Raw genomic sequence first — 576,716 nt, forward strand, 5'->3', positions numbered from 1 at the left:
TGTCATCCAAATGATAAATTATTCCTTTTCTCCTCTCCAGGAATTGAGACATCATATTTTGAAATATTTCTGGGATTGATGGTTTTTCAAAAGATTAAAGCAATACCACTTGAAAAGCATGAAGAAATTGATTTAACTTAAATCGTCATCTTATATGTACTGTATTTGCTAGAAGTGCCTGTTAGATTCTAACTTAAGAGTAGATTATTGGTTAGTTTTACCAGCCAGAGACATTAGATGGATTTTTCTCCAGAATGTTTGATTCAATTGTAAGATGTCTACCCAGACCTGATCTCCTCATTCAGCTTGAACACCAGCTGTGTGACAGGGATGTATGTTACAAATGCAGAAAGGGGACACTGCCATCTGATCCAGCTGTGCACAAGCAGTTACACCCATGACATCATGCCATCAGTGGGAGAGAAAAGAGTATTTTCAATAAATACCTGGTAAAACACTGCAGGCAGAATACAAACACCATGTTGTGTATTGCATGTTGTTCTGAAACAGTTTTGGCTCCACTGTGTAACGCAATGTAACGCTTTAATAGCATTCGCAGCAATCGCAATTTGGATACACCTTCTGAAGTGAAGCTAACTAAAGAAAGTTTGTTCCATTCCACTGATTCCAAGACATTTTGCCCTGAAGTTGCATCAGAAACAATGCCTGAAAACATCTGCAATCTACTGGATTGCCTTAAGCTTTCAAATGTAATCAAATAGACTTCTGGTTTACTGGCATCACATCAAACTGCTCTCTAATTTTGTTGGGCACACAGTGTTCCAGCTGGCGGTGGCATTGGCCATAAACATAGCCTGTGATGTCACCCAATGATGTGGTATGCAATTAAACTGTGTTTTAACTTGCTCCAGTATTGGAGCATGCTACTATCCTGGAAGTTTATAGATATAGCATCCTGAAGTGGGGAGAGTGTTGCTCTTTCTTGAGCATTCTGATGCTGTGAGAAAATGGTGGGACTTTTCAACTGAATCCTATCCCATTGTAACCCTATAATGTTGTATCCACTCTTTCTAAGACCCTCAGTGTTTGTATTAATTTCTTACTTGTTTAGTTCTTTAAGATGTAGAGACTTTCAATTTCTTGCCCCTTCTGGTTAAATGTGGTAGCAAACAGACCTAATATTTGGTGACCTGTGTAGCCTGGAATTTGAAGCTTAATGCTTGCTGGATGGACATCTGTTTATTTAAACAATGGTAAATTGTTGGCAAAAAACTGCTGTGTCAGTGTCCCAACTCTGTCCTTGAAGTCTTATACTTTCATTGTAACTGTCAGTAATCCACCATAAACCGCAGCCCACCCACCTCACCACCCTGCCATCAGAAAAGTCTTCCTTCAGTGTCACAGCCTATGCCATAGAAAAGGAATAGGCCATTCAGCCCCTTAAGCCTGTTCCACCATTTAATAATGGCTAATGTGTGAGTCATCGAGTCATAGAGATGTACAGCATGGAAACAGACCCTCTGGTCCAACCTGTCCATGCTGACCAGATATCCCACCCCAATCTAGTCCCACCCGCCAGCACCCGGCCCATATCTCTCCAAACCCTTCTGATTCATATATCCATCCAAATGCCTCTTAAATGTTGCAATTGTACCAGCCTCCACCACTTCCTCTGGCAACTCATTCCATACACGTACTACCTTCTGTGTGAGAAAGTTGCCCTGTAGGTCTCTTTTGTATTTTTCCCCTCTCACACTAAACCTATGCCCTGTAGTATATCTCTTAATATATTTGCTTAAGGGAAATGTATCAATCATAGATTTAAAATTAACAACTGATCTTGCATCAACTATGGTTTGTGGAAATTGGTTAGTTCCATGCCTGTACCACCCTCAGTGTGTGGAAGACCTTCCTAATAACACCCCTGAATGATCTGGCCCTAATTTTCAGTCTATGCCCCCACAGTTCTAGAATCTTCAACTAGTTGAAACAGTTTATCTACCCAGTCTTTTCCTGTTATTATTTCGAGGACTTCAATCAGATCACATCTCTGCATCTTTCCACTTCAGGCTGAAAATCTGGCATTTGCCATGTATTGTCACTGATTGCTTGCTATGGGATGTGGTTGTGAAATGGGAACTTTAAGTTCCGCCTCTAAGTTATTTGTTCCCATGACACTTGTTCTGCTCACATGACAAGGAGGCAATTAGTTTGCACAATGTCATGCTCTTGATTGCTTGAGGCCATAATTTTTAATTTGTATTCTTAGACAACGAATGACCTGATGACAATGTGCAAATCGAAGCCAGATGAGTGGTATTATCAAATCGGTGGAAGCATGATTATTGCAATTGCCCTCAGCAGGGCCTCCATATCAACTTGTTTACTCTGCCCCTGAAGAATATAAAGAAACTAACTCTGCACCAGGGATCACAGCCATTTTGTGAAGTAATTGCACACTTGACTCTTGAACTGAGATGGCAAACTACCAAGCTTCTGTTTGCATGAGTGAATCGCAGGCTCTATCCATTAAGGGTGAAATATAAAGTCACCACTTAAGGCTTATGGGGAAAATTGTACAAGATTTCTTTGATGTCGTAAAACTGATCTTTTCATTCTCGTCTTATTTAGTCAGCCCACCACGATTACTCTTATCTCACCAAGGAGGGGAAAATTCCTCCCTTGGTTTCTTATGAACAACTAACTACACTATTCTGGAGAGTAATTTTCCAACATAAAATCATGATGGAACAAATCACAACCCTGAATTCATGGAGTTATGTTAGTCAAAGAGTGAGACTATTCAACCCATTGCATTTGTGCTGGCTCATAGAAAGAAAGATTCAATTAGATCTATTACCTAAAATTAGCCGATACCTACAAGCAGATTATTCCTTTTCAAGAACATAACCAATTCCTAAAAATGATTGTATATTGCAAAATGTTCATAAACAATGTACATCTTATCCTCAACACTTTTAAAAAATGATTTGAACAATGATCACAAAGTACACCGACTGTCTTACCTGAGCAGTAGCAAACACAATGTAATTTGGCAAGTCACTCCTCATAAGACAAGCAATTGGTGACACCTAGAGGCTGTTTTAAACCTTGTTCTGAGTGTAAAGTTATTGTACAGTGTGGTTTATCCTGAATCAAATCACGCTGAATTTTCTCCTTTGATTTGAAAATGTCATAAATACAGAGCCACGGTAAAGTGTCACTGCATCAAGTACACATCAATCACTGGTGTGACATCATCCTTACTATATCCTAGTCTTTGGAAGTTTAAACAGCAGCACGATTTCTGAAAGCAACATTTGAAAGATGAGCATGTTAGAGAGCATTTTTACATGAGGTTTTAGTGATTCAGTCTTTTTGTGATTCTAAAGTAAAATAATACAAAACCATGTGTGACTGTTGCACATTCCTGAGTTTAATCACTCTAGCATTGTCTGCCTGGCCTGCAGCTGCCAAGACCCTAAGCTCTGGAATTCTCTCTCTAAACCTTTCTACCTTTCTACCCCTCTCTCATTTCAAAGATCCCTTAAAATCAACCTCTTCAATCAAGTTTCTGGCCATCTGGTTGAATATCTTTTTACTTGGCTCAGCATCGTGTTTTGTTTGACAATGTCTTTAAAGTGCCTTGGGAAATTACATTATTGTGAGGATATTTTACAAATGCAAACTGCCCTTGTTGAGATATTGTAAGGACAGATTCTTCCATCTCTGAAACTGGATTTCCTGCCTGAGATGGTTTGAATAAATTTAAAACCTGGATATTAAAAAAAAATTAGACTGTTCCAATTTCACAAGCAACTACTGTCACCAACCTATCAGATAAAATCAAAATGATAATGAGCGACGGCATCCATTTTTATTCTATGAGAAATTTGACCATTTGGGAATCAATTCAAAACAATGCTTTCACACAGTTGTAACAGAAGAGGGATGGGTTAAAAGAAAATCCATAGAACTCGAGTGGAACCTTAGAATTTCTTTTGGTTCAGCCTGAGTTGGGTCAGATTTCTTACAGGGATTCCTACCATGAGGCCAAGCAAACTTTGTCATTGAACTTTACTAACTTCACCTCATTAATAACCTATCCCCACCCCTCTGCTGACCATCACTTCTGATTCCAAGTCCGTTTTATCATGTGCCACTCAGACAATATCCCAGAACTCACTGACATCCCTTGCACCCGTGCCATGCAACCGGTCAAGTCCCGTCAGGCTGGAGTTGCCCTGCATGGTTTCTGATATTTGCATTCAGGGGAAATAATCACCCCTCTGTGCAGATCGGGACCTGGGGGTCTGGATGGACAGGTGGAGCAGAGGCTGGACTTGTTCCTCCGCAGGATCAGAGGAGGAGGCCACATCAGCAAAGAGTAAAGCACTCTCAGTTGCCTGGAGAAATACCCAGTACTGTAGGAAGGTGGTCAGTGATCTTCTCTGTAGTAATTGTAATGAGGATAGCCAGGTGGACATCACAGAATAAGAGCACCTTGACTGGAGCTGTTAACCTGCTCCAATCAGGGACCCCGAGCTGACAGATATAAACAAGAAGGCCAGAGGTTCTGCTGACTCTGAGAGTTGGTTCTGAGGAAGCTAGATTCATGTCATGAACAGTGCACACATAAACAAAGGAATACTTGTTGCTGGGATACTGGGCTCCGTGGAGTTATTTCAATCTCCATTCTGCTAGGGTAAGTGCCACCATATTCCCTCCAATACCTCGCACCGATTTTGTCCCTCCTACTTACCTACCTTCCAATTAGGCTCATGCTTTTCCACTCTCACTATTACTGATCACATCTTCCCTCACTCACTTTCACCTGCCCCAAACCCTCATGACCTCTGCACTGCCTACTCACTTGCTCATTCAGAACACCTCCTCATCTGTACAAATAGTAACAGCATGTAGCAGCATAACTTTTGTCTCCTGTTATGGCTGCCTCTCTCTCAATCCAGGAGGAGAACAGTTCCTATTGGGCGAAGAAGGATGGAGATAGGTCATGGACTGCTGACATTTGACTCCTCACTTGTTAAGTGGACAGCAGCCCATGTGTGACTCGGTGGAATGGCTGACTGACTGTGTCAAAGCATCTGGACAAGTAGCAGAGGCTGCCATTCACTCACTGTCTCCTGAGAGAAGGCGCTCCCTCTTGATTTTACTGAGGCCTGTGACAACCATGACAAAGGCCTGCTGCATTTATGATTGTGCTAAGTGACAAATTAAGTCAAGTAATATGAACCTGGTATCTCTGGCTAAGAGGCCAAAGCATGGAAAGGCAAAACAAGCAGAGATGCTGTGAGTATCCAGTTCCTTCTCCCTTACAGTAATGTGCTGTCCCTATTACCTGACATGCAAATTTACTTCTGCTATCCCGACAGTGGTCTACATCCCACCCCATGCAGAAGTGAAGAGTGCACTTAACGAAGTACACAATGCTACAAACATTCTTGAGATGAAATACCCGAATCCTTGTTCATCACAGCCGGTAGCTTCAACCAAGGCAACTTCAAAAGAGTGCTACCAAAATACCATTGATTTGTCTCCTGTCTCACCAGAGGTCCAGAAATCTCTGACCATTCTTAGACAACCATCAAATATGTCTCCTGCTCCATCCCCAGTCTTCCTCCTCCTGGCCTAAATCCAGAAACTAAAGCACGAGAACCCAGTTCAGAAAGTAGCACAGTGTTGGTCTGAGGAAAGTGAAAGACCTCTACGGGACCGTTCAGAGTTGATGGACTGGTCCATATTCAAGAACCTAGCGGCCAACATAAGTGGGTATGTCACTACCATTACAGACTTCATCAGTAAGCGTGTACAAGACTGCATGCTGAAGAAGTTCATCCGAATGTTCCCCAAGTGGAAACCCTGGATGAACCAGGAGATCCATTCTCTTTTGAAGTCCAAGTCAGAGGTGTTCAAGTCAGGCGATCCTGACCTATGCGAGAAGCCCAGGGATGACCTTCAGAAGGCCATCAGAGACACCAAGAGGCAATACTGAACTAAGCTTGAGACCCAGACCAACCACACAGATACCCATCATTTGTGGCAAGCCTTAAATGACATGATGGCTACAAAGTGAAGTCAAACAGAATTGTAGGCAACATTAAATCCCTACCTGACAAGCTCAATGCATTCTATACTCACTTTAAACAAAAGAGAAGTGAAATGATGTAACCTATCCCAACAGGCTTGGATGTACCTTTACCCATGGTCACCATTGCAGACGTTAGATTGGTCTTGAGTGTGAGAGTCAAGAGTTTGATGTTGGAAAAGCACAGTAGGTCAGACAGCATCCGAGGAGCAGGAGAGTCGACGTTTTGGGCAAAAGCCCTTCATATTCCTGATGAAGGGCATTTGCCCGAAACGTCGACTCTCATACTCCTTGGATGCTTGCCTGACCTGCTGTGCTTTTCCAGCACCAAATTCTCGATTCTCATCTCCAGCATCTGCAGTCCTCACTTTCGCCTTCTTGAGAGTAAACCCACAGAAAGCAACTGGCCTGGATGGAATCCCTGGCCATGCACTCAGATGCAGGGCAAACCAGTTGGCGGGAGTAGTCACATCTTTAGCCTCTCCTTATTAGGATCTGAAGTCTCCACCTCCTTTAAGAAGGCCACCACCATCCTGCTTCCAAAGAAAAACCATGCAGCGTGCCTCTATGACTACCACCTGGTGGCTCTGAAGTACTTTGAGCAATTAGTCATGGCTCACATCAACCCCAGACCACCAAACCTGCTTTATCCTTTGCAATTTGTTTACCAGTGCAACAGGTCCACCACAGATGCCATCTCTCTGGCTCTACACTCATCCCCAGAAACCTAGACAACAAGGAAACTTATGTCAGTCTCCTACTTATCGACAACAATTCCACCTTCAACACCATAATTAGAACCAAGCTCATCTCTAAACTCCAACACCCAGGTCTTACCCTCCCCACCTCCACATGTAACTAGATCCTCAACTTCCTAATAAATAGGCTGTGATCAGTAAGAATAGGTGACAACATCTCCTCCACGATAATCCTCAACACCAATTCCCCGCGAGGCTGAGTATTCAACCCCCTGATGAAGGAGCGGTGCTCCGAAAGCAAGTGCTTCCAATTAAACCAGTTGGACTATAACCTGGTGTTGTGTGATTTTTAACTTTGTACAGCCCTCTAATATACTCCTCATACGCAAGTTAGGTGCAAGGCTACAGGAGGTCACATTTGCAACCCTGGGAAACACCCTGGGTGAAATAACAGTAAGATTCTGGTTTATCTACGACCCAATAACAGTCAGACAGATGTATTGTGGTATCAAAACTGGTGACAGAGAAGTCAACCAGAGCACAAATCAATATTTAAATACAGCTGATTCTATTGTACACAAGAAGTATTTGATCGTTTAGTTTTAAAACTTTAAATCCTTTATTTTCAAGAAATTGTGGAGAGAGTTTGTGTACTTCGATCTTTAGGCCAAATGCTGCTTATAATGGAGAGATTGGTGGAATGGTGGTTAGCACTACTTCCTTATAACTCTAGGGATCTGGGTTCAATTCCAGCCTTGGGTGACTGTCTGTGTGGAGTTTGCACGCTCTCCCTGTGTCTGTATGGGTTTCCTCCCACAATCCAATGATGTGCAGGTTAGGTGAATTGCCCATAGCATTCAGGAATATGTAGGCTAGGTGCGTTAGTCAGGCGTAAATGTAGAGTAGTAGGTATGGGGGAATGGATCTGGGTGGGATACTCTTTGGAGGGTTGGTGTGGGCCAAATGGCCTGTTACCACACTGTAGAGATTCTAATTGCTCTAAACATATTTCACTTTAAAAAGCCATTGAGAGTCTTTTTCTTCAGTTCAATGTTATTTTGATACATGATCAACCACTTTTGATGATGAGCCAGGGGTCAGTTGGGAATTTAAAAAATTAGCACAATAAAAGTAGATTTGAGAATTTTTAAAAATTGACGAGTAAGATATTCAGTAAGACAACTTCCATGTTTCTTTTCAAACGTTTTCACCTCAAATCCAATTGTTCTTATCACAAATTATCCCTGATTTTTCTTTTCAAATAAAATAATTAGAGTTCTTTACAGCAAATAGTTCAGCCCTTTATTTGGAAAGGCTATCTATTGATTATTGAAGGATAGATGTGCATTGAAATAATATCAGTCAGTTTGAACAAAGTGAAGTAAAACCACAGATAGAATGCAATCCCTATCTCTCTCTCTCTCTCTCTCTCTCACACACACACACACACACACAAAGTTTTGTTGCAGTTCATTTTGCAGAATCTGACAGAAAATAACTGATTGGGATTTGCAATTATTTAGGATCCAAATGTCATACCTATCTGTTTAACTCCACTTATCTCAATCCTGGAATGGGCAGTACCATTACCCAAATAGAAAAATCAATGATGCACATGTTTTATAGCCAACCAGGTATATCCCTTTCTCAGTGTTTAGATATGGCCACAGCATCACAAAGGACATTGGAATGTTCACCTGCCAAGTGATATGTGCAGTCACTCGCAGTATTGATCACAGTTAATCATTTTAACAGTTGATGAATCATTTGATCTCACAAACACAGATATTGAACAAGACAGCAGTGCCAGAAATCCACACGGAATCTAAATAAACAACATAATCACAACCCAATGCTGGGATTTACGTTCAAAGTTATTGTGAGTCCACAAAACCAGTTCATTGGGGTGTGTCTGTTACTGTGTTCTTCTGCTTGGCAACCAAATGGAAACAACACTGAAGAAAACAAAATTCTTTGATCTGAAAGCACTCATTTCAATTATGCTACTCCTGAATAATTAAGGGTCTCAGTACATTTAGTTGCCTAGCTAAAAACGAATCAATTTTGTTCACTGTTTGGACTTCTGTTTTTGACACCTGATACTCCCACAGAAAATGGATGAGGAACAACAGCCTTTAAAGTTGAATGTTGGAGGAATGATTTTTGAGACACTTCCTGATACTCTTGCTAAGGTTCCCAGCTCCAAGCTGAGCAGGATTCTCATAGGATCAGAGCCCACCATACAACAGACAGGGGCTAGGGAGTACTTTATAGATAGGGATGGATCTTTGTTTGGATACATTTTAGACTTCCTCAGGACATCTGAATTACTGTTGCCTAGTGACTTTTATGACTATGACTTGCTTCAAAAGGAGTTTGAATTTTATGAACTGGATCCAGTATCATGCACATTGGAGACATTACAGAGGAAAAACAAATCAGAGATTCTGGAAATACGTTACATCCGAAAGGGGTCGGGAGCCTTTTTCAGAGTCTTTGGATCATCTGTGGAAACAATTTATGATCTTTCCAGCCAGATAACAACACACGTCGAGAAAACAAGCTTCAAGCCATGGGTTTCTGTTGAGAAAAAGAATCCTACCTTTGCCCAGAAGCTTTCATTTCATGACCTGGTTTTCCAGTGTGGATCTAACCTTAATGGAAAAGGCCAGCAGGTTAACATGTAAGTAATAAACTCAAAATAATTATTCACGAGTTGTAAGTCAAGAAACATGAATTTAATTTTTAAGAAAGCAGCATATCAATAATGTTTCAGTATTTTTGCACATAGTTTCCAAGATTACGTTTCAATTTGAATTACTGAAACACCTTGTTAATTTGTGGAATTTCTACAAAAGTGATTCATTTGTGTTTTATTGCTATCTGCACATTCAGTTTATTTTTCAATTCATTCATGGGATGAAGACATTGCTTGCCAAGCCAGTATTATTGCACATCCCTATTTGCCCAGAGGGCAATTAAGAGTTAACAAAATTGTTGTGGATCTGAGGCCACCTGTGAGCCAGATCTGGTAAGGATGGCAGTATCTTTTCTAAAAGGACATTAGTGAACAGGATGCTTTCCCACCAGCCGCCCACCCCCCCCACCACCCCGACAATGACCAATAGATCCATCAGACTTCTAATTCCAGTTTTTTATTGAATACAAATTCCACTATTTGCCATGACAGAATTTGAAGACAGGTGCCTGAAATATTACTTGGGTTTCTTGATTCACAGTCCAGTGGGCCATCACTTCTCTATTGGTATAGAATATCTCAAGCTGTGCGTGTCACATAAGCATTGTTCTAGAGGCTGCTTGCTTCTATCTGTAAGCAAGCTGAACTCCTTATGTATTGTAAAACTCCTTTATTTACAACTGTACATGGTGGGCTATTAAAACAGTTGTCGCATGTAGTACCCAAGACCACTCTTTTCGTATACACTTTCTAGACCGGTGTCTCCTCTAGAGTCATGGGATCAGCTACATCATCACAAAACACATGAATATCATTGTACCACAATTTGTGGATTAATCACATAACGAGGTCAGCTTTTTCCAGGAATTTCCTTATCATTAGCTGCATGGCACCACATTCACCCATTTCTGAGGATAGCCTTGAGCAATAGGTTTGCACCCAGTTAGAGAGCTTTATTTTGTTACTGCTGGTGTCAGTAGTCTGTGTGGTTCTGTAGCTAGAACTTCTAGCATGGAGGAATGCCACCAAGTTCAAACCTTACTTTCAAAAATTGTTGGGTGCAGGTGTGCTCATGAGATTACAAAAGGTTGATAATCACTTACACTTGCCCTACTCAGTACTTCAAGAACACACTTATCAGATTCATGTATATTATATCGAATTTTACATTTTATTTACAACACTGAAATAATTAATTTGGCCCAAGAAGCCTGCCCTAATGTTTGTGCTCCAACCATTTTCCTCCCCTTTACTTCCTCAACATTACCATCATTGCTCTCATCTATTAACATAGCTTCCCCTTAAGTGAACCGATGACATTCTCTATAACATGAGTTCCACATCCCACACTCTGAATGTTTCTTCTGAATTCCTTATTAATGTCTTATAAATTATGGCCACCTAATGTTGGACTACCCTACAAGTGAAAATTCCTTCACACATTTCGAGACTTCGTCTGGGTCACCACTGAGGCTTACCTTTTTTTTGAGAGATGTAAATGGTTATCACATCTTCTTCAGTGGCTCAACATTTTATTTGTAATATGGAGTCCAGAGCTGCGTGCAGTTCTCTAGTGTGATGTAGCAAGTTACATATACAGGTCACATACTCATGAAACGTGACCTATTTGCTCTTGAATTCTATTCCTTTAGAAATTAACTGAGTATTAATTTATATTTGTTAAAGCTTTGTTAACCTTCATTGCTAATTTTATTGCTTTATAAATTTGCATCCCTCAAATCCTTTCTGTGTTACGTCACTTGAACTTACTGCCAAAGGAGTACCTGCTCTCCATATTTCCCCATCACCTCATACCTATTTATATTTCAACTAAAATGCTAGTTGCAAGTCTGTTCTGCAAATTGTTGGCATCTTCTTGGATTTTGAAACTCCTTGAATCCTGCAGTCCAGATTTGTTCTATTAAGCTGTGTTCTCTAATTTTTCTTTTCCCTTCCTTACTATTCATATCATCTGTGTTTGTGACAGAGGAACATTTAAGAAGGGATTGAATTTAAGGCATAGTCTGATACTTTGGCAAGTCATGATTTCTTATTGCCATTGGCTAAAGACAATTTGTGTTTGGTACAGAAAGCTGATTTTTTTTTAAAAAAACTGGAGTTCATCAGTCGGGTAAAATTAGGGATTATGGATAGTTTGCCTAAATATTTTCCATAGTGGGCCTAATTTTGAATGCAGTACCCCAGTGAATTTTGAATGTATTAATTAGCTTCATGTTTTTGCCAACTAATTTTTTTTGCACAATAAATGTATCATTTGCTGCTTATTAAAGAAATCTAGTCAATGGATACTTTTGTTCGAAACCGTATATACTGAATTGGTCATATCACTACCTGAGAAACATTTGTTATCATCAGTGAAGTCATGGGACTGAGAGAGATACTGTGTTCTCATCCAACGTTAGTCATAACATTTTTCTCCTACTCATGAAGGCTAACCAGTCCGCATGTTTCTGGTTCTGCTTTATCTTCTATTTTGAATGTAAGAATGATGTTAACTGTCATTAGGCACTGCAGTCTTTTCTGCGATTTAGACAGGGTCCCCATTTTCTATGTTATTCCAGTAAATGTGATGGCAGGAAGAGTAAAGTTGGACTCCTTGTAGGCAACTACATTGTTCTCCAGTACCACTGACTTGAAGTGAGGAGAGAGTCACTCTAGGATCAACATGAGGGGACAACTGCAGTTAACATTGGCAAGGAGAAAGAAATACATAGGCGTTTTGTTTCTCTATAAGATTGGTTGATAATTCTACAAATCAAATATTGCTACAGGCAAGATGGCATTTCAGAATCTTGAGAGTTTCTCGGTAAGCCTTAAGGGGTAAGAATCTAGCAGATTATTGACAGTAAACATTCTCACAAAATCACTTTTTGAAATATGCTCTTTTTTTGTAATTTCTATTCTTCAGATATGTCCAAGTGCTTCCTGAGGGCAGAAAAATTCTTCTGAGCTTCAATGTCTTGGGAATTCTTCTTGATTACCTGCCAAAGGTTGGATTTTGTCTCCAGCATACCAGATCAGTCCATTTACAGGATGGCACAGTGGAATGTTATACGTTCAAACGCAATATGAACTAACACATTTCCTGCATTACCAATCTATGTTAAATAACAAGATGAAGAAGTTGGCAACTGCCTGCATGAATGTATTTACTATTACAAACAACTATTGTGTCAGATTGTCATTGCAAAAGTACAAATCCCCACTAACTTTAACTGAAATCTTATTTGTCTTTTACAGTTACCTTTTATTTTGATGGGCAATGCTTCAAAATAACTAATTATGAATCACAGCAATTACAATGTAAATATAAAAAACTGTCTATGAAAGGGTAATCCAAATCTAGCGCTGTGTTATAACTGCAGTATGAGGGGGCTTTAGAGTAGGGTTTTGAGGAGATGCGAGAGTTCACTTCTGTGGTAAGAAAAACTCAAAAAGATAAATACTGAATTTCCAGCTTGGTAAACATATCAATGGGAAGTGCAAGATTAAACCCATCAAGTAACTCTTCATTTGAAGTTTTATCCTAGTATAGAACACAACAAATATAAAATCATCAACTGAGATTGCAATTCAGCCTTCATCCTTGCTACAAATAACATATATTTGTGCTCTCTGCAAACAATATGAACAGACCTTTTACTCTTGAATTAACCAGTAGTTTGTGGACCTATTCCATGCTACAGTCTCCACGCTAATGCTTATATGCCATAAAAAGCTTTGATCATTTAAAGTTTGGTTTTCTTATGCTTGTGCTGACAAGTCAAAAAACAAAAAGCTCACCAATAGGTCTCTCTTTTTAACAGTAACTGAAATCAACAATGGTGATCTTAAATGTGAACCCCCTGGGGGTTATAGTGGACAGCACTATTGAGACTGTAGGTTGATATGACTGAATTTACTTGATTATTTTCAGTGAAAAGAGTGTGAAGAATATTTCATATAATGCTTGCATTTAGGTATTAAATTAAACAATTCTATTTCAGTAGTGGCTTTTCACAACCTTAAGATAGTAACTATAGAGGTGTAATCATTGCTGTACTGTGGAAAACACAGTTACATTTGGAGGCAGTTCAGAGGAGGTTCACGAGATTGATTCGTGAGGTTTGTGATAGACTGAGCAGTTTAGGCCTGTGCTCTCTGACATTTAGGAGAATGAGAGAAGATTGAATTGACAAAGTAGAGAGAGAGGATGTTTCCTCTCGTGGCACAGTCTAGAGTGGCATGTCAGTTTTAGGATAAGGATAGCAGATTTAAAAAAAAATGAGGAATTAATTTTCTCCAAGGGTCATGAATCTGAGCAATTCATTCCCCAGAGTGTGGTGGATGCCAGGACAAGCAATAAACTCGAGGATGCAAACAGATTTTTAATTAGTCACAGGTTGAAAGGTTGTGAAGGACCAGCAGGAAAGTGGAGTCGAGGCTAAAATAAAGATCAGCCATGATCACACTGAATATCAGTGCAGGTTCACAGGGATGAATTGCCTCCTTCTGCTCCAAGTTCTTCTGTTTGTGTCTGCACAGCAAGCTCCCAAAAATAGAAATGACAATATCTGACTTGTTTTAAACAAGTATTAAGGGATAAATATTACCGACAGTGATGGAGTCTTCTTCCCAGTTATTTAAAATTGTGCTGCTGCAAAATGCCAGAGAAACTCAGCAGGTCTGGCAGCATCTGGGGAGGGAGAAACAATGTTTTGAATCAACAAAAAAACTTCAGAACTTACAGTGACTGGAAATTGTGAGTTTTGTGCTATTGGCAGAAAGGAAAGAGATCATGGAGCAAAAACAAACAGAAATTGCTGGAAAAACTCAGCAAGTCTGGCAGCATCTGTGGAAAACAATTACGTTTTGGGTCCAGTGATGCTGCTTCAGAATTGGGTTACTAGATCCAAAATCTAACTCTGCTTTCTCTCCATAGCTGTTGCCAGACCTGCTGAGCTTTTCCAGCAATTTCTATTTCTGTTCCTGATTGCCAGCAGCTGCAGTTTTTTCAGTTTTCTGTTTCACATCATGGAGCAGATGATGAGGATGCTCAGAGCAAGAAAAAGGGTGTGCTAAGGGAGGTTAAGGAATGATTGAGATGTTAAATAAGTGTCTGAAAAAGGGGAAAACGGTTCTGATCTGTTGAGGACAGAACGAACAAGTCAAGCAAAGCATGGGTGCTTGTATTTGAAATAAAAGGACGTTGGTTTGGCCCTGTGTTGTAGAACTCAATATGGAGTCCTGATGGTAGCAAAGTGCTTAACAATCACATGAGTTGTTATTGCTCCAAGCTTGTATGAGCTTAATTGGAACATTGCAACAAACCCTCATAAAAGTTAGCATGAATAGCAAGGTGATTTGTTAAAATGGCAAGCAACTGGAAGGTTGAGGCCATTCATATAAATAGAGCAGAGATGTTCTGGAAAACGGTCTCCCAGTTTGCATTACCATCAGACTCAAAAGATATCATGAATTTTCATTTTCAACTATTCAGAGCCCCGATTATCACCCATCTAGCTTCTCCTCTTCCTTGGTTTACTGTCAACAAGCCCTTTATTTGCCTACCCCGTTTCTTTTTTCTCTCTCTCTGGGCTCAGTCTCCAATTTTCCACTTACTCTTTTATCCTTCCGGGCCCCATCATCAGAATATTTCCTGCGTGCTTCGAGGTCTGAAGAAAGGTCACTTGTCTTGAAACTTGCCTGTTTTCTCTGCACAGATACAATGGGCCAAAGGACCTTTTTCTGTGCCGTCGATAAGTTTCTGTTTTTGTCAGTTTCACTGCTGAAAGCACCACACTTCCTTAATACTACATGAAAGAGAAAGCCAAATTTTGTACTCTTGTCTCTGGAATAGGGCTTGAACACACAAGCTTCTAAATCAGACAGCAGTGCTTTCAGTGAACTACAGCAAAAGACATAACAAAATCTTTATAACTGTGCACTAACTGTCTGATACATCTGCCTCTGCCACATTATCATGAACTCCACAGGTTTAGAACATTAACTTCCATTTGTGAAGCTACCAGTCTAAAAGGTAGTGTTAGCCTTACAAATAACAGAAAAAAAACTATGATCATAAATAAAAAAAACTTCTCATTTTAATTTTCAACAAAGTGAAAGAATAAATCAATTGGCATCATCAAGTTTTATTATTATTTTGGATAAGAAGCAAATTGAACCTCCACAACTTTGGGAAATACAAGTCTCACCATTATAAACGGGTCACATTGAAAGCAGAGCATAGATGCCTTCCTTTCAGCAACAGTAATATGGCACCTGCATAAAAGCAGGTTTGCTTCCCCGAAACAAAAAAAATGCATTTTGAATTTCCAGCATACACAATACATATTTGACAGTGGCTGTGAAAGATCTTCTATTGAGCAGCAACTGGGATCTATGCAAAGCACTGTTAATTCCTCTGTGCCATGTTTGAACCAGATTTTGCTCACACTTTGATACCACTGCAGGAAATACATTAATAATGCAAATAACGAAGCAGAAGAAAGAGCAAATTGTAAAATAGCAAGTACATTTTTCTTCCAATAGACATGAAGGAACAAGCAGTTATGGATGAAGTGACAACAAATCTCTGTAAAATCGATAAATGCTATGACTGCTGAGCAGAATGCCGTAACATCTCTGATGTGCTTTCTTTTGTGACATTGATTTTTTTTCTAGTACCCCTAACACTCCCGGTTAGTGCACCTGTCATTCCAATTTTAAGCTCTGCTTGAAATCTGTGCAATCTGGCAGTTAATATGTAAATGTACAAAAACACTGTTCTTCACTTTATTATTTAACACACCAAGTCTCACATCGAAACAGATTGTCAGCTCTCCCAATGCTTTAATTTCAAATGTATATCAATGACATATTCTATTGCCCTTTGAGCCTCACCAATTTAAATGTATTCCCTTTTGTTTCACTGGCCCAGTAATGCAAAACTTGCATTGAGGTTGTAATTCATGTTAAGTATGTCATTTTATATATTAATCAGATTCCTTCATTCATCTTTCCTGTAGATTTGAGTTTTAAGCATCTTCTATCAACCTTCTTCCCACCTGCCCTTCTGTTCTTCAAACCTTTTCCAATGTATACCACACAAGTGTGGTGATAAGAATTATACAACATTCCATTCATATACTTTTTTAAAATTAGCAACTGTGATCTTCTCTCATCAGCCGAAATTAGCTGTGTGATTTCACAATAATCAATAGGGCTTCGTACACAATTTCATTCGTTCAAACCTTTCAAGCAATCTGCATCAGCATTGCTACTGCAAGGTCAAGAGGCTCACAGACAGCAATTTAAAAAAGAAAATTATTAAAGAAAGTATCACACATTTAAAGTACAATGGAGTTATGTGTTTTTGCCCAAATGTTTGGAGGCATAATACCTTTTTCTGTTTTTTTTAATAAGTGAAGCAAAATTAAAGTAATAGGCACCGTTTACTGAAAAACTCCTAGATGTGTATGAAGCTCAAAAAATATCAGAATACAGAAAGTGACAGTGTGACAGATGATAATCAGGGTGATTGCAGTAAGTCATTTGAGGGCATTTTAGAATTTAGCTAAGATATCTAATCAATAACAGAGGAAACAAAGTTTAGATAAGTACTTTCAATGAACAGCAATGGGTCTGTGGAGCAGAAAAGAATTATAGAATAGGTTTCCATATAACTGGAAGGTGAATGTTTCAGAAATGCCAAATTGCAAGGATAGGTGAGGTTTTTAATTACATTGGGAGTTTAGAGTCCCAAGCGCCTTGAACTGTTCAAATTTAAGGAAACAATTCCAAGATATTTGATACAAGTCAACTTGAATTGTATTTCACTGCCATAGCTTGTAATCATATAAAACATTGAAAAGATTTGATCAAATTGAAAATTCAGAATCATAAATTCAAAGTTCACATTTCAGCAGCAGAATGCTGAATGGGCAACAGCAAAACACAAATAGCATTTAAATTTGGCTACTCAGTAATGAATCCAGCATCTCAAACTTTTATAAAATTATAGGCTGTGATGGAACAGATCTCTCCATTAGAACAGTGTGAAAACTAATTCGAACTTTAAAGACAGGTCAATTCAAATCCAGTTTACACAGGCCACCACAGCTATTTCAACAGTTTTTACACACTTTGTAATGATATCTTAAATGTGTTTCAGTCTTTAGCATACTGAACAAAGCAACCAAGCCATGTGGACAGTCCATTACTGCACAGCAATATAACTTTCCTAGTTCCTGCATTAACTTCCTTTACACTCAAATCCAAATGCCCAGTTTGCGTCAATTGACCTTGAATCATGGACGGCTTAATATTGTGAACTTGCATCTGATTTAGAAGCAGATCTAGATTCTTGGTTGTTTCATCTGAACAATGGAGAAAGGCAATTTCCATTCACTGAGCTTAGATTGAGGGGCAAACTTCACTCCCTAGTGGTGAAAGCAATATAATATTTTACTGGTGGCATCCATTTGACCATACAGTTAAAACCTGGTCAGCACACAACTGAGGTGGCAAATCTAAACAAGCTCTTAAAAGTTAATGGCGTATTCATTCTCATCTTCTCAGCACTCTGGGCTATTATGTTCAGCATGTAATGTGCCAAAAAACATTTCCCTTTCAACAGAACAAAAGAATCACAACAAGGTGGAGCACAAATAACAATGAACAAAAAGATGCTGATTGTAAAAGTTTACAATTCATCATCTAAAATGTTTCTTGGCAGAAATATCCACGCTTCACTGAAAATAATAATGTAAAACGTAGCTGAGCAGTAGGTCACAGCATGGTCAAGGCCACAGTGAATATTTCTACTATTATAATGGGATTCAAAGAACGTAAGCAGCTTTGGAAATTTCTTGGTGAAAGCCTGAAACATGTAAAAATTACTACCTCTGGTAATTAACTTCTGACATCATTCTGTACAACTGTGCAGAATTTCGCCCCGTACAAGTCTGCAGCAAGCTTCTGCCATTTGAGGTGTTCAAACTGTAATCAGCAATGATACAAGGACTTGTATACTTATAAATCACTCCAGGCAACAAGCCAAGTAAAAGAACTCTCTTCCTCAATTACACAGCAAGGAGGCAGGGTTAATGCAAGTAAGTGCCGATAGCTCTGAATATAAACATTCGTACATCGGTAGTTTGTACAAAGACGAAATGCACTTTGGGCCATTTTTCCAGACACTAGCCTGATGCTGGTTTACACTCAAAAGCATACCCTTGATGTACAACACAACAATGTATCCTGAGGGATTTCTCAACAGACTGTGAAGATTAAGTTGAATTTTTACTAGTTGAAGGCCTTCAATGTAGACCTGACCAAATGCTCTGTTTGGTTGGCAAAGAAATAAAAAATAAATATATTACCAATAAGCAGTCCCTCAGAGTAGCAGACATTGTAGAATATTTACAGAAGACATCTCGTGATCCACATTTCGCACCTTCAAATGCAAAATTATTCTCCATAAAACAGTAATAAAAATTAATTGATGTATATTCCAATATAAAATCTTCCACACAGAAATTATTGGTTCTTGCAATCTTCCACTGTAATGTTGGCATTACTCAGGCATCGCTGTGTACACATAGCAATGTGGTATTTAAGCATCTTGCTGAAAATACAGGGTAATAGAATACTTCAACTTCAAACAAGGATTCACCCTGGACTGTCCTTAAGTAAATGGATAGTGGGTGTGAAATCAAGAGATCAAGAGAAACCAAGCAGAGAAGTGGGAGAGCAAGAAAGATTGACTATGAGAAATTAGACATGAACGAGTGAGAGGAATGAGTAATGAGGTTCACAAATATATTCTCCCGGACAAGAATAACACAACATACACTGTGCAGACCAACTTAGACAACATGAATTCAAGAGTCTGAAAACCAATGTATTGAAAGTTTGGAGTTTTTAAATGAATGGCGATTGAAATCATCCCTACAAAATATTTTTTTTCCCAAATCTCATTGGCCAATATATTGAAACCATCTGATTTTCCATGATTGAATTTGTCCCTGAGGTGAATACCTATACATTTTCCAGTGATCTTGCACTCCCATTGCTTTATCTGTCCACAGAACCGAACCAAAATTATAATACACCTTTATAATAAGAAAAAAACCCAACTAAAAGCACATTCCCATTCCAGTCTCTTAGCTCTTTGTCACATTTGAGAAGATTTCGGTAGAAAAAGGAGGAACTCCTTAAACAGAGTTAAACAATTATACGTTCACAGCTTACAGTTCAATATGTGGAGTTTGACCTGCAAAAGGAAAGAGATACCAGAAGTTAGAGTTCACCAATTCGTAGCACTGTGGCAAAACAAAGTCCACCATAATACCAATACAGTGAACACATTTCAGTTCAAAAAGGAAATCAAACACTCCTAGTTTCCACCATGACCTCTCCCCTTCCTGCTGCTGAATACACCAATGCAGGTTTTCATCACATGGGCTACAATACATACTTTGCATTTCATATGCCATTCAAACTATACAAGGGTCCAGAAACATACACTGCCTCCAGATTAGTTAATTGAACTTGTACACCTTATCTGGTTTTTAGTCACATTTTATTTTGTTCAGTCTTTTTTCTAAGCTTGATGCATTATAAGATTCATTCAAGAAATCAGAACATTTTACACAAAAGTTTATTTTTTTCACGTGATGACTTCAAAAGCCAAATCAAAATCGTCCCCAGATGATTTAGATCAGTTCATGCTCTCAATTTGAAATTTCTGTCAGGAATACCGAAGATCACATGTTGTTTCCTTGCCAAAACATCTAATGCAGGCTTCTAACTCAGCAACCGAGAAAGTATGCAAGTGCACCACAGTCAGCAGTGTACGGAACCAAGCACGTGCAGACAGATTCAATGCTGATTGCAGGTGTGCAACTGTTCCAAGGTGACTGACTGATTGGCATCAAGAGTTACAATAGAAAGAAAATTCAGCTCTTAAAGACAGCTTCAGAGGCAGTTTTTCAAGACTAATAGAAATACTACTAGGTCAGCTGGAGCTAGCAGGTTTTCCTGGAGGAGTGCCTGCAGCACACAAATTAAGCAGGTGCAAACTTGAGAATTTCATGAATGTGCGTTCAAGATTACTTATTAAATACTGCAGTTTGATTTGCTTTTTGGTTTTGCAAGTATGTGCACTAATTTCAAATTTGCTGGATCAGTAAATATGTTCTATTTCATGCAATAAATGCTGGAATGAACAGTGACATCCAACACCCATATCCTGTGAATGAATCAAAAAAACATGAATGGCAACACTTTTCCCAACAGAATATAGTCTGCAGTTTAGAAATTTGAGAAATAGAATTATATTTTTTCTTCTATGTGCATCGGTACTTGTGGATTTTTAAAAATTCATTCAATGGACATGAGCACCAACGGCTGGGCCAGTATTTATTGTTGATAACTGAATGTCAATGAGAACATGGTGGTGAGCTTCCTTCTTCAACCACTGCAGTCCTTGGGATGTAAGCACACCCATGGTGCTGCTGGGAGAGAATTTCTGGATTTTGATACTGTGACAGTGAAGGAATGGCAATATATTTCTAAGTCAAGATGGCAAATGATTTGGAGGGGAACTTATAGGGAGTGATGGTCATTTGTATCTGCTGCCTTGTCCTTCTTGGCGCAAAGGTAATGGAACTGGAAGTGCTGTCTAAGGAGCCTTGTTGAATTGTATGGATATATGTGTCACCATACTCTTACCAGACCATAGGGGCTGCTCTCATTTTTGAGAAACGACTCGTGGTGATTTAACCTGAGGGCCAACAGGCCTTAGGCGAGGGAAAAGGTTGAAAGGAGAGTCCTCCATGGTAACCTCAAACCAGGGATGGAAATTGAACCCACGCTGTTGGCATCACTCTGCTCTGTAAACCAATAATCCAGCCAACTGAGCTGAACCAATTCTGAGTTGTTGCAGTGTATCTTATAGATAGTACACACAGCCAAAACTGTATGGTGCTGGTACAGGGGGTGAATTTTGAAAATGTTATATGGGCTGGCAATCTAGTTGGCTGCCTTGCCTTGGATGGCGTTGAATTTTTTTTAGTGTTGTTCAAGCTGCACTGATCCAGGATACTAATCAATCAGTATATTAGATAAATGGGGAAAAAAAAAACTGGTGGGTGGAAAAAGACACTAATTTGGCATCAGGTTATATGAATCAAGATTAGAGTGGTGCTTGAAATGCGCAACAGGTCAGGTAGCATCCGAAGAGCAGGAAAATCAACGTTTCAGGCAGGAGCCCTTCATCAGCCTCGAGGTGGAGAGATAACTGGGAGGGGGTGGGGCTGGGGAGAAGGTAGCTGATAGTGCAATAAATGGATGGAGGAAGGGGTAAAGGTGATACATCAGAGAGAAAGGTGGAGCAGATAGGTGGGAAGGAAGATTGATAGGCTTCTCACATTCGCCTAAAAGGTTATATGGGCCCAAGAGAGAAGGGTAGAGGGCATTGGATTGTCCGAGTTGGGATGAGAACTCTGTGGTAGTGAAGGTGTGAAAGGCTCAGGTGTTGGTGGGGTGTTCAATACATTTTCCTTTTCGGAGAGGGAAGGTAAAAAGGAAGTGTATAAAGTTGTCAAGAAACTGTCCAAAACAAACATGTGAAGTTTAAAATAATGTGCTAGGAATTTAAGGGAGTGCCTGCTTAATATAAAATCATTATAGGATTTCACAAACTATCGTTGCCACAATGGGTGCTGATTGATGGACAGCTTCTCCAGCTGATTGAATGGAAATATTTATTGCCAAAGCTTTTAATCACTTAATTAAGATGCCGAGAGTAGTAGAATCAGAGCTGTACAGCACAGAAAAAGACCATTCGGTCCAACTCATCCATGTCAATCAGACATCCCAAATCTGACGTAGTCCCAATTGGCAGCATTTGGCCCATATCTTCTAACTCCTTCCTATTTAATTCACCATCCAGATCCTTTAAAACGTTGTAATTGCACACATCTTCCTCAGGCAGCCACTGAGGTTCTTTTTAAAACCTTTCCCCACTCACCTTAAACTGTTGCTCTGTAGTATCCATGCCCCTCATGATGTTATAACCTTCTACAAGGTCACCCCTCAGCCTCCAACTTTCCAGGGAAAAAAAGCCCCAACCTTTAAGCCAATCCCTATATCTCAAATGCTCCTGTCCCAGCAGCATCCTTCGAAATCTTTTCTGCACCCTCACAGATTTAACATCATCTTTGGAAGGGCGACCAGAATTGTATGGAGTATTCAAAAAAGTAGCCTCACAGATGTCCTGTACAGCTACAACATGATGTCCCAACTCCTAATAAATGCCTTCTTCACCACTTTGTCTATGCTTTCAAGGAACTATTGTTATGACATTGAAGGCATGTACTGTACCTTTAAGAGACTGAATGCTGTTTTGTACTGACAGCTTACAAGCATCTGTAATGTGACTACCTAGCAGTTCCAGAGCATACTGGAAAATTGAAAATATCTAATTTTCAATAGATATACTGTGAAATAGATAGCTTAGTTGGCTGCTGTTTTGACAGCAATTTGAATTTAACCAATCAGTTTAAACTATGCCCAGGTTACTAAAACCCAATCAAGTTTGAATTTATTGTTTTGTCTTCATCAAACCAATGAGATAATCCAATGATGCGGGTATAAAAATGGACAGGCAGTTTGAAAGTCAGACAGAGTAATTGCCATTTGAAACACTGTTTTCATAGGAGACATCTTCACCTTAAAAAGAAAGTCGATGACCCAGGGAGATCGTCAGTCAGAAAAAGACACATACCAGAGAGGACAGCTGCTGTATGGTTTTGAAATTAAGTTGATAAAATTTTAATAAGTGTTTTATTGGATCAGTATATTGTTATAAAGTTGGAGGTAGGTAATATGCAGTTAAGAGAGAAGGGGGCTTAGACTTGTGAATAGTTGTTGTTTAATGTTCATTTTTAGAGTTAAAGAATAAATTGGTATTACTTTCTTAAAATTGAGGAATTTGGGAGTTCTCGGTCACTCACAATTTAACAGATTACGAGGCATGATGAGCTTTGTTGGGTATTTAGCTTAACTAACAGAAGGATTCACCACCGTGTTGTAACACTATGTACCTGCATCTCTAGATTTCTTTGTTCAGCAACTCTCCCCAGAGCCCTACATTAACTACGTAAATCCTATCTCTGTTTGCTTTATCAAAATGCAACACCTCACACTTATCTAAATTAAACTCCATCTGTGCTCTTCAGCCCAAGTGAAATGTCTGTTTCATCAAGGGATTTGTTGCTCTAGACTGGATGTTTGTTTTGTATCAATGAGAATGTGATTTCGACTGAAACTTTATTTTCTTGTCATGATGTCTCCTGATTAATGTCTATATTGTCTAATAGGTGAGTTGGGCATAGAGATGGAAGGGTAAAAAATGGTGGTGGGAGACAGGAATTGACACAGAACTTGAAAAGAGTGCCATGGGGAAAACTGAGAGTAGACAAAGTATTTGGGGCATGGGGGATGGAAGAGGATGGCATAAAAAGGTACGAGTAGCTGAGGGTTGAGTAGTTGGAGGTAAGGTGGCAAAGGATGTGTGAGACCTTGGGATGGATGGAACATAGTGTGAAGAAATGAGAACAGGAGGGATATTTTCTCACTTTAGTGCAGCTTGGCCCCCCTGGTTGTTTGGCTGAACTGGTCCTCACCCTTGACAATTTATCTTTCGAATCCTCCCACTTCCTCCAGAAAAGGGTAGCAATGGGCACCCATATGGGCCCCAGTTATGCCTGTCTCTTTGTCGGCTGTGTAGAGCAGTCCATCTTCTGCAGTTACACCGGCACCACTCACCACTTTTTCCTTCGCTACACTGATGACTGCATTGGCGCCACCTCGTGCTCCCACGAGGAGACTGAGCCAATATATTCCACCCCGACTTTAAATTCACATGGACCATCTCTGACACCTCCCTCCCCTTACTAGACCTCTCCATCGTCATCAATGACGACCGACTCAACACCAATATATTTTACAAACCCACCGACTCCCACAGCTGCCTAGATTACACCTCCTCCCACAAAAATGCTATCCCATATTTCCAATTCCTCCGCTGTATCTGCTCCCAGGAGGACCAGTTCCACCACAGAACATAACAGACGGCCTCCTTCTTTAAAGACCGAAATTTCCCTTCCCAAGTGGTTGAAGATGCCATCCAACACATTTCATCTATGTCCCGCCCCTCCGCCCTCAAACCCCACCCTTCCAATCGCAACAAGGACAAACCCCCTCCCCGGTCCTCACCTTCCACCCCACCAACTTCCGCAAAACCCGCATCATCGATCGACATTTCCATCACCTCCAAACTGACCCTACCACTAGGGATATATTTCCCTCCCCACCCCTATCCGCTTTGTGCAAAGTCCGTCCCCTCCGTGACTACCTGGTCAGGTCCACGCGCACACCCCCCCCCCCCCTCCCCTACCACCACCACCACCCCACCCTCCCCTCCTGGCACCTTCCCCTGTCACTGCAGGAATTGCAAAATCCGTGCCCACACCTCCTCCCTCACCTCCATCCAAAGCCCCAAAGGAGCCTTCCACATTTATCAAAGTTTCACCTGCACTTCCACAAATGTCATTTATTGCATCCGTTGCTCCCGATGCGGTCTTCTTTACATTGGGGAGACTGGACACTTTCTCGCAGACCGCTTCAGGGAACATGTCTGGGAACACCTGCACTAATCAACCCCACCAAGCTGTGGCCGAACATTTCAACTCCTCCTCCCACTCTGCCGAGGACATACAGGTCCTGGGCCTCCTCCACTGCTACTCCCTTACCACCCGACGCCTGGAGAAGAACGCCTCATCTTCCGCCTCGGAACACTTCAACCCTGGGGCATCAATGTGGACTTCACAAGTTTCCTTATTTCCCCTTCCCCCACCTTACCCCAGTTCCAATCTTCCAGCTCAGCACCATCCTTATGACCTGTCCCACCTGTCAATCTTCCTTCCCACCTATTCGCTCCACCCTCCTCTCCGATCTATCACCTTTACCCCTTCCTCCATCCACCTATTGCACTCTCAGCTACCTTCTCTCCAGCCCCTCCCATTTACCTCTCCACCCCCAAGGCTTCCAGCCTCATTCCTGATGAAGGGCTCCTGCCAAAACATCAATTTTCCTGCTCCATGGATATTGCCTGACCTGCTCTAATCTTGACTCTAATGTCCAGCATCTGCAGTCCTCATTTTCACCTAGGCTTTCTGTCCAGCCTGCCTCAAGAACTAGGCAGCTTCTTAGTCTACACTCAGACAACAATGCCCAACTCCCAATCCAGCCAATAATAACTGAGCGAAAATACAAAACTTGGACGGCCATTTTTAAGGATTGAGATTACAGAGCCAGGATTTATCCCAACTCTGCACAATCAAACTGGAATCTCAACGAAATGAAGTAGACTATCCAACCTAATAGTCTTAAGTGATTACATAATTATCTATTTCCACCTTGGTAACTTACTTTCTATTTGTTCCGAGGACATGGAATTCACTGGCTGAATCAGTATTTATTGCCCAGTGGAGAGCTGCCTTATTGAACCACGATTTGCATTTAGTGTTGGTACATATGCAATGATGTTAGGGAGGGAGTTCTAGGATCTTGATTGCAGAAACAGCAACATAGTTCCAAATCAGTATGATGTGTGGGTTGGAAAGGAACTTGCAGGTGATTTTTCCATGTACCTGTTGCCTTTGATCTTCTACGTGGTAGTAATTGTGGCCTTGGAGTGTGCTATCTAAGAATATTGGAAAGTCTCTGCACTGAATCTTGTAGATGGTATAGACTGCTGCTACTGACCGTCAGTGATGGAGGGTGTAAATATTTGTCGATATTTTGCCAAGCAAATGGGTTGCTTTGTGTAAAGTTTCGAGTGTTGTTGGAGCTGCAGTCATTCAGGCAAGAGGGGACTATTCCATAACTCTCTTAACTTGTACCTTATAGATGGTGGAAAGGTTTTAATGAGTTGGAAGATGAGCAAGTCACTGCAGGATTCCTAGCCTCTTATTTGCTCTTGTAACTGCAGTGTTTATAAAGCTAGTCTAATTCCATTTTTGAGTAATAACAGCCATGACTGTTAAAAATATCAACAGCGATGGTTAGATTATCTTTTGTTGTAGATGGTCATTACCTAATTACTTAAAATGATCTGTTTCAACTCATCAGCTACTGAAATTCTCAGTTGTGATTCTTGATACCCTTAACTTGTCCATTCCAATGTACTCCTGGCTGGACATCCACACTATACCATCTGTAAACTCAAGGTCATTTTGAAAGCTGTCCCACTCGTCTATCACCCCTCTACTCAGTACATCAACTTCTGATCGAACACAAACTTCACTTGAAAATTCTCCTCCTGGTTTGGCAAATTCTTCCATGACCTAGATTCTTCCTACCTCTAACCTACTTCTGACCTCATGAACACCCCAGATTTAATTGGTGACAATTGCTGAGGTTCAAATTTCTGGAATACCCTGTTTATATCTCTCTGTCTCTCTATTTGCTTCCTCCTTGAAGATACTTCCATAAACCCTAACCTTTGGACCAAGATTTCAGACATCTGACGCAATATCACCTTGTGTGGTTCAGTGTTTTTTTAGTAATGCTCTTGTGAAATGTTCTTCAGATGTTGTAAAATATTAAATGAACTATAAGTTGTTGTTGCATGAGGTCACTTTAAAATAGCACTCATGCATTTCAAAGGCCTTGTAAAATGCAATCAAACATCATCAAACTCACCCTCTGTGCTGGGTATGTCAGCTGTACTTGCATGAGCTAATCCATTCAATTTCCCCTCTTGGACCAATTTCTGAAGCTGTTTTAGCTCTTGATCATAGTCCTGCCATTCAGAAACAATTCGCACTGCTGCCTCCAGTTTGGGCTCTTTAGTCATTGGGTTATTGCACTATAATAAAATTAAAATAAACGTCATTCATAAAAATTTCACAACACAGTTCAATGACAAGGAACAAGACAATCATCTTAGAGGTGAACTGTAACATTCTAATCAATGAATTTAGTTACTAAAATCTGTTTTAACAGACCTGTTCATGCCAGTGATCTGGTCATTGTTGTTGTTTTACAGAGTTCTACAATGAATGCACTCCCACCTAGCCCCTTTCGATACGCAATTTGATAACAAGAATAGAATGGAATTGCCATTTTAGCAAAACATGAGGTGTTGTTCTCTGCAGACTAAGAGTCTCCACTGGTACGGCTGAAGTGGGTCTGAAAACATATGTTGTTAGTTAAAAACTAGCAAATTAACTACCCTCTGAGATTATAATCCTACTACCATTTTGAAACTTCAAATCATATCTCTTTGAAGTTGGCAATTTTCACAAAAAAAAGCACCAGTTCTCTCAGATTTTCCTGGCAACTGGTGCTTTTAAAATATATGCCAGTGTGGCAGCTCTTCTCTTAGGAGTATCCAGGTAAACCATTTTCCCTGTGAGACAGGATATTGCAGGCCTCCAACAAAGACAGGAAAGTGTTTATTTCTTTTATATTTGAAAGCAAAACTTGCCAAAGTGCCAAAAGATTACAAGCTATTCGCTCGTTAGAGAGACAGATGACTGGTGAGAATTTAACTTCAGAATCACTCTGCCTCAGAACATGGCAAGACTGAGAAGGCCCATACTTCATATGAAATTGTTCAGGCAATACATCTTAGTTCAGTTTCCTTATAGCCTCCTACCATAGCACAGTTTATAGCCCTTTAAGGACTCATCCACTCATAACTGCTAGACCACTGTCCTGCTTAAATCCTTCACCCTAGTCAACCCTAGTCAAGTTCATTTCACTGTATTTGTCCATATAAGAGTCTTCTAGCAGACACAGATCCATTTCCCGTTATATCTAATACTGCTTGCAATCTTTTACAAAAATAGCTTTGTTTTGATGTCTCAGTGAATAGCAGACAATATGTCACATACTTACCAAATCAATAGTTTTAGCTCGCTTCTTAGATGCTTCATCACACCAGGTCTCACACCACAGCCAGTGCTGGGGAAGGGATTTAATGGGCACTTGATGGATCATATTATTAGGCAGATCCTATAAAACACATGCACCACACAAGAACAGAGTAAGCAATTTCAAGCATTTTTTGATTATTATGGATTGCTGTGATTTTAAATGAATAAAGTTGCTTTAATTACTACTTGATTTAAACTTGTTTGCTTTATACAGAAAACCTGCTGCTGTCCACACAAGAATTGGACAGCATACCTGTAAACACATCGTTCATGACACCATTCTCAATTGGTAATCAGCCACTGCTTGTTTCAATTACTAACATTGATCAACATTAAAGCCAAAAGATTTTTCATTTAGACACCACTCCTACTAAACATCGCAATTTCAAAGCATTTTACAGCCAAAAATGTACTTTTGAAGTGCAGTCACGGTTGTAATGCAAGCCACACGGAGGTCGGTTTGCACACAGTATTGTCTCACAAACCAAATGACAATCTATTTTAGTGATGCTAACGGAGATTGAATTTTGCTCGGACATTGAACTCTTCCTCGAATTGTGCCAGATGATTTTTTTATGTTCAGATGAAGGGGCATACATGGATTCTTTTCAACATCCCCCATGAAAGCTGATACATAATAATGCAGTATCCATCAGTCTGTAGTACCAGCCTCAATTTTACGTCCAAGCGTCTGGAATGAAACTTATTCCAAAGACCTTCTTCCACAGGGCAGAGTGTGCTACCACAGATTCATGGCCAATACCTTATTTCATTCAAGAAAAAAATGCAGATCACCTGTCAATCGATGCTAATATTCATTTTAGTTAAACAGGTTCAGATACTGGTCATAGCCAAACAAAAGCTACTTCACTCAATGAAAGAAACAGTGCATCAGATGTCCTGTGACTACACCTCAATGTCTATGATTAGGACATCTTTGCTTGTAATTTAACTATGCTGATTTCAGCTTAAGACGACTAATGTAATCTAACATTAAGCTTAAAGGATATTTGGCAGGAGAAAAATCCATGTAATGAAGAAAGATGGAAAGAGAGAGTGTTTGAAATGTCACGGCCACGACATAACTGATTTAGAAAAACGGTTGAACATATGTTATGAATGAGAGAATTCTATATCTTGTATCGGAGATTGAATAGCTGGAGTGGGTAAGGGTTATGAGAAAGCAGAGCATATAAGGTCACTTGGTCTCCATTTTTGCTATCAGCATCTTCCATTAGATGGCAGTTCTTTCTCACTGCAGAGAAAACAGATTTTCTGGAAGGGGAAACACATTTACTTGGCCAATCAGCCTTTTGGGATTGTATTCCAGATTTCCACTGTTCTTTTGGAAATAAAACATTATTTTTCTTAAATTTTACATTTACATAGCACCGCTTTAACTTATTGCGCCTTTTTATTCGAGGTTTTTTCTATCAGACAGCAAATACAAAGGAACTATTTCCTGTTATGAGCAGGATGATTGCTCAGTGGTAACACTGCTGCCTCACAGCACCAGGGACCCGGGTGCAAGTCCCGCCTTAGGCGACTGCGCGGAGTTTGCACATTCTCCTCGTGTCTGCATGGGTTTCCTCCCACAATCCAAAAATGTGCAGGTCAGGTGAATTGGCCATGCTCAATTTCCCACAGTGGTAGTTGCATTAGTCAGGTGTAAATATAGGGTAAGGAAATGGGTCTGGGTGGTTTACTCTTCGGAGGGTTGGGATGGACTTGATGAGTTGAAGGGCCTGTTTCCATACTGTAGGGAATCTAATCTAATTCTGTTAAATTCTTGAGTTATTTTAAACATCTCGCAAATCAGCACTTAATTTTGGTTTGGGAGCACAAACCATGTTTATCAATTAAACGCTTAAATTTACCTTCTGAATTGAGATATTCTGGTGAAATCGGACTGTATGTACCCTCTCAAGGCCAATACTACATTCTAAAAATGTTTTCTGCAAAATTGAATATTGTATCTAGAGTAGAAATCCGTATAGCTCAAGCATAATCATTTGGATTCCAGTTATTAAAGCAAAACGTTTCCTCCTCTACTCCTCACACAGACAGTGAGTTCCAGATACCCACCACCCTCTGGATGAAAAAAAATTCCTTAATCTCCTTCCCCTCACCTTAAATCTATGCCTCTTGGTAATTAATGCCTCTACCAAGTGACACACTTTTTTCTTATCCACTCTCAGCTATCTTCAATATAAAAAAACCCTAAACAGTGCAGTCGCTCTTTCACAACTGAAAAGATTCTGAAAAAACTAGCAGCATCCTCTGCACCATTCTAAATCAATCACATCCTTACTATAGTGTGGCAATCAGAACTGCATATAGTACTCAAACGGAGTCCTGATTAATGTCCCATACAGCTCCAGCATAACCTCCCTACACTTGCATTCCATGGACAAGCATCACATTTACCTTCTTAACCACATGATCCAACCTATTCACGGGGAAGTCGAAGTACCAGATGGCTTCAGCTCACTGTTTGCTCAAAAAAACAATAACTTCAGGCACCAGTACCAAAGTCTCAGGGCATGCTTCATGGGCACCAGCCACTTGCAACCAGAATTCACATACATTAGCATCCAACATGTCGGTATTTCAGAACTCTCAAGCACATCTCTGATCCACTTACAGGATGTTTGTGCACTTCAATGCTGCACGTTGGAACACAACAGAAACTATCATTTTAATGCTGCAGCAAAGGCACTTTAGGCTCACAGACCCATCTGCAGCATATGGACTGAACCAAACTGCATTACCGGCCTGGTCGCTTGCCTTCTTAGTACTCCCTCACTCTGACCTTACCTGGAGCTCACAACACCCCTACATTTGCTTGCCTTTTAATACCTTGTCCATCAGCCAGAGATACCAGGCTCACAGTACTGCTGTATTTGCATGTCATTTAGCACAGACAAAAGTCAGGGAATCATGGCTATCAGCAATCTTCAGACAAGTCAAGGGGGCCCAGTACAATAAGTCATGGTCAACCTTCAATATCAGTCAAGGAGCTTGGCCACAGTCAGTCAGTCAGCTGCTTGAGGTTAGCTTCAAGATGCTCTCCACATAAGGGTAAGGAGCTGAACTGGGAAGCCCACAATCCATCTGGAAAATCTTGATTCTATTGGGAGCCGTCTTCCTTACGGAAAAGACACACACAGGTATTAAAGTGGGTGGCAAAGCTGTTGGCTTAGGCGTAGGTGGGGAGGTGTCACAAGTGAGTGAGTAGGGAGTGCAGAGCCCATGGTGGGTTTACACTGTCAGAGGTTGGGGTGAGTGATAGCTAGTGAAGAATGATGTTGCAGCCAATACTGAGAGTGGTAGAGTGTTGGCCTTGTTGGAAGGTGGGTACAAAAACAGAAATAGATTAAGAATGAGGTATTGGAGAATAGGTGGTAGCACTTATACTGGTGGAGAACAGATGGACTTTGACCTTCTTGCTACATTGCTGGGCATTATTCCAGATAGCTGAGACTGCACCAATCCAGGTGACAACATCAGATGCTGCCCGAGTCAGACCACAGCAGAATATCCCAGCAATGCAGGTGGTATATTCTGACGAGAACTGGTAGGTTTGGGCTAGAATTGAACAGTGGGAGGAGGGGGGTTTAGTTCATTAATGGTAACTTTTGTCAGAAAATCCACTTGGCCTCTGCAATTCTTCATGAAATTCAACAAAAAACTGTCTCTAAGCGAAAAAAGTAAGATTCAGCCCAAAGTATTTTTCCCCCACAAAAGCAAAAGTAATTATCAAAAGCTCATCAATAATTCTGGAACCATGAGGAAATGTCATAGCAGCTACTAAAATTGGCAGTCGCTCCTATAGAAATGCAGTAATGTCTTTCCGAAATGCCTAGACCATGGCTTTGTCATAACAAATGCTTTATTGCATCAGAGAGACAATTATATATTGATGCAAACAATGAGCTTGCCATTGGTCTGCAGTACTCAAGTCAGGAAGGAAGGCCGCCATCCAGGCCAAAGCAGCTCACTTGATTAATGCTCCATCTAGCAGCTTTAATATTCATTCCATGTACCACTGTGCACTGAGGCAGCAGCGGGACCAATTACAAGATTCATTGCAACACCTCACCAGGATTATTGAGACAACACCTCCCAAATCTGCAATCAACTTTTGATCTCCTTTTATACTGAAGCTCACATTGTAGAAATTAACCTTCTGGGTGTTTTGCAGCTCTCCTGCTCAATTCTCAGTGACCCTCAATAACCTCACTATGAACTATCTGCTTAACACAGACAGCCATGGACAGACTTCTCACCAAACTCGTCTCTTGGTCCAACAAAACTTCCCATTGAAGAAAAGCACCTCTGCTAGAGCCAAAATCTTCCAACAAGCTCACCTAGCTAGCTGCACACAACTTTTAACCATTGTGTTTCTGAAGGCATATCACTTCTTTTCTGTACAATTAATCTCAAAAGTTACCATTTAATGCAATGAATGCTTTTTAATGAATATGCATGATATGTCAATTTATCAAAAATATATTCCCACCACTTACTGATTCACTTCCAGTCTGTCGCCAACTTAATCCACAATTCTAATCCTGACTTTGGGAAACTACCATTTACTATTAAAATCCCTGCCTGGTTTCCCATTCCCCAGTGCACCACACCATCTGATCTAACAAAAGAAAAGTTGAAAAAGGACAAGGAAAGTTCAAGTCAGTACTAAGCAAGGAACAAGCATGAAAATGCTCCTTAAAGTACCTTACGTAGACAAATTATGAAGTCAGAAAAAAAAACTAAATTACTGTAGATGCCGAAAATGTGAAAGAAAGCAAAGTGCTAGAGAAATTCAGCAGGTCTGTCAGCACCTATGGAGGTGGAAAGACAGTGAATGATTCAAATCTAACATGACTCTCCTTTTAAATGCTAACGCTTTCTTTCTACGAAGATGCTCCCGATGCTGAGTTTCTCCAGTGTATTCAGTTTTCAATTCCTAGCTGCAGGGTTTTCTAACTTCGATGAGAGGAACCCAACAAGAAGAGTTCTGATGAAGGGACACTGAACTAAAACATTAGTTATATTGTTCTCTTTCTGCTGCCACAACTGCTGAATATTTCAACCAAATTCTGCCTCTATTTCAGATTTCCATCTTCTGCAGAATTTTGGCTTCAAATGAGAAGATGGTTTCCAGGACTACAGGTTCAAGTTGAAAAAAAAGGTGAAGAAACAATAGGGACGAAAGTACATAGGTTAAAAATCCTCAGGATTAAAAAAAAGGCTCAGTGTCCGTGCCAATCTAATGTAAGAAATAAGTGCATTTGTGCAGAAAAGTACACAACAATTTGCCTCATGGTAGTGTAATATACTAAGTCCAACCAAGAACATAGCAGTGTATAGATTTTCATCTTTTCATAATGTCTATTGTTGGAAATGCATGCTCTCCAATATATCCTTTATTTCCAATCTTATATGCATAAATGTATATCTGTAAATGAATAATGACCTGTCATAAATTAAAATGTGGATTAACTTTAATAAATTCCACAACTCATTCCAGTATCATTACTTGTCACATCTCAATTCTAAGAACTCATATACATACCTGGTCAAGATTGGATAAGCTGTTTGGATCCTGACTGAGACCTTGATACTGCCCTCGAAGTCTATCACCAGCAGCAATCTTTCGGAATTTCTTTAAGTCCACTACATATAAGGCACTAAATGGATAGAATTTTTAAAAAAGGATTTTTAAAAAATATTAAAATCATTATATTATTAAAGTGATGATAGCAAATAAATATCAGTGTGCCACGACTACAGTATGATAATAATGCAACAAAGAGACTCAGCTACTCACTCTGATTACAAAAAGGCATGACGATAAGATTCTGCTTCAAAGCTTAGAAATAGCTTTCCACTATCCATTCACCTCACAAACTGTGGTTACCAAAAAGCAAAACTTCTGTAAATGTTCTGCACATGCATTTGGAAGCATGCATGGCCACAGATCTCCCCACAGCAATTACTGACACTTACAAAACAGTCTGCACAGCAGGAATTTGTTCAGGTAAGGAGGGGACTAAGTAATGTGCCTTCCAAATTTTGATATACAGGTGAAGCTCAGAATTAGAATTCACCGATTTACTGTTGAAAATTTCCCTGGATCAATCTCGGAAAGTCATAAAAAAAGCTTCATGGTTGATTCCAAATTTCACTATAAGTAATAGCAATTCTAGACACAGATAAAACTGTCCTGTACACTGAGTCACCCAGCTCAGATTTTATATTGCACATTATTTATTTATTAAAATAATTGGTTAGGCTTATCTACAGAGCAATTCCAATTAAATATCACAAGATATCATTTCAAAAATAGTGAATCAATGAGGCCTGCTATTAATTAGACTTGCAAAGCATTTTTAAGTATCGAAATTTTTAGTCTAGCATGAGACTGAAAACATGAATTGCTAATGTTGCGGTGAGGAAAGTGAGTCGAAAGCCTGAATGAACAAAGCAATCGAACATGTATTTCCTTCACTAGACTGACGGATTGCGAAATTAATAGTGCAACAACCAAGAAAGATATGTAACTCAGGGGAGAATTTTACAGTCCACTGCTGGAAGATTTTCAGGCAGTGAGGTCTATGAAGTTCCTTGCAGAATTAACTAACCAACCCTAAAACGCTTTGTGCAACTTCCCTGTACCCTTTTCTCTGTAACTTTACCTTGGACAGGCAAAGGTGAGTGCAGCCTGTCCAACCTTGCCCCTATTGAGGGCATTAAATTATAAGAGCAATTTTGAGGTGGCAGGAGGAATTCAGGGTCGAGAGGATATTCAGCAGATGACTCTGCTTATTCTTTGGGCAGAAACAAGCAGGTGCCTTCCTTGAATTACCTCCTCTTGGAAAGTGGAACCACATTAACTGTCCTGCAGTCTTCTGGCACTTCCCCTGGTTCAGATCTGCTTTAACTTCTTCCCTTGTTTCTCACACAAGCCTCAGATACAACTCATCTGGATCTGGGGGTTTGTCCACTTTAAGCCCACTAAAAGCTCAAAACCTCCTCACGACCTATGTCAAACTACTCAAGAACCTCTCAGAGCCTCCTAAAACCTACTTCTCCAGAGTGAAAAAAGATGAGATGCACTTGTTTACACCCTGTTGTTGTCCTCTGGCTCCACACACAGACTGCCTCTTGGTCCCTAAAGAGTCCTACTCTTTCCCTAGGTAATCTCTTCCACTTGATGTACTGAGAGAATCTCTCAGGATTGTCACAAATCTTAGTGTTTTTACATGACTTTCTTTGTTCTCCAAATTGCTCTCAATTTCCCTCCTGCACTTTCTATTCTCCACTGGGGTCTCCATAAGACATAGGACATAGGAGTGGAAGTAAGGCCATTCGGCCATCGAGTCCACTCCGCTGTTGACTTGCGCCCTTTGTACCTGTTAAAAAATTCTTCCTTCCTTCTTATCTAGTCCTGAATATTCCCAGACATCGAGAGATTTATGAGTTTGTTGCTCTTACATTTCATCATGAAGTGAACACATTGGGCCTGTATTCATGCCAAATTTGAATGCCTCCCTATTGTTCTGCTGTAGATTTACCCAGAAATAGCTGTTCAAATCTATTTTGGCCAGAATCTTTACTTTGACAAAATCTGCCTTCAACAATCCAAACCCTTTTCTGTAGACCACCTTTTTCCTTTTCCACAACAAGCTTAATACGTACAATGGGGTCACTACAACGCTTTCCCATTGCCACCGTGAACAACTGTCTGGTTTCATTCCCTGGAACTAGGTCCAGTACCACATCACCCCTTGTTTGGATTCTTGCATGTTGATATAAAAAGCTCTCCTAAATAAATTTCAAGAAATCTACTTTTTCTACATATTTTACACTATGACTATCCCAATTATCGCTGGAGAAGTTGAAATCTCCTAATATAATTACCCTATTATTGTTTTTAGGTACTTTAGTGAACTGACTCCATAGCTACTCATCTATTGCCCACTGACTGTTTGTGGGTCTATATGACACTCCTAGTGATTTGACTGCCCCCTTTTTATTCCTAACCTCTACCCACAAAGCCTCAATTGACTATACTTCCAAATTATCATTCCTCCTCAGTATCTTGATTAGTATTGCAACACCACCTCCTCTTTTACATCCTTCTCTAGTCTGTTTGAAGATCCTATACCATGGAACGTTCAGTTGTCATTCCTACCCCTCCCTTAATGACGCTTCCTTAATGGTAACAACATTGTAATTTCGCATGTCAATTCACACCCTTATTCATCTGAACTAGAACCTGGGGGCTGCTTGTTGTTTCAATCTTGATCACTATTGCCACTAGCGTTACTGGGACTATAGAAAAATCAGTTAGATTGGCTAGCATCTTCTGCCTGAGGGGGACAGGTATCTTGTCTCCAATCAATTAACGGTCCCTGGGTATCACTGCACGGGTTCCCCACCAATTCCTCAGGTGGCAGGAAAAAAAATCCAGCTATCCAAAAAACCTTGCTCTTAGAGTGGGAGAATGTCAGATAAGGTACTTAAAGAAGAAAACACAAGTGGACTGCAACAGAAACAGCGAGAGACATTAAAATATCCAACAATTAAGACCTGAAGGAATGAAATACAATGATTTTCAGTATGGCGACATTTACTAAGGGTAATTACTATTCATAAGTTTCTTAGAGAGTAATTAGACTGAATTGAATAAGACTTGACTTTATATATAAAGTAGAGTTTGAATATTGCATACAAGAACAGCAAATTCAGATATTTCATTGCATTTCATCAGTGAGACAGAGTGCTGTTACTTTTGAAAAGCTATTCACTGATCATCATTGAAGTATTTGCAAATAAACAATGGATATGCTATTTTGTTTGACTACAAGTTATCAAAATAATTCTACTGATTTTTAAACTTAGCCTTTATCACAAGAAGATCTGCAAACTGTAGATGTTTATTTTTCAGAACTATATTCATTTGTCATACCAGTAACTAACCATCCATTTGACTGTAAACTGTGGAAAAATGAGAGGTGAAGATTGAGTTAGGGAAAACCATTGCTGCCCTTTGGCACATGGTGGCACTGCAGCCCTTTGTAAAAGGTACTTTGAAAATTAAGTCACATTTTGTGTTATGGGATCAATTTCCACCTAAGGACTTGAAGTAATCAAAGTCAACACTTCAATGCAATAATGAGGAGTGGTGCACAGTCTGAGCTGTTGTCTTTTGAATAAGGTATTAAAATTAAAGCTAAGTGTTGCAATTCAGGTGGATGTAAAGGTCATCCAACATAAGCAAAGTCAATTGACTTGCCAGTTAGCTCATTTAATCTTTCTGGAACTTTGGGTTCTAGCTGACACATCTGCTTACAGAACAAAACAGACTACACTCCAAATGTGGCTGTGAAGTGCTTTGATATGTCCTCAGAATACGAATAGTCTTATGTAAATGTCCTTGATGCATTGATGGAAGGGCGCCCTAGTATCAGGTAATATTTTAAAAACACTGTTCCTCAACTTTAGCCAAGCAGCAAAACATTTTGCAACAATAAGAGATTACGAAAACAATCCATTTCATTTAATATCAAAATGAGGAAAACATCAAAACACATCAAATGATTCCACACAGTCACCATTCCAAGACACAACTTTATGTGCCTTTCTTGCCCAGACTGAACGAAAAACTTCATGCTTGTCCTTTGCAGCATTTTAGCTTCAAATTGCATAAAACAGAAATGCATACTTGTAGTAGAGAGGACAGGTGGATTCTATTTAGGAAGCAGTAGGCACTCGTCAATTTTGACATACCAGAGTATTTAATAGCATCTGCCACTTATTGCTTGTTTACAAATTTGTGCTTGGTAAATTATGAGAAGTGCGAGCTAATAATGCCACGACAAAGGGAAACAAGCAACTTGGGAACTAGGTGAACAGAGCAAGTAACTGTGGACCTCCTCAATAAATCAGGTTGAATGATTGGCATAGGAAAGCATCTTAAAGTGCCTTATCAAACAAAATTTAACATAAGGAGATAAGGAGATTTAGATCCTGACCAGCTCAATGTACATGAGTGAACTCAGGGATATTCAAGAGGCCACATTTGGAATCAACATGGATATTTCAGAGGATTGCAGGACTAGTGAAGAATACAAAGGTAAGGGGTCACAATCATGAAGGGCTTTGAAAACAAAGATACGAAAATTGAGAATTTGCTTAATTGGAACCCAATACCAATCAACGATCAGAGAAGTGATGAACAAATGGCATTCAGTGGGAATAAGGATATTTGCTGTAGAGATTTAGGTGACCTTCAAGTTCACAAGGAGTAGAACATGAGAGACCAGACAAGGGTTCCAAGTAATAACCAAGTTTAGGAGTAGTAAAATGACAGATGAAGACCCCAAAGCAGGTAAGCTTAGAAAGGGTGGAGGTGAACCATTTGAAACTGACAGATCCTCAACTAAGGATCAAATTTGATACCAGAAGAGTTGGGTTTAGCCTTGGGCAGATCACTGGAGAGGGCTGAAGTCAGTGGACAGAGACCAGAGCTTTTGGCAAAGACCAAGAAAAAATAGCGTCAGCATTTCAATATTAAGCTGAAGGAAAGTTTTGCTCATCCAGCATAGTCTGATAATTTAGAGACAGCGAAAGGATTAAGAGGGGTGGTGAAGAAGTAGAGCCTGGTGTCAGCAATATAAATATGGAAACCAATGCTTCGTAAATCATATCGCAAAGGGACAGAAAGGTGGTAGGAAACAGGAGATGGCCAAGGATCTATGTACGGGGAGCATTTGTGGTCATGTTGCACAAGTATTGTCAGCTGTGTTAATGTCTGCAGACAGGTAAAGAGGGAAAAAATCTTTGTCATGATCACACAGAATGTCACTTGTGACACTGGTAAGAGCAATTTTGTGGTGGCGGCAGAACCCTGAGTGGAGTTAAAATTAATCCACTCTGAACAATACAGACAATTTCTGATGAAGTGCTTATGCCTGAAATGTCGATTCTGCTGCACCACCTGTGCTTTTCCAGCACCACACACTCAACTCTGATCTCTAACACCTGCAGTCCTCACTTTCTCCTGAACAATACAAATACAGATTTGGGAAAACCTTGGTGAGGAAAGGGAAGTTGGGGACGAAGCATAGTTACAGAGGTGGAAGGTCATAGATTGGTTTTTGAGGAGCAGTATGATGACGGTAGATTTGAACGAGAGGAGGTTAGTAACTGAAGAAAGGGTACTTTTCTTTTTGCCTCAGCTGCAATCAGAAGCAGCACTCCCAGTGATGTAGGAGCTATTAAGGAGCTAAGTGGCTTTAGCAGCTTCATGTATGCTCTGAAAATTTACATTTATTGAAATGCGAAAAATGATCCTTGGCAGATTTGAGTCAGAATTTCAGTACGATACTTCGAGAATAAGTTAACAACAACTCTGATGATCAATGACAGGCTGCAATACATTGACACGAAAGTTTGCCACTCCACAAGTACCAAGATTCTACACTACTATGGGCGTCACAAGTTGCTGTCAAAGTTTGTGCCTCTCGTGGCTGCCCTACCAAAACACAACTTTGGTTGCATCAAGACCCAATAGACACAGGATTTCCAATTTTCAAATTTTTTCATAAACCGACCCCAAGAAAAGAAAACAATGGGAATGTTGGCATATCAGAAACAGGTAAAGATAAAGAAAAATTAAAACAAACATTGAAAATAATAGTGAATTACTCGGCAGGTAAAGCAGAGTGAGATTTCACAATAATTTGTATTTGTACCAGTGATGTCTTTTTACATCTAAGGGTAGGTCAAAGCACTTCACAACAGTAAAATTGAATCCAGTGGCACACTGTACCAAAGGAGTTTAGTTTAGACTACAAAAAGACTGATAAGATAGACATAGTGATCAACTTGCTGTGTCATAAATAATTATAGTTATACCTTATATGGTACTTCCTGCCCTGTAGGTGATTAGCCCAGTAACCTGATGTCCAGAAGCGATATCCATCCATTTCCTTACGACTTTCACAGAAAGGAGTGTATCCATAGGGAGCTCCCTCAAGGTCCAGGTCACGCAGCTCCTTCAAGTCAGCTCGCACTATCTGTAAGAAAAGGAAAACTGATGAGGCAAACACGTTACACTTTTCCTGATTCTTGGCAGGAGTTGCAATATATTGAACAACTTTGTGATTTACTAAGGAATGAACTTTGCGACTGGAGCTGCATCAACTTCATGATTCTAAAAGCATAGCTAAGGCAAACTGTTGAATATCCCAGTTAAAAAGAGTCACAGAGATGTACAACATGGGAACAGACCCTTCAGTCCACACGTCCATGCCCACCAGATATCCTAAGTTAATCTACCTTATATACTCGAGTAATAATCAATTTCATGTAAAAGTGGATCACCTATTTTTAACCAAAAAAATCTGGAGTTTTCCATATATCTCATGTAAAAGTCAATCCTAGGTCTTCACAGATAACAGATCAACATTTATGAGTCAGTATGTCAAGCATGTTGCTCAGCTTTGGTTTTCCAGTCTGCCAGTCATCCCTCTCCACTCCGGGTCTTCAGAATTTTTTTTTAATTCGCTTAGAGATCAAATGGGTTTCTGCTAATATTATGGTGTGAATTTTGACGGGCATGAACTTCAGCCCCTCAAAAATAGTATCCATGCAACAGTCGACCCCTTAAATTTAACATTAAAAAAGTCAAACAAATTCTCCAATATATACGGTAGGCTCATTTGTCAGCATTTAGCTCATATCACTCTACCTTTCCTATTCATATACCCATCCAGATGCCTTTTAAATGCTATAATCGCACCAGCCTCTACCACTTCCTCTGGCAGGTCATTCCATACACGCACCACCCTTTTATGAAAAATCTGCCCCTTAGGTCCCTTTTAAATCTTGTCCCTCTCACCTTAAACCTATGGTCTCTAGTTCTGGACTCGGCCACCCCAGGATAAGATCTTGTCTATTTACCCTATCCAGGCCACTCATGATGTTACAAACATCTATAAAGGTCAGCCCCTCAGCCTCCAACTCTCCAAGGAAAACAGCCACAGCCTATTTGGCCTCTCCCTGTAGCTCGAACCCTCCAACCCTGGCAACAACCTTGTAAGTCTTTTTTGTACTCTTCCAAGTTTCACAACATCCTTCCAATAGGAGGGAAACCAGAATTGCACATAATATTCCAAAAGTGACCTAACCAATGTCCTGTATAGCTGCAACATGACCTCCCAACTACTATACTCAATGCACTGACCAATAAAGAAAAGCATTCCAAAAGCCTTCTTCACTATCTATCTGCGAATATCTAATAAATTGAAGAAACAGTCATGTAAAACTTCCAAACATGATTTCAAGTTAATTTTTAAGGTTTTAGGAATCATATCAGTTTTCAGAAACACAACTTAAACGTTGATGCAAGAAGACAAATCAAAGTTCTTGCACTGATCAGGATGAAGACACAAGAATCAAACAGGGACTTCAATTTACTGTATACAGCATGAAAAAATGAGGCTGACTGTTTGAGCCAATGCTGGCATGGATATGTATTAGGAACAGTTGACAGCCTGACTGGATAGGGTATTGCCAAGGGAAAACAGCAGAAGCTAGCAATTTCTGTGATCCCTTTTTCTTTTCACTGGAAAAGGTCCATTGTATGTAAGAATTTCTATTGCCTAATCAAAACAAAGTTATGTTAACACTTCTAACAGACAGAGTGCATTACATTGCGAGCCTGGCTGATCATCTTAAAATTAGTTTAATCTGAGCATTTCAACAGCAGAATTATCGTGGGCATATGTTTCTGAGACTTGCAATCAATGGCTGTGAACAACAGGACCTGTTGATCTGACACTGTCTACCAGATGTTGGGATTTTTGATCTTTATAATCAGTATCAAACTGACCCTATTGTGTTACTCATTTGTATGGCAGGCAAAACAACTTTTGGGCTTGACAGCAGAAGCTTGTTGGTGGGAACAACTCATGGGTTTACTGCAAATTTGCATCATGAGACAGAGGGTTTCAAATGTTGTTCAAATGTTTGAGTTATCTTCCCCTTCGAGGGCAATCGGAGGTTGACAATACACCACTCAAGACCATGTTACATAGGTCCTTTTATCAGTTTCTAAGATAAACAGTGAATGATGTAGCCATCATCATGCAGAACATTTTTGACATAATCTATTCTAGCATCATGCTTACATGGTGAGCAGATGGCTTGGACCTTATTCACTAGGTTACCAATTAAGATCAATACTACAGGGTGTCGAATTATAGAAATCTTAATGAATATATTGATCTGTGAACATAAGCTTTCAGTAGATAGTAGCTGAATCCATTGAGATTTCTCAATTAGTACATCAAGGAAAGGAGTTCATTTGGTTGTTCTAATTCAATGGAAATGTTGAGCACAGGATGTAATTGCAGATTCAAATATCGCAAATGAATATCTGCATATCAGGCAAATGTGAGGTGATGCATTTTGGAAGTTCAAATTCAGGTGTGAATTATACAATAAATAGCAGAACCTTAGGATCATTGACATGTACAGGGATCTGGGTGAGCAGGTCCACAGAACCCTTCAAGTGGCAACACAGGTGGATAAGGTGGTCAAGAAGGCATACGGCTCACTTGCCTTCATCGACCAAGGCAGCGAATACAAAAGTTGGCAAATCATGTTACAGCTGTATAAATCTTCAACTGAGCTACATTTGGAATATTGCGTCCAGTTCTGATTGCCACACTACCAGAAGGATGTGGATGCTTTGGAGAAGGTGCAGAGGAGGCTTACCAGAACGTTGCCTGGTCTGGAGGGTTTTGGTTATGAGGGGAGGTTGGATAAACTTAGATTGGTTTCACAGAGGTGGATGGGCCTCTAATGTTGCAGATGTCTACAATATTATGAGAGGCATAAATAGGGTGGATAGCCAGAGGCTTTAACCCAGGGTGAAAGGTCAATTGCAAGAGGACAGAGGTTCAAATTGATAGGGGGAAAGTTTAGGTGAGAAAAGCAGAGAAAATGTTTCACACACAGGGTGATTGGTGCCTGGAACGCACTGCTAGAGGTGGTAGAGGAAGCAGGCACGTGAGCAACATTTAAGATGTAGCTTGATAGACACACAAGCAGAAGGCAAATACGGGGTTAGAAATTGCACACAAGACCATAAGACATCAGAGCAGAAATTAGGTTATTCAGCTCATTGAGTCTGTTGTGCTATTCAATCATAGCTGGTAAGTTTCTCAAACACATTCTCCCATAACCCTGAATCTCCTTGATCCTTAAGAACATATCAATCTCAGTCTTAAATATAATCAATAAGCTGGCCTCCACAGCCTTCCATGCCAATGAATTCACCATTCTCTGGTTGAAGAAGTTTCTCCTTATCTCTGCTCTAAAAGATCTTCCCTTTATTCTAAGGCTATATTCTCGAGCCCCAGTCTGTCCTACCAATGAAAACATCTTCCCAACATCTACTCTGGCCATGGGCAATAGATAGTGGTTCTAAATAAGGATTAAGAATCAGTGTGGCTTGGTGGACTGAAGGGCACGACCAGCTATCCTTAGTGGCCACACACGCAGATGACAAGCAATATGAATTCGACTGGGACAACACTACTATTATAGGACAAGCCAAACAGAGAACAGCCAGGGAATTCCTAGAGGCATGGCACTCATCCACAGATTCAATCAATAAGCACATCAACCTGGACCCAATATACCGACCACTGCAAAGGACAGCTGGAACTGACAACCGGAAGCGGCAGATTCAAACTACTACAAATGCCGGAGGAAAGATCATAGAAGCGCTTCACACGAGGCTCCCAAGCACTGAGGATGTCACCTAGACAGGAGACGAAACGTCTGCAACACAAATTCCCAGCTCGGCAAACAGAACCACAACAACGAGCACCCGAGCTACAAATCTTCTCACAAACTTTGAACTATATAACTTCACATTTATCCATGTAATACTAGATAAATGTTCAATTTGTCTGCACACCAAAAATAGCCCACCAATCAGCAATCTCTTCTCTTGCCTTATAAATTAGTGCCCCACTTCTACTTTTCTTGTCCCAATCTGGATGAGTGAAGGGCAAAAGTATTGACTGCTTGTCTCCTTTTGGCAATATTAAAGGAACAAAACGTCAAAACCGACAGATCTACTTCTCTTCAGGCAGATTGTTTCAGCTACTGTACCTGGAAAAGCACAATTGATCAGGCAGCATCCAAGAAGCAGGAGAGTTGATGTTTCGAGCATAAGCTCTTCAATAGGTGGGCGGCACGGTGGCACAGTGGTTAGCACTGCTGCCTCACAGCGCCTGAAGACCCGGGTTCAATTCCCGACTCAGGCGACTGACTGTGTGGAGTTTGCACGTTCTCCCCGTGTCTGCGTGGGTTTCCTCCGGGTGCTCCGGTTTCCTCCCACAGTCCAAAGATGTGCGGGTCAGGTGAATTGGCCATGCTAAATTGCCCGTAGTGTTAGGTAAGGGGTAATGTAGGGGTATGGGTGGGTTTCGCTTCGGCGGGTCGGTGTGGACTTGTTGGGCCGAAGGGCCTGTTTCCACACTGTAAGTCTAATCTAATCTAATCTTCCTGATGAAGAACTTATGCTCGCAACATCAACTCTCCTGCTCCTTGGATGCTGCTTGACCGGCTGTGTTTTTTCAGCACCACACTTTTTGACTCTAATCTCCAGCATCTGCAGTCCTCACTTTCTCCCAGCTACTGTATCTGCCTACTGTAGCTACCTCTCCAAATGAAAATTTGCACAGGTTTTAACTAACTGCATGCACCAAAGTGCAAGTAATTTTAATGGAAGGTTTAAGCACCAAGCTCTGCATTGTAATGAATTGCATTAAAATGGTTACGAATGCAAAGAAATTTGGACAAAATCTAAGACTAGTTATTCCTAAATAGAATGAAAGATTTTTGATTAAGCTTTACATTTATGTATTTAAAAAAGAACTAGACACAAAAAGGGCAGAAATTGATAGATGACTCAATTTGTCCACAGAATTGGCCTGCATTTTCTTTTGTTAAAGGCAAATTAGCAACAGGCAACTGTTGGCAGCTTTGATTAAGCTACAGATTAGGAAATATTCATATTTTTGTGCCCAGGCTGTCATGAGTTAGCTGACTTTAGTTGGGGCACCTAACTGGACTCAACATCTCTGGGTAAAAGTGGCATATAGCACTCCACATCCTTGCCTCTGATCACAATCCAGTCATCTGTGGTGGAAAAGCAGTTGTGCTCAACACTGCAATCCTTTTTGAAATGAATGGTTAAGAAGGCTGCCTGCATTAAACATCCAGACCCACACATTATAACAGAAAAGTTTATAGTTGATACCAGAGATTGCATGGTTCCTGTGCAATTGTGGAGGAAGGTGAAAAACCTGGCAGAGAGGGGAGAAGGAAAAATAATCTGTTTAATACTACTGCTTTTTCAATGTCTGGGCACATTTGACACATATTGGAGGGAAGCACAAGTGATAGCTCTTTCTTAGGCTCTTTCATAAAGCTATTTAAATGTCTTTAATGCCACTATTTTGATTGGAAGTGCAGAAATCTTCAGTAAAATCTTCACATCATCACATTCAGCAAAAAGAAATGCAAACCTTATCCCTACTGACTTGTCACTTTTTCTTCTTCCAAATGGAAAGCACGTTATGACCCAGATTTTATTGTAGCAGGACATCAAATGCATACACAAACTGCCAATGCAGTAAGTACACTTGTTTTATAGGACCTGAAGGAAATTGTTCATGTTAATACTTCATCACTGCTAGAAAATGCATGGAGAGGAACAGATGGCAGGATCTCAAATGTTTATAAAACTGTGATGAGTCCATTGGCCAGAAGTGAACAGTCCATCGATAATCATAATTCTGACTTAGAAACTTCAGAATCTAGACAGCTGTCATCATGTTACATCGAAAACCTGTAATTTGAGAAAGTATATATTGAAATGTTTACCTGATCAGCATCAACAAATAGGATCTTGTCAACAGCCAGTGGGAAAAGTACATCCAGGAAAAGGATCTTGTAGCCCCAGATAATTCTTTGCTTTTCAGTCTGTTGATGGAGCCACCTGGGCCATTTGTACTGCACTAGTTCATACTGAAAACCATACTTCTTCGCCATGTGTGGAATAAATTCCTACCGGAACACAGAAATGTACATCAGTGGCTCTCAGGAAATGCTACAAATTGTGGTAATAATTAATTAGACACAAACACATCGGTTTCGATACAAGATAATTTAATAAACTCCACAGAAAGTGAAACAATCTTTGCAAATTCTTCACGTTGAGGCGTATGGGCAGTTTGTTTAAAATTCAGCCTGTAGTTTGGATTCAAAATCTGACCAGACTTAGAATTTGTTTTACTGGGATGCATTAAGGGAGGGAAATTGTACAATACTAAACTGTTAAGAAATATTGCAAAATGAAAAGCAATAATATCATGCTTTTTGAATCCCTCTTGGCCAATTGACATTGCTGCTCAAACTAAAGGATATTCAAGATGGAGAAGGAAATCTCCCCATAAAAGGAACTAAGTATCATTGCTAAGCACTTGAGAACAGAATAAAAATCTTAATTTAGCATCAAAAAATGGGCTTCTATGAAGAATACTGGTGGTGAACATTAGTACAACTGGTGAAACAGAGTACCATAATCCACCAGGAGAGGCAAAGGAGTGTTCATACAGATATAATAACAATGGAAAAGCCAGATAGAATAGAAGATACTCTTAACAGAACCAACTTGCTACCTAATATATACAATTTGCACCCAGAAATTAGTTTAATTTTACATTTTAGAACAAAGTATCCAAAATTTGGTGCAAACTCCTAATGTCAAGGAGTGACAAACAGAATTCTACTATTTAAAGTATGCGTGGGAAGAAAAATAAACCTTGACTACTCTGTTCTCACATACATACTCAAATGGATTATAAAATCTTCCCTTTTCTAAGCATACTACAATTTGATAATTTTTTTTCTCTACAAACCTTGAATGTGGGTGAGAGGTAGTTCTTAAGAAACCAGAATTTCACTGGTGTTTCAGTATGTTTCAGCACTGACAGCATCATTATTCTGCAGAAAAAAAAGGGAAGACAAGGGAGTTTATCATACATAGCTAAGAAGGAACTGCCTACCAAATATACAGGTGTCAAATAAAGCACATGCTGCTATCCAATAGTTCAAAATAAAGCCAAAGTAGAAAACATATATCAGACTTTAAATATGGATATGTGAGGTGCATGTGTCAAATCTCTAACTCCAAAATTATACTGATGAAACATATTGACAAAATTGCTTTTCCCTTCCTTCCCGACATTTTGGCATTTTAAATTTATAACATTTAAATCAATATATTCACATACGGACATGTCTGTACACCAGAACGCCTTATTAGAGTATATTGACAAACTCAGGAATTATTCACCCTTTTTCTCAGAATCTTTAAATTGCAATAACTAAATGGTTGACTTAACAGCCAAACTACCACATTGATGTAATCCCTAATCAAATTTCAAAATACACTTTTCCAGCAGCACAGGCTTGTATGTAGTAGAGTTCAGGCATGTGGCTCTCATAACACCTCAGTGGAGTGAAATCAAGTTTGGTAGGTGCTCAACATGTCTCAATTCCCTTACCTAAGATATTGGCAATGAAATGTGAGCCTCAAACATATCTCAAACTCAAGCTGCACTGTTACACTGGAATTAGAATTGAGCCAAGAAAGCAAGGATAACTTCAATTAACCTCTTCTCTTTAACATAGTTACTTATAAAAAGGTCTACTCTTCAGACATGAGGTTGGTGCATAAATGTAAGCATCAGAAGGTTTCTTGACAGTAAGTACAACTATGTCCAATTTTCAAGCATCCACACTTTCAAACAATGGTGTCACATAGTGGTCTGTATCAGGAATCTTATCAGGAGCAAATTATGGTACCTGCACCATATCGAGACTACAATCAGGGAATGTAACTCAGATCAAGTATCAAAACTGTTGAACAAGTTCATTGATGACACCACCTGAGTAGGATGAATATCTAACAATGATGAATCAAAATAAGAAGGGAAATGGAGGGCTTGGTGATGTGGTGCAATGAGAACCTCCCTCTCAACATCGGTAAAACTAAAGAACTGATCATTGACTCCAGAAAGAACGGAAGCCCTGATCTACATCAATAGAGCTGAGATCGAGAGTGGAAAGCGTCAAATTCCTCGGAGTGACGATAACTTGTTCTGGATTCCCCACATAGATGGGGCGGTCAAGGCGGCACAAGAGTGCCTCTTCTTCCTCAGATGGCTCAGGAAATTTGGCCTATCCATAAGGGTCCTCACCAACTTCTACAAATGCACCATTGAAAGCAGACTGTCAAGGTGCATAATAGCCTGGTATGGCAACTGCTCTGCCCAGAACTGTAAGAAACTAAAGAAGGTGGTGTGCACAGCCCAGTCCATCACAGAAGCCAACCTTCAATCCGTAAACTCCATTTACAAGGCTCGCTGCAGTGGAAAGGCTACCAACATCATCAAAGACCTATTGCACCCTGGTGATGCTCTCCTACAGCCCCTTTCATCAGGCAGATGATACAGAAGCCTGAACACACTCATCAGAAGATTCAGGAACAGCTTCTTCCAAGCTGTTATTAAACTGACAAGTGGACTCTCGAGACTCAGATAACGCTGATGTTGCTAATGTTGATCTCGCCTAGCGCACACCCTTTGCAATGTAATCTGTATGCCTGTAAGACTTTTTACAACCTCTGGTCTGTACATCTACACTTACTATGATCTGCCTGCACTGCTCGTAAACAAAGCTTTTCACTGTACTTCGGCGCACGTGACAATAAAATGAATCAAACTTGAAAATTTACTGATCCCTATGGGCTAATATCATGTTGTGCACTGGACATTTCATCAAGGGAGGCCTCAGTGTTTTCCTTTGAATACAAACTAGTCAGTCCTTAATAAAATGAGACACATAATGTAGCCTGAGTTTCTAAAATTTAATTTGTAGGATTGCACCAAACCAAACTCTCAAAGCTGTACCTTAATCACACTTTGTTTTCCTTTCTGCAATCCTGTTTCCACACAAATTAAATTTGTAAACATTTTATTCACATACACTTAAAACATTTCTAGTGACATTGGTCTGAACACTGTTCTGCGATCTGAGAACAGATATAACTCCAGGAAGTCAAAAATGAAAACATTTTAAAAAAAAAGACAATCAGGAAGAGAAAGTCAACTGACCTCAAGAACCTTTCGTAAAGATGGCCAGATGCAACTGAAAAGATATTAATGACATCTTCTTTATCCGGTTTCAGTTCCTCAGGTTTTGGTCCTCCAGTGAATCCTCTGTGAAAAAGAGATAATTGGTAATTACTTTCATTTTTTTAAAAAACTGTTAAGACTGGGAAATGGGTCTGGCATGGACGATTAAAAGTACTGACACTTCAGATCTGGGATTTGGGCTCAAATGCATAGGACAGAACACTCATTCTGTTCATTAGTGCTGAGGGTCTAAGACATGTTAGGGCCTGCAGCATTAAATTGTCCCGAATTCAACAGGTAATGTGCATTAAACTGAAAAAATGTCAGACATGTATAGTAAGGGGGTGCCTTTGGGGTCTAGGTTCATTCACAGGGAAAGGAGTAAGATAAACTTTACCTGCCACCTAGGTATGCTGTAACTGACTTAGAAATGCCTGATGTTGATATTAGGTTAAGAAATGTAAAATTGTCAGAGAGGCAAATGTAGAAAAGCATTGGAGGTGCAAAAGGTATAATGTTTCCGAGATGGGAACCAAATAGAGAGAGCTTACCATTGCACCCAATGGTTTTACCTCCACTTTTATTGCATTTGATATTGATAATAATGCCTGAAATAAACACTAATTGCAATTCCACATTTTAATATTCCATAAACTAATAAATTTTAAAAACTTCACCAAATAAAATTTTGTGGAGAAAAACCTTTCAAACTTATTGTCCTCATTACTGAAATGATTTTTCTTGGACTGAATAATCTTTTTACTATTCTAAACTTGCATTCTTTACATCATGCTAAACCAGAAATGGATCAAACCTATTCCCACTTGCCTGGATGAGTACTGCTCCACAAATACTTAAGAAGCTTGCCGTCATCATCCAGATCAAAGCAGCCTACTTGATTGGCACTACAACTATGAACACTCACTCTCTCTAATGCTCAGTCAGAGCACTCTTTATTGCAGAAATTTGTTTAGGCTCCTTGGATAGTATTTCTTAAACCCAAAATCTACCATCTGAAGGCCAAAAGTAGCAGATACATGGTAGGACTATGACCAGCTGCAAACTGCCCTCCAACCACTCAACATCCTGACTCGGAAGTATAACACTGCCTTGAGAGCAAATGGCCGCTACTACAGTATTACAATGTTGCCATTGCACCCAAGGTGCAGCACTAGAATGCAGCTGCATACTCTAAGTAGACTGGACATGTCCAAGGGTCTTCTTAGAAGCTGGAACATCAGATGCCAACATCTGTGGATGTGAATGCCTATGACGATGCCTGCACGTTGGTGCTTGCTACCCATCACTGAAGTCCTTTGAGTAAGCAGTGAGCTAAAGTTGCTAGTTGCCTGCTGATCTCCACGTTGAGAGATCTCAACATCCCGTTTGCTCATAGCAGTTGGCAGGATAGGAAGGCATATATTAATGAAGTAAATTATGTAGTTAACAAAGGTTGTTAGTGAATAAGAACTCCCTTGAGTAGAAAACTTGCCACCGCCTAGTGAGAATAATCATCTCAATGCTTGCAACTTAATTAAACGGAAAGATTAACAGAAAGTTGCTTCTGCCATCAAAGGAGTCCTCACTGGACTTCTTATGTGATTCTGTCACACTTCTCACTAGAGCCCACATCACTCAGACACCGATCAGATTCAGCCCTTAGTATTGCAGTCTTTTTGCATTCTCATGTAAGTGTACCTTCATTTGTCATGGAAAAAATGGAAACAATCATGCTTCATTTTTGAATTTCCAATTAGTCAATTTATTGTATACAATGTATGTAGAGTTCATTATCATTATTTACAACCTCAAGATTCAAAAGGGCTTTCAGTTACCTCTTAATGGATTCCCAGAAACCTTCGTTTTCAGAATTTTCATCACTGAGGAGCTCTTCACTCATTTTGTCAGGTTTCTTTTGAACCTACAGAATTGTAGACAACACTTAATATTCTCTACTCCATACTTTGATATACTTTGGAGAAGTTAATTTCTATTTATAGAGCAACTAATAATTCTTATAAAAGTAAGATAATTTTCTGCAAAAAATAGTCCTGCACTAAACAACGACTGAACTGAAAAAAAAAACTTAATCAATGGCTGTCGAAAAAGCTACATAAATCCATGTTTGTGTTTACTTCCAAGAAGCAGCAGGCCGGTTAACTGAGCAGTGCTTGAATACCGATTAATCATTGGCCCTGATTTAAGAAATGTATAACACGAGTAGTGTCGCATCTTAATCATGAATTCTGGACTTATGGGACAACAAAATTTCAACTAGTTTTGGAGGCCAAATAACCACAATGATAATTTAAGTTCATGCTCCTTTTGCACCCTTTCCAAGTTCAACCAGAACATTTTTTTTGGAAGGAACATTACATACTGAGTATAAAACAGTTAGTGAATAAATCATGTTGGTAATACACTGTTGGTCAAAGACAAAGAAATTGGTCTTTTAACCCGAAACAGTTATCTTCAAGTTAAAATAATTTAATCAGTTCTTTGTAAATTGTAAGAGGCAGCCTAGAAAACCAACATAAGGCTAATAGGTAGTGAGTCTTCTCTTGTCCTGAGTTCATAATTTATACCTTGAAGATCACTTTCCTTCTAAAAGCGGACTGCTCGGACGACACACAATATTCAGTTAAGTCTCTAATGTCATAGTGACTATAGATTCAAATTCTGGGAACTGTAAGTTTCCTCCCTTGGAGAAATGCCAACTCTAGTCTCTAAATCAATGTTGCCTTTAAATAAACCTTGATACAGTATTCTTCTGTTGAGGAATGTACACATCAATTTTGTTAATGCACGATAGAGGATCCCCTAGTGGCATATCAACGACACGATTCATCGATGGCCTCAGTTTATACAGAGGTCAATTGTCAGGTCACATCATCTCTCTCTTATAAGGTTCAATGTTTCGTTTCTAATAGTTTAACCAACCACATCAGCTCCATAGAAGTAGATTCTCATAGACTAGTCTCAATGAAGGATTAAGCAGTTTTTAAAAAAAGAATAGAAGTTTAGCCATTAAAACATTTACTGAAATTTATGCAAATATGCATTAAAGTACGACCCATGAAGTAACTAAACAGCTCCACGAGTTTAAGCCTGCATTTTTAATCCACCCTTTTCTTTTCCAGCTCTAAACATACCTGCTGCAATAATACCATGGTAGCACTTTTGTTCGCAAGCTACATAACACATGGGATGAATTTGTTGATACACAGTAAGTATCTCTTTCTTTTTAATGAAAATATGAAGAACTGATTTCATGTGGAGTTTAGTCTTGAACAAAGAATCATTCACGCTTTTTAATTAAGTGCTGCATCACATATACCTTCACTTTAATAATTTTGCTCTTGAAGCTGTTAAGAACTACAGTCACTTCATCAGTACCGGCTGGGGAGTCTGTTCCATCATGGCTGAATGATAGAGAGAAAATTGTACATTTTTACAAATTGAACATTGTACAAGAGATAGGAGAACAAGACATTATAAAATAATTGGACCATAGTAAGCCAATCACAAAAATTAACACATCTTACACACCCTTCATCATTTGGCCTCTTCGTTTTAAATGCAATTTCATAGTGGGTAAACTAAACATCATTTACCAGGGAGAATGAAGATACTGATTGAGCAGATCAATACAACAAATTTATCTAGCAATTTACAAAATTTCAGCCACACAAAACAGGTACTATTCACTGGGCAATGCAAACTGATCCAAGATGGGTTACATTACTTGGCTAATGGGTTAGGTATGGGGGAGAAGAAACGGCTTCAGTTCTTTTGCCCACCAGTAATCTTCCACAATTTTCCTGAAATTCACTGTGACGTCGAATAATTTTGTTGCTCCCATAAATAGCCTACTAACATGGTGAGGACTGGTGCATGAATAATGACTACTTGAGTATCAAAAGGTGGGGGAGAGGTCATCACCAAAGAACCATGGTGCAACAAGGTGAAAAAGAGGTGGTGACACAGTGATAACATCACTGGACTGGTAATCCAGAACTCCAGGCTGATGTTCTGGTGGCATGAGTTTGAATCCCACCTTGATGATGAAAATATGAATTCAAACAAAATCTGGATTGAAAAGGCAGTTTAATGTACCAACCATGTCAGTTGCTGCGAAAGTCCAAACCGATTTATCCATCTGCCATCTTTATCTGGACTATCCTACATGTGACTCCAGAGCAACAGCAAAGTAACTGACTTTTAACTATCTTCTGGACAAATAGAGGGTGCAATAAACATTGGCCAAGCCACCAATGCCCTCATCCCAAAGAAGTGAAAAGTCAATATCAATTACACTGAGAAGGTAGGTACTTGGCCCTCTTCCAATCTCTTAAAAAAACTGCACAAGTAATTCCTTCAAGATGACGTGACATCAATAGAAATGGATTTAATACATTAAAATCAGAATCTGGATTCATCATATAAACATTTCAAAACACGAGTGCACTGTGTCTTTGAACACAGGACAGATTAAAGCTTTGAAAGTAAGCACAATGGCTTTAATCTGCAAATGACAACTGCATTACACAGCAGTCGTTTTTTTAAAATAAAAAGATCTTAGAAAGCATGGAGTGTATTCTCAAAATTAGTTTACTGTTGCGAAAATGTATGTTTATTTTGTATAAGATCAAATACATGCTAGAGAGATTAATGCTGAATGCTTTGTTCAGCCAGGCTGTGAAAAGTTATCATAAACAAAGAAAAATAAAAGCTTCTGACTTATTTAATAGTTCATGCTAAGCAGACTTCCATAATGGTTTTCATATTGATACTGCTAACAAACTGTCAATGTTGTTATTGTAGTATACCTGTAAATTTTATAGATATCATCTGATCTTCCTTTCCTTAGTCTGAGAACCCAAGCACCAGGATTGGCTTTTAACTGGAAATAGCCCTGTTCAGAATAGCAACACAGGTATTCAGTTTAATGGTCTAATGGCACATTACCAAATTTACTTGCAAATTTTCAATTGACACAATTTCAATTTCTGCAAATTAATCTTCCAAGAAATGGCAATGCATTTTAACTTCACGGAGAAAAGCTGACTTACAATAAATAAAACAATATGTCCAAGCATATTGAGAAATAAAAAAGGGTAAGACGGAGAAAGTTAAGGATTCAGACGTCTTTGTGAACAGATGGATAGCACCTATAGTTTTACTTGATGTAGGGATTCAAGAAGAGAATAAAACCAACTGCACTGACAATATTTGGCCTGGTTTGAGGGCAGCTGCATCATGTAGTACTGACACAGCAAGGAAATAGATGTATACTGAAAGAAAGTGGGGTTTAAGCAGAGAAAGTATGCAGTAAAAGAGTGAATGTAGGCACTAGGGAAGAAAAGGGAGCAAAGCTGCAGCACAGACAGGTTCAGGAATGAAGCATTGCAAAAATAACAGCGATTTCACAAGGAACAAAACGTGAATGTAGTCACAGACTAGTACATTGCAAACTGATTACCAGGGTCAGACAATAATCCACACAGCTTGAGACCATAATAAGACCTGCAGGGAGCATAAAGGAGTGGGGTCAGCAGTGAGAACACTGCAAAAACAATGGGCAACAGAAAAAAAACACTGCAGCAGCATCATTGAGATCAGACCAAGGTATGCAAGGAGAATAAAGAGCAACAGTAGCGTGGAGAGCCAGAACGGATAACACAAGTAAGAAACAGAAATATCCGCTGCTCTGATTCCACTGACTAGATTTGTGAAAACTCAGTGATGCCAAAGAGAATTAGGTAAGTAATTGTTTTATGAATATTTCTTCTCTCTCTAAACACTAAGCTGAAAAGTTAAATATTCCTTCTGGATAATTCTCACAGGAAGGAATAACAGTCTAAGTCAAAGCAGGTCCAGAGACATTAAATCACTGAGCAGAGATCTGAAGGCATTAAATCACTGAGCAGTAGATTTATCAGATACGAAGAGATAGAAGTAATGGATTAAGTTCACAGTTGAACTATTTGAACTACTTAATTTACTTGCAAATAAAACTCAAGTAATATTTTTAACTTGAAACCTAATTAGTTAAAATACATACAATCAAGATCGCACCACAGGTGATGTGTTGCAGCTGTAGCATGTGGAAGCTGAAGGACACCCACGTGATTCACAGCAATCACATCTGCAGCTCAAGAAACTTTCATTCAGTATTTATCAGCTGAAGATTTAACTTTGGGCACTGTAATGCATCAGGGTTGCAGAAAGTTACTTGGGACAATTTACTGCAGGAGGCAGACACATTCTTCCAGTCAGGTACATCAGATTTAGTCCGCAGTCAGAGATATAAGTGAGGCTGAGCTGGGCACCAGAAAGGTAATAATGGGGAAGCCTCAGCCCTTGAAACTGACCATCAAATTTGATGTTATTGTAGATTTTGGAGATGACAGCAAAGACCAAGAAAGAATAAACAAACTGACTATGACACAATGGTGTAATGGGTCATTCAAAAGGGACAATGTAGTGGTTTAGCAGAAGAGTGAGAAACCCAAAGCCTGTATTGGCAGTCGATGACAGAGCTAAGGACTTCTTGAAGCTGGTGGGAATTTTCAGTTGGAAAGATACTGCTGTCATGGTCCACATGGGTAACAATCACAGAGGCAGGACTAGGAATAAGGATCAGCTAAAAAGAAAATGAACTGAGGAGTAAAATAAAAGACAGAACTACAAAGTTAATAATCCGTAAATTACTGAGCCGTGAGGAAATTGGTATCAGTTAAATGAGATTTTAAAAAAAGTCCACGAATTAAAGAGAAAATGGTTTCCATTTATGCATTACCACTCATACAAAACAGAGAACTGTACCACACTGGCACAAGAGTTCTGGCAAATCACAGTTTGGGCTGTGGTGGGGCTTTAATCCAAATAGTGGTGGTTCTCATGAGGGGACATTTGGAAATGTAAAAAAAGGACCAGGCCAGGATACAGCATAATTTTGTAGATAATGACAACCAGTGTGTGACCGAAAATCACAAAGTGCATCAGTAAATAAGGCCGGAGTAAGAAAAAAATGGTACAAACAGCTAAAAAGGTTGGATGATACACATTTGAGTTTTAGGTGAATGAATGACATCACTGAAATATGCAAGATTCTAAGGAGGCTTGATGTAGATGCTGAGAAGTTATTTCCGACTGGCGGTGAAGTCTAGAACAAGGGGCCCAGTTTAAAAAAAAGTCTCCTCTTGCAAGACAGAAATTAAAAGAAATGTCTCCTATCAGAGTCAATACATTTTAGTATTCTCTTCCACTGCAGTGGAGATGGAGTCATTGAATATGTTCAAAGTTGAATTAGGTCTTACAATCAATAAGGATTTCAACAGTTTTCAGGAGCAGGCAGGAAGGTGGAATAAGGTCAAGAGGCCAGAGTCAGGGTATGAAATTGTTTATTCTTGTTCTTTCGTATGTCATATTCCTTCAATTAAAATAAAAATATGAATAACTTTGGTTAAAAAAAAATCTTTTGGCACCCGCATCTCAGAGAAATTGATTCATTGCACAAGTTTGGTTGAACTTTTTGGGGTGATGTGGAAGGTGAAGAGGATATATAATTCATAGAAAGAAGAAAAATAAATTTAACCAAGGAAAATGTAAATGCTTTCATGGAAGAGCTGGAAAATCCACAGATCTTCACAGCACTCACAAGTAGATAAACAGAGAATTGTATTTCAAAAACTTTGGTCAAGATTTGTGCTTGCAAAGAGCTGTGTGTACCTACCAGGTTTGCCATTACAATTGTGTCTACGATTTCCTGGTTTGCATTGGTGCCCAGGGTAAACTGGAGACCTCTGGGGGGTTGTCCTGTTGAAACATCATAACAATGTCCTTCTAACAAAAGGTACTCCAATTCGTACTCTGCCGCTACACCGCCATCAATCTGAAAATGCAGGATCAAGACAAGAGATTTGTATGCTTTAAATTCTGTTTCAGGAACCATTATCTTAACAGCTATTTAAACTTTGAATTAAAGAACCTCATGTCACAGAATTTGACCATTTGGTTCATTGTGCTTGCATTAGCTCTTTGAAGAAACTCTATGATTAAAATTCAGATCCTCTGCTCTTGCCCCACAGCCCTGAAACATATCTTTTCCAAGTGCATATACAATTCCTTTGGAGAGTTATTATTGAATCTTTCACAATCTATGCTGGAGTGCTTTCCAGATCATAGCAGTTCACTAATTGGAATAAATACTCTCTCTGCTTTTTAGTGACAATTTTCTTAAATTTGTACACCTCTGGTTGCCAAAATACCAGCCAGTAAAATAAAAACAAAATGCAGGTAGAAATTTGAAACAAATACAGAATGCTGGAGAGATTCAATAGATTTGACAGCATTAATGGAGCAACAAACAGAATTACTGCGGAGTCCTGTATGACTCCTCTTTAAAACCTTATTTACTTCACCTGAAGCTTTCCTAGATCCAACAATTATATTCCTGCTAACTTAACACAAGCAAAGTTCCTCATTCTAGTTTTGTTCAGGAAAACCACCTTCTGCAATTTCTCCAAAACACAGACATCCTTTCTATAAGAATGGGGCATAAAGCCTTTGCTGAAGTCTAACCAGTGACTTATAAAAGGTTTAGGACAACTTGATTGCATCGCTGACACTTGGTGAGGAATTCTACTATACCAACACTAAACGCTTTCTCACTTTGTCTAGCCTTCATATCACATCAGCAAAACTAATTTGGACTTTAAAATATTTAACAAGACACACCTCTTTCAGGTAAATATTGTCGAGATCATACGAAGTATGGACAGACTCCACCATCCAGCTTTCCGGAGTGTTGATGATAAGAGTGAAGAGGGGAGACTGAGGCATGTCCAAGAATTTGGCCACTGGTCCAGGAGCAAAGCTGCCATCTGCAGTGAAAGTAATCTCAGGCTCCAGAACAAATCGGTAGATGCTGCAAAATGAAGGGCAGAATTTCATTGAAGTCTTTGAATTCTACACCCATTGCTTTCTTGTGCTAACTAAACTCCATTATTCATAAAAACCACAACTATTTCATCCTCTGTTTACAACCTAAAACTAATGCAAAAACGAATGCCAGGACAAACAAAGATCGATCTTTCATCTTGGCAATACTTCTTTCATCAGCAGAAGTAGCAAACTGAACAGCACTGAGTTTCAGTACTACCAAATCAGATTTACAGAACCAAACAAAAAGGCAATTTAAAAAGTCCCTCCAAGTAAGTCAAAAATTGTTCATTTCAACATTGTAAAATGCCCAAACGTTTACAAGTTAGGCTTATAAATTGAACTGGAGCATGAACCTGTACAAAGCACAGCAGCACCCAATGACGCAGGATCACATCAAGATCGCCTATCTGTCTCTTTTTTTTAAGATTCACAAGCATAACATGGTCATTGTTGACTTGGTCAGCATTTGTGCAAACCTAGTGGTCCTTGAGAAAATAGTGGGAACTTGCCTTTTGAACGTCTGCAATCTGCATGCTGTAAGAAGATTCACAATGCTGTTAGGGAAGGAATTACATGATTATGATGGGTTCTAAGTCAGGGTGGTGAGTGACTTGGAGGGCAACTTGTAGGTAGTGGTGTTTCCATATATTTGCCCTTGTTGTTCTAGGTGACCATGGGTTTGAAAAGTGCTGTCGAAGGATCTCTGGTGAATATTTGCAGTGCAGAAGATATATACATTGTTGCTACTGAGTGACTGAATGTTTGAGGATGTTGAGCCAATCAAGTTGGCTATTTTTTCCAAGATGGTGTCAAGTTTCTTGACTGTTAGCAGAGCTTTATTCTAACACACTCTTGACTTGAGCTTTGTAGATGGTATACAGACTTTGGGAAGTCAGGTGAATTCCTCACTGCAGTACTCCTGGCCTTCAGCCTGCTCTTGTCACTACGGTACTTGTATGGCAAGTCAGTTCAATTTCTGGTCAGTGGTAGTCTCCAGTATGTCATTAGTGGAGGATGCAGTGATGACAATGTCACTGAATATCAAGAGTCAATGGTTAAATTGTCTCTTATTTGAAGATGGTCATTGCGTGACATTTGTGGGCATGAACTTACTTGCCAATTGTCAACCCAAATGTGAATATTGTCCTGATTATGTTCTTTTGGACATGGACTGCTTCACTTTTTGAAGAGTCATGAATGGTGCTGAACATGGTTACTCTTGGGTCGGTGTGGACTTATTGGGCCGAATGGTCTGTTTCCACACTGTAGGGAATCTAACCTAATCTAATTTAACATAAACATTGTGCAACCATTGAGAAACAGCCTGACGTCTGACCTTGTGATGGAGGGAAGGATATTGATGAAGCAGCCAAAGATGGCTGGGTCTAGGACACTATCCTGAGGAACTCCTGAAGAGAGGTCTTGGAGCTGGGATGACTGACTTCCAACAACCACAACCATTTTTCTTTGTGCTGCGTATGACTCCAGCCAGTGAAACATTTTCCCTGAATCCCCAACTCCAGTTTTGCTAGGGGTCCTTAATGTCACACTTGATCAAATGAGACCTTGACATCAAGGGCTATCACTTTCACCTCATCTCTAGAATTTAGCTCTTCGGTCGATGTTGAACCTAGGCTGCAACGAGGTCAGGAATAGATCAACTCTGGCAGAATCCAAATTGGGCAATGAGCCGGGTATTGCTGAGCAAGTGCTGCTTGGTCGTACTGGTGAGAACAGTTTCCATCAATTTACTAATGATCAAGAGTAGACTGACAGGGCAATAATCGGCCAGGTGGATGTGTCGCGTTTTATGCACACAGGACATTCTTGGACAATTTTCCATTTTGTTGTTCAGATACTAGTATTGAACTAGCTTGGCTAGGAGTGTAGCAAGTTCTGGAGCACAAATCTTCAACACTATTGCTGGATTGTTATCAAGGTCTATACCCTTTACTGTACCCAGTGCCTCCTTTTGATATCAGGTGAAGTGAATGGAAGACTAGCATCTGTGTTGCTGAGGACCTCTGAAGGAAGCAAAGACGGATCATCTACTCAGCACTTCTACCTGAAGGTCACTGCAAAAGCTTTAACCTTATCTTTACAGGTAGGTTAACAGTGGCAGAGCTGGTTGAATATTGATCAACTCAGACATGTTCTGATGTCCTTTAAGAGTGTGGGGCCTGTGGGGGGTGGGGGAAGGGGGTGGTGGTGGGCACAATGATGCAAATGTAAAGGAGCCTTGTAGTGGATGGCAACTGTTTACACTTCTAATAAAGAGCCATTTTTGTTTCCACATATAGAGAACCTGAAACCTATGCAAGGATCCTCTGGCAAAATGAGGACATGGTAGTGAAATGATAATTTCACTGAACTAATTATCAAGCTCTCAGGCTAATGATCTAAGGACATGAGTTTGAAATCCACCATGACAGATAGTGAACTTTTGAATTCAAATTTAAAAACTTGGAATAAGAAGTTAGCTTGGTGGCAGCTATGTAACACTATGCCATAGGAAAATATCTAGTTCTCTAATGTCCTTTAGGGAACGAAATCTGTCATCCTGATTCGCACATCCCATGAAAGAACATGAAAGAAATAAATGGAATGTGCCCAACTGTAATAATTTTCTTCAAGTTATTACCAGCCAAACCATTAGTCTTTAAAGGGTCCAGTAATAGCTGTCAATCCAACTATTTACATTTCCTTATTAAGAAGAAAAAATGCTCCACTTATTTATAATTTTGTTTTTGGTTATTATGTCAGCAACAAGGCCAGCATTTATTACTCATTCCTAATTGCCCAGAAGAAAGCAATGGTGATGTGTGACTGATGGAAACAAGAGCTATCTACTGACCACCTGGCTCAGGAGTCTGGGGTATAAGCATCTAATGTGTGGACAGCATGTATAACAGAGATGATAAAGTGTGAAATGTCTTGCAGTAAGTAACAAAATGTTTAAGCAATTATTCTTACATCCAGAGGAGCTCCAGAGAACACTGAAGAGCATGTTGCAATTTGTATTGGATTTTGCATCCCACCTCGGCCTCATAACAGCACAACTGTTGCAACCAGGGATGCAATGAATGGCTAAACAGGAGGTGGTGCACGGGCTGTGTAAAAATGACATCCAATCTAAACAACCTTTGCTATCTTAATATAAAACAAAGTTTTTTTCACAAGGAGCTAGTTTATTCATTGTGAAAGACATGAAACAGTTTTTTTCACAACTCTGTTCAATAGAAATATACAAGGTGTTGCTCATTAGACAAACATTCTATGTTTTAATGATATTCATGCTGTCTTGAAATGGATTAAGGTGCGATTGCTGCTCAATACATTCAAGAACAATTATAGCTATTTAATCCAAGTTTGACAACACTGCTTTGACTTTTCTAACAAATCCATATGTGCACGTCATGGGAAAGTGTTATTTTCTAGATGAAAAGCAGGAGTTTGCTGACAGGTGAGCTTTTGCTTTTCACAATCTTATCAGTCAACAGTGAGAGTAATTCCCAGAAGCCAATGCATGGATTGGTGACAGAAACAGCAACTGAATGCACCAGTTTATTGATTAATATCAAAGTTTCTGAAGTTTACTAATCATAAAGATTTCTGTATACTTTATTTGCACTTATGTTACAATGTACTTTAATATTGCGCAGGCAAATGGGACTTGCTAGTTTGGGAAACTTGGTCAGCAGGGCCGAGTTGTACTGAAGGGTGTGCTTCCATGCTGTATGACCTTATCATGTTACCTTTGTTTGCAAACTCAACTCCAACTATTGTGAAAGCACTATTTCCAGGTTTGATTGGCAGAAAACAGCAAATAACTGTCCTTGACTATAGATAGTATTTGACACAATATGACATCAACAGTCACTGACATCAGTGAAGTCAGTATCCAGAGGGGTCGAGAAATCTCCAGACTGAAAGCGTATCCGGTGCAAAGGAAAATGGTTGCAACTTTTATTAAGAACATAAATGCTTAAGTTCCTCATGATAACATTCTCAGTTCTTTGTCAAAAAGCATTCCTTTATTATATCAACATTACCACTGTTGGTAACGTTTCTATTTTCTCTTCCATTTTCTACATTATGCTGTGTTGTGTATTCTTATTCATCATTAAGCTCACTAATCCCACATGGCCAGAGGCAAAATCCACACTGTTTTTGACTTGCTGCTTCAGCTTTGATACATTAAAAATGCAGAAACATCATGTATACAGTGTTTAACTGTTTCCAGAGTATCCCTCAATTGCAAGAGATTATTTTTAGCAGTTGCCGGAAGAGTCCTTACCTTTTCAGAGGCATTTCTGAAAGTTTTGGTTGACAGTTCATAAGCACACGGAGATTCATGTTGACCAGCTGGTTTAAAACCTAATAAGATGGAATACATCTTGCATAATTTAAAGATACAAGGGATAAAATAACTGAGGCAGAACTGAATCTGGCAAAGACAATGATGGAATGGGAATCACCTGTGCTACAAACCCATTAAGGTTTTATAGAATATATTTGATAGGATAATTAAGTCTATAGATGTGATCTATTTTTGAAGGAGTGGCAAATTAAATTATAAAAACATAACATGTTGTGACAATAATATCAATCACTACTTGTTCAAAATAAACTCTGCATTCGAAAGACAAGGGAAAACGTGGGACGGTCTTCTTGTTCATTGTTTTGGAGATATCTATGGTCTCATCAAAGTACTGAACTGCCTCTTGAATGGTTCCCTGCATTTTGTCTTCAGTGCCCTTGAAAAGCCAACCATCTATTGATGAATCTTGACATTAAATAAGGTTCGATGACACCTGTCAAGATCCTATCTATGACCAGATTATAACAAAGTCCCTTGTAATACAATTGTAGTTTAAGCCAGTGTTCATTATTGACGTTTTCAATACCACGATCTCATTTAACTTACTTCAAGATAGGTGAGCCTAAAGTCTATCCTACACTTATTGCTCACTAGTGATGGGGGTTGAGATTCCTTTCAGTTGCCCCAAATATTTGAATATTATCATTGTCTTGGTGAATAGCAGTGAACATAGTATGCCAGGCATGTACTGTCAGTTAGATGGTTGATTATTGTTGGTTCTATTGTCAGCCACAATAACCTCAGTTTCAAATTGCATGCTGTTAAACAGAGCTAATTCAATGAAAGGTAAATACTTTGTTATGCTTCATGTATACAAGGTCTGGCACGCTCCACAACAATCTTCTAGCTACTTATCTCAAGCAATGCTCATCTTCATCCCGTTGCAGCAATTTCTCAACTATAAATGATTGGCAGGCTTTCTTATATCGCCAAAGCAAAGTATTGCTGCACTGAACATTAGCAATTGGCAATCTTAAGTCAAGCCTTAAGGTTAAAAAAAAAAGAGCACAGCCATTTCTAATTGCAGTTGTTTCTTAAACTGGCACAGTGCTTGTTGCACAGAAGGACACGATAGAAACTACTTCACTCACCAAAAGGAATGAGGAAAGCCTTTGAGCATCTCTGGTCACAGGATCAGTTACTGCCACCACTTCAAAGTAAACTTGTTCTTCTTTGGGGCGTAATTTAATAGCACTAGAAAACATCCAGGATAGAAGGATACAAAAATAATTCAATTACCTAAAGTAGTTCGTCTTTTAAACTGAAATCACTGTTGAATTCAGGTTATTTCAATTGATGAAAACGGAATTAATTTTAATAGTGCTCACCTGAATTCTCCTTCAAAGAACCGTAGGTCAAGTCTCGATTCTCCTTTGGACTTTGATGACAGTAGAGAATCCACTTTCATTACAAGATCACTTGCACTTGGGGATAGAAAAAATTACTGTTAAATAGAAATAGAATTCAAGCCAAAGGCCACTTAATAGTCAAGGACAATCCTCCAGATCAACTATAAAATATTGTTTTATTTTCTCAGAGCCTTTCACAATCACATACTTAATTATAATGTTGAAAAATTACCCCAATGAAAGGCACACTGCAATTGGAGATTATACAAATTGTAATTAATCATTGTAATTAATAATAAAAATTGAATTATCTATTTAAGCCATCAGTAAGTTTTATGAAATGTGTTTAAATGTTTTTCAGTAAAAAGTTCAATTTGTCTTAAAATATGCAATTGGGATTTGCATTACCAATACACTGCACAGTTAAGACAAAGCTTACACTCAGTGTTAAAGGAAAGTATTAATCAAAGCTTGTATGAACGTACTGTGGATGAAAAATTGGAATGCAGTAGATTAATCAATTCTAACGATATGTAATTAATGCAAAGTAGGGCATTTTGAACATGATCAAAATTTGAACCAAGTAGAAAAATTCAGAAGAGATTCTATGAAGCCATGGACATAGCAGAGATGGAAAAGGTCAAGTCATGATTTGATTGCATGGCAAAATAAGAAATTGACCATACTAGCTTTGAAAACCATAAAACCAACCGCAACTTCGCAAAAACACAATCATGATTTCTTATTAGGGCTGCAGTTTGTACTGTTAAAGTGGTGCCCCATTCATTTTGTGGAAGACATCATTTTCAGAATCATCTCTAACTTCTATTGCTTAACTTAGAATAGCTTGAGATGGGCATTTCCTCTCTCTGCCAAACATTTTCTGTAGTGATTTCTATCTTTCCTTTGGAGTTCAGCAGATCAAAATGACTACAGGCTGCTGGAGCAGCTGCTGTCAAATGATTCAATGTTCCTCCAGTCGTGTGGTTAATTGATATTTCACTTTAACAATCTCTGATGTGTAATCTGAATTGTCTCTTCTCACTCCAGATGCAGTTGTGAACTCACAAAAGATGCATGTGTCACATTCACCCACAGATATTTTTGTATGGCTCAATGCTATGCCCTACGTACTGTTCCGTCTTACCTTTAGGATATCTGAAAATGAGCAATATCCCTAAATGGCTGCTTGTCATAGAATTGTATTGATTGGATCATTAAGCAGCAATGTTCAGAATGCAATTATATAGGTAGTTCGTCATCATCATCCAAGCTCAGAGATGATTTTGCTCAATCGCCTTTTTAAACATACCAATTCAACATTACTTGCAGTGAGCTGCAGGATAGATTACAGTGACTGGAGTGTTCAGCTATGCAAAATACCACAATATTCTCTGTTGTCTTTGTTAATCTATAGCTGATTTTGTTTAATTTCCTGCACGGTTGTCATTTTTCCTTATAGTGTCTAAGTGTCCGTATTTTGCTATGCTCTGCCCTTTTGTTTTAAAAAGAAAAGCACTCCTTCCCACCTCATTATGGGTCACATATATGGTCATGCAAGAGAAAAACATCAATAATCTTAGTATCTAACCTAGCGTGTAAGGGAAATTGGGTAGCGATATACGCCCTTGGAAGTTGAGCTGCAGCAAGTCCATAGAAGTGGTGGTGCAGGACAGCCACATTGGAGGAAGGAAGTGGTCAAAGAAGGATGACTGAAGGAAAGATTATAAAGAGCAAAGTAAAAAGATTGCAGTTGAGACAATGCACAGTTAGAGAGGAAGTGAGAGCCTCGTGTTTGGATCGGGACTGAAAGAAAGATACACCTCATTTAACACAGACTGCCAAGCATCAATAGGATTACAAGTTGAAAAGTGGGTAAGGTTTCAGGGATGCGGAGGTTTTGAGATTCACTAAGAGCAACACCCACCTGTCGGAATGGGGCTTTAAAGTACTTGCAGTAACTGTTTGAGGCCTGCAAACATGAGTGTATGGAAAAACAAATATCATCAAGAGCGGAATCTGAAACCTTGGGGCATTTAAAACATGGTGGATCCAGCAGATCTTAAAGGGTGATGCTCGAGTCTGATGAGGTTGATGTGAAACTTGAAGGAATGGGTTTAGGTGTAAGTTGGGGAGGAGGTGGGGGGGGAGGTGGGGAAGTACAGCATCATTGGAGCAGAAGGTGAGGTACGAACTTGTAACAGTTAGGAGCCAAGGACGTCAGCAAGAAGATTTGGTTTGTGGAAGTAGGATCAAAGATCATTGAAAGTAGTGGCTGAGGCTGGAATGGAGAGTATGGAGCTGGAAATAAACCCAGGAACACCAAAGAGGGAAATTAACGGGTCAATTTAAATTTGTGCATTAAGAAATTTTAAGTTTAGATTCCTTTGAACAGACTGACTGAAACTGATACAGAATTGCCATAATATCACTCACAGATCTTCTTCAACCATCAGCATCCGGATCCTGACTTTGATTTTCTCTGCTGCCTCAAGAGCAATACTCTCCAACAGGTGGAAGTCATTCTGATTGAAGATTTCATTTTCTTCCAGTGGACCAATAATCTACCAGTGTTGAAAAGTACAAATTTGTTATTATTTCAGACTCTAGACCAAGAGATTATATGTGGCTGACCCAGACAGCTAGATTGGTGCAAGCAAAAAAGTGAAATTGTATGAAGTAGGGTGAATCTGATACTCAATTTCTGACAAACCATGGAGCAATTTGTTGCCTCCAATTATGAAAGGCTATTCCAGCCTCTGTGTATTCCTTAGTATTAGATCATCTAATAAAGATAAATTTTGGTTTATTCAAGTCTCTGAATTTTGTCTTGACTTCTAGACCAAGGCTCTGAGAGAACATGTTAATGTGGTGTGTATGTTGATCCAATGGCTACAGTTGGGTAAAGTGCAAATTTTCTAATGACTAGCCATAAAAAAGTTAGTGTCAGAAGTCTGAATATTTACTGGAATCAAACAGTTTTGATTTGCTAAAGACACAAATTCCTGAAATATTGAATAAAACCAATTCATTTTGGCAGCATTAGACAAATGGCACATTTGGACATTGGTCCTTTCCAATCAGACATCTTGAGATATACTAAAACAGCAAAAACTATATGCACACAAAAACATCTGCTTGAGAATAATTAGTCATAGGTTACATATTTTTAGTGAATGTATTTTTATTTCATTCATGATGAAACAAATAAATATTCATAGAACATAGAACAATACACGACAGATCAGGCCCTTCGGCCCACGATATTGAACCGAACATTTGTCCTAGCTTAAGCACCTATCCAATTGCCACTTAAAGGCCACCAATGATTCTGACTCTGCCACTCCCACAGGCAACGCATTTCATGCCCCCACCACTCTCTGTGTAAACAACCTACCCCTGACATCCCCCCATACCTTCCACCCTTCACCTTAAATTTATGCCCCCTTGTAACACTCTGTTGTACCCGGGGAAAAAGTCTCTGACTGTCTACTCTATCTATTCCCCTGATCATCTTATAAACCTCTATCAAGTCACCCCTCATCCTTCGCCGTTCCAATGAGAAAAGGCCTAACACTCTCAACCTATCCTCGTACAACTATTCTCCATTCCAGGCAAAATCCTAGTAAATCTCCTCTGCACCCTCTCCAAAACTTCTACATCTTTCCTAAAGTTCTTTGAGAAGGTGACCAAGGAAGTGGATGAGGGTAAAGCAGTAGATGTTGTGTATATGGATTTTAGTAAGGCGTTCGATAAGGTTCCCCATGGTAGGCTAATGCTAAAACTTCGGAGGTATGGCATTGAGGATACATTAGAGGTTTGGATTAGGAATTGGCTGGCTGGAAGGAGACAGAGGGTAGTAGTTGATGGATTATGTTCATCTTGGAGCGCAGTTACTAGCGGTGTACCACAAGGATCTGTTTTGGGACCATTGCTTTTTGTTATCTTTATAAATGATCTAGAGGAAGGACTTGAAAGCTGGGTAAGCAAGTTTGCGGATGACACAAAAGTCGGTGGAGTTGTGGATAGTGAGGAAGGAAGTGGTAGGTTACAGCGGGATATAGAGAAGTTGCAGAGCTGGGCGGAAATGTGGCAAATGGAATTCAATGTAGCTAAGTGCGAAGTCATTCACTTTGGTAGGAATAACAAGATGATGGATTACTGGGCTAATGGTAGGCTACTTGGTAGTGTGGATGAGCAGAGGGATCTTGGTGTCCATGTACACAGATCTCTGAAAGTTGCCACCCAGGTAAATAGTGCTGTGAGGAAGGCATATGGTGTACTGGGCTTTATTGGCAGAGGAATTGAGTTCCGGAGTCCTGAGGTCATGTTGCAGTTGTATAAGACTCTGGTGCGGCCTCATCTGGAGTATTGTGTGCAGTTTTGGTCGCCATACTATAGGAAGGATGTGGAAGCTTTAGAACGAGTGCAGAGGAGGTTTACCAGGATGTTGCCTGGAATGGTAGGAAAATCTTATGAGGAAAGGCTGAGGCACTTGGGGCTGTTCTCATTGGAGAAGAGAAGGTTTAGGGGAGATCTGATAGAAGTGTATAAGATGATTAGGGGTTTAGATAGGGTAGATACTAAGAACCTTTTACCGCTAATGGAGTCAGGTGTTACTAGGGGACATAGCTTTAAATTAAGGGGTGGTAGGTATAGGACAGATGTTAGGGGTAGATTCTTCACACAGCGGGTTGTGAGTTCATGGAATGCCCTGCCCGTATCAGTGGTGAACTCTCCTTCTTTATGGTCATTTAAGCGGGCATTGGATAGGCATTTGGAAGTTATTGGGCTAGTATAGGTTAGGTAGGATTCGGTCGGCGCAACATCGAGGGCCGAAGGGCCTGTACTGCGCTGTATCCTTCTATGTTCTATGAAGCGACCAGAACTGCAGACAGTACTCCAAAAGTGGCCTTACCAAGGTCCTGTACAGCTGCAACATCACCTTACGACTCTTGAATTCAATCCCTCTGCTAATGAATGCTAATACACCATAGGCCTTCTTACAAGCTCTATCCACCTGAGTGGCAACTTTCAAAGATCTATGAACATAGACCCCAAGATCCCTCTGCTTCTCCACCTTATTAAGAACCCTACCGTTGACCCTGTATTCCGCATTCTTATTTGTCCTTCCAAAATGGACAACCTCATACTTGACAGGGTTGAACTCCATCTGCCACTCCTCAGCCCAGCTCTGTATCATATCTAAGTCCCTTTGCAGCCGACAACAGCCCTCCTCACTATCCACAGCTCCACCAATCTTCGTATCGTTTGCAAATTTACTGATCAACCCTTCAACTCCCTCTTCCAAGTCATTAATAAAAATTACAAACAGCAGAGGACCCAGAACTGATCCCTGCAGAACTTCACTTGTAACTGGGCTCCAGGCTGGATATTTACCATCTATCACCGCTCTCTGACTTCGACCGGTTAGCCAGTTCTCTATCCAACTGGCCAAATTTCCCACTGTCCCATGCCTCCTGACTTTCCACATAAGCCTACCATGGGGAACCTTATCAAATGCCTTACTAAAATCCATGTACACTACATCCATTGCTCTACCCTCATCCACATGCTTGGTCACCTCCTCAAAGAATTCAATAAGACTTGTAAGGCAAGACCTACCCCTCACAAATCCATGCTGGCTGTCCCTAATCAAGCAGTGTCTTTCCAGATACTCATAATTCCTATCCCTCAGCACCCTTTCCATTACTTTGCCTACCACCGAAGTAAGACTAACTGGCCTGTAATTCCCGGGTTATCCCTATTCCCTTTCTTGAACAGGGGCACAACATTCGCCACTCTCCAGTCTCCTGGTACCACCCCCGTTGACAGTGAAGACAAAAAGATCATTGCCAACGGCTCTGTAATTTCCTCTCTTGCTTCCCACATAAACCTAGGATATATCCCGTCAGGCCCGGGGGACTTGTCTATCCTCAAGTTTTCAAAATGCCCAGCACATCTTCCTTCCTAACTAATATCTCCTCTAGCTTACCAGTCTGTTTCATACTCTCCTCTTCAACAATACGGTGCCTCTCATTTGTAAATATTGAAGAAAATTACTCATTCAAGATCTCTCCTATCTCTTCCGACTCAGTACACAGTCTCCCACTACCGTCCTTGATCGGATCTACCCTCGTCCTCGTCATTCTCATGGTTCTCACATACACATAAAAGGCCTTGGGGTTATCCTTGATCCTACCCGCCAAAGATTTTTCATGCCCTCTCTTAGCTCTCCTAATCCCTTTCTTCAGCTCCCTCCTGGCTATTCTGTATCCGTCCAACGCTCTGTCTGAACCTTGTTTCCTCAACCTTATTTAAGCCTCCTTCTTCCTCTTTACTAGAGATTCAACCTCCCTCGTCAACCAAGGTTCCCTCACACAACCATCTCTTTCCTGCCTGACAGGTACATACATATCAAGGACACATCATATCCGTTCCTTGAAAAAGTTCCACATTTCAACGACATCCTTCCCTGACAGCCTATGCTCCCAACTTATGCTCCTCAGATCCTGTCTTGCAGCATCGTATTTACCCTTCCCCCAATTGTAAAACCTACCCTGTTGCACACACCAATCTCTCTCCATAACCAAGGTGAAAGTCACAGAATTGTGGTCACCATCACCAAAATGCTCACCCACTAACAAGCCCATCACTTGTCCCTGTTCGTTACCGAGTACCAAATCCAATATGGCCTCCCCTCTGGTCGGACAATCTACATACTGAGTTAGAAAAGCTTCCTGGACACACTGCACAAACACCGCCCCGTCCAATCTACTTGATCTAAAGAACTTCCAAACAATATTTGGGAAGTTGAAATCGCCCATGACTGCTACCCTGTAGCTTCTGTACCTTTCCAAAATCTGTTTCCTAATCTGTTTCTCCACATCTCTGCTGCTATTGGAGGGCCTATAGTAAATACCCAACAAGGCGTCTGCTCCTTTCCTATTTCTGACTTCAGCCCATACTACTTCCAAAGGCAGATTCCCCCCGAACTGCCTTTCTGCAGCCATTATACCATTTCTAATTAGCAACGCCATTCCCCCCTCCTTTTTTACCACCCTCCCTAATCTTACTGAAACATCTGTAACCAGGAATCTCCAACAACCATTCCTGTCCCTCTTCTATCCACGTTTCCGTGATGGCCACAACATCGTAGTCCCAAGTACCAATCCATGCCTTAAGTTCACCCACCTTATTTCTGATACTCCTTGCATTGAAGTATACACACTTGAACCCATCTGTGTCCGCAAGTATTCCCTGTCAGTGCTACCTTCTCCACAGCCTCCCTACATTCTTGGGCATCCTGAAAAACAGCTAACCTACTTGTTGGACTCCGAGTCTGGATCCCATCCCCCTGCCAAATTAGTTTAAACCCCCCCCGAAGAGTGCTAGCAAACCTACCCCCAGGATATTGGTGCCCTTCTGGTTCAGGTGCAACCCGTCCTGTTTGTACAGGTTCCACTTTCCCCAGAATGCAGTCCAATTGTCCAAATATCTGAAGCCCTCCCTCCTACACCATCCTTGCAGCCACATGTTCAACTGCACTCTCTCCCTTTTCCTTGCCTGTCACGTGGCACCGGCAACAATCCAGAGATGACAACTCTGTCCGTTCTAGCTTTTAACTTTCAGCCTAACTCCCTGAGTGACCTCCCCACCCCTCTTCCTACCTATGTTGTTGGTGCCAATGTGCACCACGACTTCTGGCTGCACACCCTCCCCCTTAAGGATTCTGAAGACACGGTCCGATACATCTCGGACCCTGGCACCCAGGAGGCAACAAACCAACCGAGAGTCTCGCCCATGTCCACAGAACCGCCTGTCTGTCCCTCTAACTATAGAGTCTCCTATAACTAGCGCTGTCCTCCTCTCCCCCTTTCCCTTCTGAGCCTCAGAGCCGGACCTCGTTCCAGAGACCCGGTCACTGCAGCTTACCCCTGCTAGGCCATCTCCCCCAACAGTATCCAAAGCAGTATACTTATTGTTGAGGGGAACGACCACAGGGGATCCCTGCACTGTCTGCTTCCTCCCTTTCCCACCTCTAACTGTTACCCAGCTACCTCTGTTCTCTGGCGTAACTATGTCCCTGTAGCTTCTATCTATCACCCTCTCAGCCTTTCGAATAATTCTCAGTTCATCCTACTCCAGCTCCAGTTCCCTAACGCGCTCTGTGAGGAGCTGGAGCTGGCTGCACTTCCTGCAGATGAAGTCGGCAGGAGCATCGGTGGTCTATCATGCTTACTAATCAGCATTGCGTTTTAGAAACCGAGGAAGATGATTTTTCAGCAATGTGACAAGCCCATGGCACCACAAGCAACTCAGCTATACTGGGGAAGAGGAAGAAGAATGAAACAGGACATAAGAGACAGCTACACACTTCTCTCATCTCCCGATTAATACCATGCCCTCTACCACCATTATTTTATAGGTTATACATGAGTGCAACCAATGTGTGCTGCTCCTTGCTGTATCTTAGTATCTAAGCAGATTCCACTCGTGTTCTTCTGATCAGAGATTTTCACATATTCAGGCCAATGGCATTGCATCAGAACCAGCCAGTGACCTGAAAACATAACTGTTTTCTTCTACACAGATACAACCTGATGTGCTGAGTATTCCCATTGTTTTCTTTTTTCTTTTCATATTGCCACAATATATAGTTTTGTGTGTGTGTGTGTGTTTTTAAATATCAAATCAGCTGGGGGCGGCACGGTGGCACAGTGGTTAGCACTGCTGCCTCACAGCGCCAGGGACCTGGGTTCAATTCCCGCCTCAGGCGACTGACTGTGTGGAGTTTGCACATTCTCCCCGTGTCTGCGTGGGTTTCCTCCGGGTGCTCCGGTTTCCTCCCACAGTCACAAAGATGTGCGGGTCAGGAGAATTGGCCATGCTAAATTGCCCGTAGTGTTAGGTAAGGGGTAAATGTAGGGGTATGGGTGGGTTGCGCTTCGGCGGGTCGGTGTGGACTTGTTGGGCCGAAGGGCCTGTTTCCATACTGTAAGTAATCTAATCTAATCTGTCTGAGATAGCCAGGATAAAGAATATGCGAAATGAGATACAGCTTTTACTCATTGGTGTAATTGGTGTCCATTATTTAAAACAGTTTGTTAAACTATAGCAGTCTGCACACCAAGGACAGAAAGCAAATCCTCCAGTGCCAGTGAAGAACCTGAAATTATCTGACTCCACTTTACAGTGACTTTCTTTTCAAGCGAAACCAACAAAGTACTTACGCGTCCATTGCTAATTATGGCTCTCTGTCCTCCCTTTAGTTGTACTACATCCTTGCAAAAAGAACTGTGTGACAAAATGAAATCCAATTTCAAAGTTTCAAACATCTTTTTGAAGGCATCATTGTCCATACCCTACAGAAGGTAACAGAGAAAAAACGGTCAAGCACAGCACTAATGGAAGTAAACTGGAAGTAAAATAAACAAATAAGGTGCGTTATTGAATTTCCACACTCTACAGAATGTTGAAATTATTTAAACAGTTATATCCAAAAAATGGTTCCTGTATGACACTGCTCCCAGATCATGCAGACTGTGGAGCACATGTCCGTGCATAACTGGCCTTTTAAGAATTTATCCTAAAGTGAGATCTGATTATGAAAGGTAATAAGGTGTTTGGGAATGAGTTTTTTTTTAAATTGATTGATGGAACCTGGGAGATCACTACCTGGGCCAGCATTTATTGCCCATCCAGGAGTGCCCTTGAGCTGGTGGTGATTGTGAGCTGCTTTTTTGAGCCACTGTTAACAATTTCATGTCAGGTGCTTCCACAAAGCTGTGTGAGGAAGAGAGTCCCACTGGTTTGACACAGTGACTGAAGACTGGTGAGACATTTCCAAATTACGCTGGTGAGTTGCTTGCAGGGGAACTTGGTGGTGTTCCCATGTATCTGTTGCCCTTGTTTTCTTCCCCAATGGATTTGATAAGTGCTACATGAGGAGCCTCCTGCAATGCACCTTGTACGATGGTACGTGCTGCTACAGCTAAGTGTTGGTGGTGGAGGGAGTGAATATTTGTGGATGCAGTACCAATCAAGCAGGTTGTTTTGTTCTGGTTGCTAAAAGCTTCCTGTGCGTTGTTAGTGCTGCATTGATCCAAACAAAACGGGAGGCATTCCATCACATTCCTGAATTGAGCCTTGTAGATGATGAACAGGCTTTGGGGAGTCAGGAGACGAGTTACTTGCTGCAGAATTCCTAGCTTTCGACCCGCTCTTGTAGTCACAGTATTTATGACGCTATTTCAATGCAGTTCCTGATTAGTGATGTAACGATACAATGGCTTTAAGAGGCCTATTTTCTAATTTTTTTTAGAAGAAGTTTTAAGACAGAGGTGAAACAATGTCTATTGAAATCTCAAAGTAAATAGCTTGTGAGGCATTGTTTTTTTTAAGTTGGAACAAGAGAAGCAGCCTGAATGGGTGTAGTCAAGCTCTCACAAAATCAGGATTTTTAGTGTCTTAGCTTTTCAGTAGCAGAATACATGTTGTTACAGTTCAAGTCTTCCTGCTATACTCTCTCTGAGTTGTCTCTTGATGTTCGTCCTCCTGGGCTGCTCAAGTTGCATATAAGACAATCTATTTTATTGAATTTGCCTTTTGCCAAGTGTGTGTTTATGGGGTGTCATTACATTCGAACAGTTAACTAGTTAAACTCTCTGTATTTATCATTTTGTTGAGCATTAAGAGTTACAACTAAGCCAATTTTTTTTCTGTCATTGTATTTTAACTATAGTATATGAATAATTTGTATTTTGCTTAATGTGGAACAGTTTAACTAATCAAATTGCATCTGGAATGCAGCACCTTACAGTTACCTTTAAAATAAGAAAACGTTCAGGTCTAGACTATCCTCTTCATACATTTTGAAGGGCTGATCCATAACAATGAGTGCCCCTCAGGAAATTAATAGTGGTGCATTCAGCAATGGTATTGCCACTGATTGCCATGGAGGCAATAGTTAGATTCTCTCTTGTAGTGTGGCGCAAATGTTACTTGCCACTTGTCAGCTCATACTTGGATACTATCAATCAAGATGGAGGCACCCTCTTACCAAATATTTAAATATAAAATTGAAAAATGACCTCAGGAATCCCTCCCTCCCCCAGGGCTGCCTGTGGTTATAGCCCAGGCCAGATAGACTTGGATGACCTCTCAGACACATTGAAGTCTACTCCCCTGGTCTGCTACGATGGAGCCACCTCCACATAGCGCCATTGTTATTCAATGCTTTTGAGAATCTTCACTGACTAGAAAATTCCAATTATCCTCCAACAACACGTCTCAATAGACACATTTACTAATTCGCTCAACTCTTCAACATTTGCAGGGAGGCAAAATATCCCAAAGGCGGGACGAAACCAGAAACTTGGCAAACCACTTCACAGCACAAATCTAAATGTCTGTCTGTCTGTCTCTGTACCTGCTATCATATCTTACTTGCTACTGTCGAATTTCAAAGTTTTGAATAGCACAATCTGATTTTGGCAAGGTTGTTGCCAATCAAATGTGCTCACAATACATTGAAAATACAGCATTCTTGTTACGTTCATACCCTTACCAAGTAATTATTGTCATGTAGTCTGCATCTGAATCACCACTCAGCACTACAATTACATTAGAATTACACTGTCAACTTAACAGCTCAAATGAAAAGCTTAAATTGTGGGAGCTAGCCACATCTTCAAATGAAGTGTAGTTTGTGCCTCAGGTAAATGGTGCAGGTCAATTCTGTGCAATTCAGCAACAGAAAGTCTACAGGAATTGTGTGGCAAAAAAAGTAAAGCAGCACTACTGGGTGAACCACACCACCTGTCAACTGTTGGAAGCTGAGCAACAGCAAAATTAGACATACAACTCTTATTGTGCAATTACAGTTCATAGGATGTCCTACTTTTGAACCACTGTACTTTTACAATCAAGCATTTGACTGTACACTGCCAACTTTCCTTACCTGTATTTATCCAATGAAACTAATGCATAGAGATGAGTAACATCACTTACACCAACAGCAAATTCCATGATATCTGCTCCGTCAGCCAATGCTTTTGCAGTGTCTTCTTTTGCCAGTTTAGTAATGAAGTTCTTGGCATTATTTACGCTTTGAGTGTTAAGTGCAGCCCAGATGGCTCTCGCAATAATTGTGTTCTTTTCAGTGGGTTCAGTCGTTGGATTGTTTATGAAACCAATCCTCAGGTTATTGCTAGATTTCTGCAAAGTAACATAAAACAGGTCTGTAGGTAACAAAGACATGTCTACTTTAAAGGTACATTTAAAAATTCAGTGCCAGAAATATTACATACACTTTAATTATTTAATTTTTGAGAAATATAGCTGAAGAGCTAAGGACTAGAGTCCAGAATGCAGGGGTGAAAAGAAGTGATTATATGAATGAAGAAATGTTAGTTAGGTGATGCCAAGACAGCAGGTTGTAAGAGGAAGGGTAGACCAATACTGGCAAAGAGAATATTACTTTTAGCTCTAAATAAACACAACTAGAGCAAGACAATGGGCAAATTCTTATTTCAGTGAGAAATTAAGAATTTCACATTCTATCACTGGAAGAGCCAATTTCCAGTCCCAATATTGTGCTTAAGGTTGTTAATATAATAGGAATACAAAATAAGCTGAACATCCAACCTCTGTTTTCACCCAAAGAGAAGAATTCTAACCCAATTCCTTTTCATATTCTGTTCACTGGCCAAATAGTCAAGTAAAATGTTATCAACTACAATAGCAAGCCAAGGGAATTTAGTAATTATCCCAATTACCTATACAATGAGTTTTCAAACTCAGCTGCATGCAAAGCAGTACAGAACTAGGACAATGCTGTTTCTGGCCATGAGGGAAATTAAACAGCAAATGGCACCTGTATAAAGTGCTCTCATTGCATACAGATGATGATAGCGAGGAGTGAAAAGTAAATACAACAAAGTCAACAATCATGATCATGCATATAATTCTAATGAAAATGAGAGATCACCTGTGAAAAGAAGGGTTAATCTCTTGACCATTTTTAAAAAATGTTATAAAATGTATTTATGAACAATTTCAGGATCCTCCTCCCACCACTCATTTCTCAGGAAATAAGTAGACAATCATGATACTGCAGGGCATTGGATGCACAGGTGACGCAATGTGTACATAATGTAGCACAGACAACATGAGAGGCAAGTAAGATACTGTCTTAATGTTACCATCTTACCAGATGTTTAAGTGATTCATACAATAATTGTCTCCCGGAAGAGTCATCAAAATCTCCAACGATCCAGAATGTAAGTGGACGAATGTATTTATCGTCTATAAAATAGGGTGAAGAGAACCAAGTGAATATCATGCATTTCACCACATTTAAAATAACATTGGATATTCCTCAGTAACAACCCCTTGTCCATCATGTGACATTCATCCAGCTGGAGGAGCACAAGACAAAGACAACTCAGTAAATGCATTGGTACTTTACTTAGTATGGAACAACTAAAAGCCAATTGCATCGTAACTACTGTACATATGTTATTGTTGTGTATATTTATGGCCATGTAACTTGTTGGTAAATTGTGTTATCCAATTGAAACCAAGTGAAATTGGTGATGTCAAATGTGACCCACCCACTGAAATATTCATAAACCTCTTATGGCAGAATCTCTACCTTGGAAAAAATCAGTGAGTGTCAAATGCATTCTACTGCTGTAATGATGTACGATATAAAATAACATGCATGCAGAGATTTATTAGCTTTTAAAGAAGAACAATTTTCTGCATTTCCTCATTGACTTTCTAGATTCAAATCAGAAGTAGCAGAGGCCAAAGCAGCATGCTTACTAGGTTTTTGATTTAGAATGCTTTTATGTTTTTTCAAGGTTAAAATCGGTCTCCCACCACAGTGGATCAATAATCCCTTTAATTCAATTACAAGAGGTCTGGGTGCCTCAGGTCAGTAAGTATGCAAGAATAAAGTAGTTGTTTTTTTTTCAAAGATTACATTGTTATTAAGTACTGGGGTTGAACACTTCACAATGTTGAAAAGACTTTTAAATAACCTGCACTTCACATGCTGTTCACTGCAAATCAGAGCGTATTTAAAGCAATTTTATTTTTGCATCACAACATTATACATCTCAATTTTTTTCCTGTCTGCATTGGACTAATCTTGTAAATGACTTGTTTGGTCTTGACTCTCAACACATTCAACATCCTTGACAAATGCAGTGTTGCATAGAGATTTGCTGAGGTAGATGGTAGGACAGGCAGGTTTCTAATGTAAATGGCTTAGCTGTAGCTAATATGTCTTGGCCAGAGGGCACACAAAGTGTAGATTTGCATCCAGAACATTTCATGCGATAAGAATGATCAACTTCAGCTAAGCAGTAACCAAAGGGACTGTTGTGGCACAGACAAACTATCCCTACCTCTGAAAGAGGCTTGGGTTCAAGTCTCACCTGTTTGAGAGGTGTGCAAAAGCATCTCTGAACAGGTTGATTGAAAAAAGCAGTGACTAAAGACCACATAATCCCCTAGGACAAAAACAGCATGAAATGCTAACACTATTCTAGGTCAGAGAATCTTACAGGGCATACTGAGTTCCTGGAGTCATTTGTGCCTTTGCTCTTTGAAAGCTAGATCTTTTAAAGAGCTATCCAATTTGTTGCACTTGCCTGCTCTTTCACCACAGCACCACAAATATTCATTCTGAAGTATTCATCCAATATCACATGGATAGATTAAAAGGGAAATATTTTGTGAGGTAGTCAACTTCATGGAAGCACCATCACTGGACTCAGCGCAAGTCACAACAGTTAATCTTGCTGGCAAATGGTGCATGGAATAAAGTGAGCACAGCTTTAACTGTTTCAAAGTGTGTTTTGCACACAAAAGGTAATGGATAAGAGAAACTCTGAAAATTTCAACTAATTTGCTCAAAATTTAATTTGATCTAGCAAAGTTCAGGATGAAACAATACACAAAAATCAAAATGATTAATGTTGAAATTCAAAACCTTTAGGACCGTTATGTAAGTCGATGCAGGCAGACTGCAATATCCACAAATATATTTAGGCAAGACGCTGGAGTACTATCCTGTCTTGTAGGATGGAAGTGCTCATCATTTCCTTCAAGTTGTCACCTAGATTAGTTTTTCGATTATGCGGAGTTCCAGAGTGCAGACTAAGCACTGCCTCATTAGGTGGAAAAGCAAAAACACCTATATTGTCAGATCTTCTGATTCTTTCCAAACTTACAGATTATTATTTTAATTGTATAAGTTGAACAATTCATTAAGTTATTATTAGGTATAGATCAGTATTAAGGCTTAAAACTGAAGAATTATACCAAAATACAATTTGAAGATCTGAACTATTTCAAAAGAAATGTGTCAGACACATCTATTTCCACAAACTTATACCTGAAAAGTTGTGACATAACTAGACAACATTTTGAATCATAAAGTGAAATATGATTGTGGGGTTTCAGCACAAAGGTTCACAATAAAGATTTGGCATGTGGGCAATCTGTAGAAGTATCAGCCTTCTATGGGTCCATTTATAATGAATAGGGTTCATTTCTCATTCATCATTCTGATATCAAGGGGAATTACAGCTCAGAGAAAATAAAATGCAAAGAAACAAGATAACAGCTGCTTAAAGTTTGGCAATAAGCATCAACTGTCATGCAGATGAGTTTATTAATGTGAAGGGGAAGGCAGAGGAGAGTACTATTTTAATGATACATTCCAACATAATATGATTGTATGGGTAGAATCAGCAAATTCTGCAATAACCTACTGGAAATTACAGGAATGCCATGCAAAAACTGGTATATTTGCTCTCACTTCCCAATTTGTTTCTAACATCTTAAGGCATAATCATCAAAATAAACACATGCTACAGCAATTTTATGAAAATAATCTATGTTAGATGCGAGATTAATTAGCTCTTTGCAAATTATTCTTCCACTCAATTGCATAGTAGAGAATTCCAGCACAAAAGGAGCATCATATATTTTATGCACATTTATGTGGTAGACAAATAACCAGCATACTTTCTACAAAATTGGCAGCATTCAAATAATCATTTTACAACTGACCTGAGACGGTGATATCACTGTGTTATTTGATTTAGATAGTATTATAATTGGCTGAACCCAATCTAATTCTCACAAAATATCTAGATGAAAAACCCACTTTCTACCAAAATCATGGTCAGTCCTTGCCTCCAAGAACTCAGCCCAATTTGTTATTCCCCCACATTCCGAGGCACTTGTTGAACTCAACCGTCATACAGGCAGTGCAGTGATGATTCACCAGATATGATCCCAGAATGGCAGGACTGGGCAAACAGGACCTGTATTCACTGGAGTTTCACAGACTGTAAGGTGATCTCATTGAAACCTACAGAATACTTAAAGAAATAGAATGGCTAGATGCAGGTAAGTTATTTCCCCAGTTGAGGAGTCTAGAGCCGCGGGCACAGTTTAACAATGAAGGGGTTATAGTTATAGAACTGAGATAAAAAAAACTATTTTACTCAGTGTCTTAAACCTTTAGAATTCTCTACTCTAAAGGTCTGTGGGAGCTCAGTCTTAGAGTTTTTTTTAAGTAGCTGTTGATAAATATTTGATTACCAGTGTCTTAAGGGGTTTTAGGGATGGTGTGCCTAAAAGGGATGGAAATATTTAATCAATCATGAACATATTTAAAGGCGGAACAGGCTCAACAGACTGAATGGCCTCTTCCTATTCCTCTTTGGTTTTGGCTTATCATCACACAGAACAGAGATTGAACCAATTGCCTTCCAGGTCTGCACAGCTTTAATCATGTTATAGCATATTCACCAACTGAGCTGCTAAGGGGCTCCTCATTATAAAGTCACTGAACAGAAAGTTTCACTGAACATGGTAGATTTGAATGGCCAAATTTCAGGAAGCAGCACATATTGCCAAATTAAACTTCAAGGTCCTTACATTAAATTAAGATATGATTGAAAATCGTCATTAGGTTTTATTTGATCAAATTAAATATCTAGAAGGAATATGCTTGAAAGGACAAATATTCTTGAGCTGACGTTCCTTCATTTATCTTTAAATTTGTGCAACAGTAAGTCGGTTAATTTAAATTGGCAAGTTGCAGTTTTGATTCTTAAACAATCTACTGTATTGTAACAGAAGTCATGAATACATGTGGAATCAAGTAGTTCAAGTCGCACTGAATAATAAAGCAATTGAGTGGAAAAAAATGAAATATGCATCAGATTGAGGTAGATATGAATCAGACTAACAAATAGAGCAGAAAGTTACCATAGATCTCTCTTGAAGACATTCCTGCACAAAAGCATAAAGGACAAAAAAAAATGAAAAACATGAATAGCAGAATAAAGTCAAATTTATAGCAAACAGTGTCAAGCTGTAGTCACACTTAACACAAGTGTTTTCTGATAATAAAGCCCATGGCACCCAAATACAGAAAGCATCCATTTGTAAATTAAATCATCTGAAGGGGATACTATGGAGTTCAGAAATGCTGGAGATGGAGAAAAACGCAGTATTAAATCAAATACTACTCTCAGCCAATTATTGAAAACCGTTTTAAACATTCAGACAAAGTAATATAGTAACTTTGAGGTACCTTTCAGATGTGACTTCATTTGGAATCCCTCATAATCTTTAAACTCATGATAAAAATGAAAATTAACTTGTAAAGACAATCTGATTTGATTGCTGCAAAGCCAATTCTTTTCTCCACTTCTCCCAATGACTGATGCCTACCTCTTCCATATAGTATCAGTCCAATGTGGGAAAGCTGATAGTCTAATCTGTAATTAGTCATTGATACAAGATACTGTATTCACATTGACCTGGTGTGGATTAATCTCACTCGTATGCTAAAACTCATCTTCTGTTTAAGTGGATGGTATAGAGATTCAAGATTCTTAGAGATTTTGCATAACCAGGGAACTGTGGATTTGTTCCAATCTTCAAGCCGCTACCATCACATGTCCAAGCATTGGATTTATTTTCAAGTTGCTCCTATGTACATAATTCAATCACAGTCTTAATGTAAAAATATGGATTCCTTTTAGTCAGCTAAGTACTAAATAAAACAATATTGATGTTTTTGGAATCTTAGATTAAGTTTTATTCATTATTTAAAACCTTTAAAACACAAAAGCCCAATTGCTAGTCCAGAAAACAAATAACATAATTTTAAAAAAAACTATTCACATGTCAAGAGAAAACAGGAGGCATTTGTCAAAACAATTCAACTAATGATCCTCCATAACATTTAAATGGCTCTGTCCATCAGATTCACACTTCCATGCACAAAAATTGTAAAAAGAAGGAAGTTAGTTATTACAAATAAATTTGAAGTCAATTCCCCAAACCTGCATAAAGGAAGTCTTATTTCTTGATTGCAACAACATTAAACCACAGGATTAAATATCCATACACCACACACAAACCTCCACAGGTAAGTTCCAAAATTAACATCAAAGTCAGGTTTATCCAGAAGCAATGGAGAAAATTAACAGGAATGACACGGAAATTAGCCTTTTTAACATTCTTTCGTAGGATGTGGGCTTCGTTGGTACTCCTTGGTAGAGCTTCATGGTGGTGTGATAGCTCAAGTCCACATATACGAATGCATCAATTGCTTTTACAGAAGGAAATTTCAGTTCATAGTTGAAAAATATCACATCTAATCCAAGGGCCGGACCTCTTCCTGGTTACATTGTGCATTGGTGAAGTATATGTGGAAGACCCAAAGTTACAGTTCTTACATTCAAGTCAGTTTTCTGTTAATGGTTATCACCAACTAATTAAGATGTGGAACTTCATATTCTTCAAAAGGTATCATTACTGAGAATGCAATTTTATTTGGAAGTAGTATCTGCCATTCACATTGCACCTGCAATGATCCTTTTAACACTTCTCAAGCAACTAATGAACTACTCAATGCATCTCCAAAACATTATTAATGCAGCGGCTGAGTGTTGAAGCTTGGCAGAAAATGGTTTAAGAGTAACACAAAATGTTATTTGTCATAACGGACTGTAAGAAATGTAATGGAGCATGGCAACATGATTTTCAGAGCCAGAAACAGTCACTGATACAAGAGAAAAAGAGACATTCACAAACTGCCAGAAATTGAAAAAACATTTACATTAAGAATTGAAGAGCAAAAGGTAATGTCTAAATATTATAAGCCATATAAAAAGATGTGAGGAACAGAAAAATTAAATATTTGCAGCTGATATATTAGCTATGAGAAAAAAACAGAACATACAAACAAATCATACTAAACATGCTGGGAAAATATGGTAATGTAGGCAACCACTTCCATGGGTCAACATTCACTATCTCAATCATAACATTCTCAACATAGAAAGTCAAAACTATCAACTAATAGATTCAACATAAAACAGAAGATTCAGCTCCTGAGCCATGATGTTCAAAATATGTTGGAAAACTTAAGTAACTCCACACAGGTCAGTATCATGTTACCAAGTCACATTTTATCTACATATGAACAATCCTTGACTATAGTACTGCCTCATTTAAAGAAACGCACCAGTGTCTCAGTGTTTCTGACATTTCAAACTTTTTATGTCAGCCAAAGCTGCTTGATTGGATCAGATCAACAGCCCCAAATCAGAGAACTCACTCTATGAGGCCCAATGAACTGACCTCATTATAATCATACATTCCTCTCCCCACGCCCACAGACATAGGCCGGTCATTTCTCTTGGACAGCCTCCTGTGGTGTTTGAACAGCAGGTCAGATAACTTCGACTCAGCATCTGAAACCAGTGCTGTGTGAAATGGGAGCTCACCTCTTGCGCCAGAAACACCACGTTGGAATTTCAGTCTTCTTACAGCAAAGGCATTGAGAGGGCTACTTCCAGCATGACCAACTCTGAATCAGAGGACTCGATAATGTTTGATGAAGAGAGAGTGAATCCACAGATTCTGGCAGTATTTCCAATAGTTCAGAGGAGCAGGGTACATTTTCCTCCCACATAGTTTGAAAATCTGTGGCTTTCACATGGTCCACACGCTTATTCAGGACCATTGCACCCATTCGAACTTTATACGTCATTGGTCCTGACCTTGCGTCAACTTTGCCTCTTACCCATGCAGGGCCATAACCATGATTCTTACACTAAAAACTTTGTCCCCTGTAGTAAAGTGCCTCTCTGGCCTGGCGGAGTCTTGGTTCCAGAATTAGAATTCCTGATGCCATTTCCCTCTCCTGTCCAGGTCCGGGAAGATGAGACTTAACCTGGTGTGGAATCTTCTAACTATCAGCAACTCTGCCGATGCTATCCTTTAGTTGCATGTAGGGTAGTTTAGAATCAAACAAGATTATGACAGCTTGGTATCTCACAAGGCTACATGCTGATTCTTCAACCCAGCCTTCAAAGTTTGGACTGCACTTTCTGCCTGGGCACTGATGGGTGGTATGGAGCTATCCTTCCATATCGAATCCCATTCGACTTTCAGAAATAACCCCAAATTCCTTTCTGGTAAATAATAGCCCATAATGTGCGACCAACAGTTCCAGGATTCTGTGGAGCAAAAGATTCGCAAAGTTTTTCTACCATCATCCCGTACTTGACGAATGGACCCTATGCACGTCGAAATACTAAGTTGGCGTCTACAGTGAATAAGAACATTGAACCCATGAAAGGAGCTGCAGAGATGACATGCAACTGAGTCCAAGATTTACTCAGCCATTCTCGTGGATGTGGGGTGCTGCTCATGGTAATTTTTGCCCTTGTTGACAGTCTGAGCACATTCAAGCCTGACCACTAGACATAATTTCTCGCCAACACCTTCATTTGGAGACCTCTGATTGATGCCAGGTTTTGTAAGAACTTTCCATAATAATTTACCAGCCCAAGAAATGACCAAAGCTCCTGGACAGATGTTGGAGCTGGAACACTTCTGATCACCCTTACTTTATCTTCCGACGGGTTTAACTCAGTCGTGTTGATTCTGCAGCCCGAGTAGGTCACTTGAGGAGCATGGAACAATTTTTTCTTTATTGGGTATGTGCCCTTGGAAAATTGCCTTAGGATTATATCCAAGTTCTCTAAGTATTTCTTACTAATTTTCTCTGTTATCAGGATGTCATCAAGGTAAATAATGACCTGAGGTAGACCTTGCAAAATTAGAATTTTTTTAGAATTAGAATTCCTACAGTGTGAAAAAAGGGCTTCGGCCCAACAAGTCCATACCGACTCTCTGAAGAGTAATCCACCTAGGCCCATTCCCCTACCCCATATTTACCCCTGACTAATGCATCTGACACATCCCTGAACACTATGAGCAATTTAGCGTGCTCAATTCACCTAACCTGCACATCTTTGGATTGTGAGAGTAAATTAGAGTACCCAGAGGAAACCCACGCAGACACAAGGAGAAGGTACAAACGCTACGCAGACAGTCGCCAGACACTGGAATCAAACCTGGGTCCCTGGCGCTGTGAGGCAGCAGTGCTAACAACTGAGCTAGTGTGTCGTTCTCCAATGTTTTCCATTGTCCACTGAATAGTTACACAGGCTGATGATACCCCAAATGGCAGTCTCAAATATTCATACAGGCCCTTATGTGTATTAACTGTAGCATACTTCTGGGAATCCTGGTCTAAATTGAAAATAAAAGAGTGGCTGATGTCCAGTTTCATGAAGGACAGCACCCTCCGCCGGCTTTTTGTATAAATCCTCTCTTGAGGGATAGGGTATTTATCCAGCCAAAATAACTGATGCACTGTTTGCTTAAGTTCCCTACAAAAGCAAACTGACCCATCAGACTTCAAAATCTGTATGATTGGTGCTGCCTTTTCCATGAATTGCAATTGTTTGAAGATTCCTTCACTTTCCTGCCTTATGATTTCTGCCCCTACTTTTGCCTAGAAGGCAAATGGCACTGGATGGACTTTGCAGAATCAGGGAACTGCTTGTGGTCAACATTCAAGGTGGTCTTGGATCCTCAAAGATTTCAGGTATATAATCAAGACTTCACTCAAGCAACCATTTTCTAATTGAAATATGTTAGCCAATTTAGGAGCATCACTCGCATCCAATTTCACCCCATCAAGCTTGGGCTCAAGCCTTTTAATGCAATCATTGGTAACTGAACCAGTTGCTTTGAGAACCAAAGTCGTACCCTTAATCTGTAAAGTTTCCCTGGTATAGATTCTGAGCTGAGCTGAAATCTTGTGCAAATTAAAGGGCTGGAGTCCAAAGTGCATTTTATTTTAAAACTGGTTCTGCAATCACTGAAACAACCATGCTGGTATCAACCTCCATTAGAACCAGGTGACCATTTAACCAGATGTTTATCTTGATTGGTTGTTATTTTGATGTTGCTAAGCTATTTAACTGTTCCAAATTAGATATAGGTGGACTTTCCAAGGTATAAGCTCTTGTGGATACCGGTCTATCAGTTCTCTCACTCCATTTAGGTTTAGCAGGACCCCTTTGCTGTTTTGAGTCCACATATTGCAACAACTACAATGGCTAGCCAGCCAAGATCCTTAAAGAGATTTTAACCATTTAGCCAAGGCTTGTCTTTGTTTTTGGATTTTGCTGTGGGCTGATCAAATCCCTTTGATCAGGATATGTCCCGGGTGAGACTATGAAATGGCCGACACTCAAGTGGTGTTCCCCAAGCTTAGTCGGACTGGCAATGGTGTGTACTTTCATCAGAATACCTTGTAACTTGTATGCTCTACTTGCCACATTTTTTGCCCATGATAAAGCGCATGATGGAAGTCCAGCTGGGCTTCAGTTGGAGGCATCAGTTTTGTATTGTTAAATAATTAATTCCACAGACTATATGGGTTCTCAGTATCTCACAAAATCTTACACCAAATTCAGAGTCTTCTGCCAGTTGTTCAGTCAAAAATCCCAATACGGATTTGCCTTGTTCGCAAATTACTAGGGTCATAATATTTCTTAACTTATGTCAGTCACTATTGAAAAGTTTTTGAATCTGATGCCGATGGGAGAGTTAGGCTAATGACAGAAAAAGTGGCAGCTCCACAGACTGTCAGGAGAATTACTTGTTTTTTTGTCTGTCACAATGTTCTTTGGTCAGAAAAAATAATGCATCCTTTCCAAATACTGGGCTAAGTCCTCAACAGCAGGGAAGAATTGGTCGAGCTTCCCAAACAAAGGTATGATGTAAGAAATGCTTATCTGAAGTCAAGAATGATTATTGCGAGAAAGGTTCTTCACGATCGTGTTTTACTCTTATCACTACTGAAATAAATCCAGAGGTCAGGAACCCATCACAAAGTCAACCTTTATTTATAGTCCTTGATTTCTCGTACAGCCCTAGTCGGGTACCAGAGCATCAGCATCTCTGACATTCAACCTTTTTATGTCTAGCATGGCTCCCTGATTGGTCCAGATTAACAGTGTCAACTGGGGAACTCATATACTATGAGGATCAGCTGGCTGACCTCACTACAATCACTATAGATACAATTACAGATCTTTTCTGAAGGTGGAAAGTGTACAGTGATATTATCCCAACTTTTACTTGAATGCTTAATTTGAAAAACTTGTTTTCTTAAGCATGCAGAGACTCAAAGAAACCAAAATCTGCATCTTATATCAGTGCTGACAATGTAGCAGCATGCCACTGAAATACTAGCCACCACTTAATTATAAGCCCACTGCAGAATTTATAGCACATTCTCCCTTGGAGCCTACTGCTCTTTGTTTTATCAAAGTTACTTGTACACAGGGCAATTTCAGAAAACAAAAATTCACAGCAAATGACTATAGTAACACCAATTTCTGTTACCTTAAAATTCAGCTGTTGTGCACAGCCAGTCTTTGTAGTGCATGGTCACTTCAATTCATTGCTCAGCTTTGCCTGTCAATTATTTTCCACAGAAGGAGGCCTGCACAGTGCCTTTCAAGCTGCTGTTCAACTGTGTACCCCGCAGTTAAGCAAAAGATGTTCTTACTCATGAAAGATTACAACACTGGAACATTGTCCCTGCTTTAAGTGAAATTGGTGAGTCAGGGACTAATTGCTTGTATTTTGAGTAGTGTTTATTCTAGATTGGAAAGTTGAAATAATGTGATCCAATCGGGACAATATCCCAAGAGCTCACAGAAAGCACGAAGATTTAAATCTAGAGGGCTAGAAGTGGAAAAGAGCAAACTTACAATAATGTTTGTACTTTATTCAAGAGCCACGTTTGCAGCCAAAAGGTGTGAATTACTGAGCTGCACACATCAAAAATTTAAGATCACAGACCAAGTGAACAGGAAATAAAATATGCTCACAATTATGTTGCAACAAAAATTGACCAAGAAAATAACAGGTAACAGGCAAGCAATACACAGGATATTAAACAAAGTGTTAAATTTGTATTGAACCCTTGATAGGAGTAGAGGTATTAGAGGAGTTTGCAAAACCAACGAGATTTGCCAGGATGACACTAGAAGTGCAAGGTCAAACTGGACTGCAAAGAATCAACAAGTGGAGTCCGACTTCCTCTTAAAGGGTGAGGGTTATAGGATGACCTAATAGCTGTTTTTAAAATTATGAAAGATTTTTCACAAACCTGCCATGGGAAAACTAAATGCCGAGAATTCCCAAGCTGAATGTCTCAGCAGTAACTTGGCTTCCACATCCAGACCTCCATCTTGGACCCCAGCACCTGCACTCTCCATCGGCAGCAGCTGTACATACCCCATGTACAGACAATGGTGTAGCCCACTTGCCTGACTCTATGCATTATGACGAATCACCAAACCATGGGCACATGCTGCTACCCAGTCATGGTGCATGTCAGGGTGCACTGACAACTATCCTTGCAATGCTGCTGTATGGACAGTTTGTACACAAAAAGAGCACTCAACTCATGAACTAGAACAGGCAAAATTTCAGGGTTACTTGACTGCCCTCTTAATACTCATGCTTTTGGAGTCTCCCTGGATCCCCACAGCATCCTTGCCTTAACGTTCTAAACTTTGCATCCTCAGCCATAACTATAAGGCTCGCAGTACTGTTGGTCTTATGGCAGACAAAGCCAGGAAAACTTTTCATGGTTTTTAACAGTCGTCAGTCAAGTGGAGCGGAAATGGCCAATAACATTCTTTGTGTACTGTTGGCCATCCTCTAGACACCTACGGTTGCAATGAGTTGAATGACAGCCTCAAACCAAAGAAAGAGAAGAGTTGTCCTCTGTACCATCCTGTCCTCTAGAATTTCTAGGTGCCCATCTGCAAAGCGGAAGCCAGATTTACTTTTGTCTATTATATCTAAGGGAAGTGTCACAAACTTTCAAGGCATTTCCAGAAATACCAAATAATGGTGAGTTATCTGGCTACAATTAGTGGGAGATTCAAACTAGCTTTAGATTAGAAGGACGTAATAGTAGCTGGGTACGTAATTAATGAGATCTAACAAGGAACACAGCGCAAGAAAATGTAGTCAATTGGAAAACAGCAACACCAGAGGCCATCAATGCGAGTCACTAAAATGTTATACACCTACGTTGAGCAAAAATTTATTTAGCCACGAGCGCAGTAAGAACACGGAATGCCAATTTGATTCGATCAAAGCATAACAACATACAAATGCCCTGATGAGGACAGGAGTGAAGATGATTTTTACTTTCAGTCTTTCTTGGACAAATCAAATGTTTACTATGGAGAAGGACATGAAGATGTAGAATGTGGGGAAATAGATGATGACATCTTCAAAAATGTCCATACTACAGAGGAGGAAGTGCTGCATAAAAGCTGCATAAAAGTAGATAAATTCCCAGAACCTGATCAGGTGTATCCTACAACTCTGCGAGAAGCTAGGGAAGTAATTGCCAGGCCTCTGACTGAGATATTTGCATCATCGATAGTCATAGGCAAGGTGCCGGCAGACTGGAGATTGGCTAACGTGGTGCCATTATTTAGGAAAGGTGGTAAAGACAAGCCTGGTAACTATAGACCGGTGAGCCTGACGTTGGTAGTGGGCAAGTTGTTGGAGGGAATCCTGAGAGACAGGATTTTCACATATTTAGAAAACCAAGAACTGATTAGGGATAACTGATTACGCACATGGCTTTGTGCGTGGGAAATCATGTCTCACAAACCTGATTCAGATTTTTGAAAAAGTTACAGAGAGGGTTGATGAGGGGCAGAGCTTTAGACGTGATGTATATGGATTTAAGTAAAGCATTCAACAAGGTTCCCCATGGGACACTGATTAGTAAGGTTAGATCTCATGGAATACAGGGAGAACTAGCCATTTGGATACAGAACTGGCTCAAAGGTAGAAGACAAAGGGTGATGGTGGAGTGTTGTTTTTCAGACTAGAGGCCCGTGACCAGTGGAGTGCCACAAGGATCGGTGCTGGGTCCACTATTTTTCGTCATTTATATAAATGTTTTGGATGTGAGCATAGGAGGTAGAGTTAGTAAGTTTGCTGATGACACCAAAATTGGAGGTGTAGTGGACACAGCGAAGAAGATTACCTCAGATTACAGCAGGATCTTGATCAGATGGGCCAATGAGCTGAGGAATAGCAGATGGAGTTTAATTTAGATAAATGCAAGGTGCTGCATTTTGGGAAAGCAAATCTTAGCAGCACTTATACACTTAATGGTAAGGTCCTAGGGAGTGTTGCTGAACAAAGAGATCTTGGAGTGCAGGTTCACAGGTCCTTGAAAGTGGAGTTGCAGATAGATAGGATAGTGAAGAAGGCGTTTGGTATGCTTTCCTTTATTGGTCAAAGTATTGAGTATAGGGGTTGGCAGGTCAAATTGCGGCTGTACAGGACATTGGTGAGGCCATTTTTGGAATATTGCGTGCAATTCTGGTCTCCTTCCTATCAGAAGGATGTTGTGAAACTTGAAAGGGTTCAGAAAAGATATATGAGGATGTTAGGCAAAAAAGTGAGGACTGCAGATGCTGTAAACCAGATTTTAGATTAGAGTGGTGCTGGAAAAGCACAACAGGTCAGGCAGCATCCGATAAGCAGGAAAATTGACATTTCGGGCAAAAGCCCTTCATCAGGAATAGAGGCAGGGAGCCTCCAGGGTGGAGAGATAAATGGGGGGGTGGGGGTCGGGGGTGGGGCTGGGAAGAAGGTAGCAAAGTGTACAATAGGTGAGTGGGGGTGGGGATGGAGGTGATAGGACAGAGGGGAGGGTGGGGGAAGGTAGCAAAGAGTACAGTAGGTGAATGGGGGTGGGGATAGAGGTGATAGGTCAGAGAGGAGGGTGGAGCAGATAGGTGGGAAGGGAGATTGGCAGGTAGAACAGGGCATGAGGACAGTGCAAAGCTGGAAGATGGGGGGAGGGGAAATGAGAAAACTGGTGAAATCCACATTGATGCCCTGGGGTTAAAGTGTTCCGAGGTTGAAGATGAGGCGTTCTTCCTCCAGGCATCGGGTAGTGAGGGAGCGGCGGTGGACGAGACCCAGGACCTGCATGTCCTTGGTGGAGTGGGAGGATGTTGCCAGGGTTGGGGGATTTGAGCTATAGGGAGAGGCTGAATAGGCTGGGGCTGTGTTTCCCTGGAGTGTTGAAGGCTGAGGGGTGACCTTATAGAGGGTTTATAAAATCATGAGGGGCGTGGATAAGATAAATAGACAGTCTTTTCCCTGGGGTGGGGGAGTCCAGGACCAGAGGGCATAGATTTAGGGTGAGACGGGCAAGACAAAAAACGGGACCAAAGGGGCAACTGTTTCATACAGAGGATATGTGTATGGAATGAGTTGCCAGAGGAAGTAGTGGAGGCTAGTACAATTACAACATTAAAAGGCATCTGGATGGGTACATGAATAGAAAGGGTTTAAAAGGATATGGGCCAAGTGCTGGCAAATGGGACTAGATTGTGTTGGGATATCTGGTCGGCATGGACGAGTTGGACCGAAGGGTCTGTTTCCGTGCTGTACATCTCTACGACTCTACAACTTTAAATGATTCAGCACATCCTTGTTCTTAGGGTGGTTGTTCACAGACAATGCAGAATGGGTAATGCTGAAGGGGGCTTTTCTTGATTTTGCAAGGAACAGATTCAACAGATATTTCTAGTACATCCTTATACCTGTTCCCCACCTTCAAAGAACCATCAGAATTATCTTGCTACTAGTGTCAATGTGGGATGAATGTAATTAAAAATAAGATGATGGATTTTCAACATCTGCACGCTACATTACAAAAATAAATTAACAGCTTTGCACCACTGCACAAGTAGAGAAAATGAGATGACTACCACAGATCTTGGATACTCGAATCAAGAAGGGTGTCCTATAAACTTCAAACAGTTTACAAATGATAGGTGCACACAAGAAGACTTGATATTTATATACTAGTTGACCTCTGTATAGCTAACATTAAGTCAGGCTTTAACGATATTCAGCAACCTGATAATAACTCTTTCCATAAAGATCTGATTTTCAGTACGTTCTGTTGGCAAACCAGGCAGTATTTTGTGTTAAACAACAGAATACAAAATGCAATATTCAGCTAGTTATGGTGAACTTGCATCCCATATGGTCACAAAATCTAAGTATCAAACAAATAAAGCTTTAAATCCATGAGGTTAATCATCCTTGATCGAAAAACAACGCAAATTTTAACTAACGCTTAAGTTTCAAGCTCCACCCCATTTTGATTTGCATCTATTAAAATGGGATGGCTACATATACTGATAATTGGTTTGTCCAGCATACATTACTTGTCAGTCACACTACTATACCTTATTTCAGATGGTGATTTCAAAATTCATTGTTGTGTAAATCTGTCTGGGGAAAACATTACAAATCCTGCAGGGTATTTCAAAGCTGACAGTGCTTGTGAATGCACAAGGGCCTTTTAAAGATGGCACTAGTATCAGGGATGCTGGTTCATTCCAGAATAACCAAGCATTATGGAATTCTTTTGGCTACAACGAGTGGGAGACTGAAATCTGTATCAGATAAGAAGGGTGTCATAGCAACAGCCCATTTCAAGGAATATATTTAACCACTCAAGGATATCCCCAAAAAGCCAGAATGTTTGCAGCAACTTAACTGACCTTTAGCAATTAGACGGTCAGCTACAGCGAAAAACTTTAGAGGAAATTGAGGTTTACAAATTAGTCTTAGGACAACATGACATCAGAATTAACATGAAAATTACCATGGAGATTGTGTACACAGTAAAGTAAATATCATACGAACAAGGTAAAAAAAAAATTTTCAATACCAAACATCGTACCTCTTTTAGACAAATACGGCATATTGTTGGCGACAGCTGCAGACTTTTCCTCGGACTTTAGGAAAGCAAAATGGGAATAGTCATCTATCCCCTCTTTAGCTGTAAGAAAATGTGCATTCATTAAATATTTATTTAGGGTACTGTTTAATTCTAACTGTAACCACAAATTGTTAAAGGACATTTGCCAAAAAAGATCAATTCTGTAAGTTCACTTTGCATGATAAAATACACAGCAGCTTAAATATCAATTTGCTGGTTTAATGCAAAGTGAGAATACATACAGGGAGACAATGTAACCTAATTTGCCCAACCTCATTGAAGGATATCAAATTCTACTCAGTGAGTTCATGTATTAGAGTATTATTTAAATGGAGAAAAACTGCAGAAAGTTGCAACACAATATGATCTGGAGGTATTTGTACATGAAATGCAGAAAGCTAGCACATAGATGCAGCAGATAAACAGAAAGACTAATGGAATGCTGGCCCTTATTTCATGGGGACTGGAGCCTAAGAGTAGGGAAGTCTTACTTCAGCTGTACAAGGTGCTGGTGAGACTACATCTAGAGTATCATGAGCAGTTTTGATGTCTTTATTTAAGGAAAGACATTGTTTCATTGGAAGCAGTTCAGAGAAGGTTCACCAGCAAGATACCCAGCATGGAGGGACTGCCTTGTGAGCAAACGCTAAATAGGTTGGGATTCCATACATGGTTCTTAGGAGAATGAAAGGTGATCTCAGTGAAACATTTAGGATTCGTAAGGGCCTGACATGGAAAATGCTGAGAAGATGTTTTCATGAGGGGAAACATCTAGGACCAGAGGGCATAGTCTCAGAATAAAAGGGCGTCAACTTAAGACTGAGCTGAGAAGGAATTTCTTGCCTCAGAAGGTTGAAAATCTTTGGCACTCATTGACATAGGTGGGACAGAGTCTCAGAGGCTGAGATAGATAGATTCTTGATCAATGGAGGAATCAAAGGTTATGGAAAAAGAGCAGGAAAGTAGATGCAAGGCATGTTGGACCAACTATGATCCTGTTGAATGGCAGAGCTGGGTCGAATGTTCCTGTTTTTATGGAGCTATGGTCTTACAATAGATCAAATGTATTTTGTGAGATTGGCTCAAGACAAGAAAATTATTAACACTTGTCTTTCTTCTTTTGTTTCTTCTTTATCCAGCCCCATCACTAGGTATTTTCAATTTTAAAACTACACCACACCATAATTTTCACTTGTTGTATTTAGGTCCTGTATCCATTAATGAATCCTATATATTTCAATTAGATCATCATCCATGAAAATGATTCAATAATCTTGCTTTGGAAGAATTTGGAACAATCCCACTTTAACCTGGAAATCAGGGCTCGTGGAACTGGAAACCTGCACTGAATCGATACGTTACATGCAGGAATTTAAACATCTCCAGGTGATCCACCTATATTTGTACTTCTAATTTACTTTTTAAATAGTAGATCACTCAATAAGGTCATGCACTATTTTCAAAGGAAATCAAAAATAGTAAGCTTTGGAAGTTTATCAAAACACTTCAACTCCAGCCCAAGCCATTTTATAGCTCTTACTTTCAGCAGAGAAATCGAGGTAATCTCTCTCAGAGCTAAGGATTCTGGAATTGATTCTCGGAACAATACTTGGCTGATTCATTATGAAATCGACAACATCCATTTCATTGTTCAGTTCACCCTAAAAAAAATAATAAAATGACTTTAAATTAGAAAGAATAGAAAAGGAAAATCATAGTTTACATAGAACTAACAGCAGTGAGTTGGCTATTTGGCCCATGCTACTGTTTATGCCTACCATTAGCCTCCACTCACCTTATTATATGTAACGTGATTGACATATCGTCCATTTCTTTTTGCATCATGTGTTTATCTACTTTTCCCCCAAATGCATCTATGCTATTTGCCTAAACTACTACTTAAGCTAATAAGTTTCATATATAAGTAACTCTCTAGATAAAGAAGTTTCTTCTGGTCCCTTGCTGGATTTATGAAGGACTAATTACCTCCTAGTTATGACCCTTACTTTTGGACTCATCCATAGTGGAAACATCTTTCGATCTGTCTTGTCAATCACTAACTAATTTTAGATGACTATCTGGCTATCATTCAGCCGCTTCCTTTCTAGAGCTAAGAAACCCACCAATTCATATTTTCAATTTTGTTTTAGCTGCTGCAATCTGGAAAATAATTTTGGAAACCTTTCTAGCATCTTGCCGGAGACGTCCAAGATGGTCATCTTACAAGATCTCGAAATATCCCGAAGTCCTTCGAAGTCAATAAATAAATCTGTAGCAACATGCAATTTTATTAAAGAGAAACACTGCACCCTATTCACACACATCAAGGTTCCAGAAACAGCAAATAGATAAATGATCATTTAATTTGTTTTAGTGGTGCTTGGTGAAAAGTGAACATGAGAAAGCTAATGAAGCATACCATAAGAAATAAAAATTACAAACATGTGTGTGGCTGAAAGAAAGATAGGAGGGTGTGGGAGGGCTAGAATCTAAAATTTAGCAGTTACAACAATGTTTTCATTATTCATCCACCTCAACAAACAACCCAAAGACTTATTTTATTTCAAGTCCTTCTCACTGGTACTTCCTTGACCATCTGGTTAACAATAACATGGACGAATGATTTACATGCAATCATTTTTGAACACAATTCTGAAGAATAATCCACTTTAATACTATAATTATTTGGTTCTCCCTCACTGTTTTACTTAAATGTTGATTTTTTTTCCCTAATTCTTAAAAACTGATCTTCAATTAAACTGTAAAGCACAATATTAATGTTACGTAACATGCCATAAGAACACATGAATTGGAAGGAATAAGTCACTCAGTGTCTCAGGCCTGCTCTGATTTTCAATAAGATCATGAATGATCTGACTGTTGCCGTAATTCTACTTCCTGGTCTGCTTCCCGAAAAACCTTGACTATCTTGTAGATCAAAAATCAATCTGGAATGTGTGCCATAGAATCAATATCCATAACTTTGTTCAATTATGAAAAAGGAAGTGGATCTCCTTTAGCTGTTAGATCCTAACAAAGGACATCCAACAATACCCTTAAAAATATAGGATCAGGGACTACAACCATGTCAGGAGATTAAAGAAGCTGGAATTATTTATCGACTGACAAAGGAGATTAAGGCAAGATTTATAGAGTCATACAGTACAGAAACAGACACTTTGGTCCAACTGGCCAAAGCCAACCAAGTTCCCCAAACCAACCTAGCTTCACTTGCCTACATTTGGCCTGTATCCCTCTAAACCTTTCCTATTCATGTACTTATCCAAACATCCTTTGAAATGTTGTATCTGCATCTACCACTTCATCTGGCAGTTCATTCCACATATGAACCACTCTCTGTGATAAGAAAAATTGCCTTTATGGTCTTTTTACATCTTTCGCCTCTCACCTTAAAAATATAGCCCCTACGGGTGGTACAATGGCACAATAGTTAGCTGCCTCACAGTGCCAGAGACCTGGGTTCAATTCCCGCCTCGGACAATTGTCTGTGTGGAGTTTGCACATTCTCCCTGTGTCTGCATGGGTTTCCTCTGGGTGCTCCGGTTTCCTCCCACAGTCCAAAGATATGGAGGTTAGGTGAATTGGCCATGCTAAACTGCCCGTAGTATCAGGTGAAGGGGTAAATGTAGAGGTCTGGGTGGGTTGCTCTTCGGACGGTCGGTGTGGACTTGTTGGGCCAAAGGGCCTGTTTCCACGCTGTAAGAAATCTAAATCTAATCTAGTTTTGCACTCACCCACTCTAGGGAAAAGACATTTGCCACTCACCTTATCTATTTTATAAACCTCAATACGGTCACCCCTCAACCTTCTATGCTCCAAAGAAAAATATCCCAATCTATCCAGTCTCTGTTTATAACTCAAATCCTCCATTCCTGGCAATATCCTGGTAAACCTTTCCAATTTAATAATATTCTTCCTATGGCAGAGTGACCAGAACTGTACACAGTACTCCAAAAGTGGCCTCATCAATGTCCTGTCCAACCTCAACATGATGTCACAACTCTTATGTTCAATAGTCTGAGCAATAAGGGCAAACGTGCTAAACACCTTTTTAACCATCCTGTCCACCTGTGATGCAACTTTCAAAGCACTATGTACCTGAACCCCAAGTTCTCTCCGTCCAACAATACCACCCAGGGCCGTACCATCAACTGTCAAAGTCCTGTCCTTGCTCACTTTACCAAAATACCAACTAAAACAAGCAAGACAAAAATTGTGTAATATTACTTACCAAGTAAACAACTTTCTGGAAGAAAGCTGTGTTGTCTAAGATTTTGTGCATTGTTACAGTTTCTAGCTCATCAGGATCCAATTGCTCTCTCTGGTAAGGCATGCCATTGTAAAGGGCAATAGGCAGAGGACCCAGGCCTGACTGCTTATAGTAGTCTTTGCATTCCTAACAAAGAAAAGTAACAGAATCATGACTTACCATAAATCCCGGTTTCCACAGTTCCTTATGTTAAACAGCTATCTGCCAATTAACTTTACTTAATTATAACTTTTAGTAATGTTACCAAGTTTGGGTTCATAGCAATGTCAAATTTATTTGATAAATGTAGAAACAATTTGTGAAAAACTTTAGAAGAACGAAGCCATATTAATCTTGATTTGCTTTTCATAAAATATTTATTAAATTGTAATTTTTGTTGTCATAAAGTGACTATCTTTTAAGGTGTGAATTGATAAACACTGATAACCATGTTTTAAGATCTGGTAAAATGCACAGCAATTTAAACAATATAAAAAAGGAATATTAATCTAAATTAAGTGACAAATCACTCACTTGATACACGGTTTGAATCCAGTACACAAAATTACTTCTGTTCAATCTTTATTATTCTGCTTGAAAGGTTTTCTTTTGGAAAATGAGCAGTCACTTGAATTACAGTTACATTAGTATTGCATAACTTTCAGCGTTGTGAAGATTACAGAATTTAAAAGGATACAGCTAATGATAACTTATTCTGCTTCATTCACTTTACAATAGCTATTAAAATACTCAAAAAATTCTAACATGAAAATTTTCAATTGTTCTCATTTCAAGATGAAATGAAATGTAAAACATAACTATTGGAGTAGGACATTCAGTTCCTTAAGCTTGCTCAGTCATTTTATTTGATCAGAACTGATTTGTAGTTTAACTCCATTTCCTTTTTTCCCCCTCTTACTTGAGGCTCTATCTCAAAAAAAAAGTCAACATTGAAATGCATCTTTATGGAAAAAAAACAAGTTCTAATTTTCACTAATATTCAGAAAATGTCATTTCCTGAGATGACGTATATCTCATTGTGGTGTAATTTCCTGGTCTTTTTCTCGGTGGGTAATAAATCAGGTCCAGGCCAAAGTGTTTGTCGATAGAGTTCCGGTTGGAATGTCATGTTTCTAGGAATTCTCATGTATGTCTCTGTTTGGCTTGTCCTAGGATAGATGTGTTGTCCCAGTTGAAGTGGCAGTTACATACGGATGAGGAAGGATACCACTTCAACTGGGTGAACACATCTATCCTAGGACAAGCCAAACAGAGACATACATGAGAATTCCTAGAAGAATGGCATTCCAACCGGAACTCTATCAACAAACACATTGATTTGGATCCCATTTACCACCCCCTGAGAAAAAGAACAGGAAATGGCATCACCAACCCAAAGAAACCCAAAGATATAAATAGGAAGTAGGAATCATCAGCAGTGTTTCATCTGGAGGCTCACTGAAGATGTTACCAAGTATGGCGGTGAAACGTCTGAAAATGAACCTTCCAGCTCAGCGAGCAAACTTACATCCACTTTATCAGATTCTTTCATAATTTTAAACACATTGATTATCAACCACTTTCCAAATGTAGACCTAGCTGCAAGCAGCTGCTTCCAGTCTTCGTTTGCAAATTCCTATCTAATGTTACTTAAATCAACATTCCCAGTTTAGACACCTCATGTCTGCACTGACCTTATCCCTTTCAATAAGGGCTTTGAAATCTGGTTGAAGATTTGTAGCTCGGGTGTCCGTTGTTGTGGTTCTGTTCGCTGAGCTGGAAGTTTTTGCTGCAAACATTTCGTTCCCTGGCTAGGGAACATCATCAGTGCTATTGGAGCCTCCTGTGAAGCGCTGCTTTGATGTTTCTTCCAGTATTTATAGTGGTTTGTTCTTGCCGCTTCCGGGTGTCAGTTTCAGCTGTAGTAGTTTGTATGTGGGGTCCAGGTCGATGTGTCTGTTGATGGATGTTCTTGCCGCTTCCGGGTGTCAGTTTCAGCTGTAGTGGTTTGTATATGGGGTCCAGGTCCATGTGTCTGTTAATGGAGTTTGTGGATGAATGCCATGCCTCTAGGAATTCCCTGGCTGTTCTCTGTCTGGCTTGTCCTATGATGGTAGCGTTTTCCCAGTCAAATTCATGTTCCTGGTTGTCTGAGTGTATGGCTACTAGGGATAGCTGGTCGTGTCGTTTTGTGGCTAGCTGATGTTCATGGATGCGGATTGTTAGCTGTCTTCCTTTTTGTCCTATATAGTGTTTTGTGCAGTCCTTGCATGGTATTTTGTAAACTACGTTAGTTTGGCTCGTGCTGGCTATTGGGTCCTTTGTTCTAGTGAGTTGTTGTCTGAGTGTGGAAGTTGGCTTGTGTGCTGTTATGATTCCTAAGGGTCGCAGTAGTCTGGCTGTCAGTTCTGAGACGCTCCTGACGTATGGTAGTGTGGCTAGTCCTTTTGGTTGTGGCATGTCCTCGTTCCGTGGTCTATCTCTTAGGCATCTGGTGATAAAGTTGCGTGGGTATCCGTTTTTGGCGAATACCTTGTATAGGTGTTCCTCTTCCTCTTTTCGCAGTTCTGGTGTACTGCAGTGTGTTGTGGCTCTTATGAATAGTGTCCTGATGCAGCTTCGTTTGTGTGTGTTGGGGTGGTTACTTTCATAGTTTAGGACTTGGTCTGTGTGTGTTGGTTTCCTGTGTACCCTTGTGGTGAATTCTCCGTTGGGTGTTCTCTCTACTAACACGTCTAGGAATGGGAGTTGGCTATCCTTTTCCTCTTCTCTCGTGAATCATATTCCTGTGAGTGTGGCGTTGATGATTCGGTGTGTTTTTTCTATTTCTGTGTTTTTGATGATTACAAAGGTGTCATCGACGTATCTGATCCAGAGTTTGGGTTGGATTTGTGGTAGGGCTGTATGTTCTAACCTTTGCATAACTGCCTCTGCTATGAGTCCCGAGATTGGTGATCCCATGGGTGTTCCGTTGATTTGTTCGTATATCTGATTGTTGAATGTAAAGTGGGTGGTGAGGCACAGGACTAGTAGTTTAAGTATGCCGTCCTTGTTGATAGGTTCGGCCTCCTGTGTTCTGTTATGTATGTCCAGTAGGTTGGCTATTGTTTCTCTGGCTAGGGTTTTGTCAATCGATGTGGACAGTGCCGTCACGTCGAATGATACCATGGTTTCTTCTTTGTCTATGTGTGTATTCCTGATGATGTCCAAGAATTCCTGTGTTGATTGTATGGAGTGTTTGGATCCGCTGACTAGGTGTTTCAGTTTTTGTTGTAGTTCTTTGGCCAGTTTGTATGCTGGTGTCCCTGGTAGTGATACTATGGGTCTGAGTGGGATGCCTGGTTTGTGTACTTTGGGTAGTCCGTAGAATCTGGGGGTGTTGTTGCTTTCAGGTTTCATTCTTTGCTGGTCTGCTTTGGTTATCTGTCCGTTTTTTTGTAGATTCCTTAGTGTGTTGATTATTCTATTGGTGAGTTGTGGTGTGGGGTCGGAATCCTTCATTTGGTAGGTGTTGGTGTCTGCGAGTAGTTGTTGTGCTTTATTGATGTAGTCTGATTTATCTAAGATGACCGTCATTCTGCCTTTATCTGCCGGTAGTATGATTATGTTCTTGTCATTTTTCAGTGCTTCCCTCTCCTTGGTGTTGAGGTTATGTGTATGTCGTTTTCTTATCATCATAGGTAATTTGATGTCACTATTCCCAAACTGCTCACCCACTAAAATGTCAACCTCTTGAGGTGATTCACCTTCCTCTGCCAGGTCATTACCCAAGCAGTGGTGGTCAAAATTCCTGTATTTCAATTATGGTATATATAACATTGAAATTCTCCCAGAATGATGTGTTCTGAAGAAGGGTCACTGGACTCGAAAGACTGACTCTGTTTTTTGTCCACAGTTGCTGCCACACCTGCTGAGTTTTTCCAGCAATTTGTTTAATTTAGATGTCCAGCATCTACAACCCTTTGTTTTATTTACTTGAAACGTTCCTAACTGTTAAGATTATTCAGTTGATGACTTGATCTAGTTATTATGAATTAACCACTGCTCTTGAGTTATAATTCTTTTAGGACATCATGGAAGTGCTGTTTCTCCTCAATATCAGCAGTTTGTAAGCGACTGTCGCGGTCACAATTTCTCATATTCACATAGCAGATCTGCAGAATTTGTTAGTTTTAGATCAACAGCACTGAAGACATGGAAGAGTGTTTCCAGCTGCTCTAGATAAACATATTTACAATTTCATAGTAGCAAGTGCATATTTGCATGATTACCAGACGATGGAATTGTCCTCCTTCAGTAACAAATCAAAGAAAATCTAAAGGGTTGAATTTTGCAAAGGGTCGGATTGCAACTGTTCACCTCATCTGCCCTCCCACTCAGAAGGGAAATTGACTGACAGCTAATGCACCTGGAAGAAGTCAAACCCACAGCCATGATGTACTTGGAGTCAGCCAAACTACCTCGCACTGTTTCTTTTGCCCAATGAAAGCTGCTGAAAATCTAGAGGGGTGGTGGTGAGGGGTTTTACTCTTGGGGGAAGGGGTTACTAGATGCCCCAATGTACACAAGAACAGAATTGTGACCCCAGTCCTTCCTTCCCACCTTTAAAGCAGGACACTTAAAACAAATGGGATGTCCATTCACAGCCATTCATCCACACCAACCATATTGTGGCATGGATACCACATTATCTTAGTCATTTGGCTTGGCACCAAGTTCAAATGACCTAGTTAATTATTTAAACATGGAAGACAGGCTGTTAATTTTAATGCCATCCTACCTGCTGTACTACAGGGGATTTAACTCCATGTACTGAAATCAAATTCCCTGAGAAACAGAGTTCATAACTTTCATGAGTTAATAAGTCTCACCTTACGATTTCTGTCATATGCTGAATTAGATCCCAGAATACTGGTCACCTCTATGTTCGAAAAATCCTTCTCCAAGGTGCCAATGATGTGTTCAATTGCCAGCTTTTCACCTTCCTTTACCTTGCTGTATATCTTAAAAAATAGACCATATGTTAAACTTGGGATTACAAGAACAAAACTACTGATCTACTTACATTGTTTCTTTACCATTGCCCATCATCCACATCAACACAGGGCATGTACAATTTATTCCATAAAACATTTCACACAGCACATCTAATCTCCAGTAAGATAAAATTCCAGGATGCAAACTTCATCATACAAACTACAATTTAACTTTATATGAGACATTTCACAATAAACAGAGAAGGAGAGGATAGGGCTTTTGGAGCATAGACAAAATGACAATGAAACTACCTTGAAATCTCCATTAGTATACTACTACATTTATTTCTATATGAAAACTTGAATGTGATTGATAAACAACAAATACTGCTAGTTTATTTTTATTTTTCAATCATTAGTCAATAAACTGAGCTTCCTTTTTTTCCTCTCCTGGTGTTTTAAAACTCATTCACAATTGGAAATTAATTTTAGTCAAGCACTAACTGATTAGACAATGTCACTCAAAAAGGTTAATAAAAATGTCAGCATACAAACTGGAAGGATGATGACAAACTCGACAATGGAATGGGGGGAACGTGAATTCATGTTGATGTCATTCCACAGAACTCATCAACATAAATGATATCAGTTTCCCTCCCTACAGATGCTGCTCAACCTGCTGATTATTTCCAGCATTGCATGTTTTATTTCATATTTCCACAATTTCTATTATTTTGCTTTTTGATCAATGACTTCATCTCATTTGGTCCCTGGTATTTTACTCCTACATGAAGTAGTACCTTTGACAAGGAAGAAAGATAATGAGCAAAAAGAAAACTGGAATTTGAACACTCATTCCTGTGTGCTAGGCTATCATACCGAAATGATTGTCTGGAAGGCTTTCATATTATCCAATTCATCAGCAACAAAGTTAAATGCTCTGAAGAGCGCAACGCCGGGATCTTTTAGACCATCAGCCTCATCCGAATCATCAACCACAAATACCAAGCCAATCCTGTTACGAAAAATAAAATCACACAGTCATTGTTGAAATCATCTTTGAATAAAAATTATATTTGATAGTTCATCCCACTGACATTCCTTTTGGTATGAAAATTAAATAACATTGGGTTGAATTTTTGGGTATAGATGGCATGGGATATTGAAATTCCACACTGCTGGGTGGCATGCCAGTTACCTAATCAAATTAAAATCAAACCAAAAGGATTTATTAAGGTCTAATGTGGAAAGCCAACAGGAGTTCTCCTGGATCAGCTGGCTGGGACTGTCTCCTCCATACAGACTGAGGGTCCAACATTCAGAAAACATAGGCCCTTCTTGCCTCCCTGGGGAGTGCTTTCCCAACGTTTCCCCAACCCATAACGATGGTCCAGCTGCTGAGGACAAAGGCATACTTTTATTTTACATTTAAAAAGTTGGAGAGGAGGCACCTCCATCATGGAACAATACCTTCCTCATTTATTTGCAATGATACTGAGCTTCAAAAGCGCATAGAGGTTGGTGATCCACTAATTGGTCAGTTCAGGAAAGAAATCAGAGATGAGTGACTGTTCCCCACACAGTGAGGGCTTCCGACATTCATTTGAACAGCACAGAGGTATCCTGAAGTCCAGGGGAAATTCCTGTCCATAAACACGAATGTTAAAAAGGGGAGAAGTGAAAATATGTAAACTATAAGCCAGTCCGCCTACCATCAATATTGGGGATACTTTTGGAAACAAACCATAGAAGAAAAGGCAATGGAAAAGTATTGTCTGAGAAATGAAAAACAGCTATGAATCATTTCTTGTGTTCTTTTATGAAATGAAGAACAAGATTTGTGGGGTGTAGTATGGTTGATGTAATATATGGACTTCCAAAAGATGCTTATCAAAGCAACACATACTAGGCAGTTATTCAAAATTAAGACCCATGGGAATAAAGAGACAGAGGCAGCAGGAGCGCAGTACTGATTAATGGGCAGAAAGGTGAAAGTAGTGATGAACCACAGCCTTTACAGACTAGAAGGAGAGACACAGAGTGGTGCTCTCCATACATCAGTATTGAGACTATTGCACCTCTGACTTGAGAAAAAGTAGACAGATTGACAAAAATGAGCAAATAGGGGCAGATGAAAGTTATTGTAACTCAACAAGAAGTGATACATTTTGCCATGAAGCATGAGAAAAGGCAATACGGAATAAATATTGAAGTATTAAAAGAGCTGCAGCAATGGCAAGGCCTGGGTATGTATGTAAACAAATGCCAAAATGGTGGAAGACATGTTGAGAAGGGTGCTAAAAAAGCAAATGGGACTTATGGTTTGGTACTGGAGGAATAAATTACACCAGCAAGGAACCCGCACTAACTAAAAAGTGCTTAGAAACCTGGCAGGTCTGACAGCATCTGTGGAAAGAGAAATAGAGTTGATGTTTTGAGTAAAAAAAAAACTTGTCTTCCATTTAATTTTCTTTTATATCATAACATGTCTGAATAGGTTGATTTATCTCCATGGCATGTGGGACTTCTGGTCCACAGGCAGGGACACTTGTTCTGTGTAAGAAGATAGTGAATATATTAAATATCTATTAGGCCTCAAGTAGGACAGTGATCAAATCTGATAACCACACTTTAGCTGTCAGTGTCTTAGAAATGATCGTAGAAGAGACTGGTTGAAAAAGGACCAAGAATGGGGGGCTTTAGATGTGTGAACAAGCTGGAGAAACTTAATTGGTTCTCCTTGGAGAATAAGAAGGTGAGATTTAATAGAGATAAAATAGTGAATGGCTAAGAGAAACTGTTTGCAATGGTAGAATGATCAGTAACCAAAGAACATAAATTTAATGCAACTGGTAAATGAACCAGAAACAACAGGAGGGAATTTTTAAACATAGCAAGTTCTTTGGATCCAAGGTTCAGCGCTTGAAAGGCAATGGAAACAAATTCACCAATAAAATTCAAGAGAGATTATAATCAATACTTAAAGGGAAAATATTTACAGACCATCCAGCATGATCTGAGTAATGGAATTAATTGGATAGTTTTACCTACGATTTAGCAGAAGCACAATGGTTTAAGTGGCGTCCTTCTTGCTGTACTTCCAAGGAAAGTGCAATTGTACTGATAAATGCACATTGAATTTATTTTAAAGAAAAATGTGTAAAAATCACATTTACTTTTTCATAATTCATTAATTCATTGTGTTTTTCCATACAGTCCAGATCTTCAATCATACAAGCGATAAGGCACATTCCAGTGAAACTAGCATACCTTGGTGCCAGTTAAGAGATTCTACACTAATGTCCATGAATGTTAACATCCTTTTAAACAGAGTTGATGTTTTGAGTCCAAAATGACTTTTCTTTCATTTCATTTTTTTTTAAATCAACTTATTCAGGTGTATTATGAAAATGTGGACTCTGAAACAGTACTATCATCTTCAAAAGCTTTTACAGTCACCTTGCTCCTTCATTAGACTTACAAGTCCTGCTTTGTAGATATGGGGAGGAAATTGATTTATTTCATGAATGACTTTTACTTGGATTTGTCATTATTTTCGTCTTTAGTGATTTGGTCCTGTGAATAAGTTGTTGCCTCGCTTGAAGAGGCTACTGAAAAAGCAAAGAACTTATTTGAGCTTCGTTGTGAAAATGTATCCATTTGTGAAAGTGGACATTACTTTTGTTATTGTTATTGGTTTAGGCCTTGCTGTGGATTTTAATAATAAACAATATTTTCTCAAAAGTAAATACAAAATTATTCACAGGTGGCAGAGAAGATGGTAAATCTTAAGTCGAAAACAAAACAGTTTTATTCAGCATGAACAATATCTTTAAAATATCAGAAATATACATGAATATTAATGAATGAATCAATGGAAAAGATACCTGAGGGGGATATCATTCGTATAAAACATTTCTGCCGTTTTCAGCAACTCAGGTGTGCTTTCGTCAGTTGGATCAACAATAAGCACCTAAAATTAAACAAAATTAGCTTGAGCACATATTGTTGCTCAGAAGTACAAATGTCAGGGACTTGCCTCTTGAAAGTGCCAGTAATACAGAGGAACAAATGGGATCTCAGCATCATAATTGAAAATAATCTAATAATGTTACAAAACCAAAGTTCTTTGAATACTAACACATTATACTGGACACTATTGTATTTGTGTAGTAGGAATCTTGTTAGGTATACCACTGCAGGCATTTGGATCCATTTAAATTTTTTTTTGAAAGAACTTGGATTGGAATCTTTACTTTGTGTTACGTCTGTCAAAACAAGTTGCTTTAAAAATTGGTGCCATGGAAACTGGAGCATGAACATATTAGAAAGGTAGTGTGTGACATTTTTGTTTTACTATTAGCACCTAGCTACAAGCCTCCCCAACAGTCAGGACTGATTAATCTCTCGGTTCTAATGATTGCAGAATGTCACAAAGTAAGAACATACAAGCCCACTGAAATCTGCTATGGACATGAACATGGACCGCAGATACAGTCTAACTTGATATAACTTCTCCCTTGCAGAAAACAAAAGGACGTTTGGAATGAGATGGCAGAAAACAATGAATAAAAATCGAAGGTGTACAGTATTGTTAAGCTTTAACTTTGTGCAAAGTTAAAGCAATCTTTATCCTTCAGCAAATCATGCCCAGCAAGATCAACAATGGAAATAAAATCGCAGCACCAGTTATTTATCAGCAGAAACTTCATTAAACAGTCCAGATTGAAGAGCTCAGCTTTCCTGCTGATTAATTCACATGCTTTCAAAATTGTTTTTAGGAAACAAATTTTCATCTTCCTACTCACATAAATAACATTACTGTAGCATATAAAATTAATACCTGTGTCCGTTTTGTATGTAAATAAAACTAAACCATTTTCATTTTACTCACAAAGTTGTGGAAGTTTTTCCGAATCTGCCGGATAACTCCAAGAAACGTGGGTCTCAGAAGTTCCTGCACATTAGAAGGCCAGCTGTTGTATTTGCTATCTATCTCCAGATTATTGATCCACTGTTTTGAAAGAAATAGTAATTATAATCTACATCTACAATGCCATACACAATTGAGTTAGCAGCATTTAAAGTATATTCATTAAAAACAAAATGTTGACATTGTTTTGGTTTTTAACTGACACGCTGTTCCTTCAATATCATGCTGATACTGTGCCCAGGTGTTCAAATTTAAGTGCAGCAAGCTTTGTTTTAACTGGTACCATTTGAACTGGCATGCTCGATAAACCAGCAAAAATTATGTACCTAAAATACTGCCAAGTTTACACTAATACCACAACCACGGTGATGTCCAAATAGCCAGTTGAGGGTGTGAGTAAGAAGGCTCTCTGCTGGTAAGTTTTATTTGGGCAAGTTGCATTATCATTTTAGTGATTTATGCTGTAAATAAAGTATAACAGCAATGTGTATACTCCCTGCATTAGAACTCTTGATCAAAGGATTGATCTGGTTGATCAACTAGCACACTCCTGGTCCCATAGATGTCGGTTAATAAAACATTTGCTGTAATAAACGCAGGTAAAGCTGATGCATGCTGGAACACAACACTGGCTTTACTTCACTTAAAATGGTTCTTGTGCTGTTGGAACGAGTTAGTACTCAAAGTTCAAGATTTGATGTTAAGAGGGCATTGTTGAAATTGTGAATAAAAGTGTTTCAGCGAGCAAAGTTCCATTTAATACCTTCATAGGAGAAGCCCTAACAGCAACACCCCGTCTTTAAGAATATGTAACTAAACTTGGTGGAGTAGATGACAATCTAGCCGGCATTGTAACTGAAGAATTCAGTAAACACAGAAATAATACATATTAATACTTGGGTGAAGGAAGTAAATGTAATATTGCCAAGTTAACAGATGACACAAAAATAGGAGAGAAGACAAACAGTGAGGATGATTCAGAGAGGCCACAGAGGGATATAGACAGATAAAGTCAGTGGACAAAAACTTGCAGACAGAGTATGATGTAAGAAAATATGAGTTTATGCACTTGGGCAGAAAGAGTAGAAAAGCTGAATACTGTTTAATTGGAGAAAGATTGTAGAAGCCTGCAGCACAGAGAGATTTCGTGGTTCTCATGCACGTCTCACATAAAGCTGACATCCAAGTTCAGAGGGTAAAAGGAAAGGCAAATGGGCTGGTGGCTGTTGTTTCAGTGGAAATGGAACAAAACAAAAAAATCGGGAGGTATTGCTAGTTCAGGGGATTGACTTTGAGCTAGCTTGTACTGTGCGCAAGTAATGAAAGGGTGACTTAGTGATGGGATACTGACCTCTGTGCAGTTGTTTCAGTGGTCATCCCATGGAATACTTTATCACAGAGGACTGTGGGTTAAGTATTTACAAGGTGGAAGCTGACAGATGTTTAATCATAACGGTATCAAAGGTTCCCCATTGTAGACTAATGGAGAAAGTGAAGTCACATGGTTTGCAGGGTGTTCTAGCTAGGTGGATAAAGAACTGGTTGAGCAACAGGAGACAGAGAGTAGTAACTGAAGGGAGTTTCTCGAAATGGAGAAAGGTGACCAGTGATCCACAGGGACCAGTGCTGGGGCCACTGTTGTTCATAATATACATAAATGATCTAGAAGAGGGCACTGTTGGTATGATCAGCAAGTTTGCAGATGACACAAAGATTGGTGGAGTAGCAGAAAACATAAGGGACTGTCAGAGATTACAGGAGGATATAGATAGACTGGAGAGTTGGATGGAAAAGTGGCAGATGGCTTTCAATCCAGACAAATGTGAGGTGAAGCATTTAGGCAAGTCTAATTCCAGAGCGAATAATACAATGAATGGAAGAGCCTTGGGAAAAGTTGATGGGCAGAGAGATCTGGGAGTGCAGGTCCATTGTACCCTGAAGGTTGCTGCACAGGTGGATAGAGTGGTCAAGAAGGCATATAGTATGCTTGCCTTCAATGGACGGGGTATTGAGTATAAGAGCTGGCAAGTCATGTTAAAATTGTACAAGACATTGGTTCGGCTGCATTTCGAATCCTCTGTATAGTTCTGGTCACCACATTACCAAAAGGACGTGGACGCTTTGGAGAGGGTGCAGAGAAGGTTTACGAGGATGTTGCCTGGTATGGAAGGTGCTAGCTATGAAGAGAGGTTGAGTAGGTTAGATTTATTTTCACCTAGAAAAAAGGAGATGGGGGGGGGGGACCTGATTGAGGTTTACAAAATCATGAAGGGTATAGACAAGCTTTTTCCCAGGGTGAAGGATTCAATATTGAGAGATCATGCTTTCAAGGTGAGAGGTAGAAAGTTTAAGGGGGATACATGCAGCAAGTACTTCACACAGAGTGGTGAGCGTTTGGAACACGTTGCTAGCAGAGACAGGCACGGTGGGTTCATTTTAGATGTGTTTGGACAGATGCATGAGTAGGTGGGGAGCAGAGGGATACAAATGCTTAGGAATTGGACCACAAGCTTAGACAGTACATTTGGATCGGAGGGCCAAAGGGCCTGTTCCTGGGCTGTAAATTTTCTTTGTTCTTTATTATGGGAATAAGGCAGGAAAGTGGAGTCGAGGATTGTCAGATCAGCCATGATCACATTGAATAGCAAGCAAGCTTCAGCAAACAGCCTTGTTTGAATAATAAATAACAATGCCAAGGATACAGGATAATCAAACTTACATAGATAGCTGGGTTGCGAATCTCTACACCATAATCAGAATCTGCTGGCTGTACATTTAACTTCAGTAGTTCATGCAGTTCATCCCCCTGAATTCCCAGATCATGCAGACCTTCCATGAGACGGGCCTCATTGCGCAGTAAGTCCAGAACACTGGCAAACACATTAAGACAGAACAATGAACTTTGATAAGAAACTGACGCTGCCTAATTTCTACAATTTGTATGTGTGTTTTAATTTATTTGCATATGTTGTGATAGACTGGCTTCTCATACCTGAAGATATCTTGCACATCTAGATCAATACTAAGGCCATTGATGAAAAGTGCAGAGTCACCTGGATGAAGGCCAAAGTTTTCTTTGAAGGTCTGAAAGTAAAAGTAAAGAATGACTACCAAAAATGTTTCATGCAATTCCTCCTCATTCAGCATCAAATTTCTATTTTAAATATCCAAATTCACTGATTTGTTTTTGCAAGACGCAAGTTGAAGCATACCCAGTGAGCTACCCACTCTGCTGTTGGCTGACCCTGAGCAAAGGAGGATTTTGGATGGTGAGATAAGCATTACCAGCCCTCAGTGAAAGGGAGGAGGAATTTTTTTTGAATTATTCAGGCTCCTGATTATTAATCAACTCATTAACTGTCATGCCTCGACAGTTAAATGTTTAAACACAATCATTAATTATACAAGATGAACGGTTGCCTTTGGAACAAAAGCACAATTAAATAGCCACTTCCTTAAGTGGGGATGGTGACAAATAAATGCAATTTTAAATAAGCATTAAAATGGTAGCCACATCAGCAGCATTTGTAGTTCCTATTCCATAATAACAGAAAAAGCAATTTAATTTTGTTCAGTCCTTTATCACTTGCTCATGTTCTGAATGCATTCAATCCTTTCACTGTTTCTATAATTTGCCAATGTCCAAAGGTAAGGAGAAAAACACACACGCCAGCTTGTTACTCCACATGGGCCGAGGGCGGAGTGTGTTGGTCTGGGAAGCAGGGATATAGAAACAGATGGATGAATGGAGAAACCAGAGCAGCTACACTAGACTAAAGATTCTTACTGACCAGCCGGTAAATCAACCCCACTTTCAGGCACACTGGGAGCACTACAAAAATGTTTTTAAAAAAAAGCACAAAATTTAAACAACAAAAAGCATCAATTCAAGCTACTTCAGAATTCTCACAAAAGAGCACCGTATTCAGAAGAACTCTGTTTTTCTGTCTACAATAGCAATTATTTGGAGCAGAATGACGGAATATTAAATGCACACTTACTTGTTGATGTTCTTCTATTTCCCTCCTCATATCAGAGTTCACAACAGTTCTGGTTATGGACCTGTGTATTAGAAAAGCAGAAAACATTGAACATTAATTCTGTAATTGAGAAATTCAATTAATCATGGATTTTTAGATAACAAACGGGATTTAGTAGATTCTCAATTAACATGTTATGAACTGTATTTTTTTCTATATTCAGTTTAATGCCCTTAGTAACTTTTCATAGCCTCTAATAATCCAGACCAAGGATTAAATATTTATTCCTGTGAACTAAAACAATGAGAATGTCACAAAATGAATCATGGAATATCTATTTCCAGAAGAAACAAACTCTATGCTGCTGTTCCAATGTCTCATGCCATGATGGTTTTTAAGGGCAGAAGAGGAAAACCAGGGAATTTCAGACCAGTTCACCCAACATTTATGGTGGGGAAATTGTCGTAATCTATAGTCAAGTATGCGGTAATTTGAAAATTTTCAGTCAATCAGGGAAAGCCAGCATGGATTCATAACAGATAAGTCATACCTGACAAACCTTAGAGAATCTTTTGAGGAGGTGACTAAGGTCATGGATAGAGGAGTGTCTATGATGCTGGTTTCTGGACTTTCAGAAGGTATTTGATAAACTCCCACATAAGAGACTGAAAAGACAGATATATAGAGTTAGGCTACAGATTAGCCCAGATCTCGTTGAATGGTGGAACAGACTCAAGGGGCTGAATGGCCTATTCCTGTTCTTATGACTTTTGCGCTCATATAACATGAACGCTGAATATGATCAAATTAAATACACCTTGAAAATTATGATCAGTGAAAAAGTCCTTTAGACTTTCCATGCTGTTTTAATTATCAAGTAAATATTTGAGGGACACACAATTAACTTCTATGCAACGATCTAGGACATGAAATAACAGGACAAGAAACAAAATCCCCTCAAGCAAACAGAATTATTAAATGGAGGTGCAGCATTTTAATCAGGAAGTATCAGTTAGAATACATAATTTAATGCAAAGTCTGATACAAAAATTAAGCTTAAGAGAAGAGCTAACATAAATAATTAAATCTCTAATAATAGCTAAAAACTGGAACAAGGAAAATAGAAGCGAACTTTCATTAGCAGCAACATGGTACGGTAATAATTAAAACTTATTGACATCATTAAAAAGCATACTTAGGGTCAGAACCTAAAATTGGGCCAAAAGACAGAATCCAGAAATCTCACCCTTTGAACTTAATCCATGCAATTTTCAGTTTGGAAAAGGAAGTGGCTTGCACTTCACACACCCACAGTTCATACAGCCAACTGCACATGTTCTAGCCCAGATGCCTTTAGCCAGATCCATTTTTGCTGGTGAGTTGTGTAGTGTAGACCGACCAGAAGGTGTAAGCTTGCCAGCAATCACTTGCAAGGTAGGATACCCTTTGGGAGAGATCTGTGGAAACCTTTGGGAAACAGATATTCCCTTTTGCAAGTAGGCATTCATGTGGCAATGGAATCATCAAGGAAGCTATTAAGACATTTAACTCTCCTGTTCTTTAAATATTTGATTGAGCAAAATATCTGAAGTGAGTTTAAAAAAAACAGTACTTTCTGTCTCACTCAGTCTGTTGACACATATCCAAGGGTTGTCATACAGAGATTAGTGCTATACGATGGATTTCACAACCTAATATGATCACAATTGGGTGCTTATCAATTCAGCTTGATTGACAGCTCTAAATTCTTACGAAATCTTTGAAAAGGGATGATGAACAGATATGTTAGGGTTTATAAGTGATTAAAAGGAGTTAAATGTAGGAACTGCACTTGTTATCAATGAACATCTCTTTCTTTAAAAGCAATGTACAGTTACGAACTTTCTTTAATTTCAACATGACTCCTGAGGACTTACCATGTGGAGTACCAAGTGATTTGGTACAGACACTATAACAGCAAAAGGTGGTGGTGATCAGAGGGAACGACTCATTATGATTTGACAAGTTGGCGCAAAGGATACAAAGGGTGATGAGAGTGGGAAGACATATTGGCACTAGGGCAAGGAAGACAGGTATGGTTTGGTATGTGGGCTTTCTTTTCTTAAAGTGCCAGTGAACAAAGGCAGGCCTTTCTCACAGCCCACTGTAACAGCTGGCTGCCTCTGAACTCTTTCCAAAGAGAAGAGCACAAAATTCTTTTTTCACAGGAAATACCTCAAACATCAATTTCCACGTTTCTGAGCTTCATTGTGCATGTGCATTCATTGGAAGTTGCAACTCAATTTGCACATAAATAGTGAGCACCTCTGGTCCCACCATTATTTTAGAGCAAAATAATTAAGGGTAAATATAATTTTATCAATATTAGATAAATGCGGATTACATGAATAAACAATGATCTATCATAATACCTGGCCTTAGTGGGAAAATTCTGGCTCAAATCACGCATAACCATCAAAGCATCATCTGTAGGTGCAGCCAAGATTCGAGCAGCAGCTTGGAAGCTTAGATCTGTCAAAATAAACAGACATCAAAACTCCATTACTATTCAAGGAATTAATAACTAGAAGCTGCATAGCACCTCAAAATCTTCGACCTGGATTGAAGAGCCAGAATGTTATTTTAGATAGTTAAGGAAATGGAAAAGATAAATTCACAACATTATTGCAAATGAAACAGTGAAAGTCAGACAAGGTAGGAAAGGTCAAAACTGGTAAACAATTAATTTAGGACTGATATCAAAAGCATTTTTTCACACATGACTTAGAGTTCAAGGAATTTGTTTCAAATCTACATTTTCTTTTTGAATGAAAACAGTAGATATCAGTTCTGCTATGTTCTCCAGTCACACCTCTTGGGGCTTTTTGTTTCAAATTAATGAGACTAGATTATGCAAACCAATAAATCGGACTTATGGGGAAGGGCATTAGCAAATCTCTTTTCTGTGACAGGAAGTGGCTAGTGAGCAAGTCATCCAGTTATTCTCTCAACCAAAATTGGCCTACATGAGGAATTAACAGACTTTTTTAAACCAGTGGAATTTTTAATCCCACACACTCCTCAATGTGTAGGGTCATGCCTTGCTCTCCATCATTTCAACTGATGCATTTTAAAAAATTTCTTCACAAGATTGAGTATCATCACCTGTGCCAGCCATTACTGCCCAAAGCAAATGGGTCTTAATTTGGTGTTGGCAAGTTGTTTTCTTGGACCGCTGCAGTCCTTGGGTGTAACTGTAAGATTAAGAAGGGACTTTGAGGATTATGACAGTGAGGTATTCCCAAGTCAAGATGGTATGCACCTTAAAAGTAAACTTGCAGGTAATTATGCCCCCATTCAACTGTTGCTTGGTTTTCTAGGTGGCAGAGGGTATGTTGTCAGAGGATTCTGGGTGAATTGCCTTAACCCATTTTGTAGATGTACACATTGCTGCACAATGTAACAGTGAAGGAGGTGAACATTGAAGGTTGTGTATGGACTGCCAATCATGCGAGTTGTTTTTTTTCCCTAGGTGGTACTGAGCTGCTTGATTGTTTGAATTGCAAAATGCAGACAACTGGAGAGTATTCAGCATATCCCCGACTTGTGTCTTGTAGATGATGGACAGGCACTGAGAAGACAGGGGTTAATCTCCACAGAATTCCTAGCCTCTGACCTGCACATCTAACCATAGTATGTATGTGGCTGCTCCTGAGATCATGAAAAAAGGTGTTGTTAAATGCAAGTCATTCTTGAAATAAATTGATTGCTTGGGTAAACCAAAGCCAACCTCAAATTTAAAAGGGATATTCTGCTTGCACAAACGATTGCACTTCCTCCCTTTTGGCAGATAATTCTGAGTCATCCAGTAAACAAATTTGTAAAATATATTGGCTTTAAGCTAAATCTATTTACAATGTTCTTTGAAATGTTCTTCTCAATTATAGTGATTGGGATGAGATGGACCTTGTTGACCGCAAGGTTCTTGATTGGGGTATTAACCTGGGCAAATCAGAAAAGTCTGGGCTGACCAATATAACCAGGAGATAAGAATTTCCTCAAAAAAAAATTATATATAAAACCAGGAGCTTTAAAATCTCCTCTGTTTAGGGGACTGACTGTGAGCTGGCTGGCCATAGCCAGCGTACTTTGCACTAGTAAATAAAGGGTGACTTTATGACGGGATACTGGTCTCTGCAATCATTTCATCAGTTAATCATTTGAAGCTAGTAACAGTGTCCTCATTTCCATTTTCCTTGGCTCAACATCAGTTTAAAATTGTTCCATCATTGTAGAATTCAGCTTCATGCCTGTCCACAAGCAAACGGAAGAAGCTTATGGAGACAGTAAAAGCAGGCCACTTACAAGATATGCTGCAGGAATTCTTCTTTTAAAGAAAACATGAATTTTCTGAGGAGCACATAGCTGAAGGATTTCTTTAGTAACTTGCATGGCCTCCATTTTTCCATTAAAAAAGCAAAGCAGAAATGCTCTACTGTTACGAAAATTCTTGCTGGGCACAATACCCAACACTTTTCAGTCAGAAGTATCCTTAATTTTTGTTCCATACATCAAGTACTTGGGTGAAAATGAACTTTAAAAAGACAGCTGCTTAGTTGAGAAACAGACTTAAGAGATTTAAATCTGAAATGATTTGATCCAGTTGCCTGTGTTCCTGGTCATTCAATAGACTTGGAGTGCACTTTTTTAATCCCAGGAGTATAATAAATTCAACAGTCAGTGAAGTCAGTCAATCTAAGTATACGTATGTATAAACAAACCCTACTGTTGTCATCTGCTCTCATCTCTCACAGTTTAACATTCCATGTTTGTCAAACTGAGGTCATCACCTAGTACTTGTAGAAGGCAAACGGTCAACAACGTCAGTTCCATCAGAGCAACTAAGCAGATGGTGACTCAGTGGTTAGTACTGCTGCTTCACAGTGCCAAGCACCCAGGTTCGATTCCAACCTGTCTGTGTGGAATCTGCACATAATCCCAGTGTCTGCATGGCTTTCCTCTGTGTGTTCCGGTTTCCTCCGACAATCCAAAGATGTGCAGGTTAGGTGAATTGGCCATGCTTAAAATTGGCCATAGTGTTCAGGAATGTGTAGGTTAGGTGCATTAGTCAGGGGTGATTATAGGGTTAGGTAATGGGTTTGCGTGGGTCACTCTTTGGAGTGTCAATGTGGACTTGTTGGGCCAAATGACTTGTTTCCATACTGTAGGGGTTCTATGTAACCCATCTGTCGTTCTCAAAAACTAAAAAAGGGAGCTTTAAAGGAATTCCAAGCCAATGTGAAGTATTATTACAGTGGGGTGGGGAATTAGAACTTGCAGCGAGAATGACAAGCGTGTGACAAAATGAATATCTTCGTAATGACTTGGAGGTGCCAGAGTTGGACTGGGGTGAACAAAGTTAAAAATCACACAAAACCAGATTATAGACCTGATGAAGGAGCCGTGCTTCGAAAGATGGTGCTTCCAAATAAACCTGTTGGACTATAACCTGGTGTTGTGTGACTTCTAACTTTATTCTTCCAATAGTATTAATCATAATAGTGACTGGGGTCATCAAAACATCAATTTTGTATAACTGTGTAAGGTTCTTAAAGAGGAGTGCATTAAGCAGCACTCAGTAAACAGCTCTGGACCTTCAAGTAGTAAGACCGAACATCAAGGTCTCCCTCAGACTTCTTAGTAACGTGTATCATACAAATGTAATTTATACTCAGTTGCCATCATATTTTAATAAGACTCTGTTCTGGTTAAGACCATCAGGTCATTTAACTAGGACAATAACACTGTAGATCCCTACCAGGGAACAGAAAATCTGTTCCTTCATAAAGTCATAGAGATGAACAGCACAGAAACAGACCCTTCAGTCCAACTCTAGTTCATCCATGCCAACCAGATATCCAAAATTAACCTTTTAAATGCTGTAATTGTACCAGCCTCCACCATTTCCTCTGACAGCTCATTCAATGCATGCACTACCCTTTACGGTCAAAACGTTAGCCCTTAGGTCCCTTTTAAATCTTTCCCTGCTCACCATAAATCTACGCTCTCTAGTTCTGGACTCCCCCAACCCAAGGAAAAGACCTTGTCTATTTACCTAATCCATGCCTCTCATGATTTTATAAACTTCTATAAGATCATCCCACAGCCTCCAATGCTCCAGAAAAAAAACAGCCCCAGCCTAATCAGCCTCTTCATATAGCTCAGATCCTCCAATCCTGGCAACATCCTTGTAACTTTAATTTTGAGACACAGCAGTGAATCTGCACAGTTACTGCCATTGCTGTTTGAGTTCATGTATCTCTGCCCATGAGTGTGTGTCTCGGAAAAATTAACAAACAGCGAATTTCACAGCTGACGTTGGAAGAACCCGTGTGGGAGAGCTCAGCACAGGAACAGATAAGTGCATAGTTTTTAAAAGTAGAACCTTGCTGCAAGTCTACAGTAGTGAGTACAGATGGTCCTTTCTTGATTTTATATTTTATTGAGATCTGTTTCTTGATTACATTTTTAAAACATAAACCATAAGTAATAAGTTAGCCTGGAACACTTTTTAGAGCAAAAAAAAGGGTCCTATTTTCTGGGTTTGCAGATTGTGAAGAAGCAAAGATGGCCTTTAGTAGAGTGATATACTCTTCCTGTCAGATGTGGGAGTTTAAGGAGAATTTCCATGTTACTGATGATTATGTCTGCAGGAAGTGTCTTTGGTTGCGAATCTATCATATTGCATGGATTGGTTGGTGCGGCTATTAGAGGCAATGAGAAATTTACAAGAACCAAGGGGTGTGATGGATGGCAGTTATAGGAAGGGTGAAAAGCCGCAGACACATTCAGGTAGATGGGTTAACTCCAGGAAAGGTAGGAGGGAGGTAGGTAGTGTAGGAGTCTCCTGTGGCTATCCTCATCTCAAACAATTATCTTGTTTTAGAAAATGGAGGGAGAGATAGATTCTGAGGAGAACATATCGCAAACAGCCAAGATTCTGGTATCAATACAGGCTCCAATGTAATGAGGGGTACATCAAATTCCAAGTGATCGATTGTGATAGGGGACTCTCCAGTCAGAGGCACAGACAGATGCTTCTGCGGTCAGCAGCGAAAAATCAGAATGGTGTATTGCCTTGCTGATGCCAGGATGAAGAATATCTCAGAGAGGGTGTGGAATATTCTCAAAGGGGAGAGAGACCAGCAGGAGATCATTGTACACATTGGAACTAACGACATTGGAAGGGAAAGGATGAGATTCTGAAGGGAGAATGTAGAAAGTTAGGCAGGAATTTTAAAAGGACATCCTCGATGTTAGTAATATCTGGATTACTTCCAGTGCTACAAGCTAGTGGAGGTAGGAATTGGAGGATAGAGCAGATGAATGCATGGCTGAGGAGCTGGTGCAGGGGAGAAGGATTCACATTTCTGGATCTTGGAAACTCTTCTGGGGTAGAAGTGACTTGCACAAGATGGACGGATTGCACCTGAATTGGAAGGGGACTAATATACTGGCAGGGAGATTTGTTGGAGCTGCTCGGGAGGATTTAATCTAGAAAGGTGGGGGACAGATGGTGGGGGAGGTGGGCGGGGAGAAACCCAGGGAAATAGTGAAGAAAGAGATGAATCTGAGACTGGTACAGTTGGGAAAAGCAGTGTAAGTCAAACAAACACAATCAGGGCAGGGAGGACAAAGTAGAGAACAAGTTAGGACTGATAAATTAGACTGCATTTACTAACTAGAGGCTGAAAAAGGGAGGCAGATGAACTGGGGATATGGTGAGGAACATGGACTGGCAGATCAAAGCAATTATAGAAACGTGGCTCAGGGATGGACAGGACTGGCAGCTTAATGTTCCAGGATACCAATACTATAGGAAGGATAGAAAGGCGGAGCAAGAGAGGAGGGGGAGTGGCATATTTGATAAGAGATAGCATTACTAGTGCATTTAGCGAGGATTTTCCTTGGAATACATCTAGGGAAGCTATTTGGGTGGAACTGAAAAATAAGAAAGGGATGATCACCTTATTGGGATTGTATAATAGACGTCCTACTAGTCAGCAGGAAATTGAGAAACAAATTTGTAAGGAGATTTCAGTTATCTGTAAGAATAGTAGGTTAGTTATGACAGGGGATCTTAAATTTTCAAACATAGACTGTGACTGCCATAGTGTTAAGGGTTTAGATGGTGAGAAATTTGTTAAGTGTGTACAAGGAAATTTTCTGATTCAGTATGTGGATGTACCTACTAGAGAAGGTGCAAAATGTAATCTACACTTGGGACGTAAGGCAGGGCAGGTGACTGAGGTGTCAGTAGGGGAGAACTTTGGGGCCAGTGACCATAATTCTATTAGTTTTAAAATAGTGATGGAAAAGGATGGACCAGATACAAAAGTTGAAGTTCTAAACTGGAGGAAGGCCAATTTTGACAGTATTAGATTAGAACTTTCAAAAGTTGATTAATGGCAGGTGGGTAAAGGGACGACTGGAAAATGGGAAGCCTTCAAAAATGAGATAAAAAGAATCCAGAGATAGTATATTCCTATTAGGGTGAAAGGAAAGGCTGGTAGGCATAGGGAATGCTTGATGACTAGAGAAATTGAGTTTTGGTTAAGAAAAAGAAGGAAGCATACGTCACACATAGACAGTGCAGTAGGAGTACACTTAAGAAGGAAATCAGGAAGGCAAAAAGGGGACATGCAATAGCTTTGGCAAATTGAGTTAAGGAGAATGCAAAGGGATTTTATGATTAAGGACAAAAGGATAACTAGGGAGAGAATAGGGCCCCTCAAAGATCAGCAAGGTAGCCTTTGTGTGGAGCCGCAGGAGCTGGGAAAGATACTAAATGAAGATTTTGCATCAGTGTTTACTATGGAAAAGGACATGGAAGATATAGAATGTGGGGAAATAGATGGTGACATCTTGAAAAATGTCCATATTACAAAGGTGGTGTTGCTGGATGTCTTGAAATGTATAAAAATGGATAAGTTCCCACGACCTGATCTGGTGTACCCTAGAAACTCTGTGCAATGCTAGGGAAGTGATTGGTGGGCCCCTTGCTGAGATATTTGTATCATCGATAGTCACGGGAAAGGTGCCGGAAGACTGGAGATTGGCTAATGTGGTGCCACTAGTTAAGAAAGGTGGTAAGGAAAAGACAGGTAACTATAGACCAGTGAGAATGATATTGGTGGTGGGCAAATTGTTGGAGGAAATGCTGAGGAACAGGATTTATGGGTAATTGGAAAGGCAAGCACTGATTAGGGAGAGTTATCATGGCTTTGTGCATGGGAAATCATGTCTCAGGAACTTGATTAAGTTTATTTGAAGAAGCAACAAAGAGGATTGATGAGGACAGAGTGGTAGATGTGATCTACATGCACTTCAGTAAGGCGTTTGACAAGGTTACTCATGGTAGACTGGTTAGCTAGGTTAGATCTCATGGAATACAGGGAGAACTAGCCATTTGGAGACACAGCTGGCTCAAAGGTAAGAGACAGAGGGTGGTGGTGGAGGGTTGCTTTTCAGACTGGAGGCCTGTGACCAGTGGAGTGCCACAAGGATCGGTGTTGGGTCCACTACTTTTCGTCATTTATATAAATGATATGGATGTGAATAAAGGAGGTAGAGTTGTTAAGTTTGCAGATGACACCAAAATTGGAGGTGTAGAGGACAACAAAGCTGGTTACCTCAGTGTACAACAGAATCTTGATTAGATGTGCCAATAGGCCGGAGAGTGGAAGATGGAGTTTAAATTTAGATAATTGTGAGGTACTACATTTTTGAAAAGCAAATTAGAGTAGAACTTATAAACTTAATGGTAAGGTCTTAGGGAGTGTTGCTGAACAAAGACCGTGGAGCAGGTAGATAGAATAGTGAAGATATTTGGTATTCTTTCCTTTATTGGTCAGAGCATTGAATATTACAGTTGAGAGGTCATGTTTCTGGGTCCCACCCTCCTACATTATTCGTTTAAATCCTCCCAAGCAGCTCTTGCAAATCTCCCTGCCAGTATATTAGTCCCCTTCCAATTCTCGTGCTATCTGTCTTTCTTCTGCAGGTCACTTCTAACCCAGAAGAGATTCCAATGATCCAGAAATGTAAACCCTCCCCGCCCCCACCACCCCACCTCCGCACCAGCCCCCCCAGCCACACATTCATCTGCTCTATCCTCGTGTTCCTACCCTCACTAGCTCATAGCACTGGAAGTAATCCAGATATTACAACCCTCGAGGGTCTCCTTTTTAAATTCCTGCCTAACTTTCTATATTCTCCTTTCAGAATCTCAATCTTTTCCCTTCCTATGTCGTTAGTTCCAATGCGTACAATGACCTCCTGCTGGCCCCACCCTCCTATGAGAATATTCTGCACCCTCTCTGAGATATCTTTAATCCTGGCACCAAGGAGGCAACACACCATTCTGATTTTTCGCTACTGGCCTCAGAAACGTTTTCCATGCCTCTGACTAGAGAGTCCCCTATCACAATCGATTGCTTGGAACCCGACATACCCCTCATTACATTAGAACCAGTGTCAATATCAGAAACTTGTCTCAAGGCCATCTTTGCACCTTAAAAATCTACATAAAATAGCAGTCTCACTGCTCTAAAAGACACTGCTCCAGACTAATTTAGTAGCTATCTTTCATATTTTAGTATTTTAATCAGATGGATCTTACACCATGATGCGCTGTGGTGAGCATCATATAGCAATGAGGACCTGATTTTGTGTTTTCAATTGCCTACATCAACATGTTCTTTGAAAATAAACTGGTGTTTGCATCACACAATCTAAGAATGTGTACAAGCTTCATAATTAAATGAACAAGTTGTTTCCAGGAGACACTGACAATTTTATGACAGCTCAAAATCTGACAACATTGCTCTCAGCTCACCTTGCAGCTGCCAAACTTTGAGAGGTGCCATCTCATTTGTACTTTCAATCAGGTGCTTCCTCAGTTCCTGGAGTTGCTCCTTGATCTCAGGATACAGCTGTCTATCAAGAAAGAAGCAAAACTGCAATTACTACAAAAGAAATTTACCAATAAGACAGTGGCACAAAGTTGCAAAACTTCACTGTACTTCAGATCATAGAGTCATAAATGTACAGCATGGAAACAGACCCTTCAGTCCAACTCTTCCATGCCGACCAGATATCCCAACCCAATCTAGTCCTACCTGCCAGCACCCAGCCCATATCTCTCCAAACCCTTCCTATTCCTATTACCATCCAGATGCCTTTTAAATGTTGCAATTGTACCAGCCTTCACCACTTCCTCTGGCAGCTCATTCCATACACGTACCACCCTCTGTGTGAAAAAGTTGTCGCTTAGGTTTCTTTTATATCTTTCCCCACTCACCGTAAACCTATGCCCTCGAGTTCTGGACTCCCCAACCCCAAGGAAAAGACTTTGTCTATTTATCATATCCATACCCCTCATGATTTGTAAACGTATATGAGGTCACCCCTCAGCCTCTGACACTCGAGGGAAAACAGCCCCAACCTATTCAACCTCTCCCGATAGATCAAATACTCCAGCCCTGGCAACATCCTTGTAAATCTTTTCTGAACCCTTTCAAGTTTCACTACATCTTTCCAATAGGAAGGAGACCAGAACTGCACACAATATTCGTACAGTGGTCTAACCAATGCCCTGTACAGCCGCAACAGGATCTCCCAACTCCTGTACTCAATAGTCTGACCAATAAAAGAAAGCATACCAAATGCCTCCTTCATTACCCTATCTACCTGCGACACCACTTTCAAGGAGCTATGAACCTGCACTCCTGAGGGCCTTACCATTAAATGAATAAGTCCTGCTAAGATTTGCTTTCCCAAAATACAGCACATCACATTTATCGAAATTAAACTCCATCTGCCACTTCTCAGCCCATTGGTCCATCTGATCAAGAACCCGTTGTAATCTGAGGTAACCTTCTTCACTGTCGACTACACCTCCAATTTTGGTGTCATCGGCAAACTTACTAACTGTACCTCTTATGCTTCCATCCAAATTATTTATATAAATGACAAAAAGTAGAGGACCCAGCAGCAATCCTTGTGGCACTCCACTGGTCACAGGCCTCCAGTCTGAAAAACAACCCTCCACCACCACCCTCTGTCTTCTACCTTTGAGCCAGTTTTGTATCCAAATGGCTAGTTCTCCTTGTATTCTGTGAGATCTAACCTTGCTCATCAGTCTTCCATGGGGAACCTTGTTGAACACCTTACTGAAGTTCATATAGATCACATCTACCGCTTTGCCCTCATCAATCCTCTTTGTTACTTCTTCAAAAAACTCAATCAAATTTGTGAGGCATGATTTCCCAAGCACAAAGCCATGTTGACTATCCCTAATCTGTCCTTGCCTTTCCAAATATTTGTACATCTAGTCCCTCAAGATTCCCTCCAACAACTTGCCTACCACCGATGTCAGGCTCACTGGTCTATAGTTCCCTGGCTTGTCCTTACCACCTTTCTTAAACAGTTGCACCATGTTAGCCAACCTCCAGTCTTCTGGCACCTCACCTGTGACTATCTCAGTAAGAGGCCCACCAATCACGTCCCTAGCTTCTCAAAGAGGTCTAGGGTACACCTGATCAGGTCCTGTGAATTTATCCACCTTTACCCATTTCAAGACATCCAACACTTCCTCCTCTGTAATATGAACATTTTTCAAGATGTCACCATCTATTTCCCTACATTCTATATCCTCCATGTCTTTTTCCACAGTAAATACTGATGCAAAATACTCATTTCGTATCTCCCCCATCCCCTGCGGCTCCATGCAAAGGCCGCCTTGCTGATCTTTAAGGGGCCCTATTCTCTCCCTCGTTACCCTTTTGTCCTTAATGTATTTGTAAAAACCCTCTGGATTCTCCTTAACTCTATTTGCCAAAGCTATCTCATGTCCCCTTTTTGCCCTCCTGATTTCTCTTAAGTATACTCCTACTGCCTTTATACTCTTCTAAGGATTCACTTGATCTATCCTGTCTATATTTGACATATGCTTCCTTTTTGTTCTTAACCAAACCCTCAATTTCTTTAGTCATACAGCATTCCCTATACCTACAAGCCTTTCCTTTCACCCTAACAGGAATATACTTTCTCTGGACTCTTGTTATCTCATTTCTGAAGGCCTCCCATTTTCCAGCCGTACCTTTACCTGCAAACATCTGTGCCCAATCAGCTTTTGAAAGGTCTTGCCTAATACTGTCAAAATTGGCCTTCCTCCAGTTTAGAACTTCAACTTTTAGATCTGGTCTATCTTTTTCCATCACTATTTTAAAACTAATTGAATTATGGTCGCTGGCCCCAAAGTGCTCCCGCACTGAGACCTCAGTCACCTGCCCTGCCTTATTTCCCAAGAGTAGGTCAAGTTTTTCACGTCCCTAGTAGGTACATCCACATACTGAAAGGTGGCCCTTGGTACTGAATCCAATAATTATTGAAGTTCTTCTTTATACCACTGTTCATAAACACAATACCTTTGAGTGAAACCTTTAAAAAGGGATCAATACTTCTATACAATTTTAATATATAGTAATAATTATGCGTTAACGCTTGGGAACTTCCACTTCCCAAAATGTATAAATAATTTACATCAACCTCAACTGACAAGAGGTTAAAGGTAAGCAGAAGAAAGTTCAAAAGTTGTCAAAAATATTATTTTCAACTCTTAATACAGAAAATATACTAACCTCATCTTTCCATCTGTATTATTCGACTGGATTCAGAGTGTGCCATAATTGGTATTCCCAAGGTTGAAATGGAATGAAATTGTAGGCTAACATTGATCGCTACTTAGCTATATAATTTTCAGTTTGATCATGACCAGATATCGATTCTGCTCACATTTGGAGAGGAACTAATTATCAGTGTATTTTGTGCATCATTTTCTCTATAGGGAGATACCTATAATTTCTATTTCACTTGAAACAGTTTGATTTTGTAGTTTAATATTTCGACTACCAGCAAGCTTTGTGCAGGCAATCTGTGCAGGTGAACCATTTTAAAGGAAAATAAATCTTAAGGTAACAAGTGCCACTAAAATAAAGTTCCTTAACTGACATTTACACATGAATGTGCCTTATTTCTTTGAAGATCATCAAACTACTTGTTAGAATATGAGCAAGTGGTTTGAGGCACATTTCATAGCAGCCCAATTTCTTTAAGCATATTCTTACTTCAGCTTTCCGAAGAGGAAACCTTGGACTTCATCAACAGGATCATTTTCATTTATCGCAGTGGCATTTAGTTCAGTGCCTGTAAGACAATATTAAAGAAAGGGTAGGGTTGAGGGCTAAAAGCAAAATACTGATGTTGGAAATCTAAAGCAAACAAAATGCTGGAGAAACTCAGCATGTCTGGCAGCATCTCTATGGAAAGAGCAAGAGAGTTCATCTTCAAGTCCGATATGATACAAAACGTTAACTTTGTTTCTGTCTCCACACGTTACCAGCACCTGCAGAATCTCTCCAACATTTTATGTATTTATTTCTGGGGCTAAGGGAATTTGCTGATGGGTACAATGACAGAAGGACCGTAGTGGATGTTCAAAAAAGAATTTAACATGATACAGCAACAGTTTATATGCTGAAGGGTCAAGAGCTCTACTGCCAAAAGGAAATCTTGAATGATTAAAGAGAACATAAAAAGTAAAAAAAAAAGTACAAAAGGGGAAGGGGAAGGATACAAAGTATGGCAGAAGTTGACAAAATAAGTAACAGCTACAAAAGGGAAAATGAAATTTACAAGGGAAAGCAAACTCAACACGAAAAATATTTCCAAAATCGTAGGAAACAGAGGGTGGACAGGAGCAAGAGCATTTAAAAAACACAATACCAGTGACATTGTCAATGAAGAAAATGTTCTTAGCAGACATATCGAATAATTACTAATTACGATAAAGAGGTCAGTGTGCCAAAAATTCCAAGAAAAGTAGCATTGAATTAGGAACAAGCATTCACCAAAATTAATGCAATCAAAATAACATTGCTAAACAAAATAATGGCACTAAAGTGTGATAAACCCAGAGAAAGTAGGTTTTATTTCAGGTCTTCTGAAGAATTGAATGAAAACATGGCTGATACCCCAACTATAATCCTCAGAGTTTTCTCGATTCAGAAACCATAAACTTTAAAAACTGCATTTCACTTCACTATCAAGCGTAAGACTGGGAAAACAAGGAACCATTGGCAAGTTCACCTAAAATCCATTGTCAGGAAATCGCATGCATCTATAATTAAGCATACAATGGATGAACACTGAATATTTTCCGCTGATCTGCGACCAATCACGTATATCTAAAAGGTAGGTCAAGTCTCGTGAATCGGATCCTTTTTTTTTCAAAAAAAGGTGTCTTAAGTAATCGAGACAAGGAATGGCAATCAATGCTGTTTCTAACAAAATTCCAGAACATATTTGATAAAGATACTGTTAGTGAAGCTTAAGCCCATGAAATAAAGAAAATGATTGATGAGGAATTTTACTGAGCAGCAGGAGAAACAATAGGCATAAATAAAAAAGTACTCATTAGCTGGATGTGACTTATGATACCTCATAGGGACCTGTGCTGAAGTGTTAACTAGTCACTGCATTTACTAACAATTAAGATAACAGGATAGAAAAACACACATTTGCCAATTACACAAAGATAGTTGGCATTTTAAACAGTGAAAATGGGGGCATAAAATTGTGAAAATATATATTTATAAATTAATTAAATCAACAAAATTGTGGTAAATAAATTTCAATATAGGCAAATGTCAGGTCACCCATTGTGAACATGCAAAAGGGATAGAAAAGGGTATTTTGTCAACAATGTAAAACTAGAAAGACTGGAGGTCCAGGTAGAATACATAGATAATATAAAATGTCTTCAACAAATACAGAGAAAAAAAACAAAGAGTTTAATGGAATGCTGACTATTATATCTTGAGTACTGGGGTAAAGGTGTCAGATTTCACACTTCAGTTATAAAATGCAATTATTGAATGCTGCTCAGCGATAGATTACATTTGTAGAAAGGGCCATGAATATAAGGTAATCCCCCAGATTGTTCAGTTCCTGACCAGTCATCAGCAATTAGAACTTAACAAGTTCAACATAAAAACAAATTTCAAATCCTAATCTTTTTAAAGGTTTGATATTTTGTTTGTTGACAAAAAGAGAACAAATCCTTCTACTAAAGTCATACTTGCTTTAAATCACTTACATATTTACAACTCTGTAGTTTTGGGTCAATAAATCATTAACTTGATTGAACTTTTTTGAAATAACAAATAGGATTGGTGAAGGCAGAATGGGGATATGATCTATCTGGACTTCAGTAAGGCATTCAACAAGGTTCCTCATGGTACACTGGTTAGCAGAGTCAGGTCTCATGGAATACAGATAGAACTAGCCATGTGGATACAGAACTGGCTCAAAGGTGGAAGACAGAGGGTGGTGATGGAGGGCTGCTTTTCAGACTGGAGGCCTGTGCCTAGTGGTGTGCCACAAGGATTGGTACTGGGTCCACTCCTTTTCATCATTTATATAAATGATTTGGATGTGAACATAGGATGTATAGTTAATAAGTTTGCAGATGACATCAAAATTGGAGGTGTAGTTGACAGCGAAGAAGGTTACCGCAGAGTACAATGGGATCTTGATTGGATGGGTCAATGGGCTGAGGAGTGGCAGATGGAGTTTAAATTTAGAATCAGGGCAAAACCTATATACTTAATGGTAAGTCCTGGGGACTGTTGCTGAACAAAGAGATCTTGGAGCACAGGTTCATAGCGTCTTGAAGTGGAGTCTCAGGTAGATAGGATAGTGAAGAAGGCATTTAGCATGCTTTCCTATATTGGTCAGAGAATTGAGTATATGAGTTGGGAGGTCATGTTGCAGTCGTAGAGGACACTGATTAAGCCACTTTTGTAATATTGTGTGTAATTCTGGACTCCCTCCTATAGGAAGGATATTGTGGAACTTGAAAAGGTTCAGAAAAGATTTACAAGGATGTTGCCAGCGTTGGAGGATTTGAGCTATAGGGAGAGACTGAATAGACTGGGGCTGTTTTCCTTGGCGTGGAGGTTGAGGAATGCCCTTATAGGTGTTTATAAAATCATTAGGGGCATGGGTAGGATAAATAGTCAAGGTATTTTCCCTGGGTTGGGAAGTCCAGAACTAGAGGGCATAAGTTTTGGGTGAGAGAGGAAAGATTTAAAAGTGACCAAAGGGCCAATGTTTTCAAATATGGACTAATGCCTGTACTGAGTGAGCTGCTAGAGGGAGTAGAAGAAAGTGAGGACAGCAGATGCTGGAGATCAAAGTCAAGAGTGTGGTGCTGGAAAAGTACAACAGGTCAGGCAGCATCTAAAAAAGAGTAGGAGAATCGACATTTCAACCATCAGCTCTTCAGAGGAAATGGTGGAGGTTAGTATAATTACAATATTTAAAAGGCATCTGGATGAGTATATGAATAGGAAAGGTTTAGAGGGATATGGGCCAAGTTCTGGCAAATGGGACTAGATTAATTTAGGTTGTTGGTCAGCACTGACATGTTGGACCAAGGGGTCTGTTTCCGTACTATGCAACTCAATGATCCTAAACGTCAGTCTGAAAATATTAAATCCTAAAATCAAATTAATTTCATCTACACTCCTTTTCAAAGGAAGATAACGCTATTTGCAAGACACTTTGAAAGCCTGATATTCGATTAAAAGCAACACCCAGTCCAATATTAAGCTATCTAAATCCTGGTTCAATTTGAGGTCTTCATGAATTGAATTGAATTCATCCCAGCTGGATAACAGTTTGAATGCTACACCTGACCTCATCATCCCCTATTCTCACTGAAGGTGTAAGAACTTACCAACTCTTGTTTGATACCTTTCATAGACTAGCAGCTGTCAGAGTATTCAGAATAACCTACTGTCATTCCATCAGCAGTCAATGCTATAATTTTTGATTATTATGAAGCTGCTTCAGCAGTAATAGACTATAAATATTATTGCATCAAGCTCTAATTTGAAAATTAATCTTTGTATGAAAATAAGAAATTTATACAAGTTTGAGTACACAAGTTAAATAAAATACTTGCTATTATAGTAATGTTGAAATTGTACAGAATGTAAATTATTTCAATGACCTGTCACTTGCGTGTCATCTTTGGCCTTATATTCAGTGCTTTTAATGGCAAGCTCAACTCCATAACCAGAAAGGAAGACCTTATCCTTACTTGGATTCTGTAAATAAAAATTCAAAAAACATGAAATAAAAGCAAATGAAATCATACAAACTTTAAGCATTTGCTTATTTTGTAATTAATTATTTGCCAGCTAGGCAAAAATTGAATAATGTAGGAAATTTCATGTTTTTAAAATGTTTTGTCAACAGAGAACTCATTTCCATTTGGACAAGTTTGTCATGACACACTTCCATGGCCATCATATCCTGAGAGGAGACTTGAACTGAGGTTTTCTGGCCAAGAGGTAGGAACACGATAACTGTGCAACAAGTCCTGAGCATTACTTTAATAAATTATATATTAACAAGTTTAATATTAGTATTACTCTGATTAATAGCAATTAATTGTATCAGATAACTAACTCCTTCTTACTTTACAAAGGAGACACCAGTTATACTATTACTGAATGGAAGGCACAGCCAGATGTGTGTTGTCTTCAATTAGTCATTCCTTCAGTCTCCATCCAACTGATTCAAAAGCCTTTTATCACATCACAAGACTGAATACAACATTGAATACCTAATTACTTATGCTCTATCAATATTTAACCCTTAACTCTTTCTTTGTACATTATAGAATATAGACAATGACTTGCTGCTGCTATCCACCTAACAAAGAGGCTCAAATAAAACGAAACCGTACAACTTGAACCATCGGAAATCTCAGATAGCTCTGCCAATGGATCGAGGATTAGTGTCAGCACCCTGCATCAAAGTCCTCCTATGGAATGGTCATCTTGGCAAGGCATTAGAGTGACCCATGGAATCATCTGCCAGGAAGGGTACAATGGTGCAAGCAGAGGCAGGACAGATAATTGTCACAGTAAAATAAGGTTATTAACAAGTATATCACTTTTTTGGCAAGTGAAACTTCTCCAATCCTAATAAATGACCACTTTCACAGTACTTAAAATGAATTCCCCAAATAGCAAGAAATGAACAAGGAATGAGAATTAATAAACTTGCAAATTAGGAATAATCATGAAGTGGGTTGTTTTACTTACAGCAACATAATGTCTGAGGACATAGTTGATATTTCCAACATCAGATTTAGAACGAAGGAGTTTGTGGAACTTAGAAAATTCCTTGGTACCGATCTCACCATAAAGAATTACAACTGGAAGTTCGGGTCTTAAAGATGCATCAATGTGATCGCCTTTAAACAAATAAGGCTTGGGTCTGATATCAAGAAAAAAAATCAGAATTAAAAATATTGACTAAGCTCCAAGTAGAATTACATTAAATAGTTCTCTTCAAAGGACTTTTATAAATTAGTTAATTTTATTAAATATTTCAAAGGGTTTTTCCATTGTAGAAACCATTAAACTATTTTGTTTTCATGATAATTGTATAATTAAAACCTAAGATATGACTTTCAGACCCAATTTGAAGATTTACAAAATGCAATTCAAAAAATAACAAAAATAAACTCCTATAAATAGTTTATCCTTGAGCTATCATTCCCTGAAGGCTGCATGTCCTCTAGGATGCGATTAGATTGCTGCTCCCCCAAGTTATTGTTCAGGTGCAGATTTGAGACAGTAAATGTGGGTTTCCAGTTCAAAAAAATCAGCTATCAAAATGAACTAATCTTGCTCATCACAACAGCAACTGATCAACAATTCAGTTCTTGAATTCAGGATAATTGTTTTTTCCTCTGTAGTATTAATCCCAAATTCAATTCATCCAACTACAGTAGAAATTAGTTAACTCAAGGGACAGCACCTGGGACAACCCTGCTCCGCATCAGTGTGTGTAATGATATGGTACATTTTCCCATTAAACTTACTGGAACAAATATAAAGCTGTACTGAGGTGCAATCAGATGAAAAGATGAACTGGAAATTTACAAACTCATCTTCATATTGACATTGGAGTAAAATATCTCATTGACAATGATTACTATATTTATCATAAAATCTCATCTTATTGACTCACAGAATCATATACCCTTTAAATGGCCCATTTTATTTAATAATGTCACTCCAACATAGTATAATTGCTATAATTTAATTGGTTTAATTTAAAGACAGTTAAGGACCTACTCATGTGATGTATGCTTCATCATGCTTCCTTAGCTCATCACACTACAAATGTCCAAACGTGCTTGTAAGGCTATTGTAAAACAATGCCATTGAAATATTGACAGCAGATTTGAAATTGAACCTTTCAACATAGTGTTGGAAAATATCCACATATGGATACTTATTTTCATAGTCCAACATTTCTATTTAACACAAATAAGAATTACATTTCATACATGAAACTACCAAATAATCTGAAAACTTCTCACACTACAACTCAGAAAATATAGAAACTGGCCTTTCTGCAGAGAATAAATCAAAGTTTGTTGAATGGTAACTTCAAAGCGGAGTGGTCTGTACCATTGATGTTTGGACCTTGAAAATTAAAAACCAGTTGATCTTTTGAGTCACTGCTCATGAACAGCTACAGTGTTGTCAGATACAAGAAGCAGATTCAGGACTCCAAACCTCCAGAGGCTTTGCTCTGGAAGTGGGAAGATTAGGAATTTGGCTATTTGTTAAATTTGTGAAAGGAAGTGAAGAAGCAATGAAGACCTGAGGCTGGATTAAGAGGGAGTCAAGGCAGGGTTGAGCTGGAAGAGAGGCAATGGCGAGGAGGCTATATCATTGACCAGAACTCAGCAATTGGTCAATATGGCCAAAAGGAAGCAGGAGACCAGAGCCTGCAGATTAAACTTGAAAGAAGCAGGGAGCTTGGAATTTGACAATATGGTCATTATTGGGTCAGGAGTGAGGCATTGGAACGGGTATAGTTGTTTAGCAACCTTTTTAAGTAATAATGCATTAAGAAGCATAGGTTAACACGTAGTGTACAGAGGAACAGCAAAAACAGCCATTGATTTGAAAAAATAGATTTGTCCAGATATGAACTAGATAGATAAGTCAGGTACCACTCACAACATAGACTTTTATATCAACAAGCATCAAATATTGTGACACAAGCACCTGAAATAAACAAACAAACAAACAAACAAACAATCAACAGAACGGAGCTACAACATAGAAAGGAAAGATCAATAAATTTAAAATAGTGATCACTGCTGACTCTCCACCCCTTTTCAAAGTCAGACAGGAGCTTTGGGATAGCTCTTAGCGGATGTCATGAGGTGGGTATTCAGTAAGTTCCAAACCCAGATGAAAATCAAAGACAAGAAGAATATGAAAAAAATGACATTGATTTTCCAATCAATCTGGAAGGGAAAGAGAAACTCATATGTTGGTTGGAACCTGGTGGAATTCCTGCAATTGAATGAGTCATGGTGACTTAGACAAAGTCAACCAATCGTTTGGTGGATGCTGGACATGTGAAACCATGAGCTTATCAGAAACATTACAGGCTGAAAACAATGTTACAGTCTGAGAACAGCATGCGAGCTGATAAATGTTGGGAAGCACAAGTATGTGGATTTCTTCCTGATTAACTATGTTCATGAAACAAACCTCAGTCAGTCCTTAATAAAAAATGTCAAAAGGTTACATGTAATGAAGAAATTGCATTTGACAGTTACAAAAATTTGTCATGCTTCACTTTGCAACATGACACATCAGCATTATGACTTCACGCTAAAGGCCGAGCATACCAAGTTCTGCTTTAGATGCAAACCAGATCACCCAAAACCAAATTGCAGTCTAAATCTTTGGGGCTAATCAACTAGTTGAAGCTTTCAGCAGTTGAAGTTCTCTTAATCAAACACAAATGCACTGGTCACCATTGAGAAGAGTCTCTTGTCACAAATTAGCAGATAAACAGGCAGCAAATGCTTCAAAATATAGAGATTTGAAAAGAGGGTGGAATAGCAAAAGGTATTTCACAGAGGAAGATTACTATCAGTGGGATGTGCAACAATTCCCAATCTTGAACATGATTTGGCAATTGACAGGTAATCAGGATTGCAGAAAATAACAGCAACAGTATAGGAACAAATCCATCTGAAACCCAAGTTCCACGTCCAGACAACAGTATTATTGCAACTAAAAATCAAATGAATTCAAGTCCTATGCAGTAGAAATCAAATTTCAAGCCTACTCATGACTAAGTTACCAATTTTCAAGTTGTTAATATTTTGAATTTTACTACATTTTACAACTTCAGAAATTATTTTCAACATATACATTTTATACTTGCTCTATTTATTGTTTTACCTCTCTACAGCACTCTGAAGAAGCACCTCCAACTTGTCAGGATTGCAACTTTTCTCCCCATGCACATTTATAAAAGCAGAACAGTCTTCTGGAGGGGACTCCTCTGCTGCAATCTATTAAAAGATCAGCATCAGAAACAGTTTTACCAGCTTTCAGTGGGATTAAAATCTGCAAAATACATACACACTCAACTCACCTGCTGAAACGTTTGAACAGTAGCAGAGTAAGCTCTTAGAGACAAGGCAAACTTCAGTAGGTTGGCCTGAACAGGCGTCAGAAATTCACCAGCTTTCTTCAGTACATACTTGTAGTATGAAATATCTGTTTCTGTCATATAGAACAAACCAGTTATAAAGTTGGATCCTTGCATTTGCCCTTGCCTGTAAAATTTCTCCCTTATTTTTTTGAAGGTTTTTATTAATTGTTTGGTTTCATTTTAATAGATACTGATCACCTTTCTTGTTCAAAAGAAAATTGTTGATGTGACAGTCCAGACAATTAAGGAGAAAATGCAATTTGACCACTGATGATAGATAATGTACACTCCCAATAAGAGTTGCTAAACAGCAATTGTGAATGGAAATTTTGTTCATTTTACCCTTCTTTGGACCTCGTGTCATAAAACTCAGCTGTAAAAACCTTATCACTGCCTGTAAATTGAGCATATACTGGCAGTAAAGTCTGTGATTAGCTAGTCAGAGGGTTAACACACTGTGTTATGAAGAGCAACTGGTATATCTTTAAAATGGTACTTATTACTTTTTTTAAATGCTCTTCATCCATTCATTGATAAGATATGGGCATTGCTGGTTAGGACAGCATTTATTGCCCCATCACGAACTGCCCAGAGGACAGCTAAAAGTCAATGACATTGTTAGGGGTTTGGAGTCTCACACAAATCAAACCAAGTAAGAATGGTGGATTTGCTTCCTCAAAGAGAACATTAGTGCACAGGATGAGTTTTTTTATTATAGTGATTACATGGTCATCATTATACCTCCTTTCTATCCCATGTTTTCAATGAATTCAGATTTCACCATCTGTTATATCGGATTCAAACCCATATCTCCAGTACATTAGCCTGAGGGTGAGAATTATTAGTTCAGTAACATTACCAATAGACCAACACCATTTTGTTTTTACATGAACTTGAACTTTCTTACCTTGCATTCCTTTGCTAACAGTATGCTGTGCCTATGAACTTTATTTGCTACAAGAGCTACAGGCAAATTATTTGCAACACAGGAGTTATATGTACACCAGAGGAGTATACATAGACCAAATAAAAGGCTGCTCATTGAACAAGTCAAGTGCTTGAAATTTTACTCAAACCATCATCCACTCCCAACTATTTTCTCTACACCTGCATAAAGTGCTCACACAGTGAAACTGATTATTTGGGGTTATATAGTAATTCTGTATATACATACAGCAGCTCGTCTCACATTATCAAATCAGAGCCATTACTCCTATATGCATCCTAATAGAATTTCATTTTCCATATTCTGAATGTGGACTAGACATTGGCAATGCTCCTCTTGATCCACCACTATCTTTGATACATCCTATTTATTTGTGGAGTATTCTCACACTGAGCTATCAGAGAACACAACAGGCTAGTTCAACATTGCCATTGTAGAGAATCTTGGCACCATGTTGAAGCTACACAAATTTTATCACCACCCCATTTCCACCTGACATTTTGAGCAAAATCACTGCAAGAACTTTGTGGTATCAGTCGTCCACATGTCTGACAAAAAGAAAAGTTATGGGGAAAACAGGCATGAAACAGGAAGCCAATGTACCACCAAAGTTTTAACCAAGACAATGTGTTTCTCTTCCACCATCAAACCCAATGTTATTTTGTGTAATTGCATAAATCAATAGAAAAGTGATCATCAATCCTGTCATCACCATGCAATGAAGTCAACACTACCTTCATCTGGATGAATTTCTTGAGTGGCATCCACAAAATCCCAGAATTTAGCTTTGCTTTCTTCAGCCAAAAATTCACTGCAATATGAAGAAAACAATTTCCAATTTACTCACTTCTACAATAAAGTAGCAAGTACTATTTCACTTCACAGAAAATAAAAGTTATTAGAATTGACCTTGTTGATGTGTTTATCTAATAAGTGTTTTGATCAGTTATTCAGCAAACACACTTCAATGCAAACTACAACACTGTAAAGCTTGAAATACCCACTGGTGTCTCTTCCATTCCACTTTCTTGCACTGACCTTCGCCTGTAATTGAGATGCTGCATTAAACGTCACAACAGTCCATTATTATTGACCTGTTTAGATGGAAGATTTTGCACTTAAATGGCTTTATTCACAAGGGTACCAACAAAATGATCATTAATTTAAAATAGATACTTTTGATTTGGTACACAAATTGCAGCACAGAATCACAAAGTAGAGGGAAGGTTAAAAACATCCAATTCCCTAGTTTGATGAATGAAAACACGAAGTAGGAGAGGAGCAGGAGAGGATTCGATTGTGTAGCCTTAAAGACATATGTCACTTTCTAGAGGCAGACAATGCAACATTAATGAGAATAACACGGGTGAGCAGGTGGTAAGTACTAGGGACTTGGAGTGCTGCTGGACACCCCCCAAGAATCAACTCCTGAAGCAACACAATACAAGTTGGATTTTCCTGCAGCAGTATTGCATTTCGTACCTTATTTATAGGGACTTCTGAGGCTGAAACTTCATTTAAGTATAAAAACATAAGACTTAGACACAGTCTGTTGAGTAAGCTCTAACATGCAATGACATCATGGCTAATTTGACTGCAATCCAACTCCACTTTCCCATTTGCCACCAATTCTCCACCCCTATAACCCTAGATTCCATTATCTCATAGAAGTCTAACTCTACCTTGAATAAGTTCACTGCTTCTGGGGAATAAAATTACATATACAAATGTCTTTCAGAAATGAAAAATCTCAATTCAAGACATGTGACTCGGTCTCAATGATTCAGCTCAGAAAAATATATAAAGTATGGGTGCTGGTTCCATGACAAACGCTATTGTTAGCCTCTCAGAATAATGTCTGACAACAAAGCACAACTTTGCTAAACCCTCTTTTTTCCTTTGAAAACAAATTCCAGAAATTTGTGAACTATTAGAATAAGATTGATACTGAAAGATTATCAAACATCTTGTAATTCTTTGTGAAAAGATTGTTCGCTTGCAACAGTACCAAGTAGTAATTGATTGGGTACCATGTAGTACTCCCATTTCTCCTAATGAAAAATGCTTCATTTTGGTTAAAAGAAATTAATTAAAGTGGAAAAAACATCAGTTAATAATTGATAAACAAAAGAAGAATAGTGTGGGTCTGGCAACATCTGTGAAGAGAGAAGCAGAACTAACTTTGAGTTGGACAGTGTCATACCAAACTCCACATGTTAACTCTGTTTCTCTCTCCACAATGTTGCGAGACCTGCAGTGTTTCTTCAGCATTTTATGTTTTTATTTCAGATTCCCAACATCTGCTTTATTTTCCTTTTCAAAGAATATATTTACCTTGCTTCCAATAAGAATGGTGTAGATGGCCACTTGGTTGTAAGAGTTGTTGTCACTGCTTTGGAGTCTGCATTCACAATCGAGAAGGAGAGATATACCAGGACTAGTGTTGCAAAAATCCCAGCATTGTCATTCTTAGCTAAAGTAAAAACATATTAAAAATTACCAAGAATAATTCTACAACGAACCTTTCAGCCAATTCAATGACACACAGAGTGCGATAAATTGCAGAGAAATGTTGAAGCTGCAACATTTACAACAAAGTGCTCAAAATATGATAGAATTCTGAGTTTATCTGAATTGAATTCAAGCAGGTCAACATTTTGAAAGGTACATTAGCCAGATGGTTTGGCTTTGTGACAGTGCAGATAAGAATCAAATTAAGTAGTGATACATTTAATGGGTATCCTGAGAGCTGAACTTTGTTATAAAAAAATACATATTTGCTCCAGAGGTATTTACAGAAAAATGACCTGCAGACAATTCATTAAGGGCTGATCCCTGTTAAGAGCTCAGACGGTGAACCAAAAACTAAATTGAGCTATTGCAAAAGCCAAACTTCAAGAGAATAATCAGCAATGTTAAGGGAAGTTTTAACTCAAGTGAAAACTGATTAAAACCAAACAGAATGATTAGAATTATGAAACCAAAGACAAAATATTTGGAAGAAAATTCACCAACATGAATCCAATTAAATCTAATTTAAAGAGGGTGGCATGTGGCTCAGTGGCTAGCACAGCTGCTTCACATCACCAGGGACCGGGGTCCAGTTCCTGCCTTGGGCAACTACCTGTGTGGAGTTTGCACGTTCTCCCTGTGTCTGCGTGGGTTTCCTCCGGGTGCTCCGGTTTCCTCCCACAGTTCAAAGATGTGCCGGTTAGGTAATTGGCCATGCTAAATTGCCCGTAGTGTTAGGTGCATTAGTCAGGGGTAAAAAAAAACGTACAGTTGAGGAATGGGTCTGGACGGGTTCCTCTTCGGAGGGTTGGTGTAGACTTGTTGCGCCGAAGGGCCTGTTTCCACACTTTGGGGAATCTAATCTAACCTAATCCAAGTAGGGTTTGCAATATGGCCTGTCCCGAGAAAATTATCACAGTAAAATAATTACCTTACGAAGGGTCCACAAATAATTGATCAATAATACTGTGAAGGTCAAATTAGTCAGAATTTATTATAAAGGTTCATAATATTCTTATTTGAGAATGTGGGTTCCAAAATAGAGGAAAACAGATTTTAGATTTTTCGGTTTTGTGAAAATCTAACCAAAAAGATCAGAAAGTAATTTTGAACGTTCAAAATAGCATTTAAGTCATGCGATTTCTACTAAATCACCAAGCAGGCCACCTAGGAAGATCAGTGCTACGGTGTGGAGGTTTCCAACCACATGACAAGGGGTGAATCAGAAGCAAGCTCGTACAGCAGAAGTGCCACCATTAACAGTCTCCAGTAGTCAGGGCTGGGAAAACTCATGATGTACCCAGAAATCAGTGAGAAGAAAGCTCTAGAGGCAGAAGGTTATATGGATGTTAGGGAAGAAAACATTCAAACAGGTTACTAAAGGCATAATTGTTTAACATGGGTTTGCTACAAAGCAGTTTGTCCAAAAGGTTCCAAGAAGAGAATTGAACTGATGAAAATAGCTGTTAGCGAATGCATGGCAATTTGGCAAAAGCAAGCCAATTACAGGCTACTCCAGCTGGGCAAGAAGCTTTAGTATTGAGATAGGTGATCCTCCTTTTCCCAACAATTCAGTCTTTATGTCTGGCGCCTGCAATTAAATGATTTCAGCAGTTCTTTCTTGTGTAATAATTTTTTTTAACTAAAGGCAGATTAACAGCCTCTTGTGAACACATTAAATGATTGCTTTCCACAATAAAGAGAAGCAACAGAAAAATAAAACTTGTGTTATGTCAAGCCAGGTTTAGTTCTGGAAGTTGACTTGTCTGGCATTACCATGGGCTGGGATCATAATAACACAAAATGGAGAAATTTTGGAAAAGTTCAATATTGAAAGATAACAGCAGTTTCCAAGGTCAAGAGCTTCCCCATCAGTCAGTTATAGAAAACTTGCTCCGTTTTCATTGATATCTAATATAATAATGCGCAATAAGAGATTCTGAAAATGACTTTATTTTGCTACTTGGTATGTTAAACCTATTACATATAATATCTCAACTTAAATACTTGGTAGCATAGAACTTAATTGCTGAAAAAAAAATGGGGAACATAATGAGACCCTTTGAAATTTGGCATTCTTGCATTTATCCAGAGCGGAATAAAAAAAAGACTTCAACAATGTCTTTTTTTAAAAGCAGTGTACAACGTCAACACTTCAAGATCCAAGTATTGTTTGAATTCTGTTATAAACCTAACAGTACTGAATTCCATGCCACTTTGGACCATTCATTATTCTGCTGTATCAGGTTTATTAACAATTCACCCACTGACACCTGGTTTCATACAAGTGCTCTGGTGACTGCAACCAGGTAGGCCTTTTGTTTCCTTAAATGCAGCTTTCAAACTAATACAAACATGTGATGTTTTTTCACAAAACACTGCACTGCAAATGGAATCAGTTTCACTTTCCAAAATTAGGGAATTGCGGATAATATGGACTAAGTTTATTTTACCTGACATTCAAAGATGTAGTTCATTCAGAACTGAAGCCAAGTTTTACTTTTAATGTTTTCTAAGGACAGGATATTGTCCGGTTATTCATCAACTGTTCACTGGCCTAATTTAGTAAGAATTTTATAATCTGTTCATTGAGGCCTATGATGTTACATCCATTGTAATATATAAACATGCAAGTCAGATCAATTACTTGTTGCTACACTCCCATAGTAATCGAGAACGTCCAAACAAGTGAATCAACTTACTGAATCTGCAAGTTTCATTCTTTGAACATGCATTCACCACATAATATGACCCCACAAACTCATACACGTCTCCTTCACAAATATTTCTGTATTATTGAACTAGAGTATGAGAGGCATCACCAACAGCACTAACATGAGTCACACCGGCTTCTGCAGGAACTATAGTAATTACACCTCAACGTTCCTACAAATCCAAAAAACATGAGATGGAATAATTTGCATAATAATTTGCATTTCAATTCTGCTGCCCGTATAACTCTCTTACAGGCACTTGTATTGCCTGGTGTACTATCCCTTTTAAAAGATGAATGCTCACGGGGTAAATGGTTGTTTAAACCAGAAGTAAACCAAGAAATACTTAATTAAAATTACTCAGCAGGTCAGACAGCAGTAGCAAGTCCAAAGGTAATTCAGAATTTCAGAAAGCCCTTTTCCAGCATTTCTATTTTTTCTGAAGATGGAGCACACTTTATGCTCTTTGTGTCTCTGACTGATTCCAGTCCAATGCACACAATGGTGAGGAAACCAATGAAGGGAAAAATCTTGTCTTCACCGATCTATCTGTCACTGTCAATGATAATATTGGCATACTACATATTGCAGTACTCATCTAAACAAAGCACCATCTTCATTTTCAGGATACTCTCCACCATGGTGTGTGGCACCATGCTAAATGGAAGTGATTTTGAACAGAGCTAGCAACTCAAAACATGGCTTCCATGAGGCACCATAGGTCATTTAGAGTCATAGAGTCATAGAGTCATTGAGATGTACAGCATGGAAACAGACCCTTCGGTCTACATTATCCATGCCAACCAGATATCCTAGCCTAATCTAGTCCCATTTGCCAACACTTGGCCCATATCCCTCTAAAATCTTCCTATTCATATACCTGTCCAGATACCTTTTAAATACTGCCATTGTATAGTCTCGAACACTTCATCTAGCAGCTCATTCCATTCATACACCACCCTCATTGTGAAAATGTTGCCCCTTAGGTCACTTTTAAATGTTTCCCCTTTCATGCTAAACCTATGCCCTCTAGTTCTGGACTCCCCCATCTCAGGGAAAAGACATTGAAGTTTATAAAATCATAAATAGACAATGATCAAGTCACCCTTAGCCTCTGATGCTGCAGAGAAAAACAGCCCCAACCTATTCAGTCGCACCTTGTAGCTCAAACCCTCCAACTCTGGAAACATCCTTGTAAATCTCTTCGAAACCCTTCCTGTAGGAGGGAGACCAGAACTGCACACAATATTTGAAAAGTGGCTGAACCAATGTCCTGCACAGCTGCAACATGACCTCCCAACTCCTATCCTCAATGCTCTGATCAGTAAAGGAAAGCATACCGAATACCTTCTTCACTATCCTATCTCCCTGCGTCAGCAAGGAATTATGAACCTGCACTCCAAGGTCTTTGTTCAGCAACACTCACTAGGACGTTATCATTAAGTATATAAGTCCTGCTCTGATTTGCCTTTCCAAAATGCAGCATCTTGCATTTATCTAAATTAAACTCCGTCTCACACTCCTCGGCCCATTGGCCTACCTGATCAAGATCCTGTTGTACCCGAAGGTAACCTTCTTCACTGTCCACTACACCTACCTGCAAAATTTACTAACTATACCTGCTATGCTCATATCCAAATCATTTTTATACAAGATGAAAAGCAGTGGATCCAGCACCAATCCCTGGGGAACACCACAGGTCATAGGCCTCCAGTTTGAAAAGCAACCCTCCAACACCACCTTCTATCCTCTACCATCCAAATGGCTAGTTCTCCTTGTATTCCACGATATCTAATCTTGCTAACCAATCTACCATAAGGAGCCTTATTGAATGTCTTACTGACGTCCAAAGAGGAGGTTGAATAGTTCATCAACTTCACCAACACATTCCAACCTAACCTTAAATTCACCTGGACCATCTCAGATACCTCCCTCCCCTTCCTGAACCTCTCCATCGACGGTGACTAACTCACTGACATCTCCTACAAACTCACTGACTCCACAGCTACCTGGATTATACCTCTTCCCATCCTGCCTCCCATAAAAATGCTGCCCCTTAGGTCACTTTTAAATGTTTCCCCTTTCATGCTAAACCTATGCTCTCTAGTTCTGGACTCCCCCATCTCAAGGAAAAGACATTGTCTATTTACCCTTATTCCCAATTCCTCTGCCTAAGCCGCATCTGCTCCCAGGAGTACAGTTCCACCACAGAACACACCAGATGGCTTCCTTCTTTAAAGACCACAATTTCCCCTCCCACGTGGTTGATGATGCCCTCCTGAACATCTCATCCACTTCCCACACCTCCGCCCTCGATCTCTACCCCTCCAACCGCAATAAAGACAGAACCCCTCTGGTCCTCGCCTTCCGTCCTATCAATCTCTGTGTACATCGCATCATCCTCTGCCATTTCCGCCACCTACAAACAGACCCCACCACCAGAGATGTATTTCCCTCCCACTCCATCCGCTTTCCATAAAGACTGTTCACTCTGCGACTGCTTCGTCAGGTCCACAGACCCCCAACAACCCACCCTTCCCTCCTGGCACCTTCACCTGCACTGCAGAAATTGCAAAGCCTGCGCCCACACCTCCCCCCTCACCTCCGTCCAAGGCCCCAAAAGGAGTCTTTCACATCCATCAACGTTTCACCTGCACTTCCACCATGTCACTTACTGTATTATTGCACCCAATGCAGTCTCCTCTACATTGGGGAGACAGGACACCTACTTGCAGAGTGCTTCAGAGAACATCTCCGGGACACTCACACCAACCAATGCCACCACCCCATGACTGAACACTTCAACGCCCCCTCTCACTCCATCAAGGACATGCAGGTCCTGAGCCTCCTCCATCGCCACTCCCTAACCACCCGATGCCTGGAGGAAGAACGCCTCATCTATTGCCTTGGGATCCTCCAATCCCATGGCATAATGTGGATTTCACCAGTTTCTTCATTTCCCCTCCCCCCACCTTACCCCAGTTCCAACCTTCCAGCTCAGCACCACCTTCATGACCTGTCCATCTTTCTTCCCACTTATCCACTCCGATCTATCACCATTACCTCCACCTATCACACTCTCAGCTACCTTCCCCCCAGCCCCAATCCCTCGGCTCTCAGCCTCATTCCTGATGAAGGGCTTTTGCTCAAAACGTTGATTTTCCTGCTCCTTGGATGCTGCCTGACCTGCTGTACTTTTCGAGCACCACACCCTCAACTCCATATAGATCATGTCCACCTCTCTGCCCTCATCAATTCTCTTTGTTACTTCTTCAAAAAACTCAATCACGTTCATGAGACATGATTTCCCAAGCACAAAGCCAGGTTGACTAGTCCTAATCAGTCTTTGCCTTTCAGAATACATATAAATCCTGTCTCTCAGGATTCCCTCCAACAACTTGCCCACCACCGATGTTGGCCTCACCGGTCTACTGTTCCCTAGCCTTGCCTTACCACCTTTCTTAAACAGTGGCACCACATTAGCCAGCCTCCAATCTTCTGGCACCTCACCTGCGACAATCATTGATACAAATATCTCAGCAAGGGGTCCAGCAATCACTTCCCTATTTTCCCACAGAGTTCGAGGGTACACCTGATTTGAAGCAATACAATTGTATTCAGCCACAATCTTTAAATTCTCGGCTAGTATATCCCACATTCTACTACTACCATCCATCAAAGAATGCAGGAGGATATGTCAGGAGCAGCACTAAGCATATCTAAAAATGAGGTGAAGCTCGTGAAGATACAACATAGCAGGAGCAACATGCAACAACAGACAGATTCCAGCATCCGCAGTAATTTGCTTTTATGCAACAGACAGAGCTAGGCACCCTACACCCAGTGGGTCATGTTTTAGTTCTGCAGTCCCAATGTATCTGTGAATAGTACATGACAACTAAATAACTTACAGGAAGAGGAAGCTTTGCAAAAATACCCATCCCAAGGATGGGAGAGCCCAACACATCAGAACAAAAGAAAAGAAGTGGCAACCATCTTCAGTCATAAGACCTAACAAGGTTACCTATGTAGGTCTCTTCCTGTGGTCCGGAGCATCACAAAACCTAATTTTCAAAAAAATTTGACTCACTTCACACACAATATCAATCCTGCAATTACTATGGACTCTGACAATATTCCAGCAATAGTATTGGTGGAGTCTTGTGCTCCAGAACAAGCCATGCCCCTAGACAAGCTGTTCCAGTACATCAACAATACAGATGTCTAGCCAACAACGTGGAAAATTGTCCAGGCCCACAGATCCAAGCCAAACACACCCTGATCATTTTAATTTGATCATAAGCATACATTGTGAAAGGGATTGGCAACAGTGTTATGAAGCGGCACATTCTCAGCAATTACTGGCTTACTGATGCTCAGTTTGGCTTGCATCAGGATCACTCAGCAACTGACCTTATTACAGCCTCGGAGCAAACAACACAGAAGAGCTGAATATCAAACGCAATCAGACTGGCTACCCTTGACATCAAGACTGCATTTGAGTGAGTGTGAGTGAGAGTGACTGGTTGGAGTCATACCTATCACAAATGAGTAGAATTTTTATTGGAGGTCAATCATCACCGTCCCAAGACATCACTACATGAGTTCCTCAAGGTAGTGTCCGAGTCACTTAACCAACTCAGCTGCTTCAATGACCCTTCTTCCATTTAAAAGGACAGAAGTGAGGACACTGAAACAATCATGTCTTATTCAGTCTTGGGCTACTAAGTAGCAAGTAACGTTCACATCAAACAAATACAGGCAAAGACAATCTCCCTTCACATTCAATGGCATCATCATTGCTGAAACTCCACTGTCAATATCTTGATGGTTTCTACTGACCAGGCAGCATTAAATTAGGACATGTCTGTCTGATCCTGACTTGGATTTAAACTGGTTCCAGGCATAACTTATGGGAGTAACTAACAGCTGTTATGCCACCAAGCTCGAACTTTTTGCACTCTGAACCAGCGTGCAGAATTTAGACAGTAAAAGGTCAACAGGCAACTGCAGCGCATGACATCTCACACTTAATTCCTCTAAAACCAGTGTATTCCATCTGTACAATGTTAGTGCCAAAAATGAACTGCATATCAACATGGTGGTCAGAGACTAATGGATGATTCCAAAACAAAATTCTGGATAGAACTTTATCCTTCCAGGAATATCTGAACAGGAAAATAAAATCATTAAGCAAATCTGCTGGATCCACATGGAGTGCAGCTGCCACAACACTCCAGACTTCAACACTTTCTGGATCAAAGCAGAGTATTGTGCACCTGCTGGCATAGGTCAACACACTCACATTTTGTTGGCACTCAACTGAATGTAATAATGTGAATAATAACTGAAACCTTTCCTTCAACTCCACTCCTCGTACCTCCTACCCTCATAAATAACATCCCCACCAATCAAGTGACCAAAGAAAATTCGCAGCCTGACTGAAACCCATTCACACTGCACTTCAATTACCATTTTACACTTTCAATTCATCTAAGCGCTTTCCTCGTCGGTGATCTATATGAAATACCCATCCTGAGCAAAATCTACTAGGAGGCATTTTTTGACAAAGGAATGGGGAACACAAAGTCAGTGGCATGGTTTGAACTACAACAGCAGGACTGGTCCTTGCTAAACAGGTTCAAGACAAGCCAGGGTTCCTACAGCTTCAACAATGGAACCTTAGTGGAGAGACATTGACAATGCTGCACTTCATTGAGGAGTGTTCTCTCAATAGATTCAATGCAAGACTAATCACGTTAAAGTCAGCAAATGGGCAGTTATCACTTGGCTTGGTAGATTTCCATTCATGAAAATAAAGCTCTTCAGCTTTAGCTTTACCCGCCAATCCAACTGTAACTCTTTTTAAGTGCTATAGGAAAGATGTTGTTAAACTTGAAAGGGTTCAGAAAAGATTTAGAAAGATGTTGTCAGGGTTGGAGGGTTTGAGCTATAAGGAGAGGCTGAATAGGCTGTGACTACTTTCCCTGGAGCATCAGAGGCTAAGTTGTGATCTGAATAGAAGTTTATAAAATCACGAAGGGCATGGATAAAGTGAATAGCAAGAGTTTTTTTCCCTGGGGTGGGCCAAGTCCAAAACTAGAGAGCATAGATTTAAGATGAGAGGGGAACAGTTTAAAAGGGACCTGAGCAGCAACGTTTTCACGCAGACAGTGGTGCATGTATGGAATGAGCTGCCAGATCTGTAGGGGATGTAGCTCAGTGGTAGAGCGCATGCTTTGCATGTATGAGGCCCCGGGTTCAATCCCCGGCATCTCCACAGGTAACTTTTTTCTCAGTTCTCAGTTCGGCACGGTGGCACAGTGGTTAGCACTGCTGCCTCACAGCGCCAGGGACCTGGGTTCAATTCCCGCCTCAGGCGACTGACTGTGTGGAGTTTGCACGTTCTCCCCGTGTCTGCGTGGGTTTCCTCCGGGTGCTCCGGTTTCCTCCCACAGTCCAAAGATGTGCGGGTCAGGTGAATTGGCCATGCTAAATTGCCCGTAGTGTTAGGTAAGGGGTATATGTAGGGGTATGGGTGGGTTGCACTTCGGCGGGTCGGTGTGGACTTGTTGGCCCGAAGGGCCTGTTTCCACACTGTAAGTAATCTAATCTAAAAATGGTAGAGGCTGGTCCAATTACAACATCTAAATGGCATCTGAATAGGTACACAGGTACATGAATAGGATAGGGTTAGAGGGAAATGGGCCAAATACTAGCAAATGGGACTAGATTATTTAAGGATATCTGGTCAGCATGTACAAGTTGGACCACAGGGTTTGTTTCCATGCTGTACAACTCTATGACTCAACTGGCCTTATTCACCCATTTACCATTTTGAAAAAAAAATAATTTGTGGGATATGGACATAGCTGGCTGGTCAAGCATATTTTGCCCACATCCCTAGTTGCCCTTGACATGGGGATGATGCGCTGCCTTCTTGAACCATTGTAGTCCATGTTATCACAAAGCTGTTTCCTTTTTCTAAAAGCTGTTTCTTTTCTCAAGGATACTATGTCCTTGCTTTTTTTCAGAGGGGTCATAAACACTCCAGGTGCTGACTAGTCTGGTTTGGTACAGAGATTAAAAATATTGAGAGGCCTTTTTGTTTATATGTAGGCAGATGAGACTTCAGGGCAAAGTGGACACGTTTTAGAAGGGGCCTGGTCAGCTCTGTACCTGAGCAGTTCAGTCCAGAACTGGTTAGGAGTTCAACAGGGAGCTGTGTGAGAACAACCTCTCTCTCCCTCTTTCTGCCCTTCTAACTTCAACCTGTAAGTATTTGTTCTTTTTTTTTCAAAACTTTTTTTAAGGAGATTTCTTATTGGGACTATTGTGTATATTCGGAACAGCATAATTTAGTCTAGTTTGGATAGACTGAGTTCTGTAGGGGTTCTTTATTCTGTTCTTGAGTTTCATTGTGTAATTTTGCGAATACATTTTGTCTGTTCTAAAACCTGGTAGTCAATCTAGCTAACTTACTCCAGGTAACTCTCACTGTACATTTAACGAAACAAATTGCAAAGTTAAGGTCTGTGGCTGCCTGCTCAAGAGTGCTTCGACTCGTCTGTTACAGTCCATAACAGATTGGGGGCTCCTTGCGGATTTTAAACAGCAAGTGGTAGGTGCTAGTATCTTTATTTCGGGTGTTAGTTTGGTTGAGTAGACAAAGCTTGTAATAGTAATGGCTCTTTCAGTTGCCAAACATTTTCTGGAAGTGGATGCGGTGACTTTGAAAGTTTTGCAAAAGGTGAATAAGACCAAGCTGCAGGAATGAGCAGACCAAGTGGGATTGGACTTGCCTGTTTCTGAGAGGAAAGGAGAGATAATCACAGCAGTGGTTCAGCATTTAATCTTGCTGGTGAAACCATCAGAATCTATCGAGATGGCAAGAATTCAATTGCAAATGAAGCAGATGGAGTTAGAGGCAAGAGGTAAGGAAAGGGCAGCAGAAATGGTACAGTTTGAGTTACAATTAAAAGCAGGAGAGGGAGAAAAAAGACAGCAGCGGAACAGAGAGGAAGAGAGAGCATTGACCTTCAGGAACTGACACTTAAAAAGGAAAATCAGCTTAAAAGGTTGGAGATAAAGGCTGAGGGTAGGCTTAGTGAGGAAGAGAGTGAGGATGAGCAAGCCCCTGGTAGTCAGAAGCCCAGTGCCAAACTGTTTAAGCACGTTCAAGCATTGCCTAAATTTCATGAGAAGGATGTGGAAGCCTGTCATCTCATTTGAAAGGGTGGCTAACAAATGTGGTGGGCAGTGGTAATGTGGGTTTTGTTCATCTAAATGAAACTTGTAGGTTGGGTGAGCAAGGTATCTGCATCACTATCAGAGGGGGATTCTGGGGAGTATGAGAAGATGAAAAAAGCTATTTCAAGTGCATATCAGCTTGTACCAGAAGTTTATAGACAATGTTTCAGCAATGCAAGGGGGGTCCCAGGTCAAACCTATATTAAGTTTGAAAGGATCAAACAAAGTAATTTCAATAGCTGGATAAGCGTTTCAAAAATCAAACAAACCTATAATGCCCCTATGTCGCCCCGCTCCGCCTTCAATTGAAGCAATAGTTTTACCTCCATCTTTATTCTGGATCCTGGAGAGAGAGAGAGAACAATCGCCCATGTGTACAGAGACATGAGTTCATGGTCTTCTCTCAAACAACAGTTTCTCAATGAATTGTATAGCTATTTTATGGGAGGAGCATCCAGATACAGCAACATATATATTAATTGGGTGACCGTAACAATCAATGAGTTATCAATCGCAGAGATCCAAACTCTTTACTGTTATACAATGAATGTTTTTAACCTTGTAAACTGGATTCATACAATGGATACTTTTCCCCTTATTAGCTGACCTTGCATACTGAATGCTTCCAATATTGTTAAATGGCTCTACAAAATGACTGTTTTTTCACCTTGTTAACCCATTACCCCTTGCCTCCAGCACCCCATTGTTAACTCTAAGTTCTTATCTGATCTGAGTCATGCTTAGCTGAACCTCATTTCACAAAGCTCACAACTTAATTCTTTCCCTGCCTGCTTATACCTTATACATTCGCATTTAGAGAGGCAATTATTTTGGAAGAATTCAAAAATTCACTGCCTGAAGTAGTGCAAACTCATGTGGAAGAGCAAAGAATTAAAACGGCAAGGTTAACCGGAAGTGGCTGACATTACGAGCTGGTCCATAAACACAGTTTGGCTTCTAGAATCAATTTCAGTCCATAATGGATAGAAACTGGGGCAAAGAGAAATCCTCACGTGGAAAGGGAAAGATAGGATCTTCACTGAGAGCTAAGGATAACTTACAACAGGGTAAAAAAGAAACCCTTGAGGGGGACAAAGAAGTTAAAAAGCTCTGGTATTTTCATTGCAATAAAGTGGGTGACACGAAATCAGTGTTGGTGGGCTAGGAGAAAGCCAAACGTAGGAAAACCAGAGAAGCCTGGAAGTTTTGTTAGGCTAATAACAAAAAGCACAAGGAAAGTTAGATAACTGCCTCAGAGTGTACAAGATGATCAGAGGTTGATTAAGGAAGAAGTGAAAGATCTGCTTAAAAAAAAATTCATGCAAGGGTAAAGTTTATTCACAAAGGCCAGGTGAACAGATTACAATATTAAGGGACACAGGATTCTCTCTGTCTGTGATGCTGAAGGATGAGAAGATATGTACTCCTGAGCGTCTATTGCCATAAAAGGTACCAGTAACAGAAATTCATGGTGAGACAAAAAGTGCTTATTTATGTAAAGCAAGCTAGAGACCCAGAGAAGAGTGGAGAATTTGTGGTAGGAGTACTAGACAAACTCAGTTCCAAGAATATATTTGTCCTTGTAAATGATATAGTTGATTCACCAGGAGGCATGCTGCCTACTCTAGTTGGAACACCAATGGAGACTCAGGCAACTGAAGAAATGAAGGATCTTCATTCATGAATTTTCCCTGATTGTGTGGTCACAAGATCACAGAAGCACAAGTTGAAGCAAGAGAGATCAAAAGGCACAGATAAGGAAGCTGACATAGCTTTATCCAAGACCTATTTTGATTGGATAAGTGGAATAGAGCAGGAGCAAATAGGTAAACATTCAAGTATCTTTAGCTCTGCTAAGCTGATCGAGTTACAACAGAAAGTTGAGAACTTAAAAAAATTATATCAAAAGGCATTTACAGAGAAGCAGAGTGAATGCATCTGTGTGTTATTACTTGACAAATGATGTCTTAATGAGGAAATGGAGACCATTACAATTTTAAGCAGATGAGAAACAGGAAGAGATTCATCAAATTGTTTTGACAGTAGGGGGTAGAAAAGAGGTGCAGTGAGTGGCGCATGAGCTACCACTTGGAGGTGATTTAGGGGTGAGGAAAATGCAGGCTAATATACAAAGACATTTTTACTGGCCTGGACTACACAAGGATGTAGTTGAATTTTGCCAGTCACCTGATCGAAAAACCACAGGCAGTAATAAAACCTACACCTTTAATACCTATTCCAGCATTTGGAGAAACCTTTCACAATAGTCTTGATTGATTGCATAGGTCCTCTACCTCAGACAAAAAGTGGGAGTAAGTATTTATTAACAATAATGAATTTGTCGATTAGATTTCCAGAGGCAATCCCATTGCACAACATCACAGCTAAAAGGGTTATAGAAGAATTACTTAATTTTTTTTAACTAGATATGGACTACCAATAGAGATCAAGGATCAAAATCCACATCCACACTATTCAAGGGGGTTATGGATAACCTGGGAATAAAGCAAGTACTGTTTTTACCATCCAGAATCATAGGGGGCGCAGAGAAATGCATCAAACACTTTTGACCATATTGACGGCTTAAGAGCAGGATTATTCAGATGATTGGGGTAAGGGAATTCTGTCTGTACTTTTTGCGATCAGAGATGCATCAAATGAATCAACCAAATTCAGCCCATTTTTATTAATTTTTGGGCATGAAGGAAGCGGATCATTAAAATTGATTAAGGAAAATTTAATAAGTCAAAATTCAGAGACCACCCATTTGGACTGTGTGTCAAATTTTAGAGAATGATTCAATACAGCTGGAGAGTTGGCTAGATGGCATTTAAAGGTGTCACAGCATACAATGAAACAGGAAGTGAATAAGATATCACAAATTTGCAATTTTTCAACTGGGGATATTGTATTGGTATTACTTCTAGTAACAGGTGACCTTTAAAAGTAAGGTTGAGTGGACCACATTGAGAGGAAGTTGAGTGAGGTGAATTACTTGATAAGAACTCCAGACAGAAAGAAATCTCTCAGTGAGTCATGTTAATATCCTCAAAATTATTTTGATAGGGAGGAAAGCAAGAGGAGAAGGTGTTAATGATTACAGTACAGAAGGAAGAACCAAGTACAGAGGATACTGAATTGAACATTCCTCAAATCAAATTGGATAATGAGGAAGTTGTAAAAAATTGGGATAAATTATTGAGTTACCTTTCATAAGAAAATCAAAATTACCTGAAAGAGTTATTACTATCACATGGGGAGATATACAGAAATAAATTGGGAAATACTAACCTAATTTTGCATGATGTAGAGATAGGAGATGCTGTTATGATTAAGCAACATATTTTTAGGCATAACCCTCTACAGTTGGCACAGGTTCAGGAGGAGATAGAGCACATGCTCCAAGATAGCATAATCAAAGGGAGTTACAGTGACTGGAGCTCACCCACAGTCATAGTGCCAAAGTCAGATGTTACCCAATGGTTATGTTTGGACTATTGCAAAGTCAACATCATTACAAAGACTGATGCATATCCAATTCCATAGACAGAGCACAGTGTCAAAAAAGTGGGACAAGCAACTTACATTTCGAAGTTGGGCTTGCTCAGAGGCTACTGGCAAGTACCTCTGTCAGAGGGAGCAAAGGCAATTCAACTTTCATAATGCCAAATGGACTACATCATTCAAAGTCATGCCATTTAGTATGAAAAGCATTCCAGACACGTTTCAGAGACTGACTAATAACATCATTGCCGGATTACACAACTGTTTGGTGTATATTGATGACTTGGTGATTTTTAAGTCACTCATAGAAGGAACATTTACAGCATTTATCGGACATGTTTGATCGACTTCGGAAGGTGGGCTTGGTGGTAAAACTAGCTAAGAGTGAATTTGCCAAAGCCCAAATCACCTTCCTGGGCCATATCACTGGACATGGACAAATGGCCCTACAGGATGCAAAAATGAAAATAATTGGGGAATTTCCCCACACTGTTGATGAAAGAAGCAGTACTACGTATCCTGGGATTGAGTGGATTTTACCGAAAGTTTGTGCCAAATTTTAGCAGTGTGGCTGCTTCACTCACGAAATTGTTTAAAAACAGGGCAAGACGTTTCAGTGGACAGTGGACTGTCAACAGGCATTTGACAGCCTAAAAACTGTGTTAACCACTGCCCCAGTATTAGCCACACCGGATTGCAAGAAGCCTTTCAAGGTGGCTATCAATGCCAGTGATGTGGGGGTCAGCATGGTGCTCCTGCAGGAGGATGACGAGGGAATAGAAAGACCCATCAGGTATTTTTCCAGAAAGTTGAACGTTCATCAACAGAAATATTCAACTGTGGAGAGAAAGAGACTTTAAGCTTGGTGTTGGCATTCCAGCATTTCAGTGTTTACATTACCAGCAATGCATCTGAGACAATCATATACACTGATCATAATCCATTGACATTTGTGGAAACTTTTAAGGACAGAAATGTCAGAGTTTGTTGTTGTAGCCATTCAATTTGACAATTGTGCATGTAGCAGGTCGCGAAAACATGATTGCCAATGTGTTATCAAGACTCAAATGAGATACAGCGGCATTCGATGACGAGTGTGCCATGGTCTGAATTTGCAGGTGGTTATGGATGTTTGCATGTTTATAGTTAATACAGCATATATGTGCGTTTAGACTACTAATTGGATTTTTGAAGGGTTTTAAAAATGAAACCAACTTTTGGTATTGATTTTTTTTTGAAAGGGGAAGCAATGTCACAAAGCTGGTTCCTTTCTTCTAAAAGCTGCTCCTTTTCTCAAGGATACTATGTCCTTGTGTTTTTCAGAGGGGTCGTAAGTGCTCCTGGTGCTGATTGGACTGGTTTGATGCCGAGATTAAAAGGCATTGAAAGGCCGTTTTGTTTATATGTAAACAGACGAGACTTCAGGTCAAATGGGTCATGCTTTAGAAGTGACCTGTATAATGAAAAGGGGAGTGATCAGCTCTCTAGCTGAGCAGTTCAGATCACAACTGGTTAGGAGTTCAACAGGGAGCTGTGTGAAAATAAACTCTCTCTTTCTGCCCTTCTAACATCAACCTGTAAGCATCTGTTCCTTTTTTTAAAAAAAACTTTTTTTTAAAAGGAGGGTTGCTTATTGGGACTGTTGTGCATATTTGGAATAGTATAATTAAGCCTAGTTTGGATAGACTGAGTTCTGTAGGAGCTCTTTGTTCTTTGTGCAATTTTGCAAATACAATTTTGTCTGCTTTAAAACCTGGTCGTCAACCTAGCTAGCTTACTCTGGGTAATTATCACTATACACTTATGAAAACAAATTGCTAAGTTATGTTCTGGGTTGCCTACTCAAGAATGTTTTGAGTGGTCTGACCTATTTCTAACAATGCATTGCAGTAAGACCCACAACTGCCGTATGGAGGAAATTCCAGGATTCTGACCCGGTGACACTGAAAGAATGGAGATATATTTCCAAGTCACGACAATAGCTGTCTTGGAGGAGAACTTTCAAGTGGTGCTGCTTCCATGTATCTGTAGTCCTTGCCCTTCTAGATGGAGTGGTCATGAGTTTGGAAGGTGCTTTCTAAGGATCTTTGGTAACTTTCTGCACTCATCCCATAGGTATTTAGATTTAGAATTTTTTGTGATGTATACTCAAGTAGTAAAGTTCAGAAGTACAGTGAAACATGTACTATGTCGTGTACAAGTACCTCGGTGCAGAATCTTAAGAACAAGGTAGAATGAAATAAAGAACAAAATTAAAAAGTAGTTATTCTTAGTACAGTATAAAAAAAAGTTTAAAGTTCAACATTACAGACTTTTCTAGTGTTAAGTAGAAAATTAAAAATAAGCTTAAAGTTTAAACGTTACAGTCTTTCTAAACTGCTTAACCATGCTGGGACCACATTTCCTCCAACAGCTTGATCTCCTATTCTTTGGCATGCTGTCCCTGAACAGTGCATTCCAGTGGTTCACTTTAGGGCCATCACCACCATGTTACCAAACGCACCATACCACACCTACCATGTAGCCAACAAAACAACGACCATTCACATCAATCCACCAGGATAGTACACACTGTGGCTACTGAGCATCAGTGATGGAGGGAGTGGATGCTTGTGGATGTGGTATCAATTAAGGAGGCTGACTTGTCCTGAATGGTGTGAAGCTGGATTGTTGTTGGAGCCGCACTCCTCCTGGCAAGTGGGGAATATGGCATCACACACCTGACACACCTAAATAGTGGATACATTTTGTGAAGTCACAAGATGAGTTATTTTCCACTGTACTCCGAGCAAGTGATCTGCTTTTGCAGCCACTGTATATATATTGAGTCTAGTTGAGCTTCTGTTCAAGAGTAAACTCAAGGATGTTGATATGAGAAATTCAGAGATGGTTACACCATTGAATGTCAAGGGGCAGTTATGAGATTTTCTCTAACTAGAGATGTCATTGCCTGATGTTTGTGTGGCATGTATGTTATTTGCTACTTGTCCATCCAAGGCTGGGCATCTGACTATCTAGTTAGATAGTTGAAACTGCTTGTAGTATAAGGGTATGTCCCTACATCTGGGCCAGGATACTGGCTCCAAATACTACATGCACTGGAGATATCACAATACATCTGAGTCATTGATGGCAATAGCTATGATGGAGTTTGGATTCACTGTAATGTTGAATACCATTTTTGTCATACTCTCTCTTCGTTACTTGCAGTTCCCACTGAACCTTACAGTTGTAGTGTTATCTTAATAGCCATCCTGCCCACTCCTTTTTTCAATTGTATTGTGATAGCATTTCAGTGAAGGAATGTCAAGGGCAATAGATCTGCTGGGCAGTCTGAGGCACAGTAGGGATCCAACATGAAGGCGTTGATTAGCAGGGCGGATGAGGAGAGACCAAAAGTCAGAAAGCCAGGAGTTGCCTCAAGTCTAAGAAGGAAGCGATACGACAAAAATAACTATTTCACTCAGGAAATGTTTATTGTTAGGTCCTGAAAATTAAACTCTGATTTTTGATCACGTTTTTAAATGATCCAAAAATAGTAGCTATTAATATTAAAACAAATCTCATGATTCTCAAGATTTCTAGTACTATTAATTGAGCAACAGTAAAGTGAAGCAATAGTAAAAGGGCAACACTAGACATAGACTCTGTTGCAAGGGTTGGAGGATTTGAGCTATAGGGAGAGGTTGAACAGGCTCGGGCTGTTTTCCCTGGAGCGTCAGAGGCTGAGAGGTGACCTTATAGAGATTTACAAAATTATGACGGGCATGGATAGGGTAAATAGGCAACGTCTTTTCCCTGGGGTCGGGGAGTCCAGAACTAGATGGCATAGGTTTAGGGTGAGAGATGAAAGATAGAAAAGAAACCTACGGGGCAACTTTTTCACACAGAGGGTGGTACGTGAATGGAATGATCTGCCAAAGGATGTGGTGGAGGCTGGTACAATTGCAACATTTAAAAGGCATTTGGATGGGTATATGAATAGGAAGGGTTTGGAGGGATATGGGCCAGATGCTGGCAGATGGGACTAGATTGGGGTGGGGGATATCTGGTCGACATGGACGGGTTGGACCAAAGGGTCTGTTTCCATGCTGTACATCTCTGTGACTCTATAACTCTAAGCGAAATAGGGCATCTGATCAACAGAAATGTGCAACTGAACTAACCTGACTGATGAATTTACCTGTGCAAGTTATGAAATGGAAATGTGAATTTGACTACATAATTTTGATTTAAAATCAGATACAGCAAGATTGCAAAAGGCAAATTTTACAAATTGTATCGAAGTAAAAGTAAAAGCAAGGTTTCCTCGATTGTCACATGTAGCAGAAATAAAAGATTGTGAAGAAGTCTTGATTAGAAGACAGCAACTTCCACACTTGCAAAGTTCATTTTCGGTGCCAGAGACTTATTGGCAGCAGTTAGCATATCAATCTCATTGATAAGGGTACTTGCACTTGCAACAAGCCTCAACATCCTGTGACAAGTTTAGCTCACAGCAACTGCTTGTCATTCAATGTTTTTCAACTGAGATAGAAAGAAAGACCTTGCTTTCATGAAGTTAACTGTGGAATAGCATGACTTGAACACTACATTTTGAATATGGACATAAAGCTACATACAATAATATTCCAGCAATGAAAGATGCCAAGTCTTTTTTTATTTCAAATAAATGTATTTTGACACGACAAAATATCCAGTCCCTCTGCTGCAAACAGATTCCTTTCTAGAATCTGCAAGTCCATCTGTACACAAGTTGGAACACAATGTAGGAAAGTGGATAGCAGTTATTCCTAAATTCAGGAAATATTCATGTGTCAGGTCTTGAAGATTAAACCCTCGTACGCAATCATGTTTGTAAGTACAAGTGCTCTCAAGTTGGATGTCTGTAAATCAGGGACTCCCCTGTAGTGCGATTGTATGAATATTGCATCGTATTCAGTGTTATAATTGCATGGTGCCTTGGTGAGAGTGGGAACTAGTGCTGCAGTTGCAACACAGTTCTGATGCTGCAATCAGAGACTTACAGCAAGGCAAGAGACATTTTGGCCCATCAAGTTCATACCAATCATTGAGCATCTACCTGCTCTAATCCCATTTTCCAGCTCTTAACCTGTAGCCTTGTATGCTTGGATGTTTCAATTGCTCATCTAAAATGTCTTGAGGATTCCCATCTCTACTACCTTTTCAGCAATTCGAGATACCCAGCTTGCTGATCCTTAGATCCTCTCTTAACTTTCTGCTCATTACTTAAACTGTGCTCCTGGTTATTAACACCTCTATCAAAGGGAAACATTTCTCCCTACGACACTATTCAGAACACAGCAAACCTCAATTAGCCTTTTATGCTTTAAGAAAAGTAACCCAGTCAATCTAGTTTCTCTCCATAGCAGAGTATCTTCAGTCCAAGCAACACCCTGGCGAATCTCTTCCCCACCCTCACCTTCCGATAGTATGGCAACCAAAAGTGAGGTCTGCAGATGCTGGAGATCACAGCTGAAAATGTGTTGCTGGTTAAAGCACAGCAGGTTAGGCAGCATCTCAGGAATAGGGAATTCGACGTTTCGAGCATAAGCCCTTCATCAGGAATGAGAGAGAGTAGCCAAGCAGGCTAAGATAAAAGGTAGGGAGGAGGGACTTGGGGGAGGGGCGATGGAGGTGGGATAGGTGGAAGGAGGTCAAGGTGAGGGTGATAGAACGTGGCTGAAGAGTTTCTGTGCAGAGGAGATGACCTGGGGGGTGCAGTGAGAGAGAGAGACTCACTGAAATCCTTGTAGAGGGAGGAAGAGAGCTTCTTCAAGGAAGGCATCCTTCCATTTTCAGCTGTGATCTCCAGCATCTGCAGACCTCATTTTTACTCGAAGATTTTAACCTACTGCGAATCCTCTTGCAAGGATGCCTTCCTTGAAGAAGCTCTCTTCCTCCCTCTACAAGGATTTCAGTGAGTCTCTCTCTCACTGCACCCCCCAGGTCATCTCCTCTGCACAGAAACTCTTCAGCCACGTTCTATCACCCTCACCTTGACCTCCTTCCACCTATCCCACCTCCATCGCCCCTCCCCCAAGTCCCTCCTCCCTACCTTTTATCTTAGCCTGCTTGGCTACTCTCTCTCATTCCTGATGAAGGGCTTATGCTCGAAACGTCGAATTCCCTATTCCTGAGATGCTGCCTAACCTGCTGTGCTTTAACCAGCAACACATTTTCAACCAAAACTGCACATAGTACTCCAGCTTATTGCCTAAGTAATGTTATATAAAGCTCCATCATAACTTCCTTGAGTTCACATTCAATAATAGGCTTTGAATAAAGGCAAGTAAGCCATATACCTTAGCATATTTACGTATTTTAAGAATTAACGGACATACACACCAAGGTCTGTCAGACCTTCAGTACTTCCTGGAGTTGTACCATTCAGCATGTACTCCCTTGCCTTGTTAGTCCTCCCAAAATGATCACTTCACATGTTTCAGGATTAAATTGCATTTGGGTAAAAAAATGAGGTCTGCAGGTGCTGGAGCATTTGGTCTTGTTCAGTCTATCTACATCGCCTGTAGTCCAAAGCTTTCCTCATCACTATTTACACAACCAATTATCTTATCATCTGTGAACTTACTAATTAAACCTCCTATATTTAGTTCTAGATCAGCAATTTACAGAAAAACGCTGCCCCTGCTCATGGAATTTCCTGCACACAGCTAGTCCCAATCCACTTTTGCCTGATCCTATTTTATCTTGATTAAAATCAGCTTCCCTGCAAGAATGTTGTTCCAATTCCAGTTCAAGTATAACCAGTCAGACTTGTACATTCATTACAAACAGACAATGATCCAGAAATTAAAGCCCTCCACCCAAGCCACATATTCATCTGTTCTCTCTGCCTATTATTCCACTCACTAGCCTGTAGCAGTACAGGCAATCCAGAAATTACAATCTTTTGAGGTCCAGCTTTTTAATCTGTTTCTTACTTCCCTAATTCATGTCATTGTTCGCAATGGGAATCACGTTCTTTGCTCATTATTCCCTTTCAGAACAACCTGCAGCCATTCAGTGACATCCTCAACCTTGGCAAGGAACAAGAAAGCAACACACCATCCTGGAGTTGCGTTTCAGCTGCTGAAGTACCCATCTTTACTCAAGTTGCCTACCACGACGTTGTCCAGTCTCTGCGACTAGGTTCTGGGAACATTCTCCAGACCACTGTTAATATCACCATTTTCCAACACAGAAATCTGTCCTTGACTGAATAATGTCCCATGATGTCAGTGCAGTATGCAGTGTGTATTACAGAGAACATTACAGCACAGAACACGCCCTGTGGCTCTCGATGTTGTGCTGATCTGTGAAAAACCAATCTGAAGCTCATCTAACCTTCACTATTCGATTATGATGCATATGCTTATCCAATGACCATTTAAATGCTCTTAAAGTTGGTGAATCTACTACCATTGCAGGCAGGGCATTCCACACCCTTACTACTCTCTGAGTAAAGAAACTACCTCTGACATTTATCCTATATCTATCACTCCTCATTTTAAAGACATGTCCTCTCATGCTAACTATCACTATTCAAGGAAAAAAGCTCTCACTGTCCATCCTATCTAATCCTCTGATCATCTTGTATGCCTCTATTAAGTCATCTCTCAACCTTCTCTCTAATGAAAACAGCCTCTAGTCCCTCAGCCTTTCCTCATTAGAGACTTTCCCTCCAAACCAGGCAACATCCTGGTACAATTTCTCTGCCCTTCTTACAATGCGGTGACCAGAACTGTACATAATATTCCAAGTGCACCGCACCAGAGTTTTATACAGCTGCAACATGACCTCATGGCTCTGAAACTCAATCCCTCTACCAATAAAAGCTAGCAAGCACATCATATGCCTTCCGAACAACCCTATCAACATGGGTGGCAACTTTCAGGGATGTATATACATGGACACCAAGATGTCTCTGCTATCTACACTACCAAGAATCTTACCATTAGTCGTGCTCTTTCCAAAATGAATCACCTCACAGTTTTCCCTTTTAAACTCCATTTGCAACCACTCAGCCCATCTCTACTGCTTATCTATGTCCCTCTGGAACATGCAACATCCTTCGGCACTGTCTACAACTCCACCGACCTTCGTGTCATCCTCAAATTTACTACTAGTAAAAAATGAGGTCTGCAGATGCTGGAGATCACAGCTGCAAATGTGTTGCTGGTCAAAGCACAGCAGGCCAGGCAGCATCTCAGGAATAGAGAATTCGACGTTTCGAGCATAAGCCCTTCAATTTACTACTAGCCTTCATCCAGATCATTTATAAAAATGACAAACAGCAGCGGCCCCAAAACAGATCCTCATGGTACATTACAACTAATTGAACTCCTGGATTAAAATTTCCCATCAACCACTACTTTCATCTAGTCACTTTCCAATCCAAACCACTAAATCACTCTCAATCATATGCTTCCATATTTTCTGCAATAGCCTGCCATGGGGAACCTTATTAAGCGCATTACAGGGCTTGTAGGTGCACAGAGTCCACAGGTATTCCAGGACTGCGGGTGTACAGTATCCCCATGGGTACTGGTGCTGGGTAGAGGAGAGTGGGGCGGAGTCACGGGCTGACATTCGCAACTCGAGTGGCACCGCCACCACCGCCTCCTCCAATCAGAATCCTCAGCGTGTCCCCGCCGCCGCGAGACCGAATGCTGGAATCGCCCTGCGCGCGAGCCCAGCCCTCGCCTCCCGCCGATTGGCTGAGACCCGGCACGGCCGGCGCCGGGCCCTTCCCTGATTGGGCGGTCACACTGTCAATCAACACCAGTTCTTCAACAACCACCACTCTTTTCCCCCCCCGAGCCCAAACCAACGGCGAAGTGTAGGGCGCGGGTCCCCTCCCCCCACCGACTGTTTATCAAGCGGCCTTCCCCCCCCCCCCCCCCCCACTGGGGTAGAGTTGGAAATAGCGCGAGTCCGTGTAACCAGCCGTTCATATTAGACCGGTATTGAGAGTAGGACCCGCTCCCCACCGCCGGCTTGCGTCTCTCTTCCTCCCGCCACTGGCGGACGAGCAGCTTTGTCCCGAGTTCGGTTTCAAACCCTCCCGGTCCCGTTTCCTTCTCCTTCCCACCTGCCGCTCCCTTTCTCCCGTTTCACTTACCGGAGCCGGCCATCCAGAGCGCTGCCATCTTGGATCTCCACAGCAACCCCCAGGAGGACCCCGGAGGTGAGGCGTCCCGAGTCGGGCCGGCAATAAATTAGCGACCGCGATCCGGTCCGTCGATCACGAGCCGCGCCCGGCGGTTTTAATATAATAGAAGCTGCGACTCGGAACAGAAAATGTGACTTTTTAAGAAGGGGAAATAAAGCATCTCAGGCAATTCAACAGAACGACTGTCCTGTCTGAAGGACCCACTGGGTCACCGTGCCTCCTGCTGGTCTGCGGGCAGTACTGCAGCAGGAGAGGAGCTCAACACAACTTTGTCCCCCTCATGGTGTAGCAATTCATAGTGAATGGGTAGAAGGATTCAAGAACAATGGAGTATGAAAAGTAATACGAGATTACAATTTGGGTTTAAAACAGGACACGTTCTTACGGATCGTTTCAGAGAACATCTCTGGGACACCTGCACCCACCAATCCCACCGCCCCATGGCTGAACACTTCAATGCCCCCCCCCCCTCCTCCTCCTCACTCCGTCAAGGACATGCAGGTCCTGGGCCTCTTCCAATGCCTGGAGGAGGAACGCCTCCTATTCTGCCTTGGGACAGTGCAACCACAGGGGATAGGATTTCAACAGCTTCCTTATTCTTCCCCCCCCCCCCCCCATTATCCTAGTCCCAAGCCTCCAATTCAGCACCACCGTCGGATCCGTCCATCACTCTCCCCTCTGACCTATCATCTTCTCCCTCACCTTCATCCACCTATCGCTTTCCCAGCTACCTCCTCCCAACCTCCCCCTCTTCCAATTTATCTCTAAGCCCCAACCCACAAGCCTCATTCCTGATAAGGTCTTATGCCCGGAACGTCGATTTTCTTGTGCATAGGATGCTGCCTGACCACCTGTGCTTTTCCAGCACCACACTCTCAACTCTGATCTCCAGCGTCTGCAGTGTTCGCTTTCTCCTTAAAACAGAACCAGCCACTTGGGTAAAGCAAAGGCAGTGATTGTGAAAACGGTAACAGGACACCAGTGCCTTGAGTTTCATTGTCAAGATAGAACAGTTGAGGATGCAATCTTCAAGTTTCCCTTGATATGGAGGTGCCAGTGTTGGGCTGGTGTGGAAAAGTCAGAAATCACACACCAACAGGTCTCGGTCCAACAGGTTTATTTGAAATCACAAGTTTTCAGAGCACTGCCCCTTCATCAAATGATGTGAGTGGGAGTTCAACAGGCTGAATATTCAGTCTCTGTAGGTGATCAAAAATGTCAGACGGTATGAGTAAAGTGTCAGCAGTTGTAATAGCAGGTGAAGGGATGACGTATAATCCAATTAGTCAAAAGTGTGGCATTGGAAAAGTAGATGAGGTTAATGAGTTTTGAGAAGATTGGTAGCTCAGGTTGAGGTACTGTATGTAGGTTTGCTCTCTGAGCTGGAAGATTTGTTTTCAGACAATTTGTCACCATACTAGGTAACATCTTCAGTGAGCCTCCAAATAAAGCAGTAGTGGTATAGCCTGCTTTCTACTGACATGTCTCATAGAGATGTACAGCATGGAAACAGACCCTTCGGTCCAACTCGACCATGCTGACCAGATATCCCACCCAATAGTCCAACCTGCCAGCACCTGGCCCATATCCCTCCAAACCCTTCTTATTCCTATACTCATCCAGATGCCTTTTAATCCTAGGACAGGCCAAACAGAGACACGCATGAGAATTCCTAGAAGCATGGCTTTCCAACCAGAACTCATTCAACAAACACATTGACTTGCATCTCATTTACCCCCCCTGAGAAAAAAGAACAGGAAATGTCATCACCATAGAAATGATGTCACCATTGGAAATGATGTCACCAACCCAAAAAAACCCAAACATATAAATAGAAAGCGGGCTGCACCACTAGTGCTTCATTCGGAGGCTCACTGAAGTTGTTATTTAGTGTGGTGATCTGAAAACAAACCTTCAAGCTCAGCGAGCAAACCCACAACCAGAGTAGATAAGGTATTTGGATGTTCAGGAAAATCTCTGGACATGAAAATACCCTTTTGGGGCCTTGTGCAGAAAATTTGCACCTCATCTGCTGTGTCCGTTGCTTTCGATTTGGACTCCTCTACATTGCGGTGACTGAACATCAACTTGCAGAACGTTTCTGGGACACACCCACTAACCCAACCCAACCCACCACTCCTCCCACCTCCCCCACCACCGACCACTTCAACTCCCATCCAACTCCACCAAGGACATGCAAGTCCTGGGCTGCCTCCACTGTCAAATCCAAGACACTTGCTGAACGGAGGAAGAATGCCTCATCTTCTGCCTTGGGACTCTTCAAATACACGGCATCAACATTGACCAGTTTTTTTCAAATCTTCCCTCCCCCACCTCATCCCAGATCTAACCTCCCAACGTGGCACTGCCCTGTTGACCTGTCCCTCTTCCTTTACACCTATCAGTTCCACCCGCCCTGCTGAACTATCAAAATCACCACCCCACCCCCTCACCTGCACCTACCTATCACCTTCCCAGTTACCTTGCCAACTACCCCCAGCCCTACTATTTATCCATAGGTCCCCTTCCCTCTACATGTTCCTGATGAAGGACTTATGCCCAAAACACTGACTCTCCTGCTCCTCGGATGCTGTCTGACCTGCTGTGCATTTCCAGCACCACACTTTTTTACCCTGATTCTCCAGCATCACTTTCTCCTATAATCCAATTAATTGAGGCAGAGGGATAATTACAAAACAAAAATAATGTGGTGCTGGACACAAACCAAATGGATGGAATAACATGATAGGTATAAGAGCCACATGGCAACGATCGAACCAAAGTAGCTAGTAATCCAAAACTGTACTAACTAAATATGGTAGAGAGCTCATAACAAGTAATCAAGTTGACGATATCAAAACCAGACAGTAAGGAAGATTTTTTTTCTCTTTTTTTTAATTTTTTTCCCCTGCACCCATTTTGTGTCTGTGCAGGTGTGAGACACAGTGAGTGACACAAGGTGCACAAATTTTTATTCAGTTTCCACCACCAGGAAAAAAAGAAACACCCAAGTGGCCAATGACAAGCAGTGCCATTGACATCAAAAGGCAATGCAGTCAGGAAGATTTTACAAATACAGAGTAATATGGTGTGGTTACATGTAGCCCTCCATGAACTCAAGATCACCATTGAGGCCATCTTCATGGGTATGGAAGTTGGCTATCAGTTTCTACTTAGCGACTCTGCATTGTTGTGCATTTTGAAGACCGCCTTGGAGGACGCTTAACTGAAGATTGGAGGCTGAATGTCCCTGACCGCTGAAGTGTTCCCCAACTGGAAGGGGGCATCCCTGTCTGGTGATTGTTATGTGGTGTCCATTCATCTGTTGTCGTAGTGTCTGCATGGCCTCGGCAATATACCAAGTCTCGAGCCATCTGTGCCTGCAGCATATGAGGGAGATAACATTGGCCGAGTCACATGAGTACCTGCCGTGTATGTGGTGGGTAATGTTCCCACATGTGATGGTAGTGTCCATGTTGATAATCTGGCATGTCTTGCAGAGGTTGTCATGGCAGGGATGTGTGGTGTTTACTACCATCACACATGGGAACACCAAAAGTACAGCTGATTAGTTATTATTTATAATTATTAATATTATTTATTAAAAAGACAAAAATGTGATCCTTACAAAAATAAATATGTTTAATCTAACAGCTATTATAGTAATTAAGTTGCAGAGTGACTGATCTTGGCATTTAAATATTTCAGGACTTTTGTCCTTTCAGAGAGATCAAATTAGGACAGCTGTCAGATAAAAATTAACTTAAAACAGAATAGAAAGGAATTGTGCTCAGAATATCAAGACGTAGAATAGGGTTTACACCATAGGTCTGGCAACATTTATGGAGAGAAAGCAGACCTATGCTTCCAGACCTACTGCATTTCTTCAGCAATTATTGTTTTTGTTTCAGCCTTTGAGCACTCAGTTCTTTGTTTTAAAGGATAATATCAGTTTGGATAAAACTAAAAGAAAGCAGAAGAATAATACTGAGAGTAGTCCCTCGGTTCCTTTGCAGCAGTCAGGTGCGAGGCAGATGATAATTCAAAATTAGAAAAGCATGTAACAATGGGGATGCAGAAATTATTGGAGAAAACAAACAAACAAATGCTGGAAAAGCTCAGCAGGTCTGGAGAGGGATCAGAGTTAACATTTTGGCCCAATGACCCTACCTGAGAATTGATGGTAGCTAGGAAAATGTCGGTTTATATGCAGAAGATAGGATAGGTGGGGGGGGAGGGGGTAAGGAGCAAATGATAGGTTGGCATAGAGCCCAAGAAGAGAGAACAGTCAGACAGAGAAAGCAGTGGATAACGATCTGGCAGGGAGAGTGAATAGCTGTTGATGGATACTGTTTGTGGCTAACAATGGATTGTGTGTAATACTGGGCTATGTGATAACAGGGTTTGGTGTGTGGTGATTGGGGTAAGGACATGGGAGAGCTCAAGCCCTAATGTCATTGAACTCAATATAGAGTCCAAAAGGCTGCGGGGTCCCCAAGTGGAAAATGAGATTATGGAGTTATCGAGGGTTATGGAGCTAAGGCAGGAACAGGATACTGATTAAGGATGATCAGCCATGATCATATTGAATGGTGGTGCAGGCTCGAAGGGCAGAATGGTCTACTCCTGCACCTATTGTCTATTGAGATGATGTTCTTCCAGCATGTGCTGAGCTTCACTGGTGCACTGCAGCAAGCCTGAGACAGAAAGGTTGCCCAATGCGTTAGTGGCAGGCAACTGGAAGCACAGGGTCTTTTTGCAGACAGAATGTAGATGTTCTGTGAAGTGGTTACCCAGTCTACACTTTAGCCCTTGAATACTCAAGGAGGAAGTAAACGGACAAGTATTACACCTTCTCTAGTTGCAAAGGAAGGTGCCATGAAGTTGTGGGAGTAGGGAGTTGGGAGTGAAGGAAGAATGCACCAGGGTGTCTCAGAGAGAATGATGATCCCTCCGGAAGCTGACAGTGGAGACGAAAGATATATGAGCCTGGTCGTGGCATCACAAAGAGCAATACGGCACAGGAATAGGCCCTTCAGCCCTCCGAGCCTGTGCCAACATACTTTGCCTTTCTATATTAAAACTGTCTTCACTTAAAGGATCTGTATCCCTCTATTCCTTTCCTATTCATATGGTCCAGGTGCTTCTTGAAAGCTGCTATTGTGTCTGCTTCTATCAGCTCCTCTGGCAGCGTGTTCCAGGCATTCAATACCCTTTTGTATGAAAAACTTGTCTCGCACATCTCTTTTAAATCACAGCTCCCCACGCACCTTGAGCTTGTGTCCCCTAGCAATTGACCCCTCCACCTGGGGAAGAGCCTCATACTTTCCACTCTATCTATGCCATTCACAATCTTATAAACCTCCTGCATTCCAGTGAAAACAAACTCAGTCTATCCATCTTTACTTCATAGCTAAAATCCCCTATACCAGGCAATATCCTGGCAAACCTTTTCAATAACCTCTCCAAAGCATCCACATGCTTCTAGTGGTGTGGTGACTTCACTGAAGGTGGTGGAAATGGTGGCTAATGATCCTCTGGATGAGGACACAGGTGGAATTGTTGGTGAGGACAAGGGTGATCCCATCGCTATTGTGGGAGGGAAGAGACAAAGGTGAGGATCAAAGTGTGGGAGATGGGTTTGACCTGTCTGAGGACCTTGTCAACAGCAGCGCTGGGGTAGAAATTGTTGGGGCCTGTAATTCTACAGACTGGACAAAATAAGTTTTCAATAATTGTGTGGAGGATGACATTGTGGCAGCATTATAGATACAGCTCCCTCTCCACCTTCTCAACACCCATCCATCGAATGCCCACCCCCATTTACCATGTCTTGTTTAAAAGGGTTTTGAAAGAGTTAATGTGAAGACGAATTAAAATCCACCCAGTCCAATGATATCAGAAAGGACAACCTAATTTCTAATATTCATACGCACCATGGGCACCAATTTTGTAGCTATATCTTTCCTCTCCTACAATTAGCATGCCCTTTGTCTTTTGCTCCGGGCACCTTCACCATCTGATCAATTTGCTTCTTCTCCTCCTTCATCAATATCATTAAAAACATTATCTTCCAGCCTGTGCAGTTCTGATTAAATGTCTATCAGATTCATAAATATTAACACTGTTTCTCTTCTTGACTGACGCTGCCAAACCTGCTCCGTTTCTCTAGGACTGCCTGTTTTTGTGCTGGAAAAGATTTCTGACTGGTTCACAAATCAACAAGAATGAATAAGACTAATTATAATTATAATTGTCTAAAGCCTTAAAGAGACCACACTGAGTACCATATCTGGTTTCACACACTTTGCCCAAGAAAGATATGTCTTTACGAGAGGAAGTGCAACAAAAGTGTATTGGATTTGCATTTAGGATGTAAAGATTGCTCTGAGAGAAGGGATTGAATGAAGATTCATAAACAAAAAACAGAAATTGCTGGAAAAACTCAGCACATCTAGCAGCATCTGTGGAGAAATCAGAATTAACATTTCGGGTCTGGTGACTCCTCAGGACTTGATTAGGTTTTCCAGCAATTTCTGTTTTTGTTTCTGATTTCCAACATTGGCAGTTCTTTTAATTTTTTTTAAATAAAGATTCATTTTCCTTCAAGTTTGAAAGGGTGCAACGGGGACTATAATCTCTATAAGGGATTGGTCATTTTGGACTGAGGGAAGGAGAAATTTCTACACTCAAGGGCATGTGAATCTTTAGGAATTTCTTAGCCCATAGAGCTGCGGATGCTCAGTTAATGGCTACATTCAAGCCAGAGATCCACACTTCATTGGATATTAAAGGTAATCAAGGGGTATGGGGAAAGATTGGGAACCAGGGAAATTGAAATTGAAGATCAACTTTGATTTTCTTGAATGATGAAACAGAGTCAAGCAGCCAAATGGCCTACTCCTGCTATTATTTTCAATGCTTTACACAAGGAACTCAATGTGCCTGCACTGGAATCCCAAACTGATTCCTTCTCGTGCTCCTGTATCTTCCAATTCAACAACTAGTTTCCCTTAATAATATAGTGGATTTTACATTAACTCTTCCCTACATTAACATTGTCCAAGAGCAACTTCTGGCCAGTTATTACAAAAAGACAAGGGTTTTGAAAGAGTTAATGTGAAGTCGAATTAAAGTCCACCCAGTCTAATGATGACACATAGTCTTATGTTGGGAATCAGGAAGTTGAGCACAAAGTCCTGATGGAGACAGATGCATCGTCTCTAACTCGTTTTAATTACAGAGAATCAGGAGCTCATGTCACAACTCAAATTACTATGTTTATTCATGTTTTAAGAATTTAATGGCACTGTCACTAAAATCCCAATCGTGGAAAAATAAAAGAGAGACTGACATTTACATGGCATATTTTGTAACTTCAAGATGCTCTGTGGTGCTTCATAGCCCAGTGCTTACTTCTGTTATAGAGAGACTACTGTTATTACATCAGAAGGTTGAAGAGGCAAGTAAATTGTGGTAGCACACCTTCACCTCTCCACTAAAATGAAGTTCAAGGTAGGAAGGTCCAATGTTGATATTGTTCCCCGACTACCAACTGAGGTAGTGAGTAGTCAGTTAAGGGCATGAGCCTCTGTTGGGATTAACCCAGAGCAAGTGAGTCTATCTCCATGCAGTGTCCCTGACAGATACGCCCCCATGAGTTTGCTTTGTCATTTGTGAGGCTCCTCAAACAAAAGCACCTGATTAAGGAAATTAACATTAGGCAGGGGTTAGCTTACAGACAGTCCCCTTTCAGTGACTCCCATCCAGAAACTCACCACTCCCACCAATCTCTTACATTACATCTGTTCCCCTGTGATTTTGGGAGCTCTTCAGGCAGTAACTGGAGTCTCGTACATGGCATTGCCTGACTCTGATTGACTGGCAGCTCTCATTAGAGCTGAAAATGCATTGCTGGAAAAGCGCAGCGGGTCAGGCAGCATCCAAGGAACGGGAGATTCGATATTTTGGGCATAAGCCCTTCTTCAGGCTTATGCCCGAAACATCGAATCTCCTGTTCCTTGGATGCTGCCTGACTTGCTGCGCTTTTCCAGCAACACATTTTCAGCTCTGATCGCCAGCATCTGCAGACCTCACTTTCTCCTGGCAGCTCTCATTAGGCAGGACTTCCACCCCTGGAGTCCTAATTCCAGGCAAAGGACCTGCGGTGGTCTCGCCAGTGTTTGACTGGCAACAGATCCAGCTGACCTTACGGAAAAGTAAGCACAGGACTTTTACCAGCTTTCTAATGGCTGACAAAGCCCCACTTCGTTAGCAAACTTCAATCCTGGTGACATTGGTTGAAGGATTTAAATTGGTCAGGAATTCTTTCTTTCTCGTCTTTCAAATAGTGCCAAGGGATCATTTACAGCTACTTGAGAGGGATGATATAATGGCCTTTTGCCCTGCATCCCATATTTTTATCACCAGTAAATTAAAGTGTTTGAATAACTTGGAGAATTCATTACTTATTTAATGCTGTTCTATTGGTCTTGCAGTTTGCTCACAACAGTGTCTCGGAAATGAGCTTGAATTCCTGGACACTGAAGGACAATTTTGGAGCACAGGCAACACTATGTACATTTCAGCCTGAAATGATGCGTTCAAAATGTATCCACCTTGTTAGCTGCTTCCTGCTTCAAAGTGGAGTATTGTGCCTTACTGCCTTTTGACAAATGATCTGTGGAATTACACAACCTAACAAGACAATCTGAATACACTCGATCTCTGCCAACAGACTAGAGTAATATTGCTACTTTAAGTCCTTGCTGCCATCAATGCGAAAGATTTGTTTAATGAGATTTCATGACTTGGAAAATACAGTTGGGTTTATGCTGTTCAAAGCCATTTTCACATAAGCAGGTTCAATTAATGTTTTGTCCTTAGTCATCGGCAGAAAGTCATGAATGACAGGACTGGAAGGTTTTTACAAGACTTTTCACCATCCATTATGCAACACACAAAAATATTCTCATTCAGTGAATGATTTCAAGATTGTTGGATAATGAAGTGGTTCAAATGATTTAAACATGAGTGCACTCTGTACGCAGTTTACATCCAACATTTAAATGCCTATGTTTAAAGAATAGTGGTAGGCAAGGCAAAATTGGGTTCATGAGTGCCTGTTACTTGGGCACTGCTTAGACAATGCCTCCCCTGAAAAGGGGAGCCACTTCCATGGAACCTAATGTTTCAAATGTGTCCGTGCTGTCATTATTTGAGGTCCAACTTATCCCTGACCCTAACCAGGGTGAGAGTTACTGCATCTGCAGCATTTCAACATGTCATTGATCTCCATTCGGCTGATCTGCAGTAGAGACATAGGTGTGGTATGGCACTGGTCTAGGAAAGGGATGAAGGTAGTGGCAAAAGTGGACATGAAAGAACTCAAATCAGATTACTCCAACTTCTCTCTTATTGTCTCCCTGACACCTACTTCAGCCAATACTTGATGTGTTGCCTCATCCCTTAACCCTGCCTTCTCCAAATTTAGATGTAGAAATTGTTGGGGTCCTGAGTACAGTCCTGCAGTAAGAATGCATTTGTCTTCAAGTTTCCATAAGACATAGGAGCAGAAATTAGGTCATTCAGCCCATCGACTCCACTCTGCCATTTGATCATAGCTGATAGATTTGTCAACCCCATTTTACCACTCCCCCCCCCCCCCCCCCCAATAACCTTTGATCCTCTTGGCAATCAAGAACTGATCCAATTCTGTTTTAAATATACTCATAATGACCTGGCACAGCCATCAGTGGTAAAAACAATGACTGCAGATGCTAGAAACCAGAGTCTAGATTAGAATGGTGCTGGAAAAGCACAGCAGTTCAGGCAGCATCCGAGGAGCAGTGAAATCGACATTTCGGGCAAAAGCCCTTCATCAGGAATTCAGCATCAGTGGCAATGAATTCCAAAGATTCAACACTTGGGCTGAAGAAGTTTCTTCTTATCTCCATTTTTTTTAAAAATTGCTTTACTCTAAGGCCATGCCCTCAGGTCCTAGTTTCTCCTGCTAGTGGAAACATCTTTCAAACATCCACTCTGTCCAGGCTATTTCCTAATATTGAGAGCTGAAAACGTGTTGCTGGAAAAGCGCAGCAGGTCAGGCAGCATCCAAGGACCACAAGAATCGACGTTTCGGGCATGAGCCCTTCTTCAGGCTCATGCCCGAAACGTCGTTTCTCCTGCTCCTTGGATGCTGCCTGACCTGCTGCGCTTTTCCAGCAACACATTTTCAGCTCTGATCTCCAGCATCTGCAGTCCTCACTTTCTCCTATTTCCTAATATTAAAGGGTCAAGTGGCTGGATTGCAAAGGCATTTGTAAATTAATAATCATCAAAAATTTGCCAAGTTTCATGTCCCAGGAAGTAGCAAGGCTTTCTACTGAACTTTTAAAACTAGCTGAGAGTTGAAATTATACGAACAGTGACATCATTATGAGGGATTAACTTCATTAATACACTAATCAAGGTGTAGCTCGAGCAATCAGACCTGAGAATGGTGTGCGTTTGTTCAAATTTAGGTGCCTTTCCTGACCACTGAACTGTAACCAAGTTATTAATAGGGCTTACAACATAACACGCATGTTTCCACTGTGACTGCATTCGCACATCCCTTGGATATGTTCTTTCAGAAGGTCAAATTCGCACCCACCTGATGATAATGATAACCTCTGAAATTTCCTGGATAAAACATCCTTGCATATTAACAGACTATTCATGGACTCAGACTATCGAAGCAATCAAAGTATGTACTGTGTGGATTTGCAGAGTCACTCAAGATTAACATGTTGTATTGAAAAGGAGGGGTTACATCAATTATTATCATATTTATGATCATTGCACTATAAGATGTGTGCATTCAGTTAATATGAGATTTGAGTGCACAGAAGGCCCAAAGATCATGAAGCAGGGATTTCTTTTATTCTGTTGCCATCAGATAATTACAAACTTGAAGGGAAAGTAAGGTTAAGCAAGAAAGTACCTACTTGGAACGAAGCCTGTGGTTTACACTGCACCAAGGAACCCTTTTTCTGTCTTCTCCTTCTTCCCAAGAGCCTCTTTTCCCGCAAAGACACCTTTTTTTTCTGTCTGGTGAATGTCCTGGTACAACCACTTGAGCATCCCTGCTTGGCACCCTCCCTCACCTGAAACTGGAGGTCTGGTACTTTGGGGGCAGATGGAAAACTTGTAGGATGACTGGGTTATGAGGAAAATTAGATTAGATTAGATTACTACAGTGTGGAAACAGGCCCTTCAGCCCAACAAGTCCACACCGACCCGCCGAAGTGCAACCCACCCATACCCCTACATTTACCCCTTACCTAACACTACGGGCAATTTAGCATGGCCAATTCACCTGACCCGCACATCTTTGGACTGTGGGAGGAAACCGGAGCACCTGGAGGAAACCCACGCAGACACGGGGAGAACGTGCAAACTCCACACAGTCAGTCGCCTGAGGCGGGAATTGAACCCGGGTCTCTGGCGCTGTGAGGCAGCAGTGCTAACCACTGTGCCACCGTGCCGCCCACTGTGCCACCGTGCTGCCCACGGAAAATACAGGAAGGTGGACCAGAGGGATGTCCTGCTGAATGGCAGCACAGACTCAAGAGGCCGAAAAGCATACCCTTGTTCATATTTCTTCTGGCCTTCCTTCAAGCAGACTCAATCATCCATGCAGCTAGGTTTGGTGATGATCATAATGAGTACTGTTTGAAATTAAAGTGAGTTCAAGGGAACAGTGTCAATGCTGCTTGGAATTCAAATTAATAGTGAACCAATATTTTAACCTTTTTCATTGTGGAATAAATAGTTGAAAGAACATGACTATTTCATCCCATACTCAGGTCACACTCAAAAGTCAATGTGTTGGAGGAAAGATGCAGGTTTTAATGGATTCCAAAACATGACCAGAAATTGTTGGACAAAGGTATCTCAGCACTCAGGACAAAGACTGTGCAGCTTGACTCTACCTCAGCCCAAACTACGCAGGGTGCAGCAGGTTGAATCAATTAAAAATCATAAGTTCAAGAAATTCATGACGTCTGCAGGCGGTTGACAAACTATTATTAATTAAAGGGAAACTTAAACGAATAACATCGTAAAAAATTTAATGCTTTTCACCACTTCCACTTCCTGCCCGTTGCTGCATCTCCAGGTGTAATTTGCCCTTTCACTTGTTTCATGATGAATGTGAGAGCATGGCCAAATGAATTGAGCAAATGTGTAATGTGTAGATGACTGGTCAAAGAACTGTTGATGAGCAATAAGGGGTTAGAGATAATGAGCAAAGACTATAGGATTTAATTTGTCATGTATCACACCAGGTGTACGTTCACGATATTTGTGCATCCCTAATGTATGCTGGCAACAATGTAAGTAGATAGCCCAGCAATGAATGGTCCACCTTGATCCTACTCCTCTTCTACATGTACCTAAACAAAAGATGAGTAAAGTTCCGTCATATCACCCGGCTACAATCTTTGCTGCCATGAAATGGCGGGTGAGGCCTCAATATATGACTGTCATTCTGGAACCATAGACTGGTTAATACAGAAGGGCACCGCTAGACCCATGCAAAACTCAAGATACCTCTTTGACATTCTGAAGGTTCTCTTTATGATGGAGCTAGTGGTCGTGTGCCTCATTGTAGTGTGCCTGCATACCATGGATGGGGTTGCTCACATGATGTGAGATACGTTTGAGGTGAAAATGCTTGTCTCCTACAAAGTGGCCCTTAAAATCTGTTTCCTGGAATTGAAAGCATTGAACTCTCCCAACATGAATGTGTTCTGACAGCTCCCAAGGCGTTTGTTTGCACACCCAAAGGAACCTCTGTGCATTGATAAATGGTGAATCCCTGAAGTTAATAAACTCCCTTGTCAGCTGTGGTTCTATTAGGATTGTCATATGTGAGTGCCTGTGGGAATCCAGGCAAAGAGGTGAATCTGAATGTGTGCTCATGCCTGACTATTGTCATCACAGTGAAAATTTACATATCTTCCAGCCCTAAAAAACAATTCATCAGTCACCTGCATTATGCACTTATGTGCAGTGGACAGTAAAAACGTTGAGATGTCTCCAGCAGTGCCTTGGAAGATCCATTAGTAAAAGGTCAAAAGTAATAATCACTTTCATAGTTGCTATTGATATTCATAACAGGTAAAAACAATGACTGCAGATGCTAGAAACCAGATTCTGGATTAGTGGTGCTGGAAGAGCACAGCAGTTCAGGCAGCATCCACAGTGCTGTGCTCTTCCAGCACCACTGATCCAGAATTGATATTCATAAACCAGGTTCAGTAGGCAATGGGTCTTTGCCAAGGAGGCTGCAGAGCTATCACTATCTGACTTGACATCCTTAACGTGCAGATACCTTTATCCTTGGAGAGAACAGGAAGTTAAAATGTTCATCTGTAAATACTCAAATACCTGTTCTCTCCAGCAGGTTTGGACCCTGTGCTATTCATATACTGATCCCACCACAGCACATTGTCACTGTCATGAATGGTGTATTCTGTTGTGTTGCTTAACATGTTTAATGCACTCATTCATACTGATTAGTGCATCATGAAAAGAAGCTCTATCTCTGTCAGGCATCTGCCAGAGACATCTGAAGCACCACTTGTAACAAAGGAGCATTTATTCAGATGGGTCAATGAGAAATTTAAATACTTAATAGTGCTGCTGGTCAATTCTGTTTCCCTGATATTCAACACAAGCTTCAGGAAACCTATGCTGGATACAGTAAAGTCACAGAAAAGTTGGTATCAATTTTCAAAGGCCTAATTAACAATATTTCAAGAACAATAATTCACTAATATCACCTCTATCTGCAATAACCTCCCACTGGTATCCAAATACACCCCTAAATTGGAATCAACATGTTGGAGCCAGATTACACTGTCATTAAAAAAAAAATAAGGTTTACTTCACTTTGTATGTGAAATGTTATGTAGGTGATGTGGAGAAGATTGCAAAAGAGCCCAAAAGAGCATGGTCAAAGATAGCAAACAGTAATGGCACTTCCAACAAACTGTTTCCTTTTCCAGAGACAAGCATCAATGAGGTTTTGTACTACAACTGCAAAGATCAATGAATTCCATTCTCACAGCTTTTTCATCATTGAAGCTACACAGAAACATTACAACTACATATCTTTATCTTATCATTTTTGGATGTGACTATGTTTGGACAATGGTAACAAATTGATGTCACCTATTCTTCCCCCTAATCCACCTTGGCCACTAATAAAACCACTCTTTTGTGCTATTACTGAATTCCTTGGCTTTTTTGCCATTTGTGTATTATTTATTTGCAATATGTTCATTGTTTTTAATTAAAGTCAGCATTAATTTTATATAATTGCTGTGGCTGTATCCATTTCCATCTTTTCACCCAACTCAATTTTGTAATTTCAGAGCTTGCATCTGTGATCACACAGCTCCTCCCACTTTGATATCATCTGTAAATTTAACACTAGGTTTCACATCCTTGGAGTCAAAACTTCATATAAACAGCAATATCCAGTTCTCTGGTTCTCCATTCAATATTCCCACACTCACACACTTCCTGCAACCTTTCAATATATTTGCACTCATGTCAGGTTTAACCCTGAAACTCAACAGCGTAATGGTTTAAGGAGCATCCTTTCAGGTGAAACTTTGTCCAATGTCATTTGGAAATCTAGACACAGCATGTTATGGGACTTCACATAATGCACTTGGTTGAAGGATTTGCCTACCCAGGATTTCATTGATTTTTACTTCATAATACTGATGTCCACTAAATGTTCAGTCCCAGTAATTGATTGCATTATTTAAATTTAAAAGGATAAACCAGGGAACAAAGAAATCAAACTATTTGTTACAAAATTATGGAAGATATGTTTGAATTATACTCTTAATTGAAATTTACTTTGCAGAACTCATTGCTTCCGCTCATGCACAACCGATGATTTGCATTTAATTCAGATTTGCGCAATTAAATTTGTATGAGACTAAGTGATGATGGATGATTGAACAACAGACACAGATATCTCTTGAGTTTAGCATAGATACTTAAACACAGTCAAAAGCCAGATAGGATTTTGATCGTTTATTTCATGGACTGATAAATCTAATTACTTAATTATTGCCTTTATTTTTGCTAAGAAAGAGAATTTCTGTGCTGCTCAAATGCTGTATAATGGAACACGAGATCACAGTCTTGATACTGATACAATCAATTACTCCTGGGCCTGGAGAAACATGTTCTAAACACTAGGCAATAGTTTTTTTCCTGAAAACATATTGACGGGATGTGAGCTTTGCTGGCGAGGCTACCATTTGTTGCCAATCCCGCATTATCCTTGAGAAGGTGCAAGTGCACTGATTTCTTGAACTGCCACAGTCCTTGTGGTGCAGGTACTCCCACAGTGCTCTAGGTCTTTGACTCATTCCCTAGTCAGGATAATGTTTGATCTGTAGGTGCTGGTGTTCAATGTGCCTTTCTCCTTTGCCAGAAGGAAAATGGGTTCTCAGTCAGGGTCAAGATAAGATAAAGCTAAAGACAGGTAGTGAGTGAGACTTGGTGGTCAAATAGTGAAAAAATTGGGTTATATGTGTGACAGAGTGTCAATGTTTGTCCAGCTGCTTAATAGCCTTTCAAAGACAATGTGGGTGCAAGAGATGTCAGTCTTTCAGCCGATAGTCCATTGAGTGGCAAGTTATTCTGGAAATGGTGCAATGTAAGATGGGGCTAGAATTCAATGTGTTGAATGCCATAGGGGCACTATAGATGGTTAATGTGGTACATTTTGCAAAGATACAGCAAGAAATCTCACTCGGCCTTGTGGCTAAAATCCCTCCAAAAGTCTTGATGCAGGTTTTAAAAACTGTAAGACTTAACCCATAGCTTTTGTCATGTTAAAAGAACAATGACATTTTTGTCATTTTGAAAAGTAAAACCTCTCCTGAGCCAAACTTGTAGTTCTGGAGTAGTATCCAACAAGTTCCACCAAATTCAGGATGGTGACTTTTAACTGAAATATTACAGCTCTCATAAAATGAATAATTTCCAAACGTTACTAGTTGCAGGAAATTGCACAATGCACTTGCTCAAAGAACAGAGAGCAACATTCAGATTCCCATTTGAACACTGCACATATTCAAATGTCAGAAGGTACAGTCAACAGTATTCACTCTGGACAGAGTAAGAAGAATGAGGATAATTTATTGGTCATGGTCTGTTGGTGGAAAAAATATTGTCATGGTGCTTTGGTGGAATTTTGTGTACAAATATTTTTGGATATAATAAGGATGAGGAGTGCAGTGTTCAATTTTTATAGGTTTAATAATGTAAATCCAATTACTACTGATGCTCACTGTGCTCGATTGGTGTGGACTCAGAAAAAAATAGGGAACAGAGCAGTAGAAAGAGTTGCAAGCCAGTGCTGTGACCATGGAGTCAATATTTTAAAGTATTTGAATAAACTTGTAACTCCTATCAAAACCTATATCATCTCCACATAGATCTGAGATATAAAATATTCCGCAAGAAGAAAGATTTTATCATGAACACAGTTACAGAGGATATTATTTGTGATAAAGTCAAGGATTGTTAGATGTCATGGAAATCCTGATTTGAAGGATTCCTATACATACTTTACACTGCATAGTACATCTGAATCTGACCTCAAAGAGTAGCCCTGTGATACCAAATAAATTTTCCGTTTCTCACTTGCTTCCTTTTTGAAAGAACTACCTTACCTTTGCCTTAACAACTGACTTTTCAGCAAGCTATTCATTTTAACCAGAGATCCTACATCTATTTTACTGGCTTTTGGCCAGTTCTTGGCTGATTATTGGCAACTTTGTATTCATTTGGTATTGAATGCTTTTAAGTGACCAATTAGAAGTGAACTGATGAGAATAATTTTGGTAGCTGCAAAATTACTTGAGCCTCAAAATACAATGCTACACTGCCAACAAGGTGAAGAGCAATGAGTAGTCACTGCAAAAAGAAGTTAATGTAAGCAGAGACAAAAGAATCGTAATGAATATTGAATAACTAAGAATCACAATTTAGCAATACTGACTATAAATATTAATACAAAATCCAATTCAAATGCTACAAAGTAATAAGTGGCCAGGGTTGCCGCATTTAAATGTGCAGTAGATAAACAAAACCGTTTGCAAACAGGCATGAGCAAGGATATTCTGTAAAAGAGGGGCAATTGACATAAACATATTTAACCCACTGCACCGATGGTAAGCCTTCACAATAATTGGAATTGTTCTGCCTAATACAAATTTTAAAAGCTTACAGGGAAGACGCAGGAAATTAGACATGAGGAACGTTGATCAGCCATGATCCTGTTGAATGGTGGAACTGGCTCAAGGGGTTGAATGGCCTGTTCCTGTTCCTATTTCTTATCTAGTTAAGCTTCTTTCCTCCTGTTCTGTGTGGTTCTCTTTCAGCATTCTGTCTGGTCTTGCCATGAAATGACAGGCTTAATTTGTGGGGTCCTAGAATAGCATCATCATTTCTTTCAACAACAGTTTCCTTTGTCTACATCATTGCCTTGCAGTTTCTTAGAGTCATAGTAATGTAGAGCACGGTCCAACTTATCCAGGCTGACCAGATATTCTAACCTAATCCAGTCCCACCTGCCAGCACTTGGTCCATGTCCCTCTAAACCCTCCCTATTCATATCCCATCCAGATGCCTTTTAAATGCTGCAATTGTACCAGCCTCCACCACTTTCTCTGGCAGCTCATTCCATACACGCACCACCCTGTGTGTGAAAAAGTTGCCCCTCAAGTCCCTTTTATATCTTACCCCTCTCACTCTAAACCTATGCCCTATAGTTCTGGACTCCTCCACCCCATGGAAAGGCCTTGCCTATTTACCCTATTCATGCCCCTCATGATTGTATAAACCTCTATAAAGTAACCCCTTAGCCTCCAACGCTACAAGGAAAACAGCCCCATCCTATTCAGCCTTCCTATAGCTCAAATCCTCCAACTCCTTCTAAATATTATCTGACCCCTTTCAAGTTTCACAAAATCCTTCAGGTAGGAAGGAGACCAGAAAGCATATAATCATTAGAACGATTTTTTTTATATTGCTGGTTCATTGGAAATTCACTTCTCCAAGGAATAATCCAATTCCAGCAGAAACAATCAAAAGATCCCAAATCACAGAAAGTTGCATGAGTCCTGAAGAGATCACAGACTGTCAAATGCTCAGTGAATTCTCAGAAATGTGAACAACTCCATAGGATACAGAGTAGTTCCATGGATGTGCAACAGCTCTGTACCCCAGCGAACCCACATGTATTCTCAGCGTCATCAATACACGGTCACTCCAGAGATGCCATTCACTCGCTGGATAGTTAATTGTTTCATAAATGTTTAGGAGGCCACAGATACACTCTGGATAAACAACAGGCCAAAATACATTGAATACGGCCCTAAGATTTGGAAGTTCAGCAGCTGTACTGACAGACATTGCCACTTGGGTCATTCAACAACTACACTGTTGATGAGCAACTCCATGGTGCTGTGTCTCCACTCAGAGCATTGGCTTCAATCTCAGAAAATCAAAATCTAAACATCATTACTTGTTTTTGGAGAATCACAGGTATATTTGGATTTGTTTTGGTCTGTTCCTGAGTTTAGTGAGACATGCATGCAACATTAAATGCTGAAATAATGTGGAAGAGATTGTACTTGATATGTTGAAGAAGAAATGCTCTGACAGCTGTATGTAGTGACATTGTATCTGCACTCAAAAAGAACACTTATTAAGTAGCTGCACAGAGTGAATAGAACAGCTCTTAATCACTGTTGCTATTGTAAGGGCAGCAAGAACATTTAAACTTTCTTCTTTATATTTTTAGAGGAACGCAATCACTCTTTTAACAAATCTCTAATGAAGTGAACAGATTTTAAGAAAAAATACCTTCCATTATATTGCAAGAATAATAGAGCATGAGAATTTAAAAGAACTCACAATTTTGAGTGTGACATTAGAATGTTCAATAATCATGCAAGTGAAAAATTATATAAATATATTCGAGGTATTTCATATCCTAGGCTTTATGATTGTTTCTGAGTTCATATCCAACAAGAACCTATCAGTGTCACACACCAAAGAATACAGATCTGTAGGCTTTAAATGAGAAATAATACCGATATCTCTCTGAGCTTGCCATAGAGTTTTTTTTTAATCATGGCACTTCTTGTATAATATAAGTTGTTGATTTTATTAATAAATAAATAGATTGCCAGCATGTATTTAAATTACCATGATAAACATCTGCATATCAAAATAGTTGTGTTGGAATAATGCTGTGATACCAGAAAGATATTAAAAACAGGCACAGAGGTGATTGTTCATGAATGGATGGTCCACACAGTTGATCTTGGTATTATTACCAAAACTGTTACTTGTTTGCAGTTGCATCGACAAAAATGTAAAAAGCAATACTTATTTTCTAATATAAAACCATCAGTTCAATGCCTCAGATCAGACTTAGAAGCGCGTGAATCTAGATGGCCTGAATTACGACCCCATGGCAAGGACATCCGACAGGTACGCCAGTCAAACAATGGCAACTTTTATCATTCTTAAAGGACACCTTCAGTTTCTGAAAGAATACAAGACCTTCCCCAGAGGTGTCCTGTGAACCTATCCAAAAGGGTATCAAATCAATCCAAGCAACTCTGCAAAGTCTAGTCTGCACATGCTACATTCCCCACTCAGGTCTAACCAAAACCAGACGTGACTGGAGGCTACTAGCCTTTGGGAATGGGCAGTTGCCTCCATGAAACACCTCTGTGCAAAATACCACCAAATGCATGATGTAAAGTTATGGCCATATTCAAGGTCAAGACTTTCAGATTCTGGCTTCTGACAGCACTTTCACACCGATGTTTTAGGCTGTCTGTCATTCTGAAAATTCAAGTCACATTGTTCATCCACTTATAAGTCATAACTCCAAGTTACCTTCTGAGTATAATTCAACGTTTATGACGAGTTTAGGTCAACTCTCTAGAAATTAGGTATGAACATGGCTATACACTGATTTGAATCTTCATAGAAACCCTGCAGTGCAGAAAGAGGCCATTAGGCCCATCAAGTCCACACCAACCTTTCCAGCACACCACCCGTATCCCTGTAACCCCATATTTACTGGCGAATTCACTGAAACACTAATTCCCTGGACACAATGGGGCATTTTGGCATGGCTGATCCATCTAACATACACACCTTTGGACGGTGGGAGACAACCAGAACACTGAGAGGAAACCCACACAGACACAGGGAGAACAAGCAAACTCCAAACAGACAGTCAGCCAAGGCTGGAATTGAACCTGTGTCCCTCGCACTGTGAGGCAGCAGTGAAAAGAAGACTTTAACCTGCCTTTACTTATGAGGAATATACTGCCCAGGCCTTATCAATAGAGGGGAAAACAGTCAGTAGGAGCATCTTAAACTGTACAACGAGTTATCAGATAAATTGCTCGTACATAAAGTTGACAAGGCACCAGCACTGCATTTGGTCATCCAAGGGTATTGAAGGAAGTTAGAATAGACATTGCAGAGGCATTGGCTATAATCTTTCAGTCTTTCCTAGACTCAGAGTAAGTGTCAGAGGACTGAAGAATTGCAAGCACTGGTCAAAAAAAGGTTGTCAGGATAAGTTTAGCATTGATAGACCAGTCTGTATAATTTTAGTGCTGAGGATAGAATTAATGCCAGCAGTGGTAGTAAAGTCAGATATATTAGGGACATTTAAACAACTCTTGGATAGGCACTTGGATGATAGTAAAATGAAGGTATATAAGTTAGTTTGATTTTAGAGTAGGATAAAAGGTCTGCACAACACCAAAGGGCCTGTACTGTGCTGTATTGTTCTATGTTCTATGTCCGAATGGTCATGTGGAAAAAGTATGGCTAGGTTAGACCATAAGACTAGATCATATAGGAACAGAATTAAGCCATTTGCCCCATTGAATCTTCACTTATTCGATCCTGGCTAATATGTTTCTCAATCCCATTCTTGAAATAACTACACGGAGGCTAGTATCTCATCACCAAGTCACTCTTTATTTACATGTGATAGTACATGACACTGACCCAGCTGGCGAAGAGCTGGCTCCTAGTGTGAACAGAACCTCTGCTGCTCCTGTTTATGTTTGTCAGCCAGGACTCCCTCTTTGGGGCTGTTTACCTGGTCCAATCAAGGAACTCATATTCTATGAAGTCCACCTTGTTGAACTCATTGTAATCACTACAATTCCACTGCCTGCTCCCTATAATCTTTGATTTCCTTACCAATCAAGGACCTATCAATCTTGGACTCAAATAATGACCTGACCTCCACAGCTTTCTGCAACAATGAGTTCCACAGATTCTCCACCCCTGGCTGAAGAAATTCCTCCTCATCTCAGTTCTAAAGGTCATCCTTTCACTCTGAGGCTATCCCCTCGGAAACTATTCTTTCCTACTATTTCTCCATATTCACTCTATCCAGTCCTCTCAAAATTCACTAGGTTTCAAAGAGACAGCCCCTCATCCTTCGAAACTACATCGAATACAAACCCAGAGTCTTCAACTGTGCCTCATATGATAAGCCTTTCATCACCAGAATCATTCTTGTGAATCTCCTCTGGACCACCCAAGACCAGCACATTCTTCCTTAGATATGGGGCCTAAAATGGCTAACAATATTCCAAATGTAGTCTGACCAGAAACTTATTCAGTCTAAGCAGCGCATTCCTGCTCTTATGTTCTATCACTCTTGAAAGAAATGCTAACATTGCATTTGCCTTCATACCTGCCAAATATTAATCTTAAGAGAATCCTGAACGTGGGCTCCTAAACCCTTTGTGCTTTAGATTTTTGAAGCATTTCCCTATTTAGAAAATAGTCTATGCTTCTATTCTTCCTACCTAAGTGGATAATCTCACACCTTCCCACACTGTATTCCATCTGATACTTGTTTGCCACTCTCCTAGTCTGTCCCTCTGCAGCCTCCCCACCTCAAAACTACCAATCCCTACAGCTATCTTTGTGTAACTAGGAATTTCATAAGACAACATTGCATTTGTCCAACTTGCTGAAGCTCCTTGATGAGTTTGGTGAATGTGTTGCTGTTGCTATGGCACACAGGGACTTCTAAAAGGCACTTGATAGATTACCACGTATCTGTGAGCAAAATTATAGCTCAAAGTTTATGAGCGAACAGCAGGAACATACATTTAAAAAATGACTGAGTAATAGGAAAATGAAAGTAAAGGCTTTTTTTCATACTGGATGCATGTTTGGAGTGGAGTTCTCCAAGGATCGATACTTAGACGTGCTTTTCCTGATATCCTTTTCGTTATCCAGGCAAATGGGGAGTAATCCACCACACACTTGACCTATAGCTTGGACTGTATAGGCGTTTGAAAGTCAAGAGGTGAGGTGTTCATTGCAGGATTCCTAGCAATTGCATTGTTTTCAGTATTAGTCTGCCCTAATACACCACAAAGTTGTCAGACAATACAAACTTAGAAGGACTGCAAGCTGTGATGGTGGTGCAAAATCCAAAAACATATTGAGGGAGTGGGTAGATTAGTGGCTAACCAAGTTCACTGTAGAGATGTGTCAAGTGATTCTTGTTTTATTTTTAAAAATGTTCTATTTAAGCAAATGTGCTGGCTGGCCCAACATTTATTGCTCTTTCCCAATTGCCCTTGAGAAGATGGTCATGAGTGTGATGCTGGAAAAGCACAGCAGGTCAGGCAGCATTTGAGGAGCAGGAGAATCGACGTTTTGGGCAAAAGCCCTTCATCAGGGCTTTTGCCCAAAACGTCGATTCTCCTGTCCCTCGGATGCTGCCTGACCTGCTGTGCTTTTCCAACACCACATTCTCGACTCTAATCTCCAGCATCCACAGTCCTCACTTTTGCCTTGAGAAGGTGGTGTTGAGCTGTTTTTGGAACCATTGTGCTCAATTTGGTGCAGGTACAACCAGAATGCTGCGAGGGACAGAGTTCCAGGATTTTACATAGCACCACTGAAGGAACGGCAATATGTTTCCAAGGCAGGATGGTGAGTGGCTTAGAAGGAAACTTGCAAGTGGTGGTCTGCCCGTTGTGTCTTCTGCCCTTGTCTTTCCAGATGATAGGAAGGAGCTGTCCAAGGAGCCAGTTTCAGAAGTGCATCTTGTATTCGGTGCACACTGCTGCTACTGATCATCAGTGTTGAAGATATTGAATGTTTGTGGATGTCGTGGCAATTAAGGACTGCATTATCCAGATTGGTGTCAAGCTTCTTGAGTGTTGTTGGAGCTGCACTCATCCAGGCAAATAGGGAGTAATCCATCACACACCTTACCTATGGCTTGAAGTAGATAGGCAGGATTCCTAACAAATTGCATTGTTTTCAGTGCTTGTCTGCCCCAAGCCCCAAGAGGTTCTAGCAATATTCATACAGTTCCAAGGATGAGACGAGTAAACCTTAATTCTACTCCCTCTTGCAAAAGTACAACCTTTTTGTCCTCAATTCTCCAACTCCAGTCTCAGCAGCACAATCTTTTAAACTGCTGCACTCAAATAAACAGTAAAACTAGGAAGCACAAACTGATTAGTTAGGGCAGTAAAGGAGCTAAAAGCAGAACAACTAGAGTCATAGAGCTATACAGCACGGAAACAGGCCCTTCGGTCCAACTTGTCCACGCCGACCAGATATCCCAACCCAACCTAGTCCCACCTGCCAGCACCTGGCCCATATCCCTCCAAACCCTTCCTATTCATATGCCCATCCAGATGCCTTTTAAATGTTGCAATTGTACCAGCCTCTACCACTTCATTGGCAGTTCATTCCACGCGCATACAATACTCTGGGTGAAAAAGTTGCCCTTAGGTTTCTTTTATATCTTTCCCCTCTCACCATGAAAGTATGCCCTCTAGTTTGGGACTCCCCCACGCCCAGGAAAAGCCTTTGTATATTTATCCTATGCATGGCCCTCATGATTTTATAAATCTCTATAAGTTCACCCCCCAGCCTCCGACACTCCAGGGAAAACAGCCCCAGCCTATTCAACCTCACCCTATAGCTCAAATCCTCCAACACTGGCAACATCCTTATAAATCTTTTCTGAACCCTTTCAAGTTTCACAACATCTTTCCAATAGGAAAGAGACCAGAATTGCATGCAATATTCCAATAGTGGCCTAACCAATGTCCTGTAAAGCCACAACATGACCTCCTAACTCCTTTGGTTCAACCCGTCCATGCCAACCCCATATCCCAACCCAATCTAGTCCCACCTGCCAGCACCCGGCCCATTTCCCTCCAAACCCTTCCTATTCATATACCCACCCAAATGCCTCTTAAATGTTGCAATTGTACCAGCCTTCACCACTTCCTCTGGCAGTTCATTCCATACCCATACCACCCTCTGTGTGAAAAAGTTGCCCCTTAGGTCACTTTTATATCTTTCCCCTCTCACCCTAAATCTATGCCCTCTAGTTCTGGATTCCCCGACCCCAGGGAAAAGACTTTGTCTATTTACCCTATCCATGCACCTCATAATTTTGTATACCTCTATAAGGTCACCCCTCAGCCTCCGATGCTCCAGGGGAAACAGCCGCAGCCTGTTTAACCTCTCTCCATTGCTCAAATCCTCCAACCCTGGCAACATTCTTGTAAACTTTTTCTGAACCCTTTCAAGTTTCACAACATCTTTCCGATAGGAAGGAGATGAGAATTGCACGCAATATTCCAACAGTGGCCTAATCAATGTCCTGTAAAGCCACAACATGACCTCCCAACTCCTGTACTCAATACACTGATGAATAAAGGAAAGCATACCAAACGCCTTCTTCACTATCCTATCTACCTGCGACTCCACTTTCAAGGAATTATGAACCTGCACTCCAAAGTCTCTTTGTTCAGCAACACACCTTAGGACCTTACCATTAATTGTATAAGTCCTGTTGAGATTTGCTGTCCCAAGATGCAGCACCTCACATTTATCTACATTAAATTCTATCTGCTACTCCTTAGCCCATTGGCCATCTGGTCAAGATCCAGTTGTAATCTGAGGTAACTTTGTTCACTGTAAATTATACCTCCAATTTTGGTGTCATCTGCAAACTTACTAACTATACCTCTTACGCTCACATCCAAATCATTTATAGAAAAGTAGTGGACCCTACACCGATCCTTGTGGCACTCCACTGGTCACAGGCCTCCAGTCTGAAAGGCAATCCTACACCACCACCTTCTGTCTTCTACCTTTGAGCCTGCTCTGTATCCAAATGGCGAGTTCTCCCTGTATTCCGTGGGATCTAACCTTGCTCATCAGTCTCCCATGGGAAACCTTGTTGAACGCCTTACTGAAGTCCATATAGATCACATCTACCGCTCTGCCCTCATCAATCCTCTTTTTTACTTCTTCATAATACCCAATCAAGTTTGTGATACATGATTTCTCATGCACAACGCTATGTTGACTATCCCTAATCAGTCCTTGCCTTTCCAAATACATGTACATCCTGTCCCTCAGGATTCCCTCCAACAACTTGCCCACCACCGACGTCAGGCTGACTAGTCTACTGTTCCCTGGCTTGTCCTTACCACCTTTCTTAAGCAGTGGCAACACATTAGCCAACTTCCAGTCCTCTGGCACCTCACTTGTGACTATCGATGATACAAATATCTCAGTAAGAGGCCCAGAAATCACTTCCCTAGCTTCCTACAGAGCACTAGGGTACACCTCATCAGGTCCTGAGGAGTTATCCACTTTTATGCATTTCAAGACATCCAGCACTTACTTCTCTGTAATATGGACATTTTTCAAGGTGTCACCATCTATTTTCCTACATTCTATATCTTCCATATCCTTTTTCACAGTAAATACTGATGCAAAATACTCGTTTAATATCTGCCTCATCTCCTGCGGCTCCACACAAAGGCCACCTTGCTGATCCTTGAAGGGTTCTATTCTCTCCCTAGTTACCCTTTTTGTCCTTCATGTACTTGTAAAAACTCTTTGGATTCTCCTTGACTCTATTTGCCAAAGCTATCTCATGTCCCCTTTTTGCCCTCCTAATTTCTCTCTTAAGTATACTCCTACTGCCTTTATACACTTCTTAGGATTCACGCAATCTATCCTGTCTATCTCTTACATATGTTTCCTTCTTTTTCTTAACCAAACCCTCAATTTCTTTAGTCATCCAGCATTCCCTATACCTACCAGCCTTTCCTTTCACCCTAACTGGAATATACTTTCTCTGGACTCTTGTTTTCTCTTTTCTGAAGGCTTCCCATTTTCCAGCCGTCCCTTTACCTGCAAACATCTGCGCCCAATCAGCTTTTGAACATTTTTGCCTAATACTGTCAAAATTGGCCTCCCTCCAATTTAGGACTTCAACTTTTAGATCTGGTCTATCTTTTTCCATTACTATTTTCAAACTAATAGAATTATAGTCACTGGCCCCATAGTGCTCCTCCACTGACACCTCATCACCTGCCCTGCCTTATTTCCCAAGAGTAGGTAAAGTTTTGCACCTTCTCTTGTAGGTACATCCACATACCGAATCAGAAAGGTTTCTTGTAAACACTTAACAAATTCCTCTCCATCTAAGCCCTTCTCCACAATCAACATCCTGGGAGTTACCATTGGCCAAAAACTCAACTGGACTCACCACGTCAACACAATGGCTACAAAAGCAGATGAGGGACTCGGAATACATCGACAAGTCACTTTTCACTGGTCTTCCCAAATCCTAGTCACTATTTACAAAGCACAAGTCATAGGTGGAATGCTCCCCACTTTCCTGGATGGCTGCAACGCCAACAGCACTCAAGAAGCTTGACACCATCCAGAACAAAGCAACCCCACTTGATTGGCACCACATCCACAAGCATTCACTCCCTTCAGCAACAATACTCAGTAGCAGTGTGTACTATCGGCAAGATGCATTGCAGAAATTCACCAAGGTTCGTTAGACTGCACCTTTCAAACTGAGAAACATTTTCATCTAGAAAAGCAAGGACAACAGACACTTGGGAACACTGCCACCTGCAAGTCACTCACAATCTTTCCTTGGAAATATATCACTGTTCCTTCACTGTCTCTGAGTCAAAACCCTTGGATTCCTTCCCTAAGGACATTTAGGATCAACCTACAGCATGTGGACTGTAGTGGTTCAAGAAGGCAGCTCATCACTGTTTTCTCAAGTGCAACTGGGCAAGAGCAATTAATTCTGGCCAGATAGTGATGACCATGTTCTAAGAGTTAATAAAAAAAAATACAAGGTATTTATTTTCTATTTTTTAAAATAAAATTAATGTCTCGTTAATAGGACTATTCAGGTTATTTTTTGTAAGGCTCCATCATAAATGCAGGAAACCCCACTGTGTTATTGCACCTTGCCATTATCAATTAAGTTATCATTGATCCTATCACCACACCCTCATGTTACCTCTCATGAATGCAAATAAAAGCAAAGATGCACCTGACATGTAAAACATAAAACAGCCAGAAGACTTATTGACCTTTGGCACTGCCTGAAACCTGTACAGAGCCGTAACTTGTCTCTTTTACACCAATCCAGCAGCACCAAAGTACTTCAGTTGCAGGTATTATTAGACATATCAAGGATCTTTGAGAGATTTCCCAAAGCACTGTTTTACCCAAGTGTTTATATAAAAATCAGTTCTTTTTCCTGTTCTTGCCCAGCCTGATTAAGGTGCCCCTTCTCTTGCTGTGATACCCAACCAGCATCAATATCAAAATCTAAAGGATTCAAACAAAAGAGATGTTAGCAGAGGCTTTAATGAGGGGGCAAAGGTAAAGAGTATTAGGAAAGGAATTGAAGGACTGAAGGAGGATTTGGAGGTGGGGTGGGGGGGGGGGGGGGGGTGGGGGGGGGAGGCCACGGAGAGTTTCCAACATGATGAAGAAGTTGATACATTTGAGACATCAAAGAAGCCAGGGACCCATGTTGGTAAGCATACATCACTGAGGTTTGTAGGTGAACGGGATTTTATGTAAGGTGGAATAAGGACAACACGTAGAAACTGAAATGGTGTGGGACTGGTTGAAGAAGAAAATCATGTGCAAGTTGAATTTGAAGTGATATAAAAAAATCCCATACCACTATTCAAGGAAGAGTCAAATTTTGGGACACTGGCAATTATTTATATTTCAACCAACATCACTAAAACAGATTAGTTATTATCACATTCTTGTTTGTGGGATCTTGCTGTGTGCAAATTTGCCACATTTCTACTTTACTACAGTGAATGTACATCAACACAGAAGTAGAAATAATCAACAGAGTAGATACTGCCTGCAATCCAAATCAAAACCAAAACCAAAAAGTTTCAGAATACAAATGAGGTCAGCATGTGCTAGAAACTCTGGGTAATTGTCAGTTTTTGGTCTGAAACAAATGAGAAAATGGGCATTTTGCTTAACATCAGGAAAACTAAGATAATCATATAAGCAGCTCCAACAACAAAACATGTCTCCCTGTCGGTTAGGTTCAACCACGAGGTGCTTAAAATGTTGATCAGTTTCTATATCTGCCTCCCTCTCAATGAAGGCAATGTAGACTACAACATTTGTCATTGCTTCTAATGTAGCAGCCCAACATTCAGCTGACTGAAGAAATGTATATTCGCAGACCAGAATCTCAGACCCATGGCTATGGGCATGGTTTACCATGCAGCCATGCTTTCTGTGTTCCTATATACTTCACAAAGCTCCAAACAATCTATCTCCCAAGCCTTGCAAGCACCACCTCCTCTGCATGTGGTAGAGACTGCAGATCACAGACTGGGCTGATCAGCTGTCTTAGAACTTATTGAATCAGTGCGGAAGTAAGTCATCCTTGATCCTGAGGAACTGTCTAAGAAGAAAAGAAAATTGGCAGATCTAAAGTGCTGTAGATGAGGATCTCACCTGCTCTTAGAAATACAGAAGTCTCCTCTGGAACTTGGTTTGCAACTCTTCACCAAACTAGATGGAATTAGCTCTAGAACATGGTCAATCAGTGGTTAGCACTGCTACCTCACAGCACCAGGCACCCGGGTTTGATTCCAGCCTTGGGCGTCTGTGTGGAGTTTGCACATTCTCCCCGTGTCTGTGTGGGTTTCCTTGGGTACTCTGGTTTCCTCCCATAATCCAAAGATGTGCAGGTCAGAAGAATTGGTCATGCTAAATTGCCCATAGTGTTAGGTGCATTAGTCAGGGGTAAATATAAGGTAGGGGAATGGGTCTGGATGGGTTACTCTTTGGAGGGTCGGTGTGGACCTGTTGGGCCGAGGGGCCTGTTTCCACACTGTATGCAATCTAATCCAATCTAATAAAATGATAGGGAATAAACGAGAATACAGACTAAAACCAGAAATTGAGGAAGGGTCACTCGACCCGAAACATTAACTTTGAATCCTCCCCACAGATGCTGCAAGTCCTTTGAGCTTTTCCAGCAATTTCTGTATTTGGTTCAGATTTCCAGCATCTGCAGTTCTTTTGGTTTTTATTAACACAGGCTAGTTGGGCAGTGTTTTTGTGTCGCGAATTTGTATATGATTAGCTTTTCCATTCACAGAATTTTGCTGGAATTTAGTTTTGAAATAGTAAAAAAAAGCATACATTTGCCAAGCCCTTTATATACCACAGCTCACTTGCAAAAGGGAACTGCCACTTGATATGCCCAGTTAAAAAATATAAAACAAGGATGCTTTGGCAATTTGGATAAAAGCCGCCTCAATAGGTTTCTCTTGAATATGAATATATGACATTGTAAAAATATTATACTCATCAGAGTAAGAATGTAAATGCAATTCTGCCAGAAATCACATCAAATTAGCAGCAATAATTAGTTCCACTCTACAGATTGTGAATTATTTGAAACAAAAATAATCCTTGTTATAAGACACTTACAGGAAGAAACCAGAATCCTTCAGACCTTAAAAAGGTAATTGCTTTTGATATTTCGATCCAAGTAACTAAGAAACAAAAAAACATTTAGAATAAAAGCAAAATACAGTGGACGTTGGAAATCTGAAACAAACACTGAAAATACTGGAGAAAAATTCAGCAGGTCTGGCAGCATTTGTGGAGAGAGAAACAATTATCATTTCAAGGCCTGTCTGAACTTACATGGAGGTTATAGATAGACTGGAGAGTTGGGCGGAAAAGTGGCAGATGGATGTCAATCCAGACAAATGTGAGATTGTGACAAAAAAGGAGATTGAGGGGGGACCTGATTGAGGTTTACAAAATCATGAAGGGTATAGATAGGGTGAATAGAGATAAGCTTTTTCCCAGGATGAAGGATTCAATAACGAGAGGTCACACTTTCAAGGTGAGAGGTGGAAAGTTTAAGGGGGATACGCATGGCAAGTACTTCACACAGAAGGTGGTAGACGTCTGGAATGTATTGCCAGCAGAGGTGGTAGAGGCAAGCACGGTAGATTCATCTAAAATGCATTTGGACAGATGCATGAGTAGGTGGGGAGCAGAGGGATACAGATGTTTAGGAATTGACCGACAGGTTTAGACAGTACATTTGGATTGGCTCAGGCTTGAAGGGCCTGTTCTTGGGCCGTAAATTTTCTTTGTTCTTCAGCTATTGTTCCAGGTTACATGGAACGCACTTTACACCACAGAAACAGATAATTCAGTCCAACCAGTCTAAGCCAGTATATATGTTCCACACACATCTCCTCAGCTATCACAACTGACTCTCTATTTCCTTCTCACTCATATCTTCTTGACATATAAGCTTCACTCTTGATACAGGAGAAAGTGAGGACTGCAGATGCTGGAGATCAGAGCTGAAAATGTGTTGCTGGAAATGCGCAGCAGGCCAGGCAGCAACCAAGGAGCAGGAGAGTCGACGTTTCGGGCATGAGCCCTTTTGCAGGAATGAAGCTCCTGAAGATGGGCTCATGCCTGAAACGTCGATTCTCCTGCTCCTTGGATGCTGCCTGACCTGCTGCGCTTTTCCAGCAACACATTTTCAGCTCTTTCACTCTTGATACAGCTTATCTAGTTTCCCTTTAAATGCATTCATACCATTTGCTTAAACGAAAACCCATACTAACAAGTTCTAAATTCTCATTGCTCTTGGTGTAAAGAACTTCCTTTTGAACTCAGAGCAGCTATTGCTTTGGTTTATGTCTGTTACAAACAGCCGCCTTCCAGAAGAAAGAACACTTATGCTGTTTAGAAGTGTTACATTCTGCAGAATTGTACAAATATTTTGAGGCATGCTGAAAATGAAAGAATGGAAGCAAAAACAGATTCTGATATTTATTTTAATATCTGACGTTCCTTTTGATTTGCAACAAGAATTAGGATGCAGCAGCAACTTTCACCTAGTTGTCCTCATCTTCCTTCTTTGTTTCAGCTTGTCTGATGGCTTAAGAGTATTTTGCCTCCAGTGATGATCAAGCACCTAAACTGAAATACCATGTGTCTTTTAACAAGCTGATAAATCTGATAAACATAAAATAGTGGAAATGTTCAAGATCAAAAGATCACTTATTTGATCATTTTCAATCTTTGATGCTTGAATACATATGTCAACTACACCAAATCTAGTAAGCTTTTCCTATCATCAGAGATGACAGGGTAAGAACACTTGAAACTGATATTTCTTGTTATAATGTGAGCAGTGAAGTAATTTTTAAGCCAGTGGGTGAAATGTATGCTGTGTTGAGCGATTTCAGTAGCAGACTTACATTTATTTTCTGGCGCAGAGAGCCCCACAAACTGCAGATCAAAACCTGTGCCTGAGTCTTCAGTGATGATGCATATACAGGTGGCACCTGAACATGGTGGGTACGCTTAAGGAACTGATGCAGTATGCTCAAGCAAAATCCCCCACTGACTTTGCTAAGTGACTTACTTTGGTGAAAATGATGGCATAATGATAGTGTCACTGGACTAGTAAATCCAGAAGACTGCATATTGCTCTGGGAACTTTGGTGTAAATTGCACCATGGCAGCCAACGGATAAGTCTCAGGAACAATGACTGTGAAACTACCATTGATTTTGACTGGTTCACTAATGTTATTCAGGAAAGAAAATCTGTCATCCTTACCTGAGCTGGCCTGCAAGCAACTCCTGATTCACAGAAATGTAGTTAAGTATTGGCAGGACATTCTTGTAGGGGAAGGTGAACAGCCAGAGGTCATGGTCTGTATTGGAACCAGCAACAAAGACAAGAAGGGGAAATATGGTCCTGCAATCAGAATACAGGGAGGTAGATAGACAAGTAGCCAGCGAGATAATAGAAGCAGTAATGTGCAGATTACATCCAATACCACATACAAGTGAGTACAGAAATCGGAGGATAAGACAGATGAATGCATATCTGGAAAGTTGGCACACAGGGATGACTTTAGATTGCTAAGCACCAGGACTGGCTCTAGGAGAGGTAGCACCGGCACTGAGCTGGGACTGAGTACATTGTGGAGCGCTTTGCTTGTGCAGTTGGGGGAGGTTTTACTCTGGAAGTATGCAAGAACCAAGAGAAAATATTACAGAGAAATATCACAGTGCAAAAGGTCCTGGAGAGGGAGATTGGATTAAAATAGAGAGTAGTAAGTGACAAGGTGAGCTCAGGTTTTATCAGGGAAAACAACAACCGATCATTGGGCTACATTCAAAAAGGAGATGGGTTGGCTACAGTCAAGGTACAGGAAGGTAGGGCGAATAAATCCAGAGCTCCTTGGATGGTGAAGGAGATAGAAATTAAGTTAAAGAAGGGAATATGTGCTGATGACAGGTGTCAGGAAATACAATTGAGATTTAAGCTGAGTACAGAAGGTGTTGATGGGAAATGAAAGTGAAGTGAAAAAGTCAATTCCAGAAGGCACATCCAGAGTGAGATACAGCCTGACTGAGTATGTATTACTCAAAATTTAGTGCACTCTGGAAATTTGGTGCATCGGGGAAGAGGTGCTTTAAGTTGTTCGTTGTTCAAAGCTTGTAAGGTCCTTTTATAGGAGTTATAGCTTGTAAGGCTACATTCTTTTCATTCTTATCAGGCTTCAACTGAGCAGAGAGAAGGGAATCCCAGTGTAAAAGCTGCAGCTTCAGCAGACTGCTGATCGGGAAAACAATTCAAAACTGACATCACATCAAAGTAGTTGATTGGTTCGAGATTTTAAAACGTGCATTTTTTTGGAAGGCGGGATTAACTGAGAAATGATAAGAATAAGTGAAAGTCATGGCCAATGTAATAAAGGAATAGTACGTAAGCAAGGAACTACAGTTAATGCTAGGGAAGTAAGTTACGTAAGCATTTTTGTTTATGGACCAATGGGCCAAGGAGTGGCAGGCGGCGATGAATTTAGATAAATTTTGTTAAGACCGGGGCAGGGCTGATACAGTTAATGGTAGGGGCCTGGAGAGTGTTGCTGAACAAGGAGACCTCAGAGTGCAGGTCCATGGTTCCTTGAAAGTAGAGTCACAGGTAGACAGGATAGTGAAGGCAGCTTTTGGTATGCTTGCCTTTATTAGTCAGTGCATTGATGTAGAGGTCGGGATGCCATGGTGTAGCTATAAAGGACATTGGAATACTTTTGGAATACTGCATACAGTTCTGGTCACCCTTCTGTAGGAAGAATATTGACAAGCTTGTGAGAGATGCAAAATAGATTTACAATGAGGTTGCTGTGACTGGAATTATAGGGAGAGGCTGATTAGGCTGGGGCTATTTTGCCTAGAAGGTCGGAGGCTGAGGGGTGACCTTATAGAAGTTTATAAAATCATGAGGGGCATGGATAGGGTGAATAGCCAACGTGTTTTTTTTCCCCTACAGTGCAGGAATTTAAAACTAGAGAGACTAGGTTTGAGGTGAGATGGGAAAGATTTAAAAAGGACCTGAGGGGTAACTTTTTCATGCAGAGTGTGGTGCATGAATGGAACAAGTTGGTGGAGACGGGTACAATTACAACATTTAAAGAGCACCTGGATGGATACACATTATCCAGCATTTGATTTTCCGAATATCGGATTATCCTGCAAGCTTGCAAGGTTCTGATGCTTGGCTAAACTATGTTATCCAGCGTTCAATTATCCAGAATTTGATTAACCGAATAAAATACTGCCCACCCGTGTCTTTCAGATGATCGAGGTTCCTCTGTACATGAATAAAAAGGGTCTAGAGAGATATGGACGCAAAGCTGGCAAATGAGACTGGATTAGATTGGAAGGTCTGGCTGGCATGGCTAAGTTGAACCGAAGGGTCTGTTTCCATGCTATATGACACTATGTTTTTCAAACTCTACGTTGTTAAGTGGCCAATCATGGAAGCTTCAGTTGTCCCTGATGAGCATGTGTGCAGGAAGAGCGTGCTGCTGAAGTTACTGATAAACTGCACTTTGGAGCTGGAGGTGGGCTTCAAAGAGAATGTTCAGCAGAGGAAAATGAATGGCCAAAATTAGAAGTGACAGCAAGTGAGTCAGGAAGGCAAAGACATGAAAGGTTGTAGATGTAGGTTTGCTAGCTGAGCTGGAAGGTTCATTACCCTACTAGGTAGCATCTTCAGTGGGTCTCTGGGCAAAGCATTGTTGATAATTCCTGCTTTCTATTTATGTGCTTGGGTTTCTTTGGGTTGGTGATGCAATTTCCTGTGGTGACATCGTTTCCTGTTATTTTTCTCAGGGAGTGGTAGATGGGGTCTAACGCAATGTGTTTGTTGATAGAGTTCCAGTTGGAGTGCCATGCTTCTAGGAATTCTCGTGCATGTCTTTGTTTCACTTGTCCTAGGATGGATGTGTTGTCCCAGTCGAAGTCGTGTCCTTCCTCATCTGTATGTAAGGATACTAGTGAGAGAGAGTCATGTCTTTTTATGGCTAGTTGGTGTTCATGTATCCTGGTGGCTAGTTTTCTGCCTGTTTGTTCAATGTAGTGTTTGTTACAGACCTTGCTCGGTTTTTTTGTAAATAACATTAGATTTGCTTGTTGTCTGTATAGGGCCTTTCAAGTAGGGGATTTCAACTTGCTGAACAGTAACTGGGTTAGTCATTATGTGAAAAGTTTGGAGGGAGTGCAATTCGTAAAATACATTCAGGAGAGCTTTTTAAGCCAGTATGCAGAATGTCCTACATTGGAGGCGATGGTACTAGACTTCATACTAGGTGAAAAGCTGGGCAAGTGGTTGAAGTATCAGTGTTGGAGCATTTTGCAGTGATCATAACTCCATTAGATTCAAGATTGCTATGGAAAAGGACATGAATGCGGCTGAAATCCAAGCTCTAAACAGGGAGAATGCTAATTTTAATAAGATCAAATATAATTTGGCCAGTTTGGACTGGGAGCAGGCACTTTCAAGTAAATCTGTCTCGGAACAGTGGGATGCACTCCAAGAGGAAATATGGAGAGTACAGAACCAACACATTTCCATAAAGAAAAAGGTGAGACCCTCAAATCCTGTGAGGCCGAGATATCGAACTACGTGCAGCATTAAGAGAAAAAAAAGGATGGTATGAAGTTACCAAGGGGTCAAAACATCAAGGTCCCAGAGGAGTACAAAATGTGCAAGAAACGTAAAAGAGGATATGACAGTATATTAAGAAAAATCCTCTATTGTTAATTAAGGAGCAAAGGATAATGAAGGAAAAGGTAGGGCCCATTCAGGACATAGTGATAATTGTTTGTGGAGCTAGAGAATGTAGGCAGAGTTCCAAATGAATACTTTGGGTCAGTGTTCTCCTGTGAAAGCGACAATACAGATATAGAAATCAGGGACATGATATGCAGTAACAGTAAAGAAATTAGCACAGATAGGAAGGCAGTCCTGAATGGTCTGGGAGTGGTCTTAGAAGTAGATAAATCTCCAGGGTTGGATGAAATGTATTCCAGATTGTTGAGTGATGCAAGGGAGGTACAGTGGTGTTTGCAAACATTTACAATTCCTTGCTGGGCATGGGAGTGGTGCTGGAGAACTGGTACTGTTATTCAAAAAAGGAACAAGAGATAAACCAGGAAATTAAAAAGCCTGTCAATCTAAGCTCAGTGTGGGAACCTATTGGAAGGAATCCTGAAGGGCAGAATTAATCTGCATTTGGAGAGGCAGGCATTTATCAAGAACTGTCAGCATGGATTTGTTAAGGGAACCAAATTGATTGAGCTCATGTCTGATCAACTTTATTGAATTTTTGAGGATATGACCAGGTGTGTAGATGATGGCAATGATTTAATGTATTCTACTTGGACTCCAGAAAAGGCTTTTGTTAAGCATGGGAATGGCTGATTTATAGCAAAGACAACAGCCCCTGGGATTCTGGGAAATGTGACAAATTGGATCCACAATCAGCTGGGTGGCAGGAAGCAGAGGTTGGTGGTTCAGGGGTGATCTTCTGACTCAAAGCCAGTGTTCAGTAGTGTCTGACAAGGGTCTGTGATGCGGCCTTTGTTGTTGGTGGTTCATATAAGTGATTTAGATTTGAATATAGGAGAGTTGATCAGTAAATTTGCAGACAATACAAAAATCACTATGATAATAATAATGAGGAGAATAGCTTTAGAAGACAAGAAGCTATAGATGGGCTGGTCAGATGGCTTGATCAGTGGCAAATGGAATTCAATCCAGCTAAATGTGAGGTGATATGCTTGGGCAGGACAAAGGAAGAGAATACATGATGAATGTTAAGAACCTAGGAACCACTGAGAATCAGAGGAAACTTAGTGTTCATGTAGACCATGAGATCATAAGCCGTAAGAGCAGAAATTAGGCCATTCAGCGCATCGAGTCTGCTCCACCATTCAATCATGGCTGATAGGTTTCTCAACCCCATTCTTCCACTTTCTCCCCATAACCCTTGATACTCAAGAACCTATCTAGCTCAGTCTTAAATATACTCAATGATCTGGCTTCCACAGCCTTCTGTGGCAATGAATTCCATAGATTCCCCACTCTCTGGCTGAAGAAGTTTCTCCTGATCTCCATTTTAACAGGCATTCCCTTTACTCTAAGGCTGTGCCCTCAGGTCTTAGTCTCTCCTACCAATGGAAAGATCTTCCTAACATCTGCTCTGTCCAGGCCATTCAGCATTCTGTATGTTTCAATTAGATTCCCCCCTCATACTCTGAACCCTGAGTATAGACTGCGAGTCCTCAAATGTTCCTCATATGTTAGGTTTTCATTCCTGGGACCATTCTCATGAACCTGCTCTGAACACGCTCCACGGTCAATACATTCTTCCTAAGATTCCGGGGCCAAAGCTGCACACAACACTCCAAATGTGCTCTGACCAAAGCCTTATAGAGCCTCCAAAGTACATCCTTGTGCAGCTTCCCTCCTTCTCAATGCTACCTGTCCCTCCACCTATCTTTGTAATCATCTGCTAACCTAACCAGAATGTCCTCAGTTCTTTCATCTAGATTGTTCATTTATAAAGTGAAAAGTTGTGGTCTCAACACTGTGCGTTGCAGAACCACACTTGTCACCAGCTGCCATCCTGAGAAGGGCCCTTTTATCCCCACACAGCCACGCTTCTATCCATGCCAGCACCTTGCCTTTGACACCGTGGGCCGTGAACTTACTCAGTAGCCTTCTTTGCAGCACCTTGTCAAAGACCTTCTTGAAGTCCAGGTAGATAACATCCATTGGCGCTCCTTGGTCAAACCTGGTCGTTACATCCTCCAAGAATTCTAGCAGGTATGTCAGACATGACTTCCTCTTGATAAAACTGCGCTGACACTGCCCTGTTTTACCCATACACTTTCAAGTATTCAGAAATCTCATCCTTCACAATGGATTCCAGTATCTTACCCACAACCGAGGTTAGGCTAATTGGTCTGTAATTTTCTGTCATTTGCCTTATTCCCTTTTAAAGCAGATGTGTCACGTTAGCAACTTTCCAGTCCCCTGAGAGCTCCCTGATTCTAGTGAATCCTTAAGGTAGCAGGCCAGGTGGATAAAGTGGTTCAGAAAGCATATGGTATACTTGCCTTTATAGTCAAGGCATAGAGTTTAAGAGCAGGTAGAACATAGAACATTACAGTGCAGTACAGGCCATTTGGCCCTCGATGTTGTGCTGACCTGTGGAACCTATCTGAAGCCCATCTAACCTACACTATTCCATTCTCATCCATATGCCTATCCAATGACCATTTAAATGCCCTTAAAGTTTGGCAAGTCTATTACTGGTGCAGGCAGTGCATTCCATGCCCCTACTATTCTCTGAGTAAAGAAACTATCTCTGATATCTGTCCTATATCTATCACTCCTCAATTTAAAGCTATGTCCCTCCATGCTAGCCATCGCCATCCAAGGAAAAAGATTCTCACTGTCCAACCCATCTAACCCTCTGATTATCTTATATGTCTCAATTAAGTCACCTCTCAACCTTCTTCTCTCAAGTCCCTCAGCCTTTCCTTGTAAGTCCTTCCCTCCATACCAGGCAACATCCCAGTAAATCTCTTCTGAACCCTTTCCATACCTTCTACATCCTTCCTATAATTAGTCAGAGGAAAATGAGTCTGGATGGATTCCTCTTTGGAGGGTCAGTGTAGACTGGTTGGGACGAAGGGCCTGTTTCCACACTGTAGAGAATCTAATCTAATCTAATTGACCAGAACTATGCAATACTCCAAATGTGGCCGCATCACAGGTTTGTACAGCTACAGCATGATCTCACAGTTACAAAACTCATTCCCTCCACCAATAAAAACTGACACACCACATGCCTTCTTAACAAACCTATCAACCTGGGTGGCAACTTTCAAGGATCTATGTATTTGGTCACTGAGGTCTCTCTGCTCATCTGCATTACCAAGAATCTATCAAACCCAATATTCTGCATTCCTGTTACTCCTTCCAAAGTGAACTGTATAAAACATTGATGAGGCCACAGATAAAGTATTGCATGCATTTTTGGATACATGTTTTGGGAGGGATGTCATAGCATTGGGGAGTGTGCAGGGGAGATTTACCAGGACATTGCCTGGGCTGGTGAGTTTCATTTATGAAGAGAGTAGGACAGGCTGGTCGCATTTTGCTAGAGCAGAGGAGATCAAGAGGGAACACAATTGAGATGTTAATATTATGAGGGGCATGGATAGGGTAGACAGGAAGAAATGTTTCCCCTTGATGGAGGGACCAATGGCTAGGGGGCATAGATTAAGGGTAAGGGATAGAAAAGTTTAGAGGAGATGTGAACAAAATTGTTTTCACACAAAGGTGGGAATCTGGAACTCACTGCCTGTTAGGGTGGTGGAGACAGAAACCCTCATTACATTGGAGCAGTACTTATATATGCACAAGGCATGCAGGGCTATGAAGAAGTGCTCGACAATGGGATTAGAATAGTAAGTTGGTTGTTTTTGATCAATATGCACATGATGGGCTTGAAGGGTCTTTACCTGCTGTAGATCTCTAAGACTCTACAAAACTGCAGCTGGACCGGGTGTGGGTTAGAATACAGCAGCAGACCTTTAGATAAAGTGAAGAGTACAGAGGTTGGAGGTTTGGAAGATGGATGTCCTTAGATAAGTCAAAGCACAGGACTTGTCGAATCTGGAGGAAACAAAGGCATGAATGAGCATGTCAGCAGCAGTTAGGCCAAGGGAAACACAGAGGGAGATGATGCCATGGAGTAAGCACAAAATAATTTAACGCCCTTGGATTTCAATAAACTTAACACCCAAGAAGATTTCGAACTTCTCAGTTTCCCTCAAAAATGTATTCTCCATGTTGAATTCTGAATGAAATTAAACAAAAGCTCTTCCTTCAGTTGCCTATTGTCTCATTTGAATTGAATAAACTGGCTTGTCCATTTAACATAAGTAAATCTAATGCCCAAAAGTTTCTTTTTTCCATTTCCTGGTTAAAAGTGATTCAGAAGGTGATGAAAAACCACAAGATAGGCTAAGCTCGCCAATATCTTTTCAATTTTATATCCCAACATAGAGAACATTTTAAAATAACCTCTAACTGCCAGATTCTAAAAGCACTGCAAAAATCAAAACAGAGGAATAATGCATTTGCAGAGTAACTACAAAGCAATGACCACACTAGCAAGTTTAGTGCTGGCTGCAATAGGAGATTGCCAGGGGACTTTCAAGAGTAGAAAACATTCACGCTGCTGTGGTTCAGCCTACAATGCATATCCTAATTATCAGTTTCACTGCAGTAGACTCAAGCATTTTGACTAGACGAGGAATATGACTTTAAATGGGCAACCTACTGTGAAATGTGAAATATAAACAAGAATACTGGAAGTACTCAATATGTCAAGCAGTACCTGTGGAGAGAGAGAGAGAGGTTGCTGTCTTTGGACAAAGGAAGAGCAATTACAACTCACCTTCATGACAATTTGTCCTCAGTGTTCCACAGGGCTCTCATCCATATATTTCCAAATCCAGTGCCTTCCAGTACAATGTTCTCTACTTATTTCTGGTTTGGGGATTAAGTGATCTATGTGCTGGTGAACAGCACAAGGAACAGTGAGGCTCTTTAATCAATCAGACTGAAGAATTCTCACTGAGGCAAGGACAGCCTAAACCAGGAAGAATAAAGCAAGAAGTGTAAACTCGATTTAATTAAGATACAGAAAGCATAAACATGTGAGAAAGAGAGAGAAAAGAAAACAGGAAAAAAACTAAAAAGTGTTGTAATTTTCATTTTACACCTCCATCACCAACTTTCTTCTGAGGCAATGAGAACCCGTACCTCTAAAAGTAATTTTTCAAGACCAGAGATACCACTTAATTTCTGGGTCATTAATTAAGTCCAAAGCTGAGATAGACATATGTTTAACCAGAAAGGATATTAGAGTAATGGGGAAAAGACAGAAAAATGGAGTTGAGGATTATCAGATTGGCTGTGATCTTCTGGGAAATACAGCAAGTTTACATCATTACAGTCGTAAGAACGTAAGAGCTTGGAGCAGGAGTAGGCCATTCAGCCCCTCAAGCCTGTTCTACCACCTAATTTGTTCAGGGGGTGATCTCATCTCGGCCTCCACTCCACTTTCCCACCTGCTCTCTATAACCCTTCAACCTGATTGAAAATCTGTCTATCACCCCCTCAAATTTACTCAATGTCCCTGTATCCAGTACATTCTGGGGTAGTGAATTCCATAGATTCACAACACTTTGAGAGATGTAATATCCCCTCATCTTCAGTTTAAATGGAGATGTCCATAAAAAGATCAGCCATGACCTTATTGAATGGCGGAGCAGGCTTGAAGGGCCAGATGGCCTACTCCTGCACCTAGTTCTTTTGTAAACCTTCTCCCCCATATCCTAAAACAAAATTCTCATTATAGATTTCTCTAGATGAGGAAACATCCTCTCTATGCCCAATTTGTCAAATCACTTATCAGCTTATATACTAGAATCAGCTCTCTGCTCATTCATCTAAACTCTAGAGAATATAGGCCCAGATTGCCTCAATCTCTGTTCTTAAGATATACCCCTCATCTCTGAGGAACTGATCTAATGAACCTCCTCTGAACTGCCTCCAATGCAACTTATGTCCCTCCTCAATTAAGGGGACCAAAACTGTCCACAACACTCCAAGTGTGATCTCATGAATACCTTGCACTGTAGCAGCAACACTTCCCTACTTGTATACTCTATTCCTTTAACGTTAATTGCTAAAATTCTATTTGCCTTCCTTATTATCTGCTGTAACTGTATAGTAGTTTTTTGTGATTCACAGCCAAATAAATCATTGAAATGACTATAAGTGTGCACCCTATGGACAAGAGAGTACTTCTGACTGCAACTCACAACTTTCTATGTTTAATTACAATTTGGTGGCCACTGCAATTTGCTGAAAGATTTAATCCTTAATTACGGTAAGGGTAAAAAATTCCACTGTAATTTAATCCTTAATTACGGTAAGGGTCAAAAATCCCATCGTCTTAAGTCATGCACCAAAGTTTACCAGAACTGGTAAGTGTTACATATACATAAAGGTTTTAAACAAGTACTGAAATGGGGGAAGACTGGGAGGAGAGGGAAGAACAAAAGGAAATGAGCAAAAGGCAGGAGAGCTTAAGCAACTGCGAAAAGTATAGAACAAAATAAGAAAAGTGAAGTAAAGAAACAAAGGGGTCGGTCTGGAGAAGGTGCAAATGGAAACACCAGCACCACAGCTATCCCCTTACATGTGAGAATATGAGAGCAATAGTTAAGAACTGTAATTCTTGAACTCAGCATTGAGACCAATAAGTCACAAAGTTTTTCATTGAAAGGTAAAGTGCTGCTTCTTAAGTTTTTGTTGGGCTCCATTAGAACAATATCGGAAGCGGAGGACAGAATGGAGAACTATAATGGCATCAACTTGAAATGAATAGAGATATTCTATAAAGCAATCACTCAATGTGTATTTAGTCTCTCTGATTTGGACAGAACGATTTTGTTCAGATGCAGATTTCACCCGTTTTACAAGATTTAGAAATCTCAGGGCTTCAATATTTAAATAAATAATTTCTAGTACAACAAGCACACAAAGAAGAAATTAATTTTTCCACAACTTTCTACACGAGTGCACATTTTCTAATGAAACAGAGATTCAATGTCATTTGAAAACTGAAGCTGATAACACTCAAGAACAAAAACCCAATGTCACAGATTGAGAAACTATTACGCATGTTCAAGGGCAAAGTCAAACCAGGGATACAAATGATTAGCTCTGCTCCATTTCCTGCACTCTGGAGCTATACTAATGTCCTTGCAGTCACCTGACCAGCAAAGTGACTGATCAGCTATTTGACAAACCAAAATGTGGATCATTGAAATCACTCTTCATTTGACCAGTTTACTGCAGTGGGAAGAGACAATCTTACAGCAGGAAACCATCTCGTTGAAAACAGAAATAATTTGATTTCGTCTCACTGCCTTTAACTTAAACAGAAACTAGAAAGATTTACACCCTCTCCATTGAGGCCCCGCAAGACTTTGATTTTGAATTATTTCATGGGGATGAGAGTGTTGGCAATAACCACTATTTGTTGTCCTTGCCTAATGATCCTTGGGAAGGTGGTGATAACTTATTTTCTTCAACTGCTACAATTCATCCGGTGTAGGGACATCCACAGTGCTGCTCACAAAGAATTTTAACTCAACAATAACGAAAGGATGGCGATACCATTCAAAATCAGACTGCTGTGTGGTTTGGAAGGAACTTGCAGGAGGGGGTGCTCCCATGCGGCTGCTGCTTATCCTTCTAGCTGGTGGAGGTCACAGGGTTGGAGGGTGCTATTGAGCGAGCTTTGGTGAGTTACTCCAATGCACTTTGTAAATGCTATACAATGCTGTCACTGTGCACTGCAGGCAGAGAGAGTGAATGCTTCAGAGAGTACACAAAGTGCAGATGGAATAGGTTGCTTTGTTTTGTAATTGTATTAAGCTTCTGGTGTTGTTGGGTGTTACACAGAGCTAAGACAGTAGAGTTTGGAGAATACTATATTTTTCAATAAGGTGACCTCTCACTCTTTTTAACTTCAAAGAGTAGAGGCCCAAACTGCTCAACATTTGCTCATAAGATGACCTCCTCTTCCCAGGAATCAGCTTAGTACATTTTCTCTGAATTGCTTACAATGTCAATATATCCCTTCTTTAACAAAGAGACCAAAACTGTTTATTCGGCATTATATGATATATTGATAATGATGTTGTTGACACATCATAATGATCAATCTCCATGAATTAGTCTGCCAAAGGCTCAAAAAGCAAAGAAAAAAATTGTCAAAGATGTACTATAAGATACAGGAGCAGAATTATCTCCTCCTGTATAATTTTATACAGAATTATATATAATTTTATATATATATATCAATTTATATATATTGATCAATAATATATTGATTATTATTATTCAATTTTAAATAAATTGAATAATAATTTATTATTATTATTAAATAATATTATTATTATTATTTTACTCTACCAATTTTACTCTACCATTTGATCAAGGCTGATGTGTTTCTCAACCCCACTTTCCTGCCTTCTCTCCTGAACCCTTGAATCCTTTTCTAATGAAGAATCCATCTATCTCTGTCTTAAAAACACTCAATGACTTGGCCTCCACAGCCTTCTGCAACAATACATTTTTACCACCCTCTGGCTGAAGTAATACCTCCTCATCTCAGTTCTAAAGGGTCTTCCCTTCATTCTCAGGCTGTGCCCTCAGATCCTAGTCTCTTCTACTCGTGGAAACATTTTCTCCACACCCACCCTATCTCAGTTTTCAGGTTTCAATGAGAGCTCCCTAATTCTTCTCAATCCCATCAACTTCAGATCAGAGTCCTCACTTGCTCCTCATATGGCAAGCTCTTCATTCTTGGTGGAAGTCACTAGTAGCCTACCAGAACTTCAGGAGATTGAGAGGCTGGGGTAAGCGTAGTGACCATCACTAAGAAGAAGGTGCTAAGGAAGCTGGAGATCTGAAGTTGGATATATCACCTGGACTGGATAGACTACACCCCAAGGTTCTGAAGGAGATAGCTGAGGAGATTGTAGAGGCATTGCTGGTGATCTTTGAGGAATTACTAGAGTCACAAACAGTCCCAGAGATCAGAAGTTATAGGGTGGTTGGTCTGACCTTGGTCATTGGTAAGATTTTACAGTCCATTATTAAAGATGAGATTGCAGAGCACTTGGGCATGCATGGTAAAATACGGCTGAATCAGCCCAGCTTTGTCAAGAGAGATCAAACCTGACAATCTGCTTGAATTCTTTGAGGAGATACAAGCAAGTTATACAAAGGAGAACAAGTGGACATCATCTGTTTGGATTTTCAGAAGACTTTTGATAAGGTGCTGCATGGGAGGCTGCCTAATAAGAGCATATTGTGTTAGGGTGAAGATACTGGCATGACTAGAGGATTGGCTGAAGAAAGAGCGTGGGGATAAAAGGGTTTTTTCGATAGCAAAGGCTGACTCGTGGCGTTCCCCCCAGGTCTGCATTAGGACCACATTTATTTACATTATACAGTAACGATTGGAACAAAGGAACTGAGGGCTTTGTTGCTAAGTTTGTAGATGACACAAAGGTAGGTGGAGGGTCAAGTAGCTTTGAGGAAGCAGGGAGGTTGCAGAAGGACTTCGAAAGGGTGGGAGAGTGGGCAAAGAATTGGCAGATGGAATACTTGTGGGAAAGTGTAAGATTACGCACTTTAGAAGAATAGAGATGTAGAATATTTTCTAAGTGGGAAAGGTTTCAGAAACAAATGGACTTTGAAGTCAGAGTTCAGGATTCACCTATAGTTAACATGCAGGTTCAGATGGCAGTTAGGAAGGCAAATGTAATGTTAACATTCATTTGAGGGGGCTAGAATACAAGAGCTTTGACAGAAAGGCACCATTTTCTTCCAAGAATGTGATATTTATTACACGTCCTGAAAAGATATCTGAAATTACATTGGTTCGCGTGAACTGCATAAGGTGGGGTTTCATCAGAATGAGGTGCGACTGTCTAATAAACTAACTAATTTAATGTAAATATATGAAATATAAATAGAAAATCTGCAGTGTGAAAACAGGCCATTTGGCCCAACAAGTCCACACTGACTCTCTGAAGAGTATCCATCCCCAGATCCATCCCCTTAACCTATAACCCTACATTTCCCATAGCTAATGCACCTAACCTACACATCTCTCAACACTATTAGCCTGGCCAATTCACCTAACCTAGAGAGCTGTGGGAGGAAATCGGTGTACCCGGAGGAAACCCACACAAACACAGTGAGAATGTGCAAACTCCACAGACAGTCACCTGGGGCTGGAATCAAACCTGGGAGCCTGGCGCTGTGAGGCAGCAGTGCTGAACACTGAGCAATCATGCTGCCTGTGTGCAAAATGTCGAATAGTTTGCTGATTATCGGTGTAGAAATTTCAGGAAATACATGAAGAAAATATTTCAATATTTTTATCAAACAAGTAGTCAACAACTTGAAGTTATATTATACCCTTCCCTTAAAATATTTCAAGACACCACTCAGATACATAAAAATATAAAATGGATTGGACGCATACAGGGAGACAGTCAATCAAATGAGTGAATAGTTTATCAGATACACGTTTTAAGAAGTTATTTTTAAAAAGGGGAAACCATTGCAATGGATACTTTGGCTATGATTCAATAGCTAAGCCTCAAACCAATTGAAAACAGGAGGATGACAATGAAGAGGTATTCGAGGAGAATTGTCAATTATGACAAAGGGAGCAGAGGAGGCAGAAATTTTGTCACAGTGATGTAAGGTGCAGTTTGTGACTTTGACATTTTGATGTTGTGGCAGAGGTAGAAACATGAGCGAAGGGATTCAAGATATTACAGTCAAGAGTAGGTTGCTAAGAGTGAGGGCAACAACATAATTAAAGAGAGAGAACCATTAACAATATGGGCTAACATCAAACCAGGTAAAAACAATGACTGCAGATGCTGGAAACCAGATTCTGGATCAAGTGGTGCTGGAAGAGCACAGCAGTTCAGGCAGCATCCAACGATGAAGGGCTTTTGCTTGAAACGTCGATTTCGCTGCTTGTTGGATGCTGCCTGAACTGCTGTGCTCTTCCAGCACCACTGATCCAGAATAACATCAGACCAGGATCAGCCCCTCAGGAATGGTGGGTTCAAATTTTAGGGTCACAAGAGCCAAGCTAGTAATGGCTCCCAAGCAGTTCAGACCAAGTTACAATAGCCACGCTCCCACTTTCCAGACCCCATGCTCTCAGTTCTCACTGAAGGGCTGTGACAAATTTCAGACTCGAAATTGAGGTCACAGTGAAAGCACTTGGTAAGCACTGCAGCAGAAAGTGGATTTCATGGACAAGATAAGCTTGGAAAGGACACTAGAAAGAATGAAGAGAGTTCAGGCTGAGGCACAGAGAAACTTTACTTGATGTTTTACCCATGGGCTAGCAGAAGAAAGAGACATGCAAGAGGCAGCTGATTAGATGGCCTCAATTTTAGCCACAACAGTCCTTGCATTTATTGTTGGAGGTTAGAGTGAAGGGGACAAGGGTAAAGAAAACTATTTCCGGGAGAAACGAAGCAGGAGTTTTCTTTACATTCCAGGATGTTTCTGGGGTAGTTAGCAGCATTAACAGATGACAGCAGGACCCAATATTATTTCATGCAGTTCAGGTGTGCTGTATCTTAGCAAGCCTGTGTCCCTTGTACGTAAGAGAGGGGTTACTGGCTTTCCCAGATTCTGGCTTGTGACCAAGAATAGAGAGGAATGGTTTTATTGGACAGTAGTGCATAAGCAATTCAGTACCTGCTGAAAAAAGGTGAACTAAGGTCAAAAAGTTTTTAAAAAACTGGCATTTTGAAAGGGTGGTTATAAGTGATATGGGGAATAGTTTGTTTTCTAGCATCAGATAGATACAAATTTGGAACTTGTGATGGAGGGTGTGAGATTTACACATATTTTAATATCATTTATTTTTGAGTTGGATTTGACATAGTGGCATCTGGGTTTTGGTCTGTCTGTCTGAAGGGGTTTATTGAAAAATTTGAGTATTTCTGTAGCTATGGTGTTCAATGATTTCTCTTAAAACACAGTATTAGAGAAATAATTTGTAGTCTGTCATGATTATTTGTTTCTATTGAGAGAATTTAGGAGCAAATAAAGTACATGGTTTCAGTCTAGAAGGTCAAAAACTGATTTTTTTTCTTTTGATTCAGGAGAACACCTTTAGTTTTGAGAAATACTTTTGGGTTTCAGTTTGAAAGTTTGCAAATGTCTTGGTCGTATTTGGATAAGTAAAACAGTTGCTCTTAAATAATAGGTTGTTTAACTTTGTTAAGAAATTGATTACCTCAAGATACAACATTCCAGACCAGAAGTGTTTGGTTAACATGCTGAAGACATTATATGAACCTATCAGAACCTGTGCCTAGCTTTCGAGAGGCTTAAGAAAGAGGCTATCAGATTCTCTAGACCAGGAATTAATGCATCTGTGGAGTAAAATCCTATGTTTGATAGAGAAGGAGATTTTATCTCTGGTATGCATCCTACAAAGGACGCTGTTAGGATTAATGGGATTTTACCATAAGTTTCAAATCTTAATCTTGTGTTATATGCAAATATTCTTTCCTTTTGTTTAATTACCTTCTGCAGCACTTGTATTTCAGTGGAAGAGTACAAAAAACAAAATATGACATATCAAGACAAGATTTCAGTCTAGTCTATAGTGACTTGTCCTATAATAACATCAGCTGGGATCATAACAGTGTGGAAAGGGGATGTGGGTCTAGAGTGATACAAGGAAGTGATCAGAGATAATATTATTTATACTTGTCACAATGGGACTAGAAACCTGATATGAGATTATAACTCAAGTGGATGGCAGTAATTATGGGTCAGGGAGTTTACACGGAGGGAGAGATCTATGAAGGATAAGTAGAAAGTGAACTCAGAGGAGAAAGAACATGATGAGTTGAGATGAAGGCTAAAATAACAGGAGGATGATAAGCTGTTCAGAACAGAGGCTGAGGAGGAAAGCAGTGAAGTTGTATGATAACTCTTTAAAAAAAAAGACTTGGGAGAGTGTACAGGACAAACATTTTGAATGAAAGTTAAGAAGGGTGGAAAATGTGAGACGTTCAAAGGAGAAGGTACTAGAGAAGTGATGGCGGGTGGGGAAGGCAGGGGGGTAGTATTGGTTCACGTTAGGGTGGTATCTGGTGATACTGCTACCGCAGTGGTTGTGTTGGGCAAGTGGTTGAATTCTATTGTCAGGCAGGGAAGTTTTATTCAGGCGAAAGTTTCATGACCTCTTAACAAAGGTTTGTGACACGTCTTCTGAGATGAATGGAGACATAAAGAGTACTTTGGAACTTAAGCCATAGCTTTGATCAAGAGGACACTGTCATAAAAAAAAGACTTTATTGATTTTATGTGGCTTGGTGAATAATGGAATGCTGATATGAAAGATGGAGAAGAGGAAGGCCTAAGACCAGATGGAATGATGTGATGGGAAGAGCAAAGGAATGGGTGACTGACAGGAGTTAGAGAAGGTGATCAATCAGCATTGTGGTGACCCTCAAGCAAAGTAGGAAAAGCTGAAAGAAAAAGAAGTGTCATTATAAAATATTTACATACAAACGACTGCACTGACAGAACTAGCGACGAGAACTGTCAGCACTGGGGAAAATGTTAGGAGTGCAATTTATGTTTGATAGCAGTAACATAGACGGCAAAGCCATTTAAACATATTCATTTATTTTATCCATTTATTTCTCCATGACATATATCAAAACATGTTAAAATTTTTACCCGAAACGAAAGCCCGTCACTCCCGATGAGCGACAGCTGGCAGGTCTGTTGGGAGTACAATTACACAGCTGCATTACCAATCGCATCTGCCACTAAAAGTTATTTGTCTTTGATTTAATCTAACAGTAACATATGAAACCTGAAACTGTTCCAGAAACAAAGCCTGCCCAAGGATTCGCTACCAAGTAGATACCATCCCTTTAAAAAGCTCAAATTTGGTGTCTGGGGGGAGTGGCGGGGGTGGGGGGAATAAAATTGCACTGAATTGCCACTGGCTCCTTCATTTGCAGTAACCAGGGAGACACCACATATGGCTTTGCAGCAATTTGAACATAAACTAGCCTGGCTTGGCTCCTAAAACGTTACTGCATTTATTGAAACCAGGCACACCCAGGCAATGAAATTAGCTGAGGCGGTTGAAAAAGCACGATGGAGAAAACAAAATCCTGAGCAGCTCCTAAATACTGTATGTCCAACATTGCTGGACTAAGGGTGGGGTGGGGTGGGTGTGGGGTACAGGAGAATGAGTGTAGCCTTTTCACATAAACGACAATAGAGCAAAGGTAAATTATGAAATCAAAGGCAGCAGTCTCTTTTTATCCAGATTACACAGATTTTGCATTTATAAATGGAGACCGTATGACAAGTTGATTGCATCTGAGGTTTCCAGAGAGAAATAGGCTGTCACTTGTTATCGCTTAGAATTAACCTATTCAATTAATTCACTAGTTCTTGAAAATAACAAATAACTTATCATCCAAGTTTGGAATATTTTACATCTCTAATGACAGTCATATTTGGACCAAAGGAAGCCATAACAGTTCGGGGACAGATGGTAATCACATTTCTTTTTGACTCATTTAAATATTCTCTGAAGAAAGGAAGGGTGTATACTGTGTGAGAGGCTCTGTGATTACATGTTTTGGAGGCTGTAGTGGCAGACAACAAAATAAGCTTATTCATCTCTTTCAATTTGGGTGGTCTTTATTGAAATTGATTCTTAGAAATTATCCAAGATCTTGTGTTACCCAAGAGACGAGGGGGAGAAGAAAATATGATGACTACTCCTTCAGATGGTACAACTATAAAATGTGTTATGGCTTTTTCATAAGTAAAATAGTTAGCTTAACAAAGATTACATTCCTCAATTTTCTGCAATCAGTCAGGTCTTGGATTCTGAAGAAAGTATGATTGGTATTTTCATTTTGTGACGCAGAATGCCCGATTTTAAGGCGTCAATTTTGAGAATGGTCAAGTGAAGGTCCTGACTGAGAAAGAGATATTGATGTTCTAGTCAGATAGTGTACCAGCGCACCTTCCCAGGATCTACAACAAAATGGCTGGTATGAAATTCCATTAGATTGGGGTTAGAGAGTAAGATAGTCAGCACTGCAAGACTTCAAATTAATCTAAAATTGTCTGGTGCTCACAAAGATGTACCATGAGGTTGTCGACTGTGTTTTAGGAAATGTTACACAATTCAAAATGCTTTCAGCCTGGCATAAACAACATGAAATGGATGGCTACAACATGATACTGAATAACATAATGAAAAGATTCATGACCCTACAATAACCTTTTTTGCCTTGCTGATAGGGCCTATCTGAACTATCACATAATGGCTGAGAAAGTTACAGGTGTGCAGGTATAATATTCAATGTTTTAAAAATTCAGAACAATCAAAATTAATATCAAGGGGATTCCCAATCCTGTATAGAATTGAGGTGACTGAGAAAACAAACAATCTTTTGTTAAACTTTCCATACAAATTGGCTCAACACACTAAGTATTAGGAACAACAGGCTCAGATGAGATGAGTATGTGTACAATTGCAACATGTTTTTAATTATAAACACAGAGCTTTTATCTTGACCACTGAGAATTGAACTTGGCTCAGGGATGTTGTCAGCACCTCTAAGCCATGCACATCAAGAGGGTCCAAAGGTTCCATCCCTAGACAGTGCTGAGTTTGGTGAGCTCACCTAAGGCAGCAGATTGGGCCCTATAATTGGCCCCGACACCTCAGGTTTAAGAAAGGGGAAAAGAAATGGGCAGGTTTCCCATTCTTGCTTAATATACAGAGATGGCAATGCAGGTGTCGACTGAGGACTGGATCAGGGTTGGCTAATATGTCCCCTCCGCAGTTAGATAATCCGCCTGCATTCACATCAAGGATCATCCTTGAGTAACGATCATTCGGACAAGATACTGGAGGAGATACTGTATGGAACCCTACACTAGGAAAGGAGGTCAAGTCCTTCAAGAAAGCAAAAGGAAGAGAATAAAAGGATTGGATTAGCCTCGAGTGGGAATGACTGGAATTGGACTAGATTGGGAATGCTTTTACTCAGTGGTTCAATTGGCCAGTGGCTGTACAAAATTTCAAACCTGAATTTTAAAATTTTCAAAATCCATGAAACCATCCAAAAACGAACACACTGCATATTCATGTTGAGAATTAAATGGCACCAGTCACTGAGCTAATTCAAACACATCCATTTCTCATTGCAGGATGCGTATCCAGGTGCCATAAATGGAGTTGAAAATTTCATTATCCATTGCTAATAGCTCCACAGACATCAACTGTGCCGGGTCACAAAATCATGACTTTACATCACATGGTTGGCCAGCTGTAGTATCCTGGCTTAGTTCTGCGTCCAGATCCCTTGTGCACCTGGGTGGTCTAGAAAGACCCATACTGCCCTGAAGCAAACATCTCTGTTTTACAGATTCTTTTTTTAAAATTACAGACATTAAAAAAAAACTCTTTCAACCTCCGAGATCCATTACGATCTAGAAGACCAAAAGTTCATTCATCATTATTTTCAGAACATGAGATACGTGGTAGTCCACCACGGCTACCATTTCTCAATATGGCTCATGTAATCCTCTGTGGGTATGCGTCCCTGTTCTTCCATTTCCTCTTTGGGCAGTTCCTCGGGGATCTTCTGTTGTTGTTGCTGCTCCTTCTGATTCCGTATCCGTCGCTCCATTCTTTCTAGTTGCCTCTTGTACTGGAACCGCTGTTGGAAAAGGTCTTTTGCATAGTCATACAGCTGCACGTCTAGGTCGTTAAGTTCCTCAATCCTGTGGATCGTCTCATTATCGGTCTCCACACCCGATGCGCGGGTACTGTTGAACTGTATGAAGGGCTTAATGAACTGTAAGTTAAAAGTCCGCTCAAACAAGTATTGTGTTTTCCTTTGGAATTCAGTCAAACCAAAGAAAGCCATATCTTTGAGGTTCTTCTTGGCGCTTTCCAAAAGCATCTGGGCTCTCTTTTTCTCAGGAATGAAGGACATGTTGTAGCAGCCCACCAGGCTGAGATCTGCAAGCATTCTCACCTGCCGGTTGTTAGCCAGGTTAAATGGGCAGTCCATGAACTGTTGAAGTGTGCAGCCTGACCAATCGTTGCCCTCGTAGCAAGGTGGCAGCTCCTCAGGCGTTGGTGTCCTCCCATCACACATGTGCAGTGAGGTCTTCCACGTAGCCCCTCGTTGGACATGCCTCCATTCACTAAGGTAGCGTGAGACAGGGTCTCGTAACATTGTGATGTAATAGAATTTCCTGCAAAAGAGAAAATAAATCCATTTCAGTCTCCTCATCAACTGGATAATACCGCAGACAACGTTATCTACCTTAAACATTTAAAATTTAGAAGTTAAAATTTGCATTGCAGCCCTATCAATTATATAATAATCAAGTATTGCTGAATAAAAGCCACATTTTGTCAAAGCTTTTTATCTTGCACTCAACTAGATACTTTTAAGAATACCAATACAGAAGGGAACTACATTTTTAAAATCCATTTGGGATGTGGGCATCACTAGTTTGCCAGCATTTATTGCCCATCCCTAGTTGCCCTTCAGAAGGTGGTGGTGAGCTTTCTGATCTGCTGAAATCCACATTGCCATTAGGAAGGGAATTCCAGGATTTTGACCCAGCAACAGTGAAGGAATGGTGATATAATTCTAAGTCAGGATGGTGGTGAGTGGCTTGGAGGGGAGCTTGCAGGTGGTGGTCACAGAGTCATAGAAATGCACAGCATGGAAACAGACCCCTCAGTCCAACTCGTCCATGCTGACTAGATACCCTAACCTAATCTCGTCCCATTCGCCAGCACTTGGCCCATATCCCTCCAAACCCTTCATATTCATATATGTGGTGGTGTTCCAAGTATCTGCTGCCCTTGTCTATCTCAACTGCGTTTGGTAAATTTTGACAGTGCATCTTGTAGATAGTACACACTGCTGCTACTGAGCATCAGTGCTGGAGGGAGTGGATGCATGTGGATGTAGTGCCAATCAAGCGGGCAGCTTTGTCATGGATGGTGTCAAGCTTCTTGAGTGTTGTTGGAGCTGCACCCATCTATGCAAGACTGTTTGACAGGAGAATGCCAATTGGTTGGTAAGTGAGTTCTCATGGAGAATGCAATGACAGTTAATTGTCTACAGTAATATCCCTTCCAATGAGAGTCAATTTACAGTGCTTTCTTCTCATACAGTGTAGAATGTTGTTCCTCTTTACATTGGTATTTTGTGAACATAATGATGAATACAAAATTGAAAGTTTTGACAAAACGCCTTTTCTCACTGATTCTCAAGGTCTGTACTATTGTAAGCTAATGCATTATTCATCTTTGTCATGTATTAATCACTTTGAATCATGTAACTGTTCTTTTATTCCTTTCCTATTAATAAGGTAGATTGGTTGTGGTGAAATCCTATGTGCAGAGTTTGTCCCATTGTGTTGGAAAGAATCAAGGAAAGAGAAATGGCACCCTGACTGAATAACCACATTGCCGAGGCAGCAGGTTGGGAAATTCTGTCAAGACTTGGTAGAATTCAAACTTTCAGACAGCACAAAAAAACCTCATTTGGTGAATTCAGTTGCTTCAATTAAACATTTTAACTTTGTATGTATAATGGGATTATTTTTCGATTACAAAAAAACTTTACACATAACAGCAACTCATCGTCATACTGGTTTAAAGTAAATGGGGGTTTTTAAATGAGTGATCTCAGACTGGCCTTTCATTATATGCCCTGTCCAATTTCCCTTCCTATTGTCAACGGTCAGGAAAATTGGGCGCAATTTATAATAACAGGTAGCAAAATGGGGTAATACAGCAATGACAAAAATTTCAATAAATCCATAAGACCAAAATGTCAGAATGCCCACAGAACAAAAATGTTCCCTTCCACAGTATTGGACGTCATTGAACTAATTCATAAAGGGAGATAACAGATGGATAGCACTGCCTCTGCCCTGAGTAACAAGTTGCTGTGTTGATGTCTCACATCAGGGCTCAAAACTCAAATCAGTTTCATCAAAGAATCCAGAAAATGTGCAAATTCCAGCAGCGATTGCCTCCTGTTCCTCTGCGGCTCTTAATCTAGGCAAACATTCGGTAATGAGGGCCTGATTTCAGAAGGAATTGCCAGCAATTTGAGCCGCCGCTTTTATCCGTGAAAACACACACGCTGCAAAGTCAAAGCCTACAGGCAGGATTTTAAAAGAAAAATAGAGCTGAAAATTAAGCTGATTGTGGCCTATCCCAGAATAAATTGAAATGAAAGCCAAAGTGATTACATAAATAATGCACGATTCATTATCTGTCAAGAGTACTGCATGAATGTAGTTTACCTCATTACTGTCTTACAAAAGGCCAGTGTGTTAGGCCTGCTAGTGGGACCGATATAATCTGCCCACTTCGCAGCACATGAATTAACTAGTATGAACATTCAACATTTTTTTGCAACATGCAGAAGTAACTTAATTCCACCGGACTCACTGTGGTTCTTTCCTGCTTATAAATTGAAAATTAAGTAAATGTTTAGTCAGTATCATGGCTCTGTGACAACTCATTTTATCAGATAGCAAGAATGCAAAAGACTCAGAGTTGGCCCAAGGTATGACAATCGCAAGAGATGCCACCATGATACAATAGCATTGGAAAACGTCAGAGTCAGTTTGGGTCTGTTGCGCAACAGGCATCTTCTGTCACTGAAGGGAAATATTTCTCCAGGGCAAGATTTAGCCATTGATATTTCAGCATACACTGGCACTTGGTTCAAACAATGTAAGATGAAGATTTGGATTGCTATTGGATGTGTGGTTAAAGGCATTTCATTAAGGCTGCCTGATTCTTCAGTCAGTTAAAGTAACTGGAACAGAGATATAGATTAGATTACTTACAGTGTGGAAACAGGCCCTTCGGCCCAACAAGTCCACACCGACCCGCCGAAGCGCAGCCCACCCATACCCCTATATTTACCCCTTACCTAACACTACGGGCAATTTAGCATGGCCAATTCACCTGACCCGCACATCTTTGTGACTGTGGGAGGAAACGGGAGCACCCGGAGGAAACCCACGCAGACACGGGGAGAACGTGCAAACTCCACACAGTCAGTCGCCTGAGTCGGGAATTGAACCCAGGTCTCAGGCGCTGTGAGGCAGCAGTGCTAACCACTGTGCCACCGTGCCGTCCACTAAGACGTGCTACCAATGGAGGCATGAATCTTCGACAGTTGCACTGGAACCAGTTGTGGGCATTGGTGAGACCACATTTTGAATACAGTGTGCAGTTTTGCTCTCTTTATTTAGGGAAAAATTGCACTGGAGGCTGTTTAGATGAGATTTACTTGAAAGATACAAGAATGAGTGGGTTGGTTTAGGAGGAATGATTGGATAGGCTGGGCTTGTATTCACCTAAGTTTAGAACAGTGAGGAGTGATTTAACTGAAGCTCATTTGGTACTGAAACAAACACAGAATGCTGGAGAAACTCAGCAGGCCTGGATGCATCTGTGGAGAGAGAAATAGAGTTAATGTTTCAGATCTGCTTTGACTTTTCTGAAGAAGAGACCCACAGCATTTTGCGTTTATAAGATAATGAATAGTGTTCACAGGATGGTGTGGAAAGGATGTTTACTGTTGCTGACAGTCCAGAACTGTTTTGAAATTAGGGTCACCCTTATATGATGGAGTTGAGAAAGAATATTTTCTCTCAGAGGTTGTGAGACTTTGGAACTTTCTGACTCAGATGGCAGTGCAGGTGAGGACCATTGAATATTTTTAAAGAGGAAGTAGATTAATCATCGAGATTCTCGGGTTGTCAGAGATCAAGGGGATTCGAAACACAAATAGATGAGCTCTGGTCCTACTGAATGACAGAGCAGGCTCAAAGAGTTGAATGGCCTATTCCTGCCCTGAATTCTTCCCCTTGTGATATGAGAAAACAAAGGGGGCACTGAACTGAAGGAAAAAGCTCCTTCAGTACTCCTGAGCAGTGTGGTTGGTGTTGCTCACTCCATCAACACTCTAACAGTAAGTGCAGCAAGAGGGTATCTTGTAACACCGAAGTACCAAGTGAGAGATGGCAAAGGAATGAAGCAGGAAGATTGAGAAATGATGTTTATTTTCAATCAAAAAGCAAGTATCAAGAGCTGTTGACAGCCGGTGTGCATTTTACATAAATCTGAACGGCTATCCCCCTAACATGCCAGTGTTGCAAAGAATTTACAGCACAGAACAGGCCATTCAACTTCACCTGTTGAAGCTGGTAGTTCTGTCGCAGACAAACTTTCTCATATCTTAATTGATCTTAGCAAAATCGGCACATCTTTCTATTCTGAGTAACACTCTTGAGATTTGAAAAGAGATGTATCATGCACAGTCCTTCCCCTTCCACCCATACCATGCACGCCGCAACCCCACAAACCTACCCGAATCTCCAGATTCAGGAACCAATGTCCAGCCATGGTCATGACACAAACAGAGCAAGATGGCAAAGGGAAAGCTTGGGAAGACTAAATGCACGTGTTTAAAAAGGTCAAAATTGAAATTTGTGCAATCCAAATATGAAGTAAATTCATTCCCCAACTGGTAAGGTATTGGTAAACATGCTGACCAAGAGATTAAATCATGATGGAGTCACGGAGGAGGGACACCAGGAGCAGGGCCATCTGCACCCAGCCTTTAACCTGATGGACTGATAAATTATAAAATCTGAAGCCCACCACTTCATTCTCCTCAATGGCAATTTGACAATAGACGCCAAGCAATCATTAAGAAAAGTGCCAGATGCTAACTCCAGTGTGCTCCTAAGAGTGAATTTCCGTGAGCATGAAGTATGAAAGACGGCAAACTAATTGAATTTGTAGCACCAGGCAACCTTCCAATGGTTTCACAAACAAATAACACATCCTGTCAGACCTGTTGTCAGTTTAAAGCCAATTATGATCGACTGTTATAAACAGTTACAAACATGAGCATGCGCAAAGGGGATGGCATGATGTTTGGCATTTGGAGGTGTTGGATGGACCAGAACTTACACTGCAGGGATTTCAGCAATGGTTGAGATGTTGGAATTATGATTTTCTGAGCATAACTGAAGTGATTTGTTCTGATTGATAATCTAAGTTCACTCCAGAGGGCCATGAAATAAGGTACATATATTGATCCAGTAGAATTACACAATCATAAAAATTGCACAAATTGGCTCTTCAACTGGAGACATTTTTCTATCCTTTTCCTTTGGAGCCTAGACATTTTTCTTTTCAAAATACTAATCTAGTTCTGTGTCGCATCCATATTTGTTTGTGTTAAATCTATGTTTGAAATAATTTACAGTGCCTTTGTCTTTTTCTCACTCACAGCATGGTGAAACATACTTGTTTTCTCTGATACTGTCAATGCAACAGCTTTATAGGTCTTTATACAATAGGAGTACTTCCTGAGCCAAACATGGAATAAAAGAATTTTTGTGGATGAAGCGAGTCAGTGAACGTGCCTCGGGAGGTTCAGAATATCACTTCCTAAAATGTTTTAATACCATGGGCAAAGCAATGCCAGCAAGCTAAGTAGGCAATTGGAGGAGTCAATTCTACTACAGGAGGTGGACAAGACACTGGTGATATTGGTGGTAGTGGTGGGGGTGATAGAGGTAGCAATGACAGTATAGGTAGGAGTTTCAATGGAGTCAATGATGGAAAAAATGGTGTTTGTAAATGAGGGTTTGATAGGGGAGAGAGTGGAATTAAGGGGAGGAGGTAGTTAGGATGTGGAAAGAATGAGGGAAAGCAAGTGAATGCGAGGATGTATTTTGTTTGATCTTCAGGCAAGTTTAAATTCTCATCAGACACCAAAGGATCTATTTCCATGCTGTATGACTCTATGACAATCTGTCCTTTCAAAATGTTACTTTCACAAAGCTTCCCCCCCTCCTATTAAAAGCATGCTTGTAAAATCACTTGCACAGCATCAGAATTACTCTGCCGAGGTGCAATGTCGAGGTGGTTACTTCAGATTACTAACAGCCTCAACACAGTGCAGAGTCAGTATATGACTGGGGTGAATATAACTGGCTGCTGAATCGATATTGAATGATGTTGTAATAAAAACAAGTGCTGGAAAATTTCAGCAGGTCTAGCAGCAGCTGTCCAGAGAGAATCAGTATTAAAACATATTGAATCAAATATGAATCCTTCTGAACATTTCCTCTTGAAAATATAATAGTTTCCTGTGGCACCATCAGATGACATGTCGGTACACTTCTGCTTGTGGAGAAAAGTTCAATATCTTTCTCAAGAAGGATATTATCTTCTCCATTCCTGAGCGTATTGACTCCAATATTGCACTGCAATAATTATTCTGCAAAGGTCAGTGATACTTCATTCCAGAAACCATTTTCAAGAGGCACATAGACACAGTTTCTTCACTTGACACCAGTGTGCATATCAACTCATCATAAATGCATAGACACAAGCACGTAGGGACACTTGTCTTTATCCAGTGGAGTTTCCACTTAAAAACATATTTGTTATGACGTGTCATTGCTTATAAGAGCAGGGAGATTATGTTGGAGCTGTCCAGGAGTTTTGTTAGGCCACAGCTGGAGTACTATGAGCTGTTCTGGGAAGAGTGCACTATGGGAAAAGTGCGACTGCACTGGTGGGAGTGCAGGGGAGATTCACCAGAATGTTGCCAGGGATGAAACATCTCTGCTATGAAGGGAGGCAGGACGGGCTCAGGTTGTTTTCTTTGGAGCAGAGAAGGCTGAGGGGGAACCAGATTGCAGATTGTAAGATTATGAGGGGCATGACACGGTGGATAGAAAGCAGCTGTTCTCCTTAGTTGAAGGGTCAATATAAGGGGGAACATAATGTTCAGGGGTAAGGGCAGGAGATTTAGAGTGGATCTGAGGAAAAATGTTTTCACCCAGAGGGTACAAGAAAACTGAAATGCCCAGTCTGAGAGGGTAGTAGAGGCAGGAAACCTCAAAATGTTTAAAAGTATATAGAAGAGCACTCAAAAAGACATAACATTCAAGGCTACAGTGCCAAATGCTGGAAAGTGGGATTAGTGCAGAGTTAATGTGATGAAGAGCCTCTACTGTACTGTATTACTCAATGTTGATAAAATGTGATGCTGGAAACAACACAGTAGGTCAAGCAAAATCAGAAATCAAGACTGTGTGCGTGAACACCCACACACACCCACACACACACACACACACACGATTAGTAAAGTTGATACTGTTTCTCCAACAGTTGGTTTAATGCAATGCCAGGTAGCAGGACTAAACTCTGTGCTCACTGCGGTCTAGATCCCTCTCTGCCGCACTCGCTGATGTTGCTCATACTGACAGTGAATGGCTGTTCGGATTTTTTTTTTTGAAAATCGCAGTTTCAGGTCCTGAGGCTTGGCACCTCAGGAGAAAACATGACAAGCTGCTCCAGAAAATAAAAATCTGAAATCAATTTCTTTTGTTTTCCAAAACTTAGGGACAACAAAACTTGGCAAACCTGATGCCACTGGGCAAGACACACAGTGGGGTTTCCATTTAAAAACATATAATAATTATGACAGCTTCCAGAGGTTTAAAATAATTTTTAAAAAATTCTTTTAATAAAATATGCCCCCTCTCTTTCTTTTAATTAAGCAATTAGGCACAAATTAAGTTAAGCTTTTAGGATTCTGCCATTGAGTCCATTGAGAAGATTTGCAGACTTACAATAGGAATAAAACTCTTTTTTTCCTCCAGCGTAAACAACTTGTGATTGTTTTGAAGCCATAGACTGCCAACACAGCTCTGAGATGGTGTTTTGTATATGATGTACAATCCTGTGAATGGGGGGTTCATTTTTACAACTTGCCTGCCCATTCCATTTGGCAGTGACACTGCTTGGGTTCGTTTCTCACTGGGGTTTCCCTGCGTCTTATTAGAGAGAGTTCAGATCTTCAGTTGGAAGGACAAACATCCAAGAAACATATGGGCCAGCTTGAACCAAAATATTCCACACCACTCTGCTGAACTATTCAGAGAAAGTTAGACAAAATGAAGGGAAAGTTGCTGCCTCAAGCAGAATGTTGTGTATTCCATTATAAATCACAGGAAAATACACAGAAAAAACATAATATTCTTAAAATAAGGGGTTCTTTTGATGCCCCAGCCATTTCCTTCCTCAACCAACGTTCTGAAAGAAAAACATCAACTGATAATTGCCTCACTGAAGGAAGGAACATCTCGGAACATCTCCCCTTGGTGGAGGCAGCAATGATCAGAGGCACATATATCAGGGTAAGGAACAGTCATGAGGTCACTTTTTTACCCAGAGGCTGATGGGAATCTGCTTATAAGAGTTGGAGAGTCAGAAAGCCTCATAATATTTAACATGTATTTAGATGTTCACTTGCGATGCCAAGGCATATAAGGTTAAGTGCTGGAAAATGGGATTAGAATAGGTCAATGCTTGTTTTGACCGGCACAGACTGAATGGACTGAACGACCTGTTCGTAATGTTGTCAACCTCTAAGACTCTATGAGTTTGCAAAAATTTATGAGACACAAAATGGCTGCTGTTTTAGCCCACATAAAAGCAGTCCTCCACTGCAAATTGTTTTACACTGTTTCCTACCACCCTACCAATTGTACTATTATAAATGCAAATATATTCTTTTTGATCTTTCCTCCCCTAGTTTTGCCATGACACTTCCCAACCTGACAACTCAACAATTAAAATCATGTTACTATGTTGTACCTCTGATTGAGTTGTCCTTTCCCCGTCATATCCCTTTTCAATACCTCTATACTATTCTCCTCAACTTCTGCTGTGGCATTAAACTCCACATTCTAATCACTCATAATAAAGATGTTCCCCTTGAAGTTCCTACTGAATTTATTGGTGACTATCTACATTTATGCCTCCCCATTGTGGAAATCTTTGGGGTAAACAAGTAGACATTACCACAAAAGTGGCCTTTGTGCCACAAGACTACGAGAAGAAAATATCCAAATGTGGTCATTTACACGGGGGAAAAATCACCTACATTTGGAAAGTCCAAGAACAAGTACATGGAGAGACTAATTTATTGGTTAGGACACCAAACTGGATGGACTAGTGGGAAAAACCCATCTGATTCACTAATGTCCTTTAGGGAAGAAACGACTATCCTTAGCTGGTCTGGCCGACATGTGACTTCAGCTCAAATCCAATTATTGTTTGGACGTACCACACTTTGCTGGTGAAACTGCAGCAGCCATTTTGGATACATCAAGAACCCACACAATATCACCAGTGTTATCTGTTTTAGGTGACATTGTTTGAGACTGGTAGAAAATGTTACAAAGAAAGCATGACTTGGTTGGATATCATGTTCAAGCAAGGTGCCCTCTGCCTGCTTAGGAACGGCAAAGATAATATGGGATTAATCTAATGAGGAAGAAGAATCCAGAACAACATTCCCTTCTCAACCAGTGCCATGAAAACAAATGTGCAAGTAGTTTGTGGGATCTTGCTGTGCTACGATGACTGTTGTAGCTGCAAACATGACAGTAACATCACTTCAGAGACAACCCACGTGCAACACTTTGAATGATCCTTCAAACTGAGTTAGCACATCTTTAAAGTAGAAATTACAATCATGTGAAACTAATTTAAAATTATTGAATCTTAAGTATAGGTTGTCCAACCCATTGTACCTGTATTACATCTTTCATTCAGCCAATCAATTAGCATTACGCCCCTTTGTCCTGTCACTCTCCACTGCCCCCACCATTTATCCAATTTACATTGAAAGGCATCATTAAATTGGCTTCCACAACAACTTCTAGCAGCCCACTGCAGATCAGAACAACTGGCTGCATAGAAACAGTCTTATTTCCTTTCTGCTTCTTCTGTCAACTACCTTCAATCTATCACCCCTGTTCATCGAACCTCTGGTAAGTGGTAACGGTTCAGGCAAAACCTTTCACAGTTTGGAACACTGCTACTCAATTTCTCATCACCTTTTCTTTGAGTAGAACTAACTTCAGTCTGTATCACTCCAGCTAGTGTCCTCTACATCATCTCCAAGAACTGCAGTGTGGTACCCAGGATTGAACGCAGTACTCCAGCTGAGGCTCTAAGTGATTTGTAAAGGCCAAATAAAATCTCCTTGCACTGAGATTCTATGCCTCTACTTTTTATAACTAAGGATGTTTTTTTGTTTTCTGGCAGTATGCTCAATATTAAAACAAATTCATATAATTCACCTAGGAGATGTGTGGGATTGCCCCGTGAACTGTTAAATAATTTCACACTGGTGTGGCAAATTGAACAGCTTGACCATATACTTTAAACCAAAAAAAAGGAAGCTACTCATGACCAAATCCATAGATTTAATACACGAGAGGTACAAAAACAACCATTTTCTCTCAGCAAAATTATCCCACTGCATTTTCAATAGTTTTTATTGGGCACTAATAAACCACATACCGGCCAATGGTGCAAATTTATGTCAAAAAGTGTGGTGCTGGAAAAGCACAGCAGGTCAGGGAGCATCTGAGGAGCAGGAAAGTCAACGTTTTGGGCACAAGCTTTCATCTGCAGCACCTGCAGTCATCACTTTCTCCTAGGTGCAAAATTATGTACCTGTCCATCTCTGTTTCTGGCCAAACATTGGGGATTTTGGGGTGTAAATCTTGCCTTTAGTTTCAATGAGCTAGCCTCTGTCATGGGGCCTATTGGGGGCTAAGATCCCTAGTATTTGGACGGACTCTTCAGCAAACCTGGAGACTCAACAGCCTTGAGGTCACTACAGCACTGAAATGAAAGAGGAAATGAAGTAGTACATTGTCGCTGCACTCTGCTCAGTTTCCATTGGTGATTAAACGTCCCCCTCAGGAGTTTGCAGCCTACTTAACAAAAAGTGAGAGTCACACAAGAACCTAGTCCCATTCACAGTAGGCTCTTGCACACAGTCAACAGGAAGGATTACTGGACAGGGATCAGGAGCTGCACACCCAGTTGCCTTCATAAAAATTCACGGCGAGCTGGTACAACTGCTGCTCGGACTGAGATTTGTCAATTTAAATGTGGAGGTAGATTCTGGGACATTTTCATCTCATCACTCGACAGTGTTGTTGAAAATAGCTACTAGGTGAACTTAGTGGCATAATAATGGGGACAATTTCTGTTCACTTTATAAGCACATACACACTGTTAGGAAAGAGGTACTTTCACACTGAGCAATATATTGAACCTTACTTTAATGCTTAGAACGAGACAAGCTGGAAGTGCTTGTTGTACCAGAGGCCACCACTAGAGGATGCTATATCCACATGGGTGATTATACCTCAGTTTGGTCATCTCAATAACCAATGGAGCAAAAGGGAATGCAGCATAGGTGATGGAAAATCCGCAGAGCTCCTCTCAGTGAGCTACTGAGAGCCAGAAGACTCTTGCTTCAATCCAAAGTAGACAGACCCCAGAGGTGAGGATGACACAGAATCAGTCTCAATGCCGCCGATGCAAGGGGAGATAATCTGTTCTCAATCTGGTGACTTTAACTGAGGGAGACAGGGGATTTCCTTGCTCAAGATGTAGCTCCCATGACACTTCACCTCAACCCCCTCCCAATATATTGAAGAAAATTCCCTTCATGTTCATCATCAAGGATTACAGACAAAGACCCTAACAAGACATAAACATACGTTCAAAAAGAGCACGGGGATTAAAGCTGCTGAGAAGCAAATAGTTTTCAGAGAGCAGTTGAAAATTATGATGTGCAGATCTGTGTGAAAGAGCACTGTCATAATTATTTCCTCTTTTGATGAAATGAGCGATTTGGCAATTTAAAAGTCATCCTTCCTTCCAGCACCTAGACAGACGTTTGAACACCCTGATATTTCTGTCCCCCTGTCCAATAGATGGCTCCAAACATTTACCACTCTTTAAATAACAGAACTCTCTGCGTGGTGTTAATTTTAAATGTTCTTTTCACTGACTTGCATTTGTGACCTTGTGTTCTACTTTAGTGACTTTGAAATAGCAGTGAGCACTTAACCCTTTAGGTAACCTCATAAGGTTCTCCCTGTCCCTTTTCAAATCCTTCTTCAAGGCCAGGCTTCTGAAACCTATTTTCTGAAACCTTTGTACTTGGCACCAGTGTTGATGTTGTCTGAACTTTCTCCAATTTGTGCATATGTTCTTTTGTGGGGCAGTGACCAAAGCTGAACACAGCAAGCTGAATACATTATAAGGCCTAAAATGGGCTTGTACCAGAACATATGGGGGATGATTCAGTGCTACCCATCTGGTGTCAAGGCCCATTAAACCCCAGATTATACTCCATCCCTTTTTCTACCAAAACAGGTATCTGATAAATTCAACACTATCAGAAGAAGTATTTAGTTATTATCACATCGCTGATTATTGGAGTTTGCTCTAAATTGACTGTTGTGTTTCATTCATTGCACTTCAAAAGAAAGTGCTTTATTGACTGTGACATGCTTTGAAATGTCCAGTGGTTGTCATATAATACAAGTCTTTCTTCCAGTTACGGAAGCCACCAATTTTCTCTCTCCAAAGTGGGGAAGCTTCAAGTTGGATTGGTTATCTCTGGGCCTTTTCACCTTCAGGGGCTTTAAGAACTTGATTACTGCCCTAGATTGATTAAGACATAAAATTAAAACTTCACAGTAATTATTGCCCAGAAATGGGCCATTGTCTCAAATGCATCCTGCTGGTGTTCATGTTTTGCATGAGTCTGTTTCCACCCTGAACATCTATTCCAATCAGGACATCCTTCCACTGCTTCCTCTCTCATGAGTTTATCCTATTAATGAACTTGTACTCTCAGTAGTAGTGAGCTTCAAACGTACACATAAAGGATGTCCTCCTTAATTCCCTAGAGGATTTATAGTGATTGTTTCATTATAATAGCCTTTACATGATTATTTCCCATGTTCTCAGATTGTAAACCGCAGTAACTAAAATAACATTCAACATGTGTAAACACCTTGAAGGCTTTCTCACATTACCATTGTGATCTTGATGAACTTTTCAGATAGGTAATCATAGTGCGGCCACTTAGAGCCTTTGCAGTACCTCAAGGACTGATCTCTTTGACTATTTTTGATTTAGACAGGCCAAAGAACAATTTCTTAGATAGTTTCCTCCCAAATTGGTCTGAGCCCATATTTTTGTTTTGTTTTGTTTTTTTTCTACAATTTCATGTGGATTTTAGATGGCGAGTTTATATCCTGTGACGCACAAAATGTCACAATTATGGGGGACAGATGATTCGTCCAAAAGGGATCTTGATCAGATGGGCCAATGGGCTGAGGAATACAGATGGAGTTTAATTTAGATAAATATGAGGTGCTGCATTTTGGGAAAGGCAAGTCAGGGCAGGACTTATACACTTAATGGTAAGGTCCTGCGGAGTGTTGCTGAACAAAGAGATCTGAGAGTGTAGGTTCATAGCTCCTTGAAAGTGGATTCGCAGATAGATAGGATAACGAAGAAGGTGTTTGCTATGTCTTTATTGGTAAGAGCACTGAAACTATGAGTTGGGAGGCCATGTTGCGGCTGTACAGGACATTGGTTAGGTCACATTTGGAATATTGTGTACAATTCTGGTCTCCCTGCTATCGGAAGGATGTTGTGAAACTTGAAAGGGTTCAGAAAAGGTTTACCAGGATATTGCCAGGGTTGGAGGATTTGAGTTATAGAGAGAGGCTAATTAGGCTGCGGCGATTTTCCCTGAAGCATCGGAGGCTGAGGGGTGACCTTATAGAAATTTATAAAATCATGAGGGGCATGAATAGGATAAACAGACACTCCCCAGTTGGGAGAGTCCAAAACTAGAGGGCATAAGTTTAAGGTAAGAGGGGATAAATTTAAAAAGGGGCTAAGGGGCAACTCTTTCACGTGTGGTGCATGTATGGAATGAGCTGCCAGAGGAAGTGGTTGGGTGTATGAATAGAAAAGGTTTAGAGGGATATGGGCCAGGTGCTGGTAACTGGGACGAGATTTATCTAGGATATCTGGGCAACATGGATGAGTTGGACCGAAAGGTCTGTTTCTGTGATGTACATCTCTGACTCCGTTATTGTTCCCAGGTTTTAAGCTGTCAAGATTGCCTGATGTTTTAGAATTATAGAATCTCTACAGTGTGGAAGCAGGCCATTTGACCTATTGAGTCTACACCGACCCTTTGAACAACATCCCTCTCAGATCCACCGCCAAACCTTGTCCCTGTCACCTTACATTTCCTATAGCTAACCCACCTAGCCTGCAGATCCCTCAACACTGTGGGCAATTTAACATGGCCAATCCAACTAAACGGCACATCTTTTATACAACTCAAACAATAAAGTCTCAGCATTGTTAACACAACTGTCCTGTGACTCAGTAAGAACTACACTGTATAGCCATGAAGTCTAAAGGCAGCATAGAATAAATGACGTGCAGGCTACCCAATGGAATATATTCTTATTGTGTTGAAAATCTCATCAAAAAGAAACAAGTCCTTTTTTGTTCACAGACTTTTAGGAATGGGAATCCCACTGCATTAGTAATGTGGAGAGACTGGAATTGTTCTCCTTTGAGCAGAGAAGGTTATTGGGAGACTTAATAGAGGCGTTTAGAATTACCACTGAGAAATCATTTCCATCAGCACAAAGCCTATTGACCATAGGATATAGATTAAAAACCTCTTTAATTTAATGGAGTGAATCATTACCATTTGGAATGCACAAGCTGAAAGAGTTGTGGAAATAGTTTAAATAATAACTTTCAAATAGGAATTGGAGATATAATTGAAAAAGAACAATCTACAGGATTGTGGCTAAAACAGAGAGCAACAGGACCAACTGACCAGCACCACAGACCAAATGACCTCTGTCTGGGCTTTATGATACTATGAACTAAGTGAAGAAATTGAGAGCTGACTATGAAAAACCCTTCTCACCTATGTACATTTTCTGAACCATCCAAAAACCATTGTTAATATGAAGAAGAAATGATATGATACACACAAAAAACCTATTTAGTCTTGCAGGGCTATGGAGATCCAAGGATTACAGACTGAAAAAGTAGGGGTTTGTCCATTCCAGAATAAAATCTGGGAGCACCTTTCTAACACTAATCTCTGTTAAAATATGGACCTCTGGCCCATTTCCTTCCAGTCTAGCCTGTCTGGTTTGAATGCTGGTACAATTGGAGCTTTCAAGACAGACGTAGAAAGACTTTTGTTTTTAGATAAAAGTATTGAGGGATAAGATGCAAAACAAATGTGTTTAAGTGTGGATCAGCTACAATTTAGCTGAATAGCTATTAAAGTATAAACTGGATAGCCCCCCTTTAATGATGGAACCCAGGCAATAATGCAAATCAGCATGTTGCTCTTTGGGTTGTGTTGCCCCTCTGGAAGTTTCATTCCACCAGTGTCTCCTCAAGAAACTCTGCACTGGAAAGCAGAAACGTCGTGAAATGGGATATTTGTTCCCAGATGACAATTCCTGATATTTCATGATATTTTCCACCTCTCCCAGTATTTGGTTGTGGTTAAGGGTTGTTGGATATTTGCTGCTACTAATCCCCCTTTGCCTTTGGCATATTTATTGGTAGAGCATACACCATCTTAGTGTATCCACAGAAAATGCATTGTACTTCAAAAATAAGAAGGGTTTTTGCTTAATAGCAATGATATTTGGTCAGGTGTGGTTTCTAGGACCTCAGCAAACTGGTAGGTACACATCCCTCACTTCAAAAGATAAAGCAGAATGCTTTGTCTCCATCCACAAGACCATGGGGCACATTGGGACAATTGGTGGAGCCAATGTAACTGAAGCATGAGCCCTTCGTAACCATTACCATTTACAACATAATGTTGCTGTACATCTGCAATGAACACCGACTAACAATGCCAGAAAATAGGAGGACTTTTCCATTCCAATACAAATAAGGTTTTGCATAATAAGACTAAGTACACAAACAAATTCTCTGGCACTGAAAATTAACTTCTACAATTGTACTGTCCCATTTCTTTGGACTTAAATTATTGTTGGAGATTTAAACAATTTTGTTTGTCTTTTTTTTAAATCACATTCTTGAAATCAGACTGTTCTATTCCTCTTTATGTGAAGTTCTGTACTTGATTTAGCATTACAATAAATATTCTAACCCAGGCTTCCTGATTCAGACTCTGTTTGCTCCAAGTAAGGATTTTTCAATCTCACTCGATAATGAGATATACAAGTGCTTGCTCTGTTTGCTGAGGTGTCAGTAGGCACTGTGCCAAAGGCTTTCTGATTAAATTAGGTTCCAGTGCAAAGGTCCCTAAAAGATCTCTGGCCAAGTGCCAGCGTAATGAACAGATAGCACTGCTTATTCACGGTTGACCGACTCTACTTGTCCACAACAATAACCAGCAAAGGATATGGACAGTTCAAAAGTTACACAATGTTATTGCAGTGTTGCACACTAGTGTCATTCTGTGTAAATGCACATCTAAGATGCTTTGGCCATTTCTAATAAGTACAGTTAATCCATTATTGAGTAGTCACTGGGCAGATATGGACATTAACGTTGCTGCATTAGCATTAAGTGAATCTATTCTGGAATTATATAGTGACGGAGGCAGACATTTGGCTTATTGTGGCTCTGACAGCTCTTAAAATCAACTATTTAATTAGGAGAAAATGAAGGTACAGATCAGCAATTATTCTCAATGATGAAGTTAGAGTTGAATTGTCTTGACTGTTTCTATACAATCTCTGACTTCCAAGTCATGAGAAATCACATGTACAAAAAATATCCTGAGCGTGTGGGGTTAATACAACTGAGAACACAAAGAACTGCCTCAAGTTCATTAAGAAATACAACAGTAGTGACATTTTGTTATATAAAAAAAACTGGCAAATCCAATAGAGACAGGTTAATGGCAAATGGTGCAAAGATTGATTTATAGTAGTGAAAGGTTACCAATGTCAATCTAAATCTGCAAGGATCCACATTCACATTATTCCCTATCCCAGTGTGCCCCTGCCCGAATATTGAATAATGTTGAAGTCTCAACTGGGAGATTAATTGATGAACACATTGCTTCTCCTTTCCACACTATAAGCTACAAGACAGTCTACATACACCAGCTGTCTGCCAATAAATTGGCCAAGTCATCATTCTCTGCACAAGAACATGATTGGTATGGGGAGAGGGGGCAAACTTGAACCTCTTCTGCCAAATGTTCAAGAATGAATGTTTCCCAGCTGGAAATTGTTATATAGCCATCACAGTCATAGAGACTTGCAGCACAGAAACAGACCCTTCAGTCCAACCGTCCATGCCAACCAGATATCCAAAATTAATCTAGCCCCATTTGCCAGCACTTGGCCCATATTCCTTCTAATCCCTTCTTATTCATGTATCAATCCAGATGTCTTTTAAATGTTGTAAGTGTACAAGCCTTCACCACTTCCTCTGGCAGCATCATACACGCATCACCCTCTGTGTGAAAGAGTTGCCCCTTAGATCCCTTTTATATCTTTTCCCTCTTACCTTAAACCAATGCCCTCTAGTTTTGGACTCCCCTACCCTGGGAAAAAGACCTTGTCTATTTATCCTATCCATGTCCCTCATGATTTTATAAACCTCTAGAAGGTTACTCCTCAGCTTCTGACCCTTCAGGAAAACAAGCCCCAGCCTATTCAGCCTCTCCCTATAGCTCAAACTCTCCATCCCTGGCAACATCCTTCTACATCTTTTCTGCACCCTCTCTCCCATACCAGGGAGACCAGAATTGAATGCAGTGTTCCAAACATGGCCTCACCAACATGACATCCCAACTCCTACACTCAATATACTGGCCATTTAAGGGCAAATGTACCAAATTCTTTCTTCACCAACCTGTCTACCTACAACTCCACTTTCAAGGAACTATGAACCTGCACCCCAAGCTCTTTTTGTTCAGCAACACTCCCCAGAATCCTAGCATTAACTGTATGGGTCCTGCCCTGACTTGCCTTACCAAAATGCAACACTTTGCATTGAGCTTTGGCTTGATCATTGATCTGAAATAATCTTCTTCAGTGTCAACGACACTGCCAATTTTGGTATCATCTGCAAAACATTCCTCTTATGTTCACATCCAAATTATTAACATAAATGACAAAAAACAGACAGCAATAGAAAGGAAAAATGTGCTGTAAAACTGAACTATAAACAAATTGCAGCCCACACTCAGCAAGTCAAAGTGCAAACTGTGGAGAGTGAAAGAGAAATAGGGTTAATATTCAGACTTTTCATCTGATCAAAGTACATTGACTTGAAATGTTAAATCTGTTTCCCTTTCCAAAGTTACTCCCGGACTCGAGAACATTTCAAGCATTTTCTATTCATACATCAGGAGGAGAAACTCTGGCTGACTCCATTTGGTCAGGCTGGAACGTGCAACTTGCAACATAATGCCCGGTTGTGGTCGGTTAACCCGGACTGAGGAAGAAATTTGCCACTTCTCTTTGTATGACACGAACCTCTTAGTTATTAAGCAGCAGCAAGTTCACAGCTCATCCATGTGCTTTTAAAGTAAAAATTTATCAGGAGTTTTCTTTTCACGCAATGCTAATGTGGAATATGCTGGTATTCATCTCCCTGGCTATTCATTCACAGGATGTGAGTGTCACTGGCTATTCCCACATTTATTGCCTATCTCTAAGTGAGCTTTCTTTGTGAACTGCTGCAGTCCTTGGTGTGTAAGTATATCCACTGTGCTGTCAGGGAATTCCGGGATATTGACCCATCTAAAGACAACTAGTCGAAAACATGACTGATGCACATTAAAAAAAAGATGCTTCATCCATGGCCTTGATGCCCTCTTACATTCTTGAACTCAAATGGCTGGGAAACATTCATTCTTGAACATTTGGCAGAAGGGGTTCAAGTTTGCAAGCCACTTAGTTCAAGGGCATATAAGGATGGATCACTAGCATGAACTTCACTTGAACTAATAAAAACAAAGACTATAATATCTTAAAATCAGATTTTTTTTTCAGGTATTCCTCATTCGAGAAACAATTTGCAGCCAGTGAACTGGGGCTTCTGTTTTGTACTCCACACCATACCACACCACTCAATCCTGCTATATGACTGCCCACAGGAGGCACTAAAGTGCTCAGTTGTACATGATAAAAGTGCACAATTCAAAAAGTACCAAGGTGTTGACTCGTACTAAGCTAGCAATAGCAGGAAGTGAGAGGGGTTGGTTCAGTTGACTAGCCATTGCATGGAAGGACAGGGAAAGAAAGTATCAAGAGTCCTTGCTCCATTCAGTGACCCCTGAATGGAAATAACAGTTGTAAAGGGGTCAGACTTGACTTGGATGGTCCTCATGGATTTTAAATCTGCTAACACTGACTGTACACCCCCCCGCCCCCAAAAGCCAGAATGTAGACAAAGTGCTGAAGAGCTGGCTGATGGCACTTGCTGCAACCAAAGCTGATCCTGCGTAAAAACAGAGGAACGAGGAGCACAAATTTAGCATCAAGAATAAGGTGGGTGGGGTTAATTGGTATCTCAGTGCTCCATCTTCCCTCAGCTGTGGCAGGGCGGATACGGGATTGACTGGTAGTGGTGGCACGGTGGCTCAGTGGTTAGCACTGCTGCCTCACAGGACCAGGCACCCGTGTTCGATTCCAGCCTCGGGCAATTGTCTGTGTGGAGTTTGCACATTTGCCCTGTGCCCATGTGGGTTTCTTCCATGTGCTCCGGTTTCCTCCCACAATCCAAAGATGTACAGGTCAGGTGAATTGGCCATGCTAAATTGCCGATAATGTTAAGTGCATTTGTCAGGAGTAAACATCGGGTAGGGGAATGGGTCTGGGTGGGTTACTCTTCGGACGGTCAGTGTGGACTTGTTGGGCCTATTTCCACATTCTATGATTCTTTCCATGAACCGTTCAAAAACCACCATTTACAAAGCATTGAGGTTCAGTTCAATATTTAATGGACAGAATAGTTCATTTCTTTCTCAGTCCCACAGATTGTTTTGAACACGAAGGGTCTTGGCACGAGAATGTGGTTGCCTCCTAGTGGGTTCAGCACGCAACTTGGAAGAATTTCAACTTATGTACAGTGTGCCGAGATCCGACAGCTGCATGTGTCAAATATAAAGAGATTACTACCACAGTTAGCCACTGCCAGTGGTTGGTGCCAATGAAAACTGCAGACAATTGATAAGAGGAGGGTGGAACACAAGCTCTTCAACACAAATGATGGTGTTTAGTATAATTAGTGTGGTGTGGAGTACAAAACAGCACTAAGTAGGAGCGCCAGTTCACTGGCTGCAAATTGCTCCTCCAGGATGAGGAATACTTAAAAAAAATCTGATTTTAGAAGATTATAGTTTTTTTTAATTATTGGTTGAAGTTAAGTTCATGATAGTGGCCCACCCCTACATGCTCTTGAATTAAGTGGCTTGCTGGGCAATGAACCATTTGAGCTGAAAATATGTTGCTGGAAAAGCGCAGCAGGTCAGGCAGCATCCAAGGAGCAGGAGAATTGACATTTCGGGCATGAGCCCTTCTTCAGGCTCATGCCCGAAATGTCGATTCTGCTGCTCCTTGGATGCTGCCTGACCTGCTGCGCTTTTCCAGCAACATATTTCCAGCTCTGATCTCCAGTATCTGCAGTCCTCACTTTCTCCTCCAATGAACCATTTGAGTTCAAGAACATAAATGTCAATCCATTACTGAAAATCAGGAGTCACATGTCGACCAGCCTAGGCAAGGACAACAGAGATTTCTCCTCGAAGGACCTTCGCAAGCTAATGGATTTTTACAAACGTCAGTGATACTTGTCAGGGTCACCATTACTAAGATGAGCTTTACAGCCCAGATTTGTTAATTGAATTTCATTTCAATTTGAACTTAAATTGTTCCCAGTTGCCAGCTTTGCTTTTTACTTTAGAATCAAAAGTTCAAAGCTCCTTTTATTTCATGGGGTTCAATTGTAAAGCCTCAAGGTTTTTGTCCCCTGACAACATGTTGGCCCAACTGACAAAAACACAGCAATTGCAAAGCAATGACAACTGGTCGTAGAGACTCAAAGACACAGAGTAGAAAATTCAGTAACTGCAAAGTGTCATATGAGTGTGTGATAAGAGTTCAGTGCCAACAACGACCAACATGTGGTTGGGTAGATAGTCAAGACAGTCTACTTGGCTTACAGTAGAGCAGAAAAATCACCAAGTAGTCCAACGAGAAGAGGATCTTGTCTTCAACTACTTTGATTAGATTAGATTACTTACAGTGTGGAAACAGGCCCTTTGGCCCAACAAGTCCACACCGACCCGCCAAAGCACAACCCACCCATACCCTACATTTACCCCTTACCTAACACTACGGGCAATTTAGCACGGCCAATTCACCTGACCCGCACATCTTTGAACTGTGGGAGGAAACCGGAGCACCCGGAGGAAACCCACGCAGACACGGGGAGAACGTGCAAACTCCACACAGTCAGTCGTCTGAGTCGGGAGTTTATTAGGTGAGAGCCCAGGTTACGAAAAATATTCGGTACATTATACAACAGTGGGCAACTCTAGAGGGAAAATGTTCACATGCAGATTTAGGTGAACATGAAATTGGGTTCAGTTGAAATACTCTCCGTAGTGATAACACATCGGCTCATACAACAACATTTTTCTAAAGGACAGGGGGAGCTACAATCCACAAAACGTTAAGGCACAAGTTATAAGCGTAATGCTCCCACAGTCATTGTGTGTCATTCAAAGCCGATGGCCTCTTCTGAACATCAACCAGTAACAAAAAGTCTGACAGCCCAGCAACATAGAAGTTACACTAGCTGTCTGCAAAAATGAACGAAATGCGCAGTTCCTACCTCAGTATGGAACTGATAGGCTGGTAAACAGTCGTGGTCCATCAAGCCGACCCTACATATCACGCTGGCTGAACCAGCATGTCAGAAAACCTCGAATCACCCTGCAACATGTAGCCTCTTCAGAGAGGCCAGAGAACTCAAAGAAATTTTCCAGGACAAACAAAGGAAAAAAGTAACTGGAAAACTCCCCTTGAATGTTAGAAACCAGCAGAGGAATCTAAATGCAGGTACTTTGAAGGAGGTTGCTGCTGACACTGTAAGTTGCCCGGCTCACGCACAAGGCATGGCCAATTGGATGCCAGCAGCTACTTACCCCAAAGGTAACTCTATGAGGAGCACCGAGGAGAGGAATGAGAAAGCAGAGAGTGAGGAAAACTCCTCTCTTTCAACTTCCACACCCAAGGTGGAGATGGTCCCAAAAACAATGGCTTTTATTAAAATTACAAAACATGGGTGCAGGATAAGAAACAATGTGTAACATTCAACTTTATTGAAAACATGGCTAAGAAACCAAACGTTAAATAAAATCACCTAATATGAAATATTAATGTGGCATATTTAAATGAATCCCCATCCACTGAACCTCATTGTGAGCATTTCAAAAGGACATATTCAATATTTCATGGCTGACAGGTGACAGTATAATTGAAGGAGATGCATATGCGTCATTACACAGACAAGCTGACTTTGCAGATAGATGCATGCATCTATCGGCTGGAAGAGAGCTGAATAAAATGGAAGAGAAAGTCCTCCTTTCACACCAGGTGGCAGTCACCTGTCCGCTATGTCAGTTGATACCTTCAGCTCTTAACTTCTTGTTCTGCTCTAATACCAGAGGCAGAGCCTTTATATTTGCCCTTTCTGAAGCCCTCACCTGGTAACATCTGTTCCCACTATTTCCCAGTGTGTGGTTTTGCTTTGGCAAGTGCCACTGGGTGTTGTTCCTAGATGTAATAAAAGTAGAAGTTATTATTGTGTTTGTTACCTCAACAGCACTATACTTCACACTTGTTGGTCCTCTCTATTTCACCTACTGCTTAGCAACTCATGATGGCATTTCTGATCAGACTCTGTTCCTTTCTCGAGATACTTCATATGTTGTACAATATTCGAAGGGCAGGCTCTTTTCCCACAAAAGGTGAAGACTGAGCAGTGACCCTTTACGCAGGCCTTGAAAAATATGGAGAAAGTGAGGCCTGCAGATGCTGGAGATCAGAGTTGAAAAATGTGTTGCTGGAAAAGCACAGCAGGTCAGGCAGCATCCAAGGAACAGGAGAATCGACGTTTTAGGCATAAGCCCTTCATCAGAAAAATATGATGGAACTTAACAGGATAAAATATAGTGGTTTTTACACTTGTGGGAGAGTTCAATACTTAAAGCTACAAATAAGACACGATCAATAAATCCAATAGGTAACTCATGAGTTTTTGTCACCCAGACAGCAGATGGAATTTGTTTCCACATGGAATCATAGAATCTCTACAGTGTGAAAGCAGGTCATTCGGCCCAACGGGTCCACAGCAACACTCCAAAAAACGCCCCAACTAGGCACATCCTCCTACCTTATCCCTGTAATCCTTCATTTCTCATGACTAACACACCTAGCCTGCACATCTCTGGACACTATGGACAATTCAGCATGGCCAAAACACCTAACCTGCACATCTTTGGTCTGTGGGAGGATACCGGAGCACCCGGAGGAAACCCACATAGACACGGGAAGAATGTGCAAACTCTGGGTGCCCAAAGAATTCCGCTGTGAGGCAGCAGTGCTCACCACTGAGCCACTGTGTCACCCTAATCATTGTAGTGAATCGCATAGATACAAATCAGGGGAAGCCAGATAAACACGAGATTAATGTGCTCAACTAAAATAAGGGAGGAGAAGGCTCACGTGAAGCATAAACACTGGGAAGTACCTTAACAATACAAAGACAAAGGACCGTGATGCTGGATATCAGCAAAAAGGACAGAAACCGCTGGGGAAGCTCAGCAGGACTGGCAGCATCTGTGGAAAGAAAACAGTTAACGTTTTGGGTTGAGAGACCCCCTCTTCAGTTCTGGACCTGCAATGTTAACTCTGCTTTCCCTCCACCAATGTTGCCAGATCTGATGAGTTTTTCTAGCAATTTCTGTTTTTTTTGGTACTGGGAAGGATCCACTGGCCACCAGCTGGCTTGAGATTTCTAAGAAACCCTACAGAGTAATCAGACTAAATGATGATCTTTGTACGGAATATACAGTCATTTTATCACAGTCTCTAGCTATTTCCTCCCAGCGTACAGAATGGGAGAATAGCAGCTTCATACAATCTGGAAATAAAACAGTTGTGATTGACTAATTTGGAAGGGGCCACCCAATATTTATCACTATTTTCTCAACTGGTTACATTGGCAATTGCAGGATCTAGTCTGAAACACAGTGACCTACAGATGTGAGAAATGAACCCCGTCCTGTGGCTGAGCAGTGTCATATACTGGTTGGCTGAACCACACATACCAGAAGATCCAGGCGAAGTTTCTGGGGCTGGTGTCAAGTGAAGATATAGTGGAGGAGAAAAGAAAAATCAACTAGTGCTCCTGTGCTTATTCATAGTCAACAAGCTATCCACTGACATAAACTAGCATAAAGGTTAAGTTCTAATTGAGTTCACCTTTCCAATACTTTCCAGAGCCAAATAGGGCGTAGACACTCAATCTCAAAGCTCACATGAGAATAAATGTCATTTGGACAAGGGCAGTCAGCTTCCATGGAACATTACCCAGAGAGAAGCCAAACCCTTTGGGAGAAGAAAACATTGACAAAGGAAAGAAGAAATTATATGTTCAAAAATTCGTTTCCAGTATCCTAGTGCAGTATAGACATTAGCACAGTCCCTGTCTAAAGCTTTGCAAATCAGCAAATGTCAATTTTACCTGATCACTTTTAGCAATGGAACTTGAACATCATTATCAACAATACAAATTTGTCAGCAAATGGCTATGGGTCAGTACTTTGTTCAGTGGCGCACTGAGAAATTTGAGAAACATCAACATTTGCATAAGCTGCAATCGGTGAACTTTTACAGTGCTTAATCGGCAACTTGCAATGGCATTGAGAAGGCCGACAAAGTTCTGTGAATGAGACGAGAAGACAGCACTGCTGTTATCTGCCCTGTGATTACAGAGGTGATAGGAATCGGGAGAAAGAACCTCAAATTAACTCTCTATCCCTGTGGCGTTTTCCCAGGTGACTACTGCTGGCATCTTATAATATTTGTCAGTTTACCAGCATGTGGCACTGGGTAAGGTTTGTTCGAGGCAGTGCCCTTCACCAATCCTCCATGGACTTTGCTTTCCATTGGGCATATTTAGTGATCACTGGCAAATGGATACACAAGTATCTCGAGCAATGGCACTATTCTTAGATAGCAAGAAGGTTTACTGCAGGACAGTAGTGAATACAACTACATTTTGTCAGGCATTCGGACCTTCAGTAGCTGGTGCAGATATATCTGACCCTCCAAAACTCCACGTTACCCAGTTATGCTGTTTTCCTGGCTGATAGCAGGCAATCCAACACAGCTTGTGATGTGAAGCTGAGCTTTACAGAGGCAAGTCGAATGAGATTGTTACCCATTATACCATTAGAAAAATGTTTCTTTTCTCATTGATGTTTACAGCACACAAGGAGGCCATTTGGCCCATGCTGGTTAATAAAGACCTGACTATACTAATCTCATTTACCAGCTTTTGCTCCATGGCCTAGGAGGCTGCAGTAAAGCAAGTGAGTATCCTGTTTACATGTTTGAGAGTTTTGGAACTCCCTTTCAGGAAGTGAATTTCAGATTCTCATCACCCTCTGAGTGATAAGAATTGTGCTCAACTATTCTCTTTGCCTCCTACCTTTTAACTTAAATCTATGCCCTTTGAAATTGACCCATCTAACAATGGCAAAACTGCTATCCTATCCATTCTAATGCAGCCCATCAGAATCTTACATATCTCGATCAGGTCCCCTCTCAACCTTCACTGCTTCAAAGAAAGCTGTAGTGATTGTAACAGGGTCAGCCACCTTGCAGAATATGAGGGGCTGTTTACCTGGTCAAATCAGGGAGCCCTGGCTGACAGATATAAACTGGAGTGTCAGAGGTACAGTTCACTCTGAGAGCTGGCTCCGAATGAGGCAGTACTAAGGTCATGGACTCTCCATGCGTAAATAAAGCGTAACTTAGTGATAGCCTCTATGAAGTTATTTCAAAAGTAACCCTAGCTGATTGAAGTTTTCCTCATAGCTCAGTCCCTCTGCCCAGGCAGCCTCTTGTTAAATCTCCTCTGTACCTTCTCTGCTGCAATTACATTCTTCCTGTAACCCAGTAACCAGAACTGAATGCAATGTTCCAGTTGTGGCCTAATCAGCATAACCTCCTTGCTCTTATATTTTTGCATTTGGCATGGTGGCTCAGTGGTTAGCACTGCTGTCTCACTGTGCCAGGGACCTGAATTCGATTCCACCCTTGGATGACTATCTGCACAGAGTTTGCACATTTTCCCTGTGTCTGCGTGGGTTTTCTCTGGGTGCTCCAGTATCCTCCCACAGTCCAAAGATGTGCAGGTTTGGTGATTGGCCATGCTAACTTGCCCATAGTGTCCAGGGATGTGCAGTCGCGGTAGATCAGCCATGGGAAATGCAGGGTGATAGGGTGGGGGGTGGGAAGGGGGGGGGGGGGGGGGGGGGAGGGGAGGGGGGATGGGTCTGGGTAGGATGCACTTCAGAGGGTCAGTGTGGATTTATTGGGCTGAATATCCCAATTCCATTCTGTAGGGATTCTATGATATATATCATAATACAGGCAAGTATCCATATGCCTTCTTAACCACCTTATCTATCTGCCCTATTACCTTTGGGGATCTGTGGATATATACACTGAGTTGCCCCAATCAATACTTTCCAGCGTCTTACTGTTCATAGTGTAATCTCTCACATTATTAGCCTTCTCTAATTGGACTATCTCTATTTTTTAGGTTTAATTCCATTTGCCACAGGTCTGGCCACTTAAGCAGTTTTCCACATCACTTGCGGCTAGACAAGATTTCAAAATTACTGCCCAGGCTCTTGATATTTCCTCCTTTACCTCCCTTAACAGCCTGGGACACATCTCATCCAGGCCTGCGGATTCATCCACTTTTAAAGCTGTTGTCTCTTCCTATGTAAATGTCTTCCAATATTTCACAATCCTTCACCTAGATATCCTCATGTCTTTTCCTTTCCGTCATATCTGTTACTTACTCAATTCTGAAGTATGTTCACTGGTGTCTGCATAAGTAACACAATTTTTTTTTCACGAAGAACAGCGAATTCACAATTTCCTGCATGTGAGGAAGGAAACAATTGGACTGAATGGAAATTACTGCAGTTAATGGAACGTGAAAGACGAAGTGATTGGAAACCATTCCCACTCCTCCTCCCCTGCAGCCCTGTCAACCTGTAATTTTGAAGCAATGCAAACAAAAAAGATTAAAATCTTTTAAAGTAATTATTTCCTATTTTATAATGGAACAAAAATAACTGAAGGAAAATGCCAAAACTTTACGACAGTTGTTACACTTGAACAGTTCGCTCCTTTATCATTAGCCTTGATGAAGTTTCCTTTTCATCTCAGGTAATGAATATCCTTTGTGCCTAGTGACACGTTTACCAGAATGATGTTCCCTTCTGCAACAGAAGGTAATTAATCATCAGGATGTGGTAAATATAGCAAAATTTTGATTGGAGCTCTCCAGAACAAAATGCGCAGCAGCGTGGACCGTTAAGTTGCACAGGCTTGTTTCCAGATTCAATCTCTGCCCTGGTGATGTAAAATCACTTGTCACACAGCTAAAACTGACATGTTGCCAGGGTTGGAGCATTTGAGCTAGAGGGAGAGGTTGAATAGGCTAGGGCTGTTTTCTCTGGAGTATTGGAGGTTAAGGGGTGACCTTATGGAGGTTTATAAAATCATGAGGGTCATGGTAAATACAAAAGGTCTTTTCCCTGGGTTGGGCGAGTCCAGAACTAGAAGTTTAGGATGAGAGGGAAAGATAAAAGAGACCTAAAGGGCAACTTTTTCAAGCAGAGGATGGTCAGTGTGTGGAATGGGCTGCCAGAAGAAGTGGTGGAGGCTGGTACAATTGCAACATGTAAAAGGCATCTGGATGGGTATATGTATAGGAGGGATATGGGCTGTGTGCTGGCAGATGGGACTAGATTTGGTCAGGATATCTGGTAGGCATGGACGAATTGGGCTGAAGGACCTGTTTCAATGCTGTCCATCTCTATGACTCTAAGTGTCAACCTGGATCCATCGCATCTTTAATGGGTTTTCTGTGAAACCCACAGAAAGGTCACTTCGATCGAAACAGGATTGGGCTCAACCAGCATTTCCTCCAAGGCAGTGTGTTATCCATGCACGTTACTTCTCACATGGTCCTTTAGAAGAGGCAGTGCAGGGCTTGTGGAACTCAGAAGGAGTAGGGAGAAGAGCAAGGAGTGAAAAGTGATAAGAAAAGCATTTATTCTTGTTCTTTTTGGAGCTTGGTATTTCTATTCAGACGAGATGTGGGGAAAGAAGAGGCTGAGAACAGGGAGGTCACATCCTGAGATTTTTCTGTCTTCATGACCTGAAATTTTTTGTGCATTTAAACCGAAGGAATGACTGGGGTACAGACTGCATCAGCGGCACCTTTCAATATCAAGAACAAACTACTCTCTCTATCAACACAATTGATAACTTCACATCTGACATGCAGGAGTCTTTTAAAGGCCAGTTGATCAGAGTTAAGGACCAACATGTTCCTGTGAGGATGAAAAGTAAGAATGGCAAGATTCAGGAACCCTGGATGACAAGAGATATTGAAATATTCGTCAAAAATACAAAGGAAGCACATGTAAGGTTTAAGAAACTGAAATCAGACAAGGTTTTCCAGGAGTATAAAGGAAGCAGGAAAGAATTTATAAAAGAAATTAAGAGGGCTAAATGGGAATATGAATCTTTGGCAAGTAAGTTTAAGGAGAATGCCAAGGCACTTTATACGTAATGGAAAGGTAGGTCCAGATAAGGACAAAGAAGGGTATTTGTACATGGAGGTGGATGAGGCCCTTAATGAATACATCATGTGGTATTCACCAAGGAGAAGGAACTGGTTGATGGTAAGATTAGGGAGGGGTATATTGATCTTCTACTGCATGTCAATACTAAGAAGGAGGTGGTGTTGGCTGTCTTGAAAAACATTAAGATAGATAATATCTGTCCCCAGGGCCTGATGGGTTCCCTCCCAGGATTCTGAGGGAGGCAAGGGAGGAGATTGCTGGGGCTTTGACAGAGATCTCTGTATTTTCCCTAGTCCCAGAAAACAGGAGAATAACCAATATTCTTCCTTTGTGAAAGAAAGACAACAAGGATAATTCAAGAAAGTATAAGCCAGTGAGCCTTCCAGCAGTGGTAGGGAAATTATTGGAGAAGATTCTTAGGGACAGGATTTACTTACATGTAGAAAATAATGGACATATTAGGGATAATTGGCATGACTTTGTGTGGGGCAGATCTTGTCTCACAAATTTCATTGAGTTTTTCGAGTGTCAAAGATGACTGAGGCTAGAGCAGTGGATATTGTCTACCTAGACCTTTCTAAAGCATTTGACATTGTTGGCTGGTCAACAAGATTAAGTCACATGGGATCCACAGTGAGTTGATAGGTTAGGTACAAAACTGGCTTGCCGTGGAAGATAGAGGATACTTGTGGAAGTCTTTCTGACCTCAGGTCTGCAACTAGTGGTGTCCTACAAGGATCAGTGCTGTGACCTCTGTTGTTTGTAATATATATAAATGATTTGAATGAAAATGTGGGTGGTGTAATTATTAAGTTTACAGATGACTCAAAAAATTGGTGGAGTTGTGGACAGTGAGGAAGGCTGTCAAAAGACACAACAGGATACAGAGCAATTGGGAATCTGGGTGAAGAAATTGCAGATGGTGTTTAATCGGGACACGTGTGAGGTGACATGTTTTGGGAGGCCAAATGCAAGAGGAATACAGTAAATGGCAGGACACTTAGGAGCAGTGATATACAGAGGGATCTTACACTGCAAGTCCACTGCCATGTGAAAGTGGCAACACAAGTGGATAAGGTGGTAAAGAGATCATACACCATGTTTGCCTTCATCGTTTAGGGTATTGAGTATTAAAGTTGGCAAGCCACGGTTCAGCTGTGTAAAACTTTAGTCAGGCTAATTTAGAATATTGTGTGCACACTATAGGAAGGATATGAAGACTTTGGGGGATGTGCAAAAGAGGTTTACCAGGATGTTTCCTGGACTGGATATATTAGCCTTGAGAAGAGGTTGGACAAACCTAGATGGTTTTTTGCTAGAACAGAGGCTAAGGGGCAACCTGACAGAAGTATTTAAAATTGAGAGGTGTGGATAGATTGGATAGTCAGAGTCTTTTTCCCAGGATGGAACTGTCAAGTACTAGTTCCATAGGTTTAAGGTCAGAGGGGGAAAGTTTAAAGGAGATGTACGCGGCAAGTTTTCTTATAGAAGGTAGTATGTGCATGGAACGTGTTGCCAGGGAAGGTGGTTGAAGCTAATAATATAGCAATGTTTAAGAGGCATTGAGGTAGACACATGAAGAGGGTTACGGACCATGTGCAGACAGATGAGATTACTTCAGAATGGCATCACGATCGGCAAAGACATAGTGGGGCCAAAAAGCCTGTTCCTGTGCAGTAATGTTCTATGTTCTTACTAGCTGAAACAGCACAGCACTCGCAGAATCAGCCACATTCCAAGAATAAACTAACTGGTCCTTTTGTCATTGATGGCACCTTCCAATATAAATAATGTGACCTCCAGAGGCCTGGTGAAACTTGGTCTGGTGAACTTCCAATTGATCTCCAATTAAATGCAAAATTAAACACGAGCCAGGTTCATTCACAAACAACACTCGGAGTCACTTTAAGCTTTATTTTGGAGGAAGAGCAGCAAGATAAATGTACGGTGGCAAGCAAAACACCGAGATCACAGATGACCATAAGCATGATGCTCTTCGAGGAGAGCCTGCTATAACAGCACCACAAGTGTTCCTTTGGTACTTTTTAAACACTGGGGCAAGGTGATTTGTTGGCTGCTGTCTCTCTTCTTCATCCACACCCACCCCTCTGAAGCAGCTTTTTAGAATCTGCTTGTCAAAGGTGAGTTGGGAAAAAAAAAATTACAAATGGGTCACAACATAATAAATGGGCAAAGAATTAACAGAAAAAAAAAGTGTACAATTTTCTAAAACTGAGCCAACTCCATGAACTCAAGACCTGGCTTCCATGAAGGTACACAAATAACTTACTTCTTTCCTTTGCAGCTGACGAATTAAGGGGCAAGTGATGAGAGATTTGTTAGATAGATTTGCTGGGATTAATACGGGAGTTGGAGACTTAACAGATGTGGAGATAGGATGCTGTGTTGCCAGCTGGTCTTACTTCTTGGAAATTAGATGATCTAGACTCTGAAACCAAAATGAAATATAGCATTTCTCGCAACCATATGACATCCCAACTACTTTCTAACCAATGAAATACTTTTGAAATGTACTGATGTAGGCAACACAGCAGCCATGGAACACAAACAGCACATTTAATGACAAGATAATCTGTATGCGTGATGTTGATTGGGAGTTGAGTATTGAACAAAGTCCTGGGGATAAACCCTCTGTCCTGCTTTGAAATAATGCCACGTTAGCTTTATGGCCACCCAAGAAAGAAGAGATGGTCTCAGTTTGTCATCTCATCTGAAATGTGGCATCTTCACACTGAAATGTCAGTTTTGCTTTTGGAAAGGATAATGCTATAATTGACTGGTGATGAATTACCGTAAGGTTTACTGGAATTCATGGTGGAGAATCAAAGGTGTAGCAGGAGGTGGCAGAAGCAGTTCAATGTAAAAAATTTTAAGGGATACACCTTTGATCTAGGAAAATGCATACACATTTTAAACGCTCAGATTTTTAATAGATTACAGGAACAGAGGAAGTTTGAAATGAGGAGAGACATGTCACAAGTTGAGAAGGCCATGGGAATAGTTTCTATATAATTGCACAGAATTCAGACAACAAAGAAATTGTTGACAAGACTACACAATAGTTAGGGTGAGTGCAAATTATTGTATGCAGTTGTGGAAATGGGGTCACAGGAAAGCAACGGGAAAGGTACAACTCAGTTTTAGCATTATGATTGTTAATTATGAGGAGAGATTTGAGAAGTTGCAGCTTTATTCACTTCTAAGGACCGCATTTTTTAAATTTTCCTTTATTTTGGATTGTGGACCAAGGTGGGAAAAGAATACTGCTTTAAACCAAGGAAACTGTGGAAGGAAATGTTGCTGTTTTAAAACAAGTTACTGGAACTCATTATGAGTTTCATTCACACTGTTGCTTTTTTCAAACAGAGGGAGAGGATTGCTGAATTGCTGGATTCATTGGCACTGTTGTGTTCAGGGCAGTTTTGCTAAGAAACAGCCTGTCAATGCGTTTTTCAGTCAGGATCAGTTCAGAGAATCAGGAATGCTCAGCACAATATCAACTCTCTGATAAGACTGCCAACATGCCAGGTGCCAGTGTATGAACACTGCAGAGGCAGAAAGCCTCAAGATTCTTATAAATAAACATAGCATCTCTCTCCTTGCAGAGAAGTGACAAAGAATGGGAAGACAGATTCTCACTCATGCTTTGCCTATAAACTGCTCCCTTTAATCAGTGGCTGGGAGACTGAACAATTGGTGTGTCAATTGACTTGTCTGTGCAGTAAAGAACTGTTGGACTTGGGAGAAAGAACATCAGAAAATCAGTGATCAGAAGGACTCAGGAGAAGCAAAAGGAGAGCTCACTGAATTCTGTTGATTGGTGCTATTGAACTGTGTTCCCTTATTATGTTTTTAATAACACCTATGCATTTTCATTTGTTTGTCTGTATTCAGATAAGTAAATTGAGTAATTTGATTAAATCTTTAACTTTTGGGAGCAGTGGGGCTTAGGTACCAGCACATTTTTCTCAATAGGCCAAGATATCCTAGAGTTGAACATAGAACATTACAGCGCAGTACAGGCCCTTCGGCCCTCGATGTTGCGCTGACCTGTCATACCAATGTGAAGCCCATCTAACTGACACTATTCCATGTACGTCCATGGAAGGTGACCCAACTTCGCCTTCAAGGCGATAAAGGTTTGAGAAATTGCATAAATTTCTAAAAGCCAAGAAAATTAGAAAATGTTTGAGGTGAAGGGGTTTGAACGACAAAATCTTCTGCCCAGTAAGTAGTCACAATTGGAAATTTTCAGCTGATAGCAAAGAGTCAGATTCAAAAAGCAAACAATTTAAATTGTTGATTGCTCATGAAAGAAGAGAATATTAAAGGAGATGGGGAGTGTGCACAAGTTTAGGGGATTAAGGTAGATGACTTTTCGGAAGGAAAACACATGGATGTAGAGTTGATGGACTGAGTAGTTTATTTTTCTACAGTAACAAGTAATCCATGTAAGAAAGGTTGGCATAGGGAATTATGACTCTGCATTCACCTCTAGTGTTTGAAGTGCACATGGATATAAAAAAAATCCCGTCTCTGTCTGATCTTACATGAAATGAATTTTACACAGTTTCAATTGGTTGTGACTGGGCACAAGTCCAAAACACAAAACAACTGCTCTTCAACACTAATGGCCTTTAGATTGGCAATCAGACTCACTTAAGAGAGGCCCCAAGGATGGCGAGTGTTGGAAATGTCACAGTGGTGTTTTACAGCGAGCTCTTCTTAGACTTGGATTCTGGCCTGCTGTTAGGATAGAGCTGAAGAAACCTCATCCCATCTGGTCTGCCTAATGTCTGACTGGAAGCATTTCATACTGAGACTACAAAAGGTGGCAGGCATTCCAATCTGAGTACTGATAAAAATTGTATTTTTATATCTCTAACACACAATGTTGATTATAATAATGGCTCTGCACAGTACTCAAGGGAATGTTAAAAATAGTTCCCATTAGGGGCACATTATAGAGGGCGTGTTGGATTGTATCCTCATTAGAGAACCACAAACAATACATCTTCTGTCAGAAGCCACTGACATTCTTTTGCTGGATGATATTGAGTAGAGCTTTCCTTTATGAACATTTTTAACTGTAATGCATACTACAAATCTGACAGAAAGGCAGCTGCTTCAAGGAACAGGGATTACAGGGAGGAGTCATAAAGTGGAAAAGCAAAATGTACAAACTGTTGACTACTTTGGCGACACCAGTGAATTGTACAGGGTCTTTCAGGTACAACCCGTGATACTTGCTTGTACAACCAACTGCATTGTCACAGAATTATTACAGGACAGAAGGAAGCCATTTGACCATCATGACTGCACCAGCTCATTAAATGAACATCATTATCTACAAGGAATGCAACCACTCATCACTCACTGCAATGCCTTCTCTTTTGTAATTGCTTTATGAGAAGTACTGAGAGCACCTTCACAGGTGGCTTCTCACAAACCTTCTGCCCCAAGTGGAATGACTGCTGGATTCTTTGTTTGAACAGCAGGCTTATAGTCAGCATGCAATGCTGTAGAATGACAAATTCATTCTCAGTAATATCAAAGAAAGAGGGGGAAGGATTCAAATCCATCATCATTTTCCACTGACAGAGATCAATGTTTCTTCTTCAAAGAAACGCTAGTAGGTTACTTCACAGTTTTAGTTATGTTTGCAGTCTGCTTTGTAATAATTTAAACGCCAATTTAGGCATCAAGTTTATGCAAATAAATGAACGTACTTCCATACAATTAGATCAGCAACAAAATCCTAACGTGCCTAACTACAAAGATAAACCACTTCCCCATTAGCCTTATTAATGGTGGGTCACACTAAAATTGTAACCAGCAGAGGTGACTGACATTGATTTGCAACCTTAGAATAACAGTCCCCTTTCACATCCATTACACATAATTCAACAAGAAGAGAAACGATGCTGTTCACCATCGCAGCCCTCTTTCTCTCTTTATATGCAACATTCATTCTTTCCTCAAGTTTAATTTCCACACAACTGCGTTTTATTCTCCTCAATTCTACGCAACCGTTTGAACTCTCACTTGAAGCTTGGTGTTCTGCTAGACCATGATCAAAAGCTTTAAGCCCCGACATCAATTTCATCCTCAAGACTGTCAAGTTTTACTTACAGAATTTTATTTCTGCCTCCTTTTCTATGACATCGCTGAACTCAAGGTTTTCCAATATCCTTGTCACTGCTCTTCCAAGCTCCAGTTCATCCGGTACTCCACCACCTACAGTCTGTCCAACATGAAATTCCATTGGTCTGTCTTACTGTTTCTGGGCAATATTCATCAATAATGTTCAATGTTTGGATACTGAGGCAGTTCACATCAATGTGCATCAAATTTCAGGCTTGGACTGGTAAGTGGCAAAAAAAATGCCACATAAATATCAGACAAAGCCATTTCTAACTGGGGAGAATCTAAACATTTCCTCTTGATTCAATGGCATTAACATCAACAACGCCTGGTGGTTAGTATTTGCCAGGAACTGAACTAGATCAGCCACATAAATATTGTGGCTTCAATTACTGTTCAGAGCCTGGAATTCTGTGGTTAGTAACTCATCTCATGACTCCCACAGCCTATCAACCACTTACAAGACACTAGTCAGGAGTATGGGTAGAACACACCAGTGCTCCTCAGAGAGCACCTCTCAAAGCTGTAACTGCTATTACCCAGAAGGACAAGGCAGATGCACTGAAACATCACTACCTGCAAGTTCTCCACTGAGCCAAATAGGATCTTGACTTGGACTATGGGTTAATTTTAGCTTTTTCTGGCTAAGACGATGTTGCATTGAGTTTTATTTTTAAGTGGATTGTCGTTTTGAGTTTACTTGCCCTGTCTTACCAAACTTACCTTAGTGATTACTTGCCAAGCCCTATACTATCTCTCATTTTACCTAGGGCTGTTCTTGGAACTAATCACCACTCAGCAGCTATCAGCTGAAAGATCAGTATCTCATGCACCCGAGCTATCTTTGAAAACCCGTGATGCAGTTGGAGAAGCTCGGTTAGTGCAGAAATGCCCTGCCAAACCAGACCTACCCTGTGTGGCTGCTAACCTTTGTCCTGGACATGGCAGCCAGGGGGCAATCATGCCCGACTTTGCAGCCAGGGATGTGGACACCCTGGTGGATGGTGTAGTGCAGATGCAGTACATCCTCTACCCTGAGGCCCAGCATTAGAAGCCATGACAGCAGAACATGGGCTGAAGGTAAAGCAGGCTCAGTTATCTGGAAGAATGCCCAACAATGAAGGAAGAAGATCAATGTCCTTCGTTACTCCACCAGGGTAAATGCAGCTACTTTCTCTCTGATAACACATACCACATACAATCGCTGCTCCTGTATCCACATCTCAAAGAAAATTACAGCACACGAACAGGTCCTTCAGCCCTCCAAGCCTGAGCCAATCCAGATCCTCTATCAAAACCTGTTGCCTATTTTCTAAGGATCTGTATCCCTCTGCTCCCTGCCCATTCATGATCTGACTAGATGCATCTTAAATAACACTATCATGCCTGCCCCAACCACCTCCGCTGGCAATGCATTCCTGGTACCCACCATAAGACACAGGAGTGGAAGGAAGGCCATTTTGTCCATCGAGTTCATCTGCCATTCAATCATGGCTGATGGGCATTTCAACACCACTTACCTGCACTCTCCCTATATCCCTTAATTCCTTGTAGGATTAAGAATTTATCAATCCCTGCCTTGAAGACATTTAGCGTCCAGACCTCCACTGCACTCTGTGGCAATGAATTCCACAGGCCCACCACTCTCTGGCTGAAGAAATGTCTCATTTCTGATTTAAATTGACCCCTTCTAATTTTAACTCTGTGCCCATAGGTTGTAGTATCCCTGCCTGATGGAAACAAATTCCCAGTGTCCACCCTTTCTAAGCCATGCATTATCCTGTAAGCTTCTATTAGATCTCCCCTCAACTTTCTAAGCTCTAAATGAATACAATGTCAGGATTCTCAGCCAGTCATCATATGTTCGGCCTACCATTCCAGGGATCATCCAAGTGAATCTCCGCTGGAAGCGCTCCAGAATCAGTTTGTCCTTCCTGAGGTATGGGGCTCAAACTGGACACAGTATTCTAAATGGGGCTAACCAGAGCTTTATAAATTCTCAGTAGCACATCACTGCTTTTACATTGCAACCATCTCGAGATAAATTACAACATTACATTTGCTTTCTTAACCACGTACTGAACCTGCAACTCAACCTTTAGAGAATCCTGGACTAGCACTCCCAGATCCCTTTGTACTTTGGCTTTATGAGTTTTCTCACCGTTTAGAAAATAGTCCATCCCTGTATTCTTTTTTCCAAAATGCAAGACCTCGCATTTGCTCATATTGAATTTCATCAGCCATTTCTTGGACCACTCTCCTCATCTAAATCTTTCTGCAGTCTCCCCACCTCCTCAGAGCTACCTGCCTGTCCGCCTAACTGTGTATCATCGGCGAACTTCGCCAGAATGCCCAAGCCTCTTCATCCAGATCATTAATATATAAAGTGAACAGCTGCGGTCCCAACATCGAATCCTGTGGCCACACCACCCTCTGCGTAAAGAACTTTCCATACATATCTCCTTTAAACTTTTTCCCTCTCACCTTGAACTCGTCACCCCGAGTAATAGAGTTCCCCCCAACTCTGGGGAAAAAGTTTCTTGCTATCCACCGTGTCTAAACCTCTCATGATTTTATAGACCCCACCAGGGTTTCGCTAACCCTGCACTGCCCTTTGTGTTGCCTAATCGATCACTCAGGTCACTTCTCCACTGGCATCAACAGTTTTAGCCGTGGTCATTGCCTTTCATCTCCAATAATACTTGCTTTCCTCTCACGCTGTGCAAATACCAGCCCTCGAAAGAGCAGACAGCAACACAACAGTGAGAGTGCTGCCTGACATTCAGCACCTCGACCCTTACAGAGGGCATCCTGTCTCTGGCCACCCGTTGTAAGCCCCTGGCTGGTATCAGAGACTACCCTGGGCATACTGTGTTGCAATCCCCTCTGGACTTAACCGAGGCTTGACAAACTTGCTGGCTTTGTGTCTCCACTAAGTGGCCAAACAGCAGTAATACTGATCCTGGTATCTCTGGCTGAGAGGACAAAGCACAAAAACGCGAGGCAATGCAAGGCAGGGATGCCATGAGAATCCTGGTAGGCTCAGAGTACAATGAATGTGAAGATAAAGGCTGTTTAGGCCATGGGCTGGGTGTGTGCTCCTGAGCACACAGTGACTTGCTGCAGTGATTGGTGCTGGTGTGGCTCGAGTTTTTTTTAGATTAGATTACTTACAGTGTGGAAACAGGCCCTTCGGCCCAACAAGTCCACACCGACCCGCCGAAGCGAAACCCACCCATACCCCTACGGTTACCCCTTACCTAACACTATGGGCAATTTTAGCATGGCCAATTCACCTGACCCGCACATCTTTGGACTGTGGGAGGAAACCGGAGCACCCGGAGGAAACCCACGCAGACACGGGGAGAATGTGCAAACTCCACACAGTCAGTCGCCTGAGTCGGGAATTGAACCCGGGTCTCGGGCGCTGTGAGACAGCAGTGCTAACCACCGTGCTGCCCACAATGTGCAGCGATGAAGTGCAGAAGTGACCTGTAGGTGGGTCAGAGATGTGCCATGAACATTCGTAGAGGTGCACATAAGACCTCAATGTCTATGGATGTGGGGTAAGCATGAAATGTTGGTGCCCAATATCCAGGGCATGGATTAGGCCTCTTCTGGAGTACTGTGTCCAGTTCTGGTTATACCCTTAATATCCTAATGAAGGATACCATTAAGCTGCAGAGAGTTCAGAAATGATTTATCAGGATGTCACTGGGATTGAAGGGTTTGAGTTATAAGGAGAGGCTGGATAGGCTGAAGAATAACTCCTCCAACAAAGCAGCACACCATCAGTATTGCACGTTCATGCTGTTTCTCATTTACGATGTAAATTGAAATTGCAATGCAGGCACAATTAAAGACAACTCCCAAAACACACATGAAACACTTCCCCTGATTATCCTTTTCCTTCTGCTCAATGCACCAACCAACTCACTGCAAATTGCAGTTTTATGTTTCCCAGTAATTTTTTTTCTTTTGGAAGTCATCTCGCTTCTATGTGAAATACTGATTTTTTTTTGTCTGAACAATGCTTTCTGCTTCTGCTGAGATTGAGTTGTGAAGTGAATGATTAAATGGGATTCGGATGAAAGATTTGCGAAAAAAAGTCTGGGTCACTTTATCTGCACTTTGCAGAAAACACGAGGCAAGCATAAAATTTTTCAGTAAACACATTACACAGTTATCAGTATTTATCTATGGCAGCAAAGGATTGCCATCATCCCTACCAGCTGCTGACTCAGTTAACATTGGCAATGCACCTATTCTAATAACGAGCGACCTTCTATCTCCTGCTTTGACCTACAGGCCGATTATGCAGTGAGAACGGCAGTTGGGTCTGGTATTGTTACAAGGCATCCTATGTGCTTCACATTGTCTTGTAAGCAGTGGCTGAGTTTTCCTATGTGCATTAGAGCTGTATGTGTGTCCCCAGCCCCACCTCCTTGTGTTTGGTATGCTCCCGCCCCCAATCGGTCGCTGCTGATTTCATTCCCCTCCTGGCAATAGCTGGCCAGCAACCACACCGGAAGAGGGGAGGGTTCCAGGTATGTGTGAAGGGGGAGGGAGGGGAAGAAAAGCTCTCCGCCTGCAGGTTAATTCACTACAACATTGACATTTGACCTGGATCTAAGATTTCCGAAATGAGTCAAATTCCTGTGCTCCAAAATTGACCTTCCCAGTTGCTTAGAGTGAAATGCAAACATATACAAACGTTCATCTTAATTCACCATTGTCATGTGACGTCCACCATGAGGCCCACTCACTGTGTGGGCAGACATCTTAAGATCACCTCAACAAGAGCCTTGCGATGAACACAGTGTGGCACTGTTCTTGCTACCTGACCCCTCAAGCAAAATAATTACTACATAGTGTCCAGCTTTGATAATTCATGCTGAGTGATTCTGGGTTCATTTTAAACATGACATTTGGAAACTGATTTCCTTGATCACCCTCGGGCCTACTGATACCCATGAGTGGCCAATTAATGACCATCTATTATTACTGCAGTAGAGGCACAGGCGCACATTATACAGAAATCCAGCAGTAGGATGCTGATGGGTTAAATGGGGCTGGAGGTGGGAACATTCTTTGCATGATCCCAGCTCCCAGCAAAAGGCCCATTCCTTTTAACCTTCCTCCTAGCCTTTTGCTTCCAGCTGACTGATTCCAGTCCCATCTTACCACACCACATTCCCTGAAAAACTTGGGTCTCGGTACGTATCCCAGAATTCACCTTGCACCCATGCCAACTTTGAGAGCCTGTGGAACACTCAGAGAAACTGTCAGTTCGGAGCTGCCCTGTGTGGTCGCTAACATTTGCCCCAGACATGACAGAAAGGGGTAAACTGGTATCTTTCTGTACAGTCCTGAACCTGGAATGCTGCTGGTTGTGACGGTGCAGACACAGAGCTTCCTCCTTCCTGAGGATATGCCAGTCTGAGGTGGCAGTGAGCTAACATAGTCATAGCCATTTGGAAGAATATGCAGCACTGGAGGAGGCAGTCTCCACTCCACCAGAATAAGTGTCACCATCTCGTCTCCAATAGTTCACACTCTCTCTATCAATGCTGCTGTACCCACCTGCTACTATCTCACTATCACGTGCAATGCCTTCCTTCACTCACCCTCTCCCATCGCCAGGTACATCACCATTAACCCTACATGATCTCTGTACTGCCTATTCACTCGCTGGGATACTTCCCTGAATGCACCGTAGGTAACACAAATCTACACATTTCTATCTTCTTGGAATATCTGCCTTTCATTCCAGGAGGAAAGCAGCCGACAACGGGGCAGAAAGAATCAAGATGGTAATGGCCTGCCTGTCGTTCAGCTCCTCACCCCTGATGTGGAGAGCTGCCTGACTCGGGCCTCCCTGAGTGGCTGACTGACCACGTCCAAGCCCCTGGACTGGGATGAGAGACTGCACTAGACCTACTGTGCTGGATGCTCTGAGCAAAGGCTATCCCCTTTCACTTGACTGAGGCCTGATGACAAACAGGCCGAGCTTCCTGGATTGTGTCTGCACTAAAAGGCAAGGCAAGACTGAAGTAACAATAGCCTTGTATCTCTGGCTGAGGGGGCAAAGTGCAAAAAAGGGAATGCAAGGCAGGGATGCTGTGTGCACAGTGAAGGTCAGAATGAGTGAGCGAATGAAGAGTTTGAAGGTGTGCTCCACAAGCTGGGCTCCCCCCCACCCCCTCCCCTCCCCTCTCCCCACAATGGGTGCACAGTGTGCTTGCAATAGCATTGCAATAGTTGCCTGTGCAGCCCAAGGTGCAGCTCTGAAGTGCAGAAACGAGCTGCAAATGGGTCAGAGAGATGCCATCAGGGTTCTTAGAGGTGGATACGTATCGGTTGGAGCAATGTCTGCGGACATGCGGTGCATGTCCCTGTGAAAATCATAAAAAGTGCAGTGATAAGGGTCTTGTTGTAGTGTCCCTACCTCTGGGCCTCAAATCCGAGGGTTCGCAATTCCACCCACCCTCCCCCACCACCGCTCCAGATGTGGTCCTAGTGTGTCTGAACAAGTTGACTAAAATTATACTAAAGATGGAGTGAGGTGATGCTGGAGTTTAGACAGGCTTCACCAAATTTCTTACCTGATTCTGCAACAAATCGGAACCAATGCCCCATTGTTAGACCCGGTAGGAAGATTCCACCCTTTTTTTTTTCAAATTTCACAATCTTGTATTGCTCCCACCATTGATTTTGGCTCCTTTGGGTTTTGGCTCTACATTGTGTGACTGCATTTCTAAATGGCAGTCCTCTGACCCAGACCTGTCTACTAGCCCACTCTGAGCTCGCGCAAGTTGCTGCATTTCAGCAGTGACTTTCTACAGGTGACAGGCTTATTTTGAAATGGAAATTTCACCCATCAGATCCAGATCTCACTGAATGTAAATCAGTGGAGCCTCTCCTCCTCAATTCCATCCACCGACAGATCGTTAACTCCAATCTGTCTTTTACAATTCCTTAATGCAGGAATCAGAACATTCCAACTCCCATATGGTTCTGGTGTCCTCCAACCAATGCTTTAAAGCTCTTTCTGCTTTAAGTTGACTCATTCTGACTGTGGCATTGTGTTAACAATATTAAAACTGGCCTCAGTGCGCTTCGACAAGTGTGGGCAAGGCAAATTAGCCAGACCTTACATTGATGTCCAATGTCTAGTAGTAGCTACAGCTGGAAAATCTACAAGATGTGGATAATTAAATCACTTCTGACACTACTGTGTAGGCTACTACGAGAAGGACCAGCAGGACAAAGAATATTGCAGTCCCTCTGTGAATGCACTCAAATTGGATCGTTTGGCCACATTTGAAATCAATAAACGAAACGAAACGCAGACTGGTGAAACTAAAACATATCGAACATCTGCTTACATTCACTGTAAACAAAATTATTTATGTGACCTTAATATTAAACCTGTTTTGTTTTTGAAACTGTTCTTACCTATTTGATCCAGCCATAGGGTTGCAAAGCCAGATAATTGAACATCAAGCAACAGCACGCATCAGAGAGCAGGCGGCGTTAAGAGACAGAGAAAAAAAAATTCATTAGATTTTGCCACTTTTAACAGAACACAGAGAAAATAAAACAGATTAAAAAAGGTATGATGTGCCCAACTTATTGCTAGGTTTTTAATGAAAAAAATAATAAACTGAAAAACTATCCGCCTCCATTAGAGCAGCCAGCTCAGGAGTAAACAATGCAATCTCTGTACAAACATCAGTCGTTATCAGTGCTGAAATTTAATCTCAGTTCCAAATGAGATCTACTTCTATTAGTCACTGGATATAAAACAGCAAAGAAAGGGGGAGACACATATGCTGCCAAACTTAGAAATGATTTGCTGGTTGCTTTACGGCAATGAAACCAGGATTCGATCAATGCTTCATGTGAATGTCACAATACCGAATGTTACATAGAATTCACAGCACATAATTAGTCCATTCAGCCCAACTGCTCTATCTTAATGGTTATGCTCCACAAGAGCTAACGCCCACTCTGCCTCATTTAGCTGCGTCAACATATCCTTCTATTCCTTTCAACCTCATGTACTTAACTAATTTACTTCCCTCAAAAAATTTGCAGTATAAAGAACATTTTGTACTGGAATCATTGTTACAATATTGGTAACAGTGTGAAACACAAGTTACATACACAAAAATAAAATCTTCCTTTAACGTTGTTCAATGTCCCATGGCACTTCTAAGCAGCACTGAACAAAATCTGACACTGAACCACACTCAGCACTATGAGGACAGGGGTCAGTAACAGCTTGATCAGAGGGGCAGGTATAAAGGAGAAGAGACAGTTCGGGATGCAGAGAGGTTCAGGATAGCTCAGCCCCAAGATAGCTAAGGAATGACTGCCAACAGTGTAGTAATTAAAATCAGGAATGTGCAAGAGACTGGATTCAGAGGATAACAGAGGTAGCTGACCGCATCTTAGAATTCTAATGGAAATGCGGGTGAAGGAAAAAGGCCTGACATAGCTGTATTAGTAACCTTGGTTGATTAACCTATAAAAAATAGCCACCTCAGAAAATGATTTTGGATTACCCATGGAACAGCAACTAGCAACGTGTTTAGCAAATGATTTTTTTCAAACAAAATTAGCTCAGGGGACATGGATACGACTGGCGGGCCCACCATTTTGTTGTCCATCAGTAGCTGCCCTTCAGAACATGGGGCCTTCTTGAACAGTTGCAGTCCATTTGCGTTGGGAAACCCACAATGCCAATGGGGAGGGAGTTGCAGTTGTTTGACTCAGCGGCAGTGAAGGAATGGTGATATATTTCCATGTTATGATGCTGAGTGGCTTGTGGGGAGCTAGCAGTTGGTAGTGTTCCCATTTTGTCTGCTGCCCTTGTCCTTCTAAATGCTCTCGGCCATGTGTTTGGAAGGTGCAGTCCAAGGAGCCTTGGTGAATGGGAAACAAAGAGGAAGATTTGAGACTTGAGCAGAATGAAGGGCACTCGTTGATACCTTCCAAATCCATGACAATAACATCCAGAAGGACAAGTGAAGCAGATGAAATGGGAACACCACTTCCTGTCAGCTCCACACATGGACATTCCTTGACCACATTCCTTTCAGTTCTAGGTTAACTGAGCTGAAGTAAGAATCTCACTGAGATCATGAAAACCAGCACTATTACTATTTGTGTTCCATAAAAACTGTGGAAAACACCCTCTAACAACTTCAAAAACCATAAATCAATTACCACATGTACACAGCACCAGGATGGAAAAAAGATCTCACAAGATTATGAAGTCTTCCCTTCTTAAAGAGCCATCCACTGGAGTTGTTCAATTGACAGTACCAAAGACAAATGAAGATGTCTCATTTTGGTCAAGATGGTTTTGCTCAGTGAGCCTTTAATTATCAAGATGTTTATTTTTCCAAATTTGTAACTGTCAGGCTTGAAGATTCCTAAACGTTTCAGTGGTTGCAAACAAAGCAGGGTGAATTTGTTAAATGGTGGGTCAGAGTAACCATTTCAGGCGGATGACTTTTTACTAGAAGCTGACATGTTTATAAAAGCAAAATAGTGTGGATGCTAGAAATCTGAAGTAAAACAAAACATGCTGGAGAAACTGAGCAGGTCTGCCAGGAGCAGCAGAGATAGAAAAACAGAGTTTGGAGTCTAATAATCTTCTTTAGAACAGTCCTGGATAATTGGACTTAAAACATTAACCCTGAAATGTGAACTCCCGTTTCTCTCTGGAATAATGCTGCCAGAATAGTTCCAGCATTTTCTGATTTTACTTCACATCTTTAACGCCTGCATTATTTTGCTCGAGTTCATTTCCTGCTCTCCTTTGGAGAGTTAAGACATTGCCAGATAAGTCAATGACACAAGGACAATGATTAAGTGAAGGTGAACAGTAAAACACTTGACAAAATGACAAGGAGATGCTGATGGCTTTATTACCAACCATCAATCACCTGAAAACAGAGGCCACAATGGAAATGAATGTCAACAACAGCAGCTCCAGTAGCTTTAGCCTGTCCTGCCCTTTTCATATACAGTTTTTTTTTGCTTTCAATTGCATGCCATATTACTTTTATCATCTTTAAATGGTTTAGTGTACAGAATTCATGATGCAACATCAAATCTACATTAATGATGGGGTGTTCAATTGCTCATAGCTGCTCTACTCACATATAAGCTGTCGTCTGTAGGGCCTCCATATTTCCAAACGGCAGCCCATGTTTAATTTTTTTCTTCTTGCTTTCCTCTACCTTTCCTTCCAATGGTGATGCTGAATTTACCAGAGCCATGGGGAGATTGTAGCCTCATTCTCAAACTGCTTCACGAAAGCATCAACCTTGCCCTCCTGCTGCCTTGGCCTTGAATTCTGGAATTCCCTTCCTAAAACACGCTCCCACTCCCTCTCTCTTTAGCCTTGTTTAAGGTGGTTTAAGGCTTCACCATCATTTTAATTTGTCACATCAGCCCCATTCTGACTTTTCTGGCCTTGGTATCCTACACTGTTCCAATAAAGCTCAGCTTAAGGTGGAGGGACTGTGTAAAATGCCTAGGTCATAACCTCTGTCTCTATTTTGTTTTGTGTTCTTTTTTGATTGAGTGTTTGGAAGGTAAATTTGGTATGACTCTGTTTTTGTACTGATACCTTCTGTTGAACATCTTATGTATCTTGATTTGTTCCATTCTCACATCTTTTGGCCTTATAACTTAATCACCCCAATTTCTGCCCTACCTCTTATCCACTCTTGCGTTCTTTCCTCCAATGCTCCATCCCTCTGCTTGCTTTGTCTTCATACCCGAGCATCTCAGCTTTGTCCATCTTCCGAAATAGAGTTATCGACCCCAAATGTTATCTGTTTCACTCTGTACTGATGTTATCATACATCAGGAGTGGTACAGTGATTAGCACTGCTGCCTCACAGCAGCAGGAACCAAGTTCAATTCCTGCCTCGAGCCATATGGAGTTTGCACATTCTCCCCGTGTCTGCGTGGGTCTCCTCTGGGTACTCTGGTTTCATCCCACAGTCCAAAGATGTGCAGGTCAGGTGAATTGGCCATGCTAAATTGCTTGTAGTGTTAGGTGCATTAGTTGGGGTAAACATAGGGGAATGGAGGGTCGATGTGGACTGTTTCCACACTGTAGGGATTCTAATCTCATTTTTTTTAAAAATACACACTGAGCCTTTCTGTATTTCTTTCAGATTTCCAGCATCAAAATTTACATTTTGACCTGTAGCAGGGATCTCTTCTTTGGCCAGTTGCACATTTTTATCTGATTGCGCTTCTTCAAGGCAACTTGGAACATCAAGGCACTACATAAATGCACCTAGCTCTTGTTTATATTGTTGTCTCCATATCTGTTACAGGGAAAATTACAACTATTAAAACTGTCATTGATGGAACAAAGTGGTTTGAGTTACCCAGCCTTTGGGATTCCAACCATTCCCCAGTCTCAGTCCTTTATTTTAGCCTTCCATATGAAATACATGCAGATATATGAACATCTAAATTAAGAGCCGAACTAGGCCATTTAGCTGCTTTTGGCTGCTCCTCCATTCACTGAGATCATAGTTTTTCTGATTGTGTCTCAAATCCATCATTCCTGCCTATTCCCTGATACCCACTGACACTCTCAGCAGTGATCATGACAAGGTCAGACAGATGGGCCTCACAGAATATGAATTCCCTGACTGGGGCTGTTAATCTGGTCCAAACAGGGAGCCCTGACTGATAGACATAAGCAGGAGTGTTTGACATCCTAGTCACTCTGTGAGCTGACTCCGAGGGAGCCAGACCAGTGTTAAGGACTCTCCAAGTGTAAATAAATTGTGACTTGGTGACGGGATACTGGCATCTGTGAAGTTATTACTTCCTCGTTAGTCAGGAATCTATCTACTGCTGCCTTAAAAGTGCTACCAGAGCCCTTGTGCCACAGTGGCAGTGTCTCTACCTTTGACACAGACAGGCCAGGTTCTAATCCCACCTGCTCCAGAAGTGCCATAACATCTCTGAACAGAATCAATTAAAATTATCTGAAAGTACTCCTGCATCCACTTCTGTCCAGGAAACAGGCGCTCATGACTTCAAAGGGGAAATAAAAATCATCCATCTTATGTGGAAAGCTGCCTTTTTAAATCCATGTCCACTGGTTCCAATAAGATAAACCTTTCATGCACCGATTTCACATTCATCCAAGTCAAGACTTAATTCTTATTATGCACTGTTCGCAAACTTATACTGGTGGCTGGGGGAATCAAGTTTCACCATTTATAATTATGTCTACTGGTTTATGGTGATTGATTGTCAAACTCGATTTTGATATATGGGAATTTCAAGCAAACAGTTCGCTGCACCATTAATTCTTTCAGACGCCCACCCCCCATCCCCCTCAATCTTAAAATGGAAGCTTCTCAATCACCTGACAAATCAGTTGCTTGAATCACAATCATCTGCAGGGACCTGGTCAGAATGTGTGTGCAACTATAAGCATAGTACTATTCTATAAGCTAATTAATTATTTGGGTCTTCATTTAATGTTTGGTTTTGTGAAGATTATGTTTTAATGATCCAATATTTCAGCTAACCTCTGAGAGATTGTATTCTGTGGTTCTCTATAATTCTGAGCAGATTGCAAATTGATAGCCTTGACCATGACCTTCCTCTGCTCGTTGGTCACTAGAAAATTCTCCTATGATACATGGCACAATACTTGTGGGTTCTTTTCGAATTGGTTAATAAATAAAACCAAATACAGACCTGTGAAATAGGCTCCACACTGCATTAGTCCAAACATACCAGGATGTAAATTAATTCCTCCCAGTTCCTGGCCGATGTAAGGCACCTCTCCACAATACACAAAGGTAACTTATTGATAGTCCATTTTGTGTGGGGGTGTATATTATATATGGGCTTATTAGCTTAAAGAAAATCCAACCATGTCTTATATGTAGTAGTAATTGCATTTTCTAACTCATCTTTCAAGATTGTACTGAGCTTCCCAATGGCTCAATTTATAGATTCACTGAGCCAAACGATGCAGAGTCAACCAGATCAACAAGATCTCCATCTTAGCCTTATTCTGTACTTTTTTTAAATTGCTCTCTATCAAGGTACAGAAAGAGTTGTTAAGGTTGGTTTCAACAAATTCGGCTCAAGAGCAAATAAATCAGTTTGGTTTTATCATTTTGCAGCAAACTTTAAACTAAAATGTGCACACAATGTTCTGTGAAAATAAACAAAGCATTCATATCATGCTTTGTAGAGCTTTTCACAATCTCAGGGCACCCAAAATGCCTTTACACAGCTGATGTTGCAATGTAGGAAACATGGCAGCCAAGTGCACATAGCATGGTCCCATGAGGTGAAATGCGATAACGAGTGCACATTCATAGCTCCTTGAAAGTGGAGTCGCAGGTAGATGTGAAGGTGGTAAATGGTATGCTTTTCTTTATTGGTCAGAGCATTGCTTTTGGAGTTGGGAGGTCATGTTGCAGCTGTACGCGATATTGATTAGGCCACTCTTGGTATATTGCAAGCAATTCTGGTCCCTCTCCTTTAGGAAGAATGTTGCGAAAACTGAAAGGGTTCAGAAAAGAGTTACAAGGATGTTGTCAGTGTTGGAGGGTTTGAGCTACGGGGAGGGGCTGTTTTTTATGGAGCATTAGAGGTTGTGGGGTGACGTTATAGAGGTTTATAAAATCATGAGGGGAATGGCTAGGTAAATAGACAAGGTCTTTTCCCTAGGCTTGGTGAGTACAGAACAAGAAGGCATAGGTTTAGAGTGAGAGGGGAAAGATATAGAAGGGACCTAAGGGGCAACCTTTTCATGCAGAGGGTGGTGTGTGTATGGAATGAACTGCCAGAGGAAGTGGTGGAGGCTGGCACAATTACAGCATTTAAAAGGCATCTGGATGGGTAAATGAATAGGAAGGGTTTAGAGGGATATGGGCCATGTGCTGGCAAATGGGACTAGATTAGGTTTGGATATCTGGTTGGCATGGACGAGTTGGACCGAAGGGTCTGCTTCCGTGCTGTACTTCTCTTTGACTCTATGGCAAGCTAAACTATTTCTGAAATGTTAGTTGATGGGAAACTACTTGTCAGGACACTGGAAAGGACTCTCTGCCTTTCTTTGCAGAGATATTATGGGATCCTTTATGTCCACCTAAGGGGGAAGCAGAGTCCTGTTGTAACCTTTCATCTGGCAGGTGACACCTCCAACACTGGAGAATTCCCTCAGTACTGCACTGGAATGTCAGCATTGACTTTATGGCCAATAATCTTCTGGAGGAAGTCCTCTAACAGGTAAGTCATGACTGTACATGGTAAGCTGGCTCAGACTCAGTTGTGATGGCCCTAGCAGTTGACAAACTATTTAACGTGATTAAGGAGAGAGAAGCCAATCATGAAATGACATCTTCAAGGAATAAGTGTGAGAATGTAAGGGAAGAGAAAGAAAGTAAAATCAGCATGTCAAGAAAACAAAACTTCGTAATGCAGGAAGTAAACCTTCACTAACTTCAGAACAAGAATACCAGAGACAGTTTTATATTTAATACGGTGATGGGAAGGGAGTTAACAGATACCGGTGAGCTTGTGCACAGAGAGCAAATAAATTGAGATGAGTCGCTATCACATCCATGCATTTAACAACTGTGTAAGGAATTTGTCTACTGCATTTAAGCTAAATATCTATTTATAGCAAACAATATCTATATTTACCCACAATCTGAGAAGCTGTATGCATTTCTGTTAATTGCACTGAAAATTATTGTGTCACACTTTAAAATGAATGTCAGGTCTTTGGAAATGCACAGACCCTCATTAACTGAAAATACTTCAGTTGGTAAATGTCATTAGCCAGAATATCTTCAGCCTAAAACCGACCTCACCAATTACTCTTAAAACAGAAATGTGCAGCTCAAATTAATTGCAGTACATCCTCACTCTGCTTTTATCCAAAGCTGTAAGACTATGTAGACTTTTTAGAAAAAAGTAGTTTCATTTTGATCACAGCATTACATTGGGTTCCTCAAAAACAATGAACCTTTGAGTTGCCATGAGCAACATCATGGAGATCTGTCAATAGTTATGAAAAAATCTTGCTTCGGGTGCATGCCAATGAAAGTAAAGATATCACAATTCGATAGAGAGATGGAGCAAACTTAAAATAAAATGCAAAAGCTGAGCCTTTGATTCTGGACTTGGTGAGCTGTAGCCTGAAATTTACAGTCAAGTTGCTGATCTTTAATTGAACCTCCTTATATTACGAGCAACTATAATTACCGAGGTTTGTACAGGGAGTAGCCTTTAATTGACAAGCCAGATGAGTAAGTGGATATCACCTTGTCCCAGACCCTTGGCTACCACTGACCAATGTCACAAAGGCACCTGAATAAGATTCCAAACACTAAAAGAGAAACCTTTGAACGAGCTGAGACAAGTGAGCTCTGGAAAGACACTTGGGCAGAATCAGACAAGATGACTGGTGATGCCCGACTTGATGATGGGAGCAACTCATGCTATCGTTTCTGCTTCTCATGTTCGGTGTAGCAATTGTATTGCTAGGCAGCGGGGACTTGCGAATTGACAATGACAATTATTTGTTAAATGGCTTGTTGATGGCGTGACTGGTCTCATTTATATATAGCCTTCTATCTTACAAAGCTCTCCAAACAAGCTTCAGGTTGTGAAAACTTGGCATGGAAGTCAGAGCAGGTACCAGGTGAGTTCTGCTCATAGCATGTTCCAAAGGATGTCCATGATGACCCAATCATCTCATGGCAAGCTCCATGGGCAAACCTCATCAATGGGCCAGCCTTGCCCTTCACCCTAACAGGAACATACTGTCTCTGAACTCTTGTTGCCTCATCTTTGAAGGGCTCCCATTTTCCACCTGTCCCTTTACCTGTGACTAGCCTCTCCCAAAGTTCCTGCCTAATACCAAAGTTGGTGATTAGTCCAATTTAGAACTTTAATTTTTAAAATCAGGCCTATCCTTTACTAGAACAATTTTAAAACTAACAGAATTATGATCACTGGCCCCAAAGTGCTCCCCTATTGACACCTCAGTCACTTGCTCTGCATTTTTCTCCCAAGGGAAGGTCAGGTTTTGCTCCTTCTCTAGTTGGTACATCCACAAATTGAATAAGAAAATTTTCTTGTATACACTTAACAAATTCCTCTCCATCCAAACACTTAATATGATGGCAAACTAAGTTTATGCTTGGGAAGTTATAACTCACAACTATTACAACCCTATTCCCTATTATTCTTACAGATATCTGAGAGCTCCTTTCAAATTTACTTCTGAATTTCCCACTAACTACGGGATTGGGGTTGGGGGGAGGGGTGGGGGACGAGATCTTTGGTACAATCCTAATAAGATGATCATCCCTTTCTTATTTCTTAGTTTCACCCAAATAACTTCCCTGGACATATTCCCAGGAATAACCTAAGTACAGCCCTAATGTTATCCATAATCAAACATGCCATACCCCTCCTCTCCTGCCCCTCTTTCTATCCTTCCGATAGCATCTATATACTGGTACATTAAGCAGCCAGTCTTGTCCATCCCTGAGCCACATTTCTGTAATAACTATGATATCCCAGTCCCAACCATATCCTGAGTTCATCTGTTTTATCTGTAAGGCCTCTTGCGTAGAAATAAATGCAATTCAAATTATCAATCCAACTTATCTCCGCCTGCTTGCTCTTGCCTGCTTTGAGCCCCTCCCACCTCCTCCTCCTGCCCTCATCCTACCCTTCTAGTTTAAAGTCTTCCAAATAGCATGAGATAATCTCCCCGCCAGAACACTGGTCCCCTTCCAATTCAGGTGCAAATTGTCCTTCTTATATAGGTCACTTCTACTCCATGTGAGATCCCAATGGTCCAAATACATGAATCCTTGCACCAGCTTCTCAGCCATGCATTCACCTGCCCTTTCTCCTATTCCTGCTCTCACTAGCTCATGGAGTAATCCAGATGTTACTACTCTTGAGGCCCTCCTGCCTAACTTCCAAATTCTCTCTGCAGAACCTCATCCCATTGTCTTCCTATGTCACTGGTACCAGTGTGCAAAATGACCACCTACTGGTCCCTCTCCCCTTTGAGAATATTCTGCACCCTCTTCAAGATATCCTTGATTCTGGCACCAGGGAGGCAAGACACCATTCTGATGTCTTGCTGTCTTCTATAGAAACATCTGTCTGTGCCCCTGACTGCAGAGTCCCCTATCACAATCAATCACTTGGAACCTGACATACCCCTCACTACAGGAGAGCCAGACTCAGTACCAGAAACCTGGCTGTTAGCCCTATATTCCCCTGAGAAGCCATCACCCACTACAGTATCCAAAGATGAAGATAGCCATCGGAGACTCGTGCACAACCTGCCTCGCTCTCCTACCTTTCCTGGAGCTAACACATCTACCTGACTGTATCTTCAGTTTTTCTTCTTTCCTATAACTGACATTCATCACGCCCCCTAGCTCCTGTCAATTCTCTTTGCCTCTAACTGCTGCTCCAACCGATCCACATAATCCAATAGAATTCGCATCCAAACACACGAGTCATCTTGACCCTTTCTATGCTGTTGTGGGATTTTTTTCTTTCATCCTCGAATGAGAAAGGCAGAGATGGTAGTGCATGGCATAGGTATGACTGTGAGTGCAGATGGGGAAGTGTCAGTGATTAAGCAATGCAGAGAGCATGCAGAGTTAATGGTGTCCAAGTTGGGATGGGTCAGAGTGGGTAGGAAGATGTGCAGACATTCATGAGAGTGGTAGAACGTGACCCATGGTGAGAGGTGGATACAGTAGCAGAGAGAGAACATGTACAACCAATTGGACTGAAGATATTCAAACTTACTCTAGTGGAGTGGTGCAGGACACCTGAAATTCTTCCTACATTGCTGGACATTTCTCCAGATGACTGAGACTGCTTTAAACCAGTTGGCAATCTGTTACATGGTGGCATGGTCTGCTACATTGGCCTCCACTGCTGGTTGGTGGGGAGGAGGAAGTCCCACCCATTCTCCCCACCATCCAGCAGGAACTTCAGGTCTCTACCTATACAATGAGTTGACATTGACAATTTTTCCCTGTCAGCCACCATCAGGATAAATGTCATGAACTGTGCAGGGCAGCTCCTGATCTATAGGGCTTCCCTGGGCACAGGCCCAAAAGGTGCTGGTGAATTCTGGGATATCAGCTGAGTGGCAAATGATGAGAATGGTGCAAGGTACAACGGGGTTGAAATCAGATTCCAGGGATGCCATAGGGATGTGGTAGGTAATTACTGAGGCTAGTTTGGTAAGACAGGGCAAGAGAACTTGCTAGTCCCCCCCAAAAATTCAGCGCAGATTTGACTTAGAGAGAAAAAAAATTAAGACTCAGCCCACCAATTTCCAAGTAAAAGTGTCATATTGCTTGGATCCACACATGAGAGCACTAGGTAACCTCGAACTGATTCTGAACTCTGGTGGCCATGATGTACTTTATATAAAATATAACCCATATTCACTGACACCCCCATGCTCCCATTGATGTTCGCCACCTCTCCTCACCTCGCAAACACTTCTAAATTATAACTCCAATACTCATTTTTAAATCTCTTCAGGGTTTCACTCTTTCTCACCTTTTAGTACATGACAACCCTGCAAGAACTGTAAGGTTTTATTCCATCTCTGGCCTTTTATAAAATCTCTTTACCACACCACCGTAGCTGTGTCTTCAACTATCCAGGCTCCAAGCTCTGGAATCACTCAGTAAATGCCTTTCTTATGCCTCCCTGCATTTGGTCACCAATCCTACTAGCTCTCTAACCTTTTTCCAATTACTCTTAAATGAAGCACCTTTGTGAGTTCGCTATGTTAAAGGCACCATTTAATTTCTGTTGTTGGTTGTGTTTTGAAACAACCTCTTGAAACTGAAATTATGGTAACTTGGTTCTTTACAGACTGGCTCATGGTAAGGAAACATCTAGTCCGACCTTTGGGCTTTGCATCAAGGTAACACAGTTATACATTAATACTGAATACTGTGATACATGGTAGTCATAAATATATGAGGCTCTGTCTTGTAGTTATATTAGACTAAGTTATGTTCTTTGTGTGTCCAGGTCCAGGCACTCTGTGTCTCCCAGAATCCTCCTCTGGTCTACAATCTTCCAATGTGTTCCCACTCCAACCACATTGTAATATTTACATTGAGTGATATGTAGTTCTGTGAAATCATTGCAAGGTTGCTCCAGAGTGGTGAAGCCCTTAAATAACACTGAGGATGTTCCTTTAAGTGCAGCATTCAATAGAAGTGGCATGACTGCATTTTTGCTCTCGGAAAAGTTCTGTTAGCAAGTAAAATCACCTTTCCTATGAGCGCAGTTCCAGACTTTCCATGTGAGTTTTTACCGTTGTGTTTCCATGTGAAAGCACATTAATGTTATCCCACATGCCCGACAGAATTAAAAAGAAACCTTTTTGTCATGGATTCTGTCAGCTATGAAATAAACAGAATGTTTAGATTTAGCCAAAATAACACCTCATTCTGAAAAGATAGCATTTTCCAAACCCTAATACGAGTGACTGAGTCTCTTTCACCTCATCACAGAGGGCAGGAAGAACATTCTGTATAATGCATGAACTCTGATGAATGTCACACTTTATTTGCTGCCTGCTTTTATTGATCACTCTGGCTTTTCAAATTGACTCCTGAAGCATTTATCAAACTTCATTTGTTTTAGACGCTCTTTTTGATAACACTCACAGATGGCTACAGATGTTGATTGCGCAAACTGTGAAACAGCATGATTAAACACGACCTTTTAAAGGGCCTGTCCACAGCACCTATAGCATTGACCAATTATTAAATTCATTGAGAGATTCCTTGCATTTTGGACAGCAGTATTTTCACCAAGAACCACTTTGTTCTTTTTCTTTGTGGCTATTTCTAATCTTGATGGAGAAAATCTAAATTCAATGAAACTTTCAAAGCAAAATGTCATTTGCGTCATTTTCTGTGTTCAGATGGATATCTGACATCCAACATGATCTGACAGAGGTTCATTCACTCCCAGGAGCACAGTCACACTCTCATTCCAAAACTACACAAACGAAAGGGAAGGGTACTGGATCATTTTCATGTCTATACGCTCCTCTTTGCCATTAGGAAACAGAAATGTCGTTTAGTTTTCACTTCTGATATTTGTCTATTCACCCTGAATTGCAGGAGGCCTGTCATTACCAACTCAAACTTCCTGGCACTGCCAAGCTGGGGGGCAAAGAATCCACTTGGGTCTGCCAAGACTCCAATGTAGCTGTCACATTAAAGTGGGGCTGTACTGCTGCTTACTCGTAACAATCCAACAAACGCAATCTGAATGTGAACCACAAACCCTGCATCCCTTCACAGTCCCATGACATTCTAATGGTGTACAGGGGCCAATGTTTTCAAGCCATCAGTAAGAGAATTGACATCTGTGATTTAAAGGCTGCTGGAGGGGAGAGTCGGCATTTACAACAGCGCAGCCCAGATCATGTCAAATGTGCTGTTGTCAGTTCAATACTAATTAAGGAGAAGGCCAAGCCACCAAAACTGCATGGGTTTTCATCAGGTCATTTAGCCCATTTCCTGTTTCCAGCCACCAATTAAGTTATGGGGTTGAAACAAGTGAGCTCAGAAAATGTCATTACAGGACGACTGGTTACATTTGTTCATATAGAAAAATATCACGTCAGACACACTCACTTTGTCTCTTTCCACATTTTCTGCTGTTCTGAATCTGATCTGACGATGGCATTTCAATAAACATGATAAAGCACAAGGGAAGCTACCAAGACTGCCTCCCTGATTCGGTTTAGGCCGGTACAGCTCAGCCTTGCACTCGAAGCCACACAAATCAGGAAGACTCACTACCCTGTCCAAGCTAGGTTGATCTTGCCTGGGAAATTGGTGGGGGCACTATGATGGGTTCACTATTGCATGAATACAATTTGGGATGGAAAAATGTATGAAAGGGGTTAGAGTGCTTTGCAGATTGAAGCTGATGGTCACATGCAGACTAGGATCCAGTAAAAGCTCCCCACCCCCACCTTAATGAACATCAGGCTTTCAGTCACTAAATACTGACAGACATCAAAAGGGCATTGGATGTTGTCTCTGAATGAATGCAGAAGAGCGGGGGAATGGGGGGGAATCATCAAAAAAGATATATTAAGAATATTGATTTTAGAGTCCTAATTATTGCTTCAATTATATTCATTCCCAACACTACATCCCAAAAAGATATGAGCCTTGTAACAGAAGCAAACACAGAATGCATGAGAAACAGAGTTAACATTATGAATCTGATATGACTCTTTGTCAAATGCCTTGTTCACTTGCAAGAGTAAGATAATTACTTTGAATTTTGAGAGCATGGGAAGTGTATATGTTGTGATATGTAAGGTATTGCAATTATGTGAATCAGGCTAGATGCAGCACAGAGCCTTTTCATTCTCATCATTGTTTGCATCTCAAATCCTTTAATGACTTAGTAGTTTAATAGACAAGTGAAGCAGGGATTTAGTAAAAGAAAAAAAAGTAAGGAACAGCAAAAAAATTGAAAACAGGGCTGGCCAATTCTGGCAAAAGCTCACCTATTCCTTTGTCGTTTCCTCCCACAAGGGAGCTCTATATGCCTTCACCTCATGACCCGCAACATGGACAGCTGCAGTAAAACTCAAATCAAAAAGACTGACTTCTACAGAGAGAGAGGGGGTTTTCAGAAACAAATGGTAAATTAGCCCAGACAGAGAATAAGTCTCACAACAACAGAGTCAAGCAGAGGTTACATACCTCTCAAAAAGCAAGGCTTTCCTCTGAGGGAAATAATGAATGCCTGGAGCTTGCTACGCACTTGGGGTATGCTACTCCTCATCACGTGTCAGGATGACATCCTTTTTATGTGTTTAAAATGAGCAGGAGAACTCCCTCACTCTGCAGCTGGGTTGGGGATGGGTGGGGGGGGGGGGGAAGAGATGCCTTCGAAAATTCCAGATAGCTCTCAGGAATGACTGTGTGAAGTGATGATGAAGCAGAAAGCAGATTTCCTGCAGAAAACATCCTGACATTTTTCACTGAGCTCGAGGTCAGTTTGGGGGTGGACGTAGGAACAAGTTGCTTCTATCCATCTACAGGCATGCAAGAACACGTCCCTACCTGCAGCCCAATAGTGTGGTTGGGAATTGACAATAACCTCCGCTGCCAGATTAATAAAATGGACACCCAGCAGGAAAATGATGACTACACAGGGGACCTGTGGGTTTGCAACGCACTGTATAGATTCTGGTATACCTCATGTCATTTTTAAAGAGGCAAGCCTAATCACCATCATGCATGCCGCATTGGACACTTTGGAATTTTTATTTTCTCTATTGTAATTTAAAATACCTTGATCTGATACAACTTTAGTATAAGGGAGAAGTCCCTGGAGGTCTCATCACATGACCTCTTCTTCTCCAGCCATCCTGTCCGTTCATCATGCGCTCACATCCATTCCCACAATGCACTACTTTTCCGTGCCAATTTGACACTGAACTGACTCCGAGGGAAGGGGCATCATAATTCCCAACCATCAGTAGGCTTTGCTCGGGTGAAATACCAGCACTTTAAAATTTGAAACCTGACCACAATCCTCCCACTGCTTAGATCATAGGAAGCGAGGGAGAACAGGGAAGTGATCCATTCCTCATCGGCCTTTTGCCACAGAAGTGCCTGAACAGTAAATGAAAGGATGGGTTCATTTCTCTTCCGCGGCAACAGTAGTTACACAACCTCAAAGTGATTTAATAGATAGGATGTTCTTTGGAATATATTGACCAGAATTTGGTGATGAGCTTGGAGGCAGGATGGTCTTTGCCAAGGCAAGGTGGAGAGGTGTGCCATTGGGATTCAGTCATGGGTGAGAAAACATTCCAAAGCCTTTCCCTGCAACTCTCAATCCAGAAACCATCACCAACTTGCACCATCATCACTAACCCCATAAATCCTTACTCCCAGGTCTTTTGCACCCTGGGGTGGTTGTCCAACTGTAGTCATCACCACCACCTCAATGGCACATCTGACTGGAAGAGTTTCCATTCTGAGTGGGATTTCCACATCCCGGATCTTAATTCCATGCCAATGCTCCTCTACTGGTCTCACCAATGTCCAATTGGTGTTAGATTTGGGGGTGTTTCCTCAAAGAGACAGTGCAGGCCTCTTGCCATCTTTCCCGCCAGCTGACGAAACCTTTGCAATATGAACAAGGTTCTGTCCAATACGGTGCTAGATAGATGCATTTTAAAGAGAAAACAAATGTAAACATGACTGAGGAACCAAGAAGTAAATTCACATGTTCAAGGATCTGAAAATTGGGTGATTTCTTGGGAGGACAGCAAAGTAGGTAAATTGCAATATCAGTGAAGGCGGCTGATTTCAGTACAAATGTGGTTATGGCTCACAAAAATAATGTCATGGCACGTGTGTTCATTAAACATTTTGTTCAATATAGCACTGTATAGATCGATACCTTAATAATACTTCCACCCACTTCAGTTCACAAAATTCAATGGACTGTTTAACAGCTGCTCCACCAGTGAGAGTCTGCCAACTCTGAAGAGCCTTTCAAATAAATCTAACACCTGTAAATGCATTTTTCTGTTAACATATTAGCAAGCACAGAAAAAAATAAAACCCTGGGGGCTTGCACAGCTTTCATGCAATTGAATAGAAGTATCCTGTAACCAAACTTGTTCCCACGCAGACACGTGAAACGGCTGGAAAATCACTTTGGAGCAATTCACATCCAGAGTAAGTTTAAAGGGTTCCATAAAAAGACTGGCTACTTGATCATAGAGAGCATCACAGATAATACTCCCACCTGACATGCATGCTTTTAAACCCTTGCAAACAAGGATCACTATCTAACCACTGGGAGCACGATTCCCAGTCTCCTGCATCGTAAGGTCACTGAAATCAATTTTACCATCTCAACCTGACTTTGGGGGACAGACATTTAAGCCAGGAATCCTCCTGGCTTTGTGCCGCACCTTATGGTACTTTGACCTACTTTGACCTTCAGGGAAGGCACTTGTTTAAGGTCAACTGCTGGTGCGACTTGATCTTCGTGCCCCTCGAGATGAAGCTAAGCAATTTGACATGTAACTGGCTACCATGTTTCAGGAAGCAGCAGCAGAAATGTTCCAACTGTGCAATGTTAAGGCATTAGAGCCTGATTTGGAGCTGGACTAAAACAGCTCGACAAAGCCCAATTCAGGTTGCTTCTCATCCAAATTTCATTACACAGCCCGCACTGATTCAAAGCCAAAGCACTTGGCAAGGACACAAACCTTATAATAAAACTGTCATGAAGGAAAGAAAATTAGATAGATGAGGAGACAAACCATAAAATATACATGGTTTGCAACAGCATATTTGAATTCCTTGGAGAATCCTCAATGCCCGGTCCTCATTCAACATTTTGAGAACAAATAGATTTCTTTAAAACTTTCCGAAGCATCATTGTGGGTTTTAGCGATCATTTTTATTATAGGATCAGGACTTAGAGGCAGGAGGGGAGCATTTGGTCTTTCAAACCTGCTCAACCATTCAATGATCCTCTTCTCAACTGTTCTCTCCTGTCTTTCCAGTACGCTCCCCAGAACTCTTGACTCCATCACTGATTTAAAAGCCTATATAACTTTACTTTTAGTTAATTCAATGGCCTAGCTTTCACTTTGGGCTAGAGAATTCCACAAGCCAAAAACCCTCAGAGAAAAACTTCTGTCTGAAAAGGGACACATTTTTAAACCATGTTCCTTAGTTCTCATCACCCTAACAAGAGGAAACATCTTACTGATATCCATCCAATCCAATCCCCTCAATTTCAAAAAAGATTACGTCTCAGTTTTCTAAACTCCACAGAGTAAAGGCAAGGCCTGTTAAACATTTCTCCCCAAGATAAACCCTTCATCTCAGGAATGAGTCTCACAAACCTTCTTCGACCTGCCTCTGATGCAATGGTATCCTCTATCAAATAGGGAGGCAAAGGTTGTACAAAATATTCCAGATGTGCTCTCACACCTGTACAGAGGCAACATTTCCATACTCAAAGATGAGAAATTTCAAGTCAGTGTTTGCAGGAGTGAGAGTCAGTGCAAGTTAGCAAACATATCAACGAGTGAGTGAACAGTACCTGTAGTTAGTCAGGGTAAGGACAGATGAGTTTCTGACTGACACACTGGGTTAATGATGAATGGAAGGTGGCATCCTGGCTACAACAACATTGGAACTGTCAAATTTTGAAATAACAGACAGCAAATGAGGCAGCGCATGAGTTGAGACAAAGGCAGGGACACATGATTTGAGAGTATTATTGCCAGTCTTATGTATTGCAGAGGTTATGGAAGGGTTAGAAGATTAGGTCATGATCCAGTATGACACCAATACTATCAGCAATCCAATTCAGCCTGACAAAGATCTGGACATGAACATTTCCAGAAGAAGCCCATTTGACTAGAGGTTGCAAGAATTGAGGAATTATAAAGTGAAATTAAAGAGAGTGTATAGCTTTGAGAACTAATACATGCAAGGCACCAGTTTCATTAACTTCTGCCAGTGGGCAACTGAACATAGGCCACTATCTATCAACACTACAAATTACAGGCTATCAGCTGAACAAAACTGTTCTGAAAGATCTCTCAAAAAACACCGCAGTGGGACACACCGCCACCTGCTGAGCACAAGCTGCTGCACTTTGAAAATTACCACCATTCAGCTTCAGACTCAATCTCCACCTGAGCCTCAGCCAGCCTCCTAGCCTCAGGCTCGGTGACACTTGCAAGCTCCCCCCAGTCAGTATTCACCAGCCACTGCAAAATAAAAACAAGTATGATCCACTGACAGCAGTGAAGACGTTTGCGGCAGTTATGGAGAAGGCCTGCCCCCACCATTTTCAGAGGTGACCTTGACCAGGTAATGGGCATCATCCGTGGATACTATATATCAGCCTGCCCTCCAGGTCAATTCTGAAAGCTTGAAATCAATAAGCTACCATAATACCCTTCCACTGCAGTCAGTGCTGGTGGAATGCAGGGCTAGAAGGCTTCTGCTGAAACATGACTAGTTCAGTGCACATTGTGAACTTTTGGCAACATCAAAGCTTGAAGCACCAGTCTAGATATCTGGAAATACATCTGGAGAATTCTGCCTGGTGTTATAACATCACTAAAGCATAGATTACCTGGTCACTAGTTCACTGCATTTGGTTGGGGCAATGTGGATTTTTGCTTGGATACAGTGTCATGGACACCAACATCCTTCAAGGAATTCATCAGGGGATCAATCCTATAGAAGCCCACAGAGTAGCTGGCAATTTGACCTAGGGAGGCTTCACAGCAGCCCTTATGCTGCCCTCACCTAGATGTTCATACACAGCGGAAGTCCCTGGGTAACATTCAAAAGTAGTAGCTTCATTTGATCTTTTGCCACTCACGAACCCCAGCAGTGTTACGTCAACCACCCTGAGATCAGCCAGTTTGGTTGAGACTGATGATGGAACTCCAGACCTATCTTCTTGTTATGGTCTAGTGTTGCACCTTTGATGGTCAAAACCATCCGTCAAGTTGCAAATGCTGGCTTGTTAATTATTCAACGTTTCCAGTTATGGTGCTGTAGCCTTTGGGCCAACTCTACATTTTGCCTTCACCTTGTGAAGGAAGTGGTGTCGACATCCTTGCAAAGTCAGTAAAACCCCGAAACGTGAGAAGTGACTGCACCGTCTGCTGCATAGCTGCCTCTCCTCAACTCACATTTCATAAAGATTTGTGGAAGTTAAAGGTGTAGGCCACATTCTGAGGAACAATTACAGGACTGGAGACTGCCGTCGTGACCTTGCAGATCTCCTGTAGAACATACTGGAGATGGACAGGAAATTATTCCCCCAGCTGTGACAGGAAAGACAAGTATGAAATCAGGAAGTGGTCATGGATAGAGAATACTCCTGGTGCTCACTGTTTTCACAGTCATCGAAATGTTTGTATGGCAGATATACAGCCACCAGACTTTTCCTTTAGTAACCCGAGAGGCAAATATTGAAAACATGAGTGCTTCAATATTTCACAGGGAGATGTCAGAATCTTGCCTTCCAAGCCTGAAAGACAACCCGTCACCAAACTCAAACCAGTATGAGAATCTAAATTCTAAAACCTCTCTGATAACCTCTTTGCTACATTTTGTTTCACTCAGTGCTGTTATCACTGATTCCCTCAAACAGAAGATGGCCATTTAGTCCATTGTGCTTTGGATGGCTCTGCGAGTCAAACTTGTCCCACTCCCTTGTTATTTTCCCACAGCCTTTACATTTGTTTTTTCTTTTCAGATATCTGGGCAAAAGCGAGGACTACAGATGTTGGAGAGTCAGAGTCAAAACATGTGGCGCTGGAAAAGCACAGCAGGTCAGGCAGCAACCCAGGAGCAGGAGAGTTTACCTTTCAGGCATAAGCCCTTCACCCCAATGAAGGGCTTATGCCTGAAACGTTGACTCTCCTGCTCCTCAGATGCTTCCTGACCTGCTGTGCTTTTCCAGCACCACACTTTTCAACTCTTTCACGTATCTATTCAATTCCACTCTTTTCTACTAATTCATCATTCATCATCCTTCCCAGCGCATTCCAGTTGATAACAACTAGCGGTGTGAAATAATTTTAGTTCGTTTGTCAATTATCTATGTTTTCTGGTTACCAACTCTCTCACCAGTGGAAGCAGATTCTCTTAATTTGCTCTTTCAGAATATTGTATAATGTTGAATGTTTCAATTGAACTTAGTCTTCTCTGCTCGAAAGAGAACAGTCTCAGCTTCTCTAACCTCTTCAAATAAAATGAAGCCCCATGTCCATGGCAGCATATTGGTAAATCTCCTTTACATACCCTCCAAACCTCTCGTGGAAAAGGATTAGACCTGTACGAATTATAACAATGCTCACTTGAAATGGAGGAACTGAAGTACAGGTTTGAATTATTATCAGCCCCAATGTACACTTGTATCTTGATTTACAGATTACATAGAACATAGAACAGTACAGCACAGAACAGGCCCTTCAGCCCACAATGTTGTGCCAACCACTGATCCTCATATATGCACCCTTAAATGTCTGTGACCATTTGCATGTCCAGTAGACTCTTAAATGTCCCCAGTGACCTTGCTTCCACAACTGCTGCTGGCAACTCATTCCATACTCTCTCAACTCTGTGTAAAAACCTGCCTCTGACATCCCCTCTATACTTTCCTCCAACCAGCTTAAAACTATGACCCCTCATGTTAGTCATTTCTGCCTTGGGAAATAGTCTCTGGCTATCGACTCTATCTATGCCTCTCATTACCTTGTATACCTCCATTAGGTCCCCTCTCCTCCTCCTTTTCTCCAACGAAAAATGTCTGAGCTCAGTCAACCTCTCTTCATAAGATAAGTCTCCAGTCCAGGCAGCATCCTGGTAAACCTCCTCTGAACCTTCTCCAAAGTATCCACATCTTTCCTATAATAGGGCGACCAGAACTGGACGCAGTATTCCAAGTGCGGTCTAACCAAAGTTTTCTGGAGTTGCATCAAGATCTCACGACTCTTAAACTCAATCCCCCTGTAAATGAAAGCCAAAACACCACATGCTTTCTTAACAACCCTTTCCCTGTCCAATTGGGTGGCCATTTTAAGGGATCTATGTACCTGTACACCAAAATCCCTCTGTTCCTCCACACCGCCAAGAATCCTATCCTTAATCCTGTACTCAGCTTTCAAATTCGACCTTCCAAAATGCATCACCTCGTATTTATCCAGGTTGAACTCCATCTGCCACCTCTCAGCCCATCTCTGCATCCTGTCAATGTCCCACTGCAGCCTACAACAGCCCTCTATACTGTCAACGACACCTCCAACCTTTGTGTCATCTACAAACTTGTTGACCCATCCTTCAATCCCCTCATCCAAGTCATTAATAAAAATTACAAACAGTCGAGGCCCAAGGACAGAGCCCTGTGGAATGCCACTCACCACAGACTTCCAAGCAGAATATTTTCCTTCTACTACCACTCGCTGTCTTCTGTTGGCCAGTCAATGCTGTATCCAGACAGCTAAGTTCCCCTGTGTCCCATTCCTCCTGACCTTCTGAATGAGCCTACCATGGGGAACCTTAAATATTCACAAAACAGATCATTTGGCTCTTTTGTGCAATGCTGTGATAGAGAGAGGCTTGTTTTAGTTGTCTGGTTACCTCTGCCAGTGCTAAACAACTTCTCATTTGTTCTATTAAATTCCCTCAGAATGTGTGACCTCTGCTAGTTATCCCCTTAACATGTTCTGCTCCAAACAGTACCACACTAATTTCAGTACTCCCTCTATGCAAATGATGGTTTTTGCTCCAAAGAATTTTCATTCCCCAAATCCCAAGTGAAAAGTGGGGCACAGTAGAATGTGAACATAACATGTTCAGTTGGTTAAAAAGTTTAAAACCAATTATTTGTCCTTCAGCACGGTGGCACAGTGGTTAGCACTGCTGCCTCACAGCACCAGGGACCTGGGTTCAATTCCCGCCTCAGGCGACTGACTGTGTGGAGTTTGCACATTCTCCCTGTGTCTGCGTGGGTTTACTCCGGGTGCTCCGGTTTCCTCCCACAGTCCAAAGATGTGCAGGTCAGGTGAATTGGCCATGCTAAATTGCCCGTAGTGTAAGGTAAGGGGTATGTGTAGGGGTATGGGTGGGTTGCGCTTCGGCGGGTCGGTGTGGACTTGTTGGGCCGAAGGGCCTGTTTCCACACTGTAAGTAATCTAATCTAAAAAAAATTCTGTAGCATTTTGACCACCTGGATTTCCTTTTTCCCTGCTTTTCCTCCCAGAATTTTTCTAATCATGGTTTTAGAATCACTCACCTATGCCAGCCTTTCCTTCCTCTTCATTCTACAGACTCTCAATGCTCAGAGACTTGGCAACACTTCACCACTGGTTTTCACCTTGGCAGAGCCCTACACTAGAAGCATAGCCACATTACCATGGTTCAAACTGAATAAAGTTTCCTTTCACAGTCGGCTTTTGGAATTTTCATTGCATGTTTGGAATAGGTCAAAGCAATATACTTCAGAAGATCAAGAGCTACAGCAATCACACATGGAAGTGCTATGGGACCTCTAAAGTTCCTTGTAATGTTCAAGCACTATTTACACCAAAATTATGTGTCTTTTTGCACAAGAAAAAGAGAGAGGAAGACTTGTATAACATTTTTCGCAACCAATGGATGCCTCCAAGTGCTTTGCAGCCAGCGAAATGCTTTTGAAGTTACTCACTCTTGTAATTGTGGGATATGCCACAGTTAATTTGTACTCAGTAAACTCCTACAAATAATAACATAATAGGACAACAGTTTTTTTTTAGTTGTGGTCTGGATTGAGGCATAAATTTGTCTCAGAAACTGGGTTAAACTCTTCAAAATGGAGATCTTGTGTACCCCCCTGATCAAATGGCTTGGGCCTCAGTTTAATGAGGTGACACTTTGGACATTACAGCACTCCCACTGTCCTGCAATGCCTTGAATTTTGTGTTTAATCTACAAGAACAACTGGATATAGCCATGTCATAGCATGGATTTTATGTGCTAAGGGAACAAGAAATTATTCATTTTTACTTTCCTTCGTTCTCCATCACGGCTCCATTGGTAATGCACTCTTCTGAGGTTGTGCGTTCCAACAGCTCTTCAAGGAGACAGAAACAGAAATGGCACCTTACTGTTTGTGGGAGGTTACTGTGTGCAGATTGCCTGCTGTATTGTCTACATCACAATAGTGACTACTACCTAAAAACAAAAGAAAATTATCAATTGGCTGTAAAGCAATTTTTGAGTATCTGAGGCCCTGAAAGGGTCGAAATAAATGTTAGATTTTTCTTTCCCCTGAAACACACGCACGCAGGGTAGTATTCTGCTCTCAAACAGGAGTTCTCCACAGGCAGAGCGGAGGACTGTGGGCCAGCACTTTGCCATTGGAATTCTATGCTGCGGTTTCTTAGATCATTGTAGAATCTGGAGATGCAGAATCAGCCTGGCTTGGCCTAAGCAAAAAGCTTAGGAATGGATCTCAGTGCAGAAAGTTTGTTTCAGTACACATCGCTGGTTAGAGTCAAGTCAGAAAAGACAGGTTTTCTGTGGCATTAAAAGATTTGTTTTAAAAAGTGAAGCAGAGTCCCAATTCAATCCTAATATGAATATTGACATCAAAATCTGCCTTTTCATATAAAGCTAAACACTAGAGAGCTCTTCCTGCACAAAGTAAGCCTGTTCTATTCTCCCTGGATATAGAAATAAATGCAATCTCAGTCAATCTGAAGTGCCATTAGCTCTATACACTGACATAACAGGGTTACCTGAGTAAATAATCATGCACTGTTTGTGCTACAAAGAAAAACTGCTATTACTGTTGCTTCCCTCTTCACTTATACATGTAAAAATGGAATAATTACTTCAACAAATCGAAATCTTGATCCCTCTAAAAAAAAATTTTAGATTTGCAAAACCCACTGATAGACAAACATGCTGATGATTCCATCACCTGAATTAGCAGAGCTGTAAGTCAGTATGTTAAAAGAGGCAATAGAAATTGCTGGAGAAACTCAGCAGGTCTTTGGGAACAAAGGAGAGTTAACATTCTTGAGTCTGGTAACGCAGTCATTCTACAGCTTTTTCTTTTAGTTACCTAAGTATAGGCAACTGATACAACAACAAATTGCAGTTATGTACCATCTTTAACATAGGAAAATGCCCTGAGGCACTTCACAAAAAGGGTTGTCAGATAACTTTTGACACGAGGCCAATTAAGGAGATATTAGGATGGGCAATCAAAAGCGTGGTCAGAGTCTCTTAAAGAGGGAGAGAGATTGGAAGGGATTAATGAGGGATTCCAAGATATGGGTAACCAAAGGCAGGGTTGGGGAAGGAATTGAGGGATGCACAAAGGGTGAGAGTTCTTGGATCACTGCATGTCATGAAATAAGGAAGAACCACAATAGTATAAACAGATTCTGTCCATTTCCAATATAATTTCCTCTTGACAATAATGTTGGGGTGCCAAGTTGAATGTGATTGCATTGTGATTCTACGCATTAAAATGGGAGACTGCCTCACTCTTTTCAATTGGCAGCACCACATTGCACCTGATGTTACTGCACATTGGTCAGAACTAAAGCACATTTGATTTCAATTCCACCAATTTTGACAGGACTCTAAACATAACGAAGTGCACTGATCTGTGTGAAGTCTCGATACTGCTGTAATCAGAAGCAAAATAATGGCTGAACTATTAGTCTGTGACCCTGCCATGCCGGTTCGCTTACATGTTTGGTTTCCTTAATTCCGCAGAGACACTACAGAATAATTCCTGTTGTGAGTTGCAATCAGACAGAAGATAAAACGTATACCAACTAATACATCATTCTGAGGATCTGCAAAAATCATTCCCCAATCACTGCATCATAATCCTTTCTCTGACAGGCTTGGCTGCATTATCTTACTTCCGACAGTAACTCCATCGGCGACATAAAAACCTAATCCATTTTCCCTTTTAGAGGATTGACTCCTGTGCCCTGAAGCACACTTCATCATTGTTTAATATTCCTTTGTATCTCCATTATGGCAGTTCAGTCTCTTGACTGCTGTTTTTTAGACCAACGCACTGATAACCATCTGATACAAACGCCAGCAGCTCTGACTTGGAAACAACTGATCCTAAATCAGCATTAGAAGCTGTCCTTGTGGCTAAATGAAGCATTGAGTTTTCATTAGTTCCCCTGACCCTTTATGAAGTCTTTAAGCAGTGCTGTTGACAAGTGAAATGCCAGGTATTGTGCTCCATTATAGAGAAGATAGAAAGACTTGCATTTATATGCTTTCTCACATCTTTCAGAAGCATCTGAAAAGACCTTCAATTAATTACTTTTAAGCTGCGCTCGCTGTCATGTCAGCAAACATGGCAGCCATTTTACATACAGCAATGTCCGACCCACAGTAATGGGAAGAACCAGGGAGGGCAATTGCCCGGGGCAACAGGAGAATGCAAGTGTTTGTCTTTAAGTAGTACCATGGGAACTTCAACATCACCCTGAAAAGACACACGGACCCTTGGACTGTCTGCAAGATGGTACCCACCCCCAAGGCTGTCAGTACTTGAAACTGCAATACTTTTGAGGCACAGAAGCACTATGGCTACGTATCTGAGTCAAGCTTGCACTTTTAAAACAATGGATAAACCTGACCCCAAACTCAAGGAGCTCTCTTGGCAATTCTGAGTGACAGCTGAGCACTAAATTGGCACTAAATCCACTCAGAGTGGTTGCAGTTTTGATTCCTGGGCACTGCTGAGCTAGCTGAAACTCACTATAACAACATACAGTGAATTGATCTACTGGGCTATCAAAGAGCCAAATTTTATATCTTAAAAATATATTCAGGCATGGGGATGTTTTATCAGGAGTCAATTATTCTCGACATAGAAGAAAGCAGTTATCGGATCTTTATTGCAGAACAGAGCTGTCCTATTTTATTGCAGTAGAAAATACTGCAGCATTGAATCTCCTCTCATTTCCTTGCAGATGCTATATGTTTCCAACACAACTGGTTTAATTTTAATTTTTTTACAGAATTTCAAGTTTTCCTTGTGCATTGTTTTGTCATAATAACAGATTTAAGATGACCGTATTCATCACACCATGGACCGAACTGTCAGGACAAGTAAGTGCTGAATGTTTACTGTCGATTTTGCCTACTTTAAATTAAAGTGGTGTTTCGTATAAATAATACATTGTCTTGTCTGACCACTTTAAGCTAATTTGCTGCTGCTGCTTCCCGATGTTTCTTAAACAGGTTTTTGTTGCATTTGCTGGCATCAATTAAAACTGTGTTTGAGATTGGCAATAAATGTTATCTCCTAGCTAGAAGGTCAGGCTGTTGCTGTAGTGGCTGAGGTTTTAGAAACCAAAGGTGTTTAAAATTCCCTTTCAAGGAATTTAAATGTTTCCATTATCAATTTGTACTCTCACATCATTTAAGCAGTGTCATAACTCTGAATGTTAATGTGATCCATCACAATTTCAGAGGAATGGGCAAACATATTTTTCGCCAGGAATTTAATACATTAATGTCAGATTTGTATAAACATGTGTAGACATGTTTGCTAACCTTTGACCCTCTCGTCCCAACAAGGCTTTGGAAATGCAGAAGCCTTTGCAGCAGCCTGGTTTTAATTTGACCACCCTGGAAGTAAAGGGTGATGAGATCAAGATCCAGTGCAGGACTTGAGTAACTGGCGTTTCAATGCAGCACTGGGAGAATGTCACATTGTTGCTGGGATTGAATAAGTTGTTACACTGGAGCCTACTTATTGTGCTCAAATGGTCATAAACTCCCCACTGTGACAGGAAAGTTGGTAACCAGAGGACACTGATTCAAGTCAATGTGAGGTCATCCATTTTGGTAGGAATAACAGCAAAATGGACTATTATTTAAATGGTGAAAAATTGCTGTTTGCTGCTGTACAGAGGGACCTGAGTGTCCTGTGCATGAATCATAAAAGGTTGGTTTGCAGGTACTGCAGGTTATTAAGAAGTCAAATGGAGTTTTATGCTTCATTGTTAAACGGATGGAGATTAAAAACAGGGAGGTTATACTGCAGCTGGATAGGATGCTGGTGAGGCCACACCTGGAGTATTGTGTGCAGCGTTGCTCTCCTTACTTGAGAAAAGATGTACTGGCACTAGAGGGGGTGCAAAGGAAGTTCAACAGGTTGATTCTGGAATTGAGAACGTTGCCTATTGAGGAGAGATTGAGTGGACTGGAACTATACTCATTAGAATTTAGAAGAATAAGGGGGAGATTTTACAAAAACATGTAAAATTATGAAGGGAATTGATAAGGTAGAAGCAGGGAGGTTGTTTCCACTGATGGGTGAAACTAGAACCGGGGCACTGCCTCAAAAGAAGGAGGAGCAGATTTAGGATGGAGTCTTCACCTAAAGGGTTGTGAAACTGTGGAATGTGCTGCCCAGTGAAGCAGTTGAGGCTACCTCATTGAATGTTTTTAAGGCAAGGATAGATAGATTTCAAACATTAAAGGAATTAAGGTGAGTGGTGAACAATGGGTAGGTGAAGCTATGTCCACGAGAAGATCAACCATGATCTTACTGAATGGCGGAGTGGGCTCAATGGGCCAGATGGCCTACTTCCGCTCATATTTCTTAAGTTCGTTCATATGTAAGACAATTGGTAAAAAACATTGCAGGTGTCAAGAGAAGAAAGAGTTTACCATTGCGAACTGGAATGTACAACCTCAAAGGATGGTGAAGCAGATTCAAGAAACAATTGCATTAATACAACAGGGAAATCAAAGTACAGGGATATATGGAGAAAGAGGAAGAAAGTTGGATTAATTGTGTCGCTGGTCCCAAGAGTAGCATAGACATAATGGGCTAATTAATCTCCTTCTGTACTTTATCATTCTGTGATCTAAACTATCTCAAGACTACACTTCAGGGAACAAAGTGTTCATCCATTACCTTGCCCAACATATTTCCCTCCTGAACATCACTGGCAAAAATTGGTGAGCCTTTCAATTATAGTTACTGCAACCTTACTGCGAACAAACAGATCTATATTTACTCACATCATAGAAGGTTGTAAAAAAAGCATTTATTCTTTGTGCTGTCTTGGTTGATGTCTGTAACTCATGTATTACAGCAGCACTCCCACCTTTCCGTGGAAGGTTACAGGTTCAAGGTGCATACCAGAGACTTGGTCATCCAGGCTGGTACGTCAGTGCAGGGCTGACAGAGGGCTGCACTGTTAAAGATGCTGTCTTTCAATAGGACTTTAAACAGGAATTCTATCTCCCTCCTCAGATAAATGTAAACTACCCTAAAATATGGTTCAATAAACAAGGAGTTCTTGTCATGTCTTGGCCAATGCTGATCCTTTCAACACGACATTAAATCATCTTGTAATTTTTTTCACAGTGGTTTGTAGGAACTTGCTGCGTGTAACAGGTGGTTATGGCGTGCCGTCTATTACAGCAATGACGAACCTCAAAAGAGTTTAGATTGGTGTAAAGCAATTGGGATGTTCTGCAGTCACACAAGGTGTTATATAAATACTTGTTCTTCCTACCATCTTGTAGATGAGCTCTTTTTACTTTTAAAGGGAAATGAACTGCTACCAAGGAGTTGTCTTCAAACATTGCGGCACGGTGGCTCAGTGCTTAGCACGGCTGCCTCACAGCACCAAGGCATTCGATTCCACCCTTGGGTGACTGTCTGTGCGGAAATTCCGTCTTCATCCTGTGTCTATATGGGTTCCTTCCAGATTCGCCAGTTTCCTCTCACAGTCCAAAGATGTGCAGGTTTAGGTAGATTTGCCATATTAAATTGCCCTGTATTGTCCTGAGATGCGCAGGCTAGGTGGATTAGCCATGGGAAATGCATGGTAGGGTGTGGGTGGGATGCTCTTCAGAGGGTCATTATGGACTCGATGGGGGGCCTGCTTCCACACTGTAGGGATTCTATGAAATAGGGTTACATCTGTCACAAGGGAAGTTGTACAGTTACTTTAATCATTGTGATAGGATTCACATCCGGAGGTGGCAGCGTTTGAATCCAGACATTCTAGTGCAGGAGGAAGGATACCATCACTGTGCCACAGGACCTATAGAAAAGTTGAATAAGCTTGCTCAGTGGCTGCCTGTTTGAATTCAGCCTCATGGCCTGGCAACAAGTTTAGGATTTCCTAAAATGCAATTTAGTCAAGACAGCTTTCCCTTCTTAGCCCTTCAGGGATCCCAAAAGCATGACAACAGTCCAACAAAAACGATGCCTCAGCATAGAACACGTGAAATCAGATGTAAAATTTAAAAGGCAGACAGCTCAAAAATCCCAGAGCTGGAACCCAAGACTACTGAGACGAGAATCTCGGTTATCATACGATCCATCCTGATGGATCTTCTGCACAGCATTGTCCCAGTTTCCTCCAAATGAACACAGGGTAGAGTATGGAAGCCCAAATTTCAACTTGTCAGGTGCTGTCAACTGAATGGCCTCAAGAAGAAAATAGGAAGAAGAAAAGGATTTCAGAATAAAGATTTGGCAAAGAAAAACCTAAAGTGCAGGGACAGGAAAAGAGTCAACATAATCGTTAAAGAAAGGTGGATGCGTTGTGGGGACTCACAAGTCAGGTCATAGGTCCAAATGACCTTTTAAATCTCATTGTTTAGAAAGAATCCAGGAAGTGCATGGACATCCAAAATCATGACAGTAATGCTTCTGCACTGTCCAAGAGCTGAGAGCTATCAAATTGCGCTCTTTCTGACCCTACCATCTGACTCCATGACTGGTACCATTTCAGGGTAGTTCCAACAGTGAGATGTTTGATGGCTTTGCCAATAAGAACCAGTAATAGTGGTGAACTAGAAAGGATTTGCTGATCGTCTTTTTAACTGCAGCATTCAGTACAAGGGTATGTATCCCACCTGCGATCTGGCACTCGTTCTGCACTGAGTTTGGGGTGGGGAAATGCGATATTCGACATAGCCAGTGGTGCAAAGCAGATGCAGGCTGTGTTAAAAATGACACAATTGTCAGTAAAAACACTGTATGATCACAGAACAGGCTCCTGGTTACTTTCACCCAACTTCCCCCACTAGCCCAGACCACTTTCACCCCATTGCTATCCACGTTAAATACCCTCCACAATCCCAGGTGAGGCACAGGCTTGGCTGGTTCAAAGGAAGAAGTGACTTCATGAGCATACCCTCTCAAAGAATTTTATTGCCTGGACACAATATAAAATGGTGGCAAACTCCTACTTGGAAGCTCGCATTTGGAATGTCAGTCGGACAGGGGAAAACCCCCTCCACTGTCCAGGCAATGCTAAAACCAACCAAAAATGGCCATGTTCCAGTCATGAGATGTATCAATTTCTCAAGACTATGCAAACTCAGATCCTGCAGAGGAAATAATGGAATAGTGTTACACTGCTCCACTCTATGCTGCAAGGTCCCAGTTCAAACTTATTCAGGGAAGTATTTACTGAAAGGCTTTTGTGAGAACCTCACATCTTACCCTGCATATTTGCACAAACCGTATTCCAGTCACCAAACAAAAGAAAGCCCTATTTGTTTTCCATTTTAATTATATTTGTTGAATCTACTTAGTTGGTGATTTGAGGTCAGACAAATAGATGTTTGCTAAACTAATTAAGCAGCCAATTAAATTCTGGTTCAACAGACAAGAAGCTCGGGTTTGTGTGACTGAGTTGCAATGTTTAACAAACTAATAACAGAACTGAGCAGCTGCCTTGTTGCTGTGCTGTCTGAACTGATCTCACACTCCAGGCAATCCATGTGTTTATTCTGCAGTGAGACAGATTTCTTGATTTACTCCATTTGTAAAATACCAAAGGATACGTCATACTCTGAGATTTGTGGTGTCTCAGTAATAAGAGTCTCAGAGACTTTGAGACAGAAGACAGCTGCTTGCCCACAGTCTGCGCGCACACCCTCCATGAATATTGTGCCAGATCTTCCATGAAGACCTGTTACCAGCAACGGTGGCACCATAACGTGTCAACGCATCGCCAAACCAAAGGTATAATAAACCTCTTATTATGTTTATGATGAATAAATCATGCGGTGAAAGAAGCATCTCAGGACAGATCCAACATTTGTCTCATATTGCTCCCTAAACCAAGTCAAAGATTGAAGAGTTAATCATGGCTCCAAGTTAGTATTGATACAATTGAGTCATGGGTTCAAATCGAATTCCAAAGACATGCTTACATAATCTTGGCTGACATATTCATGCAGTCGGAAGGACTGTCCCACAGTCGGAAGGCCTGTCTTCTGGATGAGTTATTGAACTAAGGCCCTGTCTGTCCTCTGATAAAATGGCAGCATTTTGGAAAGGGACACTGGAATTCCCCTGGAGTCTTCACTGACCTCAAACAACATCTCAAACAGATTTGTGGCCATTGGTTTTATTGCAGTTTATGGGGTGCTTGCCACATTTTTACGTTACCAGTGATTACATTTCACATGCTGTGAAGTCTTGGGACTGCGAAAAGTGCAAGTCTGTCTGTCTTACTCACCAAGCGGAAATGCTTTGGTGCAAGCCTTGATTGAATTGGTGGGCAAACCTGTGCACCTCCCCTCTCTGTAAACTGTGTCAATTCACAAACTGCTCAGTGGGATAACTGCAGCCCCATCCATATCATCTCGTCCTAGCATCTGTCCTTTCAAGAGACCAATGAAACCATGAGGTAATGTAAAACTAATCTCTCTGCGATTTATTTGAGTGTTTCCTGTAAAAGAAGAGATGCCAACAAAATTCAGGGAAGGTCATACCAACTCTAAATAATATTGAGTATGAAAGTATCGGGTTACTGCTGAAGAGACCTTATAGATAGAGATAAAATGAGGAATGTTTCTGGAAATACTGATCTCACCTTCAAGAATCCCCTAAAATTGGCATTGAATCCAGAAGCTTCCTGGGCTGGGGGTTCCCAGTCAAATATTAAAACACACCATGGGAGCCTTAGCTTATCTGTGGAAGGGCAGAAATAACAAACTACACAGCTAAACAGTGCAGAATTCTTTTTCTCAAAGTATATTTTGAGAATTAAACAAAAAGAAGCACAAGAGTAGGAAACAGGGTCTGTTAGGTTTGCTGTATGGTCCAGTTAGATCAAGGCTGATCCGTACCGCAATGGCAATTTCTCTTCTTTGTTCAAAATCCCTTTAATCAAATAAAAATCTATCAACGGCAGTGCTAAAACTTTCAATTGACCTAACCTCAGGATCCTCATTGAGGGAGTGCTTCAAGTTGTTGACTCACTTTGGTGCTCAGAAAGTGCTTCACAGCATCACCCTGAAGAGTCCAACAGTATTCTTAACATTGTTCTTGAAAACATTTACCCTCATCCACCATCCCAGATTTCTCTGTGTACCCCAGCAAATCCTTTTGTCACTTCAAACTATCTTAATTAGATTCCCCTTTCATCTTCCATACTCAAGGGAATAAAAATGGAATCCATGCAATCCGTCTTTTGTGATTTTAAGCCCCAGTGGCACAGCAAAGTTTGAAGTCTATGGGTTCACAGAGAAAGGAAAAGACTTGCATTTAAGTAGCACCTTTCATGACCAACTGCCATTCCAAAGCACTTTACAACCAGTGAAAAATTACACACCAGGTTATAGTCCAACAGGTTTAGTGCTAGTGCTTCCAATTAAACCTGTTGGACTATAACCTGGTGTTATGTGATTTTTAACTTTGTACACCCCAGTCCAACACTGGCATCTCCAAATCATACAACCAGTGAGGCCACTTTATAAAAGGTGGAGACTAATTTGCACCCAGATAGGTCCAACAAACACCAATGTGAAGATTACCAGATAATCTGCTTTAGTCATGGCAATTGAGGGATTAAATATAGACCGGGACACGAGGAATAACTCGTCTGTACTTCAGAGCGTGCAGTCGAGCTGTCTGAACGTGAAAGCCCAATAATGGCGTGTGGATGTCAATGTGTGAGAAAATAAAACGCTGGGATCTTGAAGACAACAAAAGAGTGAGAATCCTTTTTGAAAATGGAAGTCATGATTTAGGATAAGACATCATTGTCTCTGAGAGCTGGGAGAAAGCGAACATCCCTTGTATAATTAAAACACTCACCTCTCTTGTGAACCACAATATGCAAGCATTAGCATTTGAAAATCATGCATCCTTTTGACTTTGCATTTCTCAAACTTGGGGTCGGAACAAAAAAAAGAGGGAGGCTTGAAAATGTCTCTCTTTATTTCCCCCTCCAACTGCAGTATATATCATGCCTTTGTCTACCCAAAGCCAGGCAGATTTTTCTTTGCACCAATACAATTGGATAAAGAAACTGCTCAGATGCTAGGATGAACCTTTTATAAATCTTTCCCATCATTTTGGGCTTGGTGTGTTGCTCGTAATTTATTGAGACATAAAAGCAAACCCATACATACTTTAACAGCAGATTAAGGAGACTTCAAGTCCATGGTGAATAGAAAGGCGACGACATTAAGAGGGTGGTTTATGACTCATGGTTAATGAACTGGCAGCACCGCTGGATGACCCGACCAGACATAGCAAAGCTGCAAAAGTTCATTGTCTGTGCATTGTGAAGGGGATCAAATAAATCATTTGAAACTCATATTCCTGGGAGGCTAACATTCCTCTGGGGTTCTGCTGTTCTCCAAGGAAGAGCTATGAACCCCTCCCCCCACCCCACAAACAAACTTCTCCGGATGCCTCTGGCAAAAACTGTGTCCATTTCCCCGTGTGCCCAATTGGCTGGTGTATGTGGCATAGTCAGTCGTTTCTCAGTGAGAAGTTTTTGCACGACTCAAGGAAGCCTGGCACAAAATCTGGGCTGACATTCTGATGCAGCTTTTCCCAATATGCCGGTGCATCAAGTCTGCCTTCTCATCTGTAATCAATCCCATGATACGATTTTGACAAACAGCAAGAGAGTTCATCCTAAAGTTATGGCAAATATTTATCCCTAAATTGTTTTTTTTAAAAAAAACAAATTATTTCCTATTGTTGCTTGTGGAAATTTGCTACACCCAAACTGGCTGCAAAAGCACCTGAAACAACTCAGAATACATTTCAGAAATATTTATTTGATATTTTGGGACATCCCACAGTCATGTGTTCAGTAAATTAAAATTCCTTCATTATTCTTTTACAAAGCAATGGACAGCAGAGAGGGTGTCAGTGGTGGTAATGATAATACCACTGGACAATTAATACAGCAGCCCAGCCTAATGCTTTGGGGCTGGAAGTTCACATCACACTAAGGCAGCTGGTAGAATCAAAATTCAATAAATACATCTGGAATTGAAAGCTAGTCTCAGTAATGCTGACCTTAAAACCCATCATTGATTGTTATGAAGACCCATTTGATTCACTCTCGTCCTCTGGAAATAGAAACCTGCTGTCCTTACCTTGTCACTTGACCCCAGAACTACAGCAATGTGATTAAGTCTTACCTGCCCTAAGCTATGGCCTGGAAAGCCACTCGACTTCAAAGGATTGAAGATTGGGCAATAGATGTTGTCCTTAACAGACAGTCAAGTCCATATTCCATGAAACAAAATACATTTTAAAAATACCAGAACTGGGATTCTATTTGCTGACAACAGTTGCGCCTTAGAGACTGCCATGACCCAAAGTATAAATAGAGGATGGTATACCAGGTGAACAGGGAATCTCTAGGCCTCACTCGTGGACTCAAGGCAAGTGAAATAATGTGGATCCCTGAACAAATACCTCAAACTCTTCTTTTTTGCTCTTTCACACAATACAAGGGGTGAAAGTGTCCAATGGGTCAGACAGGGGGAGGAACAAGAAAAAAATACGCTGGGCTCAAAACCCTTACAGACTCTCAAGAAGGAAGTGTGAGGTTAGGTCAGAATAGATTCGAGGACCTGAAGCCCATACATAAACATTTTCCAGGAAGAGACAGCAATCAGAAACAGATTTCAGAAAAAGGAGCCTTAAATCTAGAGATGAGGAGGAGAATGTTCACGGTCCTTCCAGAACCTATAAATTGAGGTCCCCTGAAAACATTTAACCTGACAAGGACCATGTAAGACTCAAATCAAAGGCTTTCTGTTTGCCTGGCTCATTGATCATCGGCGCACTGGCTTTAGTTTTGAGCTGATTCACAATCAGAAACAGCAAGTTCTCTCATTGTCTGCACAAAAGGTCAGTTCAGAAGATGTTTTCCCACAAATTTGAACTTCAGCCTGGATAAACCAAAGGATAGGGGAGGGGGGAGGGGGGAGGGAGGAGAAACACCATTCTCATTATGAGCACTGAATGCATAGGATTTCACAGACCTGAATAGCACCCATCGCACACTGTCCGGCCCTGTTACATTCCCAACGTTTATTTCATCTGCCCCGCTCTCAAGCCTTACCCATTAACATGCAACTAATGGGATGGAAGCAGCTTTGAAAATGTCAGACTTGTTAGCACTGACATTTAGCATTGCTGCAGGTTCAGATTTTAGCAGCTCAGTTAAATTAGTTAAAAGAATACTGTGACTTTTCGAAGGGGTAACTATCTGCTTTAATCATCAGCGTCAATTTGGGTTTTTAAAGATGGACTTTGGGAGGATTTATTTGCACTGCTGTGCTCCCTCCCGCAACACTCAGTTTGTGAATTATGGTTTGACTTCGGGGGAAGGTATATGTGTGGACAGCAGCTTTCCTATACCTTGCTGTGTTGTTGGCACTTTGTAGATCATTGAGGAGAAAGTGAGGACTGCAGATGCTGGAGATCAGAGCTGAAAAATGTGTTGCTGGAAAAGCGCAGCAGGTCAGACAGCATCCAAGGAGCAGGAGAATCGACGTTTCGGGCATGAGCCCTTCTTCAGGAATGAGGAAAGTGTGTCCAGCAGGCTAAGATAAAAGGTAAGGAGGAGGGACTTGGGGGAGGGGCGTTGGAAATGTGATAGGGTGGAGGGAGGTCAAGGTGAGGGTGATAGGCCGGAGTGGGGGTGGGGGTGGAGAGGTCAGGAAGAAGATTGCAGGTTAGGAAGGTGGTGCTGAGTTCGAGGGATTTCACTGAGACAAGGTGGGGGGAGGCAAAATGAGGAAACTGGAGAAATCTGAGTACATCCCTTGTGGTTGGAGGGTTCCTAGGCGGAAGATGAGGCGCTCTTCCTCCAGCCGTCGTGTTGCTATGGTCTGGCGATGGAGGAGTCCAAGGACCTTCATGTCCTTGGTGGAGTGGGAGGGGGAGTTGAAGTGTTGAGCCACGGGGTGGTTGGGTTGGTTGGTCGGGTATCCCAGAGGTGTTCTCTGAAACATTCCGCAAGTAGGCAACCTGTCTCCACAATGTAGAGGAGGCCACATCGAGTGCAGCAAATGCAGTAAATGATGTGTGTGGAGGTGCAGATGAATTTGTGGTGGATATGGAAGAATCCCTTGGGGCCTTGGAGGGAAGTAAGGGTGGAGGTGTGGCGCAAGTTTTGCATTTCTTGCGGTTGCAGGGTAAGGTGCCGGGAGTGGAGGTTGGGTAGGTGGGGGGTGTGGACCTGACGAGGGAGTCACGGAGGGAGTGTTCTTTTCGGAACGCTGATAGGGGTGGGGAGGGAAATATTTCCCTGGTGGTGCGGTCTGTTTGGAGGTGGCGGAAATGACGATGGATGACACGATGTATGTGGAGGTTGGTGGGGTGGTAGGTGAGGACCAGTGGAGTTCTGTCCTGGTGGCGATTGGAGGGGCGGAGCTCAAGGGCAGAGGAGCGGGAAGTGGAGGAGATGCGGTGGAGGGCATCGTCGATCATGTCTGGGGGGAAATTGCGGTCTTTGAAGAAGGAGGCCATCTGGGTTGTAGGGTATTGGAACTGGTCCTCCTGGGAGCAGATGCGGCGGAGACGAAGGAATTGGGAATATGGAATGGTGTTTTTACAGGGGGCAGGTGGGAGGAGGTGTAGTCTAGGTAGCTGTGGGAGTCGGTCGGTGACTAGTGAGTACAAAACAAAGCACCATTAATCAGGCACTGAGCCTGGGCACTTCCTGATTGGTGGTCAATGGCAACACCTTCATGTCTGAATTGGAAGGGTTTAAATCCAGGCAGCTGAACACACAATCCAAACTAATCTGGATCTCCCATTAAACCAAGGTCACACTTGCCCTGTCACTTGGGCAAGAGAGATGACATGGCAATAATCTGGAGCTAAACAGGGCAGTTCCTGTGTTAATTGTAACGGCACAAACCCCATTCTTACTTTGACAAGTTGTCTTAGCTATTTGGGAAAAACTTGTGAATGAGTGGAAGTATGTGAAAGCACAAAGTGTGATCGGGTACTCACACGAAACAGGTCTCTCTATGCCTGAATTTTATACTTGTACGAGAGCAAATAAACAGAAATGACAAATAGTGCCACAGAATCTCAACTGGAAAGTGAGGAAGAGAGAGATCAATTCGCCTTGGCACACAAAAGCAAGTAAAAAGACTATCTTGTATCGCCGCAATGTTAGAAAGAGACGTCAGCAACACACTTGAATATTGCACTGTGAACTCCTTTCAATTCATGTCCCCCTTCTCAGCAACAATATTCTTTCTTTTGTTGCAGGATGGAATGATTCATGCTGAGACGCAGCTCTGCAGAGAAGAAAGGGTGGGGGCGATGACAGTCATCCTGTTTTCTCAGCCAAGAGATCAGCCTTCATGGGAACCCAGGCTAGGAGTACTCGAAGGCTATTCAAAATTGGTAAACATTACAACAGAATTCAATCCTTCCTCACCCAACCTTCACAAATGAACACTTGGTGTCTTTAGTCATGAGACAGGAAACAGGAATAGGAAGAAAGACTGATTTTGATTTTGCCTGGCTCAGAGCAGTGTGATGCAGCATTGCAATTTAACCAGGGAAAATCATATCATCACAGGGTAGGAACTGAGACTTCAAACATGACTCAGTGCCATGTCAAGCATTATTTGTATTTATTGAAGGCAGTGTAAGAGCTTAATATCATTGTCCTTGACTTGCAAGCAAAGCAAATCAACAATGTAAGTCTTAAAGATTTCTGCTGTGGTTTGCCTAATTCTTTAACCATTTGGATCCCTGGAATTAACAGATGTTCCTTTCATGGAACTCTGTAAACAGACCAATGGCAATAAATCTCCACACAGAACAATGCACTTCGTCCTTACTTGTCATTTGGACAGAGTCCAAGTAACCATGTTTGAAATTCATGGGATTTAACAGATCCACAAGCTCTTTCTAAAGCAGACTTTTAAAAATAAAACCAAAAGCATTCACTCAAAGAATATATTATCAAGTTTGCTCCTCATGGACATGGAACATCTGTCCGATGAAGGGGAAAAGAACTGTACATCCAGCCTCAACAAGACAAGACGTTCACTGTGTTGTTATAAAGTTCAGAAGTGTTTGTGTTCTTTTTTATACAGTTACAGAATTTCAAATATAAGCTTACATTAATTGTTGCTCTGATAAACACAGCTAAGAAACACCGGTATTGACATCCTTTACCTCTATATCAGCAGTCAGGCCAGAATAAACAGAATAAAGTGCTCAAATCTCTGATTATTCTATGTTTTGTTGCGATACCACTAGTCGTTGATTCGCTACGTTTACCTACACACGCAAGTATGCAGCCCTGTACGTTTACTTCCTTTTCTCTCTGACTGATCTCAATTTTTAATTTGTTCTGCTATCTGTCGCAACAGATGAGATGGTTTCCATCTGGGGTTAATACCCATCACAAGGTGTTTCAGTTGTCTGGGAAAGGACCAACAGGTCTTTTGTTTCCCATTATTCTTTGTACCAATTTCTGATCAAACTGTTCAAAGATGTTATGGCACACCTCTGGAGCAGGTGGGACTTGAACCCAGGTCTCCTGGCTCAGAGGCAGGGGTACTGCTATTGCACCATAAGACCCTTACACTGTGCAAATAATCTAGATTATCCAAATTCTTCATTTCAATTCTTTTCCAACACTCAGAATAACAAAACGTAACTGCTCCAGTTTTCTGCTTCTCCATTCGTCTACAAACACAAATTTGGATGTTACATAATTACCCCTTTCAGCTTTATTCCACTGACGTTCCCTTGCCATGTTTCTCCTCTTCAGTCCACCATCCCCCACTGGCTGATGCTCAACACTATTAAGAACCACCCCTCCTCAATTTACAAGGCAGATGTGGGAACTGACTGACCAAGTCATGTCAGGAGCCTTGGTCACATGTTTAGCAAGTTGGCCTCTTTCCAACGCCATGTGAGAAACTCTCTTCCATTTCCCAGACATTGTAATTCAGGTATCACTGTGATACCACATATCTGTGTTGGTCTGGATACACATGTTTTACTTTAACCATATCGACAGATTACAACTTGGGGCAGGTCAAGAATCCAACGCCCATTGAAAAGTGGCCCCCTGAAAATAACCCACTGAATTCTTCAACGCATAGATGCAATCAGAAATAGAAAGGTGACGTGCACAATATATTGTGATTGCCAGGCATTATCCAACATAGAACATAGAACATAGAACAGTACAGCACAGAACAGGCCCTTCAGCCCACGATGTTGTGCCGACCACTGATCCTCATGTATGCACCCTCAAATTTCTGTGACCATATGCATGTCCAGCAGTCTCTTAAATGTCCCCAATGACCTTGCTTCCACAACTGCTGCTGGCAACGCATTCCATGCTCTCACAACTCTCTGTGTAAAGAACCCTCCTCTGACATCCCCTCTATACTTTCCTTCAACCAGCTTAAAACAATGACCCCTCATGTTAGCCATTTCTGCCCTGGGAAATAGTCTCCAACTATTGACTCTATCTATGCCTCTCATTATCTTGTATACCTCAACTGGGTCCCCTCTCCTCCTCCTTTTCTCCAATGAAAAAAGTCCGAGCTCAGTCAGCCTCTCTTTATAAGATAAGCCCTCCAGTCCAGGCAGCATCCTGGTAAACCTCCTCTGAACCGTCTCCAAAGCATCCACACCATTCCTATAATAGGGCGACCAGAACTGGATACAGTATTCCAAGTGCAGTCTAACCAAAGTTTTATAGAGCTGCAACAAGATCTCACGGCTCTTAAACACAAACCCCCCATTAATGAAAGCCAAAACACCATATGCTTTCTTAACAACCCTGTCCAGTTAGGTGGCCATTTTAAGGGATCTATGTACCTGCACACCAAGATCCCTCTGTTCTCCACACTGACAAGAATCCTATCCTTAATCCTGTACTCAGCTTTCAAATTCGACCTTCCAAAATGCATCACCTCACATTTATCCAGGTTGAACTCCATCTGCCACCTCTCAGCCCATTTCTGCATCCTGTCAAAGTCCCGCTGCAACCTACAACAGCCCTCTATAGTGTCAACGACACCTCCAACCTTTGTGTCATCTGCAAACTTGCTGACCCATCCTTCAATCCCCTCATCCAAGTCATTAATAAAAATTACAAACAGTAGAGGCCCAAGGACAGAGCCATGTGGAACACCACTCACCACCGACTTCCAGGCAGAGTATTTTCCTTCTACTACCACTCTCTGTCTTCTGTTGGCCAGCCAATTCTGTATCCAGACGGCTAAGTTCCCCTTTATCCCATTTCTCCTATGACCTTCTGAATGAGCCTACCATGGGGAACCTTATCAAATGCCTTGCTGAAGTCCATATACACCACATCCACAGCTCGACCCTCATAAACTTTTCTAGTCACATCCTCAAAGAACTCGATAAGGTTTGTGAGGCATGACCTGCCCCTCACAAAGCCATGTTGACTGCATTTAATCAAGCCTTGCTCTTCCAGATGGCCATATATCCTATCCCTCAGAATCCTTTTTAACACCTTGCAGACAACAGACGTGAGACTGACTGGTCTGTAATTGCCGGGGATTTCCCTATTTCCTTTCTTGAAGAGAGGAATTACATTTGCCTCTCTCCAGTCATCAGGTACGACTCCAGTGGAGAGCGAGGATGCAAAGATCTTTGCAAGTAGCGAAGCAATCGCATTTCTCGTTTCCCAAAGCAGTCGAGAACAAATCTGGTCCGGGCCTGGCGACTTGTCAATCTTAATGTTTGACAAACTTCTCAGCACATCAGCTTCTTCTATCTCTATCCATTCCAGCATGCACACCTGCTCTTCAAAGGTTTCATTCACTACAAGGTTCATTTCTTTCGTAAAGACAGAAGCAAAAAAATTTAGGGCTTCCCCTACCTCCCCAGACTCCACACGCAAGTTCCCTATGCTATCCCTGATCGACCCTACTCTTTCTTTGACCATTCTCTTATCCCTCGCATAAGTGTAAAATGCCTTTGTGTTCTCCCTAATCCGTTCTGCCAAGCCTTTCTCACGCCCCCTCCTGGCTCTCCTCAGCCAAGCTTTGAGCTCCTTCTTCACCTGCCTGTAATCTTCTAGAGCTGAGCTTGCCCCTAGCTTCCTCCACCTTATGTAAGCTATCTAGTAGTCCTATCCAGATTCATCACAGTTTGGTATGGCAACTGCTGTGCACAAGATGGGCAAGAAACTACAGAAAGTTCTGAACACAGCCCAGTCCATCACACAAATCAGCCATCCATCCATTGACTCTGTCTATACTTCCCACTGTCTCAGTGAAGTAGTCAATATAATCAGAGACCTCTCCAAATAGGTTGTACTCTTTTCCATCCTCCTCTGTCAGCAGAAGATACAAAAGTTTGAAAACACATTCCAACAGATTCAAGAAAAGTTTATTTCCTGCTGTTATCAGATTTTTGAATGGACCACTTATGCCTTAGAGTTGATCTTTCTCTGCATCTTCTTTATAGCTATAACACTATATTCTGCATTCTGCTCTAATACCTTGCTTTACTTATATAAGAAAGGATTTGCCTGGATAACACACAAAATAGTACTTTTCACTGTATCTCAGTCCATGTGACAATAATGAATTAAATCAAATAAAATCAATGGGCAACTTCATGTAAGTAGCAAAAGATAGCAAGATGTCCTCAAAACAGAAACTATTTTGAAAGTGATCATGAGCACTAATATAACAACTTTTCATGTTTTCAACATATGTCAAACCATTTCAATGTCTGTTTGAAATATTAACATTTTTAGTATATAAGTCAATGTAGCAATTCAATTGTTTTGCAACACATTCATTTAGATAATAAAGCCCATTAAAAGCAGCTCTGATTTATATAGTTTTTTTAAAAAAATTATCCTTTCAGGGATGTTATTGTATGCTGCTGAAGCAGGTCAGACTTAAACCAAGCCCTCCTAGCTCAGAGGTAGGGCCATCACCACTGCATCACAAGAGTCAGCCTATGTTTGTAACAGAAAGATTAGAAACCAATTCCAGGTTTATATTGTTGTCCACAAAAAAAGACATTTTGGATACCCGGCCCGGACATCTATTTTTAGTGATGTTGACTTGTCAATTTGTATCAAGCAGATAATATGGTAAAAAGCATGCACATCCAGAAGTCAGGAATCAATTAATCTTGTCATCATGCTGATTTTCGGGGAGATCAGAGTTCTTGGATATAGAAAATCTAGTCAACTGTATTATCACCTGATTAACCTGAAACATAGTCAGGCATCTAAGGATTTGAATAGTCATTTGTGGGACTTGTTTATCTTCCACTCAACATCACAAGGTGTTTACACTTATATTTAGAAGTGGAAAAAGTCACTTATTTCCATAGAATACAACCCAATGCCATTCAATCCCCAAGAGTGAACTTGATTTATCGCATGCCTGAGGCTGTAACTGGGGTGGAAGGTTAGCTCACAAGAATGCAATGGAATGTCAGTTGTAGATTTGGAGATCGACTGTCCTCTGTTGCTAACTGACAGCTCAATTAACAACAGCGAAGACAACATAAAGTAAAAAAAGTTTTAGGAATATTCTGAGTTTGCATTCAGGTTGCGAAAAGGGAATCATTGCCTATGAATGTCAATGCCCTCAGTTGGCTTCTCCATCTGGGGAGAGCAATCATCATTTCACCTTTTTAGTTTACAACCAGGTGACCAGAACGTGATCAGGAAAACTTTTCTGTTATGCTTTCATGATCACCCAGGTTTGGGATGTAGAGGACAACAATTATCCTGCCACCTTGGCAAGGGTGATTCAGCACAAACCAACAATGATGGGGCCATAATTAACACTAAAAGAGTCCAAAATCCAAACTCCCATTGTTGAACTGTGTCTTCACAGAAGAATCATAGAATCCCTACAGTGTGGAACCAGGCCATTTGGCCCAACAAGTCCATGCCGACCCTCCGAAGAGCATCCCACCCAGACCCATTCCCCTACCTTATTACTCTATAATACCCCTAACTAATGCACTTAGCTTGCATATCCCTGAACACTATGGGCAATTTAGCATGGCCAATTCACCTAACCTGCACATCTTTGGATTGTGGGAGGAAACCAGAGCACCCGGAGGAAACCTACGCAGACACAGGGAGAAGGACCAAACTCCACACAGACAGTCATCCAAAGCTGGAATCGAACCTGGGCCCCTGGCACTGTGAAGCAGCAGTGCTAACCAGGTCGTGTGAAGCCAAGCGAGATGGGATGGAGGAGTTGTATTCATCCCATAGACTGGCTACTTTTGCTCCTGAAGATGGCAATCATGGAGGCAGGAACTGCACTTCATTAAGTGACATGGTTGCACACCCAAAGCCCGCCTTAGGTTCTGGGCAGAAAGGTTCTTGGCCGACCACCATTTGAGACCTTGAAATGGCCAATGAAAGATCCCTTGAGGACTTAAGCCTACCTCCATTGGCATTAACAATGCTGCACTGTGGGCTGGTCACTGTGAAGCATGTATACTTGGTACCACTTGCACAGTTTGTCACCTCAGTGGGTAGGTGTGGGCTCTTGTTCCAAAGCAATTAATGCCTGATTGAGGGACTGGACACTGGCTAAGATGGGAGATAGTCCTCTGTCCTGTGTCCAAACTCCTGTCCACTCTTCCCACGACCACCAATCCAAGAACACCAATCCCAACTTAGCAATGTTCTATAGCCTTCTGCAATGCTGGGGCTCTGGCAGGGGAGGGGACAGTTCTCCAATGTGCTGTTGAGTATAAGACCTGCCACAGTCTCATTGGCTACTCTCTCATGCATTGCGGAAGTAGTGCCAGACCTTCACAAACACCTCCAGCCGCCCTGCAGCTGGATTGGCCTTTGAAGAGGCAGTGCATGGCTTTTGCCAACTCGCCATTTAGCAGCCCAGTTGCCCAAAGCTTCATGAAGATGCTGGCCAGGGTGTCTGAAAGACACACAAATAGAAAGTGAGAGTTCAAGCGTCCTCTTAGTGAGCATTATCGTATTCCTGACTGATATTTCTGAAACCTCCAGTGGCCAGTTTAGAAATGAAAAACACTGGAACAGAAATAGACACACATATTTTACTGCCTCATCACTGGCATGCTGAAGGACTGACATCAATATGTTCATAATGACTTCACATAAGATCTGTAGGACACTGCAGAATCCTTTTAAGTTCCAACACATAGAGCACAAAGCTGAAGAGTGATAAACTGGAGACATTGGAAGACTGACACCTGCTTAATGGGTTCAAGTCCCACCTGCTCCACAAAGGTATGTTGAAGCATCTCTGAACAGGTTGATTGAAAATATATAAAACCTGATTAACAGTAACATTCTTCCAACTATATTCTGTTGTTAACATTGTCACATGATTCCAGGATGATGTGTCCTCAAAGGAAGCAAGTTTCAACCACGGATGAATGTAACTGTTGGGGGGGGTGCAAGTTTCAACGCACAGATCTTTGAGCATGTGGGGCAAGGGGGTCTCACGTGGCATTGGCATCCAAAGTGCAAGATTCGCTTCAATTTCCTTCTTTCTGTGCTGTTCATCTGCATCATGAAGACCATGTTAGAACTTGGAGTGGATTGGCTTGAGGGCCAGGCTGTTGCCATTTTGAAAGACGGGCAGTAAGTGCTTCCCAGTCAGTAAGGTCAATGAGGTCACACTGAAGCATTTACTTGGTTCTCTCTGAAATATTGCCATTTGAGGGTTAAGAGAGGAAGACCCAATGTGGGACATAGTTTTGGCCGTGCAGACACAGGGCCAGTACATCCAAGCTGACTGTGCAAGAGCTTCACCTGAATACTGATGAGACTTGATTGTGCTTCAACACTTCAGACATGCAAGAAACTGCATCAGAACCTGACAACTGCTTGATGATGACCTGAGCGCAAGTCTTGAGTGGGAGATCTGTAACAATCACACTCACAGCTCAGATGAAACTGTGTGATAGACCCACACCACATACCATCTACCTCACAGTGGCTCTTCATCTCAACAAAGTCTTCATTCCCAGTGACAGTGAAAGTTGGCAATTTTCTGGAATGTAGGATCTAAGCCAACAGAAGCTTTTGTATGTTCTTTTTGTTCTAGTGCAGAAGATATTAAAATTCAAAAATGTGACGTGTCAGCATAACTCAATCAGTTACAATTTCACCTGAATTGGAATCTGTGGCTTCAAGTTCACAGAAACACAGAAAAGAGGAGGCCATTTGACGCCTCGAGTCTGCTCCACCATTCAATATGATCATGGATCATCATAGAACGTAATACACTAATCCTCCCCTCCCCTCACATTACTCCTTATCCTTATGATCCCTTGATCTGGACTCCATCACCACTGGGGACATCCTGCATCTCACCTCTCTCATCTTGTTAGTTTGATAGATTGGTACAATCTCTCCTCATACACCAGTCCTACCATCCTAGGAAACAATTGGATAAACCTTCACTGCATTTCTTCTGTAGCAAGAACATCCGTCCTCAGAAAAGGAAACCAAAATTGTCCACAATATTCTAGGTGTGGCCTCTCCAATGCCCTGTCTAATTGCAGCAAGACATTGTTGTTCCTGTTCTCAAATTCTCTCGCTATGAAGGCCAACATAAATGCAGGATAACTTCACATTTAACCACATTATATAGTGTCTGCCATGCATTAACCCACTCACTCAGACTGTCCAAACCACATTGCAGCATCTCTGCATCCTCTTCAGAGCTCACCCTTCCACCCAGCTTTGTGTCGTCTACAAATTTTGAGATATTCCATTTAGTTTCCTTGTAGAAATTATTGACATTAGTTGTGGATAGCTGGAGTCTCAACACCAGTCTCTGGGTTTCCCCATTAGTCACTGTCTGACATTCAGAAAAAGACCCATTTATTCCTTGTCTTTGTTTCCTATATATTAAACAATTTTCTATGCATCGCAATATATTACCCCCAAATCCCAAGCGTTTTAACTTTACACCAGAATCATTTATGTGGGGTTTTGTCTGAAGCACTTTGAAAGTCCAAATAAACCATGTTCACTGACTTCAACAGTGCTGGACGCATAAAACCATCTCAAACATCATCTACCCAATTCATTTATATGAGACTAACACAAATAATGGTGAAAACACTTTAGAATGACAGGAGCATAAGAATAAAGGGAACATAAGTGAAATGCAAATCATTAAAGCTGAAGAAAAATGGAAATTTTCATCCATCCACGTATATCTATCTATTTTGCTCCATTTATTTTCCATGTGGCAGGGGAATCAGATGGATATTGCACCTTGTTTTCCTTGAGGAGGTCCCACACTAATTGTATAATGCTGCTTCTGTTTAATGGCTCGCAGTGCACAGGAACTTTGATTAGATCCAGAATGTGTAATGGATTGCCGCCAGTTGTGCATTACCTGAAGGTGGTTACTGAGGAATGAAAATAGCATTGCCACCCACTCAATGGAGTATTGAAGTAAATTAACAAAGAGCTGGGTTGTAACCCAATCGCCCAGTTCAGGAAGCTTGTCAAAACAGATTGGAGCTCACTCGAAAGGCAAACGTTGTGAGAAACTCACGGTTATGTTACACAGGCTAACAGACAGTTGGGTGCGTAAAGTTGAATTATTTGGCTAGGGCCAAACAAAGTTATCAGAGAGGAAAAAATAAGCAGTTTAGAAATCAAAGCCTGAGAAAGGTTGAGCACCTACAGTCTTAGCCCAATCCTCCTTTCATAAGTCTTATGTTAGGGTTTAACATTTGATTCTTGTTTGTATCCCTATCCTTGAACGCTGAAGTCCCAATGGACAAGTCAAAGCTGCAATACAAGAAATTAGAATCACCTTGCAATCAATAAGTAGAAAGCTATGGTTTCAAATGTGACTGAAATTGCTACATTTCAGGCTATACAGTTTTATTTGTATAGAGGAGATGATGGCCTAGTGGTGTGATCATTAGACTAATGAGACCCATCTAATGACCCAGGGACCCAAGTTCAAATCCTGCAATGACAAATGGTACAAATTGAATACAGTTTCAAATCTGAGTCTGTTGATGACCAAGAAACTGTGGCTGAATGTCAGAAAAACCCAACTGGTTCACTAATGTCCTTGAGGGAAGAAAAACTGCCTGCCTTACTTGGTATGACCAAAATGAGACTGCAGACCCTTAGCAGTGTGGTTGATTCTCTGAGCAATTAGGGATCAGCAATAAATACTGGCCTAGCCTGCAACATCCACATCCCATCCATGAATAAAAAAGAACTCCACATATATTGTAAAGGGCAACTTGGACAGCCCAATGTGTTACTGCAGCAGGCAGTATTGCCCATCATATATGCACACCAATTGGTACAGCACTGAGTATTACACATTCGCATTCTGATCTTCCACCTTTCCTCAACTGGGGATATCTCATAGAGTCATAGAGATGTACAGCATGGAAACAGACCCTTGGGTTCAACTCGCCCATGCCAACCAGATATCCCAACCCAATGTAGTACCACCTGCCAGCACCCGGCCCATATCCCTCCAAACCCTTCCTATTCATATACCCATCCAGATGCCTTTTAAATGTTGCAATTGCACTGGCCTCCACCACTTCCTCTGGCAGATCATTCTATAAACCGCAGTTTGATGGTTATATTTTTCACCCTCAGAGAAAAAGTTGCCTCTTAAGTCTCTTTTATATCTTTGCCCTCCCACCCTAAACCTATGCCCTCTAGTTCTGGACTTCCCCACCCCAGGGAAAAGACTTTGCCTATTTACCCTAGCCATGCCCCTCATGATTTTATAAGCCTCTATAAGGTCAGCCCTCAACCTCCGATGCTCCAGGGAAAACAGCCCCAGCCTATTCAACCTCTCCCTATTGCTCAAATCCTCCAACCCTGGCAACATCCTTGTAAAATATCTGATTAAAAGGGAGAGAATTTGGACAGAGAAGGAACATGAATAGGAAAAGTCAATACTTAGGAACTACCTGAAGTTCCATCCTCAGGATTATATTTTGTTTGTCCTGGAAGATGTCTCAATCACAATAGCTCCTCTTGCTCTAACATTACCTACTATCTGTGATTGCACATTAAGCTGCACCATAATTTAGCCTCTCTGCATAGCACAGTAGAGTTGAAATATGTTTTCCTCCAACATCCTAAAGCACTTGCACCAGGGATCAGTGAATGACGATTAGCAATCCAAATCCCCTCCCATCCACACACAAAATTACAACAGTACTTTGGGACAAGGTTCAAACACTCTTCTACAGCTGCCAGTGGATGCTAGGATCAATAGATTTTTGTTAACCAATTGTATTAATGGATTATGTGGAAATGGAGGCACAAATGGGTTTAGGTGTCAGGCCAATCATGATCTGACTGAATGCTGGAACAGATTTGAGGGGCTGAATGGCCTGCATCTTTTCCAATATTTCTGAAACCAAGGTACTGAGGGACCAGCAAAACAAGAACTTTTGCCTGATTAACATTTAGGAATACAGCGGGATGATTTCTCTCTCTTAATGGGTCTCATTTTGTTATTTTTCCCCGTAAATATTTTTAAGTGAAACACTCTACAGTGACTTACTCAAACATCACTGATACAAATGTGCCAGTTATCTGAACTTGTCTGTCACTACCTGAGATAGTTATCAGATTCACAGTAGAAATATTCAGATAAACAGAATTAATAGTGTACAAAAGTTACAAACCTCTGTCTCCTCTTTGTGCAATCCTATAGTTTATAATTATTTCCTCTGATGTGGTCACCTTAGGAGGAGTAAGTATCACAGTAATGAGTTATGTACAAAAGGGAATTAAGAAAAAAAAAGTGCTTGACATGAGAAATAAAGCCAGGCATACCACAGTTTGATGGTTATGTTTTCCAGAGAATTGCTATGGTAATAATGATAACTGCAACTGTATAAAAGAAAGATGCAGTCCATTAAAGCAGCAGACACATTATATTTGAAAATTACACAGCTTCCCATTAGCTCAGTGGAAAAAAAGCATCAAGCAGAATGGCTGTGACTCCACCAATCAGTTAATAGCTCAGGAGGATCTCAGACTCAATCCCTGATTTGTAGTGAGTTAGCTCACTAAAGCAATGCATTGGCTGTAGTATTTTGAAAGGGGGTTGGGGTGGGGTTGGTTTGGGGAACAAGTAACCAGCCTGTGGCCAAATATCTTAATTGCTACATGAAGATGTACACCCTTCATGAAGATATAAAATAATGAGGGGTCTAGCTAGATTTGATGGTAGTTGCCTTTTCCCTAGGATAGGGGATTTTAAGATGAGGGGCACATTTTTAAGATGAGATGAGAAGGATATTAAAAAGACATGGGGGCAGTTTTGTTTTTACACAGAGGGTGGTTTGTGTATGGGATGAACTTCCTGACAACGTGATGGATGTGAGTACAATTACAATGCTTACAAGAAGTTTGGATATGTACGTGATAGGTAAGGATTGGAGGGATATGGACCCTGCAAGACCAGGCAGGTGGGATTAGTCGGCATGGACTGGTTTGCCTGAAGGATCTGCTTCCATGCTGTATGACTCTATGTGGTTTGAGAACAGGACTGAATTTCACTGCGATGCTTCCAAACTCAGAAGGAAAACACACACTCCCCAACAGGGATCATGCGCAAGGCAAAGCCAGTTGAGAGAAGCACTAGTAACCAGCCTGAGGTAAGATGTGGACCTCAGATCATCAGCACAGCATTACCAAGTGGCTTTATGGCCCAATCCACGAGCAAGCTGTGCAAACAATATGCAAAATAAAATAATGCCAGTTTGCTGCTTCCTATGTGCGTGAACAGCAAGTAGAAACTAAAGTGAAAACCTGACATTTGAGCATTGTGTTAAACTAAACGGTGCAATCATGTAACCCAAGGTAGCACTTAACCATTATCATCACATTAGCTATCTGAAAGACTGCAGTGAAGTTCAATGAACATAAAGAATTACAGGATAGATATGGATCGGTTCTCCTGGCTTAAGTTACCTCCATTCCAATATTTCTTTTTGAAAGGCAATATTGCTGAAAACTTCACTTTCCACTCAGATTTTAGAGCTGAATGTAATCACAAATTGAAATCATTGATTTGCTTCTCAATATTTGGAAATGACTTTAATTTCAGCTCATTGCCTGCACAAGCTGCCTCTGAATAGAGAGCTATATCACTGTCCTAATTTGACCGTAAATTGATATCATCCATTTGTTTATAGCACTGAGCTTCATTTCAAACATTCTCAAATCAAATTCCACTCAAATGGGAAACTTCTAAACAGGGTAGATTTGTAGACCAAGAGGTCAAAACTTTTTTGGAGATTACAGGGGGTTCTAGAAATTTCTGATGGCAAGCCCTGCTGTGTAAAGGCATAGCCCCTGCCCAGTTAGACAGCATGTTTCATCAGCCAGAGGGCTGCTACAGCACACACACAGATCCCATCAGCATGTGACCTTCAAGCATGCACACCCTAATCAGATTGACCAGTGTGTGAAACCTAACCATTGTTCTCGGTTCTGAAGCAGGGTCACCGGACCCGAAACATTAACTCTGATTTCTCTCCATAGATGCTGCCAGACCTGCTGAGTTTTTTGATCAGTTTGTTTCTAGCGTCCACAGTTCTATCCGTTTCCAATTGTTCTCGTCACCAACTCGTCCTGAGGCCCAACCATAGCACCAGGAGAAAGTGAGGACTGCAGATGCTGGAGTCGCGAGTGGAAAAGCACAGCAGGTCAGGCAGCATCCAAGGTGCAGGTGAATCGACGTTTTAGGTATAAGCCCTTCATCAGAAAGGACGCTCTCGACCCAATCGTAGCACTGGCATTTACAGAGTTGAGATCAGCTAACATAACACAGAATGAGAACGAAACCTGGGGGCATATGGGCCATATATCCCAGTTCAATTTTACCCATCCACTCATAAACAAGCAAACAGATTGAACTCACTACCCCATTGCGGCCCATGGGAGCTTGAACTCAGTGCATCCTTTGCCTACATCACAACACTGCCTACTGTGTACCTCATTGGCTGAAAAGCATTTTGGGCCTTTTAGAAGTCATGAAAGAGTCGACATAAATGAATTTTTGTGTCTTCAATTACTTGGCTAGAGAGGAAGCGAGAATATTGCAGCTAGAATAGGACTACACATTTTTGCGTGAAATGGGGGTTTATGAAGAAACACAAAACATTTATAGTGATGGTGACAGGAATTTTGTGATGGAATTTGGTAGTTGTGAAAAATGAATAAAACCTGTCAGGACAAGTGTAACATTCAATTATCTGATCAAAATGCTCTCTCACTGAGCACACACAAAGGTACTGAATACATTGATGTGGCACCAAAAAATAAATAGAAGGGCTCGCATATTTTGTTTTCATTAACTGATCTGTGATTGACACACATTACTTAGCTCATTCAGAGTAAATGCATTGACAATATTTAAGTAAAGTTAGGGATCGAATCCAAAGTTAGCACTACGGCTGGCTGTGATAAATGGTAATAAATGCACAGCTGGAGTTTAAGCCTTCTCAGGGGTGGGGAAGGGGCGGTAAGAGGAGGATGTTGATGGGAATGTGGAGGGGATGGGTCTGCATGTTCCAGAAACAAGCAATTCTGTTGTGAATTTATTCAAGGTTGGTGGTTTTCCCAATCAATGGTTTGATCTTAACATCATTTTCAAGTCAGTTGAGTTGATGGATACAGTAAATGGACCCCTCTTTCATTACAAGAATGGTCTGTATCATGAATATTTACAATATGATTTGCAAAGTTTGTACATAAATACACATTGTAACTGGTTATAATTAAAGTCTATTTTACACAGTTAACTTTGCTGCAAGTGGAGACTGATGCAATTAAACCAACTTCATTGTATTGATAGGAAAAGGCTGTGAAGATCCTGGGGAGAGCACAAAGATTTCCCAGAATTGTACCAGGGACATGAGTCCCCACTTATGTGGCGTGATTAGAGAGGCTGAGAGTGTTCTCCTTTGAACAGAGAAGGCAAGATTCAATATCTGTTGAAAACTACACAGGGTTCTGACAGAGTAAATACAAAGGAACTGTTTCTAATGGCAGTGGGTCAATAACCAGAGGGCACAAATTTACGGTAATTGGCAAAAGAACCGAAGGGAAGATGACAACATTTTTAAACAATGTGAAAGGGTACTGGAAATGAATTTTTTTGAAAAAAAAACAACAGGAAAAATGTTAGGGCTTTGGTGAAAGTGCAGGGGAGTGGGCCGACTCGAGTATGTTGGATTGAAAGACCCCCTTTTTGTTCCCCTGTAAAGTCCATTGATGAGATGTACAGGCTTTGTTTTTCTCAGTGTAAATGCCTTTCATGGGTTCTGTTGTACGATTTGCTGTTTGTGAATGAGACTGACATGGTACCTCCATGCTGCTTGTTGATTGGGTATGTCGGACCACTGAAGACCAATTTTATTTTTAAAGGTTATAAACAGAGCCTTCCCAGGGGCTGGCCCTGATGACTCGACAAAATTTGTTCCATTGTATCAGAAGTGCAAGTCCCAAGCAAAACATGCCAGCCACCCTGACACTGTTATTAAAAACAAAAAAATACGAAGTCATTAACTGTGGAGAAAGTGCTGAGAATGATAATATCAACAAGGTACAGTTGATGGAAATTTCTGCTTTTGAAAGCTTGAGCAGACGACCTGAATGAAACAGGTTAGAACGAACCTGGTACATGTCTATATTAGTGTAGAACTGGATGAGAAGTGAAGAGGTTTCTTGATTCGCAGGGAGCCATTGTACTTTGCAACAACTTTATGACTTGTGCAGTAAATATGCAACCATTAGGAGAGAAGCTGGTTATGTTCTTAATGTTGGATGATATCACAGTCTACCGGCTGAAAGGTCAAGGATGTAGAAGTCTCTTGAAGTCACTGGAAGTTCCTGATTTGTCTTGATTTAAGGAGCTCGAGAGGAATTTACCAAATCTTTTCCCCATTTATTGGAGTTAGTTTATTTCTATATCTGTGGGTGTATGTTTGCCTCTCCCAGAGGTGGTTTGTGGGTGTGTAGCATCTTAGTCCTGGAGGAACACTGTTTTGTTTTTACTGTATCAGTCTATGATAGAAATGACAAATAAGGCTACTCTTGACTCGACTTGACTTGACTCCTAAAGTCTACGAGGAGAAAGTGAGGACTGCAGATGCTGGAGATCAGAGCTGAAAATGTGTTGCTGGAAAAGCGCAGCAGGTCAGGCAGCATCCAAAGAGCAGGAGAATTGATGTTTCGGGCATAAGCCCTTCTTCAGGAATGAGCCATTCCTGAAGAAGGGCTTATGCCCGAAACGTCGATTCTCCTGAAGTCTACCGCCCTCTGCAGTAAAGAATTCCACAGACTTGTTCCCCTCAGAGAAAAATTCTCTCCTTTTTTCTGATTGAAATAGGTGACACGTTACTCTGACATTATGCCCTCTGGTCCCAGGGAAAGTTGGACTGCTGACCTTTATTTCAGAAGGAATGGTATATAAAAGTAGTCAGGCCTTTCACACATGTCACCTGAAATACTGTGAACAGTTTTGGCCCCCTTATCCAAGGAGCAATATACTGGCATTGGCAGCAGTCCAGAGAAGGTTCACTGAATTGATCACAGGTATTGAGGGATATTATTCTGAGGTGAGGTTGAATAAGTTGAGCCCATATTTATTGAGTTTAGGAGTATGAGAGGCATCCTTATTGAAGCATAGGGGACTTGATACAGTCAATGTAGAGAGGTTGGTTGCTCTTTGGCTGAATAGAGAACCAGAGGTCATCATTTCAAATTAAAAGATTGCTCACTTAAGACAGAGATAAGGATGAATTTCATCTCTCAGTGGAAACGAATCTTTAGATTTCTTTGCTATAAAGCACTGTCAAGATGTAATGTTAATCTGCTGATGGCCAAGATAGACAAATTCTTCATCGGTCAGGGAATCAAGGATTATGGGGAAAAGGTCGGGAAGTGAACTTAAGGATTATCATCAGATCAGCAATGATCTCATTAAACAGCAGAGCCAACTTGATGGGCTGAATGGCCTACTTCTGCACCTATGTGTTCTGAAAGGAGGGGAAACCATGTGGGTCATGATGCTCATTTGCTCCACAAGTAGAACAGGGTTGGTGCAGCGATGGATTTTTCCATGCCCCTTTTTTTGAATACCGCATTCTTGACTGAAACTATTTCAGTAGCAACAATTTACATCTATTTTGTGCCTTTTTACAAATCATGTGAACAATGTAAAGGTTAGTCACAGGGGTCTTATGAGAAAAAAAAACACCTTGGCAGCAAGCCACAGTAGGAGTGAGCAGGCAAACTCTTTTATTGAAGGGGGGGGGCTTTTCCTAATGGCTGGAGTGTTGATGGGAGTGCTGTGCTGGCCCTTCCACCCAATCACATGACAATCAGCGGTAAGGCCACCAGCAGGAATCAAACCATAGAGTTGGTGGGAGGTATCCAATGGGAAATGCTAGAAGGAGTGTCCCCAGAGCCCCAGGAATAATCCAGGGCATGGCTAATTGACACGATTTGTGTATGTGCATAATGTGTCATTGGGTTAGGGATTGCTGGGAGATGGTGGCACAGGGATGTCCACCCAAGACTTAATGCATTGCTTGATGTCCAACGCCCCCCCAAGAAACAGATGCTGACTGGTTTTGATCAAAGGGACTCCACCTCCCAACTCAACACCAACCCACCTCCTGACCACCAAGGTGAAAAGCAGCCTAAGCGATCTCAAACACCATACGGCAACGGTCATTTGTAGCTGGCTTTAATCAAGGAGTGAAGGCAGAATAAGGCCCCTCAAGCTGTTATTGACCATGTCCAGAACTGAACTCTGGAAGGCAGGGGGAGACGATAGTGGTCGAGGATCTAATTAACTGCCCTTCCTGTCTCCGAATGCATCACTATTGGGAGCAGAAAACTCCAACTCTTGAAGCAGTATACCAAAATCTTAGTCAAAGATGCTATTTCATAAAGATCTTATGAAATTTTATTGAGCATTCTAAATGAGGCAGGAGAGTATTCAGCCCTTGGAACCAGGGGTAGGGGGGGGGCAGTAAACAACAGCGCAATGATTAAAATCAGGGATGTACAAAAGGTCAGAACTGTGAGATGTGCAGACAGCTTAAAGGAAGTTTCAGTGCTGGGGGTTTTGGAGTGGGCTGGGAGGGTTACAAGATAGGAAGGCAGCCAATAAAGAAAGAACCACTGTTGTTCTAGTCATCCTGTTACAAGAAGGATATTATTAAACTGGAGAGGGTTCAGGAAAGTGTTACCAGGATGTTGCAGGGAATGAAGGGTTTGAGTTATAAAAGGCAGGGACTTTTTTTCATTGGAGTGTAGGAGGTTGAGGGGTGACCTTAGTGAGGTTTATAATATCACAAGCGGCAGATGCAGGTGTTTCTTCCCTCGGCTGCGGGACTTTCAAAACTAGGGGGCATATTTTTAAAGTGAGAACCAACAGATTCAAACAGTTTTTATTTTTACACAGAGTGGTTCACGTGTGGAATGAACTGCCAAAGGAAGTGGTGGATACAGGCACAGTTCCAACATTTACAAAACATTTGGATAAGTTAATGAATATGAAAGGTTTGGAGATAGGAGCCAAGTGCAGGCAGACAGACTGATTTAGTTTGGGGACACGGTTCATGTGGACTGGTTGGACCATTTTGAAAAGTGTGGTGCTGGAAAAGCATCCGAGGAGCAGGAGAGTCGGTGTTTTAGGCATGAGTTGATGAAGAGCTCATTTTTGAAACGTCGACCATCCTGCTCCCACGATGCTGCCTGACCTGCTGTGCTTTTCCAGCACCACACTTTTCAACTCTGATCACCTGCATCTGCAGTACTCACTTTCTCCTGGTTGGACCAAGTGATCTGTTCCCATGCTGTATGACTCAGTGACTATGAGTGATAGTGAACAGAATGTAGTGCAGGTTGGGATAGAAACCTCAGAGTTTTGAACGACCAAGTTTGTCGGTGGTGGAGAATGAGAGGCAGGTCAAATGTGCACACATCTGGAAAGGGAATGAAAATGGATGTAGTTTGAAATATTAGGTAAGCTGAGGCAGATGGGGGCAGAGTCATTTGAGGTTAAGAAGGTGAAGACAGGCCATCTTTTGTGTTGGCGTGGAAACGTGGACTTCGGGTTCACACACGACACCGGGTCGTAAACCGAAGTTGAGCCAAAGCAGGCAATGCTTGGACAAGTGGCCAAGCAAACAGCCACATTTCAAGCAATATTTCAAAGATAGAGGGAGAGAGATGGTGAAATGGAGGGCTTCAGAGAGGGAATCCCTCACGTTTAGGACCAAGGCACCAGAAAGAAGAGCTGCTAATGTTGAAATGAAGGAAGTGGGAGTTGCGCAAGAGGCAATAATTGGAGGAATAGCGTGTTCTCAGGATTATGGAACAGAAAAAGGGAGGGGTGAGGCCACCCAGAGATTTGAATGCAAGCATTCCAATGAACCATCAAGCTGGTTTAGATTTATCTCAGTGTTCCAAAATGTTATAGCCTCACAGAAAGCAGCTGCATAATCTTGGGAGTCTTTGTTTTGTAACTTGAGCAACAAACTGTCTATTGTGTCCAAGGAGAGAAAGGCCCAGTACAAGCCTGATAAACTCGGCAGGGAGGGAGGCATGTTCTTTCTTGTACAGAGAGCAGGATTTATTTTGTTTTTTTTTCCCAGGCCAATTATCCACCAAACTTTCTAGGTCTCATGCAAGGTTCTATTTAAGAAACGCACCCACAGTAACACTTAAGAAACAGAGGACATAATGTCTCTGCCAACCACACCCACCAGATCAATGTCATTGTGCTGCGAGAGGACGTTATTATTCAGCAATGTAGGGCACACAATGGCTGAAGGGTCTTTTCATCAGCCGCCGTATCAAACAAAGCTTAATCGACTTGGCCCATTCTTTAGTCGGGTTTATCTTTTGTTTGTCGAGGGGCAAAAGAAAAATGACAGAAGGAAAAGAGAGACTCCATGGAAATGTCAACTCCTCTTCTCCTACCCTCAGAAAGGAATGCAATTGCTTCCTTCCATGTTCATTTTTAAAAGTGGCAGAGCTGTGGAAGGAATGCGCTTAGAGTCTATCTGGTCTCAAACACTGTAGCAGATTTCAACACTAGAAACATCTTCTTCCCACCCCTCAGGAAGCTGCCTTTAATGTTTAGGAATAATAAGAATTGCCAGCTACAACAAACTTGAGGGAAACATGGACACTGAATGCATACTTCGAACAGCATAGTGAGTAACTGCACTTGCTAGTGGTCTAAACACCAGAACCTGGCAATAGGTAATTGCAGAGGCAGCAATTTTGTATTAATTACTTTGATTTGAAATGAATGGCCTTTAATTTTATAGTGAAACAGATCTTCAACACTGTCAACTTTTATATTTTCTTTATTTAATCCCTTTTTTCTAACTGACCTGTTGAGAGATGTTATTATACACCTCTGGAATAGGTGGGATATGAACCCCAGTCTCCTGGTCCAGAGGCATGGACATTATCATTGAGCCACAAGAGTCAACTTTTATAGACATCGATATATTACATGCAGTCTTGCCTCAAGCGTGACTTTATTGCAACTTATTATTAAAAAGCGAGTTGTGTAGGTTTACACTTGGATACTTCCGTCTGCTGTTTAAGTAACTTGGGAGAGTTCACAATGGCTCAGGAGGGAAAGAAATCATTTGTTCTGCTCTTGCAATGCACTTCATTTACAAGAATGCTGAGTCAGATTAGTTGCGCCCAGGACTCCACCAGTGCAAGTCTTATTCAGAGGCAAACCTCTCCAACACCTCCTTATCAGGACAACCAGCCTTGTCAGTTCCCCAATATCCTGAGCAAAAACTGGCTGCAAGGAGGACTTATTGTCTGGACTTTCCAAGGCAAGATAGTCCTGAGTTCAACTAACCATTATTATTGAGTCTTAGTGTTGTACTGCACAGAAACAGATCCTTTGATCCAATTTGTCCATGCTGACCAGATATCCTAAGTTAATCTAGTGCCATTTGCCAGCATTTGGCCCATGTCCCTCTAAACCCTTCCTATTCATATACCCATCCAGATGCCTCTTCAATGTTACAATTGCACCAGCTTCCACCATTCCTCTGGTAGCTCGCCTCCATAGATCCCTTTTCAATCGTTCTCCTTTCACCATCAACTTGTGCCCTCTAGGTTTGGATTCCTCCTTACCCTGGGAATAAGACCTTGGCTGTTCACCCTATTCCATCCCCCTCATGATTTTATAAGCCTCTAAAAGGTCACCCCGCAGCATCCAACATTCCAGGGAAAACCGCCCCAGTCTGTTTAGCCTTCCCCTATAGCTCAAACCCTCCAAACCTTGGCATTGCCCCTGCTGAGAATGGGTATTTTGTTGCATAGATCTGTGACCATAGATCCGCATCTTAGCTCCACATGGCACAGTTAGCCTGGTCTCCTACACAACGAATCATTTTGTAGCATGCACTTCCTAAAAAAAAATTCACCACATCAGAGAGCAGAAAATTGCTCTTTCAGTGGCAAGGTACCTATTTATAGAAACCAGTCTCAAGGCACCATCTGAAATGAATTCTAGTCTCATGCAATGGACTATTGAGAAGCTCTGGGCACTAATAACAGCTCAAGTACACTTATCCACAGATGTCCAACCACTTAAAGATATGGTAACGCTTTTTTTTAAATCAGCAATTTGTGGAAGTTGGGAAAGGAAAAGAAACATTAGTAATTCCAAAGCCTGTTCTCCATATGGTTCGCATTGTTTCACTCAGTAAGTACAACAATCAAAAAGGGCCAGTTTGGATCTCTAATTTGTGCAGAGTTAGCCAAACTCATCCAGTACTATACTGTCAGTGCTTTCCTATTCCTTGTTAAAAAAAAGTGAAGAAATCCAATCTCTCGTTATTTCGTTATCTAGTAATTATCATGCAAAGTGTACAATGTGTAAAGACAGGTCAGGATTCATGCTTCTCATCTATAATAAACCAGCAGACATTTATTGTAGAAGTACACAGATGGCCGTTTGATTAAATAAGACTGTACCTTTGCTCAAACCTAACAAATTTATTCAAAAGGAGATCTCTATGATTTGAAAATAGTTTGCGTTGCAAGAAGACCCAATATATATGAAGCTTCCTTAATATGACACTTGTTTCAGTGTATTATTTTGACATGTTGGCCTGGATTTTGTGACAGAAATAACAGTGAGATTAATATTGCAGACAAGGGGGCTGGAGCAGGTCAGGGTAGAGATGATATATGGGTGGAAGATGGTAAGCTGCATTCAGCAGTGAAACAGAAAGACACTTCATTACTGGACCTGGCAGTCCTTCCCTCCTTTTAGTTTTATGATGTGCAAGTACTGGTGTTGGTCTAGGGTGGACAAGGTCAGAAGTCACACACACCAGGTTACAGCCCAACAGGCTTATTTGAAATCACAAGTTTTTGGAACACTGCCCTTTCGTCAGGTAAAGATATTGGTAGTTTCACTATTTATTACATTTACTGTTATTTCTTGTACTGTACTTACCTTTTTGTTGTTAAATAAACACAGAGATTCTTTTGTCTTGAAACACCTATCTACTGCCTTCTTCATTTCACACTCCCTAAATAAGTCCAGTGTCTAGAACCAGAAATCTGGGGGTGATCTGAACCTTCTAAAATCAGCAAATTACTGAGTGCAAACCAGAACCCTACAAAACCCACAGCATGGAGCAATTGCCACTCTTTTCAGCAAGAAATAGGGAAATCAGGGCAGAGAATTCAAAGGGAGGCATCCGTCATACCTTCTGAGTTACAGTGAATACCACAGTGCTGAATGCAAAATCCAGGGCAGTACTACTTCAGGCAGTTCAGCCCAAGTCAAAGTGATTACATCGTACATCATGAAGAATATTCCGGATCAGACTGGGTCAACGTTACTGAAGGAAATGAAAGTCGCAGATAGAAGTGGATCTTAAGATCAATTTTCTGTTTAGATCAATTTTCACCCTTTAAATAAGTTAACCTCAAAGCAGCAAAAAAACTCCAACTGAAATCTGTTTGCAATCTTTCTTTTCAGTACTAATTGTTAATGTTCTTGGCCCCACCCCTGCCTCATTTACCTCCAAATTTCCACTCATGCTTTTGAATTGCCCCCTGAGAGTGAGTACTTGTAAATTATAGATGACCACAGTAAAAATAGTATTGTTAATATTATCTGCCGTGAGGTGACAATCTGCAGCTTTAGGAGCACAGCCTCCAAGGAGCAACCTGTTTCACCTCAGAATTAAAGTGAGCTCATTTAATTCAACCAACATAGAGTAATCTGCTGCTTTCCTAGCCCTTTTTGAAGCCATTTATGTTTGTTCCCTTCAGTCCCAACTGCTGCTAGATGTCTACTTTTATCTACATGACTTGTTAACATTGATGTACAACGAACAAAGAAAATGAAACAAGTGGCCTCAGTGCTCAAGTTCGAGGAAGAAAATTCAGCCTCAAAGGGCACTTATTACTGCCAAATCTCAGGATGAGCTCCCAACATGATGTGATGGCTTTTCCTGTGTTTCGGAATTGTCCTGAAGGGGTCACGCATCAGAAAAGGAAATCACAGCAAACCTTGTCCTTGCCAGACACCTAGACTTGCTCACAAATCAAGCACAGCTTGTTCTGTAGTAAGCTGGGGTAGTAACCTCATCTAAATGTTTAAGGGCTTATGCTCAAAATGTCGATTCTCCTGTTCCTTTGATGCTGCCTGAGCTGCTGTGCTTTTCCAGCAACACATTTTTAAGCTCTGATCTCCAGCGTCTGCAATCCTCACTTTCTCCACCGCCTATAATAATGCTGACTACGGTCAGTTAACTCGGTACAGACCAACGGGTTGAACCCGCAAAGCTTCCAAATGCAGACAGGTCAAGTATGTCCTGGATAAACTTGCTAAGCCATCAAGAAAACCAATCAAGGAGCTTTAATGTTTCATTTTGTAAGTGAGCTTTTTGCATAGCCAGGTAATCTCTCTGACACAGACAACAGAAAGGAAACTGGAGAAAGAGGGACAGAGAGATTTAAACGATTTGATGAGAAGGCAAGAACGTGAATTGGATTTAGTTAATAGGTTACCGGTTCATGTGATGTAAAGGTTTTTTTGCTGTTGCTAAAAATACTCCTGATCTAACTGGAACAATTTGGCAGCATTAAAAGATTTGATGACAATATCCATGGCAGCATATTTGCCTCAGTCACAACACAAACAACTTAACTGGTCATTTGCTTCATGCTTATTTGTAGGATTTAGCAGTTGTTACGTTTGTCTATGAAATAAGTGACTGCACTGCAAAAGTAATTCATTTAGCTCTTAAGTGCTCTGGGACATGTACGGGATGTGAGAGAATTATACAAGGTCCGTGTTGTTTCTTCAAGAGATGTTCGCAGCTACTGCTTGATGGGTTGCAGTTTCTATGTCCCAGTTCCCACTTGAAAGCAGGATGGGGAAAGCACATAGGGAAATCAGAGCAGAGTATTCAAAGGGAAGCATCCATCATTCCTTCTGAGTTACATAAGTTTATCTTTCCATATTATTCTATTTAGCATAAATCCACCGGGTGGTTAAAATGATGAAAGACTTGTTGAGGTAAATGGAAACGATTAGCGATGTTGGGAAAGTTCACAGCAAGGACGCACCACCTTATAATTAGAGCTTGAATCACAGAACCCCCAGAATATAGAAGCAGGCCATTTGGCCCATTGAATCCACACTGACATTCTGAAGAGCATCCCACCCAGAACCAGGCCTCTACTCTATCCCTGTAATCCTGCTTTTGTCGTGGTAATCCATCTAGTCTGTGCATACCTGAACACTGTGGGCAATTTAGCATGGCCAATCCATCTAATGTGCACATCTTTGAACCGTGGGAGGAAATCAAGGCACCCACAGGAACCCAAGCAGACACGGGGAGAATGTGCAAACTCCACACAGACAGTTGCCCAAGGGTAGATGTAGAGTTAGAATGTCTTCACACAACAAGCGTGGAACTCTGGAATGCTATCCAAAAGGAAGTTAGATCATGAGAATTTTTTTAAACGAGACATGAGGTTAGGACAGCAGGGGATATGTCACTGAGCTGGGTAATTACAGCTATGATTAAAAATCGACTGTTATTTACTCCAGTAGGTAAAGTTGGTGTGAGGGCATGTCTGCGTTACTGGCAAAATGGGCCAGTGTTGACAATTTGGGAGCAGATTTCTGTCTCAAAATCCAAGGTGTGAAACCAGTGGACACAAGAACAGGACAACCTTGCTAGTCTGAAAAAGAGTTGTCAAGACAAGACAAGTAATATAAAAAAAAATGTTTAGATGATGAAATCCAAACCTTTCTCTTCAGCTTTCTGATAGCTAACACACTGTGAAATTATGCAGTCAAAGTGTACATCTGCAGTGGAACAAAGGAACAGAAGTAGGCCATTTAGCCCTTTGAGCTGTTTCTGCCATTCATTTGCATAATTGTTCATCTGTATTTTATGTGCAAAAATCTTCACAATGTAATGGACTCTTCATACTAAGTGATAGCACAAAGACTCTTGGTACGGAGCACTGGAGTACTCTGGTGCAGCTGAAATTCAATGTAAAATGCTGCTATCTAAAAGGTCAAAGAAAGAATCCTATTAATAGTAATGAAGTTAATAAGGAAGCATGTTAAAAATATTTCAATCTGTAAAAGATTGATCAAGTCATCCTGCCTTTATGACCCAGACTGCATCAAGTTAACTTGACATGAAAAATTTTGTGTTTACATTTGCTCCCACCAGTGCAGAGTGCTTCTCAGCATATCTTGAGCCTGGATGCAAGTCAAGCTCAGGATTACATCAAACATAGCAACGCAGACCTAAAAGTCCCCAGTGGCCAAGCCAGTCTGGAGGAAGTGTCTATACAGGGAGGACAGGAAGAGAGCAGTGCCAAGACAATCAGTGGGACAATTTGTGTTCTGAACAACACAAGTGTCGACAACTCAAAGAAACAAATCATGTGAATTGGAAGTTGAAATATTAACAGTGAAATGCATGTTACATCAAAGGCCATCTTGCCTCAAAAAGCCATCTTATCCAGTGCACTCCTATGAGGAGTACTGAGTACAATGCTATGGTGAATTCTCAGCTCTACTGTCTAGCTGAAATGGGGAAGATGAGGTTCTCTAAATCATACGATTGTAATTCTCAAGAGGAACACCCAGTTGAGAATCTAATGATCTGCTTGACCTTGTCTAAGTTTACGGCTTCCTAGCTCACAGTCACCTTGTTCAATGATACCTTTGTTGAAAGCTCACAGTTTCCATGTTAACAAAAAAAAATCATTTTAAACCCTTCTAAAACAGGGGTACTAAAATACCATCATGGTAGACAATGTGAACAATCACAGACAACTTCTAAGGGTTTGTTATGCAAAGCAATAAAAACACATCAAATTACAAACTCCAGTTCTTCTGGGATAGGGCAGCAATGGTGGAGACAATGCTTTTTTAGATAAATGCACAGTTTAAAGGCTAAATATTGTATAATACATAAGCATCAACGAACAAATTAAGACACAAAAGGATATGATTGCAGTTACAACAGCCGCAATATTCAGTTCTAGTCATGTCCTCAAACACCGAACTGTACTGAATCAGCTTTCATTAAACTTGGTCTGAACTATTCCTCCCTTAATCATTGAGAACTGTAACAACTTGTGTGGGGATACCTTGTTCATCACTGGGTTGAAAGCATTTTAGTACCTTGCCTCAGCTTCTCAAAAACACCATCAGTTACCAGCAGCAGACAACTGTGTATCTTGTTACACAAATGTTGATCTGTCAGCTTACAGTTCAGATGGAATTGCAGATGGCACAAAAGCCAGGATTTAGATGGAGAGGCCACCGATTCTGCTGCCTTTGGCTACCAAGCCACCTGGGGAAGGTTTCTTCACTTACCCATCTGCCCAACCCTCATGCTGCAGCTCCCAGTGCTCTGCCAGACTGGGCTGACACCACAGCCCAACTGAAAACTAGAGTAATCTTGTCATAAATATAAGGCAAAGGAGGCAAAAGGAAGAACAAAACAAGACAGAACATTAAGAGAAGTTAGAACTGAGAGGGGAAACAAGGAAATGGAGGGGGAGGAGTGAGCTACAGCAAAAGAATTGAGAGACAGAAGTGAAGCAGAAACAGAAACAGAAGGAAGGAAGAAGCAGCAAGATGAATGTGAGCATGGATGGACATTTTGGTCAGCATGGACCAGTTTGGGCCAAAGGGCCTGTCTCTGTGCTGTAGGTCTCTGATAAACAAAAAGAGCAAGAAACAGATGGAAGTTGAGAGTGCAATATTGGGGCTGGCACAGTGGCTCAGTGGTGAGCACTACTGCCTCACAGCACCAGGGACCCCAGTTCAATTACAGCCTCAGGTAACTGTCTGTGTGGGGTTTCTCCGGGTGTTCCGGTTTCCTCCCACAATCCAAAGAAGTGCAGGTCAGGTGAATTGTCCATGTTCAATTGCCCATTATGTTCAGGGATGCCTAGGTTAGGTGCATTAGTTACATTTAAATGTTGAGTAATAGGATAAAGGGAATGGGTCTGGGTAGGTTACTCTTAGGAAGGTGGCATTGACTTCCATACTGTAGGGATTCTATATAAAAAAAGATTTCAAAGATTCAAGAGTACAAAACAGAACGGACATTGGATTTGCCGATATTATATTTTGTCTGACTCAAAGTGGTTACATTTGTTGGTGACCCTGTTCTGGATTGTGTACCATTGCAGCAGAGGTCAGTGCTGAGTGAACAGGAGCAGGTTCTCAACAGGCTACCCAGTTCCCTAATCCAAGGTCATTAAATTCCATTGGAGCACTGTGACATGACAAAAACTGATGTCAACCAACTCGAGCACTCCAATAACTGAACTGGCCAGGCCTTTTCAGTCGGTCTACCTGCTATGCATTGGATGCTGCACGTGCCAGCTGAAGCTTCATTTTCAGGGGGAGGGGGAAGAGAGGGGCATTAGAGCGTGGACCAAGTGGATGACCAGCACTTTTTGTGTGATAAGCAACAGTACCACACTAACAGAAGCAGAAATCTCTTTTGCAAACATAACAAAAAGGATTATGTATCAGCTAATGCAAATCCAGTTCCCTTTTAAGGAGATTAATCATCCACATTAACCTTTACAAATGCCAATCACAGACCATGTAAACATATTCATTTAAATCTCTTCAGCCCCCACAATTTGTTCAGTTGCTCAGAACCTTGCTGCAACGGTAGTGAATTCACTGAAGGGGAGGGAATGTCTTCCTTGCTTTTCATTACCATCCAATAATGTCAGATTTTCTTTCATGCTCAGCGTAGGTCAAACATTTGGGCACAATGAGGGTGACAATGTGTAGCAATGAAGCCTCCGGCTTTCTTGGGTGACTGGCAGCTATGGAGGTAAATCAGTTTTAAAGAGCTCCACACTGTTGGAGCTCAGTAATTAAAAATCAGATGAGATTCGCCCCTGGATGGGAAAGTGCTCTCCAATTATGTTGAAGAAAATTGGAGAATATGTCAGTTCGATCCCTGCGCGCAGTAGCAGTATCAGTATCGCTCATCTAAACAAATCTGATGCCTGCTTTTTATTTTGTGTTTCTCGCTGTCCCACACAATTGTGCTTTCAGCAATTTTCTCTGCTCATCTACTTGGAGGCACAGATTTTTGTTCAAGCATCATTTAGTGGGTGCTGGCAACATTCCAGCATCAACCTCATGTGAGCCTTGATAGCCAAAGTTTCTGGGCTATTCCACCAAGGGGGTCATCATAGTGGAAGCTAATTCTGTCCTCAGTGATCACAAGCACACGCTTCTCTTCATGGGATTCCAGGTCACAATCATCCTTCTCCCTTCTTTTATCAAGAACACTGCATCATGCTGACCTACAGTTTGATTGAAAACAGTTAACTCAGCACAGACTTGGAATTAACCCTGGAACTATTCTCTCTGCACAGCTCAATACTATATTAAGAATGCATTTGCTAAACTAGGCCATTGGGGAAATTACAACTGCTGAAAGGCAATTTTAGTGGAGACTAGGCATAGTTAAAAGCTCTCCTCTGGATCAGTTTTAAGGTACAGTTACCTTGAAGTGTTTTCAAGGACAGGTATGCGATACTCTCACTGTCAATACCAGACTTGTGCATCCCAGCTTCCAGAGAGCAGATCGCATCAAGGTTTTAATTCTCAAAGGACTGGCTTAAAACAAAACCTCAAAGTTAAACTGCCCTCTTCCCCCATTTTACTCATGCAACCATGAGCCTTGAGTATCCAACAGGACTCTATTACCTAGCGACAGCATTGGCGCATATACCTCCACTGAATTTGTCCTAAAGCACAACAGATATTCAAAACAGGCACAGGGCTCACCTGTCAATTGATGATTCCATATCTCATTGCTGTATAGCAAGGAAACATTTCACTCCCTGCTACCATAACATACAGCCCTATAAATAGATATCACTAAAGAAATATTCAATAATACGTAGGGAACTACATATGGGTAAATGTGCATCATCGCGCATTCTTAGAAGGATAATAATAACTCTCCTTCAACAGAGCAGTAATTAAATGAATCTTTGTACTTGAGCACGTTACTTAATTTTTCACTCAGTCTGAAAGTTGAATTGTTCCACATGCTGGTGTGATAGAATGACAATCAAAGCAAAGCAGGAAACCTAGCTAATATCCCCTCCCTAAGCTTAAAGCACTGGCCAAGAATCAAATTGGAGACCACCTTTGCCCTATGTGATTCGGCTACACACAGGGTAAGCACTAACCTGGTTTGACATATTCCCAATACAATACTGACACACAAATTATTTGCTATCTCTGTGACTGAACAGCACATACAGACATATACATGTTAAAAGGAAATAATTGAAGCTGGCTTTTATTTTCACATCCTTGGAATTGACTTCAACCTTGATCTGACTTCTGCTTTCGCAGGAATTTATTCTGGTGATTGCTATTGATTTTCTCAAAGGCGGGGAACGCAGCTTTAGAGGAAAGACTGTGCACTAATGATGTTTTGCAATTGCCTTTCACTTCCCAAAAATGGAAGGAACAAGATTTGATCCTGTAACCTGGATTTGGGGTGACACTGCACTTACACTGTTGCTTGCTAGAACCAACGTCAGAGGTGTTTAGCCACCATTTTGTGGCAGCTTCAAAGCAGACAACAAGACAATTCTTTCCCCATAGGGGGGATATTATGCCCCCTTCCAACATCTTTTTTGCCCTTAGTAGATCAGTAAAAAAAAACACATTTTGGATATTAGTCATTGCCCTTGGGAACCATTTCATCACCATTTCAAGTCAGTGACCTTCAGTTCAAGGCCACGTTTCAACAGCTTTCCAAAAGGCACAATATCCAGCAATACCAGATACAAACCACTAATGTTGCAAACAGAAGTACACAGAGTGCCATTGCCTTCAGGATGCAGAAAAGCTAAGGCTATCTTTCTTACAGACATGTTGATAAGAATTCTAATTCCAAGGACCTCACCATAGCCTGCTGTAAAGACAGCATTCAGTTCTTGTGAAGAGTCAACTAGACTCAAAACTTGCACTATCTCCATTGATGCTGTCTGACCTGCTGTTTTCAGTACAGATTTCAGCATCTGCCGTAATTTGCTGCTGCAGTACTCAATTGTTCTTCTTTTGATTGTGAGAGGCAGTTTACTGATGATCCTCACTATGCTCGATTGGCTATGCCTGGATGTGTATTCAGTGAAAAGTAAATAAAAGTTACAAAGAACTGGAAGTCAATATTTTGAAATGGAGTTGACACTTTAAAACAATGAAAATAAATCTTGTTACCAACCCAGAAACTAGTGTCATCTCGGAGGAATCGGAGACATTAGATAAGTAACAAGCACCGAGCCACACCAACAAGGAGACTGTCCAGCATTCACCAGTCACAATCAGAGCTGAAGGACATTTTGCATTGCCACAATCATGGATCTCACATCACTATACAGAAAATAAACTTTTGTGACTGAAACCTCATTCAAACAAGTTTTATATTCTGAGAACATTGTACTTATCGACAGAAGTTCCTTGCAGTTGGGGAGGTATAAATAAAATTCTCCAACATTTAGCTGCTTGCAGTGATAAAATACAGACTATCAATTTTCAACTTCCAGCTTCTAATTTTAATATCTGGAACATTCATTGATTGAAAAGGTTTCAAAATGACTTATAAACAATCACAGTGATCACCCAACAATAGTTTCAGCCAAGCCGCCAGAAACTATCAATAACCAAGGAGCAATCTGAACTGAAATTAACATGTAACCAAAAAGCTTGAAACCAGTCAACCAGATCTGTATCGTCCATTTGATTACACCTTTAAGGGAAGTACACATGTTGGAGATAAAAGGAAGAGCCTATAAATTAACCAGACTGAAAAGAACAAACTCTGACTTGAGAAAATATAGATCAGCTTAGTGTCGCACAAAACAATGCATAATATCTCTAGTCTTCATAATTCCTGTGCAATCACTATTAGTCTCCCACAATCCACCCTCTGTAAAGTGAACGTCATTCAAAACTCTGCTCTGTGTTAATTCACACCACTTTGCACTCCTTTATAGTCCGTCTGCTCACTGAGCTATACTGGTTTACAATCAAACAACATCTTGATTTTTACAGCCCTCCTTCTTCCTATCCAGTCCTCCCAAGGACTCTCTCCTCTTTATTTCTAAACTTGCTTCCAGCCTCACAACCTCCAAGATATTCATGCTCCTTTAATCCTGGCTTTTGTGCATCCCCAATTTTAATTGCGCCACCCTCAGAAGCCCTGCCTTCAGTTGTCTAGGCCAGAAACTCTGGAATTTCCTTCTTACATCTCTCTGCCTTGCTTTCCTTCTCTAAGACATTCCTGAAGATCTACCTCTTTTGACCAAGCTTTTTGACATCTGACCTAATAGCTCCCTTGTTCCGTGGTCCCCAGCAGTTTTAAATAATCACAGTTTTAGATAAAAATACATGAGCTGACACTGGACGTACTTCTCAGACATCATCATTTGCTGTGGACTAATACATTATTTCTGAGTGCACTGACTGAATTCAGTGGTGATGTGGCACTCCAGATATACACATGTAAAAATGCATACCAATAAATTCCCCAACTCAGTTTGAATAACATTGCAGTCTCTTTATGTGGCTTGCTGTCCCATTTTGTTTTATAATACCCCTGTGTAGCTTCTTGGAATGTTTTATTACATTCAAAGAATGTATATAAATAGGTGGAGACCAGTTTTTTATTGCAAACAAACAAGTAGCAAAATTCACAAGCCAGGGAATTCAGATCAACGTGGAGAAACAACAGCCAGCTTTAGTGAGTCCCAGCATCTTTGTATTTGGGCCTGTGACCTATTTGCACAGTTAAGGTGAGAGAACATGACGTTCAGGGACACCAGTGCAGGCCGTGGGAAACATAAAAGCAATGTCAGAGTAAAGCTCAGGTCAGCCCCCAGGAAAGAGAGTCTGGGGAATAGATAATGGGAAACAGGAAATCACAGGTATTGCATGTCTGCCTGGATGTAGAGTTTATATTTGCACAGTGACACCAACAACATGGGTACCACTCCCGTTTGGGTGAGATCACCATGGATGCTTTACCTTCTCAACCTTGCCCTTGCCCGAAGTGCGGTGACCTTCAAGTTAAACTCACCACCAGTCCTCCCTCTCTCTCCCTAATGAGAGTGCAGCCTTTGATTCTCTTTGCTGTGAGTATTGCTGGGAAGAGTGAGAAAGAATCTCAAAAATAAAGAGGTTTCTTTTGACTTCAAATAATGTGAAAAGATGCTGGAAAATTATTAGATCAATAGCCGACAATTCCCCAGGACCCGATTGCTTCACTATACGATCTTAAAAGAACTGATTGTGGAAATAGCGGATGTTGTAATTTTCCAAAATTCCTTAGATTCTTGAAGAGTCTCAGTGGAATGGAAAATAGCTAATATAACACCTTTATTCAAGAAAATAGAGAAACCGAAAAAAAGGAAATTTTACACCAGTTAGTCGAGCATAACCCTCCTCAAACGTCTCTGCATTCTGAGTCTCTGTAGCTGCTTGAAATTTGCTATTAACCTGGATCTGAGAGTGAGTGTTACTGTGTGATACTGAAGGGTGGTAGGGGTAAGTGTCACAATGTGAGTAGGAAGAGAGGGTGAGAGACTTTGAGAACAAGGAGTGAAGAATTGTTTAATCCATGCTGATTTTAAGAGAACCTATGTTTCTTCTGGATCTTGCTACACAGCAACCATGCCTTGAGGATTAGGCTGTTAGACCAAACCCACTATTAAAAACACTGCAATGACTTATGTGGGTCACCCAGCTGTTGGAACTCAGGCAAAGCTCCCTCAGAGCCCGTAACCCCAAAGTTACAGCTGGTGGCCCCACTAGGGATCTTGAGCCCTAGTTTGGGAAGACTGACACAGGCAATTTGTCAGAATCCGTCACTAGGTAGGATGCTTAGAAAACCACACTGTGATCAGGCAGCATCGATGTAATTTTGTGAAAGGGAGATTGCACTTAACTAATCTATGACATCTTTTTGAGAAAGTAACAAGCAAAGTGGATGAAACAGAACCTCTTACAGTGGTGCACATGGACTTGCAAACCCCTCCTCCTGTGGGGAATGCAGCACTAAGGGACACTGTTCAGTAAGATGTCTCCTTTTCATAAGACCATAAGACACAGGAGTGGAAGTAGGCTATTCATCCCATCCAGTCTGTTGCATCATTCATTGAGATCATGTGTGTACAGATCATCCTTATCACACTGCTGTCTTTTTTTTCCCATAACTCTCGATTTTCTTACTGATTTAAAATCTTTCTCTATCTTTGTCACTCACACACACACCCACACACGGCCCTGAAAGCCCTCCGCAGGAAAGAATTCCAGATTCACTACCCTCTGTGAAGAAATTCCTCCACATCTCTGTTTTCAATTCGCAGCCCCTTATTCTGAGATTATGCTTTCTGGTCCTAGACTCTTTTTTAAAATGGAGATTAGAATAATTTTTATGTGAGGGTCATGATTCTATTGAATCCTCCTTCCCAGAATTGAATTTATTCATGGTGGAGTTAGATGGATTCTCATAGACATGGAAGACAAGAGGTGTAGGGGACAGACAGGAAAGTGTAATGAAAACAATCATGTTCTTATGTATGATGACTGGATTAAGTGTAATTGCAATTAGAATAATTGACAAACACGAATAAGCACCTTTTAAGATTAGTATAGTAATGAGTGATGCAATCCCGATGGCTTATAACTTCCCTGTTCCCTTGATAAACCCAATGCTCTGCCTATTTCCCCTCCATGCCAACATGTTCGAGAAACTTTTGCTCCTGGATTGCTCACACTGACGCCTGGGAGATTAATCTTTCATTCTTGGAATCTCAAAATACTGCACGGGGCGGGGGGAGGGTGAGCATAGTCAGCTGGAGAGCTACGTCAGGCCTACTGCTTTCTCGACAGGCAAGGCAGAAAGTTAATGTTGCGTATGAGCCAGCTTCAAGTCTGCTACAAAATGAATGTGTTCAACGTGACCTTAATAGAATTCCAGCTTTCCATCCCTTGTTTTCAATATGCAGGGTACCATAAACGTCAGCAGGTCTGATTGGAATTAAGCTCGTAAAGTAAAGACAGCTATTCAGCTGAGACAACTCTTCCTTGCAGGAAGTAAAAACACAAACTTAATGTTCTCTCTTCCCTGCCATTGCCAATAACATCAATACTTCTGAATCCATATCCTGTTCTTGTATTCTGTGACAAGAGTTGCACTGTGATTGGCACTGCTGCCTCACAGCACCAGGGATCTGTATCCGATTCCAGCCTTGGGCAACTGTCCGTGTAGACATTGCACATTCATCCCGTGGCTGCGTGGATTTCCTCCAGGTGCTCTAGGTTCCTCCCACAGTCCAAAGATGTGCAGGTTAGGTGAATTGGCTTTGGTAAAAACCCGGTGTGAGATTATGGGGATGAAATAGGGTGGTGGATCTGGGTCGGATGCTCTTTGAAAGGTCAGTACAGACTCAATGGGCAGAATGGCCTCTTTCTACACTGTAGGTATTCTAAAATTCTATGAGGTAATGGTTCTGGAAGGGTTGAGTTTGGACACTGCATTAGCTTCACCCAATCTATGAATGTCTTGATGGCTTGGACGGGGATAAAGCAGAACATTTTAGATCTCATACAGTGAAGATCTAGAGTTATTTTTACCCATCTGTTCCAACATGTGACAACAAACAGCTGGAGGAAGTGGGGACTGAAACTTAAACTTGTGGCTTAGAGATTGTGGCTTTAGTATTGGGACACAAAACTGGATAAGTGTCAGCCTTGTTCCCCTGACAAGACAGCACACTGTGATTGGCGTGGAGCACTATTGCCTAAGACCACAAAGCACTACACTGAAATTGAACAGCTTACCCAGGAGTGGAAACTTCCAGAAGCCCAAGTGAGTTTACAGCTTTAAAGATGTCACCCTTTGAAGAATGACACACGAAGGCAGTCAGCAGCTGCAGGAGTGTATAACAAACAAGATCGCAGGGAAAGAGCAACAAGAGATAAACAGAACCACAAGTCCCACAGTAAGGACAATGTACAGCACTTCTTCTTTGATAACAAAGCAGCAAAAGACCGTTAAACTGAACGGCTGCAATTTTCCCTTAAAAGCTCACTGTTGGTGGTTGTTAGAGCATCTTTGTCCCATCGTGGGGTGTTTGTACACAGTAAACAGCTTTATTTTGTCCTGTTCAGCTGGAAACCTTCAGTAAATGGCTCAGAAGCAGCACAACCACAGTAATTCCCCACATCAACAATCATCCGGCAATCACACATTTCCGACACTAAGTCGCAGATCACTGCTAATGCACTGGAAATCACTGCCCGTCAATCTTTCAGACAAGAGAAACCATTCTGAAGGAAGGCAATCTCTCGACTATTCCCAGCAGAGCCACTCAGTCTGGCTTCCCTGCTTTTGCACAAGTTGTGAGGGGCTTCAGAGTCAGAACTGTTAAAGAAAGCGAGTTCAGACCATGCACACTGTAGCACAAAGCACAAGAGGCAGGTCATTGCCAAGTCACAGGGCATGTGCAACATCATGGGCATCATGACTTGTGGGAGAGTGTTTTATTTAGTGGGGAGAAGGAGTGTGTGGGTTTTAGTTTGTGATGTTCTAATAATGTTTGAATGAACAGACAAGTTCCAACAGCTTTTTAGAGGACAGTAACATGACTCCACCACTCTCTCTGTGCCACATTTTAAACATTCAGATTATTGGTTTCTCATGAATGGGATTAACTTCCCTACTTCACTCTGGGCCCTTGAACCAGACTACAAGTTTGAGGCTTTATCCACACCATTGCAGCCGATATCCTGTTGAATCTCTCTGGCTGCAGCTTCATCAAAATAAACTTGAACTCTGTTCCCACTGCAAGAAAAAGTCATTCTTCTGTTTTGCTTGCAACTGTTCTACATTTGCATCTTGTTTATGAGTCATGTCAACGTGAAGTCCCAGCCAATAATTCTTGACTGGATGGCCTACTGCCAGGAAACACACTAACAACATATTCAGGATCTCCCAACCTTTCACCTTTCTGAGCTTGCACTCACACTGCATGCTGGGTGATAAATGTGGTCCGACATCATAAAACAAATGTCCAATGGCAAGAGTTCGCCATCTGACAGAAATTGATGAGGTCGTTGAACAAACAGATGGAACATATTGTTAACTGGGTCTTGCTGTACAATGTAACAATCCCAAAACTCCTTTAACCCCCTCAACAGACCCAACAAAATAAGTCCACAATGACAATATCAGAATGCAGACATTTGTCATTGAAGGTACTCGTGAAAGATAGGGAGACAACTGCAATTCTTAGTGGAAGACACGTATTAATACTTTGTCGAAAATAGCCCGATGCAGTTATGACGATAGAGTTGTTGGGTGGCAAATTGAACTGGACTGACTGTTAGCTAATAGTTAAAATCAAGGTTAGCCGCCATCCCTAGAGTTTCATTTCTTTCTGACAAAACTCAATAGCCTCCACTTGAGACAGTTCAGACCTGGCTGCTTGCAGAAAACAAGGGAATTTGCTGTCTCCAAGCATGACAGATACTGTCTGAGAAAGGCACTTGAGACACATTGAAGTCTTTCCTATTAATCACAGTTTCTGCTAACATTTGAACTCTTAGGTTTTCTGTTACACACAGAGATCTAATTTAGAGCCATGATGCCTCATCGTTTCCAATCTGCTGTCCTAGTAGTTGTGCACTGGCCAATGCTTAATCTTCCCAAATGCATTAAATTGACAGCCCTGCAACTCAAAAAAGAAATCCTTGGGAACATCCCAAAAAGAGATTCATAAAAGAACTGCCTTAAAATTGAGAAATGTGGAAGGATTTTGCACACAGCAAAATTCTAATAAGCAATAGGTAAATACCCAGTTTATGCATTTTCGGTGTTGTTGGTGAGGAAAGATTTGTGCTATTTGTCTTCAAAGATGCTCATGAGATTCATGTGTCCACCAGAATTATTTTCAATAGCCAGATGTTACATTTAATTTTTTGTGATAATGCAGCATTTATGACCAATCTGTCAGTGTTCAGAGGTGGTGGGAGTGGGTCTTCCTTTTGAACTGCTCCAGTCCGTGTGCCAATGAGCTCTCCTGAGGAGTTGTGCTCAATTAAATGTTAGCAGGGCATATCAACAATCACGTATTTTCTCGGGACCGCACTTGAACGACAGTCTAATGCCAGGAACTCTTGACCTTCTGACTCAGTCAGCCAAGTTGACACACTTGGAATGACACAACAAAACCCAGGTTTCGAAATGATATTCTGCCAACTTGCAACAAATCACCCTTACTGCTCAGGGAATGATGATAATGCAGAGCAAATTTTATATCAGAACAGCAAGGGCTCATTGACCTCATTTACTGCAATTACAGTTATTAGGTAGAAGTCACAGCAAGATGTGTAAATAAGTGAAGAGATTATATGCAGCATGGAACAAGCAAGGCAGCTGATGCTGTTCATGCAAAGTCATCTGAACCAAGGTGAAAAAGGAAATCGCATCGCAAAATACACCACCTGCACAATTGCATTGTCAGAAGACCTTGGTTCCCCTTTTCCAATGTAACCAGAAATTTAACAGGCAAATCATTATTAAATACAGCAGTTTGATAATGAAGATATGTAATCATGTGTAATTACCATTCAAGATGGTTCACTAGTTAAATTATTGTTACTTTGGAAATGGAGACTAGCACATGGCAATCATTTTTGCTCATGAAATTCTCAACTTGGGCTGTTCAATTTCTGTTGCACAAAATGTACCAAGGTTCATTCCAAACTGTGAGCAGCACAAGTGGTCACAAAATAAAAACAACTAGAACAAACTGAGTTGGCTAGAAAGGTGGGCTGAGAGCCCAGTGATGGTCTGCTCATTTGGGACTTAGATGGCCTTTTAGGTTTGCAGTTCCATGACCACATGGTGCTTGAGCAATAATGAATGACCTCTTGTCAAACCTGGGGTTCAGCACAGAAATAACTCGAAAATCTTTAATGGGTCACCTCTGCTGAATTTGGGAGTTGGATCACAAGCACAAAATGCATACAAAACAGGATCATCTGGGGACTTTCAGCAGTAGTGAAAGTACACACAATACGTAATTGCTGTCTAATGGCGGATTAACTACAACAGGCAAAGAAGGGCATGTTATAAATCTGGGACATGCCTGATAGGTTGTTGAAGGGAAGGGTGTTTATTTCAAAGACTTTGAAGGTGCAGAATTATTTGGCTCATATGCCTATCGCAGGTTTTTCAAAAAGTTATCCGATTAATCTCTAGCCCCTGGAGCCTTTCAGACTTCCTCTTTTCAAGTGTAACTTCAACCTCCCTCACCGTTCTTCCAGAGTATAACGAAGTACAATGTTTCTGAACCTCTTAAATCTCACGCCACGTTTCTGGGGAAGGGTCAGTTGACTCTAAATGTTAAGTCTGATTTCTCTCCTCAGATGATGCCAGACCTGCTGAGCATCTCCAGCAATTTCTTTTTTTTTGTTTGCAAGTTACTGACCATGATGATTGAGTTTAGGGTAAAATCAAGACATATGCAAGAGCTAATGGGGCAAAACCTCTGATTCCACGGTGGGAAAAACTGAATAATGTCCACAAAATTCTTCCTTTACATTACCGAATGAAATAATTGAATCTCTGCAGCAATGGCTTCAAATTCAAATTCAATCCTATAGTTCTGCTGCCTTCACAAGGTCAACATTCATCAGTTTGTCAGTGGACTGCTCGATGTTAATTTTATAAAGAGAAAGTATTCGCACGAATGGTCAACTTACAAACCCCAAGAACTGGTCAGATGTTGAACAGAACAAACTAGAAATGAGACAAGATATTGTCCCGTCAAAATACACAATTTGAATGCTTTGCAGAACCGACACCACCCATTATCATTTATAATGGTCCTTTGAGAAAACGGAAATTTGCACCTTAATCAACAATGAGGTTGCATAGTAGCTTAGATAGGAGACAAAAATCAACTGCAACACACAGAACCCCACTAAACATGGTGTAACTTCATTCTCCAAAAAATAAATTGAGATACAAATAATGAGTGAGTATCTTACATAAGTTTTGGGTCTATGAGGGCTTTGGTAAAATCTTTTGGGATGATGGATAGCAGGGGTATGATGGGACAATCTCAGCATGGAGTCTAATTCTGATTAGTATCACCTACCTTATTTACCAAACATGGTTGATTATTTATTATGTTTTTTTCCTCTTGTTAACTGTTCCAAAAGCACTTTTAACTAATTTCAATTAATGTCCTTTTGTCTTGCTCTCTTGGATGTACTTTGAAATGATTATTGTGGACTTAGCTCATCAGAATATGGAGCCTTACTACTTTTTATTGCTCATTGCATTTGTTGACATGCTCGGAAGCATATGGGGTTAATACTGTTGTTATCCCTGGACAGACTTTTAAAAAAAAAGATTTTCCAGTGACTAGGAGGATCACACAACAATACTTTAAATTTAAAGACACTTCCTGTAACAAACAACAAAAAGATGTAAAACCTACATCCACTCCTCCCTCCTCACCTCCAACCAAGGTCCCAAATGATCCTTCCACATCTGGCAGAGATTTTCCTGCACCTCCAAACACCTCATTTACCATGTCCGTTGATCTCGATGCGGTCTCCTCTACATTGGGGAGACAGGATGCCAACTTGCAGAATGTTTCAGAGAACATCTCCAGGACACATGCACCAATCAATCCCACTACCCAGTGGCGGAAAACTTCAACTCCCCCTCCCCATCCACCAAGGACATGCAAGTCCTGGGCCTCCTCCACCGCCAGATTCTAGCCACCCAACACCTGGAGGATGAACACCCTATCTTTTGCCTCCAACCACACAGGATTAGTGTTGATTTTACCAGTTTCCTGAACTCCCCTCTCCCCACCTTATCCAAGATCCAATCCTCCAACTTGGCACCGCCCTCTTGAACTGCCCGACCTGTCCATCTCCCTTCCCACCTATCGGCTCCACCCTCCTCTCCGACCTATCACTATACCCCCCATCTTCACCTATCTATGACATTCCCAGTAATCGCGAACCCCCACCAGCCCCACCCCCACTCACATTTATCTCTCAGCCCCCTTGGACACCCCTCCCCCACCTGATGAAGAAGGTAAAACGTCAACTTTCCTGCCCCACGGCTGCTGCCTGACCAGCTGTGCTTTTCCAGGATCACATTTTCTGACTATCAACGCCAGCATCTGGAGTCTTCACTTTCTCCAACCTAATAGTATTAACTAAAAAGTATTTTTGTTGACAATTTAAAGTCTAGACTACAGCAAGATTCCCCTAGTTAACTCCTAAAATGATTGAAAATTCTTCTCCATAGCTATACTTTCCTTTGTTCCTTTAAGGGTACTTCATTCTTCAAGATCCAGCATAAAGATATTCTCAGCTTCCAAACTGAAAACAATTTGTTCAAGCCAAATTATGTTGAAATGACTTTCCGAGTGTGAGCTGCCCTGGAGATTACAGATTATATCCAAAGCTACGCAAATCTTCCAGCCCCATTAAATTTCTTGTAACTTTTAGATTTCCTAAATCCATTTTCTCATGAAATTAAACAGAAAGTTCAAAATATTGCTGTTTTAAAAATCTGACATCCTTAACATCTCCCTGTGAGGTTTGTAGACACAAGTCTATCCACCATCTCTATGGACACCTTGGTCACTATTTACATGCATGTATCTTACTGCTCATTCCCAGTAAGACAACCTTATCATCCTTCTACCTTTTACAACTGAGGTATCCAAATCATCAGTCAGAATTCAGAACAAATTGCATGACCCCTTTCATTCTTCTCATTCATCCTAAGCTAAATAGACATTCCCAAAACGTAAGCATCTGATGAACTTTGCATTTGCAACAACAGCATTTGTGTACAATACAAGATCAGTATGTTTCCTGGGACAAAAAGACATTAATTGTTTCAGCAAAGTAAGTGCCCAAGACCTATTCCACTATGAGGCTATCTCCATTTATGATGGCCCTCACATAATTCATGCACATACCCAACACACACTATCTGAGAACCATCACTGGGTTGTCATCTTAGATGCAGTTAAACTATCACCAGTAATTGCTCTTTTTGGTGACCATATGCAAAAGGGTACATAGTGGAGAGAAAAATGAGTTTAAGAAGATATTTTAAACTCAAGTGAAGCAACTCAAAGCCATCATTAAATGTAGCAACCCATGTGTGCTGTGTACTGTACGGCATATTTTGCAGTTGACTGGGAATTGTCCCACGAGATCTGTTCAGAACCGAGAAGTGCCTCAGCAGACAAGGAGGATTAATGTATCCTTCAACAGAGAATAAAACTTTCAGCAGCACCAATACACAAACCATCTGCCTCTTTATTGTCTTTGTTAACTTGCTGTTAATTAAAACACACTCCACTTCTAATTCCTTTGCAAAGTATTAAAACACACGGCAACATGCTGGCTCATTTCCTCTCATACAGCACAGATTCAGTCATCAAGGCAACTGATTCATTCCATATTGCCTCTATGATTCACTTGATGGGTGCCTGTGGGCGGTGCACTCCCCTGTGAACTGGGCTACAAGAAGGTACATGTTCGAATTTTTAAAAACTGGACTGACTCTTCTCGCCTCCCACACGGGGACTCTGATTTTTCTGGGTTCTTCTTGAGCTGACTAAAACAAGTCGTCAAAACAGATCTTTGGAAATATTACTCCCTTCAGTGCACCAGAAATTTTGAGAAACTGCTACTAAGCTTGGAGGCAACCATCCACAATACCGCTGGCAGCTGGGACCATTGCCTCAACCTTCTGCGTGCACTGAGGGATGGAGATAAAATATTTGGTCAAAGTACAAACAGGATAAAAACATGGCGCCCAGGCATCTTAAGTTATCCCTTGGCAAATTTTCTCCCTGTCTGTCAAGCCCCGTAGTAGCGTGTTTGTCAAGGCTACCAGCTGATATGTAGCTGTTCCTGGAGTATACATTGTCAAGAGTACTAATGCCATCCCAAGTGGCCACTTTCGAGCGTCAAAGGTGAGTGTTGGGGATGTACTGAGAGGGTGGAGGATATTGCAATGAAGTTCAGTCCAGTTCTAATGCGAGTTACTGACCTGAAACATTCTCTCTCCACAGACTTTGCCCTGACTTACTAAGGATTTCCGGCATTTACTATTTTTATTTTGATTTCAATCCTCCCCAGCTGACCTGCATACCAGCAGTCCACGAATGGCTACTGGACAATGACATTGGCTGATTTCTCCCTCCCAAGCTGCATATGAGTTCACTACCAGAGATCAGCTGCCTCAGCACAGTGCAGCAATTTAACATGGGCCCTATCTGGTAAGCCAACAATGGACACTCCAGTGTGTTTATCAGAGGAGTAATAATGAACTGCTCCTTACTGGTACATTAGCTCAATTCCCTCTCACCATCAGGTTCGATACATCCCACAAAGTGGTCTTATGAGCACTCATACTGCTAAGTGCGGTTCAAGTATGTCTTTCTCTCCCACTGAGATGGAATTGTCTTTCAGCAACATTTCCCCCTATTTTAATCTTAGAGTCAGATTCCAGTCACAGTAGTCTCCCCTGCTGTGTTAGAAGGACATCAAGACACTACCTCGCTGTAACTTCACCAAGTCCAGCTATTGTAATTCAATATCATATTGGAAAGTTCACGATTATGAATCTGCTGGCTCCCAGAGCACAAGGCACTTATACTATAGAAAGCATCAGACATCAATTCCTCTTGTAGGATGCAGTGATAAACAAAATGATTGTTCTGTTGACTGAACCATCGCTTCATACTGGCATCGAGAAGCTTAATATCTCATTCATTGTTCTGGCAAAAATAATCTTGTCAACATAGGCCTTGGATTTCCTTGTTTCAATTTGTTGATTTATTTTATTCGCACAATTGACAACAAGATTGGGTTCAATTCTCACACTGGCTGAGGCTACCATGGAGAACTCTCCTTCTCAGCCTCTCCCCCCACCTGAAGCATGGTGATCCTCAGGTTAGACCATCACCAGTCATCTCTCTCTACTGAGAGAGCAGCCCAATGGTCTGCTAAGACTATAACACATGACTTTTACTACAAACTGTGGTCTTGAAGTCATTATGACGGAGGTGACAATATATAAGCTAAAAGAAAAACTGTCCCTTCAAATAGCATCCAGGCAGCTGACCACAGAGGACAGACTCCACATCACTGACATCGTCCTGGCCATACTCACATAACTATCACCTTGCAAAGTGGTTTTGAAAACTCAATATTTTCTCGTGTTGCATGCATGACCTCACTCTCTGTCCTAAGAACAATAATGTTGGTTTTACTTTGTGTGTGCAGTTTATTAATCTACTCACCCATTGTATAACCTGACCAGTTACAGTCATGTGACTCCACTGATGAAGGGCTTATGCCCGAAACGTCGAGTTTCCTGTTCCTTGGATGCTGCCTGACCTGCTGCGCTTTTCCAGCAACACATTTTCAGCTCTGATCTCCAGCATCTGCAGACCTCACTTTCTCCATGTGACTCCACTGACTGACTAAGATGATCCCATGTCCAAACTCACAGCAAATTAAACCTACTTTCTTTTATTAGGAGCAATTTTGCTTTATACAGGCTTACTAACTGCTATCAGTCAATATATATACTCTGCTCAGTTCACATTCATGTAGGTCTACACTTACTTCTGTAATGATGTAATACCACAATGCCATTGCGTGACACACAGTCACTGGCTGAAATACAGCAACCAGACTACAGAATGGTGGGTAGGCCACAGTTCAATCAATTGACTGACTGCAATCTAAATGAGGCATTGGAATGCAATAAGGTGTCCATGAAACCTGGATCTAGCAAGCAACCAACGCTTTCTGGAGGAAAATGGCAAAGACTGGCGAGAAAAGATACAATAATTGCTTTAACAATCATACTCAAAGCTCCTTCAGCAGTTTCAACATGTCCTTTAGTTCAGACATAAAAGCAGCAAATCTTTGGTATGACTGGGTGTAACAGAGTTTGTTAAGACTGCATCCTCTGTGCATAATAACTGCACACCATACTATCACAGTACTGTTCTGTGATCAGACTATAAATGACCCTAATTTTAACAGTTGTGCATTCACAGCTTCTTTGCTTGAAAACTGCCAACATTTTTGTTCAACTGGAAGTAATCTGCACAAAAATTGTACTGTAGGAATTCTAGTACTGAGAAATTGAATCCATTTCCAGCATTCCAGTGACGCATGCTCGGCATACATCAGTCCCTCTGCTAATGATCACTCCTCGCACACACACGCACACATTTCAAGCTTCAATTCACTGGAATTTGCCTGTGTTCAGACATGCAAAGCCTGATGCTCCTTGTCCAAATGGTTTGGTTTAGATCCAAAAATTGGAGCATTTTTTGGATGAATGTTAGTGCAAAACAAAGTAATTTTTACAGTGTTCAAGTGGTTGAAGTTTGAAAGCACTGACTTTTCAATTTAATCCCACGAGATTAATCCCAGTTTTAGCAATAAACTGGAGAAAAGATTTCAGTGTGTCTATCAGATTCTGAGTCGCATTAAACTTTCTTTATCTTGGTCTTAAAATCAACTATTTTTGGTGAACCATTGAATTGTGAATTCTTTCTGGCACCTTTCTGTTTTATTACTTAATAATAATTTGCTGCACTATTTCTCTGATATTGTAAGGAAGCCAGACCAACATGTAATGAGGGTTGTGCTTTCTGGCTGGAGAGTTCCAACAGTGGCAGAGTGCATGCCAGTAGGCAATTTGACCACAGATAGCATCACAGCTAATTTCTAACACCCCGCTACGCAACAGGAATCAACAGAAAGTGGCAGATCTCCACCCGCCACAAGCACATGGCAGCGTGAAGAGTTGCATCACTGGTCGAGATCAGCTGAGTGATAGGCCAAATGGTTTCCTTCCGTGCTGTAAGCTTGTATGATCCGATCTGAAGGCATTTCATTTCCATGTTCAAACTAGGCTACCTGAAAAGAAATCATCAGCCAATGGGAAATCAGTTCATGTCTTTACTCTGACATTCATTACGAATCATACGTTCATTGGGACCCATCAATGACCCACTGAAGAAACTGGCAGAAAATTGGGACACATGAATATTTTGGGAAGCTTACACAATTTGGTTTATTTTCTGATATAAATATAACTATTCCTTGATCCAAGAGAATCAGCTGAGCTGACCTTAGTGCCTGATCAAATCGGTTCTCATTTCATGCAAATTTCTTTTGGGAGGACCTCATCTCAGAAGCAGATGAGAAACATGTAGCTCTAAAGTGAATGGTCACGACAGAGGTAAGGGCAAACCTCATGGTGAATTTCAAAGCATCAACACAATCGCAAAATTCAGGATCACTTCACATGCCAATTTCCAACTAACATGGGGCCAAATGGAAAGGTATCGGCTCATTAAAACGTTACCCCTATTTGTCGCATATCCTAAACATGCAGTTACGATAATACACAGCATGGTCATGCTTCATACTCCTTAACCATATCCAATCTAGATTTTGGGATCACTTTGGTGGTTCAAGTTTAGGCTCTCATTCTCCAAACCCAAAAAACTACTAATTTTATCAGCCCTAACTATTCCATTCTGACGGTAAGTATTGAAACACCTGAATTACTTTGTCATGGATGCCATTAATGCAATTTCCGGCTCCTGAAGTGCAGTGGTAGTGTCCCTACTTCTGAGGCAGGAGACCTGGGTTCAAACCCCACCTGCTCCAGACGTGAGTAATAATATCCCTGAACAGGTTGGCTAGATATTAATATCAATTTAATTTCCTCAGCTGCATTTTATCGTGTTCCTAGGTTTCCTCAGGCTCCAGCCTGTGGGGAAACATCAGCCTTCCTGCAGACCTCCTGTGCCTCAATGTTTTCCATGTCCTTTCCAAAACCATCCATATATATCCCTGATACATTGATTGCTTAACCTACTGAACCCCTGACCACCCAAACTCTCCTTCCCAACCCCAAAAAGAAATGGCATTTTCAATGGCTCCCTCAAACATCTCCACAATTACCATCACAGCCTACCCTCAAACAAACTTTGGACTTTCAAAAGGGCAGAGGGAAGTTGAAGTGGGAAGGATAGTTTAAGGAGGTGCAGACCAAAGAGTATACACAAGAACATTACAGGTATCCTGTTCAAAATCAAAGATTACTTTCACAATGCAGTAATCAACTTGAAATAGGTCAGAGTCAGCATGGATTTATGAAGGGGAAGTCATGCTTGACTAATCTTCTGGAATTTTTTGAGGATGTAACTCTGAAGACGGACAAGGGAGATCCAGTAGATGTGTTGTATCTGGACTTTCAGAAAGCTTTTGATAAAAGTCCCACATAGGAGGTTAGTGAGCAAAATTAGGGTGCATGGTATTGGGGTCAAAGTACTAACTTGGATTGAAAGTTGCTTGGCTGATAGGAAACAAAGAGTCGCGATAAACGGCTCCATTTCGGAATGGCAGGCAGTGACCAGTGGGATACCGCAGGGATCAGTACTAGGACCGCAGCTTTTTACAATATATGTTAATGATATAGAAGATGGTATTAGCAATAACATTAGCAAATTTGCTGATGATACTAAGCTGGGTGGCAGGGAGAAATGTGAGGAGGATGTTAGGGGATTACAGGGTGACCTGGACAAGTTAGGTGAGTGGGCAGATGCATGACAGATGCAGTTTAATGCGGATAAATGTATGGTTATTTACTTTGGTGGCCAGAACAGGAAGGCAGATTACTACCTAAATGGAATCAATTTAGGTAAAGGGGCAGTACAGAGAGATCTGGGTGTTCTTGTACACCAGTCAATGAAGGTAAGCATGCAGGTACAGCAGATAGTGAAGAAGGCTAATAGCATGCTGTCCTTCATAACAAGAGGGATTGAGTGTAGAAGCAAAGAGGTTCTTCTGCAGCTGTACAGGGCCCTGGTAAGACCACATCTGGAGTACTGTGTGCAGTTCTGGTCTCCAAATCTGAGGAAAGACATTCTGGCTATTGAGGGAGTACAGCGTAGGTTCACGAGGTCTATTCCTGGAATGGCGGGATTACCTTACACTGAAAGACTGGAGCAACTGGGCTTGTATACCCTTGAGTTTAGAAGACTGAGAGGGGATCTGATTGAGACATATAAGATTATTAAAGGTTTGGACACTCTGGCGGCAGGAAACATGTGTCCGCTGATGGGTAAATGCCAAACCAGAGGACACAGCTTAAAAATATGGGGTAGACCATTTAGGACAGAGATGAGGAAAAAGGTCTTCACCCAGAGAGTGGTGGCTGTGTGGAATTCTCTTCCCCAGAGGGCAGTGGAAGCCCAGTCTCTGGATTCATTTAAGAAAGAGTTGGATAGAGCTCTCAAGGATAGTGGAATCAAGGGTTATGGAGATAAGGCAGGAACAGGATACTGATTAAGGATGATCAGCCATGATCATATTGAATGGTGGTGCAGGCTCGAAGGGCAGAATGGCCTACTCCTGCACCTATTGTCTATTGAAATCATGTTTAAAATGGACTATTGTTTTCAAAGGGCAGCACACAAAGAAAATGACCTCAGCCATTACAGTTCATGTGAAATACTGGATTATGCAGTTTTGTTTCATGTGGCTTCAATCAGTAAAGACACATGGCCCTTTCTGCAAAGGAACGAGGAGCTTTGATGAACAGTTTATGAAACAGCGCAACGTGAGCTAAGTCAGCAGTTGTTAAATTTTGCAATGAAGACTGAAAGTAGCATGGAGAGTCCCTACAGCTACCTGACTGGCAGTCTGCATATCTGCGATCAAAAATGACTTTTCTTCTGCAACGTTTCTGGGCCACTGGGGCCTTTACTAGTTTGTCAATTTTCTATGCTTCCCCCAACCTGTGTGGCCATTTGCAGCTTGTCTTAACCTATCTTTTGCTTGTACATTTGATCCACGATCATTTCTGTGGCTGTTGCAGCATCATCACTTTTGTTATTTACTCACTCCTGCCCTTTTGTTCCTGCTGCTGCGTTTGGTTTAAGGCTGTCCATCTGCAGCACCTTCCAGTTCTGTTGAAAGCTCATCAACCTAAAATATGAACTCCATTTCTCTCTCCACGGAGAGCTACTGAACTTTTCCAGAAATGTCTGTTGTTATTGTCAATTTGGAATTGTGAATTTGAACTGACACTTGATTGAACTGTCTGAGAGAGCTGAATGGCTTTCCCCCTTCCCTCTGTTCTTCTGATTATTCAACATACTAGAATTCATGACATGATATTCTGGATGTTTTGCTTACCTGAAACACAAAACCATGCATTTAAAATCCTGACTCTACACTCACACAGGCATGGCATGGTAAAGGGATGAAGGTTAATGGAATTACATCAAGGTCATTTCAGAAATGTTGGCTGGCTACCCACTGACCACATAGATTCAGGGGTATTATTCATAAATATCATTTATTTTTGTTATTCACCAACAGGATGTGGGAGTCACTAGCTGGGTTAGCATCTATTGTCCAAATCTAGTTGCCGTTCAGAAGGTGGCGATATGTTACCTTGTTGAACTGCTGTAGTCCATGGGCAAACCCACAATGGTGCTCGGGAGGGAGTTCGAGGAAGTAGCCACTGAATAAAAGGCGATTGGAATGTGCAGGTAGTAGTGTTTCAATGTACCTGATGCCCTTGTCCTTCTAGCTGGTAGCAGTCATGGGTTTGAAAAGTGCTCACAAAGGTGCCTTTACAAATTTCTGCACTTTATCTTGTAGATAGTAGTCATTGCTGGTATAGTGCATTGGTGTTAGAGATTAATGTTTCTAGATCTGATGCTAATTCAGTGGCTGCTTTGTCCTGGATGATGTCAAGCTTCTGAAGTATTGTTGGAGCTGCAAGTGGGGAGTATTCCATCACACTCTGACTTGTGGTTTGTAAATGGCAAATAGGCTTCTGGGGAATCGGTAGGTAAGCTAAGCGCTACAAGAATACAAGCTTCGATCTGCTCTTGTACTTAAATGACTAGTTCAGTTTCTGTTCAATAGTCAGCACCAGTGACACACGGGGGAACATTCTCATCTTGGTTGAGTATTAAACTCCTGAACCAAGAGGTAGAGGGACAGATCATTGCAATAACTAATCTTGCAACTGGGATTTTACGAATGTTGATGTCACTAGGATCAAGTGTCAGGAGCTAGACAAACCTGGAAAAGTTTGACATTAGGATCGTACTTAAAAGCAGGACCTCCTGCAAGTGAGCGTCTGTGATAGCTAGAAAGTCCAAGGAAATCATGAAAGCAGTTCAAGATCCAACGGACGGGCACTGCCATCAGAGGTGAGATCCTTCTAAAGGAAAGCTACATTGCTTTTAAACTACACAGGGCCACTAGCAAACAGGTGAATGTTGCAAATTGCTACAAAATCTTGTTTTGTGCAATGGTCTTCTTCACAATGAATACCTGGCCATCCAACTGAACTGTCCAGGTGCTCCCTCCAGAAATTGATGCCATTTGACTGAAATAGGGGGAAATGGCTTGGAGTTTAATGAAGAATGGTATTGACAGTAGTGAACTAAAGGAGAAAGCTACTGATGTGAGTGGGGTGAATGCAATCCTCATTGCTCCTGCAGCCTCTGGCTACTGGCACAGATGACTGACTGCTCTTAAAGAGATGTAACCTTGCTGCAGTTTGACAGATGAGAGAACCACAGGCTTTAGTCACACAGGTATACACAAACAGAAAGACTTCAAAAATCTTTCTTCTGACGGGCAGGCAGAAGATCATTCTTCTGATGGCCTAAGGTAATAGATTTTCTCTAGGGAAAGCTAATGAAACCAATTATTTAATTGTGTTCCTTAAAAGTGCATGTCATAATTTGGATTTTTTTTCTCTTATTATTATTGCCAGACTCAGTTCCTTTAGGGCTCAGAAACTCAAGTGTGTTGGAATAATTGGTGCAGCAAAAGTCTTGGGGGAAAGAAAATTTGTTGCTGCTGCTGTTGGACTGTAAACGTCTATTAAATTTGGATCTGAGCATATTCATATAGTTGGCGCAAATTTATTGTTGGCCATCGACACTGGCTGCAGCAGAGACCGCTGAAGTTAGTGGCTGTAACTTTTGTCATCAGAACCAGTGTCACTGCAGTGAAGACCATGGAAGTTGCACCTAAGCCAAAGGCACCATATCAATGTAATTTGGCCTGGCCCTTGAGAATGTCCTTCAGTTGTGAGCAGAGAAAACAAACACCGCCTACCAATGGCTGAAAGGCTTGCATCTCCTTTTACAGGGTCTGTTTCGCTAGTCCAGTCCTTTCAAAGCCATCAAGCACATTTCTGCATTTATTAAAATGGATGGCATGCAAACACCTAAGTAATTGCCTATGCACCAGCTTACTGCAGAGTTAAAACACTGCTGGAACCCATTCTGCAATATCGATGGGACAGCAGGCAGGGAATTATTTTTCCCAAACAGATAAGTGTTTGCCTCTAAAAGCAGACTTGCCCGAGTTGACAAAAATGCAAATCATGAACTTAAATCTCTTTATTTCTGCTCAAGCCAGTTCTAGTCAGGCATTCAACAATACTCACAACACCCTTTCACACTCGCTGCTCAATGTGATTGTGTTGTGAAATATCAAATTATTCTCGCTGCTACTACTAAACGTTGAGCATGTTTTCTTTCGATTCAAATGGGTTCCATGAAGTCTCTGCCTCCTCTCCCTGCAATTTGTCTGCTGCACCTCACCATGACTTTCATGTTGTGTTTCACGCTATTTTTTGTGATGCATTCAGATTCCTTTCAATGTTATGTGCCCAGCAGTTGGGCAGGTTTTCCATAACTTTATTGCTTTGGCATTTCCATGCAAGTTATCATGGGACTATGAGTCTGGAATTATGTAGTTTCCACTAGCGAAATGGCACATAAAGCCAGGAAATAATTTTCCAGCACCTCCAATATGAGCCCTTCAACAACACCACAGACCCTGTCCTCCCTGTAATTTATCTGTATTCGTCTCAACATGTCTTCTGCAGGGGCACAGCCTTGCAGAAGAGCATCCCACATCTCTAAACAGAATACTGGGCATTCGTTATACGAACCATGGAAACATAGCAACAAGAAGTGGGCTTAACCTAAACAAGATCAGGGATACCGGATTAATTGTAGCCCTGCCTGTTGCTGGATTACAAACTGCCTTCCAAAGGGAAGGGTTGTTCTACAATAAGAATCCTCTTGTTTTCTTCACTGGATGATATGACGACACCATTTAAAATTGCTTTTCACTTACTCCCCAAATCTATTGCACTCATGCAAAATATCCTTACAGATTCAGCAGACCAGTGAGAAGCATGGATCCTGGTGCATGTGAGATTAATACCATGTAGACTTCCCTATAGTAAATTATACCAGGCCTGCTGGTATCTCACATCATTTGGCCTTGCATTGTTTACTCATTGTAATCTCTTCAACTGTACCATGCTTGAAATCCATGATGAATGAACCTGATAAATTTACTTTCTGTGCTCACATCAGCTTTGTAGCTGGGGGGAGTACGTGGAGAAGAAGTTTGGACTGTACAACTAAATACCAATCTGCATTTTGACTTTATGGAATTAAACTAAATTGTGTTTTCAAAAGGGGAGGTCTATGTTAGGGCAAGATCTTTGCGAAAGAGCAGCACTTCACTTAAAAAGCCTCTGTTTCTTTAAAAAAAAACCTTGAAAATGTCTCAACTTTTCCCTAGATCAACAGAAAAATGTACTATTACTCCTGTCAATTATGGCTTCCTCAATGTTGCTGAGAGCCAATTCAGGGTGTGGCTGTGTCACAATGAGTGGCAACGTCCCAAGGTTGTCCTCTGTATTTGCAAATCTGTCACCCAGACAGAAAGGCAAGTCAAAAAGGAGAGAGCACAGAGAGAAAACAACTTCAGAGTTAAGTAACTGTGCTGAATCCTTTTATCCAACGATATTGAATACTTCTCATTTTCACCATGTATCCTCTCTATTCTTGCAACAACAAGTATGATTAAAGAGGGAAATTAATGCATCTTTTTACTCCTTTGGACTGCAATTTTGCAATCACTTCCTCTGAGGGTTTTATGAAATGTCTGCAGATAAGCTCATGCTTTCAGTTCAGCATTTCAAACTAGTTCACAGGAGCAGCTGAGCTCGGGTTGCCACCGTCACTTATTTAAAATCATTGGATTTTTAAAAAATATATGACAAGCAAAGGCATTCAGCCTCCTAACTATCCAGTGTGGTTTCAAAAGGCTTTGTTCAAACCTGCAGTCTATGCTCAAATCCCTTCTGAAGGAATCGCAACAGCCCAGTACAGCTGTCAGATTCGCTCTTGTTTTCGACGGCACAGTGTTCAGATAAAGAATAAAAATTTTGGCTGATCCTGAATTTAACTGATCGCACCATTAGTGCCAACGTCACAGCGGGGAACTTGGTCCAGATAGCACTCCTGCTGGCTGAGAAAGAGGCCCATGGCTTAACACTGCTTTCACGCCACATTAATACCCTACTCAGAATAACCGAGTGGGGAAAAAAAAATTCCCTGTTGATGGATTCCCAGTGCACATCTGACTCTAAAGTAGCCTGCACAATGACAACTTCTATGAAAACGTGGGGAGGGGAGGAGGCAGTGGGACAAAGTAACTTACACTTAGCCTTGTGAGCTGCAGCAGACAATAGCTTGATCCTGGGACATCAATGCTTTCAGGCATTTACTGCTTAAGGAATCAACCTTTCCACTCAGCTAGAGTCTGAACCATGAATTCAATTGCATTTGCTCAAAAAAAACTTTTAAATGGCTTATTGTATTTTTTTCTACATTAAAAAAATACCACAGGGCAAAACGTTTCTTAGTTCAATTGTCTTCGGGCCCAAATTCTGCAGCAAAATGTCTTGCACTGTCAAATATGTTCATATGCTGAGTATTTGATCTGTTTAAGCCAGTCAAACATTTATCCATTTGGATAGCTCTCTTACACTTCTGGTTCCATTTTACTCTATTTTCTGAATCAAAGCACACATGCCAATTCTGAGCCCCCCCTCGGCCTTTCTGTCCGCTCAGCATGTTTTGAGTTATCAGCTTAAGAAACTAAAATACAAGGTAAGTAAAGGGAAAAGGAGGTAAAGTGAGTTCAGCATTAATTTTTTATTTATTGAAACATTTTGTACCTGACAGTTGATTGCAGCACTACCAAGGTTCAAGCCCAACAACAACATTCATTTAAATATCTCTAATGTAGTGAAATGGCCAAAGATGTTTCATGCCTGCACAATTTGACACTAATCTGCCAAAGGAGATACTATGGGAGATGACTAATACCTTGGTCAATCTTTTAAAACAGAGATAGAGAGAGAGAGATAGAGAGAAAGAGAGACAGATTGATTGGAAGGGTTTAGAGAGAGAGAGAGAGAGAGAGAGAGAGAGGGAGAGAGAGAGAGAGAGAGAGAGGGAGGTAGGTCTAAGGAAGGATTACCAGGACTTATGTCCTGGGCAACTGACACAATTAAAACAGCGGACTGCACTGAGGCCAGAACTGGAGGAGCATCAGAGTTTCATAATGTTTTAAAGTTGGACAGGAAAGGATGAGGACAGGCGGAGAATCAGAAATAAGGATTAGAAAAATAAAACTGCAGTGTTACTTAAGTGGGACCCAACATGGAGCAGCCAACAAAGGAATGATGGCTAAATGAGATTTAGTGCAAGTTGACGACGGCAGTGTTTGGAATGAGCTCCAGTGTATAGGTCATAGCTGGAAGGCAGGTTAGAAAAACAGTAGAGTTGTCAAGCTTGAAAGCAATGCAGACATGGAGGAGAGCTTCAGCTGCATGTGATCTCAGGAAAAGGCATGTAACCAAGGTTGAAAGAAGCATAGTTGATGATTGTGTAGGTATGTGCTTGGAAATTCACCTTGGGATTGAATTCACAACCAAGATTTTGACTTGTCTCATTCAGCTTCAGATGGTTGCCAGAGAGCTACACGGAGTTAGTGGGAAGCAAAGATACTGTGTGTAAGTGACTGAACACAATTGCTTTGGTCTTCCCAATCATTACTTCAAATAAATAACTGCCAGTAGTCATTGCTGGATGAGCATTCCAACAAGGAAGGGATAGTATAGGACATTACAAGAGATGGTTTGGAGGTCAAGCTGATTGTAATCGTGATGATTCTCTGTCTAGAAGTGAATATCAGAATGGAACAAAGTGAATGTAGTTCCACTCATCTCGATATAAAGACTATATCTTTTTATTTTTATGCATTTTTAATTGTGGACTGAAGTGGGAAAAGGACTGTTTTAAAACAAAGGCTTGTGGAAAGGGTTTCTGCATTTTTTAAAAGCACGTTATCTGACACCCGTTCCAAGTGCTGGTTTATACTGCTGTTTGTTCAAGCAGTGGGGTAAAGTTACTGGAGACGAGACAGAGCCAGGAGTGTATACAAAGGGAAATTCAGCTGGCAACAAGCAGCTGATTGGTTTGGGAAATGTCAATGACTAAGGCCATCTGCCTACCAACAACTGTGTGATTGGCTACCTGGCAGCCAAACAGCTTTCAGGTGTGAAAGTTTGAGCCATTTGGATCTCCAGAAAGGTAGAAGCTGTCTTTGTCTCCTGGGGTAAAACTTGATGAAAGTCAGGGTTATTTTTCCTCATCAGATGCTGTAAGCAGTGGCCCTTAACCAACAAGTCTGAGGTATTGTAAGGGTGAGACAGCCACTTTACAACTTCTGCAAGCAAGTGAACATACTCAGTGAAGGAAAATCAAGCAGCAAGTCCTCACAAATGTAAAGAGACATCTCAGCACAAACAGTTGGCAGGGACCACTGAACTGCTTTCCAGTCTTTTCATCTGTCCAGAACACCGTGATTATTTTACCTGTCAAACGTGTGTAGAGATTATCTGTGGGTTAGCACTTTAACTAGAAGAGTTATAGATTGACTGTTCATTATTATTTACTTCTAGTTAGAATCTATTTATTTGTAAATAATAGTAAATCTTGTGAAGCACAGAAACTCAGTCCATGCTGTCTCTTGATCTGGTCCGAAAGACAAATAGCAATTGGATAACTTTGCATGTTGTTTTAAAATATTTAATGTTTGTAACAACTCTGAGAATAGTGGGGCTTCATTTCCAGTGCACTGCCCCAGTGTGATGTAACATGGAAGACAGCGAAGAGGCATTGGAAGATTAAATATGGGATGGGATGGACCAGCATTTATTGTCTGCCCCTAGTTGAACATGAGAAGGTGGTGATGAGCTGCCTTCTTAGACCAGTATAGGTAGCCCCACAATGTTGTAAGGAGGGAACACCTGCTTTTTGACCCAGCGTTACAGGGTCTCTTTTTAGACTTTAATAACAGTCAGTTAACCTGTGTAGAGTCACTTATTTTTGCAGGTTTTACCTAGCACTCCATTTTAGTCAGGCTATGCCACTGAGATTTTGTTCTAATAACACATAATCTACACCGTGGCACTTACCGCAAGCTCAACATTTCGGAATTTTGCAGCCAGGTCTTGAGAGAGCAAATGCTACACATCGAGATTTAGCTCTGAGTAGCACAGCCAGTAGTGCACCGACGTTACAGCCATGCAACTCTGCCTACACCGGAACAAGTGGGTATGCAAGATTTAGTTCCAGGCCAAAGCTGTCATTACAGAGAGAACAGAGACATGAGAGCTATCCTCCCATGAGCTCCATCCTGCAGCCCTTGAGCATTAAAGATGCATTTCACTTCCAACTATTAATATAAATATTTGAAAGTGAAAATAAAACTGATTGATTAGGTGGATTAAAACTTTCAGGAAAATGCCCAGCAATTACCGCATTCACTACTAAAGCAGGCTGCTGTCATCTCTGAGGTGCACTCACTGGCCATAGGCCAACAAGTAGCAATTGGGAATAGCTACTTTTCAACTCAGTGGCCAGCGCTTAACTTCTTTGCAGAAGGAGATGGTAGATCTTGTTGAATGCTTCCTCGAATAGACTGTGCAAAGTTATTTCACAAGCTAGGACTTTCTTTTCTTTAGAGCATAGGAGACTGAGGGGGGACCTTGAGAGAGGTGTATAAGATCATGAGAGGCATGGATGGGATGAATGCACTCACTCTTTTTCCCAGGGTTGGTGAATCGAGGACTAGAGTGCATCAGTTTAAGTTGAGAGGGGAAAGAATAAAAGAGAACCTGAGGGACATCATTTTTACACAGAGGGTGGTATACTTATGGAAAGAGCTGCCAGCAGAAATGGTTAAGATGAGTACATTAATATTCAAAAGGCATTTGGACAAATACATTGATAGGAAAAGATTAGAAGGATATGAGCCAAGTACAGGAATATGGGGTTAACATGGACAGACATTTTTGGTTGGCTTGGACCAGTTTGGGCAAAGGGCCTGTCTCCATGCTGTAGGACTCCATGACTCTGTGAGAATGCTTCCCTCTCTGAACTGACAAAAGAAACATTAGGATGTAGTTTAGCTGGTGGTGAGAAAAGCTATTCCCATTGGATCCTCAAAGTGATGAGGAAGACACTCTTTTCTTCTGGAATGTGCCTATGCAAAGGAGGTTTGGAAAAAGATGTGGTGTTTTTCGACAAAGGTTGATCCCAAACTCTTCCATGATGCAGAACTCTCCAGTCTGTTCCCCGGGACATATTCTGTCAACTGCATCTGGAAGACCATCAACTTGGTGAAAGACCCCTCTTTGACCACCCAAACCTTGCTGGTCTTCCAGAAAAAGGAGGTCTCTCCTGTGGGACCTTTGCAGATGACAACATTCCGAGGCCCAGGACTACGTGCTGAGAGACACACTAAACCTTGGGGCAGCTGCTGCAGAGGCCTAGTGGAAGGTCGCACCCAAGGACCTTTTAAATACACAGGGAGACTGTTAACTTACAGAAGTCCTCAGGCAGTGCAGTTGGCAGTGACTGCATCTGTGTGAAACATCACAGGTATTACAATTGGACTGGGACAATTAGGAGTGCAACAAGCTCAATGGACTAAAGTTGTATTTTGTTGCATTGCCAACAATGTCCAATCTGAAACTTTTTAGAATGCATATTTCAATATATTATGAATAAAATTTATCAATATGTGAGGCACGGTGGCTCAGTGGTTAGCACTGCTACCACACAGCACCAGAGACCTGGGTTCGATTCCAGCTTTGGCCAACTGTGTGGAATTTGCACATTCGCCCTGTGTCTGCAATGGTTCCCTACAGTTGCTCCAGCTTCCTCCCACAGCTTAAAGGTGTGTCGGTGAGGTGGATTGGCTGTGCTAAATTGCTCAGTGACCAGGGATGTGCAAATTAGGTGGACGAGCCATTGGGAATGCAGGGCCGCAGGGATAGGGTAGGGGGAGTGGATCTGGATGGAGGTGCACTTCAGAGGATCAGTGTGAACACGATGGGCTGAATGAACTTTTTCCACACAGTAGGGATTCTTTATCCTTTACAAACAATAATAGTGGCTTTCAAAAACCTAAACATTTCATCTTAACTGCTTGCATTCCAACAGCAGAAATGGTGATTCAGAAAAAAAGTAGGGTTTGAGTACACAAGTTGTACGGACATCACACCAGGGTGTGGGGAATGGGTGGCTAAAGCAGAGGGACACGACATCCCACTAGAAGTGCATTCACTGACTGAAAGAGGGAAATGTCAGCATGAAGGAGGAGGAGTCATGTTATGTAGAGAGAAAAACATTAAATGCACGACTTCAAAGAGGGCTCAGGGGAGACTGAATCACTCTGGATGTAATTAAATCAAGGAAACACAGGGAAAAAAAAACGCTGATGGGAATTTGCTGCTGTACGTTACAGTTATTTTTATTCCACTAGGGATTGAGGAAGACATTCAGCACAGACCGTACATTAATAAGGAGGGACGTCTTGGTGGTGGTGGGGAATGGATTTTAAACATCCAAATGTCTAATGGAGTATGGGCAAGGCTAGTGCTGAAAAGAGTCTTTAATTTCTAGATCTACCGAGGGACTGTTGCATGAATCAACATCTCAGACTAGAAATGAAGACTTGGTCAAACATGGAACAGGAAAATATTTAGTAGGAAATTCTGTGGGCGAGCAACTGGGGAGCCAGGGAACAGAATGTCAGGACAGGGAAAGGGAAATTAAACAAAACAAATCAACATAAGTATTAAGCTGCGTGCAAGTGAAATGGAGTAGACTCCAGAATTCAATGGAAAACCTGGTGGATGATAGGGAAGGTAACTGAAGCCATTAGAATAAAGGAAAAATAAGTGATGTTTTAATAGATGCCCACAACAAAGGATAGGAAAAACTAAGTACAAGGAAAAGCTCGGAGTACCTAAGAATATTTAAAACATAGAAGCGATGTTACAGATTTACAGTGGTTCCCAAGGTGACAAACAAACTTGTATCCTGCCAACATTTCAGAGCTGTACTAGGGACATCTGCCTAGGGCGGTGACTTTCCCTGAGTAAAGGTGTCGGATTTCCACAGTGCCTCAAAAGGACTTATACCAAGTCGGGTATCAACAACTCCACTGAGGACCATTTCAGACACACTTCCAGAGGTAATTGGGGAACTTTGACAGACATATCCCCTTGATATGAGGAAGTCGATGCCCCAGAGCTGTTCCTGTACCTTAAATGCACTGGAATTTAAATCTATACAGAATCAATGTATAACCCAAAATTCCTTCCCCCGAAAGCTCAGAACTTATGTCCCTCCCTTGCACTTGGCTAGGAGAGACTGGCATTGCACAAGTCTGCATTTAATGCCATTATGAAAGTAATAAAGAACACTACATATGGCCAGTACAGCACAAGGTATTTATATAAGACATCATGTTCTGTCTGAGAATTTGAAGATATACAGTGAAAGATACAATTGACTTTTGAACAAAGAAATCACAATATCAACCTTCCAAATCAAAGTTACAGAAATAATACAAAAGAATTTCAATTTCAAAATTCAATATAACTACAACCACAGAAGCAGACTAAGGAAGGACAATATTGGCTACAAATTTTCAATGTTATTTGACCTGTGCTTTTCCCAAGACTGTAGTTCAACACAGCAGCTGAATGTCATTGAAGTCTTTTGAGAGTTCAGGTATTGAGTCCTGAAAATAGCAGCATAAAAATCGTACACATTTCTTCTCTGCAAATACACACAGCTTTATCAATAGCCTGTCCAAAGAAAAAAGTAACTGGGAGCACAACTCTTACAGGAGTCACCGTGATAAATGGAATCACCTTGAACATTTCATTTCAGATTTTAGGTCAGTACAAAGTGGCTTTAGCTAAAACATTGATGTTCAACATGTGCAAGATAAATCAGATGTTTCGGGTGGAACTATCCCCAAAGCCAAACAGGGCGACACTTTTGCAAAACCCACAAAGTGCTTGAAATACTCAGCAGACATGGTAGTATCTGTGGAGTGAAAAACTGAGTGGACACATTATCTCTTCTCCAGAACTGGATTTTCTCCACTTTTGTTCTCATTCGGTCAGGGCCAAACTCCAGATTTTGCCAGAGTTCGCACACCTCTGCTGATGAAACATCTTGTGCAAGCTCCCATCAAGCTGTGCACCATTCAAGTTGGAAGGATATTGCTATGTTGCTGGGTCAAAATCCTGGAACCTCCTTCCTATCATCACTATGGCTGTCCTGTGGTTCAAGACAGCAGCCTATCAGAAGCTTTGTAAAGACAACTAAGGATGGGCCCTCCACCTATATTAGCAACTCATGAATAAACATGGTAATATAAAAATCCTGTTCACCCATCACTCTTGCACTCAGTGAACTATATTAGCTCCTCTTCAAGCAGATTTAAAAATTCTTATCTACTCTTGCCAACTCCCTCTTTGATCACCCCCTTTCTTATCTCTGTCATTTCCTCCAGGCCCACATCGCTCCCAGACATCTGGGTTCCTTCAAACCTGGCCTTTTGAGCATTCCCCATTTTAACTGCCCCACCGATGATGGCCATGCCTTCAGCTGCCTTGATCCCAAGCCTGGGAAAAACCCAACCCATAAAGGTCAAATCCTTAAGTCACTTGTTAAAGGCTAGCCATTTGAACAAACATTTGCTCAACTGCTCTAATATTTACCTTGACGGCCGAGTGTCACATTTTATTTGCTAACACTCTCGTGAAAACCTTTGGACATTCAGGTCACTACTTAAAACAGAAATTATTTGTGGTGTTGTATCACTACACTATTGGTGAAAAGGAAGACTTGCATTTATATAGTACTTTTTGTGACCTCACATCATCCCACAGCACTTTACATCCTATAAACTACCTCTGAGGTCCAGTCACAGTTGAACGTAGGAAATGAAACTGCAATTACAGAAACAATAAAATGCCAAAAAAACCAAATGAAATTAATGACAGGATCAGCTAGTTCTCATGGTTCTAATTAAGGGATAAATATTGGCCAGAATATTGGGAACTCTTTCTTCTTCAAATAGCACTCTGGGATCGCCTAAGACGGCAGATGGAGTGTCATGTGGAATATGGCATTTCTGACAAAGCAGCACTCTCTTAGTGTTGTAGTGAAGAGTTGGTTAGATGGTATTCTCAAATCACTGGAGAGTAGCCTATATTTACATATCAATTAACTTATCAAATTGATGCCATGCTATCAAAACAGTTACCACTCACTGTATAATTCAATCTTAAAGCATAACAAAACCCATCTGCAATGATCACTTTTGAGCTTCCTCATTTTATCTCCTGGATGGCTGCTGTCCCAACACACTACTGAACCTGAATTGTTCATTTATCAAGTCATGAAGTGGTTGCAGCAGGGACAAGGCAGGCTTTAGGTCATCATCTTCCTTGCATCAACACAATCTCCAAGCCAATGTTTATGCCAATTAGTTACTGTTATGTAGATTAAATTAAACAAATTGAATCAAATTAAATTAAATTGCAACAGAACTGTCGGTAATGACTACCACAGAGTCCTTCACTAGATCTGAATGGCAACGAAAAAGCTATCTCAGATCAGTAGCCACTGCTGCCTGTAGAAGCACCACTATTTTGAACAAAACTAGTTTCTAGCTTCAAGGAACATAAGATAATAATATTTGGAAGTTGTGGGCTTTTATTGTATTATTTACATTTTAAAATAATAACACAGGTATCAAGGATTCTTTTAATTCCTTTGATTTTTTTGTTACAGGGCCCATCTGATAATTTTCAATTCTACAATGTGGTACAAATGGAATTAACTCAATTTCGCTCCCCGCAGATGTTGTTCTGACCTGCTGAGTATTTGTAGTAGTTTTTGTTTGGATTGAACATAGTTCAGACTTTTTGCCAGCTGCCTCCAATTGATTTTCAATCTGCTGTACAAAACAAGCACAAATGGCCAGCCAACACACAAATGCATGGTTTTTTTTATACTACAGCACAGACCAAATATCACAAAGAATATTTCATTAATTAAATACAGAAAATCAACTTGAAAATGAATTCTGTTCCTCTTCCCATAAATGCTGCCTAACCCGCTGAGCATTTCCAGCATCTTCTGTTATTCTTTTGGAACTTCTGGCATCCAAAGTATTTTGCTTTTACAATGTTATTACCTTGCTCTACAGGAAACAGGACATTTGGTACTTATGATTTTGTACTTACCTCCGAATATCTTCCACTGTGTAACTGGAATTAATTTCAAACCTGAGGCAAGGCCTTGGTGACAATGCCTAACAATGTGAAACTTTTTACAGAAGTTAAGGCAGTCAAGAGTATTCTTGAACACTTCTAAATTCACCACAGCCAACAGCGGTGATTCCCTTTGTTCAGTACGTTTTAGGGAATCCAATCATTGGGCGATCTTCACGACTATGACCCAAATGATGCAACCTTTGCTCATGGACTTAAATAGAAATTTCTTGTCCTTCACAAAAACCTTATTTCTCTTCCAATTTTAAGAAGGTGATTATTTTCTTTTTAAGTAATATTACATCTACGACAAGTGATTATATCCGGATTCAGATTGGTTTCCCTTTCATGCCTTTTATCTAATATAGCTATTAAAGCTTTGAATTTTTTCAATCATGTGAAAGGAAATCAAGAAGGGAAAAACAAGGTCTTCATAAGTTTTCAGGAAATGGCTTCCTTCACACATAGGAAATAAGCTACAACAGCCTAAAATTTTACAATAAAAGCAGACGATAGTGGAAACAACATTGCTGATCTGTGGAGAGAACGCAGAGTTAACATTTCAGGTCCAGTGACCCATTTTCAGAACTGAATAAGAATCACTGGAGTTGCAGTGTTTTTCCAGCAATTCCTGTTTTGTTTCTGATTTCCAGCATCTGTAGTTCTTTGTTTTATTTTGTTGGTTTATATAAACTGCAGTACCTAGAGTCATAGAACCACACAATTCCTACAAATCCATACCGACCCTCCGAAGAGTAGCCTATCCAGACCCATTCCTCTACCTTATTAGTCTACATTTACCTTGACTAATGCACCTAACCTACACACCCCTGAACACTATAGGCAATTTAGCATGGCCAATTCACCCTTTGGACTGCGGGAGGAAACCGGAGCACCCAGAGGAACCACATGCAGACATGGGGAGAGTGTACAAACTCCAGACAGACAATCGCCCGAGGCTGGAATTGAACCTGAGTCCCTGGTGCTGAGAGGCAACATGATGAACATTTTAAAGATGGAGAATATTCAATAACTCTCTCCTTTCTCGGGTGGATCCAAAAGGGGAAAGATCAAATTTTTGAACCGAGCAAGAGGTTGGTGCAATATTCAAAAGGAAACGAGAAGTGACGAGAATGAGAGTGAACAGGGTGAAAAAGGCCACGAGAAAGGCCATGAGCCCCGCCCCTCCAATCGCCACCAGGACAGAACCCCACTGGTCCTCACTTACCACCCCACCAACCCCCATATACATCGTATCATCCGTCGTCATTTCCGCCACCTCCAAACGGACCCCACCACCAGGGATATATTTCCCTCCCCTTCCCTATCAGCATTCCGAAAAGACTACTCCCTCTGTGACTCCCTCGTCAGGTCCACACCCCCCACCAACCCAACCTCCACTCCCGGCACCTTCCCCTGCAACCGCAAGAAATGCAAAACTTGCGCCCACACCTCCCCCCTTACTTCCCTCCAAGGCCCCAAGGGATCCTTCCATATCTGCCACAATTTCACCTGCACCTCCACACACTTCATTTACTACATCCGTTGCACCCGGTGTGGCATCCTCTATATTGGGGAGACAGGCCGCCTACTTGTGGAACGTTTCAGAGAACACTTCTGGGATACCCGGAACAACCAACCCAACCACCCCGTGGCTCAACACTTCAACACTGTCCCCCCCCGCGCCCCCCATACTACACCAAGGACATGCAGGTCCTTGGACTCCTCCACCACCAGACCATAGCAACATGACGGCTGGAGGAAGAGTGCCTCATCTTCAGCCTAGGAACCCTCCAACCACAAGTGATGAACTCAGATTTCTCCAGTTTCCTCATTTCCCCTCACCCCCACCTTGTCTCAGTCCCAACCCTTGAACTCAGCACCACCTTCCTAACCTTCAATCTTCTTCCTGACCTCTCCGCCTCACCCCCACTCTGACCTATCACCCTCACCTTTACCTCCTTCTACCTATGACATTTCCAACGTCCATCCCCCAAGTCTCTCCTCCCTACCTTTCATCTTAGCCTGCTGGACACACTTTCCTCATTCCTGAAGAAGGGCTCATGCCCGAAACATCGATTCTCCTGCTCCTTGGATGCTGCATGACCTGCTGCGCTTTTCCAGCAATACATTTTCAGCACGAGAAAACTTAACAAAGGAAGGGACTCTTTTTAAAGTTGCACTCCCTGAAGTGAATTAAGCAACATCCTAATGTCCTGCTGTCAAAATAATATTTAAAAGCCATTTTACGACATCTTGGATTTATGTTATGGTATTCATATGAAATTTGTTCTCCCCAAAGTATATCTTCATATTCTGAATGAAGCCAAGTAAATGACCCACTGATTTGCAAAACATTTACCTTGGAGCAGAAAATCTTGACTGGGAGCAGACACTTGAGGCTAGCCAAGTTTTTTCTTATACTGATTGTTTTGCTTATAATGATTTAGGTCTGAACTGGACTTTGCATTTCTCCAAAGTCATTGCAACTCAAGGGAAAAAAAAAGAATTTTTACATAAATTAAACAAAAATTGAATTTTTGCAGTAGTTTAAAAACATTGAGCTGTTAGGAATCACACCGATAACTGGTAACAGTGACCACATCCCCACATCAATGAACTGTAATTAGGTGTTACCTCTGACTGTGCTAGTTTTCTAGTTCCTTTGTGTGTACCTAAACATAAAGCTGATTGTTTTAGGTTACAAAGAACATGATGGGAAGCCAATAAGTATTTTACTTTGTCATTTATAATAAAGCTGATTACTGTATTTCAACATAACTAGGAAATAGTTCTGTGTATGTTTACAATTAGGGTTAATGTTAGGATTAGGATTAAGATTCAGATTAATGCAGGATTTTTTGTATCATTTAAAATCACGTTAGATTGGTAGATTGATTGATTTGATGCGATTTGAAATGTTTGTTTACGGCAAATCCATTTTCAGATATATTGATCGAACTGCACCATATTCCCTCTTTCTAAATTTCAATTATTTTCCAAAAGCATGAAAAAAAATTCCATTTGAAAATGCTGCCAAATTCCTCGCTCTTGGCAGATTTTGTGTTCAACATTATCTAAATGGGTTCAGAGTAGAAACTGGAGAGAAATTTTGGTCTAAATAGGCTCATTTACCCCAGAAAGATCAAATGCATTCAAAGTATGCCACATTATCAAAAACACATCTTTGATGGATATTATCTTACAAAAAGACTGTCGACATGTCAGCACGGATAGGTTTGTTAGAACTGAACACCTTGCTCATCTGTTCCTTAGATTTGCTGACCCAGAAAATAAACACCAATTGAAATACAAATTATGAACTTGCTAAAACCGAAATAAGATCCAAAACAACCAGGGGCAATACCTTTCAACTTTCAAATCTGCACATGCCTCCAGAAATATTGCAACAAATATCATCCCACACTCTATAATCAAAACGTAGAAACCTCATTAAATACACGTATGAACATAAATTCTTGAAAATGCAGTAATAACGCATACTAAATAAGACATGTATTTAAAACACCATGCAGAATGTTTCTTAAGGCTGTTTTTCTCAAATGGAAACAAAGGCACTTTTTCAAACTAAAATTAACTTATAAACAACTGACGCCTTGGGCATTCCCCTCTCACTCTAAAGGAAAGCCCTCAGCATTGGTCGCTATGCACCAAGACTGTGCCAGGTTTGATCCTTGTTCCATGCTGAATAAATTGAAACATCACGGATTGCATTTGAAGGTCACAGTATCCATTTTGTTGGGAAGGGACAAGTGTTGACATTTCCAATCACCACCAAGTGACACTTGTTAGAAAGTGCTGGTGCACTGTAAATATCTCCAGACTTACAGGGTTAACCAGCAATTACCAACACAATTCACTTATAGTCAATGGCTTCTTGGATGAGACATTGGAAGGAAACTGAGGAAGTCCAACAAAGGGTCACCAGACTGATTCCCAGGATGGTAGGACTGACACAAGAAGGAGAAAGGCTGGATAGACTGGGCTTGCACTCGCTGCAATTTAGAAGAATGCTGGGGGGGGAGGGTGTCTCATATAAACAAATAAAATCCTGATGGGTGATGGGATTGGACAGGTTAGATGCAGGAAGAATGTTCCTAATGCTGGGCAAGTCCAGAACTAGGGATCACAGTCTACAAATAAGGGAAAGACCATTTAGGACTGAGCTGAGGAAGAATATCTTCCCTTAGAAAGTTGAGAGCCCGTGGAATTCTCTCCCACAGAAAGTTGTTGGGACCAGTTCATTAGACATATTTAAAAGGGAGCTGGACATGGCCTTTGTGGCTAAAGGGATCAAGAGATATAGACAGAAAGTGGGAATGGATTACTGCGACTGCATGATCAACCACGATCATACTGAATGCTGGTGCAGGCTTGAAAGGCTAAATGGCCTACTCCTGCTCTAATTTTTTCGATGAATGCATCCCACATGAAGCCATGACCTATGCATTAAGAGCTGAGGATGTAAAGAGGAGGAAGTGTCAACATTTTGCTGACATACCTTGTACCAATTAATAAAAATCATATTAAAATATTATTTGTGATTTTAAAACATTTTTAAATAGGTTTTTTGCGCACATTTAGCACTGATCTCAAGAAATGGAATGGAATTTAAATTAAACATACCTGAAATGAGAAAGTGAGGATACATGCAACGGTGTGGAAGATCAGCAACAACAACCATCGATAGGAACCGAGAAGAGAGAAAAATGCAAACAATCAGAAAATGCAAAGTGGACATGATTCAATGCATTCCTTCAGGACATGTCATCAGAAACATAGAATGGTCATTCAGTATTGAATGGTGCAGTTTGACTCCACCAGCTAAGAGGCAAGAGTAGGCCATTCAGCCCTTTGAATCTGCTTCAACATTCAATGCGTTCATGGGTTGGTCTGGTGGTTGTTTGTCTGACTTTCACTTACATACATACACACACACACACACACACACACGCAAAATAAAAACTGCAAGGGAAAAGAAAGCTACTGAGCACTACACATTGGAGAGAGTTCAAGTTAATAGTAAAATAATTCACCATGACCATGGGGTTTATTAAAACTTCAGGCTCAATAGTGCCCCTCGTGAAAATCCAGCATCATTTCCACCAGAACCATTTAAGGACCCGCTGTTCAAACATTGCTCATGATTCTGTGACTCAGCTCAGACCGCCATACAGTTGTCACTCAATCTGGGAGTGTCAGCATTAGCAGGTCATAGGATGAAAGACAGGAAACTGTTCATGTTACCTGACACTACTGTGCAAATACTCCTTGGTTCTGCTGCAAAGTTTACATTATCTAACCTCTGCAATTGGATTATCATTTATAACATTCACAATTCAGGCTACATTGTTAGAACAATAGACAGTAGATGGTCCATTCCTCTGTATAGTATCATGTCAGAAGGGACCGCCAGCCTCAAAGGATCTTTCTTTCAAAAAAAAATTGTCAGTGACAGAGGACCTTCATATATTAGAAGCCACCTTCAGATAAAGCAGATACGGATTTTGACCCTGCAGCATTACTATTGTTGAAGAATCTCTAAATATTCCAAACCTTCAGTTTACAGACACCACTCAACCATTTTACTGCTTTCATCGAGACCTGCAGTGGTGGTTTAAGGGATGCTGTGACTTTGGGGAAGTTTGTAAATGCCGTTTTTTAGTGTCTCATTGAGGCACTTAAGCAGCATCTAGCATCTGTCAGCCATTATCTTGACTTCCTTGGAAGTTCACTACAACAGCTGATTAAAGCTGTCTCTGAATGTCTAATGCACCCACCCTGAGAACCATCAAATGACTCTCAAATCAACTCAACAAGACTGTGGGGAGGGAAGATGCACATTCCCTCCATTTGTTAAGTGTTGAATGCTTAATACAGAATAATTTGGGCGGCAGTGGTTAGCACTGCTGCCACACAGCGCCATACAGCCGGGTTCAATTCCCGCCTCAGGCGACTCTCTGTGTGGAGTTTGCACAGTCTCCCCGTGTCTGCGTGGGTTTCCTCTGGGTGCTCTGGTTTCCTCCCACAGGTTAGGTGAATTGGCCAAGTCAAATTGCCTGTAGTGTTAGATGAAGGGGTAAATATAGGGGAATGGGTCTGGGTGAGTTGCGCTTCGGCAGGTCGGTGTGGACTTGTTGGGCTGAAGGGCCCGTTTCCACACTGTAAGTAATCTTAAAAAAAACATGGAATTGCACCGATTACACAGTGCAGAAACAGATCATTGTGCCCAACTAATCCATGTCAGAGGTTATATTCAACACACATTTCCCTTCGGCATCCCTAACTCTATCAGCATGACCTTCTATTCCTTTCTTCTGCACATGCTTCACTTAAAATGCATCAATACTCATAAAAAGGGAAGAGTTTTGCATACCGCAGTTTCTCTCTTTTATAAGTAGCGACCTCTGCTCCTCTCTTTAGTTGGCTGTTTGATATCTTAGGAGAAAGGGAAGACTGCAGATGCTGGAGATCAAAGTCAAAGAGTGTGGTGCTGGAAAAGCACAGCCAATCAGGCAGAATCCAAGCATCAGGAGAATCGATGTTTCAAGCATCAGCTCTGATGAAGGACTTATGCTCGAAACATCAATTCTCCTGCTCCTTGGATGCTGCCTGACCAGCTCTGCTTTGCCCGCACCACACTCTTTGACTCTTGATACCTTACCCAAGTAGCCATTCTTTTAACCGAGGATCTTATTCAAATGTTGGCAACAAAAATGATGTTGACCAGACAGACTCCACTTGGAAAGTGTTACCAACCAGCGATGAGATACAAGCACTATGGGCAGTTTCTTCCCTCCTGACCTTGGTGCAAAGGCTATTATAATGATCTTACCAACACCCGACTGAGATCAGTTGACTATACAGACAAGTGTCCTTGTTGCTCAGTGTGACTCTGTGCAAGAGGTTTTAATGCATTTTAAGTTTACATCAGTGTCAGTGGTGGGGAATATAAAGACTGGATCACATCATAGGAGGATTCAGATTTCACTGCAATACTGAGTTGAGGATTTTGTCTATAACCAGTTTTTATAGAACTAAAATGAAAATATATTCAGAATTTCTTGAAGTATCACCAGCAGAGGGCAAATAAATCTGCAATAACATTACACTGACAAGGCTTGCACACACATCTGTTGATGGCTTTTTGTACCAGTTTCCGCTGCATCGCCATTCCCTGCACATGACCCCTTCAGCTGAGTTGAGATTTATCAACACTATTTAAAATGACCTTCACCTAAAAGTACATACGCACAAAATGGTGTAATATATGATGACAGCTTGGTTGGGAAGGTTTGAGTTTACATTTCACTGCCAAATGCGGTATAAACCTCATGAACTAGTGGTGCATTTCAGTTGTGCTTTTATGAGTGATAAAGCTGTAATAGCCTACTTATACATATGGTATTCAGCAGCAAACTGAACATTAAGGAGAAGGGCCACTGCACTCTCCCTGTAGGATTCACTTTAGTGCTCTCCTTAGAGCTTCTCAGGTCAACTGAAAACACTTCCTCAGCACATTGCAGGTTGCTTTGAATTAGACACATTGAGAAGGAATTTCTTTTTTGTCATCCAACCACAAAGTTTTAAAGTCTGATTACTTCGATACAACAATGAATCTCTCACCAGATGTAATGTGAAGCTCAGAGTCTTTTTCTCTGCTGGTTGATGATATTTTTGATACAATGCAGAATCCATTAAATTCTTCAAAACCAGAAGTTACATTTTCTGGCTAAGACAATGGATTGCTACATTGCAGCAGATGATTGGATTTGGGGCCCACCCATCAACACATATCTATGTGCGTGCTCAAGGGAACTGGACAAGAAATAAGGAAGGGTGTGAAGTGCAGTGCAGGTCTTTCTCTGCAGCCATCATACAGACTCCCTCGCACTCTTCAAATCCAGGCTCAATGAGGAAACCCAAATTCAGGGTTCCTGAATTACTAGAGAGATCGACAGGGACTTCAATACACTTATGTTGTGTCTCATTGTCAGCGTAGCTTGGCAAAACATGCTCATGACATCTTCACTGTATCACAGCAACTGACGTGAGGGTATAAAGATCTCAGACTCCACCTTCACTCAGGCTGTCAGAAGCATGACATGTTATTGAAAGTATGTTGTTGTCTGTAACCTCACAGCTTACCCTTAATGTGGATACTAATGTGCCTGTCAATGTAATGTTTGTATATAGCAGCCAACAATAATGAACATTTGTTGAGATTCTTCAGTATCATGTTATTCACACCTAGCTTTTTTTTATTCGCTCATGGGATGTGGGCACTACTGGCTGGCCAGCATTTGTTGCCTGACCCTAGCTGCCCGTGATGGTGAGCTGCCTTCTTGGACCAGTGCAGTTCATGTGCTGGAGGTTGCTTCAAATGCCCTTAATGAAGAAACTCCAGGATTCTCACCCAGTGACACTGGAGTAACAGCCACATATTTCCAAATCAGGATGGTGAGTACATGGAGAAGAATTTGCAGGTGAGGATGTTCCCATGTATCTGTCCTTTGAGATGGAAGCTATAATGGGTTTGGAAAATGTTGTCTAGGATTTTTGGTGAATTTCTGCAGTGCATCTTGTAGATGGTACACACTGCTGTGATGGTGGAGGGAGTACACGATTATGGATCTGGTGCTAATCAAACTGGCTGCCTTGTCTTGAATGACGTGAAGGTTCTTAGTCTTGTTTAGTCTACATCCATCCAGGCAGGTGGGGAGTATTCCATCACACACCTGACTTCTACCTTGTAGATGGCGGATAGGCTTTGGGGAGTCAGGATGTGAATTACTTGGCACAGTATAACTAGCGCCTGACCTGCTCTTGTAGTCACTGTATTTATATGGCAGATCCAGTTGAATTTCTGGTCAATGTTGACGCCCCCCCCCTTAGGATGCTGATTGCAGGGAGATTCAGGAATGGTATCAGCACTGAATATCAAAGTGTGATGGTTACAATGTCCTTTGTGGAGATGATTATTGCATGGCAATTGTGTGACGTGAATGTTGCTTGCCACTTGTCAGTCCAAACCTGGATGTTGCCCAGATTTCGTTGCTTTTGAACATGGACTGCTTCAGCATCTGAAGAGTCAGAAGTTGTGCTGAACATTGTGCAATCATTAACAAACATCCTCACTTGACCTTATGATGGAGGGAAAATCGTTGATGAAGCAGCTGAAGATGACTGGGCCTAGGACGCTACGCTGAGGAAGTCCTGGAGAGATGTCCTGGAGTTGAGGTGACTGACCTCTAACAACTACAACCATCTTTAATGTGCCAGGTATGCTTCCAACCTGCGGAGACTTTGTCCCCTGAAATTCATTGTTTCCAGTTTTCCTAGGGCTCCTGAATGCCACACTTGGTTGAATACAGCCTTGATGTTCAATCTGGTATTCAGCATTTTTGTCCATGTTAGAACCAAGGCTATAATGAGGTCAGAAGCTGAGTGGCCCTGAGAGAACCCAAACTGGGCGTCACTGAGCGGGTTATTGCCAAGCAAGTGCTGTTTGATAACACTTTTGGCCATACCTTCCATGACTTCACTGATGACTTATGTTAGGAGGATAAACAGAAGCATTGCTACATCCTGCAAAATACCCTGAAGACTAAATGCACATCACAGTATCTCTTAAAGGTATATCTGTATACGGACTATGAAACTTAATATAACAGCAGTAATATCAGATTACTTTCAGTTAAGGTTCTGGTGGGAATTGAATAATGATTTTCAAATGAATATTCACCCTGAAAAAAATCTAAATGTGTGTGGGTAATGATGTACCATTAATGGTACATCAATATTACAAGAACAAATGTTGGTATTTGTTACATTACTGGCTCACCAAATCATATTCTTAGGACCCACTTATGTGCTAATGTATCCAAAACACACCAGGTCACTGCCAAACTGTCACAGTCTCATACCATACAGTATACCACAAACAAACGTGACATGGAAATATTTTGCCTCCACTAAGGTAATTTATAATTTCCCTCAAACAACAATCTTTCAAACCAATCAGCCTCTTGTCCCATGTTCAAAATAAAACATAAGCTAGCACCTGAAGTTTATATATCAATAGAATGCACCAATTAGCAGTAGAGAGGGTGTGTATTCCAAATTCTACACACCCCCAAACAGGGCTAACCGCAATTTGATACAATAGCCACAATATCATATTATTCAGGAGTCATGTGGCAACTTATGGCATAATCTGAAAGCAATTCTAATGCACTCAATACACTCTGCATTGGGGGAATGATGTCCAAATCATCTGGCCAGAGCCATTGTTTTGCAAAGACTTCATTACTTGGGACTTGGGAATTTTGCTGTTTTGTTGTCTTAAAAAGGCATTTATTTGATTCATTAGTTTTTCTGTTCAAACTTTAAATCAGCAGTATGCCTTGAGCTAGCTTCGCCTTCGAGGCATCTAACTTTTTTTTTGGTCATCGAAGCCAGTGAGGTTAGTGCTGAGGAGTAGAATGTTTTATTATTTTGAGTGCTCAACACCAGTACCAAGCATTCCCAGGTCAGGAACAGTATATTCAGTTACGACCTCCTCACTCTGCCAACTCTGCTCAATAATGAGCCTCAGCCAAATCTCAGAACAGCATACACTAATGTATCAGTGTGACATTTTCAATTTTCCACATCAGCCATTCTGTGGCTTCTTGGATTGAAGTAGCCAGTTTTGAGCAAACTGAGTGCTGAATTAAGGGCAGTTTAATGCTATGGGCATGTACTCACCAGAAGTTGGACTGTAACTGTCTAAATGTATCTCATGTATAAAGATCAAGCAAAACCTGACAGCTCCAGAAAGGATTCCTGAAAATGTGCACCCATGAAGTATAACTGGCATCACAGTGGGGCACAGGCCTGTCGTAAATGAAGCTGCAGGTGCAGAGTCGGTCATTGTGACAAAATCTGCACAGAATCGCCCCCGTGAGTTGTGGGGAAATCACGGGCAACCTAGACAAGCACATTACACAGTTACATATTGTTTCAGAATTTAACTAGGTCACAAAGTGACATGGGAGAACATTTCTCTCTTTCTCCCTATGGTTCACAGAGGCACCATTCTCACATATCTATCCAGTTTGCCTTTGTACACTCTCCATCAGTTCCAATGGGATGCCTCACCTTCTCATCAGTTCCTCCAGACACCCTTTATCTCCACAATCAGTTCTGTTAGTGTTCTTCCTTGCTGACATTTTTGATCCAATCTGTTTCTCAACATCACCCCCTGTCCCACCCACACATCCCTCACCCTGCCACCCACCACAATGGAACTGATTCTCCTCGTATCAGATCATACTAGCGTTCCCCTCCTTCTCATCTCTGTCTCTTCCAGTTCACATCAGTCTGATGGTCCTGAGCCAACAGTTCACACTGGTACAAGCCTTCTCCCTCACAGCTTACTTACAAAATCCTTCCTTCTTCCCATTGTGTTTCGTGGACCAGTCTCTCGCACTCATTCTCTCTCTCACACACACACATCCTTTTATTCTATTCACTATTATTACTATTGGCTCTGTCCTTCGATGAAAGGCAAGGTGACGAATTCACACCCATTCAGTGTATATGAGAATTTTAATCCTCTGCAGCAACAGATTTGGGTGGGAGTAAAGGGAGTTGGGGAGCAGGAGAACTACTGATTTCTATCAATAAATGCAAGCAATCAATTTGGAAAGCAGACTGACTGCATGATAGTTGGCTATCATATTCAAAACCCCTCAATCCTGTCAAAACTTAAGACAGGTCTTCTTGATCAAAGACCAATGCCAAACACGCATAGCGCTTTGTCACCTTGTCTGTTAAGTATGAGTGCAATGTCATCTGAAGGTAAACGGCCACAATATTCTATTCTAAAGATTAATTCCAGATTCGCTCTTTCATCTAGTTCAAAAACTGGCCAGAATGTAGGCCTATCAATTGCAAGGGGGTTAATCAAATTTATTTCCTGTACAGCAATAGGTAAAGTTCAATCATATTACTTAATATCCTATTTGCAGATCACATTTCATCAAACATAAAAACAGAGTCAATACTTATTAGATAGTCAGGTTAGGAAATGTGGGAAGTTTACAGTACGTCAAATCACATCAAAGCTCACTCTAATGCAGGGTATGTTTAAAAGCTAGTATAAGGTTTCAGCTTAGAGAAAATGTCAGTATCCCCAGCACAGCATAGAACAAGATTCATTCATATAATGGTAATGGGATATTACTGTCAGACACTTCTGTACTTGGCAATAACAACTCTAAGCCACCAATCTGAATGAAAATGAAAGAAAAGTTAAATAATGCAAAAAAAGCAGTTTAACTAAAAATCCTTTGATCCATATTATCCGCATCTTTGCGATCTATCCACTGCATATTCAGTGCATTTAGACACAACTTATCTCCACCATCTGATCTCATTGAAACCAGCCTCCTTTATGAGTCTGTCAAGCAATACCATAAAGGTCTTTTGTCCACATCTACATTAAAGCCTGCAGTCCATCAGGAACACAAGGCACTTTGCAAAAAAAAAGCTGCAAAGAATAATGGGTGGTGGAAAAAAATAGACCATCATTTTTCAGTTTGTGCAGCATTTCAAATTCCATAAACTTTGATCTCAAAACGACAAAAAAAAATAAAGTTGGGGTGAGTTAGAGATGACGTCTTTTGGCTAATCTTTGTGTGCAGGGCCAGGTGCACTGCATAGTCTCCAGGTGTCACAAAGGACCTTTCTCAATCTCCTATAGATCAACAGTACAATGAAAATTATCTACAACCACTTCCCCATGACAACCAGAAAGCCAGACTCATTTCTCCATTCCACATCATATCTCTTGTTTCTAACTCCATTCAATAATGCCAACAGAGAGTCTTTTCAGTAAGTAATTGGTCAAAATGTTTAGAAATTTTAAAAAAAACAAATGCTAGAAACAGGCACTCAATATGTTGTAGCAAATTCAAGTTAATACATGATCTATCACTAACATAGGCATTTCACTGACTAATTGTATTGTCAGGTAGTCTGCACAGAAAATTCAATTACTTAAACCTTAGAAAGCTTCTACTGCTTCTAAGGTCTAGAATTACAGACTGCAGCACTTCATATGCTTGCATTTGCTGTTATAATTTCCTGCCAGCTCTTGGAAAATATTGGATCCCAATTGTGGTTATAGGTCAATGATCTAATGGAGGGATTCAATGTCAAAGGAAACCAGAAAATACATGGCTCAAGAGGTGATGCAGCAACTGTATGTGACTGAGCCAAACAACTCTGGAGGCTTGATTCCTGGCATGGCATTGAATGACAGATTCAGCAGAAACACTGGCATTCTGAAACATCAATGTGCAGGAATGTCAGGTGCACGCGTGCTTACGTAAGGATGTAAGTATCTATGACCTCTCCACACTGAACCCACCGTTGAATAGGATGGGAGCACTTAAGACACACTGCCTTGAACAGGGTTGCGAGAGCCTATAGAAAGTGTAATTTAAGAAGAGAGAAAGGTGAAAAGGGAACATATTAGTCTTTCTAACTATGATATGCTCTCCTCTCTGATTTGCAACTTGGTGGTATCACTCTTGTTTGTGAGTTAGCATGATGTGGGTTCAAGTCTCGCTCTAAATGATTGAGCACACAAACCTGGTTGGCTGTCTCTCACAGTACTGTCAGAGATATAAAAAATTGGATCAAACCTTAAACTGCAGTTTTATCTCTCACAGAAAGATTTCATAGCACTATACCCAAGAAGGGCGAGAGAGCTCTTTCCAGTGTCCTTCCCAATATTTATTTCTCAATTAGTTCAATTAGAACACTTAATTTTCACAAACTGGTGACTGGATGTTCTATGGTAAATCTGTAACTACACATCACGTGTCTTTGGCTGCAAAGTGATGAATGGCATCGTGAGGCTGAGGGAGCTGCTTGGGGACATGTAAAAGCAAGTCTCTAATTCTGCAATGCGTTTTCTGAGTTTGTGTTTGGAAAGGTGGGGATGTGGTGCTGAGGCGTGGGAAATTTTAAGAATGAGTCAGTTCCTGTACTCACAGTGCCAATTAATGCACAAAGAGTGCCAAAGTATTCCTCACACCTCTGATTCAGGAGGCTATCAATGCAACATAGATTGCCAGGCTTCTGGGGAAAAAAAACCGCAAGACCAGCAATCAATTGGTTGGTTACAGATACTGAGTCTGAATGGCAGTTGTAGAAAAAAGTGGTTTCAAAAACTAAAATAGGTTTGAGCTTGTTTGCAGTCTCTCAGCAGGTAAAATGTTTACATTTTATCAAGACTGTGTCAAGCAGCTTCAGTCAGTGGTGCAGGACAGTGATATGCTTATGGTCATTAAATAGCTTTGCGCCAGGAGATGTTTCCTCACTATCTGATTTATTCTCAGCCATCCTTACCATTGACTGTAATGACAATTCATGGTGCACAGAAAATGAATCGACCGCACATTCTGAGGATTCCAGACCTGAACTCTCTCATTGACTGAGGCACGCAACTCAAAGCAGAGTTTTTTAAAAGGGAAATCTTTATTTCAGTAGACACCAGGTCCTTCTCCCCCAAATGATATTACATATAACAGACTGTTAATTTCTAGCACAATTTCCATTGCATCAGATGCTGCTGGACGGATGCAAACAAAATGAAGACTTTCTGATAAGATTAATATGAAGGTCTGTTTCTCCTTTGAATAGCATTCTACCCTACAGCAGTAATACATCCCTTATATTTGCCTATTATTTCTGTGCTCTTTCAGCCATGTCAGTGGCTGCTCTGGATTTGACAGAGCAGCCACTGGACAGTTAAGTGCAGAGTGAATGGACAACCTGATAAATGTGCACCACCTGTATAGACTGGCACGGACGACAATCCTTTGCTTGCTGGCCACAAAGTCATGTGGTTTAATAGCAGGATTTGAGACCAGAAAGAGTGAGATGAGTCAAGCCAAGATGACAGCAAAGGTCCCAGCCTCTGATAAGTTCTTTCACAACACTGTTTTTGAACTGGTTCAAGTGGAGATCCTCAAAGGCAGCACTGCTGTCTAAAATTGAAATGGTTGTCAAATCAGTCAATATTGCCACAGCAGGGAGTGGAATGCCAATGAACATTTGACAACATGAGGTACGTATATCTGGAAGCACAAATCTTTGTAGAATGCAGCAGCATCACAGTGATGTGCCATCGTCATAATGAGGGCAGAGATTCATTAAGGGAGATCACTCATAAATTCCGGAACAAAAAAAAACTAAAATGAAGATAGACTGCACAGAATGTAGCAATTAAGGCAATTCTTTTGATTTAAAAATAAACCTGGCTGCCATTTTTCGACACAGGAGGTAGTGTATACACAACAATTAGCACATATTTATCATCTGACCATTTGCTTCACAGATGGGAGACACACACTGTAAATCGGAGTGTGGGTATGGGCAGACACGAATGTGGGTAACATGCTGCCAATGCTTTGTGTGATCTAAATTTGAGTGCATGTCCACGTCACATTAAAACAGCAGTTGTAAATTAGGTCACCAGTTTTTCTGTATTCTTTCCTGCCCCTCCTTCTGATGCCATGTCAAACAATCACCATTAGACAACTAAGTTTTAAATAATCTCTGTAAGATGGGTTTCAAAACCACTAATGCTTTGCTCTTTGAAGGCCCTAACCAATGAATCTTGCATGGCATTGCTCATGCCTGGCCAAATACAACATTCCTTCTTTCTCCTCCCTGGGGTGTCTAAACGTCAGAGGGAATGGGACACATCCTTCCCATGTGTTCCTTTCTCCTGTATCCAACTTCACTCCTTGGACTGTCCATGTTGCTCCCTTCTCCTCAGCTTCCTTGATATTCTTGTTTATCTCATCTGTTTCCTCTCTCTTTCCTGTCACTCACCTATTGTTCATTCTTTCACAGCTTTAGGTAGGAGAGGCCTGTCCTGAGAGAAGGCAAGGGATTGCCGTCATGGCCATCACGGTGAGAGAAAGAGATCCAATGAGGATCTTGGGTATTGGGTAGTGGATGTAAAACGAGGTGGAAGGGACCCTGCCAGGATGGCAGGCTGGCATTGGGAGGAGCATTCGGGCAGACTGAATTCTCTCCAGTCAAATCGGTGTCACTGTGCCACACAGCACCCTGACCTTACTTTTTGTGGAAATTCAGGATAGCTCTGCTGTACAGTAGAAGACTCAATGAAGCACCAACACACTTCAGAGATCAGGTGGGACACAAATGTATGATGTGACAGAAAAGTACTGCACATAGTGTATTCTTCAAGCGGTTTCTTGCCATTATAGTTGTGGCTTGCCTGTATAAAGTTGAACCTATGCTTCTTCGCAGCACATGTGCCCTCTACTTACTTTAGCGGAGATACCAAAACTGCTCTTTTTCAGCTTGAGGCACAATTACTAAAATGGTGGCATCACATACAGTTCCCATTTCGACTCCTCCCTATGTTGGTGACCATTGGATGGATCACAGGGGGATAAGGGGCTTTGTGTGGCTTATCAGTTCTTCAAGACCAAGGTCATCAAGTGAGATAATGGGAGACCCTGCAGTTCACATGGTTAAGCAGAAGGGAACCAGGAAAAATGCTGTCCAGTTTGCACAGTCAGACGGTACAATAACCATATCCACCACAGGAAATCCACTGTCTACTCAAACCCAAAGCCAATGACCGAAATTGAAAGATGAGGCAATTAATTATTTAACTCGATGAAGGTTGGATGGACAGAAAGAGATGTAAACTGATCCACCCAGAAGTTTATTTTGGCCCATTATTTGGTCTCATTTCAATACAAGATTTGTGGCCAACACCGGGTAGTGTGTGAGCCCTCTCCAAGTATATTTCGTTGACACTACAGAAGGATGTTCCCAACAGCTGACTGACTTAATTTCCACTGCAAGGTCATGTTTGGTATGAAGGGCAGACTATTTATGGAAGGGACAAACTGATTGAGAATATGACACACTCAGCAAGTAATTGTGGTCCAACTTCTATACTGCTGGCCCACACCTCAGGACCAATGTCGATTAGCTGTTAAATAAGCAACAGTCAGTGACCAAAGGCAATCAAATGTCCTGGCCAAAGGCTGCGAGCTTCTGTATCAGCATCCGCAAGATTGATAGCCTCCAGAACCCAACTCAACAAGAGATCGAGTTCAGGGACTATCATCTTCTGGTGTAGGGTCGAGGAAACAGTTGATAAAGTGTGGAACTGGAAAAAGCCCTTCAATAGGGTCCTGCCCGAAATGTCGATTCTCCTGCTCCTCACATGCTGCCTGATCTGCTGTGCTTTTTCAGCGCCACACTTTATCGACTCTGCCTCTCCAGCATCTGCAGTCATCACTACCTCTAGGGTCAAGGAAAGTCCAGTTACATAGCTAGACGACTCATTGCTGATATTGCCTACAATGCACAGCAACTGTGGAAACTTTGCAGCACCAGAAGATGATAGTCCCTGGACTTGATAAATTGTCAAGTAGGGTTCTGGAGGCTACCAATCTTGCGGATGTTGATGCAGAAGCTCCCAGCCTTTGGCCAGGACACTTGATTGCTTTGGTTACTTACTTAACGGCATGTAAACACTGGTCCTGAGGTGTGGGCCAGCAGTTAAACTTGGGCCACAATCGCTTGCTGAGTGTGTCATATTCTCAATCAGTTTGTCCCTTCCAAACATAGCCTGCCCTTCATGCCAAACATGACCTTGCGGTGAAAATTAAGTCAGTCAGCTGTTGGGAACATCCTTTTGTAGTGTCAATGAAATGCTGGCTACTACTAAAGTACTCCATTCAATTGACAGCTAACAGAAAATAAACACTGAAAACCCTTCCCAAATCACCTTGGGATTGACAAACCTCACCACCCGCATGTCAGGCCAGAAAATCTTGGCATGGAATGGTGTCAAATTTTGTTTTATCATACAGTTGTTTATGTAACACAAGTAACATTGAAATTGGAAGTCTCATTTGAACTGTGGGAGAAAGTGAGGACTGCAGAAGGCGGCCTCATCCCCCCCACCCCAACATTCCTGATGAAGAATTCATGTCCAAAATGTCGACTCTCCTGCTCCTCGCATGCTGCCTGACCGACTGTCCTTTTCCATTCGAATTGTGGGCCTGGGGTCAGTCAAGTCATTGGTTTGGTTTCAGACTATAGCCCCGAGCAAATCCTGGTTATTCCGTACACCCCTCACATTCTATCCTATGCTGGAGAAAGAAGGAAAACTGAAGTGAAACCCCTGGAGCGGCTGTTCCTATGACAAGTCTGTGCACATTGCTGCAAGAACAGCCGTGCAGGAAGGAATGCCATTTGGCTAATTGTCTCAGCAATCTCAATACTCAATTAATTGTTTTATTAATTGGTTTGCAGAGCGCTCTCGCTCCGCAGTCAACCAGCTGACACTGTGTTACCTTCCGTGACATGTTGGTTCTCTCAACTTGAAACTGGGAGATTCTGAATAATTTGATTACAAAAAGCCTGTGGAAGAACTGGTGTGCAACAAATTACAGTTAATCACATTATCGCTTGTGCTCTGATCGGACAAGCCCTGCCCAGCCTCTGTGCTCCTCTACGGGTTATATTCGCAATGGGGAGCATATTATAACAAGGAATCACTGCAACGTCAACTGCCCCACCTCCTCCCCCACAGGATATGGGAGCATATCAAACGCTATCAAAAGCAAACAGTTTTGGCAGAGTAGGAACGGTGCAATGGGTGTGCAATACTTTCAGCTGTTCATTGGCCACATCTGAAATAGAGCCACTTACTTCAAAATGAGTCCATTTCACAAATCATGTTTATATGTCTCTATCTGTTCAAATTGGAAAAAAGGCTACAAAACTAAATTTACTGTATTCACTGACACTGCCATCTTCCACTACGTATGCCAAGTAGAGGAATTAAGTCATGGAAAATTGGTCAGATAGAGAAAACAAGTCATCAAATCAGACACTACAGGAGGCCATTTGGCCCATCGTGTCCATCCCAGCTTTAGGAAAGAGCCATCCAAGTGGTCCTGCTCATCTGCTCTTACTCCATAACGATATTTGTTTTCGAATATATGTTCCCTTTTGAAAGTTACTAATCCATCTAGCTACACCATTCTTGCAGGCAGTATATTCAGGTCATAGCAACTTGGTGGACAAACATTTTCTCTTCATCTGCCTCTTCCTTTTCTCAATTATGTTGAATCTAAGTTTTTCAGTTATTGATCCCCCTGCCAATGAAAATATCCAATTTTTCCTTTCCATGTCCTGGTTTAAAACACCTCAAATCCATTCTCCTGTTAACCTTCTGTGTTCAAACAACAATAATCCCAGTTTCTTCAGTCCGTCCACAGCACTGAAGTCTCTGGTACCCAATGTAGTGAAGGTCATCTACACCCTATTCTTAAAGTGCCCAGAATTTGGACACCATGCTCCAGCTGAAGTCTAGCCAGTGATTTGGAAAGGTTTGATCACAAAACGACCAGAATCTTCATCTCTACCAGTGCTGGAAAAATACAGCTGCCTATTAAGTTTTTTACCGCTTGCCTGGCTAGATTGAACCTTGGTGTATTTGGAGAATTGACCATGGTGGGTAGGCTAAGGTGCTGCTTCTGCTCCCATGGCAATTAACTCTCTGTCGACCAACAGTTATCAGTCAAGCACCAGTGGATGCAGAGTCATTGAGTTTCTTCAAGTGAGAGTTGGATTTCTTTCTGGCTGAGGTACAAAACATCTTGTGCTAAAGAGACATCTGCTTACATTCATCAGGGCATTCTCCAAGACTGGCTGGATGTCCAAGTGGATTTCTTTATAGTACTTTTCACTTTTCTTAAAATGATTGAATGTAACATTATTGAAAGTGGATTGCCTAGTTATCGATTCCAGTGTTGCTTCTGGTACATAGCTGTGGGCAGATTTACTTGTATTACAACAAATTGTGCCTCAAAACCGTATCACAGCTGCAATGTATTTTTCTTGAAATACATGTTAAATGCAACTGTGAACTAATCTCACGAGTAGGAAAGACCTTGGGTCAGATGCATAAATAAGCATAAAATGTTTCTTCTTGAGCCAGACTCAGAATATCCAATTAGTCGATTCATTCAGGAGGATTGGATTGAAGTGCAGAAAATGAATGTTAAACTTCTGCTGACTTATTTTCATTCATCAAAGTCATCAGACATTCACTGCTTGAAAGCAGAGCACCCAGTTTCGAACCACCTCCATCACTCAGTGAATTAGACCTCTGAAATGCAATGAAATGCACATACTTTCAAAACTCTGCTTCCCAAAGATATCAATTTTAAAATTTAATTGGTGGAAATGAAGTCTGGAAAGGAACAGAACAGACTTCCACTGAATACAAGCAGCTAGTCAATTACAGAGGGGGGGGAAACTGGGATCAGGCCGCTAAGTGTCAGGTACATGAATGGTGAAAAAACAGGGAGCTCAGAGCAGTGGAGCGGAAGAAAAATCCCATCTACCAGCTGTCGGGTTGCTTTGTTTATGAAGCGCTTAAGGTGCTTTCACATTACAGATGACAAATGCCCTGCTCTCCTGCTGTCAGCCAAAATCCTAAATGCAAATGACCCAGCACTGAGTGCGACAACAGCACTGCAGATTCACCTAACAGGTGAGTGAAGAGCCTGCTGTCACATCCAGCTCCTCTTGGCAGACTGGTTACACATAGAGAGCCCTCTCCCTTTGATCCAGGAGCAAGATTTCAGCCACTGAGCCAGTTCAGACTCAGATGGAAAGACTGAGAGTTTAATACTTGTCCTCGAGACTACCATAACCCAGCAACAGAGTGCAGTTGTAGCATGCTGCATTGCTGTAAGTGACAGTGTTTGGGGAAGACATTATAATGAGGCTCAGTGTGCTGCTATGACTGGATTTAAACAACTGGTCAGAGCTTCTAAAGTGAAGGTATCAGGTTCTGCCTAAATGTCAAAGGTGAAATCAACCCAAAGAATTGAAATTAAACCGCTCCCCTGTTCTAGTTAGTTTTGATCTCCGTATGCACAGGTGGGCAGCTAAGTTAGAAAACATTGTTATGGACCTCACCAAACTAGGAAGTTAAGGGACAACATGGTGGCTCAGTGGTTAGCACTGTTGCTTCACAGAGCCAGGAACCCAGGTTCGATTCCAGCCTCGGGTGACTGTCTGTGTGGAGTTTGCACGTTCTCCCCGTGTCAGCGTGGGTTCCACCGGGTGCTCCAGTTTCCTCCCACAGTCCAAAGATGTGCAGATTAGATGGATTGGCCTTGCTAAATTTACCATAGTGTCCAGGGAAGTGCAGGCTAAGTGGTTTAGCCATGGGAAAGCCAGGATTACAGGGACAGGGTAGGGGGTGGGTCAGGATGGAATGCTCTTTGGAGGGTCAGTGTGGACTTGAATGGTCAGCTTCCACATTATAGGGATTCTATGATTCTAATGTGGAGGACTCCTAAGTCATATATGGTCTTCCTGGCTGCTTGCACCTCTTCCATAGCATTATCACTGTCCAGATGGTTCTGGCTAGGTGCACATGGCCTTCTTAACACCTTCTGCAACCTGATAAAGGGGGTTCAATTGATTAGCTCAACATTGTCATGACTTAATTATTATTTGTTCTGTGCACAAATAATTATTACTTATGTTTGTCGTGGCCGAGAGCACTTGTTGCATTACTTCATATTTAATGCCTGCTGACACTGAAGCAACACAGTGTCACCCCTGTAGTTTAACCAATAAAAGCCTATGATAACTAAATGTACAGCAGCAAAGAGAGAGAAAATCGAACATGAAAACCCAATGCTTGAAGGCAAGTCCCTGGCCTTGGGTCAGATTCCGAAAATGTGGATGAGGTTCTGAGGGAAGGGAATCAAATAAAGTCCAAAATCTCTCTAAATGCTACTGGATAAGATTCTTCTAGTTCTGTTGATCAGCAATCAAAACCTACAGTATTGTGTCCAACAACAACCCAAAGCATTCAACCAGAAAAGAAAAAAAAAATCAATTAATCATTATCGGCAAGTGCTGCACAGAAAGTCTTACATTTAGACAATGTGGATGGCAGCCAAACCAATACTGCTCCTGGTAAATACAGTGCACAGTAACAGTCAACAAGGGGATAGGATAGGATTAGAGATGAAATGTAAAAAGCACTAAGTAAGGACTATGAAATCTCAAGCTAATCGGCTCACTGTGTTAACCTTTACGGTCCAGACAGAAAAAAGAGAAGGATCGACGCTCACTAGACTAGTACAAAAGTGTGGAGACATTATTAACTTAAAGCAGAGTGAGTCTTGGGAATAGAAGTGACAGAACACAGAATGAACCTGCTGCTGTACATTTTGCCTTGATGAGTTCCTGATCTCGATTCTTCCGCTCAAGATGAAGTATAAAGCTGTGTTGAACAGAAACAAAAGTTTTTCTTAAAAAGGTCAGAATAATGCTGACTGTCTATCACCTTGGTGTGAATGAGTTATCCGGACCCTCGGTTTGAGGGGAGCAAGATGCTGGAAAACATGAAATCAAGCAACCATGGCAAGGGCAAGAATGCGATCCAATCTTTTTTTTCTCTCATAGCCAAATCCGTTTTATGGTTATGTCTGAAAATATCTCCTTTAATCTAAGGTGAAATAGAATGCTGTGGATATGAATGATGATCAGACTAGATATCTCCCTGCAAACAGGTCTACTTCACCTGGTGAAAAAGATCAAAACCAAAACCTACTAAAAAGCAATGCAAAGTTTTCACACCTTGAAAAAGGGATGATATGCTTTTGGGAGATGGGCACATTTGGGCTAAGAAAGAGAGGAAGAAAGCAACTATTATACTACTGTGAAGAGCAGGGGGAACTGCGTTGCATTGAAAAATCGAACAGAACATTGTAACAATTGGTTGTCTGGTTAAAAGGAAGGGGACAAAGCTGATATGACAACTGGAGAATCAAGGAACCGAGATGTTGCCAGTTGGGCCCAGCTTATTGAAAGTCAATTCTCCAAAACAGGTCGAGTGGAATGATTTTCAAAGTACACTAGGAGTTTCAAACTGGCAATGGCAGGCAGAAATCAGCCTGCTAGGAAGCTGGGAGTAACCTAGGACACCTGCCAAAGGTGCAGTCCGCAGAAAGATAAGTTGCTATATACAGCTCTTTAATTAGTCATTGTGAGTATATTTTCCTTAGTTTGGTCCATTAATTGTTAAATGAGATCTGATCCTAATTGCTTTTAGTTTGGTACAATTGAACTGTTAAACTGCAAATCCTTGTCCTTTCTGTCAAATACTGGAAATTTCATCTGTGAGAAAGTTATTGCTCTCCATGAGGATTATAACAATTTGAATGGAATCAGTCCTTTGAGAGGAGAAGATAGACAAGAGTGGGAACTCTCAGCATGTTCTGAATCCTCACACAGACCTGAAGACCACATTTCCTCTTCTCTGGCCCACAAAGGAGATCCAATAAACTCTGCAAAATCTATAATTCTGAGGTACTTTGATATTATAAGAACACATGCCATCTCAAACATACGGTTCTCCTACCTACAGTTCCACTGAAAATATAAAAAGAATCAAACTAATGGTCAAGGTGAAGTCATTCTTATTGTTTGGTATGTTGAACACACCTGTATCCACCTGAATTATGTATTGGAGGGCAACAGGACTATGGAGGCCGCCATTCAGTAAAGGGAGGCATTTGAATTCATACTTCCCAAAATTAGAAATGGGGATGTAAAAGGTTAATCAGACTTTGATGGAAAGGTTTCACTGAATTTCAATCCATGCAATAATGAGAATCAAAAAAAATTAAGCCTGCCCCCACACTAACAAGCAGGATGGCAATACACCCTCCATGAGCCCTCATGGTCCAGGAAATCCCTCACAACAGATTTCAGATCAGTTTTGTGCTGTGTTGTTAGGTCTCATCCATTTTGGACTTCAACCCCGTTAGGCTAGGATAAAGTAACCAACCATAGTACCTGTTCACGAGAGCCATCCATTAATCCCTGTCATCTGTGTAGCCACTTTGCTGGCTCATTTAAAAATGGTCAGAGGTCATTTTGAGTGTCTATTACTATCTATGACAGTTGTTTAACCACATTTCAATAAAGCAAAAATCAAGGCAAATACAACCTTGAAATGTCTTGAAGGAGGCATGAGTATCATTCACTAATAACCTGACAACAATAATGCACAAACGTTTGAAGAAAAAACAAGAGTGTTCCAGTAGGTATTAGTGTCATAATATACATGTATTCATCTTGAGAAATCATTCAGAATGATTATAGACCATCTCTTGACTCATTGCCATTGTTTCACTGTGACATGAGATTAAAAAACTATGAATGTAAAAGTGCTAAAGAGACCAGTAAGCACGGGAAGAAACACATGGTGTTTGGTTGCTCAGGGGTCCAAAATTAAAGGACATAAATGAAATTAGACCTGCAACTTTGACCAGAGGAGAGATCATTTCATGAGTTGTGAAGTTGAAGAATGTACTATGAAAGTGGCTGATTGTAAATTATGTCAACGTTTAAGAATGGGTTACATTGTTAAGGGCATGTGTGGAAAGGAACATGAGAATAGCGCAAGTTTGTGTAAATAGGATTAGTGCGAAAATGAAGGATAACTGAATTAAATTGGTTGTTTCCTTCCTGCAGTTCTATAAATGCTGCTGTGTCTCTGATATTAGTCACATGATCAGTATTAGGCTAATCTCTATACAGATAATCCAACAACTGGCCATATAGTTCTTTACCTTCTTCCCACTTCAACTGAAAAACTTCCTCACCATCATAAATGGCAGGTCTAAGGCATCTGATACTGTGCCCATGATTCCTCAACCTAAACACCAAACTGGCAGTATTCCTATTTCTCGATCTCTCTGCACTCACTTTTCACTCAGCCTTTGGACTGGATCCTTGCCTATTCCAGGTGTCCCTGCAGCACCATTGCAAGTCGTGGCAGGCTGAGTTGAAGAGCGTGGGATCAGAAAAGTAGAGACTGAACTGGAGGTCTGTGTTTAGGTGAGAAACAAACAACGGTTTAGTGTTGAATTCTTGCCTCCCGCTGCTAACAAAATTAACCTTACCTGACATTGAAAAAAAATCTCATGCTGACAGAATGATTGGTTTTCCTTAAAAACAAAATAGACCCTTAAATGGCACAGAAAAGAATTGCATCAGTGCAATCTCCCAACACTTATTAAACACATTGATCCTTTACATTAAAAGCATTGGGCAAGATGCCTTTTAAATGTTGGAGGAGTAACAGCGAGCAGAGACTGACACACAATAGCTTAGAAACTAACGTAATCACTTGGACAGTTGTGGTGACAATGGAAGGCACTTGACATACTGACACAGAAGTCAGATGACAGAAGGGACGAGAGAGGAAGAGGACAGGAAGGGGTAAAATGAGACGCAGAGAGTATAGTTCTCAATTCCTCTATTGTAAACATTCCCCACAGCTAGGCGAAGCAGAATCCAACTGTCCTGCAGATGACTCCCGTTGTAATTTTCCCACTGCAATGCAACTGTTAATTCACGCCAACCAATACTCATAAAATTTTAAAGAGAAAACCGCTCGATGCTTCATGTTCCCAGAAGCCGGTCCATTGTGAGAGAGAAATAACACAGTTCATGGCCACCATGCTAGATTTAAGATGCTGGACTAACAAACCCAAGTAAATAATTCTCTGTCTCAAATAATCTGTCTATTTAAAGAGACACAATTCCCTTTGCTAACATGAAAGAAAAATAATTCTATTCAAATCTAAACAGACTTCAATGCATTTCTTTTCCCTGCTGTTTTCTCCCACCCCTGCACTGAAGCTTTAGGATTCCTTTGCTGTAACAGGGTTCCAAGGGTTCCTATCTTTAGCAGTCCCCAACTTATCCAAGAGGCTGTCGTTTACAAGTGAAGCATAATTTGTGACCGAATCGATTTATGGGATAGCAGAGCTAATAATTCATCCTCCTTTTTTCCCTCTTGCATCTGAGAACAGGTCCTCGGAAACAAGAGGAGGTATAGACTGAGCCAATTTCCATAGTTATTATGACTGAGATCACCGAAAAGGTGCTTTCTCACAACTGGGTAAATCTTGGGAGATTCACACCATGTCATGCCAACTATCCCCCTAACAAAGTCCTGTGGCAGAATGCCTCATTGCCAGATCTTATAAACAAGCATCTATATATCTATATATATATCTATATATCTCTCTCTCTCTCTCTCTCTCTCTATACATATATATATATATGCTATATACAGATGATGATGAGAAAGATCAGTCCTGTGAGATCCTCACTACATGCCCAAAGTGTCTCACATCCTCTGAACATTGCCCTCGAGGTTGGAAAGAAACTGTTGGCCACCTCCATGTTCAATGTACCATTGTAAACAAGATTTGGAGAGAGATGCAGTGGCTTTGGGCAAGGTTCAACCCAAGCAGCTCTTTGTGACATGCTATATCAGTTGTTACCAGGGAGGAACACCAAGTCAAACATCAACTGCAGCGCCAGAACCATCAACTCTTTAGAAGACGCTCTTTGGTCTATCTGAAACTTGATGGTCTTCAACCAAGTGTGGCAGACTGTTTTATTCCAATATCCAGGGCTATAAATGGGGGGGATGCTTTGAAGCTTGGAACAGCCACTGAATATGCACATTGGGGAAAGTAGATGTCTCAGGTTCTCAGTCATAGCGAGAGGTTGGAAACTATAGAACCCCGTGCACTCTATCTCATCAAAAATACAGACTCTTGGAAATGTCTTGAGGCACCTCAGAGTGTAATAGAATGCACAGAAGAAGCTTTTACATCTTTTGCATAATTTGTAATTTGAATTGTTTTCACGCTTGGGATGTACACCTGACTTGGAATGCATTTTGTAAATATTAAGTCCCTCAAAATCAAATTCAGTGGAACATGCTGTATGAGAACAAGGTGAATATTACTGTAAATTCTATAAAAGTGAAGTTAAAATGTTCTTGTAATTTTTTTATTGAGAAATGTTGTGAATAAAGTACATTTTTGGAAAGAGAATCTCATGGCAACATAGGGAAGTGCAGGTAAAGATTGGCCATCACACTGAGCACTGACTACACTATTTCCCAGATAAACAATGGTGAGTTCACTGTGAATTCCACTATTACTGAGTACTGGGTGACAATGGAAAGATGTGATGTGAGTTGTGAATCACTATAAATTGCTGGGTGATCTTACATCACCCTGATATCGGCCTTGTTAAAAACAGCAGTTTGCCTTTATCCTCTGCATGTTTCAAGAAATTTCAAAATTTGCACTACAGTAAGAATTAAACTCACCTCAGAAAGTTATACTTGGTACATATGCCAATTTTTCTTTCATTTTGTTTTACACACTCAGTTTACATTCTTTCCTCTTTTCATTAGACTTCCATTGTCTAGTTTGATTCTAATGACTTTTATTCTTTCTTGTTCACTTGACCATCTTCTCTCTCAAATTTTGCTGGTAAAAAGGAGACAATTGGTGCTGTCATTCTCTTATACTCATTTAAAGCCATTTGTAATATAGAACAGCTGAAGGATGAGAAAAACCAGCCAAGTCATGTGGAACTTCATAAGGTATTTCATTCCAGCAATCTCTGAGCCTTTATACTCCCTGAAATGCATTGCTCCCTATAGCTGCTGGTTATATTCATCCTGCCAGGATAACTGTTATTATGACATATTGCACTCGCCTGTCCTGCATCATCCTTGCTCATCCACCTTAGCTTGTCCACCACCACTTTGCGATGTTCAGTCACCCAACTATGCCTAGGTCAACCCTGTTGTCTGGTGCCCTCTGCTTTTCCCAGCAGAAGAAACCTCTGTGAATTTGAGCTCTGATCAAAAGGCCAAAATACTGAAACTGTTACATTAAACAAATACAGCAAACATGACTCATGTTTACAAACCCAGGAGGTCTGTGACATTAATCAGGTGGGGACACTGACACTAAGAGGACCAACAACCAAATGGATAACATGGAAACATCTCACGCCATCAAGTGACTGAGACTCCAAATTGGCCACGGCAGTTATCCATGTGTCCTTTAAGATCTGCCCAACAACTGTGAGTTGCTGTCACAAACAAGGCAAAACCACAAAGATCTTGTTCCAACACCCAGCTGTTGCGTGTGGAGTTTGGCTTTCCAATGATGCTTCCAATTTGATGGTCCCTGCTGCACAGCCTTATCACAACTAAATGTGAGCTCAATGTGAAACCTGTCTCTCTACACTAACAGCAATGCCTCATTCTCGCAGAATCAAAAATTCAAATTAATCAACTTTCTTTTATAAATTGACATGGGAAGGAGTAAAAAAAAATTAAAAGTGAACTGATACAAATGTGACAAGCAGAATATTCCAGTTTCTTTACTCTGCAAGAAAAATTGAATTCTTAAATATTCGTTACGATCTGTGACATTCTCTGATGGCTCTATAGATTAAGCATAGTACATGTAATGATTTCCGGAAACCCCCTGACTAAACCACAAATAAAGTTTCAAACGTCCTCCACATGGTTCAACTATACACCTCCCATTGTGAAACCAAGCTGGAGAGAGCAGGATGGCCCCAGAATCTAACTTCTGTCTGTGTCGTATCTGTTGTCCACGAGACTTGAGGCAACTCTAAGACATTGTGACTGGCTAGAGATTAATGAAAAAGAAAATGAAAAGAGATTGTCTACTTAGATCTGTTCACCATCTCTAGTGCAGGTAATGCCTGCACTGATGCCACTTTTAATCAGGAAACCATTTCTGGTTTGCCTTTTTGATAACTCCTTCACCTGTCCAGGCACTGTGAAACAAGGCGCTAACAAGTTATATATTACATGAAAAGATTGAAACAAAAAGGTGGGATTTTGCCTCTGTAGACCAACTCTGACCAAAGATGTAGGAGGAGATTGGGAAGCAGTTTGTTCTGTCAGCAGACTTTGCAATGCTCCTTTTCTCTCAGATCTAACATCTACATCCTTCTCCAGGTTTCCCAATCCGAGAAAATGTGGGCAAAGTCATACCTTCTGTCCAAGGAAGAATACCGAGTTAAAGGAGCGCTATCTGGGATCAGAATGGCTGAATTAGAGATTGATTCCTAAGGCTGCAGTAATCACAGGATTGGAAAGGTGACCTTGCAAAGCTGCCTTCACCCATCACTACGAGCCCCCCACTTGAACTCCTACTTAGATGTTTCTATGGGACCTGCGAGCCTGAAATGAGATGATCGCCCCCCAAGGCCAGCCTTCTTAAAACAAGCAGATGTGGATGAAAAATGGCCAATGAAGTGGTAGTAATGTGATTGCTCAAACCTGGATATGGTACCTCGGCAGGTTTGTGGACCTCAGGAAGACATCAGGGATAAAACTTTCAGGTACCGAGACAGCATTTCAACATTCTCTTGCACATCCCTCAGAAAAGCACATTTTGTAGCTCGACCCATTCCACTGTCTGCAGACATCAACTCGTATTCCCATCTGAACACACAACATGGATGCTCAACCTCACAATCACCTCAGATATTGACGTTGTACCTGTCAATAAGCAGCAATTTGCCTTGAGCTAATGAAAGGAAAGTAATGTGGTAGCACGGTGGCTCAGTGGTTAGCACTGCTGCCTCACAGCGCCAGGTCCCACCTCGGACAACTGTCTGTGTGGAGTTTACACATTCTCCCTGTGTCTGCATGGGTTTCCTCCAGAATCCGAAGTTGTGCAGGTTAGGTGAATTGGCCATGCTAAATTGTCCGTAGTGTTAATTTTGTTAGTCAGGGATAAATAAAGGGTCTGCATGGGTTACTCTTCGGAGGATCGGTGTGGACTTGTTGGGCCGAATAGGTAAAAACAATGACTGCAGATGCTGGAAATCAGATTCTGGATCAGTGGTGCTGGAAGAGCACAGCAGTTCAGGCAGCATCCAACGAGCAGCAAAATCGACGTTTCGGGCAAAAGCCCTTCACCAGGAATAAAGGCAGTGAGCTGGAAGCATGGAGAGATAAGCTAGAGGAGGGTGGGGTGGGGAGAGAGTAGCATAGAGTACAATGGGTGAGTGGGGGAGGAGATGAAGGTGATAGGTCAGGGGGAGGGTGGAGTGGACAGGTGGAAAAGAAGATAGGCAGGTAGGACAAGTCACGGGGACAGTGCTGAACTGGAAGTTTGAAACTAGGATGAGGTGGGGGAAGGGGAAATGAGGAAGCTGTTGAAGTCCACATTGATGCCCTGGGGTTGAAGTGTTCCGAGGCGGAAGATGAGGTGTTCTTCCTCCAGGCGTCTGGTGGTGAGGGAGCGGTGGTGAAGGAGGCCCAGGACCTCCATGTCCTCGGCAGAGTGGGAGGGGGAGTTGAAATGTTGGGCCATGGGGCGGTGTGGTTGATTGGTACGGGTATCTCGGAGATTCCCTAAAGCGCTCTGCTAGGAGGCGCCCAGTCTCCCGGGCCGAATGGCCTGTTCTGTACTGTTGGAAATCTAATCTAATATTTGTGCAACTCAAGCGCCAGCAATGACAATCTCAAACAGGAAAGAGTCTAACTGTCTCCCTTGCTGTCCAATAGCATAATGAATGTCAATTACCAGTCTCCCAAATAAAAGAATATCACCACAAAAGTTGTCCTTTCTTCCTCTCCATGTAACATATTTCTAACATTCACGGTTGTCTGCTCTCACCTTGCATAACAGAACACAGGACTCCAATGGAGACAGAGAACCAGGGGTCTGTCCACTGACAACTACCTTGATATCTGGCAATGCATGGCTAGTTTCTGCACTGGGATCCTGTTGTTCCCCAACCAGAAGCCACTTCTCAGGGCTTTAACCTGTCCATACATGTACCCACCCTCCCAATGGCAGCTAATATTCTATCCAACCATTGCACGGATGAAACCCTTTAAAAATAGAATTTACAACATGTAAGGTTGGGATGGAATGTGATTCAAATGCTGTCCATTTGTCAGATATCCAATTTTCCAGCAGTTCTAGTTCACAGCTCAGTCGATTCAGTGGGAGACTGCTGGCCTCCTTGGAGATAGGTTGGCTGCTGGCTGATGATTTGTAATTGGGAAATTGTGCATGCAGTTGCATTCCAACCTCCCCTTCCTCACGTGAGGTACAAATTAGGCACCAGTGGAAATGCACAAATTGCTGCTGAAAAGATGATGGGAAGAATCCTGGGATTAAGTAGCATACTTCAGGTGCATCACACATCTCCAAGTCTGATGCGTAAACACATCTCTGCCCTCATTAAAAAAAAGCTTCCTGCTGCACAGCCATTTATATTATGCAGCTCGGAGACCTCCGTTCCTGATGTTTCAGCTTCCATCCCCTGCCAGGATAAGGGTTACTCGCTGCAGCTAACACTCTGAACACACACCATCTCCAACTGCCAGAGGGCACTTTCCGATCACAAGGTAATTGTAGGAGGGGAAGATAATTTAACCTACCTCAGTGCAGCTATCTGGAGAATTCCTAATACCATATCCTTCCTTCACAACACTTCAGCAGCCAATTACTTCCAAAGAGATTAAAGAGGTTTTGCATCCACTACTCTGGTTGCATGTTGCCCTACATGAATGATCGCTCTTTGATGATAAAGAATTTATTTGACACTAGTCCCAAATTAACTTCACTAGTTGTAGTCATATGCTGTGATTCTACTTCTTCAGTATAATTTAATATTATATCCTGAGTCAGCTTTGAGCAAAGTCTGACTTTAAAGTGATCTTCTCAATTTGTTTCACAGACACCTCTTCTGCTGGAGTTAGTGTTTCACGCTTACTTCGCTACATATATCTAACAATTCTCTAGCCTGTTCCACAAGTGCCCAATCCTCATTTGTAAATGACAGAGCATGCCTGCCTTGAGGGAGTTGTATATTCAGAGGTACATGTATTTAAATGAATCACATGCATAACTGATAGCAACTTGAAGCTTTCAACTATCTGAAAATAGCTGAAAGCTTCTTAAAAATTAATTGTTACTGATTTACTTTTCCTCCCCTCTTGTTCTATCCCATCTTCCCTTGAGAAGCTGTCTCTTGCACCATTGTGGTTCCTTGCCACCAATCTGTCTCCTGTATCTTCCCCAAAAGGGCCATCTTTCCTTCTTTGATGAGGATGAATTGGTTACAGAAGGTGTCTCTACTAAGCTCTGCCATCTTCTTACCCTGACACAGGAGGAGAAGGAGGAAATCCACAAAGGGTTTACTGGACTACGAGGCACTGCCTGATGCTCATAGAAACCTACCAAATTCTAACAGGCTAGACCAGAGAGATTAGATGCAGGGAGTCTAGAACTGTAGGGCTACAGTTTAAGGATAAAGGGTAAACCTTTTAGGACTGACAGATAGTCTAAGGAATTCACTACCAGCAAAGCTGGTTGATGCCAAGATATAGTGTGGTTTCAAGAAGGAAATAGATATAGCTCTTGTGACAAATGCGCTTTTTCCTATTCCTGATGTTCTTAGATCAACAGCATTGGATCTCTCCAGTTGTGCATTGAGGCAACTGAATCCGCTAGGAAATCGGTTTTTTTTGGATCAATGGAATACTTTGATACATGCACTCTTAGTTGAATGAAAATCCTACTCTGTCCTTCCCAAACAGCAGAGTAGGCTACAGAATGACATTGCAATAGTGTACAGCCTCGACAACACAGCATTGACCAAATGGCAACACTGGAGGGGGTCAGTCAGAACATGCAAGACTCTTTTGGAAGACATATCTGCTAATGATGGCATCCACATCAAAATCAACAGGTAAACATGCTCTCTCCTCTTAAAAAGCACAAACATGTGAAAACACAGTGGCATCCAGGAAGAAACTAAAGGCAGTAAGAGGCAGATTATTTGTATCATATTGTACAGATATTTAATCAGGGTCTTTTACATAAGACTGATTTCACAGTTTAAAAATATTCAAAAACAGACAAACAGGTTTTTAAAAAGTCACAAAGGAAGAACCTAAACTCTCAGGTGCACTGACTGAAATGGGTTGTAGTGCTCTCTGCAATAACTAATTTTCTCTCAGACAGTTAACAGCTGCTTCCAGGCTACAACATTCAACCCACAGAGACTGTGCTCCTTTGGCCCATTGGAATTTCTCAGATGTGTTTATGTCTGTATTTAAAAATAAATGAACAAAATACACAAACGATCTTTCCATCCCATACTTGACACCGACGTTTGGTTCTGAAACTCCTGCATGTAACAAATACATAAGAGAGATACCCAGAGTGCTGCCGAGAGCCATTGGTTGTCAAATCAAAGATTGCTTTTCCGAACCCAAGTCCTTTCTCTCTGTGAATTTGTTATATTGTTTTGAACTACTTTATGTTCATTGTCTTGATGTAATGTAGGCCCTTGGAAACAGAGTTTGTCATACTGAACAGTTTCTGAGCAATCTATTTATGTTGTGGGATGGTTACGTTGTTAGTAACAGCAGATTGTCAGCCGCTGGGAATAGACATCAATGGATGGCAAGGAGATGCCTGGAGATAAGAAAAGACCATCATCACCCACCGCTTCAATCATAGAATCCCTATAGTGTGGGAACAGGCCATCCAGCCCAACAAGTCCATGTCGACCCTCTGAAGAGCATCCCATCCCCGCACCCCATAACTCGACATTTCCCATGACTAACACGCCTAGCCTACACATCGCTGAACACTATGGACAATTTAGCTTAGTCAATTCACCTAACCTGCACATCTTTGGACTGCGGGAGGAAACCAGAGCACCCAGAGGAAAGACCCACTCCCCATCACCTACACACCACACCATCCCTATATCTGTGCATTCCCCATGGCTGATCCATCTATACATCCTTGGACTATGGGGCAATTTAGTATAGCCCAATCCACCTAACCTGCACATATTCAGACTGTGGAAGGAAACTGGAGTACCTGGAGGAAACCCACGGAGTCACAGGGAGAATATGCAAACTCCACACAGATAGTCAACCAAGGGTGGAATCAAACACTGGTCCCTGGTCCTGTGAGGCAGCAGTACTAACCACTGATCAGATCAGAGATTTGGTACTCTGTAGCATGTGACCTCCTGACTCCCCAAAACTTATCTGCCATCCACAAGATGCATCAATAGTGCAAGGCCATGCTCCATTTACCTGAACAAGTGCAGCTTTGACAAGAGTCAAGGTCTGACACCATCTAGGACAAAGTAGCCATTTCATCAGCACCCTATCCACCATCCTAATCCACACGGACAGTTGCCTGAGGCTGGAATTGAACCCGGGTCCCTAGCTCTGTGAGGCAGCAGTACTAACCACTGACCCACCATGCTGCCCATAGCCACTGTGCTGCCCATTCAACATTCAGATTTTCCCATCATAGCATCCAGTTCTGTACCTGAACAGTCCTACTCCTTTCACCCACACAGTGCTCTGGATTTCACATTATTGTAGGAAAGGTATCCCTGTTAGACTAAACCATTCTTCCTCACTTTCAACTTTTAAAAATTGCAAACACTTCAAACAGCCGAGTGGTACTATTGCTGGACTGTTGAAACAGCCATCCAATCAATATTCTGGGGACACAGGTTTGATTCCCACCATGGCAGATGGTGGAATTTGAATTCAATTTTTTTAAAATCTGGAATTATGAGTCTAATGATGACCATCAATTGTCAGAAAAACCTATGTGGTTCACTAATGTCTTTCAGGGAAGGAAACTGCCATCCTTAGCTGGTCTGGCCTACATGTGACTCCAGATCCACAGCAATGTGGCTGACTCTTAACTAACCTCTGGGCAATTGAAAAGGTCAATAAACGCTGGCCCAGCCAGCGATGCCCTTGTATCGTGATGAATAAAAAACAAATATTCTACAATCATCTGAGAACCCAAAGTGCCAAGCCATTGGCAAGGGGAGGTCATTCTTCTTGTTTAGACTTCAGCAATTAAAGATTCGAATCTGAAAAACACATTCATGAGCAGAAATCAATTATCTGCCATCCATTCCCTGAAATGTCTAGTGCAGTCTCCAACAGCTTTCACTGTGAAAGTATTTCTCCATAGATTACCAGTACTTACATAAAATCAACACTGCTGCCAATACAAAACCCAGAATATACGGAGGAGAAAATGTTAGGTATCGTTCCCCGAGTCACCAGTTACATGTACATAGGAAACTATAGTAGTTCTTTTGTGCTTTAGGAGAGTAAACATGTTCCATTTTTGTCACCACAGTGTTATGTACTAGTGATGTCCACTTCAAAAGAGAATTATGCCGGTGCACTGCTCATAAATAAAGCAAAAAGGTTTTGCCAAACAGCTTTATTTGTTACAGATGATACCCCTTTAAAAATACTGCAAGATACAAATGAACATAATGCAGCAACGGGGAACTAAAGTTTTCATAACTACCTCATCTCAAAAGGCTACCAATTAAGGTTCAAGTCTTAAACTTGGCTCACCTATTGACAGCCTCGCCCCTGAGTCAGCAGGATATGGGTTCCATTCCCACCACCCTCCAGAGACTTCAGTGAATCATCAGATTTGACAGTGCCACTGTAGAACTGTAATGGAGGGATGTTACGCTGTCAAAGATGGCATCTTTTTGCAGCCTACCTGCCCTCACAGGTGAATATATATTTTAAAAAACTGCAATGCAATTTAAAGAAGAGCAAGTAGTTCATTCAATGGCTTGACATTTTTTTTTGTCTTAGCCAACACCAAAGTCAGATTAATTCTGATCATTAGTTACATTGCTGCTTGTGCGATCACACTGGGGGTTAAAACTCTGCTTATTTTCTTCAGGACATAAAAAGGGAAATATTTAAGTGTGAGAATTTGTTTTACTCTTTTTGAATGTCATCTCTCTTTATTTTTCAGAAGAGCCAGCAATGCTAGCTCCAACTTTAACAGCAGTGAAACACAATAACTGCCCCATTGGTGGGGAAAAAAAATTCCAGCAGGCATTTCTTGAAGGGGACAATGCAACAAGGGGTGATGGTTAACAATGGGCAGAGATGGCGAATGCCCATTTCCTTGTAACCCAGGCAGTCTATTTGTCTGCTTCTCTACCTTGGCAGCCATTGTGAAATGGATGCTGTGATGAACATAGGGTGGATTTCGGAGGCCTGCAGTTAGCACATATCACAAAACCTATGGAATCAACAGACCTGCAACGTAATTCTGAAAGAACAATGGATGCAGGAAATCAGAAATGAAAACAGAAATTGCAGGAAAAGCTCTGCAGGTCTGGCAGCATGTGGAGAGAAGTCCGAGTTAACGCTTCAAGTTGAATGACCTTTCCTCAGAACTGATGGTAGTGAGGAAACTGTTGGTTTATATGCAGAAAATAGGGTGGGGTGAAGGGATAAAGAGTAAATGATAGGTGGGCAGAGAGCCCAAAGAGACTGAAGCACAGTTGGACAGACAAAAGAGTGGATAAAAATCTGGCTAGGAGGGTGAACAGGCATTAATGGGCGTGAATTAAGTGGCAAATAATGGGTTGTGCGTAATAACAGACTGTGTGATAACAAGTAAAAAGTGAGGTCTGCAGATGCTGGAGATCAGAGCTGAAAATGTGTTGCTGGTTAAAGCACAGCAGGTTAGGCAGCATCTAAGGAACAGGAAATTCGATGTTTCGGGCCAGAGCCCTTCATCAGGATAACAAGGATGTGTGATAACAAGGCCTGGTATGTGGAGGTTGGGGTAAGGACATGGGAGAGCTCAGGCCGTAAATTTATTGAACTTGATATGTAGTCCAGAAGGCTGTACGGTCACCAGATGGAAAATGCTGACCGGCAATGTAAACTTGTTGTTAAATATCACCATCAGCTGAAATATTTTCAACAGGTGAGGCAGAAGCCAATTGATGTTGGACTCTGAATGGTATATGAAGATTCAGCTGTCATGTGCACAATGTAGGAAGGAGTGGTAAAGTCAGTGAATTAGCCATCTTCACGATCAAACTCACGATCTAGGGATGTGAGTTCAAATCCCAATTGGGCAGCTGGTGTATTTTAAATTGAACTAATAAATCTGGAACAAAAAGATCATCTCAGAAATGGTGATAATGAATTATCATCAATACCTCATAAAAACCCAGTTGGTTCACTGATAGTCCTTGAGGGAAGGAAACCATCCATCCTTACCCTGGCTGGCATTTGACTGCAGACCCACAGAAATATGGGTGACTTTGAACTGCCCTCTGATAGCGCACAGAACGTTTGCAAGGGAAATTTAGGGATAGTAGGTATGGGCAATAAATGTTGGCCTTGCCAATGATATGCAAATCCCAGCAAAGGATAAATTCTAAAAAAAAGCTTTGGCAGTGATTTTGCAAGGTGTATAGTTCCCAGTCTACTGTCATGATGTTTTCAGGCCATTTTCTTCCTACAAGCTTAATTTGAAGATCTTTCTCATTACTATTTTTGTTCTGTTGCCAAGCATGGAAGGGAACTGTGCAACTGAAATGTTGGAACAATGGCACTTCTTCTCACACCAGCTTCCAGAACTGTAACACCTTCAGTTGGCTTTTAGAGAAGAAAGTAAAAGTCAGCTTATGGGGAGAACGGAGACTGTCTTTTCAGTGGGAATAGGTGTGATAGTTTTGGAGAGCTGTTAAGGAAATGTTTCTGTCCAACCCTGGACATGACTGCTGTCTGGACACAGATTCACAGGCACATGCCTCACATACACTGCCCACATCATTGTTTTGACGTGGACCTGAACCACATTAAGCATTGGTGAGTCACTGAACTATGGGACCACTCAAGCTGGACAAACCATAGGTTTTCCATTGCCATTGGAAACGGACAGAGTTCAAATCAATTCCAGGAGCACTGAGCAAATCTCTCTTAGCCCAGATTGGGGCACCAAGTACAACCTTAGTGACTCAACTGCTGAACAGACTTGAAATCAAAATTAAAATGGATGCTGAAAACTGAGAAACGAGACAGAAAATGTGTGAAGCCCTCAGCGGGCCAAGCAGCAACATTTCATCTCAATGACTTTGCATCAGAGCTAGAAGATTTGAAGAGATTAACTCCATTGACCAAACGGAGTGAAACCAAAATAGAAGAGGGAAGAAAAACTGAAGGGAGAGAGCTGTGAGAGAATGCAAGACAAAAAGCAATTGAATAACAAAGGTGCAGAAATAAAGGAGGGGATAGTCAGTCACAGATAGAACCTAAAGTTGGGTGTGGAAAAATGGTAAATAGTTATAGCAGGTGGTGGAGGGGGAAGGGAAGCATTGAAGAGTTGGTAAGAGGATCAAACCCAATTCCTGCCCATTTGAGGCAGCACTGTATTACACGTGGAGCAACAGGAGAATTGCAGCTAAATTCTGTTGGGGATTTTACTCAAATCAACATGTGAATTTATTAGCTGACCCATACTTTTAGTTTGCACAACTGCATAGCAGAGTGTAAAGCACAATGTAATGAATCGCAAACAATTGGATGTAGTGAAATACAATTTACTTGAAACAACATTGTATACCCTGTTCGTTCACACATTTGCACCAATTGCAAATCATACAATATATACCATAATGCAATCTGCAGCAAAATGCAGGGCATTCTCAATGCAGCATTGGCAGGTGCTTAGAAGAGCCAATTGTCACATGGAGCTCTCTCGATGAGTGGAAAACCTGGCAAATTGCTGCTTTCAAAATTAATGCCTCTCTCCTGCGTGAATAAATCTTCCATGGCTAATGCACCCATCTGACTGATTAACAATGTTTTTAACACAAAATATACACGACATGTAGACAAGGGCAACATTATGCTGTTACCCAGTTTGGGCCAAGAATGCATGAAGTTGTAACAGGTCGCTTACTCACCAGGCTGAATTGAGAGTGGAATAAGCCAGCTTGGGCCAATATAATGTCACACAGATTCAATTACATTCAGTTGTGTTGGCCATGGGCACACAAACCACAATGGTCAGCAATGTATTTTTAAGCTGCACGTAACTGATAATCAATTTAGTTGACACATATGCTGCTAATAATGGCAAATGGATTTTCTTAAAACACATAATGCTGCAGTTTAATTCACATGGAAAGTCATCGTGTCTCCATTGCAGGTACAACCACACAGCACATAGAAAGAAGGCCTTTCAGCATATTGTGCTTGCTCTGGTTCATTGAAACAACCACCCAAATAGGTCCCACACCCTGTTCTTTCCTCATTACCCTGGCATTGTCTTTTCAAGCATGTATCATACAACACAGTGCAGCACAGAGCTTCTGGTTTCTCGCCAATAAATGTTAAATTGAAATTTCAAGTAGAGCTATTTTTATATCGAGTTATGGGGTTAGCTTGAACTGCTGACATGCAATCCTAAAGGCCTCATACAGCACTGGCAACCTCAACCCAACTTGTTTCCTTCAGCAAGTTTATATGAGTGGTGTGATCAGCAAAACAAAACCAAGCAATGGGAGCCTCTTGTCCACATACGAGTCTTATGTGAAATAAACCAGTTTAAATTAAGTGCAGAGACCTGTTCGAGTGTTAACTATTAATGGTCTACAAATGTGAAATATTCACTTGCAACAAACTCATTCACACGCAAGTGTAATCATGATTGCTTGTAACATAAGTACTTCCTAATATAGCATGAAGTGGTAACTTAAGTGGTATGCTACAGGCACTTTGCATCTTTGAGCCACTGTTTACTGAAGATGCTAGATCTGGTTTAAAGCATGTTACTGTGTAGTATCAGTGACATTCTGGCTCTAAATGAAAGTGATAGGGATAACAAGGTATAATTTGCATCTTCATTGTTTGGACATTAAGCACTGAGTTCTAGAATCACACGTCAGTAACCGGGCCTATCGGAATTTTCTACTTTCAGTCAAGGTAGAGGAAATCAAACAAATTCTAACAGATAGCGAGATCATCCCTAGCCTCTGCTCAGAGGATGCATAATCCCAAGGGTAAATATGTGGGGAGCATGGAAAAAAATAGGGAGCGTGACAGACAGTGACAGGAAAACAAAATGACCGGAAATATTTAGACCGTGATTAAATTTCGATTCAGAACATCTCTGAAAAGCTTGAAATATAAGACAGTCATTGATAAAGTCAAAGGGAATTCAGAAGAAACTTCCTCCCTGCACAACTTTTACCAGAAGGAGACGTTGAAGGAAGTGCCATAGATTCATTGAGAGCTAGATAAGGAAATGAAGGACAAAGAGGCAGAAGGATATATGGATGGGGTTCAATGAGGGAGGGTGGGAAAAATCCCATGTGGAGCATAAACATTAGCACAGACCTGTTGGGCTGAATGGCCTGATTCTGTGTTGCAATCTGTTACCAAGATGACCTCAAGAACTGACACTGGACAGAATGGATTTGAATGGAGGTGACAACACGAGGGTGGGGAGGTGTGCACTGAGGTGTGCACAGAACTGGATAACAATGACCCATCTCAGAATCTTACCAAGAGTGAACCTTCAGTTCTGAAAAGGAGAAACTCAGCCTGTCTTTCAACGTTACTCCCATTCCCATTGGTTTATCTGTACATTCTGATCAGCATTCCAAAGTCACTCCCACCATTGACTCCACAGAAGAAAAATATGGCAGACCTTACAACGTTGCCAATACAAAACTCATACCTGGCCAGCCAAATATTCCAACAACGCACCATGAACAATGAATATTCAAGGAAAGAGACTGGAATATGTTGAGTACTTCTGTCCATTGACGAGATCATTGCCAGATCAGGTTTGCACACACTCCTGTAGCAAGTTCTGACAACAGGAGCTCCAAAACAAGTCAACAAAAATCTCAGACACTGAACAATCACTATCACCACACTCCAGTATGACCTGAACTGCATGATCAATACATAAGAGAACTAAAGAAATTCTATCAGCAATCTGTTGATCACATCATCTAGATTCAGTGAATGAACCAACAAATGTCCAAATCCTTCCACAAACAACCATGAAAAGCACCTAAAAGATGACATGGATTGCTGAGCCCAGATACCAGAAAAGCATCTCCCCCACCCAAATCCTCTTTTCTCAGCTCACAAATGACTAACATTTTTGAGGAGGGCAAAGAAAATGACTTAAAGACACTGTGAAGCTCTCCCTTAAAGTGCGATAACATTGACCTTCATAATCAGTAGGATTTTGTTATCAATCATTTAGAATGGCAATAATTTTTCCAAGGTGTTGCATCATGCTTCGAGTCACAGCATCTTAATGATGAGGCAGCACAGTGACAGAGATGGACAGAAAAAACAAATCCTGCATTCTGGATCCATTACATCAAGGGGCTTCCTGCCCCGTGAGCCCAGAGATCTGTCGGACAAGAATCAGTCTGCTCAGTTCCAGAATGATCCATGGCAGGCATTCCCAACTGAACAGATGTTCTCCTTGAGTCAGGGGATAGCCACTGCCACTGATGACAATGAGATTCTTCACACAGCACGGTGGCTCATTGGTTAGCACTGCTGCCTCACAGCGCCAGGGACCCAGGTTCGATTCCAGCCTTGGGCAACTGGTCTGTGCACATTCTCCCTGGTTTCTTCCAGGTGCTCCAGTTTCCTCCCACAGTCCAAAAGATAGTGTGGAGATGCTGGTGCTGGACTGGGTTGGACAAAGTTAAAAGTCACACAATACCAGGTTAGTCTGTGCCTTATGATTCCTGCTCCACAACTAACTGAGGAAGGAGCAGTGCTCCAAAAGCTAGTGCTTCCAAATAAATCTGTTTGACTATAACCTGTTGTAGTCCAAAAGATGTGCAGATTAGGTGAGTTGGCCATGCTAAATTTCCCGTTGTGTTTAGGGATGTGTAGGCTAGGTGGATTAGTCAGAGGAAATGTAGTTGGGATACTCTTCAGAGGTTTGGTGTAGACTTGCTGTACCAAATGGCCAGTTTCCACACTGTAGGGATTCTATGATTCTATGATAAAGCCTCCAGTATAAGTGGGGAGGTTGCTACCAGTTAAGTCAGCTTAGCAAGTAAGCAGGATCAATTCCACAGTGATTCAGGAACGTCACTGTTCCACATCTTCACAGTCAGTAACAAGGGAAAAAATATAACTTTAGAGCAGATCTGAGGAAAAGTCATTTCACTCGGGGGAGATAAAAATATGGAACATGCTGCATTAGGCAGGTACTCTCACAACATTTAAGAAGCATCTGAATGAGCATTCAAAATGTCAGTACACAGTAGGTTCTGGAAAAAGTGCTGGTAAATGGGATTAGTGTGGCTTCGTATTTGTTGGTCAGCATAGGCAGGGTGGGCCAAGTGGCCTATTTCGATGCTGCATGACTTGATGACTCCACACACATCCAACATCAAACTAAAGATAACTCTCTCTCTCTGAAGTGAACATTTCCGTTGTGTCATTCAATGACCTTAACCTGCTAGATGGTAGTCATAAGTATTTGACTTTGATTTGCTACTTCAAGGGGAAAATGCAATTTAGAGTGATTACAAGTTTACTGAAAGTCTTCAGGAAAGATAAGGGATTTGACAATTGCAGGCACATCCGAGTGAAGGTCAGCTCAAGGGTACAGATACCTCAAACTCACACAACTCTATTTGTCCTCACTTCTGCCTTGGCTTCTTATGACAACATGTTGACCCAATGCTAAAGGTGGGGAATCCGCTCAGGTGCTTGTTCTGCCGAAATTTAACCTCCTCATGTGGCCTGCAGCAAATCATATCACAATTGATAATGAGGTGACTGTATTGCAGTATAATCGCTCGACGGCTAATCTGAAGACCCAGGTAATATGCTGGGGACCCAGGTTCAAACCCCACCATGGAATGTGGTGGAATTTGTATTCAATGGAAATGTGGAGTTAAGGGTCAAATGATAACCATAAATCTATAGTCAATTGTCAGGAAAATCTCACCTGGTTCATAATGTCCTTTGGGGAAGGAAACTGCCATCCTTCAGTGGTCTGGCTGAATATTTCTCTAACCTGTACCCCTGTGAATTGCCGATAAAGGTGGAAAACAGCAAAGAGTAAAGTCAATAGATATTAAAATCTTTGGAAGAAAAAGATTTCTGGCAATGATATCACTCCAAGAGATGCCAAATTGAAGCTTTCATAAGTAAGTTTTAAAAGCCATGAACCCAGTAAGCGGGTGATCATTTTAAACCAATGCAAATTCAGTCAATCCAGCTTTCAATATTGATCAGAAAGTTTATTCTCCAAGTCAGAATCAAGGAATACTTAAAGGACGGAAAGTTCTCATCTGCAACAGTGACTCAAAGCTTCTTGTTTTCACTGCAAGTCAGACAAACACTTTCTCTTTCGGTACCCCCTCGTTAATATTTTGAAAGCTTACAAATGCCGTGAAAATAAAATGAAATATCTCCAAAATGCCATTGTTAGGGTGTCAAGTACTTTTACACTTTGAGAGTAATATTATACACTTTGAGAGTAATACATGAAGTATTAGGATTTCCATCAGGATAAATAAGAAGACCAACTTACTCTGAAGAAGAGAGAAATCGTGTTGAGAAGTCAGTGTTTGAACTACATGGCTACAGGGGCCAAAAATTCAAATTTCAGCTACTTCCTCTTGGCAACACTTGTTACCAACCATGCTCTCAGTCAGATTATACACACATGTAAATATTAGAAGATACAGGCTGCAAACTCCAAAAACACAAGTAAGTCCCCAAGCTTTACTCCTTTGGCCAACTTCTTCAAAGGTAATTGTCTCTTCTCTCCAAATATCTCAGACTTTCATGGTTACTTCAGCCAGTGCAACAATTAAACCCATGCTGTTGGCATCACATTGCACCACATACGAGCCATTCAGCCAACTGAGCTAACTGACCTCCAAGCATGCAATACTGACTTGATTGAAAGATCTGAAAAACACACCAACAGTCAATACAAAGGAACCTCGATTATCCGGTACTTGATAATCTGAAATTCAGATTATGTAGCAAGATGCAATGTCTCAATGCTTGGCTAACCTATGTTATCCAGCATTTGGTAATCCAGCATTCTATTAACTAAACAAAATATACCCCGCCCGTGGTCCTTTGGATAATCAAGGTTTCTATGTAAATGCTTCAGCCTTTATTAGTGAGTGTTGAGGTAGTGGCTGATGATTATTGAAGGAGCAATTAGAGTTCAAATCACCAATATTTACTCCTCTTTCTCTTTGCATCAGCTGTAATTTGCTTTAATTCGAGACAAAGGTAATGAGAGCCTCCAAAGAAGATTGATAGACTGTTGAAAGTCTGATTTTTCAGAGGGCTGGGAAGGGAATGAAGTATCTTTTCTATGAATCATTTCCGGTCACTGTCCCGGAACTGTGGCGGCCATTGGCTTCCATCCCTTGCAACTGATTCTGTTCTATTTTGTGAAGGCCCTCGTTTTTCTGAATCTACATACCCAGTCAAGGACAAGTGACAAACAACCAGACTTTCATGTCACCCAAAAGTAAAATTAACACAGGAAATCCACAGAACATCTGTATGAATGATGTGGATTTTGACAGGAGGTAAAGCCTGACTATTTCATTCAGCAGAATGCTTCAGATTACCCATTTGGTTCAATTGCACTACACCCTCACAAATGCCATTCAATTCTGCTTGTAGAGATTGGCATGGATCTCAAACGACAAAGTATACAACCACTTTAGTCAAAGATATTTTTTCTCAAAAACAGTGTTAAGATATTCAGAGGCATTTGAACAATAGATCTGAAGGATGCAAAAAGCAAAGATGCTAACCATTCATTCAACTGAAATCTCATGGTAAATTTCTCACTCACAGTGGCCTTCACCTTTGACAGTAAACTGGCAACACAAGTGAGGTGTGTTGCTGGCACCAACAATACAAATTGAATGTAGGCTAGTCTTTGTTACGTCTTTTGTGCGTAAGCACTTCAAACTTACACAAAGACCAGTGAATTTTAGTTTATTTTCCCTTTCTCTTCCCATTGCCTCTCCTAGTAATATATTGCAGGACTCTGTATGGATCTTGATGATAATGTCTTTCAATAAGATTGTTGTGGGAGACTATTTTGGGCAGAAAGAATGACATGGTTATTGTAATTATATTCAATCAAATCATAGCAAGTTTAGACTTGATATGGTACATCTCTGAGACAGAATGGACACAAATTCAGCTTTGGGGGAGTTGATGGCATAGTGGTATTACTGCTGGATTGTTAATCCAGAGACCCAGTTAATGTTCTGGGGACCTGGGTTCAAATCTCACCACAGCAGATGGTGGAATTTGAATTCAATAAAAATCTGGAATTAAGAGTTGAATGATGATCACGCATTTGCTGTTGATTGTTGGAAAAACCAACTGGTTCACTAATGTCCTTTTATCTGTGGAACTACTGCCATGGGGCGCAGTGGAGACCGGGACATTAAATGTCTTCAACGCAGAGATTGATACATACTTAATCTCGCAAGGAATTAAGAGATACAGGGAGAGTGCGGATAAGTGGTGTTGAAATGCCCTTCAGCCATGATTGAATGGCAGAGTGGACTCGATGGGCCAAATGGCCTTACTTCCACTCCTATTTCTTATGGTCTTATGGTCTTCATAGCCCAGAGGTATGGATACTCCCAATGTACCATTCATCTATTAAGAAGAAATTATGCAGGTGCAGAATTCATCCCATTTATCTCTGTCACTGTCATCTCTACACCGCCCCCACCACCCCTCCCCCATCCCCTCAAACTGGGGTGGTTGTGAAGTCACTGTTCATCTTCATTTTGAAAAGAAATGATTTGCTGAGCCAATCAGTAAAGAAATTGCAAATGAACAGTTAGGTCTAGTTAAAGGGTACAGTTCTTAAAAATCATGTATTTGCATCAAACTCTCCACCCTATATGCAGGATGTGATACATAACTGTGTTGCTGTGTCCACTGTTTTCCACAAATGGGCCTCCGAGTGGTTTACAGTGAAAGTGAGTGCTACAAGTTCAAAAGAGAGAAAGTGTGAGGCCTAAACAGCAGTAAAGCCTGAAGGGACAGCTGCTCCTCAGAGAAGCCGATCACAATGTAAGTTGCATCTAGGCATCAATGTAACTGAGCTTCTAGGAGTTGGGCATTAATAAAAGTATACAGAACAACCTCGATTATCCGACTGAGACGGGGGTGGCATTTTGTTTGGATAACTGATCTGATTGTAAACAAAGGAAGCCAAACAGGACCTTGAGATTTTATTTGGATAATCCGAAATTCGAATAATTTGTTCTGATAACCGAGGTTGTTCTGTACATGGCGCCTTCTGAGGGTCCCTTGTGGAGCAGTGGTGGTATTCCTACCTCTAAGTCAGGTTCAAGTCCCACCTGCTCCAGAGGTGTGTCATAATATCTTTGAACAAGTTTATAAGATCCTAAGACATAGGAGCAGAATTAGGTCATTTGGCCCATCGAGTTTGTTCCACCATTTCATCGTGACTGGTCCATTTCTCAACCCCATTCTACTGACTTCTCCCAGCCATCCTTGATCTCTTTACTGATCAAAAGTCTTTCAATAGCTTAGAAAACATCGACATAATTCCTTCTTAATGGATCTGTGGTACACTGGGAGTATCTATACCTCTGGGCTATGAAGCTGATTTTGTTCTATTTTGTGAAGGCCCTCTTTTTTCATATCCCTCCTATCCCAGAGATGGACCATATCAAGTCCAAACTTGCTATGATTGATTAAAGTATAATTAAAATAACTATGTAATTGCTGCTGCCCAAAATAGTCTCCCATAACAATCATATTGAAAGACATTATCATCAGGATCCATACAGAGGCCTGCGATATATTACTAGGAGAGGCAAACGGAAAATAAACTACTAACCCTCCAATGCATTCTCCTGGTAATCCAAAATCCTGCACTGTTTGTGATGCAAATTTGCTGTGAAAAACCATGAATATGGAATTTTCCCCATGGAGATCTCAATGAGTTTCAGCATAGATTATGGAGTATATTACTCATGATAATGTGATCCCTTAATTTGTGAATGAAAGGCAATCCCAAGGACGTCCACATCGCAGCAGTTGAAAGAATCAATGGATCTACCTGATGGACAGCTACGCTGCAAGTGTAACCTTGAAAGCCCCCGCCTCCTCTCACTACTCCCTGGTGTGATTAATGACAGAAGGTCACACAAACCAGCTGAGGTCACAAGCAGCTCCTGAACTTGGGCTGTTCATGAACCAATTCATTATTCAACAATCTGTTTGAATGAAACCTCAGCCTCAATACCATCCCGAGTCTCTGCTCTTTGTCTCACAGGGGTCCCTCTGGTCCTGTGCCAATTTCATTGCCGGTTTGAGGCAGTCTCTGATCGTCTGATGTACAGGCACCACAGTGCCGTATTCTGTTTAACGGCACTGGGTCAGCATGCGAAAGTGAGGCTAACTGACACATTTTTGTATCTCATTCTGCCCCTTTGCCTTTAAATTCAGGTACCTGTAGCAGTGGGTTATAACAATAACAGATAACATTTGCTACAATAAAGACGCCACATCTGTGCAATTTGTTGCTGTAATTTTTCATGTACAAATGAGCTAATTACTTCATAGTAAGGGCATTATTCATTTAATTTCCCAACACTGGCTCCTCCAATTTGTCGACAGCTCTGTGACACCACAGGTTCCACTGCTGGTTAATGGAATGAGTGCAGCAAAAAGGAGGAGGCTAGGTGCAATTCTGACAGATTAGAACACATTAGGTCTCAGAGAGAAAAATAAAATTTGATTCACATTTTGCATGCAAAAGCCTGCATTTATCTAGCACCCTTCATGACGTCAGGCCCACCCAAAGTGTTATTCAGTCAATTAAGTATTTTGGAATGATCATCAGTATTGTAATGTAGGAAAATGAGGTGTCCTGCAATATCAGATACTGGACCCCTGCTGTCTATCATGAATGAGACAGGCTGGGATTGAAGAGTCAGGCAATGCAGAAGGGTGTTAGAACTTCAATCATCAATAATCAACAAAATATGGTTTTCTGTGATGCAGACCCAATCACTATCAGCTAATTGTCAGAATAGACAGTTACCACCAATCCTTCTTTCTTAGGTATTGCTTAGTCAATGTGTTTTGATACTCTTGGGACAAGTGGGACTTAAACACAGAAATTCTGGTCCAGAGAAAGCAGGAGACAATGGCCTTGTGGCAATGTCACTGAATTAGTAATCCAGAGACCTATGTCCTGGGAACTCAGGTTGGAATCCCCTCAGAGCAGATGGTGGAATTTGAATTCAGCAAAAATCAAACAATGATGATCATGAGGCTGTTATAAAAGCTCATCTGGTTCACTAATGTCCTTGAGGAAAGGACAGTGCCATTTTTACTTGGTCTGGTCACAACAACGTGTTGACTCTTAACTGCCCTCTGAAATGGCAGAGCAAGCACTTCAGGTCACCAACTGCTTGAAAGAGAAAGAAATACACCTGATTGGAGCAGTGGCACTAAGGGGATGACAATTGTCTGAGAGACAATTGTCACCAGCAGATCTGTTTGGTTAACAGTGGTTGAGGATATACCACTTGTGAGTCTGTCAGGAAAGAGATACTAGTCTTAACAAGATGTTGTTTACTGCATGATTGGTACAAGTGACACTGACCAGTTAAGCATAGTGACCATCAGGAGACACTGATCACACATCTGTTTCATCGGGATCATGGGATTTGCTCCACTTTTCCCCGCCCAAGACCACGCAATATCATCAGTCTGGATGACAATTTTTGAAGTCTCCAACACCAACCTTCAGAATGATTACCTTATACAACAGTGTTTCAAGTCATGGAGCTCCCAAAAAAATGTAGCCTTAATCTTATCTGGAGGATTTCATCTGGCCTCCAACAGATCTCCATGTGAACCACCATAACTACTCCCACATATCTTTTGAAGACCACAAGGGCCCATCCAGGCACACATCATAGTGGTGGCAGATATTCCAACACAATGTGGACCTCACTCATTCGCTCACCCACCTTCTCTTAATTCCATTCTCCACTCCTCCAAGGCTGCCAGCCTCCCACACCTTATTTGCATATTAACAAGGTAGAAACCAGACTGCATTAAAATCAACAGTTCCACACTGCCTTAGTCTGTCAATCGTGGGTCATTTCCTCCAGAATTGTGGCCAGAGTAGGGTGGTTGTTTACCTTACGTGGCTATAAACTAATTCAGCATCTGTGATATAATTAAAATCTGTAATTTTACATGGATTAGAAATTTTAAAACTAGTCGTGCTGCACACAGTGAGATTCAATATCGTATTAATTGCATTGCTGTGGGCTTTCCATGTTAGGGTCTTTCTATCTCAAAGATGTTATTGTGCTTGGAAATCTTGTTTCCTTGGTGAAAGTGTTAATTCCTCTGGTCTGTCTGACCCTTTCTGTCAATACATTTAATTTCTTTGCACTCCTCTGAGAGATTTGATTGTCACATCAATGCCTGTAGATTTCACTGCACTCTTATCTTGATACATCCCTCTTTATACCTCTCAGATATTTGCCTGTGTTCTTGACTGTTTGATTTTTGTCTCCTAATTGCTCAGACCTCCTTCATATATCTTCTGCAGCAACATTATCCACATCCTGATCTTTTTCTTTGTCACTCTGTTTATCTTTCACCGTCATCTCTTTGGCGGAATACTTAGTTTCCTCTGTATTGTCTCTCATTTTTCGATTTGCCCCTCTTTCTCTCTGGGTGGCGTTTTCTCCCTGTTCCCTGACATTGTTCTTTTTCTGCCCCAGTAATGTGTTTTTGTCCCTTTCATGCACCTGCTGTTCCTTTAATTTCTCTCTGTATATGACAATCTCTGCATGCATTTGATCTCTTGTCCCCACTGACCAAATCTTTTTCTGCCCAAAATTCATCTCGTTTACTTCCAGTTCCTCTTTCTCAACCTTCCTCTTTTGCCCCACTCAGTTTTCCTCATGACTGTCCCCAATCTTGAACCCTCTGTCCCATAATGCAGTTTTCTCATCTGTCTCAATGTCTTACACCTCCATCTCCCCATCTCTTTCGCTGACTTCAGTCTTGAATTTCTCTCTGCTGTCTCCACTGTCAGATCTTTACAGCGCCATTAATTTGGGCTCCATGAGCATTTGCTACACACATTTAGCCACTGCCAAATAACGTTTAATATTCAGTGAACAGCATCAGCATCTTAAGAAATGTTTAATGACACTTTTTTTTAATGGGATGCACACAAACAAGATAACTAATATGCAGTCTTGTGATTATGCAACATGCAAATGAGGACACAGATGGGATGGAATGAATGAACATTTGCAAAACACTTTGGACCAGCTTCAAGGCAACCCCAAAGTGCTTAACGCTATTATAACAGAGATTACAATCCAAAGCAATCACCACACTGGCTGGAATGCAATGCGGGTCACCTTGAGGTCATGAAAGGTGCTACCTAAATACAAATCCTTCTCCCTTCTGTCCCAGCCAACAGATTAATTCGGAAATGCTGTAACACAGATAAACACAGCTCCCTGAGTTGTTGAAACAAGATTCTCCACAAAGAAACAGACTTCTGTTTGGTACTAATCATTGATGGAGTTATTTTTGCAAGGCAGCAGGAGGTACTGCAATAAAACCAGAGAATACTGAAGAAGCTTAGCAGGCCTGGCAGCGTCCGTGAACAGAGAAATAGAGGCTAATGTTTTGAACTTGATATGACTTTCTGAAGAAGACATATCAGACTCAAATTGTGAACTGTTTCTCTCTCCACAGGCGCTCCTAGACCTGCTGAGCTTCTCTAGCACTTGGTCTTTATATCAGATTTCCAGCGTCTGCAGTAATTGTTTTGTTTTCACAGGAAGCACTGCCTAATTCTTCAAAAACACCGCCGCAGGATCTTTTGGCCTCAACCTGAAAAGGCAGATAGAGCCTAGGTTTAACATTTCATCCCAGAGCTGGTACTTCTGATAATGTAGCCCTCTCTCAGTATACACTCAAGTGGCATCCTAGATTACACACTCAAAACAAAATCGGAGGATAAAGAGCCATTTCCTATTGCTGCTCAGTATCTGGGTTACTTCACTGTTACATTCAGAATGAGCAGTCATTTTTGATAGACCTGTGACTGCATTAACATGACTGAAATGGCTTGGCAATCTTGACAGAATCACAGGCCGACATTTTAATAAGTCTATTATACATACCATTGGCTCCATGAGCTGTTTGCAAGTGTCAGAGAAGGGGAATCCGGGAAGTTGGCTGTCAGTTACAGGCCAATTGTGTAAAAATGCTTCTAATGCGAGATAACATGTCAATGTCTTTAATGCCTTTGAAAGTACAAGTCGGCCAATGTTAACAAGTCTTTCAGTTGCATGGGCCTGTCTAGGCTGGAGTATTATTCCAGAAACAACACATTAAATACATCCATCACCTCTGCTATTTGACCCTCTCCAGCTTCTGTTTGTCTGAAAGGAAATGAGTTCCCCTGAAAAATCTGTGTTTAGATCAAGATATCCTCCCACAAAAATAAGTCCTGACCCTGACCCAACCACCCCCCACACCAGAGTTTTGGGAGGGAAACAGCTGTTGAGGAATCCTGTATGGACACAACACTCAATTATACTCAGCGTTTTCCAGTTGTTTTTCCATGACAGCACAAGCGTACAGCTGGTTAAGAAATTACTCTTCATACCCCCATGCATGTTCAGAAATAAGTGCAGAATCAGCACAAATGCTGTGGCACAAATTCCCTCACTCAAACTCTAATTTATGACGTGACTTCCTGAAAATTAAGCAGTCTAATCCATACATACCTGCTTTTATTCTATTTCTGATCGAGGTTCAATATTTCAGAGCACAAACTCCACCTGACACATCAGAGATGCACACTGATGACTGTATTAATTTTCAAAACAAATCAATCTTACCAAGAATACAGCAACATCTTACTGTGCACACAATTAACACTGCTACCCCGCCATGTCACTATCTGTACTTAATAAAGAATCATTATTCACTTCAATATTATTGAGGAACTGTATACCTGGATGGCTTTTCAAATGATATTCAATCACATGAGACTCTAGGACAATAATATATTGGATGAGAATAAGAATAATCTATTGAATAATAATATCTTGGATAAGGAGGATATCAGTGGAACTGAATAGGGCTTAGTTAGTCTTTTGCTCCATGTGTTATTGTTTACAAGTATCACTGGCAGCTGAAAATGTGTTGCTGGTTAAAGCACAGCAGGTCAGGCAGCATCCAAGGAATAGGAAATTCGACGTTTCAGGCATAAGCCCTTCATCAGGGCAAGTATTTATTGTCCATCATTAATTTCCCATGAACTCGTCAGAATAGTTAAAAGTCAACTACATGGATCAGCCCTGGAGTTATACGTAAGCAAGACCTTATAAGGTTTCCTCTGAAGGGGATATGCTCCAATAGCTTATGATTTCAAATAAACCTGTTAGACTGTAACCTGGTGATGTGTGACTTCTGACATTGTCCACCCCAGTCCAACACTGGCACCTCCACATCATCTTCAGAAGGATGGAACTGAACCAGACAGATTCCTTCGCTGACAACAATCTGATAGTTTTCACTATGATGATGATAATGGCAATATATGGATACCCCTGAAGGGTACTTAATCAAGACACCTGGGATAATGTATCCTTCACTAAAGATTCATGAATTGTTCAAAGAAAAAACAGGAATGAAGCAGAAAAGGATTTAGGTTCAAAGACTAAACTGAGATTATCTCTCTCTCTTTCCATGCCAGTAAAGGGAGCACCATGCCTAGTTTTGGCCTGTCCCATGCTGAAAGATATTAAAACTCTGGAAAAAGTGCTGTCAAGGGTAAATCTGTATACCATCCAACCACAGGGCCTTAATTTTTGACAAAAGGCTATGAAATTTAGAGTTGATATACACCTTGGAAAAATGCAAAAAGAGAAAATATGATTAAAGTTTCTGCATAGAACATAGAAGAGAACAGCACAGAACAGGCCCTTCGGCCCACGATGTTGTGCCGAGGATTATTCCAAATCTAAAATAAAATAACTTAACCTACGCACCTCTCAATTCACTACTGTCCAAGTGCATGTTCAGCAGTTGCTTAAATGTCCCTAATGACTCTGCTTTCGAAAAAACGATGAGATGGCTTCCAGTCAGGTAAATCACTTGAGATGAACAGACCCAACAAAACCAAAAAAAATACAGTGATAGTAATTATAGAACAAGTTAAGTTAGAAACTGGGCAATAGTCCCTTTTATGGGGAACCATCATACTCATGAACAGTCAATAGATACATTTGGCAAGCAAATGAACAGAAAAGATTGCCAGACAGGAGAAGACCAAATGCCGCATCTAGTTTGTCCCAGCTTTTTAAAAGGGCAATTGGCAATCTTCCAACAGAAAAGATTATCACCAGTTTATACGGGCTACTTAGCCATGATCACAGGAAGTTCTGAGATGCCACGCTACTCGATAGCCTTACTTGCTTACCTCAGAAAGTTAAAACCTTCAAGAGTTTCACCTCCACTAGTTACAAAGTATTTGAATAAACCTTTTTCATCTTTGCAAGAGAATGAACAGGCAGCCAGTTGATAGTCAGTGCACTGCAGCATTTTCTGGCTACTCGATAGCCTTACTTGCTTACCTCAGAAAGTTAAAACCTTCAAGAGTTTCACCTCCACTAATTACAAAGTATTTGAATAAACCTTTTTCATCTTTGTAAGAGAATGCACAGGCAGCCAGTTGATAGTCAGTGCACTGCAGCATTTTCTGGAAAGATTCAGCTGAGGGTTTTCTCTGACCTTTTGAAAATTCATGTCTCCAGCACTGACATTCCTTCCCAACCAATTCAACTAACGATCAACTTTAAAATATAGCCCGAATAACTGACTGGTTAAAGAAGACACACAATGGCACACTCAACCACCTCCACTTTGTCTGCATGGCTGAGCTGAGTTATCTGATCTCTTTCAGAATCCCATTTTGCTGTTAAACCTGATCATGGATTGAAAGAAGGAGATGTAAGTCAGTGTGAGTCCCTACAATTTACCACTTTCTTAGTCTGTGGCACTGCTGATGCATTGCCAATATTTATCCCTCAGTCAACACCATTAAAAAACAGATTGTCTGTTCTATAGCACATTAGCATATGTTGGATCTTGCTGTGTGCAAATAAGCTGCCTCCATTCCCACATCACAATAACAACTGCACTTCAGATAGACTTTACTGGCAGCAAAACGCTTTGTGATCCCCAGAGATCGAGAAAGCTGTTACATGAAGTCAAGTCTTTTATACCTCTACCGAGCTGAATTCGAGAACCTGCGAGCAGATAGCAACTCGGAAGGTTATCAGAAATTACAGCAGGACCTGGATCAGTTGGGTAAGTGGGCCGGGAAATGGCAAATGGAGTTTAATTTAGATAAGTGGGAGGTCTTGCATTTTGGAAAGTCAAATCAAGGTAGGAGTTTCAAGGTGAATGGTAGGGCCTTAAGGTGTGTAGTGGAACAGAGGGACCGTGAAGCTCAGGTGCACGATTCTCTGAAAGTGGGGTCACAGTGAAGACAGAGCCGTGAAGAAGGCTTTTGGCACATTGGCCTTCATCAGTCAGAGCACTGAGCATTGAAATTGGGAAATTTTGATGGAGTTTTATGGGACTTTTGTGAGGTTGCTCTTGGAGTATTGTGTTCAATTTTGGTCATCTTGCTACAGGAAGGATGTTACTAAACTGGAAAGAGTGCTGAGGAAATTTACAAGGATGTTGCCAGGACTCAGCGGTCTGAGTTACAGGGAAAGGTCAGACAAGCTAGGACCTTTTTTCTTTAGAGCATAGGAGACTGAGGGTGGATTTTATACAAGTGTATAAGATAATGGGAAGCATGGATAGAGTGAATGCATTTCAGTCTTTTTCCCAAGGTTGGGGAATCACAGATGAGAGGGCATCACTTTAAGGTTAGAGCGGAAAGAGTAAAAGGAAACCTGAGGGGCAATTTGTTTTACACAGAGGGTGGTATGCATATGGAATGAGATGCCAGTCGTTGAGGTGGGTACATTAACAACATCTAAAAGGCATTTGGACAAAAATGGATGAAGTGCTGGACGTCTTGAAATGCATAAAAGTGGATAAATCACCAGGACCTAATCAATTGTACTCTTCAACTCTGTGGGAAGCTAGGGAAGTGATTGCTGGGCCCTTTCTGGATATTTGTATCATCGATAGTCACAGGTGAGATGCCAGAAGACTGGAGGTTGGCTAACGTGCTGTCACTATTTAAGAAAGGTGGTAAGGGCAAACCAGGGGACTATAGACCAGTGAGCCTGGCATCAGTGATGGGTAAGTTGTTGGTAGGAATCCTGAGGGACAGGATGTACACGTATTTGGAAAGATAAGGACTGATTAGGGCTAGTCAAAATGGCTTTGTGCATGGGAAATCATGTCTCACAAACTTGATTGAGTTTATTGATGAAGTAACAAAGAGGATTGATTAGGGCAAAGGTGAGGTGGGCGTGATCTATCTGGACTTCAGTAAGGTGGTCGACAAGGTTCCCCATGGGAGACTGATTAGCAAGGTTAGATCTCATGGAATACAGGGAGAACTAACCATTTGGATACAGAAATAGCTCAAAGGTTGAAGACAGAGGGTGGTGGTGGAGGATTGTTTTTCAGAATGGAGGCCTGCGACCAATGGAGTGCCACAAGGATCGGTGGTGGATCTACTACTTTTTTCATTTATATAAATGATTTGGATGTGAGCATAAGAGGTATAGCTAGTAAGCTTGCAGATGACACCAAAATTGAAGGTGTAGAGCGAAGAAGGTTACCTCAGATTACAACGGGATCTTGATCAGATGGGCCAATGGGCTGAGGAGTTTGGTTTGGATAAATGCAAGGCACTGCATTTTGGGAAAGCAAATCTTAGCAGGACTTATACAATTAATGGGAAGGTCCTAGGCAGTGTTGCCGAACAAAGACACCTTGGAATGCAGGTTCACAACTCGCTGAAAGTAGAGTCGCAGGTGGATAGGATAGTGAAGAATGCTTTCCTTTATTGGTCAGAGCATTGACTACAGGAGTTGGGAAGTCATGTTGTAACTGTACAGGACATTGTTCAGGCCACTTTTGGAAAATTGCATGCAATTTTGGTCTCCTTCCTATCGGAAGGATATGAAACCTGAAAGTGTTCAGAAAAGATTTACAAGGATGTTGCCAGGGTTGAAGGATTGAGCTACAGGGAGAGGTTAAATAGGCTGGGACTGTTTTCCCTGGAACGTCAGAGGCTGAAGGCTGAGCTTACAGAGGTCATGAAGGGCATGGATAGGATAAATTGACAAAGTCTCTTACCTGGGGTTGGGGAGATCAAAACTGGAGGGCATAGGTTTCGGGCGAGAGGGGAAAGATATAAAAGAGACCTGAGGGGCAACATTTTTATACAGAGAGTGTGTGTGTATGGAATGAGTTGCCAGGGAAGTGGTGGAGGCTAGTACAATTGCAACATTTAAAAGGCATCTGGATGGGTATATGAATAAGAAGGGTTTACAGAGATATAGGCCAAGCACTGGCACTGGAACTAGATTAGGTTAGGATATATGGTCAGTATGGATGAGCTGGACCGAAGGGTCTGTTTCCATGCTGTATATCGCTATGACTCTATGACCAGTTTGGGCCAAAAAGCCCGGCTCCGTGCTGTAGGACTCTATGACTCTAGGCGGACTGCCTTCGTGCAAAGTTCTGCGGATGCTGCAGATCTGACATAAAGACAAAGTGATGGAGAAACTTATTCAGGTCTTTGAGCATCTGTAGAGTGAAATAGAGTTAATATTTCAAGAGCATTATGAATCTTCTTTGTTTCAATGATTTATTGATGCCTTTGTGCACTATTTGATGAGACATCTTAAACCAGATTTATAAAGGGAAAGAATGACTTGTCAGGGCAGCAAGATTTCTCTCCATAAAACTGTACGCCAAGGATCAGGGGTGAAAGGTGACAGAGACCCCAAAAAGACATCAAGGTCTGTATAGCCAGTAGCCTCAGCAGAGAAGGTAATAGGGAGAAAGTATGATGCAGGGAAAAAAAATTCTGTACCCGAGGAGAAGAGGAAAAGAAAAAGAAATATGGCTTCAATCAGAATAAAAAAGGCTGCAAGGTGAGCATCTCAGTGACTCTCAGGAGGAATGACTAAAGTTTGTTTGTATATTCCAAGGTAATTCTCACTTATGACCTGCTTCAAGGCATAAAATGTAACCAAGTGCTGTTGCAACAACACTGCAGGCCTGCCACAGATGTGAAGTTAGTACTCTTTTCATCAATAAAATGAAGTGAAAACTGGGTTTGTCTGCCAACTGTCTACAGCGCCCGCCCCGCCCCCACGAACAGAATCGTTTAACAGTTAATTCATCAGTAACCCCCAACGTCAGATTTCTACTTAGGTTCAAATGATGCGTCTTTAACTGAGTCACAGGAAGTCATCACGCTGGTACTGCTACTACAAACACAACATTTGTGTTTTATCAAACTACTGGAACCTCCTCAAACAACAACCATCCTGCTGCGAGTGCGTATACACAGCACCACAGGATGCCAAACAGTGCCTGACTTCAAACAGGACGCAATTTTATTTTTGCAAAAGTTCTACAACGGGATCCTCACATTTGCAGACACAGATTCCAATCTGGCTTTGAAGTCATTTGACAATTGTAATTTGAAGACAGCAGGAGCACAAGACTCAAGACATCCAAGGAGATGGATTTCTCTCCAATTCTGACAATTGGTGGGCATTAGCCAAGAGGTTTGCAGAGTGAGGGGTGGGGGTGAAGAGACACTACCAACAGTACAGATAAACGCAAGGTACTGCATTTTGGTAAAACAAGCATGGACAGGACTTTTACTATTAAAAGTAAGGCCCTGGGTGTAGAACAAAGACCTCGGGGCTCAGGTACATAATTCTTTGAAGTTTGCATTACAGTAGACAGGGTGGTTAAGGAGGCCATTAGCATGCTTGCCTTCAATGCTCAGACCTTTGAGTATAGAAGTTGGGGTGTCAATGTGCTTCACCAGGACAAAAGTGAGGACTGCAGATGCTGGAAACCAGAGTAGAGACCAGAGTGGTACTGGAAAAGCACAGCAAGTCAGGCAGCATCCGAGGAACAGGAGAATCAATGTTTCAGGCAAAAACCCTGCATCAGGAAAGACTTTTGCCCGAAACATCGATTTTCCTGCCCCTTGGATGCTACCTGACCTGCTGTGCTTTTCCAGCACCACTCGGGTCTCTCCTAATGTGCTTCACCAGCCCAACCTGAATCACATGGATATTCTATTTTGCAACAGGGGTGTACCATGTTGGAGACAATTTCAATATTAATTTCTGCTCAACTATAACCCAACAACAGGTGGCATCTGTCAGAAGAGACTGTTTTTTTAAAAAAAAAACTAGGCAGGATAAAACCTTCAAGTTGATTTGCTTATATTTTACAAAGTATATTGCTTAAAGCTGAGCTATCACTTTCCAACAAGGTTGCCAATGAAACAGCTTTTGATCTGCCTCTGCGGTACTTTACCTAGTGATAAAGTCGAACACAGATACTTGAGGAAGGGGAAGCAAGCAGTGCTCTCATTCCTTGTTAACCTTAACCAGTTATGTTTCATGGGTTCTGTTTATTGGAAAAAAGGTGAGTCCTCCACCAGCCCAGTCCTTGTGATGTGGAGATGCTGGTGTTGGACTGGGGTTTCAAGGTCAAAAGTAACGCAGCACCAGGTTATAGTCCAACAGGTTTATTTGAAATAACAAGCTTTTGAACAGCTGCCCCTTTATTAGTGGGGAGTTCTTGTGGCCCTGCCCACTGTCTCCTTCCAAATACAGATGCAGTGACCAGTTATCCTCCTACTCATAGTACCACAGATCTGCCACCAACAGCAAAGATGAGTGCCACTGAACTTCAAGGTACTGAGGTCCTTACGATGCACTCTGCAAAGTTTCTGAGCGTTTCATGCACTATTCCTTCACCAGTCCACAAAGCTTCATCTATTCCTGCTCTGTAATCAGCAGAGGCGCAAATGTAATCAAATTCTAGACATTTAGCTTTATTATTTAAAAAGAAATATTGCATCTCCCAAACGGTACAGAAATTTTTTTTTCAGAAGCTCATTTACTTAATGAATGTGCCCGAGAGAAATATTGGATAATAGCTATCTGGCACTGAGATTTAAGGCAGAAATTCAATCGAGCAGTTCTAATGATGTCAAACCACAAGAGTGAAGCTTGAGTGGTTTATTAACGTCAGCAGAACCCCAAAGACTGAATTACTGCCTTAACTTGCTGCCAGCTAGTTATTATTTATTATACGCAAAGATCTTTGTTTTCGGTTTGTTCCAATTTTCACTCTTAAGCTCTTGGCCTCTTCACATTATTCAGGGATCAGTTCTCATCGATGGCCACCTGAGAGAGTTGTCTATAACATGCAGTGCTTCCACAGATTGCTGCATTTTACTGGCCAACTTGCATTCACTTCAAAACGAGCTGATGCCTTTTGTGAATTGCGTTGTCTCTCATTCCCATTGACCATCAAATGGAACAGCAATCCCTTCCAAAAGCTGGATTTTGCTCCCTCGACCACACATCAACCAGGATGATCTGCTGTCACGCTTGGCGTCAACTGCTATCCTGACCGAAACTCGAAGCCAGCTTCAGCTTCCCCTGTCAACCTTCTCAGTCTGTGGGCAAGCTCCGCCTCACCAATGGGACTGATCACCTTTTCCTTTGATTCCTTGACCGCAGCAGCACAGCAAACACTGCAAGTTCAAACATGACTCTTCCCGACACTAATCAGTACTCTCCAAAGTACCATGCAATTTTTGTGCAAAACATGGACATGTCCTCAGTCAATTGCCAAGATGTGGATTTAAAACAAAGTTGCTGTTTAAAGAAAAGCTGTTGCAACAGCTTTAATCTACACGCCAAACCCAAATTACCAAGAGAAAGAATTACTGTTACTATTTCAGACATTGTGCAACTGTACATTAAAAGCATTCTGTTAGGCACAAATGGGTAATCAAAAGTCATGCTAACAGGTACACAATATCTGCATACAAAATGTTAATTCCTTGTTTAAGAACCAAAAAAGCTCAGCCTTTCCTGTGTTTGGAGAATAGCAATTTTGCTAATTCGGACACAGTGATTGTTTTGCAAAATTAAGGGTGGACCTAACTTACAAATGATTCCAATTAGAAAGGTTCCCAGATGGCTCAGAAACTTAAATATTACATTGAAAACCTTGCAGGGAATACTTGCACACCATGAGCAAATGAGGAAATAGCACTGTAAGTTTACACAGACAGATTATGTTAATTCGCGCACACATATTATGCCAGAACTTTTCTGAACTGAATTGGAGAAGAGGAATAAACGTGGCTTTGCATCCATCACAAAAACCTCTGCAAAACAGGGGTGGAATAAACTGAACAGAGTGATTCAATATGATTATATGGGATGTATCAATAATGGGACAATTAATAAGTGAACTGTGCTAACAACATCAGAAGCTTGAAGGCTAATTTTAAGTAGTGTATGTTCCATGCCATTGTCAGAGATTGCAAAGAATAATTGAGCACATAAATAAATATAATCTGTGACCCTCAGCACTCCTACTCATGCAAATAAATGAATCCTTCATTCCCTACCCACTTCTTTATGTAAACAAGCCTCTGCCAACCACATACATCAATTTCTATTTGCATCACTCATCCAACCTGATTCAGCTCTTTGATTCCATAACTAAAGTACCTTCTCAAATTCTCCTTCCCTGATCACACTGGTCTTCTATGGCATTCCATGGTCAGCTAAGTCAATTCTCTTTCCCTCTGGCTCCACTGCCCACTCAAACTAGCCTCATTCGCCTGTGTCTGTACATCATGGCCTGGGATGGATATCAGGGGATCCAGTGCTGCTCCAGAACCAGACACCAGACCTTGACCCACCCTCCGACTCAAGCACAGTAGAGCCCAGCTATTGTACCATAGGACTATAAGACATAGGAGCAGAAATTAGGCCAGTCAACCCATCAAGTCTGCTCTGCCATTCAGTCATGGCTGATAAGTTTCTCAACCCCATTCTCCTGCTTTCTCCCCGCAACCCTTGGTCCCCTTGAACACCCTGATGTACTCCAATGTCCTGTGCCCTGCTATTCAATGTCCCCCTTTTCTATGTCTTGCCTGGTCCAAGCTCATCTTATCAATTAGACTCGTCTCCTTTTCCTTTGATTCTTTGTCCATCTATTTACTTTTTCATGCCTAATCTCCCTTGTCTGGCAGAACATGAGTCCTATTCAAGTCCATCATTGGCTGCATCATTAACATCCTAAGCATCTTTGGTAATGTCACAACTAGCATTGGATGTGGTTTGAATATCTTCAGTTCAACAGAAATGCCACTGTTTTCAAATCCTGCCAGAAACTCCAAATCCTTGCCACCAAAACCAATCCTAATTAAAAGCCACTATCTCTATTTTCAGCTATTCTTAGTTGTGAACTTCTGAAGCTTTGTTTCCTCCAACACCTCACTTTTAGATCTTTTACAGTTTCACCCATTCTACCTTCACAACATTAACTGGTTGTAAATCCCTATGAGCTACCCATTTCTCTGGCCCTGGCTTCTGGAACTTAGCCAGTTTTGAGTTCCCTTTCAATAATGCCTAAAGACTAAACTCCCGAATTCTTTCCACACACTGCAGTCTCTACATCCCTCTCGGCTCCTTTAGAAACCTTGCAAGATCTAAATTATGAATCAAGTATTTAGGCCTAAACTCTCAGATGCTTAGAAACCTTGAAGCATCCAGGACTTTGAATGGACCTGACTGGATAGGCTACGAAAGTTATTTTACTGGGTGGGGAATCTAGAACCCAAGGGTTACAGTCTTTCAACAATGGGTCGATCATTTCAGATCATGCTTATGGGGTAGTTTCTCTGCTCAGCAAGTTGTAAATCTCTGGAACTGTCCATCCTTGAGAATAGTGGATGATAATTGTTGAGTACATTTAAGGCTGAGATAGAAAGATTTTCTGAGAAAAGCATGGATATGGAAGCTGGCGGGAAAGCAGCACTTATTCAGAGGATCAGCCGAAGTACTCTGCTCTCACTACTCAAGTTCTCATCACGCCTCATCATCTATCCAATGTCGTTTTCAAGTAAATCTCCCATAAAACACCCCCTCCCCTTATGCTGGAGAATCTGGAAACCAGAACACCTGGAAGAAACCCATGCAAATATGGGAAAGAACGTGCGCAATCTATACAGACGGTCGCCCAAGGTGGGAATCAAACCCAGGTCCCTGGCACTGTAAAGCAGCAATGAGCCACCCCTCCCATGTTATAATTTTAGCTCTTGCTGTTTTGAAGGCCCTTTTGTCACAAACTCTAATGCCTCACCCAATGGTTATTATTGACCTGAACCTGGGCAGGTTTCAGTAGTCTATTGGTTCAGTAGTCTATTGGCAAGTTTCAGTAGTCTATCGGTTCAGAAAGTGGCATTAATTGGTAATCCTATTTTTAAAAAGTCCCATGATTGGAGATGGAAAACAAGCACAAGAGAACGCCCTGACCAATTACCACTCAGGCATTTTATTGAAGGCAGATTACAGAAAGCCTAATGCTGTTGTGTCTAACTGTGAACACTTGATGCTCAATCTGAAAGTGCAAAATCAAAAAAAAAAGAAGGGTTTCCCCAACACTCATGGAATGAAGTCATGTTCATCAGTAGGGTAGGAGAAAGCAAGAAAGCAAGGAATTAAGTAGTAGGATTCTGGTCAGAGCTGAGACAAAGTTAGATCCAAGCCATCATCTGGGCCTTGGCCACTGCTTGGCTATGCCAGTCAGACTACGATCTGAATGTAATTGTTAATTTTCAATGCATTTCCAGATACCAGATTCTCAAGTTACAGCTCACACTCCTTCAGCATCATCAGTCCCTACCCCTGCAACCACCCCAAGTATCCCCTTCTCACAACCCATTCAAGTGATGAGTGGTCAAACAAATGAAACTTCCTCTGTAAATCTTAGAAATGTTATGCGCTTCACATACAGCGCATTGCAAGTTATAGATATGTGTATGTATTTATCCTAGGCACACTCAATACCTGACCTCCCACCATTAACCACACTATTGGGTCTAACAGTTCCTTCAGTAGTGTTTTTTTAAAATTCAATCACTGGATGTGGCTATCACTGGCTGGACCAGCATTTATTGCCCACTCCTTGTTGCCTTTGGAAATGGGGTGCAGTCCATGTGCTGTAGATGGACCCACAATGCTCTTTGGGAGGGAATTCCAGGATTTTAACCCAGCGACTGTGACACAACAATGCTTACACAAAAGGTCGGGCAGTTCAAAATCAGAGGGCCTAGTTTTAAGGTTAGAGAAGAAAGATTCAAAAGAGACCTGAAGGGGTCCATACGTGGAATCAACTGCTAGAGAAAGTGGTACAATTACATCATTTAAAAGATGTTTGGGCAGGTACATAAATGGGAAAGGTTTAGAGGGATATGGGCTAAACACGTGCAAGTGGGAGAAACTTAGTTAAGGAAACTCGGTCGGCATGGATGAGTTGGACAGTAGGCCCTGTTTCCATGCTGTATGACTCCACATATTTCCAAGTCAGGATGGTGAGTCGCTTTGTGGGAAACTGGTGGTCTCATCACTTAAAACAGTCAATAGAAAATGAAGAATAAAATGCTATAAATTATTTCTCCACTACTGATCCAGAGATAAATGCTTACCTCCTGGAAACACAGGACAATCCTGGAGGATCAGGAGCCTCTGTCCAAATGGGATACATTGAGTGGAGCTTTGGGATATCTGACAAGGGAACAAACAAGAAGTGCAGTGATTGTGCACTGATAAACCATAACCCTTCTGTATCCTTGTTTCATGAGGCTCTTCCTCAGTCACCGTGGTTACATGACTGCTCCAAACAATAGCATTCGGCAGCTTCAAAATCCAGGTTTCCAGCCAGGCAGAGGAATAAGCAGAAACAGACCTAGCATAAAGCAGAACTGACGATTTTGCCATCCAATAGGAGAGTCTCTGGGGGGGATCAGGGAAAGAGCGTCGATTTACTTGTCAGTGATAAAAGAAAAGAAGATAATTAATTGTAACCGACAGATGAGCACTCTCCCTTCCAATAAGTCAATCGTCAGGGATTGATCATTTGAAACATGCTGATGACTAGCCTCAGTGGGCTCATAGCCATTTGTAGTGAGTTCAACACAACAGAGAACAATGTCGTGTGGCAGAGCAGCAGCAGGATGTAGTGGAATAACAACACACCCAGGACTGCTGGACTGTGAGTTTGCAATTTATTACCGAGCACTGCACACTGCAGACCCAATTCACACAGCAGGAAAGGAAAAAAAAATACTTGGGTCAGCTCAACATTGAACAACAGGCCTTTTATCCATTCCAGTGGCTTCACATCACCATTGTCAGACATTGAGGTCTCAGCCTCTGGACTTCTCTCTCTGCAGTACAATTCTTCTGCTTTTTATTTGTTATGGGTTGTGATTAAGCACCTTCTGTGAGTTAATAGGTTCTCCGGCATCCTGGGCAATGTTCCTTCTCATTTTTGCTTGGAGCACATTGGTGATTATGTGTGCAACCCCTTCACTTTCAGTGCAGGACTGCTCATGTGCAACAACTTAGTGGGGTTGACTTGTGCACAGCTTGCACAGGGACCTTTAACTTGCTTCGCAGCTGCATAGCTTATTGAGATTATTAGACCTGGGCCATTACTTATCCATCCACCATCACATAAAAGCAACTTGCTTGCACATTATCTCACATTAAAGGTATCAAGGGGCAAGGGGCTAGTGTGGGAGAATGGCATTGAGATAGATGGTCAGTCACAATAGAGTTGAATGGTACAGAACTGAATGGTCCAAATGGACTTTTCCTGCTCCTATTAGCTGTGTGGAATGTTATTATACTCAAACTGGCTATATTTCTATTACAATGGTGACTACACTTTATAAACACGAGGTGTTTTGGATATTCCGAAACTGAGAGAGGTGCTATAAGAATGCATCTTCTTCGAGTGCTTTCCTTGCATTCGAATGCAACAGAAATCCATACTCCCATGTTCCCTGCAAAAGTTCGATGGTGCTGGATTACAGTTTTAGATGTATTCTTAGTCTCTTAGTCTTTGACTCAAGTTGTGAGCAAGGTCTCATGAAAGGAAGGTGCTGTAACCAAACCACTGGATGTGCAAATACAATGAGTCTTTGGTCTTCTGAAATCTTCTTCTAATCAAAGCTCATTTATCCACCTGACAATCACCATCATCCTGATTAGATGTGCAAATTCATGCAGAATAAAGTATTGCATGGGACAGTGCCTGGCTTTCATTTGTTACTTAAATTCCATAATCAATTCTTTTGCTGATTAAAGCTACGTCAGGTTTCAGTCGTTGTATTGTTTCCATTTTCATTTGTATGCTTGGCTATTCTTTCACTGCACATCAACTGCTGAAAGTGGGAAACTTCCAAGAGTTGCTAGTTAATTTCACTATGACAGTCAGACTTGTGGTAGGACTCAAAATGAACTTTGTGGCTAAGACTGTTTTGGAGTCACAGCAAACAGAACTCATGTTAAACCTACAGTACAGGCTGTCAATGAAAGGGGCGCTGTTTCTCTAGTAAAATTCAGATGAGTTGAAGATCATTATAAAATAGAAATTACATCTATAAAATCATTCCCAGCAGTGTGGACTCCAACCATGATTGACCAGGGAACTATCTAATCATTTCAGTTCAGGCCACAAGTTGTACATTATCACATTCAGTACTCTTGAGAACTTGGAGTATGCAGATGATAATGCATCAGTAAATAGGTTAAAATCAGGGGGAAAACAAGTGTACTTATCAGAATGCAGAATACAAGACTGATGTTTTAACAGCGCAAAGAGTGACAACTGGGGTTGATACAGAGATGTGGTTAAACAGAATCCAAATTGAGAACTAAATGATTCTAGCTACTTGATGTTTTCAAAAAAAGTCAAAGGAATGGAAAAGGAGAGCAGTAACCATGATAAAAAGGATGACTTAAGGTCTTTAGCGGGAAAAGACAATAGCTCAGAAGAAAAAGGGATACAAATCAGTACGGTTGGAGATAAAGAGATTTTTTTTAAAAACAGCAAAAGAATTGGGGGAATTCATGATAGATCTATCTATTATTAGCTATTCACTTGGTCAGAGTATAAATCTCAAAGAGGAGCTTCTACCAAGGGTAATACAACAATTGTGATGCACTTTAATCATCCGATAGAGAAAATAAATTAAACTTGCAAAAGTAGCTTGGAGGAAAACCTAATGGAACGTATTCAAGATGATTTGAAACCAACCATGGAAACGGCTATTTTAAGTCTTCTATTATGCAGTGAGATAGGGTTAAATGGTGAGCTTATTGTAAGAGGTCTTATGGAAAGCTTAATTATAATATGTAGAATTTTATGTTGTACAGAAGGGACACACATAAGCCTGAAATTAGCCTTAAATGAAGCATGTACAGGTGGCATGGAGAAGGTGTTGGAATGCTAGATTCAAGTACATAATAACAGGTAAGCAACGAAAAACATTCAGAATCACATTTCATAATTCTTAACCAACTGACATTGAGAAATTAAAAGCAAGAAAAGTGATTCATCAGTGGTCAAGGACAGCATTTTTTCTATTTGTTTTAAAATAGTGATGAAAAAGGATAGATCAGATCTATTAACTGAAGTTCTAAATTAGAGAAAGGCCAATTTTGACAGTATTAGGAAAGAGCTTTCGAAAGCCAATAGGAGGCAGATGTTCGCAGGTAAAGGGACGGCTAGAAAATGGGAAGCCTTCAGAAATGAGATAACAGGAATCCAGAGAAAGTATATTCCTGTCAGGGTGAAAGGAAAGGCTGGTAGGTATATGGAATGCTGGATGACTAAAGAAATTGAGGATTTGGTTAAGAAAAAGAAGGAAGCATATGTCAGGTATAGACAGGATAGATCGAGTGAATCCTTCGAAGAGTATAAAGAAAGTAGGAGTATACTTAAGAGGGAAATCAGGAGGGCAAAACGGGGACATGAGATAGCTTTGGCAAATAGAGTTAAGGAGAATACAAAGGGTTATTACAAATATATTAAGGACAAAAGGGTAACTAGGGAGAGAATAGGGCTCCTCAAAGATCAGCAAGACGGCCTTTGTGTGGAGCCACAGAAAATGGGGGAGATACTAAATGAATATTTTGCATCAGTATTTACTGTGGAAAAGGATATGGAATATATAGACTGCAGGGACATAGATGGTGACATCTTGCAAAATGTCCAGATTAGAGAAGAGGAAATGCTGGATGTCTTGAACGGTTAAAGGTGGATAAATCCCCAGGACCTGATCAGGTGTACCAGAGAACTCTGTGGGAAGCTGGAGAAGTGATTGCTGGGACTCTTGCTGAGATATTTGTATCATCGATAGTCACAGGTGAGGTACCGGAAGACTGGAGGTTGGCAAACGTGGTGCCACTGTTTAAGAAGGGCGGTAAAGACAAGCCAGGGAACTAAAGACCAGCGAGCCTGACCTCGGTGGCGGGCAAGTTGTTAGAGGGAATCCTGAGGGACAGGATGTACATGTATTTGGAAAGGCAAGGACTGATTCGGGATAGTCAACATGGCTTTGTCTGTAGGAAATCATGTCTCACAAACTTGATTGAGTTTTTTGAAGAAGTAACAAAGAAAATTGGTGAGGGCAGAGCAGTAGATGTGATCTATATGGACTTCAGTAAGGCATTCGACAAGGTTCCCCATGGGAGACTGATTAGTAAGGTTAGATCTCATGGAATACTGGGAGAACTAGCCATTTGGATACAGAACTGGCTCAAAGGTAGAAGTCAGAGGGTGGTGGAGGAGGGTTGTTTTTCAGACTGGAGGCCTGTGACCAGTGGAGTATCACAAAGATCGGTGCTGGATGCTCTACTTTTTGTCATTTACATAAATGAATTGGATGCGAGCATAAGAGGTACAGTTAGTAATTTTGCAGATGACACCAAAATTGGAAGTGTAGTGGACAGCGAAGAAGGTTAACTCAGATTACAACAGGATCTGGACCAGATGAGTCAATGGGCTCAAAAGTGGCAGATGGAGTTTAATTCAGATAAATGCGAGGTGCTGAATTTTGGGAAAGCAAATCTTAGCAGGACTTATACACTTAATGGTAAGGTCCTAGGGAGTGTTGCTGAACAAAGAGACCTCGGAGTGTAGGTTCATACCTCCTTGAAAGTGGAGTCACAGGTATTTAGGATAGTGAAGGAGACGTTTGGTATGCTTTCCTTTATTGGTCAGAGTATTGAGTACAGGAGTTGGGAGGTCATGTTGCAGCTATACAGGACATTGGTTAGGCCACTGTTGGAATATTATGTGAATTCTGGTTTCCTTCCTATTGGAAAGATGTTGTGAAACTTGAAAAAGTTCAGAAAAGATTTACAAGGATGTTGCCAGGGTTGGAGGATCTGAGCTGTAGGGAGAGGCTGAATAGGCTGGGGCAGTTTTCCCTGGAGCATTGGAGGCTGAAGGGTGACCTTATAGAGGTTTACAAAAATATAATGGGCACGGATAGGGTAAATAGGCAAAATCTTTTCCCTGGGGTCGGGGAGTCCAGAACTAGAGGGCATAGGTTTAGGGTGAGAGGGGAAAGATATAAAAGAGACCTAAGAGGCAACTTTTTCACACAGAGGGTGGTACATGTATGGAATGAGCTGCCAGAGGATTTGGTGGAGGCTGGTACACTTGCAACATTTAAGAGGCATTTGGATGGGTATATGAATAGGAAGGGTTTAGAGGGATATGGGCTGGGTGCTGGCAGGTAGGACTAGTTTGGGTTGGGAGATCTGGTCAGCTTGGTCGGGTTGGACCAAAGGGTCTGCTCCCATGCTGTACATCTCTATGACTCTAGATTAAATGATGGGGAGACATTGATGTGGAGACACTCTCAGTGGACTCATTATCCAGAGCACCAGACTAAATGTTCTGGGGACATGGCTTTGAATCCCAGCATATTGGATGAAGAAATTTGAATTCCATGAAAATCTATAACTAGAAATTAGTTGAATGGCCACTGTATAAATATTGATATTGTTGCAAAAACCGTCTGGTTCACTTTAAAGGAAAAAATCTGCCAACCTGCCTTTATGTGACTGAGGAGGCTGTTCAGTTCAAAGGCAATTAGGGATGACCAACAAATGTTGGCTGAGCCAGCAATGTTCACATTCAAGAAACAAATAATAAAAAGAAGCTTACATTATGAATAACTATGTCCATAATACAGACGAGGAAGCGCTGAATATCTTGAAACTCATAAAGGTGGGCAGATAAATCTCCAGGACCTGATCAGGTGTATCTTAGAATTCTGAAGGAAGCTAGGGAAGTGATTGCTGGGCCTCTTGCTGAGATATTTGTATCATCGATAGTCGCAGGTGAGGTGCCGGAAGGCTGGAGGTTGGCTAATGTGGTGCCACTGATTAAAAAGGGTGGTAAGGACAAGCCAGGGTACTATAGATCAGTGAGCCTGACATCGGTGGTGGGCAAGTTGTAGGAATCCTGAGGGACAGGGTGTACACATATTTGGAAAGGCAAGGATGGATTAGGGCTAGTCAGCACTGCTTTGTGCTTGGGAAATCATGTCTCACGAACTTGATTGAGTTCATTGATGAAGTAACAAAGAGGATTGATGAGGGCAAAGAAGAGGTGGGCATGATCTATATGGACATCAGTAAGGTGTTTGACAAGGTTCCCCATGGGAGACTGGTTAGCAAGGTCAGATCTCATGGAATACAGGAAGAACCGTGTCTGCGTGGGTTTACTCCAGGTGCTCTGGTTTCCTCCCACAGTCCAAAAACGTGTAGGTTAGATGAACTAGCCATGCTAAATTGCCCGTGGTGTTAGGTGAAGGGGTAGATGTAGGGGAATGGGTCTGGGTGGGTTGTTCTTCGGAGGGTCAGTGTGGACTTGTTGGGCCGAAGGACCTGTTTCCACACTGTAAGTAATCTAATAATGTGCGGCACGGTGGCTCAGTGGTTAGTACTGCTGCCTCACAGCACCAGGGACCCAAGTTCAACTCCAGCCTCAGGCAGACTATCTGCGTGGAGTTTGCACAATTCTCCCTGAGTCTGCATGGGTTTCCTTCGAGTCCTCCGGTTTCCTCCCACAGTCCAAGGATGTGCAGGTTAGATGAATTGTTCATGCTAAATTGCCCATCCCCCATAGTGTTAGATGCATTAGTCAGAGGGAATGGGTCTGGGTGGGTTGGTCTTCGGAGGGTCGGTATGGACTGGTTGGGCTGAAGGGCCTGTTTCCACACTATGGGGAATCTAATCTAATCAAACTAACCATTTGGATACAGAACTGGGTCGAAGGTAGAAGACAGAGGGTGGTGGTGGTGGGTAGTTTTTCATACTGGAGGCCTATGACCAATGGAGTGCCACAACGATCGGTGCTGGGTCCATTACTTTTCGTCGTTTACATAAGTGATTTGGATGCAAGCATAAGAGGCATAGTTAATACATTTGCAGATGACACCAAAATTGGAGGTGTAGTGGACAGCGAAAATGGTTACCTCAGATTACAACGGGATCTCAATCAGATGGGCCAATGAGTTGAGGAGTGGCAGATAGAGTTTAATTCAGATAAATGTGAGGTGCAGCATTTTGGGAAAGCAAATCTTAGCAGGACTTATACACTTAATGGAAAGGTCCTAGGGAGTGTTGCTAAACAAAGAGACCTTGGAGTGCAGGTTCATAGTTCCTTGAAAATAGAGTTGCAGGTATTTAGGATAGTGAAGAAGGCATTTAGTATGCTTTCCTTTATTGTCAGAGTATTGAGTACAGGAATTGGGAGTTCATGTTGCGGTTGTACAGGACATTGATTAGGCCACTTTTGGAATATTGCATGCAATTCTGGTCTCCTTCCTATTGGAAGCATGTTGTGAAACCTGAAAAGATTCACATGGATGTTGCCATGGTTGGAGGGTTTGAGCTATAGGGAGAGGCTGAATGAGCTGGGGCTGTTTTCTCTGGAGTGTCGGAGGCTGAGGGGTGACCTTATAGAGGTTTATAAAATCATGAGGAGCATGGATAGGGTAAATAGACATAGTCTCTTCCCTGGAGTGGGGCAGTCCAGAACTAGAGGGCATAGGTTTAGGGTGAGTGGGGAAAGATATAAAAGGCACTTAAGAGGCAACTTTTTCATGCAGAGGGTAGTGCACGTATAAAATGAGGTGCCAGAGGATGTGGTGGAGTCTGGTACAATTGCAACATTTAAAATGCATCAGGATGAGTACATGAATAGGAAGGGTTTAGAGGGATATGAGCCAAGTGCTGGCAAATGGGACTAGATTGGGTTGGGATATCTTGTCGGAATAGACGAGTTGGGCCGAAGGGTCTGATTCCATGCTGTACTCTATGACTCTAAGAGAAATAAGGCTAAAGGTTTTGTTGAATAACAGCCCATTAAGTGCCTGAGAGCATGTTATGGTTTTAGTTGAGCTATATCAATGCAAGTTATTATTGTTTTAAAACCTGTATTTATATAATGTTTTTTATGATATCAGAATACTCAAATTGTATTACAGCCAACGAGTGTGCAATCTCTGAGGTGTTATATAAGTTTCTGAACCAATTAGGACATAGCAATCTCACACAAACAACGATGTGATCAGGACCACATAAGCTGTTTAGGTGAAGTTGATTGAAGGACAAATATTGGTCATGACACCAAGGACCAAAGACGACCACGCCCCGCCCCACCCCACCCCACCTCCACCCTCACCTGGGGCAATTACACCCTCAGGCGACTGTCCGAGTGGAGTTTGCACATTCTCCCCATGTCTGTGTGGGTTTCTTCCAGGTGTTCCGGTTTCTTTCCACAATCCAAAGATGTGCAGATTAGGTGGATTGGCCATGCTAAATTGTCCATAGGGTCCAGGGATGTGCCTGGTTAGGTGGATTAGCTGTAGGAAATGTAGGGTTATATGGATACATTAGAGTGGTGGGAGTGGGTTGGGATGCCCTTCAGAATGTTGATGTGAATTTGATGGGCTGAATGGCCTGTTTCCGCACTGAAGGAATTCCATTCTATTAAAAAAAAGTCCAGTCTCGTGTTTTCTATTGAAATTAATAGCAATTAGCAGGCAATGTCAGGATAGACTTTGTTGGCCTTTTGAGCAAATGCTTTTTGTATCATCAGACAGAAGAAGCATTTCTATTTACGCAGAGTTCACGGACCCTACATCCAAAAACCAATGCGAAATCTATGATGCACAACTATCACCCCACCCCAATCACCTCTGCCCTCCATCACTCTCATGTCTTCAGAAAAACTTACAAGAAATGATGAATTGTTTTAAAAATTATAGCCAGTGTCAAGCCACTGAGAAGACCAACAGTGAGAACAAGGCTTCCTGGAGAGCCAACCTGAATAAAACAAGCAAAAGGCAGGCAAAGGTCGACCAAATTCATCTTTAAGTTCAGCAGAAAGAGCGAAGACATGGATCCCAGGGTGTTTAACACACAGCTGGACCAGACTTAAATGACTTTTGCAATATTTTCTGTAAAGCACTGAAATGACCGTGGGGCATTGCCATTTTAATGAAGTACTTGGTTCATTACATTTTTGTCAGCTCTGCACCATATAGTAAACTGTTTCTATAAGAGGACCAGAACTCAAGAAAATTAAAAGGAAAATAGCCCTTATGTCAGAATGGAATCAGTATCTGACAATTATTTCATGTTCCACAGATTAGACTGCAGATTAGGACTTTTACTGCATTGTAGACATTTTCTAACCAACCTGCTTAGCCAAGTTATGACCAACCTCTGAAGCAAGTGGGACATGAATCTGGACCTCCTAGTTCAGAGGTAAGGAAATTACCACTGCAATTACTTTATTCCAACATCTGAGAATTTAGTGCATTTGAGGGTAAAAATGCAGCACAAGTATCTTGGGATTAACATGGAGACTGTGTGTGAGAGAGAAACAGGGAAGTTGTCATTCATGCTATCACCAGCTTGCAATGGCTCAGGAACACTAACAAACTTTTAACTCACCAGCAGAACTTATGGTCATCCCCAACAACCCTCATTTTATCAAGAGCGCTATGCTCAGAAAATGCATTATTGAGGAAATACATCCATTAGTGTGTGATATTACCTTTTGAAAAAGTAAGATTCTGTGACTCTGAGTCACATTTGAATTGCACCTTTAACAATCTCAAGACTTTCCAAAGTGGTTTTTAGGTAACCAAGTACTTTTGAAGTATCCTCATAATCCTGTCAGACTGCAACCAATCTGAGAATAGCAATATGATAATAGCAAAATCTTATTTGTCTGGAAGGGATATCGACCAGAATGTCCAGGTAGGTCCCTTAAACAATGCTGTGGGATCTTTTATGTCAACGCAAGGGTGAAGTTTAATATTTCTGCTAGTACAGCACTCTCTCAGTACAGTACTGCACTGAAATGAAAGCTGCCCGATAATGTACCAGTCTCCAGAGATGGGCTTAAACCCACAGACATCTGACTCAAACGTATCTGTATTACCAGTGAACCAAGGTGGCATTTAAAGATGAGAAATAGTGCTCCGTCATTCAAACATGACATGCAGAGCTAAACAGAACAAATCCAAATATCTTATAGATACTTCTTGAAAAAAAATCTGATTAAGCACCAGGCCTTGATCCTGAACAAATTGCCATCCCATTATTGTTCGTTTGGCTAACCAATCAAGTACTAATTGTAAAACAATGGAATGTGCACAAACCAGTCCATCCCCCATGGTATTCAATGCAATCAAAACTACTGGCCACAGGATATTCCCAGCACTGCAGTCAGGAGCCTGAACATGAGGCATCTGATTTCCCAGGGCATGCTCTTCAAGCCTTAAGTCAATACCGTCTCTGCTAAAGGGTCACCGGATCACTCGGGGGCTATCGATCCCCTTGCAATCTTCAATCAGTCAGCGTCCTATCCAGTCAGAGCAGACTCCATCAAAGGAAATTTATGGCCTTGGCGTCTTTAAATCTCTAAAGATGACAAAACGCACACATAAAACAAAATTAAATGTACAATAGGAAAAAGCTCACAATTGATCCTAGCCAGAGCTCTGTGACTGCACTCCTTAATAAAAGGCTGGACTGCAAATGGGCAGGCCACAGAACAAAAATCATAAGACAATAGGATCTTCGCAAAGCTCAATCTTATTTTTCAAACCAATTGAATATACTGTAACCCTTTCGATCTGCCCAGGTTTAACATTTTCAGGCCAAATTCCCTTGAAGCTTTGAGATTGAGAAATGTTACAGGGGAAAAAAAATAAAAGCATGCTTTTGCATACAAGTGTTTAATAAATGGAAAAGCAGCACTGATAGCTACAATATGCTATCAATCAAATAAAAAGGGTCCAGTGATCCCTTCAGAATGTCACAATTACTTGTGGATAAATTAAACTGTCTGCTAGACCCCCGATTCTAACATTTCTGATACAGTTAAATCAAACTGCCATCAGTACTAAATGGCTTAGATTTACTGAAAGAATTCTCCATGCAATTTTCTCATTCTACTTCAGACTCAGGGTGCTTGTAACATGGCTCAAAATATTTTCGAAATAAATGCAGGATGTCGCTCCAATTTATAATCTGGTCGCGAAAAATACCCAACAGAGAAGACCTGAAGGAAATTCATCTTGTTTGTATCAAGTATTGGTTTGGAAATTAAGTGAAGTTACTTGCTGCCAAATGAGCATGTGTAATGATGCCCAAATAAGTAATGATTGCCTCTACACTGAAATAGCCTGCCACCATTTCTTTCTTCAGGATACAAAGATGTCAATTTCCCAATAAGGAAAAGCACCAGAGGGTCCCAAGTGCAGTGTATTAATTGGTATATGGGTAAGAAATGCAGAACAAGAATCTCAATAACAGACTTATACACGTAATGGTAAGGTCCTAGGGAACATTGCTGAACAAAGAGACTTGGGAGTGCAGGTTCATAGCTCCTTGAAAGGAGAGTCGCAGGTAAATAGGATAGTGAAGGAGGTGTTTGGTATGCTTTCCTTTATTGGTCAGAGCATTGAGTATAGGGTTTGGGAGGTCATGTTGCGGCTGTACAGGACATTGGTTAGGCCACTGTTGGAATACTGCGTGCAATTCTGGTCTCCTTCCTATCGGAAAGATGTTGTGAAACTTGAAAGGGTTCAGATAAGATTTACAAAGATGTTGCCATGGTTCGAGGATTTGAGCTATAGGGAGAGGCTGAATGGGCTGGGGCAGTTTTCCCTGGAATGTCAGAGGTTGAGGGGTGACCTTATAGAGGTTTATAAAATCATGAGGGGCATGGATAGGATAAATAGACAAAGTCTTTTCCCTGGGGTGGGAGAGTCCATAACTAGAGGGCATAGGTTAAGGGTGAGAGGGGAAAGATATAAAAGGGATCTAAGGAGCAACATTTTCACATACAGGGTGGCGCATGTATGGAATGAGCTGCCAGAGGAAGTGGTGGAGGCTGGTACAATTGCAGCATTTAAAAGGCATCTGGATGGGTATATGAATAGGAAGGGTTTGGAGGGATATGGACCACGTGCTGGCAAATGGGACCAGATTAGGTTAGGATAACTGGTCAGCATTGACAAGTTGAACCAAAGGGTCTCTTTCTATGCTGTACATTTCTATGAGTCTATGACTTTAATTAGCAGGAACTGATCACTTTGCCACAAATGACGATGTAAATAGTGGTCCTACATGAAGAGGGCATGAATAACTTGTCAGCATGGCTAAGGGGCTGCAGTTCAGAAACTGTGAGCGATATTATAAGTTCCACATCAGTACAGCAAAGAAAACATGAACTATGACACCATAGATATCTTGCCAGTAATAGTACTTTAAGCAGACTAAAGTCTGGATGAGAAACCAAACTAAATACTCAGTACTGTTTGTGACAATTAACCTCGATAACATGACTGCTTTAACCATGTACCTTACTGTAATTGTACCTTGCACACAATGATTTGTTGACCACATTTCATGAGCCTCATGAACAGCAGGAAACATGCTCTATCAGCGTGACAGAATTTGTTCAGGTCTTATAATTTTCACTGCCTTCGCTACCTTGTCTTCACAACCCACAACAAAACCAATGTCAGTGGTAAAGAACACATCGAAAACTGCACACCCTTGGAGTTAAGGAAGCCTGAAAGCTGAGCACAGGTTCTGCCAAAACTATTTTCCTTGCCTTTAACGGCACTTTGCTGGCACTAAATCAAGTTAGGAAGAAAATTCGAAGAAGAAGAAACTTGAGGTGCAACTTAAAAGCTAGAATTACGTTCAGAACTGTGCTCTCTCGTTGCTTAGGGAACTATCAAGTTGCTTAGTGCAAGAACTAATGTAACTGCAAGTACAGGAAGGCAGGTAGCCAAGAAATTGGCAATGTACACGTCTGGCTAGGAAGACAGTGTGTGGAATTTGTGGATTAGGGAAGGAAAGGTTGGAGCCCTCAATAAAGAGTTTGAGTAGCAGGTGAGGAACTGAGCAACAATCTGCTTTTGGCCTGACAAATTGTCCAGTCTCTGCTGAAGGCGAGATCTGGCATTGGAAGGTTAAGCTAAAACCAATGGAAGGTCCCTGTGGTTACAGTGTACATATACACTTTTTATATGTATGAACATTAACTTGCATTTGTGTTCCTGTTACAAAAAGTATTTGTATAAATTTCAATTTGCAGAGAATTTGGCAGATCAGACCGGCAATCAATACAGTATTGAGAGGATGCTGCAATGTCAAAACTGAGTATCTTAAAATGAAGATTTTAGACCAACGACCCTGCAAACTCTCTTGGGTAGACATAAAATAATTTTTGGTACTTCAGAAAAACTGGAACAGTTAATGATTAACATGCAAATTAGCCGATGCATTCCTCATGCCACAATCTCTTCAAAGGTATGTCACTCACTGTAAATCACTTTGGGACATCCAGAGGTCTTGGAAGATGCTAAATACAAGTTATTTATGTTCTAGTTTTCAGGAGTCCAGTTTTAATCTCATTTATACATGCATTTGAAAAGATTTATTTAATATGTATTCAAAATACCAGTTATTGTACAAATAAGACTATTGTTCAATGGAATTATCACAATAAAGTTGTTTCTTTGGTGTTCTCTTAAAATTCACCAGTTTATTTTCTGAATTCTGAGCGACTTCTTTCAAAGATAGTCTGAAGGTTTTCTTTGTTAAGTTTCATTTTCAAATCTCCGGTTAACCAATGGCCTACATCGGTAACAAGCTTCTGCCAATACATCACAGAGTTTGAAGTGAATACCTGTGAACTAAAGTGACTTCACCTTCATTGCATGTTGCACAACACCACACCTGATTTACAACAGAGTCCTGAGTGCAATTAGAAAACAATAATCTCATTGAGTTCAAACTTTATTGCACAACATGAGAACCATCCTCAAATTGTTAACGACATCAGCACTGAGACTGCAACTTATAATTAACTTGTGGCTTGAAGTTCTGATATTTGATTTACACACAATGACGTTAACAGAACAATCAGAGACAAACAGAAGGGCACTTGCAATACAGTGGAAGTGTCTCTTCGCCTTAACCAGGAAGGGTGATGGCATGCCTGAACAGGTTGACTGTTTCTAGAAATTGATGAAGTCTTCACAAGGGAGCCCATGGCGCTATTTGGCATGGGGAGGGAGAGGGAAGAAAGCAGAGTTTCTCTTTGCCCAATATGTTATAACCCCAAATCCAAACATCTCCACTTTTATTTTATCAGTTTAGTTATTGCACTGGGAGACAGAACTGAAGACAACCTCAAGGGTACTGGGGTCAATGGTACCGCACAATTATACATTGTTTGCTACCTGAGTCTCACAGCATGCAGTTTCTCACGAAAACTGGTTCACAGTAAGTGATGAATAGGATGGTTACCAGGAACTGAGGATTAGAAACTGAAAAACATTCGTTAATCCAAGGCTCTTAGGCAGTGAGACAAAGAGCAAAATGGGAGGGGGTGGTGGAATGGTGGGGAACTTACTACATAGGAAGTTAAATGTTTAATATCAAATAATTCATTTTTTAAAAATCTGACTAGGCTCAGACCTCTAAACTATGACAAAAATTTGGAATGGTTTTAGTCTGTAGCCCGGTAGTGGAAGATTCTACTGAAAATGAAAATTGTGGAAATCACAGTGGGTCAGGCAGCATCCATGGAGAGAGAGCAAGCTAATGTTTTGAGTCAAGATGACTCTTCATCAGAGCTGACGTGAATTGAGTGGGGGAGTCTTTATATAATAATGGGGGTGGGGGTAGAGTGCAGGCAGAGTAAAGGTGCCAAAATGCGGATTAAGTGATCAGAATGTGAGAATTTGCTCCTATTGGAAAATTCTACATCTATTCTCTTCATAAAGGACAAAAACGTGGCAAAAACACATAATGCATACAGGCTTACAGGTCAGGTTGGTGTCCACAATGTAAAGTATATGATTTATCTACATTTCAATATCGTTCATTTTAAAGTTTGAATTTGAGCTAGTCCTATGTCAATTTGAGTCTCTATCTGAAAGGGTTTAACAATTAGCTTATAAATATTTCTGTAACCATGCTAATTTATTTTAAAACCACAGTATTAGAGAGAGACTTCACGGAGAGTAATAGGTAATTTCTTTAATTGGGAGTTCACCAGTAAATAGAGGAAACAGAGTAGTGCATCAGGTGTTCAGATAGAAGGTTTTCTTTTAGGGATAAGAGAATATATTCATGTAGTTTGGATAAAAGTTTTTGGGCTTCAGTTGGGCATTTTGTCAAAGTCTTAGATGAAGGTGGAAATGTAAAACAGTTGCTGCTTAGAAAGAGAGGGTGGTTTAGAATTGTTAAGAGATTACCTCAATGTAAAGAGTTTAGTTTAAAACCTTCAATGGGTTATTTGAAACTGAGAAAGTCTAAGCTCAATTGTATGAAAGGTTAAGAAGAGGTTATCAGATTATCAAGAAAGAGAATTGATGCCACAGTTAAATTAAACTTTGAGGTATGAGAGAGAAGTGAATTTTCTCAGGTGTGATCACTGTAATGAGTGTTACAGGAATGAAAGGGATTGTATTTTACAATGTGTTTCAAAATCTTTAAATTTGTAATATACATAAATAGTTTGGCTTATTCTATTTCTGTGTCATAAACTTCTGGTTTATTATTAAAACCTGAAGGTGATAGTACTGTGTGTTGTATTTCACTGAAAGACCCCACCTCATTTAAAAAGATCAATTAAGCCAAATCTTACTCTGGATCTGGCTTGCCCTTTAACAGCATTAGCTGGGATCATGGCATGTAGAGGAACCTCGAAACAAATTAGGGTCAAGTCAATCCATGCAGATTAAATATCAGCCCATTCTGACAGGACTTGGAAAAATTCTAAGTATTCCTTTATGCAAAATACAAAGTACTTCTTCAAAGCTTCTTTCAAAGTACTTGCTCAGCTGAGATAAAAATAGCCCCCTCCCTTGCATGAGCAAACCACTGAAATTAGGAAATTTACAATTCGAGTTAACTAATGTCAGTTTATTCAAACAGGTATTCCTGACATTCCCATCAATATTTATCCCTTTGCTAAAAACAGATTATATAATATTGCAGCTGTGGCACATTGTTGTTTGCAAATTGGATGCTATATTTTCTTCACCATGACCGCATTTACATTTCAGAAGTACTTCCTTAGCTGTAAAATGCTTTGGAACATACTGAAGTCATGAAAGGTTTGTATAAAAGCAAGTCTACTTTAATTTCTTCACCATGACAATATAGGTCAGAGCCTTTGATGTCCTCAATGCATTTGAAATTCACGGTTAATAGACATTAAATGAACTGTCAACCACATTCCTCTGCTAAGAACCAACTGAGCATCAAGCATGAGGCTGTTCAAATATCTTACGTTTTTTAAATTTCAGGAATACAGACAGCTTGCAGTAACAAGGGCAGCTGCATAATATCACCCTGCAGAGTCTGGTATGATGCTTTAATTAAAAATAAGGAAAGAAATCACTCAAACTGCTAGGCTTAATACATTTAAAGCTCTACTGCACTGAAAACTGTTCCAGGTCAGTAAAATGAAGAAGTTGTTTAATCTAACAATTTTTCATCAGAAAAGCCACTAACAGCACAAAATCCCTTTCGGGTTACTATAGGCTTAATTTCACTTTCTGCTGGTGTGCATGCTTAATCCCCAAATCTCGCCACCGTACCCAATTCCAACCTGCACTCCCACCTCCTGCTTGGGGCTCACACTATGGGGAAAGCTCTATGGCATATTCAAATTCCAGTTACTTGGCCAAGGATCTGTTCCTCATTTGGGAATGAAGATATTGAGTCAACAGGTCACCCAACTTTGAGATTAGCACAACTGAACCTGAACTGATCTTATCCTGCCCTGGCAGCACCAAGTGAAGGGCTCTTGTGGTAATGTCCCTACCTCTGGACCCAGGATTGCCTGGATTCAAGTCCAACCTGTTTCAGAGGTATTTGATAGTACTTCTGAATAGGTTAATTAGAAATGAAAGAAAAAAAACGCAGACAAAGTTGATAGATTGGGATCAATCATAGGGTGCTGGTTGATTTTTTTTGGAAACATGAAAATCCAATCAGAGTGGATCAGAATCACCTCAACTGAGATTAGATCCTTCACCAGGCATTAGGCCTTTTAGCTCTGTAGGGTTTATTGTTCCAGAATATGGTAACATAGGAGAATCCTCTAGTTCTTGATGTACTCAGCACAGTGGCTCAGTGGTGAGCACTGCTGTCTCACAGTACCAGGGACCCAGTTTGATTCCAGCTTCGGGTGACAGTGTGGCGTTCACCCGCCCTCCCGGTGTCTGTGTGGGTTTCCTCCAGGTGCCTCAGTTTCCTCCCACGGTCCAAAGATGTGCAGGTTAGGTGAATTGGCCATGCTAAATTGCCTCATAGTGTTCAGAGATGTGTAGGTTAGGAGCCAGGGTAGATGTAGAGTAATAGTGTAGGGGAGTGGGTCTGGGTGGGATACTCTTCGGAGGGTTTGTGTGGACTTGCTTGGCCAATTGGCCTGTTACCACATTGTAGGGATTTTATGTCTATCTAATTAATACACGTTCTACCCTTTGGCTGTGGCAGACCCCATTCAAATAACATTAGGACTGTGTATCGGTCAGAGTTCTTCAATGGACAAAGATGTTCACTTCTATATTAAGTAAAGTGGACCACTTACCTTTACTCCAGCCATGTGATGATGCATTCTAACTGAAATCAAATCCCCAACATTTGGTAAGTGGCAGAACTGACATTGCCACCAGCTTTCAAACAATTGCACTAACAGAAAGAATTAGACGGAGCAGATTCTGTACCAATGAAATACCAGCATTCAGCTACAAGAGATGCATGAGGCTGCACAGCGACCAAGTGTTTCCAAGCCAAGATTGATCCTGCTCGCTAACTTCATCACTTGGGAGTATGTCATTTGAATTTCAGTCAAATTTCATAGAAATGATCATGTTTCTGTGTGATTTTAACCCCAGCTGAATCACCCGTCCTTGTGAGCTGTTCTCAAACCAGCTAAATCATCCTTATTCCACTATTCCAAGTCCAGCAACTCCTACAATTGGCCAAACAACAGTTGTTGAGGCAGAGAAGGCAGATTGTTTGTTCTGGTTGGGAAAAGGAGGCATGGAAGATTCATTACAACTGGTAGGATCTTACAGCAGTCACAGTTACACGCTTCATCCTGACCCAACCAACATTCCTCTTCAGCAGTATCACCTCAAATCCATCTGCTAAGAGTTCTGACCAACTGAGGAATAAAGAGAAAACAGGGCCATCCCACCTGGAAATATTCATCCGTGCTAGCTTTAGCAGTGCTGCAGCATGGAATTATTTAAGTGGCTAAAGCACTTCTATTCATGTCAGATTTTGCTCATTTTGCCAGCACAATTAGCTCCAGCACACTTATCTTGAAAAACAGTTCTTATTTTCATTTAAATTGTTGCCAGGAAACTATGAATCTTCTCAAGGCACAACAAAGAATCGCCCGCATTTCATTTCCAAATCAGAGGCATATGAAATATTCATGGCTGTGTTCAAGTTTATTTCACACATCTCCAAAGTGCTGATCTTTGTGGATCACGTACAGGGGATGAGTGCACTCAAGTCTCAAGCAGTCAGTTCAAGTGAGGCATTCATCACCTTGGGTTGGGGAGGATAGCTAACTGGTCTGAATGGCACTGAAGGGTATGGCCTCGAGAAATCAAAGCCCTACTTGGTGTTCTTTGTCTTTCTCTGACTTTTGTGCTCCCTTCTCTTCTTCAGCCAGGAATGGCCCAATTTCACAGTACACTGCTTGTGCATTTAAAATAACTAAGGAAATATTGTAGATAATTTTAAAAATTAGTAGCAATTTGTAATTTGCCAATTTTCTCCACTCATTCCATGAAGGTGTATTGTTCTAGGAAGCCATGATATGGAGGTGCCAGTGTTGGACTGGGATGCACAAAGATAAAAATCACACAACACCAGGTTATAGTCCATCAGGTTTATTTGGAGCACTAGCTTTCGGAGCTACCTGATGAAGGAGCACCACCCCGAAAGCTAGTGCTTCCAAATAAACTTGTTGGACTATAACCTGGTGTCATGTAATTTTTAACTTTGTTGTGGGAAATGAGATCGAAGAGGCCAAAAGTTTGAAAAATGGCTTGCTTGTGAGGGTTAGCTAAGAATCTTACCGGACTACTATATCATAAGCTCCCATCCAACATCCTTTCAGCATTTAAGCAAGAGCCATACAATATCTATTAGGAACGGGAACAGTGATCAGTTGCAGTTGAAGACCAACTACAAAAGTGCAGTCATTGACCTAGCTGGGTGCATAGTGATTGGTGGTCTAATCAGATACCTTCTGCAAGGCGCTGTATAAAATATTTATCCACTGCTACCATGGATCCAGGGAACATTGGTCAGATGCTTCTCTAAGTTATGTATACCAGTGCAGCTAAAATTGCAGCTGGTGAAAATGGCACTTATCACAGATGTTTACGGCAAAGATGGAGTCCACTTGGCCCATCACGCCCACCCAATCAATGATTTGATTACACTATTCTCACTTTCCAGCTTTTGGCCCATAGTCCTGGAGGCTACTCCAATACAAATTAATATCTAAATACTGTTCAAATGTTATGGAAGTTTCTTGCTCACTCATCTTTCAGGCACTGAGTTCCAGGCTCTTACAACCCTCTGAGTGACAAAGATTTGACTAATTTTTTAGGCCTCCACTTCTGACTGTAAATCCATAACTCTTGGTTATTGACTCCTCCGCTAAAGGAGATGATACCTTCCTATCCAGCCTTTCCATGGGTTAGTGAGAATCTGGAACTTCCTATCTATGGAAGGGTGGTAGAAGCAGAAACCTTCATCACATTTCAAATTTAATTAGATGCACATTTCTGATGTCTAGTACAATTGCTGGAAAATGGAGTTAAAATAGTTAGGTGGTTATTTTTGATCAGTGTGCATGTGATAGGCCGATAGGCCTTTGTGTTGTAGATCTCTAAGGTCTGATGACTTGGTCTGTAACTCGATCAGGTCCCATATCAACCTCTGCTGCTCGAAGGAAAGAAATCAACAGCCTATCCAATCTTACCTCAAGGTTCAGACACTCCAAACCAGCTAGCGACCGCGTACGTCTTCACTGCAGCCTTTTAATTGCAATCACATCTTTTCTATGATGTGATGAACAGCACTGCATGCATTGCTCCAATTGTAACCCAAATCCTGTTGTATTCAGTCTCGGCATAATCTCTTGCCCTCGTATTCTATACTCCAACTAATAAAAGAAAATATCCCAAATGCTAACTTCACTATCTTATCTAACTGACTTGCTACATTAAGACTATAAGACCATAAGAAATAAGAACAGGAGCAGGCCTTCAAGCCTGCTCTATCACTTAATAGGATCATAGTTGACCTAACAGCCCTTACAACCACTTTCTTGCCCTCTCCATGTAACCCTTGATTCCCCTATTGATCAAGAAAGCATCTCAGCCTTAAAGACTCTGCCCCCACAGCACTCTTCGAGGAGAAAGTGAGGACTGCAGATGCTGGAGATCAGAGCTGAAAATGCATTGCTGGAAAAGCGCAGCAGGTCAGGCAGCATCCAAGAAGCAGGAGAATCGACGTTTCGGGCATGAGCCCTTCTTCAGGAATGAGGAAAGTGTGTCCAGCAGGCTAAGATAAAAGGTAGGGAGGAGGGACTTGGGGGAGGGGCGTTGGAAATGCGATAGGTGGAAGGAGGTCAAGGTGAGGATGATAGGCCGGGGTGGGAGTGGGGGCGGAGCGGTCAGGAAGAAGATTGCAGGTTAGGAAGGTGGTGCTCAGTTCGAGGGATTTCACTGAGACAAGGTGGGGGGTGGGGAAATGAGGAAACTGGAGAAATTTGAGTTCATCCCTTGTGGTTGGAGGGTTCCTAGGCGGAAGATGAGTGCCTCAATCCAGGAGAAGGGCTCAAGCCCGAAACGTCGATTCTCCTGGTCCTTGGAAGCTGCCTGACCTGCTGCGCTTTTCCAGCAACACATTTTCAGTCCCCACAGCACTCTGGCAAGGGGTTTCAGGAAACAAAATTCCTCCTCATCTTACTCTTAAATTGGTGCCCCTTTATTCTAAGTGTATGCCCTCTGGTCCTAGAGTCTCCCACAAGGGGGAAACATCCTCTCAGCATTTACCCTGTCAAGCCACTTAAGAATCCTATGTGTTTCAATTAGATCACTCATTCTTCTAAATTCCAGTGAGTCCCAACCTGTGTACCCTTTGCTCATAAAACAATCCCTCCACGACAGGGATCATCCGAGTGAACCTTTTCTGAATTGCCTGCAATGAAATGATGTGTTTCCTTAAATAAGGGGAAACCAAAACTGCTCACACTACTCCAGATGTGTCTCACCAGCACCTTGTACAGTTGCAGTAAGATGTCTCTACTTTTATACTCCAACCCTTTAAAATAAGTGCCTTCCTGATTATCTGCTGCACCTGTATGTGCGCTTTCTGTATTTTGTACACAAGTACTCCTAGGTCCCCGAGTGTGGCAGCTTTCAGCAGTTTTTTCTACATTCAAATAGTTCTTTTGTTCTCCCTTCCAAAACGGAAAACTTCACATATCCCCACAGTATATTCTATTTGCCAAGTTTCTGTCTACTGACTGAACCTATCAATTTATCTCGATAAACTGTTTGTAACCCTGTCGCAACTTGTCTTTCTATTTATTTTTGTGCGGTCTGGAAATTTGGCTATGGTTTTTCACTTCCCTCCTCCATGTCATTAATATACATTGTAAACAGTTGCAGTCCCAGCACCAATCCCTGTGGAACTCCACTGGTCACAGGTTGCCACCTGGAAAAGAACCCCTTATCTCCACTCTGTTTCCTGTCCATGAGCCAATTCTCTATCCATGAACAGCTCTTTTATAAGGTACATTGTCTAGCACCATGGTGAAATCAATACAACACATCCATTTGTTCCCTTCTATCCACTCTGGTTCAAACTTCCTTGAAAAACATGAACAGAAGCCTAATAAAACTCTAACATGGGTGGCACAGTGGCTCAGTAGTTAGCACTGCTGCCTCACAGTGCCAGGGATCTGGTTTCGATTCCAGACTCCAGTCAGGCGACCGTCTGATTGAATTTTGCACATTCTCCCCATGTCTATGTGGGTTTCCTCTGGGTGCTCCGGTTTCCTCCCACAATTCAAAGATGTGCATTTAGGTGGTTTAGCCATGTTAAATTGCCCACAGTGTTCAGGGATGTGGAGGTTAGGTTCATTAGTCAGGTAGAGTAATAGGGTAGGGAAATGGGTCTGGCTGGGTTACTCTTCGGAGGGTCGGTGTGGACTTGTTGGACCAAATAGCCTGCTTCCCCACTGTAGGGATTCTATGAAATTAGTCAGACCCAATTTCCCCTTCACGAAGCCATGCTAAGTCTGCTTGATTTGATTTTCCAAAAAGTATAGCTCTTACTTCCCTAATAACTGATTCCAATACTTTTGCAACAAGAGATGTTAGGCAAGTTGACCCACTTTTTGACTCCCTCCCTTTTTAAGAGGGGCTCCACATCAGCAATTTCCCAATTATCTAGTACTTCTCCAGAATCCACGGATTTTTGTAAAATTACAACCAATGCATTCACTATCATAGTTACCTCTTTAAGGCATCCCGGTGTACAAACCATCTGGGCTGGGAGACTTATCTGCCTTTGGGCTCATTTGTTTGTCTAATACAGTCAGTTCTTCTATGACAGAATGACTGTTTTCTCGCACTTTAGAAGCAGCACTTAAGGCGTTGGTGATTTAATCACATTACAACCAACACATGTTTTAAACATTTGTGTTTTAGAAATAGTGTCCCCAATTCGTCAATTGCACTACAGTGAATTCACGTTGATGAAACACGCGTTATAACAGAACGACGTGTACTACATCTCTAGTGATGGTGACAGTATTCAATTCCTCCCTGTATTGTTTTGTATTAATGGGATGTTTGAAGTATTTTCAGTAGAGACTGATGTAAAATATCTGTCTATCTCCTTTTCCGTTTCCTTGTTCCCCAAAACCATCTCCCCAGATTCATTTTCTCACGGACCAATGTTTAGTTTGACCCCCTCTTTCTTTTTAAAGTAGCTCTGATTGTCAGTTTTTGCAGTCATTCCTCAGTATATGTGAAGGTTCCATTTCTGAGAATCCCTGCGAATGATAAAATTCACAAACGTGGAACTTGTTTAAAAATAGATTAAAAATTGCATATACCTAAGTTTGCCTGCTGATTGTGAATTTGTTGCTACTTACTTTTTGGCATGGAGAGGCAAATTCATGAGTCCTGATCTCATGAATACAGAGGACTTACTGTATGTTCCTTGCTAGCTTGCTCCCAAAATTTATTTTCTCTCTCCCTTTCTTTTTTTTTTAATTCCTCTTCGCTGGATTCTGAATTTATCCCAGTCTTAGGGCCTATCATTGACTTTGGCCTTCTTATATGCTTTTTCTTTCAACTTATTACTTTCCTTAACTTGCTTGGTTAGCAATGGATGGTTTATCCCCCTCTAAGAATCTTTCCGTTATATTGGGTCCAGGTCCAATTCACTACAGGAGAAGCAATTTTCATGCATTGCAACATGACAAGAATCGAAGATTTGTTATTTGTTTAAACACAGGAATAACCTCTTCACTGCATAACCTAGACTTTAAAATATCCCGTGGGATATGTAAGAATGAATGCCCTCTGTGTTCAGCACAACAGGAAGGTTGTAACACACCCAGCAATGACATGGTTGAACAGCTGTAGGGGTGAGGTGAAGTGCACTGTCTGGACAACTCATAGTCACAGGGGAGATATGGACTACAGCAAGAAATGAATGATAGCACACTGCTGGACATACTGCACATTGCCCACAAACTGGACAACATTTTTCTTCTTACAACAACACATCACAATTATCTGGTGACCATTCCAACTCATTCAACAGAATTGCTCCTTCCCATCATTTCTTTTCAAAGGCATATGCTTCCAGATGAGTGACTTATTAATAGTTAAAATGGAATGTCACATTACAGCTTCCAAATGTGAATCGTATTTTTGACTTTGAAAAATGCAAACCATCTCCTCATTAATAGATATGAAAAGAAAATGCAAATAATAATACTTTTTCAAAAGAAAAGAGGCAAAGAAAGGACTATTCTAGCATGTTCCAGGAGCAGCTATCCGTATTATACTTTTTTAAATCTAAGAGTTCATATCATTTCACTGATGGCAATTTACTTATATTTTAACACTGGACATCAAGGACACTGATGCAAACTAATGGGCTGCAGGTTTTCTTCTGCAATTCCATTCAACCAATTCTCAACATTAGCTGGAGGGGTTAGGGCAGCCAAATCACAAGACCTGGACATGGAACATCTTTCAATATCTCAGAGGTTCTAACAATCAGAAGAAACCTATGGTCCAACAGGCAGGAGGAGGTGTGTCCAGATAAAACAGTGCTTTCAAAGAGGTCTGGACGCAAGTTTGCCAAAACCCAAGCTGCCTGAAAGGGTAGCACAGACAGGAACATCACAGCATTTAAAACGTACTTAGAACACTTGAAATGCTGGGAGATGAGGTCTCAACAGTTGATAAGTACTTAACAACTAACACAATTATGATGGGCTGATGGGCCTCTCTGTGTGCTGTAAAAATCTAATTCTGTCAGTTAGAGTGTTCACCTTCAAGTTTATTCATGCTTCAAGTTGTAGGTTGTAATGAATATTCAAGTCCAGGCATATCTAAAATGCACTAAGCACAATGGCACAAACGTTACATAAGGTTGCTGGAAGAGTTTCCATCCCATCCACTTTAAAAAAGACTTGCTGACAGGTTCAATGATGTTGATTCTGTTCAAATTAACCTTTTTTTATTATTCAGCTGACTAGCTAGTTTTAAGCACACCACACCCTTCATATTAATGCATCTGCAAGGAAGCAACAAATTTGAAAAAGATATTCCCTTTGACAGACATTTGTTAAAACTCTCGCTAAGGTTACATCTTTATTAAAGGGACAGGCTGAAGTGCAATTCATCTTTCTCCCTCGCTTAGGAAGGAAACTAAAAAACATTAAAGAAATCTTAAAAAAGGACAAAACTTTGACTAAAATGAACAATGCTGTTAACCAACTAAAGCTGCCATTTTGTTGGCAGGATCTCAATCCTCAGATCTTTCTGTATTTTCTAATCCAAAAGAACATTCAATGCCACTAGACGATAAGTCTGAGTGTAGCTAACACTTCAGACATTTGCTCCCAGGTGAATTTGCTCTTTGAAAGGCCAGCATTGCAATGCACCACCTGACCTCCTTCTCTTCATTACTTTACTTTATATGGCTCTTATTGCAAATTCTAACCTAAGGGGAACTTTAAAACCAAGTTAGACTCAAGAGATATTAAAGTGGGACATTTGGATTTTAAGTCACTATCTACAGAGATCCAATAAATCATTGCTCATGTTCACAAAGATCATCACAAGAACAGTAAGAACCCATTAAACATTAATCTTTTCCATCCAATTTGTATAATTTCAGAGGGCAATACTGACAGAGCTGACACACTTACATTAGGGAACATTGACACTGGAGTCAAAATAACAAACTTTGTTGATAAGCAGTGCAAAATGGGCTTGTTTAAACTTGATATGATTCTTCATCAAGGCTCTTGGTTATACACAATTAAAGCCTCATGTCAACAGAATATTGTGTGTGCGTGTGTGCGTGTGTGTGTGTGTATAAATATATATACATATTAAAAAAAACTCGGTCTGTACAGTCACGATGGCTGTTTCACCTCATTTGATTCCCCGATCTTACCAATGTTCTCAATGAACTCAATAGACGCCAACTCGTCCCTTGTTACGGATTTCCTGAGACAGAGATGGGAATAGAATGGTGGGTAAACTAAATAATTTCTCCATTTTACGCAGCACATTCCTTATTCTCACAGCAGCAGGGAGCTGTTTGTGGAATCTGTCTCTCCACTTGTCTGTTCGTGCTATAGTTTTACTCTACCGAGATATATTTTAAGATAGTCTCCTCACAGAATGAAGGGTACTGGTACAGTCCACATGCATCAAGACCTGCTCCATTTAGACTTTGGCTCACTAAGTGGCAAGTGACATGTATGCCTCACAAGTGCCAGGTAATGACCCTCTCAACGTGAAAGAATCTCACTGTATCCCTATGACATTCAATGACACTACCATCCCACCATCAACGTCCTAGGGGTTACTGTTGACCATGTGGTTAATCAATGTGCTAAATGAGCTGGGAATCCTGTGGTGAGTAACTCACCTCCTGACCCTCCAAAGCCTCTCCACCATCTGCAACGCACAAGTCGGCATGTGATGTAACAGGTCCCATTTGCCTGGATGAGTGGGAACTGAGTGGATGGGAATGTAGGCTACTTCCCATCCTGCAAATTTCCACTTTCACTGTCCAACAACTCCAAGCCCATTCCCACAGTTCCCACTGCTGCTCTGCAGGGATTAGTTCATTTGTTACAAACCAAGAATGAAGCCGGAGCCATCCTCGCCTATCAGACTCTGCCCCAAATCAGACAATACATCTCCCCAGTACCACAGGAGATGTAATTAACATGTATCAACGTTAGAGTTCCCCACCCTGGTAAGCGTGTGTCAGGTTAAATAACAGTTAACAGATGGTGCAATGTCAATGACAGCATTTGACAGCACTGACATTCAGATTTATTTCATTCTCGATGACAGAGATAACAAAACAGTTGGATCAGTTATATATGCAGGTTCCTGAAATGCAGAGTTTGCTTGTCCTTGATTATACAGTTGCAGGACCCATATATTTTCACTGTATTTTCAGAAATAAGAATTCAGAATGTTCACAATTCCTCTGATGCAGATATACTGTTGCGCCATGCTAACTACAACCAAGATACATAATGTGAATTGCTCCAGATTGTTCGAAGACACTGATACAATTGAAAAAGCAAGGCACTTGCAGTACATTCCAAATGTTTATTGCAACATCTGACTAATACCCAAATAGCAGCAAATTTCTTTTCTCTTTCTAAACTCAAGAGGGAATAAGTGAATGGGATTGTGCTAGAAGTAGCCCAGAATTCACACTTGAAGCAAAAGCCTTGTGTACAAACTACTGAGTTTATCGTTTGGCAAATGTTTATTCCTCCTCCTCAAACTGATTACAAACCAAGTTTCCTTCTCAAAATTCATCACTGAAGCAAGTTCAAATCATATTCTAGAATAAAACAAATTAAATGCACAATTTTGTGATTTAATTTCTCCAACTGCCCCACGGCACATCATCAGCTCTATCATCACTCCCCCATATGTGTAGTTATACACTACACACACACACTCACACTCACACTCACACTCTCCGGCCACAACCAAATGGATTCCGAGACTGTGATTGGCAGCTGTGTCACTGCTGTTGATAGGATTCCTGCCTTGGGTAAAATGGAACCAATCAAGCTCAGATCAGTCTGATTCAGAATGATATTCAATAAAAATGTTTACACCTACAGCTGAAAAATGGAAACACAAGTGGGAAAATAAGAACAAATGTGCAGGATTAACAGACTGCACCACAGGACACCAGAATGTTATGGAAAACAATCTACAACATTGTCCATAAATTTCTCACTACCTGGTGTGACTCACATTACCAACAGCCCACTCCTGCATAATGTTGATTGATTACAAAGACTTTTCACTTACTTAGTATCAAAAGCAAATGAGATCTACAAGCACTTCGCATCACTGAAGAAAAGCACAATTTAAGCATGGCTTGCAAAATAGAGAGAGGTACGAACTCATGGAATTTATTGCTCACTACACTACAACCCCATTGACAGCAGTAATCTTCTATTAGCCTAAGCATCCTGAAGGGCTCCTTATGACTTGAGTCATCCTGTTCAGGCACCCAGTATTCACCTTGGACTACACACCTGTAATCAGGAATCACCCCATGGTAATCACAAGTGGAGCAATTGCCCCCTGTCTAACCCAGAGAGATGAAGGCAAATCTCTCTATCCCAATTCCGACTGAAATCACAACACAACACTGACTGAAGAATCCAATGCCAGAAGTTATTGGTCCGTCTGGTTTAACCCACAGTTTGTCAATGAGCTATTCAGCAGCATTTCAAAGGTCAGTATCTCTGGACAGAGAAACGGAATTAATGTTTTGAGTCAGATATGACTGGGAAATGAAACATTAACTCTGTATTTCTGTCCAGAGATGTAGCCAGACCTGCTGAGTTTCTCCAGCACTTTGTTCCTTTCTATTTCCAATTTCCAGCATTTGCTGTATTTTTCTACTATTTCAATTGTCAGTTCCTGGTTCAGGTCAGCAGCTGACTAGAGATGATCCGCTCATAATCCACTGTTGACAGCATGCTAATTACAAAATGATGACAATGATCTCTACATTATGATAGGGATTCTACTTCAAAAGTCCTTCATACACTGTAAGGAATTTGATTTATCTTGCAGACATGTAGAGTCATTAAGTCAAACAGCACTGAAACAGACCCTTCGGTCCAACCAATCCATGTTGACCATAAACCCAAATTAAAAACTAGTCCCATCTGCCTGCGCTTGACCCGCATCCCCCAAACCTTTCTTATTCATGTACTTACCCAAATGTCTTTTAAATGTTGTAACTGGAACAACATCCACCACTTTCTCTGGAACTTCATCCCACACACAAACCACTCTCTGTGGTAAAAATGTTGAGTCTTTATTTCTGGTATTTGTTGTGCCACCTCACAAACAAGCACATACAACAGCTCTTAGCAGGTGGAGAGATGGTGAAAAACTGGGAATGTCTGTCATCACAGAATATCACCATCATAGAATCCCTACAGTATGGGAACAAGCCCACAATCATCTTTCAATATGCTGACATAGCATGCCAATGCTTGTAAAGTAATAATTCTTTGTCGTTAAAGACGTACAACAGCATAGCCTTATGATACTGTGTTCTTCAAGGTAGAGTGAAGATCAGTTTGTGTAGAGACCATCCAAGACTAGAAGTTGAACATTCCAGGGGAATGGAGGGAGTGCGGGCTGGTGTGGCCTATGCGTGGTCCTATGCGTGGATCTTTTATTTGGAGGAAGGACTCCCTAAATGAATCGACCCAATAGCACATTCTGTGTCAAAGTAGGTGGGCAATCCAGCCTTTGCTGCGATGGTCTCTTGTCTCTGATTCAGAAGGTAATGTGGGAGAGTTTGATACGAACTTCAGCCCATCCATTAAACTCATTTGCAGCACTGAGGGAAAGGGAAGACTTTCAGTCAAAACATCAAGCCACAGCCCCATAAAATGGGAGTGCTTCCCAACAAGTTAGGTCTGCAGTTTGACCCGGTGAAAATACATTAGTTGGGCTTTGCAATTTAACAGTCGTTGTGATACTGAAGAAATCATAGCTAGTTTCCCGATAAACCAGCAGCACATAACTGGCACTTTAATTCTATTTTGCTCCAACAAAACTTTTTTTCTCTATTTTGTTTGCTTTTTTGTTTTAATTGATGAATGGAAGTAATAATATCTCTGCTTGACGTACACCGCAAAATCCTTACTCGAGGAACAACCTTCTTAAAGTGATCGAACTAGCTCACACCAAAACACAACGGTATTAAAATAAAACGCCCTGCCACTCCCACATTCCAATGGGATATCCCCCAAAACAATTACCAAGGGTTTCAAGAGAACAAAGGAAAAAATTAAATACAGTGGTGCATTTTTTTTCATGCCAAGACTCTGTAGCATAAGTTTTTTTCCAGCAATTTCGGCCAACATCTGCTGCATTAAATAACAGCGAAACAAAGCTACACTAAAAGCCGCAAAGCAATTAACTGCAACTTCCTACTGGGAGCAAAGTTCTTTAAAAAAAATGTAAAATAATGCAGAGCGCAGTTACAGATTAAATTTTCAGTTTCCACTTCAATTGTTAACATCTCAATTGCAGTACTTTCAATGGCAATTCACAGAGTTGATTCTTTTAGCTGGAAAACCTATTCATCACATACCATTGATGAGGAGGATCATCAGATGATCAGATTTGAACACAACAGGATAGTCAAATCTTGAAATCTTTCCACGCCCTCGGCATTTCCACAGTAACCATTGACATTTCCAAATGACTATTCTTCACTTCTTTCCAGGATCCTTCGCCTCCCCTTTTGCCTTGCACAATCATCCCTGTTGTCTTTCATTAGACCCTTAACCTTCAACCTATCAGAGCTGTTCCCCTTTAATCATTCTCTGCTCTACATTCTCACTTAGCGAGTGCCCATTGCAAGCATTGATGACAAAACATCATCGGCCTCAAATGTTAACTCCATTCCTCGCTCGACAAATATGGTCTAAATTCCTGTCTATATCCTGAACTATTTTGTTGTTGATTTCAGATTTCCAGCATCTGCAGTACTTTTCTCTTGAGGATGTGATTGCCACCAACTCTTACAGTCAAAGTCGTCTAATGAGCACGTAGAGCAACAATAATTGCAAAGTGAATTAATGGGCCGATTCTACTGAGAAAATAATGATGTGTGAACAACAGATGCAATAACTGACATGTAAATCAGTGAGCAATTTGTGGAGATGCAGTGACAGTGTACCTCAGCACCAAGTTGCTAGCTAATGAACATCTCTGCACCCTTAGCTTTGTGAAAGTAACATTTGTCTTTAACCTCCCTTTCGATTGCATATATGACATGCCTATTTAACGTAGTGCGGAAAGACAAGTCTAACAAGTAATAGCCTAAGCATCCTTTTAAAAATGTGATCATTGTTAATGGCTGTCAATCAACTACTTGCTCAGAAAGTGGAACATTTTTTTCAAAATGTGTAGCTTTGTTTTCAGTTAGTAAATTGTTGCTGGAGATTTTAAAAAATATATTAAATTCAAACATTTAACATTCCTTTTCTCACTTCTATTTTGTGTTATTCAATCTTTCTTTCCTTCCCTCATTGCCTGTTTTGAAATCTAAGTCATCCACCATTTAGAGTCACAGAGTCATCGAGATGTACAGCATGGAAACAGACCCTTCAATCCAACCCGTCCATGCCGACCAGATAGCCCAACCCAATTTAGTCCCACCTGCCAGTACCCGGCCCATATCCCTCCAAACCCTTCCTATTCATATACCCATCCAAATGCCTCTTAAATGTTGCAATTGTATCAGCCTCTACCACTTCCTCTGGCAGCTCAGTCCATACACGTACCACTCTCTACATGAAAAAGTTGCCCCTTAGGTCTCTTTTATATCTTTCCCCTCTCACCCTAAACCTATGCCCTCTAGTTCTGGACTCCCTGACCCTAGGAAAAAGACTTTGTCTATTTACCCTATCATGCCCCTCATAATTTTGTAAACCTCTATAAGGTCACCCTCAGCCTCCGACGCTCCAAGGAAAACAGCCCCAGCCTGTTCAGCCTCTCCCTATAGCTCAAATCCTCCAACTCTGCCAACATCCTTGTAAATCTTTCCTGAACCCTTTCAAGTTTCACATCTTTCCGATAGGAAGGAGACCAGAATTGCATGCAATATTCCAACAGTGGCCTAACCAATGTCCTGTACAGCCGCAACATGACCTCCCAACTCCTGTACTCAATACTCTGACCAATAAAGGAAAGCATATCAAACGCCTTCTTCACTATCCTATCTACCTGCGACTCCACTTTCAAGGAGCTATGAACCTGTACTCCAAGATCTCTTTGTTCAGCAACACTCCCTAGGACCTTACCATTAAGTGTATAAGCCCTGCTAAGATTTGCTTTCCCAAAATTCAGCACCTCACATTTATCTGAATTAAACTTCATCTGCCACTTCTCAGCCCATTGGCTCATCTGGTCAAGAACCTGTTGTAATCTGAGGTAACCCTCTTCGCTGTCCACTACACCTCCAATTTTGGTGTCATCTGCAAACTTACTAACTGTACCTCTTATGCTCGCATCCAAATCATTTATGTAAATGACAAAAAGTAGAGGACCCAGCACCGATCCTTGTGGCACTCCACTGGTCACAGGCCTCCAGTCTGAAAAACAACCCTCCACCACCACCCTCTGTATTCGACCTTTGAGCCAATTCTGTATTCAAATGGCTAGTTTTCCCTGTATTCCATGAGATCTAACCTTGCTAATCAGTCGCTCATGGGGAACCTTGTCGAACGCCTTACTGAAGTCCAAATAGATCACATCTACTACTCTGCCCTCATCAATCCTCTTCGTTACTTCTTCAAAAAACTCAATCAAATTTGTGAGGCATGATTTCCCATGCACAAAGCCATGTTGACTATCCCGAATCAGTCCTTGCCTTTCCAAATACATTTACATCCTGTCCCTCAGGATTCCCTCCAACAACATGCCTCCCACCGAGGTCAGGCTCACCGGTTTATAGTTCCCTGGCTTGTCCTTACTGCCCTTCTTAAACAGTGGCATCACGTTTGCCAACCTCCAGTCTTCCAGCACCTCATCTGTGATACAAATATCACAGCAAGAGGCCCAGCAATCACTTCTCTGGCTTCCCACAGAGTGCTCAGGTACACCTGCTTAGGTCTTGGGGATTTATCCACCTTTAACCATTTCAAGACATCCAGCACTTCGTCCTCTATAATCTGGACATTTTGCAAGATGTTACCATCTATTTTTTTGCAGTCTATATCTTCCATATCCTTTTCCACAGTAAATACTGATGCAAAATATTTATTTAGTATCTCCCCCATTTTATGTGGCTCCACACAAACTTGCTGATCTTTGAGGGGCCCTATTCTCTCCCTAGTTACCCCTTTTGTCTTAATATATATGCAAAAACTCTTTGGATTCTCCTTAATTCTATTTGCCAAAGCTATCTCATGTCCCATTTTTGCCCTCCTGATTTCCCGCTTAAGTATCCTCCTACTTCCTTTACACTCTTCTAAGGATTCACTTGAGCTATCCTGTCTATCTCTTACATATGCTTCCTTCTTTTTCTTAACCAAACCTTCAATTTCTTTCGTCATCCAGCATTCCCTATACCTACCAGCCTTTCCTTTCACCCTGACAGGAATATACTTTCTCTGGATTCTGGTAATCTCATTTCTTGAAAATTGGTTAAGATGATACCCATTTGGACTCGATGTTCGCCAAGGTGGCAGATGCCCCATTATCAGCTCACATCCCCAGCAGCTTTCGGGCAAAGCTCCTTAGACCTGAATGTACACCAGTAAAGTAAGGAAACCGAGACAGAAATTCCTGGAGAAATGTAGCAGGTCTGGCAGTGGAAAGGGCAGAGTAAATGTTTCAGATCCAGTGACCTCTCTTCTGAACGCTGGATCTAAATTGCTCACGTTGCTTTCTCTTCACAAACGCTGCCAGACCTGCTGAGCTTCTCCATCAATTTCTGTTTTGGTTTCAGATTTCCAACACCCACATTTCTTTGTATTAGTATAGCACAATAGGAAAGTCTTTCTATGTGTCACCTAAACCAAAATGATGACAGAAAGCAACACAGACTCAAGAGATGAGGGCAAAGGAAAGCAACAGCCCCAAGTCAGCCATGAGGAATAACCTATCTTAGAAAGGGTATAAGGAATACGTTCAAGAAAGAAAGAGCTTTCTTACATTGCATTGCTCTCGGCTTTAGGAGAACCCAAAGCACTTTTTGTTGTGTGGATAGCGGTTGTTTTTAGGAAATGCAGCAATTTATTTGCAAGAGTGATGGTTTGGTTAAGAAGGAGCTATTGGCAAGCGTACTAGGAGAACACCCCTGCTCTTCTTCAAGAAGTGCTGTGGGGTGTTTTACATCTACATAAGAGGACAGACTGCAGCCACAATTACAAAGTCATCAGCAGGTACTGCTCATCTATGCTGTGCAGTCAAGCTTCAGTAGTGATAGATAAGGGAATAGTCATTGCCAAAAACTTGCAAACAGCCTAATTAGGAAATAAAAAAATGTGTAATATAGAAAAAAGTAACTAAATTCAGCAATATTTAAATAGTAGCCAGAACCACAACTTTTATAGCACTTTGACAAGAACAAAACCTCTCGAAGCATTTCAAGATCGAGGCTAGGGAAACAAAGTACACAGGAATTCAGTGAACTGAGTAAAAAGAATTGTGAAAGGGACAATTTCCAAGGCAGCTTTTGAAGGTAGGGAGGTAAAAGGGTTCCAATGAAAGGGGTGGGTGAAACTACTGAATATAGGAGTGACAAATGAAGGTTCAGTGAACGATGGTAAAATGAGAGGGGTGAGTTCCTAATTAATTTGCAAGGCAAGATGTGCAATGAGGCCATGGGGTAAGTAATGCACCCTTAAAATTGGTCACAGATTATCCACCAGAAAAATAAATGTATTATTATGCATGAGGATATGTTTGACATTGAAAACAGACAGGAATTAAAACAACCTTTGTGATGTTTCTCATTTCTCAGGAAGACATTCTAACTGACAAGTACACTAAGCTCTTTGCACCACAGTCTCTGCATTATTTTTGCAGTCAGAGCCTAACTCATGAACTTGTCGAACCAAGCTTCAAATGTATTCCCCAAGCAGGAGAAGCCTTGTCTTCCAAAGGTCTAACCCTCACCCTATCATGTAAATCACTCCTGCTCATTATTAACAAACAAGAAACAGCTTAAACCCTTCAAATGCAAACCCTACAAAGAATCCAACTCATCAGCAAAGCCGTGTAAGCAGCCCAGATTTAACCTCTGCTGATGTGTGTGGCCTAGCCATCTGGTCTATGTGGAAATGAGCAATCTGGACTCAGAGAGGAGACAGTCTTTCAGATTCAACAAGGATGCTCAGGGATGAATATAAATGTTACTGACTCGAGAATAACCAGGCATGTAACTGTTGGTGATTTAACCAGCTTTTTCAGAGATAACATCTTCCATAAGAGCAATTCTGTCATTTGAATTCTAACTTGGTAGACAACAGACATGACAAAGACAGCAATATTATGTGTGCGCAAAGTTGGAAAGGGCAAGCCAACAAGTCCCAGAAAGGCAGCAGACATGAAGTGACAAGAATATGTCCTCGTATCCCAAGGAACATCCAAATTAGAATCTAAGTGTATGGGTGTTGTCAAATTATAGCTGCAGTAGGAGTAGCAGTAGATCAATCAGTCCGATTGTTCCTGAGTTAAATAAAGCAAATATTTCCAATTCCTAAGTCATTTCCTTCTCCAAGGAGATTAACTTCATTCGCCTTTCACATCTATTGTTCTGTTTCAGTTATTGACCATGATTTCCATACAGGGTGAAGTTTCATTACAATACTACTTGATGAAACAGCCTCCTGAAACTTAACTGTAAAGCTGTTGGACAGATTCTACTGGAATGCGATTAGATTATGTACAATGCTATAAACTTACTGGGCCCTAACTGGGGTGGGGGAGAGATAAATAAGGAAATACTAACCACTGTTCTCAATAAGGTTATTTAAGTGAGTGGAGTACATCTAAACAATAGACTACCCAGGTTTTGAGAATGACTATATCTGGACACCAAGTGGCAGAGGATAATGCACACTAGCAGTTTGAGAAGGGAGAAGTGTGGGTTGGCAGAGTTGGGGATGGAGAGTTCAAATGAAACTTATAAAAGATAGTACTAACTATATAATCATAAGAGCTGTTTACAGAAAAAGGGCAGGCAAGATATTTTATTGGGTAAAGTGAAGGCAAAAGCTAGAATTCTTTACCATTCATATATGGGGTGTGGATGCCATTGACTGAGCCAGCATTTATTAACAGATGCTGAGTTGTCTTCTTGAACTGCTGCAGTCCTTATGCAAGTTTCAGGATTTTGAGCCAGTGACAGTGAAGGAACAAAAGACAATGGCAGCCAATATTTCCAAGTCAGGATGGCAACTGGTTTGAAGGTGGACTTGAAGGTGGTTGCATTCCTATGCATCTGGTGCCCATTATTTTCTAGAGGGTAGAGGTCAAGAGTTTCAAAGGTACATTTGAAGCAGCCTTCATGAGATGCTGCCGTGCATCTTGTTTATGGTTCAGACAGTTATTGTTGTGCATGGCTGTGAATGAAATGTAAACTGAAGAGAGTGGACAAGATGCCAATCAAGTAGGCTGCTTTCCTCTGGATGTTGTCATGAGTTCTGTTAGAACTGCACCAATCCACGCAAATGGTGGCTGTGCCATCATGTTCCTGACTTGTGCCTTGCAGATAGCAGACAGGCAATGGGGAGTTAGGAAATTATTTAGAACAAAGTTCCCAGCCTCTGATCTGCTCTTGCAGCCACAGTACTTATATGACTAGTACACTTCAGTTTCTGTTCAGGTTCAATGGTAATGCAGAGGATGTTGATAGTGGGGAAGTCAGTGATGTCAATGCCACTGAATATCAAGGGGCAATGGTTGGATGCTATCTTGTTGGAAACAATCATTGTGTGGCACTTGTATGGCGCTGTTAATTGCCACTTATTAATTGCCAGGGAGCTGTGAATGGAGTTGGACATTGTGCAATCATCAGCAATAACCCCACTTCTGACCTTCAAATAGAGGGAGGGTCATCAATGAAGCAGTCGAATATAGTTGGGACTAGGACACTACCCTGAGGAACTCCTGCAGTATTTTCAAATTCATCACTGGAATATGGATTTCGCTAGCTAGGCCAGCACTTATTGCCAATCCCTCAATGTCATTGAGAGGGTATGGTAAGATACTTTTTTGAACTGCAATCCGTTAGGTGTAAGAAATGCATGAAGAAGTTCTGGAGAGAGTTCCAACATTTTCCTAGAGTGATGTCCTGCAAGTGAGATGACAGGTCTACAACAGCCACAACCATCTTTCTTTGAGGCAGGTGTGACTCCAAGCATCAGAGAGCTTCCCCTTGATTCCGACTGACTGTAGTTTTGCTGGGGCTCCTTGATGTGACACTTAGTCGAATGTGGCCCTGATGTCAAGGACTGTCACCCTCACCTCTGGAATTCAGCTCTTTCGTCCATATTTGAACAAAGGCCGTAATTGGCTTAACAGCTGAGTGGCCCTGGCAGAACCCAAACTGGGCATCACTGAGCTGGTTATTGCTGAGCAGGTGCTGCTTGCTGCCACTATGGACTGCTTGATGGACACATTCCATCACATTACTTATTGGGTAGTAATTAACTGGGCTGGATTTGCCCTGCTTTTTGTGCACAGGACAGCCCTGGGCAATCCTCCAAATCATCAAGTAGATGCCTGTATTGTAGCTGTACAGGAACAGCTTGGCAAAGGCTGTGACATATCCTGGAGGACAAGTCTTCAGTATTATTGCCAGAACGTTATCAGGGTCCATTGTCTGCACAGTATCCAGTGCCTTTGGCTTTTTCTTGATCAGGCAGTGAAATGAATCAACCACAGATTGGTTGGTTTCTTTGACACCGCAAACCTCCAGAGGAGGCCAACATGAATCATTCTCTCGACCCTTTAGGCTGAAGGATGTTGTGAATTCCTCAGCCTTGCCCTTTGTGCTGATATGCTGGGCTCCCCCAACAATGAGGATGGGGGTATTTGTACAGCCTCCTCCCCCAGCGAGTTGTTTGCTGGTCCACCACCATGCATGGCTGGCTGTGGCAACACTCCATTGCTTAGATATTAATGGTTGGGATTACCTAGCTCTGACTATGACTTGTCACTTGTACCATTTTGCATGGAAGTAGTTCTGTGTCCTGGCATCACTAGGGTGGCACTTCATTTCTAGGTATGCCTGGTTCTGCTCCTGGCTCCCCATTCTAAGCTGTGCAACCATGCAACCACTCTGAACATATCGACTGGCATGGTGATACCATTCTCAGCATTACCTTAAGTTTGCAGAAGTAAAATAATTAAAGAGATCATAACATCAGAGTCATATTTCCTCCACAGTTTAACCCTCTCAAGATTGCATTGCTATCTCGACAACAAATGCAAATGTTTGGGGTTTGTGTGGCACGATACTGTTTGAGTTTGGTTCAATATGTTTGCAATACCAAATGATGAATCCAACACAAACCTCTAATATCACTGAGCTCCTATCGTCTCATGATATGGAACAAGCATATCCATCAGAACAGTCTAAAACGGTTACTTTGCAGCTTGGCTCAGCTGTACCATGGAAGGCCATTTCAACAGATTTTATTCTCAATTACACTGCAACAAGTATAACATTTTTCGAAGATGATTGCCACAGATGCAAAGAACTAACTTACCTCTGAATTTCCACCACAAGTTCTTAAAAACAAAATTAGGAGAAGTGAAATCAAGATGCATTAGTCTGAACTGATCCTATTTCCGTGAAAATAAACCTTGAACTGTAGATGCTCACCTAATTTAGGAGACTAAGAATTTATGTATCCTGCCAAAACTAACAAAAAGTGCAACAAGTTTAGTCGCTTCCAAAGGATTCTGACCATGGAGCTGTTAGTGGCTCACACAGGGCCTGCATTATACTGATCAATTCCGTCCGCATGCCAGAACCGAGAGCAAATTCTTCATTGAATCTGTTTAAAGCTGTCATGAGCAGTTTGGAGGTGGCCCAGTTAAAAACGAAGCACAGAGAAACAATTTGGTTTTTTCACATAAATCTCAATGCCAAAATAAACGTCTTGTTGCCCCTGATATTATTTCAGTCGCTCCCCCACCCTTCAAATGCACGGGACAGCCACAGGGAACACCCTCCTTCCTGCCAAACCCCTGAGGGTAAAGGGGAGGACTTCCATGTCGGGATCCTCCTATCAGGAGCCTCCACTCCTTCTGGATGGTAGGATGGAATGCCACAGCGGGTCTGAATGGTTGGCATAGATGTGAAAGAGGAGGGCTTACAGTGGGAAACCACAGTGAGCAGGGAGGTCACTCATTACCTGTACACTTTTGAACTTGGAAGCTTCAGATTGCTACACCAAACAGCGGTATCACAATTGATCCGTACACCACATACGGCACAACTGGCATTAGCTCCAATGTTCTTTCGAAGCTTCATGGCTACACAGCCAAAGGGAAGCTCTGCTTATGTGGATCAACTTCTCAACATATGAATTCTGCTTCCTCTCAGGTGTACAGGTAGGGGGAAAGAAAAAGGATACCATTCAGTGATACATGAAAGTAGGGATTGGAGGTCAGTCAACTTTCAACCTGGGATTCCTCCTCTGACAGCCCACTTTCCCTTTTTCCCTCTCCCACACTCTGATCCCTTGATTTTCTGTCTCACTCCTTCCCCGTCCTCTCACACGATTTTACTTTGCTCCCTATAATGTCACCAGAACAATCTATGGGGCTTTCTGTGAGAAAAACTTCCACCAGCACCATTACCCTCACCAGCAACTATTTCACACTGAAATGAAAGTGGTCAAGATTTTTCTCTCCAAGTGATACTTGGATGCAATTCGGTAAAAGGAATTTAAGGAAGCAATGAAACAAAATTTGGCGGAAGAGACCTGACAGCCCCACTATCATTCCTTTCTCACTGTAATGTGGAGGAGCCGGTGTTGGACTGGGGTGGACAAAGTTAAAAATCACACAACATCAGGTTATAGTCCAACAGATTTATTTGGAAGCACAAGCTTTCAGAGTGCTACTCCTTCATCAGGTAGCTGTGGAGTAGGATTATAGGACACAGAATTTATAGCAAAAGATCATAGTGTCAGATATGGAACAAACCTAGATTGCTGTTAAGCCTTTCATCTTTTAGAATGGGTTGCAGCTTTTGATTCATTAATATGTAAATCTGCCACTGTCCTTGCGTAACCCTGTTACATTTATGAGGAAACCCTGTAAATTTGTCCACCATGATAGTGGGCTGTGTGTTAACTCAAACACACAACAAAAGTCATGCGACTTTTTCCATGTACAATGTCATCAGGAGGATCTGGGTCTCGACAGAAAAGCATTTGGTCTTACAATGTGCCATGCCTTCTGTGTGCATGGCTGCCCCTTCAAATATTAATCTTCTTTACACCTGGGTTTACTCAGGCCCCCAGTAGTGAAAGGGCACAATTTTCATCTTGTATCCCATAATGCCTCAGGGTTGATGACTGACCTCTACTGGTGTTACTTCTGCACCCCCCTGAACCGTAAAATAGGATAGGAAAACATAAAGACAGCCTTGTAATTCAAGTGTGGGCGAGCAGAGAACGGGTTGTTTTGAAAGAGAGAGAATGCAAGAAAATATTTCACAATTTGTCCAATTTGCTGAGATTAGCCGACCATGGAGCGACAGTGAGAAAATATAAATTTAAGTCATCTCCCAAGTCCCCCTCCAAAACAGCAGCTTCCTGGGCCACAGGGGGATAGGAATCACGCCAGAAAACTAGGCTGCACAGTCATCTATTATTCCATCTCTCCATTTATGTAAGGGAAGTCTCCCGTGAACATACATTTCCTGCGGTGCTCCTGTCAGCCCACAGAATGCTCACTATTGTATTTCCATAAATTTGCAACAACAAAAAAATTACCTCTGCTGGTGCCTTCGCCTCTGAACAGTGGAGGCTTTTAAGACAAGCAGCAAATGTGTAAACACCCTTTAAGGACTGGAACAATTGACTCTTTTCGCAAGTTAGTGGACTGTGCAGAAATAAGATTTGATGGGGCTGGGTAGGGTGGAAAAGGGCAGAGTGGAGGAAGCGGTGTTCTTCCTATGCGTCACATGCCCAGTGACAGAGGAGAAGAGGTTTTTCCTTTGTTTCTGTAGCCAAGGTCCTTCTAAAAATGTGCCAGGATGCATCTGCACTAGCTTACTTGGAAAGATCTATAAGCAGTTTAATCTCCGCACAGGAAATTGGTCTATAAAACACAACTGCAGAAGCTGTGGCATGAACTTTGATTGGAAGCGATGAAATTGCAGCCTTGTCATCACTGGTGAAACAGTTTCACCAAATTATCACCTTCAAGGTAAATCACAAAATTTTGAACATTCTGGAAGATGGATGGTTCAAAGTGCTTTCTTGTTGCAGTGGTTCAACTGTAATCAATCAATTAAAAAAAAAGACCAAAACATATTGCGCTCAGGAAGGGAGAGAGAATGTCCAATGCAGCGCTATGCATTTTAGTTCTTTTCCAATGTTGTCAGTTAATTTATCTGGTTCCTTCCTCTTCACTTTGGGTCAGTTCTTTTGGCAACCAACATCAATATGAAGCACCATCCAGGAAACAGAAGCAAAGATCAGATAAATCCCACTCCAACTCCAACCCAACCAACTTCAACAGCAGGAAGGTGCAAGGGTGTTGTCTCTATGTCTTAAACTGCTAGTCATTACTTCTATGCTAATCTGACCATAACCAATGGTGTCAGACAAACACAACTATCTTATCTTGTACCAGGTATGGTGTCAGCCAGTGGAGTTTTGTCTCTATTTCCAGCTGATTCCATGTTATTAGGGCTCCAAATGATATACTCAATCAAATGCTGATATCATATCAACTCCAGTTTGCCACGATTTCTGCAAACAATTTGCTATCATGACAGACCAAAAAAATTTTTATCTCTGCCTTCAACAGCCATAATGATCAATCCACAACCTCTAGGGATCAGCCTTCTAATGATTCACAGTCCACAATGTGAAGAAATTTCTCCTGAACTCAGTTCATATATATTGACACCTTATTTTGAGACTGTTTCTCCATGGTCTAGTTTCACTGGTCTGAAGAAATAATCCCTCAGTGCCTATCATGTCAAGCCCCTTTATGGCTTTGAATGTTTCAGTGAGATGGCTGACATTTATTCTGGTGATTCTCCATTCCATTTACATTTGTAAAAGCTCTTAGTGGGTTATTACATTACATTTACAAACCTTACTCTCTGATTCAACTTTTTCCCTTTGGCGTACTTTGTTTCCGGAAGTTTCTATGTCATACTTTCAGCCTTCTCAATACACTGAAGCTACTACACTGTAACTTCCCAGGCCGGAAGGTTTGGATCCAAGTCATCCTGGATTGTGGAATTTTCCACACTATATAATGATGTCAAAAATGCTTAATCACGGGTGTATGAACCTGAAAACATAACAGATGAAAATATTAATCTGAAACAATAAACCCTGATCAAAGATTATTTGCAGTAACAAAATGGTTTTACATATCTAAATATTGTACCTTCCATGTTTTTATACCCAGAGTGCTGCTGTAAATTATGCTCATATAAAGGAAATGCTTGAGTCTGCTCAAAGAGATTTCTGGACAACTGGCATTTCCAAACAATTGATTCCAGACTGGAGTGATTACAACGGATGTAAGTATTTGATGTTGCAGTAATTAATTTTTCGGTCCCCTTTGCTGATTTCTAAATTTCATAATCCTCAGACTTCTATTCTTCACAACATTACAAATCTTTCATTATCCTTAAATACCCTAATAAGACACGAGTAATTTTTAATGGAAAGCATTTTTTTGCTGAATGCTTTGAATCTTTATGTTCCAAACATTTTCCACTGTTTACTTACCCGCTATTTTTTAATCTCGCGATCCAAACAATCTTAAGCAACTCAGCCCATTACACACACAAACACACGGCTTTGTTTACAATACTTGTTTGGGAATAGATTAGAGGAAGTTTCTCTTAAACTTCATATGGAATTTAATTGTACAATTCCTACAGGATCATTCACTTTGAGATTACTCATTAAAGTACTGTATTTCATTGAGACAGGTTTAATAATCTAGGCCTTCAAGGCATAATTTGAAACTTGCAGCTGATGTGAAACTTGGGATCATGGTAAACTCTTCAGGAGGAAAGTGCAGACTTCAAAGTGCCAACTACAGCGATGGGCAAACAAGTGGCAGATAAAGTTTAATGAGGGGGAAATGTGATGTGATTCATTTTGATAGGAAGTACATAGAGTAACAACATAAAATAAAAGGCTCACTTCTAAATAGGATCCAGGAGCAAAGGAACTTTGGTGCATATGTGTACAAGATATTAAAGATGCACCATCTTGAGCAAAAGGTGCATAAAAATATATAGCATCCTAGGTTTATTATTAGGTGCATAGAGCACAAGTGAAAGAAAATTAAAACTTATTGAACTTGTACAGGAGATGAGTTTGGCCTGACCTGAAGTACTGAGTCCAGTTCTGGACACTACAATTTTGGAAAGGGGAGGGAGTTCAGAAACAGATTACTAAGAAAGATTCCAAGGATCTGGAACTCCTCTTACAAAGGCAGATTGCAAATGTTGGGCTGTTTCCCGTATAGACGAGAAAGCTGAAGAGATTTGATAGAAGCATTCAAATTTATGAAGGATGTGGACAGAGTGGATAAGGATAAACTGTTTCTATTTGTGAAAGGGCCAAGAACAGGAGAGCACAGATTTAAAATAATATTCACAAAAAAAAATGACAATAAGAGGAAAACCTTTTTTCACACAGTGAGTGGTTAAGGTTTAAAAGTCACTGCCTTAAAAGTGTTGTGGAGCTCGTTCAATCAAGGTATTTGAAAGGGAACTAAATTATTCTCTGAAAAGGAAGAATTTGTAGGGTTACTGGGAAAAAAAACAGAAGTATGGCACTGCGTGAATTAGAGAGCCAGAACAACACGGTGAGCATGAGCATCTACTTCTGTGCTACAACAATTCTGTGATTGTACAAGACGATATTCTAATACAAGGTTAAATGTCTTTATCCCTACTTGGTTAATGACATTTTGATTCAGAGCGGTGTTTCTGGGTTTATAGCACTGTCAAGTAATATCTGCCGTACCTTTACAGTTGATTGATAACAGGCCAGATTGGATTGGCCATTGCTGTTAATGCCAGTGTTGTAGCTATACTGGAACAGCTTAGATAGAGGTACAACTAGTTCTGAAACCTAAATCTTTCAGCACGACAGCCAGTGCCCAAAACCTTTGCTGTGTCTATTTCACTCAACTATTTCTTAATATTACATGGATAAAACTAATTGACTTAAAAGATGCCTTTTGTGAAGTTAAGAAGGCAGCAGAGCTAGATCATCCACTTGGCATTTCTGAGTCAGGTTTGTCACAACAGCTTCAGTGTTGATTTTTTTGAACTCATCTGCTGCCTTTCCCATCTCTGAGGATGAGGATAATCATGGAATCTCTTCTGACTGTTAGATGTTTAATTGTCTGTAACCACAAATGACTTTGAGATTCTCTATGACCTGCTCTCAATCAAGCGTGTCCACTCTTTAGCATGCATTGTACTCTGTTGGAACTACACTGGGATGGGACCTCATTTTTAAGTATGTCCAAAGCTGCAAGAGATATGCTGTCCTCCACCCTTCGCTGAAGCAGAGCTGATCCCCTGGCTTAATGGCCATGGTGCAGTGAAGGATGTGCCAGACCATGAGGTTACAGGGACATTTAAAATAATTCTGTTGCATCCAATGGCCCAGATTCCCATGCAGATGCTTAGTTTTAAGCTCTTAGGTCTGTTCTGAATTTATCGTATTGAGCACAGTAGTTAAGAAACCTTGATGGAGGGTGTCCTCAGTTTGAAGATCGCACTTTTGCTTTTATAACGACTGTACCACAGTCACTAGCATCGTTACGATCATGTACCAATACAGGTATGTTGGTGAGGACAAGGTTTTGGCCATTTATCGGATCCCTCACCATCTGCCTTGGGTCAAATGTAACTACTGGGTCCTTTTACTTGACCAGATCAGTGGGTCGTAGTGATATCAATGCAGTAGTCAGTGATGGACACTGAAGTCACCATACAGTGTTCACTCTGTGCCCTTGTTATGCTCAGTGTTTCTTCTGACTGGATTTCAACATGATGATTGGTGAAGTGGCAATTCACAGGGGATTTTCATGTTCCATGATGACATGACACCTCATGCTAATCATAGTCAATATTGAGGGTTCTTGAGCCACCCATTCCATTCCCACTGTTCCTCTAGCAACGGCCTGTGACCCTACCCCTCTGTTACTCAAGTAACACACACAGCTCCCACATGCAATCTGTTTACTCAGCAATGGCCACCCCACACTGTTGCCTGTCAATGACCAGTGATCCCACTCCCTCACTTTTCCCCTCGTAACGGCCAGTAGTCCAACACGATTCAGTTTGCCAAACAATGGCCTGAAAACTCACTCCCATTCTGGTCCCCTAGTAGCAGTCTCTGTCTCAACGCCCACGTTGCTCCCCCAGCAATGATGTGCTGCACCACGTCCAGGTTGTTCCTTTAATGTTAGGCTTTGGCCACCACCTTTTTTCGGCTGTCTGTTTAAACGACAGGACAGATGGTGATGGAGAAGTCCTGGATGTTAGCAGAAAGATATGCTTCAGAATCTATGATTACATCAGACTGTTGTCTAAACAGTCTGTAGGACAACTCAGATACTTTTGATACAATGTTCCCAAAAGTTTATGAAGCACCTAGCAAGGTTGACTGGACTTAGCATTACACTGTCAAATCCAATACTGAGGTCAATTCCAACAGGGTTCATCTAGTTTCATCTTTAGTAGACTTTATTGAAGAAATTTAATATAATATAACTGAGTGGCTTGTTAGAATATTCCTGAGACAACCACTTGGCTGTAAATCTGAATGACACACAGCCCAGACCAGGAAAAGATAGCAGATTTGCTTCCTATTAATAAGGAATATTAATAAGCCGGTTTTGTTTTGAAAGACAGTCTGGCACAATTCTCCTGCACACAATTACTGATACCAACTCTTTATTTCATCTTTACTTAAAATGATTGCAAATTTCCCAGTCTGAACTCACATTTTATAATCATTAATCCACACCCCTGGATTACAAATCCAGTACCTGGGCGACAATGCTGCTTCACCCATAGACGGCCAAATTTATTTCTGACAGCAAACCCAATGTCATGAAAGGCATGGGACTTGCCTCTCTTGACCTGAGCTCCTTTCAGCACATCCGAAAGTGGCCTTTGGATTTCTCTCTTCCTACTTCCCCTTCAGATAATTGCTGACTGCTACATTGTTGAGCTTCTTTTCACCACAACTTAAAACACCCCCATACAACATATTCTGGGAAAAAGAAAATTCTATGTCTCGGTTCTGAGGCCACACAAAACAGCTCAAGCAAGAACTCAATCTCTTATTCAAACTCACCATTTCTCAGCAGACAACCACGCATCACCTCCCTCTGCAATCCCCTCATCCTCCAATCAACACAAGCTTGACACCACCTAAGCGTCGCTTTGTTCAGGCTCCTGTCTTTTTTTTTTGACTGTGGTTACATCCTGCAATCTACAGGCGTTGACCTTGGTTTCTCAAACTGAAATAAAACTCATCTTTTCAAGCCTGTGACCTTGGTGCCTTGCTCACGCAACACTTCACACACAAAGAACAACTTGTTGATGCTTTGCCCATTCAGTAGCTTCGCATTAGAATGCCAATCTCCTCCCCCAGTCCTTCAGATACATTAAACTGAGAGTGTGCAGGATCTTCACAACAGCAATTTCTGGCATAGGTTTTCGAGATGCATGAATGTTGTTTGGGAATTTAGGAAATCCATCAGATATGACTAAAATGTACAGCGTTCTGACTTTCAGCATGACCTCACCTCACTATTAAATCACCCTCTGCACAGCTTGTACATATTTTTATGATATCGCCAGGCAATGGGGGCAGCTGTGGCCCAAGTCAGCAGGGCACTATATTTTATATTAGGTTAAGACAGATTTTGCAGGGCTGTTTAACTTCAACTCCTTTCTGCAAGCTCAGTACCGTCATTATTTTTGGCCCGAGTTCTGAATTATAGCAATTGTAATCTAATATTGCCAGGTCTTCACAGTAATTAAAGGGCAAAGTCCCTCTCTCTCTCTCTCTCTGCACTTCCTCTCAGTCCCCAATGACTCGCCCAGCCTAAAATTAAGTTTGCAAACTGCAAATGCATAGCAAATGTTTAACGTGCACATTCAGTTGGCAATTAGGAAAGCAAATGCAATGTGAGCATTCATTTCAAGAGGGCTAGAATACAAAAGCAGGAATGTACTGCTGAGGCTGCATAAGGCTCTGATCAGACCACATTTGGCCTATTGAGAGCAGTTTTGGGGCCCTGCATCTCAGAAAGGATGTGGCTAATGTTGGAGGGGCCCAGAGGAGGTTTACCAGAATGATCCCATGGATCAAGGATTGTTATATGACAAGCAGTTGAAGACTGTGAATCTGTACTTGAGTTTGTAAAGCCGAGGGGGAGAATCTGTTTAAAACTTACAGACTACAGACCGGCCTGGATAGAACGGATGGGAAGAATGTGTGTCCACGAGTGTGACAGACTAGGACTCGAGGGCACAGCTTCAGAGTAAAGGAACGACCCTAGAGAACGGATATGAGGAGGAATTTCTTCAGGCAGAGGGTGATTAATCTTTGGAACTCATTGCCGCAGAAGGCTATGGAGGTCTAGCCATTGAGTGCATTTAGGACAGAGTTCGATGGGTTCTTAACTAGTATGAGGATGAAGGGTTATGGGGAGAAGGCAGGAGAATAGAGTTGAGAAACATATCACCCTTGGCCCAAGTAATGGAGCTGACCCAATGGGCCAAATGGCCTAATTCTGCTCCCTTATCTCATGGTCTTGTACTCAAACCACAATTACAAATATGAGTGGGCATGTAAGCCTTTGGGTGAACCAACATTAAGATGGGAAAAAAAGGTTTCCACCATAAACCAGTACCCACATCGAATACTTTTAGCTTCAATGATGGTCAGATATGCAAAATAGAAGACCTGCATTCATACAGCACCTTTCATGGCCTCAAGATATTCCCAAAATGCTTTACAACTGGTCAAGTATTTTTAAAGTGCAGACACTGTTGTAATGTAGGAAGCACAGCAACCAAGTTGAGCATAGCAAGTTCCCTCAACCAGCAAAGCAATATTGCTCAGAAATCGAGCCCTGACATGTTGATTAAGGGGTAAATGTTGTTGAGGACACAAGGAATAACTTCCCGGTTCTTCTTCACAATTGTGCCTCAAGATCTTATGTTCTCCTGAAGGGGAAGTTGGGATATTGGTTTAACAGATCACCTGAGGGTCACCACATCTGACACTGCAGCACTCCCTCAGTGCTGCAGTAGAGTATGTCAGCTCTGATCTTGTGTTCATGTTCTGGAGTGGGACCTGACCCTGATCATCTGGAGCACTACCAACTGTGCTGACATATAGAGTGACTTGGCCGGTAACCATTGGCAATAGTGGCTAGTGTACTTCTGTGTACGAGCACCAAGACTACAATCATGCTGCTGTTTCAAGGATTACACACTGGATTTGAAAAAGGCACCATTTTCCCAGAAAAAAGTATTGGAGCTAGAGAAAAGCCTCCTTTAATGAAGGGCATCATGTGGGGATGTGGTGACAGTTACCTGCAATGCTTCTTTGCACATTTACCAGCAAATGGAAATAAAAATCCTCACTTTTTTCATGAAGGCACAGCTATGGATTTCACTATTCTGAATTTATCAAGCTACTGTATAAAGGGTTTCATAAAACAATCTGACTCTCCTTTCATGAAAGTTGAAGTGCAGAACATTGAGTGGGAAGAAGTGTTCCTTCTACTGTAAATACAAAATAAGTTTGAGGAAAACAAGTGTGATTTCAGATGGTCCCTTACATAACATCTAGCTGCTTCACAAGACTTTACAGAGTAATGAAGTCCATTTGAAGTGTTGTCACTTTCGCTACATAGAGAATCGTATTATGGAGTATGGCCAGTATCAATAGAATACTTCAAAGCTCATTAGAGCCTTGGTGCTCCCCAAACACTATTTTTAAGGGAAATAAAGTTTATTTATTATTGCTCCAAGCCTCTGTGCTGCTTTGTACAGTAGACACGGAGCGATTATTACAGAAAGTATATCTGCATATAAATAACCGTCTTCAGGCAGATTACAAGACAACAATGAACTGGCCCTCAGCTTGACACAGCAGTATGAGGTAATGTCCATCTCACTGCAAAAGGCAGCCTATTTGTTGTTGTTGTTGTTACAAATTGCCATTTATTCCCAGCCTCTTTAAATATTACAGAATACACCACATCAGCACATTGAGTGGCAACTTGACAGAAGTGTCGACAAAATATGGGAAAATGGCTACACTTTAACACAAGTCCACTGTACAATCCCCATAAAATAAAGTCCATCAGCACTAAAGTGACTGTTAGTGACTGCCATTTAGCACATGTTTTGACCACATTACCCACTTAGCAAAGAGGTAAACATACAGATAAAATCTTACAAATAAACTGCAAGCTTTATAGGAAGATGTTTCCATGTAAAAGACAAATTGACTGCAACTGATGATGAATAGTATGACGGAAACCTTTAGAAAAGAACCATCAGAAAATATAACCAACAGGAAGAAATAGAATCAGCAGAATGTGTAATTTTACAGAAGTTCATGTTTGTAGAATCTACGCAGCTGGTTATTTTTTGTGAGGTGAGGGTGAGCATGCAGGGCACATGGATGCCCAAAGGGTACAGGAAGTACATGGATAAAAGCCTGGTAACAGCTAATAAACCACATATTTTATCTCCTGTTAAGAACAGTCACAATTCATTCAGCTTGGAGGGAGCTTGCAAATGATCATGGCTGTCCTCCAGTCCTGGAAGCAGACATGTTGAGAGCTTCACCCACAAGCAATCTGCCCCTTAAGCATGCAGCACAGGATCCTGCAACCTTCGGCTGCACCACATCATCCTGCACTCACAGCACAGACACGGGGAGCTGAAAAGGAGCATGTCCATCAGCTGCAGGGATGTTCCAGAGTCCGTAAATGCTTGTTTGCTGCTGTTGTCTGTTAACAGCCCATCTGAAAGCAGTGCACACGTAAACGTGCAGTGGCAATCTCGAGAGTGAGATCCAGGCAATTCTATTCAAATTGCACCCAAACAATTCACACGCTGAACTAAAGGGCTGCCTTCACTTCACTGAAGTTTCAATTTGAGAAGCTTCACCAATAGGTTGGAGAATTTGAACCACATGCTAAGACTTGACACAACCTGGGTTAAGAGTAGGTATAGTACTGAGGGAAATACTGCCTGTCTGTAGCTGATATCCATCCAACCAGATGTTGAACTTACGTTTTATGGAATCTTGCTGTTTGCTCCACATGTGAACAACACAGTAATCCACAAAGACCATGAAATCTGGGTGGACCTGTGCTACTCTTATCTTAACATCATTAGAGACATCACGGCAGTGGTGATTCTGAATGGCAGTGGCTCTCAAACTTAAATGGTCACATGCTTCGAGTTCCACATTCTGCCAAGTTGCTTTACAGGAAGCAACCTTCTCCTTAAAATCCTTTACCGTTAGCAGATTCAACATCCTGCAAATGAATTCTAAGTGGATGTTCACGTGGTGTCAAGCCAGAGACAACCTGTTCTGGCAGACAAATTGGTCAGCAGGGCTGGATGGTCCCAAAGCTCCTCATCATATTATGAGAAAGTGAAGTGTGCCCAGTCCAATACATTTCTCCATCCTAAAAAGGGCAATTTATTAGTGAAGTGATTTGAAAGGACTTGGCACACAACACCACAGCATAGATGCCAGTATCGCTCCACTTAATGTGAGAGACATTCTGAAGATGTACTTAGACTGACGTGAGATCCAACCTTGTTCCAGTGGTTTCTAAAAACACAATTCACGCAAGCAAAAACTTAAAAAGTATTATCAGACTGGCAGCCTGAGCGAGCCACAAGATACAGCTCTTCCCAGCAATCCCTCTTGGTGAGTTCAGGCAGCTTTGTATTTGGCTCTCCGCCAGCACTCAAGACACAGGAATTACAACAGGAGAAAAAGACCACGGTCTATTTACTTCACCTTCTCCCATCCTGGTAGTCACATGATACAACGATAATGGAATGGTTGACTAATCGCAGCAATCAATCTTCAGCAATTAGTCTACAACAGATCCAGACATGAGGCAAGGAGAAACCCCAGTGATGGAGGAGCTCTGGGATCCATAAGCCCCAAAGTCCAGTGTTCCTTCCAGGCACTTAGCATACATTCATGTCTCAAAATCTGCATTTCTGGGAACTAGTGGCATCAATGCAACCTTCTGCAACGTACAAGCAGCTTTAATTCATCCCCTCAAATTGCTCTCTTCAATACCACCAGTGACAGACCCACAGCCACAACTGCTTCACTCTTCTGTTTCGACAGCTCAAATTGCCCTGCGCAGGCACAGCCTGTGATTAAAACTGCAAAGTCAATCACACTGCTGAATGTTTTTTACCCTCACAGTTCAAGTCAACAGATGATGAAAAGAAATCAACAATATTGCATTTCTTTGAAATGTTACCTGCAGCAGTGAAATTGTATCAGAATAAAACCAAACGAGAAAAGAAACTGGAAGTGCACAGAATATAACAAAACATTTATTGAAAATGACAAAAGGAAAGGCTGTTCAAAGGAAGCTACATTGTTGGGGCTCCAGTTACTTGTCAATCTTGTGTGCAAGGCTTGGGCAGCTGATGAACGGGTGTGCGTCACCATGGAAGCCAGCTAACACACAGTTTTTTTTTAACTAACAGGTTAAAATTCCAGGATCTGCTGATGTTAACTGTTCAATGCAGCGAGGAAGCAATGCAGTTAGTGGTCTGTTGAGCTGTGTCATGAAAATATACAGTAAAGCTGCAAGTGGGAATCAATGTCACATGACTGAGAAATGAAATCATTATTCCCAAGTGAACTGAAAACTACATTTGCACAACTGTGGGAATAAACTTGTGTACAGCATCACTCTCCTGGCTTATGATGTCAGCAAAACAAAGGTAATCTCTTTTGCAGGTGCTCCCACTCCAATCCCCACAGGAAAATATCACCATCCAAACAAGATGCATGTGTAATGATTCCAGAGCTCTATCAAAAAGAGCTCACTCAGCATAAAAATCCAGTTGCTGAATCCTAATCATTATTGTGTGTAAGATATATAAAAACCCATGGAACCACAGTAAGATTCCACCCAATGTTGTCATCAGCTTTTCTTCTTGAAATCATAAATGCTTTCCTGGATTATCCATTTGCTGCACTATCAAAAGGTGACATCATCTGTAAGATGACAAATCGAGGCTCCAATAGGTGGACATAAAAGATCCTTGAATGTATTCAAAGATAATCAGGGAGTTTACCACAGTACTCTGGCCAATATTTATTTCTCAGCTTGCACTGTTCATTAAACAAATTTGATCTGCTGTTTTGGGCGGAGCTTCCTACGCTTGGATTGGCTGCTGTGTTTCCCAAATTGAAACAGAAGCTATTTTTCAGAAGTATCTCACTGGCTGTAAAGCATTTTGAATGCTTTTGGATCCACGGTCATGAAAGACACTGAATAAATGCAAGTCTTTTCAAATCCTCTACTATTGTATGAAATTTCCATTACATTAGATCCATCAATAAAACTTAAAGCAATGACAGTTATAGGCTTCAATAAAATTGCCTTGGGTCTTAGAAGGACAGGGGCACAAAGACATGTGACAAAGGACACTATTTGAGTCCACTATGCATCAGGTAAAAACAAGGACTTCAATGGCCACTGATACTGCAATAAACAGTTGCCACACATGTCATCACTAAGCAATGCATAACACAACACAATTGATTTTAGCAACCCAAGAGGGGCTGTATTATTGTATCATTTGTGGGACAAGTCTTATTAAGCTATAAATGTGTTGCTGGTCAAAGCACAGCAGGCCAGGCAGCATCTCAGGAATAGAGAATTCGACGTTTCGAGCATAAGCCCTTCATCAGGAAACGTCGAATTCTCTATTCCTGAGATGCTGCCTGGCCTGCTGTGCTTTGACCAGCAACACATTTGCAGCTGTGATCTCCAGCATCTGCAGACCTCATTTTTTACTCTTATTAAGCTATGTCTTGTTAACAAAACTCTTCACTACTATTTCATCCCATTGTGCCAATGTTCAAACTGAAATGAACTTGGAGAGAAGTTAAAGATCAGCTCGCAGCTAAGTTCAGACATTTCAGCTTGAAGCTTTAGGAAGCGCCTGGGTAATAGTGACCATATATGTTAAAATCCGCAGCATTCTGAACACTGGTTTCAATCTGCAGAATTGACTAGAATTCTGAAATCATACAATCCAGTAGCTTTTGTTTTGTTTTCTTTAAATGGATCAATTAGTGGCCTCTCCCTCAACATATGAAGGGGCTGTTATGCACGACAATCAGGGGTCACCAGGCTGGAGGATTAACATTCCCAATTCTGTTCCATGGATTTCTAGAATTTTGTTTTAATCAATACCATGTGAACAGCATTCCACAAGTCCACCGATTTGTTGATGGAAGGTAAAATCGGTGGTCTTGCTCACAAAGTTTTTTTTACACACCGTTATTTTGTTTCAAGGCTGTACTTCAGATAATTATTAAAAATAAAACACTAAATATTCAAACTGAGAGGGGGAAGAAGAGAAACATTTTCTTTGACATTGTATCTTTAAATTGCCTCAGGATATGCCAGTTCATTTTTAATAACAGTCAATGAAGTGAAGTTTTTTTGCAAAGTAGCTATGCTTGCAATGTAGGAAATGCAGTCAATAATTTGACGAAGGCAAAGTCCCAGAAACAACACTGAAATAATAATGACCTGGAAAACCTGATTATTTAGTGATGCTAATAAAGGGTAAATGTTCACCAGGACGCTGGGAAGAATTCTTCCAATACTCTGGAAACAATATGCAGTGGGAGGAACTTAACTTTCACTTAATATTTAAGTTGAAACTGAACTCCTGAAATGTAACTGGCAAAGCAACACTTGACTCCAAATATTTAGTATTAACTCACCCCTTCCAAGTTTTACTATCCTGCAATCCACATCTTGTTTGAACCTCATTGATGATCCTATTCAGAGCACCAAGATTATAGTTATTTGTTCGGTTACGCCTTCTGCCTTTCTGTTATCCCAAAGATGTCCAGACAAGGTTACAATTTAACTAATTCATTGTGAACGGAGAGGAGTGGGGGAGGGGGCAAGAGGAGGGAGCTGGAAGAAAGTGGGTTATAGTATTTTTTCCAATAATCTGTGGCCAATTGCAGGCAGATTTCTTTTCAATACAAACAAGCTGGTGACCTCAATGCACTTGGACAGATTTCAGAGTGGGTCTGCCTATAAGCTGATTACTGGACTGCATTTAAATTATGTTATCACAAACTTACTGCATGTAATCTATTTTCCAACTGGCAGACTCAAAAGATAAATCTGTTTACTCAGGGACTCTGTTGCTTTTAAATAAAACAAGCATTTTAACCGGCTAAATCCGAAATTTAATGGACCAATATTTGCCAGCCATTAGCAAACTTGTACACAGCCGTGGATCTGTGCAATATTCAAGGTTACTGGCTTTCAATCTTTGAACTGTCATCTCCCAGTCAATAGCCATATTTAAAAATGTACTCTTAATTGTTTCTTTACATGTTCCAATATTCACTCCAGTCATATCCTTGAATATTCCAGTCATTCTACTGCAAAGCCCATGAGAGAAACTCCTGTTTCGTGATATGTTGAGGGCCAAACAACTTTAAAAAGCCAAAAGACTGTATCAAAATCAGAAACAAAAACAGAAATTGGAGAAGCATCACTGAACCCAAAACTTTAACGCTGGTTTTGTTCCACAGATGCTACCAGACCTGCTGAGTCTTCCCAGCAATTTCTGCTTTTGCTTGCAATTTTAACTAATCCTGCCAGCAGTGGGCATCTCATAAAATCAGGTAAAATGGTGGGGTTTGCACTTGGTTGACGTTTGATTATACTCTTCACTGAAATGGATGGTCAGCAAAATGATTTTTGGGTAAATCACATGGATGCCTGCTTGGCAAATAAGGATAGAATTCCCACTTTGAGCCCAACCAAAGATGCAATGAAACACAAATATTATTTAAAACTTCATAAACCTTTAGATTTTGTGGGCCTCATGAGATTTCCTTTCATTTAAGACACTCTTTACTGGGCTTGAAAATGCTGTTCACTGTAGTCTTCTCTCACATCTCATCTCCCCAGCGTAACATAAAAAAATGAAAGTCACACAAGCAATCATCATATTTTTGTTTTGACTCCCTGTTGCTTTGGATAAAGGCCAGCCACCAGCTTTCCTCACTCCTAACAGAACTTCTGTCAATCTGTTTGTACGTCTCTTCCATCGCCCTTCACAACTCCTCTGCTGAACTCCTATTTCTGCCATGTTCGGCTGACGCTCTCTGCTTTAGGATGAGCCTGGGCTGGAGGGAGCTCTATTTCTTATTAAGATGGAATTCTGACCATTCACTATTAAATATATCAATTGGGATTAATTATATAAATGAATTATAGTGAATGGATGGTTACTTGAGTATACATGAACAAGTACTTTTTGACACAGAAGTCGAATCAGATAATATATACCTGAGTGTTTCACTCTGGAATTAATTCTGTTCGACATAAATACTGACTCTGATGTCTTATTTTATCAACTGGCTAATGGGGTTCTTAGGGTCACTGTCAAACTCTCATTTAAATAAGAGTGGTTTGCAATTTTATTCACTCCAACAAGGACAACTTGCACTGAATGCCTTTAGCCTGGGAAAATTGCCCCAGTGTACTCCACAGTTGCATTATCACAAAATGCCGACATCAAGTCATTTACGGAGGCATTCAAGCAGCTGCTCAAAGGTGGGTCTTCCTCAAGGAGGAGAGTGAGGCAGAGGTGTATTTTGAAGGGAAGTCCAGCACTTAGGGCCCAGGCCTGAATAGCGGAGCGATGAGAACCCAGGACATACCCGAAGCCAGAATGAGATGAGCACAAAGGCCCTGGAGTGTTATAGGGTTGGAGAAGGTCAGGAGGCAAGCAGCCATGGAGGAAATTGAAAACATAGGATGAGAATTTTAAAAGTGAGGCATTGGAATGAAGATTTTTCGCATTATTTCCATCTGGCTCCGACCCACCACATTCTCTTTCATATGAAGTGAGAAAAAAAAGGTTACAATTATAAAACATTTGTCAATTAAATTTGGGAAATAATTCGATCAGGAAAGAGATAGCTCCCCTAATGGCTTCACTGGCACGCGCACTGCCCTGTGTATGGAGTGAAGCTACAGGGGATTAGAAAAATCCCTGTTGCAGTCCTAAATTAGCGGATCTCAACTGAGGTGGCAGCAAGGAGACGACAGCACCTTCAGAAGAAACTGCTGCAAAAGATGTGAAACTGCTAGGGTTGCAGCTGGCTCAGGAAAGGAGGAGGGTGGCTGTAGCTTCTTCCACCTGGAAAGCGGCTGTTTCTAACCGTTCCTATGTGAGAGAATATCACAGATTTTTTTTATATAGACTAACAGGAAATACACAAACTGCAACAAACATTATCACCGATTTCTAATGAGGCAGAAGGAATGACAGACATTCCCCACTGGCAGAATTTAATGAAATCAAATCTATCGCACTACAGAAATTGTGAAGCACGTTTTCACCAAGTACATGAAGAAAGTAAATTACAACAATCTGCTGAATTGCAGGAATACATAAAGCTCATTGTCACAAAGGTGGTGTAACATAGACACAGGCAAAGTAAAGCCATCATACGCCTTTCCTCTGCTTTGACTACCTTAGACCAAGACAAAAAGGGAGGAGTTGGCTGTGGAGAGGTGGAGAGAATAGATAATTCAGGGACAGGCCAGTGGGGGTTATTATGCCTGCCTGATGTTGTAGAAACAGAGCTCCTCTGTTAACTTGGGGGCTCCTGGTGCTCAGGAACCCACTCATCTACATTGCACAACAGACTTGTGCATTTGAGCAGACTTGCTGGCTACTGACCTTCTTCCAAATCCCTGGAATTCTCTTTAAAATGCTTACAATGCTCAAAGCCCCCGTGTCAGCCTCGAAAGGAGTTTGGTGGGGGCAAGGGCGGCTTCAGCACTTACAGGTAAAATAATGTGAATACACTTTGCCCCCCAGCGATTAACACTTGCAGGTAAATGTGCTGCATTGTTATTCAACTGGGATGGGGAGGGACCAGCCTCCAGAGGTGGGTCTCCAGGACGACAGAGGCAGTAGCTCTATTATTGGCAGTGTTGCTGCTGTGGAGACAGCTGCAGTCAGCTCAGGAACAAAAACAAGAAGGGTGCACTGAAGAGGTTTCCCCAATGTAAGGTCTGAGCACCAACCAGTCCGTTGGTTACCTGCTTTGTTTGGTATCTCTAATCCTGTGCATCAGGATTAAGCAGCAACAGCGTCCTGAATGAGGCATCCCATGTTATTGCTGTGAGTGTTGAGTGACCTGGTGATAGGCACAGCTACTGGTGCAACATCATGTACCCTCAGTCAGTAGACTGCCCCGGCAAGACAGCAGACACAGAGACAACGCTGCAATCCCGTTACATTTCAATATCGAGTAGGCACACAGCAAAGGAAAGGAAAAATCCACATTATTGTATTACAGAATGGTATTTGTTTTTAAAATAGTCTGTTAAAATGGAAACGCCAGTCCCCTTTGGCAGTGTCAGCAGCACAGGGACATGTTTTGTACAAATCCTTCCATTGGATTTGGGGGTGTATGAAGGAGCTCTGGTTCAGGCTCCCAGATGTGACCAATATCTAACAGACTCTGAACTGGCTGTCTGGGTATGTCACAGCCAATAGATCAACCAATTCCATCAGATTTCACCAGCTGAGGGAGGCCAGTTCCACACCAATGTATTTAAAAACCAAAGAAAAGTTTGCCTCAAATTTAAAGGCCTTGGATTGCAATCATAACTTTTCACTCACACTTGGGGGGGGGGGTTCAGTGTTGGGGACCCACTCAGAGCTAAAGGTCAGACATTCTGGAGCAAGCAAATCAGAGAGGAATTAATAAACAAACAAAACTCCAGGTGCAGCTTATGTTAGTGTGTGTGAGAGAGTATGTATCTGTCTGTGTTAGAGAGAGAGAGAGTGTGTGTGTGTGAGAGGAAGTATGTGTCTGAGTGCGTCTGTGAGTGTTTGTGTGAATGTGTGTGTCTGGGTGTGAATCTGTGTGTGTGTGTCTGTGTGAGAGCATGTCTGTGTGAGAGGGTATATGTGAGAGTGTGTGTCTGTGAGAGTGTGTGTGTCTGTGAGTCTGTGTGAGAGTGTGTGTCTGTGTGAGAGAGTGTGTGTGTCTGAGAGTGAGAGTGTCTGTGAGTGTGTGTCTGTGAGTGTGTGTGTCTGTGAGAGTGTGTCTGTTTGAGAGTGTGTCTGTGAGTGTGTGTGTCTGTGTGAGAGTGTGTGTGTCTGTTTGAGAGTGTGTGTGTCTGTTTGAGAGTGTCTGTGAGTGTGTGTGTCTGTGTGAGAGTGTGTGTGTCTGTGTGAGTGTGTGTCTGTGTGAGTGTGTGTGTGTGTGAGAGAGTGTGTGTGTATATAAAGTCAGAGGCTTGCCTACCTGGGAGTTCTGCTCTTGCTTTCCCTCTTGTTCAGCACTCCGGGCACACAGTTGGTGAGCTCGGTCCAGTCGGCGTGTAAGCCGCAGCTCCAGCCGGTGGAGAACCTCGAGAAGAGCCAGGTCTCCCTGCGGTTCGGTCGGTAACAAGTGCACTTCTTCTGGCCGGCGCGGCACTCGCAGGGCACCTCCAGCTTGACGTTCTGCACCAGGTGCCGGCCGAAGGTGGTGCCGCCGGTTTTCTGGATGTGCAGGAAGACGATCACGTCGTCGCCCTTGATGTCAAAATCCACCGTGCGGTCCAGGTCCAGCGCCGGGAAGTAGTACTTCCTCAGGTAATGGGGGTCGGGCGTCGGGAAGATATCCACCGCCTCCTGGTCGTGTTGGAAACCCCGGGGCGCCGAGATCCTGCAGTTAGTTCCCGGGCACACGTACTGGAAGATGATGATCATGAAAATTGCGGAGCCAGCAATAATCAGAATGAATTTGTTGGTCCTTTCAACCATGTTCCTGACAGTGGGCTTCATGGGTTACCATCTCACTGAGGAGATGCAGGGGGGAGGCTGGCTTCTCTCTCTCTCTTCCCCCTCCACCCCCCCACCCACCCCCCCCAAAAATAAAAATACACACACACACACAACTTGCTAGCAAATGCTTACACCGCACCTCCAGAGTCCGGCTTTTATTTTCTTTCTCTTCCTCTTGGGCGGAGGGGAATACAGGAGAAAGATTATCAAACTGCACTCTCCCGGCGTGGCCAGGGCTGTGATGCGTTGGTTACAACGTCGTTGAAAGTAACCAGAGTGAAACTGACCTGAGAGGAGGAGGAGGAGGGGAGGGAGCAGAGAGAGAGAGAGAGAGTGTGTGTGTGTGGGGCGGCTCAGTCAGAGCCAGCCCTCAAGATCACGCAGCATCTCTGCCTCCCTCCATGGAGCTCTCTCTCTCTCTCCCCCTCTCTGTGTGTCTATCTGTCTCTGTGTATGTCTGCAATGGGAGCCCAGCATGCACAGCGACCACACATTCACATCTCCAGCTTCAACCTGATAGGAGAGAGAAAGAGAGAAAGGAACAGGAGAGAGCCAAGAGGGGGAGGAAGCGGTAGCAGGGACCAACACTTAGGTTGCCGACAACGGCCGCTCCGAGCTTGCGGGAAATCTGCAACACACATTCACCTCCACACAGACAGTTCATTCAGACAAAACTCCTGCTAGACCTCCCTCTCTCTGGAACAGTGTGTCTTTCTCTCACACACACAGGGAGACAGTGAATTAAGTGGAAACCGAGAGAACTGCGGATGCTGTAACTCAGAAATCGCCGGAAAAGCTCAGCAGGTCTGGCAGCATCTGTGGAGAGGGGTCAGAGTGAACGCTTCGGCTAGAGTGACCCTTCCTCACAGAAAATTGCTTTGCTCCTGGTTCTGTAAGTTGCTCCCATCTTGCACCCAGACTTCACACACACACACACACAAACGTGGTTGTACGTATGTGTTACACAGACAGTGCAGGGCAGACATCATTCCCCCAGACAAAAGCCTCGCAAATAGATGAGAACCGAAATATATATTCCTGTATACTGAGACTCAGCTAGTAGGGCAAGATTTTGACGCACCCTTTGGAAAGTTAAACGATTCAAGTCGAGACGATTTTTCATGCATTTTGTACACCAAACGCCGTGTGCCAACCACCATAAACTGCAAGGACGGAAATTTTGCAACTTTGGAAATCGCTGGGTTAAACATAAAATATTCTATGTGTGAGGCAGCACAGTAGTCATCTATCTTACTGTCATGTATATGTGGCACACTTTGCATTTTAGTGTTATCAGTGCGGTTTGTCGCCAGAGATCTAAGGGGACATGAAGTTTCAAGGAGGCCACGCAGAAGAAGGGTCACCCAGACTTGAAACGTTGGCTTACTCTCTCTCTCCATGGATGCTGCCTGATCTGCTGTGATTTACAGCGTTTTTTTTCTTTGTTTTCAGTCACAGATTCCAGCATTTGCTCCTAAGTTTCAGGGAGGGGTTGAAGGAGGAGACCAATGGGACTTTAGGACAGGAAACTCTGACCTGGAGGCCAAGGCTGCCAATGCAATGAGACCACCAGTTGAGGATCTGCAGAAGGCCAATTATATGGGGATGGAAGGAAAATCGTGCAGATCGAGTTATAGAGTCTGTACAGCCCAGAAACAGACCCTTCGGCGCAACTCATCCATACCGACCAGATATCCTAAAACTAATCTAGTCCCATTTGCCAGCACTTAGCCCATACCCCTCTAAACCTGCTGGAAATCTGAAATAAACACAGAGAACACTGGAAAAACTCAGCAGGCCTTGCAGCATCTGTGGAAAACAGAATTAATGTTGCAAGTTTGGAATGACATCTTATCAACTTCAATGACATGTGGGAACGGAATGAATCCACCAGAATGTATTTTCCAGATATTTTCTATTAAACTGGCCTGGGTTCCTAACTGGTCTTACTTCTCTTCCAGGACTAAAACAAAATGCTGCGTTATCAGTGTTCTTTGTTTGTGACAGGTGGCATGTAAATGCACACATTTTTAAAATCAATGTGAAAAGTAACATACAAGAAAAGGTCAAATACTGTATCTCCAGTCTGTTCCATATAGTACTGCCGGAGAAATTTTCCCAATAGTTTAGAGATCACAAAACACAGCTCGAAGTGAAATTGACAAACAGTTTATTTCAAGTGATATGGCTGGAAGAGAAACTGACTAGGCTGACACAGAACTGACAGTCTGCACAGGTAGATCAGAATTTCTCTTCCCAGAGCTGAGGATAAAGCCAGTTTTATAATAACGCTGCACAGTGACACTGATTAAGAAATAGGAAAGTACAATGTATCTGGAAATTGAGTAATCTAGTTGCAAGGATGCTAATTGGAAAACAAATATCAGACGAATGTCCTGTTCCTTCACACAATGCAACACCCTGACAGTAATAACGGTTCCATTCCTCTTCACAGATAGGTGTTAATGTCCCCTCTGAAGTGGTGAGATGCTCCCATTGTCCTGTTCCTGGAGCATGTCCTTGCTGATGCCTCTCTGTCTGACCTGCTCTTTGTGTGGCTTTGGTATTGCTGGGTTGTGAAACTGCCCTTTGGGCTTTGAGATATTTGTGGTGCTCTGTCATTGTTAGTGGGAGCTTGAAGTGTATTGCTTTGTCTGCGTGGGCTGTCTGATTTGCCTTGTGAATTGCTTGGGAATTGTGGGTGTTTTTGGTACAGTTTGGCCAATTATGTGAGCCTATCATGGGTTAGCAATTTTTTCCCCACAAATACCCACACAGAGGGCTCTTCTGACAGTGCTTCATACTCTAGGCGAGAAGGTCTAGGTTCAAACCTCACATTTTCTACAGCTGTCTGAACAGGCCAATTTTAAAAATATCGATTTAACACTTACTTCTGACCCGACGTGAAAGCTGTAAGCTCCATGGTTATTGTGATATAAACATGGGGTGCAGATAAGTTCACAATCTTTCAGAGTGAAATCATCATTACCTCTTGTGCAGTAATCGACATCACACAGGTACTTTCCCATTGTGCTCAAAAATCACCTTCCTAAGGCCAACTCATGATGGGTAATAATGCTGGTCAAGTTGCAATGCTCACATTTCATGAAAATAAAATCTCCAGCATGTTATAATTTCTCTCAGGCACCTAATGGAGATTCAAAAGCAGAGGTTGCTGAGTTCTGAGGAAGGGTCACTGGACCCAAAACATTAACTCTGATTTCTCTCCACAGATGCCCCCAAGACCTGCTGAGCTTTTGCAGCAATTTCTGTTTTTGATTCTGATTTTCAACACTTAACCATTCTTCTGGTTTTTACCTCATGGATATCCATATTTGTAAATGAAACCAAAGCAGAAACACAGAATATATCTGATGTAATCACTATTTCTTTTTATAGATTGCCCCTATTAAATTGGATTTTCTGACCATGACCATGACCTCTTGAACACACAGTTTTCCGACTGCATTGTGGATGGCCTGGAGTCTTATTGCCCATCATCTGCCAATCTCACTCTCCTGTCAGGCACTGCTAGATTCATTAGGATGTTTCTGTGGCATTGCCCCTTGCTGCTATACTTTAATGTTTGTTTGGTAGAATCTACCAATGGTATTGACTTAATGTGTGGAGATTTGGAGGACCAATTTACTATTCTGTCATAGGATGTTTGGCAGGAGAATCTCTACATTTATTCCACAATATGCAATGCATTAAGAAATCTCCAGTTCATGGCACCTTGGCCTTTCATTTTAATTTTCTTTGCTTTTCATTTTATCATGTTTAAGATCAATCATTTTGCTTCCTTTGACAGTCATCTTGAAAACACCAAGTAAGGAGATTTTGCAAACGATTTCACTTGTATGTAAATGTTGGTTTTGCACTTCAGCGTTAGTCCTTATGTGTGTGTTTCAATGAAAAATTAAATATGTAGTGTAGATTTGCTTTAGTGTTTTTTTTTGTTTCATTTTCATTTTCTCCCTACATCTTGTCCTGAATGCATTGAGTCCTTGCTAAGGTACAGCTCTGTGAGTGTCACTAGTGCTTCAGCACTCTGTCCAAGTGATCAATTCTCAAGTGTAAATCGAGACAATGTCATCTGTTCTACCACAGACAGCATTGCAATGTTTCTCACTAGGGATCAGAAGCATGGAGCTGTCTGACTGAAATGAATTAAGTTAGTATAAACCAGGGATCAAACCTAGGACCTCCTTGGCCTGTATAGCCTCGCAATGTCCTGAATTACAACAGTGACTTGCACTTCAACAGGCAATTAATTGGTCCTAAAGCACTTTGGAACATCCTGAGGTCATGAAAGGCATCAAATAAATGCAAGCCTTTCCTTTTTTTTCAAACCAGCAGAGCTCTTTAGGGAATATCTTTATTTTATTTTACTGTGTGTGAGAGAGAAAAATTTGGAGGCAGTGTGATTTGAAACTCCAACCAGTTTCTGGATAATTAGATGTTACGTTAGTGGCACTACATTTATCCTTTCACACACGAGAATGACATACATGAATCAACAGTGGAAGCTGTGAGCCCAGTGTTAATCACCAAACAGCCCAGATACAGAGAATATCCATAACTGGCACTGATTACATGAGCACACAAACAAAGGCAGTGTAACATACGGCCAGCTATTTGGTCACCTGGATGTTTACCTTACCTTTCCACCTCTATCTCCCTCACACACAAACTGTACAATGTTCATGTCGTCAGGACAGTTCACCTTCTCCCAAGCCATTGCTGCAATTACCCACTAGGGGGTGCATGTAAACAGTGCTGGCTTGCTTTGCTCCTGGTTTTTAAGTTGTTCCCTCTTTCACCCAGACAGCCACCACCCACCCACCCAAAGTTTGGCAACGTATCAGAGTTAACCTTAGAGACAATGGACGAGAAGGAATGTAGGTCCCAATTCGTCACGGTACACCACAGGACAATTTAAGGCTGCTTCTTTACTCTGTCTTCATAAGTGGTTGTATTCTCTCATAACTCAGAATTCGTTTTGTTTAATGGAAGAAAGCAGAGTATTTGGACGAGACAACACTTCTGCTGATTCTGAGAAGGGCCCAAAATCTTGTTTGACCATTAAAATGAGGGTTTACAATCTCTCTTCTTGTTTCTATGAAGGAGCAACAATGCTGTTAACATATAGCAAGCCTCTTAAATAGTAACTAAGGGCCCTGATCATTGCAGATTGAATAATCAAGAAGAGAGGGAACTGAGCATAAACGTAATTAGCCTGGTGTGGGTGCAAGCCAGGTATTTTAATGGTGGGCCAGTGATTTCCTGGGCCAAAGTTTCTCAGTGTATTCCGTGGTCAACGGTCATTACTTGTGTTTTTATTTTATTTGATCGTGGGATATGGGAGTTGCTGGGCCAACATTTATTGCTCATCCCTAATTACCCAGAGGGCAGAGAAGAGTCAACCACATTGCTGTGGGTCTGGAGTCACATGTAGACCAGGTAAGGATGGCAGATTTCCTTCTTGAATGGACATTAGTGCCGTTATTAAACCTGACGTGTTTCTACATCGACAGTGGTTACGTGGTTGCCATGAGAATCACTGAATTGCTGTTGCGCAGAAGGGGGGGCCACTTGCAGTCAAGTGTAAAGAAGTATCTGTTATCGACAGCTCCAATTCTTCAACTTTCCGTTTATCTTGCAAGCATCATTCGATGAAGAAGTCTATTGATCCCTTTAGGAGACAGGTTTATTGCCTGGTGTGGGTCTGGGTCATAATAACTAGCTACATCCCAGATCCAGGGTTTCCATCTTCTGTGAGCTTACAGGAGTCTCCATGAATTGAAGGATAATCGCCTGGATGTTGTTGTGAGCAAGCCAGGAGAAATATCATGGAGCAAAAAAAATGTCGCGTTTCATTTCGAAGCACTGGTTTGAAAAAAGAAGTCGTAGAGTTAGGGAGAAAAGGGCTGATTGAATGGCCAAGGTGATTTAACGTCACATGATGAAACATCCCAGAATATTTCCTTCCCTTTTCCACGTCAGTGGCCAGTCCCAGGTCACGATGCCATTTGCCATTATGTCACTGTGATCAAAGAAGGTCATCACTGTCGAAAGGAAAAAGGGATAACTTTTATATTGCATATTTTATGACTTTCGGACATCCCAAAACATTTTTACAGTCAATTAAGTACTTTGCTGAAGGGTAACCTGTTGCAATGTTAACAAACAGCGGCCTGCAGGCTCCAACAACAACCATGTGATAAAAGGATATTTGATTTTAGGGGCTGAAGGTAAACTATTGGCCAGCAAGCAGAATGTCCCTGCTCTAATCTTGAAATATAATATCTTTCACTTACTCCCAACAGGGTAGACTGGGTCTTTATCATCTTATCCAAAGACAGCCCCTGAAGCAGTGTCGTACTTCCTTGGTATTTCACTAGATTGCCAACTAAGGCTCTGGGGTAAAAAATAGAATCTAGAATCTTCAGAGTCAGGAATGACACTGTCACCAATGAGAAACATGCAAAAACTCTCCATTTCCCCCAACCCATCCCTGGGCAATAATAAAAAAAGACTGATTGCAGTAAAAAGGGGTAATATAAGTTTAAACTTGTATGAAAAAAGAACTGTGGACAAAGGTTAGGGCTAAAGCTTACAGGCAATGATTATGGAAATCTGAAAGAGAAGCAGCATTCACAACTTCCATTTTTAACCACTGCATCTCATCACTGTCTGTAGCTGTAGGGAAAATTGCCTCCTGTCACTATGCATGATGGCATCCTAAATAAAGACAAGGTTTTTCTCTGGTTGATTTTTCCAGCAAAATTATAAGCATGTTCCTCTCGAATGCATTTACAATTTCACTGCAAATACTGCCCTTAGGAAGTCTTGTTCCATTTATTTAAAATATTGCCAAAAAAAATCATTGCCACTGACGTTCACTTGCATCTCGATATTGCAAAGATTACCACAGAAGTGGGAAACCTGGCCAGTTAACCCTCTCTATAGCCAAGAGGCACTGAACTTACTTGTGGTATCCCAATAGATTTCAGAACAATTTACTCCTGAAGAGATCCTATAATCCAAACAGAGCAATAAAATTTATTGTTAGGCGGTGGCAAATAGATACACATTTTAGATATTCCAAATGAGTGGAATCATCCCCAATATCCCCACATGTTAATAAATACTGGCTGTCACAAAGAAAGGAGTGCTACATGTCATATTTGTAGCCATGATTAAGAAATAGTTTGTGTGTACATGTTTATAATGGTGTGAGGCATCAATTGTCTCTCTCTAATATGTTATTTCCTTGAAAATAGCAGCCTGTATATCTTGTTTACTGAAGAGGAAGAGGATCAGTGGGTAGAAAGGAACTTAAAATAAATTAAAAGATGGAATTAAAAGTGGATTAACTGTAAGCAATGGTATACTATTGTAGAAAACATGAGAGACAAATCTCCAGAACCTGATGGGGGTACCTCAGAATATTGATAAGTAGCGGAGTTCTATATACTTTCAAAGCTCTCAGGACTCAGGCATGTTGTCTTTTCATTGGAAAACTGGGAATATCATCACATGATTGAAGAAAGTAGGTAACTAATCAATAAGTGCAGATCACTCAGTCTGACAGAAAAGGTGTAAAAATCTGGAGCTGTCACCCCTAAACCCCTGGAGACGCTGCATCAGTTGGGATTTACCAGACTGAGATCAATAGTTCTTCATTAAGTTTGGTTCTGAAGTGATTTGAAGCAACATTGGAAAAATGGAGGTAAATTAGGAATTAGTTATAATCTGAACAAATGGTGCAAAAAGCTCACAGCACTGAGTTCTTGCACCTATCATCCATTTCCCAAGCCAAATTTCCCTGAAACCAATTATCTTTCCAGAATTCCCTCTAAAGTTCTCTTGTACCCCACAAACCAACATGAACAATGTCAATATTTCAAATATGTAAGACTTCATTGATATGAGAACTACCGACTAGTCACAGCAGATTAATCAACCCTGAATGGAAACTTTTCTTTGTTTTATATATCACCTACTTAACAGTGTTTTAGTCAACAAATGTCAGTGACACAAATGATTTATGCTAAGGAACCGGGGAAGCTGATTGGCTGTGCAGTATTGACGTGTAGTACCCAGCGGTCCTAGTGAGGGCAGCACTGATAGTAAGTACTGTAGTTAGCTTGAGGGCCAATAGAAGTGGATTTGAAAGTACAAGTACCATTCCGTAATGGACATTTAAAATGTTAAACTTCCCTTGCACAAATATTACAGCATTGCTTTTTATCTGTTTGTTATGCAGTTTCATTTACAGAATTACTATTTAATCTGTTTGTTGGTGCATAAAGAACTTTTTCTCTCAACTTCCACTTTTAATTTACTTTCCAATAATTTGAATTTGTGTCTCTTATTCAATTCCCTGGTTCACAATGAGGGAACAATCTCCAATTGCTTTATCTGCAAATTCAATATTCTTCATCCTTGATACATTTGTTCCTTAACAATCATCTTTCAAGATCATAAGTTTGAGCTCAAATTTGAGCTCCATTTGCACTAAAGATCAGTTTCCTAGCCGTCCCGTACGTGCCTATGGCCTTTAAACACATTGGGAATAACTTTGTAAATCGGCAGAGTTTTGCCGTCTGGAAGATCCCATGGTATTTTTCGAAGCGGAGCGTGGGAGTTGTCCCAGAGTTAATCCTTGAACCAACATAACTAAAAGATAAATTATCCAGTCAATACTGCAGTGGCCGTTTCTGAAATCTTGCTGTGCTCAAACTGACAGCAACATTTCTTACATTACAACAATGACAACTTATCCAAATTGCTGAATGGTTGTCAAGAGCACTGTGATATCCTGAGGTTTTGAAAGGTGCTATATGAATGTGAGTGTTCCCTTGCTCAATATATGCTGGAAATAAATGCATCAATCAACACAATGAAAAGTTGCCATTTCAGGGAAAATTTCTCAAATAAACAGCACCACTTGTTCTTTCAAGTGACTCGAAAACCTGCTAAGTATTTACAGTGGTTTGTATTACCGGGCAGGACTTCTCAGAGGGTGGCATTGGGAGACAGAAGAATCAGCAGGGTATGCATGCCCGGTGACATCAGTTATTTGGAATGTTAATTGCCTTGAGCTGGACTTCTGCACCTCACCCAGGAAGAAAGACCTTTTTGACTCATCCCATCAGCGCCAACAGCCATAGTCAATAGGAGAAGAAATACAATTCGGCTCCAGATTCCAAATCACATCATGTTGCATCAGCTGAGTTTTGGTGATCTCACAGCATGGAGGGAATATGATGTCTGAGAGAGCTGGCGGACTCAAAGGAGAAGCTGGTGTGGTGGCCGCAGCAGAGGAAGCACTTTCAGGTGCCTTATCTTGTACTGGGGTAGGACGGGGCGTTAGCCAAGTTCAGAAGAGGCCCTTTTCCACTCAAGGCTTGAGCAGGTTGACTTTCTCGGTTTTTCCCTTCCCCTCTACAGCCTGCAAATTTTGGCTGGGCCAAAATGGCCCTAATGCAGTTCATGAATAGTACACTTATGGATGTCATTTGGGGTGAAAATAGGTGGGACAGCAATCTCACCTGGTGCCACTGTAAAATTGGAGACAGGTTAGGGTAGCCAGGAAATTAAAACGGGGAATTCTATACACACTGCACAGCCACCCCCGCAGCAAATGCATCAGGCAGAACACAAAAATTCAGCCCTATAGCTCAGAAAAGAGTAATGCTGCTTGGCTGACTCATATATTAAATCGCACTGCATTCAGTCGCTGTCAATGTGGAGTTAATTATTATAACAATATGATCATGCAGACATTCAAAATAACTTGAATGAGGCACAGGGCTTTGAAAATTGATGCAAATTAATGCAGTAAGATTAACAATTACCCACAATTTTTGTGTTGTTACGACGTACAGTATTCCATTTACTATGGGCCATATTTGGAGCATTCTGTGGCCAGCAGGAAAGGAATTCAGGCAAGCATTCCAAATTCCCTCTCAACCTGCTCAGAGTGGGACTGGAAGTGCTGCTGAGGTAATCATGACTCCACCAACATAGAGTTATAGAGATGTACAGCATGGAAACAGACTCTTTGGTCAAACTCGTCCATACTGACCAGATATCCCAACCCAATCTAGTCCCACCTGCCAGCACCCAGCCCATATCCCTCCAAACCCTTCCTATTCACATACCCATCCAAATGCCTTTTAAACATTGCAATTGTGCCAGTCTCCACCACTTCCTCTGGCAGCTTATTCCATACATGTACCACCCTCTGCATGAAAAAGTTGCCCCATAGGTCTTTTTTATGTCTTTCCCCTCTCACTCTAAACCTATGCCCTCTAGTTCTGGACTCCACCCCCCCCCCCCCCCCCACCCCGGGAAAAGACATTGTCTATTTATCCTATCCATGCCCCTCATGATTTTATTAACCTCTATAAGGTCACCCCGAACCGAAACAGCCTATTCAACCTTTCCCTATAGCTCAAATCCTCCAACCCTGACAACATACTTATAAATCATTTCTGAACCCTTTCAAGTTTCACATCTTTCCGATAGAAAGGAGACCAGAATTGCACACAACATTCCAACAGTGGCCTAACCAATGTCCTGTACAGCCGCAACATGACCTCCCAACTCCTGTACTTAATACTCTCAACAATGAAAGAAAGCATACCAAATGCCTAATTCACTATCCTATCTACCTGCGATTTCAGTTTCAAGGAGCTATGAACCTGCACTCCAAGGCCTCTTTGTTCAGCAACACTCCTGAGGACCTTGCCATTAAGTATATAAGTCCTGCTAAGATTTGCTTTCCCAAAATGCAGCATCTCACATTTATCAAAATGAAACTCCATCTCCTACTTCTCAGCTCATTGGCCCATCTGATCAAGATCCTGTTGTAAGCTGAGGTAACTTTCTTCACTGTCGACTACACCTCCAATTTTGGTGTCATCTGCAAACTTACTAAGTATACCTCTTATGCTCATATCCAAATCATTTATATTAATGATGAAAAGTAGTGGACCCAGCACTGATCCTTGTGGCACTCCACTGGTCACAGGCCTCCAGTCTGAAAACCTTCCACCACTGTCTTCTACCTTTGAGCCAGTTCTGTATTGAAATGGCTAGTTCTTCCTGTGTTCATGAGACCTAACTTTACTAACCAGTCTCCCATGGGGAACCTTGTCGAACGCCTTACTGAAGTCCATACATATCACATCTACCGCTCTGCCCTCATCAATCCTCTTTGTTACTTCAAAAAACTCAATCAAGTTTGTAAGACATGATTTCCCAAGCACAAAGCCATGTTGATTATCCCTAATCAGTCCTTGCCTTTCCAAATACATGTACACCCTGTCCCTCAGAATTCCCTCCAATAATTTCCCATCACCGACATCAGGCTCACTGATCTATAGTTCCCTGGCCTGTCCTTACCACCTTTCTTAAACAGTGACCCCACGTTAGCCAACCTCCAGTCTTACAGCATCTCACCTGTGACTATTGATGATGCAAATATCCCAGTAAGGGGCCCATACTTACAGAGGATGGAAAAGAAATGGAATGGGGTACAAAATCACAAAAATCTGCTTCAAGTGTAATGATGTTGAAGGCATGTACTGTACCTTTAAGAGAGAGTGAATGCTACTCTGAACTGAGAGATTACAATCATTTGTATATGTGATTAGATGGCAGTCCCAGAGTGTACTTGAAAATTGAAAATATGTAACATTGAGCTGTGAAATGGCTACCTGAGCTTTGGTTGCTGTTTTGACAATTCACATTTAACCAATCAGTTTAAATTATGTACGAGGATACTAAAACTCAATCGAGTTTGGATTTAAAGTTTTGCCAACATCGAACCAATGAGATTATCTGACGTTGGGGCATGTAAAATATAGACATTTTGAAGAATGGTCAGAGAGCAACTCATGGAAAGTTAACATCTTGCTCTCAAAGAAATTAGAAAACACTCTCTATCAAAGGGATGTTTTCATGTGAAACATACTCGCAGTAAAAAGAAAGAAGGTGACCAATGGAGATCCTCATCTGGAAGAGTGAAAACACAGAAGAATACACTGGCTGTGTGTTTTAAAATTAAGTGGATGTAACTTTATAGGTATCTTTTTGGAACAGCATATTATTATAGAGTTGGAGGCAGATGATAAGCAGTTAAGAGAAAGGGGGGGCTAAGAGTTGTCGATAGTTGTTATTTAATGTTCACTTTTAGAGTTAAGGAATGAATTGACAAAGTTTGGGAGAAGATAAATTGACAATATTTTATTTAAATAGTGGAATTTGAAAGTTCTCTGTCATTTATTTTAAGAGATTATAAGGCGAGGCAAGTTTTTCTGGGCGTTTGGTTTAATTAATAGAGGGATTTACTTCAGTGTTGTAACAAAAGTAATAAATGTTACTAACATATGTTGTATGTAACACAATGGCAACCACCACCAGCTTGTGGTTGAGCTAGTTTGCTACCTCTGTTCTCTATTACTTAATTGGGTCCAAATAGCCAAATTGGTTCACAGTTGTAGAGGAAAAGCACGAATGAGTCCTAATTAGGTAAGGCTATTGCCTTAAACAAAATGCAGTTTATTACGCTATACCAACCAGGTACTAATTACATTAGTGAATTAGACATTGTTGCAAAAGAACATTGGAGACCTGCAACAGCAGGTCTGCCCTGTTCAAGATCCTAAGATGTTCTGTCTTTCCTCAACCAAGTCCCTTATAACATAATTAGATTAGATATAGTTTAAAACAGTCTCTGACATTAATCTGATCAGAGGCCAAAGCAAACATAGGCCTCTTAGAGAATGAGGCTAGGGAAATAATAATGAGAAACTAGGAAATGGCACTGAAAAGTTGAATAAATACATTGCATCAGTCTTCACTGTAAAAGACTGTGAAGATAGTATTACAAAATAATTAAGGGTGAAAAGGAGAGGAAATAACTATAATGATAACTGGAGAAAATGTGCTTGTGAACTTAATGGTGCTAAAGGTCAATAGGTTGCCTGGACTGATAGGATGCATGTTAACATATTGCCTGGACTGATGGGATATTAAAATATTGGTTACAGAGATAGTAGGTGTACTGGTAGTAATATTTCAAGAAACCTGAGATGGTGGAAAAGTCCTAGAGGATTGGAAAACTACCAGTGCAACACCTTTACTTGAAGGAAGTAGACAAAAGAAACAAGTAACTTTCAGCCAGTTAGCTCAACATCTGTTTTTGGGGGCAATGTGAGAGTCCAGTAGTAGCAGAGCATTTTGAATTTTCTTGCTTCATTCACAGGACAAGAACATCGCTGGCTAAGCCAGCATTTATTGCCTGTCCCTAATTACCCAGAGAGCAGTTAAGAGTCAACTACATTGCTGTGGGTCTGGAGTCACATGTAGGCCAGACCAGGTAAGGATGGCAGATTCCTTCCCGAAAGGATGTGAGTGAACCAGATGGATTTTTCTGACAATTGGCTCATGGCCATTGTTACATTCTTAATTTCAGATTCTAAAAAAAAATTAAATTTATATTCCATCATCTGCCATGGCAGGATTCAAACCTGAGTCCCCAGAACATTACCTGAATCTTTGGATTAACAGTCTAGCAATATAGCTGACTACGCCATTGCCTGGTAATACATAATATGATCAAGCAGACCCAGCATGGCTTCATGAAAAGGAAACCTGACACATTTACTAGATGTTTTTGAGGAGGTAATATGCAGAATGGATAAAAGTTAATGTAATATATTTAGATTTTCAGATGATAGTTGAGAAGGTATCAAACGTTAGGCTGCTTAATAAAATAAGTGCCCTTGGTGCTGGAGCTAGTATGAGTATGGATACAGGATTGATTGACTAATAGAAGATGCGCTGAAAATGCTCTGTTTTGCCCAGTTCTGCATCAAACTGTAACTAGTGATGTGCTACAGGGATCTGTATTAGGGCTACAATTATTTAGAATATATGTTAATTACTTGGTTTAGGAAAGGGAATGTATTTTAGCCAAGTTTACAAAAATAGGTGGGAATGCAAATAGTGAAAATGACACAAAGTCTACAGAGGGACGGATCGGGTTAGGTGAATGGGCAAAAACTTGGCAAATTTGAAATCATGTGGGGAAATGTAACTTTATATATGTTGGCAGGAAGAATACAGAAGCTGAATATTATGTAAAATGACAAAGACTCTGGAAGGCTACAGCACAGAAGGATTTGAGAATCCTCATCCATGAATCACAACAAGATAGCATACACATTCAGCAGGTAGTAGGGAAAACAAATGCAGTGTTGACTTTCAGCAAAAGTTGGGAGGTTTTGCTAAAATTATACAAGGCATTAGTCAGACCACAGCTGGAATACTGTGAACAGTTTTCAGCCCCTTATCTAAGGAGAGAGATACTGGCAATGGAGACAGTGCAGAAAAGGTTCACTCAGCTGATCCTGGGTACGGAGGGACTGCCTTATGAAGAGAGATTCAGTAGGTTGTGCATCTAGTCAATAGAATTTAAACAAATGAGAGATAATCTTATTGAAACATGATCTTATCGAAGATTATTTAAGGAGTAGATGTGCAAGGGTTGTTTCCACTTGTGAGAGAATCTAGAATCACAGGACATAATCTCAGAAGAAATGGTCACCCATATCTGACAAAGATTAGAAGGAATATTTCCTTGATTCAATGTATTGTGAATCTATGGAACTTTTTAACCACAGAGGTCAGTTGAGGCTGGGTTGCTAAAGAATTTAAGGCTGAGATTGATCTTTAAACAGTTCAGGAATCAAGGGTATGGGCAGGGGAGTGGAGGAGAAGCAAGAAAGAGGACTTGAAGATTATTAGATCAGCCATGATCTCACTGAATGATGGAATTCAATGCACAGAATGGTCTACTTCTGCCCCAATATCTGATGGTCTTAGAACCCTTCTACTACAATTTAGTAAAGGGCACAGAGCTGATGGAGGAGTAAAGCTGGCTTCTTATTATTAGCATTCAGATGATGTGAGGAAAGGAGCAAGCTAAGGTGGTCTTTTAACTCCAATGAAGCCAGAAAAATGTGGACAGGAGCTCTGTAGGTTAAACATTCAAGCTAAGAAATTGTTTTCCACAGATTTTCTAATTAAAAATTTCAAACAGTCCAGAAGCAACTGTTGATGGTGTTAATGAAGCACCTATTTACTTTGTGGACATTTGGAATGAAGACTAACTTAAGCGATCCCTTAAAGGCTCAGAGGATTGCTCAACAAAAGGCTTCTGGAAAGATCTTAATTTGTGGTCTGTCGGTTGATCCTATTTGGATTATCTAAATGAGACATAAATGATCTTCAGCATGTCGATTAATGAAAGGGACAGAATTCTGAGCCCCAAATGCAATAGATTTTTGTCCAACCATTACCCCCCACTCCCAGTGAGGGAAGAATTAGCTTTGGTCATGTTGCTTTCTGTGTTGAAAGACCTATTATCCCTTCCAATAATAAAGCCCACAGGCAAAAAGGTCATTAGGGAAAGGCACCAAAAGAAATCTCATGTCCTTTGGTTGCTAACTGAAGCAATGATCACTACTGTTGGGAAGGATAAGACAAATGTAGGAAGAAAAAAACACATACATTTTGAACCATTTAAAATTCTACAGCAGCCCAATATTTCTTTATAATCACATTCAGTGCGTGAAATTTACAGAAAGTCTTTTTGTCTTAGAATAATTTAAAAGATACAAACATACTATTAATTATTCAAAATGTAACATGAGATTTGACTACGTAGAAAGCCCAAAGATCATGAAGCAAGGACATTTTGTTCCAATGGCATCAGGTCATTACAAACAAGGGAACTTGGGGACAAACACTACACTATGTACATGGAATGATCACAGTTTACATTGGGTTGAGGAATTCCTTTGTCTATCTGCTCTTGTTTCCCATCAGCACTCATTCCATCAAAGAAACTCTTCCATATCCAGTCAGTGTGTTTGACTGTTTCATCTCCCCTCCTTCACTGTTGCCAGCTGCTGCTGGAGGTCCAATTAAACATTTCCTTGCTTGAAACCAACCTTTTTGGCAACGTAGACATGGCACACTGGGACCACATGTTAAGCAGCAGCACGATTAGCGGGATCAATTATACACTGATGTCTAGAATATTCAAGTCCACATTAAGGGCAGAATTTTGTTTTGCATTACCAGTCTGGGCAATTGGTCAGGGTTAGGATAATATCCAGCATTTGCTCAAGAGAGTTCTCTCAGCCTTTTAACTGTACTGATAGCTTCCACATAATTCAGGCTCTGTGGTCGAGTATACACATCGATCAGTCAAAGATCCTATAGTCATATCATGGGCAGCACTAGTTGATGCAGTTTCTGTCTCCCACTAGGTTCTCCCTGCACCATTTTCCAGGGCGGGAGTCTGCGGGTGTATCTCTGCATTGACCAAGCCCAGGCCAGTCCAAGAATCTGCATCCCCCTCTGAGTCACCATCACTCGAGCCATCACACCCCCACACATTCAGGTTCCATTGTGCCACAGAATGAATTGCTTGCCTTCAGTTCTTCAAATTTAAAAATGATACAGGTTATAATCCAACAGGTTTATTTGGAAGTACAAGCTTTTGGAGCGCTGCTCCTTCATCAGTTAGCTAGTGAGGCAGGGTAAATAGGACACAGAATTTATAAGTAAAAGATCAAAGTGTCATCCAACTGATGTGATGGTATTAGACAAACCCAAGTGATTGCGAAGTCTTTAATCACTTAGAATGGGGATGCAGGTTTCGAGTCACAGTCTCGAGATAACTTAAGATTTTATTTAAAAAAGCAGGTGATATCTCAGCTCAGACAATGCATTAAAGATGTGAGCTTTGAGTCTGTCTGTATCCTAACCTGAAGTCTGACTGGTTTTATTTCTAAAGTAGGAATTTATAAAATGTCACATGGACTGACTGCCTGCAGATTGTGTGCTTTTTGAACAAAATAGAATGTATCTACAAATGCAGGTTCATCCCATAGACTTATAATGTATGTGTAGGTTTGTATGTGTGTGAGAGAGAGGTCTTTAGCTCTTCCAGCAGACTCCTGGTTTCATACATCTCTCCAGGAATGTTTTGCTGAGACCAACTCTCCTGATGATTCACCAACACATGTGTTTTGATGACTCTGTGATGTTCAGGATCTTACACATCCTCTATTTTCTTCCAAACCCTGATTTTCCCATTTCAGAGGAATGCTTTGAGCCATTTGGAAGGTCAGTCCTGTTAACCTTGTGATCAGTTAATGTTTACCTTCTCAGTGATTCTCCTCAGTCGCCTGGGACACCAGCTCAAATACCTGGTTTAGCCACATGTGATGCTCAATTATCCATTCACTGGCCTGGCTGTTTCCATCTGAAGGTGTGCTGAACCCAAGGGAATGTTCCCAAGGAAGGACCAAATCTCCTCCATGAAGAGTTAGCGTTACAAGCATAAACCTGCTCCAGACAGTAGTCAGGCCATTTATGTATCCTTTCAGGAATCATGGTACACAGACGGTCATGCGGATTACAGGTGATTTGTTTGCACTGTCCATGGCCTTCTGGATGGTAAGGGCTGGTGCAGCTTTTAGTACTGCCATGGACCTTGTATGTTGTCCAAGATCCACACCTGATCAATGTGAATCCAACATGGACCATTGCACTGTCGGGCTACCTATATGTGAGGCATTTTGGTCATGGATGGGAATGGCCTGTGGGAACTTGGTGAAGACATCTGAGAGTATGAGAATGTGCTCAGTCCCGTCATTACTGGGGTCAAGGACCTATGGATACATTGCAAGGCCTTTGCATTGACAACTGATCTCACCAAGACCAATCAGCTCTGGGGGTCTCTTGGCGGCCAGGAATCCTGTGCTGGGGGTTAAACCTCTTCTTTGCTTTGGCCAAAGTATGTCTCTCACAATTTTGACAGGCAACACAAAATCATCAGCTACCCCAGGCCAATACCACTGCTCCCAGGTCAGGACAATTATCTTTTCTTTCATTCTGTGTCCTGCTCCCAGCAATTGACACTTGAAGCAGGAGGGCGAGCTGGTGTGAGTTACTTCTCTCTCTCCTTGTCATGAACCAGTCCATAGAGGACTCCGTCATCCTCCCTGATCTTTTTCCGGTACCTCAACAGGTTTCCTGCCTGTTTGGATTCCCTCAGTAGCTGGCACTGAGTTCATGGATGTTGAATTTTCCAGCAATTTGGTGAGTCTATTGATGTCCAAAATCATTTGAAGATATGCAAGGTTCTTTTTTGAGTTAGATGGAAAAGTTGAAACCATGCATGACTCTATATATTCAGATCTCACTTAGAAGGGAACTGGTGACATTCTGTTAAAACTTTGTCTGAATGCCACAGGTAATCAGGGTGTGAATGCTGCTTTTGATTTGGGGCATGGGTGTGGCGTTATCCACTGCTCCCTCCAGCTGTTAGGTGCAGGTTTCCTCCCATGGTCAGTTGTCCAACTAAGGGCTTCAGCATTCGCAGTACTTTTGCTTGAGCTGGAATCAAAAGTGCATGAGTTCATGAGGTCTCTTTTGCTCCCAGATTGGGCAGATATTTGGAAGTAACTGAGTGGATTGTTGTTGGTAATACTTCAAGCTCTGTGCCAATCAGAACTTACAATGCTTCCTCAGTACCAATAAGAGCATAAGTATCCTTAAGTCTTTACATTGAGTGTCCAGTAATCAACAAAGATCCTTAGTTTTCCATCTTTCTTCCTCATGAAGACGATGGGGAAGGCATATGGACTATGCGAGGACCATTGCAAAGTCTGCAGTCAGCTATGAAATGTGGGAAAGGTGAGTGACAGTTTTTCATTTCTGATTCTAAAATCTAGGACATTACATTTAACTTTACTACTTGACCTGCTGGATTATTCAAGATATCTGAGGGGTGTAATTTGAACAACGCATCTCACTTTAAAATGTAGTTCTCATTAATTTGTAATGCACGGCTTCTGGCGCTATGCTTTAGCTTGAAGTTACTTTGTGGCTTTACTTCATCTGTACCATTTAATATTTTAAATTTCTTGATGTGTTTTTTTTTGTTATATTTTAAAACCTCAGCCTAATGAGAACTTTTCTTCAGGACAGTTTACCTCTGAGAAATTATATCTTGTCCCTGCACTCACTGCCCTAAAGCTAGTGCCTTTGAACAGATGAGTCTTCATTTGGGGTATAGGCAAGCTTTTGACCACATCCACTCCAAATCGTCATTTCAAGTAACATCTACCATGTGTACATGTTCCAACAGAAATCACTGGGTCATAATCCACAAATGGAATAAAGGGCTATTTATTTTCCACAGAGTGTTGAAGCAACTTTCACTGTCTCCACTCATTCCCTGTTTAAGATCAGCTAACTCAGCCCAGAGCAGCAAATAAGCCTTGAATCGATATAGCCTCGATGGATTATTAATAACGTAAAAAGACTTAACACAAAGCCATTAGAGAAGTTACAGGATTTTATAATTGAATTTATTAGTGTATAGAGAAGCTGATGATGGGACTCACCTAGACCATGCACTGCTCAAAATACTAAGCACAGCAAGTGTGCATACTTTAAGTGTAAAGGGTTCAATTTAAAATTAGCATATTTTGTGATATATTTGCAGAGATTGACCCAGTTGGAAAGAAAGCTGAAAGCAGGGTGTACTTTTTTGTGGCTATTTCATAATCTCAACATATTGCTTTCCTGCCATTGATGTATACTTTGCATTCTGACTTGTTATATTGCATGTCATTGGATGTGTTCCCATGCAATTTGTGTCTGTGCAAATGAAGTATTTCAACACACTTTAGATTCTAGTCACATGAAAAATGTGGTTTAATTTTTACCAGTCTCTTCACTGCTCTCAGTTACACTCTGCTGAAAAGTGTCAATGACACACAGGATGAAAAAGCTACCAGTTTCAAAATGGCTGATAATTTTACTAGTCAAGTAAAAATATGCAAAGAAATAATTCTTAGGGTTTATGCTAGTTTTCTGAGATATGTTTTGGGACATCAGTGGCTACACTTGTAGTGAGTTCACTTGACTCTAGATCCTTTGCAAAGTGGACTGAACTTTAGCCATTTCAGCTTTGAGACATGCAATTATTTTTACAAGTACCATTTAACTGTGAGCTATATGTTCTTTAAAAGGTGGGAAACTTTGCCCAGGCCACTGATTACAACACCACTTTGCTGCCTTGTAGGGGACAAACAGACGCTGTGATGATGTTGCTCCTTTACCAAGGTTATGCTGTCCTTGGCTTTCTTCCAGAGAGGTCGTAAAAACAGCGATTCTGAAAAGCCTGGTTTAACTACTTGAGAATGTAGTTTAAAAAAATGTGTGTACAATGAAAGAGGAGTGGCCAGTTTTCCCAGCTCAGTTTGGACTTTAAGTCATCTGGCTATTCGGGGCTGCTCATCAGGTTTGAGGCTACTGGTCCAAGAACCAGCTGTATGGAAGAAGGTGTTCCTTGCTGAATCTCCCTGCCATTTCTCTCTCTCTCTCTCTCTCTCTCTCTTGTGTAAGACCCTGTGTTTTATTTTACCTTTTTTTGCCCAGGGGTGTTTATGAGGATTGTTGCAGGAATTTGGAACAGCATAATTAAGTTGGGATAGTCTGTTGGGTTTTTGGATAGATTAAGACCATAAGACATAGGAGTGAAAGTAAGGCCATTCGGCCCATCGAGTCCACTCCGCCATTTAATCATGGCTGATGGGCATTTCAACTCCACTTACCAGCATTCTCCCCGTAGCCCTTAATTCCTTGTAACATCAAGAATTTATCAATCTCGGCCTTGAAGCCATTTAGCGTCCCGGCCTCCACTGCACTCCGCGACAATGAATTCCATAGGCCCACCACTCTCTGGCTGAAGAAATGTCTCCGCATTTCTGTTCTGAATTTATCCCCTCTAATTCTAAGGCTGTGCCCACGGGTCCTAGTCTCTTCACCTAACGGAAACAATTTCTTAGCATCCACCCTTTCCAAGCCATGTATTGTCTTGTAAGTTTCTATTAGATCTCACCTTAACCTTCTAAACTTCAATGAATACAATCCCAGGATCCTCAGCCATTCCTTGTATGTTAGACCTGCCATTCCAGGGATCATCCCTGTGAATCTCCACTGGACATGCTCCAGTGCTAGTATGTCCCTACTGAGGTGTGGGGCCCAAAACTGGACACAGTACTCCAAAGGCTCCACAGTACTTATAAAGGCTCAGTAACACATCGCTGCTTTTATATTCCAACCCTCTTGAGCTAAATTAAATTATTCTATATTCTGTTCTCTTTTGTTTGTGTTACATTCGGTAATCTTGCAGATACATTCTGTTTTGTTTAAAACTAAGTGGTTAGGCCAACTTCATCACTCCTGGAATATCCACTTTACACCTGCTTAAAACAGGTAGCAAAGTTAGGGTCTGGGCTACTTTCATGGAATGTTTTGAGGGGGTCTGGCCCAGTCCGTAAGAACATACATCACTGATGCTGTTCATTTCTTATGCTGGCCCTGTTCATATTTATAACAACATACATTTGTATAATCCCTTTAAGTATGGTAAGATGTTCCAAAACACTTTGCAGAAATATAATCAGTCAAAAGTTAATACTGAGTCAATGATTACAATATTTGTGCAGAGATCAAGCTATGGAGTGTCGTAATGGAGAAGAGAGAGGTGGAAAGATAGAAAGGTACAGGAATAGAACTCCATAATTTTAGACCTTTGATAGCTCAAGGCACATTCCACCATGTGTCATAGGTGAAAGGAATTGGAGGATGCACAAGGAGCTAGAAGGTAGGGTTCTGGGAGAATGGGAGGAAGTTATGGAGGTAAGGAGAGGTGAGGACCTGGAGATACCTCAGTAGAAGAAAATTGAGGCGTTATTGTTGGTCAGAGTCAGAAAGTTCTGGTCCAACTACAGATACTTGAAACTAGGCTGACAGTTTAGACACACTTTCTTTCAATGAGATGTGACATTGAGGCACTGTCGGGATGCCAGATGAATAAAATGATTCTGTGGCACTCTCTGAAGAAGGCAGGGGTACACTGGCCCATATTTATTTCTCTGTCAGATATGAATAAAAAGATTATCTGATCAAAGGATTATTACCATTTGTGGGAAAATGCTGTGTGTATTACCTGTGTTTACAGCTGGGTGGGAAGATTGAGTATAGCTCAATCCCAACCATGTGGGACTATAAACATTTCTGCGCAGGAATAATGAACCCTCCTGTGCCCAAACATTAAATTTACTCTTGTTTATCCAGGCAGCAATTCTCCACACATTAACACTAGCAGTTATCCCTGAGTAATGTAAGTGATGTTTCCTCATGTCATGATTGATATGTTACCTGGCATTTATTATGGGAAAAAATGATGTTGAGTAAAGGATTCCATTCTTGTTTTTTATTTGTGCTTTGTCATTTCCATTATTGCATCTTTTTCATTGGTGGTACTTCTCTGTCATCATCTCCTCAAATACTAATTTCAATGTGCAGGTTGTATCACTAACAATATCACCTGCCCCCTCAACAGCTCCAGAAAAATGAGATCATGTACATTTTGTACTCATCATACTGATTCATTATAATAGATCATGTCATATTTGTGCCCATTGACCTTTGTGGAAAAGTAATTATAGGTAATAGGGAAATAAACCTTCCTCCCACTGACATTACATAGTTCCTGCACATCTCTTGGATGTCATCTCTCCAATTATGCTGTAAAAATTTCCAGTGGCTTAGTGTTTCATGTGTAACTCGATGCAGAGACTGTATAGGTCTCACATGTTCAATCCCTGGCATGTACTCCCATCTAATCATTGGTATTCACTTTCCAACAACTGCATGTGAATGACTGGCGACAACGTCTGCAGGATTAGCTGTGAGGCCTTCCACTGTTCAATAGGCTGCTAAGGCTCTCAGAAACTGGGTTGCTAGGTTATGTGGAATTGAACACTCAATAACTTTTTTGCAGTCTGTGATACTAATATTTTGATCTGCTTATTTGTGAAGCAAAATAACATGTTTTAACATGGAAAATATGACTATTATAACAAAAATTTTCATGGTGTCAAATCTCTCTTGATACCTTAGTTTGCAGATTTGGCATCGGACTTTGAGCCAAGTCTTCAGATCTTGGCATCTGTTACTTGGCGAAAAGAGATTGGCGTTAGTTAAAAAGAGCAGAGATGTTGAAAGGTGTAGATTCATGTTCACCTGGCTCCCATCCACCAATCAATTCTTTTCCCCAAGCCCACCATCCAATCCAGAATTGGCAAGAACAAGAGTTGTCGGACTTACCAGTACGATGGACATCAACATCCACAATGATATTGTTGTATATCATGTTCCGCTTGCATATTAATAAATGAAAGGCTTTCTTGTTGAAGCTGATGTGCGCATTCTTGGCAGGCAACAGGGTGCGAGAACAGCTATTGGAATCTAAGGCATTGACAAAAGACAGCCTTATCTAAGATGTTTCTTTGGCTTCAATTGGAGGTGGCAACGATGTGTCTGAAACGATGTCTTTTGATATTGCAAATAAACAGAAGACCTCTGTTGTTTTAGTGGGTGGTAGATGAGTAGGACTCCAAATTTGTGTCCTTTGATTATTGGTTTTCTGAGGGAAACAAAAGGAAATTAATAACAAAACATTCCTTTCCAAATCAGGGAAGTAGGGGTTTAGTGTCATATTCCCAATATAAAAGGAGTACTTTGGCTCTGTCACAATGATATCTCCTCTCCAAAGAGATTGTCATAGCAATTGACCAAACTCCTCCACCCCCTCAAATACACGCTGGAGTTGTAAGAAGTGACTCATAGTTCTTCTCTTTCCATCTCCATTGCTCTTTCCTGTTCTGTCAATCTGTCTCTCACAGGAGCCAGCAGTAGTCGATCAATTTACTGGAGAGACAGGAAATCAAAAGGCAAGCTTTGCCTTTATGCAGTACCTATCATGACCTTAGGACTTCCAGAGTACTTTGCTGCCAATTAACTAATTTTAGAGTGCGGTTACTCTTGGAATGCGGGCAATACAGCAGCCAGTTTGCAAGTTCGCAATATTATCCACAAGGTTTTTAAGTAATGCTGGTTAAGTAATAGATGCTGCCCAGGACTTTGGGGAGAACATCCTGCCTTTCTTCAAAATAGTTCCACAGAATTGCATGGTAACATAAGACAGTAGGAGAAAATGAGGACTGCAGATGTTGGAGATCAGAGCTGAAAATGTGTTGCTGGAAAAGCGCAGCAGGTCAGGCAGCATCCAAGGAGCAGGAGAATGGATGTTTCGGGCATGAGCCTTTATTCATTCCTGAAGAAGGGCTTATGCTCGAAACGTCGATTCTCATGCTCCTTGGATGCTGCCTGACCTGCTGCGCTTTTCCAGCAACACATTTTCAGCTAACATAAGACAGTATCAGTTTAAAGTTTTGTCTTAAATAAAACATGGACAACTTCTGAAGTGAAGTACTTCTGCAGTGTTACACTGAGGTGTAAGTGTTGACTGTTTGTACTCAAGTCAAACTTGCTGCTTTGTGACTCAGAGGAAAATGTGCTACCCACTCAAGAATTGCTGACTCAGCCAAGCTACCAGCTAGATGAATCCCCAAGGAATGCATATTGCAGTGTAACAGAAAATATACATAAGACTGCTCACAGTTGTTTTTGTTCCCATCATCTACTTTCTTGCATGGATGTGCCAAGGAAGAAAAGTCAGATTCATGTTTAACAGCATGGAAATTGATGCAGGGCATGGAAGCACATATTCTTTTGTGTTTAGAAATGTCTTAGAAGTCCTGGAGAAGGATTAATTCATTATATAGCAATAAATGAATTGGCAACATTTGTTGTTTTTGACCCAAGGTTTTCTTTAGACAATGGGAAAGTGAGGTCTGCAGATGCTGGAGATCAGAGCTGAAAATGTGTTGCTGGAAAAGCGCAGCAGGTCAGGCAGCATCCAAGGAGCAGGAGATTCAACGTTTCGGGCATAAGCCCTTTTTCAGGAAGGGCTTTCTTTCTTTAGACAATGATTGATCACAGACCTGCCTGTATGTTTTGCTGACCGCAGAATAGATACTTCATTTTAGAAAAGTTGGCAACTTCTGTTTGTGCAACAAGATAATAATTCATTACTCCCTTCGAAGGTGTGGAACACCTGCTGCCAGGAGATGGAAGATGCAATTGTGTCTGGAAGACATTAGATGAGTGCTTGTTATTCTTTATCTCCTCAAGTGTCTCACCTCTGAACTCCATCAACTTTTCAATTGTCACCTTCATTTGTTGCATCACCTCATCCCAACTAATGTGGGTTTTTACCTCCAGAAACATATTTGACCTGATGCAGAAATGTTTAAGTTTCACTTGTAACCAAAGAAATTTGCCATGCATATAGTGATATTGAAGAATCCAATAATCAATACGTACAAACATTACATTCACAGGTACATCAGTGTCTGGGTTGCCATTAAGCTAAATAAATTGTAACTGATGAGCATGCTTCAAGTATCATGTCAAGTGATCCAAGTAAAAATAGAGTATGAGACCACTATGCTTTCACATCATATATTATGATGCAATGATGATATCTCTTAAAGACATGCTCACACATTGACTGAGGCATAACACAATATCCTCCTTTATCCAGAAGTGAAAAGAATACCCACCATAATCTGATGTAATTGGCATTATTCTATCATCTTGAATATAGACTTTGTTCCTCAGTGGCTTAGAATCATAGAATCCCTACAGTGTGGAAACAGCCAGACGGCCCAATAAGTCCACACTGATCCTCTGAACAGTAACCCAACCAGAACCATTTCCCCTACCCTATATTTAACCCTGACTAATGCATCTAACCTACATGTCTCTGAGCACTATGGGCAATTCAACATAGCCAATTCACCTAACATCTTTGGACTGTGGGAGAAAACCCATGCAGATACAGGGAGAATGTGTAAACCCCACCCAGACAGTCACCCGAGGCCGGAATCAAACCCTGGCTCCTGGTGCTATGAGACAGCAGTGCTAACCACAGAGTCACTGTAGCTTGTTTGGGAAATGAGGGAAGCATTATAGTTAAAAACAAAACAGACTGATAACAAACCATATTGGGAGAGGTGACAGAATGCTTGGTCAAAAATGATAGGTTTTGAAAAAGATTTTCAGATGGAGAAAGAGAAAATGAGAGACATCAAGTGAAATTTCAACAAGTAGATCAAGGTGATTGAAAGCCAGGCTGATTAGGGTATGGCAAATTGAAAAAAATTGGAAGAAGGTTGTAGAGAGAGCTTTATGATGAAATTAAGAATGTTATGAAACCAATGCAAATCAAAGAGTTGGGTCCGATGCTGTACTTGAGAATTTGCATACTAATAGACTGTCATGGGATTTTCTCTCATTATTATCTACATTCTGTGCTTTATTTACTTTTTACTCAATGGATGTTTGATTGAACACAAAGCATGGCTTCAGCAGTGCATTAGGGATCTATGGTGCAGTGCCCATGGTTAGCAGCACGATCTAAAACATGATTCTGTGAAAATTTAAATAAAAGACATTAAATTGTGATACCTCACAAAGTGAAACAGTCAAGTTATATGGCACTGTAAAATTAACATGGCATCCTGCATGTTATTACAATTCTAACAGTAATAGTTTTAACCATATATATTCACTCCTTAAACAGTAAAACTGATAAGTTATTTAATAAAAGAATGCTTAAATATACAAAACATTTGTTCACAATACACACTCTTGTTCAGATTGCAATTGCAGTGACCTTACAAAGGTTTGAAATATTTTGGTTAGTGAAATGGTTACTTGACTAAGAACTTCCACAATTTAAAGATCCAAAAGCATCACTTCAGACAATGTCCTATAATTCTACAACTCCAATACTTGCTTCTGAGGATAAAGTTAAAAATCACACGACACTAGGTTACAGTCCAGCAGGTTTCTTTGGAAGTACTAGCTTTTGGAGCGCTGCTCCTTCATCTAGTAGCTCTGGAGCAGGGTCGTAAGACACAGAATTTATAGCAAATGGTCACAGTGTCATGCATGCAACTGATATGTTATATTGAAAAAACCTAGATTGCTGTTAAGTCTTTTATCTTTGAGAATGGTTTGCAGGTTTCAGTTCATTAATATGTGAACCCCGGAACTTTTTTCAAATCACGTTCTTGAGATAACTTATGGTTTTATATAAAAAAAAGTGACATCTCAGCTCAGACAATAATTAAAGGTGTGAAGTTAGAGTCTGTCTGTATCCCAATCTTGAGTAAAATTTGTTCTATTTCCAAATTTATAAAATGTTACACAAATTGACCACCTGCTGTGACTGACTGCAGACTTTTGAACAAAATAGAATGTAACTGCTATTACAATTCTACAGGAGCAACACTCTGAAAGCTTATACTTTTACTTGCAAATACACCTGTTGGACTATAACCTTGTGTCATGTGATTTTTAATTTTGTCCAACCCAATCCAACACCTGCACCTTCACATCATGTCTCAGAGAAAATATGCTCAGAATACCATCATTTAGTGTGCTCTTACAATTATTCGATATAAAGATTATGCAAACAAAAAAAATTGATTACACTCTCCTTCATGATGTGTCAATTTTCCCCCACCCTGTCACACCAAGAAAAAAAGTGTCTTTGATAAAATGAATCTGAAATGGTATTATGTCTGACACAGTTCTACCTCCTGCTGTGTGAAGAAACTTGTTCCAATCTGTCTTTAAATGTTAAATGGCTTCTTATAGATCAGTGAATCAGACAATTACATTGTCTACTGTGCTACTGCACCATGCAGAGCAGGAAAATACCAAATTCAATCCCCAGCCTCTGCTGTGTTTACTGATATCAAAGTACCTAGGTACTTTCAACCTAAGATGGCACCATGTTGTGAAACACTGCAAACATTTCACTGGACTCCTGTACTTGAGTACACATGACAATAAACCTAATTCTAATTCATTTGGGTCAATTAAGAGGAATTTCAAATTCACCACAATGTCTTTTGAAATATTGCATGCAATTCTGGAAAGATGTTATGAAACTTGAAAGGATTCAGAAAAGATTTACAAGGATGTTGTAAAAACAATGACTGCAGATGCTGGACACCAGATTCTGGATCAGTGGTGCTGGAAGAGCACAGCAGTTCAGGCAGCATCCAAAGTGCAGCAAAATTGATGTTTCGGGCAAAAGCCCTTCATCAGGAATAAAGGCAGTGAGCCTGAAGCATTTACAAGGATGTTGTCAGGGTTGGAGGATTTGAGCTATAGGGAGAGGCTGAATAGGATGGGGCTATTTTCCATGGAGATTTGGAGGCTGAGGTTTATAAAATCATAAGGGGGCATGGATAAGGTAAATAGACAGTGTCTTTTCCCCAGGGTTGGAGAGTCCAAAGCTAGGGCATAGGTTTAAGGTGAGAGGGAAAAGATTTAAAATGGACCTAAGGGACAATCTTTTCATGCAGAGGGTGCTGTGCGTATGGAATGAGCTGGCAGAGGAAGTGATGGAGGCTGGTACAATTATAACATTTAAAAGGCACCTGGATGGGTATATGACTAGGAAGGGTTTAGAATGATATGGGCCAAGTGCTGGCAAATGGGACTACATTAATTTAGGACATCTGGTCAGCATGGACGAGTTGAACCGAATGGTCTGTTTCCATGCTGTACATTTGTATGATTCTCTGACTCTGACTTCAAGTAAGGACAACAGTCAGTCCTCCTGGCATCTGATAACTCCTTCCCAAAAATATGGGAATGAATACTGGTTGAGGATAGGCTTGGATTTTAATACATCCACACCCTCCTAATAGCCTACTGACACTCACTGGATTTGCAAGCTCATTTGGGTCATAATATTACATCGGAAGCCATTGGAGTTATAACTCTACAGGGGAAAAGCACAGAAATAATTGAAAAAGCCAGAGAGAAAGAATCTTTTCGGACAGATACAGCAGAGGACCACTGACATTTGTGGAGTTTTTTTTTCCAGCTTGCCCAGCCAGCCTCAGAAGGATTGGAAGAAGTGAGAGGACTCTGTATAAATGGCTTGGAGTGAAATTGGTCTCCATCAACCACACAATACTGGCTGAGAACAAATCTGCAATCTGTTCTCCACTGCCCCAGTTTTTATCTTCCGTAGCGGTGGAAAATATTGCCAAGAGAATTTCAAAACAAGAAAAAGAGACATGAAGATTAGAAATCCAGACTCCAAAATCAGTTTCAGCTATTGTACTGTGACGATCGGGTGTGTTTAAATCAATTGCCAATTTGCTAAGAGCAAAATAGCGTTCAGAGTAATTCTATCCACCCGCACTTTCGTTCAAACAGAAATGAGGAAGCTGCATTGATTCAGTGCTTTCTGCTTCTGCCAACAGCCTTATAACTGCTCCTTCTTCAGCTACAAGTTGCCTTTGATAGTGTTTTGTAAGGCTGCACATTCTGAGAATAGGCAGAAGGAAACAGAGAGTGAAAACACTGTAGTCTGGTGTTGTGCATTGAATACAAGATAATGGTAACATATATGTAGATATGGGAACTTTGTAGTGTCTTAATACAGTTGCCAGCAGCCACAGCTCCTGACAAGTAGGCAAGGTGCCACAGTTATGCAACAGTTAAAATCAACCTCAAAAATAAAACCAAACAAATTTAACCTGCCTCCAAGGCCACCTACGTTGAAAGGCCACTTAAAGTCAACCTGCAAATGCACTCAGACTGTAGAGACAGTGAGCTATTGCTTACAGCCATTTCTAAAGTTGATTTTTGAAGATAGCATTTCTTGTTTTTTGTCGTATCCCACTGTTTTCTGCTGCAAGTGGGTTCCAGAAATTGTGATTTAAACATTTGTGTATTTCTTGTATTTTACAGTCACAAAGCAACAAGAGCCTGGAAGGAGAATAATTTACGAAGAAGAAAAATATTGCAAATAATTCAAATCCATGTGGCCCCAACTTCATTGCTGTTAAAGCTTGGGTTGCCTATTTGTACCCGAAGCTTTTTTGAGATTACCCAGAAGACCCAGTTTCACATATGGTTGTACTGCTGAACTCAGCTTAAATCATCTTCAATGATTCTTTGCCTGTTCACATAGCTTCACCTGTAATTCTTCTCATATTTTTAACTACTTTGATAGCTCTTGATCAGCACCATCACCACTTCACCATTAGGGGTTAGTCCCCCTCCACCTCTATTCTTTACCAGAAGTATCTTCAGATCTTTGTTCTTGATTGAAGGGCTCCAGAAGCAGCCTCCAGCTCCTTCCACTTGGTTGGGCTAAGTTGAATCTTGTTCCAACCGACAACAGCATTATCAATTGCAAATACTTTCTCTAGTTTTGCAGGTCAAGGAAAGAGCCAAAGACTTCCTGGGATGATCAAAGGGATGGGCAAACCATCCACCACCTTTAAAATTCACTCCATTTACCACTGACACATTGTGGTAGCAACATGCACCAACTACATGCTGCTCTTTAGTAATGCACCAAGGCTCTTTTGACAGCATTTTCTCAACCTGCAACATCCATCATCTGGAATTAAAAGCTATTTTTCCTCTAAATCACACACTATCCTGACTTGGAACTTTCTCACCATCCCTTCACTGTCACTGGGTCACATTCCTGGATGTCCCATCCTAACAGCTCCTTGCTGTCCATTGGTGACAGCAGACCCAGATTTCCTTTGGTCTTATGATTTGTGATAATGACCAGAAAACCTATTTTTGCTGGAAATATAATAATTGGCTGGGCACCAGCGATAACTCCCTTGATCTTAGGGACACAGAAGCAGGCAAAAGGGACTTCCTTTGGTGTCTCGTTTAAATGATGGCACCTCCAACATTATAGCACTCTCTCTGTACTGCACTGGAGCATCAGCTGTGAGTTTTATGTCCAATCTCTGCGGTAGGACTTAAACCTGTAACTTTATTTCTCAGAGTCAAAACTGTTACCCACTGAGCCACAGTTACCCACAGTAGAATAATACCTCAGTCCAATTTGCAAACAGCATGCAAAATGTACTTGTTCATGGCTGGCTGCCCGTTGTATAAATCAGAAAAGTGCTGGTTAATAATGCCATAAGATGTAGGAGCAGAAATAAGCCATTCAGATCATCAAGTCTGCACTGACATTCAATATGATCATGGCTGAACTGATAATCCTCAATTCCATTTTCCTGTCTTTTCTCCATAACACGTGCTTCTCTTACTGATTAAATATCTGCTTATCTCAGCCTTGAATATACTTAATGAACCAACCTCTACATCTTTCTGCAGTAAAATATTCCATAGATTCACAACCCACTAAAAGAAGAAATTTCTCCTCATCTCAATCTTAAATGAACAACCCCTTATTCTGAGATTAGGCCTCTCTGGTCCAAGACTCCCCTAGAAAGGGAAACAAGCTTTCCACATCTGCCCTGTCAGATCCCTAAAGAATCTTGAATGTCTGAATAAGGTCGCCTCTCATTCTTCAAAATTCCAATGGCTTCCGGCCCAACCCACACAACCTCTGCTCATAAAACAATCCTTCCATACCTGGATCAGCCCAGTGAATCTTCACTGAACTGCGTCCAATGCCAGTCTATCTTTCTCTAGATAAGGGGACCAAAATGGTCCACAGTATTCCAGTGGTGGGTCAGATTTGTAGAGTTTTATCAAGGCTTCCCTATTTTCATACTCCATTCTCTTTTGAAATAAAAAGCTAACATTCCATTTGCCTTCCCCATGAACTGCTGATTTGAGATGCTAGCTTTTTGTAATTAGTTCATCAGGACACCCAAATCCATCTGCACTGCAGCTTTCTGTATCTCTCTCCATTTGAATAATATTCTGCTCATCTATTCTTCCTGCAAACCTCAAACTTTTCCACATTATATTCCATCTATCAAACTTTTGCTCGTTAACTTAATCTGTCTATATCCATCTGTATTCTCTTTGTATCATTCTTATCACGTGTCTTCCACCTGTGCCAGTGACATCAAACACATTTATTGTACATTCTCTTTCTTGATCCAAAACATTTACATATTGTAAATAATTGTCGCCCCAGTACTGATGTCTGTTTCATCAGCTGACCCAGAATCTAACAAGGAACACAACCTCTGTTGTCATTGAAGTTAATGTAAGACAGCACAATGAGCAGTATGACTTGGATCCACTGCCTGGACATCATATGACAATAATATTAGTCAGTGGAAAGCCAGGAGGTGAATTTTCAAACGTTGTAATGAAATGTGAAATGTAGTTAACCGACTGGTTGGCACTTTAGCTCGCAGCTAAGAATGCCTTCTCGATGTCTCGGTTGTACTTTAATCTAGAATGTAGTTTGGCTATCATCACAAAACCTGAAGTTTTTAATCAGTGTGAATTGCCTCCCTGGCAGTAAATGGGTGAGCAGGGATCAAGAAATCAGGAGCTTCAGTTATTGATTGCTGTTACACAGAAAGTACAACAACTTGTTAAATGTCTGATATTTAAATGAGTGAATAACTGCTGCACACTCTAAATCCACATGATAACATCCCAACATGGTTCACAGGTAGCCCATTTATAATGGCATTATAGGTCAATTACATTTTGCCCTTTGACAAATAGTTTTTTTTTAAAACAGCTTGGCTGTTCCATTAATGGCTGTTGTAATTGAATTAAAAATGATGATAATACTCAATGTTGCCCCCTCCTTGAGTTTTCATTACAGGACTGTTCACTATAGGCAACTATGACGACTGGCCCAGAATGACTATCCAACAATGTCAGAGATCAAACTAGGATCACCCGGGGCAGTTGTGGAGCTATGTTTTCACCTGCAAATAGACCCACAGTCCGGACTGTATGCCAGCAATCCCTAACTTTTATGCGTCAGTTTATTTCGAGGCTCTCACAGGGAACATCTGCAATCTGAATCAATATGCACTACCCTGATGTATCAACCAGGTGACTGATGTATTCCGCAGTGTGATGTTTTTTCCCACTGAACAGCTACAGCAGCAATGACAGTACTTCTTACACTCACGGATTTACAAGTGCAGAGAGACCACAGGTGATTTCTGTGTGGCTATAACACCACAGCCTGGAAAAACTGAGAGGGCTTTTATTTTGTCATTACATAGCTGCCAGTGATCAGGAACACAAGGTCATTTGGGTCAGTGTCTGCATACTAGGAAGCAGACATTGAAAAACAGTCAGTTGCTCATCTCAAGTGAAGCAAAGGACAATGAGTTTGTGGAAAGCTCACGTCCTGTTTTCAGAGTTAACCCTTTCAGTCAGCCAGGGTCATATGCAGCAGTCAGATTCAGTGAGGCACATGTAGCTCTCAGTAAAATGAGAAAGCCTGCAGTTGACATCCTTAGTTGGATTTTAAGGAGGAGGAAGGGGTGCTGCACTTAAAGTTGAGGGGAGGGGACAACTCCACACTGGTTGCTGGCGAGATAAAGGGCTTCACTTTACTGATAGCAATTGATCAAATTGTTAAGTGGTCTTAAGGATGGAGAGCCCATTTCAAAGGGTCAGCAGCTCAGCAGTACCACTATTGATTCAGTAACGCCACCACTAACTGTGGCCATTGCTGGGGCTGTATCTGATGGATGAGATGTGCCCGCAAAGTCAGGGAAGGGCAGTCAGAGATAGCGGAGTCAGTTAGGCTGGTACTGGTAGTGGGATGGAGGGAGGGCATGGGTCAATGAGAGGATTGTTGTGAAGAGCTGTGAGTTCCATTATTGTGGGCCTGTGGGACAGAGAGAGTTCATGCCCTGTGTGGACCATGGGTTACACACAGGAGTCACCAACATGGAACTTGCTTGGAGGCTGCTCATGTTTACCTGGCAGTCTTCCCATCCGCAATATGCCAATGGACGAAGGAAGATGTCCTTATTTGACCAGTTAATTAGTTAATTAGGGTCTGGCTGCTGATGGGCAGCTCAGTTGCCACCTTCCCCAAAATGCTGTGATGAGAGGAAGACACTGGGGATGCCACATCTCATCCAAATCTTTCCAATGCCATCTTGTCTTCCTGACTGTTTCCAATGACCACAGAAAATTCTGGCCCTCCAATTACTCTAATAAAATCTTGCCATAAACAGCTGCTGGTGTGTCTAGCTTAACGTCATCTGCTGCATGTGCAAAGAGATCTAACCAAAGTGGAAAAAGAGGCAAACTACAATTATATTGCAAGAAATATACATCCAGTAACTGAGAGGATATGGTTGTGGAAACTCTTGTGCAGCCAGGAACATTATTACCAGGGCTACAACCAGGAAACAATTAACCAAGCCTCTGAACTAGCTTTTTGGTTGGTTCAAGATGTCACAATCAGCATTGTCCTCCTGGTGCTCGATGATAATGTCTGGCATTTCTGAAACGGATTTTTCTGTCCACTGGTTTTGCCTTTGAGTATCCAGAAACCAATTTAGCCCAGAACATAGTAAAACAGTTTTAGTTTCGCTGAATAAGAACACATTTGGTCGCCATTTTTCATCATGCACACATCAGAACAATTCAAACAATCTTATACAGTATAAATGTTTCTTTTCCCCTTAAGTTAGTATTCTTACAAACTGTCCTGATGAAGTAGAGGTGCTGGTGTTGGACTGGGTTGGACAAGGTCAAAAGTCACATGACACTAGGTTATAATCCAACTGGTTTATTTGAAAACACTAGCTTCTAGAATATTACTCCTTCATCAAGTGTTGGTGGACTATCCAACTAAACCTGTTGTACGACAACCTTGTGTTGTGTGATTTTTTTTGACGTTACCCTGATGAGTGCATGATGAAAAGCAATGACAAAATGTCTCACTTTTTACCAATGCTCAAGCTCTGTATGACTTGATGACTATTTGAAAAACATTTTCATTGTGCAATAACTCCATAACTATTCAGGACTGACCTTGTTGGCTCTGAGTCTGCAGTTATACATTTGTAATCACACTGTAGTTCATTGACTTGAATTGTAAAAGCTCATGAATAACTTTAGTTGCCTTGGGATTCAGGGGAAAACATTCCTATCTTTTGGACTATTGGACTACTTGGCATTTCTATGTATCTTTGTTGTTGCACTAATGTCTCATCTGAACATGCATTTAGAAATGACAGAAAGCATTTTTGTGAAGCTCCTTCCAAAAGCAGGATTTTGAACAGTCAACTAAGTGGAGAGCTATCATTTTGAAATGATATTTTCAGACAATCAATGAGTACTGCACTGAGAAACCTCCATGATTAAAACAATACTGAATATGTGGCATTTATCTTATTGAGCAGTACAAATATTTTCTGTGCACAACAGTGAATAGCTGGGGTTGATTACAAATCACCAATTTAATCAAAGAGTTGAGATTGGTTATGTGTAGAATAATAAACAACTAGCACCAATTAGTAGGTTACAAATTAATTGAGGAATTCAGGCAATCTATGCAGAGGATATTATAAAAGCAAGAGGGAATACAAGGCTGTAAATCCAACAAGGACATTCAATGGTTTCATACACCGTGAAGGTGAATTTCAAAGTGATTTATATTTACTTTGTAAATATCAAGATGAAACTGCAGAGTGAATATGGCCAGAACATTTTTTTCCATACACCCTGGAGACAGAGTGTAGGTGTGAGAGAAAAATTACTCAGAGTGGCTGTCATAGCAGTCTTCAATGGTCAGAAAGTTTCATGGAACCAATGTGTTCATTGAAAGTTCATAGTTTGCAATTGATTTGAGGCTTTATTGGGTCATAGAATCATAGAGATGTACAGCATGGAAACAGACCATTCGGTCCAACCTGTCAATGCCGACCAGATATCCCAACCCAATCTAGTCCCACCTGCCAGCACCCGGCCCGTATCCCTCCAAACCCTTCCTATTCATATACCCATCCAAATGCCTCTTAAATGTTGCAATTGTACCAGCCTCCACCACGACCTCTGGCAGCTCATTGCATACCCGTACCATCCTCTGTGTGAAAAAGTTGTCCCTTAGGTCTCTTTTATATCTTTCCCCTCTCACCCTAAACCTATGCTCTCTATTTCTGAACTCCCCAAACCCAAGGAAAAGACTTTGCCTATTACCCTATCCATGCCCCTCATAATTTCGTAAACCTCTATAAGGTCACCCCTCAGCCTCCGACACTCCAGGGAAAACAGCCTCAGCCTGTTCACCTTCTCCCTATAGCTCAAATCTTCCAGCCCTGGCAACATCCTTGTAAATCTTTTCTGAACCCTTTCAAGCTTCACAACATCTTTCCGATAGGAAGGAGACCGGAATTGCATGCAATATTCTAACAGTGGCCTAACCAATGTTCTGTACAGCCACAACATGACCTCCCAACTCATTTCTGATTAAGAGCTTTTGCCCGAAATATCGATTTTGCTGCTCTTTGGATGCTGCCTGAACTACTGTGCTCTTCCAGCACCACTAATCCGGAATCCAGTACTCTGACCAATAAAGGAAAGCATAGTAAACACCTTCTTCACTATCTTATCTACCTGCGACTCCATTTTCAAGGAGATATAAACCTGCACTCCAAGGTCTCTTTGTTCAGCAACATTCCCTAGGACCTTACCATTAAGTGTATAGGTCCTGCTAAGATTTGCTTTCCCAAAATGCAGCACCTCACATTTATCTGAATTAAACTCCATCTGCCACTTCTCAGCCCATTGGCACATCTGGTCAAGATCCTGTTGTAATCTGACGTAACCCTCTTCGCTGTCCACTACACCTCCAATTTTGGTGTCATCTGCAAACTTACTAACTGTACCTCTTATGCTCCCATCCAAATCATTTATGTAAATGACAAAAAGTAGAGGACCCAGCACCGATTCTTATGGCACTCCACTGGTCACAGGCCTCCAGTCTGAAAAACAACCCTCCACCACCACCCTCTGTTTTCCACCTTTGAGCCAGTTCTGTAGCCAAATGGCTAGTTCTCCCTGTATTCTGTGAGATCTAACCTTGCTAATCAGTCTCCCTTGGGGGATCTTGTCGAACGCGATACTAAAAGTCCATATAGATCACATCTACTGCTCAGCCCTCATCAATCCTCTTTGTTACTTCTTCAAAAAACTCAATCAAGTTTGTGAGACATGATTTCCCACGCACAAAGCCATGTTGACTATCCCGAATCAGTCTTTGCCTTTCCAAATACATGTACATCCTGTCCCTCAGGATTCCTTCCAACAACTTGCCCACCACTGAGATCAGGCTCACCAGTCTATAGTTCCCTGGCTTGTCCTTACCGCCCTTCTTAAACAGTGGCATCTCGTTTGCCAACCTCCAGTCTTCCGGCACCTCACCTGTGACTACCGATGATACAAATACCTTAGCAACAGGCCCAGCAATCACTTCTCCAGCTTCCCACAGAGTTCTCGAGTACACCTGATCAGGTCCTGGGGATTTACGTTTCAAGACATCCAGCACTTCCTCCTCTGTAATCTGGATATTTTGCCAGATGTCACCATCTATTTCCCTACAGTCTATATCTTCCATATCCTTTTCCACAGTAAATACTGATGCAAAATACTCATTTAGTATCTCCCCCATTTTCTGCAGTTCCACACAAAGGCCGCCTTGCTGATCTTTGAGGGGCCCTATTCTCTCCCTAGTTACCCTTTTTTCCTTAATATATTTGTAAAAACCCTTTGGATTCTCCTTAATTCTATGTGCCAAAGCTATCTCATGCCCCCTTTTTTCCCTCCTTATTTCCCTCTTAAGTATACACCTACTGCCTTTATACTCTTCTAAGGATTCACTCGATCTATCCTGTCTATATTTGACATATGCTTCCTTCTTTTTCTTAACCAAACCCTCAATTTCTTTAGTCATCCAGCATTTCCTATACCTTTCAGCCTTTCCTTTCACTCTGACAGGAATTACTTTCTCTGGATTCTCGTTATCACATTTCTGAAGACTTCCCATTTTCCAGCCGTCCCTTTACCTGCGAACATCTGCCTCCAATCAGCTTTCGAAAGTTCTTGCCCAGTACTGTCAAAATTGGCCTTTCTCCAATTTAGAACTTCAACTTTTAGATCTGGTCTATCCTTTCCATCACTATTTTAAAACTGACGGAATTATGGTCGCTGGCCCCAAAGTTCTCTCTCACTGATACCTCAGTCACCTGTCCTGCCTTATTTCCCAAGAGTAGGTTAAGTTTTGCACCTTCTATAGTACATCCACATACTGAATCAGAAAATTGTCTTGTACGCACTTAACAAATTCCTCTCCATCTAAACCTTTAACACTATGGCAATCCCAGTCTATGTTTGGAAAGTTAAAATCCCCTACCATAACCATCCTATTATTCTTACAGATAGCTGAGATCTCCTTACAAGTTTGTTTCTCAATTTCCCTCTGACTATTAGGGGATCTATAATACAATCCCAATAAGTTGATCATCCCTTTTTTTTCTCAGTTCCACCCAAATAACTTCCCTGGATGTATTTCCAGGAATATCCTCCATCAGTACAGCTGTAATGCTATCCCTTATCAAAAATGCCACTCCCCCTCCTCTCTTGCCTCCCTTTCTATCCTTCCTGGAGCATTTGTATCCTGGAACATTAAGCTGCCAGTCCTGCCCATCCATAAGCCATGTTTCTGTAATTGCTATGATATCCCAGTCCCATATTCCTAAGCATGCCCTGAGTTCATTTGTCTTCCCTGTTAGGCTCCTTGCATTGAAATAAATGCAGTCTAATTAATTAGTCCTACCTTGTCCCTGCCTGCTCTGACTGTTTGACTCACTTCTGTTCTCAACTGTACCAGTCTCAGATTGATCTCTTTCCTCACTATCTCCCTGGCTCCCACCGCCGCGCCCCCACCTTACTAGTTTAAATTCTCCCGAGCAGTTCTAGCAAATTTCCCTGCCAGTATTGATTTGGAATGTTTGGGAGATCCATGGATTGGAGAGGGGATTTCAGTGGTATCATTGTCAATACTTTTGAATTAAAATTTTATTATTCTCATTTCTTTGCAATTAAAAATATTTGTTGTAACCAGCCAAGAATATCTCATCTCTCCTAACGTGATTGTGACAATATACATTAGGCAATTTAGTATTTTAAAATAAATGTGCTACATGAGGAGCAGGAATACACTTTTTAAGTCCTTGAGTCTATTCCAAGATTCAGTTTAATCATGGATGATCTCTATTCTAAATCTATCTTTCTTCTTGCTTCAATTTGAAGACCATGATTCCTCATTGTGAATTCTTCTGCCCATCAGAGGAATGGTTTCACACTACCTTTCCTATCAAATTTTTAAATCACTTCCAAAAGATCACCCCTCAAGCACCTTTTCTCAAAAAAAAAATCAAGTCTAGTCTATGGAACCTTTACAATTGGATAGTGCTTTAAGAGTTAAATGTGGTCAAAAAGAAATGTGAAGGTGAAGCTGTTCATTTTGTATTCATCAGGACTGAGATGGAAGAAAACAAGTTTAGAAAGGGAACAACAGTTTATGCAATATGAGAAGAGGTTGATGATTGGCTGGACCATGGTTGGCAAGGAGATACATCAGGTACTGTGAACTCTCAATCTCCATTATCTGATTAAAATCAGACAAGGTAGACAGACTCTGATTGGTTACGGTGAATGCAGTAGGTTTTTTTAAACTGTGATTCATTTGTATGGGTTAGGAATTGGTTGTACTCACACACAGGACCTTTTGTTCATCAGCAAAAGGAATTGGTCCACACATTGCACCTTGTTCATTGAGGAAAGGAAGACTGTCATCCCTGCTGCATTTCCCACGTCAATGGTCTGTCTAGCAGAGTCGACCTATCAGGTCCGAGTTTAATTAACTAATGAACATTATCAGTAAAAAGTGATGGAAGGTATCATCATCAATGCTATCAAGCAGCACTTGCTCAACAATAACCTGCTCAGTGATACTCAGGATTTTGCCTGAGCCACTTAGCTCCTGACGTCAGTGCAGTCTTGTCTCAAACATGGACCAAAGAGTTGAGGGTGGGGGTGAGGGGGAATGGGGATGGAGGTGAGAGTGACTGCCCTTGTCATCAAGGCTGCATTTGACCAAATGTGGGATTATTCTGCCCCAGCAGAACCAGAGTCATTGGGAATCAGGAGACAAAATCTCCACTGGTTGGAGCCATACCTGGCACAGAGGAGGATGGTTCTGCTTGTTGGAGTCAGTCATCTCTGTTTTAATGCATCTCTGCAGAGGTTTCTCAGGGTGTGTCCTCAGTCTAACCATCTTCAGTTACATCATCAACAATCTTCTTTCCATCATAAGGTCAGAAATAGGGACATTTGCTGATAACTGCGCAATGTTTGGCACCATTCCCAAATCCTGAGTTATTGAAGCAGTCCATGTTCAAATGCAGCCAAACTTGGACAATTTCCAAGTTTTGGCTGACAAAAGGCAAGTAACATTCGCGCCACACAAAGGCCAGACAATGACCATCTCTAACAAAGAAAAATGTAACCATCAACCCTTGTCGTTTAATTACCATCCCTGCATCCCCATTGTCAATTTTCTGGGGTTACTATTGACCAGAAACTGAACTGGACAAGCGATGTAAACACAGTGACTATAATAGAAGGTCAGAGGCTAGGAATACGGCAGTGAGTGACTAACCCTCTGACTTCACGAAGCTTGTCCAAAATCGACAAGGCACAAGTCAGGTGTGTGATGGAATATGAGTTCAGCTCCAGCAACATTCAAGAAGCTTCACACCATGAAGGACAAAGCAGCCTGCTTGACTGGTATCACATCCACAAATACCCATTCCCTCCACCAGCATAGCAGCAGAGTGTCAGACATTCACCAAGGCACCTTTGACTACACCTTCCAAACCCAAGATCATTACCATCTAGAAGGACAAGGACAGCAGATATATATGCACAGCATCACCTGGAAATCACCCCCTCCTCTCCCCCCACCAAGCCGCTCACCCCTCCTGACTTGGAAATATATCATCATTCTTTCAAGGTCGCTGAGTGAAGATTTTGGAAATTCTCTGTGGCTTTGTTGGTCTACTTGCGTGAAATGGACTGCAGCAATTCAAGGAGGCAGCTCACCACCACTTTCTCAAGTGCGAGCCCAGCCAGCAACACCAACATCCCATAATCCCACAATTCTAGCTGCATCTTTTTACCAACCATCATCCAGCCAATCAACACCATCTTTTCATGTTATATTGACTGTTGTTCCCTTTCTAATTGGACTTGTGCTTCCCAATCCTGATCAGCGCAAGACAAAAAAGCTTTGTGCCTCTTTTTAGCAGTTCATGCATAACCTGCTTTCATAACTTATAGGAACATAGGGCAGGATTAGGCCATTCAGCACATTGATCCTATTCCAAGATTCAATGAAATCCTAGCTGATTAGTGGTGTAACTGCATATGTCTGCCTTTAGCCAATATCCTCAATACTGCCTTAACAAAAAAAAATCTCACATTTAAAGATCTATCCCTTTTATATTGAGTATTAGTCTTATGAATCTGAACTGCACCCTGACAATGACAATATATCCTCGACTATCATTTTAGATGCAGACCCAGCAAAAAAACTAAAAACCTGTTTCAATTCTAATGCAAGATTTATATCTGCTTTATATAGGCATTGTCTGATCTGGTCTGCAAGGTTCTAACATGATCTGATTTTGCTTCCAAATGAATGATTTTGGGTCAGTGCAATTATTTGTTTGTTACCAGTCGTGTTTTGAGTCCTATCCTGTAATATAGTAGGGGCTCCAGTTAAGGCACTAACAGCCAAGTCATCTCCTTGCTGCATGTATACAATATCAAAGTGTTCTTTGCTTTTCTTCCTGACATATCTTTAAGGTAATTTTAACTGGACAGTTATAGACAAAATAAAATAATAGAATTATACTTCAGGATAATGCGATAAAGGTTACAGTAGATGTTTGTAGATCTTGATACTAGTATTAAACAGTGGATTGAAGGTGACAGAATAAGGTCATAGTGCACAATCAAGGAGAAGTTGGTAATTGATGGGTGCACAAAATCTGCTGTCAGCCTCTGTTATCACTGTAACTGTTCCCACTCTGTTTAAGCTAACAGTAATCAAGGAAAAGAAATGAGCTTTTTGACCATGGTTTGGAAATGAAAACCAACATTAATCACTCTACAATAGTCACAGTTCTATTTTGTAATGGCTCTTTGAAATGCTGATTGAGATGGGATGATACATCAATGGTTTTAGATCTATGAGTTCTCTTGTCTAATGCAAACATAAGACATGTCCAGGCCACTTTTGAATTGGAACGGTTCTCCTTGAGAACACTTCCACTTCGATTAGGTTCAGCCATGTGTTGTTTGGACTTGCATAGATGGATAGGGATTTTACAGAAGCATGCAAGATTTTAAACTGCATCGACAAGGTAAATTTGAAGCATTAGTAGATGACATTTGGACAAGGGCAATGGGAAAAAAGGAACAAAAAAAATTGATGAAAGATACTTTTTTGGCAGAGATCAATCAGAAGGTTAAACAATGGTCAGTGCTTGGGGTGGTCTTTGCACATAGGACGATGCTAGATTCCTTCAGGATATGGTGAGATCATACAAATAGGTAGTAGTGGAGGGGGAGGGGAATTCAAAAATAAATTGTGGATATGAGGACGATAGTCCCTCATTTATATTTATCATGTGATGCAAAGAAGTCCAGAATGACAGATGGTTATTGTGCAATGTCAGCTACCTGCTGGTTCTCCTGTTCGTGTCATAATAAACTATTCTGGTTGCATTGACTGTGCCCTGCAGTCCACTAAGTCCTGGGAAAGGATTATGGTGAATAAGGGATATTAAACGTATAATGTATTCTGCTGCAGACTTCAATTACAAGCTGACAAATACTCCCAGGAGCATACGTGGTACCGAATACCAAACTGTGACCTGTAAGGACCTGGATGCCTTGAATTAAGCATTCATTAACAATTTAACATTGGAAGAATACCAAACAGGAGTTACATATTTCTTTAATTAAAAACTATTTTAATTCTCTGCAGAGCGTGGAGGTTGTGCCATAGTCACTCTGCTCAATTTGTGATAACACTAGGTGGGAAAGGAAACAGTGAGAAGCATTGAAAGAGGTTGCTGATGATATAGACCAATTATGTGAGTGGGACAGAATGAGGCAGACAGAACACAAGGTGACCAAGTATGAATATTCATAAAAACATGAAAATCAAGCAGAATATGTTTTCAATGGTGAGAGACTGAGAACTATTTGCATTCAGACACACTTGAGTATCCACTCATCCTGAATCTCAGAGAGTTAACATGAAGGTACAGAAAGCAGTTAGAAAAGCACATGTTTTTGTCAGATAAGGATTAGATTATAATAGTAAAAAAGCCTTCCTGAGAGGAAAAGAGTTTGTTCTTTGCGGTGAGCTTGGATAGACAAAGTCTATATTTCCTCGAGTTCAGAAAAATGTGAGCTGGTCTACTTGAAATGTATAAGATTCTGAAGAAGGTTAGTTGACAGACTGATGCTGTGGAAATGTTTCCTCTGGCTGTTTTATCCAGTACATAGGGGTCACAGTATCAGAATAAGGGGTCAGCAATATAGGACTGAGATCGGGTTAGGGTCAGAGAAAGAACATTTCCACCTAAAGAATTGTGAAACTTGGCAGATGTCTACCCCAGAGAGCAGTAGATACTCAGTCATTGAGTATAATCAAGAGAGAGATCATTAAGTATTTGGGTCCTCAAGACTTTGGGGTCAGTATGAGAAGAGGTCAAAATGTGGAAGATTAGCCATGCCTCTGCTGAATGGTGAAAGAGGTTTGAAGGTCAAATTGGTCTACCACTACTCTTCTTTATTATGAAACTTCTTGCTTCAGACCTGTATGGCTTAATGCGTGTCACACTAGGATTTTAAAAACCATAAGACTCCACCAAATCCTGGTGTATTTATTGAGTGTGATGCTAAGCCATGCAGTGGTGGGAGGTTCGGTTCTTGTTCTATGCAGAGATAATTGATCTCATTTGTGGCAGCATTGGTATCACTATTAAGGTATCAACTTCAGCTTGCTTACATCATTCTAACCACTGTCATAAAGTTGTGGGCTCAGTCCTCACATGTAAACACATTTGGGCTGACACTTCAGTGCAGCATTGAAGACTTGCTTTATTGTCACAGGTGCAGTCTTTGAAGATGCCGTCATAAGCTTCATTCAAAGAAATGAAATCAGTTTCACTCTGGCCTGGCCAATTTTCATCACAGCTGAAAATGTGTTGCTGGAAAAGCGCAGCAGGTCAGGCAGCATCCAAGGAACAGGAAATTCGACGTTTCGGGCATAAGCCCTTCATCAGGAATGAGGAAAGTGTGTCCAGCAGGCTAAGATAAAAGGTAGGGAGGAGGGACTTGGGGGAGGGGCGATGGAGATGTGATAGGTGGAAGGAGGTCAAGGTGAGGGAGATAGGCTGGAGTGGGGTGGGGGCGGAGAGGTCAGGAAGAAGATTGCAGGTTAGGAGGGCGGTGCTGAGTTCGAGGGAATCGATTGAGACAAGGTGGGGGGAGGGGAAATGAGGAAACTGGAGAAATCTGAGTTCATCCCTTGTGGTTGGAGGGTTCCCAGGCGGAAGATGAGGCGCTCTTCCTCCAACCCGTCGTGTTGTTATGTTCTGGCAATGGAGGAGTTCAAGGACCTGCATGTCCTTGGTGGAGTGGGAGGGGGAGTTAAAGTGTTGAGCCACGGGGTGGTTGGGTTGGTTGGTCTGGGTGTCCCAGAGGTGTTCTCTGAAGCGTTCCGCGAGTAGGCGGCCTGTCTCCCTAATATAGAGGAGGCCACATCGGGTGCAGTGGATGCAATAGATGATGCGTGTGGAGGTGCAGGTGAATTTGTGGCGGATATGGAAGGATCACTGGGGCCTTGGAGAGAAGTAAGGGAGGAGTTGTGGGTGCAAGAAATGCAAAACTTGCCGCCTACTTGCGGAATGCTTCAGAGAACACCTCTGGGACACCGGACCAACCAACCCAACCACCCCGTGGTTCAACACTTTAACTCCCCCTCCCACTCCACCAAGGACATGCAGGTCCTTGGACTCCTCCATTGCCAGAACATAACAACACGATGGTTGAAGGAAGAGCACCTCATCTTCCGCCTGGGAACCCTCCAACCGCAAGGGATGAACTCAGATTTCTCCAGTTTCCTCATTTCCCCTCCCCCCACCTTGTCTCAGTCGATTCCCTCGAACTCCGCACCGCCCTCCTAACCTGCAATCTTCTTCCTGACCTCTCCGCCCCCACCCCACTCTGGCCTATCACCCTCACCTTGACCTCCTTCCACCTATCACATCTCTATCGCCCTTCCCCCAAATCCCTCCTCCCTACCTTTTATCTTAGCTTGCTGGACACACTTTCCTCATTCCTGATGAAGTGCTTATGCCCGAAACGTCGAATTTCCTGTTCCTTGGATGCTGCCTGACCTGCTGCGCTTTTCCAGCAACACATTTTCAGCTCTGATCTCCAGCATCTGCAGACCTCACTTTCTCCTCCTATTTTCATCACAGGCCTGCTGCAGTGTTCCAGTGAGCCTTAGCACAAAATTGAAGAATAATGTCCCATTAGCCATTTGGGGACCCTGCAATCTCTAGGACTCAATGTAGATTGTTAAAGTGTATTATTTTGTAATTCATTGTTTATGATCTTGGCGTACATAAATTGGCCGCTACATTTTACCTGCACCACAGTGCTTCAAAAGTACTCAATTGTCTATCAAGCAGTTTTTCTTATTTTCCACAGGATGTAATGCTGCTGGCTACAGCAACATTTGCAGATCAATCCAAATAAACTGAGGAGCAGAAACAAAGAGTTCTGGATTTCGGAGTCCAAAACGAAACAGAAATTGCTGGAGAAACTCAGCAGGTCCGGCAGCAGCTGCTTGAAGCAATCAGAGTTAACGTTTCGAGCGGGTGACTCTTCAGCAGAACTTTTAGCAGCTCGGAAAAAGTGATATTTACCCCAAAGTCAAATTTGGTGGAGGGGTGGGGGAAGGGGACAGTGAGTGGATAGGGAGGACTGAACCCAGAGAGAGAGAGAGAGAGAGAGAGATGAAAGGGGTACGCAAAAAATATTATGGATAGCCAGGTAGGACAGAAAAGAAAGAAGCTGAATATATTTAAAATAAGAGCCAAACGTGGGAGAAAATGGGTGAGGTGTACTGAATGCAGCCTGTATAATATGATAACAGGTCTATACAGATGTGAGTATTGGGGAACTGTGCTAAAAGCAACCCATGTCATAACAGGTGTGGGATGGGTTAAAAACATAGAAGTTGTTGAATTCAATATTGAGTCCGAGAGATTGCAGGGTCCCCAAATGGCTGATGGGACATTATTCTTCAATTTTGTGCTAAGGTTCACTGGAACACTGCAGCAGGCCTGTGATGGAAATGTTGGCATGGCAACAGCACCTATCTGTTCACCTACCCCATCCCTCCCCTCCCCACCCCTCCAATGTCAGCATAAATACTACTGTTTCTGAGCTGCTAACAGTTCTAATGAAGAGTAACTAGACTTGAAATGTTCGATCTTCTTTCTGCCCACAGATGCTGCAGAATGAGGGGGGATCTGATTAAAACTTTCATAATATTGAATGACCTGGACAGAGGGGACATTGGGAAGATGTTTCCACTGGCAGGAGAAACAAGGACCTGAGGCCATGGCCTTAGAGTAAAGGGAAAGCCTTTTAGAATGGAGACAAGGAGAAACCTCTTCAGCCAGAGAGCGATTGATCTGTGGAATTCACTGTCACAGAATGCTGTGGAGACCAGAACATTGAGTATATTTAAAACAGAGATAAATAAGTTCTTGATTGACAATGGGATCAGACGTTACGGGGAGAAAGTGGGAAAATGGGTTTGAAAAACCTATCAGCCATGATTGAATAGCAGAGCAGACTAGATGGGCCAAACTGCCTAATTTCTGCTCCTTTACCTTATGGTCCTACAGTGCCATATCTGCTGAATAATAACTGGAGTGTCGGTAATTAGAGTTCCAGTGTAATTATATTCTAATAACCAGCCAACGTGTTCAGGCAATCAGCTATGAAGGTATGTGAGAGAGAAACAAACAGTGAAAACCTTGACCGTATTAAGCAATACGCTACTTGTTGTATGATGACAATTCATGGGCTTCTTTGTGCTTTGCCAACACGAAAAGAGCTGTGGATGCTGGAAATCAGAACTAAAAAAAGAAATTGTTGGGAAAACTCGGCAGGTCTGGCAGCATCTATGAAGAGTGATCAGAGTTAATGTTTCGGATCCAGTTAACCTTCGTCCCAACTTTGACGATGACCTCGGCTAACATGTCAACATCTGCTGTGTGGATGGACTTCCCGGCTCCCCATCCTCTCCCACTGTTGTGACTCACCATTTATTTTATCTGAAGATGGGCTTATGCCCGAAACATCGATTCTCCTGCTCCTTGGATGCTGCCTGACCTGCTGCGCTTTTCCAGCAACACATTTTCCAGCTTTTACTTTACCTGTTTTTTGATGTAAACTTCTTCAGAAATGTCATGAGGGTACTTTCTTGTTCAAGGACCCTCTCAGTTATACAGCAGCCATATTCTCCTCCAACACCCAGAGTGTGCTGGCCACCTTTAAACAGACAGGAAAACCAGCTCCATGCCAATTAAGGACTCACCATGTGAAAATACTGACTGTAATCAGTTTTCCAACAAGTTGAGTTTGAGACTAAAACATAGCTCAGATTCTTGTTCTGTGGAAAATTCAGCCCTTAGTTGCAGTCACCTTCTGAATCATTGATCCTTACTGTCATGTCCAGAGAACAATTTACTTGGAATCAAAGTATTAGTATAGTCTGTTTGTTGTCTGACTCACTCAACTAGTTCTGACCTATCCATTTATTAAGTTGTAGTCATCAGTCTGGCCTGGATTCTTAAAGCAGCAAGAATGATATTCTAAATAAAACTCTCTACAACTTCATAGTCTCTTTTAAAATGGGGTCCTGTTCCCAAATTCCTTTCATCTCTCTTGCCTGCAACACCCAATTTAAATTCTTAACATGGTTTCTGTCCCACTTACCCACCCTGATTCCATATCTTTCCTCAATTTGTCACATTTAATCTGTTGTCTAATCCTCTCATTGAGTCAACTCAATCGCTGGAAGCTGTCATTTTCAACTGTAATCTATCCCATTCATAAGTGCTATAATCTCTTTTAAATAATCCTGAAAGCTTCCTCAGGAAATAGCCCCAGTTTTCCAAGTTCATTCTTCCACAGAAGCTATGACATTCTCAGTGTATCATTTCAGAGTTTTTGCTTCCAATTGGCTATCTGGACATGTGTAGAACATAGACCATTACAGAGCAGTACAGGCCCTTCAGTCCTCATGTTGCGCTGACATGCCGAACCAATCTGAAGCCCATCTATCCTATACTATTCCATTTTCATCCATATGTCTATCCAATGACCATTTAAATGCCCTTAAGATTGGTGAGTCTACTACTGTTGCAGGCAGTGTGTTCCACACCACTACGACTCTCAGAGTAAAGAAACTACCTCTGACATCTGTTCTATATCTGTTACCACTCAATTTAAAGCTATGTCCCCATGTGATAGCCATCACCATTTGAAGAAATGTGTAAAAATATTTTTTGTGAGCAAGTGCTCTCTGGCGTCAGTCATAAATTTGCCTTTTACAAGTTCATATACATCATCCTGCACTCATGGCTAACATTAAAACAATATGTCACTGGTAGCAAATTCACATGCAAAGCTTCAAATTATTTTTAAATCATTTATTATCCTTAAATGACCTTGAACTCAAAGGCTGCCTTGATACTTGTGTGGATCTTGAGTCATATGTAGACCAGACTGGACAAGGATTCAAATTTCCTTCTCTAAAGCACATGAGTGAGACAGATAGGTTTTTTTCAATGATTGACTAATTTCTTTTTATTCCAGAATTTGTTAAATTCAAATTTTGCCATCTACTGGGGTAGGATTTGAACTTATGCCCCCTCAGGCTAATCTGGAACTCTGGATTACCATTCCAGTGACATTACCACTATACCACTGCCTTGCCAAGATAGGTCATGATCTGATCCAGAAGTATTGCACTGAGGTCATCCTTCATTTGGATGATCTGGACTTCTTGAGAGAATAGGCCTGTGAAAGGGAAATTAAAAATTAAAGGGGTGGCACGGTGACACAGTGGTTAACACTGCTGCCTCACAGCGCTAGAGACCTGGGTTCAATTCCAGACTCAGGCAACTGACTGTGTGGAGTTCGCACATTCTCCCCGTGTCTGCGTGGGTTTCCTCTGGGTGCTCCGGTTTCCTCCCACACTCCAAAGATGTGCAGGTTAGGTGAATTGGCCATACTAAGTTGCCCGTAGTGTTAGGTAAAGGGGTAAATGTAGGGGAATGGGTGGGTTGCGCTTCGGCGGGTCGGTGTGGACTTGTTGAGCCGAAGGACCTATTTCCACACTGTAAGCAATCTAATCTTAAAACAGCAAACGTTGCAAACAATCAGCTGGTGTTCCTTTTCCCCTGGAGAAAAATCTTTTGGAGGATTTCATGGAAGAAGCCAGCATTTGTTAAAGAGGAGGAAGGTCAGTGACTACCCCAATTGTAGAAACCAGCCAAATGACATAGTGGACGTAAGAACTGGGCAGTTTCAAGAATGGGTTACTGGTCACCGACACCTGATTTATACCCAGATGGCAAGTCGAGAATCCACTGTACAGTTTCCAGAGAACTGCCTGATTGCTTTCAGGGTAAGAGAATAACTCGTTGAGGTTGATTTCTTTCACAAATGGGATAGCATGCTGGAGAGACAGGTAAAGGAGAAGCAATGCCTATATGTCACACCATGTCAGCCTGGAACAGACTTGATGGACCAACTGGCCAGCTACACCTTTCTCTACACATTCATAGCAAAGAGTTTTCACCAGACCAACTAGGTGCACCCATCTGCACAGGATCATCAGACCATTCCACCAATCATGGGTCTGGCAAGCTCTTTTTGAGACCTATACAAATAGTCTCGCGATCTTTTCTGTGAAATAATTAACTGTAATAAGAAGTCTTGTGTTTATTTGTAAGAAAACACCAAACAGGAGTTCTGACAGGTTTATGTTAACAAATGTATTCTTAGGAAATGTTCAGCTTTTACATTATTCATTGTGTCAATGTGGCAAATAAACCTAGACCAGATAAAGGCAAAACAAAAGAGATAACAGTTGTTTTACTAAAAACTAAGAAGCACTCTTGTACTTTGCATCAGTTTATTTGATATGTGTGCCTTGGCATCAGCAAAAAAGAGCTTTTGAATCGACCTGCCACCCATGTTTTCACAAAGATTTAATTATACCCAACGTTATGTCCTACCTCATAAAAGGACAATGACTATAAAGATATTCATTAGTTGAAAATGAAAGCAGGAAATTGCAGGTTTTCTCAAACTGTTCAAGATAAATTTCCAATGCAAGCTAAGTGGCTGATAAACATTGATTACCCATTCCAAATACAAACAAGAATAAAAACAGAACACTCAGCCCTTTGATTCTGATCTTCCATTAATAAGATCATGTCTGCCCTGATTTTAACCTCAATGCTACAGCCTGCATACCTTCAACAATATTTCATTCCCTTGGGTGATCGAGAATCTACCTCTGCCTTCAAAAAAATTTAAGATACTGCATCTACTGCCTTTTGACAAAGCAAATGCAAAAGACTCTCAATTTTCTGAGAGAACAAATGTTTCTTGTCTTTATTTAAAATGGATAATCTCTTATTTTTAAACTGTGACCCCTAATTCTGGATTCTCCCATGAGATGAAGTATCCTTTTGTCATCCACTCAGTCAAATCCCCTCAGAACCTTATATATTTCAATTAAGTCACCCCTCTCTCTTCTATACTCCAGAGGATGCAGACCTAGCCTGTCTAGACTTTCCTCAGAAGGAAATGTGCCCACTTCAGATATTAGTGTCGTAAACCTTTTCTGAACTGCTTCAATGCATTAACATCCTTCTGTAAGTAGTGGCCAATACTGGACAAATTACTCCAGATGCAGTCTCACCAGTGCACTGTATCTGAAGTGAAACCTCCTCTTCTTCATCAAATGGTCCTCACACAGTCAACCACAACAATGTATTTGCTTTCCTACTTGCTGTAGCTGCATATTAACCTTCTATAAATCATGCACAATGATACCCAGATCTCTCTGCAACTCTGACCTCTACAATGTTTCACCATTTAGGTAAAGTGTTTTTTAAAGTCTTTCTGCCAAAGTAGTAAGTTTCACATTTTTGTACTTTGACTCCAATTGCCAGAACTTTGCCAATCGCTTAACCTATCTATGTCCTTTCATCGTCTCCTAATATCCTCTTCTCCTATTTGTCTTTCCGTTCTATCTTTACATCATCAGCAAATTTAGCGACCATATCTTCAGTCTCTTCATCCAAATCAGCTATATAAATTGTAAAGAGTTGAAGACCCAACACCGATCTCTGTGACACACCATTTAGGATTTCCTACCAGCCTGAAAAAAAAAGCAGTGCTTGTTGTTAATAAGCCAGTCTGATGCTAATATGTTACCCTCAATACCATGAGCTTTCATTTTCCACAATAATGTTTGATACGGCTCTTTATCAAATGCGATCTGAAAATCTAGTACAAAATATTGACTGGTTCCCCTTTATCAATAACACAAGTTATATCTTTAAAGAACTCCAGTAAATTAGTTAAATGTAGTTTCCATTTGGTAAAATCACACTAATTTTGCCAGATTACCTTGAACTTATCTAAGCTTCTAATGTTTTCCCTATGGCAGCTGTGAAACCAACTGACCTGTAGCTTCCTGCATTCTTCCTCCCCCTTTGAATAAAATGACTACATTAGCATTTACCAATCAAAAGAAACCTCCCTGAATCTTATGAGGCTTGGAAAATTAATATCAACGCATCAACTATCACACTAGCTACTCCAGGATGAAAGCTATGTTCACTTGAAACTCTGGTGTTCTGCACAGGACAATTAGCGTTGGCACACCGATCCTGGCATTGACTTGTAGAAGGCCTCTGAGGCATATGTAATTGTTAAAAAAAATTAAAGGGCATATGATAGTAACCAGGAACTTGTCAACTCATGGTTTCAATTATTTACTGATTGCTACTTCGTTGGTAATTGTAATTTTCTTGCGTTTAGTTGGGAGATCATGTTGCGGCAGTACAGGACATTAGTTAGGCCCCTGTTGGAATACTGCATGCAGTTCTGGTCTCCTTCCTATCGGAAAGATGTGGTGAAACTTGAAAGGTTCAGAAAAGATTTACAAGGACGTTGCAAGATTGGACTGTTTTCCTGGAGCATCAGAAGCTGAGGGGTGACCTTATCGAGGTTCATAAAATCATGAGGGGCATGGATAGGGTAAATAGGCAAAGTCTTTTTCCTGGGATGGGGGAGTCCAGAACTAAAAAGCATAAATTTCGGGTGAGAGGGAAAGATATAAAAGAGACCTAAGAGGCAACCTTTTCACGCAGTGGTGGTGCATACATGGAATGAACTGCCAGAGAAAGTGGTAGAGGCTAGTACAATTGCAACATTTAAAAGGCATCTGGATGGGTATATGAATAGGAAGGGTTTGGAGGGATATGGGCCAGGTGCTGGCAAGTGGGACTAGATTATGTTGGGATATCAGGTTGGCATGGACAAGTTGGACTAACATGTCTGTTTCTATGCTGTACACCTTTATGCTGCTATGACAATAACTACCTGAAGAAGGAGTGGCACACTATAAACCTGTTGGACTATAACCTGGTGTTGTGTGATTTTTAACTTTATACTAGGACTGGTGTTATTGCAAAATGCATAACTAGGGTGTGTTTTAAACTAAATAGTGGGAGACAGGGCACAAAGTTTGGACATTGTGCTGAATCAAAGAGTTGGGAAAATGCAACACAGGAAGGAATTCATGTGGGAAACTTTTCTTCAGTTCTTTCAAATTGAAAGGAGTTAACAAAGTAAGTCCTGAGACTGAATAAAATGAGTATGGGGAATTAGTATTGAAGGGTAAGGAGATGGCAGACAAATTTTATATCTTTCCCCTCTCACTCTCAACATGACCTCCCAACTCCTATAATCAATACTCTGACCAATAAAGGAAAATATGCCAAACACCTTCTTCACTATCCTATCTACCTGCAGTGTTCAGTAACACTCCCTGGGACCTTACCATGAAGTGTGTAAGTCCTGCTAAGACTTGCTTTCCCAAAATTCCATCTGCCACGCCTCAGCCGGTTGGCCCATCTGATCAAGAGCCCACTGTAATCTGATGTAACCTCCTTCACTGTCCACTACATCTCCAATTTTGACGTCATCTGCAAATTTACTAACTATACATCCTATGTTCACATCCAAATCATTTATTTGTGGAGAAGAAGATAATGATCACAGAATGTATAGCCATAGGAGTCCAATGTCATGGAGATGTGATACATTAAACAATTTTAGATTAAATCTTTCATCTTTTAGTATAGGATATGCTGGTTTCTGTTCTTTGATATACAAATCCCAGAACTGCTTTTAAATTAAATTCTCAAGAAAGCTCAGCTTTTCTAACAATAGGTGTAGATTCATGCAGTTTTTGAGCAAAATAAAATGTAAACCTGCAAAAACAAATTCACCCCATCAACTTATATGTGTGTGCCCATAGGAGCGGTAAAGTGAGTGTGCATGTGAGTGTGTGCGTATGGGTGTGAATGCATGTGACAGAGTGTCTATGTATATACGTGTGTGCAAGTTTGGTTAATTGTGTGAGTGTTATGGGGTATGTGTCTATGAGTGTGTGTGTGTGTGTGTGTGTGTGTGTGTGTGTGTGTGTGTGTGTGTGTGTGTGTTATAGAGCTTGTATCATGCAGTAAGTCATCTGTCATGTGAAATGAACCCAAGGTTCCTGTTGAGGCCATTCCCATGGCGACCGAACTTTGCTATCAGCTTCTGCTCTGCCATATTGCATTGTTTCTTATCCCAAAGTCTGCCTTGTGGGATGGTCATCCAAAGGTCCAAGGCTGAATGTCCTGGACTGCTGAAGTGTTCCTGAACTGGGAGGGAACTGTCCTGCCTGCTGATCGCTGTGCGGTGTCCATTCATCTTTTGTCACAGCGTCTGCTTGGTCTCGCCAATGTACCATGCCCTCAGAGTATCAACAAACACATCGAATTAGACCCTATCTACCACCCCCTGAGAAAAAGAACAGGAAGTTACATCACCACATGAAATGACATCCCCACAGGAAATGATATCACCAACCCAAAGAAACCCAAACATATAAATAGAAAGCAGGAATCAGCAGCAGTGTTTCGCCTGGAGGCCCGTTGAAGATGTTACTTAGTAGGGTGACGAAAAGTCTGGAAGTGAACCTTCCAGCTCAGCAAACAAACCGACATCCAGAACCTCAACCTGAGCTACAAATCTTCTCAAAACTGATTAACATCAGCCAAGATTACAGCAGGAACCCCAATGCTCTTTGAAATAATGCCCTGCGCTCCTTTGAGTCCAGGTGAGACGAGAGATTAGGACTTGTTTGAACATTTACATGGAGAAAACTGTAACTATGTAGCTTTCTCTCCATACGCACTGGAATGGCCACTAGCCTAATTGCTCACATATTTGCAGTGGGACCTGAACCCAAAGCCACGTGACTCAGTGAAGTGAGTGAGTCAACATTGAGAATACCAGCCAATGCCTCAAGTGGAAATACATTGTGACCTCCCACAGTGCATTTACATTCTGTCAAGTCCTGCAAGTGATGCTGTCTGCAAGCGAAAAGCAGAAAGTTGCAAATACTTTGTTCTGATTCTTTTATCATTGTTTCACAAGATGTTTTCTTCAATTGTTGTGAAAGAAAACTGTATGTTTTCAATTCAAAATAAGACATTTTTTAATCTCACAAAGGGGTTTCATGTAGGATCTCTTTCATGTGAGATGTTGTCGTACTGTACAGCTGCATGTTATTTGTACGGGTTGTCTATGTTCTTTCTGTTTTACTATTCCTATGTCATATCTCATAGAAGAAATAGGAGTGAAGGATTTATCTCAGGGTCTGTGTGCCTTTCTGTTGTTTCTGTTACATGTTGCAGACAGACAGTTCTGAGAAAACGTTGTCTCCTTCCATTCCTTCTTTTATTTGCTTAAGGATGGTTCTATAAATAAAATGTTGGCACCTGCCTGCTGAGTGCTAGTGTGTGTCTGTGCCAATGCCAGGTAATCAGGTCCTCGGGGCACAGATGCATACAGACAGCATTGGATCATTGCACCAAATGATGACCTTCCCATCTTTCTCTAGCAAATCCTACTGCCACCACATTTAGGGCTGCATGTTAATTACAATTGCTTAAAGTACAAAACACGGAAATGTGTCACTGTCTAGCTAGTCTATGCTCCACATGAGTTTCCCCCACTCTATTTCCACTGAAGTATCCCTTTTTGTTCTTTCTCCCTCCAGCTTAAATCTCCCTTAAAAATAGCTCTGTTCTTCACTTCAATGACTCCTTGTAATGAGTTACAATTTGCAATGACTACTGTAGTAAAGGTGTTTCTCCTGAATTCTACGTTGGATTCATTAATGTCTCATCTTGAACTGCCCTGGTATTGGTCTCCCTCGACATGGGCAAAATCTTTCCCAATGCCCACCCTATTAAAACCGTTGATAGATGCGATCGCTTGCTTCCAAAGGGGATGAACTTGGAAATGAGAGTGCAGTTAATTAGTCAAGGGATGGCATACCCCAACTGTGACACATTGCGTCTGCACTGTGTCTGACAGGCCAACCTACACAGGCAGCTTGTAAGCTTGGATCTAGAGGAAATCCTATGTTCAAAGACACTTTGTCCCTTACTGAGGAACTGAACATAGAGTAGGGAATATCCAATTTATGCCATGTCCTGCTCTCTGCTCCCTGATCTCCTGCTTCCCAGTGACTCACGCACCAAAACAAGCCTCAACCCACTAAATCCAGAGCTGACACATTGGTCCTCCATAACCCTGAGTGCTTTGCTTCAAACGACTCCAGCCTTGCTTGGGTTGCTTCTTAATGGAACAGCAGCTGACAGGCTTGTAATTCCCATTGGGTGAGACTTCCATCCCCAGGGTCAGATCTGAGTTCCAGTTCAAGGCTGATCACTGACCTCTCCAGTACCTGAATAGCATTAGGTCCAGCAAGCTCAACCATAAAGAGTCCGGATGGACCTGTCGCTAGTTCTCCAGCCAGTTGACAAGACTCCAGACTCCTCAATAAGAATCTGTCAATGCACATTCTTGAAGCCTTAATGGGATCACCTCTAGGCCTGCCTTTTCCTGGATAAAATATTGCAAACCACCTTTTGCCTGTCCTTTTTTGCTACTTTTTCCATGCATAACTGTACTTTTCGTAAGGTAGAGACCAGAGTTATTCAAAATGTTCCAAATGTGACCTAATTGGGTTTGATACAAGTTTAAATACTACTTCATTGTTTTTCATTTCTCTCTTCTGAGAAAGAAAGCCCATAGCTTGATGAAATTTTTCTTATAGCCTTATGAACCTACAATCGTCCTTTTGGTAATGTATATCCCCACCTCCACCCCCCATCAATCCCTTCGCCCCCCCTCTCTCATTTATTTTCAAACAATACAAGGGCTCCTTAACATTGTGCAAAAATACACCACCTCACATTCACATCTATTGGAATTCACTTTCTAATTGTGCATCCACTTTAATAATATCTTCTTTCTGAGGGTAATCCCCAAATTTCAAAATGGTACTTCTGATCCCCATATCCAAATCATTTGTGCAATTCTTCTTGGAGCAGTGTCATTCTGAGCATCCTTAAGATGTACTCTTTTCATCACTGATCACCTGCCTGTCTGAGTTTGTCCCAATGATACTAATGCTGTTTCCTGCTGACAGATTGACAGAAAACACACTCTTGCTGAACAGCATTGATCAAAGAATGGCATGATCTACAAACCCTTTCTAGACTGGCTATAAAAATATCAGACAGTGTGACATGTGATTTGTTCATTACCTCCTGCTTGTGAAGGACCCTAAGTTCTACCTGTGGCTCTTTGGAGTTTGACTCAGCAGCATTTATCTTGCCCTTCATCACCTGTGCTATCTTTTATTCCGTGAACAGTGGCTCATCCTGTAATCCCATCTTGAAAGCACTAATAACCTTCAAGGTGTCTGTGAACGTGCTGTGGTAGAGGCAGCATGCCAAGCCAAGCAGGATGACCTCTCTCCCTGTATTGTGGCCTCATTGTAAAAGATGGTGGCACTGAATGAACTGACAATGACAGGACAGGTTACAGTTCAACAACAGAGCCTGACAATGCTGTGAACGTCATGCAATGGAAATTTCTTTGCTGCATGTAGATAGGATAATCAATGTACAGGTGTGGTCATCTTTTTACAAACATTTGTGTCCCTTGGCCATATATAGTTCACAGACTATAATCTCCATTGTGGCACTTGAGTGGCTGAGACATTTTTATTTGCTCAGAGACTCCAGCATTCCCTTGCTACACAGAATGCAGCTCCTAATAGATGTCATTTCCATAGAAAAGGACATGTACTGTTTCAGATTTTTTTTAGTTCTACGAGTGCAAGAACAGACGGCAAATAATATTTTACAGCCCTCTGCAATCATGTCTCCCTTTCCTAACCTGTGGTAGTGCTTTCAAATACTTTGTCACTTTGTTCTGCACTTGCAGAATGTGTCCAAGTTCAGTTAGTAATGCACTTGTATGAAGCTACTGAACTGTATTGCTCCAGCTCCTTGACCAGCCATTCCAAGCAATGTAACAGAAGCGGCACACAGCCAGAACTGTGTGGTAGTGTGAAATAATTGGAAATCAGACACTCGGAGAGCAGTATTGAAATAATTGGCTGTCACTTTGTCAGCGTGTCCCAGCCAGCAACACTCCTGCTGCTGAGTCAGAAGGTCATAGTTCACATTTCACTGTAAGAGCACCGAGTGTATTGATGCCAGACACTTCACCTCTACACTGTGGGGTTGCTGCACCATTGCAGAAACAGGAGGAAGTCATTCAGTCCCTTAACTTGGAGATACTGAGGACTGCAGATGCAAGAAAGTCAGAGTCGATAAAGTGTGGAACTGGAAAGAGCACAGCAGGTCATGCAGCATCAGAGGAACAGGGGAGTCAACGTTCCAGGTTGGGACCTTTCATCAGGTCTATACTTTATCGTTCCACCCCCCTAAGCCTCTCAACTGTACAGTTAAGTCACAACTAATCTCAATCTTAACTCCATCTACTTATCTTGCCCCTGCTGCATTTTAGGAAAGCAAATCTTAGCAGGACTTATACACTAATGGTAAGGTCCTAGGGAGTGTTGCTGAACAAAGAGACCTTGGAATGCAGGTTCATGGCTCCTTGAAAGTGGAGTCACAGGTAGATAGGATAGCGAAGAAGACATTTACTATGCTTTCCTTTATTGGTCAGAGTATTGAGTGCAGGAGTTGGGAGGTCATGTTGTGGCTGTACAGGACATTGGTTAGGCCACTGTTGGAATATTGCGTACAATTCTAGTCTCCTTCCTATTGGAAAGATGTTGTGAAACTTGAAAGGGTTCAGAAAAGATTTATAAGGATGTTGCCAGGATTAGAGGATTTGAGCTACAGGGAGAGGCTGAACAGGCTGGGGCTTGGAGCATCGGAGGCTGAGGGGTGACCTTATAGAGGTTTACAAAATTATGAGGGGCATAGATAGTTTAGGCAAAGTCCTTTCCCTGGGGTGGGGGAGTCCAGAACTAGAGGGCATAGGTTTAGGGTGAGAGGGGAAAGATATAAAAGAGACCAATGGGGCAACTTTTTTGCACAGAGGGTGGTACGTGTATGGAATGAGCTGCCAGAGGATGTGGTGGAGGCTAGTACAATTGCAACATTTAAGATGCATTTGGATGGGTATATAAATAGGAAGGATTTGGAGGGATATGGGCCAGGTGCTGGCTGGTGGGACTAGATTGGGTCAGGATGAACGGGTTGGACCGAAGGGTCTGTTTCCATGCTGTACATCTCTATGACTCTATGAGTCTAATCTTGCCTGACACAAACCTCTCACTTTTGCTTTTGCAATTTTAAATTGATCTAACCTTGATTTATTTTCAGGAGAATTCCAATTTTAATGACACTTTGTGTGAATAAGATACTTGGCTGAATATTCTCTTTGCTAATAAATGTGAGGTTGAGGATGTTCGGTGGTAATTATCTCTGCTGAGAAAACTCATCCAGTCGCCCACCCCCAAGTCAGCTCATTAAGAGCTGGCAGGCAAAGATGGGCAAGTTTCTCAGTGAATCACAATGGCAGACACAGCTGGCAATCACAGACCGGTAACTTCTGGGTTCTAAAGTCTGCCGCTCCAGGCCTACACCTCAAGGGATCCAACACAGCAGGCATGTCGCCAAGGTCCCTAGTTAGGAATCAAATCACCTTTCTCACCCATTCAGAGGTCAAGTGATTGGGGGTGTATTGAGTTGGGCCCTTTAAGAGCCTGATGGTGTGTTATTCATGAACTTTCCCACCCAGGACTTAATCGGGGAGGTGACAAGATGGGGGTGAGTTTCCCTCCAGGCCAAACTGACACTACTATTATGCTTTTTACCACTTCCATGACATGTTCAATTAGGGCCTTAAGGTTGTCCATGTGAATGTAAAAGATCCCACAGCACCGTTTGATGATGAACAATGAGGTTTTCCAAGTGTCTTAGACGATGTTTATCTCTGGAAAACAGGAAGTGTACTTCCATGTCTAGGTCTTTACTGTGCTCAAGTTGTCTGCCACATTTTTCTTTCTGTCTGTTTGTACTTGGGACGTGGGCATTGCGAGGAAGACTGCCACTTGCTGATATTCCTGAGTTGACATAAGAAGGTAGTGCTTAAACTTTTCCTGCAATGTAGGTTGTTTTCAGTGATACTAAAGCCAGTTAAGATTAAATCTCATTGGTGTAGGACTTATGCAAACAGCTGGAATAGATGTAAATGCCAGTTTCCTTCACTGGAGGATATTAATCTACAACCCAAGTTGTCATGACAACTAATAGCTCCGTGGTCATTTCTAATGGTGCCAGGTTTATTTCTCCAGATTTTTAAAAAAACTGAATACAAATTCTTAAAATGTAGTGCTAGTGAATAGTGATCATGATCGAGAGTTAGGTGTAGTTCTTTGCAATAAGGATGGATATTTCTAAATGTTATTTCTTTTGCCTGACTGAAGGACATCTTTTTGGGACAATGGAGAATTTGTGAAGAGGATTAAATTATCATGGTCTGTAATAGGAACACAATAGAACAAAGAAAGGTGCTCTGCCGGAGAATTTTGTGGTGGTTTAGTTCAAGTTGGACAGTGCAATCTTAAAGGTAATCAACTCTGGATTCTTACCTAAGTCATACACTAATAGGCATGGGGTTAAGCCAATTAGAGAATTAAATGATTGGCTCAAAAAATGGGAGAGGGAAGAAGGAGTGTTGATTCATGGAGCAGTGACATTAATGCAGAGAATGAGACAGTTGCTTGTTGGGATGACTCCCACCTAAACTAGTTGGCATTGTAGCTGGTGACTTGTATATCTCTTGCTGTGGGTAACGTCATAAACTGTAAAGAGGTGGTGTCAGGTGAAGTAGGTTTTAGAAAGCTGAAGAGAAAAGTTAAATTTTTACTTGCAGTGTCGTGATTCACATGATGGCAAGCAGGAAGCAACAAGAATTTAATGGTAGTTAGTCAGTAAGGTTCATTTAAAGAATAGTAGGGAAAAAAATTAAAGCTGTTTTTAAAATCTGATGATTGAAAAATTTGGAATAAGATATAATTCAAAATATGCAATGAGAAAGATTGGGTCTGTTTTCCCTGGAGCATTGGAGGCTGAGGGGTGACATTATAGAGGTTTATAAAATCATGAGAGGTATGGATAGTGTAAATACACAAGATCTTTTCCCTGGTTTAGGGTGAGAGGAGAAAGATATAAAGAGACTTAAGGGGCAACCTCTTCACAGAGAGAGTATGTGTGTATGGAGTGAGCTGCCAGACGAAGTGGTGGAGGCTATTACAATTACAACATTTAAAATGCATCTGGATGGGTATATGAATAGAAAGGGTTTAGAGGGATATGGGCCAAGTGCTGGCAAATGGGACTAGATTAGGTTAGGTTAGCTGGTCGGCATGGACGAGTTGGACCAAAGGGTTTGTTTCTGTGCTGTATATCTCTATGACTCTATGACTATTCAGATGCAGCAAGTGATCATGAAGTCTCATGGAATGCTATTCTTAAAATAAAAATAAAGATGTTAAACTTCAGGTATAAAGGTAAAGTTGTCGTAGTGTTAGCAGACCATAGGATGGCTCTCTTATTTGAGAGAGATGACTGGTGGCTGTTTAACCTGAAGATCACGAAGCTTCAAGCGAGAGGAGAGGTTGAGAAGGAGAGTCCTTCATATTAACCTCTGCCAGGGTGGGGATTAAATCCATGCTGTTGGAGTCACTCCACATCACAAACCAGCTAAGCAACCAACTAACCCAACAGAACTCCTATTTAGGTTATACAGTGAGACCACATGTCAAATACTGCGTGCAGTGTTGGTTTTCTTAATTAGGGAAGGATGCAAATACACTGGAGGTGGTTCAGAGGAAGTTTACTGAACACTATTGGTGATATAAACTCAATGGGCTGAAAGACCTCTTCTGTACTATATGATTCTATGATACCTAGAATGAACAGATTGTCTTATGATGAAATTTTGGACTGTGGGGCTTGTTTTCACTGGAGTTGAGAAGAGAGAAGGATGATTTTGCTGAATTTGATAAGAGCCTGAATGGTCTTGAGAAGATGAACGTGGAAAACATGCCTCTCCTTGTGGGTGAAATTAGACTTAGTGACCTTTCAAAAGATAGGATTGGTCTTTTAATACAGAGATGAGGAGAGATGTTTTTCTTGCCTCAGAAAATGGTGGAGGCAGGATCATTGCACGTTTTGAATGTGGAGATAATGGATTCTTTTTAGGTAATGGAATCAAAGGTTACCGGGAAGAAACGGGAATCTGGAATTCATATGCAAATAAATCAGCCATGAACTTATTGAATAGCACAACAGGGATGAAGGGCAAATTATATATTTGTATGTATGTTCAGATGATAAAATACACTCCAATAAAAGAAAATACCAACAAGAAAGATCCACTCACAATATAATGCAGAGGTTAATTATAATGTAGGGAGTACTTGTTCTAAGTTACCCTTTTAAAATATGTTTTGCTGTAAAGTTGCTTCCTTTTGATGTCTTCTCTCCTCTACTTGAACGTCCCTTACTTCCTGGTTGTATTCCATGCCATTTGCCTCTCATGTAATCATATGAGTTGCTCCATTGATTCATGTGCAAGGTGGCCAGTTGTGCTGATGGAGTTGGCATTATTGAGTCTGCAGACTGCTTTGAAGATGTTATGTCTATGGATCATTAGACAAGATCACTTGTGGGCATATGCAGTTTGAATTACATGTTTATTTAAAAAAAGGCCATGGAGTCAAAAGTTGATTGCAAATACAAATTCAATTGCTGCCTGGAGAGAGGGATTCTGGAATGAAGAAGTGTCAAAGAAATTTTGAAGAGAGAAGATGTTTTCCAAACTCAGGTTGTAATCTCCTGGGAATATCTTGAGCTTTGAATGTGCTGAAGAAAAAAGACAGCAGGCTGGGTAAGAAACATACTTGTGTTTTCCTCCCTTCAAGAGTACACAAGGGCAGGAAGTAGAAGCGAGGTACAAACATGGTCTGTCTGTGTTAGTAACCTGCTCTCCTAGTGTGTGGACAAATGTGCTGTGAAAGTCACAGCTCTAATAGAAGCCAATTGTATACCCCTTCAAAGTCTGGGAGAAGATTACCTGCTATGCAGGTAAAGAAAATATGAAAGAAATTCTGTTTCACTCCAAGTGCTGTAAGTCAGCCATTCTCAAAAGGAACCAGTGTGGAAGAGTTTCAATCGCACTCCAAAAGCAAGAATCTTGAAATCGACTGTTTAACGATTCATGCTACTGGTAATATCTACTGCAATCACTGCGATGTTTAACTATCCGCTCTTTATGAACAATGCAGAGACTGATCTATAAATCTTCTTTTTAAAACTTAAATCTGTTTGGATACATGTATTATTCCAATCCCGAGAGTCTGGGTGTCGCATTTCTATTCTATTTCATCATTAGTGATGAATAAAATTACCCGTTTTAATAATTAAAGAAGCCTGGTTAAATTGGCTCCATTTAAAACAGAAGCACGTTTGGATTTGGGAGAAAGAGATTCATAAGAAAAGGGATTCTTTTAAAATAAACCAACCAATGACTTGGGTGAATAAACTTAAGTTCAATCCTCTTCACCTGAGAGCTGAAAAGATAGCGACATCACATCTGGATGTGGAAGAAGTTGAGAAAACCCATCCAGTGACTGGCCATGACAAAGATTTTTTCTTTAAAAGAGTACTGTGCTGAGGTACTGAACTAAACTGTTTTTAGTCTTTGTATTTGAAAGTTCTCTACTGTTTGTACTTGTACCAGTAAAGGAACTGTTGTAGATTTAGTTTTTTTTTAATAAAAGAATTCTGTGCTGTACTGTACAAGATGAAAAGACAAGGCTTATAATGTTGCAAAGAATTATAGTAAGGCTGAGGATTGGGAATATTTTAGTAATCAGAAAACAGCTAACAAAATGTCAAGGGAAAAGCAAAATAGCATGAAAGTAAACTGACCAAGAATAATAAAAAATAGATTGGAAGAGCTGGTACAGTTATTAAAAAAAGTAAATATTGATCCCTTAGATACAAAAACAGGAGAAAATACAATTGGGAAATGAAGAAAAGGCAGTCTGAGACATGGAACAAGTACTGTACATTATGTTTGTATTCATAATAAAGACACAAACAATATAGAAGAAATAAACTAATGAGCTTTGAGAAGATTTGTAGCCCAGTTTGAGGTTTTGGATGTAGGTTTGCTCGCTGAGCTGAAAGGTTCATTTCCAGACATTTCGTTATCCTACTAGGTAACATCTTCAGTGGGCCTCATGCGAAGCAATACTGAAAGTTCCTGCTTTCTATTTATATATTTGGGTTTCTTTGGGTTGGTGATGTCATTTCCTATGATGATGTCATTTCCTGTGGTGAAGTCACTTCCTATTCCTTTTCTCTAACTAACTAATAAACTAATCTAGGAGCTAGTTGAGAGTGAGAATCTTAAGATAATCAACATCAGGTGAGGTAAAATATTTAAGGCACTTTAGGAATGAAAGGTGACAAATCCCTGATATCTGATTATCTGTGTCTAAGGATTTAAAAGAAATGTTTTGCCAGGGTTGAGAATGTACCGGTTATGATTTCTAAAATCCTTAGATTCGAGAATGGTCCCCGTTGTTGGAAGTTGGAGAAAGCAACAGTGCTGCTAAAGCAAGGATAGAAACAGAATACATGGAGCTAGTCATGGGTCAGAGGTGGGGGTAAAAAAGGGGGAGGTGTGGCATTGCTTGTCAAGGATAGTATTACAACGGTGGAAAGGACGATGGATGAAGACTCACCATCTGAAGTAGTGTGGGCTGAGGTTAGAAATAGGAAAGGTGAGGTCACCCTGTTAGGAGTTTTCTACAGGCCTCCTAATATTCCTAGAGATGTAGAAGAAAGGATTGCGAGGATGATTCAGGAGAAGAGTGAAAGTAATAGGATGGTTGTTATGTGGGACTTTAACTTTCCAGACATTGACTGGAAAGCTATAGCTCGAGTACGTTAGATGGATTGGTTTTTGACCAATGTGTGCAGGAGGGTTTCCTGACACAATATGTAGACAGGCCAACAAGAGGTGAGGCCATACTGGATTTGGTTCTGGGTAACGAACCAGGCCAGGTGTTAGAATTGGAGGTAGGTGAGCACTTTGGGGACAGTGACCGCAATTCAGTGACTTTTACTCTAGTGATGGAGAGGGATAAGTGTGCACTGCAGTGGCAAGAGTTATAGCTGGGGGCAGGGAAATTATGATGCAGTGCGGCATGACTTAGGATGTGTGGCTTGGAAAAGTATGCTTCAAGGGAATGGCACAATCGATATGTGGTGCTTGTTCAAGGAGCAGCTATTGAGTGTCCTTGATAAGTATGTACCTGTCAGGCAGGGAGGAAAGGGTCGTGTGACAGTTTAATAAGGAATTGGAATCCCTTGTTAAAGGGAAGAGGGCGGCCTATGTAAAGATGAGGCATGAAGGTTCAATTGGGGTGATTGAGAGTTATAAGGTAGCCAGGAAGGATCTAAAGAGAGAGCTAAGAGCAGCGAGAAGGGGACATGTAAAGTCCTTGGTTGGTAGGATTAGGGAAAGCCCAAAGGCTTTCTATAGGTATGTCAGGAATAAAAGGATGACTAGGGTAGGAATAGGTCCAGTCAAGGATAGTGGTGGGAAGTTGTGTGTGGAGGCTGAAGAGATTGGAGAGACACTGAATGAATACTTTTCGTCAGTATTCACTCAGGAACAGGACATTGTTGCCGATGTGAATATTGAGTCACAATTAATTAGAATGGATGGCTTTGAGGTATGTAGGGAAGAGGTGTTGGAAATTCTGGAAAGGGTGAAAATAGATAAGTCCCTTGGGCTGATGGCATTTATCCTAGGATTCTCTGGGAAGCAAGGGAGGAGATTTCAGAGCCATTGACGTTGATTTTTATGTCCTCGTTCTCTACAGGAATAGTGCCTGAAGACTGGAGGATAGTAAATGTGGTTTCCTTGTTCAAGAAGTGGTGTAGGGATAACCCTAGTAACTATAGGCCAGTGAGTCTCACTTCTGTTGTGGGCAAAGTCTTAGAGAGAATTGTAAGGGATAGGATTTATGAACATCTGGATAGGAATAATGTGATCAAGGATAGTCAGCATGGTTTTGTGAAGGGCAGGTCGTGCCTCACAAACCTTATTGAATTCTTTGAGAAGTTGACTAAGGAGGTGGACGAGGGTAAAGCGGTAGATGTGGTGTATATGGACTTTAGTAAGGCGTTTGATAAGGTTCCCCATAGTAGGGTATTGCAAAAAATACGGAGGTATGGCATTGAGGGTACGTTAGAGGTTTGAATTAGGAATTGGCTGGCTGGAAGAAGACAGAGGGTAATAGTTGATGGTAAAGGTTCATCTTGGAGTGAAGTTACTGGCGGTGTTCCGCAAGGATCTGTTTTGGGACCATTGCTGTTTGTCATTTTTATAAATGACCTGGAGGAGGGGCTAGAAGGTTGGGTGAGCAAGTTTGCGGATGATACGAAAGTCGATGGAGTTGTTGACAGTGAGGAAGGATGTGGCAGGTTACAGTGGGATATAGATAGACTGCAGAGCTGGGCGGAAAGGTGGCAAATGGAGTTCAATGTAGGTAAGTGTGAAGTGATTCACTTTGGTAAGAGTAACAAAAAGATGGAGTACTGGGCTAATGGTTGGATACTTGGTAGTGTGGATGAGCAGAGGGATCTTGGTGTCCGTGTACATAGATCTCTGAAAGTTGCCACCCAGGTAAATAGTGCTGTGAAGAAGGCATATGGAGTACTGGCTTTTATTGGTAGAGAAATTGAGTTCCGGAGTCCTGAGGTCATGGTGCAATTGTATCAGACTCTGGTGCGGCTGCATCTGGAGTATTGTGTGCAGTTTTGGTCGCCATACTATAGGAAGAATGTGGAGGCACTGGAACGGGTGTAGAGGAGGTTTACGAGGTTGTGGTAGGAAGATCATATGAGAAAAGGCTGAGGCACTTGGGGCTGTTTTCATTGGAGAAAAGAAGGTTTGGGGTGACTTGATAGAGGTGTACAAGACGATTAGGGGTTTAGATAGGGTTGACAATGAGAACCTTTTTCCATGTGTGGAGTCAGCTATTACGAGGGGGCATAGCTTTAAATTAAGGGGAGGTAGGTATAGGACAGATGTTCAGGGTAGATTCTTTACTCAGCCAGTCGTGAGTTCTGGAATACCCTGCCAGTAACAGTGGTGGACTCTCCCTTTTTATGGGCATTTAAACGGGAATTGGATAGGCATATGGAGGATAGTGGGCTAGAGTAGGTTAGGTGGGCTTGGGCTGGCGCAACATCGAGGGCCAAAGGGCCTGTACTGCGCTGTATTTTTCTATGTTCTATGTTCTATGTTCTAGTAGCCAGTTAAGCCTGACATCATAAAAATGTTAGAATTAATTATCAAGGAAGTCTTAACAACGCATTTGGAAAATCACAGTATGACCAGAGAAAGTCAACCTAACTTTAAAAAAAGGGAACTCATAAAGCTTTCTGAGAATATAACTAATTGGGTTGACTAGTTCTCAATGGAAGCCATTATAGGTAGATAGTAAACTTAGGCTTCCAAAAACCCTTTGATTAAATGGCACTCAAAAGATTAATATGCAAAGGTAAAACCTCATGGATTGGATGGTAATGTGTTTGTGAGTAGTTTTCAGAATGAAAATGACGCTTGCTAATGCCAAGGACCCGTGGTAGAGTCTTTTAATGTAGGCAAGCTGTTGCCTACAGCCATTGCAGAGTCTGGCTGACCATAAAACTCTTCCACTCTTAGGAGCCTTAAAGATCAATGATCAACCTGTTTGGTCGGGCTATGATACACCTTCCATGGTTATGAAACGCTAGGGTGGGATTTGAACCCGCAAGTTCTGGCCCAGAGGTAGGAACACTACCATTGCACTACAAGACCTCCAGGTATAATATTAACATGAGTGAACGATTGGTTACTGAACAGGAAATAGTGAGTAGGTATAAGTGGGAGCATTTTCAAGTTGACAATCTTAGAACAAGAATAGCAAAGCAAAATAATTTTATAACCAGGAAGGAAAAACCAGATTGATACATACTAGCTGAACCCTTCTTGTATATCCCAAAACGTGCCTTCAATATTGCAGGGATATACATTTCCAAGTATTACTGTTTTATCCTGGTATTTCAGTGTGGGAATGCATGACACTTCTGAATGTTAACATTCAGAGACACTTTGTTGTATTTCAATCAGGAACACAGTAATTTCACAAGCAGGGACAGCTGCAATCATTAAGGCAAATGGTTTGTTCACCTTTATTGCATGGTGATTGGAGTTCAAGAATAAGGAAGACTTGCTCCAATTTTGTAAGACTTTGGTGGGACCACACTTGCAGCAGTTTTGTGCAGTTTTTGCCTTTTCTTTTGTTTAAGGAAGAATATCCTTGTATTGTATAGTGTTATCATCCAAGCTGATGTTATTACCAGACATATCAGATCCCAGACCAGGCTTGAGACATCATGGTTTGTTTTGATTTAATAAAGTGATAAGTACACAAAGCTGCAGATCTTGTTTTGATAATAAAGCAAGAAATGAAAATGAAATCAAATAAACCAAACTATCTACTTATAACATAAATTAAAAGATTCTTAAGACATTTAAAACTATACTCTCATAAGTTGCAGAAAATCATTTTATAAGGACAGAAGAACAACTTTTGTACACAAAAGGAACTCTTGGTACAGTACAAAACTCTTGTACAAAAACACCACTTATACATGCTCCCAGAGAGTTCCTGTTTCTAACATTCAGTGGAGTTAATTCACTTATGACTCTACCTTATAGACTGGAACTGCAGACAGCTTCTTCCTTGAGCTAGTATACACCTGAACCTAAATGTTCTCAGCTTCAAGGAACATCTCCAGGGTTTTATCCCAACATTTCTGGTCTGGAATTAATGCTAACTGTTTACTCCAAAGTAATCTAGTTTCACTATGCCTTCTTTTTCTCAGGATCATTGGTTTGTACAGTCATTATCATCATTAAAGGACTTCAAAGGATTATCCAAAAGTCAGAATAAAACAAAAATCTATGTGGCTGTATCACAAAGCAATGTAAGGTAAATAAAATTCCACTAGTGGTACAAACAAACTCTATTAATTCTAAAGACAGGCCCTAAGAACTGAATTGAATTAAATCACTATAGCTACAGAAATACTTCCAAGTTAATTATTGACTTGAGACACAAAAATCCCACATTATTAGCTCAAGAACTAAAAAAACACAAACCTACAAAAAAGTATATTAAAATATATATAAACTACAAAAGTTGAGATCACAAGTTCAAATGAATATTCTTCAGATTTGTTCCTGCAATAATATGGTTTTCCACACGGATGACAGACTGAGTAAATTTGGCCTATACTGTTTGGAATTTTGAAGAATTCAGAGATAATCGCAATGAAACATGAAAGATTCTAAAAAGGTGTGAGAGGATAGACAGTGAGAAGTTGTATCCCTTGATGGGAAATTTAGTTGCTAGGATGCAATGCCCAGGTTAAGATAGTGATCATTTAGGGCTATGATGAGGAGACAATTCTTTCCAGTGAATCTTCTAAAAGGTCTATCCAGAGAGCTATGGATATTCTACTGCTGAGTATATTTAAGTCTGAGATTGATGGATTTTTGATCTTTCAGTAAAACAAAGGGATGTGGGGACCCTAGCTCAAATAAATAATCTTGATGGAATTGAATGGTGGACAATGCATGAGGGACCTTAAGGTTCTTTTCTGTAGCTTTTTTTGTTATGTACTTAATAGACCAGCAAATACAAATATGTGGCAATTCGTAAGTTCCCTTTGATTAACATCACCATGATACAGATTCCTAAAATCTGTTGTGAATGATGTCTTTTGCAGTAAAGTAGATTCTATAATTCCAGTACAGGTCCCCCTGCAGACTCTCAGATTCTGTTGCTGTGAACAACATCCTTTTTTGTCCATCGACAGGAAACACATTCTTGGAGTGATTGAGCTGAATTCTGCCCTCACGACCCAATTACATCGACAAATATTCTTGCACACTTTGGCTAATTAAATATGAAATGATCATTTTCAGAACTGTTCAGAAAGCACAAATATTCTTTGTGCATGTTGAAAATTTATTGTTATTTAAAATGGATTGTGTATAGTTCTTGCTGGCAACATTAATACTTATATAAAAAGGATCATAACTTCAGCTTTTAGGTTGGTCCTATTCCTACCCAAACATTGACCTTACAATATAGTGGTTCAAAGTTATTAGGAGTATAAGTTTGACTAAACAGGATATAGTGATGTGCGCTTGGTGTTCATGCTGGCTTAGCTAACAACTGGCAATAGAAGTTGATGTGCATCTTTGGGTGCAATGGAAACTTTCACATTTCAGTACAGGGAGGAATCATCACATTCACCACGTGGTCAAACTCAGCAATGTGGGACACCTTTGCGTAGTTGAAAGCCTGCAGTTCAAAGAAAGTGACTGCCTTTACTAACCTTCATCACCAGTGTATCAATCAAGTCAGGTAGTCTGGTGGACATAGATGATAGGACAATGTCACAATAATTGCTTTAAGGTGCCTAGAAATGGATTGCACCTGTCACTTTGAGAGTCACTGATAGAGCAGTGACCGTCACTGAAATGAACTTGAAGACTTGCATGAATGTTTAATAGTTTTCTGCTATTGTGGGCCTTGTCTGTAGTTCGTCATGCACTACTCCTTAGAGAATGTCAATTTTCTTCTCTGAATTTGGGTTGTACCTCCTGTATTTTTACTTTTGACATAAATCCAGGTTGAACATGTGTCTATCACTTTCTTTTGTCCCGATACATTGTGTGTATAATGTATATCAAATAGGGAGTGGTACATTAACACAAAAGGCAACCCAGTTTCAAAAATGGACATTTCTTACTGAGTGATTTAAACTTGATAATTCTTGTAGATGTCACCCAATATGACATTTTAAAAGGCTTATTTGAAGCAGTCCTCTAAATGTTTGTAATGGTGCCTCATCTTTTTGAACTTGGTGTTTTATTCTTCCATGGGGCATTATACACTTGCCCAGGGTACCAAAATAGGTGACTGAAATCACTGAGGTCTCTAGGCACTATTTTGCAATGCATAGTTACCTAGTTTTATCATATCCCTGGACTAATTTCCTTCCTGGCAAAATGATGACAAAAAGTGAAAACTTCCACAACAGCAGTTGAGGCAATCTACAATATTCCAAAATGACAAAAAATTCTAAATAACACCATTTAAATAATTCCAACTATCTGCAAAAAAAAATTGTTTCATTCCATCTCCCATTCCTTTAAAAGAAAATTCAAGATCCAGGTCTGGTCTGCATCTTTGCAAAAAAAAAATTCCTTCTTTCATTGACCATACCCTATTTGTAAAGCAAGTTCTTCTGAATTCCATGTTTTAGTTTATAAGATTTATTGATAGCAATCAAACAGACAAACTACAGCAAATTGTTATCTCTGCCCAAATGCACTCAGTTTTATGAAATGGACAGCATGTTTCAACCATAGTCATTGAAATGAATTAGAATCCCTACAGTATGGATACAGGCTCTTCAGCCCAACAAGTCCACACTGACCCTCTGAAGGTAACCCACCCAGACCCATTCCCCTACCCTATATTTGCTCCTGACTAACACACTTAACCTACACACCCCTGAACACTAGGGCAATTTAGTATGGCCAATTCACCATGGATTGTGGGGAGGAAACCAGAGCATCGAGAGGAAACCCATGCAGAGAACATGCAAACTCCACACAGACAGTCGCCAAAGGTGGAATCAAATCTGGGTCCCTGGTGCTGTGAGGCAGCAGTGCTAACCATTTGGCCACCATGCCACCCACAAGCATCCCATGCAAGTGGTAGTGGTGGGATTCAAACCCACACCTCCTTAGAGACTGGGTCCTTAATCCAGTGCCTTAGACCACTCAGCCATGCTACCAGCCACATGCTTTAGTTTCCTACAGCCAACTGAATCCCAAAATTGGACTGCTTTTTCCATTTGTGCTTCTACCAGACAGCAAATTTCTGAAGTCTTATATACCATCTGGCAGAAGGTTAAACAAAGTTGGTTAGAGCACAATGCTTATATAAATCAATGACCTGCACAATCACAGTGCTCGAGAGCAGAAGTAAGAACAAAGATAGAAGATAAGAGTTAACTCTGCCTCAAGTTTGCAGTCAATATGCTCCTTCAACGATGTGTTCGACAGTCATTTTATAAATAAAAAGTATTTATGGTCAATTAATGAACAAAGAAAAATTGAAAATCCACAATTAAGGAATGACTTAAGGCCAATAGCTTGAGATTGAGTCTTTCAAATATACGAATTACTGATGAAATATAGAAATAGGCATTGTGAAGGCCATTGGATGGATGTGCACAGAAGTTTAAGGAGTTTAAAATTGAGGTGGGTTTAACCAGTAATCAGTGTGGGTCAGCAAGCACAGAGATGATGGATCAATGGGTCTTGGTGGGGCTTAGGATATGAACTGCAGAGTTTTGGATGAGTGAGAGATGGGGTGGACTTTGGAATAGTTGAAGTCAGAGGTCATAAAAGAGTTGACAATACTTTCAACAAGAGTGCTGTTAACCTAATTATAAATATTGCAAAATAATTTCAACTTTTTCAGACCAAGTACAGTGAACTAAAATATCACATCAGCAATTAAACCCAAGCGACAGATGAATATGGCTTCACTGGGACCTTGCCCCTCCATGACAATTCTTCACCAAAAGCAAGAAGGCCAAACACATCACACAATTTATATTGCTGAGGGTGTTTTGCATAGTATGAAATCCCCTTTTTGATTCTGTTGTACTTGTGTTTTGTTCGGAAAGGTTGCTTTTGCAACAGGTATGTCACTACCAATTGTGTAAATATGCAACACGTGATAGACAACAGTAAAGTCACCTTAGTTCCATCAGAGAGAGAGAGACGATTGGTGATAGCTTAACATGAGGATCACCATGCCTCAGGGTGGAGGAAGGTTGAGAAGGGGAGTCCTTTGTGGCTATGGGATTTGAACTCATAATGTTGGCATCTTTCTGCGTCATAAACCAGCTCACCAGCCAACTGACCCTGCAGATGAAAAAATGATAAGCAAAGTGAGGAAAAGGCACTACATCTATCCAATCATGGACAGTTGTGCACCTGCAATATTTTGGGATGTAATTTGAATCAGTGAAAATTTGCATATGATTGCACATTTGAAAAATTGTCCACTATGATGTATTGTTCCAAACAGGTAAAATTAACTTCTACCTAAACTTCCTTCAGTTCAACTGGACATCAGTGCAACATTTAAATCCATTTGAGGACAATCATCATTTTATAAGTACTTGTTTTGCATTTGTTTGATAAAATAAATATACAAAATAATGTGTCAGAAATATCAGCTGGTCTATCAAGCATGTTTCATACAGTCTTGTTCAAACAAGCATCATAATCTCAATGCTTCCACTAACAGCCACATAATCTCCACAGGGAGACAAATAAACAGATTTTCAGGAAATTCTCAGTTGATTTCAGGGAAACGGTAATTACAGGATAATTTCTCTTCAACTATCCAAAGGCGAATAAATTGGATTTCAGCTGACCACAGGGACAATGAGTCTACTTTTTGAATTCACATACGGCCAGAACCTCACCTAGTTCCCTTTTGATTGTTGGCAGTGAATTCCTACTCACTGAACAAGCCAACACATTGACATTTGGGACAGTGTCCCTCGGTGAAATTAAGAACCTCTTGATGTCCAACGTAATTAGTACCATGCTGATGTAACTTCACTGTGCATTCCATGGATCTCCCACATTCAAAATCTAGCTACAGAAACAGTCTAGTTCTGGTCATTATTTTGAAAACCTCAATGAAATCTCTCCAAGATCTATATTTTGCGACAGTAAGAAGCCAATGATGGTAAGTAAAGCTTTTAAAATTAGCTGTCATACTAGAGGAACTCCTTTAAACACCTGGAAGGGCCTTTAGATCACACAAAAAGAGAATATAGGGGGCTAAAACAGAACATGGTAATCTGGATTAATCTTAATTGAGGTACTGTACATCAACCATTAAAAGTAATTTTGAAAAAAGTCTGGGAGCATTTTTTCACTTCTTTTCAAATGGCCCATATTTTCTGGTGTCTGCACTGTTGGAGGCTGGACATAAGACCTACTTTTTTTTTAATTGGTTCATTAGTTGTGGACATCACTGATTAGACCAGCATTTCCTATTCATCCATAATTGCCCATTGGGTATTTAAGAGTCAACAACATTGCTGTGGGTCTGGAGTCGCATATAGGCCAGAACAGCTACAGATGGAAGATTTCCTTCCCTGAAGGATATTAGTGAGCCAGATGGGTTTTCACAACAATTGGAGAGAGAGAGAGAGAGAGAGAGATGTAGCAGCTTCCATGACCAGATTCAAAGCCCCAACAACAATTAAAAGTTGAATTAAAATCCTGGTTCTCTGGGAGCCTGATTCCACCTGTTTGTGCTGCTTCTATTGTTCCAACTTTAAAAACAAGGCCTCACAAGCTGTTTATCTTATAGGTTAGGAAGAGACTGCTCTGCACCTAAGGCTAAAAGCCTCTCTTCAAAGAAAAAAACCAGGACAAAATACACCTCTTAAAGCTATAATGTCACAATAAGAAGCATCCACTCCCTCCAACGACAATGCTCAATACCAGCAGTGTGTACCACCCACAAAACACACAGTAAAAATTCATCAAGGCTCCTTAATCTGGGCCTTCTCAGAACACAACCACTTCCATTTAAAATGACAAGAAGAATGGATACATGGGTACACTAAACAAATTCAAGTAACCCCGTAAGTCACTGACCATTTTGACTTAGAAATACGTTGCTGTTCCTTCAGTGTTTCTGGGTCAAATTCCTGGACCACCCTTCCTGCTGACATTTGTGAATCTACCTAAACCAAATGGATTGGAGCAGTTCAAAAAAGGTGTTCAGCAACATCTTCTCAAGGGTATTTAGGATTGAGCGATTAGCGATGGGTCAAACATGATGTCTAAATCCCATGAATGAATTAAAAAAGCACAAGCAATGTGGGTTTTCAGGATAAGTGAAATATGGAGTGGGATGGCACATCACAGGAATTGATGCTGGTGCCACGCGCAAGTATTTAAAATATAGATTGATATCTTGATTGAGGGAAGTCAATGTACTATCAGCAAATTCACATGAGAAACAAAAATAGGTGGGAAGGCAGGTGATGAGGATGACATGAAGAGTCTGCAGTGAAATGAATGGGCAAAAACCTGGCAGATGGAATATTATGTGTGAGAATGTGAGGCTATTTTGGAAGAAAAGAAGCCCCAAATATTTATAAAATAGAGAAAAACTGCAGAAAGCTATAGCACAAAAAGATTTGGGGTGTTTGTGCATGAATCACATAAGTTAGCATCTGAATTCAGCAGGCAGTAGGGAAGGAAAATAACATGAGAACAGCAGTATTGGATGAATAGGTAGAAACATTTCCTCTTAGAGGGATCAAGCACCAGCGAATTGTGATTTGATTTATTATTGTCACATGTACTGAAGTACAATGAAAAGTATTACTTTGTGTGCTATCCAGACAAATCATAAGTATATCAGGATTAGTAGAACAGAGTGCAGCAATAGTGTTACAGCAATTAAGAAGGTGCAGAGGAAGATCAACTCTAATATATGAGAGGTCATAGAGTCATAAAGATATACAGCATGGAAACAGACCCTTCGCTCCAACCCATCCATCCCGACCAGATATCCCAACCCAATCTAGTCCCACCTGCCAGCACGTGGCTCATATCCCTCCAAACCCATCCTATTCATTTACCCATCCAAATGCCTCTTAAATGTTGCAATTGTACCAGTCTCCACCACTTCCTCTGGCAGCTCATTCCATACACGTACCACCCTCTATGCGAAAAAGTTGCCCCATTGGTCTCTTTTATATCTTTCCCCTCTCACCCTAAACCTATGTCCTCTAGTTCTGGACTCCCTGACCCCAGGGAAAAGACTTTGCCTATTTACCCTATCCATGCCCCTCATAATTTTGTAAACCTCGATAAGGTCAACCCTCAACCTCCGATGCTCCAGGGAAAACAGCCTCAGCCTGTCCAGCCTCTATAGCTCAAATCCTCCAACCCTGGCAACATCCTTGTAAATCTTTTCTGAACCCTTTCAAGTTTCACAACATCTTTCCAATAGGAAGGACACCAGAATTGCATGCTATATTCCAACAGTGGCCTGACCAATGTCCTGTACGTAAGTCTGATAAAAGTGGGGAAGAAGCTGTTCTTCATTCTGTTTGGGACATGTTTTCAAACTTTTGTATCCTCAACCTGATGAACAGGATGAAAGAGTGTATAACCAGGGTGGGTGGGGTCTTTTATTATGTTGGCTGCTTTCCTGAGGCAGTGGGAAGTATAGATAGAGTCAATGGATGGAAGGCTAGTTTTTGCGATGGACAGAGCTGCAATCACATCTCTCTCTAACTTTCTTGTGGTCTTAGGCAGAGCAGTTGCCATACCAAGCTGTGATGCATCTGAATAGGATGGTTTCTATCATGCATCTATAAAAATCAGTTGGTGTCACTAGAATTTCTTTAGCCTTCTAAGGAAGTAGAGAAATCAACATAGATGGACCAGGATACATTGTTGGTGATATTTACTCCTAGAAAGTTAAAACTATCAACCATCTTCACCTCAGCACATTGATACAGACAGGGAAAGTCCTCAATTCCACTTCCTGAAGTAGATGACCAGCTGCTTTGCTTTGCTAATATAGAAGGAGAGGTTCTTGTCTTTACAACATGCTGCTAGGCTCCCAATTTATTTCCTGTACTCTGTCTTGTTATTGTTTGAGGTCAGACACTAGACTTCATTGATCAGTGTGTTGAGTGTAGGAGTTCAGATGTTATATGTGGCCTTTGTGTGGAGCCACAGAAAATGGGGGAGATACTAAATGAATATTTTGCATCAGTTTTTACTGTGAAAAAGGATATGGAAGATATAGACTGTAGGGAAATAGATGGTGACATCTTGCAAAATGTCCAGATTACAGAGGAGGAAGTGCTGGATGTCTTGAAACGGTTAAAAGTGGATAAATCCCCAAGACCTGATCAGGTGTACTTGAGAACTGTGGGAAGCTAGAAACATGATTGCTGGGCCTCTTGTTGAGTTATTTGTATCATCGATAGTCACAGGTGAGGTGCCGGAAGACTGGAGGTTGGCAAACATGGTGCCACTGTTTAATAAGGGCGGTAAAGACAAGCCAGGGAACCTGGCCTCAGTGATGGGCAAGTTATTGGAGGGTGAGCCTGACCTCAATGGTGGGCAAGTTGTTGGAGGGAATCCTGAGGGACAGGATGTACATGTATTTGGAAAGGCAAGGACTGATTCGGGATAGTCAACATGGCTTTGTGCGTGGGGAATCATGTCTCACAAACTTGATTGAGGTTTTTGAAGAAGTAACAAAGAGGATTGATGAGGGCAGAGCAGTTGATGTGATCTATATGGACTTGAATAAGGCATTCGACAAGGTTCCCCATGGGAGACTGATTAGCAAGGTTAGATCTCATGGAATACAGGGAGAACTAGCCATTTGGATACAGAACTGACTCAAAGGTAGAAGACAGAGGGTGGTGGTGGAGGGTTGTTTTTCAGACTGGAGGCCTGTGACCAGTGGAGTGCCACAAGGATCGGTGCTGGGCCCTCTACTTTTTGTCATTTACATAAATTATTTGGATGCAAGCATCAGAGGTACAGTTAGTAAGTTTGCAGATAACACCAAAATTGAAGGTGTAGTGGACAGCGAAGAGGGTTACCTCAGATTTCAACAGGATCTGGACCAGATGGGCCAATGGGCTGAGAAGTGGCAGATGGAGTTTAATTCAGATAAATGTGAGGTGCTGTATTTTGGGAAAGCAAATCTTAGCAGGACTTATACACTTAATGGTAAGGTCCTAGGGAGTGCTGCTGAACAAAGAGACCTTGGAGTGCAGGTTCATAGCTCCTTGAAAGTGGAATTGCAGGTAGATAGGGTAGTGAAGGCGGCGTTTGGTATGCTTTCATTTATTGGTCAGAGTATGGAGTACAGGAGTTGGGAGGTCATGTTGCAGGTGTACAGGACATTGGTTAGGCCACTGTTGGAATATTGCATGCAATTCTGGTCTCTTTCCTATTGGAAAGATGTTGTGAAACTTGAAAGAGTTCAGAAAGGATTTACAAGGATGTTGCCAGGGTTGTAGGATTTGTGCTATAGGGAGAGGCTGAACAGGCTGGGGCTGTTTTCCCTGGAGAGTCGGAGGCTGAGGGGTGACCTTATAGAGGTTTACAAAATTATGAGGGGCATGGATAGGGTAAATAGGCAAAGTCGTTTCCCTCGGGTTGGGGAGTCCAGAACTAGAGGGCATAGGTTTAGGGTGAGAGGGAAAAGATATAAAAGAGACCTAAGGGGAAGCTTTTTCACACAAAGAGTGGTACACGCATGAAATGAGCTTCCAAAGGAAGTGGTGGAGGCTGGTAAAATTGCAACATTTAAGAGGCATTTGGATGGGTATATGAATAGGAAGGGTTTGGAGGGATATGGGCCAGGTGCTGGCAGGTGGGACTAGCAATTGGATTGGGATATCTGGTCGTCATGAACAGGTTGGAGCGAAGGGTCTGTTTCCATGCTGTACATCTCTATGAATCTATGACTCTATATGGCACCTGTACAGGACATCGATGATGCCATTTTTCGAACACAATATTGAATTCTGGCCTCCCATGATAGGAAAAGTTAAACTTGGAATGCTCAGAAAATATTTGTTAGGATGTTGCTGGGATTGGAGGGCTTGAGCTATGGAGAGAGGCTTAATAGGCTGGGGCTGTTTTCCCTGGATCACCGGAGGCAAAGGGGTGACTTTGTAGAGGTTTATAAAATCATGAAGGACATGTATTGGATGAATAGTCAAACTCTTTTTCCCAGGGCATCCAAGATTAGAAGACATGGGTTTAATGTGAGAGGGAAAGATTTAAAAGGGACATGAGAGGTGCTGCTTCATCAGGTGGTTGTGGAGCAGAGTCGTAAGACACAGGATTTATAGCAACAATTATAGGATTGCAGTGTCATGGAATGCAACAGCAAATAAATTTAGCTTAAGGCTTTCATCATTTAGAATGATCATGTTGGTTTTGGTTCCTTCATATGTATATTCCAGAACTTTTTAAAAGTTACATTCTCAAGATAGCTTTAACAACAGGTGCCATCTCAACTCAGAGAATGCATTGAAGGTGTAAGGTTCAAGTCTGTTTATGTCTGAATGTTAGGTCAGATTGATTTTATTCCTAAAGTTGCATTTACATAATCTTATATGGAATTATGCAGTTTTTGAGCAAAATATAACGTAATTCTGCAAGTGCAAATTCACCCCACAAACATATGTGTGTGCCTGCAGGGGTGACCGAGTGAGTGTGTGCATGTGGGGGTGTGTCTGTGAGAGAGTATGTGTATGCGTGTGTGTGTAGTGGGATATAAACTTGTGAGAGGGTGCATGTGTGATATGTGTGTGAGTATGAGGGTGTATGTATGTGTCAGAGAGAGCATGTGTATGAGAAACGGTCTGTGTGAGTGTGAGGGGAGGTTGAGTAGGTGGGCCTGTACCCATTAGAGTTTCGAAGAACGAAATGCAACCTTATGAAACATGTAAGATTCTAAAGGGGCTTGAAATGGTAGATCCTGTGAGGTTGCATCACCTTGTGGGTGAGTCTCGGAGCAGAGGGTAAAATTTCAGAATCATGGGTCACCAATTTAAGAAAGAGACGATTGAAATTTATTCTCTCAGAAGGTAGGGTCTCTGAGGAAGTCTTTCCCACTGTGGACCAATGTAGCTGTGTTTTAATTATATTCAAGCTGGGATGGACAGAATTTTAATCAATGATGGAATTAAGGATTAATGCACAGGAATTAAAAGTAAAAGTAAAAGTCAAGTAAAAAAGAGAAATGGGGTTGAGAATGATCAAATCAGCCATGATTTCAGTGAATGTTCAAGTAGTCATGATGGATTAAAATGATTTACTTCAGCTTGTCCATCTTATGGACTTATGGCATGAAATTAATAGTCACTTTGATGGTGTGAGTTAATTAAGGAAAACAAGCACAGATGTATGAAGGGCAAACTACATTTCATTAACTTCATGAGGAAAGGGAGGGGTTTTTTAAGCAGAGAGGCTAGATGTGGTGTATATAGACTTACAAAAAATGCCACATAATATATTCAGTAGTTATGCTGAAGCCTGTAAAATCAAAGGGGTTTTTTGACAACTTGGATATCAAATTGCCTGACAGAAATACAGAGGAGTGATGAATTGCTGTTCATCGGGCTAGAAGAAGATAGCATGAGGATGACTATTCCTTAAAATATCTATGATTAACCTAGATGTAGGTACATAAGGTAAAATTTCAACATTTGCAAGTAACTCAAAACTTGGTAGTGAAATGTGAGTAAGATAGTTGATAGATTTCAGAAAGATACAGGGTGCTGGAATAAGTGGACAGAAAGCAGATGTGATTTAATGAGGGGTATGAAGTGATCCATTTTGATAGGATGAATGAGAATATGCAATATAAAGGAAAAAGGCTACAATCCGAATCAGGAAACAGGAATACAGACACCTGGAGATATATTTGGCACAAATCATTAAAGGTGATAAGGCAGGTTGAGAAAGTGGTTAAGAGAGGACAGAGGACTGTACTTTATAAACAGAGACAAGATGGAATCTTATTTGTCCCAACAATACTGGAGTAGGTTTGACTTGTGGCTGTTGGGTTGGTAGCCCATTGGATTTGTATCTCAGGTCAATATTGCCAGATGGAGTGGACTAACGGCAATGACTACAAACCTGGTAGCAGTGAGCAAGCAATTTGTATATGTGAATGCCCTCTGCCTTTGACATGGGTATTTAAACACATTTTCAGAGCATACCTCACGTTACGTTCTGCGACGGGGTGGGGGGGGGGTGGTGGATGTGGGATAGTGGAGTGGGGAGTGATGGGGGAAGTTCTCTTTACTTCACCTCTGCTGATGAGTTGGCACTTTCCAATGCTACGAACTCTCCAACTGAGAGACTGCCTCCTTGAAGGACATGAGGTGGGTGCAATGCCAACAAGTGTGGCATCAGGATCCACAAAAGGTCCCTTTTTCTTGTGTGCTCCATCTGAAGATGGATCCAACCTACAGCCCTGCGATTTCCAACTGAGGCAGGTTGCAAACCCCAGTTAGCCAACTGTGTAAACTGAGACGTACAGACAGAGACATACGCACATCAACGCAAGGGTTCCAAGTTGTTGTGGCAACATTTACTTTGACAAGTATGTTGTGACCCAGAGGTATGAATAGTCATGGTAGAGGTCCATCATTTGGCTGATTAGGAATCTCTCCCACTCCCCTTCCCTGCCTTTGATGTGTTAGAATGATTTCTAGTTTGCTGCTCAACCTTTGAGCATGATATGAAAACATTTTCCTTGGTTATCAATTCTTGTGGTGAGACTTGAATCTGGGAATCCTGGCTCAGAGACAAGGATGCTACCACTACACCACAAGACCCTTGAATGGTCCCTATCCACAATTAATTTTGCAGTTATTTGGACTTTGTCTACAGAGTCCAAAAGTAAGGAAGAGAGGAGGAATCTTTACAAAACTTTGGCATGACCTCAACTGGTACATTACGTTCAATTCTGGACTCACATCATTGGAAGGATCTGAGGACAATCAGAGATGGTGATAAAAAGATCCATTAAATGGTTGCAGGGATGAGCAACTAAAGATGCCAAGCTAGATTGAAGAAAATAGAATTGTTCTCCTTGGAGGAGAGATGAGGGATTCAATAGATGCATTCAAAATTATGAGGGGACTCAAAGATTGGATGGCAAGAAACTGTTCCCAGGGATCATGGTTTAAGCAGATTGATTAAAGAACCATCAGGACACATGGAATTTGCAGTGACTGGCTTTGACCTGAAAAGCACAATTTGTTTTCGAGAAAAATTCGGTCGTGGCCCTCAAAAGGGAATTGAATAATAATCTGAAGAAAAGAATATTTTTAGGGCTACTGGATTGCTGTGGCGAGCCAACGTCGGCCTCTTTTTGAGCTGAAAATAAGACTTGAAACTTCAATATCCAATATTGATTTTCGACAGTTGCAGGTCTTAGCTTTTGGAATTATATTTCAGAGAAAACATGTGGACACATTCACATCCAAAATAACATCCTTATTCAAGTTTTCCATCCATACATCATGTGTCTTTCCCATAAAAGGCCCAACATGAATACATCGCACCATTAAACGCCTGCCATCAGCCGAACTCTTGCAGTGACATGACATTTTCCAGAGTGATACAGGACAGCTGAGTGAAAATAAATCAGTGTTTGGATGTTCTCATTATCCATATGGGGACAATTAAGAAGAGGTTAGATCATTTCTTCATTAGCCAAGTGACCCTTTGCTTTTTAGATATTCACTGGGGACTAAGTTGTCTTTTGACCTATGACAAGGTGAATGAATGATGTAGTACTGCTGAGGGTGTTGATTCTCAGCTAGGGGATGGGGATGGGCGGGGGGATGAAGAAATGCAAAAACAAAAAGATGAAGAACACATTTTGCATTTTTTAAATTAATAGATATTTTTATTGAAGATTTAACGTGTTTTTACAAACTTACAAAATAAAAAACACAAATGCAAACATTAATATACAATTAAATATTAAATAAATAATAACCAAAACCTATCAAACAAAAAGAAGAGATAAAAAAAGAAAACAAAACTCAACTAACTACTAAGCTAACCTATACCTAACCAGAGTGTATAATAAAATATCTTACATTACTCAAGAGAAAAAAAAGATAACATAGTAATAAAATAGTGAAGTACATGCTCAGAATGAATTAACATTGAGTCATAATAAAACCCATATTCATGCGGGATTCTTCCCCCAAGGGCCCCCCGGACCAGCCAGAACCACTACCACAACTAGATGAAAGCCCTTGACAAAATGGCTGAAATATCTGTATCTATATAATTCAGGAAGGGCTGCCATATTTTATAGCATAATTCAGTTTTTGTGGTGCACCATATTTGTAAAGAAGTCAAGGGGAACACATCCCATGATTAACCTGTGCCAATTCAGAAGTCCTGGACGGCCCTCAGCCACCCAGTTTACTAAGATATTTTTCTTTGCACAAAAGGAGAGAATGGAAAATAATTTCCTCCCGTGCACATCCAGGGGAGGCAAGCTCAAAAAGCCCAGGAGAAGAGATATTGGATCTACTCTAATTTCTGTTCCTAAGTTTTCTGTCAAAGCATTTGATACTCTGACCCAGTATTTGCAGATCTTATGACATGTCCATAAACAGTGTGTGAGAATATCCACCTCTATTTTACATTTGGGACACATTGGAGATGCTCCTGCCCTAAATTTTGCCAATCGTTCCGGTGCTATGGAGTATCTTTAACTGAATGGCCTGGATTCTATTACAGATTTTTCTGGCATTTTCCAAGATGTCATCCCACATTTCTGTGGATATTTCCAACCCCAATTCCTGATCCCATGTTCTAAGCAAACATTCCATGTCTTTCGACACTTCATTATGTACTAAATGATAGAGTGTGCTGACCGAGGGTAAACCCATTGGCCTCAACACTCTACGTTCTCTATCTGATTTATAAAGGCGATCTAATAATGTAGTCTTCTTCTGTATGTAATCTCAAATTTGGAAGTATCGAAAGAGGTCTCCATTAGGTAGTCCAAATTTCTGGTGCAGCTGTTCAAAAGACATCAAGACCCCCTCATCAAACAGATCCCCTAAACAGGAGATACCCCTGGACCTCCAGGATTTGAATGTGGCATCTGTGAGCCCCAGTTGAAAACCCCCTGCCCCCAGTTTCGGAGTATAAGGGGAGGTTTTATGTGAATTCCCTAATTTTGCCACATTATCTTCCAGGCTTTAATTGTGTTTAATATTATTGAGTTTTTACAGTGGTCCATAATGATTTTCATCTTATCTAAAAACAAGAGGTTAATAAGTGGGCACTTTACTTGAGAAGCCTCGATGTCCAGCCAGATTGAATGGGTCTCGTCTGACCCGCAATCGGCTATGTAGCTTAATAGGGAACTCAACTGATACTTCCTAAAGTCTGTAAAATCCCGCCCTCCTCTTGCTTGTGGAAGCTATAGCTTCTTAAACTTAATGAGGGGTGTCTATGATTCCAGATGAAAGAACCAAGCCAACTATATAATTTGCACAGTGCCCACCTCGGTAGCCTCACTGGGAGCATTCTCATAGGCTATAAGAGACAGGGCAGGACATTCATTTTAATTAGAGCTATTCTACCTTGCCAAGAAATTGGAAGATCCCCCCAACATTGAAGGTCTTGCCTTAACCTTTCCAGTAGATGCACAAAATTGACCTTGTACGGCTGACCAAATACTGGGGTGATAAAAATACCTAAATACAAGAAACCCTCCAGAGACCAGCAAAAGGGAAAGTGAGATCCGTCCAATAAGTGGGACATACTAGCGAGACCACCCATCCACATGGCCTCCGATTTTGAGAAATTAATTTTGTAACCTGAGAATGCATTAAATAAATTAATAACTTGGATCAGGCGGGGCACAAACATCAAAGGATTACTTAGAAAAAGAAGAACATCATCTGCATAAAGGGTAATTTTATGTTTACACATGCCAACCCTCAGGGCCGTTATATTAGAGTCAGCCTGTATAGCTTCTGCTAGTGGCTCAGTTATTAGTGTGAATAGTAACTGTGAGAGAGGACATCCCTGACGGCAGCCCCTATCCACACTGAGGCTATCCGAGCCTAAATCATTGGTGATCACAACAGTGTTGGGGTCATTATACAATGTTGAGACCCATTTAGCAAATACCTTTCCAATGTCAAACCTCTCCAGTGTATAGAACAGGTATGACCATTCAACCCGGTCAAATGCCTTCTCCGCATCCAATGAGACTACTATTCCAGGTATTCTTTCCTGATGACAGACTTGAATCACATTCAAAACTCTTCTAATATTATGAGATGACCTACAGCCCTTGATAAACCCAGTCTGATCCTCTTTGATGATATATGGCAATACCCTCTCCAACCTCAATGCTAATGTTTTAGAAAGAATTTTAAAATCTACATTTAGCAAGGATATTGGTCTGTATGATGCTCAATCCTCTGGGTCCTTTCTTTTTTGAGAATGAGAGAGATATTCGCTTCTCTCAACAAAGGCAGAAGGCAGCCCTGACTATATGAGTGGTTATTCATGTTCATAAGTGGACCAGCTAACACTCCTGTAAACTCTGTGTAGAATTCAACCTGAAATCCATCTGGGACAGGTGCTTTACCGCTCTGAAGCTGCCTGATTGTGTCAAGTACTTCCTGGGTTGTCAGGGGAATACTCAGGATCGATACCTGTTCCGGGGTTAAGTCCGGAAAGGCCAGTCTTTTATAAAAGGACTGCATCCTCCTGGCTCGATATTCACAATCCTGCGATTTATACAAATCAGAATAAAACTTTCTGAAGATTGTGTTGATCCTTTTATGATCGTGAGTCAGAGTACTAGCACTTTCCCTGATGGACGTGATAGCTTGAGGGGCCTTCTTTATCCTTGCGAGAAACGCTAGGTATCTACCAGGCTTAGCGCCAAATTCATATAATCTTTGCTTTGCAAATAATATTTCCCTCTTTGCCGTTTGGGTAAGCGCGGTATTCAGGGCTGTCCTAAGGGCCATAATCCTTTGTAATTTAGCAACAGTATGTTGTCTCAGCTGCCTTTAAGCGAGCCTCGAGTAGACGCTGTTGTTCTCGCTTGAGTTTTTTCTAGGTCGCCGAGTATGAAATTATCAGACCCAGTGCATAAACCTTAATGGTCTCCCACATCATTGACGAGTTACTAGCCGTACCTGAATTAATTTCCAAAAAAAAGTTTTGAATTCTTGAAGAAATATTTTACAAATTTACTATCCTTCATTAAGAAAGAATCCATACGCCAATGTCGGGGGGGCCATCTCATTGGTCCTAGTCTTGATTTCCATATACACTGCTGCATGATCAGAAATTATATTACTAATTTGCAGGATAATACGGAATTCAAAAAGGTCGAGGGGGGCAAAAAACATATCAATTCTAGTGTGACACTTATGTGGATTAGAAAAAAAAAGAAATCCCTGCCTTGCGGATGAATGCACCTCCACACATCTACTAATCCTAGCTCTTTATTCAAATCTGCCAATTGTCTGGACCTGGAGGATATATCCGCAGTACTCTTGGGTATCCTGTCTATCTCCGGGTCCATAATGCAATTAAAATCTTCCCCTATAATTGTATGATAAGCCCCGAGAACCATCAGTTTTGAGAAAGCTTCCATTGTAAATTTGAAAGGATGCATTGGGGGGGCAATGAAGATTCAAAATCCCATATCCTTCTCCATTTATAAGGTCTTTAATCAGTATGTTCCGTCCAAATTCATCTTTTACTTGATTTAAGTGGGTGGCACGGTGGCACAGTGGTTAGCACTGCTGACTCACAGCGCCTGAGACCCGGGTTCAATTCCCGACTCAGGCGACTGACTGTGTGGAGTTTGCACGTTCTCCCCGTGTCTGCGTGGGTTTCCTCCAGGTGCTCTGGTTTCCTCCCACAGTCCAAAGATGTGCGGGTCAGGTGAATTGGCCAAGCTAAATTGCCCATAGTGTTAGGTAAGGGGTAAATGTAGGGGTATGGGTGGGTTGCGCTTTGGCGAGTCAGTGTGGACTTGTTGGGCCGAAGGGCCTGTTTCCACACTGTAAGTAACCTAATCTTAAGAGTTTGAAAGGGAGATTCTTCTGAATGAGAATGACTACTCCCCTACTTTTTGAACTGAAAGATGAAAAGAAGGCCTGATCAAATTGTAATTTCAAGTGTCCTTTATCCAGTAAATGTGTCTCCTATAAGAGCTATATCAACCCTTTCTTTTTTGAGGTTTGATAGTATTTTCTTCCTTTTGATTGGTGAATTACTCCCCCTGACATTCCAGGTGCACCACTTAAATCGATTGACTAACCATAATCGTCCAGGCAAGTCCGAGACCCCGTGGGAGGAAGAACCCCATCCAAAACACCCCGAGCAAAGACAGTAGAAAATTCACAAAAATAGAGATTCTTTAATACACTCGCACCAATATAGTAAAAAAACTATTTCTAAATTTAAAAAATATATAAAACATATTTAAAAGGAGATTTTCCCCCTTGCTTCTGGGGGCATCGCTTCCTATCTGAAAACCCATCGTTTCCTCTCCCAACCAGTGCCCCACCCTCAACCCTGGCACCCCATATTAAAATAGAAAAATTCAAGTGTACAATAAAGCTAAAGTTAACGGTGAGTACCCTACTCCCCCACCCACACCTACACCTAGATACATTTAGTAACGATAATACCATGTATAAATATATAAAACTATAAAGTTATAGTCTCAGCAGGTAATAATTAAGTATAATTACACAAAATAAAAAGGGGAAAACAACCCCTCTCTAAAAGAAAGAAATAAGGTAGGATAAGGCAAACGCCGCCCCCCCCCTCACCTAAATCAACTAAATCGCCCGGCCTATATATAAAAAAAAGAAAATAACATAGTAGTGAACAAATAAGCCCCCCACCCCCCCAGAGATGGTATTAAACAATAAACGAAATATGGGAAAAAGAAGGGTAAACTGGGGGGGGGGGGGGGGGGGCGGTGTTGCAGAACAGCATCATTAACCACACGAATTAATTCTTACAATCTATTTAAGAGAGTCCAAAAATTCCTTGGCCTTCTCCAGCGATCCAAATTTATAGATGGACCCTTCATGGTTAAAACGCAGTGTCGCTGGGTAGCGCAGGGAGTACTGAATTTTTAAATCCCTTAGACGCTTCTTTGTTTCATCAAACGCCCTCCTCTTGCAGACCAAAATTTGAGAAAAATCATGAAACAGCATAATCCTAGATCCCTTGTATGCCATGGTCTGGGGATCTTTCCTGTGAGTTCTGGAGGCTTCCAGGAGCATTTGTTTCTCCCTGTAACACTGAAGCTGGAACAGGACTGGGCGGGGGCGCTGGTCCGACCTGGGCCTGCATATTGCAACCTGGTGGGCCCATTCTACCCGCACCTGGCCTGATTAGGACTCCAGCTTCAACATTTGAGGGAGCCACTGCTCCAGAAACATTGCAAGCTGGCCTTCCTCTTCCTGTTTGGGAAGGCCCAGCAAACGAATATTTTTTCGACGAGACCGATTCTCGAAGTGGTCGATGTGATATCTCGAACAGTGAATCCGGAACCCAACCCACGGCCGATTTTGCAGTAGCCTTGGAGGTTGCGGCCTTTAGCTCTGCCCCTCCAACTCAATGTTCAATTTTTTCAATATTTCAGTCGTGCTTTTGCAGCACGGCCGAAAGCGACTCCCACCTGCTCCTGGACTCCTCTATGAAGACGTCGATCTTCTCTTCCAGCTTGGTAATTACTGCAACAAGGCTCATCGCCATAGATAAGTTCCCTGGGGCCGCTGCGGACACCTCTGCTGCAGCTGGGGAGAGTGGGGGAGGGATTCCTGCCTACTGCGAGCTGCGGGCATTCTTTCCCTTAGTCATTTTCACAAAGCACCAAACTAATCAAGTTTGATGCAAAATAACTAACTGTATTGAATAAAAGTTATTTTGAATGGTTTGGCAGGTGTAGTGGAGGCAGGCAGCCCACTTTGCCTGAGTCTTGGGCAGAGCACTACAGACTCAGACTAGCTGGGTTTCCGCCATCTTGGATCTCCCCTCACATTTTGCATCTGAAAACCCTCTCAGATTTCCTTTTTTCTCTTAAGGCACAGTCACACTCTTTCAGTCTTAAGGATCCACAGATACTTCCAGCCACCTTGGACCTTGTCATAAAGTCTTCTGTTTGGTCATTTGGGCCAAGGCATGTTCACAGGTTATTTGTGGAAATTGTCAAGGAGCTGATTGTGTTCTAACCACACGTCAATGTTAGTGTACATTTTAAACAGCAATAATAAAAACAATCAAGAATGTGGACACTGAAATGTTTCTCTTCCCCTCCCTCCTGAGGTTGACTGCAATGATTGAAGCAGAACTCTAGCAGAAATCACTTGGGGACAGACCAGGGACTGAATGTGAGATATTCTGGTCAATGAGGCTCAGACATTTAAGCAGTAAGTCAACCACTTACTCATCAGCTGCACAATTACATGAGGCAGTTTAGTATTCATTCTAACCCCATTCAACACAATTTAGCAAATACACTGATCACACACTCCTAGTAAAGAATGATACCTAAAGTGAGTGTAATAAGACCCGTTGCTGTATCACTGGTATGCTGATCCTTTGAGTGCAGCATCATTAGATGTAACTTCCAGTTGTATTAGGTAGATTGATATATTGTCCTGTAGTATCCAAGGATATGCAGGTTATGTGGATTAGCTATGGAAAACATAGGGTGATGGGGTTGGGATGAGTGGGTCTTGGTGGGATGGTCTTTGAAGGGTCGTTGTGGACTCAGTGGACTGAGTGGCCTCTATCTGCCATAGGGATTCTCTGATTCTTGATGTTCCGATTCAGAGTGCCAGTGATTTGCACTCTCCAAAAAATCAACTGCAAATTGCAACACAATATATTGTCAAAAAAATTATTAATGATGTACAGGTCTGGAAGAAAGGATTAGCTTCCAACCATGACTTTCACATTTGTTAGAAATCTGTCAGATGTTTTTCTTAAGCTGGATTCAAAGAAAAATGTTGGTGAACATTTACAATATCCGATATTGGCTTTTAACAGTTGAAAGGTCAATTGATAGTGTTTAAAATGAGTTACGCATTGCTCACAAAACATACCATTCAAAGGGATTATTCTGGAGTCTGTGATAATGTAAAGCTGGTGACAGAGGCAGCTGTCTCTATTTTCATTTCTTCATGAAATGGGTTGACAATTCAAAGATTTTACAACATTGCACAAAATCAAAACCTACACTGATGCAGGTCTTTGAAAAATGTTTGGAAAAGCTTGATGTTGAAATACACCTGCCTGGATTCCATATCTTGAAACTAATCTCAAATGGGATCGCAAGCTGCACTTGATATTAAACTCCATAAACATCTCAGAGGCAGCCAAATAATTGGTCACCCCTAACCTGGGTCCTCACTGTTACAGGCCTTAATCAAAATGCTTGCAGTTCTGGAGTCTCAGTCGCTCCACTGGGAGAGGTTAATGATGCTGAGGCAGTGGATAACTGTGAGGATACCACAACATGGAAATACCTTTGCTGCATTTGTTCATGGTATGTTTAAACATGGGATCCAGATTGATATGTCATATAGGTCGAAAGGGCATTCCCTTTGCTGTGTTGGTCCTGATCCTCGGCTCTGATGAATCCCCTGATCTGCCACAGCAAAGAGATATACCAACATGACTCCCCACTATTCCCCAGCCCCACACGCTGTCCCTTGTCTTCAGGTGACCCCACCACAGGCGCTGGAGAATTTGGCCCAATAGCATAATATTTGTCACATAAAAACTGCATGAAGTTTCACTGGCTCTCTTTTCACAGAAATTACCGACTTGTTTACAAATTATCACGACGATGGCGATGCTTAATGTGAGAGAGAAAAGCAATCTTTAATGAAATTACCTCTTGCATTCTTGGCCTAAACAGAGCGTGAAATGCTATACATCATCAATTTATGAAATCACGACAAGTTAATTCTTTCTCACTTCAAAACTCAGTTCCTCTAGCCCCTGCAATATTATTTACAGCACAACCTATTTATAAAAATGTAACTGCTTTTCTCCAAGCCTCTAAGTAATTAGTCATAGTCCATAAAGGACATGGTATATCTCTTCCACAGAGGGCGACAATTGGTTGTAAATAGCTTGAAGGTTACCGCCCCACAACTGTGAAGCAAGCCTTCATGAACTTGTACAGCCACTGGGGGGTTAAAACCAATGGTTAGTATTATGTTCTACATCATATTCTAACCATCTAGTCAACTGAGATAAATCACACACAATCATATTCAGTCAGCACATTGCACCTTAATTGCAAAATGGTACTGAAAGCAAATTTCTTTGTCATGATAGGGCTGGATGCTTTTGAGATCATGTCCAACTAATGTTCCCTGTGAGACTCCAATACCATGGACTGTGCTGAAAATAATGAAATTTAAATTCACATTATGGCACGATTCAGAAAACATTTGCATTGAACATTGTATTCTGTGACAGAAAGCAGATACCAAGCAAGGTTATATTCTCTTTTTGAAGAAATTTGCTCATCACCTGAGTTTTTCATTTAGAAGTTAAGAAATTAACCTTAGAGTCACATTGGTACAAGGGCTAAAAAACAATATCATTCAAGAGTTTGAACAAAGACACTAAAATGATATTTAAGGAGACCTGAGATGAGACCATGGAAATGTAGAAAGCGATTGTTGCAAATTGCAAGGGAATTTGTTTCCTGAGTCAGCAAGGGAGATCCACCAAATGTCAACAAGAATCAGCCCACATCAACTAAGTTGAGAGTGTGGTGCTAGAAAAGCACAGCAGGTCAGGCAGCATCTGAGGAGCACGAAAATCAATGTTTCGGGTATAAGCCCAACATCTTTGATTCATTCCATGTGCCCAAAATATCAATTCTCCTGCTCCTTGGATGCTGCCTGACCTGCTGTACATTTCCAGCACTACATTGTTGACACTGATCTCCAGCACCTGCAATCCTCACTTTCTACTGCATCAATTAAGGTCAGAGTTATAGAGTCAGAATTCTGGGGTGTTGCCACTGCAACCATTAAATGCTCCGATTTCCAGTCAAAGGCTTTACCTTGCATCTTTGCAGCAGTTGTTTGAAGAGTGATGGAGAAATATATTTCCTGGATATGCATGTTCCAAATTTGATAGCCTGGCATCACATCAGTGGTCGGCTGTGCAATCACAATTCACAATCGAATCAATTCACGGCCATCTGGCCCACACAGGAGATCTTTCTGTGAGCCCTCTTATCAGTGACATTTCAATCAGATCATGCAAGAGGCAGCTGTTGGAGCACTACACATCAGTAAGAGGTGCTGAACCTTCACCAAAGCAGCAACATTCACTCCTATAGTTTTTAGAGTACACACCTACTTTTAGTACATTTCACGTAAACAGGTGAAGTGCAAGTAAAAGTGCTCAGCAATCTGAATTATTTTTTAACATTAATCTTTTATAATGTGATAAATTCCATATCTTTATTCCAATCAGCCTGTGATGTCTTGTCATGCCTCACCTTATCTAAGTCTGCAAAATTCCCAATTTGCCTGTATTTTTCAACACACGTTAACAAAAAGCATGGACAAGGTTTCTTTACTTAACATAAGTTACTTTTTCTTACAAATACATTAATTCTAGCTACAGAAACACAATTGTTGGTGTACAATTCTACTAGTTAAAACGTTAGCTCTCTTATAAAATTCCCTCAAGGTGTACACACAGACACAAAACAAATCAATGTTATGATGGAGTGGAAAACTAGAAAGGCAGTCCAATGGTCCCATTTCACAGAGCTTATTGAGGTGATCCTTTTGCTTGTCAGGCTTTGCTGTTTGTCGAGCTCTCTTCTCCAAGTACTTTTCACTTCCTTGCAGGAAGCAGAGAGTGACTTGTTTGCAAATTGCAGCGTCTCTTAGTTATTGGCTAAATGCCATACCCTACAGCAACTGGTGAGGGAATATGAAACCAGCTTTCTTCAGGCTTTAAGATTTATTTTTACTGTATATAAGAGAGAGAGGGGGAGGGAGAGGTGCTGTCTCCCCTTTGGAGGCAGAAAATCTTCCAGTAATACCGGTCGCACCCATGGCCTATTCAGGTACCTAGGAGCCAATCAGACATTTGTCAGCAGGGAGAAAGCCTTTGTCATCAGCAACTTGTCAGCACTCCACAATCAGCAACTTGTTGTCGATCAACAGCAAACAATCAGGCCCTGCAGACCAGCAAATCATCCTGCTGCCATTACTGGTGAACCTCTGTCATCAAAGATTCATCTTGTATTTTCTCTCACACTTAGTAATATCCAAAATCTCTGAGTTGCCTGAAGCCTACTTCAATTGAAGCAAGAATGATAATCATGCTGTAACAATATCATCTTCATCCTCAGTTTCTGCAATTGCTTTCAAATAAAAGGGCAACATAGAAGTGCATTGGCATTGCAATGCTGATTGTTATTATAGTGCATGTTGATAATGCATTAGATTCCTGACCTTCACAAGAAATTGTTCGTGCCAGGCTTGGCATAGTGCAATAGATAGTGGTGTTTCCAAGTACATTTTTACTTATCTGCAGTTTAAATATATCGTGAAATTGGTGTTATACTGAGAGAGAACATTGTACAGACACAATCAGCAGGCCACCATCCTGCTCGCTAAGCTGGGAAAGTCCCTTCCTGAAACTACTCATCTATGAACTTGCCAGGTCACTGGGAAGAAAGTCAAGTTAAAATGGGGTGCCAACGCGTGTGACACTGTGGTGGCATTTCTTGAGACATGACATTCAGGAAAATCAGTGAATGAAGGAACTAATGGGAACGAGGAGAAAGTGAGGACTGCAGATGCGGGAGATCACAGTCGAAAAGTGTGGTGCTGGAAAAGCACAGCAGGTCAGGTAGTATCTGAGGAGCAGGAGAATCGACATTTCAATGCTTTGGGACTGACGGGGATGTCAGGCAAGAAGATGGGGAGGGGAAGGGGAAATTGACAGGGTTAAATACTAAGTTCTACCCAATTTTGACGACACTTGCCCCTTTTGGTCTCAGTGTTGACACTCAGCTCTTCAGCTGCTAGGTGAAGAATGACCATTTGGGGGCGATACTCTAATCTGAGGCATCACTTCAGTGGAAATAAGCAGAGAGATGCAGAGAAGTAGGGATAGGATAGAGGGGCAATATTAAGCAAACATTTACCCAATTTGTTCTATTACTGATCAGATTATATAGAGGCTAGTTGAAAATAAAGACATCTCAAAACAACAATTAGATTTTCTTTTCTATGACTTGAAGTTAAGTGTAATGGAACTATATGGCCTGACTACGGCAATCTATGAGTAAGGATGACATGAAAAAGTATCAACAGTGCATTAGTGTGCTTTCCATCCAAGCTATGCAGAGCACATAGATAACAATATAAGAGCTTAACAATGATTTGAAGTCAGTGCTGCACGTTTTTGGAAGTCTACACTTCATAGAATGGTCTCCATCAATTGTGTACATTTGAATCTGTGTTCAGTATCAAGAACCCCTACACATCAATGCTTTTCAAACATTATCTATTGGTGGGGTTCACCTGTGGTTTGATACCCTCTCAATATTGCTTTGCTTTTACAAGTGTTTGATGCACTTTCTACTTGTGTAAAAAAATCCACAGGGTGTGGTACAATGGGTATTCAAGGAGCTTTGTCTGATAGAATGTCTTGATCATTGATATTATAGACATAAATGCATTGTTTGGCAATTCCTGGGAATACAGCATGCCACAGCGACTGAATGGAGGCTGTGAAGAGCAGGAAAGGTTGCTGGAAGAGCGAGGCGGAAGAAGGGGAGAAGGACTTTAGGAAGAGACCATGTCCATTTTGAATCGGTTAGGAAGAAATCCTCCCATCTGTCCCACTGTGAGGAAGAGTGTGTGAAATGTCTGCAGTCCAGAGATGATGCCCTCATTGAAATCTTCTGCTTGCTGCAGCCAAAACTGCAACTTAAAAAAAAGCAGTGTGAAGGCTACACTACAAGTGGCTGTTAAGGACATCAACTTTTACACACTTTGTTCAATCCATGCTAGAGCTGAGATGTTTCGAACACTTTGCATGTTGCTGTTGCATCATGGGATTTCACTAAGATAGCAGGATCCACCCCCATCATGTCTCAGATTTTATGCACATCATTTTGCAGGTGTTATGTATCAACTCTGCCTATATCAGAAACAGGAGAGGTTCCACCCCCACAGCATCTAGCTGAAGTGTAATCGTGTTCAGAATCATGCAGGTCAATGCCAGGAATCCTGACAGTAGACTAGATGCCTTCATTCTGCAGCAGTTTTCTGTGACAATTATATTTACATAGGAAATCGCAAACTAAAGTATGGTTTGAGGGTGACCAGAACTATATCTTGATAACTGGCTGATGACTCTAGTGTGCAGAGTGCATCCGAAGATTCGGCCATGGGAAATATGTTAGTGCAGACAAATAGCACGCTGAAGCAATTCTTCCATTGAAACATGAATGCTACAGCACAGAAAGAATCAGTTCAGCTGATTGTGACTGCGTCCCATGGAAACAGACAGCTACACAGCTTCACGCCACTTTCCAACACCTCAGAGTGTCACCTTGTAGGTTACTTACATAAGTGATTTGGATGCGAGCATAAGATGTACAGTTAGTTAGTTTGCAAATGACACTAAAATTGGAGGTATAGTGGACAGCGAAGAGGGTTATCTCAGATTACACCAGGATCTTGACCAGATGGGCCAATGGGCTGAGAAGTGACAGATGGAGTTTAATTCAGATAAATGCAAGGTGCTGCACTTTTGGAAAGCAAATCCTAGCAGGACTTATACACTTAATGGTAAGGTCCTAGGGAGTGCTGCTGAACAAAGAGACCTTGGAGTGCAGGTTCATAGCTCCTTGAAAGTGGAGTCGCAGGTAGATAGGATAGTGAAGAAGGCGTTTGGCATGCTTTCTTTTATTGGTCAGATTATTGAGTTCAGGAGTTGGGAGGTCATGTTGCAGCTGTACAGGACATTGGTTAGGCCACTGTTGGAATATTGCGTGCAATTCTGGTCTCCTTCCTATCGGAAAGATGTTGTGAAACTTGAAAGGGTTCAGAAAAGATTTACAAGGATGTTGCCAGGGTTGGAGGATTTGAGCTACAGGGAGAGGCTGAACAGGCTGGGGCTGTTTTCTCTGGAGCATTGGAGGTTGAGGGGTGACCTTATAGAGGTATACAAAATCATGAGGGGCATGAATAGGAGAAATAAACAAAGTCTTTTCCTTGGGGTCGGGGATTCCAGAACTAGAGGGCATAGGTTTAGGATGAGAGGGGAAAGATGTAAAAGAGACCTAAGGGGCAACCTTCTCACACAGAGGGTGGTACAGGTATGGAATGAGCTGCCAGACGAAGTGGTGGAGGCTGATACAATTGCAATATTTAAAAGGTATTTGGATGGGTATATGAATAGGAAGGGTTTGGAGGGATATGGGCCGGTACTGGCAAGTGGGACTAGATTGGGTTGGGATATCTGGTTGGCATGGACTGGTTGGACCGAAGGGTCTGTTTCCATGTTGTACATCTCTATGACCCAATGACTTTATAAATGCATATCTAAGTGTTTGCTAAATGTGATGATAGCTTCTCCCACTTTTACTCTTGCCTGGCAGTGAGATCCCACCACCCACTTGATGAAAAAAAATTCAACTCCCCCTGAATCCTATGACAATCATTTTAAATTTATGCCTCTGGTTATTGATCTCTCTGCTAAGGGAATTAGCTAGTTTGAGTCCTTTTTAGGTGCCTCAATGTTAAATCTCCCTGAGCCTCCAATGTTTCAAAGAGAAAGCCTCAGCCAATTCAGACTGTCTTCCTTGCTAAAATTCTCCCATCCAGGCTGTTGCATATGAGTCTGAATGGGCTAATCACTGGGGGTGCCATAAGTACCATAGACTCTGGTGATGACATGAGGACTTGGGAGCAGAATGGCTTAGGATCTCATTGGAGTGAGAATTAATATTTTGCCATCCTCAAATTCACTGTAACAATCTACATTGAATCAATTGATGCAACTGTGGGAGTGGGGGTGAATTGGTTCCCCACTTTTTGATACTCTCAGTTTACTGCAAAAAAGATTCTAATTCTATGTAGCATGTGCCCATACTTCACTCCAATAAAAAGGTGGTTCACTAATTGATCAACGTCAAATTGGGAGACAATTACAAGGTTTTCTTGAGGGAAAGACAGAACAATATTATTACTTGATAACTCCAAGACAGGCAATAAGATGCAAAATCAAACACCCACAAATACAAGAATGAAGTTTAAAAATGGAAGAGTGCTCACTCTAAAAAAAAGAGGAAGATAAGATAATGTACAGTTTAAGCCCTTAGCTTATCTTTGAGGTACCTGCAAAAAACTAGCTATACTCCAAAACCTGGATTGCTGTTATGTTTTGGTTGCTGTCACGACATTTTGTCTTCAAGTTTGCATGGCTGGTTTATTCTTTATTAGGCTTATTTGGAAAGAACAATTCCTAACTGTGCACCACATAGTAATACTTTTGTGTTGGCTAAATGTAACACAAATGAGGTGGATGGATTCTATTCAGAATATAGAACATTACAACGCAGTACAGGCCCTTCAGCCCTTGATTTTGCGCTGACCTATGAAATCAATCTGAAGCCCATCTAATCTACACTATTGTATTATGATCCATATGTTTATCCAATGATCATTTAAATGCCTTAAAGTTGGCAATTCTACTACTGTTGCAGGCAGGGCATTCCATGTGCCTACTACTCTGAGTAAAGAAACTACCTCTGACATCTGACCCATATCTAGAACCTCTCAATTTAAAGCTATGTCCCCTCCTGCTAGCCATCACCATCCAAGGAAAAAGGCTCTCATAGTTCACCCTATAATTTCCAGGGTTGTCTCTACTCCCCTTCTTGAACAAGGGGACAACATTTGTTATCCTCTAGTCTTCTGACATAAACATCAAAGCCAAAAGCTCGTCAATCAACTCCCTGGCTTCCAGAGAATGCTTGGATAAATCCCATCTGGCCCAGAGGCCTTATCTGTTTTCATACTTTCTAGAATTGTTAACATTTTCTTCCTTGTGAACCTAAATCCCATCTAGTCTAGTAGCCTGCATCCCAGTATTTTCCTTGACAAACATTATCTTTTTCCAGTGTGAGTACTGAAGAAAAATATTCACTTAGTACTTCTCCTATCTCCTCAGACTCTATGCAAAACTTTCCACTACTATCCTCGATTGACC

At 41.2% G+C, this 576,716-nt stretch overlaps 3 protein-coding genes and 1 non-coding gene across 6 annotated transcripts; 2 read left to right on the plus strand and 2 right to left on the minus strand.

Moving 5' to 3' along the window:
- The first annotated feature begins 8,879 nt into the window (after positions 1-8,879).
- Positions 8,880-9,452, plus strand: LOC132821355 (potassium channel regulatory protein-like). Its single transcript, XM_060833937.1, has one exon. The coding sequence runs from the start codon at positions 8,880-8,882 to the stop codon at positions 9,450-9,452; it is 573 nt and encodes a 190-aa protein (XP_060689920.1).
- Positions 9,453-15,599: 6,147 nt separating this feature from the next.
- On the minus strand, positions 15,600-161,644 carry uggt1 (UDP-glucose glycoprotein glucosyltransferase 1). Of its 3 annotated transcripts, XM_060834907.1 has the most exons (41): positions 161,609-161,644; positions 137,819-137,957; positions 136,219-136,295; positions 134,479-134,609; positions 134,283-134,395; positions 131,100-131,274; positions 129,998-130,094; positions 126,048-126,126; positions 122,756-122,856; positions 114,291-114,390; positions 111,901-111,961; positions 110,892-110,983; positions 110,619-110,769; positions 107,861-107,980; positions 106,854-106,939; positions 103,846-103,981; positions 102,862-102,993; positions 97,973-98,137; positions 95,261-95,381; positions 93,682-93,780; positions 81,750-81,773; positions 77,665-77,759; positions 76,464-76,670; positions 73,685-73,816; positions 66,888-67,015; positions 64,431-64,526; positions 64,194-64,296; positions 63,019-63,098; positions 58,515-58,704; positions 57,511-57,669; positions 54,602-54,687; positions 53,110-53,194; positions 51,608-51,693; positions 49,752-49,856; positions 47,493-47,577; positions 46,456-46,638; positions 40,405-40,565; positions 34,055-34,169; positions 28,439-28,555; positions 27,239-27,404; positions 15,600-19,739 (listed from the first exon to the last, which is right to left on the minus strand). In XM_060834907.1, exons 1-41 carry the CDS (start codon positions 161,634-161,636, stop codon positions 19,714-19,716), a joined length of 4,632 nt encoding a protein of 1,543 aa, XP_060690890.1. In that variant the 5' UTR covers positions 161,637-161,644; the 3' UTR covers positions 15,600-19,713. The 3 variants fall into 3 exon arrangements, with proteins under 3 accessions (XP_060690890.1, XP_060690892.1, XP_060690893.1); XM_060834909.1 differs by lacking the exon at positions 81,750-81,773; XM_060834910.1 differs by lacking the exons at positions 137,819-137,957; positions 161,609-161,644 and adding an exon at positions 136,523-136,579.
- On the plus strand, positions 146,918-146,989 carry trnaa-ugc (transfer RNA alanine (anticodon UGC)). Its single transcript has one exon. It is a non-coding gene; the product is annotated as a tRNA-Ala (tRNA).
- Positions 161,645-210,834: 49,190 nt separating the features above from the next.
- On the minus strand, positions 210,835-478,932 carry LOC132821931 (heparan-sulfate 6-O-sulfotransferase 1-like). The gene is made up of 2 exons (XM_060834911.1): positions 478,351-478,932; positions 210,835-214,476 (listed from the first exon to the last, which is right to left on the minus strand). Exons 1-2 carry the CDS (start codon positions 478,872-478,874, stop codon positions 213,768-213,770), a joined length of 1,233 nt encoding a protein of 410 aa, XP_060690894.1. The 5' UTR covers positions 478,875-478,932; the 3' UTR covers positions 210,835-213,767.
- Positions 478,933-576,716: the final 97,784 nt, after the last annotated feature.

The sequence above is a fragment of the Hemiscyllium ocellatum genome, chromosome 13 (assembly GCF_020745735.1).
Source record: "Hemiscyllium ocellatum isolate sHemOce1 chromosome 13, sHemOce1.pat.X.cur, whole genome shotgun sequence".
NCBI classification, from domain to species: Eukaryota; Metazoa; Chordata; class Chondrichthyes; order Orectolobiformes; family Hemiscylliidae; genus Hemiscyllium; species Hemiscyllium ocellatum.

What these genes read in the sequence shown, in the direction of transcription:
- LOC132821355 (XM_060833937.1), top strand. Translation starts at nt 8,880, where the DNA reads ATGGATGAGGAACAACAGCCTTTAAAGTTGAATGTTGGAGGAATGATT.
- uggt1 (XM_060834907.1), bottom strand. Translation starts at nt 161,636, where the DNA reads ATGGCAGCGCTCTGGATGGCCGGCTCCG. An exon ending in GCTCTGGATGGCCGGCTCCG is followed by an intron (nt 137,958 to 161,608) that starts GTAAGTGAAACG and finishes TTTTTACTTTAG; the next exon opens with CTAAGAATGACAATGCTGGG. An exon ending in AAATAGAAGAACATCAACAA is followed by an intron (nt 110,984 to 111,900) that starts GTAAGTGTGCAT and finishes TTTTACTTTCAG; the next exon opens with ACCTTCAAAGAAAACTTTGG.
- LOC132821931 (XM_060834911.1), bottom strand. Translation starts at nt 478,874, where the DNA reads ATGAAGCCCACTGTCAGGAACATGGTTGAAAGGACCAACAAATTCATT. An exon ending in AGCAAGAGCAGAACTCCCAG is followed by an intron (nt 214,477 to 478,350) that starts GTAGGCAAGCCT and finishes TCTCTTTTGCAG; the next exon opens with GAAATTCTATTACATCACAA.